This window comes from Heptranchias perlo, chromosome 5 (assembly GCF_035084215.1).
Source record: "Heptranchias perlo isolate sHepPer1 chromosome 5, sHepPer1.hap1, whole genome shotgun sequence".
NCBI lineage: Eukaryota > Metazoa > Chordata > Chondrichthyes > Hexanchiformes > Hexanchidae > Heptranchias > Heptranchias perlo.
This window is the reverse complement of record NC_090329.1, coordinates 37,286,017-37,862,732: the sequence shown is the minus strand read 5'-3', so window position 1 is coordinate 37,862,732 and position 576,716 is coordinate 37,286,017. Positions and strand designations below refer to the sequence as shown.

At 44.7% G+C, this 576,716-nt stretch overlaps 2 protein-coding genes and 1 long non-coding RNA gene across 6 annotated transcripts in view; 2 read left to right on the top strand and 1 right to left on the bottom strand.

Annotated features, from left to right (window-relative positions):
• Positions 1–253,588: 253,588 nt before the first annotated feature.
• On the top strand, positions 253,589–257,448 carry LOC137321356 (uncharacterized). Its single transcript, XR_010962788.1, has 3 exons — positions 253,589–253,805; positions 254,947–255,061; positions 257,285–257,448. It is a non-coding gene; the product is annotated as an uncharacterized lncRNA (long non-coding RNA).
• Positions 257,449–552,430: 294,982 nt separating this feature from the next.
• On the top strand, positions 552,431–554,357 carry id2a (inhibitor of DNA binding 2a). The gene is made up of 3 exons (XM_067984240.1): positions 552,431–552,945; positions 553,148–553,211; positions 553,797–554,357. Exons 1-2 carry the CDS (start codon positions 552,589–552,591, stop codon positions 553,202–553,204), a joined length of 414 nt encoding a protein of 137 aa, XP_067840341.1. The 5' UTR covers positions 552,431–552,588; the 3' UTR covers positions 553,205–553,211; positions 553,797–554,357.
• Positions 554,358–574,118: 19,761 nt separating this feature from the next.
• The window catches only part of kidins220b (kinase D-interacting substrate 220b), a 210,661-nt gene continuing 208,063 nt past the window's right edge, over positions 574,119–576,716 (bottom strand). For all 4 annotated transcript variants that reach the window (XM_067984236.1, XM_067984238.1, XM_067984239.1 and 1 more), the window contains one exon: positions 574,119–576,180. In XM_067984236.1, the coding sequence (XP_067840337.1) occupies positions 574,798–576,180 (1,383 nt within the window). In that variant the 3' untranslated portion in view covers positions 574,119–574,797. The remainder of the gene's footprint in view (positions 576,181–576,716) is intronic.

The following is a 576,716-nucleotide window of genomic DNA, read 5'->3' as shown; positions in this document are numbered from 1 at the left end:
TCTAGGTAGCTGTGCCAGGGTCAACAGATATGGCTGGTTGCATACGGATGGCAGCCTATCTCGGGTGAAAATGGACATCTCATCACATGACAACAAGATAATTACAGATGAGAAAGGCCATCCGGAGATATCTGAACAATCCCCATAGTAGTATCCAATTATTTCTTAAATGAATTTGGCTTTCACTGCTTTATTTGAAAGTTTATTCCACAATTATACCACTCTTCATGCGAAGAAGAATTTCCTGATATCAGTCCGAAAATTCCCTTTTACCAGTTTGAACGTGCCCCCTAGTTCGACTTCTGCAGCTTAATTTAAAGTGATATTCTGAGTTAATTGTTTCCATACCCTTAATAATCTCACATACCTTTACAAAATCATTTCTCAGAGACCTCCTTTCCAGGATGAAAAGCTCAAATTTCTCCAGTATTGCCTCACCAGCCTCGTGGCTCGTCTCTTCATTTCCTCCAGTGCTTGAATACCCCTCTTTTTATCTTAGCAACCAGAATTACACACAGCAGCCAATGTGCAGTCTAACCAAAGCACATTACCTCCTCTGATTCATATTCGACTGTTTAGCCTATGTAGTTTAACATCACATTAGCTATTGCTGCTTACTGCTCTTCATTGGTTGGACATGTTTAGTGTTTAATCTACTAAGACTCATGTCCTTTGCAGCTTTATCCTTGGCTATTTCAACACCATTCATGAAGTGCACATTTTACTGTTTTTCCCTCCTCTGTATAGTACTTTACACTTTTCTGCATTAAATTTCATCTGCTCTTGTTCTCCCCATTTACATAATTTGTCCAACTCATTCTGTAACGTCTGAGCTGCCTCTTCTGAGTTTCTGTAACTCTTTTTGAACATGGATTGCACATTGATCCTCCTCAGATCCTCCCCCAAAACAAGCAGAAAGAGAAGAATATCCAGAAGAATGGTCATCTTCTAAATTTTCCTTGCTCTGACTAACATTGCAATTTCCAAAAGAGCCAGAATTGGAAAATGCAGGAAGAAAAATGCAAAAACTAAGGCAAGAACACAGGCACCAAATGTATGCAAAAAAAAAATGCAGAGACACTAATATTAAAAGAACAAATGCAAGAATCCAAACTACAGCCACAAATATTGGCAGAGACCTTTTTAAGAGCGCAAGTTCTGAAAGCACAGAACGTGTCTTCTCTACATCATCAATTTGAAATGGGTACAGTAAGCAGACAGTGCGTTCCTGGCGAGAAATGGAGTATTTACATCACTGAAATAAATTAAAATAATTTATAGGGCCTTAGTGAGGCTATCACACATTTCATACGAGATCATATACGCTGGCCCAGTCAGCCACCGTTTTCCATCCAGTGTCCACTTGCTGACAAAAAATCAGTACAGGGTTTAAATTTTCCATGGTGCCTGAGGTTGCCTCAGAATTCCTCTGACATATCATGGATTTTGTCCAACCTTTTTTAATCTCCTGGAGGAAAGTTCTGTAAAATTGCTCCCTCGATATCCCTCTCCCCATAGATCATGAAGCTAAATTCCAAAAATCTATCTAACCTTACCAGCTGCTTCCCGCATACAAGCTTCATTATATATGTAACTTATTGATGCCAACCTTCAGAGTTTTATGTGGACAGTCGGTTTTTGGGTGACCCAGTGTAAAACTCCAAAATGCTGAAAAATACACCAAATATTGAAAATCAAAATTTTCTTCAGGGAGAGCACAGGGCTGCCATGTGAAAATAAGTCTTATGTTTCATTACATAGAATTTATAGCACAGAAACAGACCTTTCAGCCCAACTGCTGTATACCAGCGTTTATGATCCACACAAGCTCCCTCCCACCCCTCTTCATGTACCTCCCATCAGGCATTCAGGTATTTGTTTTTTTACCCCCTCCAATATAAACAAAGGAATGTTGAGTTTTTTTACATTTACTCAAAAAAGACCTGAATTATCAAATTTTACGGGGCTGTGTAAGCTTTTTTGAAGCTGTTGGCCAGTTTTTGCAGGTTTTTTTTTTAGGTTGGCATGTATATGAAGGACAGCTGCTCAGTAGAAATTATCTGGTTGGGAAATAGTGGGCAGAAGAAACCAGGTGAGAAACAGGTCTGAGGCCCACTCATTCAATCTCTTGACCCCATTTGCTTATGCTACCAATGAGGACTGTTGGAAAACCTACCCTTATAAAATATTCATATCAAATGTTTGGTAGCCAAATCAATGGTGCAGCAGCTAACAAAATAATACTCAGGACACAAGTCAAAACCATTTGAACATAATTGGAAAATGTATGTAACTGTCCAAATTATACTGGCTCTTGTTTGGGACTAGTTGTTGAAATATGTTCGCCAAGCATTAGAAACTTCCACTATTTTAAAGTAACAATTAAGGGAAAGTTTTTTGATATTTAGAATCAAATGTGGTTTAACCAAAGCCCTGGACTTGATTGTTCCAGCATTCACAGGCAGCTCGTCAGACGGGGAGGCGGGAACTCCAACGGTTCTGTTGCAACGCTGAGCTGGAAATTTTATCCTGGGGTGGGGAGGCTGGTTAGGCTGCTCAACATCCGGCACCAGTGGGCAGAATGTGCCCGGTGCCACTCCGCTCATTGGTACCTAAACATTGCGTCGCGGTCCAATGTGCATCACAAGACCCCGATTAACATATTTTAATAAAGTCCCCGCCGAAAACAGGTGGGCGCCTGGGCCGCCCATGCAGAGGACCCCAGGAAAATGGTGATGGGCCGCCCATGCAGAGGACCCCAGGAAAATGGTGATGGGCCGTCCATGCAGAGGACCCCAGGAAAATGGTGATGGGCCGCCCATGCAGAGGACCCCAGGAAAATGGTGATGGGCCGCCCATGCAGAGGACTCCAGGAAAATGGTGATGGGCCGCCCATGCAGAGGACCCCAGGAAAATGGTGATGGGCGGCAATGGGGCAGTTAATACAGCAACACAACGTTCGGGCTGCAACCTCCCACTTTCCCGCCCAGTAGAGCGACTTAAGTTTGGCCCCATTATGTGATATGTACTTTGCCAGAAGGCTAACACAGGACCAAATCAAAATTTAAAATGTACATTTGTATAATTTATTCAAACGTTCAAAGTAAGCACTCGCTACATTTCTGATAAACACAAATCAAAGAAATGAGTGTCATTTCCAGTTGTTGTTAATTAATACAATCCACATATTCATATTTATGTAAAGGTGCTGTAACGGTGTATGACATTGCAAATAATAATTGTTACCTTCTCCGCCAATACAAGTAATCCTACAAAAGAATTCAGTTTTTGTTTACACAGCTACACACATCCAATGTAAGAAGCAAAAACACCACCTTTTCCAGGTACTGCAGATGGCATCATGCCATAATCCCTGATTCAAAGCAGCTCCAAATAGGATGAGCTGGACCTCAGTTAAGTGTTGGGAGGTGGAGAGGATGCTGACACTGCTGCTGATAACGATGATGACAGGAGGGCAATTCTTTCAATTCCGATTTAGCATATTTAGATACGTCAACTACAAAACAATCTTCTGTGTGAGCAAGAGCTGTCTGGAATTCACCCAATAGATCCAGGAGAAAAAGAAGGCCTGGAAACAGTAGATCTGAAGTTTCTGTAATCCTACTATTGCTACTGTCAATTGTAATTTGGAAAAGATCATACACACAACAGTAATAATACTCTGGCCATGACTTGATAGGCAGGCATGAATCTGTTGAGCAACAGGGAAGATGGGGCTCTCGTAGGTTTGGTTGAACTGCTGTATGATATTTGATCCACCTTGTTGTCATTAGTGGGAATTTTAAACTCCCAGGTGGGAATGGGGCGGGCGCGCAGTTAAAAAGGCTTGGGGTACTTTCCTCCCTGTCCTTGCTCGATTCCTGGTTGCCGCTATTTTAACCATGTACCCTTTTAGGCAGCTGAAGTGCCCACCAGAAATAGGAGGGCGCATGGTGAATACGTGAAAATCGGGTTGCTATGATGACGTTAAGCCCCGCTGGCATTTTAATGGTCTACCCAATGATGCCCTTCTCAGTAAAACCTGGTGGTAAAGATCAAGAAGCCCTCCAAGGTAAGTCAAAAACTTTCCTTAGAGGGTCTAGGAGGAGCAGAGCTGCTCCTCTGGGCCCCACAAGTAAAGTCTAGGCCTCTGCTCCTGTTGGTGCCGTCAGGCAATCTCCGGGTCCTGCGATTTTGATCTGCCTGAGGTCGGCCAGCTGCCTCTTTTCACCCATTCTGGGCAGCCAGCTGGCCAGTGGGGAGTAAATGATGCCTGGCTGTTAAAATGGGCCGAGACCTCTCACAGGAGGACTCCCGGCAGGAAGGCTGTTGGCTCCTCAAGACTTGCCCACCAAGGAATTAAGATCCATCCTATTGTGTCTGTCACGTCTCTCCAGATATGGTTCCAGAAACCCCTGGATCTGCTTTTCCCCCCCACTTCTCAAATAAGAAGTCTCCACAAATGCCTGAGTCAGATCCCATTTCAAACAGAAATGATGGACTTCCAACAACGCCTTCAGAGCAAAGGAAACGTGTTAAACATTCAGAAGACTCGGCCATTAAAAAATGGCAACCTCTCTTTATGATAAATCAAGGAAACAATGGCCACGATATTTACCTGGAGGTGGGGAGGGAGCGAGGAGTGGGGGTGGGGGAGGTTGTAGCGGCCGGGATAGCTGGAAATGCGAGGATTGCTAAGGTCCTGCCATGCAAGATCATGGGAGGGGTTGAAGAGATCGCGGGTCGGGGGGGAGATCACGGGGTGGGTTTGATGAGATTATGTGGTTGGTGGGGGGGTTGAAGAGATCGCGGGTCGCGGGGGAGATCACGGGGAGGGTTTGATGAGATTATGTGGTTGGTGGGGGGGGTTGAAGAGATCGCGGGTCGCGGGGGAGATCACGGGGAGGGTTTGCTGAGATTATGTGGTGGGGGGGGAGGTTGCGGTGGGGGGGGTGTTGAAGAGATCGTGGGTCGGGGGGGGCTTCGGATCGTGGGGAAGGAGGCCGATCGCTGCAGGTTTGCTTGGGGGAGTCAGGGAAAGCACTCCTGCTCCTCCTGGCCCACAAGCAGTGCTGGAAAAGCACTTACTTGCTGGAACCGGCAGCTCCTGCCTCCCTTCAGCTGCTGGGTTACCCAAGCCCTGGGAAACCCGGCCCGCAGCAGTTAAATGTAAAAGTCTGTTAAAATTTGAGGCACGCAGCCTCATTAACATATTTAAACAAGTGACCTGCCTCTCGAGCAGGTCGGTCGCCCCCGCCACTGACCTGCCCATTATGGGGAGGGGGGGTTAAAATTCCCCCCAATTTGTATTTTTTAATCTTTTTTAAAAAGTTTAAAAATTGGAAATGCTTTTGTCATGTGGTTTCAATAGAGTTTTAGCCAAATACATTTTAATATAATTCAAGAATAAAATAACATGAATATGCACCTCAAACATATTCAGGATAATGTTTCATTGTCCTGGCCTCCTTCTTTCTTCCACTGGATCTCATCAAAGAGATGTAACTCTGCCGTTTTTCTCGTACTTCAATGTTCTATTCGATCTGTCTATATTTCTCACACTTTTAAAGTCTGCTTTCAACAGTTTTATTAACACGTACAGTAAAACCTTTAAAGTTGGAGAGGAAAACAGCACAAGATAGGAAAGGTGTCTCCTTCTTTGATTTGCTTTCCATCTTTGTCTGATTAAGCCTCTAAAGCAACTAGGGAGTTTTTTCTACATTAAAGGCGCAATATCAATGCGAGTTTTGTTGTTGTATCAATGCAAGCTTTGTTGTTGTAAAACGTGTCAAAGGCGAACATTTCACCTTAGTGCTGAGTCTTAATTATGGGTGTCAGCCTTGGCTTAGTGGTAACGCTCTCGTCTGTGAGTCAGAAGTTTGTGGGACGAAGCCCCACTCCAGAGACTTGAGCACAAAATCCAGTGCAGTACTGAGGGAGTGCTGCACTGTCAGAGGTGCCGTCTTTCGGATGAGACGTTAAACGTCTGCTCCCTCAGGTGGATGTAAAAGATCCCATTTCAAAGAAGAGCAGGAGAGATCTCCTCAGGGTCCTGGCCAATACTTATCCCTCAACCAACACCTAAAAACAGATTATCTGGTCATTATCACTTTGCTATTTGTGGGATCTTGCTGTGCGCAAATTAGCTGTCGCGTTTCCTACACTACAACACTGACTATACGTCAAAAAGTACCAGATTGGCTGTAAAGCACTTTGGGACGTCCTGAGGTTGTGAAAGGCGCTATACAATTGCAAGTTCTTTCTTTAGTTCTTTTTTCTTTTACTGGTGAGGAAGACGGATTCTTCACTGACGTTCCCTGGCTGCAACGTGTTTCAACGATGGTGTCACACTTGAATGTGTCCATTTTCTCGGTGATGATGTCACGATACAATGGGGGTAATTCTCGTCTTCATCAATTAGATGGTAAGTCAGCAGAGCGGATCACCCACCCTTTACAGAAACTGGCCCAGTTTTCATCTCCGTTGATTTCAAGCGGTTTCTATAACAGACAGCCAATCTGCCATACCAATTTATCGCCAAAGCATTGACGACTAAAATTATTCACAATGTCGCTATTCAGTGCACATGTGCAGGTCAAAATGTCGTGGTCAGCCTGCGATTGCACGCACTGTGGGCCTCATAGTCCAGCCAGTTTACAGGGAGGCTGGATCCACATTACACAATCAAATGCAGAAGAGGGACTCTGTTAGCTCGCTCTCCCGAGATCCAGGCTGCACTGGAAAAGGGCCTGGTTCATTTGGATCTGAAGCCCGTATTTCTTTGATTAATTGAAATGATTGTATTTCCTTGTATGTCATAAATGAATGTATTACTAGCCAAAGTAGAAATGTGAATGTAGGCAATATGAATGCTTATGAAAGCAACCGTTAAAGCTGAAGGCCTTGAAATTATAAGATGCACCATGATTACCAAAGGTATTAAATTCCTTAGTCCATTATTTTAATTTTTTTTTTAAATTGGTTAATGCCTCTCGTAAAATAGCACACCAAATAATTTAATACAAATGTGTTAAGCATTCCTGTGCTAGTCTTCACACAGCATAATTTGAAGGCTTTAATTTTTTTTAATTTCCTTAGGGTGCAGCTCCAGTATTAGTTCCTCTAAATCCAGACCCTTCCGTCATTGTAAGTTGAACTGATGCTCTTTACTTCATTAGCCCCACCATCCCTTGTACCAGAGAGGGTCCTTTCAGTTTTGTCAGCGTTTCTTCGGCTCTTCTGGCACGTGAAAACCGATTCTGGCAGACACTGTCTGCCTTTTGACTGTTGCATTGGTATGATTTTCTGCAATTGGCTTGTAAGTCTGGCTCTTATTTCTGGAACCTGGGCCATGTTTTCTCGTCCTAAAATTCTTTTCCTCGTCTTTCAATAAAGATGCCCATTGCTGTATCTGAGAAACACTGTGCCCTTTTTCTTTCCTTTACTCTGTACACATTGCTTCCTTTGCAGGGACATTGTTGCGTTCAGTTTGAATACTTGAATTTATATCTGCAACGTGACTATATTATTTAGTATAATGTGCATTCTCGATCATAACAAAATGCTGCTTTTGACCCATGGCCGTAGTCCAGCACAGTCAGTCAGCTCTGCAGTAGATTTAGCACTGACGCCACACCACAATAAAATTGGGCCCTATTTCTGTAAGAGAAAGAGTGCTTGTTTCATTTGAGAACTATTCTGCAACAATCGGGAAGCAGCAGGAGTCTGCCGCTTGTGATGCGATACCTCAATGCAGTGAGCACAAACCACTTTAAAAAGCCAGAAGGGAAGTGACAGGAAATGTAACATTAAATTTGTCCTGCTAAAATAAATTGAACTGGCGCCTTTTAATATATGACTCTAAATAAAATAAACTATATAAGTATCCAGCTTCGGTGCAACAAGAGTCTTTGTGGCAAACTAATAAGTAACAAGAAACCATCTGAAGCTGTAAGTGGGATGTAAAGAGTGTCATAGTCAGCCGCCATTTTCCTTTAATAAGAAATGCCTGGATTACATGGAATTTCTAAACCTTAATCATAATTTTGTCATTCAGTAGGACCCACTACTATCTGCAAATCATTGCGCCATGTTAAACACACAACTTTAGGTGTTTCCCACATCACATGATGTTTTAATTAATCTGTTTTTTAAATATCAAATCTTAATTAAATACAAAGAATAATGTCGATAACAATTCTGCATGGGTGTAATCTTTGGTGATTTAATAGCATTAAGTAACATGTGTTTCTGCAGTGCACTTAGAATCTGAAACACTCCAACTGTATGAGTTTACTTTTATGTCCTCTTTGTCCAGCTTCTCTCAGCCCCTGTTGCCAGTCCTTAACAGATGGCACAAAGCAGCAATCCCCTTGGTGTCCCACCAAAAAGAAAGGGATCTGAGGGCCTGAGTGTGTTTGACAGTTGAAACAGATGATGCAGTACACCACCTATGTAAACAGAAATAGTGCTGGGACTGATATAGCACAGAGATATGACCCTGACCATAGAGCCAGTCAGTCTAGACTCCAGATGTGATCATAATGTTACCAGGACATTTCAAATCCAACTGGTAAATATTTCTAACAGACGACAGTGGTTTGGTCAGAAAAAGTGAGACAGAAGACAAAGGGAATGTTATAAACACATTGCAAAGCATTATGAGCAGCTTTCCAAAAATACGCTGCTTCTACAGTGATGAAAATAGCCGATTTGTTTCAAAAAAACATCTAGAGTCCTAACTGCTGTTGAGTTGGAAAACATCCACAGCAAACCCTAGCCACTTTGGGGCACACCAATAAATTACTTTTTTTTAATAGAAACCAACTGTACAATTAGTAAATTAAATTTGTTTCAGTCATATAATTACTTGAGTGCCTTTTTGAGGGGAAAGTCAATCCACTTGAGTTTTTACAAAAGCTGCATTAGAAAACCCGATAGACAACCCAGAAATACGTATGGAACCATTTATGGTAGGAAAATGTGAAGTACTTCAGCTAACCCTTTTACGGCTGAATTGCTGTGGCACTTTGCAGAATGCAAACCTGGTTTTAATGAAACTGGATAGGACGCACTGCTGCAATGTCTCTGCTTTTCTCTCTGTCTCTCACTCTCTTACTGCATCATTGCAAGAATGGTTTTTAGAGGCACACAGCCATAGGCAGCCCCCTCAAACTTTTGGAGAGGATCCAAAATCCCTAAAAAATTAAGACAAAAATGAAAATCCATGCAGCATAACTGCAAAATTGAACATAAAGACATTATTGGCGATTCCAAGCTTCTGAATTTCATGGGTGAGGAATGATTTCTACTGAACAATGAGCATCAAATTCATCTAATTGTCCAGAAATATAAAGAGAGGCTCCACATCAGCTTCCTTGTAATGGAAGGCCTAATAATCCTAACACTGATCCTGGGCATTATGTCTGTGATTGAGAGAGAAAGCAATCATAAGTATCTCTTACATGGATGTAACCATGGTTAGGGATAAGGCACAGACACCGCAAGAGCTAAGGGAAGATCTAGAGATGGAGAATAAAGTAAAACTCCTTGGGGAGGAGTAAAGTTCAGCTTACTCAGGAAAAAAAACAAGATTGCATTTAGGGACTAGGAATCAGATTGATTTGGATGAATACCATCCACACTTAATTTTTAAAAAATTAATTGGTGAGAAAAGTGCAGTTTGAGCATCTAGAGATTTCAATGCCAGACCTTTGCTGTATAGATCCATTAAAACCAGCCTTTTGCAAACAAAATGGATGACATGGATAAATAATCCTGCAAGATCAGGACAAATGCATCCTCAAACAGATACTCTTTTCTGTTGTGGGTGAATGCCAAATTTCTGTCATGACCTTGACTGAAGGCCATTCCCCTGACCCAGATGAGTTTTTCCTTCAGAATTTAGTCCCATTTCCAGCATACAGTTTGGGCCTGGGTCACTCTGGCCAGTGGCCCTCAATGCAATAGCAGGCCCTGATGAGTAAATTCTAGCACACTAATGGTTAATTAAAGGCCTTGCATTTATATTGTGCCTTTCATGACCCAAGGTTGTTCCAAAGCATTTTACAGCCAATGTGGTACTTTTTAAATGTTGTAACGTAGGAAACGCAGCAGCCAATTTGTACACAGCAAGGTCCCACAAACAGCAATGAGATAATGACCAGATAATCCATTCTTTTAGTGATGTTGGTTGAGGGATAAGTATTGGCCAGGACACCAGAGAGAACTCCCCTGTTCTTCTTTGAAATAGTATCATGAGACCTTTTATGTTTACCCGAGAGAGCGGACAGGGCCTTGGTTTAACATCTCATCTGAGAGAAGCCACCTCTGCCGGTGCAGTGCTCCCCTGATACTACATTGGAAATTCAGCCTAGATGTCATGCTCAAGTCTCTGGTATAGGACTTCAACCCACAAACTTCTGACTCACAGATGAGAGCGTTACCACTAAGCCAAGGCTGACACCCATAATTAAGACTCAGCATTAATGTGAAATGCTCGCCTTTGACACTTTTTACAACAACAAAACTTGCATTGATATAGCGCCTTTAATGTAGAAAAAACTCCCTAGTTGCTTTAGAGGCTTAATCAGACAAAAATGGAAAGCTAACTAAAGAAGGGTTGGCCAAAAGCTTGGTCAATGAGGGTTTTAAGAAGGGTCTTAAAGGTGGAGAGGGAGCTGGAGAGGCAGATGGGTTTAGGGATGGAATTTTAAAGTGTGGAGACTGGACTGCTAATAGTGCAGCCACCAATGGTGCGGTAAGGGAGGGGGTTGGACAAGAGGCCAGAGTCGGAGGAATGGAGAGCTCTGGGGGGAGTTGAGAGCTGGAGGAGATGATAGGGAGGGTTGAGGCCATGAAGGGATTTAAACATGAAGATAAGAATTTTAAATTGGAGGTGTTGGGGGACCAGGAGCCATTTAGGTCAGCAATGATAGGTATGGTGTGGGATAGGATATGGAAAGCAGAGCTTTAAATGAGCTGAAGTTTACAGAGCGTGGAGTATGGAAGGCAGGCTAGGATAGCATTGGTACTGTTGAGCCTGGAGATGAAAAAGACATGGATGAGGGTTTCAGCAACAGAGTGGCTGAGGCGGGGTGAAGGTGGATATTGTTATGGAGGTGGAAGTAGGTCGTCTTTGTGATGGAGAGGAAATGGGGTCAGAAGCTCAGCTTGGGGTCAAACAGGACACCAAGGTTGAGAACAGTCTGGTTCAGCCTGAGTCAATGGCTGGGCATTGGTGACAAGGGTACAGAGGTTGTGATGGGGGCCGAAGACAATGGTTTCAGTCTTCCTGACGTTTTACTGGAGGAAATTGCAGCTCATCCAGGACTGGATGTTGGATAATTTGACAATTTGAATCCGACAGGCTGGCCTGATTGACAGGCTGGCCTCAGTGAGACGGGAGCAGGGCAAGGAAGAGGACGTGAAAAGGTAAGTCTTCAGGTAAGTCTTAGATTGTAAGGATTGGGGGGGGGCATGGGTGGGCACAGGGGGCATGGGAGTCAGTCACGGTGGGGGGGGGGGGGGTTCAGTCATCAGAGGTCAGTCACCGGGGGAGTCAGTCATGTGAGGGGGTGGGGGGAGATCGGGGGCCATGGGAGGGCAATCGGGTATCAGTCACCGGGGGAGGGGTGTCGGGATCGGGGGTCATCGCAAAGGCCTGCGATCGTTGGGGGGGGTCCATGATTATTGGGGATGGTTCCACGTTTGTTGGGGGCGGTCCACGTTCATTGGTGGGGTCAGCGATCGTTGGGGGGGGTCACTATCGTTGGGGGGGGGGGGGGTCGCTGCAGGTAGGCTTGTTGGGCCTGGGGGAAGCACTCCTGCTCCTCCAGGCTCACAAGCTGTGCCAGAAAGGCATTTAACTGCAGTTTCAGACCTTCTCACCTTCTCTCACGTGGCGTGAAGGAGAAGGCCCGGGAATCCCAGCCCCCAGGGGTTGCAATCACAAAACCTGAAAAAATGGAGGCCTGCAGCTTCCTTGAAAGGTTTTAATGACCAAACTGCCTCCTGGGAGTGGGTTGGTTGCCCACCTCGTAACATGCCCCAGTGAAAACTGGAAGTTGGCGGTTTTGGGTTTTGGGGCGGGTCTGAAATTGTTGCAATTTTCAATGCCTCTTTCCCCCCCCCACCCCCATTTTTCATAGTTAAAATCCCGTCCCATGTGTTCAGATGTCGCCGAGAGACAGCATGTAAATGAGGAAGAGGAGGGAGGCCAAGGATAGATCCTTGGGGGACTCCAAAGGCAATGGCGTGGGGAAAAGAAGAGAAGCCATTGTTGGAGATGCTCTGGCTATGACTGAATAGGTAAGAGTGTGGAACCAAGTGACTGCAGTCCCACTGAGCTGGGCAACGGAGAATAGGAATTTTTATATTGAATGTACTTGACCCTACAATAAAATTCCACCCCCTACAGAGAATCATATCTCAAAGAATGTACTTTTGCTACAGTTGCTAGGGTATTACTCCATTCATTTTAAAATAGAATTTATGGACCATCAGAATTCTTAAAGGGGCCTTATGCACGTATTCCCAAAGCTACAATGCAGGCTTAATTTTTCCATGCTTTGTTTATACATCCTAGATAAGAAATTCTTTGTGAATACAAAATAAGCAATAGTATTTTTTATTATTTCCTGTTACGAATTCTCACAATAAGCCTCTATATGACAACCAAAGTAAATGTTCTTACTTTAAAATAATATACGTTGGACTTTCTAAATTATTATTTATTATTTGAATGACAGATTTTATTTAAAGTATTCCTACTGGAGGCATTTGGCAAGACTGCAGTCTGGCATTAAATATTGACACTGTAAAATGTGTGTGTTATTGTCTCAAGTTTCAACTTGGTTTGATGGTTTTAACAATCTGAATCTGCACTCAATTACACTAAAACTAAGAACCTCTGCCATTTTGAAATATTTTATATAAATCTTACAGCCCAAAGGCTATGTGAAGATGTAGCAACAGACAGCAACTGTAGAGGCCCTCGGCAAGCAGTCCAAATCTTAAATATCACCTATTCCGAGGGAATTCACCGTCATTATTTTATTTAGAACCCAGAAAAGCAATTGTTTGTTGGAGTGAGAAACAATAGTTAGTGGCAGGCTGATACTCTTTTTTTGTGACTTCTTTTGGATTTACAGTGTGATGGGCAGGAGCAAGTGGGTCTGTCTGTAGGGCCCATCAGTTGGTGTAAAGATGTGGGTGGGAAGGTGGGGAGCGCTTGTCACAGAGCCCTAAGTGTTTGGATATGGCCTGCGAGCATGTGGAGGAATCAGCGTGAAGCAACACACCTGGAGGAAAAGACAGCTAATCCAACCACAGTTCCATAAGACTGGCTCCATAAAGTCTAGCCAACATCTGGAATGGATATCAGGAGACACTGAGCAGCCCCGACTGGCGCACTATCCTACCTTTGTACTTTCGTTTAAAATGTAAAAGCAAACAGACATCAAGGATATATTTATGTTCAACCGTCTTTGAGTAGCATTTCTACCTCGATCGGCTACACTTGAAAAGTTTCATGTTTTTCACAGATCGTCACTGATAACAAAATGCAATTCTGTAATCGTCACATTGGCCGCTTTTGTCGTCTGTAAATTATCATCATTTTATGTGGATTTTTAAACAAAAAAATTAAAATGACGATGAATACCAAGACAGTTAGCAGAGCATTAAGGTTCATTTTTCTTTTGTAGGTATTAATTGAATGTCAGCCAGCTCCACAGTGCTCTGCTGATCCCCCTTTACAGCAGCTTTAACCCTTTCTCCAGCACATCCTTTAAATGCATTTTCGATTCTGACCCTATAAGGCAACAAAAAGCAACTTGGCTCCATTCAAGCTGATATTTTCAATTTTATTCAGGCAGACAGCTTTATTTTTATTAGGAGTTGTGAAAGTGTCATTTTGAAGAAAACCTTTTTTTTTTGGTTTGGTATTCTATGCGCATCTAGATATTAATCAATGATGATATTTTTAGTGGAACAAAATATATTGCTTCCAGATTTCCCTGCTATCAGAGCCGTACATGTATAATATATTGGGTAGCAGTTGGCTTGATGTGACTTTCCAGGCAATAGCATGATCGAGGGATTCCGATAATGTCATGAACTGCGAGAGTGATGCTTGATCCATTGACAAAGTCACTGGAGCCCCAAGATCATGTTGCAAGCTTGATTTTATTGATCAAAGTCAGCTGTTACAGATTCCCTGCTCCCCATTCAGTTGGCAAGTGCAATGGCCAGTGTGCTACTGAGCCCCATAGACCAGGATGTTCCCAGCTTCAATCCCTAGTCTATGCAGAATAAGCTGGTTTTAGCCAGGAGTCAGTAATGATGCTACAATTCACCTCAGCACTCCTGGGCTAGGTGAATAGGAAAGATCAGCCAGGGTTTGGAGCATTTTTGATCACTATCCAGTGACATCTGCTGAAGACCATGCCATGTATGTATATATGTATGGACATTGGGTAAGGACAGGATCAAATGCAGTTGTGGTGCTTCCACAGTCAAATAGTCTTCCAACAGTGATGCTCTAGGTTATAACAAACTAATCCCAGTAAAGAGCGTACGGTGTATGAATGACCAGGAAATTGCAAGTGCTGTGAATTGGGCACAGTGACTTACACAAGACTCCACGCCAGAAAATTCATCCTAATACCTTTAGGAGAGAAGGGGGTAAAAAAATTATGATGTTGTGTATCTAACAAGCTCTGTATGTGAAAACTGAAATTGGTCATCTGTTGACTTCCCCAGGGTTCACCACATAGCATGACAGGAATGGCAATAGGGCAGATTTTGGTAAGCCTGCTATTGCATAACGGGAAAAGACTGATTTTCTTCTTCCCTCTGATGTACTGCAAAAGCAAATTATGGGTTCAGATTTCCCACTGAATTTGTGGTTCGATAAATAGTGTACGCATGCAGGAAAGATAGAAAAACAGCTTTTCACCCTTGCACTATTTTCACCCCCTGAAGAGAAGAGCTGAGAAATGAGCCTATGGACTGGAATAAAGGGTAGCAGGCCGAGTCCAACTGGGTTCAAATCTAGAGCCTGCTTTAAACAACTCTTTATTTGTGACACAATCCGACAAGTGAGCACAGATAGGAACCATTAATAACAGGTATTTTCTATGTACATATGCCATTTACTTTCCTTAAAACATTTCTTTTGGAAAGGTGGTGGAGGGGAATATTTAAAAATTGTTTGAAAAGAATATTGCTTGCGTGGTTTGAATGCAATGTGGTTGATTCTTAACTGCCCTCTGAAATGGCCCAGGAAGCCACTCAGTTGCACAATCCAGCTAAACAAGTCATAAGAATAAAACCGGACGGGCCACATGGCATCGGACCACTAGGCAACGGACACGACAAAGGCAAAGGCAAACCAAGCCCAGTCGACCCTGCAAAGTCCTCCTCATTAACATCTGGGGACTGGTGCCAAAATTGAGAGAGCTGTCCCACAGACTAGTCAAGCAACAGCCTGACATAGCCATACTGACAGAATCATACCTTTCAGCCAAAGTCCAAAAGTCTTCCATTACCATCCCTGGTTATGTCCTGTCCCACCGGCAGGACAGACTGACCAGAGGTGGCGGTACAGTGATATACAGTCAGGAGGGAGTGGCCCTGGGAGTCCTCAACATTGACTCTGGACCCCATGAAATCTCATGTCATCAGGTCAAACATGGACAAGGAAACCTCCTGCTGATTACCACCTACCGTCTTCCCTCAGCTGATGAATCAGTCCTCCTCCATGTTGAGCACCACTTGGAGGAAGCACTGAGGGTAGCAAGGGAACAGAATGTACTCTGGGTGGGGGACGTCAATGTCCATCACCCAGAGTGGCTCGGTAGCACCACTACTGACTGAGCTGGCCGAGTCCTGAAGGACATAGCTGCCAGACTGGGCCTGTGGCAGGTGGTGAGAGAACCAAAACAAGGGAAAAACCTTCTTGACCTTGTCCTCACCAATCTACCTGTCGCAGATGCATCTGTCCATGACAGTATTGGTAGGAGTGACCACCGCACAGTCCTTGTGGAGATAAAGTCCCTTTTTCACACTGAGGACACCGTCCAACGTGTTGTGTGGCACTACCACCCCGTGCTGAATGGGATAGATTCAGAACAGATCTCGCAGCTCAAAACTGGGCCTCTATGAGGCGCTGTGGGCCATCAGCAGCAGCAGATTTGTATTCCAGCACAATCTGTAACCTCATGGCCCGGCATATTCCTCACTCTACCATTACCAACAAGCCAGGGGATCAACCCTGGTTCAATGAGGAGTGTAGAAGAGCATGCCAGGAGCAGCACCAGGCGTACCGAAAAATGAGGTGCCAACCTGGTGAAGCTACAACTCAGGACTACATGCATGCTAAACAGCGGAAGCAACATGCTATAGACAGAGCTAAGCGATTCCACAATCAACGGATCAGATCAAAGCTCTGCAGTCCTGCCACATCCAGTCATGAATGGTGGTGGACAATTAAACAACTAAAAGGAGGAGGAGGCTCCGTGAACATCCCCATTCTCAATGATGGCGGAGTCCAGCACGTGAGTATAAAAGACAAGGCTAAAGCGTTTGCAAATATCTTCAGCCAGAAGTGCCGAGTGGATGATCCATCTCGACCTCCTCCCGATATCCCCACCATCACAGAAGCCATCTTCAGCCAATTCGATTCACTCCACGTGATATCAAGAAACAGCTGAGTGCACTGGATTCAGCAAAGGCTATGGGCCCCGACAACACCCTGACTATAGTGCTGAAGACATGTGCTCCAGAACTAGCTGCGCCTCTAGCCAAGCTGTTCCAGTACAGCTACAACACTGGCATCTACCCAACAATGTGGAAAATTGCCCAGGTATGTCCTGTCCACAAAAAGCAGGACAAATCCAACCCGGCCAATTACCGCCCCAGTCTACTCTCAATCATCAGCAAAGTGATGGAAGGTGTCATCGACAGTGCTATCAAGCGACACTTACTCACCAACAACCTGCTCACTGATGCTCAGTTTGGGTTCTACCAGGACCACTCAGCTCTGGACCTCATTACAGCCTTGGTCCAAACATGGACAAAAGAGCTGAATTCCAAAGGTGAGGTGAGAGTGACTATCTGTGACATCAAGGCAGCATTTGACCGAGTGTGGCACCAAGGAGCCCTCGTAAAATTGAAGTCAATGTGAATCAGGGGGAAAAGTGTCCAGTGGCTGGAGTCATACCTAGTGCAAAGGAAGATGGTAGTGTTTGTTGGAGGCCAATCATCTCAGCCCCAGGACATTGCTGCATGAGTTCCTCAGGGCAGTGTCCTGGGCCCAACCATCTTCAACTCCTTCATCAATGACCTTCCCTCCATCATAAGGTCAAAGTGGGGATGTTCACTGAAGATTGCACATTGTTCAGTTCCATTTGCAAACCCTCAGATAATGAAGCAGTCCATGCCCGCATGCAGCAAGACCTGGACAACATCCAGGTTTGGGCTGAAAAGTGGCAAATAACATTCACCCTAGCCAAGTGCCAGGCAATGACCATCTCCAACAAGAGAGAGTCTGACCACCTCCCCTTGACATTCAACGGCATTACCATCACCAAATCCCCCACCATCAACATCCAGGGGGTCACCATTGACCAGAAACTAAACTGGATCAGCCACATAAATACTGTGGCTACAAGAGCAGTTCAGGGGCTGGGTATTCTGTGGTGAGTGACTCACCTCCTGACTCCCCAAAGCCTTTCCACCATCTACAAGGCACAAGTCAGGAGTGTGATGGAACACTTTCCACTAGCCTGGATGAGTGCAGCTCCAACAACACTCAAGAAGCTCGACACTATCCAGGACAAAGCAGGCCGCTTGATTGGCACCCCACTCACCACCTTAAACATTGACTCCCTCCACCACCAGTGTGTACCATCTACAAGATGAGCTGCAGCAACTCGCCAAGGCTTCTTCAACAGCACCTCCCAAATCCGCAAACTCCACCACCTAGAAGGCCAAGGGCAGCAGGCGTATGGGAATAACATCACCTGCACGTTCCCCTCCAAGTCAAACACCATCCCGACTTGGAAATATATCGCCGTTCCTTCATTGTCGCTGGGTCAAAATCCTAGAACTCCCTACCTAACAGCACTGTGGGAGAACCGTCACCACACGGACTGCAGCGGTTCAAGAAGGAGGCTCACCTTCTCAAGGGCAATTAGGGATGGGCAATAAATGCTGGCCTTGCCAGCAACACCCCCATCCCATGAATGAATGAATAAAAAAAGTAGACAGAAGAAATGGACACAAATGTTTATTGGGAGGTGCATTCATGTGAGCATCTCATACAGAGGGTATAAATTGGTCATCGCTAAAATCAAATTCCTATATGCATTCTGCATATGCTGTACATGGCAGAGAAGTCCCAGGTTTGTACCTGTGTGCTATTGTCCATAACTTAGTGCACTAATTTGCACTCTTGTACCGTACAAAGGCAGAACTAAGTTCTATATGCCATGCATATAAGCCTGGAATACCTGCTGTGCAATATTATTGTACAAACCCTCACCGCTATTTATTAATGGTTCCATCATGCGGACGCTTTAACTGCTGTTAACAGAAGCGATAACCTAATTATTTTAAAATGGCAGACAGAGGAAATTGATTTAAGCGTGCCCAGGACTCATATGATAATGTTGCACCATGTCATTTCCAGGCTATGATTTTTGTGAGCTTCTTATTATTATGTGTTTATAAGTGCCTACATTTGTGTGTTAAATGTTGGGCAATTACACGCAAATATACATCTGGGAGGCTTCTGCGTGTCTGCAGTATGTCTGGAAATACATATAGAGTGTAATGTGATGACATCTCTCTAAACATGTCAGGACCATTTTCCTTATACTGGACATACAAATATGATCCAATTGTACATTTATAGTCAGCCTGTACAGTGCTCCAGACAAATTACTGCAGGAAAACAGGCCTGTCAGAGAAGAGCCTTCCAAGGCAGTAGAAAGGAATGTTAAAGGAGGTGATAAGTGTCTTTCAGATTATCCAGATGACAATGTGTAAAAAGAACTGCTTCCTTTAGGCCTGCTCAAGGACAAACACCAACCTTGTACCTCTGTCCAATGCTGCAATAATTCCATGTGTCTCACATTGGAAACAATTTTCTTTAGTTCCAAAAGGCCTTGGTGAGTTTTCTACGTTACTGCTGAAATTCTTTGTTTCCATTCTTGCCTTTTTGCTTAGTAGCGATCAAGATATTTCTTGTTACATCAAAGATTTGTTGTTACAAATGTCCCAATATAACCAATGCCACTAATACATCAGGAAATGAAGTTACAAGCTGCATTGATTTTTGTGAAAACTGTGGAAATCAGCAGGTGGATTTTCCCAGTATCAAAATATCCTTTTCTACGTGGCTAACATTGATAAAAATGCTATTTACAGGCAGTGAGCTTCAAAATCATTCCCAATCAGTGCAGCATTTCCGGTTAATTTGCAAAATCCCAGATTTTGACCAGTTTGATCACCTGAGATACAGCATAGCCTGTCCCTAATAAGCATGGCAGCAGCGGATGAGGTTCCTCTGGGTGAGCGGACCACCATTTACTCCTTCCTTTCAAAGGTTTCCCCACTGTCATCATGGAGTGCTTGGTGAGTCTCTATCATCTGCCGCTGGGATAACAATAATAAGAGTACTTTATAATTTATTTTAAGAATGATAAGATTGACATGCCAGCGGTGTAGTTGGGAATCAGGTCTGATCCATGGCAGTCAACTGTGCATTGATTTGCTCTTATAGTGCAGTTGGAGGAGGTAACACTGTGAGCTTAATGTAGCCCCATTTATTCTGGTAACAGAGCTAATCCCAAGGAGCCTAGTATGCACCTTTTTCTCTGGTAACATGGGAGAGGTGGCAATCCACAGTAATCTAGTGCATACCTGTTAATTAAAGAAAGCTCTTGCATTCATATAGTGCCTTTCACAACCTTAGAACATCTCAAAGCGTTTTACAGCCAATCAAGTACTTTTGAAGTGTAGTCATTAGTGTGATGTAGGAAATGCGGCAGCCAATTTGCGCACAGCAAAGTCCCACAAACAGCAATGTGATAATGACCAGATAATCTGTTTTTGTGAGTTTGGTTGAGGGATAAATGTTGGCCAGGACACCAGGGAGAACTCCCCTGCTCTTCTTCAAAATAGTGTCATGGGATCTTTTACATTCACCTGAGAGGGCAGATGGGACCTCGGTTTAACGTTTCATCTGAAAGATGGCACCTCCGACATAACAGCACTTTTATTGCATTTATTTATGTATTTATTTTCTCTGGTGATGTTGTTGTTGTGAGGGGGAGGGGCATGACACCTATATTGGAAAGACAATGATCTCCTTTCCCTGTCAGATTTGGTAGCTTGGTGGATCGGGAGGAGTGCAATCCCTGGCAGTGTCGAGGTGCGATTGTTTTGACTAGTAGTAACAGTGGGGAAATACATTTGTGTTGCCCACTGGTCTGGGGTGACCTGCATACTGGCTGTTTTGATCTGGAATGAAACTTCACATTTACCTTTATACATTGGCCAATTACTGGTGCTCTGACAAAGCAGAATTTCATGTCAAATCCCACACACAAATCAAAGCCTCATTCCTAAAACTATGGTAATGAATATTTCACAGAATGTATTTGAAAGGCGCGATTCCTACAGTGAGGGTTCGTTGACTGTTGTCTTGCAGCCATTTTGTTTGAGGCAGCTGTTTGAGGCATTTTAAATATGATTGCAGTCCATTTTCTGCCTTGCATAACAATTAAAAGAAAAAGATTCATCCCAAATGATAGAACATGAATGAAGCAAAGTTAATTGATCTGTATCAATAATCATAGTAATTTAAGTTTTTACACAGAGCAGAGGTGACTTACTACTTGAAATAGGGAATGGCTGTTTTCTGTTTAATGTTATTTCGCATGATGGTGGTCATCTTAAGCTTGTGCAATCACTCAAGGGAGGAAACAAAACTGACCTTCAATAAGAAGGTTGAGTCTGAGTTTTTTTATTATATTATTTTTTGGCTGGATTGAGAAGAATGCTGCGAAAATGTGGAAAAGTGGAATCCATACAAAACCACATCTACTGTGTTGTTAAGCAGCCCTCCTTATAACTAGGTTTATTTAATCCTAGCTGAAGGAGCTCAGTCAAGGATTCTAGTGGATCTCAAACCTTAATAAGATGAATCTCTGATCAATGAAAGGACCTTGGACCTTCATCCAACAATTTGGCCAGGATTTTCTCCACTGTCCCACAAATCGGGTGGGATAGCATTAGGAACATCGATGAAAATCGGACAGCACTATTCCCTGGGATAGTGGTGGAGAAGCCCCAAACTGCAAGAATGGAGGCTGAGGGTCCTTGTAGTGGGTTCCTCTCCCTCCAGTGCGGCCTCAGATACCTACCTTTGTATGGCTCGGTCTCAGCCAAGGCTGCCTACTTCTCAGGGATGCCATGGCCCCTTCAAGAGCTCTCTTGCCTCTTTGGGTACCACTGCAGCACCACCCCGACTTTCCTGGGGACCATTGGTGAGCTCCCGTTTGCTGGCGGGAGTCTGACCAGGAGTCCGCCATGAATACCTAATGACCTGCAACCCAGGAAATTGGGCCTGATCATGATAGGGTTGGGGCAGAAAAAGAAAAATCCAGTGCTCAAGGTTTTTTAATGAGGAGATTAATTTTTTTGTAATTATCAATAAAGTTCCATTTTTAACTTGTAATTTACTTAGGGAAAATCTTTATTTGGAATAACTAAACTTTAAACAGCTAGTTTACAGTGAAGACCTACCAGCAGAATATAAGGACATGACAATAAGCAGATTCTGTACTGTGGCTCCTGTCCAGTTTTCAATGTAGGAATATCATCTGTGGAATGTAAGAGGTTGGGTGAATGCTGTTAAATTGATATTTTATTCAATTACCCTCTAGGTCAGAGAGGAATTTCACAGTTTTACCTTCTTCAAACCTTTACTTTCTTCAAGCTTCCCTCAGGATATTAACCACTGGAGCGCTACTAATGAGATAACTTGTTTTGGCAGCATTCGCCTGCCTGTGTTTCTGATGAATTTTCTCATTGGGACAATTCAAATTTCCAAATGTCATCTCAATTTCAGCATAGTAACTTGAGTGACCAGGTCAAACTACATTGTTCAGTCTCTGGACTAGTCTAAAGGACAGCTTTTACAGCCATTTCTATCTAATCAGAGATTGATTAAAATAATACTTACATTTGTATAGCATGTCATCATGTCAAAATAAGCTACCAGATTTCACTAATTTTGACATGCATTGACTGTTGTAATGTAGGCAAATATGGCAGCCATTTTGACATAGCAGCAGCCCACAAACAGCAATGAGATCAATGAAGAGTTTGTGGCCTAGAAATTGAAATGATGCATCCAAAATGGCGGGCTGTGCACACGCATTGTGCGCTGGAAGTGCCATATTGGTTTAGGCATCAAAAGAGGTGTCCATGGTCCGCATCTGAGGTATACAAATAGGGGGCCTAATGGCTGCTTGATGGCCTCTTTACCAAATTGGTTTGCCCTTAACGCAGCCGATGCCGGCACTGATTACATTCGATAAAACATGGTCTACATGTGGCTTAATCAGCAGTCCTTAAAGGGACTGCTAGAGGCGGCCACCAAAAAGGTAAGTTTGTAAAATATACTTACCTGAGGATGGAGCTGGGAAGTGCAGGAGTGTTCCTCCTGGCTCAACTGCAGCTCCGATGACCGCTTGGCCCCCTCCCAATCACCCTCTTCTCTCTCCCGATCGCTGCCCACGTCCCTCTCCCTGCCGCATCCCCTCTTCCAGTCGCACAACCCCTCTCCCAATTACATCCCCCCTCTCCCAGTCCAGATTACAAGGGGATGCTATTGTACAAGTAGATATAGGGCAGTGTGAGTACATTCCCGTAAAAGTAAGACATTCAATCCATTTAAGGGAGCAACTGATGCCACTGAACCCTGAGAAGGTATCTTTGGCAGATCCAAATCTGTAACAATGATACAGTGATGTCCTCCAAAGTCATAGTGAAGTATTAATGTGCCTAAAATGATGTAAAAGCTGATGATCATACATTACTTAAGATATTGGCTTCACAGCAGAAACTATCAAACAGATCGTTAATCTTAGATTAAAGCCCCTAGGGTCATATTAATATTTCTGAAATTAGCTCCACTCTTAATGTTTGGATGTTACAACAATTACTGAAGAAAACCCAGCATTGTACATTTTGGGTACTTGCAAATGAAAATGACAAATATAAACTTTGAGACTAATTTATAACTATTTTGCTATAACTTTGATCTTAAGGATTGTGCTGCTATCTAAACACAATGTGCAAGTCAGCCATTAGTCAGATTTTTACACTATTGGTTCAGCTAGCAGTTGGCAATTTTCTATTCTGCTTTCAAAGTATAATTTAATAACAATAAATCAAATAATCAACTAATCCATTTGAGAGTTGTCTTTAATTATAGATGAAGTATGCCAGACGTTACTCCTTTTTTGAGAAACTTTACTGTATGTCTGAAATTGTTTCCATTTCTCAGCAGTAATCTCACTACAAGTACAGGAGTACTTAGAACTCAACATAATTAGTGAAGTTTTGTAAAGTTCCAAATACGAAATTATTCCATACCGTCTCCTGACACGGTTACATCATTCTCCAAGCACTTGGTGCATGGAAATATGTACAATGTCTCCTATCTGTTCATTGTTATATGTTGTAACTAAGAAAAGACACCAGAATGGGATAAGTTTACAGGATCAACATCTTACATTCATCTTTCAGATGAGGTCAGATGAAGGAAACTAAGGCCCAGTTCATCTGTTGAGATAGATGTGAAAGATCCCATGACACTACTCAAAGACCAAGATATTTAGGCGAAAAGATTTATTTTCAGTAGGATAACATATTTACACAGCGTCTTTCATGTCCTCATGACATCCTAAAATGCTTTGCAGCAAATGAATTACCTTTGAGGTGTGGTCACTGTTACTGTGTAGGCGATTGCCTCAGCCAAGTTACGCACAGCAAGGTCCCACGAACAGCAATGAGATGAATGACCAGTTAATCTGTTTTTCAGGGTATTGGTTGAGGGATAAATGTTGGCCAGAAACAGCAAGATACTATGAACATACAAAATTGATGGGCAGGAAAAGTCCAGATGGTCCATCGACCCTGCCCCACACCATGATGGCACCAGCCCATCGTGGCTAAACACTTCTTCCCACCCCCAACCTCCTACCCTCACAACCACCCCCACAGCCACGTAATCTCCTGGGAGAGGCAAAAAACAAAAAGAACCCAAGGTTGATAAGGAAAAAGATTCTCTGTAAAATTCCTCTCCAACCTCCTCAGGCAATCGAAACCGGTTTAGGAGATCACATGGACCAAGTGTTATCTATAAAGACACTTACCTTCTATATGATGCGATCTCTGCCACAGTCAGGAACCAGTCCAGCTCCCTCTTGAAGGCCTGCAGAGAGTCAGCACCCACCTCACCAGCCAGCAATTCTCTGGGGAAAGAAGAACCACGTAACCTCCAGCCTAGCCCTACTCTTCCATAGTTTAAACCCGTGTCCTCTGGTCCTCCCCAATCTGTTAAAATATAATAATCTATCAATCGGGACGCTTTCCAGCCCTTTAATTATTTTATATTTCACTAACAGGTCACCTCTAAGTCTATGCTACTCTAAAGTAAATAGACCAAGGTCCTTGAGCCTATCCATTATGATACCAGTACTGTCATGCTTAACAAAGATGGGATTAGTCCTCAGCTGATCAAAATATCGTCTTTAAAATATATTCCTTACTCAATTCAATAATCTGCAAGTCATTTGGATGAAACAATCTTTGGAAAATTTCCGATGCGATGTCATACATGAGCAATGCAATTCTCATGTCAACCTCACAGAATTCAATTTCACAAGCAAACTGAACTAAAACTGAACAGCTGGAACAGTGTTTTTGTGTCAAAAGAAGTCTTTCTTGTCACATTGAGACATTAACTATCTTCTTCCCAAGGCTATCTCTTGATGGGTCAGCCATCAACGATAATTAATTTTTCTCTTTCCCAGTCTGCGAACTTGCATACATCAACATTTCAAAGAGAGACTACCCAGCCACCAAGCAATCTTTGACCTAATTAGTTTCTGACACAGGCATTGGCACCTACAAAGTAGCTAGCTAACTCTCATTAACAATGTGGATGGACCTTGTCAGTTATATGTACTGGATTCCCCCTGTCACAGAGACAAAGGATTCCTTTAAAGATGCTGCTAAATGAAACCAATCTTTAAATCACATTTACTCTCTATCTAAAGATATATTAAAAAATAAGTCCAGAAATCTCCCAAATCGTTACAGCATGTATACCGCGAAAAGATGATGAATGCACATTAGTAATTCTGTTACATAAAGCAAAAGCACTTCATAATGTTTTGTGCTCTACTAATGTAGATGATAAATATTAAATAAAATTGCATTAACAATATTTTCCAGTTATTTGCAGTATTTGTCATGTTATTGATGAATCATGCCTAGTGAGGAGCCCATCATTTTAGTGTTGTGACTATTAGGTTGGCCACAGATCCAATTAAAAATCAGTTTAGGTCCACAAAATTCTGTTGCATAAATCATCATTCTTGTTTTTTGTTTGTTGATCATTTTTACGCAATGTATAACCCTGCAGGCTAGAAATGACACATTAAGTCAAGAATAAATATAACTGTACTACATGAGAAAACATTTTAATTTACAATAATTTTTTATCTTTGACTCTCCATTTAAAACTGAATTACTCCACAGTTTGTATATTTTATTTCATTGCAATAATAAGTTTCCAGACCTCATGAGAAAAATAATGCCCTGTCAGTCCTAGTGTCAGTGTACTCACATAGTGAGAGTGTCAGAGTGTTGGCTTGGGAGTCTGAGTGGTGCAGTGAGCGGCACAATTTCCAGCTTAGGCGAACGGGAAGAACATCTCTCTTTGTGAGCTGTGAAGAGTGCTATGTGAACCTGGTCAGCACCAATCCACAGTACAAAACTGCAAATGAATTGCTGACATCTGAGCTCCCGTGGAGAGTTGGTGTGGGATTGGAAAGGGCTGATGTTCCTGTGGCTACCTGCTCCTGGGCGCTGGTTAGGAGGAGCGCACCCAAAGTGTGCTCTACCTTACCATAACCCTGGCCATATTCGCTCACTCAGATCATTAACCCGGGCCTAGTGCACTCCAGATTCAGGCCTGCCCCTTGGCAAGTTCTCACACCTGAAGAAGGTGCTGCTGCGGGCCTGAGCTTTCCAGCTGCTGTCCAAAAGCAGCAGTCAGAAGGTTTCCAGCACCAATCCCTGGCCTGATGTCCCTGAAATAAAAAGCAATTTACTCTTTGGATCCTGTTGTTCCTACTGCCTGTCCCGCTCTGCTCCTCCAATCAGCTGGCTTAGGGCCATTTCTCCTCAGCGCCCATCAAAATGGGCACACCACCCGTGATCCAGTAGGAAGGTAAAATGGGAAGCCCACAAATGCCCCTACCCACCTCATTAACATGGCAGTGCTCCATCTGGGTGGAGCTTATAGCCTTGTCCTCGAGGCAAGCCCTGGAAATCCCAGGGGCAACACAAAGGGCGGTGGAGACATGACTCATTGGTCTCCCCATCCGCCCACCCCCACCTCCTTTGTTCTGGAAATTGAGTGTTCCCCGGATGCAATTGAGGGGAAAATCGGCCTTGAAATGTCACACTTATGCAGTAAGAAGTTCTGCTTTGAAGTTGAAAGTTAAGGCACATTGTTGGAGTAGAGTAAAGGGAACAATTCTGCACCTCATCTGCATTATACATGACCAGAGAGTGTCAGAAATTGGCATTGGGTGTCAGAACTATTCCATCTAGAAGAGGACAAAAAAAACCTCAGCCTAGAAATTTCTGTTAGAGTTATCAGCAGACAAAGGCTTAATGCATTTGCAGGGCATTAATTTGTCTGCTACTTTAGCAGAGGTGTTAGACCATTTAAAATAAGCAGGTTTATACGGGCATTAGAAATGCAGCTAGAGGAATGTCATATGAATGTATTTAAGTGCTCATCCACTAATAGCACCAGCTATCATCAGTTCTTTTAAAAATGACTAAAAACTCCTGAAAAGCAAGGTGAGGGAAGACCTTGATGACAAACAGTAAAACAAATGCAAGATAAATAGACACAGATATATACCAGAGCCGACTTATTACTGAGGCAAACACGGCCACTCTGCCCACGGAAACTATGGCTATCCACAGCTGTTAGTGTTTTGTTATTATACTGAAACTTGATTTGCATACCTCAGCAACAAGCTTTGTCAGTATTTTATCTTTATCACGCACATGTAATAAGTAGGGCTGCCAACTTTTACGAAGTCCAAACCCAAAGCGATAAGGGAAGGCATAGGGGTGGAATCACAGCTTGAGTTCTGATGTGTTCTTTGCTATCATGAAAATTCATATTTGTACATCAGTCTGTACATCAGAAGACACAGAAGTAAGTGCAAAAACCAACTGTTTAGTGCAGTCCCAAACTTGGACTTAGTGCAAGAATGAGGACATAGTTGGGATCTCAGACAACTGCAAATTCTGGTACAATTGATCATTAAGTTTTTCCAAAAAATTCAGATTCAATAAATTAGTATGCACATCCCCTGTCTGTTTATGATACTAAATGTAGCAGTAGTCAGTAAGATGCAGTGCACTCCTTTCTACCAGTTAATGTTTGCTTACCCATTGGATGCAACTTTGGCTTTGGCCGTAGGATCTCCTGCTGTCTCTCATGCTTGAAATCACTTGACTTTTAGCCAAACCATGTGATCAGTGGGGCCACACCAAAAAAATGGCAGTGCCAGAACAAAGCCTCATGACTTGCTAAGTGCAAACATGAAAGAAACAAAAAAAAGCCTCAAAATAGAGCTACAAATCTTACCATTGGGCTCTTTGAGTCCAATTCCTTAAACAGCATAGTGTCTAGTAGCCCTGAATGCCCATTTCATATGGGTGTGTAGAAGACTGAGCGCAATCCAATCATAAATGCCAAGAAATTGCATGGAATTAAATTATGTAATTGTGGTCTAATTTTAATATAATAACTATCAAACTGGAGGCTTCTTCTGGTGATAAATATAAAATTGATGAAGAAATTGGATGGGCTCTAAAAGGGCAGAAATCCAGTGTAACAGATCTTTTTTCTGATCGGTTCAGTCTACTTAGGCCTGTTTGTTTGTAAGGAGTCGGTAACAGAGAGAGAACGTCCAGTGACCAGATAAAAACTAGGATTGTGGTGGTGCCCCAGCCAGCTCTTGGGAAGATTGAGAGATGAGGTGAGCAGACCTTGTCTGTCCATCATTGGGAACCCGTGCTTTATGTCTTATGTTGTGCCTCTGAAACAAGAACAAGAACAAATAAATCAGTAAGTATAAGAGGGAAATACATCAGACAGATTGCACTATTTTAAACTCAAAATATCTGTATTTTTCAGGGAGATGCATAATCTGTTCACCCTGGCCACTCCTTCAGTGCCTGACTACTATTCAATGTGATCTCCTTATTGGCCCTGGGTTATTTTCTGTTTTTTTTTCCTCTCCCAGGAGATGGCATGGCTGCCGGGGGAGGGGGGGGGGGTGTTGTGTGTGTGTGTGTGTGTGTGTGTGTGTGTGTGTCTGGGGGGGGGGGGGAAGAGGACGTTTCTAGTCATTATGCTCCAGCCATCATGAGTGGAGCAAGCTGATGGACCAGCTGGCCTTTTCCTGCCTGTCATTTTTATATGTTGGTATGTTGACTACCAAAATCCACATGGCTAGGAGCCCACAAAGCAGCTCTTGAGGGGGCCCTTGAGTTCTCTTGAGCCAGCCCTGGCCATTCTTACGATAAACCAGACCAATCTGAGTGACCGGCACTGGGTGAAGTATAGAATTTTAAAACTGCCTGTTGACTGTTTTGTTTTTACATCACTTATCAGATATGTAGAGACTCGAGATCCCGATGACTGCTTTATGACGAGGTTATGTTATACCATGTTCCTACCCAGCATACATTAAGATCTTATTACATAATCTCTGATGCATACGAAATACATTGTGAAACTGTCTGCTCCAGTTAGCGTATCTGTACCAACAATGTCCTTGGCCAGGAAAACAAAAACATCTGCTTCCTCGATCTGGTAACACCAGTTGTTAAAGGTCACTCTTTCACACAAATGTATTGCTGAACCTCGGTACTAAAGGGCTGACTTCCCAACCAGAGGCTCCCAGCAAGGTGCCCTGCTCCACAGGGAAACCGCAGGCCCGCAGTCCCAGGAGCTTTTCATTCTTTAACTTAAATGGACAGGATCATCAGAGGCTGCTGACCTGTAATTTCTCGACCAGTGCTCCGAGAGTACTGCTCGTCGCTTGGAGCACCCGATAGGGGAAATGGCCTTAACTATCTGTTTAAAGGACCCAGTATTTAAACACAAATATCAGCAACATTTTTGAATGTGAAATCACTGCTCAGTCTGCCTGAGATCACACTGTTGTTCTGTGGCTAATTTTTTTCTTGCAGATACATGTATGACGCCCTCTATCATATGTAAATAGAACCTCTTTAGGTGTGTACTAAAGATCTTGTTTTAACTCGTAGCAGAAAGAAAACTCTGCACACAATTTATAGTGCTCGAAACAAATTTCCTATCACTTTTTTGCAACACAAGCGTTTACCTGCTTTCCCTCCCCCCCTCTCACCTTTCCCTGAGGCCTTGGAGCTTAGTTGCTAAATGAAGAGATTTTAAGTTTTATAGTCTGGCTGCTTCTGGATGGAATGGCTCACTATGAGAAAAATTAATTAAAAAAATTACAAGTTTGATTGCATGTATATGGCTTCGTCTACACACAAGAAAATGATGCTCGTTGGCTGTCTAAACAGTTCCTAGTTTGTCAGCATGTTTGCAAAATATTCATAATGGGAGTTATATTTGATAACCCCCAAAAACGGGTGCTGGGATCGCGGTGTGCGATTAACCCGTGCACATAAAATTCGTGCTGCCTGCTGATTTAAATGATTGCTGCGTGCAGCCAGCGCTACCTGCGTGTTCATTGCTTGCACACATCAGCAGGGGTCCCGATGTGGTGTATATGAGTAAAAACTATGGTGCAATTCAAAATAACACCAACTAGTCAATCAATATATTGACTTGTCCCATCAGTTGCTGAGCACTGCATTTCACAATGAATGATGGATGTGCAGTGCGAATCAAGAGATATGTCCATGTCTCCACTTAATGCATGAACATACCGCTGAAATACACAATGAAAACAATTCTTAAAATCAAATCTGCCAACTTGCGTTTTATTTACAATTGGGGAAAGAGGAAATAGGCTGTGTCCCAAGATCTTTCTGAAAATATCACTCCAAAAATGCATGGAATATACAAAGCTAGTGGTACTTAAAGGCAGCCTGCACCTCCGAAAGGGGAGATGCACTGTGGCTGATAGAATTGATGTCAGGAAGTGGATTGCTTTGGAAGCCATTTTGTGAAGATGTCTCAAATTGCAAGACAGCATGCACCAAGAGTCTCTGATAATGCAAGAGGTGGAGAGAAGGAGGGACATCCTGCATCTGCAGGGTAGCAGGAGGCTCACCAGACACATGCTCAGGAGGCAGTGGGAGGATGTAGTGGCGGAAGTCAATGCCAGGAGCATAGCGCCAAGAACATGGATGCAGTGCAGGAAGAAGTTCAATGATTTGTCACGAGTGGTCAAGGTGAGTGAGGTCAACTGTCAAGTGGCATTTTCTACCAATTGCACCATTAGCCTTGTCCAGTGCTCCACACACTAAACCCCCCGTCACCCACCCACCAACAAACTCTTTCAATCAGTATGCAACACTTCCAATCAGATGCTTCATCTCACCCTCACACATCACCACAGTTGCAAGCCGCACACCCACAACTCACAGGTCTCATACACACACTGGCAGCTATTCAACCATGACAACCACATCAGCCAAACATCTTGCAGGACACTCACCGACACACTTCCCTCTTTCTTGCAGGAGAAGGTGGCTCATAACAGGAGGCAGCAAGTGGCAGTGGCTCCATGGCACATGAACCTGCTGTCCTCTCTCAGGATGACAGCATTCCTGCTCCCACCCCTGCCATTCCGCCAGTGCCCTTGCTATTGCCTGTCAGCTAGCTACTCCCTGTGGAGTATTGAAACCTTATTCAAGTATAGGAAACCTCCAAAAACACATACAAATGCACCAGCAGCCAGAAGCAATAATCCAGCAACTAACCTGCAACTCCTGCATGATCCCTTTAAATAGTGCTGGTGGGGGGTCCTTCATGCCGTTTAAGTTCTGTTCAGCTGTTCGAGGTTAAGACAGTGCGTTGGCTGGAGCATGGAGTTCCAAAATATCAGCAGTACCTTTAGATCAGCGTTGCACCCTGATTTACATCATAATTTCCCTACTCTACATGATGCCGGCGTTCATTAGGTGTGCATGTGCAAACCCCTTTATCAAGATGGCGTCCTGCGCACTTCAAGTCAGAGGTGTCCTTGGATGCCATTTTCGGGGCCGAGGTGTCTGAGTAACGCCTAATTTCTCCTCCTATATATTTCAGAGCGTGGTTTTAACTCTAATTTCAATGATCAAAATGATTTGGTTCTTGATGTTTCAAACTGGTTTTAGAAAGCCAAACCAATTGCTAAAACTTATCAGATGGACATTCATCCTCAGGTATTGTACACTGTTCCTTCATCTATCAAAATATTGATAATGTCGGTGAAAGAAATAACTCTGTTTAAAAATCCTGCAACAGGGGATGGATAGCTTGGTAATACATTAGTGCACTTTATCACTCCAAAATATACTTCACAGAAGAGAATTATCAATTGAGCTCAAATAATATTGATGTCCATTAGATGTTATTTCAGATTTATCAATAATATTCACACAGCACTGTCTTACATCTGTGTATCCCTCTATCAAGTATTGTAATGAATTTTGAAACATTAGTGTATAATCATTCTGGGACTTGGCATGAACAATTTGAAAACACTCTGATACACTTTTCTGGATCCCACCAACATATCAGTACAGACTTCAACTGAAGGTTGATTGTGTTTACATAAAATTGATGTCTGTTGAAGGTGGTATTATTTTAAATATATGTTGATAAATTATGAGAACTAGTGATTTGTTTTACCCTCAAAGTATTTGTCATCTTTATGCCATTGCCATGGGTTTACAGATAATCTAGAAGTCTGATAACAAATATTAATAAAACAATAACATATCTAAACAAAAAGGAGAAGTCTTGAAATACTGGATTTTCACAATCATCATCATCTAGCAATGTTGCATAAATAGCCTATATGTCACAACACAAGCCATGCTTCCTGTGTTCAGCTAGAAAATTCATGATCAATTGGCTAATATTTTAATTTTGTTTTTAAAAAATCTTTTATTTTTAAAGTTATAATTTGTTTTAGGAGTATATTATAATGAACACTCCTAAAATAAAATGTATTTAAAAATTACAATTGTAGGGTCATGTATTTTAAGCGGTTGCCACACACGTTGTATACTTGACTGTTTCCCAAAATCTTTGAAGCAATGCACATTTGTTGTAACACAAAGCAATCTAACAAACCAGACTGTAGTGGCTGGAATAATTGAAATGTTCCAGACCAGCTGAAAGTCTGCCAATGTTGACCCTCCGGACCGTATTCTTGCCTGCTGTTGTGTCAATCTGATGATGTTTGGACATTGCCTATAGGTCCACACTGGTTGGTTCACTGTGGGAAAGCTAAAAGCACATAAAAGATCCTTCAGCAACCTAATCAAGGTCATAAACTCTGCACATTTCACGAATGCCCTTATAAGCATCCCAACCGTTTGCATATTGCTCAGTGTCTCAGATCTGATTCAGGGGAAGTGGGTGACTGGGAAACAGCAACATCTTCTGCCAGTCAAACAATAATTCCATTTGGTCCATCTTAGTTCGTTCTCTCCATAAGATCCTAAGGACCCATCATTGTGGTTTCCAATTATTTCTGAAATGATTCCAGGGTTTTCACCTGTACTACTCCCTCTGAAAGTCAACTCCATGTACTGGCCACCCCTTGTGTGAAGAAGAACTTCGATCATTAATTTTCCTTTTACAAAATTGAGCCTGTATTTCCTTGTCCGACTCTTGAAATTTAACTTAATTTTCTCAGTTTACATTTTCCATGCTGTTCACTGTTTTACTTACCTTGATCAGATCACCTATCAGATGCCTCCTTTTAAAATGCCTCCGTCTCCCCCTCCCCCTTCCACCCACTGTTTGCTACCCCTGCTGTAAGGGACAGGATTGAAGAAATTCCTGGTAACAGTGTTATTTTCTTGTATTAAAAGGTGAAGTACTTTGAACGTAAAGTATCCTTCTGATTTGACACAGTCCTTTAAAGTACATTTACTCTTTGTTTTTATCCTTTTGTTTCTGCTTCCAGTGTCTCCATCTGAAGTCAACGGCTCAGGATATGTCACTGGCTGATAACCAAGGCAAAGGTCTATCTCCATATCAAGTGACAATCTGGACACCGAACCCTCAGAGGTGCGAATACGTTGAAGGTTGGCATTAGGTAGCTCTGTTAGTCTTAGCACTGTCATTTAAGACTAAAATATGCCTGCTAAAACACGCCCATTTTGTGCACCATACGATCTTTTGGCTTGATTGACCTCCAGAAGGGCACTCTCACAGAATGTTGTGGAGATGCCGGTGATGGACTGGGGTGTACAAATGGTCACCTGACGAAGGAGAAAGCCTCCGAAAGCTTGTGATTTTCAAATAAAACTGTTGGACTATAACCTGGTGTTGTAAGATTCCTTACATTTTCACAGAATGTTGGAAGAGCTTCATTAAAAAGTCAGATTCATTGCAAGTATCCAGATAATGTGTGACAGATAGCTGCTGAAATTCATGCGGTGCTCTTGACTTGTCCTTTTAAAATGGGTATTGAAAGGTAATATTTGCAAAGCCTCATTTCACCAGCAGGGCCTCCCACTTATCATGGCGAGCATGCCTCGCAAAAGTTACCCTCAAAAGCCAGCAAGGTCCTTGCCTGTCAATAAAGGACCTCTTAAAATCTTCACTGCTTATTTAATAACAGGTTATGGGGATTACAACAGTGACTGCAATTCAAAAGTACTTCATTGGCTGTAAAGCGCTTTGGGACTTCCTGAGGTCGTGAAAGGTGCTATATAAAAAGCCAGTCTTTCTTTTTGTTTTCAGTGCTCCCCCTCACAGGATTTCAGGGGAGAGGACAAAAAATGAACCAACAGGGGATGCCACGAATCTTATTTAGGACTAGAGGTAGCCATTATGTCATCACATGTTTGTGCCAACACACAGCGATCTGGCAATGGTGAAGAAAAACTGTCCCGCAGGTTCAGGTTCAGCAGGGAGGCAGTGACCGAGCTGTACCATCTGCTGCAAGGACATCTGCAAATAACTTCCACTGTAAAGAAAAGTGGAGGGTAGATGTATCCTTAACTGTTTGTAGCAATCAAGGTTACCTTTGCACCCCACTTTTATGCCTCTGACTCGTCTCTGGCTACCACAGAGGACATCTGGGCTACCAGCCAATTTGCTGTTCAAAGACTTTCCAAACAACTGATTGATATGTCTCCATTCCTACTGAATACCAACGGCAGCATGACAAGGCTGTTCAATTTGCCCCACTGAAAGTTATCCCAAAGTATAACAATCACTAATAGCATCCATGTAGACATCTGGGCTCCTAGGCACAGTGCGATGACCTACACAAAACAGAACGGTGTTCTATTCCATCAACGTGCAGTTGGCCAGTGATCATTAACATCATATAGGTCAATGCCCATTACCCAGGTATCAGTCACAATGGTTTCATTTCAAGACAATCATCTGTGACAGACTGTTTGAAGGCATTGGTATACTGTAAGGATGTCTCCTTGGAGACCAAAGCTAAGTTCTTCAGCTATGGCTAATGACAGCCTTGCAGCAGCCACAGACAAAAGTGGAGCACAGATACAATCCTAACTCTAACGCAACTACCGGAATGATTATTAAGCATACCAATAGTATTTTGAAATAGTGCTTCAGTTGCTTCGACAGATCAGGGGGTGCTTGACGGTAAAGCCCGCCTCCCCCATGGTCCACAAGATCACTACCATGCTGCAAAACTTTGCAACATAAAGAGGTCCATCCACGGAGAAGGAGTAGGTCACATTCACCCAGTCAGCTATCTGCTGCCAAGTGTTTTGGACCAGTCTTTTCTGGGGAGGGAGTCTTTCAATGCTGAATCATGCAGCCCTCCTTTGTTTCACTTCCTCCAGCATCACTTAAAGAGTAGCATCCATGAATATGGGTATATGGTGTTCACAGAAATAGTGCAACTTCAATGTCCTTTCCTTGCTTGTCGTGCAAAAAGATGCAGCACTTTAAATGGCTGCAGCAGTGCTTTGAAATTCCCGTCAGATATGCAAGTGCTCCCTCTGGCAGCCCAATATGCAGACAGGAGATTGCTCAGTTGGTAAACGCCACAATTTCAGGCAAGAACGGCCACGTGAGAAAAGTTGGCAGGATCTGCCACAATGCACCATTCATGTCTGAATTGCCCAACTGACAGGAATTTCTAGGCGTTGATATTTTCAGCAGTAAAATTCTAGATCGTTTTAAGATGCAGTGGAGCATTCTGACTATCTGTGCTGTTGTAGTTTAGTCAGATTAATCCACAACACACAAACCCTTTGACTCAAAGTTAGTTCATTCATCCCTGTTCATCCCTATTCTTGACAGTTGCTGCCATTAACAACTATAGACTTGTTTCAGCTTAAGAAAACCTACGTGGCTTTAGCCCTGAGATTTGTTTTGCTACCTTCATCTGATGCAGACTATGTGCCAAAAACTGTATTTAAGCTGCCTTACTTATACTTGCCAGGGTAATTGTTATTTCCATAAAGGGAGAAAGGTCTCCTTAGATTAAATGCTGCCAAAAATGTTATAGTTATTTTAACACCAAAAAAGGTTTTACTGGGTGGGAGACAGCTTGGGCCCAGGTCCTTTTGAAATACTTCAAGCTCTGTTGTTTGTAAGAATACAGCTCTAGTCCGTAGTCCACTGCCAGCCCTGTCTCTGGTTATTTTAATTTATATATAGAACTACTTGCTGAGTCTATTTGTTCTCCTATACAAAGATCAACAGGAAAACAGCTTACCACTGCCCCAAATATTTCACAACATGATCGTGAATGTCAAAACTGCTAGAGAAATAATTCAACAGTAACGGAATAGAGAAATATGACAATAAGAAATATTAATCCCATTAATTCCATTTCACAAGAATTGAACAGAGGCAAATACTGCTGTAGGAATGGTTCCCACTCCTGATTGCTACCCAGTGATTCCTACTGGGAAATGCACATTAAATCTTTTGCCAACATTAACATTGCCAGGCTCACACATGAAGAATGGTTATTTGAGCAAAGGTGCCAGAGGGCTGCCTGTAGCACTCTGTCCCAGCAACAAATCAACATCTTCACCAGAAGAGGGGACAACATTAAATAAAAAACAATACAGGGCTGAACTTTAAGCCTTAGCGGGAGTGTGAAACGGGCGGTTTTTCCCACCCGATTTTCCTTACCATGACTTCAATGGAAAGGAAAATTGAGTGGGCTGTATAACAGGCGGGCGATCCACTCCCGCCCATTACACGCCCCCCAACTGAAAGTTCCACCCACGACTGATATTAGTGGTTGCCATGAGTATGGTAGTTAGAATGAATGCACTAAAATAAAACTAGGAGCTAGAAGATAAATGATTCACTTGTCTGTGGTTGTTACTAAAAGTTGCCTCGCCAGTTCTGTAAACCTCGACACCTCAAATGCAATGGTTCAGAGCAGAGCTCAAGTTTGATGAAATGGAGTCAGCTCAGGCTAAACACCCCTCAAATCTGATGCAGTTACAGTCAGGCCAACTTTAATCTATATATCACAGTGGCAGTCATTTAGTCTTGTTTTAGTGGATAATTTTTGCTAACAATGCAAATACCTATGAAATAATTAACAATCATTTTACGCTGACCTTAATCAATAACCCTGCAATGCAAAATTGAGTACATTTAATGCCAGATATATTGGGGCAGAAATTACTCACCTGAGAACGGCGTTCCTCAATGACGACCTCTGTCTCCTGCCAGCGAATCGATGGAGCAAGTTCACTCATTTGCACATGTGCACTAAAACTCCTATTTGTTCGCCAGTGAATTGACAGCTGTGAATTAAAGGGGAATCGCACACCATCATCATTGAAATCACAGAAAAATCATAAACTTGCCCATCTGCCCAGCTGGAACGTAACTACTTACGCCACCAAAAGGTACGCTGAGCCTGAGTAAAAATTAACTTAAAAACATTAAAGTAACCGAGCACATCTTATGCATGTGGAATTGATGGCAGTTACTAAAAATAAATAAATATACTTTTTATTTCCAAAGACCATTTAATTGCCTGACATATGTGAATGATGGAACCTGAGTTTGCGGGAAATAGTCAGGCTGGTGGCAGCATGTGGCCGCCATCTTCGCTACCCTGCTGGCGAAACTCCCCCTACAGTATAACAGGAATGACTTAACCAGCAGGAGGACAGAACTGCAAATGTGTGGAGCTGCTTTTGAAGTATTATCAATGAGTTGCTATTGTTGATGCAGTGAACTATGTTTATTAATTTGCTGCTTCTATACATATTATATTTTTCCGTCTTTCCTTAAAATATTGGTCCCGATTTTAACTCCCCCCCACCTGGCAGAAATCGGGCAGGGGTCATTTAAAATGACGGCAGTCACTTATCCCCTCTGATCCCGCTGCTTCCCACCATGTCCCAATGTTAACCTGCTCTTTTGAGCAGGCGATTGGGACACCCGCAGGAAGGAAACGGGGTCCTTCTTTAAATACAGCGATCAGTTCCCGATGATGTAATCGGAATTGAGTGCTGTACGGGCCCATTGTTTTCTACCATGGTTTTTTTTTCCCTTGGTGACTGTATCATCGAATCAGAGAATGATACAGAACAGAAGGAGGCCATTCGGCCCACCGTGTCTGTGTCAACTCTTTGCAAGAGATATCCAAATAGTCCCACTCCCCTTCTCTTTCCCCAAAGCCCCGCAAATGTCTCCCCTTCAAGTATTTATCCAATTCCCTTTTGAAAGTTACTATTGAATCTGCTTCCACCACCCTTTCAGGCAGTGCATTCCAGATCACAACAACTCGCTGCGTAAAACATTTTTTCCCCTCATGTCACCTTTGGTTCTTTTGTCAAATACCTTAAATCTGTATCCTCTGGTTAAAGACCCTCCTGCCACTGGAAACAGTTTCTCCTTATTTACTCTATCAAAACCCTTCATGATTTTGAACACCTCTATCAAACCTCCCCTTAACCTTCTCTGCTCTAAGGAGAACAGCCCCAGCTTCTCCAGTCTCTCCACATCCCTGACAGTACAAGAAGCAAGTCCTCTTAACATTATTCTGGTGATTCGTCTAGATGCTACCTATGTGGCAGGAGTACTTGACGTGGCTGGCTGTTGTCAGATCTCAGGATTGAAAGGGCCTTCACTTCACAACAGTTGAGTCTTGAGATGGACCTGCTGCAAGCTGTGCCACCTGCATGCTTTCTGGCAATTTTGCAGGCATCGAAGGAGTTGGTGAGAGGTTCCGGATATGTCAAAATTCTGAGATACAGCTCCATCATCCGTACCGATTCCAGGAATGCTCCTACTGCTGGCCTATGCCTCACCATGGCCACTGACAGCAGTCCTATTGCCACTAATGAGGTCAGTGATTTCTTGTCACATGGTTCACAGCCAATCCACAAGCCTGTGGAAGTTATATACATAAAGAGGATAATTAAAGAAAGGGCCTATTAGAGACCAAAAAGGTAACCTATGTGTGGAGCAGAAGATGTGGGTATGCTTTTTAATGAATACTTTTCTCCTGTCTTCACAACACCAGGGGACGATGCAGAGATTGTAGTAAAGGAGGAGGAGTGTGAAATATTGGATGGGATAAACTTAGTGAGAGAGGAAGTAATAAGGAGATTAACACCTTTGAAAGTAGATCAATCGCCAGGGCCAGATGAAATGTATCCCAGGCTGTTAAGAGAAACAAGGGAGGAAATAGCGGAGGCTCTGACCATCATTTTCCAATCCTCCCTGGCTACAGGCATGGTGCCAGTGGATTGGAGGACTGTTAACGTTATACTGTTGTTTAGAAAGGGAAAAAAAGATAGACCGAGTAATTATAGGCCAGTCAGTTCAATCTCGGTGGTGGGCAAATTATTGAAATCGATTCTGAGGGACAGCATAAATTGTCATTTAGAAAGGCACAGATTAATCAAGGACAGTCAGCATGGATTTGTTAAGGGAAGATCATGTCTGACAAACTTGATTGAATTTTTTGAGCAGGTAACAAGGAGGGTCAATGAGGGTAACACATTTGATGTAGTGTACATGGATTTTAGCAAGGCTTTTGACAAGGTCCCACATGGCAGACTGGTCAAAAAAGTAAAAGCTCATGGGATCCATGGGAAAGTGGCAAGTTGGATCCAAAATTGGCTCAGTGGCAGGGAGCAAAGGGTAATGGTTGACAGGTGTTTTTGCGACTGGAAGGCTGTTTCCAGTGAGGTCCCGCAAGGCTCAGTACTAGGTCCTTTGCTTTTTGTGGTATATATTAATGATTTGGACTTGAATGTGGGGGGCTTGATCAAAAAGTTTGCAGATGATACAAAAATTGGACGTGTGGAGGAGGAAAGCTACAGACTGCAGGAAGATATCAATGGACTGGTCAGGTGGGCAGAAAAATGGCAAATGGAATTCAATTCAGAGAAGCGTGAGGTAATGCATTTGGGGAGGACAAACAAGGCAAGGGAATACACAATAAATGGGAGGATACTGAGAGGTGTAGAGGAACAAAGGGACTTTGGAGTGCATCCCTGAAGGTAGCAGGACAGGTAGATAAGGAGGTTAAAAAGGCATACAGGATACTTTCCTTTATTAGCTGAGGCATAGAATATACGATCAGGGAGGTTATGCTAGAACTGTATAAAACGTTGGTTAGGCCACAGCTTGAGTACTGCGTACAGTTCTGGTCACCACATTACAGGAAAGATGTGACCGCACTAGAGAGTACAGAGGAGATTTACGAGGATGTTGCCAGGGCTGGAGAATTTTAGCTATGATGAAAGATTGGCTAAGCTGGGGTTGCTTTCTTTGGAACAAAGGAGGCTAAGGGGAGATTTAATTGAGGTATATAAAATTATGACTAGACTAGATAAAGTGGATAGGGAGGACCTATTTCCCTTAGCAGAGGGGTCAGTGACCAGGGGGCATAGATTTAAAGTAATTGGTAAAAGGATTAGACGTGAACTGAGGAGAAATATTTTCATCCAGAGGGTGGTGGGGGTCTGGAACTCACTGCCTGAAAGGGTGGTAAAGGCAGAAACCCTCAACTCATTTAAAAAGTACTTGGATGAGCACTTGAATTGCCGTAATCTACAGGGCTATGGACCAAGTGCTAGAAGGTGGGATTAAGCTGGATAGCTCTTTTTCGGCCGGCACGGAGACGATGAGCCGAGTGGCCTCCTTCTGTGCCATAACTTTCTACGATTCTATGATTCTAAGTTTGAAGAGAAAGCCCATTTCATTCTGGCACCCGAACTCTCTATGGCAGCAGCCTGAACCTCTGTGGAAGAGGCCCAACTACAATTAAGACATCTCGTATGAGGGGCAAATGTTCTTGGAGTTGTCACATACTCCATGGTGGGCTACAGTATTGCAAAGCCATCCAACATGGTCCTGCACATTTGGGTCGTGGATTTCTGCACTCTGGCCATCATCTACAGCACACTGTTTGACACAAGCTCCCAAAGCCTGCATCAAGGCTTGATGCTCAGAAAGCATCGTTCTTTTAAAAGCAGGAACAGTGAGATCCAGATCTCCTGACTCATTAGCTGAACTGGATAGTAGGTTCCTCCACCTCTAGTGCCACCACCTGCTCACTCACATGATGTGTGTCTCATCCAGTGCACTCTCCTCTAGCTCAGTCTCTAAATCCCCTGGGTGGTGCCTCTCAGCTGGTACATAAGAGATAAAGTGAGGGATAAAATGAGTGATGGCACTTGGTGGGAAGTACTGGCAGGCGCCTGGCTCTTCTTTCCGAACAACGACAACTTTCATTTATATAGCGCCTTTAACATAGCAAAACGTCCCAAGGCACTTCACAGAAGCATCATCAAACAAAATTTGATACCAAGCCACGTAAGGAGATATTAGGTTAGATGAGCAAAAGCTTGGTCAAAGAGGTAAAAACATAAGAACAAAAGAAATAGAAGCAGGAGTAGGCCATACTGCCCCTTGAGCCTGCTCTGTCATTCAATAAGATCATGGCTGATCTTCGACCTCAACTCCACATTCCTGCTTGATCCCCATAGCCCTTGATTCCCTTAGAGTCTAAAAATCTATTAATCTCAGCCTTGAATATACTCAATGACGGAGCATCCACAACCCTCTGGGGTAGAGAATTCCAAAGATTCACAACCCTCTGAGTGAAGAAATTTCTCCTGACCTCAGTCCTAAATGACCGACCCCTTAACCTGAGACTATGCCCCCTAGTTCTAGACTCTCCAGCCAGAGCAAACAACCTCTCAGCATCTACACTGACAAGCCTTCTCAGAATCCTATATGTTTCAATGAGATCACCTCTCATTCTTCTGAACTCCAGAGAGTAGAGGCCCATTCTATTCAATCTCTCCTCATAGGACAACCCTCTCATCCCAGGTATCAATTTAATGAACCTTAAGTATATCCTTCCTTAGATAAGGAGACCAAAACTATACGCAGTACTCCAGGTAAGGTCTCAACGAAGCCCTACACAATTGCAGCAAGACTTCCTTACTCTTGTACTCCAACTCCCTTGCAATAAAGGCCAATATACCATTTGCCTTCCTTATTGCTTGCTGTACCTGCATGTTAACTTTATGTGTTTCATGTACAAGGACCCCCAAATCCCTTTAAACACAGTATTTAATAGTTTCTCACCATTTAAAAAATATTCTGTTTTTCTATTCTTCCTACTAAAGTGAATAACCTCACATTTCCCCACATTATACTCCATCTGCCACCTTCTTGCCCACTCACTTAACCTGTCTATATCCCTTTGCAGACTCTTTGCATCCTCCTCACAGCATAGTTTCCCGCTTAGCTTTGTATCATCAGCAAACTTGGATACATTACATTCGGTTCCTTCATCTAAGTCATTAATATAGATTGTAAATTGCTGAGGCCCAGTACTGATCCTTGTAGCACCCCACTAGTAACAGCCAGCCAACTTGAAAATGACCTGTTTATTCCTACTCTCTGTCTTCTGTCCGTTAACCAATCCTCAATCCATGCTAATATATTACCCCCAACCCCATGAGCCCATATCTTGTGTAACAACCTTTCGTCTGGCATCTTATCAAATGCTTTTCGAAAATCCAAATATGCTACATCCAGTGGTTCCCCTTTATCTACCCTGCTAGTTACATCCTCAAAAAACTCTAATAGATTTGTCAAACATGATTTCCCTTTCATAAAACCATGCTGACTCTGCCTAATCATATTATGATTTTCTAAGTGCCCTGTTCCCATGTCCTTAATAATTGATTCCCGCATCTTCCTGATGACTGATGTCAGGCTAACTGGCCTATAGTTCCCTGTTTTCTCTCTCCCTCTTTCTTGAATAGTGGTGTTACATTTGCTACCTTCCAGTCCACTGGGACCATTCTAGAATCTAGGGAATTTTGGAAGATCACAACCGATTCATCCACTATCTCTGCAGCTACCTCTTTTAGAACCATAGGATGTAGGCCATCAGGTCCAGGGGATTTGTTGGCTTTTAGTCCCATTAATTTCTCCAGTAGTTTTTCTTTATTAATATTAATTACTTTAAGTTCCTCACTCTTATTAGACCCTTGGTTCCCCACTATTTCTGTTTTTTTTGTGTCTTCTACTGTGAAGACAGATACAAAATATGTGTTTAACGTCTCTGCCATTTCCTTATTCCCCATTATAATTTCTCCTATCTCAGCCTCTAAGGGGCCCATGTTTACTTTCACTAATCTCCTCCTTTTTACATACTTGTAGATGCTCTTATGATCTGTTTTTGTATTTCTTGCTAGTTTACTCTCATATTCTATTTTCTCCCTCTATATCAATCTTTTGGTCATCCTTTGCTGGTTTCTAAAACTCTCCCAATCCTCAGGCTTACTACTCTTCTTGGCAACATTATAAGCCTTTTCTTTTAATCTAATACTATCCTTAACTTCTTTAGGTAGCCACGGATGGATCACTTTTCCCGTGGAGTTTTTATTTCTGTATGGAATGTATATTCGTTGAGAATTATGAAATATTTCTTTAAATGTTCTCCATTGCTTATCTACCATCATATCTTTTTATCTGATTTCCCAATCTGCCTTAGCCAACTTGCCCCTCATACCTATGTATTTGGCTTTGTTTAAGTTTAAGACTCTAGTTTCAGACTTAAGTTACTTTCAAACTCAATATGAATTTCTATCATATTATGATCACTCTTCCCCAGAGGATCCTTTACTATGAGATTACTAATTAACCCTGTCGCCTTACACAAGACAAGATCTAAAATAACCTGTCCCCTGGTTGGTTCCACGATGTATTGTTCTAGGAAACTGTCTTGAATACATTCAATGAACTCGTCTTCCAAGCTACTTTTGCCAATTTGATTTGCCCAGTCTATATGTAGATTAAAGTCCCCCACGATTATTGCATTACCTTTGTTACAAACTTCTCTTATTTCTTGATTAATACTCTGTCCAACGGTGTAACTACTGTCAGGGGGCCTAGAAACTACTCCCACCAGTCTTTTCAGCCCCATATTATTTCTTATCTCCACCCATACTGATTTTACTTCCTGATCTTCCGAGCCAAGATCATTTCTCACTACTGTTTTTATGTCATCCTTTATTATGAGGGCTACACCCCCTTCTTTTCCATTTTGTCTATCTTTTCGAAAAGTCAAGTATCCTGGAATATTTAGTTTACAAACTTGGTCACCTTGCAACCAGTCTCAGTAATGGCTACTAGATCAAACCCATTTATCTCTATTTGTGCTATTACTAGGTAGGTGTAAGGAACGTCTTAAAGGAGAGAAAGGTGGAGAGGCAGAAAGGTTTAGGGAGGGAATTCCAGAGCTTAGGGCTTGGTCAGCTGAAGGAACGGCTGCCAATGGTGGAGCAATGAAAATCAGGGACGCAGAAGAGGCAAGAATTGGAGGAGCGCAAAGATTTCGGAGGGTTGTAGGGCTGGAGGAGGTTGCAAAGATACAAGAGCAACTAGGAAAGAGGAAGATAAGTTGCAACAGTGTCCTGATGAGTAGACTTTACATTTAACTTAGAGTAGAAGTAATATGTTATAGAAATCATGATATGTTTGCTGACAGTAAATGAGAGGTATAGTACTTAAGAAGGAACACAAGCAGAAGTACCAGTTCCTTTAAGCTGCTGCCAGACTTTAAATCCTGTAGCTGCATGTGATTTCACATCACCCCTAATGGCTGAGTTCCCAATCAGAGGCACTTCTGATGCCTGGAGCTCACCCATGATATTATGATGAGGTTGATCCTGTAAATTACTGTGGAATCAGTGGTAAGTTTGTCAAGCAGACAAGTGCATTACACCCTGTCCTATTTCCAGTCAGGCATCTGCCCCATTGTAAAATCTAGGCTATTGATTTTGATTGGTTTATAACAAATAGAATATTGTTACTCAAATAAAAGGATAAATTGCTGAAGATACACAACAGGGCAATCAACGTCTGAAAGAAGGTGTAACCTTTCATCATAACACTTGAAGGGTTACCCTGCTCTCCTTTCTCAGACAATGATCAATTTGCTGTGTATTTCTGCTGTGATTTCGAATTTACAGCTTTCAGTTTTCTTTTTAGCATTAGTATACTACTGGTTTACTTGCCTCGTGAAAAAGAGCTTAAAATTCATTCTCAGGAGCTCCAGGAATGAATCATGGTCTTTCTCACAAGTGAATTATAGGTCCTTAATAATGGTGAAATTAATCCAATGACACACAGCAGTATGAAAATTCCTTGTTCCCTTATCCCTCAAGCAAGCAAAATATCACGTACTAACTTTCACCGCCACTGCTGTAATTGATTATTTATTAAATATTCAAGTGCATTTTGACGTCTGCGCTTAATCCATTGGGTGATTTGTATTCAGTGATTTTTCTTTTTCCAGCTTCAGGAATGATTACATTACTGACAGTGAAGAACTTTCGCTGTGACATAGCCATTAATGTTTTTCTCTAATTAGAGGAAACAGTCATTCCATTACGCACCATCTCACTGGATTGAAAAAAAAAGCCATTAATTCTCCCCCAAAGCACCTCTGGTTATCGATCTGAATGCTGAGTGATGCAAATGCGCACTACAAATGAGGGTAGTCAGAAAGGAAAGATCCCACTGGGGGAATCAATACATAGCAAAGGGTAATGGGACTTGTGTTCAGACGGCTGAATACTAGCACCTGCCTGAAGCACTCAGAACCAGTCACTGGCTGGCTACATTCATTAAAAAATACACCAAATGTACATTGACTGGAGTCAGCACTGAAACGCACATTGATAGCCGTTATCTTTTCCAGGTGCTCAAAATGCATCTTTCTATCCCTTTTCACCCACTCTCTCCTTTCTTCACTCCCTCCTTCAGCAGAGACGGTGCTGAAAGGGCAGCAGACATCGACGTTTGCATTTTATAAAATCAACGGTAACGTTACAATGTCGTTATTGGATGTCACAGGTCATTTGAGGTGCATTTGAATCCAAACTGATCTCCGGGCCAAGTTCACGTCCTTCCAAAGTAAGTCAAGTTGCCAGATTTTGCCCCTGTCTGGGTTAATTCTTTAGATTCAATGCTCATTCCTTACTACCTATTGTGATTTCAGTATTTCTATCAAAGAATTATGGATGTCTGCAGTATATGCGCTCTGCCAAGAGATAAAAAAAAGATATCAAGGGTCATATGTTATAATGAAAGATGCACATAAAAATGTTAGTAATTATATTTTAATTCTGCAAATGGCTTCAAGGCTTTACCAAAAGTGATGTAAATGATCACAGTGTATATCGGTGGCAATGGTACCGACAGAAAATGAACTAACAAGCAGTATAATAATGTTCTCCATTTTTGAACCAATGAAAATGAATAACCCATCACAAAATGATGCTCCATTGGGTTAAAGCAGCTTAACGTTGTTAATATTATAAACTGAAGTATTTTATAGTCTCTGACATTTATATTTATTTCATGCAAGTGGACATATTTCACACAAACCTTGTATCAAGATATTTCTTTCAATCAACCTATAGAACACTTTAACAACTGAACTTATCTGTCAAGATTGCAGTTTGTCTAGAGGCATTTCCTAGAGAATGGTCAAATTTCTTTAGATTGCCTATGGATTTTTTAGGGAGTTACATTCGACAGTATCTATGCTGGAAGAGAGCTATTAAATGCAGGGGGAATGGAAACACAGCCGATCTTTTACATATCAAAACTGAGAAAAACATCATTCAGATTCTGCTCAGATTCAATTTCTACAAGTGGGAGACATACCCAACAAGTTTTCACATCTTTATGCCGCTGCCTATTTAATTGTTCATTCGGTGTTTCCTGGGGAGACGATGTTTGTGTCCCTAATGCCCAATTTGCGCTTAGAAAATGGGCGATAGCGAGACCACAAGGGAAGCACCAACTTACTGAAGGGGTTGCACCCAAGCCAAATTTTCGGGCAGATCTCGATCCAGACAGCCAGAGCACCAGCCGAAAATAGGCGGCCGCCTCATTAATAAATGCAAATCAGGATCAAATGAAGTAGTTATGACTCCGACATAATTTTCATCTCTGCCCACCTGACTACTGCAACTTCCTGCTCCCGCCCACAAACCATGGGCTGTACATGTTGGAAGGCGGCCATTTGCAGTGATATTTAAAGGGATTCTCAGCTGCTCTCAGATAACGCTGTGGAAGGTTTTGGGAGACATTTTACTTGTTTTAGATAGAATGATTTCAAAGTGCTTGTAGTTGCTGCTGGACCTTCTGAATTCTTAAGATGCTTCTGGAAATGTACTTATTTCTTTATGGGGATCATTCTCAGAATCTCACTCTGGCAAGAGGAGCAGCAGCAGGAGGAAGGAGCACACAGAGCTGCAGCTAGAGGGAGGCGAGCTGGCAGGATTCCTTACCCTCACAATATAGACCCAGGACAACATACCCACTGTTCCCCAAGGAGCCGTGCATAAGAAGTCTTCGCTTCTCTGGGAAGTCTGTGAGGAGTTGTGTTACCTGCTTCAACAAGACCTGCAACTAACTGCCACAGCTAGCACAGCTTTGCCTGTTGCTATCAAGGTCACTGCAGCCCTGAACCTTTTTGCCTTGAGCTCCTTCCAGGCTGTCACAGGGAATATCAGCAACATCAGTCAATCTGCAATCCATGCTTGCATTAAGAAGGAGATTGATGCCTTTTTTGCTGCACTATCATCACTTTCTCCAACGACATCCAAAAGCATCAGGTTAGGGCTCTGGGGTTTGCACAGATTGCAGGATTCCCCCAAGTCCAGGGCGTCATCAACTGCACCCATGTCATCCTACGGACCTCACCACCACCTTCATTAATAACAAGTGCTTCCACTCCATTAATGTGCAATTGTGTGATGACCACCAGTTCATCATGTCGGTCTACGCCCACTTTCCTGGCAGCTGCCATGACACATTATATTGCGACAATCCTCCATCATGGAAATACCTCATTCCCCCCCACCCCCAACCACCTCCTCCCCCGAAAAAAATCACAGATTTTCAGGCCCATGCTCTCCATCAGTCTCACTGAAAGCTGACAACACTGATCTCACGGCGAACAGATATCAATTACTGCTGTGGGTCAAATTTGTAACTGTCATAGTGTGATTTAAGTAAATTAGTTGCTATGTTACTGCCTCTTTAGAATACAGAAATTAGAACAAAAGAAAGATTACCAGCCTTTGTCCTTGTGATTGTGATGTGGAAAATTGTTGATAGAAATTTCCATTTTTAAGTTTTCATTTTCATTGTACAGCTCTTAATGATTTTACATAGCCCTCATTTTGTCGCAAAAGCACTCCCGATAAAACCTTATAACAATAGAATATGCAGGTGCATAATCTCTAACAATAGAGTAGCTGGTCAAGTATAAACTATTCACCATATAAACTTTGCATTTGATAGTGTTGGGGCGTTCAAAAGCAGGCATCTGGTAACCGAACCAATTATTTAAAACATTTACAAAGGTACAACTTCAGTCAAATTAATTCAAGGAATATTAACTGTTCAAATTAGCCTCTGTGAACTACAAAGAACAGGTGTGTACATGAGATGGACTGTCCCTATTGTTTTGCAACAAGCCCTTTACATTTCCTCACTGCAGCACATGTCCATTAAATGTAATTTCATAGGATCATCAGAGCTTGTAAGGGCAGATCAAACAGGCCCTAAAATCCCAGCTGTGCAGACCCAATTCAACCAAAGTACAAACTGCATCCTTGCCTGCTAATTTATTCCGTTTGCAAGATGCAGACATCATGCTTTCTCTATCCTTTGCTGTGCTTTTTTTCTATCTTTATTGTGGTATAGAATTTATTAAAATATGGCAGTAAATAATGCCTGATTATATTAATAATTCATGTTATATTTCAATAGAGTTTGAAATCTAAGTATTTTTTCCACATAAAATTAACAGCTGTGACAACATTTAATAATGGGCAATATACAAATTTATAATGATAGTGTAGCCCCAATTTTAACCCCCCCTTCCCCGCCGCCCGCCCCTGACCAGAACGCAGTGTGCAGGGGTTTAATATTGCAACTCTGACCTAAGCATCCGATCCACGCTGAGCACGCTCCCCCACAGAGTTTGAGGTCTTCACCTCAGGCAGACGAGACCCTCGTCCCAGGCAGGTGAGGCCTTCACCCCAGGCTGATGAGGCTCTCACACCAGGCAGACGAGACCCTCACCCCAGGCAGACGAGACCCTCACAGCAGGCAGACGAGACCCTTGCACCAGGCAGACGAGGTCTTCACCCTAGGCTGACGAGGCTCTCACATCAGGCAGATGAGACCCTCACCCCAGGCAGACGAGGCCTTCACCCCAGGCTGACGAGACCCTCACACCAGGCAGACGAAATCCTCACCCCAGGCAGATGAGACCCTCACCCCAGGCAGATGAGACCCTCACAGCAGGCAGACGAGACCCTTGCACCAGGCAGACGAGGCCCTCGCTTGCTAGCCCATGCCCAATTAATTCAATCATGTTACAGGACAGACTTGTGCACAATGCCCACGAGAGGTGTGGCACCAGAGCAGGCATCCCCAACAATAAGGAGCTCATGTCGTGCAGCTGATGGGGAAACACTCTGCTGTTGCTGTGGGTGCTGGCAAGGTCAGGATTATAGTGCCATCACTAGGGATAGTGACTGAACACCTACACAGTTGCAATGGCATCGTAGTGGCACACCACACAGCGACAAGTTTCCATGTGGTTCACTGTCTCGTTAGTCCCAATGGGGATAATATTTATCCATTCTTAGCTTGTACCCTCCTTTCCTGCAGATCCACCGCAGCAATAGGCGACATAAGATGAGGAAAAGGGCAAGATGGTGAAGATGATGAGGAGGAGAGACAGAACTTCTTCCTTGTGGACTTGAGGATGACAAAGGTGAAGAAGTGGATAATGAAAATGGAGAGGAAATCAAAGTGAAGCTCTCCCGTAAGACCCTGGACCAAGATCCTGCCATGTGTTCCTCTGCCACAACAACCTCAATCTCACCCCCTGTATCACTTGCTTTTTCACTCCCATGCATCAGCTCAAATACTTTCACCCGGGGGCAATTCAGGTGATATACAGAGGATGAGAAAGTCGGAGGAGCAAGGAGTGGGTGAGGATGTTTAACCTTTGGAGGGGAGGCTGAGGAGAAAGTTGCTTATGGCTTCACGGTCATGGGATCCAGATCTGATGCACACTCACCTGAAAAGTAGGATATTCGAAAACATCACCCCTACCAGCAGGTTCTGAGGTCAGTCTCCAAGGATGTGTGGAAACTGACAGCTGTGGCTCTGGAGTCTACAGCCCTCATTTGTGGCAACATCAGGGTAACTTTATCTTCATTGCACACATCAATGGCGCACATGGCAGCTTCACTGGAATCTTCAGCAGACCCCCACCCCCCAGCTAAGAAGCAGCCACGAACCAGTCGGTATCTCCACGGAAACACAGATTGTAACCCTGGTGGCAGTAGGGGAGAGATTAGGCAGCATCCGGAGGAGAAGTTTCCAGACCCTGAAGGCCAGGATGCAGACTGCTTTCTCTCAGGGCTTTCAGGTGCCATTGAATGTGCACTTATGTTGTGCTTTATTAATAATAGAGATTACAATCATACAAAAAAGTGTGCATTCATTTCATGCTGACTTACTCAATCACATGATAATTGTTGGCATGGTCATGTAAAGGCAAAGAGGTCATGTTCTAGAATGGATGCTGGATTGGAGGATTGGTCCTTTATTTAAAGCAAGGGTGACAAAGGTAGACTATATCAATCAGAAGACTTCAGTGATCAGTTGTGATCTGATGCCCCCTGCAGCTGGTCACTGAGGAGTCCTCTGAGTGATGGTCATCACGATGCTCCCCTCCATGTACTTCTGCCTCCAAAGCTGCTAGAGCCATCTCCCCAGGAACATCCAAGTCCAGGCCTTTTTTTGTATGTTGAAACTGTACACTCCGGTCGGGTCCTGATGACGCAAGACAACCAATTTCACGCGGTCCTCTTGCTCGTCAGTTTCGACATGGCGGTTCATGGTTGCCGTTGGGTTTGCGCCCCAAGTCGGGCACGAACCAATTTCTAGGCCACTATTTTTGGAGCATTAATTGAGCCAGTTGTGAGGACCAAATGCAGTAGGAAATTAATCTCAGTCCACACACTTGAATAAATTATATAAATTAAGAGATCACTGAACGACAAAAAATATCTTTAACAAACTGTCCCCCTCCCCCACATGAGTGATATAAATAGGACTTTATACTGAGACATCTTTCTAGTATTATTGTTAATGAGCATGCGGTGATGCAAAATTTGCAAGCCATGCACAAAGTATGTTGTAGCAGGTAATTGGGGTTTTAATGACTATTCTGTTAAGCAAGCAGTCGTAAACAATCCATATTACAGTACAGTGAGTGTGCTAGGCGTGACTGCACTATAATTGTCATTAAAGTATAAGCAAGAATATAAAATATAACACAAAACTTAATCCAATTTATCTATTCTGTACTTAACAGATACCCCCATGTTCTATGAATAAATGTTTTCACTTTTTTGAGTTTGTTTTGGGCTGTTTACTAAGAACATACTCAGCTCTCTGTAGATTTTACACCTTCATTGAGCCAAACACTGCAGATGAGCAGAATCCTGATAGATAGGTGAACGGTTATCATCACTTCATTCAATGCATGTTTCACTTTACCTTTGTGGTCCCCATCTGCCGAGGTCCATAAAAAGCAGCTCTCACCATTAAACAGTTGTATAACACACATTGGCCTGTTACATTATCCTTATATAAAACAGAACAGTTCTTTAAAAAAAATAATTCTACTTCCATGCATTTTAAGATCACAAAACATTAACAACAGAGTTAAATAAGCCGTCAGACATTGGCTGCAACCTTCGTCTGTTGTTTTAAAAAAGTGAATATTCACGTAATGCAAGTTCCAACATCAGAAAATTCTTTATGCAGACCTACCATATATATTTCCATACTGAAATCATCAGGAGTCTTGACTGATGACTGAGCAAATGCTTGTTGAAAAGATGTTTATGATTATTAGCTGCTGTGTGCCATATGAAACAATGCTGTTGGATTTTGGTGGTTTGTATGATGCAAGTGATGTAATCGCATGAAACCTTTTGACATAAATGACATTTTGTACTTGTGTAGGATTTTTTTTAAACTGGAAACAGATGCTGCAAAATTAAGCTTTTAGTTGACTACATATGTAACTGATTTTTTAAAAAGGCAAAATGCAGCCATCCCTTTGTTTGCTTGTATAGGTTAGATGTTAAAATTTGTAGGAATCCATCATACACTCTCCTCTGCTCATGTCATGTAGTCCTATGTATTGCTGTGAACTTATTCAAAACAGATTAAAACCATATTGGCGAAATGCACTGCCATGACAGTGGAGAGGGGAAGTCAATAAAAACACCTACTGCTTGAGTTATTTCAGGAAATGATATTATAGAGACTGGGTGGCTTTAGAGTTCTCATTGGAGCACTGTCCTTTCACCTCTGAAACCCAAGTTCAAATCCAGCCGAAACATTTGGAATTAAGAGTGCCCATTTCTAAAGAGCCAAGTTGTATGAGTCTCAATACAGTGCCCAGAAGGCATGGCTTCATGAAGGGGAAGTCATGTCTGACAAATTTGCTTGAGTTCTTCGAGGATATAACGTATAGGGTGGATAAAGGGGAACCAGTGGACGTAGTGTATTTAGACTTCCAGAAGGCATTCGACAAGGTGCCACATAAAAGATTATTACTTAAGATAAAAAATCACGGGATTGGGGGTAATATTCTGGCATGGGTGGAGGATTGGTTATCAAACAGGAAGCAGAGAGTTGGGATAAATGGTTCATTTTCGGACTGGCAACCAGTAACCAGTGGTGTTCCACAGGGGTCGGTGCTGGGTCCCCAACTCTTTACAATCTATATTAACGATTTGGAGGAGGGGACCGAGTGCAACATATCAAAATTTGCAGATGATACAAAGATGGGAGGGAAAGTAGAGAGTGAGGAGGACATAAAAAACCTGCAAGGGGATATAGACAGGCTGGGTGAGTGGGCGGAGATTTGGCAGATGCAATATAATATTGGAAAATGTGAGGTTATGCACTTTGGCAGGAAAAATCAGAGAGCAAGTTATTTTCTTAATGGCGAGAGACTGGAAAGTACTGCAGTACAAAGGGATCTGGGGGTCCTAGTGCAAGAAAATCAAAAAGTTGGTATGCAGGTGCAGCAGGTGATCAAGAAAGCCAACGGAATGTTGGCTTTTATTGCTCGGGGGGATAGAATATAAAAACAAGGAGGTATTGCTGCAGTTATATAAGGTATTGGTGAGACCGCACCTGGAATACTGCATACAGTTTTGGTCTCCATACTTAAGAAAAGACATACTTGCTCTCGAGGCAGTACAAAGAAGGTTCACTCGGTTAATCCCGGGGATGAGGGGGCGGACATATGAGGAGAGGTTGAGTAGATTGGGACTCTACTCATTGGAGTTCAGAAGAATGAGAGGCGATCTTATTGAAACATATAAGATTGTGAAGGGTCTTGATCGGGTGGATGCAGTAAGGATGTTCCCAAAGATGGGTGAAACTAGAACTAGGGGGCATAATCTTAGAATAAGGGGCTGCTCTTTCAAAACTGAGATGAGGAGAAACTTCTTCACTCAGAGGGTGGTAGGTCTGTGGAATATGCTGCCCCAGGAAGCTGTGGAAGCTACATCATTAGATAAATTTAAAACAGAAATAGACAGTTTCCTAGAAGTAAAGGGAATTAGGGGTTATGGGGAGTGGGCAGGAAATTGGACATGAAGCTGAGTTCGGATCGGTCAATGCCCTGTGGGTGGCGGAGAGGGCCCAGGGGCTATGTGGCCGGGTCCTGCTCCGACTTCTTGTGTTCTTTAGATTTGTGGTTGGGATCAGATCAGCCATGATCTTATTGAATGGCGGAGCAGGCTCGAGGGGCCGATTGGCCTACTCCTGCTCCAATTTCTTATGTTCTTATGTTCTTATGTTCTTCAAAATGGGCACTAACTGGAACTGATTATCCACCATTGCCACAGAGGCTGAGAGGACACAGAAATAAAAATATCACATTGGATCAGGAGTGTTCTCAGTGTAGAAGGGATTCTTGTAGCATCTGCTCTGTGCCATACCAGACTTGGAAGTCTCCAATGTTGCCGGATGCAAAATGATAAAATTCACAATTTCCCAGTATTTTGCCAAATCTGCCCTTAAACAGCAATAAAACTGTGAATTGATTTGAGAAGTCAAAGTATTTTCAAACAACATATATATTATATATGGCCCCCAATCTCCATGCCATTGTTAGCAAACTTTCGTTGTAGAATCAGGGCGTTACCTTTTTATTTGGCCAGCAAGATGGAGCTAAAGCCGTTTCCCTTGGTTTTATCAACCCAAAATCGATCCCTCTGAATTCCATTGTGCTGATAGGGCCTTCTCACAATCCTGGTTTTACACTTATATTGCACTGGGCATAAGTCAGAATGAGAGAAACAGATAATGGCCCCACTCGGATTGGTCTGAATAGCAGCCTGGGAGCGCTAAAATGAGGCACATGCCTCTACAATTGTGATTATCAAGAGGACCATCAGCGTCATGAAGGGATGCATTTGCTACCTTGACAGGTTTCGAGGGACTCTGCAGTATGCTCCGGCTCGTGTGTCATGTACATTTGTGGCCTGCTGTGATCTGCACAGTTTCACCATACAAAAAGGCCTGGACTTGGATATTCTTGGGGAGATGGCCCTAGCAGCTTTGGAGACAGAAGTACATGGATGACCATAACTCAGAAGACTCCTCGATGACTGCTGCAAGGGGCATCAGAGCACAACTGATCACTGACATATTTGCTTCTGTTCTGTTTAACACGCTCCTTACTCACCAATACCTTAACTCCTTCTCCCCCACCTTCACATAAAGGACTAATCTTTCAATCTAGAACCCATCTTATAAAATGGCAACGCATCAGACCTCTTTGCCCCTACAAGACCATGCTGACAAGAATCATCTGCTTAAATGAATCTGCATTAAGTATGTGCACCCTTTCCTGTATGACTCGAACCTCCATGAGTAACAGAGTATGACATAAATGCACTGTTGTATTTTTATACAAGAAAGCCCATAGGGAACACAAACCAACCTATTCCTTTCTAACACTGTGCTACCCCTGGGTGGCTAACTGTGCCTTTCACTTTTTCTAGTGGTTCTCCTACATGCAACTTGAGGGCCAGTATCACAAGAGTTAGTTGGCTGCTCCTTTTCTACAAAACGGTCATGGCATTGAGATGGCCCTTTTCTCACGGCAGTTTGCTCCTGGCAGGGAACACCTCCGGAGCTAGTGCCTGGGAAGCCTGCTGTCGCCACCTCCTAAATAAGCATTGCTGTGTGTATCCTATCCCACACTAAGTCCCATTCACATATCGCCCCTGTACTTGCTGACCAACATTGGCTCCTTCTTTGGCTTAGAGTTCAACTTTCCTTACACCTCTGGGAAGTACCTTGGGATTTTTTTTTCTATGGTAAAGGTGTTATACAAATGTAAGTTGTTGTTGTGCTAAGTCTGCCAGGGCCTGCAAGTATGTGGTGCCCTCTGATCTCTTTGTTCTACCTTTTTTCTTTTTGGACCACTTAAAGCAGGAAATGCTGTAACTGGGATGCATTCTAACCAACCAATCCCCAACAGTAAGGTAACAGTGACTTACCAAAGGGTACCGCACGTGATGTAGCTTTCAGTTGGATGGAGAGGTGCACCCTTTGGTGGTACGAACACTGATACTGCAGGAGGCACTTTACAGATCCCATCTCCCTTATTCTGCATGAATTCTTCGAAAGATTTTCCGTGCAGTTAGTTTCTCTGGGATATTGGTAACAATGATTCAGCTGCTTCTCTCATTACATAACCATTTCTCAGTCATCTGATCCAGAAAACAAAGGAAAAATACATTGAACATTGGCTGAAAATGTAATATGAGCACTAGAAAATACCTGAATTTTTTTTTTAAAATTCGTAAGTGCAAACATTACCTGAAAAACAGAAATCATTATATCAAACTACAAACCATTACTGAAAAGTATATTTTTTAAAAAGACTATAAGTCTTTCTGTCCCTTTAAACTAAGACTTTAAGCAGCTTCCCTTTAACGCTTGACTATAATAGGCAGAAGTATTGCTGAGCAGGATGTCCGCCCAAACATCAGAAAGTGAAATGGGCCTGCTAAATGCTTTCCACAGAATGCTGCATACGTTCTTAACAAGGCACCCACTCAAAAGAAGCAAGAGTCGAGTGATTGTTATAACATACACCCCCTCCCCCCAATGGAAAGATACAAGGGTGCATTTTTAGTGGGCAGGACTGCTAGATGCACAATTTCCTGGTCCCCACTCACCTGAATCCCTCTAGCTGCAGCATTACCACCTGTCGGAAATTTCACCCTCGCACGTCAATAGAAGTGGAACATTAAATCAGACATCTCAGCCACAGCCATGACGTACAGAATTGAACAGTAGACAGTCCCAGTGGTCTTGCTGCAAGATTCAATTATAAAATCAGATGGAGGGATCATCAGTACAGTGAGTTAGAGATTACTGGCTTTTCCGGTAGTTTCCTGGAGCATAATCCTTTCAAAGGAATCATGAAATTAATTCACAAAGAAATGCTATTTGTGCATGAACAAAGGCTAGGGACTCCATAGGTACTTCCTTAAAACATGATTGAGCCTTGTGGGTTAGTATTTTGGAACGTGCGATCAAGTGGGCTGAAAAGACTTTTTTCATCCAAACTTGACTTGAGAGTTCCATACCAATGGATGGGAGGAAGGGCTGGGTGCTGTTACCTGGAAATGAAAGGACTTGCATGAAGAAATTGCTCTGTGTAGTAGCTCCAAACATTGCCCTGTCCACATTCTGATCCAGACCTCATTCAAGTGAGAATCACAGTGAAGCCCTGCCAGCCCAGGTGTTGATGACTAATGTCTGGCTTCACCAATAGTGACACCATTTCATGGTGTTACATCAATTATCCAATTAGCACCCGTCACCTTCCTGTCCTGCCGAGCTTGGGAGCCAGGCAGTGGTGCATGTGTATTTACTGAGTGATGAGTGTCAGGTGCCTTTGCAGAGTGCAGACTGCTTGAATAGAACAGCAGCTTTGCTGATCTTCAAGTGAAACAGGGCTGAGCAGACTGAGCATACAAAACATCAACTATCTCCTACGTTTTTCTCTGATGGCTATTTTAAGCTTTTGTTTTATTTTAATTTTTTTAACTCTAGATTTTTTGGGGGGTGTTCAGCACCTCAAACCACTCCCGTAGGTGACCCTTTTCTCCCTATGTCACAGAGAGTGCCCAGATATCGAGCAGATATCGAACAATTAACAATTGAGTGATAACAATTCTATAAATATAAATTTTATAGTAGTTATTAGACTGTTCCAGTAAATAGAAAATAACAAATAGGCATCAGTGCTGGGCTAAACTTTGTATTACTTGGCAATTCTTTTCCTTTTTCTCTTTTTTTAATGGAAGCCATCAGGACTTGTTATCACTCTTTAAAGTCATCAGATAGACTAAGAAAAAGCAGCCAAGATCTAAGATTTCTGTTACTGTTCAATTCAAAACAAACTGACAATCAAACACATATTTGAACAAACCCAGTAAAATGTTTGTATTTGAATTGAATGGCTTGATTCCATCCTTTGGACCCCTGTCTGAGACACAGCCATGGATTTTAGGCTGCCAACATACTAGATATTGGCCTGAGACTTGAATCACACTGTCGACTGCACCTTGCTCTGAGCTCAGTGACAAAGGAGCATATGTGTAGAGTCTGGCTTCCCAGGTATCTAATTTTCACTGTTAGGAGAGAATAGTTCAAAATTAAGTTTATAAAGTATCCAGATGGTCCAATGGACTGCCCAGGCACTTTTAAAATGTGGTTTCCTGGCTGGCGTTATATTACACCCAGTGTGAAGCCTGAAGTGGCATGAGAATACCTATGAGAGGTGGTGCCCCACTTCTCAATGTGCTCAGGAGTCAGATTTACCACCTGACTCCCAAGTTATACTACTAATTTCACATTGATATGCATTAGATGCCACGTTGCATTCATGCAAAAGTGGTAGCATGAGAGTAGGGTAACATAAGAATTGTAGAGATGGGAAGCCTAGCTTGCAGGCTGCAGAAAGATCAGTACCTCTGCTCCCATGGGGTTGACAATTGTTGTGTACATGATGAATGGAGACAGCAGCACTGACCTTCTTCAGTGTAATGTACCAAATTAGATTGGTCTGGTCAAGCTAGTACAGGTTAATTAACAAGTTCAAAGTCCAACCCTGCAAAGTCAATTATACAGTAAGTAACTACCATTATTATCATTTTCTTCAAACTGCAAACCATGCAATATTTCTAGTCTCCTGCTCACAAAGCTTACTGTAAAAATCATAAAAATTAGACTGATAAAATCCTAATCTGCTATATAAACCATGTAGATGAATCCTGTTTCTCTCAATATACTTTTCATACTCTTGAAAATTATGGAAAATGAATGACCTCCCAGTGGCTGCAGAAGTGGCATTACTTTGCTTCTTGACACCGATCTACATCACCGCCCTCCATCTCTGGGGAGCTGCACTGAATCAAGTCCCATCCAGTGATGGGTGATATAAAGATAGTCTCTATGATAAGGTTAACAGGTGAAATGATTTCTGGCAGTCGGTCTGCTTTCCAGTTGACCCTGTCCTCAGCACATGACAACCCGATTTAGCAACCTCTTGTCAGACTCATGCTGAAAGTATCTAGCAGAATAAAAAGGGTATTCTTCCAACATAGGAGTTGAAGATATATTTTGGGGATGTGTTAAACAGTATCATTGCTATGCCCTAAGTAATACATACTAATACTATCTTCAGCAACAGAGTGAGAAAGAAAATGGAGTTCAGAAATATTTTGAACCTCATCATCTCAGCAGTAACAGACAAATAAAAGAAAATAAATATCAGTACTTTATTGCCTGTGTACACCACAAGTGCTCTTAATTGTACATGCAAATGTGTTTATAGAATTATACACCACAGGCCATTTGGTCCATCGTGCCTGTGCTGGCTCTTTGAAAGGGCTATCCAATTAGTCCCACTCCCCTGCTCTTTCCCCATATCCCTGTAATTTTTTCGTTTTCAAGTATATATCGAATTCCCTTTAGAAAGTTACTGTTGAATGTGCTTCCTCCACCCTTTCAGGCAGTGCATTTCAGATCTTGATATGAGCTTCTGAAGGTAAACTGAAAAGTACTAGGGAAACTAAAAGCTTGACATGGCAGTCAAGGTCTAAAGGGTAAAGGTCCTTTTTAGAAGCGTAATTGCTAAAAGTTGTATTTGAAAGTAATTAATTTTAAAAGCATTTTATCTTCCTAGCAGGGATCAGAGCCAGGGAAATTTTTATTAATATACAAATGAGTAAAATGGGCCTATATTCTCTGGAGTTTAGAAGAATGAGAGGTGATCTCATTGAAACGCATTAAATTCCTAGAGGGTTTGACAGGTTAGATGCTGAGAGGCTGTTTCCCCTGTCTGGAGAGTCTAGAACTAGGGGTCATAGTCTCAAGATAAGAGGTTGGCCATTTAGGACTGAGATGAGGAAAAATTTCTTCACGCAGAAGGTTGTGAATCTTTGGAATTCTCTACCCCAGAGGGCTGTGGATGCTCAGGCGTTGAGTGTATTCAAGATTGAGATCGATAGATTTTTGGACACTAAGGGATTCAAGGGATATGGGGATAGGGCAGGAAAGTGGAGTTGAGGTCAAAGATCAGCCATGATCTTAGTGAATGGCGGAGTAGGCTCGAGAGGCCATATGGCCTACTCGTGTTCCTATTTCTTATGTTCTTTTGTTCTTAAATAGTGTGGACCTCTGCACTCAGGAACCAAGTGCATAGCTCAAATCCCAACTGCATAAAAATACAAGATGCTTAGTTCCCAATGTGAATCCCCACTCCAGGAAAAAAAAACACCTTTAAATATATACCATTTGAAATTCAATTTTTAATGGGTAAGATTCTTTAATTAGGATACTTATAACGAAAATTGTGGTTTTACAAGTTATGACTACGAGCACTTTTCCTGTTTAATACTATACAAATATCCATGTATCAATGTTTTCATTTTGTATTTTATTCCACGCAAGGCACAAAACACACACACACACACACACACACAATTTCAATTTCCGGAGAGATGTATAACGGGCGGCTAAATCGATATCACCCATTTTACATTATCACCCAAAATTGAAATTGTCATTGTCCTTTTCTCTAAACTTCAGTTTATGCTTAGACTTCTCCTGTCATTTGGACATCTTTCTGGTAACAAAATGCCAATGTAAGAGAATCCTAAGGACCAACCAGACAAAATAAGAGTACAATAGGACCCTATCCAGGGAGCTTCATAAAGTGGCAGGAACATCCCACAAACAGTAATGCCTAAGGCATTCCAGTTGGGCCAAAGAGAAAGTCATACAGATCATAGGTTAGAGACATCTTTGACCACATCAAACACCAGACAATACAGAGGCACATGACTTGAGACTCAAACATATCTGGAAACTTGGCGTATTAAAGCAACAGCTTTCAGATTATAATCGTGAAACTGAGCCTAATAGGAAAACTGCCTAAAGATGTTCTTGAACAATGTATTAGTGGAATACATTCCCAGTTGAGACAATATCAATGACCTTCCCTCCATCATAAGGTCAGAAATGGGGATGTTCGCTGATGATTGCACAGTGTTCAGTTCCATTCGCAACCCCTCAGATAATGAAGCAGTCTGTGCCTGCATGCAGCAAGACCTGGACAACATCCAGGCTTGAGCTGATAAGTGACAAGTAACATTCGCGCCAGACAAGTGCCAGGCAATGACCATCTCCAAGAAGAGAGAATCTAACCACTTCCCCTTGACATTCAACGGCATTACCATCGCCGAATCCCCCACCATCAACATCCTGGGGGTCACCATTGACCAGAAACTTAACTGGACCAGCCATATAAATACTGTGGCTACAAGAGCAGGTCAGAGGCTGGGTATTCTGCAGCGAGTGACTCACCTCCTGACTCCCCATAGCCTTTCCACCATCTACAAGGCACAAGTCAGGAGTGTGATGAAATACTCTCCACTTGCCTGGATGAATGCAGCTCCAACAACACTCAAGAAGCTCAACACCATCCAGGACAAAGCAGCCCACTTGATTCTCACCCCATCCACCACCCTAAACATTCACTCCCTTCACCACCGGCACACTGTGGCTACAGTGTGTACCATCCACAGGATGCACTGCAGCAACTCGTCAAGGCTTCTTCGACAGCACCTCCCAAACCCACGACCTCTACCACCTAGAAGGACAAGAGCAGCAGGCACATGGGAACAACACCACCTGTATATTCCCCTCCAAGTCACACACCATCCCGACTTGGAAATATATTGCCGTTCCTTCATCGTCGCTGGGTCAAAATCCTGGAACTCCCTTCCTTACAGCACTGAGGGAGAACCTTTACTGCATGGACTGCAGCGGTTCAAGAAGGCGGCTCACCGCCACCTTCTCAAGGGCAAATAGGGATGGGCAATAAATGCTGGCCTTGCCAGCGATGCCCACATCCCATGAATGAATAAAAAAAATAGTCTACCTGAATCACTAGCAATAAGTAAGAGAGCTTCTCTGAGACTTCAACCATCCTAATGGAATTTTGAAAACAACCCTGAGGGCGAAGGCAGCAATAATTAAATGTGACGGCACCAATGTATTCTAGGGATGTCAAAAACTGGTATTCCCACAGAAATACCAAACATAAGAGCTGAAGCACAGAGAATTTGGTTTTCTTATAGTGATCGTAAATCAGGGAATCAAATTATGTTCAAAAAGGACAAATAAATTCCATTGCATTTTAAATTGTTTTAAGGTAAAGAACAGTGAAAGCAGGTATACTCTAAATGGTTAGGCCACAGTTAAAGTATTAGGTACAGCTTTTGGTACCCCACTATGGAAAGCAGATTAAAGATATGAAAAAGGTCCAGTAAATAATGCACTTGAATGATACCAGAAATAAGGCTATAGGAGGACGAATTTTGGGGAAAACAGGAAGGCAGTAAATTCAGAGGAGAGAGGCCAAGAGCAGATGAGATGGAAATTGAAATCACTGAGGATGGTGAGTTGCTCAGTGCAGATTCTAAGGAAGGAAAGGTGGGAGGATATCTTTGGGAGAAATGTAAGGTGGGGCTAGGGTGTGAGGAGTAGGAGGAGAGACTAAAGTGTGATTTGGTGATAAGGGCCACACTAAGGTCTTAGATGGCAAGGGCCTTGTTCTCAAGTGAAAGGACATTCTGGAGGGAAATGCAGAGGGGGTGGTGATTATTATCCACTGGCAGAATCCAACGGGACAGTGGTGGGTGGCATGGATTGGACAGGAAGGAGATTTGGAAGGTTAGTCCCCATCGAGTGCATTGGGTGGGAAGCTTATGAGATAGGAAGATGGGCCAGTTGGGTTTTCTGCCCAAAAGGAGGCAGCGACATTTGTCTCGATGGGTCCATTGGAGAATGTCAAGAGAATTGTAGAGGGTAGCTGTGGGCTTATTCTAGAGGAATTGAAGCCTGGGACAGTGAGAGCAGGAAGGCCGAGGGGTGGTGATGGGTAGGAATTGGAGGGTGAGGGGAAGGGGGGAAGTATCCGAGAGGGGAGAAATGAAAGGTGGTGTGACTAAGTAATATGAGAGAAAGGTCCAAGAGGGGCCAAAAGAGGAAAAAAAGGGAATAGAAGTAATTGGCTCAGGTCTGGACTAGCAACCAAAATGTACAAGTAAGTAGATACAGGGGAGTTTGATGCTACTCGCCTGCTCCCCATGGCCGTTGACTCACTCGTCCTTCAAAACTCCTCCATCATGCTTAGCTGGACTGGGTTGGATCGGCTCGTCAAGTACCTACTGCTGCTCTAAATCCTCTGTGCTCCTCACAGCACGGCATGACAGAGATGAGGAGAGACATTTTCTGATTGTAAACAGAGGACAGGGAGGGGATGATGTGAAAGAGTCCAAGGTTAAAATCTGAGGTGTGTGATGGGATGGAGACAATGTGGAGTCAGCTTGTAACATTCATGAGCCAATTTTGAGGTTGGGAATTAGTTTTGGAGAAGGAGTGGATCTAGGAACTGATCAAGATGCAAAATATCGGTGGGCGCATTGCTGGAGGTTGTCCAGTGGAATCAGAAGGCCGAGAAGGAGCAGAGAGTCGACCGTGAGCCAGCAGAAGTCATTACTGGGGTCCAAGAGAGTTGCATAGTGGCCATAGATGTCAGCAGTGTGCCCCAGCAGATCCTGTATAACAACAGAGGAGCAGGAGGAGTGAAACCCTAGGACAAAGAACAGTGAAGTCCAGGGAGCCAGGAGAAGGTAAAAGGTAAATCCAGGAGAGGGTGAAAGGTAAATCCAGGAGAGGGTGAAAGGTAAATCCAGGAGAGGGTGAAAGGTAAATCCAGGAGAGGGTGAATATATTTAAGAAGGACTGAATATGTTTTAAAAGGAGATAGATAGATTTCTTTTCACAGAAGGCATCAAGGGTTATGGGGAGAGAGCGGGAATATGGTATTGAGAAAGAGGATCAACCATGATCATATTGAATGGCAGAGCAGGTTCGAAGGGCTGAATGGCCTACTCCGGCTTCTATTTTCTGTTTCTATGTTTCTATGAAAGGTAAATCCAGGAGAGGGTGAAAGGTAAATCCAGGAGAGGGTGAAAGGTAAATCCAGGAGAGGGTAAAAGGTAAATCCAGGAGAGGGTAAAAGGTAAATCCAGGAGAAGGTGAAAGGTAAATCCAGGAGAAGGTGAAAGGTAAATCCATGGGAGTGCAGAAGAGGGATAGCTTTTGGGAGGTGATGAGCACACAAGATTAGGTGCTTGAGGAGCCAATCCAACCCAGTCCAGCTAAGCATGATGGAGGAGTTTTGAAGGAGCAGCGGAGTCGGCGGCCATGGGGAGCAAGCGAATAGCAGCAAAGCAGAGATCATTCAGCGGCACTGGAGCAGAGTCCAGAGCAGGATGGGAACCAGCAGGGACAGATCAGAACAAAGTCATCGTAGAATGAAAAGTGCCAGCGGAGGAGCAGAACGCTGAGACGGTAGAAGCAGGCCACATACTAGAAAAGGAGCAATCCAGCAGAGAATGCAGCCTCAGTAGAAAGCACCGGTGAAGGTGGGGGTCATGGTAAAGCCCACGTGACAGTGAAGAAGTGGGAATTTTCCCCAGGAGAAAGCAGATTTCTGTCCAGGACCCACACAGCAGTACAGTAAAGCTGAGAAGCCAGCAGTGCACTGAAGCATAGTCCTGAAGCTCAGCAGATAACAAGAGCAGGTGAGAGGGGGGATAAAAAAACAAAGGGGGAAGTCAGGAGCAATTTTTCACACAGGGGATTATGAGAACATGGACCACAAGTGGCTGTTAAGGCAGAGACTATTACATAATTTAAAAGGGAATTAGATAAGGAAGAATATAAAAGGATAAGGGGAAAAGGACAGGGAAACAGAATTGGAGTAGATAGTTCTAGCTGAAGAGCTAGCACTCACTCAGGTGTGACAGGCCAAATGGCCTCCTCTGTGCTGTAATTTCTATGATTTACACCCACATAAACACAACCTAGTCAAGCAAGTTAAGTTCCTTCAATAACCTTTTGAGACAGCTTCCACCCTAAGGAGATGTAAAACTTCTTAAACATTGTTTTCCCCAAAAGCAGTCATAATAAACTCAAGTCTCGGTGTAAATATGCTTAACAGCATTCACTGCTACAAAACTAGTTACTGAGTCAATATTACACATTCTCCATCTAGTACAATGAAATCTGTATTTAAAACTAAATCTGCAGAACAAGTGACAGTTACTATATTAACATACTCTTCATAATGTACCAATTACTATTGTATTATACAAAAAGATTACAGCTGGAATGAAACCAGGAATACAAGGGCCACATTGTTTCACAGAATTTAACAACAGTGCTCAACGCATCGTTTAGAAATTGCTTAATCCCCTGGAAATCCCTGGCGCACATTTCAAGCATCAATCTTCACTTGTTACTCTTGTATGTATCTTAATTCTCAAACACTAAATACTGAGAACTTCAATCTCAATAGTTAGTGTTGTACTGTGTAATCGCAGTTGTGCCCGTGCTGCAGTTTTATATAGAACTAGCATTCTGCATCTCCTGTATTTGTTTGCATCTGTATTTTTTAAGTGAGTGAGTTGAACAGAGTTTATGTACTTTATTGGGTCAAGATACTTGCACTGTGGTTCTTTAGGGGGCCGATTAGGGGGCCCATCTTGTTTGTGCTATATTTGAAAAGTGGCCCATACATGTTCATGGTGCATCTTTGAATATTCCAGCAATTTAACGTAATCTCAGTAATTACATTGTGAAAGATCAATCCTTACAGATATGTTATATCATTTGACTTAATATCTGCCGTCTAATTTTTGTGGAGCATTAGCATCTTTTGTGGACGTTTAGGAAGGGAGAGTTTCCTGCTAAACATGCTTCACTTACAAATTTTATTCGTCCTCAGCTTGCTGTGAAGATTACAAGGGATCCCCACAGCTTGTACGGTTCTCACTTTTAACAGCAAGAAATGCAGGGATACGGAGTCAGTACATCAAAGAGAAAAGACCATAACCCCTTTTGGGATTAAGGAGACGGAGAAGGATTTAGAAACTTGTGCTTTGTGCTTCTTCACCTGGTGCTGGCACTGTCACACCAACCTTACCAGAGTAAAGTGCTTCCCCAGCAGTTCCAAGGCATGCCCAAGGTAGTGAGCTTCTTAATGTCAGCAATGCACCCTCCAATCCCATGCATCTCATGAACATTGTGCACAAGTTTCTCCTGAAACAAGATGGAGTGAATTAAGTGAAGGATAGTAATTGGCGGCTTTCTCCACGGTGGCATTGGGCAGCTGATGTAAGAGATCTGGTAATCTGGTATTTTCGCATTGTTGAAGTGGAGGAAGGAGTTTTCAGGTTCTGCGTGCAATTAAGTGCTGTCATGGGAGATGGGTTGCCCTACTGTAGAATCCTGAGTTGGTGCCCCTCCTTAACCAGAGTGCAGTGTGAGCTCTTAATTTTAGAGGGTGAAGAATGTGCTGTATGCTGGTGCCCAAGGCAGAATAAGGAGATTGTATGTTACCTTGCCTGCCCTAGTTAGGTGATTGAACTTCTGGTGGCACTGGTCTGAGTTCTGGCACTGGAAGAGTTGGCACTACCTCCCTCTGCATGGCACAGGAAACATTTTTTTTTGGTCATTTCCTTTCATGGAGACCCGGAATTCTCATTCTCATGGCTCAGTCTCCTCGAGGAGGATTTGTAGATCGCTCTCACTGAAATTGTGAACTCTTGTTGAGGCAAACAGCATTGATGCCTTTAAGGGGAAGCTAGATAAGTACATGAGAGAGAAAAGAATAGAAGGAAATGCAAGTAGGATTAGGTGAAGTAGGGTGGGAGGAGGCTCATGTAGACCATAAACACCAGCGCAGACCAGTTGAGCCGAATGGCCTGTTTCTATGCTGTAAATTCTATGTAATTCTGTTGCACTGTCCCTTCTTCAGCTGTCTGTGCCAGATCCTCCAGTGGAAGACATTCCCGAATAGTGGGACAAAATTACACGTGTGCCATCTATTACAGCTACCTGATAGTGTACCGCTGATCCAAACACTCACCTGCTTACCTGCTGCTCCCCCATCCTGCCACTGTAATCCTCAGCCAGACTTGACTTTTTAAAGGTCGCACTTTAATTTCCAGGCACCCCTAGCACATTACTTCCATTTTACATGGGATTTGCACAAGAGTTCCTCCAATGGATATGTAAGTGAACTGACTGCAAGAAATATGATCTCTAGACCATATCATAATTACGTATCCCATCCCGCAAAGCTTCAAACACTTGGCTAAAAAGCGAAGTGCAAGACACATTGAAGGCCAATTGTCAGAAACAGATAACAAAATGTCCCAAGGCATAATCAAAGACACAAGACCTGGGCACAGACTAATCCTGTTATGTTAATTGCAGGAGCTTTGTTCAGTTAATTATACAGAGTCGTACAACACCAGGTTATAGTCCAACAGCTTTATTTGAAATCACAAGCTTTCGGAGCTTTGCTCCTTCATCAGGCTCCTTCGTCACTCGCCTGACGAAGGAGCAAAGCTCCGAAAGCTTGTGATTTCAAATAAAGCTGTTGGACTATAACCTGGTGTTGTACGACTCCGTACATTTGTCCACCCCAGTCCATCACCGGCATCTCCACGTTCAGTTAATTAGGTAACCTTCGTGATTGGCACTTACAGAATGAGACATCTGAAATGTCTGCATCCGAACAATCAAAATACACAGAAAAATAAGGGCATGTCCCTACCCCATAACAGATAGAATGGACAACAGTTAACACCATAGAATGGATAAAGATGTCTGGAACAATGAGCACGCGGTGGGGAGCTGTCTGGGACAAATGACATCATGGGACTAATATTGCTAAGCTACCAGAAGCAAATATGCTTCAGAAAGATATATAAACTAGAACACTGTCCCACTAAAGTTAGAAGCAACTCCTGGGGCACCGGAGGCTCACACACCCTACGATACCAGGCCTGATCAGCTTGAAACTTCCAAGGGACAGGTTGTTCCATCCTTGTTTATTTGATAAAAACTGTATTTAGAATATTGTTGTATAAATACTTATTGTTCGGTAAAACTGCATTAGAACATTATTCTTGTGTCTATAATGAAGCTTGCATGTTCGGTCACACTCGGGCCCGAATTATTGTGGAAGTTATTATTAAGAAGGATTAACAACCCTTGGTAGCATTAATAATAGCATATTTCCAACTCACAAAATTCTGGTGCATTCAGCTCTGCAGAGCATCTGTGGGTGGAACTCTAGATTCATTAGTGCAAATCTGGTGCAACTCGCCACATGAAATTTTGAAGCCATTGATTTTTAATATGTTCATCTCAGAGAGTCACAGACTCTTGTGTCAAATGTAGAATAGTGTACCACTCTTACACAGCACTGGGTGCCGGTTCATGTACTTGGATCACACATCACAGGAAGGCTTTGCAAAGGGGTACGGTAGTGTGGTGGTTATGATACTGGACTAATAATCCAGAGAACATAAGTTCATATCCCACTCATGGCAGTTTGAGAATTTGAATTCAGTTTTAAAAAAGCTGGTATCAGTAAAAGTAAGGCTGCCAGATTGTTGTAAAGACTGGTTGACTAATGTCCTTTAGGGAAGGAAATCTGCCGTCCTTACCAGGCCTGACAACATGGTTTACTCTTACCGCCCTCTGAAGTGGCCTGGCAAGTCACTCAGTTGTATCAAACCTCAGGGCAACTAGGGGTGGGCAATAAATGTCGGCCTTGCCCACATCCCGAGAATGAATTAAAGAAAAGCAACCTGACAGGCAAACATGCATGGTGATAAACAGTCCCCTTTCAAATTGCCCTCAGTGTTTTCACAGGTCAGCAAGCTGTACTGCCTCTGGAGAATGGGGTAAATCCATTGGTAAAGCCATCATTTTCTACCACCTGCAATCTCACATAAAAAAAATCCCCTAAAATGACCATTACAATTCAAAAATTCCAGACAAAAGTTTCAAACCTCTAGTTTAAGTGGCTGTAGATTCTGTCTTAAAGAAATGGTCTTTAAAACAGCACAACTTTAAGATATGGCACAACTAACGGGAGGAGGCGGCTCCGTGAATATCCCCATCCTCAATGATGGCAGAGCTCAGCATGTGAGTGCAAAAGACAAGGCTGAAGCGTTTACAATCATCTTCAGCCAGAAGTGCCGAGTGGATGATCTATCTCAGCCTCCTCCCGAGATCCCCACCATCACAGAAGCCAGTCTTCAGCCAATTCGATTCCCTCCACATGATATCAAGAAACGGCTGAGTGCACTGGATACAGCAAAGGCTATGGGCCCCACAACATTCCGGCTATAGTGCTGAAGACGTGTGTTCCAGAACTAGCTGCACCTCTAGCAAAGCTGTTGCAGTACAGCTACAACACTGGCATCTACCCAACAAAGTGGAAAATTGCCCAGGTATGCTCTCTCCACAAAAAGCAGGACAAATCCAATCCGGTCAATTACCGGCCCATCAGTTTACTCTCAATCATCAGCAAAGTGATGGAAGGTGACATCGACAGTGCTATCAAGCAGCACTTACTCACCTTAAACCTGCTTACCGATGCTCAGTTTGGGTTCTGCCAGGACCACTCGGCAACAGATCTCATTACAGCCTTGGTTCAAACATGGACAAAAGAGCTCAATTCCAGAGGTGAGGTGAGAGTGACTGCCCTTGAAATCAAGGCAGCATTTGACCGAGTGTGGCATCGAGAAGTCCTAGTAAAATTGAGGTCAATGGGAATCAAGGGGAAAACTCTCCAGTGGCTGGAGTCATAGTTAGCACAAAGGAAGATGGTAGTGGTTGTTGGAGGCCAATCATCTCAGCCCCCGGACATCGGGGCAGGAATTCCTCAGGGCAGTGTCCTAGGCCCAACCATCTTCAGCTGCTTCATCAATGACCTTCCCTCCATCATAAGGTCAGAAATAGGGATGTTCGCTGATGATTGCACAGTGTTCAGTTCCATTCGCAACCCCTCAGATAATGAAGCAGTCCGTGCCCGCATGCAGCAAGACCTGGACAACATCCAGGCTTGGGATGATAAGTGGCAAATAATATTCACGCCAGACAAGTGCCAGGTAATGACCATCTTCTACAAGATAGAGTCTGACCACCTCCCCTTGACATTCAACGGCATTACCGTGGCTGAATTCCCCCACCATCAACATCCTGGGGGTCACCATTGACCAGAAACTTAACTGGACCAGCCACATAAATACTGTGGCTAAAAGAGCAGGTCAGAGGCTGGGTATTCTACGGCGAGTGGCTGCAGTGTGTACCATCTACAGGATCCACTGCAGCAACTCGCCAAGGCTTCTTCAACAGCACCTTTCAAATCCGTGACCTCTACCACCTAGAAGGACAAGGGCAGCAGGCTCATGGGAACAACATCACCTGCACATTCCCCTCCAAGTCACACACCATCCCGACTTGGAAATATATCGCCGTTCCTTCATCGTCGCTGGGTCAAAATCCTGGAACTCCCTTCCTAACAGCACTGCGGGAGAACCTTCACCACACGGACTGCAGCGGCTCACCACCACCTTCTCAAGGGCAATTAGGGATGGGCAATAAATGCTGGCCCTGCCAGCGATGCCCACATCCCATGAACGAATAAAAAAAATGCTATAAACACGAAAATCCACAATATCCCTATAAATCACAGATGATAAGAACATAAGAACATAAGAAATAGGCGCAAGGTTAGGCCATATGGCCCCTCGAGCCTGCTCCACCATTTAATAAGATCATGATTGATCTTCGACCTCAATTCCACTTTCCCTCCCGATCCCCATATCCCTTGATTCCCCTAGAGTCCAAAAATCTATCTATCTCAGCCTTGAATATATTCAAGGACTCAGCATCCACAGGCCTCTGAGGTAGAGAGTTCCAAAGATTCACAACCCTCTGCATGAAGAAATTCCTCCTCATCTCAGTTTTGAATGGCTGACCCCTTATCTTGTGACTGTGCCCCTTGGTTGCAGACTCTCCAGCCAGGGGAATCAATCTCTCAGCATCTACCCTGTCAAGCCCCCTCATAATTTCATGTGTTTCAATGAGATCACCTCTCATTCTTCTAACTCCAGAGAGTATAGGCCCTTTCTACTCAACCTCTCTTCATAGGATAATACCTCACATCCCAGGAATTAATCTAGTGAACCTTCATTGCACTGCTTCCAAGATAAGTATATCCTTCCTTAGATAAGGAGACCAAAACTGTATGCAGTACTCCAGGTGAGGTCTCACTAAACTCTGTACAACTGTAGTAAGACTTCCTTACTCTTGTACTCCAACCCCTTTGCAATAAAGGCCAACATGCCATTTGCTTTCCTAATTGCCTGCTGTACCTGCACACTAACTTTTTGTGTATCTTGTACGAGGACACTCAAGTCTCTGGACACCAACATTTAATAGTTTCTCACCATATTAAAAATATTCTGTTTGTCTATTCTTCCTACCAAAGTGAATAACCTCACATTTCCCCACATTATACTCCATCTGCCACCTTCTTGCCCACTCACTTAATCTGTCTACATCCCTTTGCAGACTCTTTGTGTCCTCCTCACAGCTTGCTTTACCACCTAGCTTTGTATCATCAGCAAACTTGGACACATTACACTCGGTCCCTTCATCTAAGTCATTAATAAAGATTGTAAACAGCTGAGGCCCAAGCACTGATCCTTGCGGTGTTCCACTAGTTACAGCCTGCCAACCTGAGAATGAACAATTTATCCCTATTCTCTGATGTCGAAGCATTGTCAGAATGACACTATTTTATGTGTGCTATTTGGTCAATATATTGCATATTGTGTCCTGTTTGCCATATATCTTCTGTATCTTACTGGGATATGCTGCCTATCAGTAGTAATCTTTTAAATTTTGAAGACTATAGGGGCAATTTTAATCCTGCTGACCTTGCAGAAACTGGGAGAGGGGGCAGTTAAAAATGCCCAGGGGACTTAGGTACCGACTCCCTGCAGTCTTGGATTTTAACCTGCCAGAAACCTTCTTTAAATATGCAGATTGGGCTGAGCGGGAAAGCTGCTGTGGTTTTCTCGCCAGGTCAATCTAATGGGAAAAGGAACCAGGGCCAAAGATTGCCCAAAGATGGTGAGTCTCAAATTTTGTTTGATGATTGCTCCAGTGTAACGCCTCGGGACATTTTACTACATTAAAGGCACATTAAATGTATAAATGCAAGTTGTTGGTGTCTCGCTAACTTTTTTTTAACATTTCTTATGGGGCCAGGAGTGCTCCTGCAGGACCCAAGAGGACAGTTTAGGCATCAGCTGACCCCCCGCCTCCCAACTGGTCCAAGAAGTCCTCTTGATACACCCCCGCCCCCGTGACTAACCCGAGTGCCGGAGACCACTCCTTCAGTCCCTGATGGTAGCCTCCTGCCACCCAACATTGCACTCCTGCCTGCCGGTCGGGAAACTGAATTTGGGCATGAAGATGGAGCCCGGGAGTTAAGATCGCCTTGACCTCACGCTGCCAAGGTCAGGATGGTTGGCCGCTTGTCTCGACCCTCACCCACCTCGACCCTCACTTGTAAACGCATCTGATCTCAAGCTTCCTTTTGAAGTCATCAGTGACATCAGTGGTAACACATGTTCTCGATACCTAAATAGGAACATGTGGAGCAGTTTCCCATCAGAACAGCCAACAGCTTGGGTTGTCTACCCTCTCCCTGTAACTCGATGCATTTGCCTCAGCCTCCTCAATGTCCCACATGCTGGCTTTGTCTTTCACCCGAGTTAAAAGCAACGATTATAATTGAGCTCGAGAAGAAATCCATGCTATTTTCAATTACTTTACCATAGTTTTAAAATCAACACTGATCTAGAATTAAAGAACGGTCACAGCTCAGAAGGAGGCCATTCGGCCCATCGAGCCCATGCCGAGATAAAATACTATTTTGAAAAACTTTTGATCTAATCGTGAATATGTTTTTCCATTGGTATGCAAAAGGTTCTAATGTGGTGACATTTTTTTCAAATACTTAACAATATTTCAAATATTCAAATATATTTTACATTTCAAAGAAGCAATATATTTATAATACGACTGCTCAGAGACGACTGAGATTGTATTCAGACTCCTGTTGTCTATTGCTGCTCACTGCGCATTGGTGAATTACATTACTGGCCCAACACTTTCACAGGGTTAACTTCCTCTGTGCGTTAGTGCTAGTGCACTGGTTAATTATGCATTATGATGCTTTCATTCGAAGTGTTAGTGTTGATAGACTGAGTGCTAACTTCTGCCATACTCGTAAAATTGCTCCTGGGAGTAAACAAGTACGTGTCAATGTGCTGACCCCACATTAAGGATGTTTTTGCTCATTAAAGGCTTGTTAAGAAGCAATGGAAGAGTTTCTGCCTGTAATCCTCAGGCTTGACTTTTAATGGAAAATCACTGTGGACACCTGTTCACAGCAGTGGAAGGAGCAGGTAGGTGCATAAACTGGCCTGGAGAAGACAAAGCCAGCATGTGGGACAGTGAGGAGGCTGAGGCAAATGCATAGAGTGACAGGGAGAGGGTAGACAGTCCCAGGCCGTTGGCTGTTCTGATGGGAAACTGCGCCACATGTTCCTATTTAGGTACCTAGGACATGTGTTACCACTGATGTCACTGATGACTTCAAAATGCTTGAGATCAGATGTGTTTACAAGTTGTGACGTTTGAGAAGGACTTCTTCTGAAGTTAGCAGGATGCTTTTCTACTGTTACTGTCAGTTCAGGGATATTTGAATGTCCTGTCACTTTTTCACAACTTACAGCACAGCATAGTAACAAACTTATAAATATCCTGAATATCTACCTACGCTTTTAAGACATTACCAAAATGGCCAGCACTACTGGAAATAAAAGCAGAAAAAGCTAGAAACATACAGTAGGTCCATCAGCGTTTGTAAAGAGAAAAGAGAGCTTCTTATTTTGGCTAGAAACTTTAGGCTAAAAGTTGCAGTAATGGGGTGAAGGGAGGAGCTATGACACAATCCCAACAGGGGACATGCAATTTGGGGTGGAAGTCAGATCCACCAGGTTTCTGTCCCTCACATCCTCTCTTCTAAATTGCACTCCAGGAGGGCATTTGCTTCTTAGGCTGGTCTACAGTATATCAAGGGACAACTTTTGGGGTGTACCTGGGGGCATTCCAGGAATTCTTCTCAGTTCACCGCAGATAAGCCCAGTAGGACTTACGCCTGCTGAAAGCACAGGGACGGATTGCCTTCTAAGAGGCAGCCAAAAGATCTGGCATGAAGATTTTTTTTAAATGTTCTCCTCTCCTCTTCAGCCCCTCAGGCCTCCGGCGCCCTCTTTCAGAGTTGCTGGCTGCTGCTCCACCTTCTCAGTGGAGTGGGCGCTTCTGCTATGCCACTGCAGGCACAGGTGCCCACCCCAAGTATTGTAATGACCCTGTCCTCGGGACTTGAGGTGGGACCATAGGCATAGCACAACAGTGAGCAGAAATTTCTGCCTGTGATGGCTTTGGCCCCCTCAAAAGGATCTGCAGAATTTCCCACCTTTTGTCAGAATCAATGAAGGTCTCTACCTACAGTAACCCGCCTTGCAGTTTTTTTCCTTTGAAATGCTTCATTGCATTTCCTACGTATAATCATGTAAGATTTTTTTCACTCCTAGCACATACCTGACGCTGAGGGTCCTTATATGATTTCATTGCTTACAGTTTTGATTTAAAAATTACCTGCTCAATAAGTTGGTGCATATGTAGCTTTTAGCTGGTGATAAGCCATATAAAGAGCAAGAAGCACTCCTAAAGTTAATGATTTTAATGCAAGTGTTACAAATTCAGGCCTGCTGTAGCTACCTTCTCGGATGCAGTGGATTCAGTTGCTCTCGTAAATGGTCGGAGTGTCTTTTGTGGAACTCACACTGCCTTATGTCTGCTTGTAGAATAGCATGACCCGAGGATGTAACAATAGTACCCCCTTGTGATCTGAACCAAATATTATTTTATACGAGTTCATCTTCAATCTTTCTGAAGGCAGGCCAAGCAAAATATGGTGAGATGAGACCAGATACAACTTGCTCAGCCACTTTATTTCACAGTAAGATGAACATACAATACAGCTGTTATGAATGGACTCACATGGATTCAATCCATATAGCTGATTTCTGTATAACTATACAAAATAAAGCACACTGTATCACATCAGTGGGTCATCTTACTTGACCTAAACAAGATGGCTTCTAACTTCTTTTCAGCATTTATAATCTCTTTGCCCAGTTTTTTCTTTAATAAATCTCACTGCCCTTGCAGTCTTCCTGTCTCAAAAAATACCCTCTTTCTCTTTTTATTTCCCATCTGTTCACAGACAGACAGGGATCACAGGACTTCCCAACACAAAGGGTTTATAAGGTGTTTTTATGTGAATACACTTTTCTTAAAAAAAACTTAACATTAAAAGTGGCTCTTTTTACCAAATTCTTTCCTTAGAAAATGGTCAAAAAATTATTGAAACATGACAACAGTCTTCTATTTTATATGAATAAAAAACACACTGGTTGCCATTACAGACACAAATGCAGGGTGTTGTGGGTACATAGGTTTCCCATATATTTATCTGAACTAATCAGAAGAAAAAAAGACTTGCATGTATATAGTGCCTCATCATGTCAATCAGAAACATCCCAAGGCACTTCACATACAATAAATTACTTCTAAAGTGCATTCACTGTTTTGATGTAGGCAAATGTAACCATTTTTCACAGGATCCCACAAACAGCAATGAGATGAATGACCAGTCTTTGCTGATGTTGATTTAGGGAGGAATATGGGGCAGGTTGCTATTCAAGAAAGGAGGGAGGGAGAAAACAGGGAACTATAGGCCAGTTAGCCTGACATCGGTTGTCGGGAAAATGCTGGAATCCATTATTAAGGAAGTGGTAACAGAGCACTTAGAAAATAATAATATGATTAGGCAGAGTCAGCATGGTTTTATGAAAAGGAAATCTTTTTGACAAATCTATTAGAGTTTTTTGAGGATGTAACTAGCAGGGGAGATAAAGGGGAACCAGTGGATGTAGTATATTTGGATTTTCAAAAGGCATGCGATAAGGTGCCACATAAAAGGTTGTTACACAAGGGGTTGGGGGTAATATATTAGCATGGATAGAGGATTGGTTAACGGATGGAAACCAGAGAGTAGGGATAAACGGGTCATTCTCAGGTTGGCAGGCTGTAACTAGCGGTGTGCCTCAAGGTTCAGTGCTTGGGCCTCAGCTATTTCCAATCTACATTAATGACTTAGATGAAGGGACCAAGTGCACTGTATCCAAGTTTGCTGATGATACAAAGCTAGTGGGAAAGTAAGCTGTGAGGAGGACACAAAGGGCATGATTTTCACCCCAAAGAACAGGTGGGTTGGGGGCGGGAGCAGTACAAATGTTAAAAGTTTGGAGCGGGAGCGAGTCCAGGCTCTAATGTGCGGAAAAACGAGTTTCACCCAGACGCAACTCAGTTCACACATTTTGAAACCCGTAAGTCCTATCGGCAATTAAAACCGGCAGGATGTCATTTAATGGGGCAATTAACAATGTTGATTTACTTAAATCAATTAAATTTGTGGGGATTGAGGCAGAGAATCGATTTTAACGCTGCCTGAACGTGTTTCCCGTGGCCTCTGAAACACACCATGGAGACGGAGGTGAGTGGCAGCCAGTAGACATTTAAACTAGTGATTGGGGATTAAAGGTGAGTTTTTGCAGCAGGGCAAGCAGTTCACTCAAACAAACCTTTGGCTGGGAGTTTAGTGATTAGACTCAGATTCGTTTGTTTACACTCAAAATTCTTCTGTTCAGACATATTAACCTGCATTTTGGACCCCCTCAAACAGACACCATCAGGATGGCGGGGGGGGGGGGCGCAATGTACGTATCCAGCACTACATCTGAGGAGGGGGCACATCACCATCCGCTCCAGGAACGACGGGAAGTTCTGGGAGCAAGACAGAGGTGCACCACAGGGACCTGCAGAAGAGCAGACAGGGGAACAATGGAGGGGCTGACGCGCAGGGGGCACTACCCTCGTGAGAGGGTCTACAGGCAGAGGCTGAGCTTCTAAGGAGCAGTGCCTATGAAGGCTCAGATTGAGTGGCCAAATGGTTGCAGACATCTGCAGGCTCCCTCATGCAGAGATGCTCCCGACTGGGCCTGGTGGCCATGTATTGCCCGTCGCAGTTAAAGTCACCACTGCCCTCAACTTCTTCACCTCCAGATCCTTTCAGGGCGTCACCGGTGACAGCACCAGGATCTTTCAGTCATTTGCCCATAAGTGTATATGACAGGACACAGTTGGCTTGTTTGCCAGGGTATCCCACTACGTTAACTTCCCCATCAACGACATCAGCCAGACTGAGAGGGCAGTGTGTTTCCACTCTCTGGCTGGCTTCCCACAGGTACAGGGAGCAATTGATTGCACACACGTAGCAATCCGAGCACCTTCACATGAGCCAGGAATGTTCATCAACAGAAAAGGATTTCACTCCATCAATGTGCAGCTGGTTTATGACCATCGGAAGAGGTTTCTGCAGGTGTGCGCCAAATTCTCGGGCAGCTGCCATCATTCCTTCATTCTGTGCGAATCCAACATCCCGGCCCTCTTCCATGCACATGACACACTTAAGGGATGGTTGCTTGGAGACAAGGGATTCCTCCAGCAGACATGACTCATGACACCTGTGAGGAACCCCACCAGCGAGGCACAGAAGCGGTACAACGACAGTCTCATCACCACCAGGTCTGTCATAGAGCAAGCCATAGGAATGCTGAGGATATGCTTCAAGTGCCTGGATCGATTTGGGGGAGCCCTTCAATACTCGCCGGCAAGGGTGTGTAGAATAATAGAATACAGAGAGGGTTACTGGTGGATGAGGTCCCATGAGCTCCAGAAGCACCTGCCATCAACATTGAAGAACATGAAGAGAATGAGGAGGAGGAGGATGATGGGTGAACCATCGGCAGAGCAGTGTCTCACCTGGCTTCTCGTCATGCCAGGGAGTCATTCATATCTGATAGATTCTCATAGGGAGATCTGCAAAGTGACTACAGCCAAGTACTCAGACCATAGAATCATAGAATCATAGAAATTTACAGTGCAGAAGGAGGCCATTTGGCCAATTTTGTCTATGCCGGCTGAAAAAGAGCTATCCAACCTAATTCCACTTTCCAGGTCTTGGTCCATAGCCTTGGCACTTCAAGTGCATATCCAAGTACTTTTTAAACACGATGAGGGTTTCTGCCTCTACCACCCTTATAAACAGTGAGTTCCAGACCCCCACCACCCTGTGGGTGAAAAAAATTCTCCTCAGCTCCCATAAAATCCTTCTACCAATTACTTTAAATCTATGCCCCCTGGTTATTGACCTCTCTGCTAAAGGAAATAGGTCCTTCCTATCCACTCTATCTAGGCCCCTCATAATTTTATATACCTCGATTAAATCTCCCCTCAGCCTCCTCTGTTCCAAAGAAAACAACCCCAGCCTATCCGATCTTTCCTCCTTGCTAAAATTCTCCAGCCCTGGCAACATCCTCTTAGATCTCCTCTGCACCCTTTCTAGTGCAATCACATCCTTCCTGGAGTGTGGTGACCAGAACTGTATGCTGTACTCAAGCTGTGGCCTAACTAGTGTTTTATACAGTTCCAGCATAACCTCCCTGCTCTTATATTCTATGCCTCAGCTAATAAAGTATCCCGTATGCCTTCTTAAACACCTTTTCTATCTGACCTGCTACCTTCAGGGATCTGTGGACATGCACTCCTAGATGTTCCTCTACACTTCTCAGTATACTACCATTTATTGTGTATTCTCTTGCCTTGTTTGCCCTCCCCAAATGCATTACCTCACACTTTTCCAGATTGAATTCCATTTGCCACTTTGCTGCCCACCTGACCAGTCCATTGATATCTTCCTGCTGTCTACAGCTTTCTTCCTCACTATCAACCACATTGCCAATTTTTGTATCATCTGCAAACTTCTTAAACATGCCCCCTACATTTAAGACTAAATCATTGATATATATAACAAAAAGCAAGGGACCTAGTACTGAGCCTGCGGAACCCCACTGGAAATAGCCTTTCAGTCGCAAAAACACCCATTAACCTTTGCTTCCTGCCAGTAAGCCAATTCTGGATCCAATTTGCCACTTTCCCTTGGATCCCATGGGCTTTTACCTTTCTGACCAGTCTGCCATGTGAGACCTTGTCAAAAGCCTTGTAGACTACATCAAACGCACTATGTTCATCGACCCTCCTTGTTACCTCCTCAAAAAATTAAATCAAGTTAGTCAGACATGACATTTCCTTAACAAATCCATGCTGACTATTCTTGATTAATCCGTGCCTTTCTAAATGACGATTAATACAACCCCTCAGAATTTTTTCCAAAAATCTGCCCACTACCAAGGTTAGGCAGACTGGCCTGTAATTACTCAATCTATCTCTTTCTCCCTTTTTAAACAATGGTACAACATTAGCAGCTGTAAGGACCACCACAGCTACAACCACCCCCCACCCCAAGGTTGCACAAAACAGTAATACAATGACATTTACACCCATTGCAAATGCACCCAATGGGTGGCACCAAGTCTCACTGTTCATGAGTAACCACATGTAAGAGCGCTTTCACAAAAGGGACTCAAGAATGGGCAAGACATGGCAGTGGTGGTGAGAAACATAACATTTAATGTGAACTTAACATAAACCAAATATAAATGATAAACATGACAGTCTGTGCATACCCTTGGTGTTTACAAAACCTTAGACTTCCTCTTCCTACCGCTTCTACATGGTGCATCCCCTGTTGCTGCAGCAGAGGTTGTGGCAGGTTGCTCAGGTTCATGCCTGGTCTGCTTAGATGCTTTCGGCCTATGACCTCTGGGTTTTGGAGCCAGTGAGGACCCCATCAAAGACTGCTCCACCTGCACCTGTGCAGGGGCAGACTCGGTCATTTGGAGAGGAGGCAGCGTTGCAGGTACTGGTTGAGGAGGGGGGGGGGTCACTGGGAGAGACATGGGAGCTCTTTGAGTGGCATCCCCACTTCCATGCCCCCTTTCACCATCATCCTTCTCCAGGACCAGGGCCACATAACTCCTACCACACTGCTGGACAACAGTTTGGAGGACATGTGTGATGCCTTGTAAGGCCAGTGCTAGTGTATCAGTCTGCCTGTCTAAGGCAGCAGAATGTAGTTTGCCCTGAGTCCGCACGGCTATTGCCAGGGCCTGAATGGACTCATTTGTGAGCCGTGCTTGAAGCTCAATGGAGGCTGCCATTCTCTCCAGCGCAGACATTCCCACACTTACCTGCGCCAACAATCCACTAGCGATCAAATTGGACACCTCCATCCTCCCCGCTATTGTGGAGAGCATGCATGGCACATTTTCCAAACCCTCGCAAAGAAGCTCCTGCACCTTTATCATTCTCCTTCTCCTTCTCAAGGATGGCCCCTGGTGTTCAGCACCTGTGCCCAGCTGAACAGAGCTTGGAGAGGAGTGCGCCCACTGACGCGGTCTCTCCACCACTGCCCCTGTCACCAGTGTCTGCTCATGCTCACTTGTGTGAGTTGATTCAACAGGTGACAACCCAACTACCTCTCTAATAGGACCCACTAAGGTGTGAGTACCTGTGCTGGTGCATGGCTCACTAAGATGTGACGGTGCTCCCTCAGTGGCGGGAAGCTCCTCTGAGGAATCGCCCTTGACCATGTCTTCAGTCCATGACGCCCCTAGAAGAGTAAAGCAATATTAATAATCACCGCAGAAGTAATGTTGCGATGAGCATCTTGAGGTGCGCAACTTGTCAATCATTGATAACATCAATCCATGTTGTGTGTGAGGGATGTTAAAGTTCAGTCACCAGACATTTGCAGGGCGCCAGTCTCGGCATCTCCAACAGCCAGGCACTCCACCGTACGACTTATCTCCAAGGCCTCCTCCTTGGCCTCTGTGAGGGCCATGATTTCAGGAGGCACCCCTCCAGTTCTCGCCCTCTCCCTTGCATTTTGCACTCTCTTCTCCTACAAGGGGAGAAGGTACAGAAGTGTGAGTGATTGAGAGTGATATGGTCACCCGATGGGATGTATTGCTTTGGGTCAGGATGACAACGAAGCAGATGCATCAGAGGGTGACGATCAGACAGATTGATCACATTGGATCAGGATTGGGGTGAGTGGGAGAGGTGGGTGCACAAATCGGGGGGTGAAGAAGTGCACAGAAAGTGAGGGTAACTTGACACTGAGCCTTAAGTGGGTGTGAGGAGTGATGTGATGGAGTAGGCTTCGCAGGGCAGTTTGAGGGGGAGTAATGTTCATCACAGAATGCAGGTCACTCAGTAACTGTACTCACTTTTCCTGACCTGATTAGGTCATTAAATCTCGTTCTGCATTGCAGCCACTACCGGGACAATGTGCTCCTGCTGCTGACCTGGTCTGCCACCTCCAGCCACGCCTTCTTTGTGACAGAACCAGGTATCTTACTCCTGTCTGGTGGATGAAGCACCTCCCTCCTGCTTCTTACTGCGTCCAGCAATGTCTCCAGGGTGGCGTCGGAGAACCTAGCTGCTTCCTTGGCTCTGGGACGTTGCATGGTCATTGTAGCCTCCTTTCTCCTTCAGAATGCATTGTTGGAGTGGCCCTTTAAATAGTGGGGTTTAAACGCGTCATGCAGGTGCGCTGTCCGCCCGCTGCTCAGTTTGAGGAAGTTAAACCCGGAAATTGAGTTAAGTGGCTTCAATTGAGTCGCGATCGCACGGGAAACCGCACAATTTTATTCTATGGGTTTCCCACCTGATTATTGTCCCTCCCCCTCCCCCTGCCTGTTGAGATCCTGTCTCCTAGTTAAAACTTAGGCCAAAAAGTCTGCAAAGGGATATAGACAGGTTAAGTGAATGGGCAGGAAGGTGGCAGATGGAGTATAATGTGGGGAAATGTGAAGTTATTCACTTTGGTAGGAAGAATAGAAAAACAGAATATTTCCGAAATGATGAGAAAACATTAAATGTTAGTATTCAAAGGGATTTGGGTGTCCTCGTTCACGAAACACAGAAAGTTAACATGCTGGTACAGCAAGCAATTTGGAAGGCAAATGGCACGTTGACCTTTATTGCAAGGGGGTTGGAGTATGAGTAAAGAAGTCTTGTTACAATTGTATAGGCCCTTAGTGATATCATAACTGTGTACAGTTTGGTCTCCTTATCTAAGGAAGGATATATTTGCTTTAGAGGTGGTGCATCAAAGGTTCGCTAGATTGATTCGTGGGGTGAGTGGGTAGTCCTATGAGGAGAGAGTGAGTAGAATGGGCCTTTACTCTCTGGAGTTGACAAATGAGAAGTGATCTCATTGAAACATGTAAGATTCTGAGAAGGCTTGAGAGAGTAGATGCTGAGAGATTGTTTCCCCTGGCTGGAGAGTCCAGAACCAGGGGTCATAGTCTCAGGAAAAGGGGTCGGCCATTTAGGACTGAGATGAGGAGGAATTTCTTCACACAGAGGGTTGTGAATCTTTGGAATTCTCTACCCCAGAAGGCTGTGGATGCTCAGTCGATTAGTATATTCAAGGCTGAGATCAATAGATTTTTGGACACTAAGGGAATGGATATGGGGATCGGGCGGGAAGGTGGAGTTGAGGTCGAAGATCAGCCATGATCTCATATTTTTTTATTCATTCATGGGATGTGGGCGTCGCTGGCGAGGCCAGCATTTATTGCCCATCCCTAAATGCACTTGAGAAGGTGGTGGTGAGCCGCCTTCTTGAACTGCTGCAGTCCGTGTGGTGAAGATTCTCCCACAGTGCTGTTAGGTAGGGAGTTCCAGGATTTTGACCCAGCGACGATGAAGGAACAGCGATATATTTCCAAGTCAGGATGGTGTGTGACTTGGAGGGGAACGTGCAGGTGGTGTTATACCCATGTGCGTGCTGCCCTTGTCCTTCTAAGTGGCAGAGGTCGTGGGTTTGGGAGGTGCTGTCGAAGAAGCCTTGGCGAGTTGCTGCAGTGCATCCTGTGGATGGTACACACTGCAGCCACTGTGCGCTGGTGGTGGAGGAAGTGAATGTTTAGGGTGGTGGATGGGGTACCAATTAAGCGGGCTGCTTTGTCCTGGATGGTGTCGAGCTTCTTGAGTGTTGTTGGAGCTGCACTCATCCAGGCAAGTGGAGAGTATTCCATCACACTCCTGAATTGTGCCTTGTTGAGGTGGAAAGGCTTTACGGAGTCAGGAGGTGGGTCACTTGCCACAGAATACCCAGCCTCTGATCTGCTCTTGTAGCCACAGTATTTAAGTGGCTGGTCCAGTTAAGTTTCTGGTCAATGGTGACCCCCGGGATGTTGATGGTGGGAGATTCGGCGATGGTAATGCTGTTGAATGTCAAGGGGAGGTGGTTAGACTCTCTCTTGTTGGAGATGGTCTTTGCCTGGCACTTGTCTGGCACGAATGTTACTTGCCACTTATCAACCCAAGCCTGGATGTTGTCCAGGTCTTGCTGCATGTGGGCACGGACTGCTTCATTATCTGAGGGGTTGCGAATGGAACTGAACACAGTGCATCCATCAGCATACATCCCCATTTCTGACCTTATGATGGAGGGAAGGTCATTGATGAAGCAGCTGAAGATGGTTGGGCCTAGGACACTGCCCTGAAGAACTCCTGCAGCAATGTTCTGGGGCTGAGATGATTGGCCTCCAACAACCACTACCATCTTCCTTTGTGCTAGATATGACTTCAGGCACTGGAGAGTTTTTCCCCTGATTCCCATTGACTTCAATTCAATTCTATTGAATGGCGGAGCAGGCACGAGGGCCGTATGGTCTATTCCTGCTCCTATTTCTTATGTTCTTATGAAAGAACCCTCTGCTTTTCAAAATAGTGCCATGGGATCCACATGCACCTGAACAAAATCTCAGTTTAACATCTCTTCCAAAGGGTAGTTCCTGTGACAGTGCAGCACTCCCCCAGTGGAGTATCAGCCTAGATTATATGATCAAATCCTGGATTGAGGCATAAATGTACAACCCTCTAACTCAGAAAGAAGAGGGTTTCCAAATACACTGAGCTGACACTCACACTAAAGCATTAAAGGAATGCTCACTACACAGGTGAATTAGCCAGCTTTTGCAGCTTGAGCTCATTAAGTGCATGGTTAGCAGTTTAATAAGTGGCTCAGTGGCATTACTGCAGATGTGTTCTGACTGACTTCTCAGTTGTGTGTAAGTTGTAACCCATCCAGCCTTGCAAAAAGTGCACAAGTAAAGTTGTGCAGACCTACTAGTATGTTAAAATTAAGGGAGTGAAAGTCAACTCTCATTTAACGTGCTCTCATTGTGCTAACAAAATAAACACCCTCACTGTGGTTTTCCTCTTTGAAGAAAATGGTAGGAGATTTGCATCAGGTGCACATCATTACAAACAGTTCATCAAATGGCAGCAATGGTTTTCCTATTTCACAGCTGAGTTCAAATCCAGTAACAAGCACTGGGAGTTCAAACCCTGAACTACAATCACAGTAAATAACTCTGCACTGGTTACACCTGAACATTCTCTGCGTAAATCACTAAAATGCAAATTTGCAGCTGTATTCTACATGGAGCCGGAGAGAGAGGCAGGATTTGGAAGTCATTTACTAGATTATTGATGACCTAGTTGTTCAGAAAACTGCATTCAGGGTGTTTACTGTTCATCTTAAACAACTCTATTGTAGTGTTTTATTTTCAGTTATGTGCAAAAACACAGAGAACAACAGATGTCTGTGATTGTATTAAATGGCTGCAATACCCTCGAGGAGTTTAGGTAACTATATAAATGGTAATGCAAAGCTTGTGCAGTTTACACAGTTATCTTAACACTTAGATTGTGCTACAGCCTATAAAACACTGGCAGTTGAATATATATATATATATACTTATTAAAAAACAATTAATTTCTGAGTTTTCATTTTTCTAATTTGGTACTTGAGTTCTTGTCTTCTGTCACCAACACCACTTTTTTATATTATTGATAGCCACTAGAATTACCACTAACTTCATATGCAGTGACACAAGAGGAGCTTTGTGTTACACGATTATGGGTAAAGATTGCTTTGGTGGAATTAATGGGACAGAAAAGGAATATGGCGGGACTTACACCCAGATATTATGGCACATCTATTTCTTCATGAACTTCCTCTGGAACTCGACCCTGCCTCCTCACCTACACTGGTGTGTGGCAAGCAAGGAAGGGTGGCCAGATGCAGTCCCAGAGGGATGGGATATTAAGCACTGGCTTCGCCGTCCAATTTTGCCCTGTTTCCCCATTTCAGATGGAAGAGCAGAGGAAAGCCCAGCCTCAGAAATCCAAAATAACTTGCAAGGTCTGGCTAGAAGCATGGAGGAATTCACAAGCTGAAATGTGGCAACTCCAGGGCCACCTGCAATGGAGCCCCTGGTAGCAGACATTCTAGGGCCAGATAGAATGTATGAATGCCCGGACTGCCTTGAGCTCCAATCTACACTGAGCTATCATGTCCAGCTTCAACAAGCTGGAGAATTGCGTTGAGAGAACTTTAAGGCAGGATTTCACTGGCCTCAGTGCTGCCCATGCTCAGATAATACCCAGTAGCTGAATGGCTGGAGTAGCATGGCGATGAAGCTATCTGTGAAGGTGGTGCCACATTTGTACCATCCATTCCCCCTGCCCCACTAACGGCAGTAGATATGTCACAAAGCAGGCAAGACCAGCAAGCTACTTCAGTCATGGGTGTGGCGTTGACAATTACGGAACCATCAGATAACGAGAAGGTGCAGGGCCACTTCAAACCCAAACTGCTCCCACTGAAACCCTACAGCCCACTAGCGCACTTGCTCCTTCCACTGGGGAATCACAGAAGTGTCAGGTTAGGAGGTAGAAGTCGCACACTATACATCAGCACAAAAGGCAAGTACCATGGAAAAAGACACTAAAATCACTGTTGTCATGATGTAAAATAGGTGAATAAAATGGTTGCACTGTATTTGAACTTTGTGCAGAATTTTTTCAGATGGTACAGAATAAGGTAGCAGCTCAGCAAAGATTGGTCATTGATGGGAGTTGAAGTGATAGCCAGAAAAGTGTGATGGAAGGTGCTTGGCACCACGTGATAGAGTGCATATAGATAGGAAGCTTTGATGAAAGGTATTTTGGGCACTTAGCTAAATGTGCTTTGCTCTGGTCTTGATTGTCAACTGTCCGATTATCCCTCTACATTGGCAATGTTGATCTTGGGAATCCTAGTGAATCCTAGTTGTACTGCAAGGCGTCCCGGCCTATTGAGGCTGCTATCTGAAATGCTGCTTCACAATCCTAATTCAATGTGTTATGATGATTGTGATAGTTCATAGGCCTCATTGTAACTGTACTCAGCTTGTGTTTATGTCTGGTGCAACACCTGAAGAGGTCTGTCGAAGTTCTGACGAAAGGTCATCGACCTGAAACGTTAACTCTGTTTCTTTCTCCATAGATGCTGCCTGACTTGCTGAGTATTTCCAGCATTTTCTGTTTTTATTACCTGAAGAGGGAAGCCTTGGTCTCCAAGGGGCCATCCTGCATTTGCTTTGCACTGATATATGCCTTACAATGAAAGAATCATGACTGTTGCCTGGGAAACAAGCATTGACCTGCATGATCAGATATCACTCACCAGCTACACTTGAATTGTGTGGAAACTCCTTTTGGTTTATGTCGGCAAAGGAATGGCGTCAAGGGGCACAGATTCCACATGAGCACCTTCAATAACCCTCTGCACTTTGGGTAATCCAGCAATGTGATGAAATTGGGCAGCCCAGTCCTGCTGATGTCCCTGTCCAGTGAGGAAAATAAATCAGCAAGGCCCAGCTGTACAATGCATCAGTGACCTGTAAGACACATCTGTGTGCTACGAATTGGCTTATGTTTCAAATGTTCTCCGTGGTGCTCAGGAAGGAACCAGAAGCATAAAAGTTCAGCATAGTGGTGCTAATAGCAGTGCCAACCCTGTGCTCAATGTCTGCACTTCTATTTGCAACATCTGGTGCAGCTCTGTAAATGGATGAACTGGAACTTGTGAAGCCAATTCTCCGCTGATGTTTGCAAGTAGCTGTACCTAAGCATGTCGAGCCATGTGTGCTGGTGGGTGTGGCCAGTGCAACTCTGGCTCAGTCTGATCTCCCTGGCAACCCTTCTGTGGCCTTCTTCATCCTCTTCTATAAAATCTATTACGAGTCTAATCTCTGCAACTTTCATGGATCAGAGCCAACCAGCTTTAAGGAATGCCTTGCATACAGGCCAGAATCTTGTTTCAATGGGCGTGCTGTCCGCACAGCTGGTGCGCATTGTAAGCATTGGCAATTAGCATATTGGCCAAATCGGCTCTCATTTGCATAGCGTTCAAAGGTGTAACGAGGCTGACTCTGAGAGCCATTTTAAGTGTAGATCCAGCAACTTCATTTATGCCCCTAACTCCAGATTCCACTCACCCACATCACATTAATGGACATGTTTCTGTCAGCCAGAAATCTGCCTCTTTATGAGTGGACTATTTTCTTTATTCATAAACATGCAAGTGAAAGGGATTTTTATTAGAAAATGAAGGAAGTGATTTCCCTCGTGGCACATTGTTTTATTGAGTTGGAGAAACCTGTACGTATTAAAATGTAATTGGGAGTTATTCACAAGTAATCACACTGCTATCAATGGAGTTATAGTGTGACAGTATGAAAATAGAAACATTACCAAATAAAATAGAATCTGCTGATAGTCTTCGCCCCTTGTAGTGATAAGCAGGTATACGGCTCCAATCTTGATTGCCAAAAGCAACTTGAGCCTTACGTATAGGTTTTCCTCCAGTTGAACCAATCAGTACCGGTTGGTCGTTCTGGGCCTCTGCAATGATCTGCGCCACAGCTCATTGCTGCCTGGCCCTTTAAACAGCTGATTACTCAGCTGCTTTCCCTCTCATCTCATCTAGTCAAATTCATCTAGCCCCAAAACCAGCATATCGGCCCGATATTAACGCAAGGAAGGGTTCCAAGCCTGGGGTGGGGTGGAATTGCGTGCGTGGAACTGGGAGGAAAATTTAGCGGGTTAGAATGTCCGATTTTAACATGGCTGCCTAATTAAATTTTTCCTTCTGGGTTTCGTGTCTCCAAGCTGCGACAGCGGGCATGATGCGCACTCACATGATGTGATTTCAAATCAACTATTTAAAGGGCCAATGCAAAAATGGAATTTGGAGGAGTTAGGAGGTTTTGGAAGGAGACGGTGAGAATTAATGAACGTGGATTCAGGACGAGCAAGGACAACACCCAGATTTAATGATGCTTCCCTTCACTTGCTGCCTGGTGCATTAGAAGCAGGAGGGAGATAATTTTCCCCAGCAATGGGAGGAAGAAACCTGCTGCTCGCGCCAAGAAGGTGAGGTTGGAGGTGGCTGAGGAGGTGAGAAGCAGGAGTGTGGTGGCCCGGTCTTGGCTGCAGTGCAGAAAGCATTTTAATGACCCAACCAGGTCAGGAAAAATGAGTACAGTTGCTGATTCACCCACATCCTGAGATGTACAACGCCCCCACTCTCACTCTGTGTTGCTCCTCACACCCACTTAAGTTTCAACAACACCCATCCTTCACTTTCTATGCACTTCCTCACCTCCCCATGTATCCATCCACCGCTGCCACTCACCCCAATCCTTATGCAGTGTGATGCATCTGTCTGATAGTCACCCTCACCGAACGCACTGCATCCATTGGGTGAATATGTGACCTTCAGTCGCTCACAGGTCCGTTCTTTCGCCCCTTGTAGGAGAAGCGAGCGCAAAATGCAAGGGAGACGGAGAGGACTGGACGTGGCCTGTCACAAATTGTGCAGCTCACAGATGTAGAGGAGGACACCATGGAGATAAGTGGCACATCTGCGTCCCTGTCAATCGGAGATGGAGAGAATGGGAACTCACAGATGCCTGGTGACAGAATTAAAAATATCTCTGACACACATGCTGACTTTATTTCATCAATGACTGAACTATAAGGAGCCTGAGTGTGGTGATTGTCGAGATTGTTATTTTGCCAGGACTAATTCATTTCCGTTTCCTTTATCTTGCAGGGCTTTCGCGCTCAGAGCAACAGTCTGTGGACATGCCTGATGACGATTCTTCAGAGGACCTCTTTCCTTCTGAGGGTGCACCGTCACAGGATTTACAGCCATGCACCTGCACAAATAATGGCACTTCGGTGGATCCTGTTAGACAGTTCGTTGGGTTTTCACCTGGTGATTCACAATTCACAAGTGAGCACGAGCAGACATGTTGGCATGGACAGTTGTGAAGAGTCCGCGTCAGGGGGCGTGCTCCTTTCCAAGCTCTGCTCAGCTGGATACAGATGCTAAACCCCAGGGGCCATCATTGAGTAGGAGAATGATAGAGGTACACCAGCAACTTTACAAGGTACTGGCAGATGTGCCATGCACACTGTCACGATAGCATAGAGGATGGAGGAGTCTAAGTGATTGGTGTCGCAGGTAATTGCGAGAATGTCTACCATGAACACGCCTGTGCAGGAGATGTCTGCCACCTTGAACAGGATGACAGATACCTTATCTGTGGCCATACAAGGTGTCACTGATCTGCACCCAGCTGCTCCCAGATTGGTAGGAGTAATGTGGCACTGACCCAGGAGAGAGATGATGGCAAAAGGGGACATGGAGTGGAGTGGGAACTCCACTCAAAGCGCTCCCACGTCTCACCTGTTGTCTCCTCCCCCACCTCCCTCAGCCAGTAACTGACATACTGTCTCCTCTACTGGTGGCCGAGTCTGCCCCTGCACAGGTGGAGCAGTCTTTGCCAGGGTCCTCAGGGACTCCAAAAACCCAGAGGTCATAGGACACAAGCATCTTAGCAGTCAGGGTAGGGATCTAAGCAGCCTGCCTCTACCTCTGCAGAAGCCACAGGAGATGTACCACATTAGAAGCAGCAGGAATTATAAGAGAAAGCAATTGCAATTCACCAAGGGTATGCACGTGGGTGTTTGACAAAATGTTATGTTGTTAAGTTTCCTTTTTTATTATGGCATGTAAAATTTAATGATTTGCACCATTTCCCCGTCGTGCCCATTACTGCATCCCGAGTGCCAACCCGTCCTTTCATTTGCTTCATGATGAATGTCAATACATGATGGGACTCATTGGGGGATGTGCAATGGTTATATGTTTGGTTGAAGGACTCTTTTGTGCAAAGGGTGGGGGTGTGGTGGTGGTGGAAGGAGGTGGGAGGATTTCATTTTTTATTTTTTCCAGTGTCTGTCACTAGCTGAACCTTTGAGCTATTAGGGCATCCTGGGCAGCAATGTATGCGGCTGGTCTGGCAATGGTTGCCCCACCTCCATATTGCTCATCGTCCTCCTCCTCCTCCTTTTCTTCAATGTTCTCGTCATCAGAAGATGATTGACGAGCACCTTGGTCGTCCTCCACATCTAATTCTCTCTGCTGTGCAACGTTGTGCAGCTCTCAGTACACCACTATGGTTCTGGGCACCTCATTGGCGAGTACTGAAGAGTGCCTCCAGACCTATCTAAGCACCTGAAGCGCATCTTCATCATCTCGATGGCTTGCTCGATGACACACCTGGTGATCGTGTAGCTCTGGTTGTAGCACTCTTGCGCCTGATTGGTGTCATGAGCCAAGTTTGAAGGGGGTATCCCTTGTCTCCTACGAGCCAGCCCTTAAGTCTGTCTCCTGGTAAGAAGAGGCTTGGAATGTTGGACTGCCACAGTATAAAAGCGGCATGACCGCTCCCAGGGAATCTGGCACAGACCTGCATGAACCTCTTGTGTTTGATTTAAAACTCCTGGTTCACGCGGTAGTCCTCGGATTACCATGTGTGTGCAATCGATGGCACCCTGCACTTGTGGGAAGCCAGCCAGAGACGCGAATCTGACTGCCCGCTCATTCAGCCTATTGTCGACGTGGGGGAAGTTCACATAGGTGGACGCACTGGCAATCAACCCATCTGTTACCTGCCTTATACATTTATGTATAGCTGACTGAGAGACCCTCGAGATGTCCCTGGTAGCACACTGGAAGGAGCCAGAGGCAAAGAAATTGAGGGCAGTAGTGACTTTCACAGTGACGATCAATGCATGGCCAGCAGGTCCAACAGAGAGCAGCTCTTCTTGAAGGAGGCTGCAGATGTCTGCGACCACCGGTCGGGTCAATCTGAGCCTGCGTAGGCACTGCTCCTCAGATAGGTCAAGGAAGCTGAGTGAGCTTCTGTCTGTAGACTGTCTCACTGCGACATCGGCCCCTCTGTTACTCTCCTCGCTGCTGTTCTACACTTTGTTCTCCAGTTCTGTGTTGTGCACCTCTTTCTTTTGCACCTGCAGATCCCATCACAGCACGATGTCGCTGCCGAGGATGATGATTGTCTTCCTTGTCCGATGTCCTATCGAAAACGTCCAATGACGTCCCCCATCCTAATGTTGTCCATTTGAAAGCCTCCAAACTTCTGGAACACATCCATGGTCACAAGATCTCTCTGCAAAACATTTGCCAGAGGGAACTGAAAAAGCAGCTGTAAGCACTGAGCCTTTATTCATGTCGGGCAATCAGAACTTTAAACACCCCCATGGAGTGCCACTCAATCTCGCCTCTGTTTCACTAGAAAATTTCCTGAGCCCCGGAAACCCGCGTTGGTGACATTAAATTCAAATCCCTGTTGAAATCTCTTCAAATGCGCCTCAATAGCATTTTTTTTTATTCGTTCATTGGATGTGGGCGTCGCTGGCGAGGCCGGCATTTATTGCTCATCCCTAATTGCCCTTGAGAAGGTGGTGGTGAGCCGCCTTCTTGAAAGGCTGCAGTCTGTGTGGTGAAGGTTCTCCCACAGTGCTGTTAGGAAGGGAGTTCCAGGATTTTGACCCAGCGACGATGAAGGAACGGCGATATATTTCCAAATCAGGATGGGGTGTGATTTGGAGGGGAACGTGCAGGTGGTGTTGTTCCCAAGTGTCTGCTGCTCTTGTCCTTCTAGGTGGTAGAGGTTGCGGGTTTGGGAGGTGCTGTCGAAGAAGCCTTGGCGAGTTGCTGCAGTGCATCCTGTGGATGGTACACACTGCAGCCACAGTGTGCTGGTGGTGAAGGGAGTGGATGTTTAAGATGGTGGATGGGGTGCCAATCAAGTGGGCTGCTTTGTCCTGGATGGCGTTGAACTTCTTGAGTGTTGTTGGAGCTGCACTCATCCAGGCAAGTGGAGAGTATTCCATCACACTCCTGACTTGTGCCTTGTAGATGGTGGAAAGGCTTTGGGAAGCCAGGAGGTGAGTCACTCGACGCAGAATACCCAGCCTCTGACCTGCTCTTGTAGCCACAGTATTTATATGGCTGGTCCAGTTCAGTTTCTGGTCAATGGTGACCCCCAGGATGTTGATGGTGGGGGATTCGGCGATAGTAATGCTCTCTCTTGTTGGAGATGGTCATTGCCTGGCACTTGTCTGGCACGAATGTTACTTGCCACTTATCAGCCCAAGCCTGGATGTTGTCCAAGTCTTACTGCATGTGGGCACAGACTGCTTCATTATTTGAGGGGTTGCGAATGGAACTGAACACTGTGCAATCATCAGCAAACGTCCCCATTTCTGACTTTATGATGGAGGGAAGGTCATTGATGAAGCAGCTGAAGATGGTTGGGCCTAGGACACTGCCCTGAGGAACTCCTGCAGCAATGTCCTAGAGATGAGATGATTGGCCTCCAACAACCACTACCATCTTCCTTTGTGCTAGGTATGACTCCAGCCACTGGAGAGTTTTCCCCCTGATTCCCATTGACTTCAATTTTACTATGGTTCCTTGGTGCCACACTCGGTCAAATGCTGCCTTGATGTCAAGGGCAGGCACTCTCACCTCACCTCTGGAATTCAGCTCTTTTGTCCATGTTTGGACCAAGGCTGTAATGAGGTCTGGAGCTGAGTGGTCCTAGCACAACCCAAACTGAGCATCGGTGAGCAGATAATTGACCTGCCTGTGATAATGATCCACTCGCTTTGGACGAGCAGGCTACTCGCACGCAACCAAATGTGCCTCCTTTAAAAATGGAGGTGGGCGTGTTGGAGGTGGGTTGGCGTTGGGTTTGAGAATTTTACAATTTTAACCTTCCCATCCACCCCCAACCCACCAATCCTTGAAGGTTAAAACTCCCCCTCATTAAGAGCAATGCAGCTCCGTACTTTCCAGCAATTTAAACACCAGCATCGCATTCTGCTCAGAGCATTACTCTGGGATTAAATGAGTGGTACTAAATGGGAGGAAAAGGAAAACAATTGATTAATCTGCTCTTTAAAGTGCCCAGCACCACTGAACGATGTAATAAACATGGAAATCAGCTTTAAGAATCAGCTGGTTATAATGATCATTTGAACTATAGGCCAAATTGATCATAGGAACATAGGAACAGGATGAGGCCATTTTGCCCCTCGAGCCTGTTCCACCATTCAATGAGATCATGGCTGATCTGTGACCCAACTCCAAATTAATGCCTTAGTCCCATATCCCTTAACACCTTTGGTTAACAAAAATCTATCAATCTCAGATTTAAAATTAATAATTGAGCTTGCATCAACTGCCATTTATGGAAGAGAGTTCCAAACCTCTACCACCCTTTGTGTGTAGAAGTGTTTCCTAACTTCACTCCTGAAAGTTCTGGCTCTAATTTTTAGGCTTTGTCCCCTAGTTCTAGACTTCACAACCAGCGGAAATAATGAAATAGTTTCTCTCTATCTCCACAATCAGTTCCCCTTAGTATCTTGAAAACTTTGATCAAATCACCTCTTAATCTTCAAAATTCCAGGGAATACAGCCCTAATTTGTGTAATCTCTCCTCGTAATTTAACCCTTGGAGTCTAGGTATCATTCTAGTAAATCTACACTGCATTCCCTCCGAGGCCAATATATCCTTCCTAAGGTGTGGTACCCAGAACTGAACACAATATTCCAGGTGTGGTCTAACCAGGGATTTGTATAGTTGTAGCATAACTTCTATCCCCTTGTATTCTAGTCCTCTAGATATAAAGGCCAGCATTCCATTAGCCTTTTTGATTATTTTCTGTAGCTGTCCATGACATTTTAATGATCTATGTACATGGATCCCTAAGTCTCTTTGGACCTCCACTGTTTCAAGCTTTTCAACATTTAGAAAGTACTCTGATCTATCCTTTTTAGATCACTGTATTCTACTGTGTTGATAATTACTAAGCTATTACTTTATGATTGCATTGTTACTGATGGAACTGAAGTAAAGCATTACTATATTTTATCAATATTCACATACTTGTGTGTTGACACTGTGCAGTACTATCAGTAGCTAACCACAAGAGCCCAGCTGCACAAGTTTCTGGAATTGCTACTGTATATATAGGTCGTTGCAGACGTGCCAGGAACAGAACGACTGTCTGATTTCTTAGAAAAACTAAAATAATGTACAAGGCTAATATCTTATTCTAGTTCAGTAATAAACTACGTGCAGTGGTATGACTTTCAGATGAGATTCCACACTCAACAAGTTCCAAATTTCAACTAGAACTCCAAGGATTAGATAAGGATGAAAATGTTGACTTATGTTACTTAAACACACCTTTACCAAATGGTTGCCGTGTTATTGGAGGGACTGGGAATAAGGCTCTTTGCCCTCACAGTCAGACATGGCTGGCTGTTTGGCTTAATATGAGAAGGAAAATATGCAGCAAGTAGGAATAGTCTGTCTATCTACCCATAGAATTCGTTCGACCCACCATTGGCAGCCATGTCTTCAGCTGTCTAGGCCCTAAGCTCTGGAATTCCCTCCCTAACCCTCTCTGCCTCTCTACCTCTCTCTTCTCCTTTAAGATGCTCCTTTAAACCTATCTCTTTGGCCAAGCTTTTATTCACCTGTCCTAATGTTTTCTTCTTTGGCTCATTGTCAATTTTTGACTGATTTAGGCTCCTATGAAGCGCATTGGGATGTTTTACTACGTTAAAGGTGCTACATCAATGCAAGCTTTTGTTGTTGCTGTTATTGCATATATCAGCGTAATGCTTACCGCCTGAAACTTATTCCTTCTACACTTTTTCCTTCACCAATTTCTGCCATGCTATTTCTATCACGCCTGTTCATAATATTTTACTGTCATACTTAAGCTTGCTGTTTATTGTCTTATCTTTGGCACTTAACTTTCGCCATTTTTCTTGCGTGATTTATTCCACCTGTGGCTGACGATTTGTCCCTTTGAATCTCAGGCCTCTCACCTGACACGATCTGCTGATGCCTCTCCCCACTACCCAGCTGGTCTCTTGCCACATCCTGTCCAATAAGTTAATTAAAACACTCCCTGAGAATCAACATTCCCCACACCTGCTGAGTCCCTCAACCTTTCTGCCACCATGGTCCCAGCCATCCCTGGGTCCCTATCCCCTTCGGGCAATTCCCCCATATTGCCATCGCCAAATTCCCACCTAATTTCTCATGTTGCCAATTGTCAATGTTCTTCCAATCTTCCAAGGCCCAAAGTCACTTCCCTGCTGAGTTGCTAGCCATCTACTATATACAGTCAACAAAAACATGAAAGGCTGAATGAGCAATTTCAAGTAATTTAAGCAGCTTTTGGGCTGATGGTCAGGAGCTCAGGAGAGGGGCCACTTCTCAGTGTTTGAGCTGGTCAGTGTTGCAGGGGATAGGAACTTGACAGAGGGGGAATAGTTGTTTTGGAAACACAGCGATTGGGGTAGGCAACGCTAAAGAGACTAGGGGGAGGTTGAATCACATTTTCCTGTGCCCCCCCCCGCCCCCCCCCCCCCCCCCGCTTCCCCTCAGTGCTCTCACAGCCTGGCTCCCTCTCTTTATACTCCCAGAACATGCCCCCTCCCCAAAAGCTGCCAGTTCATTTCCTAAGCCCAATCCTCTGGGATCTGTCTCCCCAGTCCTTCTGGACCTGGGACACCCTTCCTACCAATGTCAGGACACCACTCATACTGCTCCAACATCCCAGGATCTCCCTTCCAGCACTCCTATATTCCAGGATCCCCCCCTGAACATTCTTATGTCAGAAATGCTCCTCCCCAAATACAGATAACTCCCCCATTCCCTAATTCTGGCCACCCTGAGACATTCCCCCTCTTCCATGCTTCCAAACCTCAGGACCTTTCTTCCCAGTATTACCACATGCCAGAGCTCTCTCTTATTTCTTTCACATCCCTGGGCACTCTCCATTGGTTACACACTTTGGCAACAACCCCCATCAAACTAAACCCACCCAAATCTCAAGAAACACCACTAGGATTTCCACCACATAATGCTGCTCCCCATTTCTGCCACATTGCAGTAACTCTAGTTCTGTCACATCCTAGGACCTCCATATTCAAACACCACAACCCTCCTGTGGTCCTAAACGCCATAAAGCTCCAGTCTTAGTGCCCTCAACACAGTGCTTTGAAGCTGAAGCACTCCATCCCTATTCTACCAAGCTCAAGACCACCCCAGTGCTCAGGGCACACCCACTCCAGTGTTGCTGCAGGCCTGGTACTTATTTATAATCTGGTACAAATTTCCTACACCATCCTGTTTATCCCTGGCTTTCAAAAGGCAAAATATAAAATTTAGTACATAACTAAACCAACATATAATAATAATGAAGGTCACTCGTTTACATTTTTCAAGGATAAATGGACAAAATCACAGAATTTGATTCTCAAAACACCAATAAAAATCTCAATCATTTAGTAAAAACACAATTTGACTTCTTTAATCACAGCAAATCAGTGGCCGTCATAATGCATTATACATTACATGGCGAAACATTCTTATCATAAAATCTTAGAATCTTACAGCACAGAAGGAGACTATTTGGCCCATCGTGTCTGTGTCAGCTCTTTGAAAGAGCTATCCAATTAGTCCCACTCTCTTGCTTTTACCCCATAGCCCTGTAAATTTTCCTTTTCAAGTATTTATCCAATTCCCTTTGAAAAATTACTATTGAAAAAAGTGTATCCTCTGAATAATAATGAACAACATCACAGAAGATCTGCTAATATATATAAAATTGATGTGTAAGTATCCTTTTGGCCATTATAGTCCAGATATCACACATAAAACAATCTTTGAAAACAAATGAAAGAAAGATAATCATTTAATGCTGGGTGCCTCTGACCTAGAGCCTAAATTTGGACAAGCATTTTCCAATCTCTACAGTTCCCTGACCAAACAACAATTAAATGCTGATTGACTTGAAACTGTGTTTACTTAACAACTGGAAATTATGGCCATAAAAAGGATATAGCTTCACCTTAGCAGTAAAATAATGCATCCTGCATCCATGGTATAACATTCCTGGACTTATAAACAGCATATCACTGAAATTACCATCAGCAATGTCATGAGAGCTCTGCTTTAATATAAATGTTATTCTGTCAATACTGCATAATGCAATAAAAACGGCTTTCTGCTTGAGCCCCACACTCAGAAGCCATTTTGTAGCAATAAGAAAGGGCACATCAGTCACATTCAATCTGGGAGAATGGTGCAAGTTCAAGTCAGATGCAAACCCAAAAAAAGGAAGTGCAGATAAGACACACAAAAAACAGGTCTTATCTGTGCAAGTCTTTCCACTAATACTGACATTTTATTTTTAAAAAGAGGAAAGTATTTTTTTCTGAATTTCATAAAAGAACTCCAATCCCTATTGAGACACAAGTTTAGAAACACATATATAGTTTCTATTTTAAAAAAAGCAGAACATTCTGTGTGTTCAAGGCTGAAAAGTGACAAGGCTGAAGGAAGTGCCACTTTGTAACTTGGGCACTCCCTGCAACTATTTCTCCTATAAATACATACCAGAATATCCATCAAAGTGCACATGAATTGCAAACTGAGTTCATGTCGTTGTCATTTGGATTTGTAACTATACTGCCCACAAGGAGAAAAAAGTCCTTTTCTGATCATCGGTTAAAGTTATTTTTAATTTCAATTTAGCACAAGTGTCGGGAAACAGCAACCAGGACCCCCTAATATTTACATGTAAAGAGATTTTTTTATGCCATGTTTTGGGGGTGGGGTCATCATATTAAAACATCTCAGTTTATATAACCAGAAGACGGTGCAAAGACCAGTTAATAAAAAGAAATTAAGACAAGTATGGAAAAAATACACAGAAAATACTAGAAACACTCAGCAGGCCAGGCAGCATCTCTGGAGGGAGAAACAGGGTTAACGTTTCAGGTCGATGACCTTTCATCAGAACTGGAAGATGTTGGAGATGAACAGCTTTGAAGCAAATACAAAGTCATAGAAAAGGTGGGGGGGGAGGGGCAACTTGCAGCAGTAACAATCAGGACTCTTTTGTTTTAAAGAGACCATACGTAAGGGGCCGAAGCCTACAGTGAGGGTACCACCTAGGAAGGCAAGATAAATCCAGCAGTAGCGGTTAGTTGCCACCAAGCTTTGAGTTATAAAAGCCCATCGGGAAAACCAAGGAGATGCTTCGAATAAAATTTTCTTGGTGGAGTGTGTTTGGTGCATCTAGTAATTGACTGTATCTGAGAGCATCCCACTGAAGTGATAGTATCCCTTTAATAATGCTCTTTTATGGATATGAACTGTAATAATTGCAACAATTATACATTCCTTCCTGGCGCAAAAACAGAAAAGGAAATACGGCCCAACCATGGCTAACAAAAGAAATTAAGGATAGTTTTAGATCCAAAGAGGAGTCATATAAAGTTGCCAGAAAAAGTAGCAAGCCTGAGGATTGGGAGCAATTTAGAATTCAGCAAAAAAGGACCAAGAAATTGATTAAGAGGGGAAAAATAGAGTATAAGAGTAAACTTGCAAGGAACATAAAAGTGGACTGTAAAAGCTTCTACAAGTATGTAAAAAGAAAAAGATTAGTGAAGACAAATGTAGGTCCCTTACAGTTAGAAACGTGAGAATTTATAATGAGGAACAGGGAAATGGCAGAGCAATTAAACAAATACTTTGGTTCTGTCTTCACGGAAGAGGACACAAATAACTTCCCAGAAATACTAGGGAACCAAGGGACGAGTGAGAAGGAGGAATTAAAGGAAATTAGTATTGGTAAAAAAATAGTGCTGGAGAAATTAATGGGACTGAAAGCCAATAAATCCCCAGGGCCTGATAATCTGCATCCCAGAGCATTAAAAGAGGTAGCTATGGAAATAATGGGTACAAATTCTATAGATTATGGAACAGTTCCTGCAGATTGGAGGGTGGCAAATGTAACCCCACTATTTAAAAAAGGAGGGAAAGACAAATCAGGAAACTGCAGACCGGTTAGCCTAACATCAGTAGAAGGGAAAATGCTAGAGTCTATTATAAAGGATGTGATAACAGGACACTTAGAAAAAATCAACGGAATTAGACAAAGTCAACATGGATTTATGAAAGAGAAATCACGTTTGACAAACCTACTGGAGTTTTTTGAGGATGTAACTGGTAGAATAGATAAGGGAGAACCAGTGGATGTGGTTTATTTGGATTTTCAGAAGGCCATTGATAAAATCCCACATAAGAGATTAGTGTGCAAAATTAAAGCACATGGGATTGGGGGGAATATACTGGCATGGATTGAAAATTGGTTAACAGACAGGAAACAGAGAGTAGGAATAAATGGGTCTTTTTCGGGGTGGCAGGCAGTGACTAGTGGGGTACCGCAGGGATCAGTGCTTGGGCCCCAGCTATTCACAATATATATCAATGATTTGGATGAGGGAACCAAATGTAATATTTCCAAGTTTGCTGACAACACAAAACTGGGTGTGATCATGAGTTGTGAGGAGGATGCAAAGAGGCTTCAAGGCGATTGAGACAAGTTGAGTGAGTGGGCAAATACATGGCAGATGCAGTATAATGTGGATAAATGTGAAGTTATCCACTTCGGAAGGAAAAACAGAAAGGCAGAGTATTATTTAAATGATGATAGATTGGGAAATGTTGTTGCATAAAGGGACCTGGATGTCCTTGTACACCAGTCACTGAAAGCAAACATGCAGGTGCAGCAAGCAGTTAGGAAGGCAAATGGTATGTTGGCCTTCATTGCAAGAGGATTTGAGTACAGGAGCAAGGATGTCTTACTGCAGTTACACAGGGTCTTGGTGAGACCACACCTGGAGTATTGTGTGCAGTTTTGGTCTCTTTACCAGAGAAAGGATATACTTGCCATCGAGGGAGCACAGCAAAGGTTCACCAGACTGATTCCTGGGATGGCAGGACTGTCATATGAGGAGAGATTGGGTCAACTTGGCCTGTATTCACTTGAGTTTAGAAGAACGAGAGGGGATCTTATTGAAACATATAAAATTCTGACAGGGCTAGACAGACTGGATGCAGGAAGGATGTTTCCCCTGGCTGGGGGGGTCCAGAACAAGGGGTCACAGTCTCAGGATATGGGATAGGACATTTAGGACTGAGATGAGGAGAAATTTCTTCACTCAGAGGGTGGTGAACCTGTGGAATTCTCTACCACAGAAGGCTGTGGAGGCCAAGTCACTGAATATATTTAAGAAGGAGCGAGATAGATTTCTAGACACAAAAGGCATCAAGGGGTATGGGGAGAGAGCGGGAATATGGTATTGAGATAGAGGATCAGCCATGATCATATTGAATGGCAGTACAGGCTTGAAGGGCCGAATGGCCTACTCCTGCTCCTATTTTCTATGTTTCTATGTGAAGTGTTGTCACAGTGAGCTGCTATGGATATTGTGGACTGCTTATTTCAAAATAGAGTTTTCAGTTTAGGTCAATCAAAAAAGAAATAGCCTGTAAAATCTAAGTAATAGGAATTAAGGCCAACTTTTATATTTAGATAGCAGTCCTTTTATACTTGAAATGAAGCAAATGTGTTTTTTTATATATAGCTGTCATTAATACGCTGAGATCTCCTGGAAGTAACGTCTGTTGTTTACATGCCTATATCAGATACTGTTATGGTAATGGCTGATGATGAACAATCTGGATCCTCTGTAGATTGTTTTCCACACAGCTCCATACAAATGTTCTGCCAGAACAAGACAGTGTTCAGGATTCAAGAGTTTTTTGTCATAGCGCTCCGTTAGTTTAATAGACTGTTACAGTGTTAATCGTCAAACACAGAACCATTTTCTGTATGCAGTGATATGAATTGGCACTAACAGGATGTGCCCTGTATAATGTCACTATTAATACAACAAGCTGATAGTACCATGAAAGCTATTCTACAAAAGCAATTACCTCCAATGAAGATGAACAAAATTAGTTTTATCCAAATTTGTATTTCCTAATAGTGTAATCAGTTCTATTAGATTGGCATAGTTTCAAGAATTACTTATCACAGTACCTGTCCTGTATTTACTTCCAAAGGGCAGAGGTGATCTCAAAAGCTTGAACTTGTCCTAACGGGGTAAATTCTGTCAGGTTTCAGTATCTTAGAAATCACAGAGATGCTAACTGTTCTACTGGAGCTACTGGAACAGATATTGTGCAATGTATTTCACGTAATTCTGGCAGAATTCCACTGGGGGGAGAAAATGGGGCTGCATGCTTTCCACTCCTTTATGAATAGGGCTGGGAAAATTCCTCGGAGCTGCTCCCACTCCACTTCCAGGGAAGTAATATGGCGGAGCAGGAGCAACTTTGAGGAATTTCTCAGCCCTAGACAATAAATTCCAATCGGGTGGGATTTTGCTTCTTCTGCCTGCCCTCCCCCCTCCCCCCCCCTTATTTTCCGACAGCAGTTTGGCTCCCCCTCTCGGGTTGGCAGGGCACCATTCCAAGATTTCGCTGACTCTGTGGGTCAGGCGTCCCTGTCGTTCCATTATAGGTGCAGGTGCCCATGGCTATTATTTAAATAAGCCCATCCCCGGGATTTGGGATGGGGTCATGGCAAGTTCAAAGCTGCTGGTAAAATTGTTACACTGTCCACTCTAATCCCATTTCCCTGCCCTTACCTCCTTTCCTTTTATATTGTTCCTTTTCAAATACTTAACCAATTTCCTTTTGAAATGATGTTATATCGTCTCTGCCTCAATAGCTACTCGTGCTAAAGCATTCCATGTGCTAATAACACTCTGATGAAAAGATTCCTCCCAACTTCCCCTTTCATTCTTTTAAGTTTGATTCTGAATTTAAACTCTCTTGTTACTGATTTGCCAGTGGAAACAGTCTTTCACTGTTTACCCTCTCAAAACCTTTCAGAATTTTGAAACTCTTATTAGGTTCTTCCTTTAACTTCCCCAATTTTTTGAGCCTTTCATCACAACTGTAGCCTCTCATTCCTGGTATCATTCTAGTGAATCTTCACTGTGCCCCTTCCAAAGATCTAAATATCTTCCTGTAATGTGGTGCCCAGCACAGCATGCAATACTCCAACTGTAACTAAAAATTCAACATCATTTCCTTCTTTTTATATTCAATTAACTCCAAATTCTATTTGCCTTTTAATGATCTATTCTACCTATATTTCTACCTTTAAGAGATTTACAGGGTGAATTTCCACAGGAGCTTGACCCACTTCTCCATTGTAACTTCAGCGGAAGAGCTATGGGAACCCCGGAAGAATGGCATTTCCACCAAAGCCACAGCGGATGAGAGAGTTTAAACGCTATGGAAATTCACCTCTTTCCTATTTGAGATCTATTTCCTTTTAGTGTTTCCCCCAAACTTGTAGCTCATAAGAACTGCATCTGCTACCGATCTGCCCATTCTGCTAACCTTTCTAAGCCCTGGTGCATTTTTCCTCACAGTTTACCATGCCCTCTAATTTGGTCTCATCAGCAAACTTCAATATCATTCCAAATTCATTTATGTAAATGGCTAAACAAAAGAGGTCCCAGCCAACAAGCCGAGGGTATATCACTATCCACATCCTGCCAATCCAAAAAAAATCCATTCACCCTTATCTCTCTATCTATCCGGCTACATCCCCTTTACTATCATGTACGTTAATTTTCATGTGATACCGAGGGAGACCTGCATTGTTGGACATGAACTCTTTCATATAAGACATTAAACCAATGACTTGCCTGCCTGTTCCAGTGGGTGTAAAAGATCCCATGACATTTTTTAAGGAAGAGCAAAGGGTTTTTCCAGTGTCCTGGTCAACATTTTTCTTTCAATCAACTCCACCAAAAGCAGATTAACTGGTCATTCATCTAATTTGCTGTTTGTGGGACTTTGATACATGCAAATTGGATACTGTGATTACTTGCATAACAACAGGAGCTGCACTTCAAAAGCAATTCTGTGGTTGTGGATTGTTTTGGGATGCCCTGAGAAGAACACAAGATGCATTCCCTTTATTTATACTGGATCCAGCAGTAGACTAAATACAGGGGAGTTACAGGAACCCCAATTCTTTGGATATTGGATCCTGAAGTTTGATTTTGGACTTTCCTTTATTTTTCAGTTCTTTTTTCTTCTGCCTCCCCCCGCCACCATTAGGTCAGTGGTGATGCACACTGTACCCAAACCAAGTAGTTGGAAAAAGCAGAAACCTCCAATAAAAATGACATGCCTAGAGGAAATGCCACTCTCGGTTTAAGTAATCCCAACAGGTAACTTGCTTCTGGACCTGTGCGAATGTGCAACTGGTAAGCAAATGCAGAAAGAAGCCACAAGTTTACTCAGCCTCTAGCCCTCTCTGCTTTCATGTGGGAAACTCTTTTGCCAACAACCCAGTTGAGATTAGAAAGTTCTGTGGCAAATCACATGAGAAAAATCTGATCCTGCCATAATTTCACACAGCAAGGTCCAGTTTTTTTAACAGCACAATTGGTTTTAATAGGCCGTGTCGAGGATTGCTAGTCACAGACACTTACCACTGCACTGAAAAAGGTTGACAATTGTAAACAATTTTACAACACCAAGTTATAGTCCAACAATTTTATTTGAAATTCACAAGCTTTCGGAGGTTTCGAAAGCTTGTGAATTTCAAATAAAATTGTTGGACTATAACTTGGTGTTGTAAAATTGTTTACAATTGTCAACCCCAGTCCATCACCGGCATCTCCACACCCTGAAAAAGGTTGTTATTGATGTAACAAACTGATGCAAAAAATTGCCAATATCTTTCATTGCATGTAACTATTACGAACATATGAACAATCACAGACAAGAAAAGACCCCCAGGTCCATCCAGCCTGCCCCACACAATTGTGGTACCTTGTGTATCACATTATATACACCCCCCCACCCCACCCAAAACCATGTGATCTCCTGGGAGAGGTGACAAACCAGATAAAACCCCAGGTCGATTTGGGTGAAAAGATCTGAGAAATTCCTCTCCAACACCCCCCCGCCCCCCCCCCCCCCCCAAGGCGATCAAAACTAGTCCAGGAGATCACACTGGCCCTGATAATTCTATGCAGTACCTACCTTTTGTGAGAGGTGATCTCCACCCCAGCCAGAAACAAGTCCAGCTCTCACTTGAAGGAATTCAGTGAATCAGTGTCCACTGCACGAGCCGGCAGCCTGCTCCAGAGGTCCACTATTCTCTGGGAAAAGAACCACCTCATAACATCTAACCTCGATCTGGCCTTATACAACTTAAAATTGTGACCCCTGGTCCTCCCTAACATATTTAATTTGAACAAACTGTCAACTTGAACACAATCTATTCCCTTCATCATCTTATAAACCTTGATCAGGTCACCCCTAAGTCTATGATTTTCTAAAGTGGAGTCCCAGCTTTTTTAGCCTATGTTGATAACTAATTATCTTGATAACTAATTTGTAAATAGTTGCTCTGGGATCAATACTGATGGTAAATGCAAACAATGTAGATGTCGGCACTGAGTTCAATGCTGGCAAATGCAGACTTATAAAGAGCTGCACTAAGATCAGTACTGGCAGCAATTCTAGCATTGTAAATACTGACGCAGTAAATACTGCCAACTAGACTCACAGAACTGAACTTGTTCTCACTGGAGAAAAGAGGGGTGAGAGGGAACACGACTCCAGTCTTAAAAATGCTGAGAGGCACAGACAATGTGGATGGAAGCAAATTATTTAATTTGGATTGCAATCTTATAACTAGAATGTACAAGTGCAAAATCAACAAGCCTCAAGATGTCTTTCCTGGCTTCAGTTGTTCTTGGCTTAATTCTCCTGTTGTGTTGCTATGCTTTCTCTTCTTACTAGGTCATTTAGGTGATTTGGGTGGTGTCATCTTGGCTCTGTTGGTAGCACTCTTGACTGAGTCAGAATGTAGTGAGTTTAAGCCTCAACCCAGGACTTGAACACATAATCTAGACTGACAATTCAGTTCAGTCCTGAGGGAATGCTGCATTGTCGGAACTTTCGTCTTTTGGATGAGATGTTAAATCAAAGCTCCGTTTGCCTGCTCAGGTGGTCATAAAAGAACCTATGGCACGATTTGAAGAACAGCAGGGAGTTCTCCCAGTGTCCTCTTCAACATTCCTCCCTCAATCAACACCTCAAAAAGGATTGATTGGACATTCATCTCAGTTGCTATTTGTGGGATCTTGCTGTGAGTAAATTAGCTTCCTCGTTTGCCTGCATAAAAGAAAAAAAGAATTTGCATTTATATAGCACCTTTCACAACTGCAGGACGTCCCAAAGCACTTTACAGCCTTTACTGCTGTAATGTAAGAAACATGGCAGCCCATTTGCGCACAGCAAGATCCCACAAACAGCAATGACATAAATGACCATAGGAGCATAACGACAGTTTCTACACTTCAAAAGTAATTCTTTGGATGTGAAGCACTTTAAGAAATCCGGATGATAAGGCACTATATCAAATCAAGTCAGCCCACCCTCGTTCCCATCTCAGTTGTGTTCCTGAAGTGGCATTGTTTCCGGAGTGCACTGCAGTACTCCAAAGCATGCACGGCCATGCAGCATCATGCTTTACCATCACATCCTCCTTGCTTTCTACCCATTGCCATTGCACTCCAAATCACACTCCAAAGGAGTATTTCTTCACTGAATGCAGGCCATCATGGTTAGCCCATGTTGAGCCTCCTGTACCCAATCCTGCTTAGTCAACTGGCTGCAGCATGCATGAGTTTTCCTTCTCCAGAGCATTTCATAGTGCCAGGGAACCCAATCTTCAATTACTGTAGGTCATGAGTTCAGGATTTGAGCATATATCTAGGCTTGAAGCTCCACAGCAATATTGTCAGTGATTCCATTCTTCAGATGGGATATTAAACTGAAGCCTTGTCTGCCTCTTCCTGTGGTTTAGGTGGATGTTAAAGATGACATGGTACTATTTTAAGGGAGAACAGAGAGTTCTGGTGTCCAATCCAACATTCCTGTCTCAACCACCACCATCAAAAAATGGTTACTCATTTCTATTTGTAGGATATTACACAAAGTCGCTGTCATCTTTGGCTTCATAACAACAATCAATGCTTTCAAGGCAATTAATTGTGTGAAGCACTTTGAGACATTTATGAGGAATGTGATAAGGCACTATGTAAATGCAAATATGAAAGGGAAACCGTATGGATGATATTCCGAGGCCAGCGCACACAATCTCGATGAAATATTAAAATATTTAAATTAGGGAGCCTTTCCATAATTCAGCACTCCAAGTGCTAAGCAGCCATTTGGAGTGGGTTGTTCAGGGAAGTCACTAGGGGGAAAGAAAAAGTTTGGATCCAGGGTGACCCTCTCCTTTATATAGGGGCACCCTTACTTTGCTTGCACTTTTGTCTGGCCTCCACCAGCCTATTCTCAACGTGGGCTTTGAGTCTCACCAGTTTAAAAAAGAAACTGGCCCTCCATGGACAGCAGCCACTGGTTACTGGATCTGATATTTCAGCCTTTGATCCCTGGTGCATCATGCACTGTGGGCTGGGAGTGACACTAAAATATTTAAATGAGTTGACCTTACATTATGGACCTTTTAGCATGATGATTCCTCACCCTCGTGGGAGAATCTAGAACCTTCAATCAGATTTGGCACTCGTTTCTCTGCGTAAACTTTATGTTTAACTACATATTTGCTCTGCATTTATGCTAGTGCATGATTCCCCCTCATGTATCAGTATACTTCTGTACCTCAACCATTTCATTGCATTGACTTTCCACAGCAGCACGACAATTAGCATTTGTTTGGTGTGGCATAAAATTGTCAATCCATATGACACATAATTGGCAGACGTGAACTGGGCCAGCTCACTCCCCTCCCCAACAATTGTCTTAACTGTTGGTATAAACTACCTGCATTTACCACCATGTTTAATCTATGACAGAAAATACGATTCTGTGTAAACTGGACATCAATTTGCTGCATGGCAGTAAGTCGGTGGAATAAGTACCCATAAAGAAAAAAACACCCCTTTACATTTTTGCCTTTAACCTTGGAAATGAGAAGATGGTAACAGCAGGTAGACTTCATAATGACACTTTTTCTCAATTAAATACAGAGATAACTTAGGGTCTGATTCTTTGTCCATGCACTGGTTTTCTTGAATGTAAAATGTGATTTATCTGAAATGTGAAGCTTTTTTGAATGAATATTATTTGATTACAATCCAGAATATTGAATTAATCATGTGCAGACCTGAACAAAGCCTGGTCAATCATACCATTCCTCAAAATAATAAATACCGACAACAAAATATACTCATGTGATGGGGAAGGGTTATTGACTCGGGTCTGGATTTTTAATTTTAATAGATTGAAAATAATGGGGAGCAGACTCACAATTTCCCATCTAGAGCGCTCAGCTGATGAGGCTCCATGTCAGAAAATCAGCCCCCGCAGTATTGAATCACAGCTAACCCAGAGTGAAAAGTTTTTGGAGGGAGGACTAAACAGCTTAGCCATTGCTTAAAGGAGAAACTGCCTGAAAGAGATGATAACTACTTGCTGACTGATATCTCTGAGAAATTCGGTGTCAGCCTTGTCTCAGTGGTAGTTACTCTCGTCTACTGAGTCAGAGGGTGGAGGGTTCAAGTCCCACTCGAGAGACTTGAGCACAAAATCTAGGATGACACTCCAGTGCAGTGCTGAGGGAGTGCTGCACTGTCGAAGGTGTCGTCTTTTGGACTTGATGCTCAACTGAGGCCCCATCTGCCCTCTCAGGCAAACATAAAAGATCCCATTAGCACTATTTTGAAGAAGAGCAGGGGAGTTCTCCCTGGTGTCCTGGCCAATATTTATCCTTCAACCAACATCACTAAAACAGATTACTCCGTCACTATCACATTGCTGTTTGTGGGACCTTGCTGTGCACAAATTGGCTGCCATGTTTCCCTACATTACATCATTGACTACCCTCCAAACATACTTCATTGGCTGTAAAGCGCTTTGGGACATCCTGAGGTCGTGAAAGACGCTGTACAAATGCAAGTCTTTCTTTAACCCTTGTTATAATATCTGCTTCATATTTTAAAATTAATGTCCTTACGGTCCTGATGGACAGATGCTGTAATCCATAGTCCAATTTAACATCATCCCAAAAATAGTTAGGGAGAAACCTGAACACACCCACCCAATTATTACCCTCCTTCTCCAAAGCCAGCAGTGCAGCAAAACATCCCAGCTCTCCAGCATATAACACCATCAGGTATAAGCAACAAAAACCACATCAACAAAATATACAACTCTGTACACCAGTACTAAATTTTAAATTGAAGAAAAACCTGCTGGTCAGATAGATTGCAGATTGCACCCCCAAATAAAACCTCCTTGTGCTGTTGCTGTTCTCATACACAACAGATTTTTAATGGCTTCCAAAAGTATTAAATTACATAGAATTTACAGCACAGAAATAGGCCATTTGGCCCAACTGGTCTATGCCAGTATTTATGCTCCACAGGAACCTCCTCCCACCCTACTTCATCTAACCCTGTCAGCATACCCTTCTATTCCTTTCTCCCTCGTGTACTTATCTAGCTTCTCCTTGAATTCTGAATTGTTTGAAATTAATAATTTAATAAATCCAGACATAAAAAATTAATAATGTAACATTCGACACAAACTTCAACTAAACTATTTCGGAAAGTCGTTACTCTGAGCGTTTAGTGAGCAATCTTTCAAACAAATGCATCCGCTCTTTTTAAGAAATGTTACCATAGAGGAATTTACACTGAAATGTCTACATGTGTTTTCCGCAGACTACTGTCCTTCTAACCACAATAACAAGCTGGACTAGTGCCAGCCTATCAAAAGCAAAATACTGCGGATGCTGGAAATCTGAAATAAAAACAGAAAATGCTGGAAAACATTCAGCAGTTCTGGCAGCATCTGTGGAGAGAGAAACAGAGTAAATGTTCCGGGTCGATTGCCTTTTGTCAGAACTGGAAGAAGTAAAGATTTACCAGTTTTTAAGCAAGTACAGAGCCAGGGAAAGGGGGAGAGGAGGGGAGGGGAGGAAAGAACTAAAGAGAAGGTCTGTGATACAGTGGAGGGCAGGAGTGATTAAATGACAAAAGGGATGATGGTGCAAGGCAAGGAGGGTGGTAATGGGACTAGGAAAGAAACAAAAGATGGGTCTAGAGGAGCTGTAAATGTCAGCAGCAGAACCACTATCAGCACCTGCTGTCCGAAAAAATGGGAGCAGTGGTTATGGTCTGAAGTTATTGAAATCATTATTGAGTCCAGAAGGTTGTGAAGTGCCTAATCGAAAGATGAGGTGCTGTTCCTCGAGCTTCCGTTCAGCTTCATTGGAACAGTGTAAGAGGCCGAGGACAGAGAGGTCAGAGTGGGAGTGGGACGGAGAATTAAAATGGCAAGCGACCGGCAGATCAGGGTCACTCTTGGGGACTGGGTGGAAGTGTTCAGCAAAGCAATCACCCAATCTGCGTTTGGTCTCCCCAATGTAGAGGAGAGCGCATCATTAGCAATGTGTATACTAAATTGAAAGAAGTACAAGTAAACTGCTGTTTCACCTGGAAGGAGTGTTTGGGGCCCTGGACGGTGGGAAGGGAGGAGGTGTTGCATCTCCTGCGCTCACACGGGAAGGTGTTGTGAGGAGGAGAGCGGGTGTTGGGGGTGATGGAAGAGTGGATCAGGGTGTCACGGAAGGAGCGGTTCCTTCGGAATGCTGGGGGGGGGGGGGGCGGGGAGGATGTGTTTGGTGGAGGCATTGCAATGGAGGTGGCGGAAATGGCAGAGGATGATCCATTGAATGAGGCAGGTGGAGTGGAAGGGGAGGAGAAGGAGGATCCTATTATGGTGCTGGGAGGGCAGGGAAGGGGTCAGAGCAGAAGTGTGGGTAATAGGACAGACACGGTCGAGGGCCTGTCAACTATAGTGGAGGGGAATCTTTGGTTGAAGAAAAAGGAAGACATATTGGAAGCACTAGTGTAGTAGGTGGCATCGTCGGAACAGATGTGACGGAGACAGAGAAACTGGGAGAATGGAATAGAGTCCTTACAGGAAGCAGGGTGGGAGGAAATGTAATCAAGGTAGCAGTGGGAGCTGATGGGCTTATTGTGGATATTGGTTGACAGCCCATCCCCAGAAATCAAGATAAGGAAGTCGAGGAAGAGAAGGGAAGAGTCGGAGATGGACCACGTGAAGGCGAGGGAAGGGTGGAAATTGGAAGCAAAGTTGCTAAAAAAATTTCCAGTTCGGGGCGAGAGCAGGAAGCGGCATCGATACAGTCATCAATGTACTGGAAAAAGAGGTGAGGGAGGGGACCTGAGTAGGACTGGAACAAAGAATATTCCATGTATCCCAAGAAAAGACAGGCATAGCTAGGAGCCATACGAGTTCCCATAGCGACACATTTTATTTGGAGGAATTGAGGAAGTGAGTGGAGTCAAAGGAGAAGTTATTCAATATAAGAACAAGTTCAGCCAGGCGGAGGAGGGTGGTGGTGGATGGGGACTGGTTGGGCCTCCGTTCAAGGAAGAAGCGGAGGGCCCGCAGGCCATCCTGGCGGGGATGGAGGTGTAGAGGGACTGGACGTCCACGGTGAAAGGGAGACGGTTAGGGCCGGGGAACTGGAAACTGTTAAAGTGACAAAGGGCGTCGGAAGAGTCACGGATGTAGGTCGGAAGAGACTGGACAAGGGGAGAAAAAAATAGAGTCAAGTTAGGAAGAAATAAGTTCCATGGGGCAAGAACAGGCTGAAACGATGAGTCTACCGGGGCAGTCCGTGTAGGTTGTGGATCTTGGAAAGGAGGTAGAAGCAGGCTGTGTGTGGTTGGGGGACTATGAGTTGGAGGCCTTGGGGGGAAGATCTCCAGAGGAGACGAGGTCAGTGATGGTCTGGGAAATGATGGCTTGATGTTTGGCTGTCACTATCTTTTTTTTGTTGAGATACTGATATTGTTGTTCCTCTTCGGGCAGAGTTTCGGCAGGGCATTACACTCAACTGCCTTTCCATGTCAGCACAGGCCCGACCCATTTTTTCAGTAAATTGGCTTTAGAAAGTTTAAAGTTTTGAAAATGAAATTCAATTGCTTAGTGTAACATCTGCCCCATATGTCCTTATTGAACACATTGGCCTAGAAATTGCATCGTGCAGTGCCCGTTACAGACACCTGAGGCCTCAAAACGGCGGGCAGGAAGAGCGCACACTTCTGGCCAGAAATGCACTGTCCGCCATATTGGGTAAGCACAAACAAGAGGCGTCCTTCACCCACAACTTCAATGGAAATAAAAATCGGGAGAGATGTATAACAGGCTGCTAATTCATTATCACCCGTTTTACACTATCACACAAAGTCAAAATTACTCACCCCATTTTTCTTTTGAAGATCCATCAATTGGATGTGTGCACACTACCAAGGAGGCAGCTTATCAATTCCTAGGTCAGTAACAATTATCACACTTTTGTACCACCCTTCTCACTTTTTACATAGAAAATGCACAACCTACTCTGTCGTAGACTCTGGCCCACCTATCAAAGTTCGGCACAAATGCTCCCCGACACCCAAAGGCAATCAACTGGAAACACCAGAATTCCAACATCTCCACTATTAACTGTTGGCTGACTGCCCACCACGCCTGCCTCATTGCTCTGGTATGTCATGTACACAACTGAAACTCCGACAAACATCAAAAAATACTCTGAAATTCCCCGAGAGTGAAATAGGCCATTCAACAGAAAAGAAAATCAGGCGCAATGTAAAACGGGCTTTTCCAATTCGCACTGAGCCCATTTCACACTAATGACAAAGGCCAATTTCACCTCCACCATGTTTTTACAAAGTGATATCAATCAGTGATCCCTTCTTCAAAACACACCTGTAAACTGTTAATGAAAAGTCCACAAAGCAGCCTATCTTACTGGGGCGGGGAAACTAAAAGTACTGAATAGCGCTTTGAGCAATATTGAAATATGCTCTTACTACACATTGGCCACCCCCCTTTCTGCTCAGCTACTTCTTAAAGGGAAAGAAGCCTCCACTCACTGGGCTGTGATTTCCAGAAATTCATCCAAACATTTAAAAAAGACCCATCACAAGTGCAGTTTATAATCCTATTGGGACGTTTTTCTCCCAACAGGTTTCACGAGTCCTGTTTTTTTTAGCAAAAGTCACACGGTGAATATTAATTCCCATGAACATCACGTGGTGATGTTGAGAACACCACAGGAGGGCGACATGTAGGGGACCAGATGTGGAAGAATAAGAATCGATTTTCCAGAAATGTAGAGGTTAGACTGGCATTACGAAAGTCAGGCCAATCTGACTTGCTGTCAATTGAATAAAAGGAGATTGCCTATATATAAAAAGGAAACACTTAGAATAATATTTCAGACACTCCACAAATTTCTTTTGGAAAATAACAACGGTTGGGAAAGTTGATACAAGGCTCGATTCCAATTTATTTGATAGGTCACGATACCCCATGTGTTCTGTGAACACTGCCCCACATGCTCTGTCCACAGACTTTTAGGGGACAATTTTAACCTGACTCACCCTTTGGAAAACTGACGGGCTTGGGTGCCCCGGATGATTTTATTCCCCATTGAAGTCAGTGGAGAGTAATAGGGGGGATGGGGAGGGGGGAGGGGGTGTAAATAAGAACATAAGAACATAAGAAATAGGAGCAGGAGTAGGCCAATCGGCCCCTCGAGCCTGCTCCGCCATTCAATAAGATCATGGCTGATCTGATCCTAACCTCAAATCTAAATTCATGTCCAATTTCCTGCCCGTTCCCCGTAACCCCTAATTCCCTTTACTTCAAGGAAACTATCGATTTCTGTTTTAAATTTATTTAATGATCCACGCGATCCCGATGGTTGTCCGGCAAGTTGGGTTAAAATTGCCCCCTTGGTTTGCAAAATAAATAGATAACCTGGCAACAATATAATCGCCACAAAAACCTGTGTGCTAGTGAGAGCTTCTGTGACCTGGTCTGGATGGGGAAAGTAGGTTTTATTTTCCAAAACAGTATTGCTTATTGCTGTGCCTGGTTCTGAGGTCTCTGACTACATTTTCTGACCTGCCCATTTCTGAAATCCCTACCACTGGGATTCATGTTATAATATAACTGTTACACTCACTTTGGAAAGAGGTCTATCTGGTCCATTGTCTTGTGCCAGATAACTGGCCCAAAACAGGATAAGACAAAATGAAACAGTAACTTTACTGATAAAATGATTGGATTATATTTATCAATCTTTGTTTTTGAAAGAGATAATTCATAAAAACATTAAACTTTACAACAGAAAAGAAGGCTATTAAGCCGATAACAACTGTGCTGCCTCTCTGAAAGAGATATCTACTTAGTCTCATTCCTCTGCCTTTTCCCGAGGCCCCGTAAAAACAAATTTCAAATATTTATCTGCTTCCCTTTTGGATGATGTTATGGATTCTGCTTCGACTACTGTTTCTGGTATGGCATTCCACACCCTAACATCCCTCTGCACAAAAGAAAGTCTCCTACCTTGTCCCTTTGTTCTTTTGGTGATGATCTTAAATTTATGCCCTTTAAATGCCGAATTGCAAACATTTGGGGCTTGATTTTCCCGGGAAATTGCGGGTGTGCTGGGGGCGGGGGGGCTCCGAAAATTGGGGAAATCTTGTTCGGGTTCCAACCTGCCGGCTTCCGAGATCCCCATGGTTGCTCCTGTGTGCGCGCGGGCATCCCGAATCTGGAAGTCCCGCCAGCAATTAAAGCCGGCAGGATGATAGTTAAAGAACCAAATGTACCTCATTGAGGTACTTAAGGCACTGTACTTGTGACATATTAGGTAGTTGGAATGATTTTTAACTTACTTGGGCAGCTTTCCCACAGCTTCTGATTCACGCCTGGTGAAACCCGGCATGAAGGGCCGGATCAGGCAAAAAGAAACAAAATAAATTAAATAAAAAACCATTGCACGATGTTAAAACACAAAATCAACCTACCTTTCCATCCTGCTCCAATGTCCGATGTCTCCCTCTCTGATTTCCCCCTCTTAACCCCCCCGATATCGCACCGATCTCCCCTTCTTCAACCGTTAATGCCGCGCCGATCTTCCCTTCTTCACCCCCCGATCTCCCCTTCTTCACCCTCCCGATGTCCCCCCGATCTCCCCTTCTTCACCCCCCCGATGCCCCCCCGATCTCCCCTTCTTCAGCCCCCGATCTCCCCTTCTTCACCCCCCCGATGCCCCCCCGATCTCCCCTTCTTCAGCCCCCGATCTCCCCTTCTTCACCCCCCCGATGCCTCCCGATCTCCCCTTCTTCACCCCCCGATCTCCCCTTCTTCACCCCCCCCGATGTCCCCCCGATCTCCCCTTCTTCACCCCCCCGATGCCCCCCCCGATCTCCCCTTCTTCAGCCCCCAATCTCCCCTTCTTCACCCCCCCGATGCCCCCCCGATCGCCCCTTCTTCAGCCCCCGATCTCCCCTTCTTCACCCCCCCGATGCCTCCCGATCTCCACTTCTTCAGCCCCCGATCTCCCCTTCTTCATCACCCCGATATCCCCCCGATCTCCCCTTCTTCATCCCCTCTCCCCCGACCTTCCCCTCTACCCCCAATCTTCCCCTCCCCCCTGATCTTCCCCCTCTCCCCTCCCAGTCTTCCCCCTCCCCCCGATCTTCCCCTCTCCTCTCCCGATCTTCCCCTCTTCCCTGATCTTCCCCTCCCCCCATCTCCCCCCCCCCCCCTGATCTTCCATTCTCCCACCCGATCTTCCTCCGCCCCCCCACCCGATCTTCCATTCGAGCACCGGATGACGTCTGGCTCTCTCTCTTTCTCCCCCCCACCACCTCGCATTGCAGCTCCTGACGGCAGCCAATCTGTCAATCAGGCTGGCTGCCGGGTGCGAAACCCGGAGAGCCGTTAATCACCATCAAATACGATGCAATCGTGCCAGAAACGGTAAGTTTTGTTTATTCGGGTTTGCCATGTGCACCTTCACCGTCCCCCCACTGCCAACCCGCCACCATTTCAAAATTGAGCCCTTGGTAATGGTTTTTCCCAAATTACTTTATCAAAACCTCTCATAATTTTGAACACCGCTATTAGTCCTCCTCTTAACCTTTTTTGTTCTGATGAAGAATCCCAATTTCTCGTCTCTCTACATAACAAAAGCCTCTCATCCCTATTATCATCTTAGTATATCTCTTCTGACCCTCTTCTGGGCCTTACTATCATTCTTAAAATAAGGTACCCAAAACTGGACATGATCGTCACAGTAATGTGACGATCCCTCACCCTAAGGAAAGAGTAACATCACCTGACACACGAGCTAAATGCCTCAATATGAACACCACCACTCACACTTACACCCACATCTACACCAAACTACACCCAGGAGAGAAATCAAAGCGTAACAAACCCTATCCAAAAACATATCAGCTCTCAGTGACAGGGATGCCTCCCATAAACTTGGATGGCAGGGCATCCATCAAGCCAGATACCTACACGTGCATTGTACACTTCCCACATTGTATACATGCATGTCACATCCCTCTCTGTGTATACTATCTTTGCATATCAAGAACCCATAATTGTACCTATGTATCATTCCTGAATACTTTCTTTCTATGTAAATTTTGTACTCATCAAGGTGAGGGCCAATGCTGCCACTGGACATCAACAGCACAAGTAGCTGAAGTTCAGGATGCCAGGTTTTCCTGTTCTGAGCCATTAATATGGCCTGGGGGTACCCTCAGTGCAGGTCTGCCTCATGGCAGGACCTGGCACTGGCAAAGGGGAGAAGAAGCTCTGGCACAGCGGTAGGCCTCCGAAGCCCGTAGCTGTGTTCTAGGTCACTGGCTTAGGGACCTTCTGGCTGCTTTGGAAAGCAGCAGCTGGAATGCTGAAGGCCTAAGATTGTCCTGTGCGGGGGGGGGGGGGGGGGGGGGAGGGGCAGGGGTGCAAATACATTTTGAAACTCTTGCCTGCAGTTATCTTCAGGCTGCCCCCCGCCCCAAGCCACTACTGGCCTTTTGGTCTGTGGGGATCCTAGCACTAGCCCCAATGCCTCATTTCTGTGTGCCTCATATGTTTTTAGTTTTATTTTGAATGTAAGTTCCCATCCTTTGAGGACACACATCCTTTTTTACCTCTGGTTTTCTCCCTCGATGGTTCCCCAAAGTACTACATCACTTAAAAAGATTATCTGGTCACTCTCACATTACTGTTTGTGGGACCTTGCTGTGCCCAAATTGGCTGCCGTGTTTCCTACATCACAACGATGACTACACTTCAAAGGGACGTCTTTGGCTGTAAAGTGCTTTGTTTCCTGAGGTCGTGAAAGGCGCTCTATAGATGCAAGTCTTTCTTTCTTTCTACAAATCTTTTCATTCCAGGATGGCTCCGAGGCCACTGTCAATGCTATTCTTGCCCAGTTGTAACTGGGTACATAACAGCAGCTCAGAAGAATGTCTTCACCTACTTTTTCATCCCCCTTCAGCCAACTTATCTCCACAGCTGAGACTGGAGTGGATTTGTACCCCACCAATCTGTAGTGCTGTGTGTTGGAGCTCCAACAAATGATGAAGCCTCGCCATCGATGTGTGGTTCATGGGGGGTAATTTTAATCCCAAAGAACAGACGGGGTGTGGGCGGGTGGGCAGTAAAAATAGTTGATTTTTGGAGCGGGACCGCATCCTTGCTCCAACGCGCCCACTTCCAGGTTTCACCCAGGTGCGTTTGGATGCGCGCATGCAGCAGAAACCCAGAAATCCCGACCCCACTTAAAGCCGGTGGACCGGTAGTTAAAAGGGCAATTTAGGTACTTTAAACACTCAAGACACTCAAAAAACAAATTTAACCTTACCTGAAGGCGTCTCCCATCGCTTCTGATTCTCGTCAGGTGAAAGCAGGCGAGAAGGGCTGGATCCATGAGGTGAGTGCCTTTATAGCACTGCTTGTGGGCCAGGAGAAGAAGGAATGCTTCATCCAAGGCCAATAACCTCACCAGGAGCGATCAGCCGACCTCCCTACCCCGATGTCTGACCCCCTTACCCCGATGTCGAAACCCCCCCATGGCCGAGACCCCTTCATACCTCCGACTCTTCCTGACATCCGATCTTCAGTCGACCTCCTCCAATCTTCAGTCAACCTCCTCCGATCTTCAGTCGACCTCCTCCAATCTTCAGTCAACGTCCTCCAATCTTCTGTCGATCTCCTCTGATCTTCTGTCGACATCCTCTGATCTTCAGTCGACCTCCTCCGATCTTCAGTCGACCTCCTCCGATCTTCAGTCGACCTCCTCCGATCTTCAGTCGACCTCCTCCGATCTTCAGTCGACCTCCTCCGATCTTCTGTCGATCTCCTCCGATCTTCAGTCGACCTCCTCCGATCTTCTGTCGACCTCCTCCGATCTTCAGTCGACCTCCTCCGATCTTCAGTCGACCTCCTCCGATCTTCAGTCGACCTCCTCCGATCTTCAGTCGACCTCCTCCGATCTTCTGTCGATGTCCTCCGATCTTCTGGCGATGTCCTCCGATCTTCAGTCAACCTTCTCCAATCTTCTGGTGACATCCTCTGATCTTCTGTCAACATCCTCTGATCTTCTGGCGATGTCCTCCGATCTTCTGTCGATGTCCTCCGATCTTCAGTCAACCTTCTCCAACCTTCTGGTGACATCCTCTGATCTTCTGTCGACGTCCTCCGATCTTCAGTCAACCTTCTCCAATCTTCTGGTGACATCCTCCGATCTTCTGGCGATGTCCTCCGATCTTCTGTTGACGTCCTCCGATCTTCTGGCGATCCTATCACTTCTCGGCCTGTGATGTCCTCCACGGTCTGTCCCTCCCTCCCCCCCCCGCCCCCCCCCCACAATCAGGCTGGCTGCCAGGCGCAAAACCTGGAAGTAAAATTTATTGTTTTCATTAAGGTCGCGATCGCAAATTGCGACCCGCCAACTTTACTTCAGGGTTTCGCATTCGATTATCGTCCCCTCAGCTCCCTTCCCAACTCCATGTAAAAATCATGCCCCATATATCAGTTGAATTATGAATGCCATTTTAAACAAAAACAAATCATATGAACTTTGGCAGTGTTCAATGTGAATCTCCAAGGAAGCCAGTGTTGACTAATTCCGATAACCAGACGCTCTTTGTAGGAGCAGATTATTCAAGATAAAACAGTAACTGACATTAGATAATAAAGAGATGTTATGTACGGGGGTGCGTTTCAAGCCAATCTGTAACCCTTAGCAACAATCCTGCTGTATACTAAATATTTGTAAGCAAAACACAGGTGCCCAAGTATAATAGGAGCTATTTAGGTTTTTGCCTCAATCCATTGCATGGATTTACTGAAGAACAGCTGACTACATAAATGTCACAGATGCAGAGAGTTGGCGGAGTGAGGTGTCCAGTAGAATGTAAACACAATCAGATGGTTTTCCCCTTTTACACATGCTGCTGGCATTTCAGACTGAACTCTCTGTGTACTTCCTCTGTGTGTTTGTCGCAGCGAGTGAGGTGTCAAGAGAGGGAACAAGCTCATTTGTGCAACTGTGGAGGGTCTTTTATTCCCAATGCTCAGAAGCTGGAAGTGAAAGCGTCGGCTTTAAAAAGGGACCATTGTGCTGTCTCAACAGCGACAGCTCTCAGCGTAATGTGGCCACAAAGACAGAGAAGTGGGAGCAGTAAATATTTAACAGCAACAGACTTTTTTTTCTTCTTTTATTCTGCATTGTGTCCGGTAAATTCACTGGCAAACTGTATAAAACGTCCATCGTTTTATCGCAGAGGGAGCGTGAGAAGGGGCTGATTATATCAATGATTTAATTAGCAACAGCGACAAGTTGAGATTGTGGAATAGAAATCCAGACGGTCCTTCTTGGCAGCAGGGATGGTTTCTGACAGAAACACGTTCCAAAAGTTGATGAAATGTCCCAGAAACAAATCTCGTACTTTTCGAAATTTACCTTAGTCCAAACCGGTCTTAAAGTGAAATCGGTTTTAAAAGTGCTTGTATTTGTATAGCACAGACTGCATTTTTACAAATGACTTTGACCTCTGTTCTACACTGCTCGCTCTGGTTTCTGTGATTGGCAGGTGATGGCAAGCCAGAGCAAAGGTCAGCAGCATCTCAATTTAAACACACGACTTAGGATATTGATCCCAGCTATCAAAAACAACCCAAAAATGACAGGAGAAAGATCTGGAGCGGGTTTCAAGCTGAATGTTTGGTGTTTGCCATCGACCCTCAGATAAATGCACACCGAATCCTAGTAGAATTCCAATGTACTTAACCACTTCCTGTCAGCCTCAGACTGCATAAAATTCCTGAGCACAGCAAACTATTTTAAAGGAGCAGTGTCTCCATTTTTTTTTATTCGTTCATGGGATGTGGGCGTCGTTGACAAGGCCAGCATTTATTGCCCATCCCTAATTGCCCTTGAGAAGGTGGTGGTGAGCCGCCTTCTTGAACCGCTGCAGTCCGTGTGGTGCAGTCTCACAATGCTGTTAGGTAGGGAGTTCCAGGATTTTGACCCAGCGACGATGAAGGAATGGCGATATATTTCCAAGTCAGGATGGTGTGTGACTTGAAGGGGAACGTGCAGGTGGTGTTGTTCCCATGTGCCTGCTGCCCTTGTCCTTCTAGGTGGTAGAGGTCGCGGGTTTGGGAGGTGCTGCCGAGGAAGTCTTGGCGAGTTGCTGCAGTGCATTCTGTGGATGGTACACACTGCAGCCACTGTGCGCCGGTGGTGGAGGGAATGAATGTTTAGGGTGGTGGATGGGAGCCAATCAAGAGGGCTGCTTTGTCCTGGATGGTGTTGAGCTTCTTGAGTGTTGTTGGAGCTGCACTCATCCAGGCAAGGGGAGAGTATTCCATCACATTCCTGACTTGTGCCTTGTAGATGGAAAGGCTTTGGGGAGTCAGGAGGTGAGTCACTCACCGCAGAATACCCAGCCTCTGACCTGCTCTTGTAGTCACAGTATTTATGTGGCTGGTCCAGTTAAGTTTTTAGTCAATGGTGACCCCCAAGATGTTGATGGTGGGGGACTCGGCGATGGTAATGCTGTTGAATGTCAAGGGGAGGTGGTTAGATTCTCTCTTGTTGGAGATGGTCATTGCCTGGCACTTGTTTGGCGTGAATGTCACTTGCCACTTACCAGCCCAAGCCTGGATGTTGTCCAGGTCTTGCTGCATGCGGGCTCAGACTGCTTCATTATCTGAGGGGTTGTGAATGGAACTGAACACTGTGCAATCCTCAGCAAACGTCCCCATTTCTGTCATTATGATGGAGGGAAGGTCATTGATGAAGCAGCTGAAGATGGCTGGGCCTAGGACACTGCCCTGAGGATCTCCTGCAGCAATGTCCTGGGGCTGAGATGATTGGCCTCCAACAACCACTACCATCTTCCTTTGTGCAAGGTATGACTCCAGCCACTGGAGAGTTTTCCTACTGATTCCCATTGACTTCAATTTTACTATGGCTCCTTGGTGCCACACTCAGTCAAATGCCTTGATGATAAGGGCAGTCACTCTCACCTCACCTCTGGAATTCAGTTCTTTTGTCCATCCTTCGACCAAGGCTGTAATGAGGTCTGGAGCCGAATGGTCCTGGCAGAACCCAAACTGAGCATCGGTGAGCAGGTTATTGGTGAGTAAGTGCTGCTTGATAGCACTTTCGACGACACCTTCCATCACTATGCTGATGATTGAGAGTAGACTGATGGGACGGTAATTTGCCGGATTAGATTTGTCCTGCTTTTTGTGGACAGGACATACCTGGGCCATATTCCACATTGTCGGGTAGATGCCAATGTTGTAGCTGTACTGGAACAGCTTGGCTAGAGGCACGGCTAGTTCTGGAGCACAAGTCTTCAGTACTACAGTCGGGATGTTGTCAGGGCCCGTAGCCTTTGTATCCAGTGCACTCAGCCGTTTCTTGATATCACGTGGAGTGAATTGAATTTGCTGTAGACTGGCTTCTGTGATGGTGGGGATATCGGGAGGAGGCCGAGATGTATCATCTACTTGGCACTTCTGGCTGAAAATGTTTGCAAACGCCATTTGGAAAGCCTTTCTTCATTTGTATTACAAACACTCAATACTAGGGTATAAATCATGTAAAAAATGCATCATCGCATAGTGGTGACGCAGTGTCATAAGTGACAAAAAACAACCACCTGGTTTTCCTGACACTTCTCCCTGCCTGACCAAAGAAAAGATTTACTCAGCACATCAAAACATTTTCGTGAAGGCACTACCCATTTCAAGCCAAAATCCTGAGCAAAGCATAAAATGCTGTATAATTATCTGGACTTGAATACTCAGCAGCACTAAATCTCATCAATTCATTGTCAAATGCACTTAGAGACAGCGGGGCATTTTGGAAATCTAATGATTTAAGTGTAAAATATCCATTCTTCTGAAGTGTTCTCTGGGTTGAATTGCAGGCTGAAGGTCAGAGATTTACAAACGAGCTATTTTTATCCGTAGTTTATAGAACTCCAGATCTAATCATAACACTTTGTGGCAAACTCTATATATATGCTTATCAGGATTCAGTTGTGACACACCTGAATGACAGAGTGTAAAAGCAGCTGTAGCCAAACCTCATGCAGCTGGGTTCTACTTTTCCACTGCTGCGGTTTTCTCTGATAGTTCTGGTACAATAATTTTCAAAAGCGACTTGTTCTTAAATGAAGTAACCTGTATAAAATCAGTATAAATAGATTTCAATCACATAAAACAATTCAAAAGTGTTAATTTTAAAGTTTTGGACTGGGAAAAATTGAGAAACATTGCTCCTTTATTGCTTGCATTTTCCCCTTCTATTCTTTTACTCCTTATTAAAAAGTACTCTTGAGGAGTGCTATATAAATGCAAGTTATTGATGTATTTGCTCTGAAGTTGATACTATTCGCAGCACTTTGCAGTTTTAAATAGTTACATCGCGGTAGTTGTTTTTACTGCATATAGAATCATAGAATCATAGAAGTTTACAACCTGGAAACAGGCCCTTCGGCCCAACATGTCCATGTCGCCCAGTTTATACCACTAAGCTAGTCCCAATTGCCTGCACTTGGCCCATATCCCTCTATACCCATCTTACCCATGTAACTGTCCAAATGCTTTTTAAAAGACAAAATTGTACCCGCCTCTACTACTGCCTCTGGCAGCTCGTTCCAGACAATGTTTTGAAATTATATCCTTCCAATTATATATTTAGAAATTCTAGAAGGACCAGTTACAGTGCAACATATTTCAGTGTAAGAGTGAGTTACAAAAATATGTATATTCATTGGAATCAGGCCCATTTAGATATTTCCACATTCACCCCACTCCGATCTATCTGAAGTCAAACAATGCACGTGGCCAGTTTTAGGATCTGCATAAGAAAGGATTTATCAGCAAGTAGCAAAGTATTCCAACAGCCTAAGATCGAAGTACATCACTGAAATGCACAATAAAACAAGAAACATACATGAGTACAAGTAGTGAAATCCACAACAACAACAACTTGCATTTATATAGCGCCTTTAACGTAGTAAAACATCCCAAGTTGCTTCACAGGAGCGTTATCAAACAAGATTTGACACCGAGCCACATAAGGAAATATTAAGACAGGTGACCAAAACCTTGGTCAAAGGGGTAGGTTTTAAGGAGTGTCTTAAAGGAGGAGAGAGAGGTGGAAAGGCAGAGATGTTTAGGGTGAGAATTCCAGAGCTTAGGGCCTCGGCAGCTGAAAGCACGGCCGCCAATGGTGGAGTGAAGAAAATCGAGGATGCGCAAGAGGTCAGAATTGGAGGAGTGCAAAGGTCTCAAAGGGTTGTAGAGCTGGCAGAGGTTACAGAGATAGAGGTCTAAATTTTAACCAGGAGGCGGGATCTCACCAGGGGGGTTTAATAGTTGGTTAGGAAACCCGGAAAAAAAATTGTGCGGTTTCCCGTGCGATCGCGACTCAATTGAAGCCACTTAACTCAACTTCCGGGTTTACCTTCCTCAAGCTGAGCAGCGGTGGACTGCGCACCCGCATGACACGTTTAAACCCCACTATTTAAAGGGCCACTCCAACAATGCATTCTGAAGGAGAAAAGAGGCTACAATGACCATGCAATGTTCCAGAGCCAAGGCAGCACCTAGGTTCTCCGACGCCGTCCCGGAAACATTGCTGGGCGCAGTGAGAAGCAAGAGGGAGGTGCTTTATCCACAAGACAGGAGTAAGAAACCTGGCTCTGTCACAAAGAAGACGGGGCTGGAGGTGGCAGACCCAGTCAGCAACAGGAGCACGGTGGCTGCAATGCAAAAAGAGATTTAATGACCTAACCAGGTCAGGAAAAGTGAGTACAGTTACTGATTGACCTGCATTCTGTGATGAACATTACCCCCCCTCTCACTGCCCTGCAAAGTCAATACCATCACATCACTCCTCACACCTCTAAGGCTCAGTGTCAAGTCACCTTCACTTTCTGTGCACTTCTTCACCCCCCAATTTGTGCACCCACCTCTCCCACTCATCCCAATCCTGATCCAATTCACCCTCACTCACTCACATGTCTGTACTTTCTCCCCTTGTAGGAGAAGAGAGTGCAAAATGCAAGGGAGAGGGCGAGAACTGGAGGGATGCCTCCACAAATCATGGCCCTCACAGAGGCCGAGGAGGAGGCCTTGGAGATAAGTCATACGGTGGAGTGCCTGGCTGTTGGAGATGTCGAGACTGGAGCCCTGCAAACGTCTGGTGACAGAACTTTAACATCCCTCACACACAATGTGGATTGATGTTATCAATGATTGATCTGTTGCATACCTCAGGATGCTAATCACAACATTACTTCTGTGATGATTATTAATATTGCTGTATGTTCTCTTCCAGGGGCATCACGGACTGAAGAAGTGGTCGAGGACGAATCCTCAGAGAAGCTTCCCGCCACTGAGGGAGCACCGTCACATCTTAGTGAGCCATGCACCAGCGCAGGTACTCACACCTTAGTGGGTCCTATTAGGGAGGTAGTTGAGTTGTCACCTGGTGAACCAACACACACACGTGAGCACAAGCAGACACTGGTGGCAGGGGCGGTGTTGGAGAGTCCGCATCGGTGGGCACACTCCTCTCCCAGCTCTGCTCAGCTGGACGCAGATGCTGAACACCAGGGGCCATCCTTGAAAAGGAGAATGATAAAGGTAGAGATGCACCTTTGCGAGGGTGTGGAAAACGTGCCATGCACACTTACCACAATAGCTGAGAAGATGGAGGTGTCCAACCTCCATCGCTAGTGGATTGGTGACGCAGGTAAGTGTGGCAATGTCTGCGATGGAGAGAATGGCAACCTCCATTGAGCCTGCCTAAGACAGGCAGACAGATACACTAGCACTGGCCTTACAAGGCATCACACATGTCCTCCAAACTGTTGTCTAGCAGAGTGGTAAGAGTGATGTGGCCCTGGCCCAGGAGATGGATGATGGTGAAAGGGGACATGGAAGTGGGGACGCTACTCAAATCGCTTACACGTCTCAGCCAGTGCCCCTGCCTTTGGAGGGGCCCTCATGGCTTCCAAAGCCCAGAGGTGATAGGCCAAAAGCATCTAAAGCAGTCAGGGCATGAATCTGAGCAACTTGCCATCACCTCTGCTGCAGCCACAGGGGATGCACCACATAGAAGCGGTAGGAAGAGGAAGTCTAAGGATTTGTGATCACAAAGGGTACGCACAAGGCCGTCTGACAGACTGTCATGTTTTTCATTTATATTTGGTTTATGTTAATTTCACATTAAATGTAATAATTCTCACTACCACTGCCACGTCTTGTCCATTCTTGAGTCCCTTTTGTGAAAGCTCCCTTACATGTGGTTACTCATGAATGGCGAGACTTGATGCCACCCATTGGGCTTGCAATGGGTCTATGTTTTTTTTATTCGTTCATGTGATGTGTGCATCGCTGGCAAGGCCAGCATTTATTGCCCATCCTTAATTGCCCTTGAGAAGGTGGTGGTGAGCCGCCTTCTTGAACCGCTGCAGTTCGTGTGGTGAAGGTTCTCCCACAGTGCTGTTAGGTAGGGAGTTCCAGGATTTTGACCCAGTGACGATGAAGGAACGGTTATATATTTCCAAGTCGAGATGGTGTGTGACTTGGAGGGGAATGTGCAGGTGGTGTTGATCCAAAGTGCCTGCTGTCCTTGTCCTTCTAGGTGCTAGGGGTCGCGGGTTTGGGAGATGCTGTCAAAGAAGCCTTGGCGAGTTGCTGCAGTGCATCCTGTACACAATGCAACCACAGTGCGCCGGTGGTAAAGGAAGTGAATGTTTAGGGTGGTGAATGGTGTACCATTCAAGCGGGCTGCTTTGTCCTGGATGGTGTTGAGCTTCTTCAGTGTTGTTGGAGCTGCACTCATCCAGGCAAATGGAGAGTATTCCATCACACTCCTGACTTGTGCCTTGCGGATGATGGAACAGCTTTGGCGAGTCAGGAAGTGAATCACTCGTCACAGAATACCCAGCCTCTGACCTGCTCTTGTAGCCACAGTATTTATGTGGCTGGTCCAGTTAAGTTTCTGGTCAATGGTGACCCCCAGGATGTTGATGGTGGGGGATTCAGCGGAGGTAATGCCGTTGAATGTCAAGGGGAGGTGGTTAGATTCTCTCTTGTTGGAGATGGTCATTGCCGGCCACTTGTCTGGCACAAATGTTACTTGCCACTTATCAGCCCAAGCCTGGATGTTGTCCAGATCTTGCTGCATGCGGGCTCGGACTGCTTCATTATCTGAGGGGTTGCGAATGGAACTGAACACTGTGCAATCATCAGCAAACATCCCCATTTCTGACCTTATGATGGAGGGAAGGTCATTGATGAAGCAGCTGAAGATGGTTGGGCCTAGGACACTGCCCTGAGGAACTCCTGCAGCAATGTCCTGGGGCTGAGATGATTGGCCTCCAACAACCACTACCATCGTCCTTTGTGCTCGGTATGACTCCAGCCACTGGAGAGTTTTCCCCCTGATTCCCATTGATTTCAATTTTACTATGGCTCCTTTGTCCCACACTCGGTCAAATGCAGCCTTCATGTCAAGGGCAGTCACTCTCACCTCACCTCTGGAATTCAGCACTTTTGTCCATGTTTGGACCAAGGCTGTAATGAGGAAGCTCATGTGTCGCTGTATGACTGTTTTGTGCAACCTGGGAGGGGGTGGGGGTTGTGATTGTGGTTGCCATTTCAGATGGTCTGAGTACTTGGCTGTAGTCACTTTGCAGATCTCCCTATAAGAATCTATCAAATATGAGTGACTCCCTGGCATGACGAGCAGCCAGGTGGGACGCTGCTCTGCCGTGATTCGCCCATCATCGTCGTCCTCCTCATCCTCATCCTCCTCGTCTTTTACTTCAATGTTGATGGCAGGGGCTCATGGGACCTCACCCACCGGAAACCCTTTCTGTTGAGTGCTGCTGTGCAGGATGCAACACACAAGTATTATTCTGCACACCCTCGCCGGTGAGTACTGAAGGGCTCCCCCAGATCAATCCAGGCACCGGAAGCGCATCCTCAGCATTCCTGTGGCTTGCTCTATGACAGACCTGGTGGTGCTGTGACTGTCGTTGTACCGCTGCTGTGCCTCGCTGGTGGGATTCCTCACCGGTGTCATGAGCCACATCGGCAGGGGGAATCCCTCGTCTCCAAGGTGCCATCCGTTAAGTCTGTCTTGTGCATGGAACAGGGCCAGGATTTTAGATTCGCACAGAATGAAGGAATGATGGCAGCTGCCCGGGAATTTGGCGCACACCTGCAGAAACCTCTTCTGATGGTCATAAACCAGCTGTGCATTGATGGAGTGAAATCCTTTTCTGTTGCTGATCAGTCCTGACTCGTGTGGAGGTGCTCAGATTGCTACGTGTGTACAATCAATTGCTCCCTGTACCTGTGGGAAGCCAGCCAGAGAGTGGAAACACACTGCCCTCTCAATCTGGCTGATGTCATCGATGGGGAAGTTGACGTAGTCGGATGCCCTGGCAAACAAGCCAACTGTGACCTGTCGTATACACTTATGGGCAAACGACTGAGAGATCTTGGTGATGTCACCGGTGGTGCCCTGGAAGGATCTGGAGGCGAAGAAATTGAGGACAGTTGCAATTTTAACTGCGACGGGCAATGCATGGCCACCGGGCTCCGCCGGGAGCAGCTCTGCATGAGGGAGCCTGCAGATGTCTGTGACCACCTGGCCACTCAATCTGAGCCTTCATGGGCACTGCTCCTCAGAGAGGTCCAGGAAGCTCAGCCTCTGCCTGTAGACCCTCTCACGAGGGTAGTGCCTCCTGCGATGTCGGCCCCTCCGTTGTTCCTCTTTTTGCTCTTCTGCTGATCCTTCCGACGTGCACATCTTGTGGAGCTGCAACTCCCAGAACTGCACGCCGTGCCTGGCACGGATGGTGATGTGCCCCCTCCTCAGATGTAGTGCTGAATACATCCATTGTGCCCACCCCCATCCTGATGGTGTCAGTTGAGAGGGTCCAAAGTACAGGCAAATATGTCTGAGCGGAAGAATTCTGAGTGTAAACAAACAAATCTGAGTCTAAACACTAAGAACTCCCAGCCAAAGGTTTGAGAGAACTGCTTGCCCTGCTGCAAAAATTCACCTTTAATCCCTATTTATCAATCACTGGTTCAAATGTCCAAATGGCTGCCGGCTGCAACTCACCTCCGTTTCTATGGCGTGTTTCGGGCCATAAACAGGCACCGAAGTGTCTAATATGGCATGTGCACTCAGTCATTGCCGCATGCCAAATTGGTTAGGGCGTTCTGCAGTCGTCTAGGGCGAGTGGCTGAAACTAGCATTCCGCCCATTTCCTATGCTAATTCAGACCATAATGCCCATTTCAGGCCCCTTCCCCATATTCGATTGCAACTGACTACAGTGTATGCCATGTGTGCTGCAGTCAGTTTTCACGGACCTAAAGCAGCAGGAATGATGCTTTAGGCTCCACATTGAAACTATGGGCAACTGCCACCACCGCCCTCCCAATTTCCACTTCCCACCTCCCCTCCTGGACTCACTGTGGGCCCCTGCCAGATCCCCAAAGGCTGTCTTTTGTCCTTTTCTGAATATTACTTCTTGGGACACGACAGGAGCCCCCAATATGCCGGTCACGTCCTGAAAATGCAAGAGGGCCAATTTCACGTGGCCCACTTGTTCATCAGTTTCGGGCACGAACCAATTTCTGCCCCAATGATTCCCAAATTTGGAAATTAATGGATACTCATAAAGTTACTGAATAAGCACCAGAATGACCGGAACTAGCCTTTCCCTGGATAATTTCACCACATGAACCCTGTTTCCCACTTAAACCTGAACAACAAACAGGAAAACAACATTCTGACAAGGAACTTATAAGAGATGTATAGACGGTAACTAAACCAAGGTGTGAATTTTAAAAAAAAATGTTAATTCTTGGAGAATAGATAAATGACGAGTTCTACTATACTATTAAAGTAACAGACATGCCTTTCTCGCCTGCATCCTCAAAAACCTCATTTCATGCGATTGGATTTCAATGACAGATAAAGGTCCTCAGACTGGAATTGGAACTTTGTTTCTTGTACTGGATCCACACCAGGTTGGGACTTGGAGCAATATCAACTTCAGTTCCCTGCCACCACCCCATACCCCCTTCTGAAATTCAGACCAGACTGAGACTCAGTTCCTCATCCCCTCTACCTATAACCTGAGATTGGAATTTGGACCCATGTCCATCTCGCACCATTCGCGCTTGGAAATTCAGATCCCCCTGAGACTCAGCGTCATGTACAGCCCACCTCTTTAAATTCATACCTGATTGCAGCTCAAACCTTCATCCGTTCCTTTTGTCTTTCAAGCCTCAAGCTGAAATTGGACTTAAATTCTCTCGGTGTGCATGATGAGAAACAATCAAATTAATAATGAACATAAAACAGCGATAACATTGGAAAACCATTACCAAATGTAGTGAAGATCAAACAGGACTTCCTCAAGGGAATGAAATGAAATCAGATTCTGGGGACACTTGTACTCTATTTTGCATCACTATTTTGCTGAGACTTTGCTTGTTTTGGTTATTTACCAACATGCTCCTCCGATGTAAAGGAAAAATAATTCTAGAACAATCCATTTTGGTAAATACTGTGTGACAAAGGGGCAGCTGTGCAGATCAGATTTTTAAATGTGCAAATCATTGTACATTTATGAACATAAAAAAATAACTACTGCAAACATTTGGACAGATGTCAAAACAAATAAACCTCTGTTAAGTATATACTAGAATGCTTCATGAGTGGAAGCTTCAGAGGAGAATCAAAGGGAAACTGTGGAAGTGATTAGGAAAGTACATAACAGTACAAGGAATGTGATGCCAAGAGGGAATTAAGCCACACAAATGTTGCTGGATAAGTGAGCGATGAGGTTTTGTTTTAATCAGGAAATCATAGATATTTGTTGCGGTTATGAAAAAAAAAATCACATCTTAAAATGTACAAACACAGTAGCAAACTCAATAAGGAAATACAAACTAGCCTGACTTTGGTTGATTCAAATTTACACGACGTGATAATTAATTTACTACAGTTTAGACAGTCCTGATTTACATGTGCCCGCCTCCTTTAAAAAAATGTCACAATGTGTGTGCAGAGGGGTGTTTTGCCACTTTGTGTTTCTTGGCACATGCTCAACATTATTTAGTTTGTTTTAATAAAGCATTGCACTCAAGCAGATATATTGAGCTGAGCAGGGAGGGTGTGACTCCTCCCAAGGGATGGGTTCAATTTATTTTTTTTAACTGATTTAAGTAGCTTTCTTTGTGTTTCCATCCATTTATGTGGTGACTTAGTGGTGGGGAAGCATTAGTTTTTCTTTTGTGGGCTAGTAGTCCATGATGGCCAAGTGCAAGATGTGTGCTCGACTCACTGGCATTCTAATGGCAACACTTTAATCTCAATGGGGCAAGATTTTCATTACGCATTTTCTATAGCGAAATCATAAATCCATTCTTTATAAATGTGTTTTATGATTTTTCCACACATAGTGCATGGACTCCTTAACTGTCGATCTGCAGTGTAATCTGATGTTCTGACTCTCGAGCAGTAATGTACAGCTGACTTCCTGCCATCTACCAGTATTGTGCAGCTGACAATAGTGTATGTCCGACTCCCAGCAATCAACATCAAAGCAGGTCGAGTGCTCTCATGATCTAATTGCAACCTGGGGCTGACCCAGTGTTGGTATTTGTCCAAAACCCTAATGATGTAATGACCAAAATGGGGCCAAAAACCGGCAGCCCTTCTGACACCCCCCCCCTATCGCCAGGCAGCAGAAGGGCCACAAATTATACCAAGACCCAGATAAGCCAAGTCGCCAAATGGTGGAAGTGGAGACTCTCCTTATACACCCACCGCCCCCACCCCACCCCACCGCCTCCCCAAGGGCTAAGGCCATGATCCAGATCTGTACCTCCAAAGTGGGAGCATAATGGTTACCTTACTAGACTAGTAATCCAAAGGTCTGGACTAATAATCCGGATTCATCAGTTCAAATCCTGCCATGGCAGCTGGAGAATTTAAATTCCATTAATTAAATAAAATCTGTAATAAAAAAAACTAGCATCAGTAATGGTGGCCACAAAACTACCGGATTGTCGTAAAAACTCATTTGGTTCACGAATGCCCTTAAGGGAAGGAAACCTGCCCACCTTACCCGGTCTGGCCTATATGTGACTCCAGACCCACAGCAATGTGGTTGATTCTTAATCGCCCTCTGAAATGGCCTAGCAAGCCATTCAGTTGTACAGTCTCGCTACAGAAAGTCACAATAAGAATAAAAGCAGATGGACCACCCGGCATCGGACCACTAGGTACTGGACACGACAAAGGCAAACCAAGCCCAGTCGACCCTGCAACGTCCTCCTCACTAACATCTGGGGACTTGTGCCAAAATTGGGAGAGCTGTCCCACAGACTAGTCAAGCAACAGCCTGACATAGCCATACTCACAGAATCATATCTTTCAGCCAACGTCTCAGATTCTTCCAACATCATCCTTCAGTATGTCCTGTCCCACCGGCAGGACAGACCCACCAGAGGTGGCGGTACAGTGATATACAGTCAGGAGGGAGTGGCCCTGGGATTCCTCAACATTGACTCCGGATCTCATGGCATCAGGTCAAACATGGGCAAGGAAACCTCCTGCTGATTACCACCTACTGCCTTCCCTCAGCTGATGAATCAGTCCTCCTCCATGTTGAGCACCACTTGGATGAAGCACTGAGGGTAACAAGGGCACAGAATATACTCTGGGTGGGGGACTTCAATGTCCATCACCAAGAGTGGCTTGGTAGCACCACTACTGACCCAGCTGGCCGAGTCCTGAAGGACATAGCTGCCAGACTGGGCCTGCGGCACGTGGTGAGCGAACCAAGAAGAGGGAAAAACCTATTCGACCTCGTCCTCACCAATCCACCTGTTGCAGATGCATCTGCCCATGACAGTATTGGTAGGAGTGACCACTGCACAGTCCTTGTGGAGACGAAGTCCCATTTTCACACTGAGGACACTATCCAATGTGTTGTGTGGCACTACCACCATGCTAAATGGGATAGATTTTGAATCTATCCCAAACAGATCTAGCTGCTCAAAATTGGGCATCCATGAGGCACTGTGGGCCATCAGCAGCAGCAGAATTGTATTCCAGCACAATCTGTAACCTCATGGCCCGGCATATTCCTCACTCTACCATTACCAACAAGCCAGGGGATCAACACTGGTTCAATGAGGAGTGTAGAAGAGCATGCCAGGAGCAGCACAAGGCATACCTAAAAATGAGGTGCCAACCTGGTGAAGCTACAACACAGGACTACATGCATGCTAAACAGCAGAAGCAACATGCTATAGACAGAGCTAAATGATTCCACAACCAACGGATCAGATCAAAGCTCTGCAGTCCTGCCACATCCAGTCGTGAATGATGTTGGACAATTAAACAACTAATGGAAGGAGGAGGCTCCGTGAACAGAACAATTGAATGGCAATTCTTCGTGAATGGCAGAACAATTAAACACATACTTTGCTTCTGTCTTCACAAAGGAGGACACAAATAACCTCCCAGAAATGTTAGGGAACCAAGGGTCGAGTGAGAGGGAGGAACTGAAGGAAACCAGTATTAGTAAAAGAATAGAGCTAGGGAAATTAATGGGGCTAAAGGTTGACAAATCCCCAGGGCCTGATAATCTACATCCCAGAGTACTAAAGGAAGTGGCCCTGGAAATAGTGGATGCATTGGTGATCATCTTCCAAAATTCTATAGACTCTGGAACAGTTCCCACAGATTGGAGGGTGGCAAATGTAATCCCACTATTTAAAAAAGGAGGAAGAGAAAAAACAGGGAATTACAGACCATTTAGCCTACCATCAGTAGTGGGGAAAATGCTAGAGTCTATTATAAAAGATGTGATAACAGAACACTTGGAAGGCATTAATGGGATCGGACAAAGTCAGCATGGGTTTATGAAAGGGAAATTATGCTTCACAAATCTACTGGAGTGTTTTGAGGATGTAACTAATAGAATAGATAGGGGAGAACCAGTGGATGTGGTGTATTTGGATTTTCAGAAGACTTTTGATAAGGTCCCACACAAGAGATTAGTGTGCAAAATTAAAGCACATGGGATTGGGGAGAATATACTAGCATGGATTGAGAATTGGTTGACAGACAGGCAACAGAGAGTAGGAATAAACGGGTCTTTTTCCGGGTGGCAGGCAGTGACTAGTGGGGTACCGCAGGGATCAGTGCTTGGGCCCCAGCTATTCACAATATATATCAATGATTTGGATGAGGGAACTGAATGTAACATTTCCAAGTTTGCAGATGACACAAAGCTGGGGTGGAATGTGAGCTGTGAGGAGGATGCAAAGAGGCTCCAATGTGATTTAGACAAGTTGGGTGAGTGGGCAAGAACATGGCAGATGCAGTATAATGTGGATAAATTTGAGGTTATCCACTTTGGTTGTAAAAACAGAAAGGCAGATTATTATCTGAATGGTGATAGATTGGGAAAAGGGGAGGTGCAACGAGACCTGGGTGTCCTTGTACACCAGTCGCTGAAAGCAAGGATTCAGGTGCAGCAAGCAGTTAGGAAGGCGAATGGTATGTTGGCCTTCATTGCAAGAGGATTTGAGTACAGGAGCAGGGATGTCTTACTGCAGTTATACAGGGCCTTGGTGAGACCACACCTGGAGTACTGTGTGCAGTTTTGGTCTCCTTATCTGAGGAAGGATGTCCTTGCCATGGAGGGAGTGCAACCAAGGTTTACCAGACTGATTCCTGGGATGGCAGGACTGTCGTATGAGGAGAGATTGGGTCGACTAGGCCTGTATTCACTAGAGTTTAGAAGAATGAGCGGTGATCTCATCGTAACATATAAAATTCTAACAGGACTAGACAGACGAGATGCAGGGAGGATGTTCCCAATGGATGGGGAATCCATAGCCTGGGGTCACAGTCTCAGGATACGGGGTATGCCATTTAGAACTGAGATGAGGAGAAATTTCTTCACTCAGAGGGTGATGAACCTGTGGAATTCTCTACCACAGAAGGCAGTGGAGGCCAAGTCATTAGATGTATTCAAGAAGGAGATAGATAGATTTTTTAATGCAAAAGGGATCAAGGGATATGGGGAAAAAGCGGGACAGGGTACTGAGTCAGACGATCAGCCATGATCATTTTGAATGGCAGAGCAGGCCCGAAGTGCCGAATGGCCGACTCTTGCTCCTATTTTCTATGTTTCTATCCCCATCCTCAATGATGGCGGTGTCCAGCACGGGAAGGCAAAAGACAATGCTGAAGCGTTTGCAACTATCTTCAGCAAGAAGTGCTGACAGGATGATCCATCTCGGCCGCCTCCCAATATCCCCACCATCACAGAATCCACTCTTCAGCCAATTTGATTCACTCCATGTGATATCAAGAAATGGCTGAGTGCACTGGATACAACAAAGGCTATGGGCCCTGCCAACATCTTGGCTGTAGTGCTGAAGACTTGTGCTTCAGAACTAGCCACACCTCGAGCTAAACTGTTCCAGTACAGCTACAACACTGGCATCTACCCGACAATGTGGAAAATTGTCATGTATGTCCTGTCCACAAAAAGCAGGACAAATCCAATCCAACCAATTACCGCCCCATCAGTCTACTCTCAATCATCAGCAAAGTGACGGAAGGTGTTGTCGACAGTGCTATCAAGCGGCACTTACTCACCAATAACCTGCTCACCGATGCTCAGTTTGGGTTCCGCCAGGACCACTCGGCTCCAGACCTCATTACAGCCTTGGTCCAAACATGGACAAAAGAGCTGAATTCCAGAAGTGAGGTGAGTGTGACTGCCCTTGAGATCAAGACAGCATTTGAGCGGGTGTGGGACCAAGGAGCCCTAGTAAAATTGAAGTCAATTGGAATCAGGGGGAAAACTCTCCAGTGGCTGGAGTCATACCCAGCACAAAGGAAGATGGTAGTGGTTGGTGGAGCCCCAGGACTTTGGTGCAGGAGTTCCTTAGGGCAGTGTCCTAGGCCCAACCATCTTCAGCTGCTTCATCAATGACCTTCCCTCCATCATAAGGTCAGAAATGGGGATGTTCGCTGATGATTGCACAGTGTTCAGTTTTATTCGCAACCCCTCAGATATTGAAGCAGTCCTTGCCCACCTGCAGCAAGACCTGGACAACATCCAGGCTTGGGTTGATAAGTGGCAAGTAACATTCACGCCAGACAAGTGCCAGGCAATGACCTTCTCCAACAAACGAGAATCTAACCACCTCCCCTTGACATTCAATGGCATTACCATTTCCGAATCCCTCACCATCAACATCCTGGGGGTCACCATTGACCAGAAACTTAACTGGACCAGCCATATAAATACTGTGGCTACAAGAGCAGGTCAGAGGCTGGGTATTCTGCAGCAAGTGACTCACCTCCTGACTCCCCAAAGCCTTTCCACCATCTACAAGGCATAAGTCAGGAGTGTGATGGAATACTTTCCACTTGCCTGGATGAGTGCAGCTCCAACAACACTCAAGAAGCTCGACACCATCCAGGACAAAGCAGCCCGCTTGATTGGCACCCCATCCACCACCCTAAACATTCACTCCCTTCACCACCAGTGCACCGTGGCTGCAGTGTGTACCATCCACAGGATGAACTGCAGCAAATCGCCAAGACTTCTTCGACAGCACCTCCCAAACCCACGACCTCTACCACCTAGAAGGACAAGAGCAGCAGGCACATGGGAACATCACCATCTGCACGTTCCCCTCCAAGTCGCATACCATCCCGACTTGGAAATATATCGCCGTTCCTTCATCGTCGCTGGGTCAAAATCCTGGAACTCCCTACCTAACAGCACTGTGGGAGAACCTTCACCACACGGACTGCAGCGGTTCAAGAAGGCGGCTCACCACCACCTTCTCAAGGGTGGTTAAGGATGGGCAATAAATACTGTCCTTGCCAGCGACGCCCACATCCCATGAACGAATAAAAAAAAATTCGTATAGCTTTATCGGCCCTTATATAAAAAAGGCAACTGGAGCAGGTCAGTACTTTATCTGCACTTGGCAGCATCATCAGATTTCTCGGCAGCTTGCATCTGTATAGTGTCTTTAATGTAGTAAAATGTTCCAAGGCGCTTCAAAGGAGCGTAATCAGACAAAAAAACTGACAACGAGCCACAATAGAGACATTAGGATAGGTGACCAAAAGCTTGGTCAAAGAGGTAGCTTTTCAGGATCGTCTTAAAGGAGGAGAGATGGAGAGGCGGAATGGTTTAGGGAGGGAATTCTCGAGCTTAGGGTCCAAATGGCTGAATCACAGCCACCAGTTGGGGGCAGAGTGTAGTTTGGGATGTGCAAGAGGCCAGAATTGGAGGAGCGCAGCAGGTAGCAATGTCATTTTTCTGCCCAACCCCTGACAATCTGGTGACAATATACACCTGACTCTCCATTAGACCAGCAACAACAGTCTCCACCTCATACGAATGTCTTAAATGCAGATTTCAGGTTTGAATTAAAAGAACCTGAATTTGGTATCTTTGAACTGATCTAAGTTTGCTTCCCTATTGGTTTTCAAAGCAAGTAAACAGAAAACTTGCCAATAAAAGGAGATCACTGGCATAAACTACAGTTTACCACCTTCAGTCATAATCACTGTCAGAGCACAAGAAGAAACAGTGGCGTAAGTCAGAAACTGCATTTAAACTCACGTTGTGATTGACCTTGATCTCTCCCCGCTTACTGCTTCTACCTCCCAAGCTTTCTTCTGCCTTTGTGAACTCATTCCCTGCCTTCACTCTCTGATATTTTGTCTTTTAATTCCTCCTCTCTACTCTACAACCATGTTAGGACTTTCCATTTCTTTGTTTTCAACTATACAAATGATTAAAGTTGGGAATTTAGCTGGAGCTCAAAATGTTCCCGGTTTTAATTATTTTTCTTCTGAAAATTCCCAACTTATCTTTTCTTCAGTGAATAATAAGTAGCTGCAAAATCCAAAATGGCTGCCTTGAGTGCTTTCGTGGGGACCTGGTTCACCACTGTATTAGAATATTACAATATTACAGACACAAAAACTTTAATAATCAAAACATTTTGTGGGGATGCAAATGCTTTTATTTCCCAGTTACTTTCAATCCTTTGTGTTCTTGGGATGCTTACCAACTGTGTTAGAAAGAACTGTTAGGCAAACTACCCTGACTCACCTGTCATTGCCTCTCTTAACTAACTACTTGGAAGTGTGTGAGAGCAGCCCAGGGATGATTATCCTCCATTTTCTCCTTTGAAGAAGTGCATTGCTGCTGCTCAGCACCTAGGTCTGGGGATTCGATAGCTTGTGGTATTGGATAAGCCCACATCTCCACCATCTCCTCACCACACACACACACACACACACACACACTGAGGCCCAATCAGCCAGTGCCCCAACATCATCACACCCCTTTTGAAATATAATTTGCAGAAGTGTACAATGTGCTGATATACTATAAAATAAATAAAAAATTAGCCGGCATAATCTCAGCCCAGCAGGGACCAAGACTGAACTTGCACAAATAAGTATCAAATCAGGTGACAAGCCTTAAAGTAGTTCTCATGATTTAGCAGAAAATGTCCAACAAGACCCCGTGCATTGCTGGAACAAAACAAAATGGCTATGTGGTGGTCTTTCCACTTGCTATTGCTGTTTACTGTTATAAATATACTGTCAACATAGAGGAAAGGCTCAGAATGCTATCTATGATCGAAAGAGTGAGGCAGGTTACAACCCCATTTAAAATGGAGATGCGTTTATTCGTTTAAGACTGACATCCATCTTAATAGGTTCCATTTTTAAACCAAAATGCCCGAATGTCACTCCTAATGAGGAGTGAGACTTAACCATTTTAATTGGCTTCTCTTCTGCATCCTCTCAGCCAACAGAGGGCCTCTGTGACTTTTATTCATTGTTATATTTTAAGAAAAATCATTTGTGGCAAATGTTGCTATCATAAGTAATTTATGTTCCGCTTGATCCCATAGAAACAGGCAAACAGATGGTAGCCCAACACATCGCTTTACTTTTGAGAGTCTTCATGGCCTATCTGTTCAGATGCTTTCTTCACAGTCCAATAGTTCTGATCTTTAGTTCCCACAAGCGGAGGTTTCTTTGTGCCATCAGACACTTTGCATTCAGTTTCAACACTTATTGGTCAAAGAGGTCGATGGGTTTTTCTACCTCAGGTTGCAGAAGAGTGGGATAGTTTGAACATGAAAACTGTAAGGACAAGAATAGACAACAGGCAAAAAGAACTAAATCAACAAAACATATGTTTGCAATGATTTCAAAGGAACTGAATACTGTTTAGTTTGGTCAAGCTGTTATTATGGGGAGTATTTGATTTCCCCTTCTTTTTCTCTTTTTTTCGGGGAACATGCCACATACCCCATTCCCCATCCAAGAGGACAGACATGGATCTTGCTCCTAGAAACAATGAACAAAAGACAACAAGGAACCACAAAAGGCCACTTGCCCCATCCAACCCATTCCTTTCAAAAACCATGTGCTCCACCCCATCCATTTAATCATCAAAGAGAAAACTCTATCTAAAGAATCTCTGTTCCCCCAAAGACAATCAAGCAAAACTCCAGAATATTCATCCACCCCTACATCTCCATTGCTCAACCCGAGCCGGCTAATCTCCATAGAAAATGTTCCCTTCCTTCCAGTCACACCAGCACAGAAACCATCACGTCCAATGGACTATTCGATTATCACACTTGAGACCTTTGCCTATAGCCTGCAGTCTTGCTCCCAAGCAAATATTTATCCAACTCCTTTCTGAAAGAGTAAATGAACACAGAAAGAACTGTGAATCTATTCTATATATTCATTACTTTAGCAGGTTAGGGAAGTTTCCTCTAACCCTGAGTCTCATTTGAGACTAATGAACTTTAACCTCATGTTGTACAGTTTTATATTCATATTCTAACTCAAATAACCTGCTTACATCTGCACCATGTATAATTCTCAACTGCATTATGTCCCCCTGCATTTCTGCAATAAAACAAGTTCAGCTCCATGAGTCTGTCCTCACAAACTAAAGCCCTAAGTCTTGCCCAGTGTTGTCTGAAACAATACAGACCAGAAAGGTCCTAATTGGAATTCCTAGTCCATGTTGAGTTAGCTGATCTCAGCCTGGTTAATGATAGGAAAGCTACAATTGGCATCGGTATCCCCGGGCAAAGAGGAAAAAAAGATTTTTGGTCCCATTTGCTATCTAGTGACCCCTGTTGGAAAATGCACATGTGTGAATATCAGATGAGAATAGGATCAGGCTCACTGTGATGCCCTCCAAAGTTGAATAGCCTATTGATACTCGCTGCCTGGGTTTGCACATGAAAAATGTACAGTTAGCTGAGTAACCAGAAGGCTACCAGTGCCCATGGTACCATACACAAGCAGGAGTCTCCACATTCAGCAGAGGAGAGAAAATGTGGAGGAAAATGGACCTTCTCTTTTTTTTCTCTTATTTTTACAAACATCTTTGAAGTTCTACAATAGCTTAAAGGGGCGCTGTCTTTATGAAAAATTGTTTCACGGACATTTTTTCATTCAGTGAAGAAGAAAATACAATGAAAGCCACGTATTAGTTTGTTACACAACGATGATACATTTTGATATGACTAACATTGCCCCACTGTGAATTTACAAAGAAACAAAAAAGGCTTGTCAAATACTTTTCTTTAAATCGGTGCTCCTTTAAAAACCTTTTTAACATCAAGGCAAACTATACAGAAGTCACTTGAAGTTTTGTATTTAAATAGGAAGCAAGCTTACGTAGAACTAAAAAGGAATTGTACAGCTATAATTTGTTAAAAAAAAGTTTTAAAAAAACCTTTGTATGGTCCAAATACATAAATGTGCAGAAGCTTATTTTCAATTTTTCCTTAAATGACTGCAGATTATTTTCTTCTCGTATCTGAACAAACAGACTCCTGGCAGAATCAGCCTTTAAATTGAGGTTGTCGTGGAGTCTCTCACAGCCCCAATCATTGTGGCCATTCACATCACTGGTGAAAAATTAGTTTGGTATCAGGCTCTTCCCAGGTGGCTGCAGGGTCCGACTGCATGAAATGTGATCGGTTTAATCCCATTTACACTAATTGCAGCTGGGGAGAATGAGGCCCAAGTTTCATCAGAAGCTTTACAAACATGAAATTGGGAGAATATTGCCTGGCTGCTGTCTTTGATCAGTGACAATTACAACAGTATAATTTAACCAGGCGACCTAGCTCTGAGTCTACAAGGTATGAAGCAAATTACCATTTCCTGTCAGAAATCTCAAACAAGGAATTTATGTATTTTTATGTGTAAAAAATCAAAGTAGCTGGAAGCAGAATTTCAGTATTATAATATCTTGCCATAATAATCCATAACGCAATATTGTAATTGATACGTGTAGTCACTTTTTGACCGAGTATATCCTAAATTTTAAGCCCCGTTCACACCAGGTTGCTCTTAAAGTAATGGTACACTTTAACTGATGTTGTTAGTAATAATGGGCCCGATTTTAACGGTGGGGTAGGGTGGGCAGGTACGGCGCATGTGAACTCCAAAGTGGGCAGTGAACCCAGGGCGTCCAGGGACATGGAGACCCAGCCGATCTTAACGGCTAGACCTCAGTAACATATCTCTCCTCCAGCTTTCACCCAAACCAGGCCAGTTCCTCTACCTGGCTGGCGGGCATCAATGGAGAACTCGGGTGGCAGGAGGCCACAGCTATGGGATCCGTGGGATCGGCCCCTGGCAACCAAATAAGTGGTGGTGAGGTGGGGGGGGGGGGGGGGGGGGGGGGGGCGGTTATGAACATGATCGGGGGGAAGTGGGGAGGGTGCCCGGGGCAAGGGAGGCCCAAGGCTTCCTTGTTAGGCTCGAAGGAGCACTCCTGGCCCATAAGGAAACCTAAAATTAAATTATAATATTTACCTGCCTGGGTCTCTTCTGGCTCATCATCCACTATTCCCCCGCTCAGGCCTCCGACCAATATTGCAGTCGGGTTGCAATGACATAATTGGACCTGATCGCCTTATTTAAGGAGGAGCTCACTTCCTTCCTACGTGTGTCCCGCTGGCCTGCTCTAAAGAGCAGGTTAAGATCAGGACACAGTGGGAAGGCAGCGGGATCAGAGGGGGAAGTGGCTGCCCTCATTTTAATTGCCACCAACCCCCCCCACCGCCATCCCCGCCGCCTGGTTTCGGAGCCAGTGTTACTAATGATGCAGTTCAACCAACTATACATATAAACAAATGAAGTAGCACATCTTCTACCTGGCAAGTCAGCCATTTTGAATGTAGAAAGGTGGAGCAGACTTTAGCATTCCCACTCTCCTGTAAAGACCATGTTTCCCAGATAGTTGAGAGTTTGCTATCACATCTGGCACTCTGACTGGTCATGAGGGAAATAGGAACAGCTTGGGTTAGGTGTCCAGCCAGATCAACCGTCTAAAAAAAAGCAAAAGATTTTTTAATAGTTTTTAATATAGTTTCCTCTGCAGGCATCAGTATACATTACTCTTGTTTAAAATAACAAATTATGGCATTTCATGTTAATCCATTGTAGTTGCCCTAATGTAATGCGATGTAATTGCTAAAATCACTCTTATGCATATAAAAATGTAACTTTTTTTAATTTCAAAATATACTTTATTTCATAAAATTTAAGGATACAACAGTTCAAAGTAAATACGCAATTACAATTCAAAGCAATTGTACACACTCCGATCCTGTCATTACAATTCAAAACACAGTACATATCTTCCAATACATGGTGAACGATACAAAGTAGGATGGCCTTGCATGGTGGCCTTTCCCCATACAGCCTTTGCGTAGGTCGCACCTCACTTCAGTGCGTCTCACAGCATGTACTCATGGACCTTGGAGTGTGCCAGTCAGCAGTACTTGGTCGTGGACAGCTCCTTCAACTGGAAGACCAGCAGGGTTCAGGCAGTTCAAAGGGCCTCCTTCACTGAGTTGATGGTCTTCCAGCAGCAGTCGAAATCTGTCTCAGTGTGCATCCCGGGGAACAACCCATGGAGCACAGCATCCTGTCTTTACCGAGCTGTTGGGGATGAACAGGAACAGATACCAACGTAACTCTCTCCATACCTTCTGCGCGAAGGGGCAGTCCAACAGGAGGTGGTCAACGGACTTGTCCCCACTGCAGCCTCGAGGGCAGCTCATGGTGGCGCTGAGATGCCTTGTGTGCAGGAAAGACCGCATAAGGAGGGCCCTTCTTACCACCATCCAAACTACATCCTGGTGCCCATTGGTCAGTTCCGGCGATGAGACGTTCTGCCAAATGGTATCGACCGTCTGGTCAGGGAACTGCCCAAACAAATCCACCCTCTCCTTTCCCCGCAGGACGCCCAGAACGTTTCGTGTCGACCACTGCCTTGTGGTCGAAGGGGTTGCTCCTCAGGAACTTCTCCGAAGCAGTCCGTGGCCGCATGCAGCAAGATCTGGACAACATCGAGGCTTGGGCCGATAAGTGACAAGTAACATTCACTCCAGACAAGTGCCAGGCAATGACCATCTCCTATAAGAGAGAGTTTAACTACCTCCTCTTGACATTCAACGGCATTACCATTGTCGAATCCCCCACCATCAACATCCTGGGGTTCACCATTGACCAGAAACTTAGCTGGACCAGCCACATAAATACTGTGGCTACAAGAGCAGGTCAGAGGCTGGGTATTCTATGGCAAGTGACTCACCTCCTGATTCCCCAAAGCCTTTCCACCATCTAGAAGGCACAAGTCAGGAGTGTGATGGAATACTCTCCAATTGCCTGGATGAGTGCAGCTCCAACAACACTCAAGAAGCTCGACACCATCCAGGACCAAGCAGCCACTTGATTGGCACCCCATCCACCAACCCAAACATTCACTCCCTTCACCACCGGCGCACTGTGTCTGCAGTGTGCACCATCCACAGGATGCACTGCAGCAACTCGCCAAGGCTTCTTCGACAGCACCTCCCAAACCCGTGACCTCTACCACCTAGAAGGACAAGAGCAGCAGGCACATGGGAACAACACCACCTGCACGTTCCCCTCCAAGTCACACACCATCCCGACTCGAAAATATATCGCCGTTCCTTCATCGTCGCTGGGTCAAAATCCTGGAACTCCCTTCCTAACAGCACTGTGGGAGAACCTTCACCACACGGACTGCAGGGGTCCAAGAAGGCGGCTCACCACCACCTTCTCAAGGGCAATTAGGGATGGGCAATAAATGCCGGCCTTGCCAACGACGCCCACAACCCCATGAACAAATTTTTAAAAACTTGGGACAGGTGGCGGGGTACAATCCGGCTGGACAGGACGTCCTACGTCTGCTCGGCCAGTGTGGCCAGACCCAGTCTTCTCAGTGTGGTGGACAAGTAGAAACTCAGTACGTATGACACTTGGTGTTTGCGTATTGGGTCTCTACACACATCCTGAGGCAGCCACCACAAAGGTGGCCGTCAGGATCAGGGCGGCATTGGGGATGCCCTTACCCCCTTTGTCTGGAGGCTTGTACGTGGTGTCCCTGCAGATGTGCTCTACCTTGGACCTCTGGACAAAGTGGAAGAAAGCTCGAGTGACTGTGACGGCAGAGCAGCGGGGAATGGGCCAGACCCTGGTCACATAGAGCAACATTACGAGTACCTCACACCATATCACCAGGTTCCTGCCGGCCATGGAGAGGGAGCGCGCGCCCCCCCTCCCCCCCACAACATACCAAAGTTCTGTTTGGCCTCGGCAACCCACTCCTCCCAATTCTTGGTGCACGTCTGGGCCACCCCAAACCAGATCTCCAGCACCTTCAGGTAGTCGGACCTAACGGTGAAGGAGTCAAAGGATCAGGTCTCCCACCTGCCAAAGAACATGGCCTTGCTCTCGGTACGGTTCACTTTGACCCCCGGGCCAGCTTGAACTGGCCACAGACGCCCATTGGTCTGTGGACTGACTGCTGGTCGGAGCAGAAGACGGTGACATCGTTCATCTACAGGGAGGCATTAACCTGACAGCCTCCGCTGCCTGGGATCGTCACCCCCCTGATACCTGCATCTTTCAAGATGGACACGGCAAATGGTTCAATACAACACACGAACAAGTCCGCAGAGAGAGGACAGCCCTGTCTGACTCCAGATCTGCTCGGAAAGGTCTCCGACTCCCACCCGTTAATTAGGACTGCGCTATAGATGTCCGCGTAAAGCAGTTGGATCCAATCGCAGATTCCCTCCCCAAACCTCATTTTGGAGAACAAGTCCATCATGTACGTGTGGGACATTCTGTTGAAGGCCTTCTCCTGGTCCAAGCTGTTGAAGCAGGTGTTCACCCCCCTGTCCTGCACGTAGGTGATCATGCCCCTGAGTAGCACAATGCTATCAGAGATCTTCCTGCCGGATACAGTACGGGTCTGATCCGGGTGGATCAGTAGCTCCAGAGCAGACTTGAGCATGTTGGCAATGACCTTAGACAGAATTTTGTGGTCGACATTTAACAAGGAAATGGGTCGCCAATTTCTGATTTCTTCCCTCTCCCCCTTCTGCTTGTAGATGATGCCTTTCCCCATGGACTCTGACATGCTGCCTGCCAGAAGCATACCCCCGTACGGGCCTATCCAGTCCCACAGAGCCGAGTACAACTCAACCAGTAAGCCATCGCTTCCGGGAGTTCTGCTCTTTTCGAAGGACCGGATGGCTTTTGTCAGCTCGTCCAAAGTCAGCGGCCAATCCATGCTCTCCCGATCGCTGTGCTCTAAGATGTCCCTGATACAGGACAGGATGGACTAGGAGGCCATGCTGTCTGTGGGCTTCGCATCATACAGCCCGGCATAAAAGGACTTGCTGACCCTCAGTATGTCGGCCTGTGAAGACATCATCGAGCTGTTTTCTTCCTTCAGGCTGCTGATCACAGAGTTCTCTCTGTGCAGCTTCTGGAAGATGAAGCACGAGTACTTCTCGCCCTGCTCCCCGGAGCGGACTCTGGACTGGAAGATGATCATTGAGGCCTTGGAGGCGAAGAGTGACGCTTGCTAGCCTTTCACCTCTCTGAGTTCCTCCCCGACATCGACTGCAGCTCGAGCAGATTCTGCATGCTTTTCTGGAGGTGGGACAATTCCCTCTCTCTCTCTCTCTCTCGCCTTCCGAACACCTTTGAGGATGATCTTCTGTTCCACTAGACTCTGCTTCTGCCAGAGCTTCCTCTCCCATTTCTATCATTTGGAGTGCAGTCCCATCACCAAGCATATCTTTCCCCTCCTTTCCTCTCTCTGTTTTCAAGCAGTGCTGTTCTCTCCGAAACTCTTCAATAATCCCCACTTCCAGTTTCCTTTCCCCTGGGACTTTCCGATGCAACTGTAGTCGATGCAATACCTATTCATGCACCCCTTTCCATACCAATATCCATTGCCCCAAAAACACCTCAGACAGTTATTTACTTGTTATGCCTCTAGACTAGTACACAGTATTTGCTGCTCATTAGTGAAGTGGTCTCCTTTATGCCCAAACCAAGTGCAGAATTGGTGACCAGACTATCAAACGTCCCTGTCCTTTTTGCAAACATTACCCATTAAAATTCTACGGGCGCTAAATTGGGCCGTGTAGCGCCCATTCTTTCGGCGCTACACGGCCTCTTCAACATCCAAGATGGCGTCTTGGATGCGCATGCACGTTTCCAGCGTGACGTGCGCCAGACACCATCTTGGTATAGGAGTTAGCGCAGGCACGGATAACGAACACTGGAATCATGTAAAGTAAGGAGAAAACGGCTTCAATCAGTGTGCAACGCTGATTTAAAATGATAGATGCCATTTTGGGACTTAACACTCAACTCAACGCACAGTCTTAACCGTGACCACCTGAAAGTGTCTTAGCGTGCCTGGAGGACCCCCCACCAGCGCTATTTAAAGGGACCAGGCAGGATTTACAGGTTAGTGGCTGGATTATTGCTTCCGGCTGCCGAGACATTTGTACCTGTTTTTGGAGGTCTCCGAGACTTCAATACTAGAACACGGAGATTTAGAGCCAGGATGTGTAGGAGTGAAGTTGGGAAATGCTTCCACACGCAAAGGATGGGAGAAGTTTGGAACGCTCTTCTGCAGACGGCAGCTGATGCTAGCTCACTTGTGAAAGTTAAATCTGAGACTGATAGATTTCTGTCAACCAAGGGTCTTAAGGGATATGGGGCTAAGACGGGTATATGGAGTTAGGTCACAGGTCCGCCATAATCTCATTGAATGGTGAACAGGCTTGAGGGGCTAAATGCCACTGCCACTTGCTGCCTCTTGACATGCACCACCTTCTCCTGCAAAAAAGTGGGACGTGTGCCTGTCATGGTTGAATAGCTGCCAGTGAGTTTGGCCTGTGAGTTGTGGGAGGGCGGCTTGAAACAGTGGTAATGTGTAATGGTGAGAGGAAGCATCTGATGGGAAGAGTTGAGTACTGATGGAAAGAGTTTGTTGGTATGTGGGGGATGGGGGTGTAGTGCATGGTGCAGTTGGTAGGAGATGCCACTTGACAGTTGACCTCACTCACCTTGACCACTCATGTCAAAGCATTGAACTTCTTCCTGCACTGCATCCATGTTCATAAGGCTGTGCGCCCGGCATTGACTTTGTCCCCCGCTGCCTCCCACTACCTTTTGGATATATGTCTGGAGGGCCTCTTCCCCCACCCCACCACCCCCCCCCCACCAACCTGCAGATATAGGATGTCCCTCTTTCTCTCCACCTCTTGCACCAAGGTCTCTAATGCATCAGCAGAGAACCTTGGTGCACGCACTCTCGCAGGCCTGGTACCTACTCAGATCGGCAGATTGGTGAGGCCTGGCGTGCAGATTTGAGGATGTGGGATTTAGTAGTGTGCAACCTTTATTCAATGTTTTAACATAACTCATCAGTGTGTAAACATAGGGATGGGACCTGCATCTGTGTTTTACGTGTGCAATGTCTGATCTCTGTTCAGACTCTGTGCAGACAGTAGACTGTTATTTTCAGCAAATAACAGGTATCAGCTACCTTTAAGAGCTCTCTAAGAAACATCCTCCCTTTAAATGATTGAGCTCCCCCTGGTGGTGGAAAGTGTGAATTGCATTGATTCCACGTACAAGGCCTGGAATGGAACACTGATTGCAGATGAGTTCTCGGGTAGGCAGAAACTTGCGTCCAGCCTGCGCAGGGGTCACTGGGCGCGGGGTAATAGCGCATCACGCTACCTACGCCCAAAAGCGGCCCCGATCCAATTTTTCCCCCATGACCCAATAATTCAACTGTCCCAGATTGACATTACTGTGGCAATGTCATCAAACAAACACTCAATGCACTTGTACCAAATTCCTCTGTCTGCTATTGTAACAAAAGTGTTAACCTATTTATATATTTAGGCTGTATGTTTTTGCACGGAACTCTGTAATGTCAAAGGCACCTGATGCATTTCATAAAAGTGTTATGAATGATTTTGATAAAAATAGAATGTGCTCCACTCCCCTCATTCAACATTGTGAATGTTCAGGGGCTCAGCGAAGAAATTTCGGTCTGTGCGAAACGTACACTCCTACTTACCTCCTTAAAGTTAGAGAGCAGTCATGAACTGCATGCGAGCCAGAAACTCAAACATGACACCATGAGAGCCCTCGGACTTCTATGAGACTCAATGAGGAAACATGCGGCTTAACAGGCTTGAAAATAGTGCCATTTTCTTGTCTCATCCAAAGGACAGCACTTCTAACAATGCAGCACTCCCTTACTACTGCACTGGAGTGGCACGCTAGGTTATGTGCTTGAATGCACAACCTTCTAACTCAGAGGTAAGAGTGTCTTTATGTAAATTATTTGTACAAAAAAGTCTTTGTATGCAGTGCACACTTCCTGTAAGTGTCACACTTACTTCCTGTCACACTTTGTTGATAACATTCCTAACGTTATAAAACAGCCCATCCTCAACTCACTATGAGCAATGCTGCAGAGGCGTGATAATCACCTGAATCCAGGAATACAGATAGGTTCAGGGCACTTTTGGTACGCTTTGCCTTATAAACGCCGGGTGGACAAGAGACAGGAAAATCGGCTCTTGCATCCTCTAGAAATGTCAAAATTGCTACTTCGTAACTAGCCTAATAGAGCAGATGAAAAATGCATAACATTGTTGAAAATAATGAAATAAAATTCAGGTTCAAGTTGAGGACCATTACATTGCCCAGTGATATTAATGGTGTTCTCTTTAAACACTGTCTGAAAAATCCAGCCATCTGCTTCAAAGGATGTTGTGTTGCAATTCCTCTGGGCTCTGATCCTCCAGTGGACTCCTCTGGAGCATATCAGTGAATTTCCACCATTTATCAAGGGCACACTCTCAAAAGGAGTCTCTATAAAGTATCCTCTAGTACAAAAATGTAGCTGTTCTGCAAAACGCTGCTTTCGAATTGTTTTCAATATTGGGGCAGTTAAAAGCAGCTTAATGAGTTTAACGTTGGCTATGTAGACTGGCTAGACTCTATTAGTTAGTGAATAATGGGGTATTAAACTGACTCATTTAGATAAACAATTAGAAGATTAGCATTTGCAAAGGTGAGAATGGGAATTATTAATCTCCCACTGAAGTGTACGTTGTGTGTACAGACTGTAAAACTAGACAGTTCTTAGTGAAAAGAATTGTCTCATGCAGGCTTTTATACTAATGAATGGAAGGGAGAGGGGGACTAGACTTAGTAAATGGGGCATTTACTTCAGTTGACATTAGGAAAGTAAGCAGAACCTTATGTAAAAACCATTGCCCATGTTATTCTGTTATTAGTTTTTGGTCTAATAGGCCTTTAGTGAAATAAATGTATGCAGAAGGCTGTTCCAAATAGAACTGAAATCTCCGTTTAGAATAAATGGTTTCTCAGGTTTGCTAATGTCTCAGGTCTTGAAAAATATACTGCGGTGATGTAGGCCAGATGTGTTCTTTGACTGTACCACAAATCAAACTGATTTTCTTTGACTACTTTGAGATGCTGCAAATTCCCTTTCATTGCGCTGCTGTTGCAATATGAGATGTGTCAAAAATCCGCTGGTGAGTCAGAGGTAATGACTGCTGAGCAAGGGAGAGGGAGAAGTACACATTAAAAAAAAATCTTAAAATGTGAAATGAAAGGGTTACAGTCATTGTTGATGGCCTCGTGGGGAGGTTAACTAGTGCTGTGGGGGGGGGGGGGGTTAATCTAATTTGGCAGTGGGATGGGCACTGGGATGAACCACTAGAGAGGAGAAACAAGGTGCACAGAGGACTGGGAGGGACAAATAGCACTAGAGTAAAGAAAAGTTCAGAAATAGGAGGGATCAGACGGGGAAAATGCGAGGCAGACTAAGATGAGTTTGGAGTGCATGTGTGTAAATGCATGTAGTGTGGTAAATAAGGTTGGTGAGCTGCTAGCTCAAGTCGTCAAATGGGACTATGATACGGTGGCAATAACAGAGACCTGGCTCAAAGAAGGGGAGGATTGGGTACTTAATATTCCTGGTTACATGGTATTCAGGAAAGATAGGGAAGGAAAGGCAGTATTGATCAAAGAAACTATTATAGGACTGGAAAGGGATGATGTTGTTGAGGGGTCAAAGATTGAATCTATTTAGTTAGAATTAAGGAACAATAGAGGAGCGATTACACTACTGGGTGTATACTACAGGCCACCAAATAGTGGGAAGGAAATTGAGGAGCAAATTTGCAGGCAAATTACAGAAAGATGCAAGAACTATAGAGTAGTGATAATGGGGGACTTCAATTATCCCAATATAGACTGGGACAGTAACAATGCAAAGGGCAAAGAGGGCGAGGAATTCCTGAAATGTATACAAGAGAACTTTCTGGAACAGTGCGCTTCCAGCCCAACGAGGAAGGAAACAGTGCTGGATCTAGTTCTAGGGAATGAAGTGGGGCAGGCGGAGCATGTTTCAGTGGGGGAGCATTTGGGGAACAGTGATCATAATATCATTAGGTTTAGAGTAGTTATGGAACAATCAAATGTGAAAATATTCAACTGGAGGAGGGCTAATTTCAGTGAGTTAAAATGGGATCTTACCCAGGTGGATTGGAATCAAAAATTGGTAGGCAAAACAGTAATTGAACAACGGAAGGAGTTGGTTCCTGTACAGAGTAGACACATTCCTATGAGGGGAAATGAAGGGCATCCAAAACGAGAGCTCCCTGGATGGTGAAAGATATAGGGCTCGATTTTGGCGTCGGGTTTCCGGCGGGTTTCCAGCGGGGTGGCCCGGAAAATCCCGATATCCGGTCATGTGACCGGATCGCGACGAAATCCCGGCCACTTCCGGGTACCGCGCTGACGTGCGGGGCTGCGCGCGCAAGCCCCGCTGGTGGGAATCCCGCAGGCAATTAAAGCCAGCGGGGTTCCACTTGAGAGTACTTACCTTGCTTGTTGAAGTCAGTTAATGAGCTGAATCAGCTGTCAAAAGAGGAAGTGTGGGATTTAAGGTTCAAGGCAGTGAGCTTCACACACTGGGGGAAACAGTCTCTCTCCAACCAGGCGTGTTGCAGCCAGCAGCCTGTGGCAGGTGCCAAGGTGCACTCCACGGGGGAGAGCCCTCACCCACGCAGGAGGCCAACGCGTCACATAGGGCAACCCCTGCCCCCCACCACCCCCCGCCAAGCCAGAGGACAGACCGACACGAAACCGCAGCCCCAGTCCGAGGAACCACCCACCTACCCTGCACAACCCCTCAGACCAACACCTGCCAGATGGGTGGTGTGTGGACACCCTCGGAGGACGAAGAGCATGACCAGCCCCAGCAGCCTCGCAGTCCACGCCGTCCGCCGCAGAGACGTGGATCCCCCCAACACGGTGTTGTTGCACGCCCACCTGCACAGCAGGAGGGAGGGCTACCGCAGAGAGAGACGCATCGCAGAGGGCACTACCCTCGCCACAGGGTCCACAGACCGAGGCGCAGCTCCCCGGACCTCTCCGAGCAGCAGTGCACACGGAGGCGCAGATTCGCACGACATGTAGTCGTGGAGATCTGCAGCCTCCTTCATGCCGAGCTGCTCCTGGCTGGCCCCAGCACCAACTGCTTACCTGTCGCTGTCAAAGTCACCACTGACCTCCACACCTTCTCCTCCGCATCCTTCCAGGGTGCAGCCGGCTACACCGCCGATGTCTCTCAGTCGTCTGCGCGGACGAGCCCTGCAAATACACCTGCACCTACTCTGCAGTAACACGATGGGTGGCATCAGTGGTGGGTCCTCATAGTGATACCCAGGAGCGGGCATTATTGGACACAACGGACAGGATTCGCGGAGACATGGCAGTGGTGGTGTCAATATAATGTGTGCTGTTTGTTGCTCTGAAATTCAATATAGGTAACACCCAGGACAAACCCTCAGACACCCTTGTGCACCCCCTTCATGCTCACGACACGTTTGCCTTACGCTGCCTACTGCACATATGTGATGCATGCCCTGTGGCTGCAGCACAGGTGGTGGCAGGTTGAGTGAGGCTGGCCGTGAGGGAGATGCACGAGAGGGTGAGTATGGGATGGAGCAATGAGATTGTATGAGGATTGGGTTGCGTGTTAGTGGCAGGATGAGTACTGGTAAGGTGAGTAGGTGGAGGTAAGATGAGGATGGGGTTTGAGTGGGTATGAAGGGTGATGTGACAGAATAGTGTTGACGGTGCCAAAGGAGATGTGGGGTGGGGGCAGTGTTGTGGCAGACGGAGTGTAGGGGAAAGACTTCGTGTTCTCACTGCGGCTGACCTACTGCGGTCATTGCAGCGCCTCCTGCACTGTAAGCAGGTGGGCCATATGTTGGTGGCGCAGGTGACCCCCTCTGCCACCTCGAGCCAGGCCTTCTTGGTGGCAGAGGCAGGCTGCTTCCTCCCGCCCGCCGGGTGGAAGATCTGTGTCCTCCCCCTCCTCCTCACCCCATCTGATGATACCTGGGGTGAGGCATCATTAAACTGGGAGCAGCCTTCCCCCTGGGCTGCTCCATGCTGCAATTTGTTCCATTGGTTGCAGCATCTGTCAGTGGAGGACTGCCCCTTTAACTAGAGAGCCTCCAGCTGACAGATCGTACTGCGCATGCGCAGCCCGACCGACGCGCAGGCCAGCGCCGTGGACCCCGGAGGAGCAGGTAATTGATTCCTATTAGTGGGTTGCCTGCTACGATCGCGTGGGCAACCCACTAATTTCGCCGAGCGTGTTGACCACGCTCCCGGAGGACCACCCGCTGGGAACCCGCAGGCCTGCTAAATTCGAGCCCATAGAGATTAAAATGAAACAGAAAAAGGAGGCTTATGACGAATGTAAGGTCCATAATATAGTCGAGAACCAGGCTGAATACAGAAAGTACAGAGAAGATCTAAAGAAGGGAATAAGAGGGGCAAAGAGAGAGCATGAGAATAGATTAGCGGGTAACATAAAAGGGAACCCAAAAGTCTTTTATAAACATATAAATAGTAAAAGGGCAGTCAAAGGAAGGGTGAGACCAATTAGGGACAAAAAAGATTGTCTTGTAGAGGCAAAAGACATGGCTGAGGCACTGAAGGGATTCGCAAAATTTCACATGTTCCCCCCACCCCGAAGATTTATTGGAGTTATTAAAGAAACCCTGGTGTGACTGTTTTAAAAAATCCAAGGTCTCTCAAAATGGCTGCAGTCAGACACATGGCCGAGGACCGGCAGATTTGAAATTGCATTCTCAACAACTTGGCAGGCTTCGTGTCTCAGACAGGTTTCTTTAAACAATGCAGCTGCATTCTAGCCCTGAGGCAAGCTATCAACATGGCCGGCCAACACATCAAAATTCGAGCAGGAAGTGATCGCAGGACAAAAGGTGAACCATCAAGGTACATTCGGAACAATGGTAAAGCAGTTAGCAAACAGATCGATACAGGAAATGGCCATTAATGTAAATGGGCCAGAGATGGGGGTCCTTTGTCTTACGTTTCGTGCTTAAATCAAACAATGAAGCAAGCTGATAAGGTATGAAAAAAACCTGTTACCAAGAGGGTATAACTGGGGCTGCCCAGTATATCTCTCTCTTGAGCTGTTCTCTTCGCCTCTTGGCCCTGTCCTGTCTGTCTGCTAGCAACTAAGAAGGAAGCCATTCAGTAAACCTCGCAACCACATGTCGACGGCAACAGCAGGAACAGGGGCCAGGCCTTTTCATCTGTTTTCACCGGTGAGCATTAATTTTCTGGCCGCCACAAGACAACCTAGCATAAGTGTAAGGTTGGGGGTTAAGGGATATTGCTAAACTTGTGATTTTAGAATTTTCCCTCGATGTGTCCGTTTCTTTCAACCCGATAAGTGTAAGACTGTATTACATCCATAGCGATTTCTTTATCTTCTGTATTATACTGTTTACCTTGTAGTTTTAGTTTTCTTATTAATAAACATTGGTTTTCCTTGTACCAATCCACTGGTCTGTTTGTCTGTCTTTGTTACCACTCGATAAGTCCTCAGCTCAGAATCAGGAAGGGGTAAGCGATTCGCAACCGCACTGCGGGCAGGGCAGCTCAGGAAAACATAACTGGCTGACCTATTATAAGCCCGAGAAACAGTAAAAAAAAGAAACCCCTTACAGGCACTAAATGAATACTTTGCATCCGTCTTCACTAGAGAAGAGGATGCTGCCATTGTAGCAGTAAAGGAGGAGGTAGTTGCGATATTGGATAGGATAAAAATAGATAATGAGGAGGTACTTAAAAGATTGGCAGTACTCATAGTAGAAAAGTCACCTGGTCCAGATGGGATGCATCATAGGTTTCTAAGGGAAGTAAGGGTGGAAATTGCTGAGGCTCTGGCCACAATCTTCCAATCCTCCTTAGATATGGGGACAGTGCTGGAGGACTAGAGGATTGCAAATGTCGTACCCCTATTCAAAAAAGGGGAGAGGGATAAACACTGCAATTAGCCTAGTCAGCCTAATGTCGGGGAAAGTTTTAGAGACAATAATCCAAGACAAAATCAATTAGCACTTGGAAAAGTATGAGCTAAAAAATGAAAGTCAGCACAGATTTGTTAAAGGAAAATCGTGTTTGACTAACTTGATTGAGTTCTTTGATGAATTAATGGAGAGGGTTGATGAGGGTATTGTGGTTGATGTTGTGTATATAGACTTTCAAAAGGCATTTGATAAAGTACCACATAATAGACTTGTTAGCAAAATTAAAGGATTAAAGGGGCAGTGGCAGCGTGGATATAAAATTGACTAGGGGACAGAAAGCAGAGAGTAGAGGTGAACGGGTGTTTTTCAGACTGAAGTGAAGTAGACAGTAGTGATCCCCAGGGGTCAATATTAGGACCACTGCTCTTTTTGATACATATCAATGACCTGGACTTGGGTATAGAGGGTATAATTTCAAACTTTTCAGATGACACGAAACTCCGAAATGTAGTAAACAATGTGAAGGATAGTAACAGACTTCAGGAGGACATAGACAGACTGGTGAAATGGGCAGACACATGGCAGATGAAATGTAACACAGAGAAGTGTGAAGTGATGCATTTTGGTAGGAAGAATGAGGAGAGGCAATATAAATTAAATGGTACAATTATAAAGGGAGTACAGGAACAGAGGGACCTGGGGATGCACATACAAAAATCTTTGAAGGTGGCAGGACAAGTTGAGAAGGCTGTTTTAAAAGTATATGGGATCCTGGGTTTTATTAATGGAGGTATGAAGTACAAATGCAAGGAAGTTATGTTAAACCTTTATAAAACACTGGTTAGGCCTCAGCTGGAGTATTGTGTTCAATTCTGGGCACCACACTTTAGGAAGGATATCAAGGCCTTAGAGAGGGTGCAGAAGAGATTTACTAGAATGGTGCCAGGGATGAGGGACTTCAGATATGTGGAGAGACTGGAGAAGCTGAGGTGGTTCTCCTTAGAACAAAGAAGGTTAAGGGGAGATTTGATAGAGGTGTTCAAAATCATGAAGGGTTTTTATAGAGTAAATAAGGAAAAACTGTTTCCAGTGGCAGCAGGGTCGGTTACCAGAGGACACAGATTTAAGTTGATCAGCAAAAGAGCCAGAGGCGACATGAGGCAACATTTTTTTCCACAGTGAGTTGTAACAATCTGGAATGCACTGCCTGAAAGGGTGGTGGAAGCAGATTCAATAGTAACTTTCAAAAAGGAATTGAATAAATACTTGAAGGGAAAAAAATTACAGGGCTATGGGGAAAGAGCAGGGGAGTGGGACTAATTGGATAGCTCTTTCAAAGAGCCAGCTCAGGCATGATGGGTCGTATGGCCTCCTCCTGTGCTGTACCTGCTATCATACTATGATGAATCATCACAAGGTTCACAAAGCATTGGAATCAGTCAGGTATGTTCTTCAACTGATAATCCATAAGGACAGGATGGCAAATTCTGATGCATCCAATTGTGTTTCATTAAGCACAAATTAGCAGTGGTTTACATCCAATGGGCCACTAGATACAATTTCAGGCTCCAATCTACACTTAATTTTATTTTTTATTTATGGAAATTCAACTAAACTGAACTGGACAAGATGGGGGTCAACATGGTTTAGTTCTTCAACTTGATGCCTTATGTGTCCCTCTGGGAATGGGAAATAAATGAGTCCATTGCTGCTGACATTTGCTTTTGTCACATGAATTACAATTTGTAAAACATTGCTAGTGCACAGGAACTCATTCTAAATGATCGGTTTTGGGAACAGCATTTGTGATTTTGACTTGGAGCGTGCCTTTTTTGTAGCAGCCATATTATGTACCAAGATTAAAATTGCCCTTTTAAAAAGCACACTTATCCCCAGATCATTATATCAGGCAATAATTTTCTAAATATGACCAAGCAATGCAAATATTGTAATTCTATTTTTAGGGCCACAACAATTTCGGACTCTGGAATTTTCAGCATTAAATTATTTAGGGTGCAATATATTAATATTCTAAATGAGCTGAATGGCCTCCCGGAACCGGGAATTTAGTCAATTAATAAAATAAATGTAATTCATATTTTACCTTTGATCTCTTCTGTGAACTTTTGTTATAGCTTTCTACAAGTTATGAACCGACTAATGTTTATTATCTGCTTTATGTACTGGAACACTTTCCAAGGTCATTTGACAATACAGCTAAGCTTATATAGACCATAGTGAAGCTTTATGTTAAATATTGTGATTCTAACTTCAAAAGGACAGTGATACATTGGGAAGAGCTTGGAATGACCAGGATGATCTGAAGAGTTGGGAATATAAGCTATGAGCAGAGTCCCAGTTAAATTTCCTTCATTAAAGGAAGACTGACAGGTCAGGTCTCCATTTTTAAAATGCTAAAATGGTTAATGTAAATACAAGAAAATTATTTAACTTCAATATTGAGAACAGAACTAAAGAACGGGTATCAAATTAGTAAGGCTCTACCGAGATTTGAGATTAGAAAGTTTTTTTGTTAATATAGGGAATAAGTTCCAGATAAATAGTTGATACTTGGTTCAGTTGGGCCTTTTAAACAATTAGTAGAATGGATACCTGGTTAGGAATGGGGTTGAGGGGTTATAAGAATAAGTAATGTTACGAAATGTATGTGCACAATTTTTTCTGAATTCAAAAAATAAGATAATCAAATCATGTGTGGAACATGATAGTTCCTGAGCTGCAGGGACCATGGAGATGTCATCTAACATAATGCAATTGGTCTATGTGTATAACATAGGATGCATGATTAAATAAGTACTTTGGAATTTTGCTCAACAGACTTTAGGAAACAAGGAGAAATTTTACAGTACCTCCCTCAGGACATTAAACGAGTTGGGTGAAATCCATGATAGACCAGATTGTATGTCATCTATGGATGGGAGGAATTGATGGGCTGAATAGCCTTTTTTTATTTCTACATTTACACGCTAACATGCTTACATGTTACCACTAGCAATTGGTACTATGCTATGTTTTTTTAAACTATCAAAGCCTCTATTAAAATCTAACTGTTACAAGATGCCATTGAACTGATCACTTGTTATACTGAGTCTTTCAATTTGCACAATACTCCCATAGGTAAGGTCTTGAGGTTCAGTGCACACATCTCATGATTTAGCAGTTATCACTTGTAAGAAAACTATTGCTGATGCCAAAATCTGTTGGAAAATGTTGCTCATAGCAGTGCAAAAATAATAAAACAGGGCTTGCTGAATTCTGAAAAGTATACCAAATGGTATTACTAAATGGACCTTTGCCGTTATCTGGAATATACGCTGACGATGGTGACTTATTAACTACTAGCTATTAAAGGGACACTACACAGAAACATAGAAAATAGGTGCAAGAGTAGGCCATTCGGGCCTGCTCCACCATTCAAAATGATCTTGGCTGATTGTCTAACTCAGTACCCTGTTCCCGCTTTTTCCCCATATCCCTTGATCCCTTTAGCATTAAGAAATATATCTATCTCCTTCTTGAATATATTTAATGACTTGGCCTCCAATGCCATCTGTGGTAGAGAATTCGACAGGTTCACCACCCTCTGAGTGAAGAAATTTCTCCTCATCTCAGTTCTAAATGGCATACCCCGTATCCTGAGACTGTGACCCCAGGCTATGGATTCCCCATCCATTGGGAACATCCTCCCTGCATCTCGTCTGTCTAGTCCTGTTAGAATTTTATATGTTTCGATGAGATCACCTCTCATTCTTCTAAACTCTAGTGAATATAGGCCTAGTCGACCCAATCTCTCCTCATACGTCAGTCCTGCCATCCCAGGAATCAGTCTGGTAAACCTTTGTTGCACTCCCTCCATGGCAAGGACATCCTTCCTCGGATAAGGAGACCAAAACTGCACACAATACTCCAGATGTGGTCTCACCAAGGCCTTGTATAACTGCAGTAAGACATCCCTGCTCCTGTACTCAAATCTTCTTGCAATGAAGGCCAACATACCATTCGCCTTCCTAACTGCTTGCTGCACCTGAATGCTCACTTTCAGCAACTGGTGTACAAGGACACCCAGGTCTCGTTGCTCCTCCCCTTTTCCCAATCTATCACCATTCAGATAATAATCTGCCTTTCTGTTTTTACAACCAAAGTGGATAACCTCACATTTATCCACGTTATACTGCATCTGCCATGTTCTTGCCCACTCACCCAACTTGTCTGAATCACATTGGAGCCTCTTTGCATCCTCCTCACAGCTCACATTCCACCCCAGCTTTGTGTCGTCTGCAAACTTGGAAATGTTACATTCCGTTCCCTCATCCAAATCATTGATATATATTGTGAATAGCTGGGGCCCAAGCACTGATCCCTGCGGTACCCCACTAGTCCCTGTCTGCCACCCGGAAAAAGACCTGTTTATTCCTACTCTCTGTTTCCTGTCTCTCGACCAATTCTCAATCCATGCCAGTATATTCCCCCCAATCCCATGTGCTTTAATTTTGCACACTAACCTCTTGTATGGGACCTTATCAAAAGCCTTCTGAAAATCCAAATACACCACACCCACTGGTTCTCCCCTATCTATTCTACTAGTTACATCCTCAAAAAACTCCAGTAGATTTGTTAAGCATGATTTCCCTTTCATAAATCCATGCTGACTTTGTCCAATCCGGTAAAGCCTTCCAAGTGTTCTGTTATCACATCCTTTATAATAGACTCTAGCATTTTCCCTACTACTGCTGTTAGGCTAACTGGTCTGTAATTCCCTGTTTTTTCTCTCCCTCCTTTTTTAAACAGTGGGGTTACATTTGCCACCTTCCAGTCTGTAGGAACTGTTCCAGAGTCTATAGAATTTTGGAAGATGATCACCAATGCATCCATTATTTCCAGGGCCACTTCCTTTAGTAATTCTCTTGTCTTCTTGTCTTTGACCAGCAGAACTTGCCCAAATGTGCCAGTCCCCATGGTAGCGACAGTGTCTAGGTCCTCCATCTGATAATCCCGGGCTTCGTGCAGAGCTGCTGATGGAGGTGGCGGTAACTCTCCGTGCTCTCCTTCCTCTATGACTCTCGCCCCCGTTGCTGCTGCCGCCACCACCACCGGCAATCGGGGCTCACCTGACCCACAACTCGGTACTTTGACTTTCAATGCTGCCATTTTCCCTCTCTCTCTACATAAAGATATATTGTTTTTGTTTACATATAAATATCCGATGACATTTGTTATTCGCAAAAATAAAAACTTTTCAAAACATGTAGAAGTTGTCGAGTATTTATTTACTCCTCTCTCTCTTTCTTGCCATTAACTGCCCGCCGTAGCCGGTCGGGGGGGTTGGGTTTCACATGGTTATGACATTTACATGAAAGTCCTCCAGGAAGATGCCCACTGAGATTGTTAGTGGACATTATTTGGACAAATCGGCATCACTCTCATTAGGGTGAGCCAAGTCCAATTTTTGCATTTAATGGCTAAATTGTTAACAGTCTGCTGTTCCCTATGGGAAATCATAATGATATAGGAAGGCATTAAAAATAAGACATTTGAACATGTATGACCTGGTTAGTCATGTGCTTGATGGGTGAAGAGAATATTATTTGCCTACAGCTTTTAAGACAAACTGTTGCAGCTTCCAGTTCTAGCAGCAGATGTACATTCTCCCACTTCACCAGCAGAGACATGCGTACCATTCAGGCGCAATATGCTCTGAGTAGCATGAAGTCATGTATAGGTTTGAATGATACCCATATGACATAGAAATACAAAAGACTGTCCGTAAAAATGGCATAACTTCATTAGACTATTGAAAAGGGTAAAAAAAAACACTACGGGAACATTTTGCAAACAACAATTACTAAACCCCAAGCTCAGTGTTTTAATGGTTGCTCTCAGATTAATGTCTGTTCCTACCATGACAAGGGTTTATATTTATGCCATTTTAGGAGTTGCATATTACATATTTTAGTCCATTTTAATTGCAAGCTGTTGGTTTTCATCCTGAGATGAAGGTACAGCCACGATAACAATTTTAACAATAAAAGACAGTCTCTAACAGTGCAAATGCTGCTTGCTCCTGGGAATTGGATGGCTGCTTGTTATTAATGTGTCCTCTGCTCACCTGCTGCATCCAAATCAAAACACTTGGAGCTGAGTTTACACTCAAAGTAGCGCTGTGTTTGCATTAGGCAGCCGAATTCCTTGGAGAGCTCCCTTACTCGTCAAAAGTGAATCAATCATCCACAAGGATGTCAGCATCTGCCTGAGCAATTTTATTTGGAAGAAAGGGCAGATGGTGGTGTTTTTCTGTTTAATCAGTTCCACCAAATGTGGACGAAGCACTCACAAAAAACCCAATGATCTGAAATATGCCCATTGTTCCAGAGTGGCAAGAGACCCATAGGATCATTGGGGAAGCATAAGATAGACGAAATAAAAATAAAACCCGTGAATGCTCGAATCTGAAATAAAACAGAGCAGACCAGGAATTCACAGCAGGTTCGTCAGCACCTCAAAGAGAAAAATAGGTTGATGTTTTGGGAGAAAGCTTAGACCTGAATCTTCCTATTTCAGTGCTGACTGACCTGCTATACATTTCATGCATTTTCTGCTTTTAATTGCTGCTTCAAAATGGGTGCTTAATATAAATTCTTCCAAAGAAAATGATGGTTCCTAAAATCCATTGCAAAGGTGTTTTTCTCTGCTGGCCACCCAGTAATATTTCACCAAAAAAACTTTCAAATACCTCGGGGGTAGATTTTCAATTTACCACCGAGCATAAAACTGGCATTCCAGATTGGGCACCCATTATAGAAACCAACAAGTTGAAAATCCACCCATCTGTGTCTGCAGAACGTAAAGGTAGGAATCCTTCTGGTCACTTTGTGCAGGGGTAGATTTTTTCACTTCAGTGTTTCTAGCAAGATTGTAAACTTTTTTTTGACAATGTGGCTTAGAAATTGGACCTTGCGATCGCTGTCCTTTGAGCAAAACACGGAGGCTGAAGGGTCCAATTTGGTATGTTGGCACCGGGAGAACAAATGAAGACCCTAAAGCCCCATGCAGGCCCCTTTGAGAAATCGGATCGTGACTGACAACAGCACGTGCCATGCATGCTGCAGTCAGTTTTCTCAGGCTTAAAGCAGCCCTTAAAGGAGCGCTCTTCTTGGCTCTACATTGAAACTGCGGGCCACTGCCGGCCATTGCTCACCCCCTCTTCCGATTTCCTTCCCCGCCTCCTGGACTTACCATAGGCCCTGTGCCATCTTTCCTCCTCTTCGCGACTGGCACACTGTCTTTTGGGACTGGCACCCCCAACATGCTGGTCGTATCTTGATGATGCAAGAATCAATTTGCCGTGGTCCTCTTGTGGTTTCAGCCACTGCTGAGTTCACACCAGAATTTCTCAGCCTAAGTTACTGATTTCTTTAGAAATAGCAACCAGGAGAATTCTAACTTTGATAAGCGATTTCTAACAACATTTTGTTTGCTTGCTACATTTGGAGAAAGAGTGAGGAACAGCAGGAAGGGTATTTTTATGAGAAATGGAACTCTTGGTTTTAATGCGCCAAAAGTGAAATCAATCTGTTCTTAGATGGGATTTGAATCCGTGTGAAAGCACGTCATTCTGGCATAGACAGTGCTCATACTCTCGAACAAATAGAGTAGTAATGCTGTATTTGTCACTCTATTAAATATTGACTGTGTGCGAGAAGCAATCAATCAGACAGTTGCTTAGGTTACCGTGTGTTAAATTGAAATTTCTTTCAGCTGAAGGATGCTTGTAACTTATTGTAATAATACTTGGGTCTGAAGATCGGGCCCCATTTTCCCATTTGATTACTTTAACATAATTACTTTAACATTAATCTGATATTACTGTGCATTGGATGGAGGAGGTCAGGAGGACAGTAACAGTGCAGTTTCTGTGATTTAATGTTTTCAATGTGCTTTTGAACTGCAATATACAGATCTCTCTCTCTCTCTCTCTCGCCCCCCTTGCAAATGGTTCAGTAGGTAAATGCATTATGTCACTGAGCAGGAAGTTCTCAGATTCAATCAAGGATTTCACTCCTCATGTCTCAGTGGTGGGGTGGATGCCATGACATTTGATATTAGTGTCCCTTAACCAGGGAAGCAAAACATTTGGCCAGTATTTCTGCTCCTGATCGTTGTTCAGTGACTCCTGATGGAAGCGAGGTGTGCATATGTGGATGCTGGGTAAGGAAGGGGTCAGGCTGGGCTGTGATGCACCCTTTTGTTGAATAGCCTGACAACAATCTTGCCTGCATTTAACTGAGGGAGGGAGTGTGATCCTCACCCAAAGTATGGTGGGTGGGCCGCCGCAGAGGTGTGTCACACCCCCATCGTTTTTTGGTGTCAGCAGTGTCATCCGCACAATTTAGGTGTTGGAAACAGTTCTCATTGGGAGCTCATCAATTTGGCAGTGGGAAATAGTGTGCCCCCAGCAGATCTTAATGGGGCCACAGCATAGAACTTCATTTTGGAGCCAGGACAGAAATGTCTTAATCTGAAAATGCCGGAGAGATCTGCTGCAGGGCACAGAGCCCCCAGGTTTGCGGGTTGTGATCTGGAAGTGCTCCTGCAGAGGTTAGAGACATGAGAGAGGCACTGTTTGGGATGGACAAACAGAGGGCCCCAAGCAGCTCAGAGCCTGTGAGGGAGGTGGTCGGCATTGTCAGTGGCAGCTCAATGACCCCGCATGCTGTCACTCAACATAGGATAAAGTTTAATATCCTTACCAAGTCAGGCAAGGGAACAGAAGTCAGTCACAGCCTCCAACAATGCATCGTATTAATTATTTTTGCCTCTCCCAATGACCTCCTCCTCATACTGTGCTGAATTGCTTCAATGGCTTATCATCAATGCCCAGGAGGTAGTGCCGTGCCCTTTACACTCCCAGCCATCACCTGGAAGTCATCCTTCACTCACATCCTTACATGCATTCATGTAAATAAAAACCTCACCTGGAGTGTAATTGCTTGTTGCAATCACCTGTCAGCACACCCATTATGGATTGCACGCTGACAACTGCGTTTTGCAGCATCTCATGACTGCTGAAGCTAATCTGGCTCTTCTGCCTCTTTTCTTTCCAAGACAACTAACCTATAACCACAGGCAGCAGGCCCCTGAATTTGAGATGTTTCACCAACCCCCCCCCACCACCCACCCACCCCACTATAAGGAGGAAGCCATGGGGAGGGAGCGCCTTTGTAAATGACGCCTATGTTGATGATAAAATGGTTAGTGCCATTTGGCCGATATAGGCGGCTGTCCAGGATAAGCGAGGATGCTGTAAGTGATAGGGACTGTATATCACTGCATGATTACTGCCTCAACTGAAAGTGCCCACCCATGGGTGGGGACTTGGGCTGCCCACCGAAAAGGACAGTGGAAAACTGGGTAAGTGCTAAAGTGGGCAAGAATTAAGTGTAAAGGACTCTGCCCCATTTCCTGTCCTCCATCTGCCCAAATACTGCCACAAAAAAGGTAGTAAACAGAGGCAAATCCAGGCTTCACCATCTCACCTCACTGATAAAGAATGTCTATTTGCCAAGGCATACGGGAGCTGCAAATGCCGGTGAAAGTATACCCCAGACCAGTCTGAGGTCAGGAGAGTAGGAGAGAAAATCTTAGGGACGGGGAGAACTGCAATATACAAAAGAAAATTTACATCCAAGTGGTTTCGCCAATGATATCCAGCTTGTATTGTGACATTCCTTTTTCATTTGTAGGTTTTCGAGGAGTGATGTGAATCGCATCCTTTTGTTAATCAACATTTTTCTTTTCCAACAGAAAATTTGTTCCGTAGCATCTGCAGGACTGTGGCTTGCCTTGCCGATAAGATTATGTTGAATTTCGCACAATGAAGTCAATTAATTTCACGTTGAAACCCGACTATCACAGACTTACACTCAATCTTGAGTAAGACTGAATTAAATCCATGGCATTAGTGAATGTGCTGCTTGCTTCAGGCTATTTGCACTGGAGCCAACATTTCTTTACGTGGAGATAAATATATATATTTTTTGAAATTAATTTGCAGTTTTACTTGGCATTAAGATTTGATGTACCTAAATTAAATGTACAGGGAAGGTTGTTAATCAGCTAAATCTTAGGTCTTCAGAAACTACTGATTCCTGATTGAGTTAGTCATGAGTCACAAATAATTTCTGTGTCAACTGCACAAACAAGCAAAGCAAAAAAGGCACAATCAGATCAGCTACAGCACATGCGACAGGAATTATGCTGGATGATTTTTTTTTTGTTTTTGTTTTCTGATTGTTGCTTTTGTTTGCCCTCGGTGCTGTGATGCACAGAAATGGGTGATGTATAGCAAGGTTACCGCAGGGAAACAAAATGAAAGCTGAATTTGTTGAAGAAATCCAATGATGCTATAAAAGCCGGCATAAGACCATTAACAATCATAAGTTCATATTGCAGTCAACATTTCATTTTAATAGTAGTATTTGTAAGAAAAAAGTTTCCATTAAAAATGTTATTTTATTTTCTTTGTCATTTTCCCTTTTTCTTTTCATTGGGCCAGATTTTGCTGTAGCAGGGCACTCTGCACCTGCCGTTAGTTACATTTGCCCCTGCACCCTCCAGCTCGAAATTATTTTGCCCACTAAGTTGCTGAAAGTGCAAGCTGATAACCGGGCAACAAACCACCTAGAAGGACAAGAGCAGCAGGCACATGGGAACAACACCACCTGCACGTTCCCCTCCAAGTCACACACGATCCCGACTTGGAAATATATCGCCGTTCCTTCATCGTCGCTGGGTCAAAATCCTGGAACTCCCTTCCGAACAGCACTGTGGGAGAACCGTCACCACACGGACTGCAGCGGTTCAAGAAGGCGGCTCACCACCACCTTCTCAAGGGCAATTAGGGATGGGCAATAAATGCTGGCCTCGCCAGCCACGCCCACATCCCATGAACGAATAAAAAAAAAAAGTTCATACTTACCACGCAAATACAACTTCACGCCGTTCAATGCATATTAATGGTGAGGCAGGCAGCGAAATGCCTTTTTCGCGAAGCTAATGGCAGAGCAGTGCAACTTGGACAACAACTTTTGGATACTGGCACATAACCACACATCTGCTCCTCACCTGAAGTTGCTGTATCATTTACACATAAATAACGGCAAGTGCCATTAGCCTCACCATTATTTTGACAGCAAAATCTGGCTCATTAAGTACTCACTTCCACGTTGTCTTTGTCCTGCCAGCAGCATGATACAATACCACTATTAAACAGGTTTCCATGGGAGAAGGCAGATTTTCTATTTAATGGTTCCTTTCAAACCTACCTCCCCAATCTAGCAAATCAACTGAGAACGAGTCACATACATGATTCTAAAGCTGAGAACAGGTAGGTTCAGAAAGTATGAAAGGAAACATTACTGAGAGGGTATTTGGCTTCTCAAACAACTTACCATTTGAGGTCATAGGGCTAAGTAGTCTAGATGGCCCAGAAAATCCATGGGGGTGGGCGCATTTCAGCATCTCGAGTCAAGGGGAGGTCTCTTCATTACCACGCCAATGGCGGGAGCTCGCAATCATATGGGCATATCTGACATGTCCACCATGGTGGGGAGGCTGGAAAGACGGGCTCCAGCCCAACAAGTCATCTGGAAAATTGCAGTGCAGGCCGGCACACCGTATATCTGGGTCCTGGTCTAGTTTGTGGAGCTTCTGGCATATTCACGCTGAAATTACAGGGGGAGCATGCCAGAAGATCACACAATTTTGGGACCAATATCATAGAGGTAAAATTGGAAAAGTACCTTGAAGAGAAACATTATCAGGTAAAATTGCTAGGACAGGATGAAGATGGGCTAGATGAACATATGGGGAGTCGATTTTCATGGGTGGTGGGGCTTATTCGATCACTTGGGTGTAGCACATAGAGGAAAATTGGTGGAGAGGATCCCACGTTGTCCACTAGTTTAAATGAATTCTGTGAGTGGTGTGTGATTCCCCCATCCCGACTCCTCAATTTTCCTCGATACATTGCATCCAGGCGATCCAATAAAGCCAAGCGCAGCAACCGGAAAATCTGTCACATGGTCTTTTGCAGCTTTGAGATTTCAATGTTTCTATGTCAATTATGGGAGATAAAAAAATGATCATTGTGACATGTAATGAAAACCATCATTGTTACAAATCTATAAATATGTTGTATGAGCTTAGAACAGCAACTTGCATTTCAGCAGTGTTCCTCACCTGCAGGATGATAGCTCAAAGTCCCATACATTGGGGAAGAAACACTTGCCTCAGTCTCTGCAACAAGCAGCACCTCACGCTCGGTGGTTTCAATCTACTTCTCAGCTCCCCTTGTCCTCTCTTCCCTGATTTCACTGGCCTCCTGTTCTTTCTAAACCTTTCCCTTCATATAAACTACCCATACTCATGGGCACCTCTCTATAGTGCTACCTCTCGCGACCTCTTCACTCCCGTGGTTTCAATCACCGATAAAGCCAGCTCCAACTACTTCCTTGTGAATACCATGTGACAGCCCCAACATCAGGTGGATCAGGAACGGCAATGGGACAGTAAGCATTGTGGAAGTACTTTCACAAGGACTACAGTGGATCAAGAAGAAGTTCCACCACTACTTTCTCAAGGGCAACTGGGAAGGGGCAATAAAGGCTGGCTTTGCCAGCTAGGACCATATCCTGAGAATGCATTTTTAAAAATTTAGCAAGAAATTGAGTTCTACAAGTCTGACGGTGCAGCTGCTTACCGCAAATGTTATAGATGCCACAATGCATTGTTAATGTTATTGAGTCAGTCCAATGATCATTTTCTTCTTTACCATGGATCACGGGGAGAGATTTCATCAATGCTGCTGGAGCAGATGTTGCTCTTCTGAATCAGGCAGACACCCAGATTACCGGGAATTACAGAGTGCATAAAACAGGCAACTTAGCAATGAGATAAAGGAGATAATAGTCAACATCCAGCAGTGACTAAATTCCTTCTCTCGATGTACACATACGTGTACATTGTAAAAGGTCACAGCATCATTGGATCTTATTGGCTCCGACACAATGACTGTAGTAAGATACTTGGAAGCCTATGTTGCACTGTATGATTCAAGTGATAGTCAATGTTACTAGATAAATGCCAGGCCACACACAAGGTCAACAAAAAAAACAGCTGTGATCCAGTTAATTATACACAATGATTTTCAGAAAATGGTGTAAGCCCACGAATATACACATGATCTGCTCTTTGGTGCCAAGAGTAAAGTCATTCCAAAATCATTGCTCACCTCAGACCACAATACCTCTTACACCAAGAGTACGAGACCTCTTAAAACACCAACTTCTGGACTGTATCATCAATGAATGCAACACCATTTCCTTCATTTGCCACCTTGATCATCCCTGCTAAGTACAACTTATGACTTTTTCATCAATTTCTCATCAATCTCTCAGAACAATCTGAGGTGGGGACACCCAAAGAAGGGGTGCTGGTGGTCGATCACCTTAGAAACCTAGCTTCTTATTCAAAGACTTTTTTTATATTCGTTCATGGGATGTGGGTGTTGCTGGCGAGGCCAGCATTTATTGCCCATCCCTAATTGCCCTTGAGAAGGTGGTAGTGAGCCGCCTTCTTGAACCGCTGCAGTCTGTGTGGTAAAGGTTCTCCAACAGTGCTGCTAGGAAGGGAGTTCCAGGATTTTGACCCAGCGACGATGAAGGAACGGCGATATATTTCCAAGTCAGGATGGTGTGTGACTTGGAGGGGAACGTGCAGGTGGTGTTGTTCCCATGTACCTGCTGCTCTTGTTCTTTTAGGTGGTAGAGGTCGCAGGTTTGGGAGGTGCTGTCGAAGAAGCCTTGGCGAGTTGCTGCAGTACATCCTGTAGATGGTACACACTGCAGCCACAGTGCGCCAGTGGTGAAGGGAGTGAATGTTTAGGGTAGAGGATGAGGTGCCAATCAAGTGGGCTGCTTTGTCCTGGATGGCGTCAAGCTTCTTGAGTGTTGTTGGAGCTGCACTCATCCAGGCACATGGAGAGTATTCCATCACACTCCTGACTTGTGCCTTGTAGATGGTGGAAAAGCTTTGGGGAGTCAGGAGATGAGTCACTCACCGCAGAATACCCAGCCTCTGACCTGCTCTTGTAGCCACAGTATTTATATGGCTGGTCCAGTCCTTGTGTATGACAAAAATGGTAGGAATTAAGTAGCTTTCACCAAAGCAAAACTTTAAATACCTTTTGCATATGTTTTTTTCACATATTGTTTTCATACTAATTAATATTCCTTCTTCATCACTTGAGGATCCACAACAACATCTGGAAAATCCCCGTGATTAGTGATGTTATGGAATTTTCATTCTGCGATTTTTTTCCTCAACGGAAATTATATTTTGCTGGTAATCACGACACTACTCGAACACCAAAACAAGAGAGAAGAAAGAAAGACAACTTCTCTTCCAATAAAACCAATGTCAACATGAGATTCTCTCTTTATTAACTTATAAAACAAATGTACATAAGTTTGTAATCAAGTGAGCGTTGCACATATAAAAGAAAAGGCAATTTCCTCTCTCTTTCTGCCTCCTCAGTTCAAAGGATCGCTGATGGATAGATGGTCTATACAGGGTTAATATTAGTTAAGCAACATCCGACTATCGTAACAGATTTAGAGAGAGTTCGCAACACATCTATCTGGGAATATCCAAGTAGAACTGCCTTTGCAGGCTCCAGTTCACAAGGGAGGCAGCAACCAGTGTAGTGCCATCTGCTGAATCCGACCTTGACCACAGGGACGGCACTGCCACAGCAGTGAAAGTGACTGCCTCTTGTCCTTCTGCAATGCAGAGATTGCATCAAGTATGTTACTTTGTTCAGCAGGGCAAAAACCTTTATCAGTGAGCAGCAACGGAACAAGAGGGCGTTGCAATTCTTCTGTCTTGCAAGATGCCCCAAAACCCAGGGGCTAATTGATGGTGCCCAAACAGCCAACTGGCCCCTACATAGAATAGTGTGGTGTCCATGAACCATAAGCAGTTTCGCTCTATCAATGTCCGGGTGGTCAGTGACCAACAGCATAGGACCATGCAGGTTCATGCCATCCTCTGTGCCTGCTTTATTTGAAAGAGAAGGATGGCTTCTAGAACACCAAAGGTCTAGTTCCCCAATTAGGTGAAAAATAGGCAACGTTCTCTGTGCTGCTGTGCATACCCATGCGGTTAGCTCGGCCTCCCGTCCCAGCAGATTCATTGGAATCAGGTAATTTAAATATTCTCCCTTCACAGGGAGCACAAACTCACCTGAGAAGAGAGGGAACCCAAAGTGCAGCAGTTCTTAAAGGACTGCGGCATTTAAAGTGAAGCAGAACCATTTTTTTTGTGGCAGGCTGACTGCTGCTCAGAACTGCCCCCTTCACCGAAGAAGGTGCCCACTGAAGTAGGTGGCTCTGAAGAAAGTAGTCATTTCTGAGTATGAGGAGAAGAAATAACAGAAAAAAGATGGTACTATCTCTCTGCTTGGGGCTGACCTCTAGATCTTCCCTATGCTCTCTATTCATGGCTAACTCCACAAAGACACTCAAAGACTTAAAATGACTGTTCTTCCTTTTCCTGGTCCCTCCTGTTATGTACCACCTGATCTCCAAGCAGCATATTGAACATTTCAAGACAGTATACAGTGACACCCAAATACCATTCCTGCATCCTAGCATGTGTGAGCAAATGAAGACACAGCAAGCAGCTGGTTAGAAGATTTTCTCTGGAAAGCATTTTTTTTCAGGATAGCAATGTGCTAAGAGTTTTTTAAAAATTCGTTCATGGGACATGGGCGTCGCTGGCGAGGCCGGCATTTATTGCCCATCCCTAATTGCCCTTGAGAAGGTGGTGGTGAGCCGCCTTCTTGAACCACTGCAATCCGTGTGGTGCAGGGTCTCCCACAGTGCTGTTAGGAAGGGAGTCCCAGAATTTTGACCCAGCGACGATGAGGAACGGCGATATAGTTCCAAGTCGGGATGGTGTGTGACTTGGAGGTGAATGTGCAGGTGGTGTTGTTCCCATGTACCTGCTGCTCTTGTCCTTCTAGGTGGTAGAGGTCGCGGGTTTGGGAGGTGCTGTCGAAGAAGCCTTGGCGAGTTGCTGCAGTGCATCCTGTGGATGGTACACACTGCAGCCACAGTGCGCTGGTGGTGAAGGGAGTGAATGTTTAGGGTGGTGGATGAGGTGCCAATCAAGCGGGCTGCTTTGTCCTGGATGGTGTCGAGCTTCTTGAGTGTTGTTGGAGCTGCACTCATCCAGGCAAGTGGAGAGTATTCCATCACACTCCTGACTTGTGCCTTGTAGATGGTGGAAAGGCTTTGGGGAGTCAGGAGGTGAGTCACTCGCCGCAGAATACCCAGCCTCTGACCTGCTCTTGTAGCCACAGTATTTATTTGGCTGGTCCAGTTAAGTTTCTGGTCAATGGTGATCCCCAGGATGTTGATGGTGGAGGATTCGGCGATGGTAATGCCGTTGAATGTCAAGGGGAGGTGGTTAGACTCTCTCTTGTTGGAGATGGTCAATGCCTGGCACTTGTCTGGTGCGAATGTTACTTGCCACTTATCAGCCCAAGCCTGGATGTTGTCCAGGTCTTGCTGCATGCGGGCGCGGACTGCTTCATTATTTGAGGGATTGCGAATGGAACTGAACACTGTGCAATCATCAGTGAACATCCCCATTTCTGACCTTATGACGGAGGGAAGGTCATTGATGAAGCAGCTGAAGATGGTTGGGCCTAGGACACTGCCCTGAGGAACTCCTGCAACAATGCCCTGGGGCTGAGATGATTGGTCTCCTACAACCACTACCATCTTCCTTTGTGCTAGTTACGACTCTCGCCACTGGACACTTTTCCCCCTGATTCCCATTGACTTCAATTTTACTGGGGGTCCTTGGTGCCACACTCGGTCAAATGCTGCCTTGATGTCAAGGGCAGTCACTCTCAAATAAATTTAAAACAGAAATAGACAGTTTCCTAGAAGTAAAGGGAATTAGGTGTTACGGGGAGTGGGCAGGAAATTGGACATGAATTTAGATTTGAGGTTAGGATCAGATCAGCCATGATCTTATTGAATGGCGGAGCAGGCTCGAGGGGCCGATTGGCCTACTCCTGCTCCTATTTCTTATGTTCTTATGTTCTTATCTCACCTCTGGAATTCAGCTCTTTTGTCCATGTTTGGACCAAGGCTGTAATGAGGTCTGGAGCCGAGTGGTCCTGGTGCTAAGAGTACTTGTTGTAATTTGTAACTGAAAGTATGATCGGCTGTAATATGGGTATGTATGTCAAGTAATCAAAGAGCTGTAAGTCTGTGTGAGTGCTCTGCATGCAGCCACAGGCAATGTGGAACATGTTGAAAGGAAACATTTTGTGAAATGCAAAAGGGAAATGATGTAAAGCCTCACTGTGCCAGGTTTTATGATGGCTGAAAACCTGTTGCTCTTGTTGCTCTTCTATCTCCATGTTGTCTGGGGTGATGATGTTGGCATTCACTGTGATTACAACCTCTTCCAGGCACTTTGCACTCCTCTCCGAGAGGGGTGGTGCCCTGGAGTGCCAAACAGAGCAATCCTCCTTTCACCCGTCTTATGCTGCATTAGCTGATCAGCACAGTCCACAAAGTGTGGTGTTTTTTGCCACTATTGCTGTTAAAAAAAATGTCCAGGCTGTGCAAACTTTAAATTTGGTAAAAGTGCACTTACCTTTAAAATGGCTCTTGTAACCTTTTAAGTAACAGTGGTAAGTGCAAGGAATCTCCTCCCCCCCCACTGTGCAAGCTCACTGCAGTAGGCTGATTTCACACTGGAAGCTTGCTGTGCATAGAAATGAGGCCCACCTTAATGCTACTATGAATACAGCTGTGCACAACGTAAGTGGACACCATTCCGAACTCCACAACCATTCCTGACCCCGCCTGCTCAAAATAGAAAATTTACCCTTTCATACCTATTTCACATGACAGGATTCCTCTTCAATGTTTTTTGTCAATCTAGAAACATAGGCATGAAAATCCATGGCCCTTCTGGCATATGCCCACCGTAACTTCGGCAGGGGTGTACCAGAAGGACCAGATACCAGGTCAGGACCCAGGTATGCCACGTTCTGGACTAGCATTGAAGTTTACACAATTGTCTATTGAATGGGGGTGCAGGCAGGTAGCAAGGACTCCCTATGTCAGGAGTTCCCACACCCATGGCCCACAAAGGGACTTGAAATAAGGTCAGTGCAGGTACACCTAAGTCTTAATTTCAACACAAAGGGCATGCATGCAGGGAGGAGGTGTACTTGGAGTTTAAGAGGGGCCAAGGAGGTCAATGGAAAGGAAAATCCAGTGGGGCGTATAACAGGCGGCCGATCCGCTACTGCTTGTTTTGCGCCACCACCAAAGTTGAATTTCACCCCCAGTCAGGTCAAAAATGTCGATAAAAGAAGGACAAAGGGTGAAGTGTTCAAAGAGCAGCAGCTGTTAGTTGGACTTGCAACAGCCATGAAGAAAATGTCTTTGAAGAAGTGAAAAACATTTTCATTGCCCCATCAATTCTAGACTGCAATTATGCTTTATAGCAATGCAAAAGTGATGGTATGACTCAGATGCTGAGCTGCCAGTAGAGGAGAGAAGTGCGTCCCTCGAGAAGGTGGTCTAACTGCAGTGATTAGAACTCTAGTGCGGAGTCAAACCTAGTTTAAAAAGTGTCCTACGGGTCCATTATGCAGAGTTATTTCAAATGTATTGAGAACACGGCATTCCCTCCCACCCACACTCTCAATACATTTAAAATTAAAAGTTGGGACTGGGGCTGTGTGTGTGTCTGTAAGCCAACATGCACAGAGCTCTCTCCGAGACTGGAGAGTCAGATTCACAGGCAGTCAGTGTAAACAAGGTGCTGTCAACTGCAACCTGATACTGCAGTTATTGATCTGAGACTGATAGCTACAGTCGAAGTGCAGCCTAAATAATTCAATCTGTCTATAAAAGTCTCCACTGCATCTTAAATTTGAGGCTCAAATATCTGTATAGGCAGCAGAATTCTGCGAAAGTACAGACAAAATCAAGTAAGAATTCTCTTCTTTAAAGAATAACTGAAAGAACGTTTCCTATTATTCATCAGAATTCTATAAGCCAGCCATTTTCCAGTAAAACGCAATGCCCAGGCTGTTTTATCTGCTAAATTCTTTTTACTTCTATTTGACTTTATTATTTAGTTTGGAGTTGAGACAGTGCAGTAAACAACGCACATTAATATTCTACAACACAGGATCTTGATATCCACATACAGTTAGCAATGTACAAAGATATTTAGTAACAAGGAATCTATACTGAAGGTGACCCTGTGACTCGTATGATGCTACATCTAATGGGGCATCTAGAATGTTAGTAATGAGTGCATTGGATTGCTGGACTGTGTCAGGTCTCACCCTTCCTCCAATAAAGCAAGCAAAATTTGCTTGATATGGATCATTTTGCAGCCATTTTACTTGTGTGCTTGTGTGTATACCGACACACACACAAAATAAATCGGCTGACATAAGTAATATATTTATTGTGCAATCATATCTGTTTGACATCTAAATACTACACCTCACTGCAGAAGGAAAAGATCCATTATATCCAGATTTATCAGAATGTAGGTTTGCATGAAAACATGATGATATGAAATCAAAATACAGAGCTACATAAAACATATCAGATTGCAAATTATATTGGTTAATACAAATCCATCACAATAGCGCAAGCAATTTACTGTTCTAATTACTCAGTCCATGATATAGGAATATATAACACTCGAAACCAAGGTTTTCATACAAAACGAATCTTAGTAACAAAACCCAAAGCAATATACAACACGCAGAGACACTAGGTCATATGCAAACTACTAAGCCTTGTTCAAATCCAATAAACTGTATTTGAACTAGATTGCGGAATTTACCATTCTTCATGTTACTATATTCACGTAAGCTGATATATCATGTTTAAACAATACTGTTTGGAACACACGGCTTGATTTATGACCAGTTTAGCGTCTCATAAATCACACCTGCAGCCTAGTGCACTGAACCCCATTTTATGACAGGATTTACCATTTATAAATGATTTTGCTTTACCTCCCATTGTGATTCTGCTCCATGCAATCATTTCTTTTTCTCTCCCAGTGTTCGTAAGGGAGTCTTAGTAACTCCACATGGAATTTCAATACCAGTTTTTTTCTAGGTTTTACAAGAATTTTGTATTTACATGCTTGCAATTTCTGGTTTTATTTTAGATCAACATTTTCAGGATTTATGTGCGAATTTTTATTTTTCATTTGTTCATTTTAAATTCAGCTAAGAATTAGGTTTTTCCACCGATAATGTCTAAACCGCGATAATATAAAGCCTACTTATCTCTTCTTCCCTCTGTCTAAGTATATCGAATTTTATCTCTCTGTTTCACAAAGATTATATTCCTGTAAATATTACAATGTCTACAGTGTTTTCCTGTTATTTTGTACTTCAGATGTCGGATGTTCATTGTGCCGTTGCTCGAGTGAAGTCACACACCTATTGTTCTTTATTATAAAGAATCAACATCATCCATTACACCGTGAGTTAGGGGGTGCTGGAGGGATGAAAGGCAGGTGTGTACAGGGATTCTTGTTAGTTTGTGGCTTCTCTGCGCATCCACAACTCACAGACATACCTGTCCGAAATCAGTTTTGGGGCCGCATGCACAACCTTAACTCATCCTGAAACGTCCAGCAATTAATGATGAGTGCACTTCACACTTGATTGTACGATGGATCCCCAAGCAGTATATGCACAGTTTAAGAAAATTAAATGCAGAGGCAGGCAAACATTACTATGTATGTTATCACCCCTTCCCTGTATTTTCATTGGCAATTAAAAAGGCAGCTCTTTTCACAAAACAATGCTTGACAAGTCACTTTTAAAAATTTGGTTGCAAACAAATGTGGGAATGAGGTAAATCACGTCCAAATTCATATTGCATTATCATGCCAAAATGATGGAGTTCTCCAGGCTTTTGTGAAGTTAATGCCCCTTTAAAGAGGAACAAGGGTAGGCCATTCAGCCTCTCGAGCCTCTTCCACCATTCAATTAGATTAAGGATGATCTGTACCTCAAGCCAATTTACCCGCCTTTGTTCCATACCCCATGATACCCTTACCTAATAAAAATCTGTCAATCTCAGTCCTGAAAATTTCAATCCACAGCAAATTCCAGATCTCTACTACCCTGATAGGGTTAGAGGAAGTAGGGAGAGACTAGGCTTGTGTGGAGCATCAACACCAGCATGGACCTGTTGGGCCGAATAGCCTGTTTCTGTGCTGTACATTCTATGTAATTCTATGTAATTTGTGTGAAAAAGTGCTTCCTGACTTCATTCCTAAGTGGCTTAGCTTTAAATTTAAGATTGTGCCTCCTTATTCTAGATTCCCCATCAGAGGAAATAGTTTCTCTGTATCATTTTAAATAACTCAATTGCCTTCTAAACTCAAGGGAATAGAAGAGAAGTTTTGCAAACTGTTCATTTAATTTGCAAACTGTTAATTTAACTTTTAAGCTCGAGTATCATTCTGGTGAATCTGTAATAAACCCCCTCCAAGGCCAATATATCCTTTCTGAGGTTCGGTGTCCAAAACTGAATACTCCAGATGGGGTCTGACCAAGGCTCAGTACAACTGAAGCATAACCTTGTCCCCTTTGTATTCCTGCCCCTTGGAGATAAAGGCCAACATTCCACTAGCCTTTTTGATTGCTTTTTGTACCTGCCAAATAGCTTTTAGTAATTTCTGTACATATTCACCCAAATCCCTTTGCTCCTCCACAGTCTCTCGCCATTAAGAAAATATTCCGATTTGTCTTTCTTGGATCCAGAGTTGATGACCTCATACTTCTCCACATTGAACTTCAACTGCCACTGTTTTGCCCACTCACTTAGTCTGTCTATGCCCCTTTGTAACTTCCTGCTCCCATCTATACAACTTACTGTGCCTCCTAACTTTGTGTCATCTGTAAAATGGACATACAACTCTCCATTCCTTCATCCAAGTCATTGATATATATGGTGAAAAGCTTAGGCCCCAGTACAGATCCCTGAGGAACACCACTTGTCACATCCCGCCATTCAGAGAACGTTCCCTTTATCCTTACTCTCTGTCTCCTACCTCCCAATCAATTACCAATTTTAATTAAATGCCATGCTTTCCCATGGGATTATATAAAATTAGTTCATGAAATATGCATTTGCTTGGATGTTATGGTATTTGCTTTCTCTGAAAAATTAATGTACATTAAAAAATATGATAAATAAGGATGTTGCCCCACCACAAGAAATAAATATCACCTGTGAATAGTCATGCCCGTTGGAAGTGTTTAGACTGTTCTATGTGCATAGATAGCCTCTGAAAGGAAGAACTGCATGATAGGAATTGTTCGTGATGATCACCTCATCTGTCAGGGCACAGGATAGAAAAGTATCAGTAGAGTCTTGTTTGTTTGAGCATGTAACAGGTGAGGTAAGACCAGGGCTGCTCCTGGCCAATTACCAATGTTTACCATATATTTGTCGCTAAGCAGAGATGTTGGAATGTAAATACATATATAGTAATAGGTACTATATAATCAGTACATGTATAAGTATGTTCAAAAATATCCAGGTCTACTGAATGGGTTATTTTCAAGAATGCTAACATATTATTAAAAGTTTATAGCTTAAAGATTGAGGGATAATTAATTATTTACCAGAGAATCTGGTTTAAAGGGCAACACTGCTGTGGGAGGAGTACATTCAATTTCACATGCTTTTCCCTTTCAGGTTATTGTACCAAATTTAATTAAAAACACTCTGGGCTGGTAGGAGAATCTGATTTTTAATTGCCTTGCTACAGGTTCAAGGAGACTAGACATACCATGTGAGAGCTATTTAACCATGTGCCTCAATATTTAGTAGGTATTACATCGAATTTACAGCACAGAAACATGTCATTTGGCCCAACTGGTCTGTGCCAGTGTTTATGCTCCACACAAGCCTCCTCCCTCCCTACTTCATATCACCCTATCAGCATAGCCTTCCATTCCTTTCTCCCTCATGATCTTATCTAGCTTCCTCTTAAATGCATCTAAAGGCTGTATCATGAGGAATGGTGCAGTAAAATGCAGAAACCCTTTTGACAGCTTGCTGTTGTGCACACTATGCTTGATAAACACGTACACAAATTGGGAAATTCTCATCAAACTGTTTGAAGCCGAAATTGAGAGCGGCAATGGGAGAGTGTCGTGCATATGTCAACATGCCTAGTTGGACAAATGTTGTAGCCTTTGCTCCAGGTGATAAGGTCAAGTGGGGGAAGTCAGGAATCCTCAGGGAATTTCAATGAAGGTGCATTCCTGTGCAGTCCTTAGGATTATCCATTCAGCGTTTAGCTGTAAGATTGAATTTTTGGCTGTAAATGTTCTTTTAAAAAAACTGTTCCTCCTATTTAATCAAACTGAACCAGTTGGTTTAAGTTTCCATTACCTCTGTGGAAGAATATTAGTTAATAAAAATAACTAATGCAGCTTAAATTATTTAGATTCAATGCTTCCCATACCTTTCTCTAGAAAATGTCAATGTGTTTTCAGAACATGCCTGAAGTCCTGAAAAAAATTAGAATTAGTTTGCTAAAACTGCACAGACTGGATTGAGAAACACATGCGACTTGTAACCTTTAAGATATGCTGTTTTTCATTTTAAGCACAACAGTTGCTACACTGGATTCGTCCACCAGTGGGGCTTCAACCCAACTGGCTGCACACTGAGCAGAAGATGGCCTAACTCTCGGTGTTGATCCCTCAATTCGTAAATTGTTGTTAGGGGAAGAGAGGAAGCATTTAAGTTGCTGATGTTTGACGGCTCCTATTAGATTCTTAAGAAGGCAAAAGAAAATCTTAGACATCGTTGCCTCTTTTCCGACATAATTTAAAATGAGGCAATGGACTAGCTGAAACTGCAGAAGTGCATTTAAATTGCCCACAATGTAAAATCGGCAGGCCATCGGTTTTATATCAATACTGAAAATATATACTGAGGAGGGAAATTAGGCGACTTCAGTACTTCAAATAAAGTTTTTACATAGAATCGTTACAGCCAGAAGGAGGCCATTCGGCCCAATGCTGGCTCTTTGTAAGAGCAATCCAGTTAATCTCATTCCCCCGCTCTTTCCCTGTAGCCCTGCAATTTTTTTCCCTTCAAATATTTATCCAATTCCTTTTTGAAAGCCACGATTGAATCTGCTTCCACCACCCTTTCAGGCAGTGCATTCCAGATCAAAACTACTCACTGCATAAAAAAGCTTTTCCTCTTTGGTTCTTTTGCCAATCACCTTAAATCTTTGTCCCCTGGTTCTTGACCCTTCTTCCAATGGGAACAGTTTCTATTTATTTACTTTGTCTAACCAGTAATGATTTTGAACACTTCTATCAAATCTCCTCTCAAGCTTCTCTGCTCTAAGGAGAACAACCTCAGCTTCTCCAGTCTATCCACGTAATTGGAGTCCTCATCCCCGGAACCATTCTAGTAAATCTTTTCTGCACCCTCTCTAAGGCCTTCACATCCTTCCTAAAGTGCGGTGCCCAGAACTGGACACAATACTCCAGTTGTGGCCGAACCACTGTTTTATAAAGGTTCAACATAACTTCCTTGCTTTTGTGCTCTATATCTCTATTTATAAAGCCCAGGACCCCATATGCTTTTTTAACCACTTCCTCAACCAGTCCTGCCACCTTCAAAGATTTGTGCACATAAACCCTCAGGTTTCTCTATTCCTGTACCCCCTTTAGAATTGTACCATTTAGTTTATATTGCCTCTCCTCGTTCTTCCTGCTAAAATGTATCACTTCGCACTTCTCTACATTAAATTTCATCTGTCACTTGTTCACCAGCCTATGTCCTCCTGAAGTCTATTACTACAAATTTTGAAATTGTGCCCTAAACACCAAGTCCAAGTCATTAATATATGTCAAAAAAAGCAGTGGTCCTAGTACTGACCCCTGGGTAACACCACTGTATACATTCCTCCAGTCCAAAAAACAACCAATCACCACTACCCTCTATTTCCTGTCACTTAGCCAATTTCGTATCCATGCTGCCACTGCCCTTTTTATTCCATGGGGTTTAATTTTGCTGACAAGCCTATTATGTGGGACTTTTATCAAAGGCCTTTTGAAAGTCCATATACACAACATCAACTGCAATGCCCTCATCAACCCTCTCTATTACCTCATCAAAAAACTTAATCAAGTTAGTTAAACATGATTTGCCTTTAACAAATCCGTGCTGGCTTTCCTTTATTAATTCACACTTGTCCAAGTGACTATTAATTTTGTCCCGGATTATTTTTTTTAAAAGCTTCCCCACTATCAAGGTTAAGCTGACTGGCCTATAGTTGCCGGGTTTATCCTTACACCTTTTTTGAACAAGGGTGTAACATTTGCAATTCTCCAGTCCTCTGGCACCATCCCCGTATCTAAGGAGGATTGGAAGATTATGGCCAGTACCTCCATAATTTCCACCCTTACTTCCCTCAGCAACCAAGGAGGCATGCCATCTAGACCGGGTGACTTGTCTACTTTAAGCATAGCCAGCCTTTCTAGTACCTCCTCTTTATCCAGTTTCACTCCATCCAGTATCTCAATTACTTCCCCTTATACTGTGACTTTGGCAGCCTCTTCTTCCTTGGTAAAGACAGATGCAAAGTACCAATTTAGTATCTCGGCTATGCCCTCTGCCTCCATGAGTAGATCTCCTTTTGGTCCCTAATCGGCTCGACCCCTCCTCTTACTACCCGTTTACTATTTATATGCCTACAGAAGACTTTTGGATTCCCTTTTATGTTTGCTGCCAATCTATTCTCATACTCTCTCTTTGCCCCTCTTATTTCCTTTTTCACTTCTCCTCTGTACTTTCTATATTCAGCCTGGTTCTCACTTGTATTATCAACCTGACATCTGTCATAGGCCCCTTTTTTCTGCTTCATCCTACTCTCTCTTTCAACATCCAGGGAGCTCTGGCTTTGGTTGCCCTTACTTTCCCTCTAATGGGAATGTGCCTAGACTACCCGAACCATCTCCTCTTTAAAGGCCGCCCATTGTTCGATTACAGTTTTGCCTGCCAATCTTTGATTCCAATTTACCCGGGCCAAATCCGTTCTCAACCCACTGAAATTGGCCAATTAAGTATTTTGATTCTAGATTGCTCCTTGTCCTTTTCCATAACTAATCTAAACCTGATGATACCCCACTGACACTTTCTCCACTTGACCCACTTCATTCCCCAGAACTAGATCCAGCAATGCCTCCTTCCTCATTGGGCAAAAAACATACTGATCAAGAAAGTTCTCCTGAACACACTTCAGAAATTCCTCCCCCTCTTTGCTCTTTACACTATTACTATCCCAGTCTATATTAGGATAGCTGAAGTCCCCCATTGTTACTACTCTTATGGTACTTGCACCTCTCTGTAATTTCCCTGCAAATTTGCTCCTCTATATCCTTCCCATTAGTTGGTGGCCTATAGACTACTCCCAGTAGTGTAATGGCACCTCTATAGTTTCTTAACTTTAACCAAATAGATTCTGTCCTTGACCCCTCCAGGACATCCTTTCTCTCCAGTACTGTAATGTTCTCCTTAATCGATACTGCCAACCCCCTCTTTTTTTTCCTTCCCGATCTTTCCTGAATACCTTATAATACCCAATCCTGCTCTTTTTTGAGCCAGGTCTCCGTTATTGCCACTACATCATATTCCCATGTGACTATTTGCACTACTGCAGCTCACCAACCTTATTTACCATACTTTGCGCGTTTACACACATGCACTCTAAACCTATCTTCGATCTTCTCGTATTCTCTCTTAGTCTGATCCCATCTAATACTATTTCTTACTCTAATGCTATCTGTCTCTCCCAATCCTTTGTGCACCTTGCTTCTCCTTTTTAATTCTACATCCTGGTGCCCGTCCTCCTACCAAATTAGTTTAAACCACCCCCCCCCCGCCATAGCACTAGTGAACCTCTCTGCGAGGGTATTGGTCCCAGCTCCGCTGAGGTGCAACCCGTCTGTCTTGAACAGGTCCCTCCTGCCCCAGAACTGGTCCCAATGCCCCAAGAAGCCCCCCTCCTGCACCATGTCTCTAGCCATACATTAACCTGCCTTATCTTTCTATTTGTGTACTCACTAGTGCGTGGCACGGGGAGTAATCCAGAGATTACTACTTTAGAGGTCCTGCTTTTTAACTTCTTCCCTAGCTCCGGAAACTCTAGCCACAGGAACTCATCCCTTTTCTTTCCTATGACTTTGGTACCCACATGGACCACGACATCTGGCTGTTCCCCTTCCCCCCGCAGAATGTTCTGCACCCTCTCCATGATGTCCTTTACCCTGACACCAGGGAGGCGACATACCATGGGGGACTTACGTCAACGGTCATAGAAACGCCCGTCTGTCCCCCTGACTATTGAATCCCCTATGACTATTGCGGTCCTACACTTCATAATACTCAATTTGTTGGATGAAAGTGAATAATTTCTTTTATGAATAGTGAGGGATGTCAGTGCTTGAAAATTGAGCAATTTTTTACTTTTGCGTCCACTGCCTGTATCAAGTACTGCCAGGTTAATATTAACCCAAGCTAGATGCAGTGCATGCCTCTCTCTTCATTTCACGGACAATGGGGTAAATTTTCGTCTTCACCATCTGGCCAGTAACCTGACAGAATGCATTGCCCACCTGTTACAGAATCTGCCCAATTCTCATTCCATTGATTTCAGTACAATTAAAATTGTGTGGTTTCTATGATGGTGGGCGATCGACTCCTCCAGATTCAACATTGCATTGTGGGTATTTTTATGCTGTCAATTCAGAACCTGTAGGTTGAGACTCTTCAAACATATTTCGGCTGAATTGATACCGAGGTTCCAGAGATGAAAGGACAGTCTTCTCACCCATTTGAAGCATCCGTAATCACATCTTTTCTATATTGTTGCCACAATGTGACCTTTATGATGAGGTTTTGTGAGCGTCAATGGTGAATTTGTAATATCAGATCATTTGTTATAATGTATTAAGTATGTGGTAAACTACATGTGTGAACTTTTCAGAAATGGCAATTTTTTATTAACTTAATGCTTAATTGATATACAGTCAAAATACTTCAATACAGGTATGTCCTGGGATAATTGGCCTAGTATGTGTGTCAGGATGCTTGAACTGTAATAGTCAATCCTCAGTAATGGCTGCTCAAGATTAAACTTTATAAACATGGTTTACATAACACAATATAAACTATTCAGAATCACTACTCACTCCTGTTAGAAGAGTGGAAATAAAAGTGGCACCCTTATATAACTGAAGTGGAATTGCCCCTTCATAACTGTGATATGATTTAGTTTATATAATATCTTGCAATCTACATTGAGAATGTATTTCCCATTGTCTTTTACTGGTGACATATTATGTGGAGACCTGTGTTTGCTAATGGTTTGTGATTGATTCTGAGTGTCTCTGTTTGATTCCCTGTTAGACTTGGATTGGTCTGCATCCTATTTCTTTGTGGTTTAGTGGTGCGCTTTATATCCTTCCTGGTGGTCTGAGCTTGATTCCTCATAAAACTATAGATGGGTCTATGCCCTCGTTACCTAGCAATGTTGCACTATACTACATGATACTAAAGGGGCATGGCTTCACAAAAGAGCATACACATTTGACACAATAGCATAAATCATCGACACAATTCATTGTCTCGCTTGTATATAACATTGCGATGAAACTTCTTCCTGAAGATAATGCTGCTTTGACAATTGCAAGTTGTTTTTTTCCCTTTAATTTGACTTTATTTTATATCTGTATACCCCTCTGATTTTTTAAGATATATATATATCCTTTTTCTTTCAAATATATATAACAAAAATTCCTAATATACATTGAAAAAAACATAGATCCCACATGATTTTGCTGTGCCTTACAGGATGCAGTAATATCATTTAACGCTGTATCATATTGCTATCCGATTTTTAGTAAGGGTGCAAAAAATTCAATATCTAACAGAAACGGGTTGCACTCCTTTTGTTTATTCTTGGTGGGGGGGGGCGCGGGTGTTTGAAAGCAACGTACTCTGTTTTGGTATCTGTCACTTTATGACCTATTAATATTCTATAGCATATAAAGAAAGAAAGACTTGCATTTATATAGTGCCTTTCACCACCCCAGGACATCCCAAAGTGCTTTACGGCCAATGAAGTACTTTTGAAGTGCAGTCACTGTTGTAATGTAGGAAATGCAGCAGTCAATTTGCACAGAGCAAGGTCTGTGATAATGTGATAATGACCAGTTAATCTGTTTTATTGATGTTGGTTGAGGGATAAATATTGGCCAGGACACCAGAAAGAACTTCCTTTCTCTTCTACGCAATAGTGCCGTCGGATCCTTTACATCCACCTGAGAGGACGTGAACGACGGGACCTCGGTTTAACATCTCATCTGAAAGATGGCACCTCCAACAGTGCAGCACTCCCTCAGTACTGCACTGGAGGGTCACCCTAGTTTTTGTGCTTAAGTCTCTGAAGTGGAACTTGAACGCACAACCTTCTAACTCAGAGGCAAGAGTGCTACCCACTGAGCTACAGCTGACATAGTGATGTAGTGGTCTGTAATAGTATATTAATCTACAAATCAATTGGAATGAACTCCAGGTTCATTAACGCGCCATTCAGAACAACTTTAAAGTGCCGAACAATGAGAATTGGCTGCATGTATGGTAAGATAAATCCAGCATCGTTCGCTCACTCCGAAATCTCACTTCAGAATCTTCAAGGACCTTTATGAAGTCACATACTTGACAGCCAGAAGTTTATTGCTGATCTTTGACTTGAAAAAGTTAACGTGCGGTGACATCGACAAAGCTATGGCCTTACTATTCAATCTAAAGCCATTCCGCCAATGGTTACAAAAAAGAATAGGTGCCACCTTGCTTCTCATAGAATTACAGAATCATGCAGCACAGAAGGAGGCCATTTGGCCCATCATGCCTGTGCAGGTTCTTTGAAAAGCTATCCAATTAGTCCCGCTGCCCTGCTCTTTTCCCATAGCCCTGCAAATTTTCCTTTTCAGGTATATATCCAATTCCCTTTCAAAAGTTATTATTGAATCTGCTTCCACCACCCTTTCAAGCAGTGCATTCCAGATCATAACAACTCGCTGTGTAAAAAAAAAATTCTCCTAATCTCCCCTCTGGTCCTTATGCTAATTACCATAAATCTGTGACCTCTGATTACCGACTCGCCTGTCACTGGAAACAGTTTCTCCTTATATACGCTATCAAAGCCCTTCATGATTCTGAACACCTCTATCAAATCTCCCCTTCACCTTCTCCACTCCAAGGAGAACAATCCCAGCTTCTCTCGTCTCCCCACATAACTGAAGCCCCTCATCCCTGGTACCATTCTAGTAAATCCCTAAGCACCTTCTCCAAAGCCCTCTCCAAGTCATGCGACAGCTGACTTCACTGCCAGGTCCTCTCTGTGCAGCAACTTTATAGAATATGTACAGAAATGTTCTTCTCACATATGAGGAGGTATTTTCCAGGTGCAGGTGGAATTTAGAGACTTCTGGTAGAAGAAACATCCACACAGTTTTCCGTCGTAGTTTCGGATATAACCACAATGAAGGTCATACCAGTGAGAAGTGAGGACACCCACCTACCAGTCAGTTATATTTACGCAAATTTACCACCTTATCTAATGGAAATAAGCCTGGGCATTTGCAAATGCAAATAATATTTCTTCCACTATACACCAAAACATAGCAACCAAGACACATTTATAATTAAAATGGTCATGTGTTGTATTTATGCAGACACCATCTTCATGAGAAGTATTTGGAATACTTTTTGTGTGTTTACAAACACACAACAGAATAATATGAATCAAGTTTGAAACATTTCACTTCATTACATACGGCATCTTAGTGACCAGAATAATGCACCAATCTTCTTGCATTTCTCCCTCCCCAAACAAACAAAAAACTTTTCGAAAGCATGAACTTTTTTTTCATGCAGACAGTGGTGCTTTAACGTTCTTGGGTAATGAGCTAGTAAGTTACAACATGCTTTTCTGGGTGTAAAAACACAAACACCTCCAACACAGGGCTGTCACATGGGATGGCAAGTAATTGCAAAAAAATGAAAGAAGTGTCTTAAGTCACAATCCACTGCTGAAGACTGTTGGAAGCATATTATTAATCTTTAAAGTGCTGCAAGGCATAAAAACATTGCATACAACAACAAAAAATAGTCACAGCACCAGAGAATATTGATTTGTTGAGGGGAAAAGCTTAACATTGGTTGAAAAACAACCCAACTGTTCCACCTCTGCAACAGGGACCTGATACACAAGGATCAGTGGAGTCAGAAGAAGTATTACTTTATGAACTCATGTTCTATTCCTTCAGTCTGGTTATTAACATTACATACTTGTGATATGCACTGCAGTAATACACAGGCAGCTCCTTTAAAATATTCATTGGTAAATATTCTTGGTTCGTGATCATTTGCTTTTTCATAAGTTTGACAGACATAATTGATGTTCAAAATTTTTTGCGAAGACAAGGCACAGAAAAAATGTTCTGCCCAAATAAACACAAGGTGCAAAATTTAGGCGAGTCGGAAAACCGCTATAATGCAATTTTCTGCCCAGCAGAAATCGAACAAAGTGTTTTCTGAAACCTGAAAGCGCAAGCAGTGTATCGATTGGAGAGCCTCTACTTAGGGACATAGGAACAGGAGTAAGCCATTTAGCTCCTTGAGCCTGTTCCACCATTCAGTGAGATCCATATACCAGCCTCAGCCCCATATCCCTTAATACCTTTGGTTCATAAAAATCTATCAATCTTAGATTTAAAATTAATAACTGAGCTGGCATCAACTGCCATTTGCGGAAGAGAGTTCCAAATTTCTACCACCCTTTGTGTGTAGAAGTGTTTCCTAACTTCACTCCTGAAAGTCCTGGCTATAATTTTTAGACGATGTCCCCTAGTCCTGGACTCCACAACCAGCGGAAATAGTTTCTCTCTATTTACCCTCTCAGTTCCCTTTAATATCTTGAAAACTTTGATCAAATCACTCCTTAATCTTATTTTAACCCTCGGAGTCCAGGTATCATTCTAGTAAATCTACACTGCACTCCCTCCAAGGCCAATATATCCTTCCTAAGGTGCGGTGCTCAGAACAGAACACAGTCCTTCAGTTGTGGTATAACCAGGGCTTTGTACAGTAGTAGCATAACTTCTACCCCTTTGTATTCTAATCCTCGAGATATAAAGGCCAGCATTCCATTAGCCTTTTTGATTATTTTCTGTACCTGTCCATGACATTTTAACGATCTATGTACAAGGACCCCCAAGGCTCTTTGAACCTCCACTGTTTCAGCTTTTCACCATTTAGAAAGTACTCTATCCTTTTTAGGTCAATGACCTCACACTTGCCTACATTGAAATCCATTTGTCACAGTTTTGTCCATTCACTTAATCTATTAATATCTCCCTGTAATTTTATGCTTCCATCTACACTGCTTACAATGCTACCTATCTTTGTGTCATCGGCAAACTTGGATATGTGGCTCTCTGTCCCATCATCTAAGTCGTTAATAAATATAGTGAATAGTTGAGGCCCCAACACAGATCCTTATGGGACATCACTAGTCACATCCTGCCAATTTGAGTACCATTATCCCTACCATCGGTCTCCTGCCGCTCAGCCAATTTCCTAATCAGGTCAATAATTTGCCATCAATTCCATGAGCTTCAGCTTTAGCTAACAGTCTCTTATGAGGGACTTTAACGAACGGCTTCTGGAATTCATATAAACAACATCCATGGACATTCCCCTGTCCACTACTTTAGCCACCTCTTCAAAAAACTCAATCAGGTTTGTCAGGCATGAACTACCCTTTACAAATCCATGCTGGCTCTCTCTGATCAGCTGAACATTTTCAAGGTGTTCAGTCACTCTATCCTTAATCATTGACTCTAGTAATTTCCCGACAACAAGTGTTAGGCTAATTAGTCTATAATTCTCTGGTTCCCCTCTCTCACCTTTCATAAATAGCAGAGTTGCATGTGCAATTTTCCAATCTAAAGGAACAGTTCATGAATCGAGAGAACTTTGGAAGGTCATAGTTAGGGCTTCGGCAATGTTCTCACCTACTTCCTTTAAAACCCTGGGATGGAAACTATCTGGTCCTGGGGATTTGTCACTCTTTAGTGCCATTATTTTCTTCATTACTGTTAATTTGCTTACGTTAGTTATGGTGAGTCCCCGTCCCTGTATTTTAGAATTTTGTAGATCACAAACATAACAGCTTCCCTTTCTTCAACACCCATCTCACCGAGACTGTTTTGCAAAAATTGGACCGATTTAACATTATGGCCCTGATTTTAATCTCCGTACCCATCGAGACTGGAGCATGCAGGGGGTTAAAATTGCGTCAGCGTGATACCGCATTTAAGCTGACTTTGTGCCACTCACCGTTTTAACTGGCATGTTTCTGAAGTCTGGGTCTAATATTGTCATTCAGACACCGATGCCATTTTAACAGGTTTCTTTCGAGGTTGGAGCCTGATGCTGGCCTCGTCAGCAAGTAAGGGTATCAAGACAGAGAAGGCCCGGAAGAGGCCAGGAGTAGAGCACTTGGGGCTGTCTTCAGCTGCAGTCAAAGACACCCTGCTCATTTAAGCCACCAGTCTCGCCTTCCCCAATGATTTTAGCTCCCAAGCAATTGATCTTCAGCGCTTCCTGCTCCTCTTGGCTTTAGGGCAATGACGTTGAGTGTTCATCCCTCGGTCTTGTTCCTCTCCTTTGTGTTGTGTGCTTTCTTGTCCTGCAGGAGAGGGTGAGAGTTAGTGAGTATCTGTTGAGAAGGTCAGTGGAAATGTGTGGGGCTTATGCATATAGCAGATGTGTTGAGAGGTAAGATTTATAAAAGAACTTTCGAGCCATTTAGTGACTCCATTAACATTCTGGCAATAAAACGTCTAATGTAGGATTTTAAATCTATAAAGAATTAAAAGAGATTGTGGAATTTTTCTGTTAATATTAATTAAGATTTTTAAATTATATAGCATCACTAAATTTACACCTGACATTAAATTTAGAACCTTGCCGGGAAGGTCAGCGAACTTGCTGCATACAAGACATCTGAATGTTGGGGCCTCCCTCAATTAGTTAGACCTGGTTCTTTTAGACTAACCAGCTCTTCAACTACACTCCACAATGTATCTATCAATTTGCCATAATCCTCTATTCCATTGCAAGAGAAGATACTTTCCTTTGTACTTTGCTAATTGTTTTAACATGAAACTTAGAGGATAGGACCTCATGTTAATATCCTGTATTATCAATAGATGATTCTGTTACTTGAGTTGAAATTGGAACCCTTTCCCCTGTGCTGTGACTTTCATAAAGTGATGCTTAAGGTCCAGGATACTGATTCTCCACAGTATTATACACAAGATTTAGTCTGTAAGAGTCGTCCTGACTGTTTGTTCAATAGGATAGATCCATTTATCCATCAAGGGCTGTAAAAAATGACAGTTGTTCAGAGCTGCGTTCTGAACCAATAACAGGGTTACCTTCAATACTGTGGAGCCATGATATTCATCACCAGAGTGCCCAGTGGACTGTGGCTGGAAGGTGACTCTAGACGCACACTTGGTCCAAATATGTTATAAAGTTCATAAATTCCCTTCCACTACTTTTATCAGTGAAAGCTATTTATTTTTTACAATGGAATCAGTAATTAAAATAATTGGAAGTGAACAATTGTAAATTTAATTCCCATCACAAGAATTGCCATCCACTCATTTCTCACCCCATAGTGCCTTTCTTTAAGGAAGATTTCCTAACTCTAACACTCGTACAAGGAGCACCCCTAGTGGACTGAGCAAAGCTGGTGGAGGACTGCTGTTGCGCATGTCGGGACCCTTCAGATGCTCGTGGCTGGCGAGTTCTGGGCGCTCGAGCCGGTGAAGGTCTGGCTGGAGACTGCTGCACCAAGGCTGCTGCCAGTGCATTCGAGCTCAGCTGACTTGCTGGCACCGAGGCGGGCATCGGTCGAGGGGGTGCGAAATGCTTTAAGATGTTTCTGAGACATGTGATAAGATACATAAAGTCTTTTGCTCTTTCTCATTGAAGTCATTAGCAACCTAAAACATATTCCACACAAACAAGCACAAATCACGCCACACGTTGAGAAATCTGTGTTTTTTCAAAGTCAAAGAAAGGAAAGCTCTGTACCAGTGCAGATTGCAGATGTGATAGAGAACCAGCCAAATACAAATTGACTTTGATTCCTGGCCTGGAAAGAAGCTCCTCCCTAACACTGTATTTGGCTGCATGGCCCAGTTGACAAATATAGTAAATAGACCAGATTCAGTCTGGATCCTGTAAGTTTATACCAGTGAAAATTGCCCTGCAAACCACTGAATAACAGTCATTGAATATAATGGCACTTGAGGCCTAAAAACACACAGTAGCAATACTATGTGTGATATGACCTGTTTGTGAGTTTAAAGAAGTGAGCCATGGTAACATTGTTTGGTACTGTCAAGTGTCACTGTACCTCTGAGGAAAGGAGTACCTGCCAGCAAAATTAGTGCAAGCATTAAAATATTTTAAAAGTATTTTAGTTTCACAACACTTTCATAAAATAAACAGAATACACGATGGACAATTGTTTACTACTACTGAGCACACAGACAATATTTTATGATGACTTGCATACATAACCCATCAACAGCAAAGCTGTAAGTGGATATTTCAAGGTTGAAAGATGAGAGTATTACTCACACAAAGTCACAAGATAGATAGAGATGAGAGGGGCAGTTTAGGCCATTTTAGATCATTTGTCCAGAGTTTAAAGAAAAACATACATTCCTCTCTTCCCCACAATTAAGTCATCCAATCATATCTTGAATGAATTTAGGTTTTTGCGTCCACTAGCCTTCCGAGAAGACCATTCCAAATGTTGATCACTCTTTGCATGGAAGTGTTCTTCCTGATCTATGCCTTAACGTCCTTTCACCTGTTTCATCTATGCTATCTTGTTCTAATGTATTATAAAGAAAGACTTGCATTTATATAGCGCCTTTCACAACCTCAGGACATCCCAAAGCACTTTACAGCCGATAGCCTTGGCTTACCTTGAAGTAGTGCTGTAGATTTATCCTATCTATGCCCTTTGAAATCTTTTATAGTTCTATAAAGTTCCCTCTCAGTCATCTCCTTTCAAGACTAAAGAGCCCCAGTCTTTTCTCATAATAAACTTTCAGGTCAGCCTCCTGGTCTATCTTCTCTGCACCACTTCAATGGCTGCTTCCTTCAAATCAACTGTATCCCCTAGTTTAGAAGGTGATCCAAAAAGATAGCCTGAAGTAAAACATCTTTCTAGTTGTCATCTATTCCAAATGAGTTTCGTTGAATAAGCAGTTCTCAGTAGTTCCCCTCGTTTAATATCATCCCACAGTTGTCTGCCACTCGGTATAATTCACAGATCACACATCTGTTCAGAATGCTCCAGTATTTTAGTGTGTGCAGAAGTTTTATTTTATTTTTACATACATTTTATTTTTTCCTTTTTACCTCTTTGGTCTCCAAATTTCACAACTAATCCCCAGCTTTGGGGACAAGCCAGAGACCTTCTGGTAGGGCTCTGCCAATGCTGCTCTATTATTAACTATTAAGAGGTATACAACAGTGGTCTGAAGTGGTTTTACCTCCAGTTTTCCTGAGCGAGGTATAGAGAAGCACATGGTCTTTACTTGATGCCTCCCCACAATGACATGGCTCAGATTGGGATTTCACTGTGTGGTGAATTTTGCCACTCTATGGGACCGCACTAATGTATATCTGGCTCTGCACAGTATGAGCTAGTAATTATTGCTAGAGTTCTACTAAATAGCCGTATTTTATGATATCATTGCTGTATGGGGAGAAAATAAACCTCATTATATAGCCGGCCCAATCCATCCCTTCACCAATAGCATAATGTAAAGTAAATGCATAATGAATATTTTTTCGTATCTGCACGTAGTACCAAGGGTTGGTACTAGGATCAGGGGTTGGTATTAGGACCACTGCTTTTCTTGATATATAATAATGACTTGGACTTGGGTGTACAGGGCACCATTTCCAAATTTGCAGGAGATACAAAACTTGGAAGTGCAGTGAGGAGGATAATGATAGACTTCAAGAGGATATAGTCAGGCTGGTGGAATGGGCGGACACATGGGCAGATGAAATTTAAACGCAGAAAAATGTGAAGTGATGCATTTCGGCAGGAAGAATGTGGAGAGGCAATGTAAACTAGAGGGCACAACTCTAAAAGGGGTACAGGAACAGAGAGATCTGGGGATATATGTGCAGAAATCGTTGAAAGTGGCTGGGCAAGTTGAGAAAGTGGTTAAAAAAGCATACGGGATCCTGGGCTTTATAAATAGAGGCATAGAGTACAAAAGTAAGGAAGTCATGATGAACCTTTATAAAACAGTGGTTCGACCACAACTGGAGTATTGTGTCCAGTTCTGGGCACCGCACTTTAGGAAAGATGTAAAGGCCTTGAAGAGGGTGCAGAAAAGATTTACTAGAATAATTCCAGGGATGAGGGACTTTAGTTACGGAATAGACTGGAGAAGCTGGGGTCGTTCTCCTTGGAATAGAGATGGTTGAGAGGAGATGTGATAGAGGTATTTAAAATCATGAAGGGTCCAGACAGAGTAGATAGAGAGAAACTGTTCCCATTGACGGAAGGGTCAAGAACCAGAGGACATAGATTTAAGGTGATTGGCAAAAGAACCAAAGGTGACGAGGAAAAACTTTTTTACACAGCGAGTGGTTAGGATCTGGAATGCACTGCCCGAGGGGGTGGTGGAGTCAGATTCAATCATGGCCTTCAAAAGGAAACTGGATATGTACTTGAAAGGAAAAAATTTGCAGGGCTACGGGGAAAGGGCGGGGGAGTGGGACTAGCTGGATTGCTCTTGCATAGAGCCAGCACGGACTCAATGGGCTGAATGGCCTCCTGCTGTGCTGTAACCTTTCTATGAATCTATATTTTTTTCAATCAGTACATCCAATTTATAACTTGTTGGGGCAAAGAAAGTAACTGAGCATTAATAAAATTTTAGCGGATTGTTTTATTATTCAGTTTTATTAAAACACTCTTCCCTGATACCAGAACTGAGAGGATATTCTTATCAGGAAAGGCTGAACAGGCTGGGGCTCTTTTCTCTAGAAAAGAGAAGGCTGAAGGGTGACTTGATAGAGGTCTTTAAGATCATGATAGAGTTTGTTAGGGTAGATGTAGAGAAAATGTTTCCACTTGTGGGGGAGTCCAGAACTAGAGTTCATAAATATAAAATAGTCACTGATAAATCCAATCGGGAATTCAGGAGAAACTACTTTACCCAAAGAGTGGTAAGAATGTGGAACGTTACCACAAGGAGTAGTTGAGGCAAATAGCATTGTTGAATTTAAGGGGAAGCTGGATAAGCACATGAGGGAGAAAGGAATAGAAGGGTATCCCGATAGGGTTAGATGCAATAGCGAGGGAGGAAGGAGCATAAACACTGGCATAGATCAGTTCAGTCGAATGACCTGTTTCTGTGCTGTAGTTTCGATGTAACTGTCATTAAGCCAATGCATAATCTCCCAGTATAAAAAGAAGTTGAACCACTTCTGAATATCTAGTGCTACCCTTGGATCAGGCTCTTTGAAATGACCGCCTTCCCTAAGCAGGGCTGATTGATATAAGAGACATTAAATGATCTAAAATGGTAGCCTGTGGTAAAACATCTTTCTACTTATCACCTATTCCAAATGAGTTTCCTTGAAGAAGCAGTTTTCAGTAGCACTATGCAATCCACCAAGTGCTATCAACAGCAGCACCTGTTCATCATTTGTACTCTTAGCCCCTGTTCAACTGCACAGTGTAATCAGTTGAATCACTTGGCTGATCAGATTCGACTGCCTATATTTTGGCTTTAAGCTACTTAGAATAATAGCTAAATCCCATCACTTCATTTTACAATGTGAAAAAAGTGAAACTCAGTTCTTTGCATCAGCAATAAATTGCCTATTGGAAGGCTGTAATTAAGTCATAACCTGAAGTAATGGTGTAACATCAATCTTCCAATATAGTGCTTTGCACGGTAGCAGTTATAATTCTAAGATTAAACTAGGTCATTAAGGTGACAAATGATAACCCGGATCTCACTGAAAATAAGCACAGGTCTCATGTGACTGGGTGAAAGAACTCCATTCGTATGGCTCCGTTGTAGTTGCTCAATACTTGGTGAACTGTTTTACAGCAGTCAGTATGTTCGTCCTACATCTACACATTTGACATATGCTGCGCCATTACAACGGCATCTAGAAATTGCTCCAGTGGAACCCCTTAGCTCAGTGTCAATCATTTCACATTTCTACTTGTAAGGGCTTTGCCAGAGCACCAAGGAACTGATCAAATCCCAGCGCTGGCCTTGTGATGCTGGTTATTGGCGATTCCCAATAATGAGTATTGTGGAATATTGCCACTAAATTCACAAAGGTGAAGGAGACTGAAGTCTCATGGTAGTCTATCTTCACCACAAAACCATTTCAGAAAATAAAAGCAAAATACTGGGGATGCTGGAAATCTGAAATAAAAACAGAAAATGCTGGAAATATTCAACAAGTCAGGCAGCATGTGCGGAGAGAGAAACAGAGTTAATGTTTCAGTTCAATGGCTGTAAAGTGCCTAATCGAAAGATCAGAAAGTAGCAGGGCATATTGTAGAACTGTCAATAACTAACAAAGGAAAGAAATGCCATCGATATTTATTGCTGATGCTTAGTTTACTCATATCTGGCATTGAATTTCCACAGGGTTCTCCCCAACTCCTGCCATAACCTTGGTGGGACCACAGGAGACAAGCTGTAAACAGATGTTTATGCTGTTCCTCCAGAGTTTCTACTGACCTTTCACCATATAAAACGGAGGAACAGCATAAACTGAGCATTGGCAATGGTGTGTGGGAGGGCGTTAAAATTTGAAAAATATAGCTCTCGGCTCTAACCCGCCGCATTCCTGGCTGCTGTAATTTTTATGATGGTGAATCTACTCTGAATCATCAGCAAAGTGATGGAAGGTGTCGTCGACAGTGCTATCAAGCAGCACTTACTCACCAATAACCTGCTCACCGATGCTCAGTTTGGGTTCCGCCAGGATCACTCTGCTCCAGACCTCATTACAGCCTTAGTCCAAACATGGACAAAAGAGCTGAATTCCAGAGGTGAGGTGAGACATCAAGGCAGCATTTGACCGAGTGTGGCACCAAGGAGCCCTAGTAAAATTGAAGTCAATGGGAATCAGGGGGAAAACTCTCCAGTGGCTGGAGTCATACCTAGCACAAAGGAAGATGGTAGTGGTTGTTGGAGGCCAATCATCTCAGCTCCAGGACATTGCTGCAGGAGTTCCTCAGGGCAGTGTCCTTGGCCCAACCATCTTCAGCTGCTTTATCAATGACCTTCCCTCCATCATAATGGGGATGTTCGCTGATGATTGCACAGTGTTCAGTTCTATTCGCAACCCCTCAGATAATGAAGCAGTCCATGCCCGCATGCAGCATGACCTGGACAACATCCAGGCTTGGGCTGATATGTGGCAAATAACATTCGCACCAGACAAGTGCCAGGCAATGACCATCTCCAACAAGAGAGAGTCTAACCACCTCCCCTTGACATTCAATGGCATTACCATCGCCGAATCCCCCACCATCAACATCCTGGGGGCCACCATTGACCAGAAACTTAACTGGACCAGCCATATAAATACTGTGGCTACAAGCGCAGGTCAGAGGCTGGGTATTCTGCGGCAAGTAACTCACCTCCGACTCCCCAAAGCCTTTCCACCATCTACGAGGCACAATTCAGGAGTGTGATGGAATACTCTCCACTTGCCTGGATGAGTGCAGCTCCAACAACACTCAAGAAGCTCGACATCATTCAGGACAAAGCAGCCCGCTTGATTGGTACCCATTCCACCACCTTAAACATTCACTCCCTTCACCACCGGCACACCGTGGCGGCAGTGTGTACCATCCACAGGATGCACTGCAGCAACTCGCCAAGGCTTCTTCGACAGCATCTCCCAAAAACGCGACCTCTAACACCTAGGAGGACAAGGGCAGCAGGCACATGGGAACGACACCACCTGCACATTCCCCTCCAAGTCACACACCATCCCGACTTGGAAATATATTGCCGTTCCTTCATTGTTGCTGGATCAAAATCTTGGCACTCCCTATCAGACACCACTGTGGGAGAACCTTCACCACATGGACTGCAGCAGTTCAAGAAGGCAGCTCACCATCACCTTCTCAAGGGCAATTAGGGATGGGCAATAAATGCTGGCCTTGCCAGTGACGCCAACATCCCATGAACGAATAAAAAAAATGTCAGGCTATTTAGTAAACTTAACTCTATGTAAGTGAAATGCTTGTGTTTTAATATGTTTGGTTTACAGTCCTGTGAATTGAGTTGAGATTATGGCCAAGATTTTAAGAGGGTGGGATCGGTACGCGAGGCCGGTACCAGGCAGCGCACCCATAGAGTCTGGGGACATAGAGGCCCAGCCGATCTTAACGGCCGAGACTCATTTAAATAAAACTTCCTGGAGTCCCGCCTGACTCCTGGCCAGAGTCACGACCTGGTCGAGGGGTGGGAGTGGGAATTTGGCAGCAGGAGGCTGTAGCCTGGGACCCGTAGGAGCCGTCCTCTTCAGTCAGTGGGAGGAGGGGTTCCATGGCGACCCGAGGGTGGGGGGGGGGGGGGGGGGGCGGTGGTGGGGGGAGGTGTTGGGGGCAGGCCAGGGCTGGGGAGGCCCAAGGACTACTGCTGCTCCTCCTGGCCCACGGGTAGTTCTACAAGAAGCTAATTTCTAAAATGTACCTGGGCCACTTCTGGCCAGCCGGTTCCTCCTGCCCTGGTTCTGCTGCCAGGCTGCAGACAGTGCGGGACGCCCCTGACATGAAGTAAATATCACGTCGCGACGCCGATGGCATCATTTGAATGTTAGGTAGGCCACTGCCTGCCTTTAGCGGGAGAATCAGCAATGATTCCTTTTTTTATTCGTTCGTGGGATGTGGGCGTCGCTGGCAATGCCAACATTAATTGCCCTCAAGAAGGTGGTGGTGAGCCGCCTTCTTGAACCGCTGCGGTCTGTGTGGTGACGGTTCTCCCACAGTGCTGTTAGGTAGGGAGTTCCAGGATTTTGACCCAGCGACGATGAAGGAACGGCGATATATTTCCAAGTCGGGATGGTGTGTGATTTGGAGGGGAACGTGCAGGTGGTGTTGTTCCCATGTACCTGCTGCCCTTGTCCTTCGAGGTGGTAAAGGTCGCGGGTTTGGGAGGTGCTGTCGAAGAAGCCTTGGTGAGTTGCTGCAGTGCATCCTGTGGATGGTGCACACTGCAGCCACAGTGCACCGGTGGTGAAGGGAGTGAATGTTTAGGGTGGTGGATGGGGTGCCAATCAGTGCGTTGCTTTGTCCTGGATGGTGTCGAGCTTCTTGAGTGTTGTTGGAGCTGCACTCATCCAGGCAAGTTGAGAGTATTCCATCACACACCTGACTTGTGTTTTGGAGATGGTGGAAAGGCTTTCAACGAGGCTCCGGGCCTCCATTTTAACAGGTTTTTTGCTTTTGACTCCTGGGGGCCGGAATTCCCGTGCCTTCTACTTCACGCCACGAGAGGAGGCAAGAAGGCCCGAAACTGGAGGTAAGTGCCTTTATAGCATAACATGTGGGCCCGGAGGAGCAGGAGTCCTTCCCCCAGGCCCAACAAGCCTACCTGCAGCGACCCTACAAATGCAATCAACTCCCTCCACCACGATCTCCGACCCCCCATGATCTCCGACCCCCACAATGACCCCTGACCCCATGATCTCTGAAACCAGCGATGACACCCAACTCCGACTCCAGTTGACTGATCTCCCTCCGATGACCCCTGGTGACTGACCCCCCCCCCCGATGACTAACCCCACCTGATGACTGACCCCCCCCCCCCCGATGACCCCGCAATGCCTGACCTCCCTGATGACTGACCGCCCCCTCCGATGACTGACCCTCGACACCCCACGATGACCCCCGATGACCTACCCCCTCTCCGATTCCCCCCCCCCACCCCCCACATCCAACAATTATCTGTTCACATCCTCTTCCTTCTTCTTCTCCCGTCCGACTGCGACCAGCCTGTCAATCAGGCCGACCTGTCAGACGGGTAACCGTCAAAATAAAAATAAAAGACGTCCTTACGTCAAAATCGTAAGGACGTCCAGGAAACCCGTTCTTCCAGGTTCCTGACAGGAATTTTCCCTCCCCGCCGCACCCCCGATAAAATCATGCCCAATGTCCTCGTTCTTGCAGAAATACAATGGTGGTTGTTGCTCATCATAAACCACATCTGAGATAATCCACATACATTCTATTAATATAAAAATGAACACGCAGAGGTTTACTGAAACATAACCAGCGAGTGACATCGGACCATGTAACCCATCAGGTTGAAGGATCAATGGGTTACCAGTGGGTAAAGTAACATATTTTTCATGCCTTGGCACTATGGAAAATGATGTAGATTGTGCTAGCACGGTGAGATTTACAGTTTCATCAATGCCACCGTGACAAGGAAAATCAAACGGTAAATTTTATGAATTCACCCTCCTGATGTGGAGCTTCACCCACTGGGAGCACACATCAGGAATTGGATGTGGAACTCATTGGGCTCTGTGGGATTTTACTATCCATTTGGTTAGGACGCATTGCAACTCATGAGCCTGTGGGGTAGGCTGGCCTCCCCTGCCAGAATTCCCAAAATACACTGCCAGTGGGCAAAGCTCTTTTCCAGCAGCACAGATCTGTAGAAGTTCATTTCTAAGATTTAGACACCTCCTAGCAGCCACTTACTTACAGAGTGATTTTGACAGAGGGTTTGGAGAAGCTGAGCTGGGGAGATTGTACAGCACAGGCAGAGTAGAGGAGAGAGAGAAAATAACACCCAAAAAAAGAAATTTATTTTTCAATAAAATACCGTTCCCCATTGTGTGTTTTATTTGTGCCAAGAGTTATTGAGATATATGTTGTATTGGAGGAAGACATTTTAAAAGAAAATGTGTGTACAAAACGGAAAGAAGTATTTAAATTTCAGAGGAATGAAATTGCTATCTAATTGGAGAATATTCTCACTCTGCCACTCACAATAAACAAAACACTTAAGTAACAAAGGTGGTGTAACCACGAAAGAGCAATGAAAATAGTTAATTAATAAAGATGTTTTAATTCCAATATAATTGAACTGTAAGTGATCTTATTGTGTGTAATGCATGTCCCCTTGTTCCACACACATTCAAAATGGTTATGAAAATATTTCCATGAGCCATAACCTTCAGTCAGATTATTGCACATCACTGCAAAGACCCATTGGCAGGGTCGCCAAGTCGTTCCATCATCTGGTGTGAACAATTTCTAGTGCCAGCATTTTGACTGCCATTTTAATAGCCAATGAAATGTGTAAGAAAGTTCAAGGATATAATGGGATACTAGTCCATGGGCTCGAATTTAGCAGGCCTGCGGGTTCCCAGCGGGTGGTCCTCCGGGAGCGTGGTCAACACGCTCGGCGAAATTAGTGGGTTGCCCACGCGATCGTAGCAGGCAACCCACTAATAGGAATCAATTACCTGCTCTTCCGGGGTCCACGGCGCTGGCCTGCGCGTCGGCCGGGCTGCGCATGCGCAGTACGATCTGTCAGCTGGAGGCTCTCTAGTTAAAGGGGCAGTCCTCCACTGACAGATGCTGCAACCAATGGGACAAATTGCAGCATGGAGCAGCCCAGGGGGAAGGCTGCTCCCAATTTAATGATGCCTCACCCCAGGTATCATCAGATGGGGTGAGGAGGAGGGGGAGGACACAGATCTTCCCCCCGGCGGGCGGGAGGAAGCGGCCTGCCTCTGCCACCAAGAAGGCCTGGCTCGAGGTGGCAGAGGGGGTCACCTGCGCCACCAACATATCGCCCACCTGCATACAGTGCAGGAGGCGCTGCAATGACCGCAGTAGGTCAGCCGCAGTGAGAAGACGAAGTCTTTCCCCTACACTCCGTCTGCCACAACACTGCCCCCACCCCACATCTCCTTCGGCACCGCCAACACTATTCTGTCACATCACCCTTCATACCCACTCACACCCCATCCTCATCTTACCTCCACCTACTCACCTCGCCAGTACTCACCCTGCCACTAACACGCAACCCACTCCTCATACAATCTCATTGCTCCATCCCATACTCACCCTCTCGTGCATCTCCCTCACGGCCAGCCTCACTCAACCTGCCACCACCTGTGCTGCAGCCACAGGGCATGTATCACATATGTGCAGTCGGCAGCGTAAGGCAAACGTCTCGTCAGCATGAAGGGGGTGCACAAGGGTGTCTGAGGGTTTGTCATGGGTGTTACCCATATTGAATTTCAGAGCAACAAACAGCACACATTATATTGACGCCACCACTGCCATGTCTCCGCGAATCCTGTCCGTTGTGTCCAATAATGCCCGCTCCTGGGTATCACTATGAGGACCCACCACTGATGCCACCCATCGTGTTACTGCAGAGTAGGTGCAGGTGTATTTGCAGGGCTCGTCCGCGCAGACGACTGAGAGACATCGGCGGTGTAGCCGGCTGCACCCTGGAAGAATGCGGAGGAGAAGGTGTGGAGGGCAGTGGTGACTTTGCCAGCGACAGGTAAGCAGTTGGTGCTGGGGCCAGCCAGGAGCAGCTCGGCATGAAAGAGGCTGCATATCTCCACGACTACATGTCGAGCGAATCTGCGCCTCCCTGTGCACTGCTGCTCGGAGAGGTCCGGGGAGCTGCGCCTCGGTCTGTGGACCCTGTGGCGAGGGTAGTGCCCTCTGCGACGCGTCTCTCTCTGCGGTAGCCCTCCATCCTGCTGTGCAGGTGGGCGTGCAACAACACCGTGTTGGGGGGATCCACGTCCCTGCGGCGGACGGCGTGGACTGTGAGGCTGCTGGTGCTGGTCATGCTCTTCGTCCTCCGAGTGTCTCCACACACCACCCAACTGGCAGGTGTTGGTCTGAGGGGTTGTGCAGGGTAGGTGTGTGGTTCCTCGGACTGGGGCTGCGGTTTCGTGTCGGTCTGTCCTCTGGCTTGGCGGGGGGTGGTGGAGGGCAGGGGTTGCCCTATGTGACGCGGTGGCCTCCTGCGTGGGTGAGGGCTCTCCCCCGTGGAGCGCACCTTGGCACCTGCCACAGGCTGCTGGCTGCAACACGCCTGGTTGGAGGGAGACTGTTTCCCCCAGTGTGGGAAACTCACTGCCTTGAACCTAAAATCCCACACTTCCTCTTTTGACAGCTGCTTCAGCTCATTAACTGACCACAACGAGCAAGGTAAGTACTCTCAAGTGGAACCCCGCTGGCTTTAATTGCCTGCGGGATTCCCACCAGCGGGGCTTGCGCGCGCAGCCCCGCACGTCAGCGCGGTACCCGGAAGTGGCCGGGATTTCGTCGCGATCCGGTCACGTGACCAGAGATCGGGATTTTCGGGGCCACCCCGCTGGGAACCCGCCGGAAACACGCTCCTAAAATCGAGCCCCATGTGTCTGTGGCTAACTGTCCAGTAGTATGGGCTCCTGAGCGGAAATATAAAAGAAAAAATAAGTGAGGGTTTACAAATCACTAGAAACACACTTATGATACAGCACTGAGAGGCACTGCTGAGAACAATTAAAATAGTTCATCCATGAATTCATTGAAAATTACTATACCATTGCTCAGACCAAAAGATGTGATATAACTAACAACATTCAAAGCTTACCAAGTTACATGACTGAAATTCAAAAGACATGGAGGGACTACAGATCATGTAATCTCTTCTCCAGTGATTACCAGAACTACCAGCATTCACCTATGCAGCATTAAAGAAAAGTTTTGTTTTCCAGGAGACAAATTATATTCATTGATTTTCGAAGAGACATCACCCCAACTACTGCAATTGGTTCCATTGGGCAGGTTGTCCAAAGCTTGTCTATCAATGGAAATGTGCCACATCAAAGTTCACATACAACACTTTATATGCTGGTAGAACATTCCTGTGTGGATTAATATTATTTTGCAGATGGTGACCAACTTATTTGAAATAAATAAATGGCTGTTTAAAAATATTATTGTAAACAATTTTACAACACCAAGTTATAGTCCAGCAATTTTATTTTAAATTCACAAGCTTTCGGAGGCTTCCTCCTTCGTCAGGTGAACATTGTTCACCTGACGAAGGAGGAAGCCTCCGAAAGCTTGTGAATTTAAAATAAAATTGCTGGACTATAACTTGGTGTTGTAAAATTGTTTACAATTGTCAACCCCAGTCCATCACCGGCATCTCCACATCATAAAAATATTATATAAGCGTCCGCATGTGATCTTCACTGATCTGGAATTATACCTAAGATTTGGTCAAAATTAAACTTCCTCGGTACAATTTCAATTTTTATACATAAGAAACTAGTCCACAACTGGGTTCTAAGACAAGTTAAAAACAAACTGAGCTAAATATACAAGATTGACGGTTGTAGCTCATTGTGATTGATTTACCTGCAAAGCAGTAATCAAAATATCATAGGAGGAGCTGACTATCATCATGTTAAAAAAATAAATTGAATAAATTATTGTGGGTGATCTTCTCCTTGTCCCTTGTTATACAGACACTCAGAATAGTTTTATAAACTTAGCCTTACAGTCAGATGGTTTTATGAAGGGGAAATCATGGCTGACAAATTTATTAGAGTTCTTTGAGGAAGTAATGGGCAGGGTGGATAAAGGGGAACCAATGGATGCAGTATATTTGGATTTCCAAAAGGCGTTCGATTAGGTGCCACATAAAAGATTACCGCACAAGATAAGAGCTCATGGTGTTGGGGGTAATATACTGGCATTGATAGAGGATTGGCTAACTGACAGAAAGCAAAGAGTCGGGATAAAAGGGTCATTTTCAAAATTGCAATCTGTAACTAGTGGGGTGCTGCAGGGCTCAGTGCTGGGGCCTCAACTATTTACAATAAATATCAATGGCTTGGATGAAGGAACAGAGTGTCTTGTGGCCAAACTTGCTGATGTTACAAAGATTGGTGGAAAAGCAAGTTGTGATGAGGACACAAAGTGTCTGCAAAGGGATATTGACAAGTTAAGCGAATGGGCAAAAATTTGGCAGATGGAATATAATGTGGGAAAATGTGAAGTCATCCACTTTGGGAGGAAAAATAAAAAAGCAAAATATTATTTGAATGGAGAAATACTACAAAATGCTGCGGTACAGAGGGATCTGGTGTCCTAGTACATGAAACACAAAAAGTCAACATACAGGTGCAGCAGGTAATCCGGAAGGCAAACGGAATATTGGCCTTTATTTCTAGGCGAATGGAATATAAAAGCAGGGAAGTCATGCTACAACTGTACAAGGTGCTTGTGAGACCACACCTGGAGAACTGCATACAGTTCTGGTGCCCTTATTTAAGGAAGGACATACTTGCATAGGAGGCAGTTCAGAGAAGGTTCACTAGGTTGATTCCAGGTATGGAAGGGTTGTCTTATGAGGAAAGATTGAACAGGTTGGGTCTATACTCATTGGAGTTTAAAAGAATGAGAGGAGATCTTATTGAAACATACAAGATTCTGAGGGGACTCGATAGGGTAGACACTGAGAGGATATTACCCCTCATGGGGGAATCTAAAACGAGGGGGCATATTCGCAGAATAAGGGGTCGCCCGTTTAAGAGGGAAATGAGGAGGAATTTCTTCTCCCAGAGGGTCGTGAATCTTTGGAATTCTTTACCCCAAAAGCTGTGGAGGCTGAGTCATTGATTTCATTCAAGGCTGAGTTAGACAATTTTTTGATCAGCAAGGGAGTCAAAGGATATGGGGAAAAGGGGGGAAAGTGGAGTTGAGGTAAAAATCAGATCAGCCATGATCTCATTAAATGGCGGAGCAGGCTCGAGGGGCCCAATGGCCTATTCCTGCTCCTATCTCTTCTGGTCTCTTATGGTCTAAAAGACTGATTTACAGTGTCTCTAAATCCTTTGACCTTATGTATGGACAGCAATTAGAAGGTCGATCTCCCGTGACATTGGTCACAGAGTTATATGGATTAGGATCTTACCTCTCCCCATTCAGCACTTCGTGATTGGATGATTGATTTAAGGGACAGTGGGGGTGAAATTGAACTCGGGAGTAGCGCAAAACAGGCACTAGTGAACCAGCCGCCAGTTTTACACCTGGAAAGAAAATCAGGCGGGGTGTAAAAGGTGTGGCCGATTCACTATCGCCCATATTGTACTACTGCCCAAGGTCAATATCATCCCCAATTTTCTCTGTTTCTGTGATCTGATGGGTCGAAGAGACTCTACACTATCATCAAAATTTTAGTCATTTAGATAGATGGTTGTAATCTTGTTACTATTCCATGTCAAGAGACACTGATCCTGGGAGAATGGAAATAAACTGGCAGACTTGCTTAAGTATATTTATATTATGTTATACTATAACGTTGTCAATATGATCTGGGAATAAATATAAATTGATGAAGTTCCGTTCTTCAGTTATGCTTCCAACAACCTCGGAATACACTGAAAACAGGGTGGAATTAATTTTATCCCACTGAAATAATTTGGTGGAAAGTTCTAATTGAAAATAGCACTTGGAATGGAGATGACAAAAAATACTTAAGGGTTAGCTGAGTGAGACTGCCCTCTCCTACTTCCATTCCTATCTATCTAGTCGTAGCCTGAGAATCACCTGCAAAGGCTTCTCTCCCCACTCCCACAACATTATCTCTGGAATCCCCCAAGGATCTATCCTTGGTCCCATCCCTGATTTTCATTGCTCCACCATTGGCGGCTGTGCCATCAGCTGCCTAGGCCCTAAGCTCTGGAATTCCCTCCCTAAACCTTGCTGCCCCTCGATCTCTCTCTCCTCCTTTAAGCCACTCCTTAAAACCTACCTCTTTGACCAAGCTTTTGGTCTCCTGTCCTAATATCTCTGTAAGTGGCTTGATGTCAAATTTTGTTTCATAACGCTCCTGTGAAGCTCCTTGGGACGTTTTACTATGTTAAAGCATGATATAAATGCAAGTAGTTGTTGTTATTGTTTGAAAATAGCTTTTGAAGGGACAACCTTGTAGAACGTTCTGGTGTGCTAAGGGATTGTGGTGTGGAGTGGTTTGTGTCCTGAAGTAGTGGACCTTGGGTTTCTGCCCATAACACTCCACACAGAGTATTTGCATTCTTGCCTTGTCTTCCCTGTTCTGCTTAAAGTTAGCCCTTGATGGCCAAAGTAAAGAAAAATCCTAAAGCTCGAGGCTTCCATATTAATCAAGTTTCAAAAGAAATTAAAAACCAAGATGTACTTTACACTAAAATGGACATTTTCTTCTAGAAGTCTTTGAGAACTTTTTTTATTTGTGGGAGAAGGTGTGCCATTTGCATCACAGTGACATTGGGCAAGTTGATGTTATTGTCATGTGCCTGCAAAAAATAGAAAAGAAGATTTGCCAAACCCTTTTACATGTAAAAGCTGGCCCTTTAATGAAACATTCAGTGATTTGGAGTAGAATGGGTTAAGCGATCAAGCAGCATGGTTGTGGATGAATGGTTGGGACACATGTTGAACTGGTTTTGGCGCTAAGGTTAAAAGGTTTTACGTCGAAATAGGTTTCCGTGAAGTCAATTTACAGTGTCATAAAACACGAGGGGTATTTACAAATAGCTTAACCCATTCAATTGCAGATTGTTGACTGAATTTTAACTGGGTTTGGAAATGGAATTTTATTTTATGAGGTTTTACATACAGATCTGGTTTTCCGTTAAAACCAGAAATTAATGTTTAAACAATGGCTTTTAACCATTTGACATTCATATAGACTCATACATTACTATACATATATAGGCGAAAAGCTGATACAAATTACTCAACAGAGAAGTGTCCTACTAACGACCTAACAATCATATTGAGGAAAGACACCTGAAGGGCAACAACAGATTCATGGGGGATAGGGGAGCAGAGGGCCTGCTTAGTAAATGTTTCAAGCCAAAAAAAAACAGGTAACCACCAGTCAGCTGAATAAGATGATTTCTGGTTTTGACAATAAAACATGATTATTCATTCTATTTGTTGTTAACAAAGTAACAGATTGCTTAAATGTTTTGCTCTTCTCCGCGCTGTACCACCAATTGAAAATTGCTGCACCATCTAGTCTGGCACAGGAAGATAAACTTCAGCAGATGTTTGAGTTACACAACATGCAATGAACTCTGCATTTCATCACTTACCAAAATACTGTATTACTTGTTTACAAGCATTTGGTTTATTTTGCATTAACAGCACATTTGAATGTTATTTAACTGTCTGAAGTAAATGAGACTTTGTAACCATTCATGCTTAGCAATCAGCTCTAGTTTCTAAAGCCTATACAGAAGTAACTGAATGGGTGGATAACATAGAAATCAACCTTTGGATTGGTGTAAAAGTTATTTTGGTCATTATTGTGCGCTAACCCTACACAGTTGCCGCTGGATTGTAAGAATACTATTTTTGTACATGGCAACTTATCACCCAATGGAAAGTTTGACAAATTAACATGATTTGAATAGTCTAATAATTTTTAAAAAGAACCTACTTTACCTTTGGTAACAAGTGTGGCTTAGTTTCGGTCAGTAGTCAAGATCACAAGAGGACTTGTAAAATCAATCTAATACATAAGCCACATCCCAGGGAGCAAAAGGATCATATCTTAGTTAAATATTTTTTTTAAAAAGGCATCATGAACCTTTAAAACAGGTTGTTTCTAATTGAGGTGTTTAAGATGAATAAAGGATTTGATAGGGTAGATAGAGAGAAACTATTTCCTCAGGTGGGGAATCCAGAACAAGGGGGCAGAACCTTAAAATTAGAACTAGGCTGTTGAGGGGTGATGTTAGGAAGCATTTCTTCACACAAAGTGTAGTGGAAATCTGGAATTCTCTCCCCCAAAAAGCTGTTGAAACTAGGTCAATTGAAAATTTCAAAACTGAGATTGATAGATTTTTGTTAGGCAAGGGCATTAAGGGATATGGAACCAAGGCAGGTAGATGGAGTTTAGATACAAATCAGCCATGATCTAATTGAATGACAAAACAGGCTCGAGGGGCTAAATGGCTTACTCCTGTTCCTATATTCCTATGTCTACAACGACTGGATACTGAGGTGTCTGGGATAAAATTGCTGCCAAAAAGTTAACAAGCCTTTCAAAAATAAAAGGGATGCTGAGGAATGCAGGAAGTGCCTTAGCAATCTTAAAAGTATGGAACATTTGAAGCTGGACTAGAACAAAAGTCCAAACCGAATAGACAGAGCTGAAGATGTGCAACCAAAAAAAAATAAAAGGAATAAAACATACTAATGTATTGTTTTTTTTGGCGACACTTTTGTGCCCAATGGTGAGTAATGTTTGTGGTTGGAATTGAACATTTTTGGTACCATTGGATTCTAGGCATGCCAACATCAAGTGTCACGTGACCAGCTTCTGGATTCTATTATGTCCCAATAATATGTTTTGCCTCCACCTTCAGCAGGGCACTAGTTTGAATGTCTTTTCTTGACACTAACCATCCTGAGCAATATTGCCAATTTATACAAAACTGTGGTCCCGCTTCATGCTATGGGCCTACACCACATGCAGTGGGTTCAGATGGTTCCAAATCATTCCACGTAAGGGTATGTACTTTTTAACAGCAGACAAATGGTAATACTTATTTTGCCAATGATCTTGGTAAAATAAAAATAGCTTTCTATTTGGTATTGAAATCTACAAATGAATAACTTGTGAATTGCAAAATCATCAGCAAATTATGTAAAACTTTTTCATGAGTCTTCATTTTTTTAATAATACGCTAATAATGATTGGCTGCTGCAGTCACAGGGTAACTTCTGCTGCTTTAGGCATTGTTTCATGTTTTGAATATATGGCAGGAATGCATGTAGTTTACTGTTTTATGTAAGGAATCTTACAACATCAGGTTATAGTCCAACTGTTTTATTTGACAATCACAAGCTTTCAGAGGCTTTCTCCTTCGTCAGGGGATCCCACACTCCCCTGACAAAGGAGAAAGCCTCCGAAAGCTTGTGATTTTCAAATAAAACAGTTGGACTATAACCTGGTGTTGTAAGATTCCTTACATTTGTCAACCCCAGTCCATCACTGGCATCTCCACATCATACTGTTTTATGGTAAGAGCATTTGCTCCCATTTTGTCTTATTTTAATTTTTGTTGAAAATCTTCCAGTCATTGTGGACGGTAGCCTATTGGTGGGATCATGGCATAATTGTCGGTTGGACGGAGCTTACATTGGGTTAAATTACTTCTCATCTCTGCAGTAGTTGTTTGGATTTGTCAGAAGGGAAAATTGTGGAGCTGGGTGCTCTTAACAGTGACTGATCGGAAAAAAGTGATCTCCTTCCCCTGTGTGCAGCCACACTATATTTTCATTTACACCAGCACAGGCATTAAGAGAAATATTACAAGACCATTCTTGTTGATGTAAATCTTCCATTTTACACATCCATCACTAGGGGAATTCCGTTGCATTGACGGAACTACTATTGGCACAGTTTCCTCAAGTGGCCCAATACTCTGTCAGCTCATCTGAGTCACTTCAGCCCCCGCACTGGGATTTACAGATGTTGGCTAGTAACCTAAGTGCCATAATACTAAAGAAATTGCAAGATATTCTATTAGTCCTTGCAAGATTTAAAACCCCAACTTTAGCCTAACCCGCCCGGTGAAAACAGAGCGGGTTTGGGTCCGATGCCCGATTTACACCCCACCAGCTTTTACGCTCCATTGACTTCAATGGCGGGGTGTAAATCGGGCGTCCAAAACAAACCCAGCCTCGTTCTCACCGGGCAGGTTAGGTTAAAGTCAGGGTTTAGGTTTGAAGAATACTGATGGAATTTGCTAATTTCACCGTTTTTTTCCTAGTAAAATCACCTGATTGAGGAGATACGACTTTAGCTCAGTTAATTTAGAAACTACAATCAACTAATTTTATCACTACCATTAAGAGATGCTAATGGTGCATTAACTGTTGGCCCCGAGCTTATAACTGCAGATTTTGTGACATTTGTGAAGAGTTAGATCAATCGAGGAGTATTTATAATAAGGCAGATTTAGCGAATTATTTTAGCAGACTAAACTTTCTGAAGCGATCCTTAGAATGGATATTGTTGTTGGGGAACTGGAAAGGGCCATTAACAACATTCCTCAGGCGATACCTCCAAATCAGATGACTTTTATAAAAGACACTTACACTGTCTCTGACACCACTATTATTGAGGGTTGAATTTTTAATCATGTTTTATTTCATTTTATAAATTATTTACATGCATAGCTCACAAAGGGCCATATGTGTGGTTCAATATAATTGGCGCATCCATCTTAGAGTACAGGTGTACCAGCGATTCTGTAGACACAATTGTTAGCGCTGCTGAATAGAGATCTTTGGGGAAATTTTCTGGTCAAGGGATCCAAGCAGGTTGAGCCTAAGAAATGTGGGAATTATGATCCCATGTGGTCTCCACAGGAAATTATCCACATGAATTTAACACACATGTACATTGCTTTCCCACTTTTTGTGCAAGAACTTCATTTTAATATATAAATAAGACCTTAGTGTTTGGAAATTTGAAGCACACACATTTCCCGTCATTTATGACAGAATTGTACTGGAGGGGCCATGTGGAAAGGGGCAGAAGCTTTTTAAGTTGCTTCCCCTATTTTTTTCATTTTTAGTGGTATTTTCCAATTTTAATGTTCCTTTTTATTGTTGTGGTGGTGCTTTTTTTTGGCACCATAATGTGTTTGGAATGTATGGCTCTGATATTTATGGGGAGGTGGGGAGGAAGCGGGGGGGCGGGGGGTGGGAATTGTAGCGGTCGGGAATCCAGGAAATGCGGGGATCGCAGAGGTCCTTGGAAACCCGGCCCACAGCCATTAAACCTAAATGGCTGCTAAAACCTGAGGCATGCAACCTCATTAACATATTTAAATTACTGACCCGCTTCTCGAGAGCACGTTACTCACCTGACACCCAACCCGCTATGGTTAAACCGGATTTAGGCACGTTCGCAATGGGTTTGAGTTAGGTTTCAGGTCGTTAAGAATTCAACCGCCACTTCCCCCGCCCCTCCTGGGGGACTAAAATTCCCCGTATATGTGGGTAAAAAAATGAATATTGCCAAAATATTGTCGGTAAGATCTTAGAAAAGCTCACTGTAGTTGAAGCATTTAGAAGAGTTCAGCAGAGTAGAAAAACGGTAAGAGAATCGAAAGGAGCTCTTACAAATCAAACCACCTCACGGAGCAACAAATTACATTCTACAAAGTCTTATGTCGACTGTCTAGACAACTCAACATTAATTATTAGGGATGCTTTTAAAAATGACACAATGGCAATATTTGAGAGCTAAAGTGGTACAAGATGGAAGGCGGCTTGTCCAGGAAGTTAGCAGGCACCAGAGCTGGACACCCTGCACTTGCTGTTCAAAGCCTATAATTCAATGTTGGGTATCAGTAGAGGATAAATTTGTCTCGGGTGGTAACAGAAAATGAGTGATAGCGAATCAGCAGCCCATTTTACACTCCTCCTGACTTTCTTTGCCCTGAAATAGAAAAATCAGGCAGAGTGTCCAACAGATTGCCGGTTCGCTATCGTCTGTTTTGCGCTACCGACCAAGATGGATTTCGCCACCAGTATCCATCAACTCTGGCACATCTATCTGGCCACGGCAGAGGACAGTTGTTTTCCAGGCTCCCAGTCCTCAGCATGAAGCCAAATCACACAGCTAAGCCACTTGCTGCGAGGACACCTGTAACCAACCTTCACCATCGAGACAGCAGTCAACAACTGAGCATCCACAGCCCTCTGGGGTAGAGAATTCCAAAGATTCACAACCCTCTGAGTGAAAATATTTTTCCTAATTTCAGTCCTAAATGGCCAACCCCTTATCTTGAGACCATGTACCCTAGTTCTAGACTCTCCAGCCAGGGGAAACAGCCTCTGAGCATCTACCCCGTCTAACCCTCTAAGAATTTTATTTGTTTCAATGAGATCACTTCTCATTCTTTTAAACTCCAGAGAATATAGGCCCATTCTACTCAATCTTTCCTCATAGGACAATCCTCTCATCCCAGGAATCAATCTAGTGAACCTTTGTTGCACCCGCTAAGGCAAGTATATCCTTCTTTAGGTAATTGTAAACAATTTTACAACACCAAGTTATAGTCCAACAAATTTATTTTAAATTCCACAAGCTTTCGGAGGTTTCCTCCTTCCTCAGGTGAACGGTGTGGGAATGACATTTTCGAATCCTTCGCATTTGAAAATCACAGAACAATGCCTGGTGATTACTGCCCATTGCCAAGGCAATCACAGTGAGCAGACAGAAAAGTGTCACCTAAAAGGCCACCGAATATACAAACCCCCCAAAAAAAAGAGAGAGAGAGAGAAGGAAGACAGTCAATGACCCGTTATATTAAAAACAGATAACATTTGTTCGCTGGTGGGGTTACGTGTAGTGTGACATGAACCCAAGATCCCGGTTGAGGCCGTCCTCATGGGTGCGGAACTTGGCTATCAATTTCTGCTCGACGATTTTGCGTTGTCATGTGTCTCGAAGGCCGCCTTGGAGTATGCTTACCCGAAGGTCGGTGGCTGAATGTCCATGACTGCTGAAGTGTTCCCCGACAGGTAAGGAGACCAAAACTGTACACAGTACTCCAGATGTGATCTCACCAGAGCCCTATATAATTGCAGCAAGACCCCCTTACTCTTATACTCCAACCCCCTTGCAATAAAGGCTAACATACCATTTGCCTCCCCAATTGCTTGCTGTACCTGCATGTTAACTTTCTGTGATTCGCAGGACGCTGTAAGATGCCGTCTCATTCTGGGCCGCTAGCGGTGCCGCTATGCTACAATTCCAGGCCTACTGTGACGGAAAAGAGGAAAAAAGTTAGAACGTTGGCTCCAAGACATACATTCCTTGTCTTATAAGTTACCATCTGAGCCTGATGTTTTTTTGTGGGAGTAATTGAGAAGGGGATTGAGATATAAAAGCAGGATGGTACTAGCCTGGAACTTTACTGCCCAACAACTAGTCGTATAGAATTGTAGAATCATAGAATGGTTACAGCACAGTCGGAGGCCATTCAACCCGTCCAGCCTGTGCCAGCTCTTTGTAAGAGCAATCCACTTGGTCCCATTCCCCCTGTTCTTTCCCCATAGCCCTGCATGATTCAGGGGATTTTAACATTGTGGAGGTCCTTTGTTATGACACAGGGTATGGCAAACTCACACACGCTACCACGCGCCTGTCTCCTATCTTCTAATCTAATTAACACGCGAGTGAGACTAGGTCAATTATAAAACAACCAGATTTATTGTTTCAGATAATTTGAATGAACAGGATAATGCTTACAGATAATTTCAACTTATTTCCTAATGTAACAAAGTATGCCACACTGTCCCTGTTAGTGTGTTAAATCCAATTTCTCTCACTAAACTGAAAGTTTTCTCTTTCTAGGTCTGATCTCCTTGCCAATTTTCACTGCCCCAGACTGAATGGGCATGATTTTAAATGGGTAAAACAGGTGAGTTGGGAGCCAGGACAGGGGGTGGTGGGCAGTAAAAATTTTAAAATCTAAAACCTGCCCCCAACCCGCCCACTTCCGGTTTTCATGGAGGTGGGACACCAACCTGCTCGTAGGAGGAGAGGGTCAGTCATTAAAAGCTTTTAAGAAGGCTGCCGCCTCTGTTTTGACAGATTTTTTGTTTTTAACCCCTGGGGGCCGGGATTCCCGGGCCTTCTACTTCATACCACATGAGGAGGCGAGAAGGCCTGAAACTGCAGGTAAGTGCCTTTATAGCACTGTTTATGTGAGGAACGGGAGTGCTTCCCCCAGGCCCAACAAGCTTATCTGAAGCAACCCTACAAATGTGATCGACCCCACAATCTCCGACCCCGAACCCTGATGACTGACCCCACCCACCAATGACTCCCGATGACAGAAACCCCCCCCCCGGTGACCCACAATGACTGAACACCCCCTCCACCTCCATCTAACACTTACCTGTTCACATCCTCTTCTTCTTCTTCTCTCATCCGACTGAGACCAGCCTGTCAATCAGGCTGAACTGTCAGAGAAAAAGAAAAGACGTCCTTACATCAAAATTGTATGAACATCTGGGAACCCATTCTTCCAGGTTTCCTGACAGGAAATCCCCCCCCCCAATAAAATCATGCCCAATGTTTCTTTGTTTCTTAGCTGGACAGGAAGGCAAAGATTTGGCCGCACGGATGTCCTCGTGGCGTGCCGGGGACGCGGCCATCGCCATCCGGGCGTTGAAATCGGCGCTCGGCCCTGACTCCACTCGGGATGTGGAGGCGGCTCAGGCGTGCGGAGCCATCCCGTCCGACCTGACCCCCGTTCGGACGGAGTTCCTCCTCGGCGCCAAACCCCGGAACCTCCCTCGGGGGGCCGCGCCTCACAACTTGAGCCGTCTCTCGGAAATTCCCTCCGTGCCGTTTCACACCGCGCGGAGGGATTTCCTGTACGGGCTGCTCCTGCACACCATCCACTTCCTCGCCCTCGTCTCTCGGCCGGACACGCCCTGGCGTACCATCCTGCCGTCCGGCGGAGACGGGGGTCCCCATTGGGAGGCTCTCTATACAGGGGTCCTCCCGTGTTACTTTGGGGATCTGGGGTGGAGGGTGGCGCACGGAGCAGTCGCGTGCAACCGGCGGTTACGCCATTTCACGGACACCCAGGCCGCTTGTGATTTCTGCGGCCTGGAGGAGTCCGTGTTCCATCTGTACACTGGGTGTGCGAGACTGCAGCCCCTGTTCCATTATTTGAAGGGGCTGCTCCTCAAGTTCTGGCTGCACTTCAGTCCCACGCTCCTGATCTTTGGCCGCCCTGTGAGGAGGGGGGCGGGCAGGTCGGTGGACGTTCTCGTGGGCCTGCTCCTGGGCCTGTCCAAGGTGGCCATCCACAGGTCTAGGATGATCGTGGTCCGTGGGGGCGGTCGCTCGGCCTGTCTGCCTCTCTTCCGCGGAATGCTCCGCGCCCGGGTGGCCCTGGAGATGGAGCACGCGGTGTCTGCCGGTACGCTCGAGGCTTTCCGCGGCCGGTGGGCACCGCAGGGGCTGGAGTGCATCCTGGACGAGGAAAATAAAATTTTAATTTGAACACTTGGTTTTGGTTTATTTGGTTTTTAGTATTTAAGCACACCCCACACCCCCCCTTCTTATAAAAGGGGGGGCCTATTAACAAAAAAAAAAAAAAAAAAAAGGAGCATCATTGGCTGACAATTCAATAAAATAAAAGAAAAAAGAAACAAAAGAAAAAAAAAAAAAAAAAGGCAAAGATTTGACCTCTGACCGGCCCCCAGCCCCCAGCCCCCTGTGTCTGGGGATTGGTCAGTTGAGCTGCTAATCAAACTGGCCACCACCCTCCCAGGGGTGAGTTCCAACCAAACAATTACTTGCTGAGCCCACATAAATGTAACCCCTTCCAACATACCAGGTGCAAAATATCTACTTGAAGACCATTCACCTGTTGACCCAAACTGAGGAGGATAACAGTTTTGATGGTTGACTCATCACTTTTCAGGAGAGCTCATTGAGAAGCCTATACACCCTATTGTCTCAGAGGCTCCAGCCTTTTTCTTTAGCTTAAATAAAAGGTTCTATTTATTTGTGAATTAAACCTTACAATCCTGAATCTGACTTCATATCAAAACCATATTTTAGCTTAAGCCAAAAATCTTTTTTAGGCCAAATAGTCAAAAATCCCAAAATGTGACATAAGGGTTGGAATTTCTAAGCCCTCCTCCAGTTTAGCACTATTCCCTCTGCCTTCTTGTGCAAGCATAGGAGTGCAATTTCCTGCCCTCTTCCTCTGTGGTGAGCTCCCAGAGCTAGGCCTAATATGAGACGATTCAGCTGGTGGGGAGTGGGGAGTTGGCAAGAATTAATCAAGTTACGCTTTGATCCCACTGGCCTAGAAATATTACTTTTATATAAATCAAATGGTAGTAGTGGTAGCACAGTTATGATAGGGTCACCAGCTGGAAATATAAGTCTCAAATGTCATTCATTGGGAGTATACTGGAGATATTCATCCTTTTAGGGAGCAGGGCCTGCTATTAGTGGATCTTTTCCTACAGACAGTAATTTCAGGTCACTTGCTAACACTGAACTTGGATATTAATACCTAGACCATTTTATTTTAATATCTCGGAAGTATAGGCCGTTTCTCCCTCTTGCCTGACAGTCTACAAATGGCTCTGTGGTTTCTCTCGTCTGGTTCTCCTTAATAGTGTGGCAGCTTAACAAATTGTCTTTTCTTTTCTTTAGACATTGTGTTCATTTGATATCCTGCTGCTACATGTTCTAGAACTGTTTATTATGGCTAACAATATGCCAAACTGAACTGGTATTGGTGTCATAATTATGGGGGAAAATAAGAAAAAAAAATCCCGAATCGAGAATAAGCATGATAAAATTTCAGTGGCATCGACTGATATAGAAATGTCAAAGGCTCTACTATATCACCTGTCATTTCAATTATGACAATTGTTATTTTGGCTTCACCCAACATTGGGGTTTAACTCTAGATAAATATCAAAGAGTTAATAGAAACTAACCATTCACGTTATTTATGATCTAAAACTTCCTCTTGAGGACGCCAGAATTTGATTTTTGAAATGGCTTGCCTGGAATTTCAGACGGCCAATGTTATTTTCAGTGTCTATGTTCGTGTTCTCGGCATTTTGGTACAATGGAGCCATTAGTCAAGAGTGCAAATATGGAGTGATTATGGGCATTGGAGATTTTTATCTCCGAAAAAAACTAGGCATCTCCGAGTTAAGTACTTTATAATCAATCTAATTATAAATTGTTCACATTTCCTCAGCTTAATATAATTCACAGCTTGTACTCTGTAAACTTTTTAAAAGAAAATGTTAAGCACACACATCACATTTTATTCACACTGATATGAGACTAGCTCAGTGTTGAATTGGTCTTTGGGCAACAGATTTTAAGGTGTGTCTCTGAGATAGACAGGCAGCCTCAAATCTGTAAATGCTCTAGACCAATATCATGTAAGGCTGAGCTGGGTGAAGTCTCTTAACTGCATAATTAACCACAGGATAGCTCTGGGCCTAAGTTTTCATGTTGGAGTTGGTAATTACATTGTTATAGGGTAAATTTTCCATTTCAGCACTCTAGGCACGCGTTGGGAGTTCTTATTGTAAGATTACAGGCCCCCAATCTGTGAATTTCCATGTATGAATGAAAATTCACAGGATGGGGATCTTTAATTTCACAATTTGCACTCCTGGCATGCGTCCAGAGTGCAGAAGCAGCAAAATTCACCCTTATATCCCATGAAAAGTGAGCTATGTTCTAGTTTGTACAGTGCATTACAAGGGTACTCTTCATCGTCCAGTACTTCCCCGGAGCGGAGAAACTACTCCATGTTCTCCGCAGCCTTCAACATGTCATCGATGATGACGAACACCTCACTAAGGCCATCCCCACGCCTCCACTACTCGCCTTCAAACAGCCACCCAACCTCAAACAGACTATCGTTCGCAGCAAATTACCCAGCTCTCAGGAAAACAGCGTCCACGACACCACACAACCCTGCCACGGCAACCTCTGCAAGACATGCCAGATCATCGACACAGATACCACCATCACACGAGAGGTCACCACCCACCAGGTACATGGTTCATACTCCTGTGACTCGGCCAACGTTGTCTACCTCATACGTTGCAGGAAAGGATGCCCCGGAGCATGGTACATTGGTGAGACCATGCAGACACTGCGACAACGGATGAACGGACACCACACAACAATCGCCAGACAGGAGGGTTCCCTCCCAGTCGGGGAACACTTCAGCAGTCATGGACATTCATCCACCGACCTTCGGGTAAGCGTACTCCAAGGCGGCCTTCGAGACACACGACAACGCAAAATCGTCGAGCAGAAATTGATAGCCAAGTTCCGCACCCATGAGGACGGCCTCAACCGGGATCTTGGGTTCATGTCACGCTACACGTAACCCCACCAGCGAAGAAAAAAGTTATCTGTTTTTAATACAACTGGTCATTCTCTCTCTTTCTCTTCCTTTCGGATGTTTCTCTCTCTCTCTCTCTCTCTGTCTTTGGGTTCTGACCGTTTGTATATTCAGTAGTCTTGTATGTGATGTCTCTCTGTCTGAACACTATTCAACTACTTTGATTGCCTTGACAACGGGCAGTTGGAAAGATTATCTGTAATCACCAGGCATTGTTCTCTGACTATATATGCGGTACCTTTCATGGAATCCCACACTCACCTGACGAAGGAGGAAGCCTCCGAAAGCTTGTGATTTTCAAATAAAACTGTTGGACTATAACCTGGTGTTGTAAGATTCCTTACATTTGTCCACCCCAGTCCATCACCGGCATCTCCACATCAAAGATATACATTGTTCAGTCTCTCTAGCATGACTTCTATTGGGGTGAACTAATGTCTTAGCTAAGTCTGATTATAAGATGCGTTCTATACTTGTCCGTTAGCTGCTTCAAATACTAACCTTGGTTATTGGAAAGAACACAATGGGGTAAATTTTCATCTTCACCGCCTGGGCGCTAATCTGGTGGAGAAATTCGTCACCAACTGTAGAACCCACCCGATGTTCATCCTATTGATTTTGATAATTAGGCGGCTTCTGCACCGGGCAGATGATCAGCTCCACAAGGCAGTGAGCACAAAAAATTACCCCAATGCCTACATACTAATGCCACAATAAAGGTTCCAACACCAGAATGCCAGAAGTGGAGTTTAAAGCCACCAGTGGAATCTTGCATCATTTGGCTTTGCATTCATGGCAGAATAAATTTCAGCCTTGAATTCACTATTTAAACTGACACTGAGACAGCCTCTTTCACCTCCATTTTAATTTCATCAATGAAAAGAGTTGGCTGCTTCATCAGCTGTCTTCAATCAGTAAAAATGTCACCAGTCACCCATGACTGTACGGAGCTCTCAGCCACCACCCAAACAATGCCATAGCAATGTAAACATAGCTGCTCCCTTGCATTGCATAACTGGGCAAAAGAACAGATATGCTGTTGTGTTAACTCAAGGTTGTTTTTATTCTAACTGTGGTACACTCTTTCAATACTCCTTGGAGGTGGCTCTTACATACATTGATTCAATTGCAATTGAATTAACTACTCATCGCAGATGCGCAGGCTACTCACTGCCATATAAACCGATCCTTAATCACATTTTAAAAAAACAAACAAGTTGAAATTGGAAAGTTCTGATTACCACCCTAATTTTGTGCTCCTGAAACCCAGATAAAGGCAAGTGTTTGGAATTCCTCCTCAGCTGATTAAAGTAGTGGAAGGTAGACCCCACCTCCAACACCCCCTCCTCCCCCTCCCCCCCCTTCCACCCATGGGTCAAGGCACTATGGGACATAAACAGTCAGAAAGAAATTACGGACTCACAACAACAATTGTACAGACTCACTTAGACTGATTTAAGTGAGATTTTCTGAAATCTAATCCCTGATCCTGGCCTATCACCAGTGGCTGGGTAACACATCAGAAAATTTCCCCACTTTACATTTACCACCACAGAGGAAGGACATGTTTGATCCCATCTCATTTATAAATATATAACAGCATAACAAAAAGTCACCAAATATTAAGTTAGCAAGCAAGCACAACAGTACACCCAAAGCACTGCAACTACACCCCAGGTTTAGTCTCAGGGCCATCAACAACTTTATAAGAGTCATTTGCCATTCTGCTGTACTTTGCCTACTGTATATTATTAATATAATTTATGACAGTGCACTTGTAATCGAAGAACAATTGGAATAAAAATGTTGAACAAAAAAGTAAACTCAGGGATGTTATCCAATGTGTGGCTGAGTCATTTGGACCAGCAAGGTCCAAGGTTCGATCTATGGTCTAAACTGAGTTAGTTTTTCTCAGTCAGAGCAGCAGTATGAATATTACTATTGGCCTGAGCTTGGGAGAGAAGAAAAAAAGGCCAGTCTTCCTGCTCCAGATTGCTGTCCACTGACCCTCACTGGAAGTAGGTGTGTGCAAACAACAGATGAGTGAACAAGATCGGCCTCAGCTACAATGCTCTCCTGCCTTCGAATAGCCTGTCGACATTCATTACCAAGGCTCATACATTAATTAGGGCACTTGTACAAGATACCAGAGGACAACTGGCATCCATGTAACCGTATCCCAGCTAGGATTCGATATTTTAGGAGAAGAAGGGAGGAAATGGCTGAGAGAATAAAAAATTATTTAAAAAAGAAACCTTAAAAAGGGGAAAATAAATAAATTGATATGATATGGCCTGTAATTTAATGGAAAATCAGACTTGGGGATAGACAATATTAAATGGCAGGTGCGTGAGCAGCACCAGTGGTATTGTGTCAAACTGGCTATTTACAGTTAGAACCCTTCAAAAACCACATACTGCTATTTCCTTGATATCCTGTTATGTTCCATAAATGTCATTCATGTCTGTGGTTTTAGCTGTGGTAACAGTGCATAGCAAAGAATAAAAGTTTTGTTTTTTACTGTCTTTAATGTGCCTTCCAGCAGAATTGAAAAAAAAATTAAACCTGCATTGAGAAAACTCCCATGCAGCTGTAAATTAGTGTATCAACCTAACTAACTTACTAAAAACCTGTTTGGGTGTGGTATTAATTAAAAATATTTTAAATTCCCCCCCCCCCGCCCCTTCCTCTGAACCAGCACTTACACTGCAGGATTTGCAAACAGAATCACATAGGATTAATACCAATCTCACAGGGAAAAATTGAACTACATGTAAATACAAATGCAGTAAAATTGGAATTTTGGCGCAGGTGCTGCTTCAGTAAAGTGATTGACAATTGCATATGGTTATTATGAGGCTTTAGGGCAGCTTTGAGATAGTCACAATTCATAATGATTATTGCTTATGTTTTATGTTATTTCTGTATCATTAAATTTAAATAAACAAACTCTGGTATTTTTCTTCAGTTGTAATTTTACTCCATCATTAATAAAGAAATAAACAAGTCATGTAAACCCAGTGTGTATAAATATCCCATGCCATGGGCTCAGGGTCAATTCCTAACATGGCCAGTTCAAGAACTCAATTAGGTTCACCAAGGGCATGTACTGAATGGGCTTTTTCCCCCAATATTCTTCACTCTTGTTTATCACAACAATTCAGCTTCAGTAGGTAAGTCTACAACTTGAACCACAACATGATCTTATGCTTGACGTACAGAAGATAACACGACACTAGGCAAGCGATGAATGCTCCTGCCTGTGAGGTATGCACTGGAAAGTCTACCCACTTTGTCCTCCAGATCATTCTGAACGAACATAAAGCACCATGCTGACAGACCATAAAGCTCAGGCTAAAGGCTTCTAATCAAGTTTATCCTAAAGAGTCAAAATTGTGCAGAAGCAAGAATGAATCAGCAAATAAACACAGTACTTAACATGGTCTGTTCCAAAACAAAAGTTCCAAATTCTTAGCCGTTCTTCTCAGTAACTTCTGAACATGGATCTATGATGAAAAACTTTACATGAGAAATACAGATCTCCTATAAGCCCCCAAGTTGTCCAGCAGCACAGCAAAATAGGAAATTGAAGAACATGCGGCAACAGCCTGGTTATATATCACACTTTAGCTAACAAAGATTTAAAAAGCTATCCTTCCCAATTAGTCAAAACTGGCCTATTTTGAATTACTCTCTGCAGTGGCAGACCAGAGACAAAAAGTGTAAACAACTTCAACCAGCACAGAACCTCATCAAACAAGATTTGAGTTAATTAGATACAGGTCCTACACAGTCTGTTGGTGCACTTGCCTCTTAAGATTCAAATCAATCACTTCTTTTTAACATTGCAGTTAACAGGGCCAATTTAAATGTGTCATTAATATTCAGTGCTCTCAGACAGAGGTGTATATTGTGTTATGCCATCTAGGCTGGCACTTCTGTATAGTGCTGAGGGAGTGCTGCACTGTTGGAGGTGCTGTCTTTCGGATGAGACATTAAGCCGAGACTCCTTCTGCCCTCTCAGGTGTACGTAAAAGATCCCACAGCACTATTCAAAGAAGAGCAGGGGAGTTCTCCTGGTTTCCTAGCCACATTTATCCCTCAACCAACATTTAAAAAACAGATGAACTGATCATTTATATCACTGCTGTTTGTGGGAGCTAGCTGTGTGCAAATTGGCTGCTGTGTTTCCTATATTACAACTGTGACTACACTTCTAAAGTAATTCATTGGCTGCAAAGTGCTTTGGGGCATCCTGAGGTCGTGAAAGGCTCTATATAAATGCAAGTCTTTCTTTTAATGCCTCCCAAGCTGGACAAAGGAGCTCTTAACAATCACAGCAGCCATGGCATCCACCTTGCACATTCCAGTGCGCAGACCAAGCTACAAAATCATATAAAAAGATGCAATGTAGAACTTCTTATGAATTGAAACTGGACAGGTCTTAGGATCCAATATGACACTTGACCTTGCTTTCTCTGAGAACAGGACTAAGTCACCCCAAGCCTTTTACCAGCACCTCTTAGCTGCTGGTTATGGAAAAAGCACAGGCCAAGGCCTGGGAAGAGGTTACCTGCGTGCCCTCTCACCTAGTGAATTATGTGAGAAATAACAGAAACATTTAAAGGGGAATCATCACACTTGTTTAGTTGTTGGGAAAGCTTTTTCCCTTTCCTATAGATCAACCTACAGTCTGATTCCGCATCACAATGTCGCAAACCCATCACTGGGTCCTTTGCACACTGTGTCATCATTTCAAAAATAATGCTGAGCACTTCTAGAATCTCATTCTCGAATTTTCTTCCCTCCCCTCTCTTGAAGCTGACAACTGATGCTGGTATACAGTTCGACAGGCAGGGGCAGCCTTGTCCAAACGAACATTTTCATCTGTGAGTAGAGACAGTATTTGATTCAGGGACCAAGGTAGCCAAGTCTGATCCTCACACACGGGGTAATTTTGACTTTGTGCAATAGTGTAAAACGGGTGATAATGAAGAGGCAGCTATCATCCGAACTCAATGGAAATAAAAATTGGGAGAGATGTAAAGCGGGCTGCCATTTCATTATCGCCCATTTTACACCATCGCACAAAGTCAAAATTATTCCCTGGAGTCACTTCTAGCTGGAACCAAAATAACAACTAGGAGTTAGGACCTCTGGACAGTTTTTTCTTTCTTCCCTCCATAGCCCAACAATGTAGTTGTAGCAACTCTCACCTACCACCTGAGATCAGTTAACATTCCTGATTTTTACGGCTCAGTATTACACCATGAGCTAAACTTAGCCACTCAGCCAATAGGGTCCCCATAGTAACAACGCAGGGGCATTGATAGGAATTGCACAGGGCCACGAGCCAGTCATGGGCCCCCAAGCGGATCCAGGGATAAGTATTTAGTGTCATTGTCTAGTAAAGTGCCCCAAATTGAACTTTTGCACAGAGCATTTACAAGACAAACACCATCCCTGTAACAACGGCATTTTAAGAATAAAGGGGACATTTAAAAGGAATGTTAAAACATCATAAATACACTGTAGCAGTGTACACAGTGTTACGGAAACTGACTGTGTATAATGGGAGCTGGAGCTTTCTAGTAGATCATTAATGATCCCATTGGTTTGCAAGTGACCACTGATCCTCAGCAGGGTACAGCTCTTAAATAATGGCTAAAATGTGAGGTAATGCCTCTGGCTTTAAGCAGCTCACTCTCCACTTAACAGTAAAGAACTAATCGCACACTACAGCCACAGCGAAAATGCAGATGGTACAGAATGGGGTGTGAATACGTATTTCCTTAGTAGCATTGTACAGGAAATTTCTGACAACATGAATCTCTAAATTTGCTGTGAGAAATGCTTTTGCAGTTTCCGTTTCTAAAACCGCCCAACAAAAGTACAGTATTCACTTACCAATCACTACATCACATTGAAGGACATTTGGAGAAGCACTTTATCATCCTATTTTTTATTAGGATGCTTTTCTCTCTGTTTGTTCAAGTAGCTTGGTTACCTTGAAAGGGATTTGCAATAGCACTGCTATTACAGCCACAGATTGATGTACGCATTCGCAAATGAATTTCCTCAGGTTTAAAGTGTGGATTATTCTATATTTAAAATCTTCCTGAGTCATTTTTTTGACACAATCCATGTCCTCTTACCTTGTAAGCAAGTCTCAGAAATAAAAATCTGATGTCTATCCTGGTGCTATCACAATAAAGCAGTTTAATACAAAATGACAAGCCATTGCATTAATTTTTTCAAGATATACAATTCATTGGGAGTCATTGGATCTTCCTGGTGGTAGGGTAAAGGATATTATGGAACGGGTGCAGGACATTACGCAGGGGGAAGAGGAACAGTCAGAAGTCGTGGTCCATGTTGGAACCAACAACATTGGAAGGAAAAGGGTTGGGGGTCTTACAGTCAGAGTTTCAGGACCTAGGGAGGAAGTTGAAGAGCAGGACTTCAAAGATGGTGATCTCTGGATTAATTCCAGTGCCACGCGCTGGTGAGTATAGAAATAGTAGGATAAGACAGGTTAATGCATACCTGGAGAAATGGTGCAGGAGGGAGGGCTTCAAATTCCTGGGACATTGGGACCAGTTCTGGGGCAGGAGGGACCTGTACAAGATGGTCAGGTTGCACCTCAACAGGGCTGGGACCAATGTCCTTGTGGGGAGGTTAACTAGTGCTGTGGGGGAGGGCTTCAACTCATTTGGCTGGGGGAGGGTCACCAGGATGAAGCATTAGAGAGGAGAAACAAGCTACACAGAGGACTGGGAGAGTGAAGGAAAAAAAGGAGGAGGGGTGGCAGTATTGATCAAAGATACTGTTACAGCACTAGAAAGGGATGATGTACTTGAGGGTTCAAAGACAGAATCTATTTGGTTAGAATTAAGGAACAATAGAGGATTATTACGCTGTTGGGTGTATACTACAAGCTATCAAATAGTGGGAAGGAAATAGAGGAGTAAATTTCAGAAAGGTGCAAGAACTATAGAGCAGCTATAATGGGGGACTTCAATTATCCTAACATAGGCTGGGAAAATAACAGTGTAAAGTGCAAAGATGGGGAGGAATTCCTGAAATGTGCACAAGAGAACTTTCTTGATCAGTACATTTCCAGCCCAACGAGGAAGGAAGCAGTGCTGGATTTGGTTTTGGGGAATGAAGTTGGCATGTTTCAGTCAGGGAACATTTGGGAAACAGTGACCACAATATCATTAGGTTTAGAGTAGTTACAGAAGAGAACATGGAACAATGAAACTTGAAAATACTCAACAGGAGGAGGGCTAATTTCAATGAGTTGAAAGGGGATCTGGCCCAGGTGGATTGAAATCAAAGATTGGCAGGTAAAACAGTAAATGAGCAATGGGAGGCCTTCAAAGAGGAGACACGTTCCCAGGAAGGGGAATGGAAGGGAATCTAAAGCTAGAGTTCTCTGGATGACTAAAGATATAGAGATTAAAATAAAACAGAAAAAAGGAGGTGTTTGATTAATGTAAGGCTTATAATAGTGTAGAGAACCAAGCTCAATACCGAAAGCACAGAGAATTGACAAAGGAAGTAAGAGGGGCAAAGAGAGTTTATGAGAATAGATTAGCGGGTAACATAAAAGGGAACCCAAAAGTCTTTTATAAACATATAAATAGTAAAAAAGTAGTCAAAGGAAGTGTGCAGCCAATTATGGACCAAAAAGGCGATCTTTTTGTGGAGGCAGAGAGTATGGCTGAGATACGAAATGAATGCTATGGATTTTTTTTTATTCGTTCATGGGATGTGGGCATCGCTGGCAAGGCCAGCATTTATTGCCCATCCCTAATTGCCCTTGAGAAGGTGGTGGTGAGCCACCTTCTTGAACCGCTGCAGTCCATGTGGTGAAGGTTCTCCCACAGTGCTGTTAGGAAGGGAGTTCCAGGATTTTGAACCAGCGACGATGAAGGAACGCCGAAATATTTCCAAGTCGGGATGGTGTGTGACTTGGAAGGGAACGTGCAGGTGGTGTTGTTCCGATGTGCCTGCTGCTCTTGTCCTTCTAGGTGGTAGAGGTCGCGGGTTTGGGAGGTGCTGTCGAAGAAGCCTTGGTGAGTTGCTGCAGTGCATCCTGTGGATGCTACACACTGCAGCCACAGTGCGCTAGTGGTGAAGGGAGTGAATGTTTAGGGTGGTGGATGGGGTGCCAATCAAGTGGGCTGCTTTGTCCTGGATGGTGTTGAGCTTCTTGAGTGTTGTTGGAGCTGCACTCATCCAGGCAAGTGGAGAGTATTCCATCACACTCCTACCTTGTGCCTTGTAGATAGTGGAAAGGCTTTTGGGAGTCAGGAGGTGAGTCACTCGCCACAGAATACCCAGCCTCTGACCTGCTCTTGTAGCCACAGTATTTATGTGGCTGGTCCAGTTAAGTTTCTGGTCAATGGTGACCCCCAGGATGTTGATTGTGGGGGATTCAGCGATGGTAATGCCGTTGAATGTCAAGGGGAGGTGATTAGACGCTCTCTTGTTGGAGATGGTCATTGCCTGGCACTTATCTGGCACGAATGTTACTTGCCACTTATGAGCCCAAGCCTGGATGTTGTCCAGGTCTTGCTGCATGCAGGCATGGACTGCTTCATTATCTGAGGGGTTGCAAATACAACTGAACACTGCAATCATCAGCGAACATCCCCATTTCTGACCTTATGATGGAGGGAAGATCATTGATGAAGCAGCTGAAGATAGTTGGGCCTAGGACATTGCCCTGAGGAACTCCTGCAGTAATGTCCTGGGGCTGAGATGATTGGCCTCCAACAACCACTACCATCTTCCTTTGTGCTAGGTATGACTCCAGCCATACTGTCTTCACTAAAGAAGAGGATGCTGCCAATGTCACAGTAAAGGAGGAGGTAGTAGAGAAATTGGATAGGATGAAAATAGATAAAGAGGAGGTACTTAAAAGGTTGGCAGCATTCAAAGTAGAAAAGTCACCCCGTCCGGATGGGATGCATCCTAGGTTACTGAGGGAAGTAAGGGTGAAGATAGCAGAGCCTCTGGCCACAATCTTCCAATCCTCCTTAGATATGGGAGTGGTGCCAGTGGTCTGGAGGATTGCAAATGTTACAGCCCTGTTCAAAAAGGGGAGAGGGATAAACCTGGCAGCTACAGGCCAGTCAGCCTAACGTCAGTGGTGGGGGAACTTTTAGAGACAATAATCCGAGACAAAATTATTAATTGTCACTTGGAAAAATATGGGTTAATAAATGACAGCCAGCATGGATTTGTTGAAGACAAATCGTGTTTGACTAACTTGATTGAGTTCTATGATGAACTAACGGAGATGGTTGATGAAGTTGGTGCGATTGGTGTTGCCTATATGGACTTTCACAAGGCATTTAATGAAGTATCACAAAATAGACTTGTTAGCAAAATTGAAGCCCATGGGATTAAAGGGGCAGTGGCATCTTGGATATGAAATTGGCTAAGGGACAGAAAGCAGAGAGTAGTGGTGAACAGTTATTTTTCAGACTGGAGGGAAGTATATAGTGATGTCCCCCAGGGGTCGGCATTAGGACCACTGCTCTTTTTGATATATATTAATGACCTGGACTTGGGCATACAATGCATATTTTCAAAGTTTGCAGATGATATAAAACTCGGAAATGTAGTAAGCAATGAGGCGGATCGTAACAGACTTCAGGAGGATATAGACAGACTGGTGAAATAGGAAGACACAGGCCAATGCAATTTAACGCAGAGAAGTGTGAAATGATTAATTTTGGTAGGAAGAATGAGGAGAGGTAATATAAACTAAATGGTATAATTTTAAAGGGGGTGCAGAAGCAGGCAGAACTGGGGGTGTATGTATACAAATCTTTGAAGGTGGCAGGACATGTTGAGAAGGCTGTTAAAAAAGCATATGGGATCCTTGGCTTTATAAACAGAGGCATAGAGTACAAAAGCAAGGATGTTATGCCTAACCATTAAAAATCACTGGTTAGGTCCCAGCTGGAGTATTGTGTCCAATTCCTTAGAGAGGGTGCAGAGGAGATTTACTAGAATGATACCAGGGATGCGGAACTTCAGTTACGTGGAGTGACTATATAGGCTGGGGTTGCTCTCCTTAGAGCAGGGAAGGTTAAGAGGAGATTTAATAGAGGTGTTCAAAATCATGAAGGGTTGTGATAGAGTAAATAAGGAGGAACTGTTTCCAGTGGCCGATAGGTTGGTAACCAAAGGACACTGATTTAAGGTAATTGGTAAAAGAACCAGCGGCGAGATGAGGTGACATTTTTTTCCACAACAACTTGTTATGATCTGGAATGCGCTGCCTGAAAGGGCAGTGGAAGTAGATTCAATAATAATTTTCAAAAGGGAATTTGATCAATCCTTGCAGGGGAACAATTTGGAGGACTACACGGAAAGGGCAGGGGAGTGGGACTAATTGGATAGCTCTTTCGAAGTGCTGGCACAGGCACGATGGGCCGAATGGCCTCCTTCTGAGCTGTATCAACAACAACAAATTTCATTTATATACCACCTTTAACATAGTAAAACATCCCACGGTGCTTCACAGCAGCATTATCAGACACAATTTGACACCGAGCCACATAAGGACAGGTGACCAAATGTTTGGTTAAAGAGATAGGTTTTAAGGAGCATCTTAAAGGATGAGAGAAGGGTGGAGGAGGACAGGTTTAGAGAAGAAATTCCAGAGCTTGGGGCCTAGAAAGCTGAAGGCACAGTCGCCAATGGTGAGGCAATGGAAATCGGGGATGCACAAGAGGCCAGCACTAACCCATTTATTTTAAATTGGTCAACTCCTCTTAAATTAGCAAAGGAATGTCATACACTTGTTTGGTTGCTAACAGTGTTGTCCAGTAGAAATCGCTGACTAGCCATAGATGTGGCCATGGTGCATTCTACGATTCTCTGTAAATGTTATTTTGATTTCCATTCCTTAAGTTGATCCGAATTCACTGACAATTTCATCACTTAGTCGTAACATAATGGTGAAAATCAAAACCATATTTTAACTTTTTGTTACTGAAATCTAAAACAATCTGCAGTAAAATTATATAATGACCTGGTATTGATGATAGTGCCCCCATTATTGTATACACTATGGCACAAAAGTGGCATTTCTGTCGGTGGTGCACACTGCTCATAAGTGCTAGCACCTACACATACCCCATTTATATGCCAACATTCCACTCCAGTGTCAGAAAGGAGTTGCCGGACACAAGCACTGGCAAGTTTTGGCCCAAATATCACAGTTGAAGCACTTACAAGCCTTAAAAAGGAGACGGATAATAGGAGGCCAAGCTATATTTGTTCATTCTTTTGTACAGGGCTATATACAAGGTAACGTTGGTAGAAGCCTGGGCATAAGTTGTCTACATGTCCAATGTTGGCCATGTTACAGTAAGATCTAAAGACTGGGGCAAGAAATGAACATCAAACGGGAGAAGAGAATAATTTTCAGAAATGATCATGGCAGTTGATGTATTAAATATCTCTTTAAAAAGGTATGGCCTTTTATATTGTACTATGAAAGTGGCTATGGGAAATAAGAACTAAATCAGGACTGTGTTTATGATTCCGCCTTGCTTCCACAACAATCAGCGTTGTATGCTACCATTTTCCTTGATAGAATGGTTTATATATTGTTCTTTTACCTCTGGTACTTAAGTTCAAATCCAACCCAGACTAACGAAATAAGACAGAGAAAAAAAATATTTTCCCCATTTGATCTCAGGACCCGGGCATTGTTGGCAGGGCCACATTTATTGCCCATCCTCGTTGCCTTGAGGAGGTCATGGTGGGTCTTCTTCTTGAACTGTTTTAGTCCTTGTAGTGATTGCACTGCCACAATGGTGTTAGATAGGGAACTCCAAGATTTTGACCCCGCATGAACATGGATATATGTCCATCAGAATGGTGTTCCCATTAGATTGCTGCTCTTGGTCTTCATAGCGGTAGAGTTTCAGGGCTGGGAGGTGTCCTCATCACATCTCTCAAACATTGCAAAGTGTTTCACATACAATGAATTGCTCATCAAGTATGGTAATTATCACATAAGCAGATACAGCACCAATTTTCCACACCACAAGATCGCACAAACAGCAATAACATGAATGATCTTTTAATCTGTTTTTTGATCAAGGGAAACACAGAACAATCTGCTCTTCTTCGAGTTGTGCTATGTGATTTTTAACATCTCCCTGCTTCAACAGAACAGGCAGACAGGGCCTCAGTTTAGTCCCATCAAGAGCAGGGCATCTCCAACAATGCAGCACTCTGTTAGTGCTATACTGAAATATCAGCCTCAATAATGTGCTCAAGTTCAAAATTTCCTCCATCTCTGCTGACTACAAGGGCCTTTTACAAAATGAGTTTGGCCAGATCCTAATAGATTTGAGTTCACAGCACAAACTACTCCTAAATTTGCACTAAATTTGATTGCTTGGGGTAAATTTTAACCTAGAAGAACAGGTGGGTTGGGGGCGAGGGGGCAGTAAAAATTTTAAAAATTTGGAGCAGGATCGAATCCTGGCTCCAACCCACCGAATTCCACATTTCATCCAGACGCATTCTGGCTTCAGGAACTCGGAACTCCAAGTGCCGGTGGGATGACATTTAAAGGGACAATTAAGATAGTTGAAGTAGTTTAAATAAATTAAATTTTTGTGTATTGAGGCAGACAAACGATTTTAACTCTACCTGAATGTGTCTCCCATGACCGCTGAAAGACGCCATGGAAACGGAGGTGCGTTGCAGCTGGCAGCCATTTGGACCTTTAAATCAGTGATTGAGGTGAGTTTTTGCAACAGGGCAATCAGTTCTCTCAGACAAACCTTGGGCTGGGAGTTCTTTGTGTTGAGTCTGAGATTTCATTGTTCACACTCAGAATTGTTGTGTTCACACATATTCACCTGCAGTTTGGACCCCCTCAAACTGACACCATCAGGATGGGGGGTACAATGGATGTATTCAACAGTACATATGAAGAGGAGGCATGGTGTGCAGTTCTGGGAGTTGCAGCTCCACAAGTCAGAGGTGCACCAGAAAGACCTGCAGGGGAGCAGAGAGGGGACCAATTGAGGGGGCAACGTTGCAGGAGGCACTACCCTCATGAGAGGATCTACAAGCAGACGCTGAGCTTCCTGGACCTCTCTGAGGAGCAGTGCCTACGAAGGATCAGATTGAGTCGCAAGGTAGTCGCAGACATCTGCAGGCTCCTTCATGCAGAGCTGCTCCCGCGGGGATGGGCCTGGTGGGCATACACTGCCCGTCACAGTTAAAGTCACCACTGCCCTCAACTTCTTCGCCTCTGGATCCTTCCAGGGCGCCACCGGTGACGTCAACAGGATCTCTCAGTCATCTGCCCATAAGTGTATGCAACAGGTCACAGATGGCTTATTTGCCAAGGTACCTGACTAGGTCAACTTTCGCTGTGACAACATCAGCCAGACTGAGAGGGCAGTGGGTTTCCACTCTCTGGCTGGCTTCCCACGGGTATAGGGAGCAATTGATTGCACAAACATAGCAATCCGAAGACCTGCACATGAGCCATGGCTGTTCATCAACAGAAAAGGATATCACTCTATCAATGCGCAGCTTGTGACCACCGGAGGAGGTTTCTGCGGGTGTGCGCCAAATTCCTGGCTGCTGCCATGATTCGTTCATTCTGTGCGAATCCAACGATCCCAGCTCTCTTCCACGCACAAGACAGACTTAAGGGCTGGCTCCTTGGAGACAAGTGATACCCCCTGCAGACATGGTTCACGACACCTGGAGAAACCCCACCTGCGAGACACAGCAGTGGTACAACGAGAGTCACATCACCACCAGGTCTATCATTGAACAAGCCATAAGAATGAAGATGCACTTCAGGTGCCTGGATCGATCTGGGGGAACTCGCAGTACTCGCTGGCAAGGGTGTGTAGAATAATAGTCGTGAGTTGCATCCTGCACAACATCACTCAGCAGAGAGGGTTACCGGTGGATGAAGTCCCATGTGCTCATGAAGCATCTGCATCTGCCATCAGCACTGAAGAAAACAAGGAGGAGGAGGAGGAAGAGGGATATGATGGACGAACCATCAGCACTGCGGCCTCTCACCTGGCTGCTCGTGATGCCAGGGAGTCACTCATATTTGATAGATTCTCATAAGGAGGAGATCTGCAAAGTGACTATAGTCAAGTACTCAGACCACCACAACCACCAACACCATCACCTCCTTCCTCCCCCCCACCCCAGGTTGCACAAAACAGTCCTAGAACTACACATACACCCATTGTACACGCACCCAATGGATGGCATCAAGTCTCATGATGAAGCACATGTAAGGGCGCTTTCACAAAAGGGACATAAGAATGGGCAAGACGTGGCAGTGGTGGTGAGAAACATAACATTTAATGTGCATTCAACAAAAACCAAATATAAACGAAAAACATGACATTCTGTCGGACACCCTTGTGAATAGCCTTGGTGATTACAAAACCTTAGACTGCCTCTTCCTGCAGCTTCTACATGGTGCATCCCCTGTTGCTTCAGCAGAGGGAGTGGCAGGTTGCTCAGATTCATGCCTGGTCTGCTTAGATGCTTTCGGCCTACGACCTCTGGGTTTTGGAGACCGTGAGGGCCCCATCAAGGACTGCTCCACCTGCACCTGTGCAGAGGCAGACTCGGCCATCTGGACAGGAGGCAGCATTGGAGGTACTGGTTGAGGTGGGGGGGGGGACAACGGGTGAGACATGGGAGCGCTTTGAGTGACGTCCCCACTTCCATGTCCCCTTTCGCCATCATTCCTCTGCTGGGCCAGGACCACATCACTCCTACCACTCTGCTGGACAACAGCTTGGAGGACATGTGTGATGCCTTGTAAGGCCAGTGCTAATGTATCTGTCAGCCTGTTTAAGGCGGCAGAATGTTGTTCACCCTGGGTCCACACGGCCATTGCCAGGGCCTGAATGGGCTCATTTGTGAGCCTTGCTTGAATCTCAATGGAGGCTACCATGCGTTCCGTCACAGACGTTCCTGCACTTAATTGTGCCACCAGTCCACTAATGCTGGAAGTGGACTCCTCCATCCTCTCCGCTATTGTGGAGAGTGAGCGTGGCACGTCTTCCAGTACGACGCAAAGGTGAGTCTGTACCTTTATCATTCTCTTTTACAGGGATGTATCCTGGGGTTCAGCATTTGTGCCAAGCTGAACAGAGCTTGGAGAGGTGTACGCCCAACAACGCGGACTCTCCACCGCTGCCCCTGCCACCAGCGTCTGCTCATGCTCACTTGTGTGTAGTGATTCACCTGGTGACAACCCAACTACCTCTCTAATGGGACCCACTGAGGTGTGAGTATCTGCGCTGGTGGATGGCTCACTAAGATGTAACAGTGCGCCCTCAGAGTTCAGGAGCTCCTCTGAAGAATCGCCCTCGCCAACGTCTTCCGTCCTTGATGGCCCTGAAAGAGAACATACCGCAATATTAATAATCATCGCAGAAGTAATGTTGCAATGAGCGTACTGAAGTGTGCAACAGATCAATCACTGATAACATCAATTCATGTTGTGTGTGAGGGATGTTAAAGTTCTGTCACCAGACGTTTACGGGGAGCCAGGTGCTCCACCATTCAGCTTATTTCCAAGGTCTCCTCCTCCACCTCTGTAAGGGCCATGATTTGTGGAGGCCCCTCTCCAGTCCAACTCCTCTCTCTTGCATTTTGTGCTTTCTTCTCCTACAAGGGGAGAAAGTACAGACGTGTGAGTGAGTGAGGGTGACGGGGTCACCCAATGGATGTATTGCTCTGGGTCAGGCTGACAATGAATGAGACAGGCTGACAATGAATGAGACAGTGGGTGATTATCGGACAGATTGATCACATTGCATCAGGATTGGGGTGAGTGGGAGAGATGGGTGCACAAATTGGGGGGTGGGGGTGAAGAAGTGCACAGAAAGTGAAGACAACTTGACACTGAGCCTTAAGTGGGTGTGAGGAATGATGTGATGGAGTAGACTTGGCAGGGCTGTGTGAGGCAGGGTAATGTTCACCACAGAATGCAGGTGAATCAGTAAATGTACTCACTTTTCCTGTCCTCATTAGGTCATTAAATCGCTTCTTGCATTGCAGCCACGACCAGGGCACCCTGCTCCTGCTGCTAACCTGTTCTGCCACCACCAGCCTCGCCTTCTTGATGGGAGAAACAGGTTTCTTCCTCCTGTCAGGTGGGTAGAGCACCTCCCTCCTGTTTCTGACAGCAGCCAGTAATGTCTCCAGGGCGGTGTCTGAGAATCTGGGTGCAGGCTTTGCTCTAGGACATTCCATTGTGATTTTTCCTCCTTTCTCCTTCAAAATGCATTGTTACATTGGCCCTTTAAATAATGGGCTTTAAATCGCATCATGTGGGTGCGCGGTCCGCCCGCTGTGCAGCTTGAGGACGCGAAACCCTGAAGTTCAGTTAAGTGGCTTCAATTGAGTCGCGATCGCTCGGGATCACGCACAAAAATTTTTTCCAGGTTTTCTACCTGATTATTGACTCCCCCGCTGAGGTCTCGCCTCATTGTTAAAATTTAAGCTCTAGTGTGGGATGTGGAAAATATCACACCAGTGCGGGTCAGGATGCTCGACTGAGGCCCAGACATCTTTCATTTTGTTGAACACAAAAAAAAATCTACCGTTTGCTTGGGTACAAGTTAAATTCCCTCAATTTTTAAAAAGACATAACAATCACACTATTCTTGAAATCCTTCATTAGTAGAATGAAGTATTCAACTTGTAGCCATTATGCACAAGGTATACACAGCTCACGACCCCATCTCAATGATCCATTCACAGGCCATGAGGTCGTCAAACGTTTTTAGGATTCAACAGCGGTCAGCTGAATATTCTTGTCCGTGGCCCCAAAGGGCTGTTACTACCGGTGGAGTGAATCTCCTTTAGGATGCGCTCCTTCATTCTCCATTAAAAACATCAACACCAAATTAGCATATTACTCTGCAGGCCTGTGCTTTTTTAGCTGTGGAACTTACAACCGTACTTATGCAAACCCATTTGTAATTCTGCAACTTATTGAATATCTCATGTGAGACATTCCTTATTCCTCTTTTGTTTACTGTTCACACCAGTATTATCAGGCCTACCTGTGATCCGAACCAGCTGCAGGTACTAATTGCCCATAATAGTTTTAAAGTGTTATGAAGTCACATGCCAGAACTGTGTTTTAACAGAGAACTCCAGCAGCTTTCCCTGAATGGGCTGTTAATCTTTGTTGCTGATTTATCAGGTCTTAGAGTCACCTGTTTGCCATCATATTCGTGAGTTGATAACAGGTTTATTAGTGCTATAATGTGCAGGTGGAAGTATAAAGGTCTCGTTTGTGGGAACATAAATTCGTCATTATGCTTTTTTTGTGGGAAAGTAAGGCTTGGTTTGGTTTTTACAACAAGGGCGAGGCCCAGTAAGGAAAACCCTTTCTCTATTAAAAAGAGTGACCTGTATTTATTTCTCATGATTTACCGAGATTGGATTTGCATTTTAAAGCTCGGAACAGTTGCCGATAGAGGTGACTAGCTGGGACATTCCTAATACCAAACCTACGTTCAAAGGCATTTAACATTGCCTTATACTAAATTTCAGTATATTGAATACCCTTTTCTGATTGTCTCTTATGTGCTGCTTCTCCCTTCTTTCCCCACCCTGATCTTTGGGGATGTTCTAATGATTGTTTAACATTTTCAGTAAGACCCTTTTCTTCAAAAGATCACCATTCCTTATGTAAAATCACATTAATCTTTAGGGATACAGAGATGCAGGCTGGGTGCAGAATGGTAGGTAAATAGCAACTGTCCATACTGATTTTGAATGAGGACCTTTGTGACAGGGTAAGATAGATGTAAGATAAATAGGAGCATTTTCTATATATAAAAAAAATAAACTCTCAACATGTCAAATATTCTAAACTGTTAATATTTGAGTTGTGTGGTAAAGCATTTTCTTAGCAGTTAGTTGAAGTCACATGAAAAAACATCAGTCAAATTATTTCTTGGGCCAGATACCACTTGCATTCAGCATTACACAGAATCCTTAGCAAGCTGGTCGATCAGAAAGCTGTCTGGTGCCATTTGGCTGTCTGACTATCAACCTTGACCATGAATAGGGTCGACTGCACACTGCATATATTTCTTTTCTTTTCATGTTTTCAGCACATCTTGAAGTCTTGCACTCATTCAACATGTGAGCAGTTTTTGCCTTCAGCAGCGCTATTTGATATATTAACTGCTTCAGGTCCTTGGACACTGAAGTTGCCCATGTCTAAGGTAGAATTTCAGTACTGGAGTGCTCTCTAATGGCCCTTCCTTCTCTGAAATATTTGTGTGACATCTTCTCATATAATGTCCCAACTGAGCTGCACATTTGGTGTTAGTACAGCTTGATCTTTTGCACTGTATTTATAACATTGAAATTAACAGTTCAATGTCACCACCTGAAGAAGGTGATCTCACTCCGCCAGGACTGTGTTCCTGTTGCGTAGCCAACTTTTTAAAGTTAAAAGGAACTCGAGCAGCCCGCCGCACTGCCTTCGCACTACCAATGAGAGAAAAGAGCTGGCTATCCTTTCAGCTCTTCTCTAACTTCAGAAAGGTCACTAGTAGTTCAGAGACCAGTGAGCAGAGCTCCACACATGAACACGTGCAAGGCTCTATCTCCCCCCTCCACCACCACCACCCCCCCCCCATTCAAGAGCTGTGCCAGAAGGCAGAATCAAGGTTACTACACCTGCATCATTCTCAAAATGTGCCCAACACTGTGTTGTTTGATGCAATATAATCAAGGCAAAAGTGATGAGCATTTAAACAGATATGTACTTTGAATTTGGCATTTACCAGAATTTGGATTTTCTGACTCTAGTTCCAAAGGCCAAACATAAAACCAATTGGTATGCATTTTTTCACCAATTCCCTCCCCAGTGAACCTAGTGATAAGCCTGTCTAGTAATTGACATGTACAGGCATATTGGCCCATACATTTATTTTGTACTGTACATCTGTAATACAAACAACTGATTAGTACATAGACATTGTACAAATATTGGCATGTACATACAGATAGTAGTAGCTCTGACCTGTAAATGTATACCAAGCTGGTATAGATTTTGAAATAAATTCAAATACTTCAGCTGTAATGTATACTGTAGTGATATTGGACTGTTTTATATAAACAGCTTTCTCTCAATAAAACACTATTCTTGGGAGCCAAGGGAAAATGATGGCCTGTTGAGAGGGAAGCCACCAAGCTCCACTGGCTTCCCTGTGTCACAAGTCATTTTCAAGACCCTTTTCTTCAAATCCCTCCACAGCCTTGTTGCACTCTATCTGGGAAATATTCTCCAAGTATATGTCCCAGTGTGCATCCTCTGCTCATCCGATTGATCACTGCCTGTTCTCTGCTCCTGCTGCTCCACCGTGAGAGGCTGACCTTTCAGCCATTATATCACATTCTTTGGAATTATCTTCCAAAATCACTGTGCTCACCTATCTCTCTCTGTGCCTTCAATAAACTCCTAAAAACCTATCTATTAGACAATTCCTTTGGCCAATACCCTGAAAGCCTTCATTTCCTGCTTTGTAAAACACTGTGGCATTAATTTATGTGAAAAGTGCTATATAAATGTACGTTCTTATTGAAGTGTTGTGTGTGAAGCTCATTTAAAAACCAGTACAAGTGATCCAATCCCCACAGTTAGAGTATCGTGCCCAGTTTTGGGCACCCCACTTTAAGAAGGATGTCAAGGCCATTGGAGAGGGTGCAGGAGCGATTCGCTAAGATTATATTAAGGATGAAAGGCTTTAGTTATGTGGAGAGACTAGAGAAACTGGGACTCTTTTCATTAGAATTGAAAAGGGTAGGAGACCTGAGAGAGGTGTTCAAAATTATGAGGGCTTTTGATAAAGTGAATTGGGAAAAACTATTTTCACTGGCCAGCGAGTCAGTAACTAGAGGACATTCATTTAAAACCTCCACCAAAAGAACAAAGCGAGAGGTTGGGAGTAATTTTTTAGTGTAATTTTCTGGGATGCCTTACCAGAAACAGGTGGCAATATAGGTGTAAGTAGCACCTAGAAATAGCCCTGAAAAATATTTGAAATTGAAAAGGATATGGAGAAAGGGAAGAGGAATGGGAGGAAGTAGCAGCTCTTTCAGAGAGCTGGCACAGGCATGATGGGCTGAATGGCCTCTTTCTGTGCTGTAAAATTCCACGGATCTGCTACTCGGCATCAGGATCAGCTGGAATCTAATACTGCTGATCAATAGCAGACTTTCCACAGACTAATAGACTTCACAGGATGCAGCATACTCAAGTTTATCTAATGTAGCTAATTTGTGATCAATTGTAGTGCTTGTTCATTCATTGAAATTGATTAAAATTAATGATTAGCAATCTGAACAGCAAATTCTTTCACGGAAAAGCAGACTTAATGAGGGATGAAATGCTTCATTTAATCCATTTACCTGCTCAGCTGCAAAAAAGAATCGGTGATCATTTTAAAGCTGAAAAACTTGCGAAAATACACTGTACTTTCAGTGTGCAATAAAAAGTGTTGCAACTGAAACATCACTGTGAAAGAGTGCATTATATGAAGGGAGGCCATGATGTGGAGATGCCGGTGATGGACTGGGGTGGACAAATGTAAGGAATCTTACAACACCAGGTTATAGTCCAACAATTTTATTTTAAAATCACAAGCTTTCGGAGATTATCTCCTTCGTCAGGTGAGTGACTCGTCACTCACTCGCCTGACGAAGGAAATAATCTCCGAAAGCTTGTGATTTTAAAATAAAATTGTTGGACTATAACCTGGTGTTGTAAGATTCCTTACATTTATATGAAGGGAGAACTGCAGTATTAACATTACAATGCACATATAGAAAGGCTGATTTCACAAACGTGCACTACTGGCGGGAATCTCACCCGCCAGCCACATATATTAGAAAATAAAATCATGGGTATACGGGCTATGATCTTCCATCCAATAATTTTATTGCATTGCACTATATCACCCAGGGTGTTCAGTCCGTTCGCTTTACTGGCCCTATGGAGCAGTGCTTTCCATCTGTACACAGATTTTATACTGGTCCGTAATGAGAGACAGAGAGCTATTAGAACAGAGAACACGATGGGAAAATCTTGTGGTTTCCAATCTCCTTATGATGTCTGACTGTTGCGTAATATTGATTTATGCGCGTGTATTGTAGCAGTGCTACCATGAGCTTATATCACAACACAATGGAATCTGTTAAATACTTGGTAAATCAGCACTACACGCTCATCTTAAGACGTCAGACATTCCTTTAATAGCGCTTGCATGGCTTCCCAAAACCTCAGCAAGTTTCTCTGGTGAGTAGCTGAGGCCCACCACCCATGAAGATCTCAGATTCAAGGCTTGCTCTAAGAGGAGTTGGCTGATCTCAGCCAGTATAGCAGTTGGAGTCCTGTAATTAGCCTCACTGTTGCTAGATTAGGAAGGGAAAATCAGACAAGGTCCCTGTTTTTGATCGTTATCCAGAGAAACTGTGCGTGTGTGTGGATATCAGGTGAGGACAGTGTCAACCTCCTCTCTTCATTTGCCTTCAAAGGCCTCAGAAAATATTTAAATGCGGGGGGGGGCGGGGAGGCTCCCTAATGATGTGACTGGAGGGCCTGAGCAATGCTCCAGTCACTCAGGGCCCTGTAAACAACAGGTGCTGAAGGGGATGCCTATGTAATATATTAAAAAACTTATGTCTCCACACATTTCTTGTCCACGAACCTTGGGGGCGATTTTCAACTGAGGGCCATCCGTTTCTCGCCTGAAAAACTGGCAACCGGCAGAGGAAAATTGGACGGGCACCTCGGACACCCCTTTGACACTCAAGGCCCACCTGATTCAATTTTCAGGCAGATCTTTAAGAGGGCGCTCAGCACTCCCACCCAAAAACAGGCTGCTTAACAGGGGTCCTACAATGGTTGTGGGACCCCAACTGCAATTTTCAAGTAGAAATGGGTGGAGTGTGCGCTGTGCGCTCCAGGCTCAGTTGTAGTCGGCATTAATTGGCCTAACCTAACTGTCACTAGAGGCACCGGCCTACCTTTTTGGACAACAATGGGCCTGCACAGATCGGTTGTTCCATTGCACAGTGCTTCTTCACCCACCCCCCTTTCCATTGGATGTTTCCTGAGCCTAGAGGGACCACTGCAGGCCACTCAGGAAAAGGTACATTTTTGGTTTTTTTTTTGCTGAACCAATCTCACGCCTGCCCCCCCAGGATCGGTTCCCCCACGTCCCCAAAAAGTTCAACCTGCTGGCCTGCTCTGCGTAGAAGCTGGCTGATTTTGTGCCTTCCAAAACCGATGAGTTGCACAGGAGCGCCCGGCTGAATTCGAATGAACCTGAAAATGGTTCGGGCCTGCTGACCATGTTTTGGCCATGTGCCGCGGATGCTCCACCCGCTTCGCGCCCATTTTGGACACGGCTTGAATATCTTACTCCTTATTTCTTGTCATCATGTTTTTGTCACACTTTTGTGTCAAATTTTTCTTCCCATAATAAATTCCTATGTCCATATTTATAATGGGATCTGTCTATGTAAACTTGTCACCCTGCTATGAGGGGTGAGGCTGTGCACCTCAGCTTTGCATCACCCTGATGCTCAATCTGTACTCCAACCAATTCTACATCGCTTCCCAAGTTGCCATCAGTTTTGCTATTTAACTCTAACTATCAATATAAAATCAAAATCTCATAAAAATCAGGACAGAATATATGAGTTTAAAATGTGGACTGAGATTACATCAACATGCCCGGTCCAATTACCCCCACCATCTAACTCTACTTTACTTGGTCTTGACTCCCCATCTGCAATTCCATGAAAATCAACCAGTATATGAGAAAATAATTCCTTGGTACCGCTGAACTGTCACTAGAGGCACCGGCCTACCTTTTTGGACAACAATGGGCCTGCACAGATCGGTTGTTCCATTGCACAGTGCTTCTTCACCCACCCCCCTTCCATTGGATGTTTCCTGTTTAGGCACCGGCCACTGTTTGCGTGCTGTCAGTACCCAAAATCATGGATATGCACTCCCAGTGCGTCATGTGCTATGTGCCGAGAATGCCTACAAAATATTTAAATGAGCAGTCCTCCCAAAGCCAACTCCTTTAATTATAGTTGCGTTCAGCTCCAGAGACTTGAGCACATAATCTAGGCTGACACTTCAGTGCAGTGCTGAGGCAGTGCTACACTGTCGGAGGTGCTGTCTTTCGGATGAGACATTAAACCAAGGCTCATCTTCTCTGTCAGGTGAAAGTAAAAGATCGCAGGGCACTAGTCAAAGAAAAGCAGGGGAGTTCTCCCCGGTGTCCTGGCCAATATTTATCCCTCAACCATCACCACTAAAACGGATGATCTGTTCATTATCGCATTGCTGTTTGTGGGACCTTGCTGTGTGCAAATTGGCTGCTGCGTTTCCTACATTACAACAATGATTACATTTCAAAAAGTACTTCACTGGCTGTAAAGCACTTTGGGACATCCTGAGATTGTGAAAGACGCTACATAATTGCAAGTTCTTTCTTTCTCTCTCGTGCTATCAACAACTCAGTATGGAGGGTGACCGGTATTTCTGCTGTCAGTTGTTACTCGTTCAATATTACACAACCAGAAGGCACTATTTATTTCTATAAATCATCATATAAAGAGTGAATAACGTACAAAGATTGTGAATAACGATCACTTGAACAAGGTTTCAAAGCCCATTTGGCAGTCATGAAACTGCACCTCAGCAAGGAGTTAATGTATTTAGAAGGGGGAAGGAGAGAAAGAAAAAACTATCTTTACATGTCACTCACTCATTACATGCAATAGATAAAGTTTTAAATAAATAAGTGGTGTTTTATGGTTGCTTAATATTGCATGAGTAATGACTGACAGCAGAAGTACTGGGCTTGACTAATCAATAGTTCAAGTATTCTGGTACTGCTAAAATTGAGGCCATGTATACACACAGCGCAAGGAACCTGAGAAGGGTGGAACTGATTTAGTTTGCTCTCTCTAGTATCATGAAAACATTTGATAAACTACACCTTTTGAAGTATAGTAGGGCCTCTCCAATAAGGCACCAATTGTAGTGTCATTGTGTACTCACACGTGTTTTAATTTTCTAACTATGTCTTCATCAATGGAGTTTATCCCCATTTCTTTATCTAACGTACACTTACAAAATGGCACTAAAATGAAGAGGAGAATTAAACTATCAGATTGTTTGGGACATGTGGCAGGCACTAAAAAAATTACAGTTATACAAGAAATTTATCTTGATTTTGTCTGGATGTGCACCACATGGATACAAGCAAAATATCAAAAAGAAGGAAACTGCAAATGCCTGAAATATAAAATGGAAACAGAAAATGCTGGAAAGCACAGCAGCCCAATCAGAATTTGTGACGAGAAGAGACAGGTTAACAGTTCAGGTATGGTTCATCGCAACTGAAAACTGAAAGATAAGAAATTCCTTAAATAGCATTGAACATAAAAGGAGAAAAACAATAGGCCTTGGAATCACAAAGAGGACATCACTGAGTTGAATGGCATGTGAACTGCTTATTAGAAAAGCAGGAAACTGTTCAGCGATATAAAAGACAATCTCAATGAGGCAACAAAACGCAGTGTATCCCTGGAGTGCGATCATGCTGTGCCCACCAGTTCGCTTCAAGCGTCTCGCGACCGGTGGGCACCGCTGGACATATGGTTGCATAATATTGCATGAGTATTGACTGACAGCAGAAGTACTGGGCTTGAATAATCAATAGTTTAAATATTCTGGTACTGTTAAAATTGAGGCCATGTTCACTGATTGTCAAAACAGAATATTTTAAACTCGCGCCCACTTCTAGTTTGTCGTGAGCCAACTGTTTTAGTGATGCCCTCCTTGTAAAAAGGGGGCGCTTGTCTAGAAATTGACGGTTATTTCATGACAAATGCCACGTATTGGTTCGAACAAAAGAATGTGAAAATAACTATGGCAGTTAAAAAGACATGGGAGAGGCCTATAAAAGGGTAAAAAAGGCCAAAAATTAAACCCTACAAATGCAGGAGGTCTGAAATTAAAACAGTAAGAGTTGGAAACACACAGTGGACCCATCTATACTCAAAGAGAAAACACAGGCCAACACTCAAAGCACAAACTATTCCTCACCTTCACCAGAACTGTGATCTGAAGGAGGTTCTGCATCCAAAAATCATGTGGAGCCTCTGACCTCCATGCCTATGTTCCTGGCATGAATTGGCATCACACAAAACTCTGCCCTGGGAGTGCTGATTTGTAACATCTACCCCAGCAGCTCTTCAGTGCTCACCCAAATGGAATCAAAACAGTGAGAGTCGGCAGGTTCAACATCAAATCCAAAGTTGCTTCTGTCCTCAGCCAATGTCCACACATGTGGGCTTTCCATTAGGGGGAGGTCAATGGATAGTTATGAGGAGTGGAATCCCTGGCTGATTTTACCTTCCGTCGCCGCGCTGACAACAGCGAATGGCACAGAGCAGCGGTCAAACTAGGGACGTTCATGGACTGTACCTCACCAACACCCCATGAAGTGCAATAATCCACTGAGCCACCAGGCGGGCTTCCGCTTTTGTTTCGCCTATGCTGAAAACAATTCTGATTTGAAAATGTAGACTTATGTTCCACAGTCAACCCTTTATCTGGATAACTTTTAAGAACTATTACTCAAGCACATTAATGCCAACAATATTGTACTAAGATTGGTCAAATGTAGATTCCACTTTTTACAACATTTTAAATTCAGGCAAAGTAACCAAGATCCAGCAATATATGTGTCTCACACAAACACATAAAATGAGGGAAAGACACTGCAGAACCTTCAGCATCTGAACAAAGGTGGGACCCTTAATCAGTACATCAATAAATAGCTTGTATTTGTTTCCGTCAAACATAGTTTGCCTTCACAGGTCTTTGAGGCCGATTCTGGTCTTGTGACTTTAGTGTAATTTGTGTACACTGTGGAAAATAAAAAGGCAACTTCCTACCAACACCTGCAGAAAATCCATTACATTTTTCTCTTCAGTAGCACCGTAGATTCTAGCACCGTGATGCAGTAGCCAGCCTGAACAAGAGCTGGGAACTTGTATCAATTTTACATTTATCAATTTAGTGCAATCAGTGCAAATAGAAAATGTTCAGATGTGGTTTTAAACTTCTATCCTATCAGGATTTCTACCGCGGCTGCTTTTCTTTTCAATGCTGCACAATTTATGCAGTACTTGCCCTTCATCACTATTTACATATTTCTTATCATTAATGTCAGGCCAAAAAATCTATTACAGTGAAGAAAATATAGAATCCCATTACTTTCAAGCCAAATGCCTGATATCAGCATCCTTTGTATTGGTAACCCACTTAGTTCCATTCTTTGTATATGGTTAAACTATACCAAATGTTATCTAACTACAGACTGGATCTTCACTGGTGGTCAGTGCCTTGCATTTAGTAGGGTCGCCTCATGATCCACTATGTGAGCGTACCCACGCATTCCAGGAATGCACGTCTTTAAATTGAGTGAGCAGGACAGAGCACCCGATTCATGAGGGGCTGAATTCAGCTCGGCAAAAATTTCCATTGTTCTTGGGAGCAAGTGTCAGACAGCCTGATTACGGGTCCTAATTTGAGGCAATCTCATGCAAATTGATCCAAAGCTGGAGATGACTCCATTAGTGCTGCTCATCCATATAAAGTAGGTGCTGATGGATACTGTTGCTCAGGCATTTGAGAGTTTGCTTCTTATACTTGTGTTTAACTGTTTAATGTTGGTTTGAAAGATTTTTTTTGCCTTTTTCTACATCTCCTTGTATTACTTCCGGCCGCGATTTAATGCTTTTTTTTGTATTGCAAAACGTGTCTTTCCCCAATCCTCTTCCCACAAGAGTCTTGCTGACAGCTCTTTAGAAGGCATTTGAATTTAGTACCTGGTACACCTGTCTTCCTTGCTGAATTGCTTGTACTATTGTGAATTTTTCATTGGCATTTTCACCCTTTACTCAACTGTGGTTTTGCCACCCTGCTCATCAACCTTCATGCTAAGTTCTCTTTTCAGGGCAAAGTTCTGGAGACAACAATTATTCTGGAAACCCTTGAGAATGTTGCCAATCTATCCAGACATCTGAAATGCTGCTTCAAGATGCAATACTATGTTTGAACATTCTGGTTGTACCATGAGCTTTGTTGCACTTGTTGTTGCTTCTGTCTGTGGTTGGCACATGGCAGTCATCTGCTGCCATGGTTGAAGAGGGTACCCTGTTCTGCCAGGTTCCATTCTCTACTCTTCATTACTATTAAAATTAAGGCATCGTGAGAGTATCTAGGGAAGCAGGCATTGACCTGCATGATTCTGTGCTGGTGGCATGGAAGCAGCAGACCAGAGTGCTGCGGGCTGTCCACTCACATGTAGTGGGAAGGTTCGTCCACCTGTATTTGGAAGGTTTATTCACCTGTATTTGGAAGGTTTATTCACCTATATTGGGAAGGTTCACTCACCTGTATTGGGGAGATTCACTCAACTGTATTGGGAAGGTTTACTCACCTGTACTGGGAAGGTTCATTCACCTGTATTGAGAAGGTTCACTCACTTGTTTTGGGAAGGTTTACTCACCTTTATTGGGAAGATTTATTCACCTGCATTGGGAAGTTTTTTCATCTGTATTGAGAAGGTTCACTCGCCTGTATGGGGAAGGTTCACTCACCTGTATTGGGAAGGTTCACCCACCTTTGGGAAGGTTTACTCACCTGTATTGGGAAGGTTCACTGACCTGTATTGGGAAGGTCTACTCACCTGTATTGGGAAGGTTCACCCACCTTCTTTGGGAAGGTTTACTCACCTGTAGTGGGAAGGTTTACTCATCTGTATTGAGAAGGTTCACTACCTGTCTGGGAAAGGTTCACTCACCCGTATTGGGAAGGATCACTCACCTTCTTTGGGAAGGTTCACTCACCAGTGTTGGGGAGGTTTACTCACCGAAACTGGGAAAGTTCACTCACCTGTATTAGGATAGTTCACTCACCAGTTTTGGGAAGGTTTACTCGCCTGTATGGGGAAGGTTCATTCACCTGTATTGAGAAGGTTCACGCACGTGTCTGGGGAAGGTTCACTCGCGTGTATGGAGAAGGTTCACTTACCTATATTGGGAAGGTTCACTTACCTGTATTGGGAAGGTTCACTTACCTATATTGGGAAGGTTCACTTACCTATATTGGGAAGGTTCACTTACCTGTATTGGGAAGGTTCACTTACCTATATTGGGAAGGTTCACTTACCTGTATTGGGGAGGTTCACTTACCTGTATTGGGGAGGTTCACTTACCTGTATTGGGTAGATTCTTTCACCTGTATTGGGAAGGTTTACTCACCTGAATTGGGAAGGTTCACTGACCTGTATTGGGTAGATTCTTTCACCTGTATTGGGAAGGTTTACTCACCTGTATTAGGAAGGTACACTCACTTGTTTTGGGAAGGTTCACTCACCTGTATTGGGAATAACCCTGTAAATTGGGCCTGGAGCACACGAAATAAAAAAGAGAGGCAGGAAATAGTTCACCTCATCAGTCCTTAAAGGGCTGCATAGCAGAATTAAATGGATGGAGCTACTCAAAGATAACTCTCTGCACGTGTGGACAAAATTATTTTTCAGCCTTTCCAAAGGTTATATAGAGCAAATGCTGGCAAAAACCAATGGATACAAAAACAAATTTGAAGGTAGGAAGAGGATTCTGTGGGCAAGAGATTGAGCAGCGCAGCACCCGAACTACACTTGATGGCTGGTGAAGTGGAGATACTGCTACATGAGATGGGTTCAAGAGGGATTGCTTAATCTGGCACCACAGGGTATCTTGCCCAGAGGACAGCAATGCAGTATGCACCACAGGAGGTGGCAGCCAGGATCAACACAATGTAAATTACCTACAGCAGCTGGGAACAAATATGGAAGAAGATGATACACCTTAAGGATGGCTGCCAATTATGACACCATTACCAAATAGATGGACACGCATTAATGCCATATTTTGTTACTTGTCAACCTGTTCCATATTTACTGATGGCCCGTGTGAAGCCCTCACAGAGTCCCACAGATTTTTCATTTCTTACAATGCATCCCCATATTCCAATAGAGCACACATTGAAGCTCCATGAGGTTCCCACTGCCACCTCATTGCTCCCATGACTGGGCAAGCATCTAAAAGGAGCAATGGGTTAGGCTCTACAACACTCGTTCCATACCTAGGGAAAGCACTGGGTGATATACACTCATCACTTTTACAGTATTAAAATTGGTTGCACTTTATTTCAACTTTGTCGAAGAGTTTTTTTAACGATGCAAATGAGTCCTTACCAGAACAAAGGATGAGCATTCATCATAGCTAAATTCATGCAGGTGGTTTGGATTACAACATTGTGCACATGTGATTGTAAAAGTAATTGATAGAAGGATTAGAGGGGAGCTGAGGAGAAATGTTTTTCACCCCGAGGGTGGTGGGGGTCTGGAACTCACTGCCTGAAAGGGTGGTAGAGGCAGAAACTCTCAACTCATTTAAAAAGTACTTGGATATGCTTTTGAAGTGCCGTAACCTACAGGGCAACGGACCAAGTGCTGGAAAGTGGGATTAAGCTGGATGGCTCATTTTCAGCCGGCAAGGACACAATGGTGCGAATGACCTCCTTCTGTGCTGTAATTTTCTGTGATTCTATGTGGACAAGACTATTAGCATATTGGGCATTGCAGGCACTTAGGTGAAGGTCTCATTAGGACTCGCCAGTGACGCCCACATCCCGTGAACGAATAAAAAAAAACTCATCCTGGCCATGAAGGTCTTTCAGCAGTAATGTATATTGGGTCGTTGTCAGCTCACCCCTTGGCTGTGAATAAGCCTCCTGCTCCATATTTAGGCCTCTCTGGATGTCAAAGCTGTGTAGCATGCATCAGACTACAATAATCTCAGAAACTCTGGTGGGACTAAACTGTAATATGCCCCCCTGATCTGTCTAAGCATCAGGGGGCTTCAAGATGTCAATAAGATGCTCAATAATGATCTTGATGTGGTTGTAGAGCTGGTTTGTGCATGACACAGAGTGCCATGATTCAGGGCAAAGAAGGCTGGCTTTTACACCTAGGAAATATCTCTCCAGTTTGCCTTCTCCTTCAAATAGCCAAGGCACATAGGATTGTCTTAAAATGAAGGATTCATTACTTCTGCTTAGGAAGTAGACATTGACCTGCATGATCCAGTGTGACTGGTCCCTGACTACCTGCACATTGATGGGGTGGAAACCCTTGACAGTCTATGGGATTGAGTGTAGGGGGATCTGATGGCCATCAATAACATCCTGGACTTTCGGGAATCATTCGGTGTACAAAAATTATATTCCCTTTCATTCTGCTGTCCATTTTCTGTGGGTAAAGTGAAGGAGATGTTTGGACCTGGAATCAATGATATGGTTGATGCATCTTTTCACTGCAGATTTACTGATATCGCTGATTTCTTTTGTGATAGCTTGAAATGAGCCGAAGGCATAAAAGTTATGGGCCGTCAAGACCTTGAGTGCCGCTAGCAGTGCCATCAGTGGTGGTGTCTGCCTGCTGGTCAGATTCCTGCAGACAGCACAACTCTGTCACTGTCTCCCTGGTAAAGCAAAGTCTGTGAGGACAGCTTTCCCCGGATATTCCCAGGTAACAGTGTCAGCCATGGCTCAGTAGAAGCAATCTTGCCTCTGAATCAGAAAGTTGTGGGTTCGAGTCCCACTCCAGAGACTTGAGCACAAAATCTAGGCTGACACTCCAATGCAGTACTCAGGGAGTGCTGCACTGTTGGATGGTGCCATCATCTGCCCTCTCAAGTGTACGTAAAAGATCCCAAGGCACTATTTCAAAGAAGAGCAGTGGAGTTCTCCCCGGTGTCCTGGTCAATATTTATCCCTCAAACAACACATATAAGAAGATTATCCAGTCATTATCACATTACTGTTTGTGGGAGCTTGCTGTGTGCAAATTGGCTGCTGAATTTCCTACATTACAATAGTGACTACACTTCAAAAAAGTATTTTATTGGCTGTAAAATGCTTTGGATGTCCTGAGGTCATGAAAGGCGCTATATAAATGCAAGTCTTTCTGTCGTTTTTCTTTTCTGTAGACATTGCTACATGGGTAAGGGTAGTGTACGTTTGGTGCAAGAGAACTTACCTCACGTCCTCTGTCCAAAAACACACAAAAAAAGAGGAATATCCAAAGGAACCTCCATATCTGGAATTTACTTGCAGGTCATCCTTAAAGAACTCACATGCTGAAAGCTCACATTGTCCACTTTATTTCGATAGGCTGAGTACACGGAGCATTCCTTTGGAGAAAACTGGGAATCATACTCATGCTCATTAGCATTATATTAACATCCACTATAAAGTTTAAATTAAGCTCCGCACTTAAAAGATTGTGCTTTGTGTCAGGTGGTGATCCAGTGAAAGTGGATCTCCTGCCTGATTGTACGTTCCGTGCCAGCCGGGCCAATCTGGAAAATACACCCTAGTTTCTCCATATTGAATTTTTTTTTTTAAATCCCTATTGGATAATAAAAGACATCAGCCCTGAATTTCCACTTTGGACGCAATCAGCAATTGGGCACAAATTGCGCCCAAAAATTGCGCTGACTGGGTTTTATTGCGAGTTTCCGCTAAATTGAATTACTATAATCACAAACGTAAAATCTTCCATGATTCAGCGCAATCTGGCAGCTTAACAGATCGTAATCATTTATTCCTTTTTTTGCAATAAAAAATATTCATCGATGTGTTTAAGATGTATTTATGAGTGGTAACCTGGTGCAGTTTTATTAATACAGCTGAAGATGAGTTTATCGCAATCAACAAGCATTTTAATAAGGGTGTCCAGTCCTCCACCTGATTTCAAATCACTGAAAATGACTTAAAAAAACTACTGAAACATTTACTACTTTCACTGGTGTACACTAGTCAGTTTATTAGTAAATTAAATATTTTTTAATTGTTTAAAATATGTCTACTAGTGCCTGTGCGCCTAAGAAAGCTAGCTTAATTTCAAGATGCTCCTTGAACGGCCGCAGGCGGGCGCAATCAGCAGAAACTCACCATCCTCGTTGTTTCGATTGCGGGGGGCATGGCCAGTTTTGTGGGCGAGGCCGGCTTAAGCGCGATTTTTTTGAGCCAGTGCAAAATATCGTGGAAGCTCGAATTACGCTGGGCCTAAGTCAAAATTCCGCGATGTTTTGTGCTGATTCGGTCGGATTGCGCTGAAAAAGCCAGCGCAATCTAGCAGAAACTCAGGGCCGGAGTGTTGTGTACAGGAACCCAAATGGCAACATGGGTGCAGTTCAGGGCTCTGGGAAAGCCAGCAATTCTGTGGAATTGTGTTGCCCTCTCATGTGCTGCTGACAAAAGGGATGAAGTCATTGGTCCTGCTGAATAATGCATCAGTGACCTGCTTGATATATCAATGGGCACCAAATTGACTGACACTGCATATAACCCCAGTGTTAGCTTGGAAAGTGCTGAACGCATAAAAATTGAGGACCATTCTGACAACTGCCAGCCACTGTGTCTTCCTATAGCACATGCCACAGCAATGTCAATGCCCCCTACTAAACCTTAGCCTCCTTAGGCATGTTTCTACTGTCTTTAACAAGCGGTTGTGCCTGGTACAAAATCCCTGCTGTGCCTTTCATGCTTTCTGACGTCATGAGCAGCACTTTCCTGCTCTTGCAGATCTTCCTCTGTTAAGTTCAGTGCTAGTGGAGCACTGAATGCAGTCTCCACACTGTGTAAAAACTTAGAATGTGGAAATGAAATGTGCAGCAGCTCACTTTTAAATGAAGATACCAGCCCTCCCACTGCAGCCTCTCCAACAACGCATGTTCCATCTGAGAGAAAGTAATGCATTGAACCACAGCCACTGCTGCAATACGGAGAATTTCACTCTTTAGTGCCAAATTATAATTGATTATTGGAGCATCAATGTGCCATGCTTCCATGCAATACTTCATTGGAGTAACAATGAATTGAAATGCAATGCCATAATTCATAGAGCACCAATCTACAGCTCTGTCTTAACTTGCCTCATTCAGGCACCACTGTACTGTGCCATCTCGCCACATGTTCTGTCATTTACTGTGCTACCTCCAAAATGGCCATTCTTATTAATGCTTGTGCTCAAAGCTGGCAGCTTCCTAGAGGGGTAGCGGCTCAGGTAAAGATCTTACAAGTCACTCAGTTGGATTCGAGTTCAATGGTCTGCATAAAAACACCATCATCAACATCACTGTTGGTCATGACATTTTTTTTAACTTTATTGTAAACTCATTGTAAAACTTTGCAGTGCAGCATCTGGAAGAAGCAAGGATATACTCCAATGGTCAATGGCAGAATTTCAACTATACTTTCAAAGCAGGTTATTTTTGGCTGTTCCAAGAACTTAGTCTGGGCCGAATCCCAATATGGTAACACTGGGATATAGAGGCTCTGGATTGCCTAGGGATTCTGGCTTGCAATGCAAAATAATATGTATTCAAAAGAGTCTGGCAACGATAACATTATTGTTAAATGTTATCATTGCTTTGTCTTGCACATATCTAAAGGCTGAATATCGCAGAAGGGAAGGTGAGCAGAGAGGAAAGATACTTAAATGCAAGTTCTTTCCTTTCTTGATCATTGGCTGTTCTGGGGCTTGCTAGCAAACTCCTCAACAGAATAGCACTGGTAATTGGACTGTTGCCCTGCTGCATAAACAGGAATTCAATATCGTCAATACCTGCCAACCCATGAAACCAGCCAGAGCTGACTCAAAGCTTCAAAAAAAGCTGACATGGCCCCCCAAAAACTAACAGACCACAAAAACACTCTAAGGATAGGCCTTTTGACACAGGAAGATGAGTTAGACTGAAGTGTCAAATTTTGTCTGATAACGCTCCTGTGAAGCACCTTGGGATGTTTTACTACGTTAAAGGCGCTATATAAATGCAACTTGTTGTTGTTGTTGAAAGTGCATTGGAACATTGGCTTGCCATAACATAAGCTATTATTAAGTATACCTAATATTAGTATACCTAATATTCCATCACTGATACTGCATGTGAAAAGGTCTAAAACTTATTGGAAGGAGATGTCATTGCAGATGACATGATATTTATTTGGCCGAGGCTCCTAATGACATCCCCAGAAATTTTAGATTTTTTTTGTTGCATTTTATGACATTTTGGAGCCTACTGTAATTCTGACCGTCAAGAGAAAAGTAATGTTTCCCAGAACCGTAACACAAATTTTAAATAAGACAATGAAAATAAAAGTATTTGTACAGAATTCAATACAACTTTGCAGGGTCCATTAAATTTGATCCCAGATCATGTTCGTTTGAGAACTGAAGTCTTTTACAACACACCCCTGCAGAGATCCCACGCAGCCGTGCATTCTGCATACGCAAAACAAAATTCACCCACTCTTACATCGGTCCCTGTCCCTAACCCCATGGCAGGCTTGAAGCAGGCATGACATTACACGGATAGAGGATATGCTGATTTACCTAGTTCACAAAAACAACTTTTCATTTTAAGTACTTTCGGTAAGGATAAAGGGTGAGTCAATATCATTGAAATAAACCCATAGAACCGGGTTCTGATGAAAAGTCACATCCAAACATTAACCTGTTTTTTGTTCCTCTTTTAGATGCTGATCAGCCTACTCTGCATTTCAAACATTGTCCTACACACGAGGCTAGAAATTACAAGTTGGTGATAATAGCAGACAAATGCTGAACAGAATGGCTGGCCTAATTATAATAAATGGGTTAATGCCCCCCATTAAAATAACAGACAGGGGGAAAGTCATTCAGACATGTTAAGCATTCGTCTGCATCATCACCAGCAGTAATTTCTAACCTATATTGCTCTTTATCGTCTCTGTCAAAAGGCTTATTTTCGGGCACAGGATGTACAAAAAGATAGTTTTCAGGAACGTGGAACTGAATGTTGCACTTTCAGGAACTGCCTCCAGATCTGGGGTTTGTAATCTTGTATACTTTTACTGATTATTAATTTCACTCCCGACACTTCCCGGTGGACAGTGACCTCTCTATTAAACATGGTGCGGTCTCTCTGCCTGGTTACGTCATAGTAAAGAAAGGGACTTCCATCACAAGTGTGCAAGCAAACTGAAAACTACTTTCAAAGTTAAAGGGGTAGATTTTGGTCAGGGCCCGATTACTGCACGCCCGAAGCGAGAGGCCCAAGGAGCGATGGAAATTGATCCTCAATCTTCATCAGCTTACTCCGTGTGAGCTGTCAGTATTGGTCGCACCTTCACAGATAGCTCGCCCGAGCGAAGACATCAATGGCAGGCTGCTTGTCTCACCAGCAGCGGCCCTCAGGTAAGTCCCGGGTGGGGGATTGGAGCAGGCTAAGCAAGGCAGAGGAAGGAATGGAGCATGTAGTAACAATCTCATCTCGTCTCTGACATCTTCATATCGCTGCTTTTCTCCCTTTTTATCTCTTCTGTTTTTCTCTGCCTCATCTTCTGGTTCTCACTCGGTCTTCCTTTTCTGTTCCGCTTTCTTCTCTGAGGCCTTGTGCTTCTGCTACTCTCCCTTTCTCATCCCTTCTGTTCTTACGTTTCTCTGTCTCTCTTCCTCTCTCTGTGCTCTTCTACTTGTGTCTTTTTCTTTTTTCACTTGGGCTAGGTCATCACATCCGCAGGGATTTGGACCATGCCAGCAGGACATGGCCGAGGTTGGGTCATAGGTTGGGTTAGGGATCCAGCTGGAACCCCAGGCAGGAGGTGGAGGCTTACCAGTGGGGGAAGGTTCCAGCGTAGGGCTGCGGGATAACAGAGTGTGGTAGGTGCTGGGTCAACCTTGAGGGGGTGGGAATATGGCCAAGGTCACAGGCTGGTTTTTGGGTAACAGATGCAGAGAAATGCCAGGCCAAGATCACAGGCCAGGATCGCAGAGGCAGAATAACAAAACAGTAAACAGGTAGCACTGAGGAGCACAAGCTCACAGTGCCACCTAGCATCAGGAGGTCTAAAAGCCAAATATAATGGTAAATTGGTTTTTACAGCCTAAAAGTAACACCCAGACATGAAAGAAATAGTGTGACTGTATGACAACCAAATCGAGCCACAGAAAATAAGTGCGACAGACAAAAAGGTCTCAAAACGTCTAATATGTTCCACAGATAAATATATCAGCATATCCTGGCCAAACAGGTGAGGCAATTACACCCTTTTCACCTGCCAGTATTCAAAGTGACTCTTACTTTGCCATGAAAATGAGTTCTCTTCACTTCTCATTTGGGAGAACAGTGAGATGTTGATGTGCTGTGTCCTGAATTCATGGTTTTACATCTATAAATGAAGCTGTGGCTCATGCTTGACTCATTAAAGGTTCTGTTAAATATTTATTTGTAGGTCAACAATAGGAAACGGAAGCAATTTGACACAAGGGTCAGAAGAAGTAAGCTTTCTATTTTAATTAAAAATCCACCCCCCCCCCAGCATTGTTCCCATTTGTTGTAAACCTATTCATCAGCCTTTTCAGCAAAAAGGATGTACACTTGAACTAAACTCTCATTTTTAGATCTGAAACCTCAAGTTCAGCGTGATCTGTAAAGACCTAGAAAAGTAACTGCACTGGTGGTTCCAACCACAACCAAGCAGTGAGGTCACTGGAATTTTTTTTTTGATTCATTCGCCACACAAATACTTGCAGAGAAATTACCACCTGTTTCTTTGTAAAGTGCTGCCCACGCTCAATGACAGCTGGGCTTGGTGATCTGACAAAGCACAACATGTTCAGGCAAGCATGTATCTATCAATACCTGAGTCCAGGCCAAGGAGGAAGTAGAACAGAAAGCCAATTACTGAAGAGTTGCTAAACAGACACCTGCACAAGTGACTCATCAGTTTGGGAACATTTAAGTAACTTGACTCTCTTTACGGAGAGCAATTAGTTTCTGTGGGGCGGGAAGGTTTGTTTCTGTTAAACAAATATTTTGTTGATGTATTGTAACTATCAAGCCTTATCGTTGTCAGTTTTTTTTTTAAAAAAAAGCTTACTTAAACAGTGCTGCTGACACGTATCTTTTCCTTTTCAGAAGCTCCCGTCAGCGTGGTTTATTCTCCGACAATGCCTGGGTTCTAAGGGTCATTTTATGAGGTCACTCAGCTGACGGAGAGGCTCGGCCACTGGCAGCGCACGATGGAATTTCAGGGCATGTTGCCCATGAATTTCTGACCATTTAATTGGTTGGAAAACTGCGGGCAATGGACACCCTAATTTCTGCTTCAAGCCGATGGCTGGCCCCCGCCCTCCCCAGCAATAGCACCGACTCCTAAAATTATCCCTAATGTCTCAGCAGGCCAGTCAACTCTTGGGTGTATTAATTTTTCTATTCATTTACAGGGAGATTCCTTCATCAATGGATACTTGGCAGGAAAGATTTCCTCGCACGCTGTAGGGCTGATTCAGTGATGGTGATCTCCGCGAGCACACCAAATGTATTGTGGGGGCAATTGATACCCTCACTGAGTGTCCGATTTGTGAAGCAGAAAATTCAGTGAAAGAAAATTTTTTCAAACTTTTTCAAGGCCTTGAAATGTGCATGCAAGAGGCTCACTACAGTTCCTAGGCTGGAAGTTTCCTCGGAATGGTTTCCGCTTCACCAGCGTAAATTCACCGGAAGTGTATCGGAAATCCCGTTTCTGCATGCAAACTGGATTTCCGCCGCATTTCCAGCAAAGTTATGGCAGTGGAGTGGGAGCATCACCAAGGCGATTCTGTCCCTCATATCAGTAAACCCGTGCAAATCGGACCCACATCAACGTCCCCAATTTCTTTCACCTCATTCCACCAGTGCTGCTCACTTACATAAAATGGACGTTGCTGGGATTTACTGCTCTGGTCTTGGGGAGTGGGGAGAAATTACCTTCTTAAAGGTACATTTGACTATTCACTATTTTATCTGAAGGTCTTGCTTTGCTTTTTGAATATCTGTATCTGCATTGTCTTTCTTGCATTACTTCCTGCTGGTGTCGCCAGACTGTTTTTTTCCCACAATCCTTTTCCCACAACGCTTTTGCTGATAGCTGTTATTTCACTTGCAGCAAGAAAATTGCTTAGCCTGGTAGTTTTTTTTGCACATTCCTAGGTTTTGTTTGGAGGAAAGAATGACAGTTGCAATTCCAGTTGAGGCATTTGGTTCCCAGTCACCCTCTTCCCAGCAGCTACCTAATTAGGCCTAGTCACACCTACCTGGACATGTCTGAAGAGACTTGCCTTCATCATCTCTGCTTCATGAGAGAAGTTGATGTTCCAGACAACTTCCACCACAGGAGCAGATCTGCTTTCAGCTGTGAAAGAAACCACACCATCTATGCTACTGGATCCTTCCAAGCTACCACTAGATCAGCCAGTCTCCCTTGCACCAATGCATCAAACAAGAGACTAAAGTCCTGTTTGCCAGGGAAAAACCAAAGGTATGCTGCAGCTTTGAGTACTGATGCCCCTTAAGGAGCTCATGATCAAATGCAGAACACAGATACAATCATGCCCATACTTCCACCCGGATAGTGATGGAACATACCATTAGCATGTTCAAGCAGAGATTCAATTCTTTGGACAGATCAAGAGGGTCTTGTTCAATAGTCCTGAGAAGGTCTGCAACATCATCTGCTTCTGCTGCATATTGCACACTTTTTTCATCTAGAGAGGAGTAAACATGAAGGCAGACAAGGAAGAGGAGGAACAAGAAATAACTGAAGGCCGTTTGCTGCAAGAAAAGACTGATGCAATCAATCATTAATTGACAGCACTTTCCCCTAAAATCTGTAATTCAGCCCCTGCATGAACAGTCCTATCTATTAAGTACAATACAGTGACCCTATGAACAGCATATCCACTATTACAATCAACTGTAACTTAATTGCCATACGTACCCATCACTTGCTACCTTAATATGCATCTTATTTTCCCCAATTTTCCCATGGTAGGGATTGTAATTAGTGTTCACTCACTTTGAGATACACAAACGGTGTATGTAGTTTCATTAGAAACAATAGTTTTCTTTTCTTTTCCCAGAGAGTAGTGAGCCTCTGGAATATGTTGCCGACTGGTGTGGTGTGTGCTGACTCTCTGCCTTCAAGAGGGAGATGGACCTGTTCTTGACTGGGGCAGAGATTGCATCATATAGAAGGTAAGTGGTTTTACAGATAACACATGGCCAATGTGATCTCCTGGACAGGTTTTGATCGTCTGTTGATGGCCTACATCCTAGGGTTCAAAAAGAAGTGGCTGCAGAGATAGTGGATGTATTGGTTGTGATCTTCCAAAATTCCCTAGATTCTAGAACGGTCCCAGCAGATCGGTAGGTAGCAAATGTAATCCCGCTATTCAAGAAAGGAGGGAGAGAGAAAACAGGGAACTACAGGCCAGTTAGCTTGATATCAGTCGTCGGGAAAATGCTGGAATCCATTATTAAGGAAGTGGTAACAGGGCACTTAGAAAATCATAATTTGATTAGGCAGAGCCAACATGGTTTTATGAAAGGGAAATCATGTTTGACAAATTTATTAGAGTTTTTTGAGGATGTAACTTGCAGGGTAGATAAAGAGGAACCAGTGAATGTAGTATATTTGGATTTTCAAAAGGCATTCAATAAAGTGCCACACAAAAGGTTACTACACAAGATAGGGCTCATGGCGTTGGGGGTAATATATTAGCATGGAAAGAGGAATAGTTAACGGACAGAAAAGAGAGTAGGGTTAAACGGGTCATTCTCAGGTGGCAGGCTGTAACTAGTGGGGTGCTGCGAGGATCAGTGCTGGGGCCTCAGCTACTTACAAACTATATTAATGACTTGGATGAAGGGACCGAGTACAATGTATCCAAGTTTGCTGACAATGCAAAGCTAGGTAGGAAAGTAAGCTGTGAAGAGGACACAAAGAGTCTGCAAAGAAATATAGACAGGTTAAGTGAGTGGGCACGAAGATGGCAGATGGAATAAATTGTGGGAAAATGTGAGGTTATTCACTTTGGTAGGAAGAATATAAAAACAGAATACTTTGATCTGGAATGCACTGCCCAAGGGGGTGGTGGAGGCAGATTCAATCATGGCTTTCAAAAGGGAACTGGATAAATAGTTCAGAGGAAAAAATTTGCAGGGCTACAGGGAAAGGGCGGGGGAGTGGGACTAGTTGGATTGCTCTTGCATAGAATCGGCATGGACTCAATGGGCCCAATGGCCTCCTTCCGTGCTGTAACCTTTCTATGATTCTATGATTCTCTTTTTTAAAGGGTGAGAAACTATTAAATATTAGTGTTCAGAAAGATTTGGGTGTCCTCATACAAGAAACATAAAATGTTAGCATGCAGGTACAACAAGTAATTAGGAAGGCAAATGGCATGTTGGCCTTTATTGCAAGGGGGTTGGAGTACAAGAATAGGGAAGTCTTACTACAATTGTACAGGGCTTTAGTGAGACCTCACCTGAAATACTGTGTACAGTTTTGGTATCCTTATCTAAGAAAGGATATACTTTCCTTGGAGGCGGTGGAACGAAGGTTCACTAGATTGATTCCTGGGATGAGAGGGTTGTCCTATGAAGAGAGGTTGAGTAAAATGGGCCTATACTCCCTGGAGTTTAGAAGAATGAGAAGTGATTACATTGAAACATATAAGATTCTGAAGGGGCTTGACAGGGTAGATGCTGAGAGGCTGTTTCCCTTGGCTGGAGAGTCTAGAACTAGGGGACATAGTCGCAGGATAAAGGGTCGGTCATTTAGGACTGAGATAAGGAGGCATTTCTTCACTCAGAGGGTTGTGAATCTTTGGAATTCTCTACCCCAGAGGGCTGTGGATGCTGAGTCGTTGAGTATATTCAAGACTGAGATAAATAGATTTTTGGACTCTAGGAGAATCAAAGGATATGGGGATTGGACAGGAAAGTGGAGTTGAGGTCGAAGATCAGCCATGATCTTTTTTAATGGCGGAGCAGGCTCGAGGGGCTGTATGGCCTACTCCTGCTTCTATTTCTTATGTCTTGATGCCTGAGGGGGTTGGAGAGGAATTTTCCAGAATATTTTTTCCCTTATTTCTCTGCTTTTATTTCTCTCCCAGATTACATGGTTGTGGGGGGAGGAACATTCTAGTCATAATGCTCCAGCCATCATGAGAGTGGGGCTGGCTTGATGGATCAAGTCTTTTCCTGCTATCATTTTTGTATCTTCGTAATTTCGTAATATAATAGAAACATATTCGGGTGAAAAAGCTTTATTGAAAAAGATGATAAACAACTTGGAATAAATGGAAAGAAGCAATAGGTGAAAATTGGAGGAGAAAAATAAATATTAATACATTCCCTTTATTAATACATTAAAATGAATGTTATATTTGATCTTTGAATTGTTTTTTGTCCCAGATATTTTTCCTTCAAAGGTGAACGAACCATTTATCCAGTTATAATGATCAAAGCAGGGTTTGAAGACTCCACACAAACAAAAGAAGCAATCAGACGCTTCTATAAATAAACCAAACAACATAAGTAACACTAGAATGATCAATCAAGATATACTGTGCAAAGTGTGCCCTAATGTAATGTTTCCTGGTAAACAAGGCTTATTTGCTAATGTAAAAAAATGCTTTTTTCTGTGCAAAGGCTGGATTGTGTATAATCACCATAAAGATTTAAAAAATTACAAATGCAGCATGTCTTTTTGATTCTTGTTTTACGATAAGTTGTTACAAATAAAACTCCCTTCTCACTCATGAAAACTTACCAAAAGTATTTCTCTGTTCTGGTATTAAGAATGGACTGACATTATATATAAAAAAACTTATAAGTAAATTTGGTCTTCCTAATTATAGTTACATCGATGTGTTATTTGCATTTATCTTGGCGTGTTATGTATGTGCCTATTTTAATAACTATATTATGTTTGAAGGGCACTTGCACTCCACTGGGCTGAAGTTCCAGCAGCTCAGGTGTAGAGGGGGCAGGAAACAGGGGTAGAGGCGTTTCGCCTGGTTTGCGCTGGTTTGCACTAGGCCTGGGTTTTCTAACCGGTGTGCACCAAGGACACCGGTGTTGATTAGAGCATTCATTTGAGGACGTGTTGAGGTTGTGTCCTTGCTGACCTGGGAATTCTGATGAATTGCAGCCTTGGAGCGAGGCCAGCACTGTGTGCCTTCAAAGGTTCGAGTAAAGCACCCTCCTGCAGCCACTTTAGGTAGTTTTAAAGCCGTATAACTAAACCATTTTGCAGTTCATTGGCAGAGTGTTTTTTGGAGCAATTTTCCTTTCTTATTATCTCACTTTCCTTAGCTCTTTAGGATATTTTTCCCCCCAATTGGGTCTTTAAATAGTCGTCTTTCTTTTTCCATTTCAATCTGAGGCCAGGAAATTCCTCGGACCTGCTCCCGCTCCGCCAGCGTTACTTCGCTGGAAGTGCAGCAGAAATCCCCTTTGTGCGAGGTAACACTGGCGGAGCGAGGCCAGCTCCGAAGCATTTCCCGGCCTAAGTTTCGTTCTCCTACCACTGAAAATAGTTCGCTTGAAATCAGCAACAGCATTCTGCAGATAGCTCAGGCATTACTTCGGTAATTCACCTTGCCCAAGGGGAATTGAAGGAGGAAGAGGAGTCTTATAACCTGGAGCAGAGGCAGGTGTATCACCTGCGTGCTTTTCTCCAATGGGGTCCATGAGTGGAGTCCACCATGTCTAGGGTAGGATCTTCCAGGCATGTCAAGGGCTTGAGATCCGTTGTGCCCCTCCAGTTAACAAATGTTCCCCTCTATTGTGGGCTTCCTTTGTCTATGATCAGAAAGTGATTGATGAAATGCTGTCTGTTTCCTAGGCCTGCAATCGGCCACCGTGCTGCCTAAAACAAGAGTGGAAGAACATGCGTGTTGATATTGGGGGAGTCGCCATGGGTGAAAGATTTCCTGAGATGTTGAACGGTGCATCACCCATGAACACGTGTTGCTTTGCACCAGTGTTAAAGAGAGCACTGGGGTGTGGTGGGGGGGATAAAGGTAAGAAAGTATGCAATTGCTTGAGGGGATTGTCTTTGGGACCAATTTTTCGATTCCCACCCTCCCCCTTGCACTTGGTCCCAGGCATGTGGAGAGCACCCGAATCACCCAGTGGCAGGGCTTTGTGGCTAGAAATGGTGGTAGAAATACAGCCACTGCATGCTGGCCCGACAGCCCTAGAGAAGGCTGTTATCTTCAAGGCCTTCTGATTGCTATTCAAAAACAGCAGCCAGAAGGCCTCCAGGCCCAAAGATCCACTGGGACACTGTAAAAAAAACTCTTGCTTCCCCTTTTAGGCCGCCCTTGCCTTGCAACCTGCCCTCCCCCTTAGAAACTCTGATCTGAGGGGAGCCAGGCACAACGCCAGCCATTAACTTCTTTTGATGCCCTTCAAAATGGGTACCCTTTTGGCAAACCTGGAAAAAAATGACACCAAAGAGCCAAGAGAGCCCCTTCCTGCCTCATTGTCACTGCTGTTCTTTGTCTACTCCTATTGTCACTGCAAGCATTCCACTCAGGGAAAGCCCTGGAAATCCCAGGGCAACATAAAAGAGATGGTGTCATCGGTCTCATGCCAACTTTTCCTCTTTGTCCCTGGGAACACGAGTGTTCCCCAGGTGCAGGGGAAAGGAAAATTAGCCCCTTTGTCTGTTTGTGTGTTTCGGTGTTTGTGTGTGAGTCGCAGGCTGAAATTGCAGAACTCTGCTTGGAGTTAAGTGCAGAACTCACTTATCTTGGCAAACTTCAACAGGGTGTTGAATTTCTTCCTCATCCTGACCACTTTATTACAGACACTGCATTGACTTGCACAGGCACCTCTTCCCTGGCTGTCCCAACTGCTGCTTGCTAAAAGCGAGGCCCTCCCACCCAAAATGGTACGCCTTCATGTCATTACCTCGCTCAGCATGACCTGCAGGGCTCTCTCAGCAAAGGCAGCTGTCCTCTCCCCACCACCCCCCACCACTCCCGTGCCCTCCCCCACCCCCCCCCCCCACCCCCTTCCACTAATTTGGCAGACTACTGGCTCCTCTCAACACAATACAGACAAGAAAAAAAGCAGAATTCAACAATTTGCAGCCAAGCGGAAGTGCAGGTGGCACTTTAAGGAACTGCACCTGTACATTTATAGACTCCCTGGCCTCTGCACTCCCAGCTCTTGATGCAAATAGAAGTGTAGGGCCATATGTATGTAAATGAGGGAACAGCAGAAAACCTGAGGTCCGGTCTGTGTGTCGGCAATGTAAAATGCGGAAGGCAAAACAATAATTGTACCACCAATGCGCCCATATTACTGCATCATATAGAAGGTCTGTAGATTGACAGATAGCACATGGTCCATGTGATCTCCTGGATTGGTTTCAATCGCCTGAGGGGGTCAGGGAGGAATTTTTCAGAGTATCTTTTCCCTTATTGGCCCTAGGTTTTTCTATTTTTTTGTCTTTCCCAGGAGATTATATTGCTTTGGTGGGCATGGAGGGTGGAGCTGGGAAGTGTTTAGCCATGATGCCCCAGCCATCATGAATGTGGGGCAGGCTTGATGGACCAGCTGGTCTTTTCCTGCCCGTCAATTTAATATTTTTGTATGTTCGTATCATCGAGTACAGTACATGTACAGACTTGCGTATTACCTTCTAATGTTTGGTGCAAAGATAATATAGTTATCTATATTTATATAATTAACCTATGCGTAGGGCCACTTGTGAGTTGGTGGCTTTTTCAGGGTTGTGTGAGTTATTTTTTGAAGTTGTTCAGCTTTTGCTAGTACCTTAAGTTGCAATGTATAAGTAAGCAGTTCACCAGGTGTCGCCCTCTTGATCACAGTGGCATATAGGTACAGAACAGGGAGAACAATCTCTCTTAATTATAAAGGAAGGCATATTTGCAGTTGTGTACTTCAACTCTGGAGAATCTCTGCTCTACATCCTAACCTTTGAGACATTAGTCCACATTCTTCCTCCCCATATTGTTTACATGTTTATCTCCATTTTAACTCCACCTAATTGACTTTTTTCTACTTTCATTATACATTCTCAATTCACCAATTATTTTAGACAAAACCTTTCTCTCCAGTTTCAATTTACATCTTCACTCACATTCTACTCCAAAAAATCTACCTAATCACGATGCAGCAATGATTTCTCTGAGAATCAGTTGGCAATGATTTTTCCCTTCCCAATTCACCATATAATCCCTAAGAATAAAGTTTGTAACATAATAAATACATTAAAAAGTTCGGGAAAAAAATCACAAACTTGCCCATCCTATTTTCCAATCACGTCAACTCCCCAGCAGTTCACTATCCAATAACCCTGGTCGGCTTCATGAACATCCCTGACCTCACATACAATCCCCCACATTAAATCATGGCCTGGAATTCTCAACCAACCAGTAGCACCATTTACCTTGCAGCCCGTCACAAATTCAGGTGTAAAGAATGCAATTATACCGTGCGGCTGGTTCAACAAGCACTTCAAATAGAACTCCCAGAAACAAACCCCACCATCGGCCTTCCCCCACCCGTTTACTCCCTCCCCCCACCCTTCAGCAGCTCCAATCGCGGACTCTGCCAATCTCTGCTGGCCTAAGCGCCAACCTGTCTGCCTCCCACCCCCAATTTACAGGCCATGCTCTGGTCCCCATATAAGCCGCAAATTTCCTTGAGTATAGAAGATTAAAGATTGATGTAATTGACGTGTTTAAGATGATTAAAGGAGTTGACAGGGTAGATAGAGAGAAACTATTTACTCTGGTGGGGGAGTCCAGAACAAGGGGGTATAACCTTAAAATTAGAACTAGGCCATTCAGGGGTTTTGTTAGGAAGCAATTCTTCACACAAAGAGTAGTGGAAATCTGGAACTCTCCCCCACAAAAAGCTGCTGACACTAGATCAATTGAAAATTTCAAAACTGTGATTTTTGTTAGGCAAGGGTATTAATGGTTACGGAACCAAGGCGGGTAGATGGAGTTAAGATTCACATCAGCCATGATCTAATTGAATGGCGGACCAGGCTCGAGGGGCTGAATGGACTATTCCTGTTCCTATGTTCCTATCCTGCTGCTGTCTTTCCAGGTGCTCTCTCAACTTTAACTCCAGGCCTGCCACTATTTCTGCCTCATCATCTTTCCACTGCTCCAGCTCTAGACTTCATCATTCACTTTGCTTCATCCTTTCTTTTAAAAAATTACAGTGGACATATTAATTTTTTTAATTTTTTAAAACTCAGCTTTAATCACAATTTGTGCTGTGATAAGGTAAGTACGTAATTCAAAATATATACACCAATTGTTAAGTACAAAGATAAAAGTAATTCTGTACAACAGCATATTTCAAAACAAGAAGGAATACTGACAGAAGGATAATTAAATTGAGTAAAAAAGTAAACTGAAAATTACATGTCAAATATTAGAGAAATTTGAAAAATAAATTGGCATGGATAACACATAAAATGCAAATAATTAGGGGATAATATAGTGCTTTATTTTAAATATGCCATTTAATATTTTAGAATTAAGATGCTGAAGTTACATTATGGGCTACTTATGCTTAACACATCTGTCTGAAATCCCTCTTTCTGCTATTTTGGTAGCAGCGTTAGCTTTTTGTGTTAAGTGGGTTACCACCTCTACTAGTATAACAGAAAGAGGAATTTGAGATGACTACTTTAAACGTTTTTACCTATTATCCCACTGCATAATTTCAAGGAAATTGTTTTTGACACATGCAAGTTCAGTTAACATTTTCTACACTTTCTGCATCCAGTGCCTTTTCTTGTTCAAAACATGAAACCATTTTATTTTTTCTAAAAAATCAAAAGAAAAGATCACTTTGCCCAGTACTCAGAACCCAATCTCTGGAGCATTTTGGCACATCTGTTGCTGTTTTATCATCTGGTTTCCTTAAGATTTAAATCGCAAGGCAGCTTACCTGATCCTTGATTTCCTTAAAATTTAATTTGTTAAACAACTTACCTGGTCCTTGCTTTCCTTAAAATTTAAATCATAAGGCAGCTTACCTGGTACCATTCAATTTCTTTTAAAAATGTTGCCTGGTGTGAAATATTGAAATATGTTAAAATTGCAATTGCCCCTTTAAATGAAAAGCACTATACAATTAAATGCAACCTGTAATTTCTTTTTAAAAATCAACCATTAATTAAAGTAACTATAATGCATCAGGTATTCCATCATAGTGCGGATAATAGCGCTCTATAGCTGAATGTATCAGCAGGTTATTAATTCGGCATAAAAGTACTATGATATCCATGAACACGTATCAGTGCACAATAATGAACCCTATTTCTGTCTGGACCTAGTAGATTCACAATACCACCCAAATATCAGACATAATTCAATATTGTCATTATTACCGTGACAACTACTATAACAAGGTTCTGGTGCTCTTTACCTTGCATCATAAGCTTTTCATTTTCATGTATAAAAGTATGGTGTCAGTGGCAGTTTACAAGATGTCATCACACCCAACGTGAGGATGACACAGTACTCACATGTATCAGCTACTTTGCCAATTCCAGTTTGCACAGGAAGTGGGAAACTCCACAAAATGGCAGCTTCAGGAGTTAGGGTTACACTAGGGTAAAATTCAACTTTGGAAGGGATGCAAAACGGCCGGTAACAGATTTACCTCCCATTATACAACCCGCCCAATTTTACTTTCATGGGAAGGAAAAGTAGGCAAGGTGTATAACAGGCGGCCGAACTCCTACCACCCGTTTTGCACCCATACCACCCACCCCCATTTTATTCTTACTTTTATCTAAGCACAGATCTTAATTCTTGTTCTTCACAGACTTGTGTGAGTGGGGAATACTGTGCAGCGTTAATTAAAGGAGACAAAATGCTCTGCTGAAAATTATGGACTCATTTCCCTCTTTATAGGCAGAAAAGAGTTTCCATTAACAGTCAATATTCCTCCATTTGTTTTCAGAACTTCTTATTCATTTCATATTTAAGTCACATCTTAACTTGGTAATGGCAAGTTGCCTGGATAGCATACTGGGAACAGAAATAGTGGCATTCTTGGCTCACAGAAACCATACAAACTTGACATGATCTGGGATGAACCAATATCACAAGCCAATACCCAGATAAACTATTTTAAAAAGGGCCAACTTCAAAGAAATGATGGAACAGCTTAAACAATTCAACTAGGGGATAGTACTCAAGATAGCCTAAGTTGAAAACAAATGGAATATTTTCAAAAACATACCACTGAGCATGCAGGATAAGACTAGTAAGCACAGACTAAACAATTGTGACCTTATGTGTATTATCAAGACAATATGAAGTGAAATACGTAAGGAAAACAAACTCCACGAAAGCTGTTGGGTCAAAGATGAGGGAAACCATTGAGAAGAATACAGGAGCTTCAAAAAAAGTTTGAGAGGGTTAAAGAGGGAGCTAGAAATGAGCATAGCTGTGGAAGCCAAACACAACAGAAAGATATTCATCCAATATTATAATGAGGACTATTAAAGAAGAATGGAGATCGCCTAAGGAAGCAAAGATATTTGAAACAAAGGATAAACTAAAAATAATGAACATACTATTAATATAATGATTATTTTAGATCTTGTATTATGTAATGAGATAGGGTTAATTAGTAATCACGCAGTAAAAGGACATCTCAGGCAGATTGGGAAATTAAATTAAAGGGTTTGACAGTTGAAAAGCAATGGCAAACATTTAAAGAAATATTTAAAGAAATATTTTAGAAATATTCCAACAAATATACATTCCGTTGAGAAATAAAACTCCATGGGAAAAGAGATCCACCCTTGGCTAACGAAAGAAGTTAAGGAGAGAATTAGATTGAAAGAAGGGGCCAATAATGTTGCCAAGAAGAGTAATAAGCCTGGGGATTGGGAGAGTTTTAGAAACCAACAAAGGACGACCAAAAAATTGATAAAAAGGGAGAAAATAGAATATGAAAGTAAACTAGCAAGAAATATAAAAACGGATTGTAAGAGCTTCTACAAGTATGTAAAAAGGAAGAGAGTAGCAAAAGTAAATGTTGGTCCCCTAAAGGCTAAGAGAGGAGAAATTATAATGGGGAATCAGGAAATGGCAGATGTGTTAAACAAATAGTTTGCATCTGTCTTCACAGTAGAAGACACAAAAAGCATACCAAAAATATGGGAAACCAAAGGGTAAATGAGAGTGAGGAAGTTAAAACAATAAATATCACTACAGAAAAAATACTGGACAAATTAATGGGACTAAAAGCCGACAAATCCCCTGGACCTGATGGCCTACATCCTAGGGTTCTAAAAGAGGTGGCTGCAGAGATAGTGGATGCATTGGTTGTCATCTTCCAAAATTCTCTAGATGCTGGAATGGTCCCAGTGGACTGGAAGGTAGCAAATGTTACCCCACTATTCAAGAAGGGAGGGAGAGAGAAAACAGGGAACTACAGGCCAGTTAGCCCGACATTGGTCATCAGGAAAATGCTGGAATCCATTATTAAGGAAGTGGTAACAGGGCACTTAGAAAATCATAATATGATAGGTAGAGTCAACATGGTTTTGTGAGGTGCTGGAACAGATGCCACGCGCACTCTCCACAATCGCACAGAGGATGGAGGAGTCCAACTCCTGCATGAGTGAAATGGCAGCACAGGTACGCGAGGGAACCTCTGAGATACTGTCACAGGGATGTGAGCAACTGTCTGAGATAGTGTCGCAGGTAAGTGCGGGAATGTCTGCGACGGAGGGAAGGCTAGACTCCATGAAGCTTCAAGCACGGCTCACAAATGAGTCCATCCAAGCCTTGAGAACGGCCCTTCGAACTCAGGGTGAACAACATTCTGCCACCTTAAACCGGCAGGCAGATACTCTAGCAATGGCCTTACAAAGCTTCACACATGTTCTCCAAACTGTCGTCCAGCAGAGTGGTAGGAATGATGTGGGCCTGGCCCAGGGGAGGGATGATGGTGAAAGGGGACATGGAAGTGGGGACGCCACTCAAAGCACTCCCACGTCTCGTTGCCCCCCTCTCAACCAGTAGCTGCAATGCTGCCTCCTCTCTAGGTGGTTGAGTCTGCCCCTGCACAGGTGCAGGTGGAGCAGTCTTTGTAGGGGCCCTCACGGGCGCCGAAACACAGAGGGCATAGGCCCAAAGCATCTAAGCAGTCAGGGCATGAACAAGAACAACCTGCCACATCTCTGCTGCAGCCACAGGGGATGCACCACGTAAAAGTAGTAGGAAGAGAAAGGCGAGGGTTCTGTAAGCTCGAAGGGGATGCACAGGGGTGTTTGACGGTCATGTTTTTTATTTATATTTGCTTTTTGTTAAACTAACATTAAATATTATTGTCACCACTACAGCCACGTCTTGGCCATTCTTGACTGGCTTCTGTAATAGGACCCTTTCATGAGGTTCACCATGAACGCCGACACTTGATGCCACCCATTGGGTCACTCTACAGTGGGTGTATGTGTAGTTGCAGGGCTGTTTTGTTCCGAGCGGGGGATGGGGGGGCGCTGGTGTGGGCGCTGCTTTATCCAGGTGATGTGAGGACTGGACTCTTCACATTGTCTGATATTAGGAGAACTGTTCACATATCAGTGACTCCCTGGCCTCACGAGCAGCCAGGTGAGTCGCTGTTCTGCCCATGGGTTGCTCCGGCTCCTCTGCCTCCTCCGCCTCTGGCTCCTCTGCCTCCTCAATGTGGGTGGCAGATGTGGATGGGGCCCCCTCAAGTGGCACACCTCTCTGTTGTGTCATGTTGTGCAGGGCACAACACATGACTATAATACGTCCCACTCTGTCTGGTGCGTATTGAAGAGCTCCCCCAGAACGATCAAGGCACCTGAAGCACATCTTGAGCAGCCCTATATCATGCTCAATTGTAGACCTGGTAGCGATGTGGCTGTTGTTATATCAACACTGTTGCTCGATGGTGGGGTTCCTCAGAGGTGTCATGAGCCATGTGTGCAGGGGGTATCCCTTGTCCCCGAGGAGCCAGCCCTAATGGGTGTTCGGTGCGTGGAAGAGGGGCGGGATGTTGGATTCCCGGAGGATGTAGGAATCGTGGCAGCTGCCAGGATCTGGCGCACACGTGAAGGAATCTCTTGCGGTGGTCACAAACGAGCTGAGTGTTGATGGAGCGATAGCCCTTCCTGTTGATGAACAGTCCTGGCTCGTGTGGAGCTGCTCCTATTGATATATGGGTGCAATCGATTACACCCTGCACCCATGGGAAGCCAGCCACAGAGTGGAATCCCACTGCCCTCTCCGTCTGGCTGAGGTCGTCCATGGGGAAGTTCATGTGGTGCAAGGCCCTGCGAAACAAGCCATCGGTGACCTACATTATGCACTTGTGAGCAGACAACTGAGAGATCCCGGCGATGTCCCTGGGGGCACCCTGGAATGATCCGGAGGCAAAGAAGTTGAGGGCAGTGGTGACTTTGACAGTGACAGGTAAGAAGATGCTGCTCGGGCCAGCCGGGTGCAGCTCGGCATGAAGGAGGCTGCAGTTGTCCACGACTACATGGCGACTGACTCTGAGCCTCCGTATGCACTGCTCCTCAGAGAGGTCCAGGAAAATAAGCTTTGGTCTGTAGACCCTATTGCGAGGGTCGAGCCTCCTGCAACATCGCTCTCTCTGTTGTTGCCCTCTGTGCTTTTGTGCAGGTGCCTGTGGTGCAGCACTGTGTTGTGGAGCTCCACGTGGCGGAGGTGGACGCCGTGCTTGGTGAGGCTGGTGATATTGCTCGTCCTCGGATGTAGTGATGAATGCAGCCATGGCGCCCCCCCATCCTGGCGGTGTGAGTTTGAGGGGGTCCGCAAAGTAGTTAAATATGTTTGCACAGCAGAGTTTTGGGTGGAAAGTAAGAATTTTGAGTGAAAACACAAAGGTCTTGCAGCCAAAACTTTGTCTGAAGTGACAGAGTGCCCTGCTGCAATAAATGACGTTTTCTCCCCATTTGTCAAACAAGCATTTGCATCTCCCACTGGCTGCTGGCTGAAACACGTCTGTTGTGACAGGGAGTGTTTCCCACAGCACGGGAAACATGCTGAGGATCCTTCAAAATTGCACCCCTGCCAAAATTTTGAGTCAATCAAGTAGATCAAGTATCTCAACTATTGGACAAACTATGCAAATTATCATCCCGCCGGCTTTAATTGCCGGTGGGAATTCCGCTTTTGGGAGGCGCGAACGCACCCAGATGCATCACTGGTGAATCCGGAAGTCAGTGGGTTGGAGCCGGGCTCCGAACCCGCTCGGTAGTTCAGCGATTTTCGGAGCCCCCGCCGCCCCCCCCACCCCCCCCACCGCCCCAACGCACTCGCTCCTTCACCCGAAAATCGGCCCCAAAGAGTCTGCAGAGGGATATAGGCAGATTAATGAAAGGGCAAGGAGATGGCAGATGGAGTATAATGTGGGGAAATGTGAGGTTATTCACTTTGGTAGGAAGAATAGAAAAACAGAATATTTTTTAAATGGTGAGAAACTATTAAATGTTGGTGTTCAGAGAGACTTGGGTGTCCTTGTGCAAGAAACACAAAAAGTTAGTATGCAGGTACGGCAGGCAATTAGGAAAGCAAATGGCATGTTGGCCTTTATTGCAAGGGGGTTGGAGTACAAGAGTAAGGAAGTCTTAATACATTGTACAGGGCTTTAGTGAGACCTCACCTGGAGCACTGAGTTTTGATCTCCTTATCTAAGGAAGGATATACTTGCCTTGGAGGCAGTGCAACGAAGGTTCACTAGATTAATTCCTGGGATGAGAGGGTTGTCCTATGAGGAGAGATTATGTAGAATGGGCCTATTCTCTCTGGAGTTTAGAAGAATGAGAGGTGATCTCATTGAAACATATAAGATTTTGAGGGGGCTTGACTGGGTAGATGCTGAGAGGTTGTTTCCCCTGGCTAGAGAGTCTAGAACTAGGGGGCATAGTCGCAGGATAAGGGGTCGGCCATTCAAGACTGAGATGAGGAGGAATTTCTTCACGTAGAGGGTTGTGAATCTTTGGAATTCTCTACCCCAGAGGGCTGTGGATGTTGAGTCAGAGAATATATTCAAGGCTGAGATAGATAGATTTTTGGACTCTAGGAGAATCAAGGGATATGGGGATCGGGCGGGAAAGTGGAGTTGAGGTTGAAGTTCAGCCATGATCTGATTGAATGGCGGAGCAGGATCGAGGGGCTGTATGGCCTATACTCCTGCTCCTATTTCTTATGTTGTTATGTTCTTCTTATTTCCTGAAAGTGTTCACAGAGGAAGCACTGTTAGCATGGAGCTTCTAAAACTCGTAACTGATACCACTTACAATGAAAGTCATATCCAGCCTCTAAGAACTCAAAGCCATTAAGTCGCAGTGATCAATGAAGAGTATATACCCACCCGAGGGTGTTAAGTGAGATTTGGGGTGATTCCAATTACCCTGCGCTTTCAATGGAGCACAACACTCAAAAGGAGCACAAATTAGAGAACCTGACCCGCATTCCCAGTTAGTATGACTCCCCATTTGAAGCATATGATCATGGAATTACTCCTAAAATCTACAAAGTGTTAAGGGTTGGGCCTCTTCCAACTTTCTATTCCTGCTGACAGTTTCCATAAGCAGACTCACATCTCCTATGATCTGAAACTTGCAACCTTACACGTGATGTGAAGAGAATTGTGAACCACAGGAATAACAATGAACCTTTTATTGCAATCTTTTGCACCAGACCTAATGTGTACTGCCCACCATAATCTCCTGTCCACTCTAAAAGGTGGCAATCATCATACTATCAATTCATATTATTCAGGCTAAAATTGGGAGGCAAATTTACTTCTAAGAAATACAGTTACACAGAAGCAAATTAATTTAGGAAATAATCAGCAATACAATATTTGATTTAAACCATTCAGGGGAATAATAAAAGGTCCAAAATCTTACTTTCCCTTTGAGAATCTTTTAATTGATTTTTTGATGAATGTAACATCAGTGTTTCAGCTCCATGAAGTTCCTCCTACATGGAAACTGGCAGACAAGTAAGGAACTAAAAACATAAGATTTCGGACTTTCAAAAGACATTTGATAAAGTACCACATACTAGACTTGTTAGCAAAATTGAAACCCACGGGATTAAAGGGGCAGTGGCTGCGTGGATAAGAATTTGGCTAAGAGACAGAAAGCAGAGAATAGAGGTGAACAGTTATTTTTCAGACTGAAGGGAAGTATACAGTGGTGTTCCCCAGGGGTCAGTATTAGGACAATTGCTCTTTATGATATATATTAATGATCTGGACTTGGATATACAGGGCATTATTTCAAAGTTTGCAGATGACACGAAACTCGGAAATGTAGTAAACAATGAAGAGGATAGTAACAAACTTCAGGAGGACAGAGACAGATTGGTGAAATGGGCACACACATGGCAGATGCAATTTAACACAGAGAAGTGTGAAGTGATATATTTTGTTAGGAAGAATGAGGAAAGGCAATATAAACTAAATGGTACAAATTTAAAGGGGGAACAGAAAGACCTGAGGGTATATGTGTACAAATCTTTGAAGTTGGCAGGACTGAGAGGACTGTTAAAAAAGCATATGGGATCCTTGGCTTTATAAACAGAGACATAGGGCTCAATTTTAGGCGGCAATTGCAGGTGCATTGGAGCTCCGAAAATCATGGAAATCCCGTTCGGGTTTGGAAGCCGGCTCCAACCCGCCAACTTCCGAGTTTTCCAGGGATCCACCTGTGTGCGCGTGGGTGACCCTAAAACTGAAGTCCCGCCGGCAATTAAAGCAGGCGGGAAAACAGTTAAAGAGCCAAATGTACCTCATTGAGGTACTTAGGGCACTTTACCTGTGATAGAGTAAGTGATTAGAACAATTTTTAACATATCTAGGCAGCTTGCCCACCGTTTCTGATTCACGACTGGTGAAACCAGGTATGAAGAGCCGGATCAGGGAAAAAGAAACAAAATAAATTAAATAAAAAACCATAGACGGAAGTGAAAACATAAAATGAACCTACCTTTGCACCCTGCTCTGATGTCCGATGTCTCCCTCTCCAATGTCCCACTCTTCACACCCCCAATATCCTCCCAATGTCCCATTCTTCACTCCCTTGATGTCCTCCCGATGTCCCATTGTTCACCCCCCTGATGTCCTCCCGATCTTCCTCTGATCTTCCCCTCTCACCCCCCGATCTTCCCCTCTCACCCCTCCCCAATCTTCCCCTCTCCCCCCTGCCGATCTTCCATTCTCCCCCCCCCCCCCGTCCCGATCATCCATTCTCCCCCCCCCCTCACCCAAGTCTTCCAGTCCAGCGCTGGATGACATCTTGCTCTTTCTCTTTCTGTCAATCAGGCTGGCTGCCAGGCACGAAACCCGGAGAGGACGTTAATCATCAGCAATCACCATGCGATCGCGTCGGAAACGGTAAGTGTTGTTCATGCGGGTTTGCCACGCACACCTTCACCCCCCGCTGCCAACTCACCACCATTGTAAAATCGACCCCATAGAGTACAAAAGTGAGGAAAATATGCTAATCGCTGGTTAGGCCCCAGCTGGAGTATTGTGAATTCTGGGCACCACACTTTAGGAAGGATGTCAAGGCCTTGGAGAGGGCACAGAGGAGATTTACTAGAATGGTACCAGGGATGCAGAACTTCAGTTATGTGGAGAGACTAGAGAAAAGGGGATTGTTCTCCTTAGAGCAGAGAAGATTAAGGGAAATTTAATAGAGATGTTCAAAGTCTTGAAGGGTTTTGATAGAGTAAATAAACTGTTTCCTGTAGCAGAAGGGTCAGTAACCAGAGGACCCAGATTTAAGGTAATTGGCAAAAGAACCAGAGACAAGATGGGGGACATTTTTATAACACAGCGAGTTGTTATGATCTGGAATGCACATCCTGAAAGGGTGGTGAAAGTAGAATTAATAATAACTTTCAAAAGGGAATTGGATAAATGCTTCAAGGGGAAAAATTTGCAGGGCTATGAGGAAAAGGCAGGGGAATGGGACCAATTGGATAGCTCTTTCAAAGAGCTGGCACAAGCACGATGGGCTGAATGGCCTCCTTCTGTGCTGTATCATTCTATGATTGCTGTCCAGATACACATGTGGCTTCTTTGAAGAACATCGTGGATCGAACCACTATTTTCCCACCAGGTATGCAGATCTGTTGTTTATCAATTATACTATCCAGGTGAATAGAGTGTGAAAAGAAGTCCCTTGTCTGTCGTTTTTTTGAGGGTGGGGATTATCAACTGACTTGCATATCAAATAACTCTTTTCTGTATGACAGGTGTAGATGTTGAATATTTCAGGTGCCCCAGTTGAATAGTCCTGGCCATCCGCCCAGAATATGTAAATGCCCCCGAAACTGAGACGGGGGTCAGGATGTATCCATGGGATGGCCCAGATCCATCCCAAAAGCCCGCCAATAGATTTTCTGGCCCATTTACTCAGTGAATGTCTTTGAACTAGCTGGGGCAAGGGCTGAAAGGTATCTGGGAGCAACAGCAGATTCAACACTTACTGGCTCCAATATTCCTCTTCCCTCCACCTGAGCACTCATCAGGAGGAGTGCATCTGAAGTGTACTCCATCCGGGTTCAGATCACTTCAATCAGTCTGACATAATCCAGGCACAGGCCCACCTCTTGGCAAGACCTTGCACCCGTGGACAAGGATGGAAATCTAACAGCTGTCTTCGAGGTCTTCTGAATGCTGTTCAGAAACAGCTACCTAAAGGCCATCAGCCCTGATCATTACCCTGCTGGCCCTGTGGAAGGAAGAGACTTACCTTCTGGCCAGTCTCCGGTGGCACCCAGGCCCCTGATCGGAGTGAGGCTGAGTGCAAGGCCAATGGCTTGCTTCTTCTGGGTGCTCATCTAAATGAATGCCTTCGCCACATTCAGACAGGAAAATGAGGTGGGAGGCACCATTAGGTCCCTCCGGCCTTGTTAAAATGTGATTTGCATCCAGGTGCAAGCCCTCCATCCCCAGGAAAACCCTGCAAATCCCTTGGCAGTGGAAAAGGAGTGGAGACTGGCATTACAAGTCTCCGCCCCTTTTTCTCTGCTTTGCACCCGGAAACTGAGCAGTCGGAGACACAAAGCAGAGAAGAAGCTGTCCCACCATGAACGGTCAATGCAGAGCAGCAATCAACAACGCAAACACAACGCTGAGCATTAGTGTCAAATAGTGGAGTATGAACTGTCATACTGATGCACTACTGTGCTATGGTCTGTTCAGAACTTGACTGCTGCATTCAGCTGTAGTCAGTGAGACACAAGGGAAGTATGCAAGCCCTTGGAAGCAGTGCAGAGAAGGGCCAAGGGACTGAGCCGTATGAGAGAGGACCTTATAAAGGTATATATCTCCTATTTATATAACGCATTACCGTGTCTCTCAGAAATACCTTTTGAGACATTTCTGAGAGGTGTGTTCAGGACTGGTGTAAAAATAAGTCTCACTTTCTTCTTTCTCTTATGTGAAAGGATTAATATTTTGTAAGTTTTTTTGGTCATGCACAATTTTTCTCACATTTGCTTGTCCACTGTTGATTTTGCACCTTATAAATGCATTCATGAGGTTCATAAACAGCCAACTTACCATCTGGTGCTAGATTCCTCTCCAATTTCATCAATTCCAATTTGAAGTGTGTGCTGGTAAACCTGTTTGAACCATGTATTAGGTGCGTGCAAGGTACAAAATGCTGTTGGCAGGCAGGCCTACAGAGGAAGTGTAGCGGTTTTATTTCTTCAATGACATGCTGAGGCAGGATGGTGAAAGGCTGCTGACAAAGGAATAACTTCCTGGAGGATGTATAGTCTCCACTGATGGCCTGTCAAAACTATTGATGCAAACAGTAACATTATATATTGCTCTTACCTTCTCTACTTCTAGCAAATTTCAAACACCTATAGGTGATATAATACACCACAGCCAATTCACATTTTTAAAAATTTGTTCTTGGGAAGTCGGTAACACTGGCAAGGCAGTATTTACTGCCCACGCCTAGTTGGACTTGTGGGCATTAAGAGTCAACCACGTAGTGGGACTGGAATCGCGTGTAGACCAGATCAGGTAATGGTGGCAGGTTCCTTTCCCTGGCATTAGTGAACCAGTTGGGTTCCTACAACAATCCAGCCACAACCCCCCACCCGAAGTACATATATGGATGACAGGCGAGGACAAGATTGGGCTCAGTCATGATGCTGCCACAGATAAATGGCCTGCTGGTGCTCATGCATGAAGAATGGCCACTCCAGCAAGGTAACAGAAGGTGACCAGTGCATGTGGAACCTTACTCCAGGAAGGAGTTAATGCCTTCAGAAGAGGAGGAGGGGAGGGGAAAAGTTAGCAGAAAAAGAAAGGGAAGAAAAAGTATGGTGACAGCTGCTTTGCTTTTGGTGGCAGACCCCGATATATCTTCTCTCAAAACAGGGGTGAAGCAACAGAAAACTTGGTTTGATTTTCATGCCACCATCTGTTTACCCAAGATTCCTGAGTAACATATTATAATCAATTTGAAATACATAAATTACCAACAATGCAACCCTGTGTACCAATTAGATAGACTTTGATGCTGACATCATCATCCACATGTTTACTAATTTCCCAGGATTCTGTGTTGATACATCAGTTCTGTCCTATTGTCAATTCCCACATTCTTGGAAGACAGACAGCAATTTGAATGGCTGAATGTTAGGTGAGTATGTCTGACAAGATGCAAATCCATCTTTAGGTCAGGGCTATCCTTCTGGATCAGTGGGCCAGGTCCGTGTGATGCAACCAGTGAAGGTCCACTTACACTATAATGTTAGTGTGGGTGTGAAGTGGGAAGTGCTTTGCCCCAGTGCAAAAGTAATACTGTGAATGCACCCTGTCTCTCTCTCCTCCATCACTTGTTTCTCTCTTTTTCCTTCACTTCTGTCTTATACCCTCTCTGCTCTTTTCGTTTTTCTCTTTGCCTTTCTTATGTTTCTATTGTGACCCCTCTCTGTAATTGTGGGTGGTAAGAAATATTCAGCATCAGGACTTAGATGAGTGAGAGGGTAACCGCTACATCTGGAGCACGATAGGAAGAGATGCCAGCTATATCCTGGGGGTGGGGTTCGAGAGTCTCTTGGCTGCTGGATACCTGCAAAGGGGCAGATGTGCTGCATCCTCAGAGTTAACTTTTATAAACCTGGGTTAGTCAGTTGCTCCACGATGGCCAACCCTTTTTCCTACTCCTAAACCCAGTACAGAACTGACGCACGGTTCCTGCTCCCAGCAGCGCTGTTCCCCATCAGTTGGGACTTGCTGATTCCTGAAGCGGGAGAGCAGCACTGCTGGGATGGGAAGCTCAATGTCAGTCCAAGTCAGCAGTACTGCCTGTGGTTCTTTTCTTAAATCCTGACAAACTTAGGAACATGAGTAGGCCATTCAGCCACTCGAAACTGTTCCGCCATTCAATTAGATCATGTCTGATTTTCAAAAGATCAGCTGTTTCTGGTGGTGGGAGGATCAACAAGCTCCTACATGAAGTAGATCATGAAGCAGGCCGGAACCTTTGGCGAAGACCCAATCCACAGCAACTAGGTCCATTGACCCAAATACGGGCAGGTGTCTCACAATTTGGCAGGAATGCCAGATTGATGCCAAATGTCACATTTTCTGTAATGTAGTGACGCTGGGCGCTAGTAACACCAGCATGTTATTTGCATCGAGCACTGCTAAGGCTGGCAGAAAGGGTTATAAAGTTTAAATCCCCCAGTGAGTGCAATCAATCAAAGCACTTTCAAAACTCTGAATTCAGAAAAGGCCGCCACTGTTATTTTCAAAAGGGAGCAGGTAGGTGCTTGGTGGGTTGGGAACCTGAGCAGGGAGAGAGAGGAAAGCGTAACAGGAAGGGACAGAAGGTATGGAGTAATAGGTAAAGTGTTAAAAAAGGAAAAAGCAGGAACTAAGCGTCACAAAACAGATTTGAAAGTTCTTTATCTGAATGCACGTAGCATTCGTAATAAAATGGACGAGTTAACGGCACAAATAACTACGTATGGGTATGATCTTGTGGCCATTACAGAAACATGGCTGCAGGGTGACAACGACTGGGAATTAAATATGCCAGGGTATTTAACAATCAGGAAGGACAGGCAGGAAGGAAGGGGAGGTGGGGTGGCTATGTTAATAAAGGAAGGAATCACTGTAATACAGAGAAATGATATTGGGACAAAGCATCAAGATAATGAAACAGTTTGGGTGGAGATAAGGAATAATAAGGGAAAAAAAACATTAGTGGGCGTAGTATATAGGCCTCCTAATAGTTGCAACTCTGCTGGAAGAAGTATTAATCAGGAGATAGTCGGGGCATGTAATAAGGGAACAGCCATAATTATGGGGGATTTTAATTATCATATTAACTGGACAAATCAAATTGGGCAGAGCAGCCTTGAGGACGAGTTCATTGAGTGCATCAGGGATGGATTTCTTGAGCAGTATGTAACTGATCCTACAAGGGGGCAGGCAACCTTGGACCTGGTCCTGTGTAATGAGTCAGGATTAATTAATAATGTCCTAGTTAAGGATCCCCTTGGAACGAGCGACCACAACATGGTTGAATTCCATATCCAATTAGAGGGTGAGAAGGTTGATTCTCAAACAAGCGTACTGAGCTTGAATAAAGGAGACTATGATGGTATGAGAGCGGAATTGATTAAAGTGGACTGGGAAAATAGATTAAAGGGTAAGACGGTACATGAGCAGTGGTGTTCATTTAGGGAGTTATTTTACAACTTTCAAAATAAATATATTCCACTGAGGAAAAAAGGGTGTAAAAGAAATGACAGCCACCCGTGGCTAAGTAAAGAAATCAAGGATAGTATCCGACTAAAAACAAGGACATATAAGGTAGCCAAACTTAGTGGGAAGATAGAAGATTGGGAATTCTTCAAAAGACAGCAAAAAGTAACTAAAGGATTGATTAAGAAAGGGAAGTTAGATTATGAAAAGAAATTAGCAAAAAATATAAAAACAGATAGCAAGAGTTTCTATAGTTATATAAAAAGAAAAAGGGTGGCTAAGGCAAACATAGGTCCCTTAGAGGATGAGACCGGGAAATTAATGGTGGGAAACATGGAGATGGCAAAAATGCTGAACAAATATTTTGTTTCAGTCTTTACAGTAGAGGACACTAAGAATATCCCAACACTGGACAAACAGGGGACTCTCGGGGGGGAGGAGCTAAATACGATTAAAATCACTCAAGAGATGGTACTCAGTAAAATAATGGGACTCAAGGCGGATAAATCCCCTGGACCTGATGGCTTCCATCCTAGGGTCTTGAGGGAAGTGGCAGTAGGGATTGTGGATGCTTTGGTGATAGTTTTCCAAAATTCCCTGGACTCAGGAGAGGTCCCGGCAGATTGGAAAACTGCTAATGTAACACCGTTATTTAAAAAGGGTAGTAGGCAGAAGGCTGGAAATTATAGGCCAGTTAGCTTAACATCTGTGGTGGGTAAAATTTTGGAGTCTATTATTAAGGAGACAGTAACGGAACATTTAGATAAGCATAATTTAATAGGACAAAGTCAGCATGGCTTTATGAAGGGGAAGTCATGTCTGACAAATTTGCTTGAGTTCTTCGAGGATATAACGTATAGGGTGGATAAAGGGGAACCAGTGGACGTAGTGTATTTAGACTTCCAGAAGGCATTCGACAAGGTGCCACATAAAAGATTATTACTTAAGATAAAAAATCACGGGATTGGGGGTAATATTCTGGCATGGGTGGAGGATTGGTTATCAAACAGGAAGCAGAGAGTTGGGATAAATGGTTCATTTTCGGACTGGCAACCAGTAACCAGTGGTGTTCCACAGGGGTCGGTGCTGGGTCCCCAACTCTTTACAATCTATATTAACGATTTGGAGGAGGGGACCGAGTGCAACATATCAAAATTTGCAGATGATACAAAGATGGGAGGGAAAGTAGAGAGTGAGGAGGACATAAAAAACCTGCAAGGGGATATAGACAGGCTGGGTGAGTGGGCGGAGATTTGGCAGATGCAATATAATATTGGAAAATGTGAGGTTATGCACTTTGGCAGGAAAAATCAGAGAGCAAGTTATTTTCTTAATGGCGAGAGACTGGAAAGTACTGCAGTACAAAGGGATCTGGGGGTCCTAGTGCAAGAAAATCAAAAAGTTGGTATGCAGGTGCAGCAGGTGATCAAGAAAGCCAACGGAATGTTGGCTTTTATTGCTAGGGGGATAGAATATAAAAACAAGGAGGTATTGCTGCAGTTATATAAGGTATTGGTGAGACCGCACCTGGAATACTGCATACAGTTTTGGTCTCCATACTTAAGAAAAGACATACTTGCTCTCGAGGCAGTACAAAGAAGGTTCACTCGGTTAATCCCGGGGATGAGGGGGGCGGACATATGAGGAGAGGTTGAGTAGATTGGGACTCTACTCATTGGAGTTCAGAAGAATGAGAGGCGATCTTATTGAAACATATAAGATTGTGAAGGGTCTTGATCGGGTGGATGCAGTAAGGATGTTCCCAAAGATGGGTGAAACTAGAACTAGGGGGCATAATCTTAGAATAAGGGGCTGCTCTTTCAAAACTGAGATGAGGAGAAACTTCTTCACTCAGAGGGTGGTAGGTCTGTGGAATTTGCTGCCCCAGGAAGCTGTGGAAGCTACATCATTAGATAAATTTAAAACAGAAATAGACAGTTTCCTAGAAGTAAAGGGAATTAGGGGTTATGGGGAGCGGGCAGGAAATTGGACATGAAGCTGAGTTCGGATCGGTCAATGCCCTGTGGGTGGCGGAGAGGGCCCAGGGGCTATGTGGCCGGGTCCTGCTCCGACTTCTTGTGTTCTTTAGATTTGTGGTTGGGATCAGATCAGCCATGATCTTATTGAATGGCGGAGCAGGCTCGAGGGGCCGATTGGCCTACTCCTGCTCCAATTTCTTATGTTCTTATGTTCTTTCATCTGCTGCAGGCAGCTGCCAAATTTTGCCCCTCCCCCCCAGCAGCTGTCTCCCTGGAACGAGCAGGATCACCACTAGGAGCCCAGCAAGAATATTCTACTTAAACTGACCCCAGGTCAGCGCCAAGTTCATTGGGTGGTGGGTGGAAGTCCCGCCCAATCACAATTCTGGCTCTGATTCTGCCAGAAAGGATAAAATGTTATATTTTTTCTCAGCATTTGTATAATTAGTTAAATTATATATTTTGTTTTCTGTAACTTTACAACAATCAGTTAATTTAATACTTGTGAACATGCATCTAGTGATATATAATGTCAGTCTCTCAATATTTGAAACTGCAAATTTTGCAGCTTTTTCCTGGACAACCTTACATTTAGAAGTATTGTTTCTGTGGCAACATACACAAGCGAGTGAACCTCTACCAGTGCTCGTGTCTCTTTCTCCACTTCCTCCCCTGCACTTTTATCTTATTCTGCTTTAGTGAGTACTTCTAGAAAACGTTGATTTTGTATTTCAATGGCTAGCTTACTTCACTGACACTTTTACCTTTTAGAGTTCTAACTTCCTCTTTAACTGTTCTTTCACTGTTCTGATACTGAAAGAACTTTCAGTATCATGCTTAACATCTTTAGCGATACGAATCTCCAGGGTCCTCTTTAAGCTTCAAAATATCCCTTTTAAACGATTCTAGCACCTTCCAGAAGTCTCACCCTCCTTTGACCATCAGGCTTTATGTGGTTTGATTTTCTTTTTTTTAAAATTCCCATTTTGATGGACTTATTCATCCATTTTGGAGATTTATTTCTAACTTACATCAATGACTTGGATACTGAAACTAATGTTAGGTAAGTTTGTCAAAGTTGCTGACAGCACTAAAATAGAGAAGAGTAGAGACAGAGGATGCAGCTGAAACGTTGCAAATGGATTTCGGTCAATTTTGCAGCTGAATAGACAAATGACAGATATGTGCTTAAATTATTGAAAAGTCTTATATGTATCACTTGCTGTAACTGAAAATTGTTGCACTTGCTTGAACTGGTGTTAGAATTCCTCTTTTATGCAGCAGTTATTCCTTTTCCTAGATTTTCTATGTTTGTTTGAATTTTGCTTGATGGCCATATCAGTGGACACCAGCATGACATGGCCACAGGCTACAGCCTGATCAATATTGATGCAGTCATTGAATAGGGAGAGCACATATTGAGACGATGCTGTTGTATCCTGGGGGTAATAGTGTAAAACACGTGATATCGGCTCGGCCACTCATTAAACACCTCCCCTGATTGACTTCACTGGCTGTTTTACACTGTCAATCAAAGTCAAAATTAAAACCCCCTGCTTTTAACAGGAATATTAGATCCTTGATAGTGGCAAGAAAATAATGAGGCTGGAAACAACAACTTACATGGCTCCTTTGACATAATAAAATGCTCTGAAATGCTTCACGTAGGAGAAGGCAGACAGTGGGTAGCAGTAGAAGGATGGTCTTAAGGAGGGGAAAGAAGTAACAGGGTATAGAAGTTAAAAGGCTCTGACATTGAAAGAGGACTGGTAGGCGTAGATAGAGATGCATAGGAGACCAAGGTCCGAGGGCTATAGGACACTGGGTGGGATCTAGGGCTGGAGTAGATGGTGGACGTAGAAGTGGTGAGGCTATAGAGGGATTGTAAACAAGAACAAGGATTTTGAAATCAAGATGTTGCGGGGTAGGGAGCCATTGGAAGTCTGCGAGAACAATTGGTGTTGGATAATCAGAGCTTAGTGAGCGACAGAATGTAAACAGCGGAGTTTAGGATGAGTTAGTGCTTGTGTAGGATAAAGCTAGAGAGGCTGGGGAGGGGGGGGTGGAAAAGTAGTGTCTTGTGGCAATGAAGCATCTATAAGGGTTTCAGTGGCGGTGCGAGTGAGGTAAAGGCAGAGGCAGAAAATGCTGCTGAGGTAGAAGTGAATGGGCTTAGTGAACATGGATAGCATATGAGGCTTAAAGCTCAGCTCACAGTTGATTGGAACACCCTCTGATTCTGTCTGAGCAAACAGCTATTGAGGGGGATCGAGTCATTGGCAAAGGCAAAGGCGGGGTGGGGGTGGGGGTGGTCCCATAGTGCTGCAAGATTTAAATAACGAAGATGAATTCAAGAGGCGACACCAAATGTAGGTGTACTGACAATGGAGGCGTTATTTCCTCACTTGTTAATAACCCAGGATTGGCATTTATAGAGCCTTCCACTACTAACCGGGCCTGTCAGAGAAGATCTGTCTTCACCATCTCGATTTTATGCAAGCATACATTGGGCTGGGGCCAATGAGTCGGAGTTGGCGGGAATTTGGATAGATGATATCACTCGCCTCTTTTAGTGACATCTGCATGGTAAGGGGCGGGTGCAAGATGTGCCACTCCCGACAGAAATATCCCGGGTCAGTAAAAGGGGCAGACTACCTGGCGTAACCATGTCCTGCCCCATAATCTGCCCCCACACACCTGCCCGTCCAGATAATGGCACCAATGCATCCCCAAGGGCTCAGAAATGTCAGCCCTCACATGTTTTTAAGCTCATGAGTCTTTTCTAGTTTTGTACCGATTGATCTTATTAATAAACACTGCAGGCAAGACAGTAATGAGGGAACACAAATTTAAGATAACCACAAAAAGAATTAAAGGAGAAGTTAGTAAAAACTGGTCTTTATACAGAGACTGGTTAGAATGCAGAACTCTGCCACAACCCATTGTAGCAGCAGAGTCCATGGGGTAAATTTTAACCCCACGATCGGGTGGGTTGGGGGCAGGTGGGGAGGTAAAAATTGTAAAATAAAGTAAAACCCGACCCCAACCCGTCTCCAACTCACCCACTTCCGGTTTTAATGGAGGCGGGTCGGGAGGCCGGCGACCAATCCACTCTCAAGAGGTAGATCGGTCAGTGAAATCTTTTAAGGAGGTTGCGGACCTCCATTTTAATAGGTTTTTTATTTTTAACTCTTGGGGGCCGGGATTCCCAGGCCTTCTGCTTCACGAGGAGGCGTGAAGGGTCAGATCAACAGGTAAGTGACTTTATTGCACTGCTTGTGGGCCAGAGGGAGCAGGAGTGTTTCCTCTAGGCCCAACAAACTTACCTGCCTCGATCGGACACACACAATCGACCAACTCCCCCCAACAATGACCGACCTTCCCCCCCATGACTGTCGACCCCGATGACTTCCCCAGATAACCGACCCCCCACGATGATGCCACCCCCACCGATGATGACCCACCCCCCCACCGATGACTGTCACAAACCCCCCCCCCCATCTGAATCTAAGACTTACTTGCTGGCATCCAGTCCCTGGCTGCTCTCCAGTCCGACTAACAGCCAGCCTATCAATCTGGCTGGCTATCGGGTGGGAAACACACAGAAAAAAATTGAAAGACTTCCTTACATCAAAATCATAAAGACGTCCAGGAAACCCATACTTCCAGGTTTCCCGTCAAGAATTCCCCACCCCGCCCTCTTCCCGGCGTCCTGTTAAAATTTATCCCCATAAGTCCTTTTAAAGGGGAATTAGATAGTTGCATAAAAGAGAATATTAAAGAGTATGGAAAACGAGCATGAGATTGGAATTAGAATAGGCAGCTTAAGTGGTGAAAAACACCATCACACACTTGAAGGGCTGAATGGCCTGTTTCTGTGCTGTAACATTCAAAGCTGACGAAAAGGCCAAACTTATCAAAATATCGTCAAATAATTTCAATAGCACACATACTTTGTTCCAGAGGCATTGCTCATATATGCTTGCCTTGAGTATTATCACCTCACCTGTTATCAAGATCAATTAACACTAAGTACCTAATTAAGGTGCAGTGGGAACATTTTCAACTATTCGTGTGATGATAGCTTATAATAAATGGCCATGTGTTAACATGGCAATCGAGCTAAAGGATAGATCTGTTTACTCTGAACTGCTTTGATTTTAAAAGGTTTTACCATAAGATTTTTGTATTAGTCTTTGAAGCTAACATGCCATTTTTATTGGCATAGTGTTAGGAACATAGGAACAGGAGTAGGCCATTCAGCCCCTCGAGCCTGTTCTACCATTCACTGAGATCATGGCTGATCTGTATCCTAATTCCATGTACCCGCCTTGGCTCCATATCCCTTAACACTCTTGGCTAGCAAAAAACTATCAATCTCAGATTGAAAATTATTAATTGAGCTAGCATCTACTTCTTTTTGTGGGAGAGAGTTCCACATTTCTGCCACCCTTTGCGTGAAGAAGTGTTTCCTAACTTCACTCCTGAATGGCCTGGCTCTGATTTTAAGGTTCTGTCCCCTTGTCCTAGACTCCCCCACCAGCGGAATAAGTTTCTCTCTATCGACCCTATCAATTTCTTTCAAAATCCTATATACCTCAATCAAATCACCCCTTAGCCTTCTATATTCCAGGGAATACAAGCCGGGTTTATGTAATCTCTCCTCATAATTTAACCCTTGGAGCCCTGGTAACACTCTGGTGAACCTACGCTGCACTCCTTCCATGGCCAATATATCCTTTCTAAGGTGTGGTGCCCAGATCTGTACACTGTACTCCAGATGTGGTCTAACCAGGGCTTTGTATAGATGTAGCAATACTTCCTCCCCTTTATACTCTAGCCCTCTAGTTATAAAGGCTAACATTCCATTAGTCTTTTTGATTACTTTTTGTACCTGACCACTACATTTTAGTGATCTATGTACATGGACCTCTATGTACATGGACCTCTGTTTGGACCTCCACTGTTCCTAGCTTCTCACCATTTAAAAAAATCTCTGATCTATCCTTTCTTGGTCCAAAATGGATGACTTCACACTTACCTGTGTTGACATTAATTTGCCACAGTTTTGCCCACTCACTTAATCTATCAATGTCTCTATGTAATTTTATGCTGCCGTCTACACTAATTACTATGCCACCAATCTTTGTGTCATTGGCAAACTTGGATATATGGCTCTCTATTGTCTTATCTAAGCCATTAATAAATGTAGTGAATAGTTGAGGCCCCAGCACAGATCCTTGTGGGACACCACTAGTCACTTCTTTCCAATTCAAGTACATACCCATTATCCCTACTCTCTGTCTTCTACTGCCTGAACAATCTCCGAACCTGGTTAATAATTTGCCCTCAATTCCATAAGCTTTAATTTTAGCTAACAGTCTCCTATGTGGAACCTTATCAAATGCCTTCTGGAAGTCCATGTAAACTACATCTCTGTCTACTACTTCAGTTACTTCCTCAAAAAATGTAATTAGGTTCGTTAGACATGACCAACCGTTACAAATCCATGTTGGCTCTTTCTAATCAACTCAAATTTCTCCAAGTGCTCAGTCACACTGACCTTAATTATAGATTCCAATACCTATCCCACAACAGATGTTAGACTAACAGGTCTATAATTTTCTGGTGTCTCTCTCTCTTAAATAATAGTTACATTTGGAAATTTCCAATCTAAAGGGACAATTCCTGAATCGAGAGACCTTTGGAAGATTATGGCTAAGGCATGTGCAATTTCCTTACCTACTTCCTTTAAAACCCTGACGTGGAAACCATCAGGCCTTGGAGATTTGTCAGTCTTTAGTGCCATTATTTATTGTAATACTGTTTCCTCGCTTTTCTTAACTTAGTCATTGATCCATTATTAGTTTCCCTGGAATATCCGATGTATTATCCTCTTCCTCTACTGTGAAGACTGACACAAAGACCAGGATCTTGACTTGGAGCCGGGAAGGGGGCAGGGGGGGTCGAATCATGGAACAGAAACCCAGAAGTACAGATTTCGGACATCCTTACGATTTTGACGTAAAGACGTCTTTTATTTTTTTTGTTGGTTTGCTGTCTGACAGGCCGACCTGATTGACAGGCTGGTCTCAGTCAGATGGGAGCAGAGCAAGGAAGAGGACGTGAAAAAGTAATTGTTCAGGAAAGTCTTAGATTGTATATATGGGGGAGGGGGGAATGGGTGGGCATGGGGGCATCGATGGGCATGGGGGTCATCGATGGGCATGGGGGTCATGGGGTGGGGAAGAGTCAATCATTGGGGTGGGGGGGGAGGTCAGTCATCAGAGATCAGTCACCGGGGGAGTCAGTCATTGTGGAGGGGGATCGGGGGTCAGTCACCGGGGGTCAGTCACTAGGGGGGGTCGGGATCGGGGGTCATTGCAGGGGTCCGCGAACATTGGGAGGGTCCGTGATCATGGGGTGGGTCCGTGATCATTGTGAGCGGGGTCCATGATCTTTGGGGGCGAGGCCGCAATCGATGAGGGGGGATTGGAGATCGGGGGAGGGGTCACGATCGTTGGGGGGGTCGCTGCAGGCTTGTTGGGCCTGGGGGAAGCACTCCTGCTCCTCTGGGCCCACTAGTTGTGCCAGAAAGGCATATAACTGCAGAATTGGGCCTTCTCGCCTCCTCTCATGTGGCGTGAGGGAGAAGGCCCTGGAATCCCGGCCCCCAGGGGTTGCAATTGCAAAACCTGAAAAAATGGAGGCCCGCAGCCTCCTTGAAAGGTTTTAGTGACCAACTCACCATCTGGGAGTGGGTTAGTCGCCCGCCCCTCATCCCATCCTGGTGAAAACCGGAAATGGGCGGATTGGAGGTGGGTTGGGGGGGTGGATCTGAAATTGTTGCAATTTTCAGTGCCCCCCCACCCCCAACCCACCTGTTTTTCACAGTTAAAATCCTGCCCAAAGTAATTATTCAATAAGTGTGCCATTTCCTTATTTTTATTTGCAATATTACCCACGTCTATTTTCAAGGGCCCACATTACTCTTGACTGCATTTTTTCTTCTAATATAATTGTAAAAAATGTTTGTGTTAATCTTGATATCCCTCCAAAGTTTCTTTTTGTTTTCCCTTGTTATAGCTCTTACTATCTTTTTTGTCTTCCTTTGCTGTTCTTTATATCTCTCCCAGTCCCCTGGATCTACACTGTTGTTTGCACTTTTGCATGCTCTTTCCTTTAGTTTTATGTTATTTTTCACCTCATTTGTTGACCACGGCTGTTTTATTTGGTAAGTAGTGCTCTTGCCCCTTAGGGGTATATACTGGTCCTGTATTGAGCTAAATTCTTTTTTGAACACCTCCCACTGTTCATCTGTAGTTTTACCCGATAACAGTTTTGACCAGTTTGCTGTCGTCATTCTCTGACTAATCCCGTTAAGTTAGCCGTACCAAAATCTAAAATCTTAGGAACTGTGTTAAGTTTCTCTTTTTCAAACCTAACATTAAATTCGATCACATTGTGATCACTGTTTGATAAATGTTTCCTTACTGTTAGACTATTAACTAAGTCTGGCTCATTACTTATTACTAAATCTAGTATGGCCTGCCCTCTTGTTGATTCTAGAACACATTGCTCCAGAAAACTATCTTGAATGCACTCGAGAAATTCACTACCTTTCTCGCTTGAGCTGCTCTGCTCTTCCCAATCTATGTGTTGCCTGCTGCAGGTGATCACCCTTGGGCCTATTGTTCATTCCTTGCTGAACAATCTCTCACTGCTGGAATGAAGTGCAGGCCTGCCTTCAGGGGAACCTGTCAAGAGTCCAATGAGAAAACGTTTCATTTCTCTGCCACCAGGAGCAGGAAACTGAGCTGCAACTAAACTAGTCAAAGGTGAAGCTAAACCAAAATTCAATCTAATTTATTACCAGATCAAATTTAAAGTGGGTCAATAGGTTAAAAAAAAGGCACTGAACCTAAGGTGCTTGCTTTACAACTGCAAGTCTAAAAGCAATTTGACATCATGTGAGGGAAAAGTAAAGGGGCAGCACAATTCTGGTGGAAGCTTTAACATGGCCTAACGGTTACCATGGCGATGATGGTTGCTTGCGATGACAGTGGAATTTGAATCTAACATGGTCATTTTAATACCATTTGAGGAGGGGGTTACTATTTGTTCTCTGTTATGGCGACAACATATTTGGCAGTTGTATTGCATCCTGGTTTGTGATGTGGCACCAAGGAAGGGGTGAGGGCAGTATTGATGTGGCACCAGAGCTACTGCCGCTGATATTTCCTTTAGTGTTTGTTGGTGCATCACTATGACCACAATGGTGCAAAATACTCCACAAAGAAGCAGAGCACGTGTGACAGATAGCCAAAGCAATCATTTAAAAAAGAGCAGGAGAATACACTGGCCTGGAAATTCAATGGCACCGCACCCATTTTCCAGAAGCAAACTGAGCACTTAAGCATCCAATATGTCTTGCTAAGTGCCAGACGGGCGCTGCCCACCATATTGGTACAGGCAGAAAAAGAGACATCCAGGGCCCGGGCCTGAAACAGGTGTTAGGCCCTTTGCATATGCAAATAGGGGGGGACCTACCGCTTGTTTGTGGCCCCCTTTGTAAAATCGGACTGCCCTGATAGCAATCAGTGCTGGCTTGGCTGCATTCAGAAAAATGTGGTCTACATGCAGCCTAACCAGCTGTCCTTAAAGGGACCGCAGCAGCCCACCACCAAAAAGGTCTGTTTTTTAAAAATATTTTCCTGAATGTGGAGCCAGGAGGGGTAGGAGTGCTCCCCACAACTCCACTGCAGTGCCCAAACCATTGCCGGCCATTGATTAGCCTCCTCCCAATTGCTGCCTTCCCTCGCCCGATTGCTGCCCCTCCTTCTTCCAATTGCTGCACCCCTCCCTCTCCCGATTGTTGCCCTACTCCTTCTACAAATCACTTCCCCCTCCCTCTCCTGATCGCTGCCCCACCCCCTCTACAAATCAATGCCCCCCTTCCTCTCCCTATTGTTGCCCCACTCGCTCTACAAATCGCTGCCCCACTCGCTCTACAAATCGCTGCCCCACTCCATCTCCTGATTGCTGCCCCACTCGCTCTACAAATCGCTGCCCCCCTCCCTCTCCCACTTGTTTCTCCGCTCCCTCTATAAATCACTGTCCCCCTCCCTCTCACAATCGCTGCCCCACTCCCTCTACAAATACCTGCCCCCTCCCTCTCCCACTTGCTACCCTCTCCCTCTCCCAATCGCTGCCCCTAAATCTCTCCCGATCAATGCCCCATCGCTCTCCCGATCACTGCCCCCATCCCTCTCCCAATCGCTGCCCCTAAATCTCTCCCAATCAATGCCCAATCCCTCTCCCGATCACTGCCACCATCCCTCTCCCAATCGCTGACCCCTCCGTCTCCCAATCGTTGCCCCCAAATCTCTCCCGATCACTGCCCCATCCCTCTCCCGATCACTGCCCCATCCCTCTCCCAATCGTTGCCCCCATCCCTCTCCCAATCTCTGCCCCCAAATCTCTCCGGATCACTGCCCTCATCCCTCTCCCGATCACTGTCCCATCCCTCTCCCAATCGCTGCCCCCTCCCTCTCTCAATCGTTGCCCCCATCCCTCTCCTGATCAATACCCCATCACTCTCCCAATCACTGCCCCCATCCCTCTCCCGATCGCTGCACCTTCCCTCTACAAATCACTGCCTCATCCCTCTCCCAATCACTGCCCCTCTGTCTCCCGATCGCTGCTCCCACCCTCTCCCAATCGCTGCCCCAATCCCTCTCCCGATCACTGTCCCCATCCCTCTCCCAATCACAGCCCCCATCCCTCTCCCGATCACAGCCCCATCCCTCTCCCAATCACTGCCCCCATCCCTCTCCCAACCACTGCCCCCATCCATCACCAGATCACCGCGCTCCTTCCTCTCCCGATCACTGCCCCCATCCCTCTTCCGATCATTGTCCTCACCTCCTCCCGATCGCTGCCCCCATCCCTCTCTCCATTGTTGCCCTATCCCTCTCCCGATAGCTGCTCCCATCCCTCTCCTGATCGCTGCCCCCTCTGTCTCCCGATCGCTGCCCCCACCCTCTCCCAATCGCTGCCCCATCCCTCTCCCGACCATTGCCCCTATCCCTCTCCCGATTGCTGCCCCCAAATCTCTCCCGATCGCTGCCCCCATCCCTCTCCCAATCACTGCCCCCATCCCTCTCCCAATCACTGACCCCATCCCTCTACCAATCACTGCCCCCATCCCTCTCCCAATCACTGACCCCATCCCTCTCCCAATCACTGCCCCCATCCCTCTCCCAATCACTGCCCCCATCCCTCTACCAATCACTGCCCCCATCCCTCTCCCAATCACTGCCCACATCCCTCTCCCAATCACTGCCCCCATCCCTCTCCCAATCACTGCCCCCATCCCTCTCCCAATCACTGCCCCCATCCCTCTCCCAATCACTGCCCCCATCCCTCTCCCAATCACTGACCCCATCCCTCTCCCAATCACTGCCCCCATCCCTCTCCCAATCACTGCACCCATCCCTCTCCCAATCACTGCCCCCATCCCTCTCCCAATCACTGCCCCCATCCCTCTCCCAATCACTGCCCCCATCCCTCTCCCAATCACTGCCCCCATCCCTCTCCCAATCACTGACCCCATCCCTCTCCCAATCACTGCCCACATCCCTGTCCCAATCACTGACCCCATCCCTCTCCCAATCACTGCCCACATCCCTGTCCCAATCACTGCCCCCATCCCTCTCCCAATCACTGCCCCCATCCCTCTCCCAATCACTGCCCCCATCCCTCTCCCAATCACTGACCCCATCCCTCTCCCAATCACTGCCCCCATCCCTCTCCCAATCACTGCACCCATCCCTCTCCCAATCACTGCCCCCATCCCTCTCCCAATCACTGCCCCCATCCCTCTCCCAATCACTGACCCCATCCCTCTCCCAATCACTGCCCACATCCCTGTCCCAATCACTGACCCCATCCCTCTCCCAATCACTGCCCACATCCCTGTCCCAATCACTGACCCCATCCCTCTCCCAATCACTGCCCACATCCCTGTCCCAATCACTGACCCCATCCCTCTCCCAATCACTGCCCCCATCCCTCTCCCAATCACTGCCCACATCCCTGTCCCAATCACTGCCCCCATCCCTCTCCCAATCACTGCCCCCATCCCTCTCCCGACCACTGCCGCCATCCCTCTCCCGATCACTGCCCCCATCCCTCTCCCGATCACTGCCCCCACCCCTCTCCCAACCACTGCCCCAATCCCTCTCCCGATCACTGCCCCCACCCCTCTCCCAACCACTGCCCCATCCCTCTCCAGATCACTGCCCCCATCCCTCTCCCAATCACTGCCCCCACCCCTCTCCCAACCACTGCCCCCACCCCTCTCCCGATCACTGCCCCCATCCCTCTCCCGATCACTGTCCCATCCCTCTCCTGATCACTGCCCCATCCCTCTCCCGACCACTGCCGCCATCCCTCTCCCGATCACTGCCCCCATCCCTCTCCCGATCACTGCCCCCACCACCTCTCCCAACCACTGCCCCAATCCCTCTCCCGATCACTGCCCCCACCCCTCTCCCAACCACTGCCCCATCCCTCTCCAGATCACTGCCCCCATCCCTCTCCCGATCACTGCCCCATCCCTCTCCCGATCACTGCCCCCACCCCTCTCCCGATCACTGCCCCCATCCCTCTCCCGATCACTGTCCCATCCCTCTCCCGATCACTGCCCCCATCCCTCTCCCGATCACTGCCCCCACCCCTCTCCCGATCACTGCCCCCATCCCTCTCCCGATCACTGTCCCATCCCTCTCCTGATCACTGCCCCATCCCTCTCCCGACCACTGCCGCCATCCCTCTCCCGATCACTGCCCCCATCCCTCTCCCGATCACTGCCCCCACCCCTCTCCCAACCACTGCCCCATCCCTCTCCAGATCACTGCCCCCATCCCTCTCCCGATCACTGCCCCCATCCCTCTCCCGATCGCTGCTCCCACCCTCTCCCGATCGCTGTCCCATCCCTCTCCAGATCACTGCCCCCATCCCTCTCCCGATCACTGCCCCCATCCCTCTCCCGATCGCTGCTCCCACCCTCTCCCGATCGCTGTCCCATCCCTCTCCTGATCACTGCCCCATCCCTCTCCCGATCACTGCCCCATCCCTCTCCTGATCACTGCCCCATCCCTCTCCCGATCACTGCCCCATCCCTCTCCTGATCACTGCCCCATCCCTCTCCCGATCGCTGCTCCCACCCTCTCCCGATCGCTGTCCCATCCCTCTCCTGATCACTGCCCCATCCCTCTCCCGATCACTGCCCCATCCCTCTCCCGATCACTGCCCCCATCCCTCTCCCGATCACTGCCCCATCCCTCTCCCGATCACTGCCCCATCCCTCTCCTGATCACTGCCCTCATCCCTCTCCCGATCACTGCCCCATCCCTCTCCCGATCACTGCCCCATCCCTCGCCCGATCACTGCCCCATCCCTCTCCCGATCACTGCCCCATCCCTCTCCCGATCACTGCCCCATCCCTCTCCCGATCGCTGCTCCCACCCTCTCCCAATCGCTGCCCCAATCCCTCTCCCGATCACTGCCCCCATCCCTCTCCCAACCACTGCCCCCATCCCTGTCCCGATCACTGTCCCATCCCTCTCCCGATCACTGCCCCATCCCTCTCCCGATCGCTGTCCCATCCCTCTCCCGATCGCTGCCCCATCCCTGTCCCGATCACTGCCCCATCCCTCTCCTGATCACTGTCCCATCCCTCTCCCGATCACTGCCCCATCCCTCTCCCGATCGCTGTCCCATCCCTCTCCCGATCGCTGCCCCATCCCTCTCCTGATCACTGCCCCCATCCCTCTCCCGATCACTGCCCCCATCCCTCTCCCGATCACTGCCCCATCCCTCTCCCAATCACTGCCCCCATCCCTCTCCCAACCACTGCCCCCAAATTTCTCCTGATCAATGCCCCATCCCTCTCCCGATCAATGCCCCATCCCTCTCCCGATCAATGCCCCATCCCTCTCCCGATCAATGCCCCATCCCTCTACCAATCACTGCCCCCATCCCTCTCCCGTTCACTGACCCCATCCCTCTCCCGATCACTGCCCCCATCCCTCTCCCAATCACTGCCCCCATCCCTCTCCCGATCACTGCCCCCATCCCTCTCCCGATCACTGCCCCCATCCCTCTCCCAATCACTGCCCCCATCCCTCTCCCAATCACTGCCCCCATCCCTCTCCCAACCACTGCCCCCAAATTTCTCCTGATCAATGCCCCATCCATCTCCTGATCGCTGCCCCCAAATCTCTCCCAATCGCTGCCCCCTCCCTCTACCGATTGCTGCCCCCATCCCTCTCCCAATCACTGCGCTTCTCCCTCTCCCAATCACTACCCCCATCCCTCTCCCAATCACTACCCCCATCCCTCTCCCAATCACTACCCCCATCCCTCTCCCGATCACAGCCCCATCCCTCTCCCGATCACAGCCCCATCCCTCTCCCGATCTCTGCACCCTTCCTCTGCAAATCGCTGCCCCCATCCATCTCCAGATCACCGCGCTCCTCCCTCTCCCGATCACTGCCCCCATCCCTCTTCCGATCATTGTCCTCACCTCCTCCCGATCGCTGCCCCCATCCCTCTCTCCATTGTTGCCCTATCCCTCTCCCGATAGCTGCTCCCATCCCTCTCCTGATCGCTGCCCCCTCTGTCTCCCGATCGCTGCCCCCACCCTCTCCCAATCGCTGCCCCATCCCTCTCCCGACCATTGCCCCTATCCCTCTCCCGATTGCTGCCCCCAAATCTCTCCCGATCGCTGCCCCCATCCCTCTCCCAATCACTGCCCCCATCCCTCTCCCAATCACTGACCCCATCCCTCTCCCAATCACTGACCCCATCCCTCTCCCAATCACTGCCCCCATCCCTCTCCCAATCACTGCCCCCATCCCTCTCCCAATCACTGACCCCATCCCTCTCCCAATCACTGACCCCATCCCTCTACCAATCACTGCCCCCATCCCTGTCCCAATCACTGCCCCCATCCCTCTCCCAATCACTGACCCCATCCCTCTCCCAATCACTGACCCCATCCCTCTCCCAATCACTGACCCCATCCCTCTCCCGATCACTGCCTCCATCCCTCTCCCAATCACTGCCCCCATCCCTCTCCCGATCACTGCCCCCATCCCTCTCCCAATCACTGCCCACATCCCTGTCCCAATCACTGCCCCCATCCCTCTCCCAATCACTGACCCCATCCCTCTCCCAATCACTGACCCCATCCCTCTCCCAATCACTGCCCACATCCCTGTCCCAATCACTGCCCCCATCCCTCTCCCAATCACTGCCCCCATCCCTCTCCCGACCACTGCCGCCATCCCTCTCCCGATCACTGCCCCCATCCCTCTCCCGATCACTGCCCCCACCCCTCTCCCAACCACTGCCCCATCCCTCTCCAGATCACTGCCCCCATCCCTCTCCCGATCACTGCCCCATCCCTCTCCTGATCACTGCCCCCACCCCTCTCCCAACCACTGCCCCATCCCTCTCCCGATCACTGCCCCATCCCTCTCCCGATCACTGCCCCATCCCTCTCCAGATCACTGCCCCCATCCCTCTCCCGATCGCTGCTCCCACCCTCTCCCGATCGCTGTCCCATCCCTCTCCAGATCACTGCCCCCATCCCTCTCCCGATCACTGTCCCATCCCTCTCCTGATCACTGCCCCATCCCTCTCCCGATCACTGCCCCATCCCTCTCCTGATCACTGCCCCATCCCTCTCCTGATCACTGCCCCATCCCTCTCCCAATCACTGCCCCATCCCTCTCCCGATCACTGCCCCATCCCTCTCCCGATCACTGCCCCATCCCTCTCCCGATCGCTGCTCCCACCCTCTCCCGATCGCTGTCCCATCCCTCTCCTGATCACTGCCCCATCCCTCTCCCGATCACTGCCCCCATCCCTCTCCCGATCACTGCCCCATCCCTCTCCCGATCACTGCCCCCATCCCTCTCCCGATCACTGCCCCATCCCTCTCCCGATCACTGCCCCATCCCTCTCCCGATCACTGCCCCCATCCCTCTCCCGATCACTGCCCCATCCCTCTCCCGATCACTGCCCCATCCCTCTCCTGATCACTGCCCCATCCCTCTCCCGATCGCTGCTCCCACCCTCTCCCGATCGCTGTCCCATCCCTCTCCTGATCACTGCCCCATCCCTCTCCCGATCACTGCCCCCATCCCTCTCCCGATCACTGCCCCATCCCTCTCCCGATCACTGCCCCCATCCCTCTCCCGATCACTGCCCCATCCCTCTCCCGATCACTGCCCCATCCCTCTCCCGATCACTGCCCCCATCCCTCTCCCGATCACTGCCCCATCCCTCTCCCGATCACTGCCCCATCCCTCTCCTGATCACTGCCCCCATCCCTCTCCCGATCACTGCCCCATCCCTCTCCCGATCGCTGCTCCCACCCTCTCCCGATCGCTGTCCCATCCCTCTCCTGATCACTGCCCCATCCCTCTCCCGATCACTGCCCCCATCCCTCTCCCGATCACTGCCCCATCCCTCTCCCGATCACTGCCCCATCCCTCTCCCGATCACTGCCCCATCCCTCTCCCGATCACTGCCCTCATCCCTCTCCCGATCACTGCCCCATCCCTCTCCCGATCACTGCCCCATCCCTCTCCCGATCACTGCCCCATCCCTCTCCTGATCACTGCTCCCACCCCCTCCCAATCGCTGCCCCCATCCCTCTCTCAATCACTGCCCCCATCCCTCTCTCAATCACTGCCCCATCCCTCTCCCGATCACTGCCCCATCCCTCTCCCGATCACTGCCCCTTCCCTCTCCCGATCACTGCCCCCATCCCTCTCCCGATCACTGCCCCCATCCCTCTCCTGATCACTGCCCCATCCCTCTCCCGATCACTGCCCCATCCCTCTCCCGATCACTGCCCCCATCCCTCTCCCGATCACTGTCCCATCCCTCTCCCGATCACTGCCCCATCCCTCTCCCAACCACTGCCTCATCCCTCTCCTGATCACTGCCCCATCCCTCTCACGATCACTGCCCCATCCCTCTCCCGATCACTGCCCCCATCCCTCTCCCGATCACTGCCCCATCCCTCTCCCGATCACTGCCCCATCCCTCTCCTGATCACTGCCCTCATCCCTCTCCCGATCACTGCCCCATCCCTCTCCCGATCACTGCCCCATCCCTCTCCTGATCACTGCCCCATCCCTCTCCCGATCACTGCCCCATCCCTCTCCCGATCACTGCCCCATCCCTCTCCCGATCACTGCCCCATCCCTCTCCCAATCACTGCCCCCATCCCTCTCCCAACCACTGCCCCCAAATTTCTCCTGATCAATGCCCCATCCCTCTCCCGATCAATGCCCCATCCCTCTCCCGATCAATGCCCCATCCCTCTCCCGATCAATGCCCCATCCCTCTCCCGATCAATGCCCCCATCCCTCTCCCGATCACTGCCCCCATCCCTCTCTCAATCACTGCCCCCATCCCTCTCTCAATCACTGCCCCATCCCTCTCCCGATCACTGCCCCATCCCTCTCCCGATCACTGCCCCATCCCTCTCCCGATCACTGCCTCATCCCTCTCCTGATCACTGCCCCATCCCTCTCCCGATCACTGCCCCATCCCTCTCCCGATCAATGCCCCATCCCTCTCCCGATCAATGCCCCATCCCTCTCCCGATCACTGCCTCATCCCTCTCCTGATCACTGCCCCATCCCTCTCCCGATCACTGCCCCATCCCTCTCCCGATCACTGCCCCCATCCCTCTCCCGATCACTGCCCCCATCCCTCTCCCAATCACTGCCGCCATCCCTCTCCCAATTACTGCCCCCATCCCTCTCCCGATCACTGCCCCCATCCCTCTCCCAATCACTGCCCCCATCCCTCTCCCAACCACTGCCCCCAAATTTCTCCTGATCAATGCCCCATCCCTCTCCCGATCACTGCCCCCATCCCTCTCCCAATCACTGCCCCCATCCCTCTCCCAATCACTGCCGCCATCCCTCTCCCAATCACTGCCCCCATCCCTCTCCCGATCACTGCCCCATCCCTCTCCCGATCACTGCCTCATCCCTCTCCTGATCACTGCCCCATCCCTCTCCCGATCACTGCCCCCATCCCTCTCCCAATCACTGCCCCCATCCCTCTCCCAATCACTGCCCCCAAATTTCTCCTGATCAATGCCCCATCCATCTCCTGATCGCTGCCCCCAAATCTCTCCCAATCGCTGCCCCCTCCCTCGACCGATTGCTGCCCCCATCCCTCTCCCAATCACTGCGCTTCTCCCTCTCCCAATCACTACCCCCATCCCTCTCCCAATCACTACCCCCATCCCTCTCCCAATCACTGTCCCCATCCCTCTCCCGATCACAGCCCCATCCCTCTCCCGATCACAGCCCCATCCCTCTCCCGATCTCTGCACCCTCCCTCTGCAAATCGCTGCCCCCATCCATCTCCAGATCACCGCGCTCCTCCCTCTCCCGATCACTGCCCCCATCCCTCTTCCGATCATTGCCCCATCCCTCTCCCGATCACTGCCCCTTCCCTCTCCTGATCACTGCCCCATCCCTCTCCCGATCACTGCCCCATCCCTCTCCCGATCACTGCCCCCATCCCTCTCCCGATCACTGTCCCATCCCTCTCCCGATCACTGCCCCATCCCTCTCCCAACCACTGCCTCATCCCTCTCCTGATCACTGCCCCATCCCTCTCACGATCACTGCCCCATCCCTCTCCCGATCACTGCCCCCATCCCTCTCCCGATCACTGCCCCATCCCTCTCCCGATCACTGCCCCATCCCTCTCCTGATCACTGCCCCATCCCTCTCCCGATCACTGCCCCATCCCTCTCCCGATCACTGCCCCATCCCTCTCCCGATCACTGCCCCATCCCTCTCCCAATCACTGCCCCCATCCCTCTCCCAACCACTGCCCCCAAATTTCTCCTGATCAATGCCCCATCCCTCTCCCGATCAATGCCCCATCCCTCTCCCGATCAATGCCCCATCCCTCTCCCGATCAATGCCCCATCCCTCTCCCGATCAATGCCCCCATCCCTCTCCCGATCACTGCCCCCATCCCTCTCTCAATCACTGCCCCCATCCCTCTCTCAATCACTGCCCCATCCCTCTCCCGATCACTGCCCCATCCCTCTCCCGATCACTGCCCCATCCCTCTCCCGATCACTGCCTCATCCCTCTCCTGATCACTGCCCCATGCCTCTCCCGATCACTGCCCCATCCCTCTCCCGATCAATGCCCCATCCCTCTCCCGATCAATGCCCCATCCCTCTCCCGATCACTGCCTCATCCCTCTCCTGATCACTGCCCCATCCCTCTCCCGATCACTGCCCCATCCCTCTCCCGATCACTGCCCCCATCCCTCTCCCGATCACTGCCCCCATCCCTCTCCCAATCACTGCCGCCATCCCTCTCCCAATTACTGCCCCCATCCCTCTCCCGATCACTGCCCCCATCCCTCTCCCAATCACTGCCCCCATCCCTCTCCCAACCACTGCCCCCAAATTTCTCCTGATCAATGCCCCATCCCTCTCCCGATCACTGCCCCCATCCCTCTCCCAATCACTGCCCCCATCCCTCTCCCAATCACTGCCGCCATCCCTCTCCCAATCACTGCCCCCATCCCTCTCCCGATCACTGCCCCATCCCTCTCCCGATCACTGCCTCATCCCTCTCCTGATCACTGCCCCATCCCTCTCCCGATCACTGCCCCCATCCCTCTCCCAATCACTGCCCCCATCCCTCTCCCAATCACTGCCCCCAAATTTCTCCTGATCAATGCCCCATCCATCTCCTGATCGCTGCCCCCAAATCTCTCCCAATCGCTGCCCCCTCCCTCGACCGATTGCTGCCCCCATCCCTCTCCCAATCACTGCGCTTCTCCCTCTCCCAATCACTACCCCCATCCCTCTCCCAATCACTACCCCCATCCCTCTCCCAATCACTGTCCCCATCCCTCTCCCGATCACAGCCCCATCCCTCTCCCGATCACAGCCCCATCCCTCTCCCGATCTCTGCACCCTCCCTCTGCAAATCGCTGCCCCCATCCATCTCCAGATCACCGCGCTCCTCCCTCTCCCGATCACTGCCCCCATCCCTCTTCCGATCATTGTCCTCACCTCCTCCCGATCGCTGCCCCCATCCCTCTCTCCATTGTTGCCCTATCCCTCTCCCGATAGCTGCTCCCATCCCTCTCCTGATCGCTGCCCCCTCTGTCTCCCGATCACTGCCCCCACCCCTCTCCCAACCACTGCCCCATCCCTCTCCAGATCACTGCCCCCATCCCTCTCCCAATCACTGCCCCCATCCCTCTCCCAATCACTGCCCCCATCCCTCTCCCGACCACTGCCCCCATCCCTCTCCCAATCACTGCCCCCACCCCTCTCCCAACCACTGCCCCATCCCTCTCCCGATCACTGCCCCATCCCTCTCCAGATCACTGCCCCCATCCCTCTCCCGATCACTGCCCCATCCCTCTCCAGATCACTGCCCCCATCCCTCTCCCGATCGCTGCTCCCACCCTCTCCCGATCGCTGTCCCATCCCTCTCCAGATCACTGCCCCCATCCCTCTCCCGATCACTGTCCCATCCCTCTCCTGATCACTGCCCCATCCCTCTCCCGATCACTGCCCCATCCCTCTCCCGATCACTGCCCCATCCCTCTCCTGATCACTGCCCCATCCCTCTCCCGATCACTGCCCCCATCCCTCTCCCGATCACTGCCCCATCCCTCTCCCGATCACTGCCCCCATCCCTCTCCCGATCACTGCCCCATCCCTCTCCCGATCACTGCCCCATCCCTCTCCTGATCACTGCCCCATCCCTCTCCCAATCACTGCCCCATCCCTCTCCCGATCACTGCCCCATCCCTCTCCCGATCACTGCCCCATCCCTCTCCCGATCACTGCCCTCATCCCTCTCCCGATCACTGCCCCATCCCTCTCCCGATCACTGCCCCATCCCTCTCCTGATCACTGCCCCATCCCTCTCCCGATCACTGCCCCATCCCTCTCCTGATCACTGCCCTCATCCCTCTCCCGATCACTGCCCCATCCCTCTCCCGATCACTGCCCCATCCCTCTCCTGATCACTGCCCCATCCCTCTCCCGATCACTGCCCCATCCCTCTCCTGATCACTGCCCCCATCCCTCTCCCGATCACTGCCCCATCCCTCTCCCGATCGCTGTCCCATCCCTCTCTCAATCACTGCCCCATCCCTCTCCTGATCACTGCCCCCATCCCTCTCTCAATCACTGCCCCATCCCTCTCCCGATCACTGCCCCATCCCTCTCCCGATCACTGCCCCATCCCTCTCCCGATCACTGCCCCCATCCCTCTCTCAATCACTGCCCCATCCCTCTCCCGATCACTGCCCCATCCCTCTCCCGATCACTGCCCCATCCCTCTCCTGATCACTGCCCTCATCCCTCTCCCGATCACTGCCCCATCCCTCTCCCGATCACTGCCCCATCCCTCTCCTGATCACTGCCCCATCCCTCTCCCGATCACTGCCCCATCCCTCTCCCGATCACTGCCCCATCCCTCTCCCGATCACTGCCCCATCCCTCTCCCAATCACTGCCCCATCCCTCTCCCAATCACTGCCCCCATCCCTCTCCCAACCACTGCCCCCAAATTTCTCCTGATCAATGCCCCATCCCTCTCCCGATCAATGCCCCATCCCTCTCCCGATCAATGCCCCATCCCTCTCCCGATCAATGCCCCATCCCTCTCCCGATCAATGCCCCATCCCTCTCCCGATCAATGCCCCCATCCCTCTCCCGATCACTGCCCCCATCCCTCTCTCAATCACTGTCCCCATCCCTCTCTCAATCACTGCCCCCATCCCTCTCTCAATCACTGCCCCATCCCTCTCCCGATCACTGCCCCATCCCTCTCCCGATCACTGCCCCATCCCTCTCCCGATCAATGCCCCCATCCCTCTCCCAACCACTGCCCCCAAATTTCTCCTGATCACTGCCCCATCCCTCTCCCGATCACTGCCCCATCCCTCTCCCGATCACTGCCTCATCCCTCTCCTGATCACTGCCCCATCCCTCTCCCGATCACTGCCTCATCCCTCTCCTGATCACTGCCCCATCCCTCTCCCGATCACTGCCCCATCCCTCTCCCGATCACTGCCCTCATCCCTCTCCCGATCACTGCCCCCATCCCTCTCCCAATCACTGCCGCCATCCCTCTCCCGATCACTGCCCCCATCCCTCTCCCAATCACTGCCCCCATCCCTCTCCCAATCACTGCCGCCATCCCTCTCCCAATCACTGCCCCCATCCCTCTCCCGATCACTGCCCCATCCCTCTCCCGATCACTGCCTCATCCCTCTCCTGATCACTGCCCCATCCCTCTCCCGATCACTGCCCCCATCCCTCTCCCAATCACTGCCCCCATCCCTCTCCCAATCACTGCCCCCATCCCTCTCCCAATCACTGCCCCCATCCCTCTCCCGATCACTGCCCCCATCCCTCTCCCAACCACTGCCCCCAAATTTCTCCTGATCAATGCCCCATCCATCTCCTGATCGCTGCCCCCAAATCTCTCCCAATCGCTGCCCCCTCCCTCGACCGATTGCTGCCCCCATCCCTCTCCCAATCACTGCGCTTCTCCCTCTCCCAATCACTACCCCCATCCCTCTCCCAATCACTACCCCCATCCCTCTCCCAATCACTACCCCCATCCCTCTCCCGATCACAGCCCCATCCCTCTCCCGATCACAGCCCCATCCCTCTCCCGATCTCTGCACCCTCCCTCTGCAAATCGCTGCCCCCATCCATCTCCAGATCACCGCGCTCCTCCCTCTCCCGATCACTGCCCCCATCCCTCTTCCGATCATTGTCCTCACCTCCTCCCGATCGCTGCCCCCATCCCTCTCTCCATTGTTGCCCTATCCCTCTCCCGATAGCTGCTCCCATCCCTCTCCTGATCGCTGCCCCCTCTGTCTCCCGATCGCTGCCCCCACCCCTCTCCCAATCGCTGCCCCATCCCTCTCCCGACCATTGCCCCTATCCCTCTCCCGATTGCTGCCCCCAAATCTCTCCCGATCGCTGCCCCCATCCCTCTCCCAATCACTGCCCCCATCCCTCTCCCAATCACTGCCCCCATCCCTCTCCCGATTGCTGCCACCTCCCTCTCCCAATCGTTGCCCCCTCCCTCTCCCAATCGTTGCCCCCTCCCTCTCCCGATCGCTGCCCCCTTCCTCACCCAATCACTGCCCCCTCCCTCTCCCGATCGCTGCCCCCATCCCTCTCCCGATCGCTGCCCCCATCCCTCTCCCGATTGCTGCCACCTCCCTCTCCCAATCGTTGCCCCCTCCCTCTCCCGATCATTGCCCCCTCCCTCTCCCAATCATTGCCCCCTCCCTCTCCCAATCACTGCCCCACTCATCTACCGATCGCTGCCCCCTCCCTCACCCAATCACTGCCCCCTCCCTCTCCCAATCATTGCCCCCTCCCTCTCCCAATCACTGCCCCACTCATCTACCGATCGCTGCCCCCTTCCTCTCCCAATCGCTGCCCCCATCCCTCTCCCGATCGCCGCCCCCCCTCCCTCCTGATTGCTTCCCTCTCCTCCCCCCATCATTCTGATTGGATTTGAGCCACAGGTGAACACATACTCTGGCACACCACTGCCCCACCCTGGATTCCAATTGCACACTGCTCACATCTGTCTCCAATTGTTCAGACGTCTAAAGGGTCTCCAAGCCTCCTGTTTGTGAAATTAGTTTTAAAGTTGTTCCTCCATAAAAATAGAGATGGTTTCCAAGTTCTTTAAGAAAAGTATTGGACTTTTTCCACAATAACACCCACTTATGTACTGGAAATATTAAAATTGCCTCATAAATATTCAGCACCACAAAATGATGTTTCACTGTGCCAAATCAAATGAGTAAATTATTAATATACAGCAGAACAATTCAGACTGTTTTCTGATTCACTGAGGAAAAAGTCAGTTCATTTCGTTTTATTTGAGCAATCTCAAAATAGAAATACCTCTATGAAGATTCTAAATTTGAAACTATTGATGAATATTATTGCAGGGATTATGGCAATTGAGTGTTTTTGTTGCAATGTTGGATACTAAACATTGAGTGGTTTCTTTACAAAATAGGAGACTCTGACTTGCAAGCTAAGAATTTTTGGCAACTCTGCTGCTTTTAAGTTTCAAATTCTGCTCGCTGTATGTAGGCTGGATTTTCGGTTCTTAACCAAACTATCAAGTGCGTCACGTTGAGGGGAAAAATAGGATGATCTATCTACCCATTTCTGATTCTTTGCTGGGCTGTGTATCTGTGCTCGGCCAGGTTAAACCTTACTGCCCTACAGTGGTGACACATGGATTCATGTTTCTGGCGCTTGGTGCTCTCTTCGTCTTTTTATGCCAATAAAGAAAAATCCTTCGAGTCAGCTATAGACTTTTATTCTCTTCCTCGTCCCCATCCCCCCCACATCCCGCTATCCCCATCCCCAATCTGGAAAAAAGAAATAAACCATTGTCCAAAGCTAATTAAAGAGCATTACCTCAATGCAGGTTATCCTAGAAACCCCATTGGCCACTGATTCATCATCACACAAAAGACCATAAAGCTTTTATCAGTCTTTTTAAGAGTAGTTAAAAAAGAAGTAAGAAATAGAATATTTTCATCACACACCACTTCCAGTGCTCCTAGTTTTAGCATGAATAGATCAGAAACATGCAGAATTACCCTTATATTATCTGACAGTGGAGGAGGTTTTCCTAACACATATCACCAGTGCAATTTGCATCTGGCATCATTTTTTTCACAAATAGTGCAATTTTTATGTTACCAGTGTTGCACTGGCCCCAAAATGAATATTAAAAATATACATCTACATGCAGCAGGATTTGCTAATTTAAGTTTGTTTATTATATATTCATGGCATAACAAGAAGCCAAATGCAGAGACAGCGGTGACAAGGACAGACTGCTGACAAACTTGATCTGGTTCACAATAGGATGCTTGCTCCAGAACACTAGTTCAATAATTAATAGTTAATTCTACGTTGAAACTATTACGTGAAATGGTCAAAGGTTCAGGGGACAACATTATCCAGGAGGGAACTCCACGCAGAAGGCGTGTGACGCTTTTGCTGCTGATTTTACATTCAGACCTTTTTTTGGACAAATGCAGAATGTTGAAGTGAAGTTACAGCAGCTCTTGTGCTCCTGATATAAACACGCCTCAATCAATAACAACTTGTACGATACGGCTCTTGTCATAACCTTGCAGAGGTCGGACGGCCCAGTTTTTTCTGGTGTTACAGAGGATGGGATATGACATTGGCTACTTGGATCACTGCTGCTGCTGTCAGAATGGGTGAAGAGAGGAATTTAACAAAAGAACTTTCTTTGGTTTGCTACAGAGTGCAGATAATGTCTGGGGAAGAAAATGTCATTATTCTTCAATAAAATTGATGAATAGGATCAGCATGACTCTTCTCTACAGGTCTCAACCTCGACAAGTTCATTGTGTAAAGCAGTATGTAATACGTAACTAATATGTCCCTACATTTATTGTAGTTAATCAATTTTTACCATAGCTCATCACCAAGTGATTGAAACAATAAAAGCAGTGGGTATATGCCTTTTTATAAAGTTTATAATTAAACTAATAAGGACTTAGCTTTCAGCCATCATCAAAAAAAAACTTTTTTAGACAAAAATCAATGATTGAGGCAATGTAGAACATTCAGTGACATATGTAACAGGGACAAAGGGAAATTTCCACTTGGAATGTGAAGGGAACACGCAACCCTCAAGATATAACCCCCCCCCCCACCATAAGCTTAATTTTATAGTCTCTTTAAGCAAAGTTATTCAATTAGTGCCAACCAGACTGAATATAAGAAAGCTTCTGGTGTACACTCCTGTAGATTTGAACCTTCCAAATTCTGCTCTGTTTAGATCAGTAACAGTTAATGGAAAAAAGGCACTTTTATTCTTTCTGTGTGGACTGTATTCAAGCTCTGTTCCCTGAGGCAAGAGGATTGTACACTGACTGTGTACTTCCCGACATGTGCCATTAGTTAGTTGAGCCACAGAGCTATTGAAATTGCCATTAGATGTGCCTAAGGGTGTGCAGCTAGTTTACCTATCGTTCCCTTCAGCTGGTGCAGTTAAGAGTGTGCATGACTTGGCTTGATGGCCCTTGTTGTGCTGAATAGGGCCCAAAAAGAACAACAATAATAAGGTTTATTTAAAGTTTCGAACCTCTCCAAATAACTACATTCACCACATCTGCTGATTGATTGGATTTTATCATATTTCTAAATCATGATGAGGATTTGCACAGTAAAGAAACATCAGGGAGCACAGTTTATGTAGGTGCTTAATCGGTATAAACCCAGTTAACCAGCCTGAAGTTAAACTTCAATAACCTGATCTACAGTAAGATACCTCTCTCTATCATACTCCTATCATCTAACACCAAGTAACAGTGAGCTGTTACTTAACAAAATACACATTATACATTCCCATTTTTTATATACATAGCAGATTGCAGATCTGTACAAATAGAAACAGATTCCCATTACATTCATAGATCCTTTTTTATAAAAAATGATTTCCCTGATGGTTTTTATTTGTAGTAATTATCCATGGGTACAAGAGTAGAAGGACAGGGCCTTCTGTAAATGGCCAAGTCTTGCTAACCATCATTTTGTTATAGGCAAAGTGCACTGCAAGCTGTCGTGTGCCATTTCTTTGAGTCTGTTCATGTGACAGTGAAAAATCAGGGAGGCTGGATGAACTCGAGGCTCAGGCTTCCTACATCGGCATAGGCCTCCAACAGAAAACATTGTTAAAACAAAATACTATTGTAGAGGTAAGTTTAATAACTTTGTGTGACTTTGATAACATTTTATGTCTTTGTTATATTACAAAAAATAAATGCCACAACTACAGGGAAAAAAATCAGTTTACAGGAATTTTCAAGTTCTCAGCATAAACCAGCTAGGAATGCTGTGGTGGGGAGAGGGAGTGGAGACAGAAAGATTTAGAAAGGGGGAAAAGAAGAGTCTGGTTCATGGTAGTCTTGTAAAAAACATGGGACTGGATTTCCCAATTGATGGTGGGTAATGTTTTGTTTGCTAGCCCCCCTTATTCCTGCACGTTTACAAATGTTTCTTCTCCTGCTCTTAACTGTCACATTTAGGATATGTGAGTGTATGGGCAGCCTATTTTGTCCTGTAGTGCCCATTTATTCTGGGTGCCAAATCAGTAGCTCTGCAAATCTGCCCTCCTCCTGACAACTGGCAGTACCTTTCCACCACTGATGCTACAGGAACTAAGGATTCAAAAGTCTAGTACCGACTACATTTGTACCATTTCTGACAAGTGACCTTGGCTAGTGTTAAAATCCAGTCATGGCACTGTAACCATAAATAAATGTATAATGAGGTGTGTTGCCCTTGTAGCATGAGATTCCTATAGTCAAATCAAACTCCTGCATTAGCAGCAGGGAGATCTAGCATGAGAAAATCTGGGATTCAGTGTTTCTCTTCTCTTCCACCTCCATTTGTGGGATGTGGGAAATACATAAATATCTTTGGAAAAATAACCTTTAATCTACCTTCTCACTTGCTGTTATGCTTAGCCAATGTGCAATTGTTAGTTAAGCAGTAGGAAGTTGAGCAACATTTAGAGTTACAATGGAAGTTACAGTGTAATGCCAGTTTGTCAGTGCTTGCCTCACACCTCTGTTTGCTGTATTCATATAAAAGGCAGTATGATTCTGGAAGCCAAAGGTAAAGGTGTGGCCAAAGAAGTGGGCTTCTTAACTCTACCATGCCCGCTTTAACCTCTGACTTAATTATAACCGATGGTTAGAATATAGTCAGAGTTGTTTTCCAGCAGCAGCCTGTGCTCCAATCTGCTGACCAGCACATGTGACGAGCTTCATGAGTTCTTAAATGGTCAGTGAATTGTAAGTGCTTCCTGCTAGTGAATACACTGTCCATTTCAGTAGGGTATTGTTTTGTCTCCTGGCTTGTCCACAAAGCCCTGAAGAAATCCTGAATCCAGTCAGCCGCTTGCTTGAATCTTAACTGATTAAGAAGCCGATATTTAGAAGGAAAAGATTTAAAACAATGGGCTCAATTTTCGGGTGAAGGAGAGGGTGCTTTGGAGGAGGGGGGCCTTCGAAAATCGCTGAAATCCCGAGCGGGTTCGGAGCCCGGCTCCAACCCACTGACACGTCCGGGTGCGCGCATGCCTCCCGAATGCAGAAGTCCCACCGGTAATTAAAGCAGGCGGGATGATGCTTTGCAAAGTTTGTCAGCTAGTTGCAGTACTTGATCTACTTGATTGACTCAACATTTTGGCAGGGGTATGATTTTGAAGGATCCTCAGCATGTTTCCCGTGCTGTGGGAAACACTCTCTGTTACAACAGACGTGTTTCAGCCAGCAGCCAGTGGGAGATGCAAATGCTTATTTGACAAGTGGGGAGAAACCGTCATTTATTGCAGCAGGGCACTCTGTCACTTCAGACAAAGTTTTGGCTGCAACACCTTTGTGTTTTCACTCAAAATTCTTCCTTTCCACCCAAAACTCCGCTGTGCAAACATATTTAACTACTTTGCGGACCCCCTCAAACTCACACCGTCAGGATGGGGGGCGCCATGGCTGCATTCACCACTTCATCCGAGGACGAGCAACATTACCAGCCTCGCCAGGCACGGCGTCCACCTCCACCACGTGGAGCTGCACAACACAATACTGCGCCACAGGCACCTGCACAAGAGCACAGAGGGCAACAACAGAGAGAGCGACGTCGCAGGAGGCAATACCCTCGCCACAGGGTCTACAGACCGAGGCTCAGCTTCCTGGGCCTCTCTGAGGAGCAGTGCGTACGGAGGCTCAAAGTCAGTCGCCGGGTAGTCACGGACACCTGCAGCCTCCTTCATGCCGAGCTGCACCCGGCTGAGCCGAGCAGCATCTCCTTACCTGTCGCTGACAAAGTCATCACTGCCCTCAACTTCTTTGCCTCTGGGACATCGCCGGGGTCTCTCAGTCGTCTGCACACCAGTGCATAAGGTAGGTTACCAATGGCTTGTTTCGCAGGGCCTCGCAGTACGTCAACTTCCCCGTGGACGACCTCAGCCAGACGGAGAGGGCAGTGAGATTCCACTCTGTGACTGGCTTCCCACAGGTGCAGGGTGTGATCAATTGCACCCATATAGCAATACGAGCATCTCCACACGAGCCAGGACTGTTCATCAACAGAAAGGGCTATCACTCCATCAACACTCAGCTCGTTCGTGACCACCACAAGAGATTCCTTCACGTGTGCGCCAGATACCCTGGCAGCTGCCACGATTCCTTCATCCTCCGGGAATCCAACATCCCGCCCCTCTTCCACGCACCGAACACCCGTAAGGACTGGCTCCTCGGGAACAAGGGATATCCCCTGCACACATGGCTCATGACACCTCTGAGGAAACCCATCACCGAGCAACATCGTCGAAATAACGACAGCCACATCGCTACCAGGTCTACAATTGAGCATGCTATAGGGCTGCTCAAGATGTGCTTCAGGTGCCTTGATCGTTCTGGGGGAGCGCTTCAATACGCACCAGACAGGGTGGGACCATTATAGTTGTCTGCTGTGCCCTGCACAACATGGCACAACAGAGGTGTGCCACTTGAGGAGGCCCCATCCACATCTGCCACCCACATAGAGGAGGAGGAGGAGGAGGAGGAGGAGGCGAAGAAGGAGGAGCCGGAGCAACCCACGGGCAGAACAGCGGCTCACCTGGCTGCTCGTGAGGCCAGGGAGTCACTGATGTGTGAATGGTTCTCCTGAATCAGACAGTGTGAAGAGTCCAGTTCTCACACCACCTGGACAGAGCAGCGGCCCACCAGCCCCTCCCCCCCCACCCTCCCTGCATAAAACAGTCCTGCAACTACACATAAACCCACTGTAGAGTGACCCAATGGGTGGCATCAAGTGTCGGCATTCATGGTGCACCTCATGAAAGGGCCCTATTACAGAAGCCAGTGAAGAATGGTCAAGACGTGGCAGTAGTGGTGACAATAATAATATTTAATATGAGTTTAACAAAAAGCAAATATAAATAAAAAAACATGACCAATCGTCAAACACCCTTGTTCATTCCCTTTGTGCTTACAAAACCTTCACCTTTCGCTTCCAACTACTTCTACGTGGTGCATCCCCCGTGGCTACAGCAGAGGTAGTGACAGGTTGCTCTTGTTCACGCTCTGACTGATTAGATGCTTTGGGCCGATACCATCTGGGTTTCGGTGCCCGTGAGGGCCCCTCCAAAGACTGCTCCACCCGCACCTGTGCAGGGGCAGACTAGGCCTTCTGGAGGCAGCATTGCGGGTACTGGTTGAGAGGGGGGCAACGGGTGAGACGTGGGAGCAATTTGAGTGACGTCCCCACTTCCATGTCCCCTTTTGCCATCATCCCTCCCCTGGGTCAGGCCCACACCACTCCTACCACTCTGCTGAACGACAGTTTGGAGAACATGTGTGAAGCCTTGTAAGGCCAGTGCTAGTGTATCTGCCTGCCTGTTTAAGGTGGCAGAATGTTGCTCACCCTAAGTCCGAAGGGCTGTTGTCAGGGCTTCAGTGGACTCATTGGTGAGCCGTGCTTGAAGCTCAATGGAGGATAGCCTTCCCTCCATCGCAGACATTCCCGCACTTACCCGCTACATTACCTCAGAGATGCCCTCATGTCCCTGTGACAGTATCTCAGCGATTCCCTCCCGTCCTGTGCCACCATTCCACTCATGCAGGAGTTGGACTCCTCCATCCTCTGCGATTGTAGAGAGTGCACGTGGCACTTGTTCCAGCACCTCGCAAATGTGCTGCTGCCCCTCGATCGTTCTCCTTTTAAAGGATGGCCCCCAGGGTTCAGCATCTGTGTCCAGCTGAGCAGAGCCTGGAGAGGAGTGCTCCCACCAATGCGGGCTCTCCACAGTTGCCTCTGCCACCAGTGACTGCTCGTGCTCACATGTGTGTGGTAACTCACCGTGTGCAAACCCAACTAACTGCAGACTAGAACCCACCGAGTGTGTGTATCTGCGCTGGTGAATGGTTCGCTCAGATGTGACGATGCACCCTCAGAGGCCAGCAGGTCCTCTGAGGAATTGCTCTCTGCCGTCACAGCGGTCGCTGAAGGCCCTGAAAGAGAACAGGAGGCAATATTAAGCATGATCATAGATGTGTCATGTTGCGATGAGCATACTGAGGTGCTGAAGATGGCGGGGCATGTTAACATCAATTAAACATCTAATATTGTAATTTTAACTTAGGGCTTCAGAAATAAAATATTGTTAATTGTAATTGACATTTAGCTTCAGAAGTGTTTCTGTAAATTTGATATAATTTTTGAAGTTAAAATACTTATTTAAATCATGACAAGGATTCATATCAAGTGTGCTGAATGTTAAAGTTCTGTCACCAGATGTTTATCGGGTGCTAGTCTTGGCATCCCCGACAGACAGGCACTCGAGGGTGCGGCTCAGCTCCAGCGCCTCCTGCTCTGCGTCTGTGAGGATGACGATCTGTTGCAGACCCCCTCCGGTCCTCGCCCTCTCCCGTGCATTCTGGGCTCTCTTCTCCTATAAGGGGAGAAAGTACAGATGCGTCAATGAGTGATGGTGACGTGGCCAACCGCTGAATGCATTGGTTTGGGTGAGGCTGACCGTGAAAGAGTTGTGTCAGAGGGTGAGTATGAGACAGAGCCATGACATTGTATGAGGATTGGGGTTGAGTGGTAGCGGTGGGGTGACTCATGGGGAGGTGAGGAAGTGCTGAGGAAGTGCAGGTAAGTTGAGGATGAGCCTTAAGTGGGTGTGAGGTGTGATGTGATAGAGTAGTGTTGGCAGTGCAGAATGAGTTGAGGGGTGGTGCGGTGATGTGGAAGACGGAGTGTAGGAGAATCAGTAAGTGTACTCACTTTTGCTGACCTGGTTAAGTCATTGAAGCACTTCCTGCACTGGACCCAGGTGCGGGAGATGTGGCTGCTGCTGGTGACCTCCTCTGCCACCTCGAGCCAGGCCTTCTTGGTGGCAGAGGGAGGCCACGTCCTCCCATCCACCGGGTAGAAGACATCCCTCCTCCTCCTCACCCCATCCAGTAGCACCTGGAGTGAGGCATTGCTAAATCTAGGAGCAGCCTTTCCCCTCTGCTGTTCCATTGTGCTGTAAGGGTGTTTGCTCCAGGAGCAGCCATTGGAGGACTACCCTTTTAAATAGAGCTCCTCCAGCTGACAGCCTGTGATGTGATTTGAATTAGTTTGCCTTTCACTATCAGCTCACTGTATCAGAAGCTAGGAACAAAATTAAAAAGCAGGACCGCACGGGTGGTAATCTCGGGGTTACAACCTGAGCTACGTGCTAATTGGCATAGGGATAGGCAAATCAGAAAGGAGGCTGAAAGAGTGGTGTGGGAGGCAGGGGTTCCATTTCATGGTCACTGGCACCAGTACTGGGACAGGAAGGAGCTGCACCGCTGGGACGGGCTCCACCTGAACCGGAATGGGACCAGTGTCCTAGCGGAAAGGATAAATAGGGCTGTGGATAAGACTTTAAACTAGAAAGACAGGAGAGGGATCTGCTGGAAGTAACGTAAACCTGAAGGTAAAAGAAAAAGGTCAGACCAAGGTAAGGAATAAGGGTAACATGAACAGTCAGGGAACAGATACAGTTATAGAATATAATTATAAAATGACTGATAGAAATAAAGTGAGAGGAACAAATAATAAAAATGAATTAAATTGCCTGTACAGCAATGTGCACCAGATCCGCAACAAAACGGGGGAACTGGAGGCAATAATTCATGGCGAGGAACCAGATGTAGTAGGGATAACTGAAACATGTCTACATAAAGAACAGGACTGGCAGTTAAATATTTTAGGTTCTAAGACATTTAGAAAGGATAGCAAAGTACGAAAGGTGGGTGGGGTAGCTGTACTAATTAGAGATAACATAATGGCGGTAGAAAAAAGGGGCATAACTAACATTAAGATAGAAACAGAATCCATATAGATTGAGGTAAAGGATAAGAAGGGATCAATCCTGCTGGTAGGGATACCCTACGGACCACCTAATAGTGGAAGTGAAGTGGAGAAAGAAATATGTAAGCAAATTTATGAAATGAGTAAGACAGAATGATAATCATGGGTGATTTCAACTACTCCCAAATAAGCCGGCAAGAAGAGGTAGAGAAAGGGAAAAGGGAATGGAGTTTTTACAGTGTGTACAGGAATCCTTTCTTACCCAGCACATAATAAGCCCAACAAGAGGGGAATCACTACTGGATCTAATAATGGGAAATGAACCAGAGCAGGTAAGAGAGGTAAGTGTAGGGGAACATCTAGGCAATAGCGATCACAGTCTCACAAAGTTTAAGATAATTGAAAAAGGTATAAGTAAGACAAAGACAAAAGTAATAGATTGGACCAAAGCTAATTTTGAGGGGATGAGAATGGAAATAGGGAAGATAAATTGGAAAAAACTATTGACAAAGACATGGAACAGCAGTGGGAAATATTTAAAAAGGTGATCAATAGAGTTCAGGGGAAATTTATTCCGCTAAAAGACAAAAATAAACTAACCAATAATGAAACATGATGGATGAGTAAAGAGATAAGGGCAAAATTGAACCTAAAGAAAAAGGCACACATTAAGTACATAGACGGTAAAGGAGAGGATGATAAAAGGGAATACAAAAAGGTTAGTCAAAAAAACAATTAGGAAAGCGAAGAGGAACTACGAAATTAAATTTTCAAGGGATATAAAAGAAAAAGGTGCACAAGATAAACTCACAGGTAATGACAATGAAGTGGCAGAAATATTGAATAATTACTTTGCCTCCGTATTTACCAGGGAGACTAACAAGGTGGACATGACATTAGAAGAAGAGATCAAAAAAGATATAAAGACATTTAAGATAGAAAGAGGGGAGATAATTGATAAACTAGTCAAACTTAGAAAGGCTAAAACCCCTGGTCTGGATGGATTGCATCCACATATACTAAAAGAAGCAAGGGAAGAGATAGCAGAGGCACTGTTATATATTTATTAAAAAATCATTAGAAAAGGGAATTGTGTCAGAGGACTGGTGGACAGCTAATGTTATTCCTATATTTAAAAAGGGAGATAGAACAAGTCCAGGAACTATAGACCAGTTCGGTGGTGGGAAACCAATGTCGGTGGTAGGAAAGATATAATGGAATCTTTACTCAAAGATGTAATCGAGAAACATCTAGAGATTGAAAGTATAATAAAGAATTGTCAGCACGGATTTCAAAAGGGAAGGTCATGCTTGACCAAACTTATTGAATTCTTTGAAGAAGTAACAGAAAGAGTAGATAAGTGTAATGTAGTAGATGTAATATATTTTGGATTTGATAAGGCACTGCATTGTAGACTTATGACTAAGGTCAGAGCATGTGGAGTCAGGGGACAGGTAGCAGAATGGATAATAAGCTGCCTACGAAACAGAAAACAGAGAGGATGGGTTAAAGATAGTTACTCAGACTGGTGGAAGGTGGGAAGTGGTGTTCCACAAGGATTGGTGCTGGGACCACTGTTGTTCATCATTTACATAAATGATTTGGACTCGGGAATCAGAAGTACAATTTCAAAATTTGCGCATGACACCAAATTGGGGTGTATAATTAATACTGATGATGACTGCGTCATAACACAAAAAGACATTAATGAACTTGCAGAATGGGCATGTAATTGGCAAATGAATTGCAATATGCATAAGTGTGAGGTGGTGCATTTTGGTAGGAGAAATGAGGAGGCCACATACTGCTTGGAAAATAAGAGTCTAAATGTGGTAGAGCAAAGAGATCTAGGGGTACAGATACACAAATCACTAAATGTAGCTCCGCAGGTGAATAAGGCCATAAAAAATGCAAACAAAGCACTGTGGTTCATTTCTAAAGGAATAGAATTGAAAAGCAGAGAAGTTATGCTAAACTTATATAGAACTTTGGTTAGACCACGCTTGGAGTACTGTGCACAGTTCTGGTCTCCGTATTACAAAAAGGATATAGAGGCACTGAAGAAGGTACAAAAAAGATTTACTAGGATGATGCCAGAACGAAGAGGGCACAACGATCAAGAAAGGCTGAACAGACTGGGGCTCTTTTCTCCAGAAAGGAGAAGGCTGAGGGGTGACCTAAAAAAGGTCTTTAAAATTATGACGGGGTTTGATAGGATAGATGTAGAGAAGATGTTTCCACTTGTGGAGTAGTCCAAAACTAGGATCATAGATAGAAAATAAGATAGTCACTAATAAATCCAACAAGGAGTTCAGGAGAAACTTCTTTACCCAGGGAGTGCTTAGAATGTGGAACTCGCTACCACAAGGAGTAGTTGACGCGATTAGCGTAGATGCATTTAAGGGGAAGCTAGATAAGTATATGAGGGAGAAGGAATAGAAAATTCTGTTGACATGGTTAGGTGAAGTAGGGTGGGGGGAGGCTTGCAGCACAGACCAGTCAGGCGGAATGGCCTGGTTCAGTGATGTAAATTCTATGTAATTCTAAGTCATCACTCCTTTTCAGTTTGAGGTCAGTAACTCTTTTCTGTGGATAAATAAGAGACTTCTTTATTTACATTGGAGGGGGTTGAAAATCCCATGAGGAGGTAGTTTGAAACCTCGGAAAGGTAAACAGTCAGTATCGGTTAATTTAAAATTCCTTAATGAAAAGAAAAACACTAGAGTAGATTTTTGTTTTCCCCGCCTGGATGGTAATTTGTTGGTGCGAATCGCACGACGTTTGTAGAACATTGCAATCAATGAAATGACATTCAGGCAGGTTCTATAAAGGGCAGGTGATCTACTCTGCTTAATTACCGCAAAGGCAAAAATCGACCCCACCATGTGCATTTGAAACGTTATCTACAAAGAATTAGCTTAGTTCTTAGCGTCGCAATTTTTTAATTATTTTGTCAAACTTGAGGGGCTAGGTGGCGTGTTGTTGACTGTAAGTATGTATCCAGATTATATGACGCTAGAGAGTACATAAGTAACTTGTTCATTTTTTGTAAAATAAATTCACTTGATATTCTAAATTTAAAATGAGATCTGATGTGATGCTCGACTGCTTTCAAAAAGTGATGTAAGATCTATGGGAGGCAGAAGTCCAGACAATAAAACCAGTCACCAGAAAGGGCTTGCTGTTCGTTTTCCTGGGCATGTTACCAAAATGAATTCCACCGCCCCGCTCTCTCCCCATAGCGCCCTATATTTTCCTCTGCTTAAAATATTTATCCAATTTTTCCTTAAAAGGTGCAGTGGTCTCGACCTCAGCCAGTCCCTGTGACAGAGCATTCCATGCTCCAACAACCTGCTGTGTATAGAAATGTCTCCTGACTTTTCTCTTCACTCTCTTAGTGATACTTTTAAATGTATGACCCCTTTCAGTGACTTCCAACCAGAAGAAATAGGATTTCCCTATTCACTGTATCAAAACTCTTCATAACTTTATAATACCTCAATTAAATCTCCTCTTAGCTTTCTCTGCTCCAGTGAAAATAGTCCCTTTATCTCAAGTCTCTCCTCCTAACTAGAATTTCCCCATCTCTGACATCATCCTGGTGAATTTAAAATACATGAGCCAAAATAATCTAGAGTATAAAGGTTAGAAAAGACCCAAAATGTCATACAAACCAAGAAAAAATAATGATTTTAAAAGGTAATATCAATGACATAAAATGGATTCATGTGTTCTGGGTATATGAAAATTCCACAAACGTAGAACTAATCTGAGCCAACAATTTTGCTTTAATGATTGTGATAGACTGAGAAATCCGGCCAAAGCTTATAACTCTAGGACTCAAGATAATGGGGGAAAAAGGAGAAAGAGGGTATCAGGAAAAGACAAAGGCATAAGAGAAAGGGAAGAGCGAACAGTTTGGTGATATCACAGAGTTGCATGAAATAAGAAGGAGAAAGAGTAAACATACACCTTGAAGAGCTGAAGATTGAGTGAAAAGCAGAGGGAATAAAAAGGGGACATTGAGGTTTTTTTTTCCAAAAAATATACTTTATTCATAAAATTTGTAACAATACAGTTGTCATATCAGATTTCAAACGTACACAATACAGATTATATAATTTGCAAGATACATAAAGTACAGTTCAAATATGATTCCAACAATACAGTTACACATCGTACATAATTACAGTTCATAACACTCTAGGGTACCTCATTGCATTACACTCAATACAGGTTCACCAGCTAGATGAGAAATTAGAAAAAGGAAAAGAAAAGGTCACAGACTCCAGCTCAGGAAAGGGAAGATAAACAGATTAGTTTGAATTTAGACTGATAGTGGTGATTATATTGAACAGCCAGTGGAGGTAGATAGTGTCAGCAAATTCACAAAGGAACTGGACAGATGTTTGGCAGAGAAAACTATTCGAAACTGGGGTGAAGTAGTGCATGATATTTTTTGAACTTTGGGGATGAGATTTACCACAGTCGTCTCCTCCAGTCCTGTGACTATAGAAGCAGAATGGTGTCGGATATTTTCTGGAATTTCGGACCAGTCTGATGAATCATCATGTTTTTTCCCCTACGTGTTTCTATGCAATTGAGTACAAGTCCTATCTTATAACTTCAGAAGGACAAAGTAAGAGGGAGAGTTTAAGAAACAAGTAACAGATGGAAATAAAAGAGAAATACAGGAGAAAGAAACAGGATCGAAGATTAAAATGCATGGTCAGCCGCCCATTCCGGTGCAGAAGAGGCCCCCAAGATTTTGAGGCCCCGGCCTTGTTTAAATCTGGCAGGCGAGCTGAGGGCTGCCAAACAGGCGTCCCGGGGGAGCTCACTAGATTGAGGCCTCAAAATCAGGCCAGTGCAGCCGCCAGCAAGGTAAGATGCAGGGGTGGTGGGGGAGGGGGGGCACTCGCGGAGTGTAGGGGTCCAGGAGTGGCAGCGGCCCAGATTATTTTTGTCGGGCCCACAGTAGCACTCCCTTACAGTGCAACCCAACTGGCCAGAAATGAATGAAAACACTAGCTTCCAGTAATATCTGCAAGAATTGCTGCAAAAATAATTTTTCCTGTCGGCCCTTTTAATGAGCTGAAGCACAGCCTAGCAACTACTAATGCCAGGTTTCTAATGACCAGCGTTCATGGAAGAAAATGACACAGACAGCGTTCTGACCCAATTTAAATCTCTGCCCCATTTTCAGGTGGCTTCTTCCCACGTGCCCCACCCCGAAATGCACATCATACGCAAACACGGTGGTTACCTGGCTTAACAGGTCTCAGACACAGGGATAATACAGGAAACAGGCGCTAACGGGGAATTCCAATGAGGAAAATCGGTCGCCATTTCTCACTTGCCGTGAGCAATGATATGGGAGATCAATCAATATACACAGCCAGCTGTGATTATTAGGCCTGTGTTATGGCTCACCTCAGCATCGGATGGTGCTGAGATGGAGCACATAGCTGGATTTTATTCTTCCAACTAAAAGTGGCTCATGGGAAAAGTAGTCCCAATTGAGCTGTTATCCCACACGAAAGGGATAAATTCTGTATTAACTATAGTGGAGATAAACACCACCTGTCATGTGTAATTGGGAAACTACAAGGCCTGACATTGCTCTGCTAGTGTAGAATGGGAGAATGTTTTTTTCTGTAATTAATAACCTGCTAACAAAGTATTTGGAAGACACTGTTTGGAAACTTGTGATTTCTGAGAACGCCGTTTCATCAGAGGGTTGTCAATTATGGGAGAAACACAGGCATTCTCCCATTTTTTTGTCATTGCAATGATATTCATCCCAACAACATTTGAATGTGAAATGTTCACTCTGCCTGCATGCACTGATGTGGAGATGCCGGTGATGGACTGGGGTTGACAATTGTAAACAATTTTACAACACCAAGTTATAGTCCAGCAATTTTATTTTAAATTCACAAGCTTTCGGAGACTTCCTCCTTCCTCAGGTAAATGTACCTGAGGAAGGAGGAAGTCTCCGAAAGCTTGTGAATTTAAAATAAAATTGCTGGACTATAACTTGGTGTTGTAAAATTGTTTACAATTGCATGCACTGAGGAAGAGGTGACATCATTCCAAAGCTATTTTGAATTCCCTCATGAAACGTCTGTAATGAAACCTCATACCCTTGGTGTCTGGGTTCTGACTCCAGGATTTTAACTTGAAGCCGGGAACTCAGCGGATGGGTGGATTTGTACGTGAGGAACCACGTCAAGTGTGTGCACTTAAATCTGCAATCGTAACTCGATTGCAGGTAATTATTTTTGCTTCCGGGTTTCGCGTTCCCAAGCTGCGCAGCGGGCCTACTGCGCACCCAAATGATTCGATTTAAAGTCCGCTGTATAAAGTCCGCAGTCCAAGAATGGATTTTGAAGGAGACAGGAGAAATGGAGTCCAGGAAAGTAAAGGCTGACCCCTAGATTTAATGATGCCTCCCTGGATGTACTGCTGGCTGCAGTGAGAGCCAGGAGGGAGGTAATGTTTCCAATGGATGGCAAGAAGAAATCTGGCTTTGTAACCAAAAATGCTTGGCTGGAGGTGGCAGAAGAGGTGAGCAGCAGGAGCACGATGCCCAGTTCTGTTCAGCGCAGGAAGCGTTTTAATTCACCTAACCAGGTCAGGAAAAGTGAGTACATTTGCTGATTCACCCACATCCTGTGTTGTTCAACACCACCCCCACCCCCCATCCCCGTCCATCACTCTGTGTCGGCATGCCTACTCCATCACATAACTCCTCACATCCTCTTAAGCATCAGCAGCAACAACCATCCTTCACTTTCTATGCACTTCCTCAACTGCCCATTTATGCACCCACCACTGCCACTCACCCCAATCCTGATGCAATAAGATGCATTTGTCTGATATTCACCCTCTGATGCATCTGTTTCATTGTCAGCCTCACCCAAAGCAATGCATTCATAGGGTGAATATGTCACCTTCAGTCACTCACAGGTCTGTTCTTTCTCCCCTTGTAGGAGAAAAGCGAAACACAAGGGAGAGGAGCAGAACTAGAGATGGCCCACTACATAATGGAGGTGACAGATGTGGAGGAGTCCATGGAAATAAGTTGGACCATCGTACGCCTATCCGTCGGAGATGGAGAGACTGGCAACCTGCAGATGGCCGGTGACAGAACTTTAACATCTTTCACACACATGACAAATTGATTTTATCAATGATTGAACTGTGCCAGACCTCAGTATGGTCATTGGAAAGATTATCACTTTTGCGATCAATCATTAATATCGCTTTCTGTTGTCTTTCAGGGCCTTCACGAGGAATCAGCAGAAATGGAAGAAAGTGATTCCTCAGAGGAGCTCATTCCTCCTGAGGGTGCACCATCACATGACATACAGCCATGCACCAGTGCTGATACTCACACTTCAATGGGTCCTGTTAGACAGTTAGTTGAGTTGTCACCTGGTGATTCACCACTCACAAGTGAGCACGAGCAGACACTGGTGGCAGGAGCAGCTGTGGAGAGTTTGCTTCGGGGACGCATTCATCTTCAAGCTTTGTGCAGCTGGACACAGATGCTGAACCCTGGGGGCCATGTTGAGAATGAGAATGACAGAGGTGCAGTTGCAACTTTTGCGAGGTAATGGAAAGAGTGTTTTTTTTTATTCATTCATGGGATGTGGGTGTCGCTGGTAAGGCCAGCATTTATTGCCCATCCCTAATTGCCCTTGAGAAGGTGGTGGTGAGCCGCCTTCTTGAACCGTTGCAGGCCGTGTGGTGAAGGTTCTCCCACAGTGCTGTTAGGAAGGGAGTTCTCGGATTTTGACCCAGCGACGATGAAGGAACGGCGATATATTTCCAAGTCGGGATGATGTGTGACTTGGAGGGGAACGTGCAGGTGGTGTTGTTCCCATGTGCCTGCTGCCCTAGGTGGTAGAGGTCACGGGTTTGGGAGGTGCTATCGAAGAAGTCTTGGTGAGTTGCTGCAGTGCATCCTGTGGATGGTACACAATGCAGCCACAGTGAAGGTGGTGAAGGGAGTGAATGTTTAGGGTGATAGATAGGGTGCCAATCAAGCGGGCTGCTTTGTCCTGAATGGTGTCGAGCTTCTTGAGTGTTGTTGGAGCTGCACTCATCCAGGCAAGTGGAGAGTATTCCATCACACTCCTGACTTGTGCCTTGTAGATGGTGGAAAGGCTTTGGGGAGTCAGGAGGTGAGTCACTCGCCGCAGAATACCCAGCCTCTGACCTGCTCTTGTAGCCACAGTATTTATGTGGCTGGTCCAGTTAAGTTTCTGGTCAATGGTGACCCCCAGGATGTTGATGGTGGGGGATTCGGCGATGGTAATGCCGTTGAATGCCAAGGGGAGGTGGTTAAACTCTCTCTTGTTGGAGATGGTCATTGCCTGGCATTTGTCAGGCACGAATGTTACTTGCCACTCATCAGCCCAAGCCTGGGTGTTATCCAGGTCTTGCTGCATGCGGGCATGGACTGCTTCATTAGCTGAGGGGTTGCGAATGGAACTGAACTCTATGCAATCATCAGCGAACATCCCCATTTCTGACCTTATGATGGAGGGAAGGTCATTGATGAAGCAGCTGAAGATGATTGGGCCTAGGACACTGCCCTGAGGAACTCCTGCAGCAATGAACTGGGCCGAGATGATTGGCCTCCAACAACCACTACCATCTTCCTTTGTGCTAGGTATGACTCCAGCCACTGGAGAGTTTTCCCCCTGATTCCCATTGACTTCAATTTTACTAGGGCTCCTTGGTGCCACACTCGGTCAAATGCTGCCTTGATGTCAAGGGCAGTCACTCTCACCTCACCTCTGGAATTCAGCTCTTTTGTCCATGTTTGGACCAAGGCTGTAATGAGGTCTGGAGCCGAGTGGTCCTGGCGGAACCCAAATTGAGCATCGGTGAGCAGGTTATTGGTGAGTAAGTGCCGCTTGATAGCACTGTCGACGACACCTTCCATCACTTTACTAATGATTGAGAGTAGGCTGATGGGGCAGTAATTGGTTGGATTGGATTTGTCCTGCATTTTGTGGACATGACGTACCTGGGCAATTTTCCACATTGATGCCAGTGTTGTAGCTGTACTGGAACATTTTGGCTAGAGGCGCAGCTAGTTCTGGAGGACATGTCTTCAGCACTACAGCCTGGATGTTTTCGGGGCCCATAGCCTTTGGTGTATCCAGTGCACTCAGCCATTTCTTGATATCATGTAGAGTGAATCGAATCGGCTGAAGTCTGGCTTCTGTGATGGTGGGGATATCGGGAGGAGGCTGAGATGGATCATCCACTTGGCACTTCTGGCTGAAGATGGTTGCAAATGCTTCAGCCTTGTCTTTTGCGCTCACGTGCTGGACTCCGACATCATTGAGGATGGGGATGTTTACAGAGCCTCCTCCTCCCGTTAGTTGTTTAATTGTCCACCACCATTCACGACTGGATGTGGCAGGACTGCAGAGCTTTGATCTGATCCGTTGGTTGTGGAATCGCTTAGCTCTGTCTATAGCATGTTGCTTCCGCTGTTTATGATGGAAAAAGTGTCAGGTACACTCTCCATTATAGTAGATAGGATGGAGGAGTCCAATTCCATTGCTCGTGGATTGGTGGTGCAGGTAAGTGCAAAAATATCTGCGATGGAGAGAACAATAGCCTCCATTGAGCTTCAGGCACGGCTCTCAAATGAGTCCATGCAAGCCATGACAATGGCCGTGCGGACTCTGGATGCCAACATGTCTGCCGTCTTCAACAGACAGTTAGATACTTTAGCTGTGGCCTTACAACGCGGCACATATGTTCACCAACCTCCTGTCCAGCAGAGAGGTGGGAGAGATGTTGCGCTGGCCCGGGAGAAGATTGATGGCGAAAGGGGACATGGAAATGGGGACTCCACTCAAAGCGTTCCCACGTCTCACCCATTGCACTTTCCTTAACCAGTACTCAACATGCTGCCTCCTCTCCCAATGCCTGAGTCTGCCCCTGCAAAGGTGCAGGTGGAGCGTCTTTGGCGGGGCCCTCATGGGCTCCAAAACCCAGAGGTCGGCAGGCAAGAGTGATCAACAGCCAGGGCATGAATCTGAGCAGCCTGTCACTGCCTTTGTTGAAGCCACAGAGGATGCACCACATAGAAGTGGTAGGAAGAGAAAGGCTATGCAATTATAATACACCAAGGGTATGCACAAGTATGTCTGCTGTCATGTTGTTAATTTATATACTTTTTTGTTATGGCACATTAAATTTATGGCACATTAAATTTATGGCACATTATCATCACCACTGCCACGTCTTGGTCATTATTGAGTCCCTTTTGTGAATTCTCCCTTTCATGTGCTTTATCATGAACACCAAGATATGATGCCACCCACTGAGCGTGTGTACAATGGGTGTACATGTGGTTGAAGGACTGTTTTGTGAAAAGGGAGTGGGTGATGGTGGTGGTTGTTCCAGGCGGCCTGTGTATTTCAAAGTCTTCAATTTGCACATCTCATTATGAGAACCTGTTAGAGATGAGGAAATCCCTGGCATCACGGGCAGCAATGTGCACCACTGCTCTGGCGATGGATTTCCCATCTTCATTTTCCTCCTCCTCAGATGTACTGTGGAATAGATCCATTGTGCCCCCATCCTGATCTTGTCAGCTTGCAGGGCTGCAAAATGTAGGTAAATTTGTCTGAACACAAGAATTCTCAGTGTCAACAAAGAAATTTCAGCCTAAACACAAAGAACTCCCAGCCAAATATTTGTCTGAGAGAACTGAGTGTCCAGCTTTTATTGAGATGTGTCAATCACTGGTTTTAAAGGCCAAATCAGTTTCGGGTGCAACTCGTCTCCGTTTCAACGGCGTGTTCCAGAAGCCATGGGAGACGTGTTCAGGAGTAGCTAAATCCATTTCTGTTGCAGAACCTATAAAAAATTAAGTACCTAAAGTGTTTCAACTACCTGAATTGGCCCTTTAAATATTGGCCCGCTGGCTTTAAGTGGGGACGGGACCTCCGAGTTTCTATTGTGTGTGTGCATCCTAACGTTAAACCCGGAAGTGGGTGTGTTGGAGCCGGGATGCGGTCCCGCTCCAAAAAGCTGCTACTTTAACCTCCCATCCACCCCCAACCCACCCATTCTTGGGGGTTAAAATTACCCCCTCCAGGAGTTAGCTGCTGTTTTATTTTCCCAAAGAAATGGTGTCATCCCCTTACCATAGTTAACTTGATGATTTCGCCATCAGCAGGAAATCACAGGCGACGGCTGTAGCTGTGTCCAGGTTCAGCGGCAGTTAAGTCGGAAGCCAAGTTGGGCAATTGGTATCGCAGCTGTTCTCCTCAACCCATACATTAACGTTCAGTGAACTCTACTCCTTGATAAGGATCATAGCTCCCCGCATTTATCAGTGCCACAACAGACTTCTATAGCTTTCACTGTAATTTAAAAATTGATTTTTTTTTTGGAGAAAATCTATTTTTAATAAGAAAAAGTAACGAGAATTCATTCCTTCCGTTAGGTCCAATTCTTTTCCCTCCCACCCCAGTGTCACAATTAATTCCATCACTAGAGGGTGTAGCAGGTGGCTTACTCCCAGTTCTGTCAAGGCCATTCTGCAATTAGCCACAGTGGTCCAGGCTGACTCATTCTTGTTTTCTTTTAATTCTCACAGCCGCTCCTCGATACCACCTCACAACAACCGCCTTGTTTGAGATCAGGATCCCTCCATGTGGAGGAGCAATGGAAACAATGGCCTATCGTACTCCAGCCTATGGTTCAGCAAAGTGACATTCCAATGCACAGGGCTAACCTTGAAACCCTGACCTTTATGCCATAGTTTTTAAATGAATTATTCAATTCATTCACTTCCACCCCTGCCAAGCTGGTATAAATATTTATTCTCCTATACCCAGTGCTTGCTGGGATTTTATGCAGCTGTTTTTGTGGTCACCTCCATATGTAGCATTGTAGTCACTCACTCAAAGTCCATCGACGTTCTCACAAAGCATTGACCGCTTTCCTCTGTTTTTCTAACAAGGAATCCAAGTTCAGGGTTCCCCTTGGGGAGGTGCATGCCCATGAATTGTGCACCCTTTCCATATATTCAGTTCTGAAGAGTGTGAGTCAGCTCTTCAGCTCCCTCCTTAGCAGTAACAAGCTGGGAATTGTAGTTGGGGGCTGTCAGTACCGTGTAATTGATTTGTTTTCAAGCTGGTCCAATGCCTCTGTTAAAGTGAGACCTGAAGATGTGCACAAATTTATGGAATTGTGATTTGTGGAGCTGGCACAGATTTATTGAAGCCTTGTTTCTTTTTCTTTGTTTACATGAATATGCCTCAGCACATCGGCCCACAATGAACAAAAGTAATATTTTGTTTACAGTGCAACACAAACAAATCAGGTGGCTGGAACATCGTAACTGCAATACATGGTACAGAGTGGGGATGTGACAATAGGTACAGGGGAATCCACTGCTATGTTATTACACAGCTATCCCGAATCAGTAACCATGTGCGACCCTCTTTGAAATGGACTTGGTTATACTACAACCAGTAACAGCTGTGATTTACAGACATTGTACTCCAGATTTGAAGGTCCAACTGAGGCCACTATTAGAATGGATCGAACCTCTGGCAGTTTAACCAAGGCATTAGACTTTTTCTCTTTTGATGTGAACCAGATCAACCTACATGGTTTCCTATAGTCACCATGGCCCCAAATGTCCTTGAGACATGGGGTGCACATCTGATGTAAAACGGCTGGGGAGAACAATGGACGAGGCACAGAAAATTTAGTAGGACCTGGAAATGCAAGATTTTGGTCAAGAAGAGTAGCCGTGGGGTAGTCTCGCTGGGGCCTGGGGTTGGGTGGAATTTCTGTCTGTCCCCCATAGAAGGCCTGTGACATCAAAAGGAGGTGAGGGTAACCTCTCCCACCAGAATTCTCACAGCTATCATCTCCTGAGCAGTGAGCAATCTGGATTCAGGAAATAACTGGAATCCAGGTCCATGGAGGGACATACGTAGGGCCTACCAGGAAGTCTAGGCCTGGGTTGTGGTCTAAACACTCTCCCGGAAGAAGACTACTAGCAGCATCGGGCAAATTGACCCCCTTTAAAAAGGGGTTGATTGCCAACTTAGTGTATTTTACAAATTATTAACATTCAAAGCAATTCCAATACAATCTGTTAGCCACCATTAATGGGTTCTTTTCAGAGCTTTACCAGAACCAGGTTTCAAAATCACCCACCACATAGCAGAATTCTTGTCTCTTAGTCCCTTTTATATTCCCTTAATTCTTTTTGTCTTTTCTGCGGGGGGAGGTCATAATAAATTCATTGCCCAAAATAATCTAATCTTGCAAAAATTTCCTAAAATCCCAATTAATTTTGTGTTGCAATACGTTCACTGTCAACACATTTATTGACTAGTTTTGGTGTCTTAAAGGGGAAATTACTCTGGGGAGTACCACTAAAAAAGAAACTCCTACCTAATAGGAAATATCTATTTTCGACCTGCTTCTTCATCCTTCTCCTCCCTCCGCAAGAATATAACTTGCTGAAATCAGCGGCGTGGAAAATCAGCGAGCAGCTGTTGTATTCTGCCAGCTTAGGTCCTAATAGCATCCAGGAGCAGTCCAGATACCACTCTGCAGGATTTACAGGGGAGACAATCACTTAATGATTATCATTGCTGTTCTTGGTGGGGTTCTTCCCGCAAAGAGGGGAAAGCAGAAATGATAGTCTCCATAGGGGGGATGTGAACAAATTATACAAGCAAGTATCTCCTACCGCATAGGCCATTTATAGCCACTTTTGTACTGGCACTTGTGTAGATCAGATTTCAACATTTACCCTATTAAATGTGTCTTTTTTATTCCAGTGGCAGAATTGTGGACCCATGAAAAACTTGGTCTACAATACTGCTGTCAGGGTCAATGAGCCAGATTTAGTTGAGTAACTAATGGGAGCTGGCTTACAGATGTCTGTTTCCCAGAGTCTGAACTAAAGAAGCACCAGCATAAAAATAACTTGGTATGTTTTTCCTTTCCGAAGGCATAACTAGAAATACTATTTAATATTCCCTTGCAGTAATACACCCCTATAATGATTTGTTTACTGGATTACTCAACATAGTGACATGGGTTGGGGGGGGGTGGGGAGGGGAGATGTTGCTACTGTTTGTCAACAAGATCAGGAGATTTTCTTGAAAGATTACAGGATCAAAAAAGTCCATCATAGTCCATCTGGTCTGATGCAAATTTCAAAAGATGCTATGTACTGCTGTATCTCTGATACCCCTCTGTATAAATCTAAATCTCAGTTGTTGGTTCACCACTCTCTTCCAAGCTTGAGTCCATGCCTCTTGCTATAGTCTCTAGTATGGAATGGGGAGGAGGAACCACAGTGATTGGCTGTAAGGTGGTACTCCAACACAATCTGCTGTTCAACTCTGACCCTCACACTAATGCTGTTGGATCATTCTTCAACCAATGCATCAGCAGGAGTGGGTGGTGGATGGAAGCATCAATGAGAATCCTCATTTAATTCCTCCAAATCCATAAGGTCTGGAGCGAGTATTTTAACCTCTACCAAATTGTTAGAAAATTTCTGTTCAGTTAAAGTTAGAATTTAATTTTAAGAAAATTTTTAACACCAAAATATAATTAAAGTTGTTAGGGCGCTAGATTGGGCCGTGTAGCGCCCGTTGTCTCAGTGCTACACGGCCTCTCTGACATCGAAGATGGCGTCTTGGATGCGCACACACGTTTCGAGTGTGATGTGCGCCGGGATGCCATCTTGGTATAGGAGTTAGCGCAGGCACAGATAACGAACGCTAGAATCATGTAAAGTAGGGAGAAAATGGCTTTAATCAGTGTGCAATGCTGATTTAAAGTGATAGACACCGTTTTCGGACTTAATGCTCAACTCAACGCACAGTCTTAACCCCGACCATCTGAACGTGTCTCAGAGTGCCTGGAGGACCCCCCCCACCAGCGCTATTTAAAGGGACCGTGCAGGATTTACAGGTTAGTGGCTGCATTATTGCTTCTGGCTGCCGAGACATTTGTAAATGTTTTTGGAGATCTCCTAGACTTGAATACTTGGACGCAGAGACATAGCCTAACATTTAAAGCCAGGACGTGCAGGAGTGAAGTTAGGAAATGCTTCTACACGCAAAGGGTGGGAGAAGTTTGGAACGCTCTTCTGCAGAAGGCAATTGACGCTAGCTCACTTGTGAATGTTAAATCTGAGATTGATAGATTTCTGTGAACCAAGGGTATTAAGGGAATGGGGCTAAGGCGGGTATATGGAGTTAGGTCACAGGTCCACCATGATCTCACTGAATGGTGGAACAGGCTCGAGGTGCTAAATGCCACTGCCACTTCCTGTCTCCTGATATGCGCCACCTTCTCCTACAAGAAAGCGGGATGTATGTCTGGGTGATATGCTTGTCATGGTTGAATAGCTGCAAGTATGTGTGGCCTGTAACTTGTGGATGGGTGGCTTGAAACATGGTAATGTGTAAAGGTGAGAGGAAGCATCTGGTTGGAAGAGTTTAGTACTGTGGAAAGAGTGAGTTTGTTGGTATGTGGGGGATGGGGGTGTAGTGCGTGGTGCAGTTGGTAGGAGATGCCACTTGACAGTTGACCTTACTCACCTTGACCACTCATATCAAAGCATTGAACTTCTTCCTGCACTGCATCCATGTTCATGATGCTGTGCGCCTGGCATTGACTTCATCCCCCGCTGCCTCCCACTGCCTTTTGGTTTATGTCTGGAAGGCCTCTTGTTGCCCCCCTCCACCCCATGGACATAGGACATCCCTCTTTCTGTCCACCTCTTGCACCAAAGTCTCTAGTGCATCAGCAGAGAACCTTGGTGCATGCACTCTCGCAGGCCTAGCACCAACTCAGATCGGCAGATTGGCGAGGTCTGGCACACAGATTTGAGGATGTGGGATTTAGTAGTGTGCAACCTTTATTCAATGTTTTAACATAACTCATCAGTGTGTAAACATAGGGATGGGACCTGCATCTGTGTTTTACATGTGTGATGTCTAATCTCCATTCAGACTCCGTGCAGGCAGTAGGCTGTTATTTTCAGCAAATAACAGGTACCAGCAACCTTTAAGGGATTTCTAAGAAACATCCTCCCTTTAAGAGAATGGGGTCCCCCTGGTGGTGGAAAGTGCAAATTGCATTGATTCCACGTGCAAGGCCCGGAATCAAACGCTGATTGCAGGTGAGTCCTCCGGCCGGCCGAAATTTGTGTCCTGCCTGCACAGAGGTCATTGGGCGCGGGGTAATAGCATCACGCTACCTACGCCCAAAAACGGCCCTTATCCAATTTTTTTTTTCCCCCCTTACTGTTCTATATGTGAGCTTTTTTGGAAATTGTAATAATAGGATTAAATGATTGTTGCTTCGATCAATCTTTAGGGTTAAAAAGCAGAATATTGCGGATGCTGGAGATCTGAAATAAAAACAGAACATGCTGGAGAAGATCAGCAAGTCAGGCAGCATCTGTGGAGAAAGAAACAGATTTAACAGAGATCTTATAGAAACATATAAGGTTCTGAGGGGGCTTGACAGGGTAAATGTTGAGAGGTTGTTTCCCCTGGCTGGAAAGTCTAGAACTAGAGGGTATAGTCGCAGTATAAGGGGTCAGCCATTTAAGACTGAGATGAGGAGGAATTTCTTCACTCAGAGGGTTGTGAATCTTTGGAATTCTCTACCCCAGAGGGGAGTGGATGCTGAGTCGTTGAGTATATTCAAGGCTGAGATGGATCGATTTTTGGACTCTAGGGGAATCAAGGGATATGGGGATCGAGCAGGAAAGTGGAGTTGAAATTGAAGATCAGCCATGATCTTATCGAATGGCGGAGCAGACTCGAGGGGCCGTATGGCCTACACCTGCTCCAATTTCTGATGTCCTTATGCTCTTACAATGTTTCAGGTTGAAGACCTATCATCAGAACGTTCCAGTTCTGACGAAAGATCTTCGACCTGAAACGTTAAATCTGTTTCTTTCTCCACAGATGCTGCCTGACTTGCTGAGCTTCTCCAGCAATTTCTGTTTTTATTTTAGGGTTAAAGACATTTGTTGAATGAGTTATTGAAATCTGAGGCTGCAGCAGGATCCTTGTTTACTGACGCTATACCTCTTAAACATGACTGAATTAGAAGGGCTAGAAGTTTCATATTGGTTCTGGATTTGTTTTCCATAATAAAAATGATTTTGGATTGTAGAATCTGAAAGCAAGTTGTATTCATAAAATGCAAACCCGGAAAGGGGAAGGAGAAGAACACACACTTATATTATAATGGAGCCCAGTATTCTATTCACTTTCTGGGTTTGATTTTGGAAATTTGGACAAATTATCTTATTAACATTAAAAAATTTCAGGATCACCTTGGAATCAGGCTGACTAGCACTCCCATGTTTGGCAGGAATCTCATACATGAGATCATGGCCTCAAACGTGTCTGGACTGCTGAAGAATCCTGTTTGTTTTTGTATAAACCCTCTAGTTTTATTAGTGAATCATCCTTGAATGCTGAGATAACCCCATCTCTATAGTCTTCTGTTGTTTTCTGTCATTCTTCACCAAGAGAAAAAACTTTTAAGTGGCATAGCCAGGCAGAAAGCATTAGAGAGAAGCAGAAAAGAAGCCCAAATGATTGCCGCTGGACTATTCCCTGCCATCCATATGATGGACTCTGTGACACTTTTAACCACGTTTCTGTTTCAGGTGCGAGTCGATGCCTGAGGTACACAGCTCACAACTGAAAATCTCATACCTCAAATTTGTCCAATGTTGGCAGCTCTGCCTACAATATATTACAATATTATTTAACTGCAGAATGTATTCTGTGGCACACAATCCAGAATCAAATCCAGCTCTACTTTACAGCAGTATTGCAGCAAATATTGCTCAAATCAGGCAGAAACGAGTGCTCTTTCCCAGTTGAATTAATAGTGTTCATACTTCAAGTGCTGGATTTCAACCAGTTTTGAAACCGTTATATTTCTTACAGAATAGCATAACCAGAATATGCAAGACAGCCTGTCTAATTTGAACCATTATTCACATTAAAATAATACTATGGCACCAACTGATTTTTTTCCCTTTATCTGTTCATGAATTCCTTAAATATAATATGCTGTTCTGTCTCGTAATGAAAATGTTTTAAGGAGCAACTCTTGACGTTTCCTGGTGTTTGACGCTTTGTAAAGTAAAACAATTGTGTAAGTAAATGCAAAGTGTGCCATTAAATCTGTCGAAGACATTATTTAAACCTTTAGAAAAGCATAGAATGATAGAGCACAGAAGGAGGCCATTCGGCCCATCGTACCAGTGCCGGCTCTTGGAAAGAACTATCCAATTAGTCCCATTCTCCTGCCCTTTCCCCCATAACCCTGCAAATTTTTCCTTTTGACCTTGAGGTCGAAGATGAAATAATGAGGTCAACATGTTGACCTGGGTCCACCATTTGTAGCTCTCAAAGGTTAAATATAGCAAGTGGCCATTTGGAGATCGTACAAGAATACATTCAGCTTTGCTTTTCCTTGCAGGTAAAATAGTCTGCATCTTTCAAGCTGCTTCGAATGACCCAAACCATCCAATGCATCTGTAGCCTGCAGCCAGAGTTCACAGAGGACAGCAAAAAAAAAATGAGAACTGCTGCTGTTACTCTTCACCACATAACCCACCACTCAGAAGCTGGACAGACTGCAACAGGTTAAAAAAAAAGACTGGTCAGCGGCTTGTCTGGGCTGACTACAGTGCCTGTGGCAGCTGTCAGGAAATAAATAGAAGAAACAGCCGCAGATAATGTGTTGGATGTTTAAAAAGTAGCAGAAGATAGACTCTGTGACAGGAAGTTGAGGTGTCAGGCCACTGAGCGATATGCTGCTTGCACACACATTGTCATTAAAGAATGGAACCACCAGATAATGAGCAAGAGGACACAGCTGTCACTGGGATGATGAAGTAACTCCAAGGAAGTCAAACTTTGTCTGTGGTAAGTTACCCCACACTTAGTTTTCTTTGTATTATGTTTTTCTTTCCCTCTTCAGTTTTTAGTTGGAGTTTATCTATTCTGTTGATTTCACAATTTAGAGCATTTTATCCTTATACATACTTCATATTGTCCTCACTTTTTTTTCTCTTTTGGAACAGTTACACAATCGATGAATTAAAGTAACAGAAAACCCGTACCAATAGCAGATATAAAATCACAAAGGCAGATATAGGAACAGGCATAGCCCATTCAGCCCTTCGAGCCTGTTCCATCATCCAATTAGATCATTGTAAACAATTTTACAACACCAAGTTATAGTCCAGCAATTTTATTTTAAATTCACAAGCTTTCGGAGATTTTCTCCTTCCTCAGGTAAATGTTTCAAGATCTCCTTGAAGCCTACGCATTTATACATATTGAATAATACATGGTGTTTACAGACTGCCCCTGCAACTGCCCGTTGCCAAGGCAATCACCGTGTTCAGACAGAGAGGTGTCATCTGCAGAACCCCCGAATACCCCCGAATACACTAAGTGTGGGGTAACTTACCACAGACAAAGTGGTAAGTTACCCCACACAACTCCATTTACCCGTGCCTGTTCCATATCCCTTGATACTTCTACCGAACGAAAATCTATCGATTTCAGTCTTGAAAATTTCAATTAACCCCAGCATCCACAGCCTTTTGGGAGAGCTAGTTCCAGATTTTCACTACCCTTTGTGTGAAGAAGTACTTCCTGATTTCATGCCTAAATGACCTAGCTCTAATTTTAAGATTATGTCCTTTAGTTCTGGATTCCCCAAACCAGAGGAAATAGTTTCTCTGTATCCACCCTATCAAATCGCTTAGTCATTTTAAATACCTTGACTAGATCATCCTTCAACCTTCTAAACTTAAGGGAATACAAACCAAGTTTATGCAACCTGGCCTCATAAATTAACCCTTTAAGCCCTGGTATCAATCTGGTGAATCTGCATTGTACCCGCTCCGAGGCCAGTGTATCTTTCCTGAGGCTCGGTGCCCAAATCTGAATGCAGTACTCCGGATGGGGTCTGACTAAGGCTCTGTACAGCTGAAACTGGCGCCAGCTGATTCAAGGCAAACCAATTTTGCAGAGGGGACCTCAAACAGGCATTAGGCCCTATTTATATGCAAATAAGCAGCCTAACGCCTGTTTCAGGTGTGGGCACTGGACGACGATTTTTTGCCCTTTCCCAATATGGTGGGTGGCGTACTTCTGGCTGGAAATGTGTACACGTTTTCTACCCGCCATTTTGGAGGCTTAGTAGACCGGTTAGTGCCCAAAAGACGGGCGCTACACGGCCAAATTTATAGGCCAAAATCTCCCATTATAACCACTTTGTTTTTGCTACATGCTTCCCTGATCGCGATATTTATACATCCCCCACCATATCACTACTATCAGGAAGTCTGTAGACAACTCCTGCTAGTGTTTTGCATCCTTTGCTGTTCCTTAACTCTACCCATACTGTTTCCACTGACCGATCACCCTTACTGAAATCCTTTCTTTCTAGAGCAGTAGTTGTGTCTTTTATCAATCTTGCTACTCCTCCTTTCCCAATTTCCCTGTCCTTCCTAAAGATTGTACAGCCTGGAATACTTAGCTCCAAATCATGCTCACATTGTAGACAGATCTCTGTAATGGCTACTACACATACCATTTAAGCTGAATCTGTACTTTTAACTCACTTGTTTTATTTCTTATACAATGTACCTTTGTGTACAGAACTCTTACCTGGGTAACTGTCCCCACACTGCCCATATGTCCTGCTGGTCTATTCCCACTTTTTGACATGGTGTTAATTTTCCCCTCCCACCCCCTGTAACAAGTTGAAATCTTCCCCTGCTATATAAAGGTGCAGATTCCACATATAAAACTTCTATCATTTATGACCTCAGGAAAATGTCACTTCTACAAGAAACATGACAGAAGGGTAGTCCGTCAATAACTCTTACACTAACTTAACCACAATACGGTAAAAGTAAGGCTACATGTTAAGGCCAATATGGGTGGTATTAATGTCAGTTCGCAAATTCCAATATATCTTTAACATAGTAACAAAATCTTTTCCACCAGTGGATTAAAAGTATCAAATTACCCATATACATGGGGCGAATCTAATTAACTTAATTTACACTATAAATTCTGAATACTTATATGGTGTGTTGTACAGGAGTTCAAAATCACACTCAACATAGAACTTAACCTGTGCCTGACTAAATAACAGAGCAAATGCGGCCATGACAAATGTGCCAACTGTCGCAGTCATCATCCTCGTCATGTTTGTCTTTAAAACACTGATTATTTATCTTCAGGAAAAGCCCTTGGTTGTTGAAAGTGAAATAGTTATCGCAAGATCTTTGTTCCAGAAGAAAGCTCCAAGGTCATTGCCCCTAGCCCCTAGCCATGTCTGGATGAATAGGTTACGCTCCTTTTAAGGGAGGAAGTGGATAGAAAGGTCGTGCAGGAGGACAAATATAAGAGTTTCAGGCAGGAGGCCATTGCAATATGCAAATCAGGGTCCAATGATAAAAATAGAACGGCGATTACCGTTTTGAGGTGGGACATGCCCATCTCTGCCCATTTGTAGTGGTGTTGAGCAGCTTAACCTGCAGCCCTTAAAGAGACTGCTGTAGACCACTCACAAAGTGGGGATTTTTAAAAATATTTATTTTTGTGGGGTCGGGAGGAGCAGGAGTGCCCACAAAATACTTCCAGTCCATTGTCGGCACAACCCTTGGAATCTGGCTGGCCAGCTGCCTCGGAGAGCAGTTTGGCACTCGGAGCTCACCGGCTATGTGTAAATGAGGCCCAGGCCTCAAGATGGCTCAGGCCTCACATCAGTAACAACAGGCAGGTGGGCAGGTGTGTTCTGCCCGCCAACCACCCATTGTGCACATCAAATTAAAATCGGCCCTTACATCTGCGATAGGCGTCCAAGAGAAGGGCCAATTCAAATGCAAGCATCTTGTGGGTTCTGTTTAAATATGAGTTCCATTTGCCTTTAAGAGGCACATCTTTGTCTGAGAGAAATTTTGAAAGTCTACAAAGTATATTTCAGCCTGACTTGATCCAGCTGAGTAGTTTATCTCAATGAGTGGCGAATGTGATAGATGGACCAGAGAGACTCCGTGGAAGGTCAGGAGTGAACCGTCGTGTAAGGTCAATATTCAGAGCCCTGTGTCAGGTGCAGTTCACGTTGAAGTTTAGCACAGCGGCACAACTTTTTGTTATTTTCTATCTTTCTAGAAGGGATAGTTAAGTGAGCAGTAGTATTGTTACACTGTAAATCTACAGTACGTTGTTGCAACTGTTCCCTTATCCATTTTCTGTTTAAAAATCTGTTTAGTGCTTCATGACCTAACCACAGCCTTGTGGAGTGTTAATTCTCCCGCCTTCCAAAGTCAAGGAAGATTGTATGAGGGCATGCAACATAGCCAGTAAGCCAAAATAAAGTAATGTGGGATTTCTGTTCAGCCTCTGAGCTTCTAAAAATCCCAACAGATATTGGGCAAGTAAAGCTATGCTCTGGTTTGTACGGATTGGGGACTTCCTATGAGGACCCAAGAAAAATATCTGGAGTGAAAGCCGAAGAATGTAATAGGCACTTCTGACACTGCAGCATTCCTCAGTACTGCACTGGAGCGTCAGCCTAGATTATGTGCTCAAGTCTCTGAAGTGGAGCTAGAACCCACAATCTTCTCCCTGAGATAGGAGTCCTACTAGCTGAATGTGGCTGGCACATTCGAAAAGGAAGTGGATGGAGGAGGCTGCTGTACTCCACCCCCTTTCAGTCAGCCTGGAGTTCAATGACTGCTCTGCGAGTACTGATTTTTTTATATACAAAATTTTGCTTTGGAGTAGGATGAATTTATTGCAGAACAAGTCAATGTATTCATAAAATTATGTCAGCGACGTTCAGTAACTTGAGTCCCACAATATTGATGTTGTGTTGCCTGGTATCAGGTGAGATGTGACTTTAAGCCTCTTCGGTAAGACCTTCAACTTTTGTTTGTTTATGCCGACAAATAAATCTGGTAAAGGTGCAGCTGAGAACCAGGAATAGGGAAGAACTTGATTTACAATCTATATTAATGACTTAGATGAAGGGACCGAGTGTAATGTATCCAAGTTTGTTGACGATACAAAGCTAGTTGGGAAAGTAAGCTGTGAGGAGAACACAAAGAGACTGCAAAGGGATATAAACAGGTTGAGTGAGTGGACAAGAAGGTGGCAGATGGAGTATAATGTGGGGAAATGTGAGGTTATTCACTTTGGTAGGAAGAATAGAAAAACAGAATATTTTTTAAATGGTGAGAATCTATTAAATGTTGGTGTTCAGAGAGACTTGGGTGTCCTGGTACAAGAAACACAAAAAGTTAGCATGCAGGTACAGCAGGCACTTAGGAAAGCAAATGGCATGTTGGCCTTTATTGCAAGGGGGTTGGAGTACAAGAGTAAGGAAGTCTTACTACAATTGTACAGGGCTTTGTTGAGACCTCACCTGGAGTACTGTGTACAATTTTGGTCTCCTTATCTAAGGAAGGATATACTTGCCTTAGATGCGGTGCAACGGAGGTTCACGAGATTAACTCCTGGGATGAGAGGGTTGTCCTATGAGGAGAGGTTGAGTAGAATGGGTCTATACTTCCTGGAGTTTAGAAGAATAAGAGGTGATCTCATTGAAACACATAAGATTCTGAGGGAGCTTGACAGAGTAGATGCTGAGAGGTTGTTTCCCCTGGCTGGAGAGTCTAGAACTAGGGGGCATAGTCTCAGGATTAGGGGTCAGCCATTTAAGACTGAGATGAGGAGGAATTTCTTCACGGAGAGGGTTGTGAAATTTTGGAATTCTCTACCCCAGGGGGATATGGATGCTGGGTCGTTGAATATATTCAAGGTTGAGGTAGTTAGATTTTTGGACTCTAGGGGAATCAAGGGACATGGGGATCGGGCAGAAAAGTGGAGTTGAAGTTGAAGGTCAGCCATGTTCTGATTGAATGGTGGAGCAGGCTCGGGGGCCGTATGGCCTACACCTGCTTCTGTTTCTTATGTTCTTACGTTCTTATGTTGATCACATTGCATTCTATGATGAACCAACTTTTATTGCAAACCAAGCCATCTCAGCTCCTCTTCCAGCTGTCACTGTTTTTAGCATGACAAAATGGAAATAATTACCTTGAAACTGAATGCACCAACAACCAAAACTATTTTCAAAGTTGTAATTCAAATGATCACAACGTTTTGCAGATTTGATGCAACTGAGCAAGGTTTCCTGTGGAACATTGCACAGGAGCAATCTCCTGAAGTCAGGTCCACAGCAACAAAGAAGTTATTGCCCATAAGCAGAGAAAATGATAAGAAACCAGGCCTGATATTCCACTAGGGCAACAGGTTCCAGGTTTATGTACGGACAAGAACGCATGCTACAGCTGGCAGAAGAACGGCATCACTGCATTGTCAATCAAGTCGTGCACAAAATTGGATCTAGTTTTGTGTTTCCTCCCCTCCCCCCATGGTCTTCCTTTCCTGTCTATGTAAATAGAGCAATCTGCCCTGTTCATTCTTACCTTTGCTACTGGTACAGCCAGGTACTGTCAATTTGTGGCCTTATTGACAGAATTGACCCTGTGATATGCAAGCCTAGGTGTAAGCTTTTTTTTGGCAATCAATCATAACCTATTCCACATTGTGGAAATCCCCCCCTCTCCCCCCACCGCCCAGTATCTGATTAATAAGGAAACTACTTTGTGGTTGAGAGCTCTTCACGGTAGTATTGAATTTTAATTTATTTTTACAAAAAAATGTATTAATTCTAATAGATTGAGTTGACATCTCGGTGCTTAAACACAAGGTATGTGCACATCCTGCTGGCACACAGGATGTGGGCATCAATTCAGCATGATTTCAGCTGTTTGGCTAAGCTTGTTGCACCTTCCTGGAACTGTGTCCACACGAGGAGAAGGCTGTGGGGGTGTGCCATCCTGTCTGGATTATGTGGGATGACGTCAGCAGCAGATGGTACTGCACATGTAATTCAAAATAGGGCAGCGCTCGGTGTCAGCTGAATGCAGATTGTAGATGTGAACCCGTTCCTGAAACATACCATTCAAGCCTCCATTTCTAGGGCAGTACTACCTTTTGTGTATGTTTAAATAGGCCGTGTTTAAAATGGGAACAGAAAATCCAAGCAGTACAATTTGCTCTCTGACATAAACTCAATCTTTGGAAATATAGAAGGAACCAGATTTTTTTTTAAATTGTGTTACAGCTTTAGAAGAAGCAGCTGCACTTTCTTTTTCAGAAGTGCATTTTAGAATTTAAAAAAACTTTGTTGCTTTTCCATTGATGGTTTTTACTTTTAAAAATCTTTGTAACTCTGTATGAATATTTAGAGTTTAGACTTGTCCACAAATAGTTTTTTTCAGCCGCTGAACCTACTGTTCGCATGGGTGCATGGAACGTGTGCTTTCTGTAACCAAGGGGTTGCAAGAGATGTGGGCATTTTGTAAGACATTACTTCTCTAACTTGCACTGTCCTCTTAATTCCCTTGTTTCTGCTTTGAAACATTATTTGCCCTTTTGCCCCTTGGTAGTTCAGTCATCTTTTTAATAAGCTTTGAGCCTAACAAGATAACTTTCGCCACATTCTGACCTATTCTGCCTTCCGTGGTATCTGGGGTTGACATGAACAGCCCACACCTGCACCATTTGCATCACTATGCTGTGATTCATGTTGAATAATTTTGCAAACATCCTGAAGCGCTTTGAAAATGATGAATTTGTGTCTTTATGTCACCATCTGCAGCACATGTGCGAATGGCAAACACAGTCAAGTCCTTGTTGGATGAAAGTTATCAACAGTTAAAAAAAAGTGCTTTTGTCAGGAACTAACATTGCACTGACTAAATATGGTATGTAGCGAGGATATCACGTGAACCAATAAAGAGATTCAGATGATATCACAAGCAGCAAGAGAAGAGTTTGAATGGTTTCCACTTACCATTTGAATCTTGAGATTGAATTATAGAAATAAAAGGAGTGGTATTCCTTAATTTGTTGTGTTAACTAATATTATAATATGGACACCTCTGTTAAAGCAATATTATAATTAATATCTGCTTTAACATCTCAAAAATTATTTTCAGCACTAACTATTTAGATTGGGTTACAGGTGCTCCAGACCCAGTCTAACAACAGCAACTTGCATTTATATAGCGCCTTTAACCACAACAACTACAACAACTACTTGCATTTATATAGCGTCTTTAATGTAGTGAAACATCCTAAGGTGTTCCACAGGAGCGTAATTAGACAAAATTTGACACCAAGCCACCTAAAGAGATATTAGGACAGGTGACCAAAAGCTTGGTCAAAGAGGTAAGTATTAAGGAACATCTTAAAGGCGGAGAGAGAGAGGTAGAGAGGTTTAGGGAGGGAATTCCAGAGAGCTTAGGGCCTAGGCAGCTGAAGGCACAGCCACCAATGATGTGGCAATGGAAATCAGGGATGGACAAGAGGCCAGAATTGGAGAAACGCAGAGATCTCAGAGGGTTGTAGGATGGTGGAGGTTACAGAGATAGGGAGGGGCGAAGCCATGGAGGGTTTTGAAGACTAGGAAAAGAATTTTAAATTTGAGGCAAATACACTTAAAATAATGAGGCCTAGCTCCTACTGAGCAGGTACAAGACTTTGTCTTCAGGATTTCTGTACAGCATAAGTCCTGCTTGGCAGTGGAAGCTAATCATTTAAATTAACTAACAGCAGGTATCAGTCATTTTAAACCTGTGCTAGCAGTAAAGATAAGTAATCACATCCAACCTAAAATTACTCAAATTGGGCTGGATAGTACTTACATTAAAAAAATTAAATGACTAAGGTCTCCAACTCCAGTCAAGTCACAGAGCTGGAGTCCTGCCCAGTAAGCACAAGCCTCCAGGAACTTTCATAAGGATCTTTGTTTACATTTACAGTTCAGAGAATTAGTAAGGGTTGCTTCTTATGGCAGGAGATTGGGAGTGGTGGCGATTGCTCCCAATCTACATGAAATACCCACAGGAGAATTGGGCCTTTTTGGGTGCACAGCAGATATGGAGTGGCTTTTTACAGTTTAGTGTTAATAGAGCTAAGCCCACCAGGCACATGAAGGCGTGTTCTACCCTTTGGAGCAATAAGAGTACAATATAGCCTGATTTAAAACCTAAAATAAAATTAAAGCAGATTAGTAATTTTAAATTCAGTAGTATCTATGCTACGATATGACAGTTATCAGATAATATGTTCCAACATTTGCAGTGCATGTATTTCCATTACTGTTGTAGTGTTTCATTGATCATGCAGTCAGTGGGTTGTGTGGCGTATTCACTAACATTGTGTGTATATTACATTAAACTAAATTTCTCTGAAACATAAGTTTAACTTCTAAAACACTGTATTGATGTTAAAACTAAAAGACTGGTGGGGTGATATTGCCTGAAAGCTCCACCTCTTTCAGCCCCAGTGGAAAGTATGCCTGTATGAAGCATGCTAGGACAACCTCCTGGCGGAAGTGGGACCCACAATGACTGTATCATTATGGCAGTGGTGATCGGGGATGATGTGGATGGGGACATGGCTCTTTGAACTGGGTGAATTGGAAGGGATATGAACTGGGAGTGAGGTGGAGGGGGAGAGTGTATCCTGGTACATGAGCTATACGGAAAGATGACAGAAGCTGATATTTTTCTGCTAGAGAACATAAGAAATAGGAGCAGGAGTAGGCCAATCGGCCCCTCGAGCCTGCTCCGCTGATCTTATGAGATGGTTGGAGGGGAAGAGAGTGGCTCTGATAACATGGGGCTGTTGGAGGGGGAGAGTGTATCTCAATAGGGAGGTTGGAGGGAGGAGTATTTCTATGCACTGGGGGAATAGAGGGGAAAAGAGGCCCTTGTGAACTCTGAAGTTAAAGGGAAAGAGAATACCTCTAGGAACTCAGAGGGGCGTTGGAGGGAAAGAATGTCTCTGTAAACTGGGGGAGAGCTGGAGGGCAAGAGTGTATCTGAATCGGGGAGTTGAAGAATATATTGTATCTGTGAACTGGGTGATTGGAAGGGGATAGTACCTCTGTGAACTAAAAGTGAGGCAGAGGGGGGAAGTACATCTATGAACCTGAGAGGAGTTGGAAGGGGAGAAAGCATGTGAACTGGGGGGTGGGGATGGAGGGGACGACTCTCTATCACTCTGTAAATTGGGCCATTGGAGGGAAACAGTGCCTCTAGGAAATGGGAGGAAGTTGGAGGGGCAGAGTGTACCTCTATGAACTGAGAGTGCAGTGTAGGGGGAGAGTGTATCTGAACTGGGTGAATTGGAGGGGAATATGAACTTGGAGTGTTGAAGGGGGAGAGTATATCCTGGTATGTGAGCTACATGGAAAGGTGACAGAAGCTGATTCTTTTTCTGCTAGAGAACACTCAGGGGATCTTATGAGATATTCAGTATCCTTAAGGCAATCGACAAGTTGAACCCTGAGAAACCGTTTACCATGGCCTCAAGAATGATAACAAGAGAAGGTGAACAGATCAAATATAACTATTTCACACACAAGCTGGTGAATGTTTGGAATGGACTGACGAGGGAGGAAGTCGAGGTTGCTAAGAACAGTAATGTTAAGAAGAAGCATTTAGCCAGGACTATAGGGATATAGGTAGTGAACTTCGCACTCTGTTTCTTGAACTCTGGAGCCAGTCAGATAGACCAAGATGGTCCTTTCCAGTCCTTTTCATGTCTGTATACCTATGTCTCTATGAACCGGGGATTTGGAGGAGGAGAATGTCTGTGGCATTTGTGGGGTCGGGGGGGGGGGGGGGGGGGGCGGTGCAAGTTAGAAGAGAACAGTGCCTCTCTGAATTGGGGAGAGTTGGAGGGGGAGAGAGTGGGGTAGATCTTTACTTTGTGTAATGCAGTAAAATGGATGATAGCGAGTCGGCAGCCCGTTTTACATCTCTCCTGATTTTTATTTCCATTAGCTTCAATGTTGAACTTGGAGGAGAACAGTGTCTCTGTGGAGGAAGTTCACTGCAGCCCAAGCTCCGGGATCAGAATATGTACCCTCAGGTCTTTATGTCCTCCAAGCTCTTCTGTGAGACAATGAAACTCAATTCCAATTCTTCAAAGACACAATAGCCTGAATTTTAAATTCATGTACAATCCTGACCAGAAGCAGCATGATTTGTACTCACCCAACTGTCAGGAAAGATAAATCAGGCTGGAGCTCTTTGCTCTCGAAAAGAGAAGACTGAGAGGTGACCTAATAGAGGTATTAATAATTATGAAGGGATTTGATAGGGTAGAGGTAGAGAAGATGTTTCCACTTGTGGGAGAGACCAAAACTAGGGGCTATTCACTAAGATATTCACTAATAAATCCAATAGGGAATTCAGGAGAAACTTCTTTACTCAGAGAGTTGTGAGAATTTGAAACTTGCTACCACAAGGAGTAGTTGAGGCAACAAGCATAGATGCATTTAAGAGGAAGCTAGATAAGCACATGAGGGAGAAAGGAATAGAAGGATGTGCTGATAGAGTGAGATGAGGTAAGGTGGGAGGAGGCTCAAGTGGAGCATAAACACCGGTACAGACTGTTGGGCCAAATGGCCTGTTTCTGTGCCGTAAAATTCTATGTAATTCTATGTAATGTGCTGAACCCATTCTAATTTGCAGCACTCAGAGAACGTCCCATCGCACACTCTACACCTCCCAAGCTCAGACATCACTCCAAAAGAAATTATTTATTTGACCTCTGGGTCTCTTGGTTCATCCCTACCCTTCAGTGTCCTTCCATAAAGGAGGAAGAGGTCGCTGACCAAATCAATGATGTCACTCGGCTCCCTCGTACCTGGCTGCAAAAAAGGAAGAAATTTGCTGGTATCAGGAACAAACTGAAGGTAAATGTGCTCCACATTTCTCGTGGGGCCATCAACCATAGAGCAAACTTAAAGTAGTTATTGTAACTTTTACGAAGGAAGGAAATGCTTGAGTCCTTTAAGAAATAAAATGGCAAATTTGTACATTTTGCATCTGTCCAGCTTATCCAGAGTTGACGGTTGTTTTAATATAAAGAGCCGTGGACAATCAGCAGCAATTATCAGCAAGTTATCTCGCTGAGGAGTTAATCTTTATAACCATTATCTGATCTCCAAGTTCTTTTTTTAATTATTGATAAACCAAGGGGCTAATAGTGTTGGCCACATCCAAGACAGAAAAGAAAATGTGAGTCAGGAAATTTCAGAGGACCACTGCCCGTGGTAGAATCAATATAATGAAGAAAGATAAGGAAGGTTGTAATGGAGTCAGAGAAGTTGTAGGCTAGGGTAGAAGAGGTATCTCCTAGCAGGCTACAGGTGAGGTGTTACAAGAGTTACCCCAGGTTTAGAATCTACAGCAAAGAAGGAGGCCATTCAGCCTATTGTGTCTGTGCCAGCTCTTTGTTTCAGCAATTTGAAACTAATTCCACTGACTCGCTCTGTCCCCATAGCTTTCAATTTTCCCTTAAAAGATGTAAGGGTCTCTGCCTCAGCCATTTCATCTGGTAAAGCATTCCATGCTCTAACAATCCTCTATGTAAAGACATTTCTCCTAACCTCTTTCCTCACCTCTCCCCAACTCCCCAACCAGTGAAATATCCTTTCCCTATTCACTCAATTACAACCCTTCATAATTTTAAACACTTCTATTAAACCTCCTCTTGGCTTTCTTTCACTGTTCCAGTAGACAGTCTTTCTTCATATCTATAATTTCCTACCTGTCATCATCTTGGTGAATCTACACTGAATGCTCTTTATGGCTTTACTGTCCTTTCTATAATGGGACAACCAAAACTGCACACAGTACTCTAACTGTGGCATAATCAACGTTTTACATAAATTCATAATTACTCCTTTACTCTTAACTTTATGCTCCTATTTATAATACCCAAAATTCTGTTGGTCTTTTTACGGCTTTATCTACCTACACACACACTTTTAGGGAATTTATGTATTTGAACCCCTAGGCCTCTCGATTCATCCACACACTTCAATGTCTTTCCTTCAAGTGGATACTCTCAATTCTTGTTTTTTCTCCCCAAATGTATTACCTCACACTTATCTGCATTAAATTGCACCTTCCACTTGTCTGCCCAATCTGCTAACCTGTCTGAAGTCTTTTACAATCCTCCTCACTATTTACATAAGAGACTGTTAACAAAAATAAGAGCACATGGAATTGGAGACAACCTATTGACACGGGTAGGGAATTGGTTAGGAGGTAGGAGACAGTGAGTAGGGATATTGTGTATGTATTCATATTGGCAGGATGTAGCTAGTGGTGTCCCCCAGGGAACTGGACTGGGCCCTCAGTTTTTCACTATATTTATAAATGACTTAGATGAAGGAATAGATAGCCAAATATCAAAGTTTGTTGACTACACCAAGTTAGGTAGCACAGTAAATAGTGTAGACAGGAGCAGAAAGTTCCAAAGGGACATTGATAGATTAAATGAGTGGGCAAAACTGTGGCAGATGGAGTTCAATGTGAGGAAGTGTGAGATCATCCAATTTGGACCTAAGAAAGATAGATCAGAGTATTTTCTAAATGGCGAGAAGCTAGGAATTGTGGAGGAGCAGAGAGATTTAGGGGTCCAAGTACAAAAATCACTAAAAGCTAGTGGACAGGTACAAAAAATAATTTAAAAGGCCAATGGAATGTTAGCCTTCCATTACCATGAGGCACCACACCTTAGAAGGATATACTGGCCTTGGAAGGGGTGCAGTACAGATTCACCAGAATGATACTGGGGCTAAAAGGGTTAAATTATGAGTCCAGGTTACATAGACTAGGCTTGTATTCCCTTGAGTATAGAAGATTAAGGGGTGATCTAATTGACGTGTTTAAGATGATTAAAGGAGTTAATAGGGTAGGGAGAGAGAAACTATTTACTCTGGTGGGGGAGTCCAGAACAAGGAGGCATAACCATAAAATTAGAGCTAGGCCGTTCAGGAGTGCTGTCAGAAAGCACTTCTTGACACAAAGGGTTGTGGAAATCTGGAATTCTCACCCCAAAAAAGCTGTTGAGGCTGGGTCAATTGAAAATTTCAGATCTAAGATTGATAGATTTGTGTTAGGCAAGGGTATTAATGGTTACGGAACCAAGGCGGGTAGATGGAGTTAAGATTCAGATCAGCCATGATCTAATTGAATGGTGGAACAGGCTCAAGGGGCTGAATGGCCTACTCCTGTTCCTATGTTGCTATTATTAAACCTCTTTCTTTTGTGATATCAGCAAATTTTGAAATTCTGTTCCCCAAAATCAAGTCCACATCATCTATATAAATACAGAGAACAAAAGGTGACCCAGCACTGGCCACTGGGGTATACCACTTCCAACCATTCTCTAATCTAAGCAACACCCATTTGCCCTATTTTTTTCCCTCTATGTCAACCAACTTTCTATCCGCACTGTTACATTTAACCTTGTACCTTATGCCTGAATTTTTTCAAATATGCCTCTTGTGGAAGCAGTATTCACGTCTGGAACAGATGTGGACTTTATGAGTGCAAAGTTCCTCTGTATGCTATGTGTAATTAAATTGTAAACCCGTTCTTTATAAATGAATTTATGTTTTTGTTACACCTAAGCCCTGATGTTGTTTGGCTGTGCCAGGAAACCGTGGCAGTTTGTGCAGACATTCCATAAGTATCCAATCCCCTTTCCAAATCCAACAATTTTTTTTGCCAGTCAGTATCCTATTAGTATTCCTCTGTGGCTTAGAAATCTCACATTTGCTGCATAATACCTCACCAGGAGTAAATGAGCTGATGAAACCAAGTCATGGATGGTTTATTCCCAGTCAGTTGATAAAATGCAGAGCTAAATATCCCTAAGGGCACAAGCAGCAACACATGTGGGACCAGAAATCTATGTTCATTTTTTGTACTTTTTTCCCCCAAAACCATCAATACTAAACGGAAGCTATGTTGAAACGGGTAGCCTATTCTACTAGTTGAGCTCAATCTCTCTGTCTCCTGTAATTGTCTGTGTCTTTGTACCAATGCTGCTGTTTTTACATTTAGTCAGTCTGTTATATTTAGTGCCTTGGTAAAAATGTGTTGGCTCTGAATTTCATTGTATAAATGGTGAACTTTGTTTGCTAAAAGGTGTCAAGCTTGGCTCAGTGGTAGCACTCTCACCTCTGAGTCAGAAGGTTATGGGTTCAAGTCCCACTCCAGAGACTTGAGCACATAATCTAGGCTGACACTCCAATGCATGGAGTGCTGCACTGTTGGAGGTGCTGCCTTTCAGATGTGACATTAAACCGAGGCCCCCTCTGCCCTCTCAGGTTGGCATAAAAGATTCTATGGCACTATTTGAAGAAGAGCAGGGGAGCTCACTGTAATGTCCTAGCTAATATTTATCCCTTAACCAACATCATGAGAACAGAATATCTGGTCATTATCTCATTGCTGTTTGTGGGACCTTGCTGTGCACATGTTTCCTACATTACAACAGTGATTACACTTCAAAAAGTACAGCTGAGAGGAGCCGAGCGGAGCTGCGACCGAGTTCGAAGTGACGTCAGGAATCAGATCGGGACGCGACACAGGGGAGGCACCTGATTGGTGAGTAGGTTCAGGTGAGTATTTCTCCTTATCTACAGTAACTGAAGTAAAAGGAAAGGGAAGGTCTGCAGGTCTTATAGGAAGTAGCGTTTATTTTTTAGTGAATCAAGGTCCCTAGTGTAGTTAACATTCTCTAAATTGAGAACAATTTAAAGGAGTAAACTCCTTAAAGGGAGTGGTAAGTAGTTTTTCTTTCCTTTTTTTTTCTCTTGACATTGTAGTTGTTCTTAAGCTAATTTAAGGGTTAAGTCATGGCAGGAGATCCCAGCGCCGTGTCATGTTCCTCTTGTGGGATGTGGGAATTCAGGGCTCCTTCCTGTATCCCTGATTCCTTCACCTGCGGGAAGTGTGTCCAGCTGCAGCTATTGTTTGACCGCTTGACGGCTCTGGAGCTGCGGATGGACTCACTTTGGAGCATCCGCGATGCTGAGAAAGTCGTGGATAGCACGTTCAGTGAGTTGGTCACACCGCAGATAAAAATTACTGAGGGAGATAGTGAATGGGTGACCAACAGACAGAGGAAGAGTAGGAAGGCAGTGCAGGGGTCCCCTGCGGTCATCTCCCTCCAAAACAGGTATACCGTTTTGGATACTGTTGGCGGAGATGGCTCACCAGGGGAAGGTGGCAGTGGCCAGGTTCATGGCACCGTGGCTGGCTCTGCTGCACAGGAGGGCAGGAAAAAGAGTGGCAGAGCTATAGTGATAGGGGACTCGATTGTAAGGGGAATAGACAGGCGTTTCTGCGGACGCAACCGAGACTCCAGGATGGTATGTTGCCTCCCTGGTGCAAGGGTCAAGGATGTCTCGGAGCGGCTGCAGGACATTCTGGAGGGGGAGGGTGAACAGCCAGTTGTCGTGGTGCATATAGGCACCAACGATATAGGTAAAAAACAGGATGAGGTCCTACAAGCTGAATTTAGGGAGTTAGGAGTTAAACTAAAGAGTAGGACCTCAAAGGTAGTAATCTCAGGATTGCTACCAGTGCCACGGGCTAGTCAGAGTAGGAATGACAGGATAGCTAAGATGAATACGTGGCTTGAGAGATGGTGCAAGAGGGAGGGATTCAAATTCCTGGGCCATTGGAACCGGTTCTGGGGGAGGTGGGACCAGTACAAATTGGACGGTCTGCATCTGGGCAGGACTGGAACCAATGTCCTAGGGGGAGTGTTTGCTAGTGCTGTTGGGGAGGGTTTAAACTAATGTGGCAGGGGGATGGGAACCGATGCAGGAAGTCAGTGGGAAATAAAGTGGTGACAGAAACAAAAGGCAGTAAGGGAGAGTGTACAGAACATGACCAGACAGATGGTCTGAGAAAGCAGGGCAAAGACCAAGGGAAGACTAGATTAAACTGCATTTATTTCAATGCAAGAAGTCTGATGGGCAAGGCAGATGAACTCAGGGCATGGATGGGTACATGGGACTGGGATGTTATAGCTATTACTGAAACATGGCTAAGGGAGGGGCAGGACTGGCAGCTCAATGTTCCAGGGTACAGATGCTATAGGAAAGATAGAGCAGGAGGTAAGAGAGGAGGAGGAGTTGCGTTCTTGATTAGGGAGAACATCACGGCAGTAGTGAGAGGGGATATATCCGAGGGTTCGCCCACTGAGTCCATATGGGTAGAACTGAAAAATAAGAAGGGAGAGATCACTTTGATAGGATTGTACTACAGACCCCCAAATAGTCAACGGGAAATTGAGGAGCAAATATGTAAGGAGATTACAGACAGCTGCAAGAAAAATAGGGTGGTAATAGTAGGGGACTTTAACTTTCCCAACATTGACTGGGACAGCCATAGCATTAGGGGCTTGGATGGAGAGAAATTTGTTGAGTGTATTCAGGAGGAATTTCTCATTCAGTATGTGGATGGCCCGACTAGAGAGGGGGCAAAACTTGACCTCATCTTGGGAAATAAGGAAGGGCAGGTGACAGAAGTGTTAGTGAGGGATCACTTTGGGACCAGTGATCATAATTCCATTAGTTTTAAGATAGCTATGGAGAAGGATAGGTCTGGCCCAAAAGTTAAAATTCTAAATTGGGGAAAGGCCAATTTTGATGGTATTAGACAGGAACTTTCAGAAGTTGATTGGGAGAGTCTGTTGGCAGGCAAAGGGACGTCTGGTAAGTGGGAGGCTTTCAAAAGTGTGTTAACCAGGGTTCAGGGTAAGCACATTCCTTATAAAGTGAAGGGCAAGGCTGGTAGAAGTAGGGAACCTTGGATGACTCGGGAGATTGAGGCACTAGTCAAAAAGAAGAAGGAGGCATATGACATGCATAGGCAGCTGGGATCAAGTGGATCCCTTGAAGAGTATAGAGATTGCCGGAGTAGAGTTAAGAGAGAAATCAGGAGGGCAAAAAGGGGATATGAGATTGCTTTGGCAGATCAGGCAAAGGTGAATCCAAAGAGCTTCTACAAATACATAAAGGGCAAAAGGGTAACTAGGGAGAGAGTAGGGCCTCTTAAGGATCAACAAGGTCATCTATGTGCGGAACCACAAGAGATGGGTGAGATCCTGAATGAATATTTCACATCGGTATTTACGGTTGAGAAAGGCATGGATGTTAGGGAACTTGGGGAAATAAATAGTGATGTCTTGAGGAGTGTACATATTACAGAGAGGGAGGTGCTGGAAGTCTTAACGCGCATCAAGGTAGATAAATCTCCGGGACCTGATGAAATGTATCCCAGGACGTTATGGGAGGTTAGGGAGGAAATTGCGGGTCCCCTAGCAGAGATATTTGAATCATCCACCGCTACAGGTGAGGTGCCTGAAGATTGGAGGGTAGCAAATGTTGTGCCTTTGTTTAAGAAGGGCGGCAGGGAAAAGCCTGGGAACTACAGACCAGTGAGCCTGACATCTGTAGTGGGTAAGTTGTTAGAGGGTATTCTGAGGGACAGAATCTACAGGCATTTGGAGAGGCAGGGACTAATTAGGAACAGTCAGCATGGTTTTGTGAGAGGAAAATCATGTCTCACGAATTTGATTGAGTTTTTTGAAGGGGTAACCAAGAAGATAGATGAGGGCTGTGCAGTAGACGTGGTCTACATGGACTTCAGCAAAGCATTTGACAAGGTACCGCATGGTAGGTTGTTACATAAGGTTAAATCTCATGGGATCCAAGGTGAGGTAGCCAATTGGATACAAAATTGGCTTGACGACAGAAGACAGAGGGTGGTTGTCGAGGGTTGTTTTTCAAACTGGATGCCTGTGTCCAGCGGTGTGCCTCAGGGATCGGTGCTGGGTCCGCTGTTATTTGTTATTTATATTAATGATTTGGATGAGAATTTAGGAGGCATGGTTAGTAAGTTTGCAGATGACACCAAGATTGGTGGCATTGTGGACAGTGAAGAAGGTTATCTAGGATTGCAACGGGATCTTGATAAATTGGGCCAGTGGGCCGATGAATGGCAGATGGAGTTTAATTTAGATAAATGTGAGGTGATGCATTTTGGTAGATCGAATCGGGCCAGGACCTACTCCGTTAATGGTAGGGCGTTGGGGAGAGTTATAGAACAAAGAGATCTAGGAGTACAGATTCATAGCTCCTTGAAAGTGGAGTCACAGGTGGATAGGGTGGTGAAGAAGGCATTCAGCATGCTTGGTTTCATTGGTCAGAACATTGAATGCAGGAGTTGGGATGTCTTGTTGAAGTTGTACAGGGCATTGGTGAGGCCACACTTGGAGTACTGTGTACAGTTCTGGTCACCCTATTATAGAAAGGATATTATTAAACTAGAAAGAGTGCAGAAAAGATTTACTAGGATGCTACCGGGACTTGATGGTTTGACTTACAGGGAGAGGTTAGACAGACTGGGACTTTATTCCCTGGAGAGTAGGAGGTTAAGGGGTGATCTTATAGAAGTCTATAAAATAATGAGGGGCATAGATAAGGTCGATAGTCAAAATCTTTTCCCAAAGGTAGGGGAGTCTATAACGAGGGGGCACAGATTTAAGGTGAGAGGGGAGAGATACAAAAGGATCCAGAGGGGCAATTTTTTCACTCAAAGGGTGGTGAGTGTCTGGAACGAGCTGCCAGAGGCAGTAGTAGAGGCGGGTACAATTTTGTCTTTTAAAAAGCATTTGGACAGTTACATGGGGAAGATGGGTATCGAGGGATATGGGCCAAGTGCAGGCAATTGGGACTAGCTTAGTGGTATAAACTGGGCGACATGGACATGTTGGGCCGAAGGGCCTGTTTCCATGTTGTAACTTCTATGATTCTATGATTCTATAAAGCAATTTAGAACATGAAAGGCGCTATATAAATGCATGTTTTTCTAATAATCTTACCCCTTCTCCAACTTGCTTTGACACATTTAGCTTGCAGTACCTTGAGGTGAGGCGCAGGAACTGTTAATCAGGCTGAATTGCATTCAGTTTTCGGTGGCACGCCTGGAGTGACCAATAGGGCATGAAATATTGTACAGAGGAATGAAGTGCATGTGGTGCACAACTGTTTACCCCTTACCTCCAATTTTTAAAAAAATAATTTCATTATCCAGTTAATCTCCAGTAGCATTGCTTACGGACAAAAATAAAAATAGCGCTTGCATCTCTTTTACTCCTGTAACTGACTCCCTGCTTATCTCTTACGGTCTAATTCTTTCTGTCCCCCTTGCTTTGTTATTCATTTTGTCTTCTACTCTGTTTGTCTGTCTGTTCCTCTATCCATCTCATTTTCACACATGCCAACCTAGAAAACTACGACAGCTAGCCAACCGCTTCAATAAAGCTGACTGCTCACAAAGACAGCTCTGAATATAGACCTATGACACATGAAGCCAAGGAGTTAGACTGAGTGTAGTGAGATGTGGCCTTATTAGAATCGACACTGCAGGTACACTCAATATTTCTTTATTTTTATTGCAGTACACAGTTAGCAACAGTGATCATTCAGAAATTACTAAAGGGGGATAGCAATGCCAAAGGAAGCAATATTATTGTCTGAGCTCATGCCCCTAGAACATTTTGATTGTTGACACCTGGTTTGGTGCTTTTTTTTTGTCGTATTGGAGTTGTCTGTAATTCTGAATGTGAATCTCAGTATATTTTTTTAATTAAGTAAAATGCAACATCACTCCAAACCCATTCCCTGTTTTATTTCCAAACCTTGGCACAATGATAGAAATTGCCAAATAAAGCCAGTTCGTGCCTTCAGACCAGGGAACATCCACCTTATATCAAAGAAACAGCTACAAAAGGTATTGAAGAAAATAATTTCACATAAGACAACAGCTAGACATATAAAGAACTTAAAAAGTTTTTAGAAGCTGCATTTCAACAGTTTATTTATAATTTATAACTTATTTGGGGACAAACATGAATTAAACAAACCTGCAACTGTAACAGAAATCAACAGCTCATCTTATTATTTTTTTGTCCTCAAGTTTGTACATAACAAACAATGGGAGAAAATAACATCTGACTAGTTCCAGTCACATTCTCTAACCTAACTAGTTCGAACAGAGTCTTGTCCTTGAAAGATCTGATTGGTTGATACCAACTACCTCCAATGCCACTGAATAAGGCTGATTTTTTTTCTTGTAAAACACTGACAAGGTGACACATGGGTTGACTGTCAGCTTAAAAAGGTAATGATTGGTGTGTATGCCTTTCCCCTCAGCTGGAGGAACAGTGAGGCTCCAACCCTCCAATAGGCATAGAAGCTATTTTGTTTCTCCCTGGATCCAAAACCACAGCTCTCCGCTAGACCATCAGTTAATCCTAAATTCCCTTGGTAAGGAGTCTGACCATCACAGAACCACTCAAATGCTCCGACGAAGCCAAACAGTTTAAAAGCAGGCAGCATATCTCACCAACATGCTGCACCACACATGGATGAGAGAGGAACTGGGAGCCTTGTAGCTGGGCAGAAGCAAAGTGCGTTTGACCTGGTTCTGGGAGGGATTGATAGAGGAGACAGGATAATGGGGCCTGGAAGAAAGCAGGTCACCTGTTCTGGGGCTTGGCTGAGCCAGGCTGGGCCCTTGGAGCAGAGCGGGCAGGCCTGGAGCTCATGAGGCAGATCTTGAGCCTTGTGAGCATGTGGGACTGTAACTGTATATTTTAAAAAAATAAATACTGGAGCAAGGCTGCAGCTCAGGGGCTCTCCCAGATTAGTTGAGTTTTTCTAAACCTTGATTGATGTACTCGTCTACTCACTGCATCTTCCCAAGCTAAGACTCTGCTACAGTCAGGTGGGTGGAGCCCAGAGCACTTTGTCTTTGGTGGGTGGAAAGCAGAGATTGCAACAAGGTGAAGGTAAGCCTTGTCTCAAGCAAACAAAGAACAGAGCACTTTGTGAAAGAAGTTACGTGTCATCAACATTCACATGTCTTTGGCCTGCTGCACAAGTACGTACATTTTTAACTCAGGCCTCAGAAAATGGGGCCTGAGCTGGGCTGGGCCATAGAGTACAGAAATTTGGGCAAAGAAGACACTTGCTGTTTGTGGGGGAGTGAATATGCAAGGTCAAGACTGTTGAGGATGTTCAGTAGTTTCAGTGCATCATATGTGTAGAAGAAGGGGAGTTGCCAGAGTAAGTACAAGATGGGATAGGTAAGTTTAGGGGCAAATTTTATTGTTGTGAGTTGAATTTTTATGTGCTAATGTGATAAATGTTATTTTAAGCTATAATGGGAACTGTCTTAACAACTATATGCGAGGGAAATTTTTTTCGTGGAAGATGACTAGGAGAGAAAAAATGGACAGGAGAGAAGAAACATTTTATTTAATATAAATGATGAGATGACAAAAGTCCAAAATAATGAACTGAAAAGCAGAAAAACCACAGAGACTACACAGAGGTGACTGACGAGCAAGCAGAAACTTGACACTACAGTGTAGAGCTTCCAATTGGCAAAGTTCACATACAAACACTTAACACTCTCGTACTACATTCCTGCATGCACTGTTTTTATACAGGCGTTAACCCGTTTAAAGTAAAATGCCCGGGTAAAAATGGAGCACACGCAAATGCTGTATGTGTGTTTTAAATATTCTGGCTTGAACCTCGCTAATTGGGAGTTCTACGCTGACATCTTGACACTATCAGGTAGATTTTACAAATTTGAGCACCTGACACGGAGTGCTTTGTGCTGGGACTGCAAATTGGGAATTGAAGAAAAGAAAGAACTTGCATTTATATAGCACCTTTCATAACCTCAAGACATCCCAGAGTACTGTATAGCCAATGAAGTAGATTTGAAATGTAGTCACTGTTGTAATGTAGGAAACGTGGCAACCAGTTTGCGCACAGCAAGTTCCCACAAATAGTGCCGTGGGATCTTTTACATTCACCTGGGAGGACAGACAGGACCTCGGTTTAACATCTCATCCAAAGAACAGCACCTCCCACAGTACAGTGCTCCCTAAGTCTACAATGAAGCATCAGCCTAAATCATGTGCTCAAGTCTCTAGAGTGGGACTTGAACACATAACCTGCTGACTTAAGAGGCGAGAGTGCTACCACTTTGCTAAGGCTGAATTCAAGTGCCGCGTCTACAGGCCCTGCTGGATTGTCCATCTGTTAAAATGAATGGATGGAATATCCAGCGGGGCCTGCGGAATTTCAAACCCGAATTGTGAATATCCATTTCCATTGTGCAAAGCCCTGGTAGGAGTAGGAATTCATAACACCTTCCCTTATGATTTAACGTCACAGGCAGACAGAAATGATTGTTACCTAAACAAAAGCTTTCAGTAGACAGATGTATCCCAGTATTTTTTCTTTCCTTTAAGAACCTCAGGATGTCCCAAATCTCTTTACAACCATTGAAGTACTTTTGAAGCATAATCACTGTTGTAATGTAGGAAACACAGCAGCCAATTTGCACACAGCAAGCTCCCACAAACAGCAATGTGATAATGACTGGATAATCTGTTTTAGCAATGTTGATTGAGGGATAAATATTGGCCAGGACACCAAGGATAGCTCCCCTGTTCTTCTTCGGAATAGTGCCACGGGATCTTTTGCATCCACCTGAGAGGGCAGAAGGGCCTCAGTTTAATATCTCATCTAAAAGACAGCACCTCAGAAGGTGCAGCATTCCCTTAGTACTGCACAGGAGTCTCAGCCTAGACTTTTGTGCTCAAGTCTTTGGAGTGGGATTATGAACCCACAACCTTCTGACAGTGAGATAAGTGATCTACCCACTGAGCCACTGCTGACACTCAAAAGTGCTGCTTCATTCAGGAGTAGAATTGAATACTTTGATTTTGTTTCGGCCCCTGGTCCTGTTCATCAAATGCACGAGAGTCCCACCCCCATGGCAGTATGGTCGACTCACCAGCACCACACCTAATTGCTGTCCAGCGGGCCCTGCTGCAACTATGCACTTGAGAATGTGAAGAGAAAGGGTGGGACTCAGCTGCAGCCATTGCATAGACCGCCAGCATTTGCTGCCTAGGGTCCCACTACCTCACCAGTGGGTGAGGTGCCCAAAGGCTGCCGGTGCCCGTGTGGAATCGGCACCCCGGCCATGAGTCACTGCTTTCAGGGTGGCAGCAATAAGGAGAGATTAAACAGATTAAATAACATTCTTTAAACCCCCTTCAGATGCAATATTGGATGTTTGATTACTATCAGGAAGTAAGAAGTGGTACCATGCCCCACCCAATCAAATAGATGAATCAGGGCTTTGAGTTTAAGTGCAGATTATTAGCATGGGACTCAACACACTAAAAGTAAATAATATTTAGCCTGTAATTTTTTTTTGCAGAAAGTGGAAAATCTGCAAAATATTTATTGTTGTTACCAATCAACAACCTGATATAGCCATACTCACAGAATCATACCTTTCAGCCAATGTCCCAGACTTTTCCATCACCATCCCTGAGTATGTCCTGTCCCACCGGCAGGACAGACCCACCAGAGGTGGCGGTACAGTGATATACAGCCAGGAGGGAGTGGCCCTGGGAGTCCTCAACATTGACTCTGGACCCTATGAAATCTCATGGCATCAGGTCAAACATGGGCAAGGAAACCTCCTGCTGATTACCACCTACCGTCCTCCCTCAGCTGATGAATCAGTCCTCCTCCATGTTAAGCACCACTTGGAGGAAGCACTGAGGGTAGCAAGGGCACAGAATGTACTCTGGGTGGGGGACTTCAATGTCCATCACCAAGAGTGGCTCGGTAACACCACTACTGACAGAGCTGGCCGAATCCTGAAGGACATAGCTGCCAGACTGGGCCTGCGACAGGTGGTGAGCGAACCAACACGAGGGAAAAAAATACTTGACCTTGTCCTCACCAATCTACCTGTCGCAAATGCATCTGTCCATTGCAGTATTGGTAGGAGTGACCACCGCACAGTCCTTGTGGAGACAAAGTCCCATCTTCGCACTGAGGACACCATCCAACGTGTTGTGTGGCACTACCACCGTGCTAAATGCGATAGATTCAGAACAGATCCAGCAGCTCAAAACTGGGCATCCATGAGGCGCTGTGGGCCATCAGCAGCAGCAGAATTGTATTCCAGCACAATCTGTAACCTCATGGCCCGGCATATTCCTCACTCTACCATTAACAACAAGCCAGGGGATCAACCCTGGTTCAATGAGGAGTGTAGAAGAGCATGCCAGGAGCAGCACCAGGCGTACCTAAAAATGAGGTGCCAACCTGGTGAAGCTACAACTCAGGACTACATGCATGCTAAACAGCGGAAGCAACATGCTATACACAGGGCTAAGCAATTCCACAACCAACGGATCAGATCAAAGCTCTGCAGTCCTGCCACATCCAGTCGTGAATGGTGGTGGACAATTAAACAACTAATGGGAGGAGGAGGCTCTGCAAACATCCCCATCCTCAATGATGGCGGAGTCCAGCACGTGAGTGCAAAAGACAAGGCTAAAACGTTTGCAACCATCTTCAGCCAGAAGTGCCGAGTGGATGATCCATCTCGGCCTCCTCCCAATATCCCCACCATCACAGAAGCCAGTCTTCAGCCAATTCGATTCACTCCACGTGATATCAAGAAACGGCTGAGTGCATTGGATACAGCAAAGGCTAGGGGCCCTGACAACATCCCGGCTGTAGTGCTCAAGACTTGTGCTCCAGAACTAGCTGCGCATCTAGCCAAGCTGTTCCAGTACAGCTACAAAACTGGCATCTACCCGACAATGTGGAAAATTGCCCAGGTATGTCCTGTCCACAAAAAGCAGGACAAATCCAATCCGGCCAATTACCGCCCCATCAGTCTACTCTCAATCATCAGTAAAATGATGGTAGGTGTCGTCAACAGTGCTATCAAACGGCACTTACTCACCAATAACCTGCTCACCGATGCTCAGTTTGGGTTCCGCCAGGACCACTCGGCTCCAGACCTCATTCCAGCCTCGGTCCAAACATGGACAAAAGAGCTGAATTCCAGAGGTGAGGTGAGAGTGACTGCCCTTGACATCAAGGCAGCATTTGACCGAGTGTGGCACCAAGGAGCCCTCGTAAAATTGGCGTCAATGGGAATCAGGGGGAAAACTCTCCAGTGGTTGGAGTCATACCTAGCGCAAAGGAAGATGGTAGTGGTTGTTGGAGGCCAATCATCTCAGTCCCAGGACATTGCTGCAGGAGTTCCTCAGGGCAGTGTCCTAGGCCCAACCATCTTCAGTTGCTTCATCAATGACCTTCCCTCCATCATAAGGTCAGAAATGGGGATGTTCGCAGATGATTGCACAGTGTTCAGTTCCATTCGCAACCCCTCAGATAATGAAGCAGTCTGTGCCCACATGCAGCAAGACCTGGACAACATCCAGGCTTGGGCTGATAAGTGGCAAGTAACATTCGCGCCAGACAAGTCCCAGGCAATGACCATCTCCAACAAGAGAGAGTCTAACCACCTCGCCTTGACATTCAACGGCATTACCATCGCTGAATCCCCCACCATCAACATCCTGGGGGTCACCATTGACCAGAAACTTAACTGGACTAGCCATATAAATACTGTGACTACAAAAGCATGTCAGAGGCTGGTTATTCTGCAGCGAGTGACTCACCTCCTGACTCCCCAAAGCCTTTCCACCATCTCCAAGGCACAAGTCAGGAGTGTGATAGAATACTCTCCACTTGCCTGGATGAGTGCAGCTCCAACAACACTCAAGAAGTGGATGGGGTGCCAATCAAGCCAGGACAAAGCAGCCCGCTTGATTGGCACCCCATCCACCACCCTAAACATTCACTCCCTTCACCACCGGCGCACAGTGGCTGCAGTGTGTACCATCCACAGGATGCACTGCAGCAACTCGCCAAGGCTTCTTCGACAGCACCTTCCAAACCCGCGACCTCTACCACCTAGAAGGACAAGGGCAGCAGGTACATGGGAACAACACCACCTGCACGTTCCCCTCCAAGTCACACACCATCCCGACTTGGAAATATATCACCGTTCCTTCATCGCCGCTGGGTCAAAATCCTGGAACTCCCTTCCTAACAGCACTGTGGGAGAACCTTCACCACGCGGACTGCAGCGGTTCAAGGAGGCGGCTCACCACCACCTTTTCAAGGCAATTAGGGATGGGCAATAAATGCTGGCCTCGCCCGCGACGTCCACATCCCATGAACGAATAAAAAAAAAATCAGATATGTTCCTTTGACGGCTTTTAGTTTTAGATCTCTTAGCTGGAAGTCCATTTCATTCTCCTTTTTTAATATAATTTCCTGGCCCACTTGACTGACGCTGCTGAGAGCTGATTTTCATTGCACCTGGGAACCTCTCAGTTCCTAGGCACAGCAAAGAGGAAATGGGGGCAGAGACCCATTGTGTTCACCACCATTGTATTCTAACGTGATCTAATTTAGCCGTCCACAGCAGTTAGTCCCTGTAATACTAGTGTGTCTCAATCTTCCTTTGCTCCTGTGTCTGATGCTTTAAAACTACTGGTCAGGCAGCTTACATTTTGTGTAGGATCTCTTTTTCAGGGCAATGATGAATTCTGCTCCAAAGATTTTAATTGTGATGTGCCAGCATCACCTAGAACCCCCTAGTTATGATGCCACTATGTGAGACCATGGTGCCGTGAGTCAGATGGTTCATTAGTTTGTACAGATAATGTTTTCCTGTGGATGGTACACACTGCAGCCACGGTGCGCCGGTGGTGAAGGGAGTGAATGTTTAGGGTGGTGGATGGGGTGCCAATCAAGCGGGCTGCTTTGTCCTGGCTTGATTGGCACCCCATCCACTTCTTGAGTGTTGTTGGAGCTGCACTCATTTTGACCGCCTATTCCATGTGAGGCAATGAAGAAAGGCTCCATTGGGGTTACCGTTCACATAGGGGGACAAATTGAACATTGTCTTTTTTGGGTGAAAATTCAATGTCGGGGGGGACGATTTTAGGAGCCCCATCTCCCATGCCCGACCTCCCTCGGAAGTGCACCGGCTGCCAAATTGGAATCCGGTGACTGCTAGATATGCAGAGCGCCCACCTATAATGGGCATCAGAAGCCCTGCATATGCAAATCAGGATTTTAATGCCGGTTGTAAGACCCCAATGCAAAGTTGGTCATCAAGTGGCTGGATTTTGCGCCACTCATGCTCTGTCCAGTTGTACTAGATCCTCAGCGGCCTAACCAGGGGTCCTTAAAGGAACTGCAGGAGGCCACCCAAAAAAGGTGAGAAAACTTTTTTATAGTTTCATTTCTGTCGAACCAGGAGAAGCAGGAGTGCTCCTCTTGGCTCCACAAAAATGCTGCGTAGCCTCTGCTTACCTGAGCTCCCCTCTCTCCGCTTTCACCTTTCCCCCCACCCCGCCCACCCCTGAGGACTTACCTGTGGGCCGGCTTATCATCGCAGCCGGCCGAATTTCCTAAGGCCTCGACTGGCGAGCTGCATTGGGATGTCTGATTGGCGTCTGTAGCTCACCCAGTTTAATCCAAGTGAGGCCCAATGCCAAATTTGGCTCGGGCTTTTCAGTGATGTCTGTGGGCGCACCTCCTGTTTCACGCTGAAAACTGGAGGAAGTTGAATTTCTCCCCCAGGATTTCATTTGAGACTTGGTTAAAAGATTCTGGGAAGAAGGACAAAGACTTTCATGCTTGGTGTTTTTGGAACCGTTAAGTATTGTGTACGTCAGGTATATACCACAAGTTGCTGTGATTTTTCTGCTTCAGTATAATGAACCATTAGCTTCAACCCAAATGATAAGATCTAACGCTGCGATATTTACTGCCATTCGGTAGACAGGACATCACAGTGGGCCGATGTAACTTCTGATATGAAATATCATGCTAAATGGGTGATTGTTAATCCTGTGGCACAATATCCTGTTCATGTCACGTATAAAAGTTTCAGATCATAAGAAGATGCAGGTCTGCTAATGGAAACTGCCTTCTTGGTGTGGACATGAGGTTAAAGTGTTGCGAGAAAGCCTGAATTGTAACAGTTCCACCTGGCTGAGACTGTGCACCTCATTAACCACAAGTGCCATTTCCTCAGAGAGCCCCATGCATTGAAAATTGCTAGTTTGGAAACACTCGATTACATTCCCAGAGCACTCTGCCTGTCTGATTCACATATCCTGTAATGTCAAGTTTTTAAATCACTTTAACGTGTTAATGGGCTATTAATGGACAGCGGAACACACACACGCACACTCATTCTGTCCCTCTCATATGCTTTCCATTGCCCTGTATCTGTGTCAAGATAAACTCCCTTGTAAATGCAATGTAAATATGCAAGCACTGGAGTGAAACACAACATTGTGCAGAAATATATCACTTTCATAACATTTGGAATTATTTGTCATTTCAGATAAGTATACTTCATGTTTAATGTAAGTGGTGATATTGCCCTGTTGACTTATTCTGGTGGTCCTTGACCCAGTTGTTACCTCAGCTTGTTTCTAAGCTGCAAAATCGCAGGAGCGCACTGTTTGTGAAAATTGCAATTTGCAAGAATGCAAGTTCATTAGTGGTAATGATCGATAGCAATCATGACACACTTGTATTGTCCTTTGTATTTCTCAAGCCACTTAACCAGTACAAGTGATAAAAAGTTCATAATCCAACTGCAGAGTACACAATATTAAAAGAAAAATGGCTCAACACAATTTGAGAAAGCCTGTTTTACCTACTAGGCCTGGGACCTCCTATTAAGCGCTGTTATGGAGAAACATGATAGCATTTTATGCAGGGGAAAACCAGCCCTCAAATATGCCAAGGGAGCAACATGTCATAGTTTCTCACTGAAAACGTGAATACAAAGTCAACAGCGTGGGTTTTCCAATCAGCATTATTTCATGGGTTGCCACTGGCATTAAAATAACACCGAATGGAAAATGAACTGATTAAGAGGACCTGGTAGGAAGTTGGAAGAAACTACACAACTTAATGGAGGGCACAGAAGTATGGCATGAATAGTACTGTAAAGTTGCAACACAGGAGACAATACATGGATATGAAGGAAAGTAATGGTTATATATGAAGAAAATTGTACTGATGCATAGAAATGTTAGCAAGGATGTTGCATGTAAAGTATTGGAGTGAAGATAGCAGGGTTATGCAAATTATATTATACATCAGGAAGAAACTTCCATAGGCCAAATCACCATGTCTCACTCTCCAAGACTCTTCTGTTTCAGGATTAAACTTATATATAATGAGAGATATCAGCTTGGATCAGTTGATGGACCCCCCGACATGAAACAGATAATGTAAATCTGTTCAGGAAGGAGAGCTTGGGGGTCTGCTGAGATTGGAAGAAAATGCAGGATTACTGTTATGTATCATATCATTCAGATATTAAATGATTTGCTCTATATGTTACATCAATGTGTCCATACAGAGATTGTGCTCAAGCACATAATAGTACATGAGGTATCCAAATATGTGAATGTATTTATTTGGTCATAATGTACCATCTCCTATCTTCAGAAAGAAAGGAGAACCCATTTACCCTTCAGCCAAACCAGAAGAGTACCAGGCTTCTCCACTCCACGTGAAGCAAGAACCAGCACAAATATACACACTGGAGGAGAAGGAGACAGTGATGTTGAGGAAAAAGTTCAGAAAGTGTCACCAAGAACTGGTGAGGAAGGAATAGCAGTGGTGGTGGTTGCAGAGGGGCCAGCTGGTAGATGGTGAAAACTTAGCCCTCAAAGCATCTCTCCTGAGTGTTATTAGGATACAGAGCTCACTGGAACTGCTGGAGATTGATACAGCACATGTCTCCTTCCACACTTCATTGAAAGGTGACCTCAATAGTGTAAAGATTCCAACCCCCAGGTATGAGCTACCATCTCTCACAGATGTGATGTCATGGAGCAATGGTTATTTGCACTGCAGTCTGCCAGTGAGTACATGACATCTGCTTTGGAGACTTCAAATATGCAGATCGTAAGCAAAGCAGCAACATTTCTCATGAATGCTCCCACTGATGCTTTAGAAGCTTTATGATCCAAGCCCCAAGATCAGTCATGACTGCCTTCAACTTGCTGAGAGAATGACTACAGCCAACAAAGAGGGAGGAATCCTGAGCCCTTAGAGAGGCATAGGGGGTCATTTTAAACCCCCCAGGAGAGGTAGGACATTGGCAGGGAAACCTGACCCCAACCTCCGCGAACGCGCCTACTTCTGGTTTAACTGAGCGGGTTGGGGTCAGCTGAATAACCTGCTCTCGAGAGGGGGGTCGGTAATTATAATTTTTAAATGAAGCTCCGTGCATCAGATTTTGTAAGATGTTTGGATTTAACACTTCCAGCATGGGTTTCTTAGGGCTCAGGAAACCCGGCAGCTAATGGGAGGCAAGAACTGTTGAATCCAGCAGGTAAGTGCTTTTCAAGTACTACTTGTGGGCCGGGAGGAGCAGGAGTGCTTCCCCCTGGCCCACCAAGCAAACCTGTCGTGATTGGCTGGACCCCCCTCCTGCAATCCGATCTCTCCCCTCCCGCAATCCGATCCCTCCCCCCTGCAATCTGATCCTCCCCCCCACCGTGATCCGAACTCCTCCCGGGATCTCTCCCTCCCTCCCTCCTCTCGGGTCCTTGGCTGCTGCCTTCTACAGCAGGCTTTCTCGCCCAGCAGCGGCCGGCCTCTCAATCTGGCCAACTGCCAGGCAGGAAACAGAGTAAATAAATTCTAATGAGCTCCTGCCGTTAAATTCGGCTGGACCTCCGTCTTCCCAGAATTTCCGGGTTTTCCAGCCACTGATATGCACCCCCGCTCCCTCCCCGCCTCCCCATAAATATTGGGGCCTTACTGTTCTGTGCTCAGACAGATCGGTGGGCCTTGAGGGGACATTCTCTCCAGCAATGGCATTCCTGCCTAACCATCGGAGCAGGCAGCAGCCACTCAGCAGCCATACTATTCAAAGCATTACATTGTGAGGCGACCCTTCTCCAGGACTCCTAATAATTTCTTCATACATGTACTTCTTTTAGTAAAACAATCTGACAGTTGATCACTTGAATCCACCCATTTAATTTTGGAGATTTCCTTTCTCTCCATCATTTGTTTCAAGCCAGCAAGGTCAATCCGTAATCTTTTCTCACTCACATTTTTCATAGAGTGTATATTATCTCACAATAAATGATCATCTACATAACATTCAATGGGTATACTATCTTCAGTACTCCCATTGTACAGGATGTCACTCAAAATATTTGCCAAATAGAATCCCATATCCACTGCGTCGACAAAAGCCAGTGTTTTAGCAGCCAGAGTACTTTAACATCCCTTTTTTATTTTCTTAGCTTCCCAAGCTAAAGGACAACATTTCCCATTCTCACCCATAAGAAACACTATGAAGCCAGCTGCACTAGAATACCCATCAGGAAGATTAGCATGTGCAGCATCGCTAAAGATAACTAGCTTCATTTTCTTTGGGTCACCTAAGGATGGGAACTTAAGTACGCATTTTTCTGTATTTCATTTTCGTAATGTTTTATTTGCCCTTAAAACATTCTCTACTATGGGGTGTTTCATTGAAGTACTTAACTCCAACACATCAAAACTAGCATCTGGTCTAGTCTGAGTGCACAACCAGTTCAACTGACCAATCAAGCTTCATAATCGCTCTGTCTCTTCTTTAATTATAACATCTCCTTTCTGTGTTGACCTAGTATGATTTAAAGTAACACTCTCTAAATAGGACTGTTGATTTAAAGTTAAAGACCCACTCTGCTTAATATCTAAACCAATATATTTAAAAGCCCCACAGGCCTGATTCCCAAATTTAAATTCTACTCTAATCTTATTAATGACGAATTTCTCAAATTCCGCTGTATCACGCCATAAGAAATTATCAACATGAATCATGAACATGCCTGAAAGTTTTCCGTTATGGTACCAATAAAACATTGCGGGATCTGATTTTAGTTGAACACAACCTACTTTCAGTAAAACAGGTCTCACTGAAAAATACCATACCCTGGAAGCATCATTCAGGCCACAGAGGCATTTGTTTACTTTCCATAGTTTTCCTTCTGCATCTGCCGCCTCTTTGGGCCATTTCAGAAACACTTCTCTCTGAAAAGTATCGAAACGCAGCTTTTATGTCAACTGGTCTACACTCTCACGAAAATGTTGCCAAAAGAGCCAAAAAGATTAAAAAGATTACCTTTCCAGCAGTGGGAGAATCCACTCAAACATCTGTATCACCCAGTTTCTCTTCAAAACCCCTAGCCACCAACCTTGCTTTAGCCTTATAAGTCCTATCTACAAGGACTTTTTCAGTACAAACCTATCTAAGCAACAACCCTTATCTTTCCAACTAACTAACTCCCTTTGTTTTTCCTCTCTTACTTGTTTACCTCAAGTTTACTGGCAGCCACCAAAACTTCACGATCATGAGGACTTCTGCTTCTAGTTTTGTCATGTGACTGTTCTGTGGCCTTTGTTTCATTGTTTGAGCTAGTCAAACTACATCTTCTACTCCCACTTCTATGTCTGTAGAGACTACTACTGAGAGATCTCCCTCTTTCATCTCTAGTTCCCGATCGTTTTCTGAAGTGAGATTCACTTCCGGACTACTTGTACTCTGCTTTCGTATTCTCCACTCATTTACCCATTCTGCCAGTCCATTGGCCTCGATTCATGGCCATCATCCTGAACATTCAACCAAAATTTAAACCTACCAGTAACTTTGCCTGCATGTCCCAAAATTGTTGCATCCTTCCATTCATTAGTCCCTTCTGGAACATATGTCACCCGTGTACCCACTTTGGATAATTGTTCTGTGGATGTAATAGCTCTGTCATGTGTTTCTTGATCAATGACATTACCTCTGTCCAGCCTTTGATCTACCTTAGTCTGTACCTCAGGAACCTCATCAAAAAAATCATGAACATCTGAGGCACAAGGTGCCTCGTTTAATTCTATCAGCTGCTCAGAGTCTGAGATTTTATAATTAATTCCAATTAATCATGAAGAATGAATCTTAAAAGTTTGATTGCCATGTTGGACAAATACTGTCTTACTATCACGATCTATTACCTTACCGTGGCCTTTCCATTTCCTATGACCCTCTCGTTTATAGTATACCAAATCTCCTGAATTGAACTCTGTCTCAGATGGTCCAATACGATGCCTCAGTGCTCTACGAATTTTCTCTGATACCTCAGCCTTGATAAAAGCCTGACTCCCTGCATGCATAGCATTTAAATGCTCAGAAAAAATGGCACTAATTGTAGTACCTTCTAGAGCTTGAGGATTATCGCAAAGATCAGAAGGTAATTTGGGATTGCGCCCATAGACTAGTTGGTAAGGACTATATCCTCCAACCATCTGAAGAGAATTCTTTGCATGAACTGCCTATGCTAGGGCAGTTGACAATTTACACTCTGTTCGATCAGCCAAAATTTTATGCACCTTGCTATCAATCACAGCATGATTCCTTTCACAAAGACTATTGCTAAAAAGGGCTCTCAGCTGCTGTATTCATGACAATTATAGTCATATTCTCACACATATATCTGAACTCTGCGTTAGCGAATTCACCTCCATTATCGATCAAAAACTTTGCTGGTGTCCCAAGTCCAGTCCCTATCCATTTTTCCATAATTTTATCTAGAATAACCTTCTTCTCCTTACTATATATTAGTGTAGAAATACTAAATCTCGTAGCCAGGTCATAAAATGTAAGATGAAAACATTTCTTTCTTCGTCCCGTACCTTTAGATCGATGGCAACTACCTCGTTAAAGTCACGTGCTAATGGAACACTTACAATAGGACGTGGGGGCGTCCGTCTATACTTCTCACAGATTTCACAGTTCTCACTAATCTCTTCTATTAGCCTCGTATACTTCTCATCAACTACACCTGCATCTTTTAGCAGGATTTTTAAACATTGACAAGTAGGGTGGGCAAATTGTCTATGCAACTTTAAGACAATTTTTTTTTCTCTCATCCTTATCGCCTGATGCCATTAATACTTACCTAACAAGCTGATGAGAAACATTAGGTTTTATTAAGGGGATACAATAATGCCCTGACTGGGTAAACTGTAGATCAACCGATTTCCCAAAAATGATTGCCTCATCGTGCTCCATATCAAGTTTCATTTTTGCCTTTTTCGTGGCAGGTTTACCCAAAAGCATAGATATCTCACTAGAGACTACATCCGTACTTATAAAATGGCTTACTGCAGCTATCTAACATAGAATTACCACTCTCTTGAGAGAACTCAATCTCATCTCCAAACCTAAAATTATATTCCTCAAATTTGCGTCGACCCTCATTACTTAATGAATCAAGATAACATTTTAACCAATCTACCCCGCATACAGTTAAAGTACATGCACCATCTAACACCGCACAATTAAAGGAATCCACAACTAATACATTCATCACAGGATTAAAACTCCTTGTTCATATTCATCATTATCTTCATCCTCTTTCTCAGAACTACTTTCTTCATGCATCATTTCAAAGACCCTGCATCTTCGCACTGGGCAATTCACCTCATAATGATACTTAGTGTCACATCTAAAGCATCTCCTGATTTTTTCTTGGGCATTCCTGGAATTCATTTGCCCGTTATTACTATCCCAATTGTTTTTTCTGTTGATATAACTGGATTTGCTATACCTGCTTTCATCACCAGTCTGGCTGTCTTTAATCCTTCCAAAATATTGACGCCTGTGTCCAGTCTCTTGAAAATTTTGAAACCTGGTCTGGTGCCTGCATGTAGTATCTGGAACATTTCAAAACCTGGTAACCATTGAATCTTCTATTCTTTGTGTCACAGTAGAAGACCCCATTTGTTCCATGAAGGCTGAAAGGAATGACTGTTTCCCCAGGAATTTTTTTTAAGGCAGCAGACATTTGATCCCACAGAGTCTCCTTTTCTGAGAACTAGACGCCAGTTAGGACCAGTTGCCAGTCCATATGAGACACCTCAGCACAATCTAGTAATTTAAATGCTAGTACCAATCCAGGAATTCCCAATTTGAACTTTGTCAATCTTTTGTACAATTTGTTAAAGTCCATGATATACTCTTCCATTGAATGACCGTCCGTTTTCCGAAATCTATCAAATGCTGACCAGGTCTCATAGGCACGTAACAGGTCATCTTTCTTGTAGATGTGATCCAGAAATTCTAATAGAAAGGTAAAACCTTCATCATTATCCAGAAGACCTGCATCCATCTTAGAAAATACCTTACTTCTGATTTTACTTCGTTCAGGAAGCGACAACGTCAAGGCCATGCCTTGTTGTCTCTTTGGCAGAGTAGTAACCCATGTCCACATATCAACCTCATTCTTCCACTAGTCATACGGTTCAAATTCTGAGAACATTGGAGGGAAATCATAACTTGACGATTTAAACTTGCTTTCTGTCATTTTCCACAATAGCCACTAGGCTTTCAAGTCTTTTTTATATGTCCAAAAAAAATCATAGTTTTCAACCTCCACCTTTACGCAACCATCCTCTGCTACCATGTGATAAACTGGATAGCCAGGTGATGAAGGATAGAACACTAGAGCCTGGTCTTCAGTTGCTTCCAAGTCTTTATTCACAGAGATCCACATTACCCCCTGTGCACCCCCTAGATAAGCTCTCATATAAATGGATACGAGAATCCCCAATTGATACGCACCACCTGAATACAATCAACACTAATTGGTATAAATCATATGGATTCAATTAACAGTGAAAATACTATGGGTAGAGTTAAGGAATAGCAAGGGATGCAAGACTCTGGTCGGAGTTGTCTACAGACCTCCTCATAATAGTGATGTAGTGGGGGGATGTATAAATACACCGATCATGAAGCACGTAGCAAAAACAATGTGGCTATAGTGGGAGATTTTAATTTTCACATAGACTTGAAAAAGCAGAACAGCTCAAGTAATAAAAGCAATGAACTGCTAGAATGTATTCTGGACAGTTCTCGAGCAATGTTTTAGAACCGACAAACCAACAAGCCATTCTAGATTTAGCGATGAGTAACAAACCACAATTAGTTAACAGTCTGACAGTAAGGGAGCTAATAGTGACCATTATACGATTGAATTTGATATTAGGTTTGAGAGGGCGAAGGAAGAGTCACAAAACAAGTTTTACATTTAAGTAGGACGAACTTCAAAGGGATGAGAAATAAATTGACCACGGCAAACCGGGCTGAACTGTTAATGGGTAAACCTGCAATTATTGGGAAATGTTCAAAGGAGTATTTGGTACAATACTAAACCAGTACATACCCCTAAAAGGTAATGGCTTCACTTGTGTAGTTAAGCAACCATGCTCAACAAATGAGGTAAGGGACAGTATCAAGCTAAAAGAAAAGCCTTACACAAATGCAAGGAAAAGCAGAAATCCAACAAACTGGGAGAGCTATAAAAAGCAAATGATATCAAAGCTAACAGCAAAAGTTTTTATAAATAAATTAAGAAAAAAAGAATGGTAAAGGGGAGTATGGACCCATTAAAGGCGGATGCAGGCAAGACAATAATGGATGATAAGGAAATGGCAGACTTGTTAAATGAGTACCTTTTATCTAATTTTCACAGTGGAGGAAAAGGACAAAATGAAGAAAATAATGGGACTTAAGATAGACAAATCTCCTGGAGCTGATGGTTTCCACCCCAGGCACTAAAAGAAATAGGTGAGGAAATTGCAGATGCATTTGTCATTATCTTTCAAAACTCTCTGGATTCAAGAATTGTGCCTTTCGATTGGAAAATTGCAAATGTCTCTCCATTATTTAAGAAGGAAAGGACAGAAAACCAGGTAACTACAGACTTGTAAGTTTAACATCATTTGTGGGAAGTTACTGGAATCTATCATCAGAGACAAAGGCCCCGATATTAACGGGGAAGTGGAGAGGGTGCTGGGGAGCGAGCTAACGTGAGGAAAACCCAGCAAGGCCGGGGACGTAGAGGCCCTGCCATCTTAATGGTAGGGCCTCATTTAAATAACCTGCTGCAGTCTCCTGCCAAACAGTTGGCCCGATTGACAGCCTGGCTGGTGGATGGGAGTGCAAGCAAGTGGCAGGAGATCACGGGATCGGACCCCGGCAGTTAGTGGGGGGTCTGGCCATGATCGGAGGTGTCTCGCCACGAATTGGGGCAGGCGGTGGTTTGGCCATGATCGAGGGGAGGGGCTGGTTTGGCCACGAACGGGGGGAGGAAGTGGTTTGGCTACGAAAGGGGGGATGAGGGATTTGGCCATGATCGGGTGGAGGAGGTGGTTTGGTCATGATCGAGAGGAAGAGGGGTTTGGCAACGATCGGGGGTAGAAGGGTTTGGCCATGATTGGGGGGAGGAGGTGGTTTGGCCACGAACGGGGGGAGGAGGGGTTTGGTCACGATCGGGGGGAGGAGGTGGTTTGGCCACGATCGGGGGGAGGAGGTGGTTTGGCCATGATCGGGGGGTGGAGGGGTTTGGTCACGATTGAGGGGATGAGGGGGTTTGGCCACGATCGGGGGGAGGAGGGGTTTGGTCATGATCGGGGGGAGGAGGTGGTTTGGCCACAATTGGGGGGAGGAGGTGGTTTGGCCATGATTGGGGGGAGAAGGTGGTTTGGTCATGATCGGGGTGGGGAGGGGTTTGGCCATGATCGGGGGGGAGGAGGGGTCCTCCTGGTGGACTGCCCCTTCGCGCAGAAGCTGTGGAGAGTGGTGTGTTGGTATGGTGTGTTGGTATCTGTCCCGATTCATCCCCAACAGCTCGGTAACACAGGACGCTGTGCTCTACGGGCTGTTCCCTGGGGTGCACACCGAGATAGATATCAGCTGCTGCTGGAAGACCATCAACTCAAAGAAGGAGGCTCTTTAGTCTACCTTAAACCTGCTGGTCTTCCAGCTGAAGGAGCTGTCCACGACCGAGTGCTGCTGACTGGCACACTCCAAGATCCAGGAGTACGTGCTGTGAGACGCACTGAAGCGAGGTGTGGCCTACGCAAAGGCTCTAAGGGGAAAGGCCACCATGTTAGGCCATCCTACTTTGTATTGTTCACCACGTATTAGAAGATATGTACTGTGATTTGAATTGTAATGATGGGATCAGAGTTTATACGATCTGTTTTGTATTCTTTTGAATTGTATTTGTGATATTTAATTGAACTCTGTGCATCCTTAAATTTTATGAAATAAGGTATATTTTGAAATTTAAAAAAATCAACAGGTGAAGGATCTTCCTGCTGCTCAGCAGTGCAGTGTGATATTTGATCCCTGATGGTTGTGATTGTTGCCCTTCACTTGAAGTTTTAGTGTTTTCATAAGCCTCCTCGCTGTCTTCCATCAAGATGGTTATTACTTTGGGTTGTGTTTGAATAACTTTGACTAAAATTTAATTGAGCAAGTGAAGATTACAGACTACCCCACCCCCACTGCCCCCACGCTCACACACAGGGATGGAAAGGAAATGTACAGGCAAACCTACCCCACATTCAGGCCATTTTAACTCATCTCCCAGCCTCCACTCCACAACATTCCTGACAGCAGTTCACAGGCCGGTCCTCTCATCTAAGGAACAATGTGTGGAACAAGAAGGCTTAAAGTAGGTGATCAGTTTATCCCACATGAAGAAGATTCTCCTGTGTAGTTACCCAATCACCTACAACATTCATACCTTTTTACATCATTCAACAAATTATCCAATAAATCTTAAACAATGCTCTATCTCCTCCAGGACACATGCAAACATGTCCCAGGTTAATCTCTATAGGAGCACGATCTTTAATGCTTCTGGTCCAGGCAGCAGTTTTCCATGACTTGTGTAAGTGTCATTTGGGAGATCAAAAGCAACTCCTGTTGGAAAATGACGAGTGCTCTTTCATTTCAAAGAGTTCTCAGCTCACTGTACTTTAATGCTGTTTGCTTCAGATTGGTTGGGTATGATTTGGAATTAAAAAATGTGACGTAAAGATTGCAATGACACAGTGGATTAGTAATCCGGCCTGTTGTGTGGTACAGGGAAAGGACCTGTACCTGCCCACACAGGCATGGTGTGGCAAAATCGTAACCCCATTTGTACAGAACAATTTTGCTACACCGATCACATGGAGAAACTTCCCCATGGTATGCTGTCATGGACAAGAGCAGAACCTAAGCATATCTTAGAAGAAGAGAAGGAAAATCAGAAAGTCATGCTGCCTCCTCTTTCTCTCAGTCTCTCTATATTTATTTCTGTAAAGCTATATTTCAGTACTAGTGTCAAGTTAAGCTTAGGTGGGAGTACTCCTCCTATAATGTGGACACTCCAGTGTAATATTGAAGGAGTGCTGCATTATCCAAGATGCCATCTTTCAGATGGGACATTAAACCAGGACCATCTGCCTGTTTTGATGCTTCAGGTGAAGGTTAAGAACCCATAGTGCTATTCAAAGAAGAGCAGAGAGTTTTCCCAATATCCTTGCCAACATTTCGCCTTCAAACATCACTAATAACAGGCTAACAAGGCATTTGGCGCATTGTTGTAATGGGATCTTGCTGTAAGCAAAATAACTGGCGTTTGATTACATAACAAGTAAATCAACAATATATGAAACACTTTGCAATGTTTCGGATAAGATACTATACGTATGCAAGTCTTTCTTTTTATTTCTGTATCTATGTAAACATATATATTGCAGCATGGGTGCACTGTCTTTTACTGCGTAATGTCAAGAACGGATTGCAAAAATGGCTGAAAATCTAATGAAATTAACGGTCTAAAGCAGTCCGCTAAAGGCCTCCTTTTGTTCTAATAACACAATTAACATTTCTAGTGCATGAGAACAGATGGCAATATCCCAAGTTGTAATTGGTCAGATATGCCTTTGTGAACATATTTGACTCTAATGGTGTCCCACTATACCAAGAAGGACAAAAATACGTCAAGAAAACAATACATCGGTGACATTACATTTCACAAAAGAGATACAAGCTCCTAACTTGGTGGACAGCGTTTCACTCTGATAGATTTACAGTAGCACTGCAAGGGCAATTGGCCTTGGTGTATGAGCTGAAATGTACTTATGCTGCTGGTAATGGGATGGCTCTTGGCAGGAGTACAAAGAAAGCACTCAAGACAAGCCTGCTATTTTCCCACTTTCCTGCATCAGCAAGAGGAAGCTACTGGCAGCATTCGGGGTCAGGGATGTGCCAATCTTCACGAAGGCAGGTCAATGACCTGTCAAACCATTTGCCTTTTGCACCAACACAACCAACTCAGTGGAGGAAAGATGATTAGAAGTTGGAGTTTTATTCTGAAAGAAGAAAACAGAAACACAGCCAGCATTCAGATTCCAGTCCATAGGCGGAATATGGTGGCATTTACACCACTTTGCATGGGTACTGAAACAGAACAAAGACGCATATATTCAGTATAAAAAGTAACTGCAAAACTAGTGTTTGCATTTCAACCAAGTTTCCACCATAAAAAGGGAAAATTCTGCACTATATTTTAACTGTTTATTAATTCTGAGCCCTAAAAAATAACAGTTGCTCACTTTAAAGCATTGAGAAATGTAATCCATTTTCCTCAGCAAACCACTGGAAAGTCTTTATCTGTGGCCTGGCACTGCCTCTTTTAGGTTGCATTTTTTCCAAAACAATTTAACGTCATAGATTTGTTTGTGTGACTCCTTCTAGAACTAATCATGGTATATTGGGCTAGATTTTGATCTGGGACCTGTGCACACTCGATCTAACAGGCCCAAGGTTTGATGGAAATCGGCCTTTGGGACTCATCAGTATACTCGGTGTGAGCTGCTGGCGGTGGCCGGGCCTCCATTGGCAGCTCGCCCAAGCGAAGACATCAATGGTGGGCTACCTGCCTCGCCAGCAGCGGCCCTCAGGTAGGTCCTGGGAGGGGGGATTGGAGCAAGCTACGGGGTGAGCAATCACAATTCCTGTGGAGTTGGAGGATCACTGCTGCTCCTCTTGGTTCCATAGTAACGTTTTTTTAAAGAAGAAAACATTTTTTTACTTATCTTTCGTTGGCGTCATGGGGCCGCTGAAGAATTTTGAGCGAGGCTGGCCCAATGCCTGCCCTGCTTATCACTGACTAATTTCTGGATGGGGGTCCTTCAACAGGGTGTTGGGCCCCTTATTTACATGTGCAAGGGGCCCAATGCCTGCTTTAGGCGCCAGCCTGGTATGCCTAAAAATGGCCCCACGAACTTAGCAGTGGGACCAATGCCTGTGCAGATTGGGTGCAGGCTGTCCCACTGCTAAATTGGTATGCTTTGCACCTGTTTTACGCCCGATAAACATGCGTAATGCATACCAATTTCTACCCCATTATCTATTTTTCAGCAAAGCTTATACTGGTCCAAAGTATTTCATATAACCTGCTCTCAGCACTGCACTCTATCATTGAAAATATATGATGTGGAGATGCCGGTGATGGACTGGGGTTGACAATTGTAAACAATTTTACAACACCAAGTTATAGTCCAGCAATTTTATTTTAAATTCACAAGCTTTCGGAGACTTCCTCCTTCCTCAGGTAAATGTAAACATTTACCTGAGGAAGGAGGAAGTCTCCGAAAGCTTGTGAATTTAAAATAAAATTGCTGGACTATAACTTGGTGTTGTAAAATTGTTTACAATTGAAAATATATGGATAAATATTGCTCTTCTCTGAAGAGCTCAATAGTTAATCCTTCCTGTTCTGTTCTTGACTCAGCATAGTATTTTAATACGGAGTTAGGTTTATAAAGTAACCTATTTTCAAGCGCCCCAGTGGCTCAGTGAGTAAATACATTATGTGGTGTGGCTGTGAACCATACAGACCAGAAAAATCCCAAGTTCTATCCCTAGTCTGTAACAAGTAAATTGATCTGAGCAGTGAATACATAAGCACCACAACTGGTCTCAACACCCCTGGGTTATAGAAAGGCAAAATCAGCTCGAGTTCCAGCTCCTGATTGCTGTCCAATGGCCCATAATGGAAAGTGTGGACATCATGGGAGGACAGTACTGTTAATTGTATCCATGTGATTTATATCAATTAGTGTTAATTGTATTCAGGTAGTGTGTATCAATTGAGGACTCTGTTGTATTCATATATAAGAGAGCTTATCTAGGATGTGTAGTGTGGGGCTCTGTGAATAAAGGCTTGGAAGCAACTGAAGACCAGGCTCTAGTATTCTATCCTTCACCACCTGGCTATCCAGCTTGGAACAAGGACTAGGCTTGGTGCTGATATTTCCCACTGCTGAATAGTCCACCAACACTCACTGCCTAGACTCGTGCATGAAGAATGGCCACTGGGTCAGGATACCAGAGGGCAGCCAGCAACAATAGAACCATACCCCAACAAAGGAGTCAACACCTTCAAAAAAAGGAGAGGAGAAAACTGAGAGAATAGGGCTTATGAAAAAAGCCCGGATGTACATCATATGGTGCACCAGTCAGAGTCCAATATATTGGAACCCCAAATTCTAATCTGCTCATGAATGGGTCTGGCCTTTTTCACATCTCCTCTTACAGTGTAACAGAACAAGCATTTTTTTGACAACCCTATTGATTTCGGTGGACTTGTGACACCATTAGAGCAGCCACAGCTCTGTGACTGATTAATACTCAGACTGGGGGTTAATTTTACGAGTCTGTGCTGCTAACAGGGAGCCTCAACCATCGTTAGCACAAATCAGAAATTTAGGCGTACACTGTCCATGATTTTCCACACATTCATTTTGCCAACTTGTAAAACGACCCCAAAGTGTTGATTTAGACACCCTTTGCCTGGCGTTAATGGGGCGGTAGCCTTTCTGCCCCTTTTTCAGCGGCGATGCAGCCACATCCATTTTGAAAGGGGCCTACCGCCAAGTGTCCAGAGTGCCCGTCTGTTTCAGTTGATAGGCCTCTTTTAATATGGAAATCAAGGTCCTATGACATAAATATTATGCTGATTGCCACTTAAGGTCAGAACTGGTCAGTGACTCCACAGTGTACAGAAGACGGAACCAAAGCGACCCGCTCAAGGTTAATGTTGAATTACTTTTGTGGGCCCTGGAGGTGCAGGAGTGCTTCTTTGAGGCTCAGAAAAATAATCTGGGACACTGCCGCCCCTGGACTCCCTCCATAACTTACTTTTCTGGCGGCCGCCCAACGCGCTCCACCTGTCGGCCACCCAAAAGTCAAACTAGATCCCCATGTGTGTAAATATCATGACAGTGTGGCTTCTGACACAATAAATTGGCGGAATCTACAACACAATAATTGCAATGTATCAAAATAGTAAAACTTGCCAGTGACTTGAAAAAGTAATTAGACTAACAGAACAGCCGTTTGAAAATCAAGCAAGCTGCTTCTATAATGGTTATCTCTGTTATGGTGCCCTTCAAGGTACCAAGGACACAATTTCCGTGATGTTGTCTTTCTAAGCATCAGGCACAGATCCTCCAGATGACTGATCCTGCAGGATGATGGCCAGTTACCACTGACAATCTTCTCTGATAGGCCCGAACTATCATAAGGGATTGAACAGAAAATTGGTTGTATCGCAGATAAAGGACGTTCAAAAATGGGGCATGGAGGCTGCTCACATCTTCACTTCCAAACTCTGAATTGTTGCATATTGGTTTCAGTCTGATATTCTGGATGTGGTCAAGGCATGTTGCATGGATGATTTGCAGCTTATTTGCAAGTTGTATATGGTTGTGTTGTTAACAAATCTTTGAAAATGAGTCCACCTAGTATGAAGTTATCACTGAATTTGCTTTTGTTTGTTTAACTACTTGGAATTATTTGAGGTTTCCTAAAATTCTCATTGGATTGCAACCATAGTGTTCACAAAATGCATGCATGTTTCTGAAATGTTATTGCTTAAATAGAAAATGGAGACTTTGGGCTCAATATTAGCAGGGCGGCGGGTTCTCAGCAGGGGGTCGACTGGGCGCGTGGGTAACGGGCCCGGTGAAATCAGTGTGCTCCGCACGCAATTACAGGCTAATTGGAGCCACTTGCCTTTGCTTCCGTGTTTCCAGCTGGTAAGCTGCGCAGCGAGCGGACTGCGCATGCGCAGTAAGGTCTGTCAGCTGGAGGAGCTCTATTTAAAGGGGCAGTCCACCAATGCTCCTCCTGCAGCAAACAACCAATGCTACACCATGGAGCACGCCAGAGGGAAGGCTGCCCCAAGATTTTCAGACTCCTCACTCCAGCTGCTGCTGGATGGGGTGAGGAGGAGGAGGGAAATATTTTTCCCAAGTGATGGGAGGAAGTGCCCTCCCTCCACCATGAAGAAGGCTGGAGGTGGCCGAGGAGGTCAGCAGCAGCGGCAATGTGGCATGAACCTGGGTCCAGTGCCGGAAGAGATTTAATGATCTAACCAGGTTAGGCAAAGTGAGTACACTTACGCATTCTCCCACATTTCGTCTTCACATCACCTCCACCACCACACAACACTCTCGCATCACTCCTCACATCCATTCAACTATTATCCTCACCTTGCCTGCAAGTACTCACCGCCCTGTCCCCATTCGAACACTACCACGCAACCCAATCCTCATACAATATCATGGCTATGTTGCACACGCACCCTCCCATGCATCCTCCTTACGCTCAACCCCACCCACACCAATGCATGCAGTGGCTCACCATGCAACCGTCACTCAATCACGCCTCTGTGTTTTGCCTTGATAGAAGAGATGTCAGAACGCCCAGGAGAGGGCATGGACCGGAGGGGCCTGCCACACCAGGTGGCACCAACAGACGCAGAGCAGCAGGCACGGGACATCAGCCGCACGCTGGAGTGCCTGTCCGTGGCGAATGACGAGGCTGGGATTGCACAAACGGCCGGTGACAGAAAGCTAACACTCAGCACTCATGATAGCGAATGATCTTAGCATCCCTTGGCATCTGCAGCACCTCAATATCTGTCCATATGCCTAATATTGCTTTCTGTTCTCTTGCAGGCCCATCTGCGAGCGCCGTGACCGTGGAGGGTGATTCCTCAGAGGACCTGCCGGTCTCTGAGGGTCCATCGTCACATCTGAGCCGTGCATCCACCACGCAGATACACACACCTCGGTGGGTCCCCATCCTCATTTAGTTGGGCTTGAACATGGTGAGTCACCACGCACATGAGCACAAGCAGACCCTGGTGGCAGGGGCAGCCGTGGAGAGTCTGCATCGGTGGGAGCACTCTTCTCCAGGCTCTGCTCAGCTGGACCCAGATGCTGAACCCTGGGGGTCAGCCATGAAAAGGAGAGTCATCGAGGGGCAGCAGCACATTGCCGAGGTGCTGGAACAGGTGCCACGCGCACTCTCCACAATCGCGTAGATGATGGAGGAGTCCAACTCCTACATGAGGGGAATGGTGGCACAGGTACAAGAGGGTATCTCTGAGATAGTGTCGCAGGGACGTGAAGGCATCTCTGAGATAGTGTCGCGGGTAGGTGCGGGAATGTCTGCGGTGAAGGAAAGACTAACCTCCCTCGAGCGTCAAGCACGGCTCAACAATGAGTCCATTCAGGCCCTGACAACGACCGTTCAAATTCAGGGTGAGCAATATTCTGCTGCCTTGAACAGGCTGACAGATACTTTACAAGTGGCCTTCCAAGGCCTCACACAAGCCCTCCAAACTGCCGTCCAGCAGGGTGGAAGGAGTGATGTGGGCCTGGGCCACGAGAGGGATGATGGTGAAAGGGGACACGGAAGTGGGGACGCCACTCAAAGTGCTCCCATGTCTCACCCGTTGCCCCCCTCTCTACCAGTACCCACAATGCTACCCCCTCTCCAGGTGGCCGAGTCTGCCCCTCCACAGGTGCGGATGGAACAGTCTTTGGAGGGGCCCTCACGTACACCGAAACCCAGAGGGCATCCGCGCAAAGCATCTCATCGGTCAGGGCATGGACAAGAGCAACCTGCCACTACCTCTGCTGAAGCCACAGGGGTAGCACCACGTAGGGGTTCCCGGAAACGCACGGCGAAAGTTTTGTGAGCACAAAGGGAATGCACAAGGATGTATGATAATTTGTCATGTTTTTCATTTGTTTTGTTTCACATGCACAATAAATATGATTATTATCACCACCAGTGCCATGTCTTGCCCATTCTTGACTGGCTTGTGGAATAGGTCCCTTTCATGGGGTTCACCATGAACACACACACTTGATGCCACCCATTGTGTCACTGCAGAGTGGGTGTAGGTGTATTTGCAGGGCTCTTTTGTGCAGATGACTGAGAGATGCCAGCGATGTCCCCGGTGGCACCCTGGAAGGATGCGGAGGAGAAATTGTTGAGGGCAGTGGTGACTTTGACAGCAACAGGTAAGAAGATGGTGCTCGGGCCAGCCGGGAGCAGATCGGCATGAAGGAGGCTGCAGATGTCCACGACTACATGTCGAGTGACTCTGAGCCTCCATGTGCACTGCTGCTCAGAGAGGTCCAGGAAGCTGAGCCTTGGTCTGTGGATCCTGTGGCGAGGGTAGTGCCCTCTGCGACGCATCTCTCTGCGGTTGCCCTCCCTCATGCCATGCAGGTGGATGTGTCACAGCACTGTGTTGTGGAGTTCCACGTGTCAGAGGTGGGCGGCGTGGACAGCGAGGCTGGTGATGCTGTTCGCTCTCCGAGGAGGTCATGACTGCAGCTACGGCGGCCCCCATCCGGAAGTTTGAGGGGGTCCTCAAGGTAGGTAAATGTGTCTGGACACCGGGGTAAGCGTGCAAGTTTATGCATTTGATTGTTAGGAGGAGGGTGGTGGAGACCAAACTTTGTCCAAAGTGACAGAGTGGGCTCCTGCAATGAGTGAGGGTCTCCCCCCTCCCCACACATGTGTGGCTGCAACTGGTGGCTGCAACACGTCCATTTGAACTGGGAGTGTTTCCCCCAGTACGGGAAACAGTCTCAGTTAATTGCAAATTCCGATCCCTCCTAAAATATCAGGTCAATCAGGTCTCTAAACAACCTGAAGTACCTGTTCAAGTACTTTAAGTGGCACCCCGCCAGCTTTAATTGCCGGCAGGAGTCCCACATGCGGGGGCTGCGCGCGCATGTGAGCGCGTCAGTGGGAAACCCGGAAATGGGGCGGATTGGAGCCGAGCTCCGGACCCACCCCGGGAATCCCAGATTTTTGCAGCCCTCCCGCCACCAACGCCCCCGATCGCGGATGCGAAAATAGAGCCCTTTAAATCCAAAAGGGCTGACGTTTATAGTTAAAACTTACCACACATTTGTTTGATAAATTAAAGTACCGGTGCATGCTGGGGTTCAAATCCCCCAACAAAGAATGAGGTGAGGCATCCCAATGGACACTGTGTGAGGACATGATTGGGCGTGGAAGTCTCCCAGAGTCGGATAGCACACAATGTCAAGACTCACACCTGTCACTTGGCCAAGTATCGGATTCATGGAACTGTACCCCAGTGATTGAGTTAATGTGTTCTGGAAAGAAGAGGATGAGAAAACATTGGGAAGATAAAAGAATGAGGTCATTGTCAAGCACAAGGCCATTGCATTACTGCAAAAAAGACATCTACTTGAAGGGAATAGGTGTATTTTTGGAGTAAGTCATTGTTCGGATGGCCTCTCATTTTTAGTTCATGTATCTGATGGCATTTGAACTTCTGAACTAAATTCCTCAATGGCTTAGTACATAAATGCACCACCCAGTGTGGTACTGAGCCATATAGGCCAGGAAGTCCGAAGTTTGAAAGCAGTCTGCACTGAGTTAGCTGATGTCAATGGCCATGGGCCTCTGCTCCCATCCGCTGGGTGGGGAAATTGGCATTATTTTTCCAGTCCCTGATCATGCTCCTGTGACCCCTGTTAGAAAGTGCGTACATGGGGACAATAGCGAAGAAAATAATTCAGGTAAGCTGTGATACCCCCCTCCTGCAACTGCCGACATTCACGGTGTAGGTTCACGCGGGTAGAGACACACTTGTGAGGCAGAAAATCTATAGAACTGGTAAATTTGTACACGCTTTTACTATCTTCCCCCCAAAAAAATTCTCGTCACACCAGCAACTGTCAAACAGTACCCCAATATGAGTCAGCACTTTTAAAACAGAAGAGGTGAAAATACAAGAAACTTGGGGGGAAAAAATCATAGATTTTACAGCACAGAAACAGGCCATTTGGACCAACAGGTCTATGCTGGTGTTTATACTCCATACGAGCCTCCTCCCACTCTATTTACTTCATCTCACACTACCAACATATCCTTCTATTCCCCTCTCCCCCATGTACTTATCTAGCTTCCCCTTAAATGCATCTATACTATTCGCCTCAACCACTCCATGTGATAGCGAGTTCCACATTATCACCACTCTCTGAGTAAAGAAGTTTCTCCTGAATTCTCTGTTGGATTAACCAGTGACTATCTTGTATTTATGGCCATCTACTTTTGGACTCCCCCATAAGTGGAAACATCTTCTCTACGCCTACTCTATCGGACCCCTTCATAGTTTTGAAGACCTCTATCAGGTCACCTCTCAATTTTCTCTTTTCTAGAGAAAAGAGCCCCAGCGTGTTCAGTCTTTCCTGATAGTTGTATCCTCTCAGTTCTGGTATCAGCCTTGTAAATACTTTGTGCACCTTCTCCAGTGCTTCTATATCCTTTTTGTAATGTAGAGACCAGAACTGTGCACAGTACTCTAAGTGTGGTCTAACTAAAGTTCTACATTTAAAAGTGGCAAAAATCGAAAAGAAACAATTTACTGCTGCCAGTTTTGTCAGTCTTCAAATCCAATAACGTTTCGTACTTTATAACCCCTTCAGCCTCATCCTAGAGGAGACCTATGACAGCAGTGATATTGAAATCGACAGAGATACCTGTAGCTGAGGGAGGGTCAATTACATTTTGAAGGGCGGCAAATCCTGCAGGGCCCACTGATCTCCCTGCTTGAATTCCCAATATGCATTCCTGACACATGAAGTCCCACTCTGGGAGCACAAGTTCATGAAATCTACCTGAATGTGCAATGGCACACTATAATGTTACTTTGCAGTAAAAGCATAAACCTCTTTGTGTCATTTTTAAATGTACTAACAGAGGCCAATGTCATTCCCCATTCCCTTTCTGCACCACTGTAGTACACAGTCCATGTGTCAGATTGTAATCTGATATGATCTGCTGTGTTACTTTAGCAAGGAAATGTCACATAAACGGTAGAGGGAATGAACTGAATTTAGATCAAACTAATTTCAATTTCCTGTTAAAGTTGGGTGAAAGAGTTTAGCATCTGTGCTAAAAACTATCAGTAAACCTAAGTACTCTCACCGTCACCAGCTCGGTTAGAAATTAGCCAAAATGGTTACGTTCAACTTTAATGTCTCTTGACTCTTTAACGATTTTGTTTTCGACAGTAAGTGCTGATAACATCGTTAGGGGAGCTGGTTTGGAAGAATTACTTTGTCTGAAAGAGGAAGAGAGCTGACTTAACACACACTGTTGAAATGACAAGCTCACTGAAGCACCCTGGGGTTAATGACTGTATCTCTACTGATGTTAATTCAGCTTCCTCACACTGTTAGCAGAGTTGGAGCCAATAACGCAGGGGTGCTTCAGCTTTAACTGTGTATTTTCATTCATCCTTGTCACCCTGTCTGTCTCAGTAACTCCCTCCGTCAGTTCCCCTGGTGATGTCATTAGTACATACTGGTTAATGACAATATTCAAAAGAAATTACAGATATAAGCAGAAGAAAGCATAAAGGACGTCAAAGTTAATCCTAATTCTTTGTAACTGGTTGATTTTTCAATGGGCTCCTGTTGTCAAGACTTTTTTAAGGATTTGTTATGAGCATGACATGGGGGGGGTCAGTTGTTTGGTACAAGATATTAGAAAACATTTTCTGCTAGGCATTCACATTTTGTACAAGCAGAGTGCCATTCTCATTCCACCTGATCGTTTACCCATTTTCAGTTTCCTATGTATATTGCAATACACAAGGCAGTTCATTACAGTCAAAAATATGGAGATGACCCATGACATCTGTGCATAGGGTTTGTCCACGGTGGACAGGCAAAAGCTGAATGTGACTTTGTTTGGTCACATTCATCTTCTGCTTGTCCACTGAGAGCAAACTCTATGCACAGATGCCATTGGGTCCCCACCCCCCCCACCATGTTCTTCACAGTCTTATCATAAGAAAACATGATGTGGAGATGCCGGTGATGGACTGGGGTGGACAAATGTAAGGAGTCTTACAACACCAGGTTATAGTCCAACAGCTTTATTTGAAATCATAAGCTTTCGGAGCTTTCCTCCTTCGTCAGGTGAGTGCAGGTTTCCATAAAGGCACAGCATATATAGTCAGAGAACAATGCCTGGTGTTTGTTCTCTGTTGCTCTCTGACTATATATGCTGTGTCTTTATGGAACCCTGCACTCACCTGACGAAGGAGGAAAGCTCCGAAAGCTTGTGATTTCAAATAAAGCTGTTGGACTACAACCTGGTGTTGTAAGACTCCTTACATAAGAAAACATGGAATAAGAAGAGGTCACTCAAAGCCATTCCTTCCATAGCCAATCTGCTCTATTGTGTACTGTATCCAACCAATTCAATCTCTTGAAGAAAGATTCTATAAAGATTCACTCTACCACACCGCAGAGGTAAATCAAACATATATATTTAGCTCTACATCTGCCCCACATTATTCATCCTTGGCCGCTTGTCTCCCTTGCCGTGACACATTTCCATGGTATCAGCAGCTCAGGAACCATTGAATATCACACAGCTTTCAATCATCTCTTTCTGAATTTACCCTCATCCTGCTCCTTAAACAAATATGCACACAGCTCTTTCCAAAGATTTTAAAGTTGGCACAACATTAGTTGTTTTTGCTGGGTATCTGTTCTCCACAAACACTGCTCAGTAGGGAAAATCTTTCTAATCTCAGCCTTGATTGAGGTTTGTTAATTTTATGCAAATGCCCTCTAGTGCTCTCTTCACCCTTCAAATCGACCTGCTTGCATTTGCATTTTCCTTTCCTCTCAGCATTTCAAAAACCTGGATCATGTCTCCTCTCAATCTTTTGTCCAGTGAAAACAAGTTCAGTTCTATGAGTCTCTCCTCATAACTCACATCCCAGAATCACCTATATGGCTCTTCCCCAAACAATCTCCACGCTGTTGAAGACAAGCTGCCCCAAAACTGGAAACAGCATTCTAAATATAGCCTTGCCAACGAGGTCACAATAACTTATGTCAATTTATGATCGAGTGCACTTGAGATGAATCCCAGAACTTTATTAACCTTGTTGATAACAGCTTCACATTGTGTGGTTTCTTTCAGTGAGTGACTAATAATCACACCCAAATTCTATGGGCATCATTGGGTGAAATGACACAAACACAAAATAAAACAGAACTGTTAGACTGAGGTCCTGCCAAGCTAGTTTTTTTTTAAAAAGGAATATTAAAAACAAAAATCTTTACTTGCTTCAAGGCACATTCGGTGACAGATAACTTTCTCTTCCTTACCTTCACAAGGATATAGTTCAGAGCTGATATTTACTGTGTACATCTCTTTGCATGCAAATCAAAACATCATTATGTACATATGGGTACACAGTAGGTAGGACACACCCCAAAGCTTGAACTTGCCTGCCTGTACCTGTAATGACAAACAAATGTGCTCAATTTACACATGGGCCATGCAAATGTGTTCAATTATTAGTGCATTTCTAATTCTGTCCCATCACGTTGATAAAGATACATTATTACAACCTATGGGCATTTTAAAAGAGCTCAGGGGTAATTTTGACTTTTGGTGACAGTGTAAAACGGGCGATATCGATTCAGCTGTCGTTATACATCTCTCCCGATTTTCATTTCCATTGACTACACTGGGTTGTTGACTAAAAGTGACCAAAGCCAGTTAGCCTGAAATGACAAATTAAACTTTAGCAGAAATTAATTGCGTAACATAGAAGAGCTGCAGCATTTCACTTTGTACTGATGTACTGAAACTCTTACTGAAATGTGACATCAAAATTTCTGCACTGTACAGCAGGGGGTAAAGGTGGTAAGAATAATTTACTTTGGCAGTTGCGCTACAAAATTACACAGAGCTATTGGCAGGTTAAGCTTTCAGTTAACTTCAATACAATGTGAAATAATTGGCAGGAATTCAATGTTCTGCATTCTGTTAAATCGCCATAAGTATCGTATTTAATTTCCTAACAAAATACCAAGTATTGATAGGAATTTTAATAAAGTTACGTATTAAATATATATCATGTACCAGATACAATACAATGATAAAACCATATATTCTACCCCATTTTAGATTCTCTCTGCTGGAATCACAAAGTTGGATAAGTAGCCCCTAAAGTCTGAATGTAGTTTCAAATGATGCAGTTCTGCAATTCACCCAGATCTGATTTAGAAGTGACGTAATTTGCTTCACTTTACAATCAAGTTCAAAGATGAATATACTGACCCGTGGCTTTGCACCTGGTGTTTTGGCATTTCCCGATTGCAGTTGCAGTGGAATCATGTGCTTGTTTGTTTGATTAAAGCCTGCAGCAACAGTTCGTTGAAACCCTAACCACAGTAAGCGCCTAAACAGTCGTTTTTTGACTTTGTGCTTCTCTTCATCCACCAAGATCGCACATCAGAGATTCCAGCGTGCGCTGTGCGCAATTCTCTGACCACAATTGGTCAGAAAATCATCCTCAGCGCAGCCCAGAATTCCTTGGCCAATGAGTCTCTTCGCCCCGAGTGTAAAGGAAATAATCTCTCAAGAACTAAATAGCCATGTCATTTTCATCACGAGGCTGTAACAGCCAGTATAACAAGAATAAAGTGTTCAAATCTGAAAGGATTGTGGCAATTTAGTGATTAGTCAAAAAAAATGTAAGAATTTCTCAATGAGAAGCGAAGACAATGTAACCTAGTAATTGAAATAGATTGCTACACCAGTCCTGAAGTTTGAGAACAGCTCAGAGGCAGAAGTGCAATAAAAAGAAAGAAATTGCATTTATATAGCACCTTTCACAACCACAGGACATCGCAAAATGATTTACAGCCAATACAGTACTTTTGAAGTATTGACACTATTATAATGTAGACATCACACGCCATGTCTATATGTGTAGATGTTACTACAGCTGGAATCAATATAACCCTGGGAGTACTACGATGGATCATTAATATATCTAGACTATCAGAAATTAAAGCCCGGAATTTCCTTGTAATTTTAGGCATAGCAATGGTGTAAGAGCGGTGTAGTGCTGATTTTTAGTGAGGAAATTCGCACATAATTGATTTCATCCCGGTTTTACGTTGAGGTATCCCTACACGTGCTTTTCCTCGATCATTTGTGCCACTCCTGCAATACATCTGCCGAAACCCTCTGCTGCTCATTAACATAGCTCCGGCCAATGCAAAAGAGCAGCTCATACGAGTTTCCTGCATTTATGCCAGTAATGTGCTGACGTAGATTTACGCCCATATATTTAAGCCCAAAGTCACCTGATATCGAGGCAACTGAGGAGTTTCAGCCTTGAAAGAGTCTTCAAACTTATTGGCTTTATTTCTGGAGTTTGATAGTGATTTTCCTTGTGAGTTTTTATAAATTTTTCTTACTGAGACCTACACTATAATTAACCAAAGTGCTGTCAGTCACCCGAAATATTCCAGCCCCTCAACTGTCCCCCACACCTATTCAGAAGAACAGCTGGAATGGCATTGCCAATGGAAAATGGGAACGCTATTAAGACACTGGAAACACACTGAATAAGGAAATTTAGAAACAAATTAAAGAGAAAAGCAGTCTGCCACTTATCATGAACTCACAAGTCTCACTCTGATGAATGGCTACACTTTTATAGTGCTCTGCCCAAGTTTCCTTGGACCGCTATTGATGACGTTCCATTTGCGCTTGTTTTACTCCAGTTTTTACGTTCCAATGAAGGTAAATGAGCACCGCAGGAATTTAGGTGTAAGTTCCCATTGGCAAGATCGGAGTGGAAACCAGAATAAATTTTGGCATAAGTGGGATTGAGGAAATTCCGGGCCGAAAACTCAGGCTACACAATTAACAGTCAAAAGTTAAGGACTGACTATAAACACAAACAGTTCACCACTGGGGCCTGTAATCTAGAGATTAGAATATTTTAGTAAGAGAAAAAATTCGCCTTACTAAAATTTTAGAAGGGAAAAAATTTGCCTGGCTACGGAGAAAGAACAGGGGAATGGGACTAACTGGATTGCTCTTACAAAGAGCCAGCACGGGTTTGATGGGCCGAATGGCCTCCTTCTGGACTGTAACCATTCTATGAATCTATGATTCTATAAAGTACAAGTGGAGCCAGTTTACTTATTCATCCGAACAACACCCAGCTCTACCTCTGCACCAACACCCTCGTTTCCACAACTACCTCTGTGTTGTCAGTCTGCCTGACATCAGGTTGCAGATGAGCCAGAACTTCCTCGAGTTGAATACTGGGGGAAAATGCCATTGTATTCATCTCCTGCCAAAACGTTCATACCCTTGATCCTAACTTTAACCTGCACCATGGCTGCTCGCTTAGGTTGAATCAGATGGTGTACAACCTTAGTGTCCTGAGCTGAGATTCAAGTTCCATATCCTATCCATCATCAAAACAGCATGCTTTCACCTCTTCAAAATTGTCCGCTTCCCCTATCGCACCCTCTCCACTGCTGAAGTTCTTATCCATCCCTTTGTTACTTCAAGACTCAACTTCCTGAACACCTTCCTCACCAGCCTGCCAAACAGCTCCCTATGCAAACTCCAAACATTGTCCAATACTCCACCCCTGTATCTTACCCCATATTGGGTCTCATTCACTTATCACCACTGCCCTCGTTGACATCCACTCCTTTCCAGTTACCCAACGTGCCAAATTCAAAAACCTTGGCTTTGTTTACAAATCCTTCCAAGGCCTCACCATACCCTCCCTATATTTGCAACTTCCTCCAGCTCTACATTGCATCCTGCATCCTACGGTCCTCCAACTCTTGTCTCCCCGCATCCCCCCCCACCCCCAGCACTCCCCACCCCCCCCCCACCGCCCGCACCCCCCACTTCACCGTAGCAGAGCTTTCAGTCATCTTGACTCCACTCTCTAGAACTCCCTCCCTAAACCTCCTTGCCTTGTTACCCCCCAACCTTTAACAACCATTTTCAATCATATGTGTTTTTGCTAGTTTTCCACCCACAGGCTCCACCCCACTTCTGCTTTTCCTCCCTTTTTCTGCCCTTCTCTCTTGCAGATTATCGCTGTGGTAATAGTGTTACAAGAACCAACAACCCTCCAGTAACTTACCCGGGGAACCATCCGACACTTATGAGCCCAGAGACTGAGTGCAGCCACCACAGCCAAGCCTGATCCTGTTAAGAAGCCACATTGGTTTTGGGGCCCTGAGTGTTTTCGAAGGATTCTTTAGGTTAATTACACTTTCAAGCAGGAGGGAAAGAGAACTTATTCATTTGAAACTGAAAGAAAAGATTGGAAAAAACAGAAAAAAAACGATTGAAATCAATTTTAAAAGGAGTTTTAAAAATTACTGTGAGCAGAGAATCATTGAATCACAGAATGTTACAGCACAAAAACATCAGGCCATTCACCCCATCGAGTCTGCCAGGTGTTTTTCTTCACACTTCACCTTGTTCAGAACAGTAGATTCAAAGGACACGGCCTGTGCTTGAAGGGGTCTAAATTCAAAACTAATCTGCGGAAACCATATTTCAGTGAGCACTCGCGTGTTCGCTTTCCATATCCTTTAATATTCTCCTTTTTCATACTAATTCTCTTTTGAAGGTATGTATGGACTCTGCTTCAACAATGGTTTGTGGTAGAGAACAAGGTCGTTGAATGAGAAAAAATTTAACTTCCTGTGAGTGAATAGGCTATTTACATGGCCCCCTTCTTATTGCTTCAAGGAGAAGTGGTTCTTAATTTGCTGAGACTCTCATTACTGTGGAATACACTACATTTACATGGGGGCACTATCATCGACGGAGGACAGAAAGCTAAATATACAGAAATGATGTCTGGTATGGATGAATATTCTGGAACTTTGCTTGATCATCTTTGGGGATCAGGGATTGCTTATGCCAAAAACTCCATCAAGAGATCAAATAGGTAAGATAGTCTGCACATGGTACACGAAATGATTAGGCCTGAATCATGCTGTTCTACTCAACCATCGCCACCAAAAATAGATTAACTTATCATTCATCCCATTGCTGTTAGTGGGATCTTGCTATGTGCAAAATGGCTGCCATATTTGCCTACATAACTATAGTCCCTGCACTTCAAAATAGTTCACCATACGTGAAGTGCTTTGAGATATTTCTGAGACACATGATGAAATTCTTTTTGCAGGTTTGTCTGTCTATTTGTAATTTGCTCTCATGATTTAGCAATTGTCATGCCAGCTAGCAGGCATAAGGTGAATCAATGTGGGGTGGAAATACTTATGTTATATTGGGACTAACATGAGATCAAATACATATATTCAAGCTTGGTCAACCAACGAGAGATCATGAGGGATCAATTAACAAATCAACTGTTCTATATTATGTGTTACTTGTACACCCTGGCTGTGACAGGTTGTGCCTTTTACGTCCATTTCTTCTCCACCAGATATTGGACATTGTACAAGTGGTGTTTTCTGGTGTATGCACACATATCTGTATACTCTGTGCCTATTAGGATGTGAAGCTGGATCCTGAATTTAGAGCTTGCTGTGCTTATTGTGAAGGTAAATTTCAATAACATATTATGCAATGACACACCCATTCTAAGTTTTTTTTACTTGTTCATGGGATGTGGGCGTCGCTGGCAAGGCCAGCATTTATTGCCCATCCCTAATTACCCTTGAGAAAGTGGTGGTGAGCCACTTTCTTGAACCACTGCAGTCCGTGTGGTGAAGGTTCTCCCACAGTGCTGTTAGGAAGGGAGTTCCAGGATTTTGACCCAGCGACAATGAAGGAACGGCGATATATTTCCAAGTCGGGATGGTGTGTGACTTGGAGGGGAACATGCAGGCGGTGTTGTTCCCATGTGCCTGCTGCCCTTGTCCTTCTAAGTGGTAGAGGTCGCGGGATTGGGAGGTGCTGTTGAAGAAGCTTTGGCGAGTTGCTGCAGTGCATCCTGTGGATGGTACACACTGCAGCCATGGTGCGCCGGTGGTGAAGGCAGTGAATGTTTAGGGTGGTGGATGGGGTGCTAATCAAGTGTGCTGCTCTGTCCTGGATGGTGTTGAGCTTCTTGAGTGTTGTTGGAGCTGCACTCATCCAGGCAAGTGGAGAGTATTCCATCACACTCCTGACTTGTGCCTTGTAGATGGTGGAAAGGCTTTGGGGAGTCAGGAGGTGAGTCACTGGCCACAGAATATCCAGCCTCTGACCTGCTCTTGTAGCCACAGTAATTATATGGCTGGTCCAGTTAAGTTCCTGGTCAATGGTGACCCCCAGGATGTTGATGGTGGGGGATTCGGTAATGGTAATGCTGTTGAATATCAAGGGGAGGTGGTTAGACTTTCTTTTGTTGGAGTTGGTCATTGCCTGACACTTGTCTGGTGTGAATGTTACTTGCCACTTATCAGCCCAAGTCTGGATGTTGTCCAGGTCTTGCTGCATGCGGGCTCGGACTGCTTCATTATTTGAGAGGTTGCGAATGGAACTGAAAGCTGTGCAATCATCAACGAACATCCTCATTTCTGACCTTATGATGGACGGAAGGTCATTGATCAAGCAGCTGAAGATGGTTGGGCCTAGGACACTGCCCTGAGGAACTCCTGCAGCAATGTCCTGGGGCTGAGATGATTGGCCTCCAACAACCACTACCATCTTCCTTTGTGCCAGGTATGACTCCAGCCAGTGGAGAGTTTTCCTCCTGATTCCCACTGGCTTCAATTTTACTAGGGCTCCTTGGTACCACACTTGGTCAAATGCTGCCTTGATGTCAAGGGCAGTGACTCTCACCTCATCTCTGGAAGTCAGCTCTTTTGTCCATGTTTGGACTAAGGCTGTAATGAGGTCTGGAGCCGAATGGTCCTGGCGGAAACCAAACTGAGCATCGGTCAGCAGGTTATTGGTGAGTAAGTGCCGCTTGATAGCACTGTCGACGACACCTTCCATCACTTTGCTGATGATTGAGAGTAGGCTGATGGGGCAGTAATTGGACAGATTGGATTTGTCCTGCTTTTTGTGGAGAGGACATACCTGTGCAATTTTCCACATTGTCGGGTAGATGCCAGTGTTGTAGCTGTACTGGAACAGCTTGGCTAGAGGCGCGGCTAGTTCTGGAGCACAAGCCTTCAGTACTACAGCCGGGATGTTGTCGGGGCCCAGAGCCTTTGTTGTATCCAGTGCACTCAGCCGTTTCTTGATATCACATGGATTGAATCAAATTGGCTGAAGACTGGTTCTGTGATGGTGGGGATATCGGGAGGAGGCCGAGATGGATCATTCACTCGGCACTTCTGGCTGAAGATGGTTGCAAACGCTTCAGCCTTGTCTTTTGCACTCACGTGCTGGACTCCGCCGTCATTGAGGATGGGGATATTCATGGAGCCTCCTCCTTGCTGCCATCACCAAGGGTACAGCAAGTGATGTCAGCAACATCTGCTGTTATTTTACTGCAACAATTGTGTCAATAAAACTGTGCATATAATTTGAGTTTATGGAGCTAGGAGATGCAATTTTATAAACAGCAAAAGAAAGGTAAAAAAGTTGAATTCATTAATTGCCCATAATGTTTTAGTTGAACATTTAATTGTAGCCTCCGTAATATAAACAACTCAAGTGAAAATAGAATTGTGTTTTAATCACTAAAATTCCCACAATGATTAATCCTGAGTGATGCTGACCCACTCTGTCTTTAGTGTAGAGTAGGTTACAACAGAAATATTGTTCTTATTCTGCATTATTGTGTCGACATATGTAAAGTGCCATCTATTGTTCAATCCAAACATTACCCAGTATTAGTTGCCCCATGAAGAATCACACATATTTTTCACTAGTACCTCAAAACTACTAAATATGTTTCCTTAGTCTTGTATGCCATTTAAACTGGCATTATTCAAAGGATGTTTTGGTTTTATTAACAATTATTAAATACAACAGGTTTTTTTGAAAAATAATCAGCATCAGAATAAAAAAAGGAAAGTCAAAAAAGAAAGGCAAATATTAAAGAAAATTGAAAGGGGAACAGATTTGAATTGTTACAGATTCCTTTAAAAATGGCCTTTGGGTTGATTCGTCTACTTTTATTGTTCTCACAGTCACCAGAAGGGTCCCTACTCGCTGACAGCTGTCAAGGGCTCTAAGCAGAATGAGTTCTAATGTAGCCCTAACTCAGCACATAAAATGGCAATTAATAAATTATTATTAATTAGCACTACATTGGCAAATATTTAGAAAGGCACATAATAGGTCCTTGCAATGAACAAGGTCTTGAAGCTCAGGGTTTCACAGGACCACACTACATACTGTATCAGAATCAAAGGAGGAAAGTATGAATCACTGGGCTCGTACCTTATTGACATTTAGGTCATCAAAAATTGGTAAAAGCATTTGTTGAGCCTTCCACTGATGGTTGGAAATCTACTGAAATTGTCATAAGAGATGAAATTTTACCAAAAGAGCCAGTAAGAATACAAAAAGGGATTCTTTACTGGCATTTTAAACCAGTACTATGAACAGTAAGCAATATTACCAGTAAATATTATAAATGTTAGTTATTGTGACTGGAAAGTACAGGGAACGAATACTAAGTGGTATGGATAGTAACTATAATAATGAATGATAAACTCAAGGGGGTGGATTTTGAATTTGGGTGATAGTGTAAAAGGGTGATAGCGAATCGCCAGCCTGTTTTACATCTCCCAATTTTTATTTCCACAATAAAAATCGGTAGTGATGTAAAATGGGTCGCCAATTCGCTGTCACCCATTTTATACTGTCGTACAAGTCAAAATTAGCCCCAAGGAGTGATAAGTACTGGACAAGGCGAGTGATTTCCTCCTGAATTTCTACAGACCCACGTGTAGTGTGGTTTACTGCTTTAAGTCCCATAATTATGCATAAAAAGTCCCATTTGTGGTGAAAATGTTCTTTCTGAGTAGGTCTGAGTTGCCCTAACTATATACAGTAAATACCTTGAAAATTAAGCACTATAGAGGTGATAAGTACTTTGAGCAACAAACGTTTCCAGGTAGTTCTTAATTTCTTTTAGCAATTTGTTTTGCAAGCAGGACTGTTCTGTGCAGCCCTGTAAATCATCCATTTCCTCAGCCAAACAATGGAGCAGAATCTCTCCCCTGGCATCTGTGGAGGGAATCCCTCACAGGATGTCCATTTCCGATCATTGCTTTAAGTCTGAATGAACTGCTTGTCAGCCATGGGACGGTACTTATCGATCATAAAACTGACTGCTAGACCTACTATTTTAGTTTTTTCACCATGCAACTGGATGGAAAATTCAATGCCTAGAAAGCTGATAAAAGTTTATTCCAAGCTCCCCTTTATAAAGAGCTTGCTCTTGATTTTGCTACAGATAGTGCAGAAAGGAAATCTTCCACTTGACCATTAGCCTCAGTACCTCTGGGCTGGGGACGGGAAAGAAATCAGCCAGGGTTCTCACACATGATCACTATCCAATGACTCCTGCTTGAAAGTTTTGTGTGAACAGGAGGGGCACAATTGTGGTGGCCCCTGGAATAAGATAGCCTGCCCACTGTCTTCATTGTCAATGCTACGACATGAATAATGGCCATTTGGGTGAGGCACATAAACAACAACAACTTGCATTTATATAGTGCTTTTAACGTAGTAAAACGTCCCAAGGCGCTTCAGAGGAGCGTTATCAGACAAAATTTGACATTGAGCCACATAAGGAGATATTAGGACAGGTGACCAAAAGCTTGGTCGAAGAGGTAGGTTTTAAGAATCTTCTAAAAGGAGGAGAGAGAGGTCGCAAGGCGGAGAGGTTCAGGGAGGGAATTTCAGAGCTTAGGGCCTAGGCTGCTGAAGGCACAGCCACCAATGGTGACTAGTGTTCATGGAAACTCGTGCAATAAACTTAAAAAGGAGGGAACTGGAGAAAATTGCCACTAATACACTAATAATATTGGGGGAGTATTCTCTGGGTGGTGGAGGCAGATTCAATCATGGCCTTCAATAGGGAACTGGATGAGTGCGTGATAGGAAAAACTTGCAGGGCTACGGGGAAAGGGTGGGAGAGTGGGACGAGCTGAATTGCTCTTGCATAGAGCCAGCACGGACTCAATGGGCCGAATGGCCTCCTTGGGTGTTGTAACCTTTCTATGATTTCTATGCTAATCATGAGGAAACCTGGAACAAAATATGCGATTCAACCTATCAAGCCCATTCTCTCCACAAATTATATGCAATTTATCCTATCACAGACTCTAAACAATTCAATCCCCTACGGGACATGACAAACCGTAGCTGTAACCTCCAAGAAAATAGATCTCTCTGACTCTTAAAGGTAATCAAGCAAATCCAACTTTAACCCCACAGTTGCACTCCACAGATGATTCATGAGATGCTTGCATTTATATGGCGCCTTAAGACATCGAAATGTTTTAAAGTGCTTTACATAATTAATTACTTTTTGAAGTGAAGTAACTGTTCTTGTGTAAGCGTGATCATCCAAAATCCTGCAGAACAGAAAATCGTCTTGATTTGTGAAGTATTTCATTATTATGTCTGTCCTTATTCTTACAACTTCAATCTCCTTCTTAACTCCTCCTAAGTATTTACTCCATTCCTTTTTTAAATGGAGTCACACCCACTGAATGCACTCTTAACTGTAATTACTGATATATTTTTTAAAACGATTCATACTGCACTATATATCAGTGATTTCATGAACATACATGCACAGAGAGCATTCCTGAGAGTTACACTTTAAGGCAGACTATCATGATGCACAGAGAGCTGTCCTCTAGCTATTCCTGTTGCATGCACGTTGCTGTTGGTTTTGTATGTATTTTAGTTTTCATTCAAAAAACATTGAAATTTCTGGAGAGCAATAACATGTCTCCGAAAGACCCCCCAGTGGGTCAGTGGGTAGGTGAAATGAGTTACAGAAACTAGAAGAATGCTTGCTTCAATCTCTTCTCTTTGTACTTACCTGATTTCAACTGGGACAGTGGAGAGAGTATTACAAATGACTTCAGCACCTCTGGAATATCACCCATGGTTCCTATTGCCAAACATTGCAGTGTTACCCCTGCCCAGGAGTTGGAGGATGGCAGGATCGAGCTCGGCTGTGATGCCCTTCCTCTCCACAGTTAAACAGACTGCTACCACTCGCTGTCTTGGCTCAAATTTGAAGAATGGCTAGATCAAAAGATGCAAATATTGGGAGAGTATTCTGTTCCAATCATAAGAAGATATGGAACAAGAAACGCGATACAACCCATCGAGTCCATTCTCTCCATCGGCTGCCTGTGGAAATATGGCCCAGCATGAGTCAGGGGGGAAATTGGCTAGCAAACAATACTTGTGGATAGGCTTTCCAGCAAGCTGGTGAGAGAGGGCATGAGACACTAGTTAGAGGCATATCAGATGCTGGGTATTTTCAGTGAGATGGTGGGAGCCCATACACACTAATCACACACCATGACACACTAACATTCCATCAAATATTCCTACTGTCAAATGCTTTAATGAACATAATGAAAATCAGAAAAATCAAGAACAAAGTGGGCAAAAGGGCAGTGTGTTCCCACACTATAGATTTAAAAATCAGAACTTAATTCTCAACAATTTGTTTCTAAATAATGCTAATTAAATGATTTTTTGTATCTCATTCTTTTCGAAGTTATTTCTGTTCTGTTGCGTTTAATTACATTTTAGTGATGTTGCTGCTTCTACTTCTGTCCAAGTACAAAGAGAAAGAGAGGCAGAGAGAGAGATTACCAGCTGTTTGATTCTGAATTTCGAAAGGTGACAGGTAGTTCATTGTAAAATGCGCACGGCAGCTTTAATGGCTGCACTAGTGTGGACATTTGCAAATTCAACAGACACGGCAATCAGTCACACCTTTATGCGCTGAATGTCCTTTGCACCTTTCGAGGCATATTGTCTGTCATATGCCATCTGCATACAGATAGCACTAACTGTGCTCACTGACAAGCCAAGTCCAATGCGGCTGTGCTCAACTGGTCCCGAACATGGAGCTGAAACATATGCGCGTCATGAGACACTTAGTGCTTTCATAGAAATGGCTGTGCGCGTCTTGTCACACTTAGCTCACTTGCAAGCAACACATATTGGTTTTGTAAACATTCGGACTTGCTGAGTATTAATATCATCTGGCATGCCTGTCGAGCTGCCCTGATTGGGCCGCCAGCTGTGTGCTTGTCTTAGTGCAGCAGGAAATTCATAATAAATAGGCTGCTCCGTACATTGTGCAAAACTCCCAAATGCCTGGGGCGGGGAGGGAGCAACAAATGTTTGGCCTTTAAATATCCTTACTACTGTCTTTTTTTTCTTCAGTCGGAGGACAAGACAGGTCACAGGTCGCAGATTTCCTCGTGTCCACTGTCAGTGTTATTTGTGGTTCTGCATGATGGGACTGCCAACTGCAATACTTTTCCAGCACTTTTTTTTTATTATTCGTTCATGGGATGTGGGCGTCACTGGCAAGGCCAGCATTTATTGCCCATCCCTAATTGCCCTTGAGAAGGTGGTGGTGAGCCGCTGCAGTCCGTGCGGTGAAGGTTCTCCCACAGTGCTGTTAGGTAGGGAGTTCCAGAATTTTGACCCAGCGATGATGAAGGAACGGCGATATATTTCCAAGTCGGGATGGTGTGTGACTTGGAGGGGAACGTGCAGGTGGTGTTGTTCCCATGTGCCTGCTGCCCCTTTCCTTCTAGATAGTAGAGGTTGCAGGTTTTGGAGGTGCTGTCGAAGAAGCCTTGGCGAGTTGCTGCAGTGAATCCTGTGGATGGTACACACTGCAGCCACGGTGCGCCGGTGGTGAAGGGAGTGAATGTTTAGGATCGTGGATGGGGTGCCAATCAAGCGGGCTGCTTTGTCCTGGATGGTGTCGAGCTTCTTGAGTGTTGTTGGAGCTGCACTCATCCAGGCAAGTGGAGAGTGTTCCATCACACTCCTGACTTGTGCCTTGTAGATGGTGGAAAGGCTTTGGGGAGTCAGGAGGTGAGTCACTCGCCACAGAATACCCAGCCTCTGACCTGCTCTTGTCGCCACAGTATTTATATGGCTGGTCCAGTTTAGTTTCTGGTCAATGGTGACCCCCTGGATGTTGATGGTGGGGGATTCGGCGATGGTAATGCCGTTGAATGTCAAGGGGAGGTGGTTAGACTCTCTCTTGTTGGAGATGGTCATTGTCTGGCACTTGTCTGATGCAAATGTTACTTGCCACTTATAAGTCCAAGCCTGGATGTTGTCCAGGTCTTGCTGCATGCGGGCACGGACTGCTTCATTATCTGAGGGGGTATAAAATGTCCTCTAGTGATCGGGATAAAATGTTCAAAATATTTCCCCTGATGATTCAGTGGATGAACGCAGCAACTGGCGTGGTACCGATCCATACCCAACAACAAGGACTCGGGGTCAGTGTCTCACCCACGCTGAATTAGCTGATCTTGTCTATATTGGCTAGAGGATGCTGCGATTGATCCCCAGGGTTGGGAAAGGGGAAAGTAAGCTGGAGTTGTTGTTCCTGAATTCAAGGCAGATTGCCAGCATCTGGAAACTGTGATTGCACGCGAAGCGGATGCAGTCCAGTACTGCTGTGTTCAACTGGTACTGAACGTGGAATGTGACCATAACTTAACACACCTATTGCTTTTGTGGAAAAGAAAGTGCATATATGCGGAGAGACTACAGAAGCTAGGGTTGTTCTCCTCAGAGAGTTAAGGGGAGATTTAATAGAGGTGTTCAAAATTACGAAGGATTTTGATGGAGTAAATAAGGAGAAACTGTTTACAGTGGCAGAAGGGTAACCAGAGGACTCAGATTTAAGGTAATTGGCAAAAGAACCACTTAAATCCTGGAAGCCAATTGTTATTTCTCCCACTGCCTCCTCTAAGTAGGATGTTTAAAGAGACAAGCACCAACTTCAATAGAAAATGAGGAATCGATTTTTGGCCATTGAGATGAGAAAACCTTTACAGTTTGCTCTTGCGGTCGGACTGCGCTGTGGACAAAAGCTGCCATAAAGGACTGGGACGTTCTATGCTCGCACTATCCCTCATAGTGCAATGGGTGTTCTATTTGGAATCCCTTTGGACATTTACTTCTTGGAGGAAGGGGACGCGGAAGAAAGAGCACGTTCAGATACCAGGGAACTGAGGTATCATCATTAAAGGAGGACACCTCCCTGTCGTGATACTGCCACTCAAATATATACGTTGCAAAGCAATTATCTGGACCGCTCAGAGGAGCAGTGTCTTCGGAGGATTTGATTCACCAGGGAGGCAGTGGCAGAGCTGTGCGTCATACTGTAGGCCTACCTGCAGCCCAACGCCATGAAAGGCATGGTGCTGCCAGTGGTAGCCAAAGTCACAACTAACTTGAATTCTCTTGCCGCTGGCTTTTTCCAGGGTGCCAGTGGGGACGTCAGCATCAGTCAGTCGGCGGTACGTTTCTCCATAAAACTGGTGTTTGCTGCCTTGTTTGCCAGAGCAAATAACTACATCATTTTCCCCATGGACACCAGACAACAGGAGGCCAGATTTCTAGATCACTATTGAATGGCAGGATTCCCAAAAGTCCAGGGATCATTGATGACCAATTAGCCCTTTGTGCTTCTGTGAACATGAATGTCCCAGACATGAACTGCAAGGCTTTTTACTCAATCAGTACTCAGCTTGTGTGTAACCATCAACATCAGATATTGTAGGTTAATTGTAGATTCATTCATTTTACATCAGTCCACCTTGCCACCTTTAGTTGCTGATACCCAGCAAGTTAAGAGTTGGCCCCTGGATGACCAAAGTTATTTACTGCTGCCTTAGCTTATGGCTTCTCTTATGGCATTCGCGTGCACCAGTCAAGCACAGATACAATGAGGCACCTGCCTCTACCAGATGCATTATTGAGCATACAATAGGATTGCTGAAGCAGCACTTCCAGTGTCTTGACAAGTCAGGGAGTATCATACAACAAACTTACATGCTACAGGTCAGAGACACTGTATAACTCGAGTAATGCACAGGCTCTTCTCACGATTGATACAAATCAGCAAATAGCTTCTTGTCTTACAATCTGTTTACTTCGGATCTTGAAGAGATTTGTGGCCTGCTGTTTATCTGAGGCAAGAGAGTTTACAATGATGGCCTCCCAAATGTGACACCATCAGGGCTTTACTTTAATGGAAAGGAAAACTGGGCGTGGTGTATAATGGGTGGCCAATCTGCAACCGCTCATTTTCCGCCCCCGCTGAGAGTTAAAATCACCCCCCCACCACCACTTAAGTATTTGAAATGCAGCATTACTAAGCAGAATCCCCTGTTGATCTGCCTTAGCACATGACCTGTGACCAGCAGAGATGGTCGCAATTGACATAAAGTCCTGATGTTGTCACTTTTGTGAGATTTAAACTGAATTTTATTGAAACCTTTTTGCTCAGGCACAATGACTCAGCCCCCATCAGACCCATGATCGGCAATGTGTAATAAGTTCAAACAGGGCAGAGACTTGGCACAGGGCCCCTACTCCTTTTTCCCCTAACCCTAACCCTAATTCATTACAACTCAGAAATAGGTGCACATGGGGCATATTGCAGAAGAAAATCAGCCCCATTATCTCTTGAAGCAATGCCACTCCCCATATTGTAAACAATTTTACAACACCAAGTTATAGTCCAACAATTTTTATTTGAAATCTACAAGCTTTCGGAGGCTTCCTCCTTCCTCATTTACCTGAGGAAGGAGGAAGCCTCCGAAAGCTTGTAGATTTCAAATAAAAATTGTTGGACTATAACTTGATGTTGTAAAATTGTTTACAATTGTCAACCCCAGTCCATCACCGGCATCTCCACATCATGACTCCCCATATTAGCAGAGAAAGAGAAAGTGAAAGAGGCCTAATCGTGTGGTGTACAAGCAGAGGACAGAGGGACTAGGTTGCAGTGTGCGTTCAAATGATGTATTTTCATCCCTGAGACCTGGGTTTGAATCCAACCCAGGCAGATGGAATAAAATTCTTCTCTGCCTGCTGACTGAAGGGTCCCTGAATACAGTGAGCTCGGGCAGTCTCACTTCAGCACTGGTTGAACGTGGCAGAAAATGATCCACAATTTGGTACTAAATTGGTAATAATCTCACTCAGAGATGCCACTTACTGGCATGGGAAATGAAAATGTTATGCTGCTGTAGTCGGACTGATGTCCTGGGAGTAGTGTTAAGGCACTTTGTTTTGGGCAGAGTAGGTGGACCTTTACTCCACACTTGGCTGTGCACTACCTGGACTGGGAAGTGTTTGATGCTAATACCCGGATCTCTGAAATGGGACGATGTTTCATTCCCAGCGCCAATATCCCTCAGTAGAATGTGCTCTTCTGAGGCCTGTTGTTGTTTCATTTCCCACCATTATCACCACAATGAGCAGTAAAAAAAGAAACACAGTTAAGCAAAATACAACCAGGAGCCAACCATCCATCATTTTCTGCCATGCCAACCTCTTTGGTAAAAAAAAATGAAACCAGAAAACAGTAAACTGAACATGGAAAAAGGTCTGTTTCTCTGTACTATGGAGAATAACTCACAGTCTAGATTGTGTCCCAAGAAAGTAATACATCTTGGGATCCAGATGACAATGATAAATCACCAACTCAAGCTTCACTCTCACTGCTTAAGAGGCTCTCCCAACCCTTTCATGTACTTCAGCCTGTAACACACTCCACACTGTGTGTTTCCCAATAAATAAAAAGACCCAAGGGAATCAGCACTGCAACATTACATCCTGCGCAACTAAAAGTGTGACTAATGTCTTGTGATGAGCCACATACATGTCATTTAAAGGGACGTACCCTCTCAGTCATACATCATCTCTACAAAAAAATCCCAGCAGTGCCAGCAGTTTATGGTGATCTGTTTCAATACTCTGTTTACTAAGGGGATTTCTAACACCTGTACAAATATACAGTAATTCAGAAAGATTTACAATTACAACAGATTATTTTTCATAATTACCATGAAACGGGGAAGTGTTTTTTAGACTTGAAAAGGATCAAATTACCTCAGAATCTGCTAAGTGGATGGTACATTCCCACTGATTGTGCAACCAATTTATTAGGAACAAAATTGGAGTGAGTTCCACCCAGTATTATCACATTGGCAGTTTGCTCCTGTGGTTTTGAAGGTTGAAAAAAGTGTTGTATTGTGGTTAAAGACTGTCTTTTGTGCATTAACCGATATGTGTATTCATAAGAAAAGAATGACATTGTACATGCTGGAGGCTCTTTGTGAGACCACAAGCACTTGTGCAGCTTCTCATTGTATGAATTTTCCCTCAGATGTTTTGTGGTATACACTAGAATATTTGATCAGGTTTAGCAATTGGTACCTGAACATGTAGTTGCACTTCTGTTTAGCAACATTACTAAGAGAATTGTTAACAAGCCTTATTCACAAGACATTCAAGTAGATATTGATACTGTTTTAATTTGCTGAAATAAATACTCTGCTGTGCAATTCAATAATTTCTTCATAAGCATAGCGATTAAGGAAGAATAAATAAAATGATTAAGGAATAAAATCCTTAATGCATTTCCAGTAAAACCCCAAACTCTCTCGGCTAGTAAGAAATCTATAAGCTTAATGTATACCTTAGAACACCTACATTACTCACCCTCCTTTTCATTTAATTGTTTTTTGCTCCATTATTGAGGATAATTTGGGTTCCAATGACATTATCTTTCTTGCTAAGAATGATGAGTATATGATATCGTAGAGGACACAATTGGTGATTTGCTTTTTCCCAAAGTAGGTGGTTATGATTTTCCTTGAATGGAACCGACATAACATTCTCTGACATATAATCTATTTTCCTCTTGTAGCTGTGGCTTTTATTTCCATATACAATTATTTACACGTTTGCATATAGCACACACTTGCATATTACATATGTCCATTCTTGTGGTATTTGCTGCATTGGAGTGTCAGAGAACAAGCAGCAACTCTAAGGTTCTGGTTGATAAGATTGACATCTTCTGATTTCTGTTCCTGTGCCAAACAGGCCTTTACATGGCAGGGTTGCTAGGCCTGCGCACAGACCATCCTCTTTTATCTGGGCTTGGGACCCGCAGCGTGGGCTGCAGTTAGCATCACGCAGGCGGAGTTATTTATCCTGTAGCTGGTTCTAAATTAGCCACTTTAGCATTGAGCATGCACCAAACTTGGAGCCTTCTTGGTCCATATGACTCAGCTACTCAAATGAACCCATTCAGCCATTGCTCATCAAATGCTTTTTGAAAGTAAAGATATATCACACCACCTAACCTTTATACAGCAAATTAGAATGTTATTAGGTTAAGGTCTCCTTACTAACAGGTTTCAGAATTGGTTGGGTTTATCACTCTGCATATGCTGGGTGCTCACAAAAAGGGGATGCAGCGCAGATTCACCAGAATGATACCAGGGCTAAAAAGGTTAAATTATGACAACAGGATGCATAGTCTAGACTTGTATTCCCTTGAATATAGAAGATTAAGGGGTGATCTAATTGAGGTGTTTAAGATGATTAAAGAATTTGATAGGATAGATAGAGAGAAACTATTTCCTCTGGTGGGGGAGTCCAGAACAAGGGGGCATAACCTTAAAATTAGAGCTAGGCTGTTCAGGGATGATGTCAAAGAAGCACTTCTTCACACAAAGGGCAGTGGAAATCTGGAACTCTCTCCCCCAAAAAGCTACTGAGGCTAGGTCAATTGAAAATTTCAAAACTGAGATTGATAGATTTTTGGTAGGCAAAGGCATTAAGGGTTATGGAACCAAGGCGAGTAGATGGAGTTAAGATACAGATCAGCCATGATCTAATTGAACAGCAGAACAGGCTCGATGGTCTGAATGGCCTGCTCCTGTCCTTATGTTCCTATGACTCTATTGTGAATCCCAGTGGTAAGACTCCCATGAACTTAATGTCTGTCTGTGCATGTTTTCCAAAGTACAGGATGGCTCAGCAAGATTTTGCAGCGAGGAGCTGAACCATACTGACCAGAAAGATCTGAGTCTGTGTCCAGTCTGTGTGGAGTTAGGGATCTCATCCAGGGCAGTGGTAAAGGTGCTACAATTGGCCTCCACATTCCTGAACTTGGGAGGGGAATATTGGCCAGTGTTGGTATTCAGCAACCCCCACTGAGAGAACGTGTTCGTGGATGTTGGGTGATGACGGGATCGAACTCAGCTACGATGCACCACTTTGGTCAAATAGCCTGTCATTACTTGCTGTCAAAGCTCCCAGGTGAATGATGGTTACTTGGGCGAGATAGCAGAAAGAAAGAAAGAAAAAGCCACAGGTTTTCGTCCCTCATCCATTTCACATCTTCCGGCAGCTGCTCGAGAGTTTGTTTTTCTTCTTCTTTCACTTTCTTTTCTTGCTCTGCCACTTCGGTACTCTCCCGTTGAGTTGGATAAAAAAGAAAAGAAAGAGTTGCGCCTTTTACAACCTTGGGACCCACCAAAGCACTTTACAGGCAACAAAGTACTTTTTGCAGTGAAGTCACTGTTGTAATGTAGGAACAACTCCTGGCCGCTCAACTGTAACCTAACAAGAAGTCAGCGTCTTCAAGAGAGGAGTGGAGAGGAGAAGTTGACAGAGAAAATTGGCAGGAGGAAACTTTTTTTTAAATTAAATAAAGTAACAGTGGGAGAAGGAGAAGAAAAAATACTGATGTTGAATGTTTCGCACACAGCTGGGAGGGGAGAGAAGTGAAACAGTAAATATTAGAATCATTTGCTTGGCTGGTTTGCCTAACATCTGGGGGAGGGAGGGGACAAAAGTAACTTTATGAATGAAAGTATATTTAAAAGTTAGGAGGAAGTGAAACTGCTTTCATGAAAATTGAGTTAATGATCAACTCAAAAAGCTGGAAGGGGAGAAAAACTGATTTTATAGAAACCGATTTAATAATCAAGAGTTGGGAGGGGTTGAAATAAAACAACATTTGTCAAAATTGTATTGTGTTCATTATTAATTCTCAAAACATGCTTGTTTTAAATCTCCTGCAAGCGATCTTCCATAGTTGCTGTAGCAAATTGATGAAATACAATGTCTTTATCAGTATCAGTACATTAGGGACTTTTATATTTTTGTTCAGATGTTTGGAATTGCAGTGGGAGAAGCCAGTTCCTCCCTTTTGTCCCCTGGCTTTCTTTCTAATTAAGCACCCATTTGAAAGTAATAGCATTGTAAAGAGTGCATTTATAAATAAAAGTCAAGGTTAGATGGATGACTAACACCACCCACCCCGCATAATCAGGCAAATAGATTGGCTAATGGGTGCTAAATTGGACAGATTCGCTGTGTCTGAACAAATGTAACCTCTAAAAATACCTGTACAATCTATACCATATTGACAGAGATTTATTACACACATTTGAGATTAAGCTACTTGCTGTAAGTTAAGACAAGTCTGCTTTAATTATCCTCATTAATAAAGGAAGTGCATGTTTGCACCACATCTTTTTTGCACCACATTTTGGGGCTATTCATGTGTGGCGACTACTCAAAAGTTAGGGTTTCATATTGGCTGCTATGCTTTTGCTGCAAAACTCAACCAAATAAAGTATTTGGGTAGATAGAGAGCTAAACATTGATAGGAACTTGCAACAGAAACCCATACTTCAGAGTACCTGTGGATATGGTAAGCAACCTGGCCATTTATTTATTTGACACCCTGAGGTAAATTTTCATCTTTACCACCTGTCTGGTAATCAATGGACTGGAAACTGGGCAGGTACTGAAAAGCACAGGTGATCCGCTCTGTCTGATTACTGGCAGGTGGTGAAGACAAAAAATTATCCCCTTAAGCATAGAGGATCATACTGGATCCTGTAGATGTCGAACTCCACCTCAATGTGGCAGGGTTAGCACCAGTAATTCAGTACATTGAATTCTTTAGTCTTAAGACAGGGTGCACATGTCTGGTTCTGACCTGAGGCTTAGTTCAGTGGGTTTGGCCCAATTCCAAGTTGGCAACTACACAAAAATATTTGATTACATCTACAAATAAGTTGTTTGTTACAGAACAATTCAAACTGACTGTACACAGAGACTAATGTGATCTTCAAATAAGAAACTGCACTTCTTAAAGGGTCCAGGAAGGTGTTTACTGGAGGTATCACACTAGCATAATCTCCTCAGGAAAAGCAAGTACAGTCCACACCGCTTACACCATCCATGCTTATCATGGGCTGCCGCCTATATCAGGTAAATAGTGCTAATCATTTGTCATTTCCATAGGAACCAATTACAAAGGCGCCGCTTATAATGTACAAAGTGCGCTGACAATTTTGTCATGTAATCCTTCTTTTAACAGATTTTCTTGCTTCAAAACCGCAAGTTTTTGTCCCTTACCCATTTCTCATCTTCCGGCAGCTGCTCGAGGGTTTGTTTTTCTTCTTCTTTCACTTTCCTTTCTTGCTCTGCCACTTCAGTACTCTCCCGTTCAGTTGGATAAAAGGCCAGTGCTACAGTCCCACAAAGTCGCACAGTATCCTCCTGCCTTCCCGCCACTCGTCTTACCTCCCACCACCTATAGCGGGCAAATCTCATTAACACCCACACACCCATTATAAGTGGTGGGACTGTATTGAGAGCTGATGAAAACAGGGTTTTGGCAAAACTCTGGAATCATTTAAGGAATAATTGAATGCTACAATAAGGGGCGTTAGGATCTTCCTGGAAAAATGAATTAAGATGGGCCAAATGGCTGTCCTTGTCCCTAATTATCTTGCGATCTTGTGGCTTTGCATTCTCTCTTCAGAACAGTCACATTGCACCATGATTTGTTCTGCTCTGAAGATGGTATGTTCATTAGATACTGAAAATTTGATAGAGCATAGAGGAAAATTGGACAGGGAGGAGTGCACGCCTGTAAGGGAGCCCTTCCTATTCTCTGAAGCAATGGTGAAGCAATAGATGAAGCTTTCAGCAGTGGTAGGAATAAAGACAGCAATATTACAGAGGTGGAAATGAGCAGCCCTGGTAATGGCTTGGATGTAAGGTTTGAAGCTGAGCTAAGGGTCACACAGGACACCAAGATTACCCACCATCTGGTTCAGCCGGAGTGAGCAGCTGGAAAGGGGAATGGAATGAGAGACTAAGGTGCAAAGTTTCCAGTGATGACTGAAAAGGATTGCTTCTGCCTGGGCAACGCTGAGTTGGAGAAGGTTCTGCTGATATTGTAATGCGTGTTCTGAAAGAGGAAGTGTCTTCATGAACATAGTTTTGGCAAACCTTAGAATGGGAGAAGTCAGAAGAGCCACTCCTGGGCCACTTTTGACACAATTAGGTCATGTGGAAATGAAACAATGGTTATACATTTCAACACATTTTAGACAAATAAAAATGTTCTGCTAAATATGTTTTCACAATGATAGTGCCCCTTTATCATATGTATCCTAATATCTCACTTTCCAGCACAATTATTGACCTTAAACAAAATATAAGTGGAATGGAACCAAACAAAAATCCCCCTCAAAGGGTCGATCTTGACTTTTTGTGATAGTGTAAAATGGATGATAGCGAGTCAGCAGCCCGTTTTACATCTCTCTCGATTTTTATTTCCGTTAACTTCAATTGATGTAAAACATGCTGCCGACTCGCTGTCACCCGTTCTACACGATCGCACAAAGTCAAGATCTACCCCAATATCTTTTTCAAATTTGTTAATGGGTTGACATCATTCATTTATTCATTAATAAATAGATTGTATCCTTTGTGTTTCAGCAATCAATATTCATGGTGCAACAGAACACTGACTGTCAGAGCCCCCAGTCTTCTTAGCAGAACCAGGTGACTGAACCAAACTAGTTATTGCCTAAAGGTGGTATCACGTTGATGGTGTATTCCTGTCATCGATAGCACTCTGTTGTAAAGAGGACTGGTCTCCTGAGACCTGAAGGTATTGGAGACCTTGTGAGCTGTGGTTAATTGTCCACTTTAATCTAAAAGCACACAGCCAGATTCCTTCCCTTTTAGCTAGGGTAATTGTGAATTCAAGCCTCCTGATTAGAAGTAGCAGCAGGAGAAAAAGTAAATAGTGGAGAGCAGTGCACAGAGGTCATGGGACTCTATTTGAGTGCCATTTCCCCAAGAGCCCTTGACAATGTAAAGGCGTTTTTAGATTCAATTAGTTCAGCCAATGAAGGAATATCTGGTCTCTCACCTTCAGCTGCACTCCATAGTGCAAACAAGCCCAGCTCCTTATCTCAATGGGATAATGCCAGTCTTCAATTCTGCCCTCTGCTTAAGGAAGGCAGTTTTAGCAAGGCAGACACAGAGTGCAGGTCATGTGTGTTTGCTGTCTTGTGGAACTTTGTGGAAAAGCAAAGCTTTCTTAGCAAGCCTGTGGAGATCAGATCCCCAGTAAAAACATAAAACTGGATCCAGTTCGAGCATGAAGACAAAACTCCCTTAAAAATGATTCAGACATTGTTATTCATGCATAATTCCTGGGTTTTAGAACTTAGTGAATTTGATGTTTTGGAAAGTGGAATTTTCTTAGCACAAGTGAGTGATTCTGAACTAATGAGAACCTCATTTGTAACTTATTTTGAGCATGTGTTCTGAAGGTTGATAGTCACTTCATAAAGTTCCTCAGGAACTAAGTGTATGGGCCCAAGTTAAAAATACATATTGGGCCAGAAATTACTCACCTGAGGACGCCGCTCCATAATGGCGTCCTCTCCAACCGCCAGCAAATCGACTGTGCAAGTTCACGAATGTGCACGTGTAGTAAAACCCCGAAATCGCAAACTTGCTCCCATTGGTTCACCGGCGGTTTGACAGGTACGAATTAAAGGCCCATCTATGCTACAATCAATAAACATAGAAACATAGAAAATAGGAGCAGGAGTAGGCCATTCGGCCCTTCGAGCCTGCTCCGCCATTCAATATGATCATGGCTGATCCTCCATCTCAATACCATATTCCCATTCTCTCCTAATACCCCTTGATGCCTTTTGTGTCTAGAAATCTATCTAGCTCCTTCTTAAATATATTCAGTGACTTGGCCTCCACAGCCTTCTGTGGTAGACAATTCCACTGGTTCACCGCCCTCTGAGTGAAGAAACTTCTCCTCATCTCAGTCCGAAATGTCCTACCCCGTATCCTGAGACAGTGACCCCACGTTCTGGACCCCCCAGCCAGGGGAAACATCCTCCCTGCATCCAGTCTGTCCAGCGCTGTCAGAATTTTGTATGTTTCAATGAAATCCCCTCTCATTCTTCTAAACTCTAGTGAATACAGGCTGAATCGACCCAATCTCTCCTCATACGACAGTCCTGCCATCCCAGGAATCAGTCTGGTGAACCTTCACTGCCCTCCCTCTATGGCAAGTATATCCTTTCTTAGGTAAGGAGACCAAAACTGCACACAATACGTGGTCTCACCAAGGCCCTGTATAACTGCAGTTGTAGTTATTTGCTCCTGTAGTCACATCCTCTTGCAATGAAGGCCAACATACCATTTGCCTTCCGAACTGTTTGCTGCACCTGCATGTTTGCTTTCAGTGACTGGTGTACAAGGACACCCAGGTTCCTTTGTACATCAACATTCCCCAATCTATCACCATTTAAATAATACTCTGCCTTTCTGTTTTTCCTTCTGAAGTGGATAATTTCACATTTATCCACATTATATTGCATCTGCCATGTATTTGCCCACTCACTCAACTTGTCTAAATCGCCTTGAAGCCTCTTTGCATCCTCCTCACAACTCACGATCTCACCTAGTTTTGTGTCGTCAGCAAACTTGGAACTATAACATTTGGTTCCCTCATCCAAATCATTGATATATATTGTGAATAGCTGGGGCCCAAGCACTGATCCCTGCGGTACCCCATCAGTCACTGCCTGCCACCCCGAAAAAGACCCATTTATTCCTACTCTCTGTTTCCTGTCTGTTAACCAATTTTCAATCCATGCCAGTATATTACCCCCAATCCCATGTGCTTTAATTTTGCACACTAACCTCTTATGTGGGATTTTATCAAAGGCCTTCTGAAAATCCAAATAGCCATATCCACTGGTTCTCCCTTATCTATTCTACCGGTTACATCCTCAAAAAACTCCAGTAGGTTTGTCAAACATGATTTCACTTTCATAAATCCATGTTGACTTTGTCTAATCCCATTGATATTTTCTAAGTGTCCTGTTATCACATCCTTTATAATAGACTCTAGCATTTTCCCTACTACTGATGTTAGGCTAATGGGTCTGTAGTTCCCAGTTTTCTCTCTCCCTCCTTTTTTAAATAGTGGGGTTACATTTGCCACCCTCCAACCTGCAGGAACTGTTCCATAATCGATAGAATTTTGGAAGATGACAACTAATGCATCCATTATTTCCATAGCTACCTCTTTTAGTACTCTGGGATGCAGATTATCAGGCCTTGGGGATTTATTGGCTTTCAGTCCCATTAATTTCTCCAGCACTATTTTTTTACTAATACTAATTTCCTTTAATTCCTCCTTCTCACTAGTCCCTTGGTTCCCTAGCATTTCTGGGAAGTTATTGTGTCCTCTTCCGTGAAAACAGAACCAAAATATTTGTTTAATTGCTCTGCCATTTCCTTGTTCCCTATTATAAATTCTCCCATTTCTGACTGTAAGGGACCTACATTTGTCTTCACTAATCTTTTTCTTTTTGTAGAAGCTTTTACAGTCCACTTTTATGTTCCCTGCAAGTTTACTCTCGTACTCTATTTTTCCCCTCTTAATCAATCTCTTGGTCCTTTTTTGCTGAATTCTAAACTGCTCTCAATCCTCAGGCTTGCTACTTTTTCTGGCAACTTTATATAACTCCTCTTTGGATCGACTGCTATCCTTAATTTCTTTTGTTAGCTATGATTGGGCCGTTTTTCCTTTCGTGTTTTTACGCCAGAAAGGAATGTATAATTGTTGCAATTCATGCATTCATTCCTTAAATGTTAGCCATTGCCTATCCACTGTCATGCCTTTTAATGAAGCTTCCCAATCTACCATAGCCAACTCACTCCTCATACCTTCGTAGTTTCCTTTGTTTAGATTTATGACCCTAGTTTTGGATTGGACTACTTCACTTTCCATCTTAGTGAAGAATTCTATCATGTTATGGTCTTGGAAACATTCTTAAACTTATCCATCTGCCCAGCTGGAACGAAGATACTTACGCCACCAAAAGGTATGCTGGAAAATGCCAGCCTTACACTAATTTTTAAAAGCGCGGTGATTGTTAATGACTGCGAAACAACAAAAACTTAAATTTTAAAAATGTGGAATGTCAAATTAGTCTTATTTTAATATTTTTTGATCACTAAAAAAAATTTTAAAATTAAAAGTTTTAAAATTTTTTTAACTTTCAACTTCTTTAAGTTTCATTAAATTAAATCATTTGCTTGGCTTTTTATAATAAAGTATGTTAAATTTTTATTTACACTAACATAGACAAGTTCATTTTAAAGGAATGAGTTTTACTTGCCTGCTTGATCAGCCATGATCTGATTGAATGGCGGAGTGGGCTCAAGGGGCCGTATGGCCTACTCCTGCTCCTATTTCTTATTTTCTTATGCTTATGGGCGTGACTTCTTTTCTTGACAGATTCTGTGGGCATGGCTTCCATTCCACAGAGTCTATCGATACGAAGAAAGGTGCGTTGATATCACAGCGCTGAGCTGAGAAAAAATTTAAAATGGAGCAAGTGGAGGTCGGAGACCACGAGGAAAGTATTCTCGTGGTCTTTGTCCGCAGGATGTGCGGACAGGCTTGCCACGCCGGTTGGAGCACCTTCCGGCGTATTAAATATTGTGAAGTTAGTTTTAGTACAATGGGGAAATATTGATTTAAAAATGTGCCCTTTCTTAATTTGTGATAATAACCAAAATGATTTTAAGAGAGCCACATTATAAGGATGGGATTGTTGCAAAGAAATTGTCTACAATAATTGATAATTATATTTAAAGTTAAAGGTTCCATTTTGTCAGTAGTTTCAATTTTGAGAAAGTGAAATTTAATTTTACAAACAAATTAGCGAACTGGGATTATTAAAGACTAAGAGCAAGTCCATATCAAAATATAAACTATTTTATACAACTCACACTTTTACAACAGTCCAAAAACTGTTTATTCCAAAGATTATGGATGAACTAGCATTACTATTTTTGAGTCTATAACCCATTGCTACGGTAACAGTTTAGGCTGTTCTAAGATGTCATCATAATTGTGCCACCTCCCCTTTAAAAATGATGCATGACCTTTGACCTATCCTTGGACAGACATATACACGCCTTCCACCCACTACTGATTCTCTAATGTACCCACATTCAAAACAATTTTGGCATTGATGTGAAAAAAATAGTAATAAAATTAAGAAAGGTCAACCCTCCCCATGTTGCCAGTTGTGTTTTACAGATTGCAGTGTGGCATTATTGCTCAACATTCAAAATAACTAGCAATTATGTATAAACCCTGTTCAGTAAGACAAGTATCCCTATTGTCTGCCTGTATAGGCTGTATTTACAATCTCAGTGAGCCTGCACTACATCCTTTGTTACTTATCTTAGCCTTTGCATGACGTTCAAGGTAGTTTGCTTCCATTTCAAAGTACAAACTTGGAAAAGGGCCTTAAAAAGTTATGTTGTAGCGTAAATTTCATTAAACTTTACACTCTCTTTCATTTTTAAAATTGTCTTCCGTTTTTTTCCTTCAGAGTATCTCCCCACAGCTTCTCCAGCAGAAAAGATAGTATAAACATTGATTCCTAGGCTTCTGTCAATGCCAGAGGTAGGCCATTTAGAAGCAAAATCAGGAAGCACTTTTTCACGCAAAGGGTAGTTGAAACCTGGAACTTGCTCCCCCAAAAGGCTATGGGTGCTGGTCAATTGAAATTTTCAAGACTGAGATCAATAGATTTTTATTAGGTAAGGCCATCAAGGGATATGGAGCAAAGGAGGTAAATGGAGTCAAGGTACAGATCAGCCATGATCAAACTGAATAGCGGAATAGCTTGAGGGGCTGAATGGCCGGCTCCTGTTCCTACATTCCTACTGCTGGACATGGTAAGTACATGGATATTGGGTAAGGACAGGTTTGGGTTCATTGTCCTGTTACAAGTTTAGGTTTTTACTGAACCATTTCTACCTCAACAGTTTCACAGCAGTTCCTGTAAGCAGATTTTAAACTTGTTCGGAAAGATAAATTTGGCTATTTACAGTGGAGCACCCATTTGCAGTTTATATCAACACCCTAATCTTAACATGGTAATCAAGTACACCTGGTTCGAAACCATTGAACAGCCACATGCCAAATGACCTTTCGTTTTAAAAGGACACAAACAAAATGACAAATATGCAATATGCCCCAGTGGTCAAAGAGCCCACTAACACTAATTGTCTTTGTTCACAGATGAATAGCTATCTTGGTGAGATACCAGGTGGCTGAGAGCGCTCATGAAACCGTCCCATCGTGACTCACTGCCTTCAGAAAAGCAGGAGTAGAGGGAGAATAATCAGAGGAAATAAATAATAAATGAAAAGAAAACATTATGATTTGCAAGCACATCACGGGTAAACTTTACAAAACTCTGCTCCAAGTGTGGATTCTCATTTGATGGGGGCCTGGGTCAAAGAATCTGGCATGGAGGTCAGCGCACCTGATTCACGGCATTCCCAATTTACTGCTGATTAATTTCAAGGATCAGAAAATTAGAAGCACTGTGAATCAGACACACTGACCTCTGTGCTTAATTCTCCAATCCGTGTGCCTGTCAAGTGAGGCTCCACACTGAAAGTGGAGCCTTGCAAAATTCACCCTTAACGTGCATTAGACATCTTCGTGGAATAAGTAACAGGACATGATATGAAGGTATCAGAAGCAGGGAATTCAGTTGACTGGGTCTGCTCCTCCTTCCAAGTGTGGAAAATGAGTTCCTTCTTCCATTCTGCTGTTGTCAGGGCCTTTCTTTTAGGACATAGAATTTCACCTTTACAATATTTACCGCCAGCGGAAACTAAGCCAGACTCATTAGCGAAGGTTAAGTGGTTCATTTCTTGTTGTTAAAGGAGAAGGAAAGCCTAGGGGAGTACTCTCAGTACAAATCACTCACATTGTGTACACTGTTTATTCAAAGGAGAATTTTGTTGTATTTTTCCAGTTACAAACTGGAATACACCACCCTTGATATATGACAATATAGATTGAAAATGAATGGGTTCATCATGGCAACAGAACCATAACTTTGGTGCAGACAATTTGCGTACTTTTTTTTTCAGTTAGTGGGAAAAAAAATTAGGGAAAATAAGTCGACTCATAACTCCCACTAAATCAATGGCTGCCTATTTAAACCTAAGATCTCTGTGCTGACCTAAATGAACAGGCATCCAATATTAGTCCCTCTGCTTCCTGTCACCAGCAGAAAGTCACCAGAAGCACCTTCATCAATGGTTCTTAGGATAGAGGTCATTTAAACATCTCTTTTGGGAAATAAGCCATTTATCATCATCATTTTATTGCACATCAACTTTTTTGTAACAGCACAAAATTGTACAGGTCATACTTATTAGTGATTCAAAGCAGGTATCAATTCAAATGAGAAAATATGTAATCATCCAGTGCTTTGTTCACCCAAAGACCTTGATAATGAGACACAATTTATCACAAAGTTCTCTTTGTAAATGTGACCATTTTATCCAGTAATTTTAATCCACTTGAAATTAGCTGTGGCAAATCTGGATTATCAAATTCCAACTGTAACTAACTTTATTTCTAACAGTTGACCATTTCTGTTTGTTTCTGTTGCCTTTATATTGTTCACGCAACAGAAGATTCAAGGGGTAAGTAACTAGCTACAAAATTGGTCCCGTAAATGAGGGGAAAGAAACTGAATCACTCGCAAGTGTTGCAGATGAGAGTGAGTCATATAGGCTATTTTTGTGTGAGGAATAAATTCCATAGGAAACAACTTACCATTATATATTCTATTTATACTACAAGTATGGTTATACATATGACATTAATGTCATTCTGATTTGAATTTGATTTTGTGCCCAGCCCTTGTATGCATTGAATGCACCTCATGACATAATGGATAGCACTATCCATGTCAAGGGAAATCAACATTTTTTTACAATTATATTAGAAAAAAGAGGGTGGTCTAGAGCAACGTGGACCCCTTAAAAACTGATAATAATGATATTGTAAATGAAAATAAGGAAATGGCGGACATGTTAACTAATTAATTTGCATCAGTATTTACAGTAGCGGGAAGGGACAGCATGATGGACACCCCAATGTAACTAATTTTGAATCAGGGACGGGGACTCACCATAATTAACGTAAGCAAATTAACAGTAATGAAGAAAATAATGGCACTAAAGAGTGACAAATCCCCAGGACCAGATGGTTTCCATCCCAGGGTTTTAAAGGAGGTTGGTAAGAACATTACAGACTATAATCTTCAAAAGTTCTCTCAACTCAGGAACTGTTCCTTTAGATTGGAAAATTGCACCTGTCACTTGGTTATTTAAGAAATGTGAGCGAGGGAAACCAGGGAATTATAGACCAGTTCGCCTAACATTGGTTGTTGGGAAATTACCAGAATCTGTAATTAAGGATAAAGTGACTGAACACCTTGAAAATTTTCAGTTAATCAAAGCGAGCCAGCATGGATTTATAAAGGGTAGGTCATGCCTGACAAACCTGATTGAATTTTTTGAAGAGGTGACTAAAGTAGTGGACAGGGGAATGTCCATGGATGTTGTTTATATGGACTTCCAGAAGGCATTCGATAAAGTCCCTCATAAGAGATTGTTAGCTAAAGTTGAAGCTCATGGAATTGAGGGCAAATTATTGACCTGATTAGGAAATTGGCTGAGTGGCAGGAGACAGAGAGTAGGGATAATGGGCAGGTACTCAAATTAGCAGGATGTGACTAGTGGTGTCCCACGAGGATCTATGTTGGGGCCTCAACTATTCACTGTATTTATTAACAACTTAGATGACAGGATAGAGAGCTACATAATCCAAATGTGACACAAAGATAGGCAGCGTTGTAAGCAGTGTAGATGGCAGCATAAAATTACAGAGAGATATTAATAGATTAAGTGAATGGGAAAAACTGTGGCAAATGGATTTCAATGTAGGCAAGTGTGAGGTTATCCACTTTGAACCTAAAAAGGATAGATCTGAGTACTTTCTAAATGATGAAAAGCTTGAAACAGTGGAGGTCCAAAGAGACTTAGGGGTCTATGTACATAGATCATTAAAATGTCATGGACAGGTACAGAAAATAGTAAAAAGGCTAATGGAATGAAGGCCTTTATATCTAGAGGACGAGAATACAAGGGGGTAGAAGTTACGCTCTAGCTATACAAAGCCCTGATTAGACCACCCTGGACTACTGTGTTCAGTTCTGGGCACCGCACCTTAGGAAGGATATATTGGCCTTAGAGGGAATGCAGCATTGATTGACTAGAATAATACCTGGACTCCAAAGGTTAAATTACGAGGAGAGATTACACAAATTAGGGTTGTATACCCTGGACCTCATGAAAACTCATGGCATCAGGTCAAACATGGGCAAGGAAACCTCCTGCTGATTACCACCTACCGTCCTTCCTCAGCTGATGAATCAGTCCTCCTCCATGTTGAACACCACTTGGAGGAAGCACTGAGGGTAGCAAGGGCACAGAATGTACTCTGGGTGGGGGACTTCAATGTCCATCACCAAGAGTGGCTTGGTAGCACCACTACTGACAGAGCTGGCCGAGTCCTGAAGGACATAGCTGCCAGACTGGGCCTGCGGCAGGTGGTGAGCGAACCAACATGAGGGAAAAGCTTACTTGACCTCGTCCTCACTAACCTACCTGTCGCAAATGCATCTGTCCATGACAGTATTGATAGGAGTGACCACCGCACAGTCCTCGTGGAGACGAAGTCCCGTCTTCGCACTGAGGACACTATCCAACGTGTTGTGTAGCACAACCACCGTGCTAAATGGGATAGATTCAGAACAGATCTAGCAGCTCAAAACTGGGCATCCACGAGGCGCTGTGGGCCATCAGCAGCAGCAGAATTATATTCCAGCACAATCTGTAACCTCATGGCCCAGCATATTCCTCACTCTACCATTACCAACAAGCCAGGGGATCAACCCTGATTCAATGAGGAGTGTAGAAGAGCATGCCAGGAGCAGCACCAGGCGTACCTAAAAATGAGGTGCCAAACTGGTGAAGCTACAACCCAGGACTACATGCATGCTAAACTGTGGAAGCAACATGCTATAGACAGAGCTAAGCGATTCCACAACCAACAGATCAGATCAAAGCTCTGCAGTCCTGCCACATCCAGTCGTGAATGGTGGTGGACAATTAAACAACTAACAGGAGGAGGAGGCTCTGCAAACATTCCCATCCTCAATGATGGCGGAGTCCAGATCGTGAGTGCAAAAGACAAGGCTGAAGCGTTTGCAACCATCTTCAGCCAGAAGTGCCGAGTGGATGATCCATCTCGGTCTCCACCCGATATCCCCAGCATTACAGAAGCCAGTCTTCAGCCAATTCGATTCACTCCACATGATATCAAGAAACGGCTGCGTGCACTGGATACAGCAAAGGCTATGGGCCCCAACAACATCCCAGCTGTAGTGCTGAAGACTTGTGCTCCAGAACTAGCTGCACCTCTAGCCAAACTGTTCCAGTACAGCGACAATACTGGCATCTACCCGACAATGTGGAAAATTGCACAGGTATGTCCTGTCCACAAAAAGCAGGACAAATCCAGTCCGGCCAATTACTGCCACATCAGTCTACTCTCAATCATCAGCAAAGTGATGGAAGGTGTCATCGACAGTGCTATCAAGCGGCACTTACTCACCAATAACCTGCTCACCGATGCTCAGTTTGGGTTCCGCCAGGACCACTCGGCTCCAGACCTCATTACAGCCTTGGTCCAAACATGGACAAAAGAGCTGAATTCCAGAGGTGAGGTGAGAGTGACCGCCCTTGACATCAAGGCAGCATTTGACCGAGTGTGGCACCAAGGAGCCCTAGTAAAATTGAAGTCAATGGGAATCAGGGGGAAAACTCCAGTGGCTGGAGTCATACCTAGCACAAAAGACGATGGTAGTGGTTGTTGGAGGCCAATCATCTCAGCCCCAGGGCATTGCTGCAGGAGCAGCAATTCCTCAGGGCAGTGTCCTAGGTCCAACCATCTTCAGCTGCTTCATCAATGACCTTCCCTCCATCATAAGGTCAGAAATGGGGATGTTCGCTCATAATTGCACAGTGTTCAGTTCCATTCGCAACCCCTCAGATAATGAAGCAGTCCAAGCCCGCATGCAGCAAGACCTGGACAACATCCAGGCTTGGGCTGATAAGTAGCAAGTAACATTCGCGCCAGACAAGTGCCAGGCAATGACCATCTCCAACAAGAGAGGGTCTAATCTCCTCCCCTTGACATTCAACGGCATTACCATCGCCGAATCCCCCACCATCAACATCCTGGGGGTCACCATTGACCAGAAACTTAACTGGACCAGCCACATAAATACTGTGGCTACGAGAGCAGGTCAGAGGCTGGGTATTCTGCGGTGAGTGACTCACCTCCTGACTCCCCAAAGCCTTTCCACCATCAACAAGGCACAAGTCAGGAGTGTGATGGAATACTATTCACTTGCCTGGATGAGTGCAGCTCCAACAACACTCAAGAAGCTCGACACCATCCAGGACAAAGCAGCCCACTTGATTGGCACCCCATCCACCACCCGAAACATTCACTCCCTTCACCACCAGCGCACAGTGGCTGCAGTGTGTACCATCCACAGGATGCACTGCAGCAACTCGCCAAGGCTTCTTCGACAGCACCTCCCAAACCCGCGACCTCTACCACCTAGAAGGACAAGAACAGAAAGAACATGGGAACAACACCACCTGCATATTCCCCTCCAAGTCACACACCATCCCGACTTGAAAATATATCGCCGTTCCTTCATCGTCGCTGGGTCAAAATCCTGGAACTCCCTACCGAACAGCACTGTGGGAGAATCTTCACCACACAGACTGCAGCGGTTCAAGAAGGCGGCTCACCACCACCTTCTCAAGGGCAATTAGGGATGGGCAATAAATGCTGGCCTTGCCAGCGACGCCCACATCCCATGAACGAATCTATAACAAAATTTAGAAGATTAAGGGATGATTTGATCGAAGTTTTCAAGGTATTAAAGGGAACTGATAGGGTCGATAGAGAGAAACTATTTCCACTCGTTGGGAAGTCTAGAACTAGGGGACATAGCCTAAAAATTAGAACTAGGACTTTCAGGAATGAAGTTAGGAAACACTTCTGCATGCAAAGGGTGGTAGAAGTTTGGAACTCTCTTCCGCAATGGAAGTTGATGCTAGCTCAATTGTTAATTTTAAATCTGAGATTGGTAGATTTTTGTTAACCAAAGGTATTAAGGGATATGGGGCTAAGGTTGGTATATGGAGATCGGATACAGATCAGCTATGATCTCATTTAAGGCGGAACAGGCTCGAGGGGCTAAATGGCCTACTCCTGTTCCTATGATCCTATGACTCTCCGAATGTGTTTGATTGTCATCTTGAAAATCCGTTGAGCAGCGATTGAAGTAAAACATTGGAAGCAAGTACGTACCACAAAAATGAGTTTTAAATAGATTTAAATCACTGATTTCTGTAACACAGAATATATTGCATATTTGAGTAATATTCAAGGTGTGACATTTTGCCTCAATGCCTGTAACAAGCACACAATCCCATTCAACAGGTCAAGAAAGTTCACCAAATGTGGAACTGAAGTGAGGAGCATATCTCTGTTATGAGTGCTTAGATTTAAAGCCAGATCTTAAAATCTAATGTTTACATTGAGTCACACAACTAAAAGTTCAAACAAATTGCATAGAATTACTTAAAATGTATAGCACATAAACAGGCCATTCGGCCCAACAGGTCCATGTCAGTGTTTATGCTTCACATGAGCCCCCTCCCACCTTTCTTCATCTAACCCCATCAACAATCCATCAATTCCTTTCTCCCTCAAGTGTTTATCTAGCTTCCTCTTAAATGTATCTATGCTATTCGCCTCAATCACTCCTTGTGATAGCGAGTTCCACATTCTAACCACTTTCTGGGTGAAGAAGTTTTTCCTGATTTCCCTATTGGATTTATTAGTGACTATCTTATACTTATGGCCCCTAGTTCTGGTCTCCCCCACAAGTGGAAACATCTTCTCTACATCTACCCTATCAAACCCTTTCTTAATCTTAAAGACCTCCATCAGATCACCCCTCAGTCTTCTCTTTTCTAGAGAAAAGAGCCCGAGCCTGTTCAATCTTTCCTGAGAGGTATAACCTCTCAGTTCTGGTATCATCCTGGCAAATCTGTTTTGCACCTTCTCCACTGCCTCTATTCCCCTTTTATAATGTGGAGACCAGAATTGTTCTCAGTACTCCAAGTGTGGTCTAACCACAGTTCTATACAAGTTTAACATAACGTTCCTGCTTTTCAATTCTATCCCTCTAGAAATGAACCCAGTGCATTGTTTGCTTTTTCTATGGCCTTATTAATCTGTGTCGCTACTTTTAGTGGTTTGTGTATCTGTACCCCCAGATCCCTCTGCTCCTCTACCCCATTTAGACTGTTAGGGCTCAATTTTGAAATGGTGGCGGGTTGGCAGCGGGGGGGTGAAGGTGCGCGTGGCAAACCCAAATAAAAAAATCTTACTGTTTCCGACACGATTGCAACGTAATTGATGGTGATTAAAGTTCTTTCCGGGTTTCGCACCTGGCAGCCAGCCTGATTGACAGACTGGCTGCCAACAGGAGCTGCAACACGAGGGGGGGGAGAGAAAGAGAGAGAGCGAGACATCATCCGGCAGAGGAATGGAAGATCGGTGGGGGGGGGGGGTGGGGTGGGGAGAGTGGAAGATCAGGGGAGAGAATGAGAGATCGGGGAGCAGAGTGGAAGATCGGGAGGAGGGGAAGATTGGGGGGGGAGAGGGGAAGATCGGGGGGGAAGAGGGGAAGATCGGGGGGGAGAGTGGAAGATTGGGGGGGAGAAGAGAAGATCGGGGGGAGAGTGGAAGATCGGGGGGGGGGAGAAGGGAAGATCGGGGGGAGAGGGAAAGATCGGGGGGAGAGAGTGGAAGATCGGGGCGGGAGAGTGGAAGATCGGGGGGAGAGAGTGGAAGATCAGGGGGAGAGGGGAAGATTGGGGGGGGGAAGAGGGGGAGATCGGAGAGGGAGACATCGGACATTGGATTAAGGTGGAAAGGTAGGTAGATTTTGTGTTTTAACTTTGTGCAATGGTTTGTCATTTAGTTTATTTTTGCCTGATCCGGCCCTTCATGCCGGGTTTCACCAGGCGTGAATCAGAAGCCGTGGGAAAGCCACCCGGGTAAATTAAAAATCGTTCTAACTAACTAATACGTCACAAGTAAAGTGCCTTAAGTACCTCAATGAGGTACATTTGGTTCTCGGGACGCCTACGCACACACAGGTATGTCTGTGGGGAACTCGTAAGTTGACGGGTTGGAGCCGGCTTCCGAACCCACTCTGCATTTGTGCAATTTTTGCAGCCCCCCCACCCCCAACGCACCCGCAATTTAAGTTTAAAATCGAGCCCTTATTCTCCTTACCAAAATGTACCACCTCACACTTACCGATATTGAAATTAATTTGCCAATTATACGCCCATTCTGGAAGTTTATTAATGTCTTCCTGTATTTTGTCGCAGTCTTTCTCAGTATTAACTATACCCCAAAATTGATGTCGTCCGCAAATTTTGAAATTGTACTTCTGATTCCCGAGTCCAAATCGTTTATGTAAATGGTGAACAACTGTGGTCCCAGCACCGATCCTTGTGGAGCGCCACTTCCCACCTTTTGCCAGTCTGTAACTAACTTAAACCGTACTCTCTGTTTTCTGATTTATAACCAACTCGCGATCTATTCTGCTGCTTATCCCCATACTCCATATGCTCTGACCTTAGTCATGAGTCTACTATGCGGTACCTTATCGAAGGCCTTTTGAAAATCCAAATATATTACATCTACTACATTACCCTTATCTACCCTTTCTGTTGCTTCTTCAAATAATTCAATAGGGTTGGTCAAGCATGACTTTCCCTTTTGAAATCGTTGCTGACTATTCTTTATTATATTTTCAGTTTCTAGATGTTTTTCTATTACATCTTTGAGTAAAGATTCCATTACCTTTCCTACCACTGACGTTAAGCTAACTGGTCTATAGTTCCCTGGACTTGTTCTAACTCCCTTTTTAAATATAGGATGAGAGGAAGGTAGGGAGAGATTGCGGGAGCAGGGGGGGAGGGTCGGGCGATCATGGGGAGAGAGGGATTGCTGGGAGGGAGAGATTGCGGGGGGGGAGGGGGCTGAGGATCGCAGAGGAGGTGTCTGAAGATTGCAGGGGGTCAGCCGATCACGGGTAGGGGGAGATTCAAATATTTTGTTTTCAGAACTATGTTGTGTAGTTGCAGGGCGAGAAACAGGGAAGAAGCTTTCGTTCCTTTGCCTGAATAAATTATGCAAATAAAACCCCACTAAATAACATAACTATGTACCATGGTGTCTGGTATCATACAACAGGGTAAGAAACCTACTGCACTACAAGCAATTAAATGTGGCTAAGTTGTTGGCCCTTATTTTCACTTATACACAAAGATATAATCCCGTTTTCACGCTGTTTGTTCCCATCAAGTGCACATGATTTCTATGCCCCAACAGTCCAAGACAGCTGATGGCACAACAAAGCCAGGGGCATAGCAACCATCACTGGGCTTGGAAGCCACATCACGGGGGGAGTTTTAACTCCCCACCCATGACGGGCTGGAGAGGGTCGGTGAGAGGGTTAAATCGGTAAAAATGTGGAACCCGACCCCAACCCGTTGCGAACATTCCTATTTCCAGTTTAGCCACGCTGGATTTGGGGGTGTCCAAGTAACCGTCTTCGTAGAGATGGGTCAGTGATTCTAATATTTAAATGAGGCTCCGTTCTTCAGATTTTGACAGCCATTTAAATTTAACGGTTGCAGGCCGGGTTTCCCAGGGCTCGGGAAAACCCGGCAGCTAAAGAGAGGCCAGAACTGCCAGATCCAGCAGGTAAGTGCGTTTCCAGCACTGCTTGTGGGCCAGGAGGAGCAGGAGTGCTCTCTCCCTCCCTGCGATCAGCCGACCCTCACCCCCCCGTGACCTTCACACCTCCTCCGCAATCTCTCCTCCTCCCCGGCAATCAGCCAAGCCAGCCCATTATCTTCAGACACTCCTCCGTGATCTTCAGACCCCCTCCCCGCCCCACCCCCCCTCCCGTGATCTCTCCCTCCCCGCTTCCCCATAAATATCGGGCCCACACGTCCCGGCGACTTTGTTTCTACAATTTGAAGTGCAATGCTTTTAAAAATATCAACGAGAGTGACCAACGTTGGGTCCTTGATAAACGCAAAGGGTTATTTGGTGGGAAAATGATGAAAGGGGGAAAGTGAAACCATTCACTTGCTCTCTGAGCTCCTGTGCCTGCAATTACAATGTAATCTGAATACTCTGATTAATTTCAATTCTTTTATCCATAATGCTTAGGAAAACATGGCTATTTTATTCAGATAGGAATCAGGCTTAGTTGTCACTGGCAGTGCTTCTTAATGCACATCCTGCCATCCAGATAAAGATCAGGGTCATGGTCACCGTCTCCCATGATTGCCTGGATATTTTTCTGAAACTGAGTGGAGAAGAGGTACACCAGAGGTAACAAATAATCCAGAAGGTTCTGTGAAGCAGGGGACAGAGAGATAATTAAAACACAAGGAGATTGCTGAGTACTTTAATTAGCTCAGTGTCCCCTATTCAAGCATAAAGATCTCTGGATGATTCACTACTGCCATTAATAGATGAGTCAGGATTTTTTTTAAAACTTTTTTTTGCCAACCCAGACCACTTTTTTTTCTCCTCCTGTCCTGAAGGCACTGCCTCCTACTGTGGTCCAGTTCCACAGACATCAGTACCTCACCTAAGTGACCATTCTTCATGTGTGAACCTGGACAGTGTTAGCAGGCTATGCAACCAAGAAGAAAATCAAAGTCAAGTCCGATCGCCTCTCCACCTCTCTCTCCTCCTTTAAGACTCTGCTAAAAACCTACCTCTTTGACCAAGATTTGGTTGCCTCTCCTAATGTCTTCTTCTTTGGCTCGGTGTTAATTTTTGTCTGATTATGCTCCTGTGAAGCACCTTGGGGTGATTTACTATGTTAAAGGTGCTATATGAATGCAAGTTCTTGTTGTTGTTGTCGATCCTGTTCATAGTTGCACACTTTTCAGGAGCGGAAACTTGATCCTCCCCCCAGTTCAGGGACACTGAGACCAATTATATCACCTTTGCTTCTGCATTAGCTGAGATCAGCTAACTCAGCACAGACAGGCAAAAGAACCCAGGACCTTCTGCTTTGTATGGTTTAGTACCAACCATGTGATGTATTCACCCATTAATCTGGATCAGCCATTTTTATCCTGAATTTAGATAAACGCTTCCACTATGATTTTTGAGTTTTTTTCACTTTTTTTTAGAATCCTATTTTCGAGAGGTAGTTTCTGCTTCGTTCTGCTGATGGTGAAGCATTTTGAATTGATCCTTAGACAGTAACTTTTCTGTTCCATTTAGTTATGCTGACTGTTTGAGAATTTTGAAATCTGTTCATAAATCCAAATATATTAACAACCAACTAGACAGCCAATTCCAACCTTGGACTTTATGCAAGCATTGAGTGATGTGATGATAATGACTAATGTAAGGAATCTTACAACACCAGGTTATAGTCCAACTGTTTTATTTAAAAATCACAAGCTTTCGGAGGCTTTCTCCTTCGTCAGACTCGCTCACCTGACGAAGGAGAAAGCCTCCGAAAGCTTGTGATTTTTAAATAAAACAGTTGGACTATAACCTGGTGTTGTAAGATTCCTTACATTTGTCAACCCCAGTCCATCACCGGCATCTCCACATCATGGTAATGACTGTTTAGTGTGTGCTGTGGAGTACAGAACAATAAGCTGCTTATAACATGAGGTGCCGTTTCATTCCCAGAATGCAGGATTTTACTGCACAATAGTGCCTGCTCAGCCAAACAGATTAGCTAAATTCAACAATCTGCCTGCTAATATGGTAATAAAGAACATTCAGGCATGTTTTATACTAAAATCGGGGAAGGGGAACTGACCTGTTTAAAGCATGAGCCATTCCATTGTGCTTTAAGTGGCTCGAGCCTTGTCGCAGCGTAAAAAAACACTGGAATGCTCATTACTACCATTAGTAAATAACATTCATTCTATAAATGGAGCTTTTTAACCATACAGTAATGGGAAGCATTAGTATGTCTTAAGCCACCAACGATAAAACTTCGCTAGGATAGGTTAAAAAATTAAATAATTCCCATTCAGTGTAAAGGGGGTTGTGGACTCTAACAGGCTCAACACTGGCTAGCAGATACAAACCCTAACAGACATGAACCCTATCATAGATTGGATCTCAGACATGCTCGACAGAATGTCCTGCCTAGAGTTACTGGAGCATGTATTAAAATCAGAGTTTCTCCAGTGAAGAGCTGAGCCATGCAGACCAAGAAAGAACCTTGGACTTCGTTAAGTTAACTGAACTCATCCAGAGCTGTGGCTTTGGAGCCCTGGGTTAGTGAGCGGAAAATCAGCCCAAGTTCCCACTCTTGATCACTATCTAGAAATGCAAGTATGCAGGCGTCGAGGGAGAACAGGATCGAACTATGTGCAATCAAGTGGCTGACAACACCACTGTTCAGGCTCACACATAAATAATGGCCAATTGGCAACCAGTACCAAAGGAGCTGTACCTTAGTAAGTCTTCAAGAGGTGAGACAGAATTGATGAAGAAAAAAAATCAGACACTGAAGATCACTAGGGATAACTTTCTAACAGTAGATCTTGTTTAAAAATGTACCTTCTGTGATAGAATTAGGGTAACTACATCTATGTACATCTCCCTGACTAATGTTCCACTTTAATTACTAGTTTCTTGGCCAATCAGATCGTGCCTTTCCTTTAGCCTATGTATTAATATCTTGTGTGTCATGCCTTCTCTGGTAAAAAAAACACATGATGATCTATTATCTTCTAATGTCATTCATTCCATTAGTAAAGTGCTTTGCTAATTGTTTCTTGCTCTGCTGAAGTAGATTATAAATTACTGCTGTTAAGATGATTTCTCCCAACCTTATATTCAGAAAGACAACAGTTGCTTTATTCAATAGACTGCATTTCACTGCTTGTTAATATTCTTGAGGTGGCTCCAAATGGCACAACACGTTAGGTCTGGCTGAAGAAAGCTGCTCCACTTCAACCAGCACATCAGCTCTTTTTGACAAGACCTCAGGCTGACTGTGCCAGGGTGGCTGTCAACACCAGGCAAGAATCTAGCTAGCTAGCAGCTAACCTTTAATACTGAGAAACGTAAAACAAGGTATGCCAGATTTTTTATTTAATTCATTCTTAGGATGTGGACGTCGCTGGCTCGGCTGGCATTTATTGCCCATCCATAGTTGCACTTGAGAAAGTAGTGGTGGGCCTTCTTCTTGAACCGCTGTTAGCAGTTCGATACAAATGAATGGCTTACTAGGCCACTTCACAGGGCAGTTAATAGTCAACCACGTTAGTGTAGGACTGGAGTTACATATAGACCAGTCTGGATGAGGATGGCAGGTTTTCTTCACTGAAGGACATTCATGAACCAGTTGGGTTTTTACGATAATCCGACAGCTTCATGCTCGCTTTTGCTGATACCAGCTTTTTATTTCCAGATTTTTAAAAACTGAATTCAAATTCTCAAACTGCCATGGTGGGATTTGAGCTCACGTTCTATGGATTATTAGTGCAGGCCTCTTGGTCACTGGTCCAGATATTTGTAGAAATGCTAAAACTGCATGTACATAATATAATTCATATACGTAGGGCAAAAGGCACGTCTAAATTTAAACTTCTCAGGACTGAATTATCTTTACATTGGCATGTTCTCTTTCTCCTTTCCAGTTTTCCCTCCTCCTCTCCTGAAGGTGCGCACTGGTGCACAGGTTAGCAACACAGCAAAAAGAACCACCTCCTGACACTTAACCTAATTCTATGCTTACATAACTTACATTCATTTCCCCTAGTCCTGCCGAACCTATCTAAATCAAATAGCCATTCCACATGGACCGAATCCAATCCTTCCATTATTTTAAAGACCTCAATCAAATCCCCTCGTAGTCTATGCTTTTCCAGAGCAAAAAGCCCCAGCTCTCTAGGCCTAAAGTTACCAGCTCTCATGGTAACTAAAGGCCTTTAAAGTAGGTATCAATCTTGCACTTCTCTGAATCGTTTCCAAGGCCTTTATATCAAGTGAGCAGACCAAAGCTGGAAACAGTATTCTAAATGAGGCTTGTCTAAGGTCTTGTACAAGGACGGTATAATATTTTTTGTTTTGTATTTAATCATCCTGGCAATACATCCTAGCACTCAATTTACTTCTGCAATATCTCTGCAACACTGGATGTGAACTTTTAGGGATTCGATATGTACTCCCATTGCATGAATCTCTGAGCTGGAAGTATTAATTAATGTAAATCTACCCTCAGGTATTGAACCTGGGACCTTCCTTTTCTTTGTGGCTCAGTACCATGCGGTATTTTGACCAAATGAGCTTTTGGAGAAGTCCTAACTGAACTTGCTGAATGCAGGTTATGCATTTTATTGTAATTTTAACTCTGAAAATAATGTACTTTTTAGCTCCAGGTGTGATTTGTAGGATGGTGAAGTTATTGCAATGACATCCATGTATTCTTTTTCTGAGTATAAATATTGCTGAATTATCTGCCTTGCTGAGCCTCCTGATGGCTCAGCAAGTTTGTCCAATGAGTAGCCGAGCCGACACACCAGAAAGATCCCAGGATTTGATCCCTGGGCGGCACTGAGTTTGCTGATCTCAGGCAAAGGCAATTATTGGGGTGCCACAATTGTCCCTCAGTAAGGGAGAGGAAAGTTCGCTAACTCTTGACTGCTGTCCACGTACCCTTGCTAGAAGTGTATGTGTGTGGCATTCGGGTGAAGACAGAATCAGGCTTGCCTGTGATACCCTGTTGTGTAAACTAACTTTCCCACTCTAACCGTAAGGCTTATGCATAAATGTGTAGTGATGAAAGAATGCCTCTTTTCACCGGTCTAATACTGTATTTTAATGAAGGTCATTTCTCCCTCCTTCTCGAGAGAGGATAGCAGAAAATAAAGACAAATAGAAATAAAAGAGACAAACTGGAATCAGGTGTTTCTTAATAATCCCAATTCACATTCATAATTAACCTCGCTACTAAACATTTAACTTCAAAAGACAATTAAACACAAACACTGACAATTCTTCTGAGAAGCATTTGAAAGTGATCTCACAAATCTCTACTCTTGCTGATGACGGTGTCTTAAATTGCATCCTCAGTTACCAACCCCTCACTTTTATTCACATAATAACAATAACTGTACATTGTTATTTTGTTCTATGTAAAGCACTATGAGATATTTCTGAGACATGTGATAAGGTACTATATGAGTGCCATTTCCGTCTTATTTGTGCATGGTATTTAGTCAAGTTATAATTTGATATTCGAAGGGAAAAATAACCAAATCAATCTTAACTTTTTAAAATCCTAACTTATAAATCACAATCACTAGTTCTACCTTTTGGATGAGATGTTAAACCAAGGCCCTGTCTGCCCTCTGAGGTCCCCTGGCACTATTTCGAAGAAGAGTTGGGGAGTTCTCCCTGGTGTCCTGACCAATATTTATCCCTCAACCAACACCACTAAAACAGATCATCTGGTCATTATCACATTGTTGTCCATGGGACTTTGCTGTGCCCATATTTGTCTGCCGTGCTTCCTACATTACAACAGTGACTACACTTCAAAAGTACTTCACTGGCTGTAAAGCACTTTGGGACATCCTGAGGTCATGAAAGGAATTATATAAATGCAAGTTCTTTCTTTCTTTCTTTCTATTCTTCATACAATATGCAACTTACAGACTTATTGAGCAAATCTTTCAACCCTTTAACTATGCATACTACTGATATCAGCCATCTGTCTTTCCAGTTCTTTCAAACCAGACATATTGGGGTCAATTTTAGGATGGCCGAGTGGGTGCGTTCGTGGCGGGGGGTTCCTAAAATTGGGGAATCCCGGAGTGGGTCTGGAGCCCGGCTCTAACCCGCCCACTTCCGGGTTCCCCAATGACGCGAATCGGTGCGCGCGCAGCCCCCGCATGCGGGACTCCCACCGGCAATTAAAGCCGGCGGGATGACAGTTTAGATAGTTAGGGGGGTACTTGAGGTCGTTGACAGACCTCATTGGGAAGAGATTTTAGCAGGGATGTGATTTTGGACTCTCCTCAGCATGTTTCCCATGCTGTGGGAAACACTCCCTGTTGTTGCAGACGTGTTACAGTCAGCAGCCACTGGGAGATGCAGAGGATTCCTTGACAGTTGGGGGGAATACCTCATTCATTGCAGCAGGTCACTCTGTCACCTCAGACAAAGTCTTGCCTGACACACCGTTGTCTCCACACTCAAAATTATTACATCATACCCTAAACTCTGCTGTCCAAACTTTGTGGACCCCCTCACACTCACACCGTCAGGATTGGTGGGGGGGGGGGGTTCCATAGCTGCATTCATCACTCCATTGGAGGACGAGCAACATCACCAGCCTCGCCAGGCACGCCGTCCACCTCCGCCACGTGGAGCTACACAACACAGTGCTGCGCAACAGGCACCTGCACAAAGTAGTCGTGCAACTACACATACACCCACTGTAGGTTCTCCATGAACACCCTTAATGCCACCCAATGGGTGGCATCAAGGGTGTTCATGGAGAACCTCATGAAAGGGCCTTATTGCACAAGCCAGTCAAGAATGGCCAAGACGTGGCAGTAGTGGTGAAAATATATGTAATGTGAGTTGATCAGAAATCAAATATAAGGAAAAACCATGACAAACCCTCAAACACCCTTGTGCATCCCCTTCATGCTCACGACACTTTTGCCTTACGCTTCATACTACACATACGTGATGCATGCCCTGTGGCTGCAACACAGGTAGTGGCAGGTGGGGTGAAGCTGACCGTGAAAGAGATGCATGAGAGGGTGAGTATGAGACAGAGCCATGAGATTGTATGAGGATTGAGTTGAGTGGTAGTGGCGGGATGAGTACTGGGGAGGTGAGTAAGTGCAGGTAAGATGAGGATGAGGATTCAATGGGTGTGAGGAGTGATGTGATAGAATAGTGTTGGCAGTGCAGAAGGAGATGTGGGGTGGGGGCGGTGATGTGGCAGACGGAATGTAGGGGAATGAGTAAGAGTACTCACTTCGGCTGACCTGGTTAGGTCATTGGAGCGCCTCCTGCACTGTATGCAGGTGCATGATATGTTGGTGGTGCTGGTGACCTCTTCTGCCACCTCGAGCCAGGCCTTCGTGGTGGCAGAGGCAGGCCGCTTCCTCCCGTCCGTCGGGTGGAAGATCGCCCACCTCCTCCTCCTCACCCCATCCAGTAAGACCTGGAGTGAGGCATCATTAAACCTGGGAGCAGCCTTCCCCCTGGACTGCTCCATGCTGTAATTTTGCCTAGCTTCTGCAGCATCAGTCAGTGGGGGACTGCCCCTTTAAATAGGGCTCCTCCAGCTGACAGCCTATAATGCGGGTGCGCAGTCCGCCCGCTGCGCAGCTTTCCAGCGCGAAACCCGGAAGCCAAGGTAAGTGGCTTCAATTTACTTACGACCGCGTGCCAAACCCACCAATTTCATGGGCGCGTTACCCATGCGCCCAGTCGACCCCCCGCTGCCAACCTGCCTCCCTCCTAATATCGGGCCCATTGGTTCTGAAAATCTGTGGGGGTACCGGTAGAAGCCCACCATAACTCCAGCGGGAGACTGGTGGGACCCACCCGAAAATGACAGGGAGCTCTCCACTATTTCCGGGATTTTCCGGCATGCCTTGTAAGGGGTGCAACCTCCACTTGCCCGGAGCAGGGATTCTTTATGCCGGGAGTTCCCACTTTGCTGGCTCATTCAATACTTGGCCTAGTACTTGAGGCTGCAGGTACTTCAAGTGAGATGAGGCATACCCACCTCCACATGGACAGAATTGGGTCATGCTAGTCAGGGGAAAGGGTATCCAGGCAAGGCAATTGGCCTGGATCCCCAAGGAATGGTGCAATTTGAAAAAAATAATCATGATTGGCCCCTTACACGGGGGGGCTGAAGGAGCACAGCTGGGGGTACCCCTGGGCAATCTCCCTCCTCCCCCACCACAGGCAGGCACTGGTATTCCTAGCCACATGGAGCAGGCAGGCAGCAGAGACACGCCCACAGAGACGGGCCCGCCTGCCCCGTGCAAATTATGTGCCTTCCCATTGACCCCACAAACTGCAGCAGATTCAGAGCTGGAGGATACCAGTGGGCACGGTCTTACTGTAACCACCAGGATAGCTTCCTGAGAATTTTCTGGGGCATTATTTAATATTTATTTGAACCATCTATACTTGTCAACATTATCCACTTGGCTACCTCCAGTATTTTCAGTGACATTTTTTGATGCATCAACCCCATTGAAATGACTTTCTTATTACATCCTCTTACCATCTCACACTTACTACTGTGAATGTGGCTAAAGGCTCGACTGGTGTGGAGTAAGTGTTACGATGCGATGGTGATTACCTTCAAATTGCTCGCTATTCTTTCCCATTTTCCATCACACTGGAGTTTTCATATTTGTGTAATGCAAAAGTCCGCAGGCTGGAAGCCAGCATTCACTGCCTGCATCCTTTGTTACTAAATCATTGGAAAAAGTGACTTTATACTCTTGCATCTGTCTTCCTGTGAAGCAGCAGCAGAAATGGTCATCAACACAGATGATATGCAAACTATACTAGAATATGGAAGGCATCCTCAGGACACTGGTAAGCATAACTTAACTATTCAAATTTTCAGGATCATTTTCCACATTAAAAGTAGGAAGTTTAATCGCCTGTGGTGTGCAGATGTCGTTGTACTCATAGGTGAAATCAAGAGGGAACTGCAGGAGCTGGTCATGGTTAGCAACTGTCATAGGCCCAAAGTGAACTCCAGAAAACAAAGGCAATGGTAAGTAAGCAAGGGATCTACAGGAGCATGGCATACAAATAAACAGGCAGACAACTGAACAAATCAGTAGCTGTTACAATTTGGGATCCTGGGTCACAAAGCACAAGTGTTCGAAAGAGATAAGAAACAAATTCGACCTTAGCAAGAAAGGCAGCTGAAAGATTGATTGAGGTGTTGAAAGAGAGAGGCATGTCTTGTGGAATGAAGAAGAGAATGATAGAAGCTATCACACAGCCGGTAGTTCTCTGCAGATGTGAAATATAGCACTGAAAAGGAGGGACACAGAAATGTTGCGAGCCTTTGAAATGTGCAATACAGAAAGATCCCCAGAGTATCATGAATGACAAAGAGAAGTAATAAATGGGTGCTTGAATGGCTAAATACATGAGATAAAGAAATGACACGCGATGAAGAAAACAAAACTCTAATACTTTAGCTATTATATAGTTGGAAGGGAAGATCACCTAGGCAAGACAACCATGTTGGGAAAGATAATAAGCCATATAAGGAACTGCACACAAATGTCAATCAGACTGGCAGTTTCAATAGCACATGACAAGCAACATTAGTGCAAGGCCATGTATGTAGATTTCTAACCTCAGATACAAGGTTGACACTTAATAGGATGAAGGTGTTTCAGTAGGAACTGATCCCGTGGAGAGTTTAGGATTTCACTCAGGAGAATGTTAATAGATTTGAGCACTTGTCACATCATGAATGTCATCACTGTCTACTCATCAGCTCATGTGATAATACAACTACAATAAAGTATAGGCTACCTACACATCCCAATCCACAGTGCATTGGTGTAACATTATGTGTTTTAATTACCAATGGATATGTGGAATAGATTCCCAGAAAAGCAGTGGTGACATGTCCATTGATTAAATCAATTAACTTGTTTTTAAAAAAAGAGCTAGATAAACATCTGTCTAAGAACAAGGTTAGTGGTTATAAGGATAAGAATGAATGCAGGTGATAAATGTAAGGAATGCAAATAACTCATGCCTGACTGCGGAGAAATTTCAAAGAGTTTTATCTTCTGGAAAATTTACCTGTGGTAAGTTGCCTCTTCCAGAAGATTGAATAGTTGCAATAGAGTCCATGATAAAATAGATCATGTGGAGGAAATTAGCTTGATTGACTGAAAGACCAGCTTGCTAATGACACTCTGTAATAAACCACTATGGAGCGTTGAAGAGTGACTCAACCTCTGATTTCCACTTTAACTCAACCTCTCATTTCCACTTTACCTTCCTCTGGGGAAGTGTCTGGGGTTTACCACCAATCTCACTTTGAGCAGGGCAGTCCCCAGTTCATTAAATGAGTCCTGTGTGTCTCAGCCCATGTGATCTTTGTATTCAGCAGAGCAAAAGAAATTCAGTTGAAGAGTTTACACAGGATGTACGACGCCTTTATAACACTGCACCAGATGAACTGAGGTCAGCTGCCTGTTGCGAAGATGGACAAGCATATAGCTTGTATCAGTCCTCATATAGGGACATAAGAAATCATGGGATATGAAAATGTCACTTCGCCTGTAAGCTTTTCCTTTTCACAGACAATGCACAATTAAAATTGTTCATACATACTGCTGATAGCTACAGTGGACTCAGGGAGTTCTCTAGCTCTCAAACCTGCTGTAGTTAAGGTTTATATCCAGGTAAGCTATGTATAAGGCCATAAAACTATACTTCTTCCTTAAATACTAAATATTTACAGGGTGCTGACTCCGCAAGCCAAACCTCTCATCCCCTTCAAAGACACTAGCATGGAGGTCATCAGCTGGGAAGCTGCACTGGGCATGGGTGACTAGTAAACTGGAGGAAAATATGCTGCAGCTTTGTGTAATTATAATCATTATTATCTGCGCAAATCTGTTTCAGCAGGTGTAAAGCAGCGACTGTGGTGTGCCACGAAAAGTGCCACATGCTATCTGCACGACATGCCTAACTATGTGCATTGACCTATCACATGCTCTTTTCTTCTTGTTATAGAAATATCAGTGCTCCAGGAACAGTAAAGTCAGACCATCTCAACCATGAGTCTCACCAGACAGTAGTGTCCTCACTGGCTCACAGACACATACCCTGGAGGATTTTATTGATTGAGAAGAGGAAGCACAGGGTGAGTCACTTCTCATGGGTGTGGAAAGGGTAACGGTGGAGGCTGCAGTAGGGCTGTTTGCGGCTGAGTTGAGATATAGCATTGTAACACACCCTGCTGAGTCAGTTCATGATTCTGATCTCATGGGGCTAGCTGTGAAACGAAGAACACAAATGGATGTACAAGTCACTTGCATGGTGAAAACAGTTGGTGCACAGTTGAGTGAAGCTGTGCAGCAAGGAGCAACATGCAGAATGACAGGAGACAAGAGGCATTCAGGCAGTGAGCACAGTTGCAGCATTTCTCACACTTGGCTCCACTGATGTTGTTGAGATGTTGACACTCCTTGGCGTGATAATGGACAGCTTCAGTGCACTTGGAGACAAAGGAAGTCATTTTGACTTTGTGCGATAGTGTGAAATGGATGATAGCAAATCGGCAGCTTGTTTTACATCTTTCCCAATTTATTGGCTTCAATGGAAATAAAAATCAGGAGAGATGTAAAACGGGCTGCCGATTCGCTGGTGCCCGTTTGACACTCGCACAAAGTCAAAATTACCCCCAAACTCTATAGAGAAATATGAGCCAGAGATTCAGGGGATGATTGTCCTCTGCTTTGCACCCGGGGAACACTCAGTTGCCAGGCACAAAGCAGAAGAAAAATCGGCAAAGACCCTTGTTGCTGGATCTCCAGCCCCTTTGAATGGCCCTGGAATTTTTGTAGGTTCCTCCTAAGGGAGGGGTGGAGTGCTTGCACCTGGAGCAAGTGCAAGCATTCAAATTGGATTTAAACGAGGTAGGAGTGGTGTCATGGCATCTCCCACCTTATTTTCCTTTCCACAACTCAGGGTAGACGCCAATTAGGAAGGAAGTCTAGAAGAAGCAGGCCTTAGGTCTTGCTAAGAGATTGGAAGAGCTGAGAGGGGCAAGGCAACAAGGCAGCAAAGGACCTGAAAAGCTAAGTGCCCTTTATTTCTGGTTCCAATTTGATCTTCAGGACTGGAGGCATTCTGGCTGATGTTTTTGAATCTGGTGGCCAGTTTCACTGCTGCAAGTCCCTCTGGCCTACAGCAGCAGTTGGATTTCTGCCCCTATTTCCAGGCGCAAGGCCATCCGTCAGTGGGCGAGCCAGCATCTGTGGTGAGTTTGGGCCTAGGAAAAGGAACTGAACCCGCAAATAGGGGTCAGATCAGTTGGGGCACACTTTGGGTGTACTCCGTCTGAATTGCACCCAGTTGGAAGGGGGGAGGGAAGCTGACCTCTCGGAGTCTTTGTGGCAGTGCAATGTTCCCTGTTTGAAGAAAGAAATGGTGGAAATGAAGACGCAGTATCTTGCTGGAACATGAAGCTAGAAACATAGACGTTTGAAATAAAGAATATCCAATGAAACTTGAAGACTCAAGGAAAGAACTGCTGAGAGATTAGCATGAATTGTGATGCTTCAAGCATTGACTGCTGAGCTTCTGCCAACTTCCCATGATCATCTTTCTCTTTTTCCATCTCCTAAGGTGCCATGGATTGTTGTTGTTTCATCATCCCTTTTGACGACCAGGTTATGCGACATGCAGGGCATGAGTACCATTCCACCAAGTCTCTCCAGAACATAATGTATCGATCCCGGATTTAAAAGGTTAATGGCTCCCGTAGGAGCTGAAGATTTTTTTTGTCGTCTTGTGTCTGCGGCCCGAGGAGGGCGCGGGGTCCCCATATCAGGGAAGCTGGGTCCCTCTCCGACATTCGCCTGCAGTTCGGAGGCGGACACCTTCAAAGTGTCCTTCCAGGTGTGGGCTGGCTCCCCCGGTCATGTAAATCGCCCCACCATGTACACCAGGCACCCTCTGCACAATGCAAACATCACAACCATTCTTTGAGCAAGACAAATGATTGCTCACTGAGGTTTTTGGCTTCTCAAATGGCATCATTCTGTTTGCTGGGGGGTAGATAAGAGTGAACCATCCAATGTGTCTTTACCCAGGGATAAATGGGGAAGCCATGATTCTCTTAATATGTGAGCATCTTGAGTTCTCCCTAGAAGCATGCAGTCACATGCATAGTTCTTTGGCAATGGTCATAGACCATTTGAATGTTCATCAACTGGTATCCTTTTCTACTGATGAATGCCATGGGATGTTGCACAGACAGATGTGTGCAGCCATTGATACCCTGTCACTCTCTCCTGCTGCTAATGCCGGTGCTGATTTTAATGGCCCTCAAATTCCATCAGGATTCTCCCGGTGTCCCACTAGAGTTATCCCAGGACACTGGTGGAACCCCCAAAGAAATGGCATAAACAGCCAGGTGCTCCAATAGAATCCTGATGCCTTTCCCGAACACAGAAGACAGCAAAAGAAACTTCAGCCCCTGGGCAGCATTAATCTTTTAGAGCTTTGCAGAGCTTCTGAAGCCTTTCCAAGATCCTCAATGAAACTTATGCCACCTCTCTGCTGGTAAGACTTCTGTTGAGCCTTATAATGGGTGGAACACATGGTGGTTGGACAAGACTCCCTCCCCCCCAACAGAATTGAAGGTGGTACTTTGGACAATGCAGAATCCCAGAAGCAAAGATATATTTATATAGCACCTTTCACCACCACAGGATATCCCAAAGTGCTTCACAACCAATTAAGTACTTCTGAAGTGTAGTCACTGTTGAGTGTAGAAAATGTGACAGCCAATTTGCGCACTGCAATGTCCCACAAACAGCAACAAGCTAAATGACCAGATAATCTGCTCTTGGTGGTGTTATTTGAGGTATAAATGTTGGGCAGGACACCAGGAGAATGCCCCTGCTCTTCTTCAAATAGTGCCATGGGATCTTTTACAAAGAAAAACGTTAAACAAAATGGAAAATGTATAGCAGAGACAAAAGATAAGGGAAGGACAAACTTACAAAAAGTGGGAGCTAAAATGACTGAAAAAGACTCAGAGATAAACAGATGCTGAGACGACAAGAAAAGAAAAAGTGTCTCAGAGCCACAGAAAGAGAAAGAGGGGACAGAAAGAGTGGAGGAGAAACAGAAAGGCAGAAAGAAGGTGCAAAGAAATAGAGAGTGCAAAACAACTAGAGAGGCAGTTAACTGAGTAGAGAGATGCAGAAATTTTATATTTTTGTCTGTGAGTAACATTCAGATCAGCTAATACTTATGGGGTAATTTTTGCCAAACAAAAATGCAGATTGGTTTTAGAGCTATAACACTATAGAGCCAATTCTGTGTCCTGTGCTCCCATCTGGCAAAGCTCCATACCAGGAGCATCACCTCGCAAAACTACACCTTTAATCTTTCTCTATATCTACTCTGAATGTGAGGATGTGAACAAGAAATTATTCACTGCAAGCCTGCTGCATTATGTAAATTTGGCAATCAAAATATAAATTTATAAGTTAGGAAAAAATAAAAATCTGTCATTCCTGGTCAATTCAAAGCAGTTAAAGCACACCCGAAGCACACCCCAAGACTGCTGTTCTAAAATGAATTCATGATGTACAAGTTAGCACATGAATACAACTTGGCAGCAAACTGACTATTTGCATAACAGGAACTAAATATATTAAATCCATTATTAAATACACTGCCATTACAGTTTACAACTCCCCGCAATTTAGCACTAATTGACATCAATTGGTAGGCTGACTCAGAAGGTTGGCTGATGTGGATAATGGAAAACATTCGCACTGGTACAGCAGGTGGTGTTCTTCCGAGGTTACAGTGGAGGCACATTGTTGAGGCAGAGTCGAGCTGAGAGTAGTTGATACCGACACTGCGTCGCAAAATGTGATGAGTCCCATTCCCCAGTGCTAATCATCTCTACTGCTAGATCAAATATGATGAATCAAGACCATTTTAACGTGCCTAAACCCTAACCTCTACTGCAGCGACGTGACTTTTTCCATTACCCAAACTGCCTTTTCCCTGTGACCTGGCTGAGCGCAGTTGATGAACTAGTGCCTGTTGTAGCAGATATGAGAGTGTTTCTGTGGTGTGGACTCATGTCCTCTGGGAATTAAGTTGAAGCTGTCAATATTCATTACACTTAAGGCCCTTAACATGCATCACAGAGGGGAGACTTTCATCCCATCTGTCACGGCTGGATTCAAACCCAGGTGCTCAGGGTGAAAGGACAGCTTTCTAGCTGCACCACCCAATCCCCTGGTTTATTGAATTGCTTTGTAACACTGCTGACATTAAGCATCTCTTCCTATTCTATATACAATGCTGATCGTCCGGATTTACAAAACAATGTGTATCGTAGCCTCACTGCTGTATCAGTGATGGTTCTATTTTTCTTATTCACAAGGCAGTGATTGAAGTGAAATTCATGAGAGTTCTTAACCTCATGGACTGTGCTGTGCTGAAGCCAAGGAGTGACTTGGAATTTCTAGAATAAAGCTAATAGGGAATTTAGTAGTCGGCACTCGTTCAAAACACAAATAACTCTTTTATAGTCTGAAAATTCTTGTCCAAATAGCACAAAGTCCAGGACGGTACACCTATGTAACAATTCAAACAATGGTCTCACCAACCTGGCTGTGTGGGCCTTAATTATGAGAGAAACTTCTAAAGACAAGAGATGGTTTAAAATACATTTTTTTTTAAGTTTACTTTTTAAAATCCAAACTATGAGAATCTGGAAGAATTTGTACTGTCACTAGAAAAAGGTAAAGCCTATTTTATGTGCATTTTGAAATTCAGAGAGGAATGCACTATATTTTGAATCAGTAATGTAGCAGTAAAGGCAGATTTAGCAAACCACTGAATCCTCTTATGAGAACAATAACATTTCTCACATTTGGCGATGGCTTGAGAAGCCAGGGTCCAGATTCACGTGTAACACAATGTCAGCCCTGCTTTACTGAACGATAAGCTAAGAAATCCTGTGTCACATGCTGGCGTTGTGCGAGTTGGCGCGCCAGGATGTATAGTCATGCAGATGTTACCCAAATACTTCCATTAACTTAATCTTCTCTCCAACGCTGCCAGAACCTTATGCTCTTTTGCCTAGATTTAGTTGCCCATTTTATTTACCATAAAATCATATATGTAGGAATCTGCGGCACTCCTCATAGGCTTTAGGTGACCCCCCATGGGGACAGATTAATAGAAAGTATTTTGGAAAGGAAGAAAAAGGGTAACTGTTATAATATACTGTACACTTGCAGAATGCACAAGGTAAAAGAAAAATCAACCATCTTTCTGTCACTGGATTGATCAGCACAGGAAGTGCATTTCAATTTACTCTGACTTAACTGTGAAATTCACGTGGTCACTAAAGGCTATATAGGGCACAATGTGCCGCATTAATGTTCTCAGCCTGCTGTCTCCAAGGGTGGGGGAGGGCTCTTTGTGAGCCAATCTTCCAGCAAAGCATGTGATACAGCTAATCTGTCTTCTCATGGACGACGCTGGAAATATATGCAAATCCAAGTGGCACTAATGGGTTTTACGTAATAACTTTAGAATTAGATACAGTTGTTCCAGTGTGAGAATTTCCCACAATCTTTTTTTTTCTCTCTCTTTCCTCTGAAAGTTAGTCATAGCACAGAAGTCACCGTGTTATTGTTATCATGTGTGTTTTAACCTTTAGAGATATGCCTGTGGTTTGGTGAAAACTTCTGAAGATAGTTTTTGGCACCAGTATCTTGAGTACAGTATTTGAATGTCATTTGCTGTGTGAAATTTGATAGTGCTCTATCAACTAATTAAATTCTGATCATGTATTAACATTGATCTCCAGATTATACTTACTGTAATTTTTCATCAACTAAAAATGTACTAACTACAAACATTCAAACACTATCAAAAATATTAGTCACTGATTATTTTTTCAGTTCGGCTGTGTTTTTCTTTCTTCTGTCTGTTATAGTTGCTGATACTATCTTGCACTGGGTGTGCTACTGAGCAGTTTATTACGGACTCTGCAGAAAAGCTAGCCTAGGCAAACTCATAGGAACATAGGAACAGGAGTAGGCCATTCAGCACCTCAAGCCTAATCCGCCATTCAATTAAGCTGATCTGTACCAGAGGCGACATGAGGAAAGTTTTTTTTTAAACTCAGCGAGTTGTTATGATCTGGAATGCACTGCCTAAAAGGATGGTGGAAGCAGATTCAATAATAACTTTCAAAAGGGAATAAATACATGAAGGGGAAAAATTTGCAGAGCTATGGGGAAAGAGCAGGTGAGTGGGACTAATTGGATAGCTCTATCAAAGAGCTGGCACAGGCAAGATGGGCCAAATGGCCTCCTTCTGTGCTCTATCATTCAATGATTCCATGAACTCTGTTTACCCGCCTTAGCCCCATGTCCGCTGATACCCTTACCTAACAAAAATCTATCGATCTCAGTCTTGAAAGCTCCAATTGTCACAGCATCCACAGCCTTTTGGGGGACAGAATTCCAGATTTCCACTACCCTTTGTGTGAAAAATTATTTCTTGTTTTCCCTCCTAAATGGCCTGGCTCTAATTTTAAGATTAAGTCCCCTGGTTCTTGATTCCCCATCAGAGGAAATAGTTTCTCTGTATCTACCCTATTGAATCCTTGTAACGTTTTAAACACCTCGATCAGATCACCCCTCAATCATCTATACTCAAGGGAATACAAGCCAAGTTTATGCAAACTGTCCTCATAATTTAACCCTCTAAGCCTTGGTATCATTCTGCTGAACTATCAAATACTGAGTTAAATTATCATTCTGCTTCCTCTGCTCCATAACCCCTTTTATTTCAAAAGCCATTTCACTCCCTCCATCACCCATGTTTCGTGAGTAGAATGGGCAGGAGCCTGCCAGACTTTTCTGTGACGTCCATCATCAACGCCGCACCAGTGATGAGTAGTTTAGCAGATATGTTTGCGTGCGGTGAGACACACCAGCTGTCTGTTGATATCGTGTTGGAAGGACCCATCCAGCGGTCCAGCTGTAAAATCAAGAAACTCATCACACATATGGTTGGCAGGTTGGAGAGAAAAGCAGCCAGAACTCGAATTCACAACTGCAAGCAACGTGGGAAGAAGCACCTTAGCTACCAAGCAACTGGGTCACTTGAGCACAAGCATTTCTAATAACACGAATATGCTTTCATCATAGGAACGTGGGCAGAAAAAGAGAACATTGAGCCAGAGAAGTTATTAAAGACAGAAAAGATCCAACTTGGAGAGGAATTGGCAAGGCCTCAAACTGGTGTTGATGATTCAAAGAGAGTCTCCCTGGATTCACTTTGAAAGGAATGAGGCTCTCAGCAGCTGCACAGCTGATATGCGGAGCAGGCCCTGAAACTCGAGATTGCTGCTGCAACGACAGGTGAATTCCGTTCCCTATCCCAATATTCCTCTGTTAGTAAGTATAATTAGGTCAAGGGTCATTTGCATTCCTCTCTTGTTAGACCGCACTTTGAAACTTTAAAACTCAAGAATTATTTTTTAAAATATTAGTTTTCAGGAGTCTGCCATTTGGTAATTACAACAGAATGCATTTCGTTGCACATTGCTTAGTGACATTTAAATAAAATGTTTCGAGGAGGACTGGGTGCCAGTGGGTTAGAACACTGCTTTATCATTCTGGAATTTGGATTTGAATCCAAACTAGACTGAAGGGGTTAAAGTTTCCTTTTATCTGATTGTTGTGTAGATCCTACATTAAATAAATTCAGCAACTTTCAATCCAGTTCTCAATAGGTGCAATACCACAGCATAAAACTGCCAATAATGTAACACTGAAAATTAACCATTACAAGTGTGGAGTCTCATTCTTCAGGAATTAACTGTTGTTGGAGATTTTAATAATGTCAATTTTTTAAAAATGTTTTACTTTTCTTTTCTGTCTCTTTTTCTCTCTCTCTTTATCCAATCTTTCTTTCCCTCTCTTTATTTCTCTTTCTGTACCTGATTTGACATTGAATTCACCCATTCTAATTTACACTTCTTTCTCAGTCCTTCCGCTGTTTATTTCTCAGTCCTTCAATCTGATTGATTAGAGAGATACCCTGTTGATTGCCCTGTTCATTCAGTAGCCAGATGCCCTGTTTCATTTGTTGCCCCATTATCAGCTTGCACTTTCAGCAACTTAGTGCACAAAAATGTTTTGAGCTGAAGGGGTGTAGCGGCAGGTCTAACATGGTTAAATGCCCTGCTACAGTAAAATCTGTCCCAATAATATTTTCTCATGTTTCCTATGTTCATTGTTGTTTTAAAGGCATCTCACATTTGAATACCTCATATGCTTATTGTCAAATCTCACTTACATAAGATGCTGGCACATTCTGTGACATGGAATGATAAGATGCAGGATCCTTCCCTGAACAAAAATTTCCAAATTGTAAGTGATAGGGCTATAGTACAAAATGGTGATAGGACTATGGTACAAATTGGTGATAGCGCTATAGTACAAAATGATGATCGGACTATAGTACAAATTGGTGATAGAGCTATAGTACAAATTGGTGATAGGGCTATAGTACAAAATGGTGATAGGACTATAGTACAAAATGGTGATAGGGCTATAGTACAAATTGGTGATAGGGCTATAGTACAAAATGATGATCGGACTATAGTACAAAATGGTGATAGGACTATAGTACAAATTGGTGATAGGACTATAGTACAAATTGGTGATAGAGCTATAGTACAAATTGGTGATAGGGCTATAGTACAAAATGGTGATAGGACTATAGTACAAAATGGTGATAGGGCTATAGTACAAATTGGTGATAGGGCTATAGTACAAAATGATGATCGGACTATAGTACAAAATGGTGATAGGACTATAGTACAAATTGGTGATAGGACTATAGTACAAATTAGTGATAGGACTATAGTACAAAATGATGATCGGACTATAGTACAAATTGGTGATAGGACTATAGTACAAATTGGTGATAGGACTATAGTACAAATTGGTGATAGGGCTATAGTACAAAATGATGATCGGACTATAGTACAAAATGGTGATAGGACTATAGTACAAAATGGTGATAGGGCTATAGTACAAATTGGTGATAGGACTATAGTACAAATTGGTGATAGGACTATAGTACAAATTGGTGATAGGGCTATAGTACAAATTGGTGATAGGACTATAGTACAAATTGGTGATAGGGCTATAGTACAAAATGATGATCGGACTATAGTACAAAATGGTGATAGGACTATAGTACAAAATGGTGATAGGACTATAGTACAAATTGGTGATAGGGCTATAGTACAAAATGATGATCGGACTATAGTACAAATTGGTGATAGGACTATAGTACAAATTGGTGATAGAGCTATAGTACAAATTGGTGATAGGGCTATAGTACAAAATGGTGATAGGACTATAGTACAAAATGGTGATAGGGCTATAGTACAAATTGGTGATAGGGCTATAGTACAAAATGATGATCGGACTATAGTACAAAATGGTGATAGGACTATAGTACAAATTGGTGATAGGACTATAGTACAAATTGGTGATAGGACTATAGTACAAATTGGTGATAGGGCTATAGTACAAAATGATGATCGGACTATAGTACAAATTGGTGATAGGACTATAGTACAAATTGGTGATAGGACTATAGTACAAATTGGTGATAGGGCTATAGTACAAAATGATGATCGGACTATAGTACAAAATGGTGATAGGACTATAGTACAAAATGGTGATAGGGCTATAGTACAAATTGGTGATAGGACTATAGTACAAATTGGTGATAGGACTATAGTACAAATTGGTGATAGGGCTATAGTACAAATTGGTGATAGGACTATAGTACAAATTGGTGATAGGGCTATAGTACAAAATGATGATCGGACTATAGTACAAAATGGTGATAGGACTATAGTACAAAATGGTGATAGGACTATAGTACAAATTGGTGATAGGGCTATAGTACAAAATGATGATCGGACTATAGTTCAAAATGGTGATAGGACTATAGTACAAATTGGTGATAGGGCTATAGTACAAATTGGTGATAGGGCTATAGTACAAAATGGTGATAGGACTAGAGTACAAATTGGTGATAGAGCTATAGTACAAATTGGTGATAGGGCTATAGTACAAATTGGTGATTGGGCTATTGTACAAGTTTGTAATAGAGCTATAGTACAAATTGGTGATAGAGCTATAGTACAAATTGGTGATAGGGCTATAGTACAAATTGGTGATAGGGCGATAGTACAAGTTGGTGATTGGGCTATATTAATTGGTGATAGGACAATAGTACAAGTTGGTGCTAGGGCTATAGTACAAGTTGGTGATTGGGCTATAGTACAAATTGGTGATAGGGCTATAGTACAAGTTGGTGATTGGGCTATATTAATTGGTGATAGGACTATAGTACAAGTTGGTGAAAGGCTATAGTACAAGTTGGTGATAGGGCTATAACATTAGCCTCTATTCTCGATTTTGGAATGAACCAAGTTTACCAAAGATTTTTGAAAAACACTAACGGGGAAGATTTTCTCTGTGCACCATGTATGGCTAAGTCATAAATGGGTTTACAAAGCACGACACATAGTGCACAGAGAAACTGTTCCCTCTTTTATTTTGTTGTAGAATAAAACCATGATGAACCCTGGTTAAGAAATGTTATGGGGATTTTTATGAGGAGGCATGTGAATATTAGCAATCAAAAGCTGCAGGCATGCATTGTTTCATATATACAGCTGAGAAATTTATGAGCATATCAAATTTCACTGTAAAGGAAACAGTACCTATTATTGATCAATGTTGCACCTGGAAAATTAAAAGTTATGACAATTTTATCCCCTCTTCACCTTGAAGGTGCCGACACACTGCAGTGTAGTTCCCTGGGCACAAGTAGCTTTCCAGTCCCCCGCTCAGTTTGCCATTCTTCATGTATGAGCCAACCGAGTAAGAATCTGCAGGCTGTTCTACCATAGGGTGCATCCCAACTGAGTCTAATTCTATCCTCCCCCAACGTTTGCAAACACTTTCCAGCAGATGTAATTAGATAGCAACTGGGAGTGGGAATCCCAATAGATTTCTTTTGTCCTGTACTAGGGATGCTGAGGCTATCTCTAGCACCTCCACCACTGCTCTGTTGAGATCTGATATCACAGCAGCAAGCAGAGTTCAATTCAGAATGTCCAGGTCACACCCTGAGCCAGCAGGGAAGTTGTCTGTTTTATTTTCTAACTCATTTTTATCTTTTTCCTATACGAGGAAAAGGAGAAGACCACAGGATGGCAGTCCACAGTCAATCATAACATGTATACGTTATATGTAACACAACTGTCTTTGTGCACCATAGACTTTAGGAAACATTAAGGTTACGACCATGGCATCAGCTGTGGCTAAGTGGTAACACTCTCATCTCGGAGTCAGAAGGTCGTGGTTTTAAGTCCCACTCCAGAGACTTCAGTGCCATACCCGAGGGAGTGCTGCACTGCCGTCTTTCAAAAGAGACATCAAACCAAGGTCCATGCCTGCCCTCTCAGATGGATGTAAAAGATCCCAAGGCACTATTTCGAAGAGCCGGGGAGTTCTCCCCGGTGTCGTGGCCAATATTTAATCCCTCAACCAACATCACTTAAAAGAAAGATAATTTCTGGGGGATCTGCCAGTTTCCCACACAACTCTGGTGGGAGACTGGCAGAAAATCCGGAGAAACAGCTCAAACAACCATTTTCAGCCGTTGATATCATTTCTTTGAGGGATTCTGCCAATTTCATGCCAAAGTTACGGTGGGAAATTTGGGAAACACCTTGTGGAATTTCAGGGCCAGTACATCTACCCTTCTCTGGCCTCTCCCACACCTATGCACAATCTGCTGCTGCAACCCTCATCCATGCCTTTGTTACCTCTAGACTTGATTATTCCAATGCTCTCCTGGCCGGCCTGCCATCTTCCACCCTCCGTAAACTTGAGCTCCTCCAAAACTCTGCTGCCCGTATCCTAGTTCATACCAAGTCCCGTTCACCCATTACCCCTGTGCTCAATGACCTATGTTGGCTTCTGGTCCGGAAGCGCCTCGATTTTAAAATTCTCATCCTTGCTTTCAAATCCCTCCATGGCCTCGCCTCTCCCTATCTCTGTCACCTCCTCCAGCCCTACATCCCTCCGAGATCTCTGCGCCCCTCCAATTCTGACCTCTTTCTTGCAGGAGAAGGTGACGCACAACACTAGGCAGCAGGAAAGACGCGGGGGAGGTCAGGTGCGCCTACACGTCCTCATACCCATGGTGGAGAGAGTGCAGACTCACCATCACTCGATCTTACACTCGCAGCCACTAGCTCAGATACTGACACTACGCATACTTTAGAGGCTAGGATAGAGGAGGGATCTGCACGTAGTGAGACACCGGGCACAAGTACAGAGGAGCCGGGGCGGGGGGGATGGATACCACAGGTGCCAGCTCGCTGGAGAGCGAGGTCGCACAATGGTTCTGCTGCCGAGGAGTCAGGTGATGACTTCAATGGGCCAGGCTACAAAAGAAGGCTGATGGGTGTACACAACCAAATGCTTGGTGCACAGGAAAGCCTGCGCACAATGTCAAGGGGCATGGAGGAGTCCAGCTCCAACTTCTCACTGCTGCTTTGGAAGCTCAGACTGCTGCTATCGTGGCTCTAGCAATCTGTTCTCCAGCAGATCACCAGGATTGCTGAGGCGCCGCCCCGGGAGAGTGGCAGCGGCGCCATGGAAGACGAACCTGCTGTTCATTTTCAGACTGACAGCATTCCTGCTCCCACCCCTGCCACTCCGCCAATGCCCGTACCATTGCCTATCAGCCAGCCAGGCCAGACTGCTGCAGCCCAGGCTGAGATGGTGCAGTCTGAAGTTGGGCCCTCTCGGCCCAGAGCTGCTCGAGGTCGTCCTCCAAGGCCATCTGCACACTCCTCAATTGAAAGTCAGCGGCCTCCCACCAACCATGCTCCAGCCACTGGGGATGCACCTCGTAGGAGCACTAGGAAAGGTAAAGGCACACGAACGACAGGCACTGGGGGAATGCACAAGGGTGAATATTATCAGTTTGTTTGAATCATTTGATGTGTAAATCTATAAATGTGGTTATGAATTTCTATTTGGTGTTGGTTTTCATTTCTGCGATGAGCTGAGGGTGGAAGCAATGTGTAATCATAAGGAGGATGATTTGATGGTCATGTGGGAGAGGAAAGGTAAGGAGTGTGGGATTGTTGGTGAATGCGGAGGGGTCATTGAGGTTACTGGTATCAGTCATTAATAATTTGATCACACAGAGGCCTGGCAGACAGGGCCTGTCTACCTTGTTGCCTCCCTGCCTCTTCCTTCATTTCCTCCTTCTCCTCCTCCTTCTCCTCCTCCCTCTTCTGGCAGCTTGTCCTGCTCTGCGAGGCTTCTCTGCGTGCTCCCAGTCATGTTCAATTCCCAGAGGAAGCCGCAGCAGGCCACCCATGTCTGGAAGTAATTTTGTTCGGCACACTATTTTAAATGCCACGAACAGCACTGCACGAACACCCAGATCACTCTCTATAGAATATTGCAACTTTCTTCAAGTATAGGAAACTTCCATAAATACCCACAATTGTACCAGCAGCCAGAATAACTAAACCAACAACTAACCTGTAACTCCTGCATGCTCCCTTTAAATAGCGCTGGTGGGGCGTCCTTTATGCCCTTTAACTCCTGTTCAGCTGTGCAAGGTTAAGATAATGCATTGGCTGGAGTGAGGAGGTCCAAAATGCTGCCGACTGCTTCAAATCAGCGTTGCGCATTGACTTATGTCATAATCTCCCGACTCTACATAATGCCAGCGCTCGTTAGGTGCACGTGCGCAGACACCTTTACCAAGATGGTGTCCTGGGCACTTCATGCTGGAAGTGCATCTCGGACGCTATTTTCGGGGCTTAGGAGTCTGTGTAGCACCTATAAAACGGGCGCTACATGGCCCAACTTTGCCCCCTTGGCGTTTTTGAAATGCAGACTTTATTCTTCGACTGATTAAATATTAAACAAAACCGAAATTCCCACAACCATATTTCAAATGTTATAACTATTCTGAACCTTGAAGGAAAATTACATGTCACTGCAATCCAAAAGTCATTGGGCCCGATTTTAGCACCGGGTTTCGGGTGCGTTCTCCGCGGGGGGGCCTCGAAAATCCCGATATCCAGGTGCGTGACCGGATCGCACCTCGATCCCGCCCACTTCCGGGTTCCGCGCTGACGTGCGGGGGTGCGTGCGCAGCCCCCGCTGGTGGGAATCCCGCAGGCAATTAAAGCCAGCGGGATGCCACTTGAGTGTATTTACCTTGCTTGTTCAGGTCATTAAATGACCTGATTCAGCTGTCTTATTAGGAAGTGTGGGATTTTACCTTCAACTCAGACTGTTTCACATACTGGGGGAAACAGTCTCACTCCAAACGGACGTGTTGCAGCCAGCAGCCTGTGGCAGCTGCCAAGGTGCACTCCACAGTGGGGGGGAGACCCTTCATCGACGCAGGAGGCCACTCCGTCACATAGGGCAACGCCTGCCCTCCACCACCCCCCTCCAAGCCAGAAGATACACCGACGTGGAACCGCAGCCCCAGTGTGAGGATACACCTACCGACCGTGCACAACCCCTCAGACCTACACCTGCCAGATGGGGGCCGCTTCGACATCCTTGGAGGACGAACAGCGTCACCAGCCTCAGCAGCCTCGCAGTCCACGCCGTCCGCCTCAGCAACGTGCAGCCCCCCAACACGGTGCTGTGGCACATCCACCTGCACAGCAGGAGGGAGGGCAACCGCGAGAGAGAGATGCGTCGCAGGAGGCACTACCCTCCGCACAGGGTCTACAGACCGAGGCTCAGCTTCATGGACCTCTCCGAGGAGCAGTGCATACGGAGGCTCAGAGTCACTCGCCAGGTAGTCGCCGACATCTGCAGCCTCCTTAACGACGAGCTGCTCCCTGATGGACCAAGCAGCATCTTCCTACCCGTCGCCGTCAAAGTCACCACTGCCCTCAACTTCTTCGCCTCTGGATCCTTCCAGGGTGCCACGGGGGACATCACCGGGGTCTGTCAGTCCCCCGCACACAAGTGCATAAGGCAGGTCACCAATAGGTTGTTCCACAGGGCCTCGCACTACATCAACTTCGCCATGGACGAGCGCAGCCAGATGGAGAGGGCGGTTGGATTCCATGCTATGGCTGGCTTCCCACGGGTGCAGGGTGTAATCGACTGCACCCACATCGCCATACGGGCACCTCCGCATGAGCCAGGGCTGTTCATCAACAGGAAGGGGTATCACTCCATGATCGCCCAGCTCATCGGTGACCACCGCCAGAGATTCCTACACATGTGCGCCAGATACCCCGGCAGCTGCCACGATGCCTTCGTCCTCAGGGAGTCCACCGTCCCGCCCCTCTTCCACGCACCCAACACCGGCAACGGCTGGCTCCTCGGCGACAAGGGGTATGCCCTGCACACATGGCTCATGACACCTCTGAGGAACCCCATCACCGAGCCGCAGCGTCGATACAATGACAGCCACATTGCTACCAGGTCTACAATCGAGCAGGCCATAGGGCTGCTCAAGATGCGCTTCAGGTGCCTTGATCGTTCTGGGGGCGCGCTCCAATACACACCATTCAGAGTGGGACGAATTATAGTTGTCTGCTGTGCCCTGCACAACATGGCCCAACAGAGAGGGGTGCCGCTGGAGGAGGCCCCATTCACACCTGTCACCCACATTGAGGACGACGATGATGAGGAGGAGGAGGTGGAGGAGGAGGAGGAGGAGGAGGAGGTGGAGGAGGAGGAGGACGCGCGAGATGATGATGAACGACCCATGGGCCGAACACCGGCTCACCGGGATGCTCGCCAGGCCAGGGAGGCACTCATATGTCAACGGTTCTCCTAGATTCAGACAGTCTGAGGCGTTCACATCTCATCACGTGCACATACGAGGGGCCATACCATCCCCCTCCGCAGAAGAGTGGTGCCAGACTCCTGCACCCACAGTAGTGTGCCCAATGGGCGGCAGCAGGTGTTCGTCGTCATGATGGACCTCACAGAACGGACCTATTGCACAAGCCGCAGAAGAATGGACGAGCGGTGGCAGGAGTGGTGACAACGATTGCATTTAATATGTACATAGTGAACGACTATAAACAAAAAGATAACAAATTAACAGACACCCTGGTGCATTCCCTTTGTGCTTATAACGCCCTTGGGTTACGTTTACGGGTACCCCTACGTGGTGCTACCCCTGTGGCTCCAGCAGAGGTAGTGGCAGGTTGCTCGTCTTGGTGCCCTGACCGGGTAGATGCTTTCGGCCGACGCCCCCTGGGTTTCGGTGCCCGTGAGGGCACCTCCTCAGACTGCTCCTCCTGCACCTGTGCAGGGGCAGACTCGGCCACCTGGAGAGGAGGCACCATTGCGGGTACTGGTTGAGAGGGGGGCAACGGGTGGGACGTGGGGGCACCTTGAGTAGCGTCCCCGCTTCCATGTCCCCGGTCACCATCATCCCTCTCATGACCTCGGCCCACATCACCCCTTCCACCCTGCTGGACGACAGTTTGGATTGCATGTGTGAGGCCTTGCAAGGCCACCCCTAGTGTGTCCGTCAGCCTGTTTATGGCGGCGGAATGTTGCTCACCCTGAATCCGTACAGCCGTTGTCAGGGCCTGCATGGACTCGATGTGGAGCTGTGCGTGACGCTCCACCGCAGACGCTCCCGCACCTACCCGCGACACTATGTTGCCGATACCCTCCTGTACCTGTGCCACCAATGCCCACATGCAGGAGTTGGACTCCTCCATCACCTGCGCGATCGTGGACAATGCGCGTGGCACCTCTCCCAGTACCTCGGCAATGTGCTGGTGCCCCTCGACGACACTCCTTTTGACTGGTGGCCCCCTGGGTTCAGCATCTGGGTCTGGCTGAGCAGAGCCTGGAGATGAGTGCTCCCACCGACGCGGACCCTCCGCGGCTGCCCCTGCCACCAGGGTCTGCTCATGCTCACACGTGCGCGGTGAATCACCATGTGCAACCCCAACTAGTTGGCGAGGGGGACCCACCGAGGTGAGTGTCTCTGCGCTGGTGGATGGTTGGCTCATATGTGACGATGCACCCTCAGAGACCGGCATGTCCTCTGAGGAATCGCCCTCATCAACCACAGCGCTCGCAGACGGCCCTGCAAGAGAACAGAGGGCACTATGAGGCATGTGCACAAACGTTGCGGTGCGCCTGATGGCAGGTGATGATACGGTCATTCGTGATCATGAGTGGTGAGTGTCAGCTTTCCCTTACCGGCCGTTTCTGCAGCGCCAGACTCACCATCCGCAACGGAGAGGCAATGTTGCGTTCCGCTGATGTCGAGCGCCTCCACCTCTGCATCGGTCAGATCGACCACGTGCGGCGGGCCCCCTCCGGTGCGGGCCCTTTCTCGCGCGTTCTTGCATCTCTTCTCCTGTCAAGGCAAAACACAGATGCGTGAGTGAGTGGGTATTGCATAGTGAGACGCATCAAGCATCAGTGTGGGTGGGTTGAGCGTGGGGCAGATGGATGGGAGGATGCGTGTGCCACATGCCCATCCCATTGCATGGGGATTGGGGCGTGTGGTAGTGTTCGAGTGGGGACAGGGACGGTGGGTACTTGCGGGCATGGCGAGGATGGTGAGTGAGTGGCTGTGAGGATTGCTGCGGGAGCGCTGTGGTGGCTCTGCAGGAGGGGTTGTGATGTGTTTGGCGTGATGGTGGGGACGGGTTGTGGGAGGGTGCGTTAGTGTACTCACTTTGCCAGACCTAGTGAGGTCATTGAACCACTTGCAGCACTGCTCCCATGTCCTGGGGGTGTTGGCCCTGCTGCTGACCTCCGCCGCCACCTCTGCCCATGCCTTCCTGGTGACGGAGCCAGGGCACTTGCATCCGTCCATCGGGAACAGCGTGTCCCTCCTCCTCCTCACACCCTCCAGAAGCAGCTGGAGCGCGAAGTCGGAGAACCGTGGCGCAGCCTTGCCCCTGGGGTGCGCCATGCTGTGATGCCTCTTGCTTGCAGCAGGAGGGGCTTTGCGGGACTGCCCCTTTAAATAGAGCTCCACCATCGCGATAACGTTAATGCGCATCCGCAGCCCGCCGGCGCGCAGCTGGGGAGCGGAGAACCCGTAACCACGGCTTAATGGGATCAATTATCCCGCGATCGCGCGGGGGGCGCACTCAATTAGCCGTCCGCGTTTTCCACGCTCCCGGAGGACCACCCGCTGGGAACCCGCAGACCTGCTAAAATCGGGCCCATTGATTATGTGAAACGTTTTGAGTTATTTCAACCTGATAAGGTGTTACATAAATGCACATATTATTATTAAGCTCCATGCTGCACACTTCAGAATGTCTGGCACAAAACTATCACCTGACTATAAACAGGCCACTGAGTTTCAGTGACCGAAGGAGTCAAATTCTGTTTTTATGATGTGGGGTCCTGGGATTTTCCAGGTATTTTGGGGATCACATTATTTGAAAACTGAAAAGCGGTGACTTTGATTATAGGCAGTCTGATGTGTTGTGCGACAGGATTGGCGGACGGCTCTGACAGTCCGACCCTTACTTTCACGAAAATTAATCCGTTTGGAACAAAAGATCCGAGATTGACCAGGGGATTTTTAAAACCGATCCGAGATTGAGCAGGAGTTTATAAAACCGATCCGAGATTGGCCAGGGTGTTTATAAAACCGATCCGAGATTGACCAGGGAGTTTATAAAACCGATCCGAGATTGAGCAGGGAGTTTATAAAACAGATCCGAGATTGACCAGGGAGTTTATAAAACCGATCCGAGATTGACCAGGGGTGTTTATAAAACCGATCCGAGATTGACCAGGGGTTTATAAAACAGATCCGAGATTGGCCAGGGAGTTTATAAAACCGATCCGAGATTGAGCAGGGGATTTGGAAAACAGATCCGAGATTGGCCAGGAGGATTTTAAAACCGATCCGAGATTGACCAGGGGGTTTATAAAACCGATCCGAGATTGAGCAGGGGATTTGTAAAACAGATCCGAGATTGGCCAGGGGGTTTTTAAAACCGATCCGAGATTGACCAGGGGGTTTTTAAAACCGATCCGAGATTGACCAGGGGGTTAATAAAATCGATCCGAGATTGACCAGGGGGTTAATAAAACCGATCCAAGATTGAAGAGGGATTTTATAAAACAGATCCAAGATTGACCAGGGGGTTTATAAAACAAATCGGAGATTGGCCAGGGTTTTTTTAAAACCGATCCGAGATTGACCAGGGGATAATAAAACCGATCCGAGATTGGCCTGGGGGATTTATACAAAAAGGTCCGAGATTGACCAGGGGGTTAATAAAACAAATCGGAGATTGACCGGGGGTTTATAAAACTGATCCGAGATTGACCAGGGGGTTTATAAAACAAATCGGAGATTGACCGGGGGTTTATAAAACTGATCCGAGATTGACCAGGGGGTTTATAAAACAAATCGGAGATTGACCGGGGGTTTATAAAACTGATCCGAGACAGAGCAGGGCGTTTATAAAACAGATCCGAGATTGACCTGGGTGTTTATAAAACCGATCCAAGATTGACCGGGGGGTTTATAAAACCGATCCAAGATTGACCAGGGGGCTTATAAAACAGATCCGAGATTGACCAGGGGGTTTATAAAACAAATCGGAGATTTACCAGGGGGTTTATAAAACCGATCTGAGATTGACCAGGGGGTTCATAAAACAAATCGGAGATTTACCAGGGGGTTTATAAAACCGATCCGAGATTGACCAGCGGATTTATAAAACAAATCGGAGATTTACCAGGGGGTTTATAAAACCGATCCGAGATTGACCAGGGGATTTATAAAACAGATCCGAGATTGACCAGGGGGTTTATAAAACAGATCCGAGATTGACCAGGGGGTTTATAAAACAGATCCGAGATTGACCAGGACATTTATAAATCCGATCCGAGATTGACCAGGGGGTTTATAAAACATATCGGAGATTGACCAGGGGGTTTATAAAACAGATCCGAGATTGACCAGGGGGTTTATAAAACAGATCCGAGATGATTGGCCAGGGGGTTTATAAAACCGATAAGAGATTAACCAGGGTGTTTATAAGACAGAACCGAGATTGACCAGGGGGTTGATAAAAGTGATCCGCAATTGGCCAGGGTTTTTTTAAAACCGATCCGAGATTGACCAGGGGATTTATAAAACCGATCCGAGCTTGACCAGGGGGTTTATAAAACAGATCCGAGATTGACCACGAGTTTATAAAACCGATCCGAGCTTGACCAGGGGGTTTATAAAACTGATCCGAGATTGACGAGGGGGTTTATAAAACAGATCCCAGATTGACCAGGGTGTTTATAAAACCGATCAGAGATTAACCAGGGGGTTTATAAAACAGAACAGAGATTAACCAGGGGGTTTATAAAACAGAACAGAGATTAACCAGGGGGGGTTATAAAACAGAACAGAGATTGACCAGGGGGTTTATAAAACCGATCAGAGATTAACCAAGGTGTTTATAAAATAGAACCGAGATTGACCAGGGGGCTTATAAAACAGATCCGAGATTGGCCAGTGGGTTTATAAAAGTGATCCGAGATTGGCTAGGGGTTTTTTAAAATCGATCCGAGATTGACCAGGAGTTTCAAAGCAGATCCAAGATTGACCAGGGAGATAATTAAACTGATCCGAGATTGGCCTGGGGGATTTATGCAAAAAGGTCCGAGACTGACCGGGGGTTAATAAAACAGATCCGAGATTGACCGGGGGGTTTATAAAACAGATCCGAGATTGACCAGGGGGTTTATAGAACAGATCCGAGATTGACCAGGGGATTTATATAACAGATCAGAGATTGACCGGGGGTTTATAGAACAGATCTGAGATTGACCGAGAGTTTATAGAACAGATCTGAGATTGACCGAGAGTTTATAGAACAGATCTGAGATTGACCAGGGGGTTTATAGAACAGATCTGAGATTGACCAGGGGGTTTATAAAACATATCGGAGATTGACCAGGGGGTTTATAAAACAGATCCGAGATTGACCAGGGGGTTTATAAAACAGATCCGAGATGATTGGCCAGGGGGTTTATAAAACCGATAAGAGATTAACCAGGGTGTTTATAAGACAGAACCGAGATTGACCAGGGGGTTGATAAAAGTGATCCGCAATTGGCCAGGGTTTTTTTAAAACCGATCCGAGATTGACCAGGGGATTTATAAAACCGATCCGAGCTTGACCAGGGGGTTTATAAAACAGATCCGAGATTGACCACGAGTTTATAAAACCGATCCGAGCTTGACCAGGGGGTTTATAAAACTGATCCGAGATTGACGAGGGGGTTTATAAAACAGATCCCAGATTGACCAGGGTGTTTATAAAACCGATCAGAGATTAACCAGGGGGTTTATAAAACAGAACAGAGATTAACCAGGGGGTTTATAAAACAGAACAGAGATTAACCAGGGGGGGTTATAAAACAGAACAGAGATTGACCAGGGGGTTTATAAAACCGATCAGAGATTAACCAAGGTGTTTATAAAATAGAACCGAGATTGACCAGGGGGCTTATAAAACAGATCCGAGATTGGCCAGTGGGTTTATAAAAGTGATCCGAGATTGGCTAGGGGGTTTTTAAAATCGATCCGAGATTGACCAGGAGTTTCAAAGCAGATTCAAGATTGACCAGGGAGATAATTAAACTGATCCGAGATTGGCCTGGGGGATTTATGCAAAAAGGTCCGAGACTGACCGGGGGTTAATAAAACAGATCCGAGATTGACCGGGGGGTTTATAAAACAGATCCGAGATTGACCAGGGGGTTTATAGAACAGATCCGAGATTGACCAGGGGATTTATATAACAGATCAGAGATTGACCGGGGGTTTATAGAACAGATCTGAGATTGACCGAGAGTTTATAGAACAGATCTGAGATTGACCGAGAGTTTATAGAACAGATCTGAGATTGACCAGGGGGTTTATAGAACAGATCTGAGATTGACCAGGGGATAATAAAACCGATTCGAGATTGACCAGGGGGTTTATAAAACAGATCAGAGATTGACCAGGGGCTTTGTAAAACAGATCAGAGATTGACCAGGGGGTTTTGAAACCGATCTGAGATTGACCAGGGGGTTTATAAAACCGATCTGAGATTGACCAGGGGGTTTATAAAACAGATCCGAGATTGACCAGGGGGTTTATAAAACATATCGGAGATTTACCAGGGGGTTTATAAAACCGATCCGAGATTGACCAGGGGGTTTATAAAACATATCGGAGATTTACCAGGGGGTTTATAAAACCGATCTGAGATTGACCAGGGGGTTTATAAAACAAATCGGAGATTGACGAGGGGGTTTATAAAACAGATCCGAGATTGACCAGGGGGTTTGTAAAACCGATCCGAGATTGACCAGGGTGTTTATAAAACAGATCCGAGATTGACCAGGGGGTTTATAAAACAAATCGGAGATTTACCAGGGGGTTTATAAAACCGATCCGAGATTGACCAGGGGGTTTATAAAACAAGTCGGAGATTTACCAGGAGGTTTATAAAACCGATCCGAGATTAACCAGAGGGTTTATAAAACAGATCCGAGATTGACCAGGGTTTTATAAAACAGATCCGAGATTGACCAGGGCGTTTATAAATCCGATCCGAGATTGACCAGGGGATTTATAAAACAGATCTGAGATTGACCAGGGCGTTTATAAATCCGATCCGAGATTGACCAGGGGATTTATAAAACAGATCCGAGATTGACCAGGGGGTTTATAAATCCGATCCGAGATTGACCAGGGGATTTATAAAACAGATCCGAGATTGACCAGGGCGTTTATAAATCCGATCCGAGATTGACCAGGGGATTTATAAAACAGATCCGAGATTGACCAGGGCGTTTATAAATCCGATCCGAGATTGACCAGGGGATTTATAAAACAGATCCGAGATTGACCATGGGGTTTATAAATCCGATCCGAGATTGACCAGGGGATTTATAAAACAGATCCGAGATTGACCAGGGCGTTTATAAATCCGATCCGAGATTGACCAGGGGATTTATAAAACAGATCCGAGATTGACCAGGGGGTTTATAAATCCGATCCGAGATTGACCAGGGGGTTTATAAAACAGATCCGAGATGATTGGCCAGGGGGTTTATAAAACCGATCTGAGATTGACCAGGGGGTTTTGAAACCGATCTGAGATTGACCAGGGGGTTTATAAAACAGATCGGAGATTGACCAGGGGGTTTTTAAAACCGATCCGTGATTGGCTATTGCCATCATGTGACTCAACTAGGTATTTCTCCGGAGATTCAGGACTACGATATTCCCCACTTCCCTGTGGGAGCGCGGGATTGCTGAATTTACCCAATAATCTCAATTTTCTTTTGACTGGTGTGGAAAATCTTAATTTTCTAAAGATCTTAACAGTATAAACATTGAATTACATTGTAAATAAAGTGGTTCAGGGTTGGGTTTCAAAGCTCAGCTCTTTCTGAAGGAACAGGGAAGTCAGAGTGGGGCTCACCGATTGGGAAGTCAGGGGTCCGCAGGCCCTGGTTTTCCATCCATTGATTTGAAGGCATTGAAAATCAGGGGCTGTGAACCTGTGGTTTTCTCAACCCGTGTTCCCTGTAAACACTGCTTCTCTCCGGAGAATCAAACCCGTATTCTTGCTTGTATTCCCTTGAGTATACTCCCTTAAGGTGTAATCTAATTCAAGTGTTTTAGGTGATTAAAGAATTTGATAGGATAGATAGAGATAAACTATTTCCTCTGGTGGGGGAGTCCAGAACAAGGCCATTCAGATATGTCCAGAAGCATTTGTTCACACAAAGGGTAGTGGAAATCTGGAACTCTCCCCCCAAAAAAGTTGCTGAGGCTAGGTCAATTGAAAAATTCAAAACTGAGATTGATAATTTTTTGTTCGGTAAGGGTGTTAAGGGTTACGGAACCAAGGTGGGTAGATGGAGTTAAGATACCGATCAGCTATAATCTAACTGAATGGCAGAACAGACTCAAGGGGCTGAATGGTCTACTCCTGTTCCTATGGTCCTATGTTCCTGTGTAATTCATTAACTTTTATTTCTAAACAGAGCTTCGTACATAATACTGTTAAGGATAAACTGCCACCACTAAAATGTTATTGATGTAGCTTTCCAGCTGTGATTTACAACACGCAGTGTGATGGCACTTGAGACCCGCAAACATTGTCACTTGCATGAGACACCAGGATGAATTTTCAGGTCCCAGTGCTGAAGTGGGACGGGCTGGAGGTTGGGCACACCTGTCAACATATATGTGTTCCTTCAATTGGCAGCATATCAACACTACTTCTCCACCTGCACGACAGGATGGCAATTAATATAAAGTAACAGGCCCGAATTGAAGGAGGTCTCAGAAATTACACACCCTAAATTCCATTTCAGGAGGCAATTGGCACGTTTCAAGTGTGAGATATGTTAAAAATGCTACTGTTGGACTATACTTAGGTCTCAATTATTTAAATTCACAGGACAGCAGGGCTTTCACGTATGGATTAGTTTTCAAACGGGGCATCTGAACCAGCATGCTGGAGACATTGAAAGATAGTTTGACATTGTAGCATTTGTTCACACACATTGCTGCTGTGACAACTCTATTCATTTCAACTCAGCAGCAGTCATTTCCAATTCGACTGGTGGATTCCACTGGGTGGAAGGGTAGTCGGTTTGACGAAAATTGAAAACTGGATTCAGGCTTTTTAAAATCAGGGAGGGCTATAGCTGGAGGCAGTCAGGCAGGGAAGGGCTGCAAGGAGGATGGAACACAGGAGAGATGAATTAGAAAAATAGCTTTAAGTCAAGCAAGACAACCCACTTCAGCATATCATTTTTGTTGTTTTTGTACTACTACTTAAAGACAAGTTGTATTGATGGAAATAAGAGATTTCAATCATAATTGTTATTCTATATGTTCACCTGGTGGAAAATGAAGCAGCATAATTGTTCATATCAAGTCTCATCTCATCAAATGTTCACTCAGTCTGCCTTCGGAAAGATTGAAGAAATACACATGCCAAAGGCACAAGTATCTGGTGAAAATCACAAAGGGATGCTATTGTTACATCCCTGATATCATACAAGCATATATAAGGCAGTGTGAGTCGACTCCCTTAAGATCAAGATTCTCAAGCCACTTAAAGAACTATCTATACCACTAAATCAACGAAGATATCTACGACAATCTGAAATTCTAACAGCCACTTTAGACATTCTTGTATATAAAAGCATGGATGGAGCAGGGCAGGTGAAGCCACAGACTTTTCCCAAGCTCAGAATGAATACCATCCAGTCTTTACATCTGATTCCTCTTCTTGCTCACCACACAGGCATACACATAAACATCACATTCAGTTAGCACCTTGTAATACAAACTCCATTTTATGGGCATGGCTTCAAGCCAGCATTCTATTACTTGTCCCTTTTCTGTCATTGTAGGCCTGGAAGAGCAGTGTACCAGCGCTGGCAGTGCCCGGAACAACACAGCGCTTCACAGCACCCTGCGTCCCTTTCATCAAGGTTTGCAAGCATTAGCCAGCTCCACACATCCTGGAGGATGCGCTAAAGGAGGACGCATCTGGGTAAGTCACAGGGCTCAAGTGAGAAAGACCAAGTGGTGGTATTAAAGGAGAAGCAGGAACCTGCTGCTCTGATGGCCACAAAGCTGCCATCAATGACCCCTCTACTTTGGGAAATGCAGTGACATTAGTTAGCCATGGCATCCTGCTGCTGCTATTCACTGGGAAAGGAGATAAAAGTGCTGGCCAGGTGACCAAAGCATCAGTCACGTGTTTGATACATGGGTGGGTAGCACATTGACTGATACTGTAGCTGATCCCTATGCTAGCATGGAAGGAATCAGAGGCAGAAATGCTGAGGTAAGAGCTGACCTTGACTGCCATTGATAGTGTAATCTTAGATGGCACAGTGTGGTTATTTTAAGTTCCACATTCTGTAATGACAAAATAAAAAATTTAAAACAAAAGCGGGCTGGTTGGCAGAGGAGTGGAGGACATAGACGTGTTCCCTTTGTTCTGGACTTTCTGGTTTTCTTTTAATAAAAGACAGATAAAAAAGAAAAAACTACAAATGCTAGGAAATCTGAAATAAATCAGAAAATACTGGCAATACACAACAGGTCTTGCAGTATCTAAAAAGTAAAAAGTTAGGTAAGATTTTGGATAGATGTGCCTTATCAGAACTCATGAAAGAGAACAAAAGGCCAATGGCTGAGAACTGATATTAGTGTATCAAATGGGCGCAAAAACGTTATTCCACCAAAAAAAATGCTGATTCCTGTTTCTGCTATGCTTGGGTACAGGTTAGGTTACTGGGCTAGTAATCTCCAGGGGCCTGAACTAACAACCTAGAGAATGTGAGTTCAAATCCCACCATGGTAGTTTGAGAATTTGAATTCAGTTTTAAAAAAATAAAAATCTGGAAATTTAAAAAAATGCTGGTATCAGTAAAAAGTGACCATAAAACTGTTGGACTGTCGTAAAATCACAACTGGTTCACTGATGTCCTTTAGGGAAGAAAACCTGCCATCCTTACCCAGTCTAGCCGAAATGTGACTCCAACATAGTTGACTTTTAACTGCCTTCCGAAGTGGCCCAGCAAACCACTCAGTTGCATCAAACTTTCTCAGAGCAACTAGGGATGGGCAATAAATGCCAGCCTTGCCAGCGACGCCCACATCCCAAGAACAAATTTTAAAAAAGAGGAATTGCAGCAGCTCAAGATAACGGGCTGGATTTTGCCGTTCGTTTGACTTGCATTTGCCCATTGGGTTTTTGCACAGGATGTTGTTGTCAGCGGGACAGCCAAAGTGCACGGCGCCCTCTACAGGGCATCTGGGACCTGTGTGAACAGGGCAAGCAACTGAGTATCTCTTTAACTAATCAGATTGAAGAATCGTTAATGAGCAGCTCAGAGACTGAACCAGGAAGAGTAAGTTAGAATAGTGAATTCAGTGTCAAATCAGGTACAGAAAGCAAAATAAAGGGAAAGAAAGATTGGATTAAGAGAGAGACAGAAAAAAGAGACAGAAAGAGAAAGTAAAAAACAATGTTATTTAAATCTTTTTTTTAATCTCTAAAAATAATTACAAGCTGAAGGAATGAGACTCCTCACTTGTAAAAGTTAATTTTCAGTGCCAGGGAGGTTTTTTGGTACTAATTAAGACTTACCACGCCGTTAAAAGTGTGCCTAGACTGGAATGGACAAGCCCTATCTTTTTGTGGTGAGTTTAGTCCACTTCTACGACATCAGTACAGGAACTTCACGGCGTTCAATACATTTGAATGGAGAGCCAGACGGCGAGATGCTGTTTTTGCGCAGCTTACAGAGGGGCAGCGCATCGCAACAGCAACTTACGGATTTCTGTGATTAACTGCTCATGTGCGCTCGCCAGATGTTGCTGTCCGATTTGAATGTAAATAACAGTGAGTGCTGTTCGTGTTACCGTTATTTTCACAGCAAAATCTGGCCCAACATTTGACTTCAATTTTTTTTTTAAGTTTTAGGTATTTGCCTTTTTCGTTATCAATGTCATACCAGTAATGATTCAAAGACACATGCAAATCAGCGCAATGGTTGTTACCAGCATTTGCAGTGCAACCTACTGGTGTGACCTGTGGTGCATCCATTACCACAGGTCACACCGAATCTTACTGCTGAGACACATGAGCCCCTTCCATTATCCACCTAACTACCAAAAACATTGCACATAGAGAAGCGTGCCAACTTAACAAGATGCCTCACCTGTGCTGTGGTCTGCTGTGCTGTGCTATCAAAATGACTCCACAGCAGTTGCTCCCATTGAATGATGCTCAGTAGCTCAATTGTCAGTGAACATTATCACATGTCTGGCATTATGTGCCAGCAGCAGTTGTAACCCTATAATAGAAGTATTTTTTCATATTTATTAACAATTATTTAGAAATAATCATCCTGCATTTACCTTAGTACACGGTTATTGATAGCTCAGCAATCACATTTCTTCCTGTCCTAGTGTTGAACCTGTGGGATCACCTGAGTACCCAGTAGAAAGAGCTGTTCAGATAAATCGCTCAGGGTCTGTGCTACCCCGATGCCTTGGTTGGTAAAGATCCCGCCCAGTGTGGGTCTGAGCTACGCAGGCCAGGAAAGTCCCAGTTTTGATCCCCAGGTTGTGCTGTATTAACCGGTCTCAGTTGAGCAGTGGTTGGGTTTCTAAAATTGACCGTAGTAATCCTGGGCAAAGGAGGGGAAAATCAGCCAGGCTTCCCATTCCTGATCACCATCCAGTGGTCCTACTGCATAGTGCATGTGTGGATGTCAGATGAGGACACGATTGGGCTTGGCCATGACACCTCCCATGGTCAAATAGTATGCCAACACTCACTGACTAGGCTCACAGGTGAAGAATGCTCAATGTATCAAAGAGCAACTGGAAACCCTGGAAATATAAGCAGCACCTTCTGGAGAGCAGGTGGAAAAGAAGGACATCCAAAGCTAGAGCTCCCTGGATAACTAAAAATGTAGAGGTTCAAATGAAATGCTGGTGGAGGCAGAGCGCATGGCTGAGGCACTAAATGAATACTTCGCATCGGTCTTCACTAGAGAAGAGGATGCTGCCAATGCAGGTAAAGGAGGAGGTAGTAGTGAAATTGGATAGGATAAAAATAGATATAGAGGAGGTACTTAAAAGGTTGGCAGCACTCATAGTAGAAAAGCCACCTGGTCCAGATGGGATGCATCCTAGGTTACTGAGGGAAGTAAGGGTAGAAATTGCAGAGGTACTGGCCACAATCTTCCAATCCTCCTTAGATATGGAAGTGGTGCCAGAGGACTAGAGGATTGTAAATGTTGCACCCCTGTTCAAAAAAGGGGAGAGGGATAAACCCAACAATTACAAGCCAGTCAGCTTAGCATCTGTGGTAGAGAAACTTTTAGAGGCAATAATCCTGGACAAAATTAATTGGCGCTTGGAAAAGTATGGGCTAATAAATGAAAGTCAGCACGGATTTGTTAAGGGAAAATCGTGTTTGACTAACTTGATTGAGTTCTTTTTTGAACACAATTTTGAAAATCGCGGATGATACAAACCTTGGCAACATAGTAAATAGTGAGGAGGATAGTAGCAGACTTCAGGAGGACATAGACAGATTGGTAAAATGGGCAGACACATGGCAGATGAAATTTAACGCAGAGAAGTGTGAAGTGATACAATTTGGTAGGAAGAACGAGGAGAGGCAATATTAAATAAATGGTACAATTTTAAAGGGGTACAGGAGCAGAGAGACCTGGGGGTATATGTACACAAATCTTTGAAGATGGCAGGATAAGTCGAGAAGGCTGTTAAAAAAGTGTATGGGATCCTGGGCTTTGTTAATAGAGGCAGAGTACAAAATCAAGGAAGTTATGCTAAACCTTTATAAAACACTGGTGAGGCCTAAGTTGGAGTATTGATTTCAATTCTGGACACCACACTTTAGGAAGGATGTCAATGCCTTAGAGAGGGTGCAGAAGAGATTTACTAGAATGGTACCAGGGGTAAGGACTTCAGCTATGTGGAGAGACTGGAGAAGCTGGGGTTGTTCTCCTTAGAGCAGAGAAGGTTAAGATTTGATAGAGGTGTTCAAAATCATGAGCGGTTTTGATAGAGTAAATAAGGAGAAATTGGTTCCAATGGCAGAAGGGTCAGTAACCAGAAGACACAGATTTAAGGTAATTGGCAAAAGAATCAGAGGCGACATGAGGAAACATTTTATTACGCAGTGAGTTGTTATGATCTGAAATGCACTGCCTGAAAGGGTGGTGGAAGCAAATTCAGTAATAACTTTCAAAAGGTAATTGGATAAATACTTGAAAGGAAAAAAATGTGCATGCCTTTGGGGAAAGAGCAGGGGAGTGGGACTAATTGGATAGCTCTTTCAAAGAGACAGCACAGGCACAATGGGCAGAATGGCCTCTTTCTGTGCTGTAACATACTGTGATACTACGACACAAAATTCGGACTGGAAAATAAGTTTTAAAAATCACTCGAGGCCTTTTTAATTCCATAATCCCAGTGTATTGATCAGGTACAGTACATGAATATCACCAAGACAACCAATGAGACTGAGTGAGGGTGCAAGATGTAAAATCCTACTTCTGACACCAGTCAATGCTGCAGTACTGAAGCTATGGAGAGTGACCTTGTTAAATCCAGCCCCATTTACAATGAATATTCGCTTTGAGAGAAGGTAACAGCAACCACGGCTCACAACGGTAGGCTTACATGTAGCTGCTGACACTCTGTAACAAGCAGGGACCTATGTATTCTGATAAAAGAGAAGAGATTTTGTATTCGGACCCTATTAGATGGGCTTGCCACCGCACTATTTATAATGTGACCATTGGAGTGATACATAAAATCGATTTTCTCTGTTCAAGTTCCTTTGGAAGGTCCAGAAATGCTACTATTGAGTGCAGGCTGCTTTTAAGAATGCTCAATAAGCCCAAGGTTACTGAGAGTCTGTGAACCCACATCAGGTGGCAGGAGCTTGTTGGATGGCACCAAACTGGTGGGTTACACTTAGCAGACAGCAAAGGGGACAGATAACATGCAGCAGAAGCCAAAGGCTCCCACGCTGCAGGAAGTCACGGAAAAATATCTCCAATGCTATCACCTTAAATCAATTAGTTACACCTGATATAGCACTAAGAGAATCAACATCTGTCTGTCCCACTGAAATAAGTAGGAAAACTAAACTGCTTTCGAATTGAATACCAATTCTATTTTGTAATTGTGGAAGTATACTCAAAGCCAAGTATTTCCAAACAGATATAAGTAAAAGCTATTTATATACAAGTTTGTTTTCCACCTGTTTCCATTGCATTCTGATTCATTTTGTTAGTCTTTAAATGTAAACTATATGTAAGAGGAAAAGTAAGATTCAAATTGAATCTTTGAGTAATATCTGTTTATATTCAAGTTGAATAGTCCAAACAAATTCTAAGTCAGGTCAAAACTCCAACACTAATTATAGCAGCAAATCATTGTACTGTACTCCTAACCTGGCTTTCAATGGTGCATAATTAAGAATAAAACTACAAGCTCCCCTATCACATGGGTATTGTGGTACTGAGCCATATCAAAGGCTCATCGCCATTATACACTTAGTTAGCTGATATCAGCTGAAACAGTGATGGGGGACTACAATTGACTCCAGAGTCCCTGGACTGGGGAGAGGAAAAAGTCAGCTAAGGTTCCTCGACCTGATTGCTAGTCAATGACCACCTGAGAAGTAGACATGTGTGGACATCAGATGAGGACAAGATCTGGCTCAGGTGTAACATCTCCCACAATGGACTCATCTACCAACATGTATTGGCTCGACTCTCACCATGGCATGTGGTATAATGCCACAGAAAGTAACTCTCTAATTCTAACCTTCTCCATCTCTGACATGCCACCCACACTGACATCAACCCCTCAGTCAATCTCCTCTACAACTGTCTTGTCTCTATCATTAATGCTGTCATTCCTCCCAGATTCCCGACGGTTCCCCACCCCCGCCATCGCCATCGCAGAGTACAACTAGCACTTCTGCAATCTCAAATCTCAAGGCAGTCAGCTCAAACACATTTAGTAATCAATCGGCCCGGCTGTCTATCGCCAGACAGACAAGTGCAGTTCATTAGTTGTGGTTCAGTGGACCACTGCAAGCTGTACCATTATTCTCTCTCCTTACCTAAAACTGTTTGTTACTCCAAGATCATCCTGGAGAGCAGAAACAACTCCAAACTCATCTTCTGTACCACAAGCCATTTCCTTAGACCTCCATCCCACACATTCTCAATCTTCACCTTCGACTCAAAACCACCTTCTCAAGGGCAATTAGGGATGGGCAATAAATGCTGGCCTCACCAGCGACGCCCACATCCCATGAACGAATAAAAAAGAGGGAAAGAAACTAATGCACCTTTTCAGGTCCAAAATCAAGGCCATATGGAAACCTGCTGCTGCCTCCTCTGACTGCTCCTCAGCTCCTCTCCCTCACTACTCTTAGCCCCTGCACTAACCAATCCCATTCTCTGCAATTACTCCCTGACCTCCCCTTCACCCTTCAGCATACTCAGCTTTCCACAAAACCTATCACCAAGCTCCCTCAAACCCTTCCCGTCCCAGCTTCTGATCACTCAACCCCACCTCCTCAGCCGCATGCTTACCAACATCATCAACCTGTGTCTGTCCTCCGGCAGTGTCCTCCTTCAAGACAGCAATTATCACCCCCGCTCCCTCCAAGAAACCAACGCTCAACTTGTCCATTCTCTCTAACTACTGCCCATTTCTAACTAATCCTTTCTTTTAAAGTCCTGCTATGCGTCAGTGTCTCACAACTTCAATCCCACCTTTACCACGACTCTTGTTAAAAACTATCCAATCTGCCCTCTGCCCTGTCCACAGCAGTGAGACCACATTGGTCAAAATCGCAAACAACATCCTGTGTGACTGCAACCGTGGCTTTCTGAATCTCTATATTGTTCTTGACCTCTCCATCACCTTTGCAGCATTGACCACTCCATCCTCTTCTAAGGTCTCCCTCTGCAATCCGCTTTAATGGCACTGCTCTCTCCCAGTTGCACTCACACCTACCACAATGTAGACATTATGGAGTACAAATTCCACTTCTCCACTGCTGGCACATGCCAGGAATGCATACAGCAAAAGCGCGCACTCCCATCCATTAATGAACTGTTTCCAGCCACACGTGATCAGATCAGGATTCATATATAAAATGATTTATTCAACAGTTCAAGTATATCCGAATGCAAATCTTAGAAAGTTTCTCACCCTCAAAACAACAGGGACAGATTTGTTTCTGCAACAGGCAAATCATCTCTACATTAGGTACATTCCCACGAGGGGAAAAGATAGGGCAACCAAAGCCAGAGCTCCCTGGATGACGAAAGAGATAGAGACTGAGATGAAGCAGAAAAGGGGGGCGTATGACAGATGTCAGGTTGATAATACAAGTGAGAAGCAGGCAGAATATAGAAAGTACAGAGGAGAAGTGAAAAAGGAAATAAGAGGGGCAAAGAGAGAGTATGAGAATAGACTGGAGGCTAACATAAAAGGGAATCCAAAAGTCATCTATAGGCATATAAATAGTAAATAGGCAGTAAGAGGAGGGGTGGGGCCGATTAGGGATCAAAAAGGAGATCTATGCATGGAGGCAGAGGGCATGGCTGAGGTATTAAATGAGTACTTTGCATCTGTATTTCCCAAGGAAAAAGATGCTGCTAAAGCCACAGTAAAAGAGGAGGTGATTCAGATACTGGATGGGCCAAAAATTGTTAAACAGGAGGTACCAGAAAGGCTTGCTGTACTTAAATAAGATAAATCACCTGGTCCAGATGGGATGGATCCTAGGTTGCTGAGGGAAGTAAGGGTGAAAATTGCAGAGGTACTGACCATAATCTTCCAATCCTCCTTAGATATGGGAGTGGGGCCAGAGCACTAGAGAATTGTAAATTTTTTTTTATTCGTTCATGGGATGTGGGCGTCGCTGTGGACAAAGCCAGCATTTATTGCCCATCCCTAATTGCCCTTGAGAAGGTGGTGGTGAGCCACCTTCTTGAACCACTGCAGTCTGTGTGGTGAAGATTCTCCCACAGTGCTGTTAGGAAGGGAGTTCCAGGATTTTGACCCAGCGGCTATGAAGGAACGGCGATATATTTCCAAGTCGGGATGGTGTGTGACTTGGAGGGGAACGTGCAGGTGGTGTTGTTCCCATGTGCCTGCTGCCCTTGTCCTTCTAGGTGGTAAAGGTCGTGGGTTTGGGAGGTGCTGTCGAAGAAGCTTTGGCGAGTTGCTGCAGTGCATCCTGTGGATGGTACACACTGCAGCCTAGGTCCGCCGGTGGTGAAGGGCGTGAATGTTTAGGGTGGTGAATGGGGTGCCAATCAAGCGGGCTGCTTTGTCCTGGATGGTGTCGAACTTCTTGAGTGTTGTTGGAGCTGCACTCATCCAGGCAAGTGGAGAGTATTCCATCACACTCCTGACTTGTGCCTTGAGGAGTCAGGAGGTGAGTGACTCGCCACAAAATACCCAGCCTCTGACCTGCTCTTGTAGCCACAGTATTTATGTGCCTGGTCCAGTTGAGTTTCTGGTCAATGGTGACCCCCAGGATGTTGATGGCAGGGGATTCAGCGATGGTAATGCCGTTGAAAGTCAAGGGGAGGTGATTGGACTCTCTCTTGTTGGAGACGGTCATTGCCTGGCACTTGTCTGGCACGAATGTTACTTGCCACTTATCAGCCCAAGCCTGGATGTTGTCCAGGTCTTGCTGCATGCGGGCACGGATTGCTTCATTATCTGAGGAGTTGCGAATGGAACTGAACATTGTGCAATCATCAGCGAACATTCCCATTTCTGACCTTATGATGGAGGGAAGGTCATTGATGAAGCAGCTGAAGATGGTTGGACCTAGGACACTGCCCTGAGGAACTCCTGCAGCAATGTACTGGGGCTGACATGATTGGCCTCCAACAACCACTACCATCTTCCTTAGTGCTAAGGTATGACTCCAGCTACTGGAGAGTTTGCCCCGATTCCCATTGACTTCAATTTTACTAGGGCTCCTTGGTGCCACACTCGGTCAAATGCTGCCTTGATGTCAAGGGCAGTCACTCTCACCTCACCTCTGTTGTCCATGTTTGGACCAAGGCTGTAATGAGATCTGGAGCCAAGTGGTCCTGGCGGAAACCAAACTGAGCATCAGTGAGCAAGTTATTGGTGAGTACGTGCTGCTTGATAGCACTGTCGACGACACCTTCCATCACTTTACTGATGATTGAGAGTAGGCTGATGGGGCGATAATTGGCCAGATTGGATTTGTCCTGCTTTTTGTGGACAGGACATACCTGGGCAATTTTCCACATTGTCGGGTAGATGCCAGTGTTGTAGCTGTACTGGAACAGTTTGGCTAGAGGTGCGGCTAGTTCTGGAGCAAAAGTCTTCAGCACTACAGCCGGGATGTTGTCGGGGCCCATAGCCTTTGTTGTATTCAGTGTACTCAGCCGTATCTTGATATCACGTGGAGTGAATCGAATTGGCTGAAGACTGGCTTCTGTGATGGTGGGGATATCGGGAGGAGGCCGAGATGGATCATCCACTCGACACTTCTGGCTGAAGATGGTTGCAAACGCTTCAGCCTTGTCTTTTGCACTCATGTGCTGGACTCTGTTATCATTGAGGATGGGGATGTTCACAGACCCTCCTCCTCCCGTTAGTTGTTTAATTCTCCATCACCATTCTCGGCTGGATGTGTCAGGACTGCAGAGCTTTGATCCGATCCGTTGGTTGTGGAATCGCTTAGCTCTGTCTATAGCATGTTCCTTCTGCTGTTTAGCATGCATGTAGTCCTATGTTGTAGCTTCACCAGGTTGGCATCTCATTTTTTGGTACGCCTGATGCTGCTCCTGGCATGCTCTTCTACACTCCTCATTGAACCAGGGTTGATCCCCTGGCTGTATTGGTAATGGTAGAGTGAGGAATATGCCGGGCCATGAGGTTACAGATTGTGCTGGAATACAATTCTGCTGCTGATGGCCCACAGCGCCTGATGGATGTCCAGTTTTGAACTGCTTGATCTGTTCTGAATCTATCCCATTTAGCACGGTGGTAGTGCCACACAACACGTTGGATTGTGTCCTCAGTGCGAGGACGGGACTTTGTCTCTCCTAGGACTGTGCGGTGGTCACTCCTATCAATACTGTCATGGACAGATGCATGTACGACAGGTAAGGACATGGTCAAGTAGGTTTTTCCCTCATGTTGGTTCACTCACCACCTGCCGCAGGCCGAGTCTAGCAGCTATGTCCTTCAGGATTCAGCCAGCAGTGGTGCTACCGAGCCACTCTTGGCGATGGATATTGAAGTCCCCCACCCAGAGTACATTCTGTGCCCTTGCTACCCTCAGTGCTTCTCAACATGGAGGAGGACTGATTCATCAGCTGAGGGAGTGCGGTAGGTGGTAATCAGTAGGAGGTTTCCTTGCCCATGTTTGACCTGATGCCATGAGATTTCATGAGTCAATGTTACGGACTCTCAGGGCCACTCCCTCCTGACTGTGTACCACTGTACCGCCACCTCTGGTGGGTCTGTCCTGCCAGTGGGACATGACATACCCAGGGATGGTGATGGAAGAGTCTGGGATGTTGGCTGAAAGGTATGATTCTGTCAGTATTGCTATGTCAGGCTGTTGCTTGATTAGTCTGTGGGACAGCTCTCCCACTTTTGGTCTTTGTCGTGTCCGGTGCCTCGTGGTCTGTCCAGTTTTATTCTTATTGTGATTTTCTGTGCAACTGAGTGGCTTTTCAGAGGGCGATTAAGAATCAACCACTTTGCTGTGGGTCTGGAGTCACATCTAGGCCAGACCAGGTCAGGACAGCAGGTTTCCTTCCCTCAAGGACATTAGTGAACCAGATGGGTTTTTACGACAATCCAGTAGTTTCATACCCACCGGTTTTTTACATTCCAGATTTTTATTTAATTAATTGAATTTGAATTCCCCAGCTGCCGTGGCGGGATTTGAACTCATGACTCCGGATTATTAGTCCAGGCCTACTAGGACTAGTAATCCAGGCCTCTGGGTTACTTGTCCAGTAACATAACCACTATGCTACCGTACCCACATGTTACATCCTTGTTCAAAGAAGGGTGTAAAGCTAAACCTGGCAACGACAGGCCAGTCAGTTTAACCTCAGTGGTGGGGAAGCTTTTAGAAACGATAATCCGGGACAAAATTAATGGTCACTTGGACAAGTGTAGATTAATAAAGGAACGTCAGCACATAATTATTAAAGGGCAAATCGTGTTTAACTAAGTTTATTGAGTTTATTGATAAGGTAACAGATAGGGTTGACGAGGGCAATGCAGTTGATGTTGTATATATGGACTTTCAAAGGCGTTTGATAAAATGCCACATAATAGGCTTGTCAACAAAATTTAACCCCATGGAATAAAAGGGCAGTGGCAGCATGGATACGAAATTGGCTAAATGACAGGAAACAGAGTACTGGTGAATGGTTGTTTCTCGGACTGGAGGGAGGTATACAGTGGTGTTCCCCAGGGATCGGTACTAGGAAATTGTTTTTTTTGATATATATTAATGACTTGGGTGTACAGGGCACAATTTCAAAATTTACAGATGACACAAAATTTGGAAGTGTAGTAAACAGTGAGGAGGACAGTAATAGACTTCAAGAGGACATAGACAGGGCTGCTGAAATGGGTGGACACATGGCAGATGAAATTTAACGCAGAGAAGTGCGAAGTGATACATTTTGGCAGGAAGAACGAAGAGAGGCAATATAAACTAAATGGTATAATTCTAAAGTGGGTGCAGGAACAGAGAAATCTGGGATATATGTGCACAACTCTTTGAAGGTGGCAGGACAAGTTGAGAAAGCGGTTAAAAAAAGCATACGGGATCTTGGTCTTTATAAATAGAGGCATAGAGTACAAAAGCAAGGCAGTTATGTTGAACCTTTATAAAACACTGGTTTGGCCACAACTGGAGTATTGTGTCCAGTTCTGAGCACTGCACTTTAGGAAGGATGGGAAAGCCTTCGAGAGGGTGCAGAAAAGATTTACTAGAATGATTCTAAAGATGAGGGATTTCAGTTACATGGATAGACTGGAGAAGCTGGGGTTGTTCTCCTTAGAGCAGAGAAGGTTGAGAGGAGATTTGATAGAAGTGTTCAAAATCATGACGGATTTAGATAAAGTAAATAAAGAGAAACTGATCCCATTGACGGAAGGGCCAAGAACCAGAGGACACAGATATAAGGTGAATGGCAAAAGAACCAAAGGAAAAACTTTTTTACGCAGCGAGTAGTTATAATCTGGAATGCACTGCCTGAAAGGCTGGTGGAAGCAAATTCAATCATGACTTTCAAAAAGGAATTTTATAAATGTTTGAAGGGAAAAGATTTGCAGAGCTACGGGGGAAGAGCAGGGGAATGGGACTAACTGGATTGCTCTTACAAAGAGCCGGCATGAGCTCGATGGGCCAAATGGACTCTTTCTGTACTGTAACCATTCTATGATTCTATAAGAACATTAATTCCTGTCGATAGATCTTGGTTTAATATACAAATGTCCAGAGATAACTCGCACCAAGTCCCGTTCACCCATTACCCCTGTGCTCAATGACCTACGTTGGCTTCTGGTCCGGAAGCGCCTCGATTTTAAAATTCTCATCCTTGTTTTCAAATCCCTCCATGGCCTCGCCCCTCCCTATCTCTGTAACCTCCTCCAACCCTACAACCCTCCAAGATCTCTGCGCTCCTCCAATTCTTGCCTCTTGCGCATCCCCGATTTTAATTACTCCACCATTGGCGGCCGTGCTTTCAGCTGCCTAGACCTTAAACCTCTCCACCTCTATACCTCTCCCTCTCTTCCTTTAAGATGCTCCTTAAAACCTACCTCTTTCACCTGTCCTAATGTCTACTTATGTGGCTCGGTGTCAGTTTTGTTTGATAAATGCCTTGGGACGTTTTACTACGTTAAAGGCGCAATATGAATGCAAGTTGTCGTTGTTGAGATACACAATGAATAATTTGTTCAGTTCACAGGAAAATAGGCTGCTGCTGCTTACACCAATATCAGTCATTTACCAATTTAATGTAACAAACTCACTTCATCATGGGATCAAAGGATACCTGAGTTGTGCACAGCTGTTCCCAAACTAATTTCCTGTTTACTACTTCATATGTCATTCAGGTAAACTCCCAACAGGGAATCAACTGACTATTCAGAGCTCAGAGGTTCAGGGGGTAAGATATCCAGTGCTGCTGCAGTTATTTAAAGGGCTGCAGCAGTCCTTTAAAGGGAAGGGTGTTTGTGTGAGGAAAAAATTTTTGTTACTTTCAAAAATATAAATGCTTGTTAGAATGGAGCAGTGTCAAAACAGAATAGCCAGGGTCATAGTGTGAAGCTGCTGCTGCACGAAGTGGGCCAAAAGGTGGGTTGTTTTGTTCAGTACTCCAGGGTACGCTCCCAATAAGTCAGGAGGTAGGACAATGGTTAAGTGCTGTGTCGTCACTCCAGAGGAACTGACAGCAAGTGAGAAAAAAGTCATGCTGACCGGAAGAAACTATCCAAGGTAAGGTTAGTCACCAGAACCTTATACCAAGTGAATGGGCAAAGTATGCATGTCACAATGTGTTTCCCCACATACAGTTACATATTGGCTTCTGCCAAATGCCAAGCACTCAGACTACTTTGCAGGCTTTTGCCTACTAGCTGCAAGCACAAATCACAGCTGCTCTCGACACACACTCTCTTTCCAATGGCATCATACAAAAATTATTTAGCTATATAGCTTACTGAAACTTTGCTATATGCTGCATGTTCATGTATTCATACTCACAATGGGCTACAAGATAGGCACTTGGATATCACTTCATGTGTACGTGACAAAGCCATGCCCTACAAGACCTTAAGTCCTTTTCTTGGAAATCATTAGACCTGACAGCAGAGAGGGAGTGGGAGACGTGAAAGAGCTCTCCTCGAAACTCCAGCCGGAACCCATCCTTCTGATGTTCTTTCTTCTCCCACTGCTCACTCATTCACCCACGGTCACTCACGGTCATTCATGCACTCATTCACTCACTTATTCACCGTCACTCACTCATATACTCAAGCCCAACACCATGGCATGTGGCATACTGCCACGTAAATAACATTTGAAGTAGAATCATCAGCCAGGGCTGCAGAAGACCGCCTTGATCTCTTAGGAGCCGTCCTCCATTGCTACCTTCTCCTTGAATTATCCAGGTACAGAGGATTTCTCTAAAAGAAAATAATTGTGACTACTGCCTGGGAAGTGAATATTTACCTGCATGACCTGTACTGATGGTCACTCACCATTTGGACATTGATACAGTTGAGGATCCTTGAGGTGTCTAGGGGCCTATATGGTCTCATATTCCATTCTGTATTTTAGGGAATCTGTGAACCAGAAGAATTACAGTGCCTTATCATTTTGAGATTGGTTTTCCATGGGGAAACTGATGAAGATGTTTACTTTGCTGAATAAGACATCAACGACCTGTTTGATGCATCAGTGCACTGTTGATTGATTGATGTTACACATGTCCTCTGTAAGATGCAGGAAGCAGCCAATGTGTGGAAGTTGAGAATGGGCACTAGCAGTGCAATGCCTGTGGCAGAGGTTGTCTGCAAGTCAGCTTGCAGCAGGTGGCACAACTCCATGACTGCCTCCTTGATCGAATCTTAGCCTGAACAGACAGTTCTCTCCAATCGGTCACAGATAAATACACCTGGGCCTACAAACACAGGTCAAAGAATAAGGGCAGGTGTGGGCAGACCGCTTTTGGTGTATACAACATTCCTTTGTGTATCTTTTTTGTGTGCCTCTAAGAAACTTAACAATAGAGGAGTACTGAAAGATACCTCCATGGTCACAATTTTATATGTAGCAATCAAAATTGGACTTTTAGGACAATGCCAGAATGTGCCTGGGCTTTAACAACCATTGTTACATGGGCAGGATAACAGCATCATGTGAATCAAGTCTTAACATCATAATATTCTGCAGGAGTTCATTAGCATCATATTGATTATGGAAATGAAGGTCTTATTTGCACGAGAGTACTCTCTATCCATCTAAAAGACCACTCTGTAAATTGCAAGATGCACGAGTAGAGTGAGGAGCCAGCAAAATGTGTCACTATGACATTTCCTGACCCCAAATGCCCGAATTCCACTGGCAAGAACTATCCCACCAGTAAGAAAATCTACCACACGATTTTAAACAGCAGCTCTTAATCAGCAGACTGGCTTCTGTCCTTTATTTTACACTATATGAGCCAAGCTACACATTTACATCACTCTCATAAAAAATGGCCATTTAGATGAGGTAGCAGAGAGCAGTAAAGAAAGAAAGAACCTGCATTTATATAGCACCTTTCACATCCTCAGGACGTGCCAAAGTGCTTTACAGACAATGAAGTACTTTTGAAGTGTAGTCACTGTTGTAATGTAGGGAAGCCCATAGAATCATAGGGTAAATTTCGCATGATGAGGCTCCCACCAACAAGCCTCACTCGACAGGAGTGTGGATTAGAGAATCAAATGCAGCACAAATCAGATGTGCTGACTTCTGCACCCGGGCTCGTCAAATGATGCTCCGCAGTGGGAGCAGAGCTTTGCAAAATTTACCCTCCTTTGCCAATGTGAGTCATTGTAAACAATTTTACAACACCAAGTTATAGTCCAACGATTTTATTTTTAATCCCACAAGCTTTCGGGGGCTTTCCCCTTCCTCAGGCAGTTTCCACACTGCCTGAGGAAGGGGAAAGCCCCCGAAAGCTTGTGGGATTAAAAATAAAATCGTTGGACTATAACTTGGTGTTGTAAAATTGTTTACAATTGTTAACCCCAGTCCATCACCGGCATCTCCACACAATGTGAGTCATGTCTGAGAAAGGAGATATTGATGGAAAATCAGTAAGAATTCAGCCAACTTATGACAAATCTATTATTTTTAAAAGATTATTATCTGACATGATAATTCAGGAACGTTCTACTGAAAACTCACAAATTATAATAAGATAGAAAGTTAAAGAAAAATTTAACTGCAAAAAATAATTTCATCTTTTCTTAGAACAGCAGCCATTTTCCTTTGCCCTCAGTCTTTGTGCTCATGAGGTGAAAAGTCTGAGAAAGAAAGGCTTGGATTTATATACTGCCTTTCACAGCCTTAGGAAGTCCAAAACACTTTACAGTCATTGAAGTACTTTTGAAGTCACTGTTGTAATGTATGAAAGGTGGCAGCCAATTTGCGCACAGCAAGGTCCCACAAACAGCAATGTGATAATGACCAAATAATCTGTTTTAGTGATGTTGGTTGAGGGATAAATATTGTCCAGGACACCAGGGAGAACTCCCCTGCTCTTTTTCAAAATAGAGCCATGGGATCGTTTACGTCCATCAGTGAGCGTAGATAGGGCTTCGGTTTAACTCGCTAGAAGGGCAGTTTCCCATTGCAGTGGCATTTTACAGCAAAATTAGCCCTTGGCTCAATGTCATTGCATATCCCCTTGAAATGCTATACCACTCTGAAAATGAGCATTCTGAAACACAGTACAGCCAATGCCATTTTTGAAAATGAAATAATTTATTGAAATTAAGTTTAAATTACTTTTTAATATTATTCTAGCAGTTTATAAGTGATGCACATAAATCTGATTTTTGTGAACTTTCCCTGTGTATTTCTTTAACAATCACAGGCTTCTTAAACCATGGTTTCATTTTTGATATGTCCAGTTTTCACGTTGGCCTCATCTGTTTATTTGCACACAAACATACAAAAATATTGGACAGGAAAAGGCCAACAGTTGTGAATGCCTTATACATCACAATACAGATACTCCCTACCCAGCCGCAGCCATGTCATCACAGGCTTGATATAGGAGAGAGAGGAAGGAGGGGAGGGGTTAAAGTACAAACCCCACCACTTACACCACCACCCCCTTATCCCGGACAGCTGCCTATATCGGGCAAATGCCCCCAAAAATTTGCCATTACCGTAGGCGTCAATTTCAAAGGCGCCTCTTAAACCATTATAAGCATGCCGTTTATGTCGGGCAGTTCAAGCAGTGTTTGCACCTCGTTAAAGTACGATTTCCTGTCATTAAGTCCCTTTGGGAAGCCCCGCCGCCTTCAGGTGAAACTGGCCAGACCACTGCCTGCTTCAGCCCCGTTCGGCTCTCCAACAGTACAGGTGAAACTGACCAGACCGCCATCTCTCCCATTTGAATCATTACTGGGGCATTTCGACAGAGCGGGAAGTGAAGAGATAGAGGATGAAGATTTCCCTCCGTCTTTTTGTAAAATTTCTTAAGTTACACCGGCCACCATGTATAGCGGGCAAATCGCACTGACTCCAACGCTCCCACTATGAGCGGTGGGGACTGCACCAGGCACCTGCATATAAGGCCACTCCCTGTCGTTATTTATAGCTCGATTCACAAAGCTGACTTTGGGTTATTCACACTGTGTAATATGTTACATTTTTCTCATAAATCTTAGGACAATTGAGTAAACAGTACACTATAATTTCAGAGGAGGAAAAAAAATGGGACAAGTCCAGAGGTAGCTAAGAACGTAACGAAAATATCGAGCAATAGAGTTTTTGAGGCCTACCAGATGAAGCATCGTCTCTGCAGGTTAAAGGTTTTAAAAAATAAATACATGCAACTTTTCTCCCATGAACTAATGAATTTCTCAAAGTATAATTTCACTTGAGGCAGAACTCTGAAGGGGGGCTTATAACCCCCCCCCCCACCCCCAACTGGTCGAAACCGAGCGGGGACAGTTAAAATGAAATGGGGAACTAATTGACTTCCCACCCCGATCTGGTTGACTGCAATTTTAAATTGCAGGCAGCAAGGAAGCCCACGGCCCTTCTTTAAATATGCAGATGACACATTAGCCTAACACCCGAGTGGGGGAGCATTGGTGGCTTCCCTGTCAGGCCAAAGCTGTTGGGAAGTGGATCTATGGCCAGAAGAGGCCAAAACGGCAAGTTTAGAAAATAATTGTTTCCTTGTGGGCCAGGGGGAGCAGGAGTGCACCTCCGAGCCCCACAAAGAAACCCTGGGCCTCCCCTGACCCGGGCTTCCCTCCCCCTTCCCCGACCGTGATCACTGTCAGACACACACCTCCTGACGACTTACCTCAGTGCTGGGGACCATTGCCTCTGGTCCCCGGCGATGGCCTCCTCCTGCCCAATTTTGATGGCCAGGCAGCTGCTTCCCGTCGACTTCCAGGCCAGCTGCATGCAAACAAACCGCAGCCTTCCTGCTGCCATTCCCAGAAGGGTCGGGCCACTCACCCGGCTGCGACCCCGTCCAGGATTTAAAATCCAACCCCCCCAAGAGTGCATTTATACTGCAAGTTTAGCATCAGTGCGCTGCAGTTTTACCAACGCTAAACTGGGAATGGAAATCTGGCGCCAAGCCCTATCTGACTCCAGAGAGAAGGAGCTCGAGACTTCCTGGTGGGAGGAACCTCACTCTGCTTCAATTTCTTTCCCCTCCTCCCTCAAGCTTGAAAATTGGCAAAGCTTCAGCGTTGGCTCTTTAAATGGGCTGGAAGACTGGTGCAAAGGAGGTGATTCCCTGAATAGCGAAGGCAGCCGCTTCTAATCCTGCAGACCCAGGAAGTTTACATGGCTGAAGCTTGAGCTATAGTTGAAATCGACTTTGTTGGTTTAAGTTGAGAAGAAGTGGCATGGGATATACAGGCCAATGAAAGGAACCCGCAAGTCAGATTTGGTCTCTGGGCTGTCCATTGGACACTCACAATGTAGGATACAGAATTGTGCACGGGGGCCCAAACAGCAGCATAAGTATGGACAATGACCCTCTGCAGAATTGTGTGGCCCCCCTCACAGTACTGCTTTTAGTTAGTGGTGAAGTGTTTGAAGTCTTTGGCACTGTTGAATAGAATCATAGAATTTTACAGCACCGAGGGAAGCCATTTGACCCATGACCTCTCCGCTGGGTCTCTGAAAGAGCTCTCCATTCAGTCCCATTCCTCTGCCTTTTCCTCCCGTACCTTATTACATTTTTCTTTTTCAAATTTTTATCAACTTCTCTTTTAAAAATTGTTCTGCTTCTGCCGCTATTCTGTCCTCTTGAAGCAGATGGAACAGCGATGTAACTGCTAAACCTGAGCCTCTGGGGGCAGCACTCCTCAGTCATTGCCAGGCAGCTGTTCCTGGGCCGATAGATGTGATGGGTGACACAGCGGCAGGTGTGGACATTACACATCTGGTGCCATCTGCTATCTCTGGCAGCCCATCTCTGCTCCAGCTTGTCCTCATCCCAATAATTGCTATCGTCGCAATGTTGTACACCAACAGCAATCTCTAAGATATGATAACAAAGAAACATAATTGGCTACCAATGATTTTAAAGAAATATTCCCCCCGACTCATCTAGGATTCATAATAAACACATGGGCCCTGAAATTCAATGGTTTGGGGAGGGGGCAGGATTGATGATTTAGAGAGAATCCACCAGTTTTATGCTCTACTTAAGTCCTACCTTAAATTCTGCCAGAAGTAAAGAAAGATGTATGATATGCCGATCGTAGCCAACATACAACCATGTAAATGATTGGTGTTTTGTGAATTATTTTTCCAGAGGCATCTGGCTTTATTTGGAAAATTTAATATGAGGCTACCATATGGATTTCCCAATGGGGATTCCCCTCTTTGTGATATATATGTTGAGAAAGAGGAGGAGGAACCGCAGAGAACCCAAGAGCCCAAGTTTATAAGGCAGCACCGCAGAGGATTCAGATCCTTCTCCAGATACCAAACCACCAGGGTGAATGGACCAAGAAGATATTATTTACACATCGCCCTGGAGTTATGTGCAAAGACACTGTGGTTCAACCCAGAACTCCTGAAGAGCTTTACTCTGGAGATCTGCAATCTTTTCTCAAGAAACCGGAGAGCGCTTACTGTGGCTCAGAGCGTCACAACTGCATTTAATTTCTTGGTCGCTGGCTCATTCCAAGGGACAACAGATGACCTCTGCCAGTTTACTGTCCATTCTTGCATTAGTGCCCTGTTTGCCCAGTTAATTTCATTTGGCATAGGAACAAGACAATTGAGAGAGTGGGCCATTAACTTTCATCACATTGCAGGGTTTCCATGAAATCTTGAAGCTATAGCTCTGGCTAGGGTACAGTAGCATAGTGGTTATGTTACTGGACTAATAATCCAGAGTCATCAGTTCAAATCCCACGACGGCAACTGGGGAATTTAAATTCAATGAAATAAAATCCTGAATAAAAGAAAACTAGTATCAGTAATGGTGGCCATGAAACTACTGGATTGTCATAAAAACCCATCTGGTTCATTAATGTCCTTTAGGGAAGGAAACCTGCCGTCCTGACCCGATCTGGGCTACATGTGACTCCAGGCCCTTTGAAATGGCCCAGCAAGCCACTCAGTTGTATAATCTGGCTACAAAAAGTTATAAGAAGAATAAAACCGGACGGACCACCCAGCATCGGACCACTAGGCACCGGACACGACAAAGGCAAACCAAGCCCAGTTGATCCTGCAAAGTCTTCCTCACTAACATCTGGGGACTTGTGCCAAAAGTGGGAGAGCTGTCCCACAGACTAGTCAAGCAACAGCCTGACATAGCCATACTCACAGAATCATACCTTTCAGCCAACGTCCCAGACACTTCCATTACCATCCCTGGGTATGTCCTGTCCCACCGGCAGGTTAGACCGACCAGAGGAGGCGGTACAGTGATATTCAGTCAGGAGGGAGTGGCCCTGGGAGTCCTCAACATTCACTCTGGACCCCATGAAATCTCATGGCATCAGGTCAAACATGGGCAAGGAAACCTCCTGCTGATTACCACCTACCGCCCTCCCTCAGCTGATGAATCAGTCCTCCTCCATGTTGAACACCACTTGGAGGAAGCACTGAAGGTGGCAAGGGCACAGAATATACTCTGGGTGGGGACTTCACTGACCGAGCTGGCCGACTCCTGAAGGACATAGCTGCCAGACTGGGCCTGCGGCATGTTGGTGAATGAACCAACTCGAGGGAAAAACCTACATGACCTCATCCTCACCAATCTACCTGTTGTAGATGCATCTGTCTATGACAGTATTCGTAGGAGTGACCACCCCACAGTCCTTGCAGAGACCGCATTCACACTCAGGACACCATCCAACGTGTTGTGTGGCACTACCACTGTGCTAAATGGGATAGATTCAGAACAGATCTAGCAGCTCAAAACTGGACATCCATGAGGCGCTGTGGGCCATCAGCAGCAGCAGAATTGTGTTCCAGCACAATCTGTAACCTCATGGCCCGGCATATTCTTTGCTCTACCATTACCAACACAGCCAGGGGATCAACCCTGGTTCAATGAGGAATGTAGAAGAGCATGCCAGGAGCAGCATCAGACGTACCTAAAAATGAGGTGCCAACCTGGTGAAGCTACAACACAGGATTACATGCATGCTAAACAGCAGAAGCAACATGCTATAGACAGAGCTAAGCGATTCCACAACCAACGGATCAGATCAAAGCTCTGCAGTCCTGCCACGTCCATTCGTGAATGGTGGTGGACAATTAAACAACTAACGGGAGGAGGAGGCTCTGTAAACATCCCCATCCTCAATGATAACAGAGTCCAGCACATGAGTGCAAAAGACAAGGCTGAAGCATTTGCAACCATCTTCAGCCAGAAGTGCCAAGTGGATGATCCATCTCGGCCTCCTCCCGATATCCCAACCATCACAGAAGCCAGTCTTCAGCCAATTCGATTCACTCCACGTGATATCAAGATACGGCTGAGTGCACTGAATACAACAAAGGCTATGGGCCCTGACAACATCCCGGCTGTAGTGCTGAAGACTTTTGCTCCAGAACTAGCCGCACCTCTAGCCAAGCTGTTCCAGTACAGCTACAACACTGGCATCTACCCGACAATGTGGAAAATTGCTCAGGTATATCCTCTCCACAAAAAGCAGGACAAATCCAACCCGGCCAATTACTGCCCCATCAGTCTACTCTCAATCATCAGCATCGTGATGGGAGATGTCGTCGACAGTGCCATCAAGCGGAACTTACTCACCAATAACCTGCTCACCGATGCTCAGTTTGGGTTCCGCCAGGACTACTCGGCTCCAGAGTCATTACAGCCTTAGTCCAATCATGGACAAAAGAGCTGAATTCCAGAGGTGAGGTGAGAGTGACTGCTCTTGACATCAAGGCAGCATTTGACCGAGTGTGGCACCAAGGAGCCCTAGTAAAATTGAAGTCAATGGGAATCAAGGGGCAAACTCTCCAGTAGCTGGAGTCATACCTAGCACAAAGAAAGATGGTAGTGGTTGTTGGATGCCAATCATCTCAGCCCTAGGACATTGCTGCAGGTGTTCCTCAGGGCAGTGTCCTTGGCCCAACCATCTTCAGCTGCTTCATCAATGACCTTCCCGCCATTATACGGCCAGAAATGGGGATGTTTGCTGATGATTGCACAGTGTTCAGTTCCATTCGCAACCACTCAGATAATGAAGCAGTCCGTGCCCGCATGCAGCAAGATCTGGACCACATCCAGGCTTGGGCTGATATGTGACAAGTAAAATTTGCACCAGACAAGTGCCAGACAACGACCATCTCCAACAAGAGAGAGTCTAACCACCTCCCCTTGACATTCAATGGCATTACCATCGCCAAATCCCCCACCATCAACATCTTGGGGGTCACCATTGACAATAAACTTAAGTGGACCAGCCACATAAGTACGGTGGCTACAAGAGCAGGTCAGAGGCTGGGTATTCTGCGGCGAGTGACTCACTTCCTGACTCCCCAAAGCTTTTCCACCATCTACAAGGCACAAGTCAGGAGTGTGATGGAATACTTTCCATTGCCTGGATGAGTGCACCTCCAACAACACTCAAGAAGCTCGACACCATCTAGGACAAAGCAGCCCACTTGATTGACACCCCATCCACTACCCTAAACATTCAAACCCATCACCATCAGCGCACCGCGTGTACCATCTACAGGATGCACTGCAGCAACACATCAAGGCTTCTTCAACAGCATCTCCCAAACCCACAACCTCTACTACCTAGAAGGACAAGGGCAGCAGGCACATGAGAACAATACCACCTGCACGTTCCCCTCCAAGTCACACACCATCCCGACTTGGAAATATATCGCCGTTCCTTCATCATTGCTGGATCAAAATCCTGGAACTCCCTACCTAACAGCACTGTGGGAGAACCGTCACCACATGGACTGCAGCGGTTCAAGAAGGCGGCTCACCACCACCTTCTCAAGGGCAATTAAGGATGGGCAATAAATGCTGGACTTGCCAGCGATGCCCACACCCCATGAATGAATAAAAAAGAACTCATGTATCCATACAAGCCCTTACTGCCAACCAACAGGGATGTCACTTCCTTAATGTCCAATTAGTATGCGACTACAGGCACAGGTTTCTCCACTTCGAAGTCCAGTATGCAGGGAGCTGCCCGGATTCGTTCCTCCTCAAACAGTCTAGTTGTCCCTACACTCTTTCAGAATGGAGGACAGTGTGGGCTGGATTCTTGGAGACAAGGGATATCCAATACTCAGTACCGTGGCTGTTAACACCATTGTAAAGGACCAATAGTGAAGAGAAGCAAAACTACAATGAGGTTCACATCTGAATCTCGAATTAAAGGTGAACTGGCCATCGTCACGCTGAAGGGATGATTAAGGAGTCTTGATATGTCCGGGAGCTCTCTTCAGTACGCTCCCAATGTTGTTTCATGAATTGTGGTTTTCTGCTGTGTCCTCCACAATTTTGCTCTTCAGAAAGTCCTGGAAATTGAGACTCCTCAGAGGAAACGGAATCAAAAGCTAAATTCCCACCCCCCCCCAAGACAGAAAAAGTCGGACATGAGGAAGACACAACGGGGTCACAGCCATTGGAACAGAGCTGTGAGACAAACTCATCAGAGAGACTTTCAGTACCATCTGATCACATTATAATTATATAACATCTGTAATAAGCAGGATGCTCCACATAATTTAAATGTGCATCCTTTCAGAATAGTCCATTCATCATTAAAAGCTAAAGTCCCATGAGGGTCCCAAGGCCAAAAATATCTTCTTCAGTTCCAGTGCAACATCATGCTTTGAGCAGAAAAATCATGAACACTATTTCTGACAACAAAATTCACGTGAGGCTTCTGGAACTTCATAATGTGGACGTTATTTAGAGTCACCATTCCCCTTATGATTTTTGCTTTTTTCTCATTTCAAGTCTAACACTTCTAAGTGCACCCTGAAGGCCTAGGTTCTGAGATATGGATGGCTTCTCTATTTGACTATGAGTCTTTTAGGACAGGTCTAATGAGTCCTGCAATGGAGCTGCCATAGACTGCTGACTTTCGTCCACCTGCACAGACATCCGAGGGGACCGGGCAGAAACTTTCCTAGTCCTGCTGTCCAGAGGAACGGCAGAGGCCTTGGAGCTATCTACCGCTCTCCCACTAGGCATGGGATTAGGATATTGGTTGTCACTTCGCTGCAGGAAAATGGACCTTATGGAATTATTAATATCCCTTACTCCCTGGGAGAGAGTACATTAAATTACCTGTAAACCCTCCAAAATGGTGCCCTCGGGATCTGGATATCCGGTATATTTGCTTTCTCCATTCCATCATCCAAGGCCTGAATGCCACCAGTCAAAGCTTGCACATTGGACGTGATGACTTGCCTCCAGGCCCCTGTGCTACGTCCTGCAGCAGCCATTCATTCCAGGCTGCTCTGCAATGTTGAGAAGCGCTCTCTGGTATTGCCGCAAATGGAAGGAATTGGACTCCACCGCCAGCCCTGCCATCTGCTGTATATTTTCAGAGAGGCTTTGCAGTTCATTCATGAGGTTGATGCTCTGCTAGCATCTTTCTTTTATATGACAGGACCCTGACGCCATCGGCCGTTTGCAGTCCAGCCAAGGGCCGACATTTCTTTAGCTTCTGTTCAAGAACATCCTTCTCCTCTTCTAGTACCTCTTCCTCTGGTTTCCTTGTATGTTGTGCAGCACCCAGTTGCCACTCCTCATCTGAACTATCTATACCCCCCAATCCCCCTGAATGACCCTATCTGGCTAGTCTGTGGGGTTGAAAGAGTGAACGATGGTGTGGACGATTTTCTGCTGGCTGTTGAGGGTCCTGCCAATATGACACTTTCTCTCTCTGCTTATTCTTCCCTGCTTCTATTTCCTTACTGTTCCACTCATGTAAAGTTCTCCTCAAACTATAGATGTTAGAAAACAACTGTGGGTACAGACCGCCAATATCTCCTTCCCTCATTGCCTCAACCGAACGAAGTCCCACTACCTCAATGGCCTTCTCCTCCTGAATGAATGAATGAATGTCTGCTATTTCTTCGCCTGTCGTTCATCATGCCCATGGATTATGTGCAATCTTCTCAGATAAAAACAGAATGGTTGTCACTTTCAGTCACAGACTGGTTTATTTGACAGTTATTGGAGAATTCGTATGACATAAGAACATACGAAATTGATGGGCAGGAAAAGACCAGCTGGTCCATCAAGCCTGCCCCACACTATGATGGCCAGACCATCGTGACCAAACACTTCTTCCCTCCCCCAACCTCCCACCAACCCTCGCAGCTATGTGATCTCCTGGGAGAGGCAAAAAAACTTGTCTTATGGAGCTCTCACAGAGAAAATGATTTCAGGATTCTTCAATGTAATTGTTCCATGTGAAGGAATCTGTACAGTTCATTAATACCCTTAAGTTTGTTACTGCGAAAGAAAGAACTTGGATTTGTATAGTGCCTTTCACGGCCTCAGGATGTCCCAAAGTGCTTTACAGCCAATGAAGTACTTTTGAAGTGTAGTCACTGTTGTAATGTAGGAAAAGTGGCAGCCAAATTTGCTCACAGCAAGGTCCAACAGATAGCAATATGATAATGAGCAGATAATCTGTTTTAGTGATGTTGGTTGAGGGATAAATATTAGCCAGGTCACCGGGGAGAACTCCCCTGCTCTTCTTCGAAATAGTATCATGGAATCTTTTACATCACCTGAGTGGGCAGACATCTGTTTAACATCTCATCCAAAAGACAGCACCTCTGACACTTTTAGGATTAATATTGGTCTGTAAGGTTTAAAATATAGATGACTGCCAACTTGCTGTCATCATCCTTCCTTTTGCTAACCATGTGAGGTCATTATACCTCTTTCTGCACTGCTGGGGGAGTCCAGGAGATTGGACTCTGCCACTCATTGTCCATGCCACCTTCTCCCACCTGGTCCTGGCTGCTGTATTGGCAGGTCTCTTGCCATCTTCACCCACTATTCAATCCTTCCTGATAGAAGAATATATACAAATACATATTTATATGAGACTCTTACTGACTTGCGTTGGAATCATGTCTTCATTTTCTGCTTGATGGTTTTACTTTGAGAGCAGCTTTAAATGCAGCAGCAGTGCCCTTACAAATGCTTCCTCACAACACCCACACCACCACCGCCCCCCCCACCATATATTTTCATAAATGATCAATTGTTGGCAGGACATTGTCTTTGTCCTGCCTGGCAATATTCTAATTTGCTGACCCTAGGATTTGTGATGGGGCCATTGGTAGGTGGAGGTCCTGCCTATGCAGTTATTGCGGTGGATCGTAGAATATTATCAATATTGTTGATAGCAGGGTGCAAAGATTATTTTAAAAACTTTAATTCAAAAAAGTCCTTTTTGGATAAATGGACTGTATGTGGCTATAACCACTGTGATGTGATTTTCAGTGGTTTAGTGCACAAATTACATTGGAGGCAGCAATGTCATCAGCAAAGGTCTCTCAGTTGTCCTTTCACAATCAATAACAGCTCTCCTTGTCCGAACCAAGAACCCAGTACCTGAGCCATGAATCGCCAACAGTTCAAAATGCAGCAGTTGCCTTGATTCCCGACATGCAAGAATTTGGCTGACCTCCAACACCAATTTCATGCAGGCAACGTTAGCGCATCACGAGAATGCTACTTTAGCAGCAACACCTTGCATTAATATTGTGCCTTTAACATGGAAAAATGCCTCAAGGTGCTTTAAGACGGCAATTTAATGTGCTCCCCCTTAACAACCAGATTTGTATTGCAAATAAACCTTACTCCACAGTCTGTGTGCAGCATCCACGGTAAAGCCCTGCAGACATTTTATCACTGGCGCTCAGTGGGCTAGAAAGAACTTGCATCTATTTAGCACTTTTCACATCCTCAGGACATCCTAAAGCTTTTCACAGCCAATGAGGTACTTTTGAAGTCTAGTCACTGTTGTAATGTAGGCAAACGAGGCAGCCAATTTGTGCACAGCCAGGTTCCACAAACAGCAGTGAAAAAAAATTACCAGATAATCTGTTTTTTGATGGTGTTGGTTCAAAGATAAATATTTACCAGGGCACTGGAAGAACTCCTCTGCTCTTCTTAGAAATAGTGCCATGGGGTCTTTTATGTTTAGCTCAGAGAATGAATGGGGCCTCAGTTTAATGGCATTTCTACCAGTGCAGCACTTCCTCAGTACTCAGGTTAGATTATGTGCTCAAGTTTCTGGAGGGGGGCTTGAATCCATGACCTGACTCAGAGTCAGGAATGCTACCATTGAGCCAAGGCTGATCTTAAAGTGTTCAAAGCTCAGAACTCCAAAAATGTTTGTCTCCTACTTCTCAGTTGCAGCTGGTCTCATACTTCATGCCAATATCAATTTCCAGGCTATTGGTACAATAAATGTTAGTTATCAACTTATTAAAATAACCCACTTCTTTACTTAATGCCAGACTGAATACCTTAGAGGATTAGGGACTACTACCATGACTGTTTAGATGGAAGGAGAAACACATTCTCAGCACCAACCAATTTTTCAGCAGCATTACAAGGTTTAACACTGCCATGGATATATATTAATCAGGGCATATGTTAATCAGAATACATATTAATCAGGAGATATATTAATTAGAATATATATTAATCAGGCTATATATTAACTGGGACACATAGTAATAAGGACATACCTTAATCAGGGCATAAGTTAATCAGAATATATATTAATCAGGAAATATGTTAGTCAGGACATATGTTAATCAGGATACAACTCAATCAGGACAAATTTTAATCAGGACACATGTTAACCAGGGTATATGTTGGTTCAGATATATGTTATTCAGGGCATATGTTAGTCCAGATATATGTTAGTCAGGGCACATTTTAATTAGGACATACATTAATCAGAACAAATACTAATTAGGACATATATTCATCAGGATATATATTAGTTGGATCGGCAGTAATTGCTGTCCATTATTCTAGTTTAAAAACTCTGTGAGTTCCCCCAGTGGCATAGTGAGTACAGACATCTGGTCATGGTGCAGTCCTGTGCCATATGGATAAGAAGATCTCTGGTTTGATCTCTAGTGAATGCTGAATTAGCTGATCACAACAGGGCAACAGATGGTTATTACAGTTGGCATCAGCCACCACCCCCCCCCCCCCACCAAGCTAGGAAAGGAAAAAGAACAGTTAGGGTTCCTGCTCCCTATCCAGTGACTCCTACCAGAAGGTGTGCATGCTGGGTAGGGATGGGATCGTGCTCAGTAGAGATACTTTCCTTAAACAAATAGCTTATCAAAACTCGTGGTCTAGGCTCATACGTGTACCTCATTTACCAGAGGGCTACTTCTACACATGGCAAAGTAACCCATCATCAGTCAGTACCTTCTGGAAAGGATGGGGGAAAATTGAAGAAACAAAAGCAAAGCAAAATCTTAGAGCCTGTGACCTTCTGAACAAATTTGGAGAGGCCAAGCACATCTTTAAAAGGAAGCAGGCTCGGCCTTATTTCATACTGAACTTTTCAGTTAAAACAAGGAGAGTGTTTACCATAAAACTTACATCACTTTCCTCATGCTTAGACCACATTCGTAATTAATAATAAAAGCTCTTGCTTAATAGAATTTTTTGGTGTGTGTTTTGCCCCCTGCTTTCTTGGAAATTGCATTCTCTCTTTTTAAAAAAAAGTAGAACAGACTTCTTCTTTTAATTTGTGAGAACAGATGTTCTAACATTACTTGAAGGAAGTGAGGAGATATGGACGGTGGGACAAGGTTAGTCGCTGCGTTTGCTTTGTTTGTACGCCTCTCGTCCCACTCAACCTGACTAGTAAAATCCAATTTATTAGACCAATTATAGTCACTTTTAGCAAATAACAAGAATTGTAGCTAACACCTGCTAAATCACTGTTTTTTTTATGTGTTATGTTGCTACAGTGCTTTCTGCTTTTGATTATTTTTATATGCATTTAATTATAATCACAGTAGAAAAAAATGTATGAGGCCACAGCAATTAAACAGATATGTTTTGCTGGATGAATGCACTTTATAATGCAGAGAGTTGAAATCAAATTTCTCTTCAAATTCCAGTTACAGCTCTCTGAATAATTTACATGAACACTCTATTACATTCTCTGATGGTTGCTTTTGTCAAATCTACTAAAAAAAATCTAATGATCTCTGCAAGATTTTCTCCTAGATTAAACGTGGGCTTTTCACTGAGAAGTCGTGACTAGCGAAGCTTTTTCACTCACAAAAAAGCCTCAGCACTCATGAGTCTTTTGGGGAAAGGGGAGTAAGTCGTGAAGGGCCATCATAATTAGTGAATCTCAGCTATCATTGATCGTGAATGGGTTATTCTCTTTATTAAATATACTTCCCCCCTTCCCCCACCATCACATTATTTTAATCCCATTTTTAATGATTGTTTTGTACTCAAACAATTATTATAGGGCAAATTTCACAAACGTGCTCTCAACACAAAGCTTTACACACCAGGTGCGCACGTTGGGAATTCATGTGCAGAGGTCAGCATGCTCCATAAGACTTTTCAAGCACAAATTCATCAAACCCATTCTGTTCAGTTCGAGACGTTATCCCTATTATTTAATCTCCCAAGGGAAATTTCTGTTAAATTTCTTCCTGATCTCCATTATTTTTAGCAAACTTTTAATAATTGATTTGCAGTCAAATAACTATCATATGGTTCATACCAAACATAAAAAGCATAGACCCCAGCCCATCCAGCTTACTTTCACAAACCACGCACAATCCGCTCTATCATACCCGCTACTCCAATTATTTAATTCCCCCAAGGGAAAGTTCTAAAAAGCTTCTCCCTGAACTCTAAACATTGTCAAGTAAGATTCTATGATATCTATCTTCACTTAAACCTCCATTTTTAATCACATTACACAGACTTTGGTTGTTATGTGGCAAGTAACATTCGTGCAACACCAGTGACAGGCAATGATCATTTCCAAGAAGAGACAGCCTAACCACCTCCCCTTGACAATGAATGACATTACCATCAACATCCTGGGGGGTCACCGTTTTTTTTATTTGTTCATGGGATGTGGGTGTCGCTGGCGAGGCCAGCATTTATTGCCCATCCCTAATTGCCCTTGACAAGGTGGTGGTGAGCTGCCTTCTTGAACCGCTGCAGTCCGTGTGGTGAAGGTTCTCCCACAGTGCTGTTGGAAAGGGAGTTCCAGGATTTTGACCCAGCGACGATGAAGGAACAGCGATATATTTCCAAGTCGGGATGGTGTGTGACTTGAAGGGGAACGTGCAGGTGTTGTTGTTCCCATGTGCCTGCTGCTCTTGTCCTTCTAGGTGGTAGAGGTCGCATTTACCAGAAACTCAACTGGACCAGCCACATAAATGCCGTGTCTATTAGACCAAGCCAGAAGCTGGGTATTCTGCAGCGAGTGGCTCACCTCCTAACTCCCCAAAGCCTCTCCACCAGCTACAAGGCACAAGTCAGGAGTGTGATGGAATACTCTCCACTTGCCTGAATGGGTGCAGCCGCAGCAACATTCAGGAAGCTTGACACCATTCAAGAGGCCCAAAACCATCTAGGACCAGCCTATCCATCTACCCCCCTCACCACCGACGTACCATGGCTGCAGTGCGTGTGCTATCTACAGGATACACTGCAGCAAGTTGCCAAGGCTTCTTGGTGGTGGAGGTCATGGGTTTGGGAAGCAGCTCTTCCCAAATCTATGACCTCCGCCACCTAGAAGGACAAGGGCAGCAGATGCATGTGAATACTATCACCTCCAAGTACTCATCCACGTCACACACCATCCTGACTTAGAATCATAAAAAATTATGATTCTAAGTCAGAATGGTGTGTGACGTGGAAGAGTACTTGGACGTATAATGCAGTTCATTCACTGTCACTGGGTCAAACTCCTGGAACTCCCTACCTAACAGCATTGTGAGAGTACCTTCACCGCACGGCCTGCAGTGGTTCAAAAAGGGCTCACCACCACCATCTCAGGGCAAACGGGGATGGGCAATAAATGCTGGCCTTGCCAGCGACACCCACATCCCGAAAATGAATAAAAAAGACGCCATTTCCTTGGTCCCAACAGTGTAGGATTCATTGCTTCAATTTCATAGTTAATTTCCTCATCTCAATCTTTATTTTTCCCTATTAACTAGCCGCATTCCTAACCAGATATTTATCCGCCTGTTTTTAGGAGTTAATCCACATGACATTAAGTCTTTTGCTGGGAGTCTATCTCACAATCCACTGCTCTGTAGGGGAAAAAATGTTCTAATGTCTTGTCTCTCACTGTTCAAGTTAAATAGGCTGCTTGCAACTACTTTATCAATGCCTCTGGACATTTTAAAGACCCAGGGGAAAGAATCCTTTGGCTTGATATGTTTCACGACATCATGAGCATGTCTTTTTTGAATGCATTTATGATGTTATTACATATAGTGACCAGAGCAATGCTTCCCCTGGGCTTTGTCCCTTCTCAGCCATATAGCTGATACAATGGATCTTTGTGGAATAAGAGAGTGTTTTGTTGAGCACTTGTACATCAGAAACACATTGAGCCACCGAGCCAAAATAATCTTCTCATGCAACACTGTATGATTGATTATTCATTCCACTGGAAACATATTTTCATACCTTTACCCATCTTACACAGAATAATGGACAGCACTAGAGTCAGCCGCCTTGTTTTGATCTTTGACAGCTATTGCTTTCTTTTTTGCATGGAACAAGATACAGTAAAATGAAATAATGTTATTATGCTTTTCAGTGGTTGTGGTGTACCGCCGCATCTATTTTCAGGCCTCCCCCCTTGTGTCTGGCAGAGGGAAGAAAAGAACACCTAAGGAAGCTGGGCGTTGGAGGGTGCTGGCTAGCCCCTTCAGAGTGGAAGAGCTATAAAGGGGCTGCCAGCAACTTCCTAGCACCTCAGGTAAGTTTTAATCTTTCTTAGCAGGGTGCAGCAGGGCTCCATGGCAGGACTGGAGGCCAATCTCGCTGCTGTTTCTGACAACAGCCAGAAGGCCCAACACCCGCCAGAAATTTTCACTGGTTCAGAACCCTTAGGCCCAGGAGCAGCTCTCAACTTCCCTCCCCCCAATCTGGAGCAAGCACCCGTTCCACAGGCAGAATTCCCACCTAGCCCAGGCCCAACCTATGCAAACAAGCCGATCCTGAAAATACACTGGAGTTTAAGCTACGTTCAAGTTGGCCAGCTTTCAAATGTGCATCTCCCAATTTATGCTGGGGCAAGGGGGTGGGGTGGCGGAGATGGAGAAAAATCAGTCTCATAAGTCTTGCTTTAGAATACTCAGAAATTAGATTGCCGAACTGACTCAGAGTTATACTGTCACTTTCACATCCATGCAAATCCAAAATCAAAATTGGTAGTATACTGGCAACTTAATATAGCACAATTAAAAGTAGAACGATTCAAAGTAGAAGTAATTACTGTACTATTTTACCACCAGTATTAACACACGCCAGTCAGCTGTAAACGTGTGGTAATACTGCAGCATACAGCAATACAGCAGTATATTTATACTAAAGTACATGACAAGGTGCACGCAATTCCAGTGGTCTGTACAACGTCTCCATTCAAGTTGTATGGAAAATTTGGTTGGCTGTTCTGCAAGGCAGAAGGAATCGCATAATTTCTTGCGGTTTAGGGTTTTTTTTCCAGGCATAGTGTTTTTGCTCAATAACAAAAGAATTGCTGGGATCACAGCCGCTTCCCACCATTGCTATGCAAACTGAGCAGTAAAATAGTGTTGATTAGCATTTCAAGGAGCAGCACATTAGTTCTGGCAAGAAAAGCTCCTCTCGGTGGGTAAGATCTGTTTTGTCCTCCCTCCTGACATCTGTTGTAACTTTTCCAGCCCGAGGGGGGGATAATGTGGAAGAGGCTTGCAGGAGAATTTTGGTACTTGTATAAATGCATCAGACTACAAGAATGCAAATATACAAAATATTCATCAATATAACTTGTTTAAACACTTTGAGAGCAATGTATTGCAAAATAAATTAAAATATAAAGAAATAATTTATGGCAGAACATACTAGTGGAAGCCAATTAATATATAATTATATATACTATTATATTCTGAAAATATATACATCTCAACAATGGCCTTCTACCAATCATTTGAACAGCACCGCAGATTTTCTCATGTAACAAAGGCCATGGCCAGTAGTCAGGCAACCCAAGCAGCTGCGTCGGGGACTCTTTTTCTATCCTGATTTGTAAATGTAACACTATTCAGGCAGAACTCTGCAAAGAAAGTAATAATTTTGTGTACTGTAGAGAAAATGGCCCATCTCCCAAATGTGCTGTTCTGTGTTTACTTAGGGAATGAATGGATTTGGCAGTGCACTAAATGAAAGGCAAAGAAAATACATTATTTAAAAGTGCCAGGTTGACAAAGTGTTAATAATAATGATGTCCCTAACAGAGTCTTGGAGAATGTGTTGTTAAGTGTAAACAACAAGTGTGTCTGATGCAATTGAAGATTGAAGCGGTATTTACTGGCTTCTAGTTATTGTGGCACTGCTTCAGAGAGCTGCCCCAACTGTGTTCATCTTTCCCTTCCCTTCACTCCATCTGTGTGCAGAGCCCCTAAAACTGTCACACAGTGAGTGTGACAGTCACACATTGCCATTGTGGATAACTAAGTTACACACTGAAAATATCACACAAGCACTGCCTCAGGCAGCAGTCAGGTGTTGACCTGATTGAAAGAAGGCAGCTGAGACTCCAGCCCAAGCCAGGTGAGAGAGCATTCACTGAGGATAAGTAAACACCAGGTGGGTAGAAAAGGAGACACTGTCTATATTTGACTGATACTGTGCTTAGTGCTGCAAAATAACTAGTATATAGCATTGAAATAGCTGAAGTTAACGTGGAAAGAGACCTAGGAGTGTCAGTAGATTCTACGTTAAACATGTCTAACCAATGTAGAGCAGCAATCAACAAAGCAAATAGAATGTTGAACTACATAGCCAAAACAGTAGAATACAAGGTCAGAGGAAGTCATGATCAAACTCTACAGTCCTCTGATCAGACATGAGAGATATTCAAATGTTGGAGACAGTTCAGAGAAGAGCCATGAGGATGATCCCTGGTATCTGGGGTGTAAGATATGAGGAAAGACTGGAGAGACACGGGCTTTTCAGCCTGGAATGGAAGCCTCTGAGAGGTGATCATATAGAGGTATACAAGATAGTAAATGGCATGAAAAAAATAAAGCCGCAGTATTACTTTAAATTAAATTGTGCAAGTCGGACAACTGGACATAGGTTCAAACTAATGAAAGGTAACTTTAAGACTGATATCAGAAAGTTCTTCTTCATGCAAAGAATGATCAACACTTGGAATAGACTTCGGGGCAGAGTGGTGGAAGTGGACTCCCTGGATACTTTTAAGAAACAATTAGATGCTGCAATGGAGGGGACCGTAAGTTGCTTCTGGATGGATGAACTAATATGGGCCGATGGTCTTCCTCATTCGTAATTATCTTGTGTGACTAGGTTTCTATATATCCGCTGTAAACGGGCAGTTTTGAATGGTGATGGGGCAGCAGATTACACAATAAATCTAGCATTTAAAAATGTCTGGTGGACACCCATTCCATTTGCAGAGCAGAAGAAGTGTTTGCACCAGACAGGGGTTGAAAACTTGCTGTGGCACCTGACCACAATGTAAGTGGGCCGCACAAGTACCTGAAGATCTTCAAGAATGTTTAAGAGTGCTCCCATTTTTTGGCACCAGCGTTTTAAATTATAAATCTCCCCCTTAGCAAAACTGAATGCCAAGGAAGTACAAATGTCCAGCTCGGGCACACATGGAGGATGAAAAGTCATATGACATATATCTCTCATATCCATGGCATCATAATATGTCTACCCTGTAAATTTACAGGAATTTTTGATGGGCAGAAAAAGGCACGAGGACTCAGTGTAACTGGATCCCGTGCCAATTCCACCCTCGCCCTCCCGCCCAGATTAAAGTGTCGAGAGGAAGCACTTTTTTTCTTTTCTGCTGGACTGTTCCACATGGAAATTTGTTCTTAATGTCCGCTTACTGTTCCAAAGGGAGTGGCAGACAGGGAGCCCAGGAATGAAATACACGGAGCCCGAAAGCTTAGAACTGCAGACCAGAAGCCTGAGAGAGGCAAGCTTGATGCCAGCACTTGGGGAGACGGTTACAGTAGCAGCCGAGAGTGTTAAGCCATAAAATATCAGAACATAATACTGTTTGAATTAAGAAATGGTAATTTAGCCCATCAAGAGGGCATTTTTTTGTGTGGCTCCTCAGTGTCTCATTGTAAAGTTGGTCAACTATTAGAAGCTCCGTCATCTGCTGCTGTGACAGTGAAGATAAGTCTCCAAGAAGTAGTCCCAATGATACTGTTGCAATGTTGACGTTTGTCTCATACATTGGACATAGATTGTTCGGGGAGTTTTGGTTGGAAAGTAGGGCGTATACACTATTATTAAAACAAAGTTAAGTGAAAACATGTTACAGACAGAAACACAACCCCATGATTCAGATAGCCTTTGTAAACAATTCTGAGTTCACTCTTATGACTTGTGGCATCATTGGAATCTTTTCTGTATACAAGCAGACCTCCTGTGACATTTCTCAGAGTGAGTCGGAAGATATGCTGCTTTATAACACGAGCGGGTGTTTATTCCATGTAGAAGGTACTTACTTACAGTGACTGAATAAATCAAAATCCATTTTTACCAAATGATATTCTGCGATTTTTACCATTGCTTTGGGGATCAAATTCCACAACTCTGGCCATCATTCTATGAAAACCATAAATCAGTGGGTTTTATTTCCTATATATTCCTTTACCAAGGTGTTTAATTTTTATCCCTCATCATTTTTAAAGTTGAGAATGGATGGCAAAATAAATGGTGAGATGCTCCCGCCAAAGTTCATGAGATCAGAGGGAACTTATATCCTACTTGAAACATTTTCCCTGCCAAAGAGGTTGGAAAGTCCACCAAAGAGTCCTGGACCAGGAGGGTGTCATGTTATTCACTGCCACCGCACCCTCCAAAGAATGATGTAGGTGCCCCCATAAAAGGGAACCAATTTAAAAATTACAAAAAATAAATTAAGTGCCATATCTTCAGAGGTCCAGGTTTCGATCCCAGCTTTAATGAGGCTCCCACTTATTTCAGACAGGTGCCTGCAGAATACAGTACTGTGATTTTTGAAATCCTACTACCCCGTTCCTTTCTGGCGGAGGCAGTTGAAATCGGCCCCATTCAATCTGTCTGTCTTTCCCTCAGCTTAATACTTTTTCTGATTATAGGGTATTTGTAATTCAAAACCAACAAAAACGTGCAACATATATAATCAATACAACACACATACGCACAGCCTCAGTATAAACTTTATCTGAATAAAGATTTTGAAATATATCCTCTAGCTCTCTTCCAATAACTTTGTATAAAAAAGTTGATTTTCTTAGACACCAAGAGAGAAGTATTGTATAATTGTGTACAGGTACGGTGGTGTAACAGTTATGGTACTGGACTGGTAATCTGGAGGTCAAGGGCTCAAATCCCATCGCAAGTTGTGAAATTAAGTTCAATAAATCTGGTCATTTGTGAGCTATCACCGCAAAAGGTTACCATAATAGGTATCATATTGTTGTAAAAATCCAATTGGTTCACTACTACCCTTCAGGGAAGGAAAGTTGCCACTCCCACATGGTCTGACCTGCACAGACCTCCAGTCTACTCTACGTGGTTACTTGTAATGCACTTGGGCAATAAATGTAGACACGCCAGCATTGTGCACATCCGGAGAACAACTGAAAATAAGTTGGCTAGCTAAATGCTACAGATGTATCTTGGGAAACTGTACAGTGCACATGCTCAGATTGTACGATCTGCCTTCAGCTGACCGTCACTGCTGTAGGCAAAAATATCAAATCTAAGCCCAGATTTTTTGGGCGAGACCCAGCCCTTCAAGTTCATCAACAAATTGTCCATGTGATATTGATACAGTTTTTTTTTGTCGTGACATGTGGACATGGGGGGGGGGGGCGGGGTGATTTTAACCCTCAAGGTGGGTTGGGTGCGGGTGCGATTTGAAAATAGTTGTTTCTTGGGTTGCGACCGCAACCTGGCTTCAATTCCGGGTTTAATGTGGGCATGTAAAAGTACAGGCTTCCCACTGGGAATGCAAAGTCCAAAAATTTTGTGGTTGTGACCCAAAAAAACAACTATTTCCAACTCCCACCCGCCACCAACCCACCCGTTCTTGGGGGTTAAAATTACCCCCAGGGGCTTTCCATTGTAAAAGCGTGACACGGAGATAAGGTTAATGTATGTACAGGAAGTGCAGGTCATACACAAGATTTTTGATGATATATAGATAGATATTATAGGTTCATAATCTCAGCCTGTATCTAGATAACTGTAACAAGGATAAGTGTCTTTTTTCTTGACAATTGTTTCTCTGCCAATTTTCTCCTTTCCCTCCCCTCCTCTTAAGATGTTGAGGCTTTGTTGGGTACAGTTACACTGTCACTGGCCGCTCTCCAGTACCTTGCCCAAGTGATCAATATTCACGTGCGAGCCTTCACAACAGTATCAGCAAACTATTTAACCTTGTGAAGCTTTACAGTCAAGCCTGATCCCTTCTCATGTGACATTCCGACTTGGGAGTTGTTGGATAGTAATCAAAAACTCTGGCCAACTTTGATATATACTTGAAAAGGAAAATTTTGCAGGGCTATGGGGAAAGAGCAGGATAATGGGACTAATTCGATAGCTCTTTCAAAGAGCCAGCACAGGCACAATGGGCTGAAAGGCCTCCTTCTGTGCTGCAAGATTCTATGATTCTATGAACTTTCCTCTTCGTGACCCAGAAGCAATGAGGCCAACTTTAACACCTCTAAAGTTGCCCTGGCTTGAGATCAACTAACTCAATACAGACCAGGGATAAAACTTGGGCCTTCCAATTCTGCATGGATTAGCTGTTTACTTGATAAATTGGCTGAGCCAAAATAGAAGCAGACAGACAAAAATCTAAAGAAATTGGTTCCATTGGTTGCTGAGTGGTCAGAAAACATACGACTCACACAGAGAAAGTAATGAATTTCCAGATACCAAGTCGGCTTATTTTAATATGATGAAGGACAAATATGAATAGATATGGGGTTAAGTTTGAGTTGCTTTAGATATAAATTTAAAAACACTGCACTCACAGCCAAAAAAATTAATGATTTTCCAGGCAACAAGATAGCCTGTCTTAATCCATAGTGCTGCTATTTTGTGAGCTAATTTGGCATATAATACGAGAACAAGAAGTGCAACACGTGGTGGCCCTTCCAGAAGAAACCGTTGACCCAGAATTTTCTGTCAAAATAACTGTGAGGCTAATGACGCTCGCTATTATTTATACGCAAATCGCACAGCAACTTCAGGCGAGGGGCAGCTTCGCAGTTAAACGCAAAAATCTGAAAGTTGCTGACGGAGATGCACCGCTCCACCGTTAGCATCACGAAAACGGGATCTCGCTGTCTGACTCACCATTGAAATGCACTGAATGGCGTGAAGATGTAGAATCGCAGAATCATAGAAAGGTTACAGCACAGAAGGAGGCCATTTGGCCCATTGAGTCCGCACCAGCTCTATGCAAGAGCAATCCAGCTAGTCCTACTCCCCCGCCCTTTCCCCGTAGCCCTGCAATTTTTTTCCTTTCAAGTACTTATCCAGTTCCCTTTTGAAGGCCATGATTGAATCTGCCTCCACCACCCCCTCGGGCAGTGCATTCCAGATACTAACCACCCGCTGTGTGAAAAAGTTTATCCTCATGTCACTTTTGGCTCTTTTGCCAATCACCTTAAATCTATGTCCTCTGGTTCTTGACCCTTCCACCAATGGGAACAGTTTCTCTCTATCTACTCTGTCTAGACCCTTCAAGATTAATACCTCCATCAAATCTCCTCGCAACCGTCTCTGTTCTAAGGAGAACAACCCCAGCTTCTCCAGTCTATCCACATAACAAAAGTCCCTCATCCCTGGAATCATTCTAGTAAATCTCTTCTGCACCCTCTCCAAGACAGTCACATCTTTCCTAAAGTACGGTGCCCAGAACTGGACACAATACTCCACTTGTGGCCGAACCAGTGTTTTATAAAGGTTAATCATGACTTCCTTGCTTTTGTTCTCTATGGCTCTATTTATAAAGCCCAGGGTCCCACATGCTTTTTTAACCGCTTTCTCAACCTGCCCTACCACCTTCAACAATATGTGTACATGTACCCCCAGATCTCTCTGTTCCTGTACCCCTTTTAGAATTGTGCCCTTTAGTTTATTTTGCCTCTCCTCATTTTTCCTACCGAAATGTATCACTTAGCATTTTTCTGCGTTAAATTTCCTGCATTCCTGCATTTGCATGGTAGATGTGAACTAAAGTCACCACAGAAAGTTAAGTCTTGTCCATTTCAGTCTAAGTACCCTTTAAACAATGTGATAAATGTTAATTACTGCCAATCAACCTCTCTGGCATTGAAAATTAACTGTTACATTAACTATTAAATTAACTATTAACATGTTGTGTGGCACTATCACTGTGCTAAATGGGATAGATTCAGAACAGATCGAGCAGCTCAAAACTGGGCAACCATGAGGTGCTGTGGGCCATCAGCTGCAGCAGAATTGTATTCCAGCAGAATCTGTAACCTCATGGCCTGGCATATTCCTCACTCTACCATTACCAACAAGCCAGGGGATCAACCCTGGTTCAATGAGGAGTGTAGAAGAGCATGCCAGGAGCAGCATCAGACGTACCTAAAAATGAGGTGCCAACCTGGTGAAGCTGCAACTCAGGACTACATGCATGCTAAACAGCGGAAGCAACATGCTATGGACAGAGCTAAGCGATTCCACAACCAACAGATCAGATCAAAGCTCTGCAGTCCTGCCACATCCAGTCGTGAATGGTGGTGGACAATTAAACAACTAACGGGAGGAGGAGGCTCTATAAACATCCCCATCCTCAATGATGGCGGTGTCCAGCACGTGAGTGCAAAAGGCAGAAGCGTTTGCAACCATCTTCAGCCAGAAGTGCCGAGTGGACGATCCATTTTGGCCTCCCGATATCCCCACCATCACAGAAGCCAGTCTTCAGCCAATTTGATTCACTCCACGTGATATCAAGAAACAGCTGAGTGCACTGGATACAGCAAAGGCTATGGGCCCCCGACAACATCCCGGCTGAAGTGTTGAAGGCTTGTGCTCCAGAACTAGCCGCGCCTCTAGCCAAGCTGTTCCAGTACAGCTACAACACTGGCATCTACCCAACAATGTGGAAAATTGCCCAGGTTTGTCCTGTCCACAAAAAGCAGGACAAATCCAATCCGGCCAATTACTGTCCCATCAGTCTACTCTCAATCATCAGCAAAATGATGGAAGGTGTCATCGACAGTGCTATCAAGCGGCACTTACTCACCAATAACTTGCTCACCGATGCTCAGTTTGGGTCCGGCTCCAGATCTCATTACAGCCTTGGTCCAAACATGGACAAAAGAGCTGAATTCCAGAGGTGAGGTGAGAGTGACTGCCCTTGACATCAAGGTAGCATTTGACCGAGTGTGGCACCAAGGAGCCCGAGTAAAACTGAAGTCAATGGGAATCAGGGGGAAATCTCTCCAGTGGCTGGAGTCATACCTAGCACAAAGGAAGACGGTAGTGGTTGTTGGAGGCCAATCATCTCAGCCCCAGGACATTGCTGCAGGAGTTCCTCAGGGCAGTGTCCTAGGTCCAACCATCTTCAGCTGCTTCATCAATGACCTTCCCTCCATCATAAGGTCAGAAATGGGGATGTTCGCTGATGATTGCACAGTGTTCAGTTCCATTCGCAACCCCTCAGATAATGAAGCAGTCTGTGCCCACATGCAGCAAGACCTGGACAACATCCAGGCTTGGGCTGATAAGTAGCAAGTAACATTCGCGCCAGACAAGTGCCAGGCAATGACCATCTCCAACAAGAGAGCATCTAACCACCACCCCTTGACATCACTGAATCCCCTACCATCAACATCCTGGGGGTCACCATTGACCAGAAACTTAACTGGACCAGCCACATAAATACTGTGGCTACAAGAGCAGGTCAGAGGCTGAGTATTCTGCGGCGAGTGACTCACCTCCTGACTCCCCAAAGCCTTTCCACCATCTACAAGGCACAAGTCAGGAGTGTGATGGAATGCTCTCCTCTTGCCTGGATGAGTGCAGCTCCACAACACTCAAGAAGCTCAACACCATCCAGGACAAAGCAGCCCGCTTGATTGGCACCCCATCCACCATCCTAAACATTGACTCCCTTCACCACCAGCGCACAGTGGCTGCAGTGTGTACCATCCACAGGATGCACAACACCTCCCAATCCCGCGACCTCTACCACCATGAAGGACAAGAGCAGCAGGTACATGGGAACAACACCACCTGCACGTTCCACCCCAAGTCACACACCATCCCGACTTGGAAATATATCGCCGTTCCTTCATCATCGCTGGGTCAAAATCCTGGAACTCCCTACCTAATAGCACGTGGGAGAACCTTCACCACACGGACTGCAGCAGTTCAAGAAGGCGGCTCACCACCATTTTCTCAAGGGCAATTAGGGATGGGCAATAAATGCTGGCCTTGCCAGTGACGCCTACATCTCATGAACGAATAAAAAAAAATTTACAAGTGTGCAGTCTTATTCCTTCAGGTTTTAATTGTTGTTGGAGATTTTTTTAAAATTTAAAATTTTCTTTGACATGTTTCGGACCCTGTTTGCCATCTTAGGATAGAACTGGTCAGATTGTGCGCTGTACTGGTGGTACAGCCAAACAGGCCCGTAAAAGGCAAGTTTGAATTTATTTTTGTGGGGCCAGGTGGAGCAGGTGTACTCCTCTGGGCCCCACTTAAATAATCTGAGCCGCTGCCACCCCGGGCTCCGCCCCCTCTGCAATCGCAAACCCCTCCCAAGGACTTACCTTGCTGCCTCTGGGCCACCCACGAGTGCCCCAGCCCAACTTTGGCAAGCTGCATCGGGACACCTGTTTGGCTCGTTGGTTCTGTTTAAATTAGTCCCAGGCCCTAAAATGGCTGCCGCCTCTTTGCTGCTGGAATGGGTGCCCGGACGGCCAGCCCACTCTGTTGGTTGGCTGCCCAAAAGTTAAAATCTAGCCCGAACAGTACAAGAGTAACAGGTTATGAGAACACTCTTTGAGACTGGCAAACTTGGAACAGATACATGCTACAGGAATCTGCATTACCTAGGCACCTTTATGTCATCATTTTTCCCAATTTGTAGCCAGGTCCTCTGGGTCAATCACCATGTCAGATATCTCCAGCAGGGATTTTGGACAGCTTTCTATGGGTAGGCTGTTATTGGGTCCCAGCGAGGGCAGCCCTCCTTTGCATCACTGGAATACATCAGCGTCTCAAGGACACCGTCGCAAATATGCGCTTTTAAGAACTTTTCACTGGTGAGAAATAATGTGAATCTTTAAACGCCTTTCCTTCACTTCAGTTTGGGAGTTTAATTCAGAGGATTCATTAATTTGAATTTCAAATTTATCTTTCATTTCTGTAATCAATGCATTTTATTTGTAGGTCATGTGGCAACATTATACAGAGTTTTGCAGTGACTTGATTGCCATTGTCTTTATAGCCTGCTGAGGTTACTTTTTAAGGAAATCTCACCATCTTAAAAATTGACTTCAATGGAAAAGAAAATCAGGGGCAGTGTAAAATGGGCTGCCGATTTGCTAAGAGCCCATTTCGCTCTGCTGGCAAAGACCAATTTCATCCCAATTATTTTTTCATCATGTTGAAATTGGGAGTGAATTTCACCTATTTGGTTCACAAAATACCACTTGACGGTAAGAGTTCTCCTGGTGGTTTCATGTAGTGATGTTGTAAATACATTGGCCAAGATTTCCTTAGTTCACTCTTTCTAACAAACTATAAATATTTTTTTGATAATGTGTTTATAGTGCGGCTAGAAGCAGTGACCAGAAGGATTCTTACACCGTGATTGTAAAATATATGTTATTCGTAGTAAAAAAAATATTTTAAACACTGAAAAGAATTGACAGAAAATAAGTAGTTAATCAAAAGATACAAAAGAAAGAAGAGACTAAAGAGGGTGACAAAATGCAAAAAAAAGGCAGAGAGATGGAGAGCAAAAAGAAGAAAGAAAAAGAGATAAGAGGCAGAAGGATGGAGTAAGTATGGTTTTGACAGATTTCATCCTATTGTCACCATCTGTACAACACTGCTCCGTGGTCTCTTTCATGGGAACAAAGCTGTGAGCAGATTCCAGCAGTTACTTCATTCACCATTCATTCACAGGCTCATCAGCTCCATATGGATGCAAACAACTGCTGAGCTGAATCAGGATTTCTTTCCCAGAATTGACATGGTAATGAAGTCATAGGCTTGTTCTCCGAAAGGACCTCCATGGATACTCCCCCTCGGTAACAAATCCAACCTTTTCACCCCATTCACTTCCCAAAATTATCTCATAACTCTGCAACATCTGTGAGTGGCTAATTCGTCTTTGAGTGCCTGGTAATGGTTTATTAGCTTTCCATGCACTACATGCTAGTTAACACTGGGCGACAAGAACCACTACAGGACCCATGTGGACACATGGAAATTGCAAGTCCACCATACAAAATATATGGCTTTACACCACACCTGCAGCCAAAACAAGTGCTATAATGGCGTTGTAGCAGCAGCGACAGCAGCAGGGATTTACCACCTAACCAGGCCCAGTCAGAGAAAGATAAACAATGAACTCCACCACTCCCCTCTTCCCTCAGGCTACACCACAATACCTCGCATAATATCAGGCACTAGATTTAGTTATTCGTTCTAAAGCTTAAAAGAAAAGCCATCTATAGCTGCTTTTATATTGCACCACGGCCAGTGCTAGTGGCACCAGCTCCTGACAAGTGGGCCTCGCACAGCTGGTTGCAACCTGAAAGTTAGCTTGCCAGGATTCACTAAGCCGGGAGCTGGGAAGACCCAGTAAAAGATTCATTTTCCCGGCTGCCGGCCCAAGTCAATCGTGGCGAGTTTACTTTTGGGTTGCAGCCGGTTGTGCAACTGCTACAGGCCTTCTAAAAGCACCTTCGTGCCGAGCCACGTTGTTACTCCGCATTCATTGCAAGTGCAAACAACATGAATAAAGTAATGGGCTAGATCTTGTTGTAGCAGGACATGTAACGGAGTCTGCCGTTAGTTAAATTTGCCCCTGCACCCTTCAGCTCAAAATATTTTTTGCCCACAAAGTTGCTGAAAGTGCGAGCTGATAATGGCCCAGCGAGGGCAACAAGGCATGTGGAACCTGAGTGAACAGGGCAACCAACAATCTGGTTGTTTATCTCCTTAAACAACCAGATTGAAGGATTGGGAAATAAACAGTGCAAGGACTGAGAAGGAGGGTGAATTAAATCTCAAATCAGGTACAGAAAGAGAAATAAAGAGAGGGAAAGAAAGACTGGATTAAGAGAAAGAAAAAAGAGACAGAAAGGAAAAGTAAGAAAAAAAAATTAAAATTTGACATTTTTAAAATATCCCAAAACAATTCACAACTGAAGGAATGAGATTCCATACTTGTAATAGTTAATTTTCAGTTCCTGAGAGGTTGACTGGCAGTAATTAGCACTTATCACATCGTTAAAAGGGTACTTACACTTCCTATTACTAGCCCTAGATATCTGCAGCGAGTTTAGTTCATAACTACTGTACAAATACAGCAACTTCACAACATTCAATGCATGTCAATGGTGAAGCAGACAGCAAAATGCTGTTTTCGCAAAGCTAATGGCGGAATGGTGAAACTCAGACAGCAACTTTTGGATATTTGCATTTAACCACACATCTGCAGTGGCTGTACCATTTACGCACAAATATCGGAGGGCGCTATTAGTCTCACCGTTATTTTGACAGCAAAATCCAGCCCATTCTAAAGTTCAGGCTAGCAATTCCTATTGGTGATAATAGCGGACAACACTTAACACATTCCTATGGCATTCCTCCGCTATTTTAATGGAGGCATTCGCCCATTCAATTTATAACTGGTAAAATAGTGGTCAGAGTAATATCACAAAAAGCATTCAGCCCCCATTATCACCAACAGTAATTTCTGCCCTTTAGCTTTAGGACCACTGCAAGGAATTCTATTTGAGGATTTGTAAGCAGCAAAACGATTTACATTTGTGACCAACTGGCCCAAGATAGCCACTTCAAACCTTTCTTTCCTAAAACAAGTCTTAGAGGTTTCCGATTGGCCCTGTGAAAAAAATCTGTTTAACCAGTGGTTTTCAAAACTGGATTCCATGAATCCTGGGAATTCACAAAGGGCTTCCAAGAGTCCACATGCTCATAATGTAAAATTTGGATTTCTGTCAGTACATTTGGGGAATTCTGGCAGATCAGCATTCCAAGCATGTTTCTAGTTAACAAGTGCTTACTGCACTGATAGCACGGTCTACTTTTGGATTGCTGGTAGAGTCTTTTCAGAAGTTCTCGGACTGGAGATTTGCGGGAGGATGTGAAAGTGTACATAAATCCCCCATACAGGAGTGTTTAAAAACCACTGTGTTAAGTCATAGAGATCAGAGAGGCCCCAGGTTACCCGATCATTGCTGAGTTAGCTTCTCTCAGCCAGGGAACAAGTGCGGGGGGAGGGGGGGAGGGTACAACAATTGGCCCCTATGTCCCTAGGTTAGGGAGGGTAGAAAAAAAATCAGTCAAAGATTGCCGTTTCTAATCATTACCAAAAATGTCTATATGTGGGTACCAGCTAAAAATAGAATCAGACGTGGTCATGATGCCCTCTGTGGTTGAATAGCCAGCAGTGCTCATTTTCTAGGCTCAAGCATGAAGAATGGCCACTTTGGTGTAGAACTATACCCCAGCATGATTCACCAATTTAAGACAAGGAGGGGAAAATTGGGCGGAAATGATCATATGGAAGCCAACTAGGGAATGTATCTCACTTTTTAAGTTTCTATTCGGTTGTAGGAAAAAGTCTTCAATTTAGAAAATGATAAGAGTTCGGCTCAGGTTAAGCAGACAAAGCAGCAGCTTATTTGCATTAGAAAGTCAAAGAGTCATTCGGGGGTGACAATTTCCATTTGGACTAATTTTATACAACAAAAACAACTTGCATTTATATAGTGTCTTTAATGTAGTACAATGTCCCAAGGTGCTTTACAGAAGCATAATCAGACAAAAATTGTCACAGAGCCAAAGAAGAAATTAGGATCCTGGGACTGGTAGCCAAAAGCTTGGTCAAAGAGGTAGGTTTTAAAGGAGGAGGGAGAGGCGAAAAGGTCTACGGAGGGAATTCTAGAGCTTAGGGACTTGACAGCTGCAGACATGGCTGTCAATTGTAGAGCGAAGGAAGTGAGGGAGGCACAAGAGGCAAGAATTGGATGAATGCAGAGTTCTCGGAGGGTTGTAGGGCTACTGGACCCATACCTAATTTATTTCCTTCTCCTTAGCCCTGAAAGATTGGGGCCAATTTGAACGCCCATACCACTACCACTATCTCAGCACGCACCAGAGATGAAACCTGGGACCTTCCTGATCTGTATCACTTAGTCCCACACCATATGGGACATTTAACTACTGACACAATAGTAACAATAAATAAAACATAATAATTGGATAAGAGTTTGTCAGGTCGAACTAAATTGTTTCAAGAGGTCTATTTTTCAAATAGGAATTTCACAATAAGGTTCAAAGAAAAACAAGATTACTTCCATTAGTCTAACAATTCAAATAATGCAAATGAAAAGCAAAACAGTCTTGTCAGACAGAAACTCTAAAGCACGAGGTCCAAGCACGAGTCTATCAATAACTCCACTGCTATTCACTGCAATATCCTGCCCAGTGAACATTTAGAAACACAAATCCAACTAATTGGTTTTCACTGGTCGAATTGCAGAACTGACTAGTTCTGGAAGAACCTCTGCTATTTCTGTGTTCTATCAAGTGATCGAAGGCATGTTCTTTTGAAAGAAGGAGTGTTAATTGTGTATTATGTAAATATCATTTATTTGCATTTATGATATTATTTGGTTAGTAATTTTCAGCTGGTAAAACAATATAGAAAGTTTTTACAAAATTGGTTATTTGATTAACAATAGTTATATGACATAGCCAATCAGAACTCTTAAAATTATCAGCTGACAGACTCACATTTTTACTAACATGTACCATGCCGTACAACTGACCAATCAAAACTCAAAGACCTCATGACCTGATTCCTGCTAAGAAATCAGACAAAGAAATGTGTTTCATCTGTCAGAGTCCCTTTGAAGTCATTACAAAGCATCACCTGATGTGGTCATATCATCATTGTGACAGCAGGTTTATACAACCATCCTGTGGAGACAAAAATAAAACTGTTCCTTTCAAACAAATGTAGCTGTCTTGATTACCAAGAGAGCTCAAGTATGATTATTTATTCTTTCCATCTATCACTTCAAATTACAAACTGTTGTGCTGGGCACACAACTCCTGACTAAAAAAATACAACCAGTAAAGCAAAACTTGGCTCTATTATCATTACAGGCATACTGGAAATCACACGGTTATGTAGAATGATGCTTTATGTACATCAGAGCTACAAAATTCTACGTGGCAAAATTGGCTCAGTTGGTATTACTCTTGTCTCTGGAGCAGACATTTGTGGATTCAAGCCCCACTATGGATTTGAGTTTACAATCGAGACTGACACTTCAAAGCAATACTGAGGGAGTGCTATCCTTTGACTGTGATTTTAATCTGAGGCTCCATCCAGCTATTCGGGTATATGCATACAATCCCCTGGCACTATTTGAGGAAGAGCAGAGAGTTCTCCTGGTGTCCTGGACAATATTCTGTCCTCCACCAAAAACAAATTAACTGGTCATTCATATGCTCTTTGTAAGATTTTGCGATGTGTAAATTTGCTGCTACATTTGTCTAAATAACAATGTTGACTGCACTTCAAAAGTAACCCACTAGTTGTAAAGTACTTTGCCAAGTCCTGAAGATGTGATAAGGAGACATATAAATGCAAGTTCTTTCTTTGAACAGATCTTCTTACAGCTTACGACTCTTCCATCTTTTGGTCTCCCCCCCACCCCAAACCCTCTCGCTTTGTCCAGAATTGTGAGATTCACTCGTCTTCCAGTTTCCAATTCAGATGGAGTGTCTAAACCTTTAACCGGTCTTTTCTCTTTACAGGGGACATTTCCAGCATCTTCTGTTATTATTTCAGATTTCCAGCATGCGCAGAATTGTTTCTTTTTATTTCTACAATTTATTTAATCTCCTGATGGAAAGTTCTCCAATGTTTTTCATTACTGTCCTCCCCCCCATCCCCCCCTCCAGATAATAATCGAGAAAAATAATGCTTATTTTACTTTATGACCTACTTTCTTTTTCTCAGTTGCTTTCCGTGGGATGACACTTCCATGGTCCCAGTAGCTCAGAACTCATTGGGCTCGATTTTGGCGTCGGGTTTCCGGCGGGTTTCCAGCGGGGGGGCCCGGAAAATCCCGATATCCGGTCACGTGACCGGATCGCGACGAAATCCCGGCCACTTCCGGGTACCCGCTGGTGGGAATCCCGCAGGCAATTAAAGCCAGCGGGGATCCACTTGAGTGTACTTACCTTGCTTGTTGAGGTCAGTTAATGAGCTGAATCAGCTGTCAAAAGAGGAAGTGTGGGATTTTAGGTTCAAGGCAGTGAGCTTCACACACTGGGGGAAACAGTCTCTCTCCAACCAGGCGTGTTGCAGCCAGCAACCTGTGGCAGGTGCCAAGGTGCACTCCACGGGGGACAGCCCTCACCCACGCAGGAGGCCACCGCGTCACATAGGGCAACCCCTGCCCCCCACCACCTCCCGCCAAGCCAGAGGACAGACCGACACGAAACCGCAGCCCCAGTCCGAGGAACCACCCACCTACCCTGCACAACCCCTCAGACTAACACCTGCCAGATGGGTGGTGTGTGGACACCCTCGGAGGACGAAGAGCATGACCAGCCCCAGCAGCCTCACAGTCCACGCCGTCCGCCGCAGAGACGTGGATCCCCCCAACACGGTGTTGTTGCACGCCCACCTGCACAGCAGGAGGGAGGGCTACCGCAGAGAGAGACGCATCGCAGAGGGCACTACCCTCGCCACAGGGTCCACAGACCGAGGCGCAGCTCCCCGGACCTCTCCGAGCAGCAGTGCACAGGGAGGCGCAGATTCGCTCGACATGTAGTCGTGGAGATCTGCAGCCTCTTTCATGCTGAGCTGCTCCTGGCTGGCCCCAGCACCAACTGCTTACCTGTCGCTGTCAAAGTCACTACTGCCCTCCACACCTTCTCCTCCGCATCCTTCCAGGGTGCAGCCGGCTACACCGCCGATGTCTCTCAGTCGTCTGCGCGGACGAGCCCTGCAAATACACCTGCACCTACTCTGCAGTAACACGATGGGTGGCATCAGTGGTGGGTCCTCATAGTGATACCCAGGAGCGGGCATTATTGGACACAACGGACAGGATTCGCGGAGACATGGCAGTGGTGGTGTCAATATAATGTGTGCTGTTTGTTGCTCTGAAATTCAATATAGGTAACACCCATGACAAACCCTCAGACACCCTTGTGCACCCCCTTCATGCTCACGACACGTTTGCCTTACGCTGCCTACCGCACATATGTGATGCATGCCCTGTGGCTGCAGCACAGGTGGTGGCAGGTTGAGTGAGGCTGGCCGTGAGGGAGATGCATGAGAGGGTGAGTATGGGATGGAGCAATGAGATTGTATGAGGATTGGGTTGCGTGTTAGTGGCAGGATGAGTACTGGCGAGGTGAGTAGGTGGAGGTAAGATGAAGATGGGGTTTGAGTGGGTATGAAGGGTGATGTGACAGAGTAGTGTTGGCGGTGCCGAAGGAGATGTGGGGTGGGGGCAGTGTTGTGGCAGACGGAGTGTAGGGGAAAGACTTCGTGTTCTCACTGCGGCTGACCTACTGCGGTCATTGCAGCGCCTCCTGCACTGTATGCAGGTGGGCGATATGTTGGTGGCGCAGGTGACCCCCTCTGCGACCTCGAGCCAGGCCTTCTTGGTGGCAGAGGCAGGCCGCTTCCTCCCGCCCGCCGGGGGGAAGATCTGTGTCCTCCCCCTCCTCCTCACCCCATCTGATGATACCTGGGGTGAGGCATCATTAAACTGGGAGCAGCCTTCCCCCTTGGCTGCTCCATGCTGCAATTTGTTCCATTGGTTGCAGCATCTGTCAGTGGAGGACTGCCCCTTTAACTAGAGAGCCTCCAGCTGACAGATCGTACTGCGCATGCGCAGCCCGACCGACGCGCAGGCCAGCGCCGTGGACCCCGGAGGAGCAGGTAATTGATTCCTATTAGTGGGTTGCCTGCTACGATCGCGCGGGCAACCCACTAATTTTGCCGAGCGTGTTGACCACGCTCCCGGAGGACCACCCGCTGGGAACCCGCAGGCCTGCTAAATTCGAGCCCATTGTGTTTCATAGAATATTTGATCACCTCCTGTATACTTACCCTTATAACCTTCAATCTCATTTCTTACAAACATTACTCTGCTTCATAGGCTGAAAATAATAATCTTTACATACACAATGGCCAGGCATCATTGATAATTCACTGTAAACAAATGCAATGATTTCAAAACATAATGGGCTGTTGCCTTACTCCAGGAGCCATCATTCATTCAATTTAAAATATTTATTGTCTTTCAGACAAAAAGCAATTCCTTTATCTGGTACAATATTCATACCTTGCATCAAGTTGTCATTGCCGGGAACTGGACAATACAATCTAACTGTATTTCACTGGGAGAAGCTCTCCCCCTCCATTATGAAGGTTATTTAAAAATACATGAGTCGCATTATGCTGTGTAGCACCTTTTATAAAGCAGGGCCTTTCAATCTTCCATCATAAATTAGATCAATAAAACACTACGATATGTTGAAAATTGAAGAGACTCCAACCATATTTGTTTCTTGCAAGTGAAATGGAATGGAAAACTGTTTTATGAAACATGCTTTCTGACCTCTATAAATGAAAAATGGCTATGCTTTTGCTGCGCATAAGCTGAGAACTCCAAATAATAAATAAAACATTTTTTTTTTAAACGGTCTAACCATTAACAAGTCTTTCTCTGCAGAACAAATGCATTCATTGCAGATCCATCACAAAGCAACTGACCTGAAGCTAAGTCAACTCAAATGTGGTTGCTTAAGAGGACTTGGGATCTTTATATTAATGTAATTCCTAAAGGATGTGCAATAATTGGGAAAGGGAACACAAGAGATAATGGGTTCAAGGACAGAGAGGCCATGAATGAGTCACTCCAGTATAATGATGATAACCATGAGGATGATTTAACTGATTATCAATTTACAGACAGGAGACTATATAGGCTGTGCTAATGATGGATCACAGAATGCTACAGTTATAACCCGACTCAACACTTTTTGCTGTACCGCAGTTAAATAATCCCTTTATCTTTACTGCATCTATTTTTCCTTCCTTTCAAAAATGATTAACACAGAACGATGAAAGATTTCAGATGGTGTTCTGATGGTAATATGTGAATTACATTGTAAAAGAACAGCAATAACAACAACAATTGAACAATTGGTGAGAATAATACAGACCTGGTCAATGGACCCAGAATATATTCATTCTCGATGTTACTGGTCCAGTTCTCATCAAAATGTATTTGTGAGACAAAAGCCAGAAGAGTTATTGGCTATAATAAGTCAAATTCTGATTTTATTACATGGATTGCCAGGAATTTTACTGATGTTTAGGGAGTACATTCTAAGATGCTGTCTGTCCATGAAATCAGAAAACCAGTTGCTAGTCACATTGTCATCACAGTGATGATGTGATATCTTTCCATTTGTGCACCAATGGACTTCTTCAAACCCAGGCTGAGAATATTAAAGATCTCAAATTAGGCTTCTCTGAAGTTGAGTATCTGTGATTATAGCAGCTCTCTATGATAGAGCCATTACATTATATTAGGTTCCTTAATGATCATTCTACATTTCATAACATGAGACATGCTGTGTTCAGCATGTCTGGGTTACTCAAGGCTTTAGGTAAAACTGACTGGATACTCACGTGCACATATTCACATTCATCCATGTACATGTACATTTACATGCACACACGTACTTGTGTTTCCCCGTTTGACAAATATACATTAACAGAGCATAAGGACATAAGAAATAGATGCAGGAGTAGGCCATATGGTCCCTCAAGCGTGCTCCGCCATTCAATAAGATCTTGGCTGGTCTTCTACCTCTACTCCACTTTCCCACCCTATCCCCATATCCCTTGATTCCCTTAGAGTCCAAAAATCTATTGATCTCAGTCTTGAATATACTCAACGACTCAGCATCCACAGCCCTCTGGGGTAGAGAATTCCAAAGATTCACAACCCTCTGAGTGAAGAAGTTTTTCCTCATCTCAGTCCTAAATGGCCGACCCCTTATCTTGAGACTATGACCCCTAGTTCTAGACTTTCCAGCCTCTCAGCATCTACCCTGTCAAGCCCTCTAAGAATGTTATACATTTCAATGAGATCACCTCTCATTCTTCTAAACTCCAGAGAATATAGGCCCATTCTACTCAATCCCTCCTAATAGGACAACCCTCTCATCCCAGGAATCAATCTAGTGAACCTTCGCTGCACCCCCTCTAAGGCAAGTACATCCTTCCCTCGGTAAGGTGATCAAAACTGTACACAGTACTCCAAGTGTGATCTCACCATAGCCCTATGTAATTGCAGCAAGACCTCCTTACTCTTATATTCCATCCCCCTTGCAATAAAGGCTAACATACCATTTACCTTCCCAATTGCTTGCTGGACCTGCATGTTAACTTTCTGTGATTCGTGTACAAGAACACCCAAATCCCTCTGACTACCAACATTTCTTAGTCTCTCACCTTTTAAAAAATATTCTGCTTTTCTATTCTTCCTACCAAAGTGGATAATTTCACATTTCCCCACATTATACTCCATCTGTCAACTTCTCACCCATTCACTTAACCTGTTTGTATCCCTTTGCAGCCTCTTTGCATCTTCCTCACAGCTGACTTTCCCACCTATCTTTGTATCATCAGCAAACTTGGATACATTACACTCAGTCCTCTCATCTAAGTCATTGATATAGATTGTAAAGAGCTGAGGCCCAAGCACTGATCCTTGCTGAACCCCATTAGTTACAACCTGCCAACCTGAAAATGACCTGTTTATCCCTACTCTCTGTTTTCTGTCCATGCTAACATATTACCCCCAATCCCATGAGCCCTAATCTTGTGTAACAACCTTTTGTGTGGCACCTTATCGAATGCCTTTTGAAAATCGAAACATATTACATCCACTGGTTCCCCTTTATCTACCCTGCTAGTTACACCCTCAAAAAACTCTAAAAGATTTGTCAAACACGATTTCCCTTTCATAAAACCATGATGACTCTGCCTAATCATATTATGATTTTTTAAGTGCCCTGTTGCTACATCCTTAATAATAGATTGTAGTATTTTCCCTACTAATGATGTCAGGCTAACTGGCCTATAGTTCCCTGTTTTCTCTCTCCCTCCTTTATTGAATAGTGGGGTTACATTTGCTACCTTCCAATCCACAGGGCCTGTTCTAGAATTTTGGAAGATCAAAACCAATGCATCCACTATCTCTGCAGCCACCTCTTTTAAAACCCTAGGATGTAGGCCATCAGGTCCAGGGGGCTTGTCACGTTTAGTCCCATTAATTTCTCCAGTACTTTTTCTTTACTAATCTTAATTATTTTAAGTTCCTCACTCTCAGAAAAAAATAATTTTACTCAATGATACATAAAAGGTTTGAGAAACAAATGGACACTCCTTCAGTGTGGTGGCTTGCTGTATCCAGCAACATTATGATTTTCATTTTTGGACCATAACTGTGCTTTAAAAGATACAAAGGAAGCAGTGATCTGAGAAAATGGAGCAATGCTTGGAAACCGAGGACATGCTCTAAACAGATACATGTTGACTCAGTTTCATAACCAAAATACAAAGGCACTACTATACTGCATTTTTGCGATTAACCCGTGCCCGATTGTTTAGATGCAGACAGCAAATAACATTCGTGCTGCCTGCTAATCTACATTATTGCTGCATGCAGCCAGCGCAACCTGCGCTGTGAGTGGCTGCACGCACCAGCAGGGAGCCCTGACATCGGGAGTGGCTAGCACGACTTAAAGGCAGCCTGTAGCTCTTAAAGGGGAGGTGCTCTGTGGCTGCAGGAAGTGGTGCGAAGTGATTCTTGGGCTGCAAGATATTGCGGAATGGCTGCGCCTGCGAGAGAGCGTGCACCAAGGTTCTCAGACGGTGCACTGGAGGCCTTTGTGGAAGAGGTGGACAGATGGAGGGCCATCCTATATCTGCAGGAGGGCAAGAGGCCCTCCAGACACATCCTCAAGAGGCAGTGGGAAGCTATGACGGACAAGGTCAATGCCAGGAGCATCACATGGATGCAGTGCAGGAAGAAGTTCAATGATTTGACACAAGTAGTCAAGGTGAGTACGTTCAACTGTCACGTGGCATCTCCTAGCAACTGCACCACTAGCCTTATCCACTGCTCCACATACTACACCCCCCATCACCCACCTACCAACAAACTCTTTCAATCAGTACGCAACCCCGCAAATCAGATGCTGCATCTCACCCTCACACATTACCACTCTTGCAAGCCGAACACCCACATCTCACAGGTCACACACACTGGCAGCTATTCAACCATGACAGCCACATCACCCAAACATCTTGCAGGACATTCACTGACACACTTCCCTCTTTCTTGCAGGAGAAGGTGAGGACAGGCAGCAGGAAAGACCTGGGGGAGGACAGGCACACCTACACGTCCTCACCGCAACAGTGGAGACAGTGCTGTCTATCATTGGGCGGTCTGTCACTGCGGCCGTGGCCACTGGCGTGTTGGAGGTATCGATGATGAGGGTCTCTGCATACCTAATCCTCCTTCGTGCTTCCCACTTCTCCCTCAGCCCACAATCTTTTATGACTCACGTGCTGCGGACGTTGTCAGCACACACCTCTTACTTTCTCCTCTCCCCTCTCCACAACTCAATGCGTGTCCCTTTGTCATTTCAGATACCCAAGAAATGGAACCGGCATCATCAGAGGGGGCAAAGGAAGATGACAGTGATGATGCAGACACACCGTCACTCGATCTTACACTCGCAGCCACCAGCTCAGATACTGACACAACGCATACTTTAGAGGCTAGGATAGAGGAGGGATCTGCACATGGTGAGACACCGGGCACAAGTGCACAGGAGCCGGGGCGGGGGGAATGGATACCGCAGGTGCCAGCTCGCCAGAGGAAAAAAGAAAAGAAAGACCTGCATTTATATAGCGCCTTTCACAACCTCAGGATGTCCCAAAGCGCTTTACAGCCAATGAAGTACTTTTTTAGTGTTGTAATGTAAGAAACATGGCAGCCAATTTGCACACAGCAAGCTCCCACAAACAGCAATGTGGTAGTGACCAGATAATCTTGGTTGGTTGAGGAATCAACGTTGGCCAGGACACCAGGGCGAACTCCCCTGCTCTTCTTCAAAATAGTGCCATGGGATCTTTTACATCAACCTGAGAGGGCAGACGGGGCCTCGGTTTTAATGTTTCAACCGAAAGACGGCACCTCTGACAGTGCAGCACTCCCTCAGTACTGCACTGGAGTATCAGCCCGGATTTTGTGCTGATGGTCGTACACAACTAAATGCTTGGTGCACTGGAAAGCCTGCCAGAAAGCCTGTGCACAATGTCAAGGGGCATGGAGGAGTTCAGCTCCAACTTGGCACAGGGCTTTGCGCAGAGCTTGGAGCCCATCCTTTCCCACATGGAACAGGTGGTCACCTCCATCAGCACACCTGTGGAACCCATCATGATGCAGCATCTGATGACCGATGTCTCAGCCTCCATAGTTACACAAACATCTGCCATCCAAGATCTGCATGCTTCATCTGGAGCTCAGACTGCTGCTTTGGAAGCTCAAACTGCTGCATTACAAAGGCTCAGATTGCTGCTATCATGGCTCTGGGCACCACTGTGGAACGGGGCTTCCAGGCATCACAGCACTCCAGCAATCTGTTCTCCAGCATATCACTAGGAGTGCTGAGGCACCGCCCCGGGAGAGTGGCAGTGACGTCATGGCAGACGGACCTGCTGTCATCTCTCAGAATGACAAAATTCCTGCTCCCACCCCTGTCACTCCGCCAGTGCCCTTACAGTTGCCTTTCAGCCAGCCAGGCCAGATTGCTGCAGCCCAGGCTGAGATGGTGCAGTCTGAAGTCGGGTCCTCCCAGCCCAGAGCTGCTTGAGGTCATCCTCCAAGGTCATCTGCACGCTCCTTAATTGAAGGCCAGCAGCCTTCCACCCCACCATGCTCAGTCACTGGGGATGCACCTCGTAGGAGTACTAGGATAGGTAAAGGCACACGAACGACAGGCACTAAGGGAATGCACAAGGGTGAATAGTCTCATTTTGTTTGCTTTATTGCATGTGTTAATTAATAAATTTGGATTTGTATTTGTATTTGGTGTTGGCTTTCATTTCTGCGATGAGCTGAGGGTGGAAGCAATGTGTAATCATAAGGAGGATGATTTGATGGTCATGTGCATAAGACAACACGAGCATAAGACAACATAAGAACATAAGAGATAGGAGCAGGAGTAGGCCATTTGGCCCTTCGAGCCTGCTCCACCATTCAATGAGATCATGGCTGATTTGATTCTGGCCTCAACTCCACTTTCCCACCTGTTCCCCATGGCACCCTCTCCCACGGGGAAGCCTGCAATGCGAGCAAACCCTCGTGCTCGCTCCTGCTGCTTGTCTCTGTCAAGAGGGAACGTGATGAATCTGTTTCGGAGTGTGTACAGAGCCTCAGTGACCTCCCTTATACAGCAGTGCACTGCAAAGTGCGAGATGTTGCTTATATTGCCAGCAGCAGCCTGAAGGGAGCGACAGCCATAAAAATTAAGTGCCACGGTTAGCTTGACAGCGACAGGCAATGCTGTCCTTGCCTTGGTCTGAGGTTGTAATTGTGGCTGCAGCCACAAATCTTTTGTGAACCGCAGCCATCGGATGCACTGGTCGTCGCTGAAGTTGAGGTAAGAGAACTCATCCCTGAAGGCCCTCGTTGGATACGGCCTCCTGCTGAGTGCCCTGAGCCTCCTCCTCCTTCTTCTCACAGCTTGTCCTGCTCTGCGAGGCCTCTCTGCGTGCTCCCAGTCATGTTCAATGCCCAGAGGAAGCCCCAGCAGGCCACCCACATCTGGCAGCAACCTTGTTCAGCACACTATTTTAAATGCCACTAACAGCACTGCACGATCAGCCAGACCACTCTCTATATAATATTGCAACTTTCTCCAAGTACAGGAAACTTCCACAAACACGCACAATTGTACCAGCAGCCAGAGTAACTAATTCAGCAACTAACCTGTAACTCCTGCATGATCCCTTTAAATAGCGCTGGTGAGGGGGGTCCTTCGTGCCCGTTAACTCCTGTTCAGTTGTGGGAGGTTAGGACAGTCCGTTGGCTGGAGTGAGGAGTTCGAAAATGGCGCCGACTGCTTCAAATAAGTGCTGCACACTGATTAACGTCATAATCTCCCTACTTTACATGCTGCTGGCGTTCATTAGGTGAGCGTGCGCAGTCACCTTTACCAAGATGGCATCCTGCGCACATCACACCAGAAGTGTGCGCGGGCATCTCGGACGCCATTTGTGGGGCTCAGGAGTCTGCGTGGCTGCTACACAACGGGCGCTACACGGCCCAATTTAGCCCCCGTAGTGTTTTACACAACATTGTCTTGACTGCAAGTGTGCTTCTCCTAGCAAATGACCTTTTGCCCACTGAACCTGAGCAGTACTTAATCATATATGTGCCATGCAACTCCAGATTAATCAGATTCAGACTGAAGTGAACATTAAATGTGGTTAAAACAAGACAGTAGTGCGGTGGGCAAGAATACTGAGTATAAAACAACTGCAAGGACCAAGTGTCCATCAGACAGGTTTCCACCCATTATCAATTCAGAACCTCAGACAGTCCATCTAGAGGAAGCATCAAATGCGATTTTAACCTAACCCGCCCAGTGGGACAGGGCCAGTTTGGGTCAGAAGCCTGTTTTACACCCAACCCGATTTCACCCTCCATTGACTTCAGTGGAGAGTAAAATCGGACGAGAGGTAAAATGGACATCCGACCCGAACCCGTCCTGTTCTTGCCGGGCGGATTAGATTAAAATTGGGGCTTACAGTGAGTCACATCATGGCATTGGTTAGCTCAACTAGGAAATGGGCTGGTAACTAGTTACCTGCCTGACCTCCACATTTAGGCGAAAGAATAACATGAGGGAATGGATTTATTTTGAGGAAAAAAATTAACTTAAAAATTAGGGATGGAAAGAAGTATAAGTGTCAAGGCCACACGTTAGTTTGTTTCTTGATATTTAACTAAAAAGTATCCATTTGCAAAAGATATCCTTTTCTTCGTTCCCATTGTTCCAAGAAGGCTGACTACCACCTTGCTGTGTTCCATTCCCTCACCATTGATTCCATCCCCCTCCCAGGCCACTGTTTCAGGCTGAAGCAGTCAGTTCGCATCCTTGCTGTACTATTGACCCCAAGTTGAGTTTCCGACCCCATATCCTTGTTAAGGGAAGGTCGTGTCTGACTAACTTGATTGAATTTTTCAAGGCAGTAACGAGAAGGATCGATGAGGGTAGCACAATTGATATAGTGTACATGGATTTTAGCAAGGTCCCACATGGCAGATTGGTCAAAAAAGTAAAGGCCCATGGGATCCAAGGGAATGTGGCAAATTGGATCCAAAATTGGCTCAGTGGCAGGAAGCACAGGGTAATGGTCAATGGGTGTTTTTGGAAGGCTGTTTCCAGTGGGGTGCCGCAGGTCCTTTGCTTTTTATGGTATACATTAACGATTTGGACTTAAATGTAGGGGGCATGATTAAGAAATTTGCGAATGACACAAAGATAGGCCATGTGGTTGATCGTGAGGAGGAAAGCTGTAGACTGCAGGAAGGTATCAATGGACTGGTCAGATGGGCAGAAAAGTGGCAAATGGAGTTCAATCAGGATAAGTGTGAGGTGATGCATTTGGGGAGAGCAAACAAGGCAAGGGAATACACAATAATTGGGAGGATATTGAGAGGTGTAGAGGAAGTGAGGGACCTTGGAGTGCATGTCCACAGATCCCTGAAGGTAGCAGGACAGGTAGATAAGGTGGTTAAGAAGGCATATGGAATGCTTTCCTTTATTAGCTGAGGCATAGAATATAAAAGCAGGGATGTTATGCTTCAACTGTATTAAACACTAGTTAGGCCACAGCTTGAGTACTGCATACAGTTCTGGTCACCACATTACAGGAAGGATGTAATTGCACTAGAGAGGTTGCAGAGGAGATTTACGAGGATGTTGCCAGGATTGGAGAATTTTAGCTATGATGACAGATTGGATAGGCTGGGGTTGTTTTCCTTAGAACAGAGAAGGCTGAGGGGTGATTTGATTGAGGTGTACAAAATTATGAAAGGCCTAGATAGAATGGATAGGAAGGACCTATTTCCCTTAGCAGAGGTCAATAACCAGGGGGCATAGATTTAAAGTGATTGGTAGAAGGATTAGAGCAGAAATGAGGAAACATTTTTTCACCCAGAGGGTGGTGGGGGTCTGGAACTCACTGCCTGAGAGGGTGGTAGAGGCAGAAACTCTCAACTCATTTAAAAAATACCTGGATGTGCATCTGAAGAGCCGTGGCCTGCAGGGCTATGGACCAAATGCGGGAAAGTGGGATTAGGCTGGGTGGCTCGTTTCTCAGCCGGCACAGACATGATGGGCCGAATGGCCTCCTTCTGTGCCGTAAATTTTATATGAATCTATGATTCTATCTTCTCCATCACCAAGACTGCCTACTTCCACCTCAGTAATATCGCCCATCTCCGTCCCTGCCTCAGCCTATCAGACTCAGCAGCCTTAATATTATTCACACCATCACCACCCCCAACCCCACACCACCCCACGACAATTGGGAGAGGGTCCGAGGGGGCTAAAGAGCTAAATACGGGGAACACATTCCCAACCCACCACGCACGCCAACTTTTTTTATGGCGACCTCCCCCCAGCCATCCCGATCGCGGGCTCTCTCTCCCCCCCATCCCGATCGCTGGCTCTCTCTCCCCCCCATCCCGATCGCGGCCTCTCGCCCCCCCTCCCGATCGCGGGCTCTCTCTCCCCCCTTCCCGATCGTGGGCTCTCTCTCGCCCCCCCCGATCGTGGGCTCTCGCCCCCCCCTCCCGATCGCGGGCTCTCTCTCCCCCCCTCCCGATCGGAGGCTCTCTCTCCCCCCCTCCCGATCGCGGGCTCTCTCTCCCCCCCATCCCGATCGCTGGCTCTCTCTCCCCCCCATCCCGATCGCTGGCTCTCTCTCCCCCCCATCCCGATCGCGGCCTCTCGCCCCCCCTCCCGATCGCGGGCTCTCTCTCCCCACTTCCCAATCGCGGGCTCTCTCTCCCCCCCTCCCGATCGTGGGCTCTCTCTCCCCCCTCCCGATCGCGGGCTCTCTCTCCCCCCCACCCGATCGCGGGCTCTCTCTCCCCCCTCCCGATCGCGGGCTCTCTCTCCCCCCCACCCGATCGCGGGCTCTCTCTCCCCCCCCTCCCGATCGCGGGCTCTCTCTCCTCCCCTCCCGATCGTGGGCTCTCTCTCCCCCCCTCCCGATCGCGGGCTCTCTCTCCTCCCCTCCCGATCGTGGGCTCTCTCTCCCCACTTCCCGATCGCGGGCTCTCTCTCCCCCCCTCCCGATCGCGGGCTCTCTCTCCCCCCCTCCCGATCGCGGGCTCTCTCCCCACTTCCCGATCGCGGGCTCTCTCTCCCCCCCTCCCGATCGCGGGCTCTCTCCCCCCCACCCGATCGCGGGCTCTCTCTCCCCCCCTCCCGATCGCGGGCTCTCTCTCCTCCCCTCCCGATCGTGGGCTCTCTCTCCTCCCCTCCCGATCGCGGGCTCTCTCTCCCCCCCTCCCGATCGCGGGCTCTCTCTCCTCCCCTCCCGATCGTGGGCTCTCTCTCCCCACTTCCCGATCGCGGGCTCTCTCTCCTCCCCTCCCGATCGTGGGCTCTCTCTCCCCACTTCCCGATCGCGGGCTCTCTCTCCCCCCCTCCCGATCGCGGGCTCTCTCTCCTCCCCTCCCGATCGTGGGCTCTCTCTCCCCACTTCCCGATCGCGGGCTCTCTCTCCCCCCCTCCCGATCGCGGGCTCTCTCTCCCCCCCTCCCGATCGCGGGCTCTCTCTCCCCCCCTCCCGATCGCGGGCTCTCTCTCCTCCCCTCCCGATCGCGGGCTCTCTCTCCCCACTTCCCGATCGCGGGCTCTCTCTCCCCACTTCCCGATCGCGGGCTCTCTCTCCCCCCCTCCCGATCGCGGGCTCTCTCTCCCCCCCTCCCGATCGCGGGCTCTCTCTCCTCCCCTCCCGATCGCGGGCTCTCTCTCCCTCCCACCCGATCGCGGGCTCTCTCTCCCCCCCTCCCGATCGCGGGCTCTCTCTCCCCCCCACCCGATCGCGGGCTCTCTCTCCCCCCCACCCGATCGCGGGCTCTCTCTCCCCCCCACCCGATCGCGGGCTCTCTCTCCCCCCCACCCGATCGCGGGCTCTCTCTCCCCCCCACCCGATCGCGGGCTCTCTCTCCCCCCCACCCGATCGCGGGCTCTCTCTCCCCCCGCTCCCGATCGCGGGCTCTCTCTACCCCCTCCCGATCGCGGGCTCTCTCTCCCCCCCTCCCGATCGCGGGCTCTCTCTCCTCCCCTCCCGATCGCGGGCTCTCTCTCCCCCCCACCCGATCGCGGGCTCTCTCTCCTCCCCTCCCGATCGCGGGCTCTCTCTCCCCCCCACCCGATCGCGGGCTCTCTCTCCCCCCTCCCGATCGCGGGCTCTCTCTCCCCCCCACCCGATCGCGGGCTCTCTCTCCCCCCCTCCCGATCGCGGGCTCTCTCTCCTCCCCTCCCGATCGCGGGCTCTCTCTCCCCACTTCCCGATCGCGGGCTCTCTCTCCCCCCCTCCCGATCGCGGGCTCTCTCTCCTCCCCTCCCGATCGCGGGCGCTCTCTCCCCTCCTCCCGATTGCGGGCTCTCTCTCCTCCCCTCCCGATCGCGGGCTCTCTCTCCCCCCCTCCCGATCGCGGGCTCTCTCTCCCCCCCACCCGATCGCGGGCTCTCTCTCCCCCCCTCCCGATCGCGGGCTCTCTCTCCCCCCTCCCGATCGCGGGCTCTCTCTCCTCCCCTCCCGACCGCGGGCTCTCTCTCCTCCCCTCCCGATCGCGGGCTCTCTCTCCCCTCCTCCCGATCGCGGGCTCTCTCCCCCCCCCCCGATCGCTCTCTCTCTCTCCCCTCCTCCCGATCGCGGGCTCTCTCTCCTCCCCTCCCGATCGCGGGCTCTCTCTCCCCCCCGCTCCCGATCGCGGGCTCTCTCTCCCCCCCACCCGATCGCGGGCTCTCTCTCCCCCCCTCCCGATCGCGGGCTCTCTCTCCCCCCCACCCGATCGCGGGCTCTCTCTCCCCCCCACCCGATCGCGGGCTCTCTCTCCCCCCCTCCCGATCGCGGGCTCTCTCTCCTCCCCTCCCGATCACGGGTTCTCTCTCCTCCCCTCCCGATCGCGGGCTCTCTCTCCTCCCCTCCCGATCACGGGCTCTCTCTCCTCCCCTCCCGATCGCAGGCGCTCTCTCCCCTCCTCCCGATTGCGGGCTCTCTCTCCCCCCCTCCCGATCCACGGGCTCTCTCTCCCCCCTCCCGATCACGGGCCTCTCCCCCCTCCTGATTACCAGCAACCGTCCCCAAGGGTCCCCGGGCTGTCCCATCGTGGAGAGGTGGGACATTTAATCAACATATTTTAATCAGGCTCCTACGGTGCAATTGGGAGCTTGATTTAAAATTTACTGTTGCTGCACAGGTTTCCCAGGAGTCAGGAAACTCGGCAGTGAAAGGGGAGGTGGAGCTGTTGTTCCACAAGGTGAGTGCCTTTTCCAGTACTCCTTGTGGACCATGAGGAGCAGGCCTCCCCCAACCCTGATTGCCAGCCTCTCCCCTCAGATCTCCCAATTGCTGAACACCCCACAGTCCTCCCAATCGCGGGCCCTCTCTCTCCCTCCTCCCGATCGCGGGCCCCTCTCTCCCCTCCTCCCGATCACGGGACCCTCTCTCCCCTCCTCCCGATCACGGGCCCTCTCTCCCCTCCTCCCGATCGCGGGCCCTCTCTCCCCTCCTCCCGATCGCGGGCCCCTCTCTCTCCCTCCTCCCGATCGCGGGCCCCTCTCTCTCCCTCCTCCCGATCGCGGGACCCTCTCTCCCCTCCTCCCGATCGCGGGCCCTCTCTCCCCTCCTCCCGATCGCGGGCCCTCTCTCCCCTCCTCCCGATCGCGGGCCCTCTCTCCCCTCCTCCCGATCGCGGGCCCTCTCTCCCCTCCTCCCGATCGCGGGCCCTCTCTCCCCTCCTCCCGATCGCGGGCGCTCTCTCCCCTCCTCCCGATCGCGGGCCCTCTCTCCCCTCCTCCCGATCGCGGGCCCCTCTCTCCCCTCCTCCAGATCGCGGACCCTCTCTCCTCCTCCTCCCGATCGCGGGCTCTCTCCCTCCTCCCAATCGCGGGCTCTCTCCTTCCTCCCGATCGCGGGCTCTCTCCTTCCTCCCGATCGCGGGCTCTCTCCCTCCTCCCAATAGCGGGCCTCTCCGACCTCCGATTACCAGCGACCGTCCCCAAGGGCCCCCGGCAATGGCCTCTTGCCGCAGGTGCTCCCTCCTGCCCGCTGGCCAGGCTGCCAATTTGGCCAAATAATGTTAATGAGGTCCTGCCATTAAGTTCGGCAGGAACTCCGTGTCCCCAGCCTTGCCGGGTTCTTCGCCCATTTTCAGCCTCATCTACACCCTCCCCACCTCCCCAAAAATATTATGGCCAACTATTCTAATGCTCTCCTGGCCGACCTCCCGATCTTCCATCCTCCATAAATTTGAGCTCATCCAAAGCTCTGCTGCCCGTAACCTGACTCGCACCAAGTCCTGCACACCCATCATCCCTTTGCGCGCTGACATACATTGGCTCCCGATCCACCAATGCCTCAATTAAAAATTCTCATCATCTTGTTCAAATCCCTCCATGGCCTCGCCCCTCCCCATCTCTGCAACCTCCACCAGCCCTACAATCCTCCAAGAGCTCTGCATTCCACTGACTCTGGCCTTTTATGCATCTCCCAATCCCTTCACCCCACCATTGGCGGCCGTGCCTTCTACCATCTGGGCCCTAAATCTGGAATTCCCTCTCTAAATCTCTCCGTCTTGCCACCTCTCTCTCCTCCTTTAAGACCCTCTTTAAAACCTATCTCTTTGACCAAGCTTTTAGTCTCCCCTCCTAATATCTCCTTCTTTGGCTCTGTATCAATTTTTGTCTATGCCCCTGTGAAGCGCCTTGGGGTGTTTTCCTACGTTAACAGTGCTGTATAAATGTTATTTGTTGTTTCTGGCTAATGGATAGTTAATGATGGGACACATGCCAAGATTGTTAGGATGAAAGGTTGGATCATCTCAAGAGGTTTCAAGCGCCAGGGTAAGAACAAAGAGAGTCTTCAACTGAGAGTATTTAACAATAGGAATACTTGCCAGTGAAGCAATACTCGGGAAAAAATCTGAAATAAAGACAAGTCCGATAAGAACGCAGAGGTGGGATCTAAGCCGGCGGGGGTTGGGGGGGAGCGGCAATAACGTGCGCAAAACACGGAAGAGGGTGGGATGCCTGGGAATGTCTGATTTCAACATGGGTACCTCATTATCATTTTATTTCCAGGTTTCACATCTCCAATGCGCGTGAGCAATAATGATGCACACCCACATGGGTGCACATCTCAACTTGACTCGACTATTCAAAGGGCCAATGCAAAGGTGGAATTTGGAGGAGTTGGGAGCATTTGAACAGAGAAGGAAAATTAAAACTGGACTCAGGGTGGTCAAAGGCTTCAGTGATGCATCACTTGATGTCCTGCTGGATGCAGTAAGGAGTAGGAAGGAGGTCATTTTCCCCAACAATGGCAAGAAGAAATCTGCTGCTATCACCAAGAAGGCGTGGTTAGAGGTGGCTGAGGAGGTGAGCAGCAGGAGTATTGTGCCCCTTACCTGGGTCCAATGCAGGAAGCGCTTTAATGACCTAACCAGGTCTGGAAAGGTGAGCGCAGTTATAGATTCATCTACATCCTGTAGTGCACCCCCCACCGCCTCTCATTCCGTCTTGTCAAGTGTACTCCATCACATCACTCCTCACAGCCACCTAAGTTTCAAGATCACCCATCATTCACTTTCTATGCACTTCCTCACGTCCCCATTTATCCATCCATCACCCCAATCCTTATGTAACGTGATGCCACCTCAGTCAGCTCACCCAATTCTAAACACACTTCCTCAAATGCACGCCAGTGACAATCAAAGTGTTTCTGCCTGATAGTCACCCTCACCAAATGCACTGCATCCATCAGGTGAAGACATACTTTACAGACACTCATAGGTCCGTTATTCCCCCTTGCAAGAGAAGAGAGTACAAAATACAAGGGACAGGCCTAGAAGTGGCCTGCCACAGATTGTGCAGCTGACACCTGCAGAGGAGGAGGCCATGGAGATCAGTGGCATATCAGCGTCCCTGACCATCCGAGATGGAGAGAGTGGGACTTCACAGCTGCCTGGTGACAGCATTCAATATCTCCCTCCCACATCTCATACAAGACTAGTCATGATGACTTGATTTCAGCACCGAGTGAAATATGATCATCTTAATTATGTTAAGTAGCAACATTTGTACATTCCCATGACTAAATCATATCCTTCTCTTCTCTCCTCCAGGGCCATCACGTGAAGAACAGCAGCCCACGGCCCTTCTGCAATGACGTTTCCTCAGAGGAGCTGACTCCTTCTGAGGGTGCACCGTCGCAGGACACATGCTTACCAGGCACCAGCGCAGATACGAGCACTTCTGTGGGCCCTGTTAAACAGTTAGGTGGGTTCTCACCTGGTGAGTCACAATTCACAAGTGAGCACAAGCAGAGAGTGGTGGTAGGGACAGCTGTGGAGAGTCCGCACCGGAGGGTGCACTCCTCTCCAAGCTCTGCTCAGCTGGAAATAGATGCAGAACCCTGGGGGCCATCAATGAAAAGGATAATAATAAAGGGCTAGCAGAAAATTTGCGAGGTACTGGCAGACGTGCCACACACACTGTCCACAATAGCAGAGAGGGTGGAAGAGTCCAGCTTGAACATTTGTGTGTTGATGTCGCAGGCCATTGCAAGGATGTCTTCCATGGAGAGAGTGGCCATCTCCATGGAACTTGAATTGCAGCAATCAAACCAGTCCATGCAAGCTATGACCACGACCATGTAAACTATGGAGGCCAACATATCTGCCGCCTTAAACAGGATGACAGATCCCTTAGCCATGGCCTTACAAGGCATCACTGATCTGCACCAAGCTGCTCCCCCACTGAGAGGTAGGAGTGATATGCCGCTGGCCCAGGAGCGGGATGTTGGTGAAAGGGGACATGGAAGCTCTCTCACATCTCATCCATTGCCCATCCCTCAACCAGTACCCGACATGCTGCCTCCTCTCCCGCTGGCCAAGTCTGCCCCTACACAGGTGCAGGTGGAGCAGTCATTGGCGGGGCCCTCATGGGCTCTAACACACAGAGGCCGTCGACCACGAGCACCTCAAAAGTCAGATTAGAGATCAGAGGTTAGAGCGGCCTGCCTCTACCTCTGCTGAAGCCACAGGGGTTACATCACAGAGGAGTAGTAGGCAAAGGAAAAGAAAAAAGAAAAGCTTTGTAGTTCACCAAGAGTATGCACATGGATGTTTGTCAAAATGTTGTGTTAATAAGTTTCATTTACTTATTTATTCACATAAAAAGTATTAATTTGCACCACTTCCCTGTGTTCACTATTCTTGCCTGCCGAGTGATAACTTGCCTTTTCAGTTGCTTTGGCGGGGATGGGGGGGGCAGTGGGAGGGGCCTGGGGATGTGATAGTTACTTTGGTCCAGTGTGAGTGACTAACTTAACCTTCGAGCTATTAGGGCATCCCTGGCACCCCGAGCAGCAATGTGGATGGCTGGTCTGGGGTTGGGGACCCCATCTTCCTCCTCGTCATAGGAATCCTCGAGATGAGGAGTGCTGAGCGGCTTGTCAGCTTGTTCCTCCTCCACCTCTAATCCTCTCTGCTGTGCAATGTTGTGCAGAACGCAGCACACCACGATCATTCTAGAGACACTCGCTGGCGAGCACTGAAGGGTGCCACCTAGACTTATCCAGGCACCTGAAGCACATCTTAAGCATGCCGATGGCTTGATGACACATCTGGTTGTCATATGGCTGGCGTTGTAGCGCTCCTGGGGTTCATTGGTGGGGCTCCTCAGAGGTGTCATCAGCCAGGTTTGAAGCGGGTATTCTTTATCGCCTAGCAACCACCCCTTAAGGCTGGTTCCAGGTAGGAACAGGTTGGGAATGTTGGACTGCGACAGTCCAAGCATCGTGGCAGCTCCCAGGGAATCTGGTGCAGACCTGAATGAACATCTTCTTGTGGTTGCACACCAGCTGAACATTGATGGAATGAAATCCCTTGTGGTTGACGAATGCTCCCGGTTGATCTGGTGGTCTACGGATTACCATGTGTGCAATCGATGTTTGCCCTGTACCTGCGGGAAGCTAGCCAGAGACGCAATCCCAGTGCCCACTCATTCTGGCTATTGTCATCACAGGGGAAATTTACATAACTCTCAGCCCTGGCAAACAATCCATCCGTCACCAACCATATGCATTTATGTGCCGCCGACTGGGAGACCCTCGATATGTCTCCAGCAGCACCCTGGCAGGAACCAGAGACAAAAAAATGGAGGGCGGTGGTGACTTTCACAGCCACTGGTAATGCGTGGCCACCAGGTCCAGCAGGGAGCAGCTCATCTTCTAGGAGGCTGCAGATGTCTGCGACCTTCTGACGTGACAATCTGAGCCTCCGGAAATATTGCTCTTCCGAGAGATCAAGGAAGCTGAGCTTCTGTTTATACACCCTGTTAGGTGGGCAGTACCTCCTGTGATCTCAGCCCCTCTCTGTTGGTCCCCCTGCACCTCCCACCACAGCTGCTGCTGCTCCTGATGCTGATTGGACCTCAGACGAGGAAGACAATCTAAAGTAGCCATGGTGCCACCCATCCTGACGTTCTCTATGTGACCACTTCCAAACTGTACAAATAATGTCTGTCACAAAAGTACTCTCACCAAACCGTTTCCCAGAGGGAACTGAGAAAGCAGCTGTGAGCACTGAGCCTTTATTCATATCGGGACTCCTGACCTTAACCATCCCAATGAGGTGCCGCTCAATCTCGCCTCCGTTTTACTGCTGAGTTTCCCGACTCTCGGAAAGCCTGTGCAGAAGGCATTAATTTCAAATCGCTGCCAAAATCTCATGAAAGAAGCCTCATTAGCATATTATAATCACTGACCCGCCTCGCCAGAGCAGGTTACTCGGCCGCACTCAAACCGGCCTCGGTTAAACCAAAATTCGGCACGTTTGTGGCGGGTTGGGGTCGGGTTTCCGATTCTTGAAATTTTACCCCCCTGCCATCAACCCGCCCATCCTGGGGGGTTAAAATTCCTCCCAAAATGGCAAGAGACCACATCACAGATTCTGTAGAAGTTGTGGAAGTTGTGGGAGTAAACTCCTCGGGTGAAGGAGAAAAAAAAATCATAGCAAGTAAATCTTTGCTGAATTTTCAGTACCTTATTGAAATACCATGCCCAGGCCTGTTAGAGCTTATACCAGGCTTCGAAAAATGTATGCCTTGCCCATTGGTACCTTTGTACCATTCAATTTAGGTTTTCAGTGCTCCTACCAAATACCAGCCCTTAACCCCTCTCCCAAACAACTATACTTTCTTCCAGAACAGAAAAGATTTTGAAGGCTTGCTGCCATTTGGCTGTTGTGAAAGTTTTTCAGAGCAGTAGCTTTCACAACCCATATGCAATTATACTAAACCATTACTTTGGCTGGATCCAGATATGAATCAGTAGGCTGAATGGACATTCATACTCGAGCTTCCCCAGGGTCCCTGTCTGTTTCTCACATTCTGATATGTCAGGGGGAATTTGGGAAAACTAGTTCAGGAAAGGATCCTTTCCCACATTGGTCAAATGACCTTCTGGCAAGTTAACCAAGGACAACCTCAGAGATATTCACAGGTTGATCCACTCCTCCAACTTAACTGATATGGTTAAGGAAAGCTAAAGATGGTGGGGGGGGGGCCCGTGAGGAGAGATTTATACGGATCAAAATTACAAGATTTTTTGCTTATTCATATGCTCAGCTTTGTGACAGGCTGTAAGGTTTAAATCTAGCTGTCTTTATTATGCATGAGTTCATTTGGTCAGTCAGCTTTTTTTCTGTGTTTTACATTTGGAAACATATGTAACTCATTTCTAAAACCATTTTTAAAACTCTTTTTTTTCCACTGCAGCCTCTTCCATTTCATTCTTCTGGTATTTAAATAGTCCCCTTATCTCTACATTTGCAGAATCCCATCTCTAGCTTGCAGAGAGGTCTATTTAAATAACAACCATAAATAAGCCAAAAGAGAAATATAATTAGCACAAATATATCATCTGACTGGCTAGCTCAAGCATGCCTCAAGCTTAATATCAATAAGGTTGAGGATCAAAATATTGTTTTAGATCATCATCGAGCATTGGGAAAATTTCAGCCAGAAAACAATTGGCCAAAATGATCAATTACATTTTTTTTAAAGATTATATTTAGAACAAATTTGTAAACTCTAACCCAAGTGATAGCTGACACTTCCATCTAATTGCAAATAGATGTTAATTAAAATGTTACTTATTAATTCAAATAAACTGCTGGTTCTGTTACAGGTAGGATATTTTATGAAGGATAATTTTATTATAACTTAAAATGATGATGGGGAAACACTTCAGATGGAACATTGAAATGTTCATTAAACTACTCACGGTACAGCATTTAGAAACAATTCATGTTCGCTTTAGGGAGTTGCAGCTTCAAATATTCTCCAGCTCTGAGCTAATGACAAGGAGCTGGCACCATCACCATTTAAGCTGTCGGGTTTTGACCATTTCCAGTCATCTGATTGGGTTTAGTTTTCTCCCTGATTTTCAAATTGCTTCAGAGTTCATCTGAAATCACACTGATTAGCTCCAGCTACGTGAGTTGCACAAGGAAATGCAGAAAATATACACAAACCCCTGCCTATTTGCATGAAAAGTTTGGTACAGATTTCAATCTTAAAATATTCAATATAAGCCCTTTGGACTATGCACTTTGAAGCTACACTAGCACAAACTCTCCTTCTCGATCTCCGTGTTTGCCAACCTGCAAAAGTTGGTTAACAGCTTCAAGAAAAGGTTTCCATGTCCAAACAACCCTCAATTATAGGCCTGTGTTATTTAGTTAAACTTACTCCTGTCTCTTAAGCATACCTCCCCCTTTTGCTCCCCCCGTTGGTTACCATGCCTTCAGCTGCCGAGGTCCCACCCTCTGGAATTCCATCCTTAAACCCCCACCACCTCTCCATCTACATCTCCTTCTTTAAAAATCTCCTTAAAACCCACCTCTTTCACCAATCTTCTGGTTATCCATATGAATCTCTCCTTCTTTGACTCAGCATCTGTTTGTCCTCACATCTCTGGGACCTTTTTCTATGTTAAAGGTGTAAATGCAAGTTGTTGTTGAAAGTACAATGGGTCACAGCTTTGTCAAATCATAAGTTGGTGGCACACCCATCACTTGTACAGTAGAAAATCATGGCAAACATTGTACGGATTTTCCCTCCTTTACCGTGGAGAAATGATGGGCTATTGTGGGTATGTATTAGTATTCTGTTATTAAATCTGATTGCCACGGTGACATGGAGGCACTGTTTCCCCACCCCCCTCACAGTTCACAAAGGCATCTCTCCCTCCCACCCAGTTCACACTGGCACTCTTCTCACCCCATGCTGGCACTCTCATTCCTTCCCCCATTGATAGTGGCAATCTCCTCGACTCCCCCCTTAATTCAAGCTAGCACTCTTCTCTCGCCCCTCCCAATTTCATAATGCCACTCTTCTTTCCTCCCTTCCCACACAGTTCATTCTGGAACTTTCCTCTCTTCCCCCACCCTCCCCCCCCCCCCCCACTCCTTCAATTCAGACTGGCTCTCTTCTTCCACCCTCCCCCTCAGTTCCCTCTATCACTTCTGCCCCCCTCCCTCAGTGCTACTCTCAACTCCTAGCTGCTGCAGCTGCTCCAGGTAAACACTGCTGCATCCTATAGGCAGGAATTCCTGATCTTGTAAAACTACTGGGAGAATTCCCACCCACAGCATGCAGAGGCATTCAGTCCCCTGGAGATCCAGCCAGGGCTGGTGTTAAAGGCAAGAGTTAGGGGCATCGCTGAGGAACAAAGCTGGAGCAGTGCTGAGCAAGGAGCTGGAGGTGGTGCTGAAGAAGGAGGTGAGAGCAACGCTGAGTTTTTTTGCTCATGAATAAGTGGATATTGGCTGGAAAACAGTATCTCTACGTGTGAAACACTGATGGTTGGCCTGTATTTCAGGCCCCATTACAGTGCGATACCTGAAGCAGCTGCAGTATCATTTTATCCCAGGAACTACTCTGACATGAATCAGAGCTTCTCATTAGCACTGAGGGAGGAGTCCAAGTAACAAAGAGAAGCCTGTTTGGTCTGCACAAAATTACAGTAAAATATATGAAACTATTTGCATGCTATATGAACATAACATAAAACAAACAGTATGGTTCCAAGTAACACTGATGCTGAGGAGATATCTGGCATAGAACCAGGACTGAACATGCAGCTGCTGGGGTTTGTGTTTTTTAAAACCAGTTTAACAGCAGAATGAAATGTTTCTTTGGCACAATTTATACCGTGGAGTTTAAGCAGAAATACATTCAATGCAAAATACACCTCCCTTTTGTGTATCTGTTAAAATTGCCAGTGCTGGCAATCTGGCAAAGAATCCCTCCCCAAAACATTAACCTATCTTTTTTCATTTCAGATGCTGACAGGTCACCTGTGTATTTGCAGCATCTTCTGTTCCCCTTCTTGTATCTCCCAACTAAAATTAAAAAAACCTTCCAGCTGCAAGGAAAGATGATGATTCTATACCATTCTCCCACAAGGATGCGTACTCAGCTAGTACTTGTTAGGGAATGATTGTCAGCTCCTGATCAATATCTAGGAGTGAAAGGACACTGATCCCAATGAGCAGGAGTCAGATGAGCTTGGATCAGGATTGTTCTATGATCTGCCGAATTGGATCTTCTTAGGTTGCTGTGCACTGATGTACTCTTATCCCAGTTATATATTTTTTACTAAATTCTCTGAGATGAGGCACATCAGTTATGTGAAGAGACTGGAGAAGCTGGGATTGTTCTCCTTACAGCAGAGAAGGGAATTAATAGAGGTGCTCAAAATTATGGAGGGTTTTCATAAGAGTAAATAAGGTGAAACAGTTTCCACTGGCAGAAGGGTCAGTAACCAGATTTAAGATAATTGGCAAAAGAACCTGAAAAGGAGGTGAGGAGAATTTTTTTTTTACGCAGCAAGTTATAATGATCTGGAATGCACTGCCTGAAAGGGTGGTGGAAGCAGATTCAATAGTAAAAGGGAATTGAATATATACTTGAAAAGAAAAAATTTGCAGAACTATGAGACAAGAGCAGGGGAGTGGGACTAATTGGATAGTTCTTTCAAAGAGCCGGCATAGACACAATGGGCTGAACTATATGATTCTATGAATGTACAATCGCATATGTATTTTAAAAGACGATTGTACATATAGGTGCACATTCACACATATTCTGAAAATATACATTTATAGGTATATACAATTTACAAAGCCATTGTACATTTTAACTATACATTGCTTGCGAGAGAAGTGCATCCAAGCTTCTTGGCATGACTGAGACCAATATGCACTGGGATCAATGTGCACTGGGATCAATGTGCATTGGGATCAATGTGCATCAAGCAGTCGAGGCAGCTTGTTTCATGAGGAGTGAACCTCAATTAACGTGTCCCTGACAGACCGGTATTATTCAAGTTCCAGTTAATATTGTTCCAGTTCTAGGCGGTTTCATTCCAGTTCCGGGTGGTATTATTCCAGTTCCGGGTGGTATTATTCCAGTTCCGGGTGGTATTATTCCAGGTCCAGGTGAAGGCCAAACATCACTTGTCCTGATTGCAAAATGTTCCACATGTGCTTCAGCTATGTATGTTATGAGTGGGGTTTTCAGCTAGTAACGAGAGTCATGCTAGCCTGTTTGTTGTAGGGGGCCCTCGAGCTGTGCTGGGTCCTCTGTAATTGAAAGACCAGTTCCTTGTAGTCTCTTGGATTCCTATCCAAAATGGCTGAATTTAGGAGCATGACCAGGATAGGTAGAGGAGGGTGTCCTTCTGGATACAATTCCTCCATTAGTTGTCGGTTATTGTGGAGCTCATTTATTCAATGTTCTGCTCAGACTCAGCTCTTCAATGCTCTCCTGGTCGGCCTCCCACCCTCCATGCCCCATAAACTTCAACTCATTCAAAACTTGTATCTTAAGCTGCACTTATCTTAACCCGCACCAAATACCGCTCACCCATCACTCCTGTGCTCATTGACCTACATTGGCTTCCAGTCCCCCAGCACCTCAAGTTTAAAATATCATCCTTGTGTTCAAATCTCTTCATGGCCTCGCCCCTCCCTATCTCTGTAAACTCCCCCAGCTCTATAATATTCCGAGAACTCTGCGTTTCTCTAACTCTGGCCTCAGGTATGTTCCAAAATTCCTTCATTCCACCATTGGTGGCTGTGCCATCATTCATCTGGGGCCTAAGCTCTGAAATTCTCTCCCTCATCTTCTCCGCCTCTTTCCTCCTTTAAGACCCTACTTAAAACCCACCTCTTTGACCAAGCTCTTTGTCACCCCTCCTAATAGCTCCTTCTTCAGCTTGATGTTGATTTTTGTCTGATTAAGCTTCTGTGAAGCACCTTTGGGGTATTTTTCTAAGTGCAATATACAAATGCAGGTTGTTACTGTTATTGTACCTGATTCTTGTTTGTTTATCCTTCTCGTAGCAACCGTGCTGCTTCGTGGAGAAAGGGTGTGGACAGGAATCGTGTCAACGCTGCAAGAGGGAGAGCACAAGCAGTAAGGTCCAGACTCCAAATAGAGCAGCCTGTTTATAACAGCATTATTGATTCAGCAGAGCAGTCTGTAAACACAGTTGTGATCTGGTAAGCTGATCTATGGATTTTATGATTTTCCAAAGTATTGTTTTATAGAAGACACTTGAGGATTGAGAGGGTCAGACCCACACGCCGTCAGGCTGAAGCTAAAAATAACAAGCTATCAAGAACCTTCTTAAAACCCACCTCTTTGACCAAGCTTTTAGTCAACTCAAGATCAAGAACTCTGTTTTGTGTTTTTTTTACATTTCCTATACCAATTTTCTCCCCGGTTTCCCCTCCTCCTTTCCCAAGGTATTGATTCTGGCCTGAACGTGATTCAAAGAACATTGGCAACCAACCCGTGCTGTGTTAAATGGTCATTCTCGATAACGAGGGTGAGCCAGAGGGGAGTGGACTGGAGAATACACACAGCATGAGTGAGCAGCTCCATGTGATAATGAGGAATTTCACATCGTTCACCTGAGGAAGGAGGTAGCCTCCGAAAGCTTGTGAATTTAAAATAAAATTGCTGGACTATAACTTGGTGTTGTAAAATTGTTTACAATTGTCAACCCCAGTCCATCACCGGCATCTCCACATCATGATAATGAGGAGGCGGGCGTTGCTGGCTGGGGGGTTAGGTTGCCTAGGCCTCAGCTGAAGAGCCTGGGGGTCTGGATTTGACAGGTCCTGCTTTTAAAGGAATGACAGCATGCAGAGCATCAACCGTTGGTGCTGGCATTGAGGGCCGTACCAAACAGTGTACTGCAGGCTAACAGCATGTGCAGAACATTGGAGGAAGGATTCACAACTCAGCAGCCACCATGAAGCATGTGATACATCTCCAGGTACATCTGCATTTGTGACTCCATGTCACAAGCAACAACAACAACTTGCATTTATATAGCGCCTTTAAAGTAGTAAAATGTCCCAAGGCATTTCACAGAAGCATTATCAAACAAAATATGACACCCTATAGACAATCAGTGTTTCTTCCATGGATGCCTAGACTGCTACCATAGAGACCTGAGGTCTGCTTTCCCGCAGCTCACTAGCCATGCTAAGCCAGTGGCATGGCAAGAATGGGCACAGATGATAGTGCTGTCTCTCAGGATGCCAGCACAAGTGAACCCTCCCACCAGGCCCCTCCAATGCCTACAAATGTGGCAGAAAGGACTTGAGGCCAGGCTGCCCACGCAGCACTACAAGAGGTGAAGCCTACATCAGGTCTATCTCAGGATTTAGCTGACATGAGTTGAGGGGCACCTCAGTTCCAAGAAGCTTGTGTTGAAACACAGCAGGCTGCCATTCCATGCACTCCTGTCACTGAGGTAGCACCAAGGAGAATTACAAGGGTAAGTTTAAGAGCGCACACTTCATACCCTGGCATCAATGGTAAGAACCACTAGGCTCACACACAATTTGGTTTCTCACACACAATTATGGTTGCACAAACGTTGCAGTGCTTGCAGACATTGTCCTTGGAAAGGTCTGGACGTTGATCTTATCAAGTGGCACGAATGGGAAGTTTGGGAGTTGTTGCACGCAGAGAAAGATCTATAGATAATGGCATATTATTGGTGGGAAGGGGAAAGCTGAGATAGGAGTATCAATGGCCCATAAATTGCTCCAAGCAGCGAACCAGCAGCGAGTTCAAATAACATCAGCGTTCTTTCCCGGGCTGTGTGAGTGGTGAAAGGATAAGGCCCCTCAGTCAATCAGCTTGAACAAGCCACGCTGTGAGAACCAGGAAGTGCAGTTCACAGACAAACAGCACAGACTAAAAACCCGGATGTGCCCGATAAGGTATTATAAAATGACACAGAGAAAGCAAAATAAAGAGAGGATGAGATTAAAAGACTGAGATAAAAGAGACAGAAGGAAAAAGTAAAAAAAAATAATTTTTTACATTTAAATTTTTTTTTAAATCTCCAAAAACTATTAAAATCAGGAGTAATGAGACTCCACATTTTTTAAAAGTTAATTTTTAGTGCCAGAGAGGTTGTTTGGCAGTCATTAAGACATTGTTAAAACTTATTTTAGACTTTAAAAAATGAGCATACCTGTTTTGTGACAATATTAGTTAATTTCCAGCTAAGCAGGACAGCAAGTTGGCGCTGGTTCATTGACTCCATTGCTTGCAGCCATGAGGTCCCTTCAAGTGAAGCTGTCACATCGCCAATGAACCAGGCAGATCAAGTTCCAGATTTTTGTGTTTGACTGCACGTGTGCGGTCGCCAGAACTTGTTCTTCAATATAGGCTCACAGTTATTTTAAAAGCAATTTCTGGGCCATTGTGTTCACCAGATCTCAAAATTAAGAGATCTCCTGTAAGGGAGTGGCATGAACGTCTCTTGCAGCAAGCAACTGGTTTCCCTCCCCGTACCCTTCAGACTGCTGCTACTCCCCCTCCTCCAAAGCCTCCATGATGAAGCCTGTTTGCAAGTCAAAGTTCTACAACACACTACTATGATTGTTTAGTCCCTTCCTGTACTACATCGCAGGACGCCACCGGGTCATTTCAGGCACCTGGAGCACTGCTTCACTATGCCAATGTGCGCTCGGTGATTACTCTGGTGGATGATCACAGCCCATTATGCTGTGTTCAGCTTGTATCCTGAGATACCGCACATGTGTCATGAGCCGTGGCTGCAGAAGGTAACCTTGATCTCCCAGAAGCCACACCAGGACTACACCTTCTGGGTCAGAGTGCTGGCATAGGTGGCTATAAAATTAAGGTAGGGAAGCGAGCGTTGACTTGCATAATACAGTGCTCCTAGTTGCAAATGAGTTGCTCATTAAAAGAGTGAAATTCTTTTCTGTTCAAGTAGTTGGTAGCATTGACGTAGGACCATGCGGGTGCAATCTATCATTCCCTGGACCTTTGGGAATTCTGCCACTCTGTTAAATTGCAGTAACCTCTCATGCTGCTGGCAGTTGTCCATGAGAAAAAAAATTAAATGCTTACTCCAGCAAAGAATGCAGCTGTGATTTGCTTAATGCATCTGTGCACAACTGATTGGTTAATGTTAGTGATGCCTCCAGTGGCGTTCCATTGCACAAAAACTAAGGACAATTGTGACTTTGACAGCCACCAACAGTGCAATGCCTATGGTGGAGTTGAGCTGCTAATAAGGTTACAGCATGTTGCATAATGGCTTTCTTTGTGAAACAAAACATCCAAAGGCACTGTTCCTCAGTCAAATGCTGGTACATGCCCCTCTGCCCCATATTCTGATATGGGGATACCAGTGATGGGTGACATGCACCTCCAGTGCAACTTGAACAGCCTGGTATTCCTCTGTTGCTCTTCTTCTTCTTCCAAAAAGTAAAAGATAGAAGGGATTTCCCAATAGGAAAACCATTTTGCTCTGGGTGAACTAGTGGGGGGGGGATGGCAAATGGCCCAAAACCAAATGATAAAGTACTTGGCGACAGGGGGATAAAATGTCAGTAAATTACCCATAAACTGCTGCTATGAATGTTCCTATTGAGATCTATAAATGCCTTTCTGCCTTCTCCAAATAACCTAGCAACCCTGGATGCCAGTTTAATTTGGGCGAGAAGAGGAAACAGTGCAAATGAGATAGAAATGACAAAAAATGGTGCACATGATGTCATGTTCACTCCATTTGCATGGAACCAGCCAAAAATGAGCAGGCGCTTCCTACACCTGCCAAAGATAACATTGCAAAGCGGTCCTGTAGATTAGATCTTATTTCCCCCACCTCCTCCATTTCTCAATTCGAGTAGTCCAATTTACACTCATAAATTAAGCAACCTTGATCAGTATTAATAAGCTCCAGTGACAGTAGGATATTCAACCATAGGGAACATGGGCCTAGAAATTCGATCACAGGTATGTAAAACAGGTATCTAAGGGTCCAATATGGCAGGCAGTGTGCGCATGTTCATTCTGCGCCGGATGTGCGCCACATGCGTATTGGTTAGGGTACCCTGTAGTCGTCAGGTGTTAGGCCCATTGCATATGCAAATCGGGAGCCTAGTGACTGTTTCAGGCTCCTTTGTGAAATTTGTCTGCGACTGGCCGTGCATACTGCGGTCAGTTTTCTTGCTGTGGTCCTGCCTCCGGCCTCATTATGTGCCTGCAGTGTATGCAGCACCAGGATCGGATACAATTTCTAGGCCATTTTGTCTCTCACCCTTTCTTGCCTCCCTTTCTCAGCCCTTTCTCTCTCTATTCAGCTAACTACAATTTCTGAAGTTTATAGAACATAAAGCAAATGCTACAACAGGTGTGAAATTTCTGCACGGTATTTTTTTTAATTCACTGAGGTACACATTAATTCATCCTCTTTAAAACAGCACACTTAAAATAAATTTTGCCCCAATTAAACTTATGCAATTTGTCCTCTTGATTTTCAGAATTATTTAAAGAAAAGTTACTGGGCAGAAAGTGAAAGTGAAGAAAACAATTGACTAAACAACTGACTAAACAGTATTGATTCATCCTGGAAAATTACTGTACATATGTGAGACTACACAATCCAAATTCAGCCCAGAGTCACAGGTCAGGCACGAATCAGCTAAGTCAGCACAGACTGAGAAGCTGGACTTGGGACCTTCTGGTCTACATTTACTAAGTGAACCATCAGAGGAGCTTAGAGTTCTGTTTTATACCAAAACTGAAAACTGCTGTGAATCTGCAGTGGAGACATTCAGGGAAATCAGTGTGAATGATGTGGGGACTTTGACTTTAATCACATAAACTCCCATCTGGTGACCTTGGTGCCGATTCCAACTCTGAAGTTAAGAGATTCACATCAGTTTGTTGGATTTCTAGGGTTGCCATCCATCTGGTTTTGAGTGGACTGTCTGGGAATTTCTAAAATGTAAACCACCACAAAAATCTGTTTTTAAAAACAGAATTCCATTTTTTCCACTTCATTCTGTATCTTTTGATGCAGAGACTTTAGTTATTAAGGTTTTCAATGAACTTTCATTACCATCAAAGCAACTCAGATCTCAAGCCAGGATCACCCCTCCTCCCCCAATCCTCCTGCCTCACCTGTAATCTACCCCTTGTCCAGTTTTGCTCTTGGTAAAGGTAGCAGCCTTAATAACTGTTGGAGCACATGCCAAGCAGGACATTTATTACCTCTCAGTTCTAGAACATACTCGGGACCACTACATAGTATAACCCCCGATAGATTTAACCCTGACACAGTGCCATCCATTTTACAGTAGCAAACAGAGCCAAATTGGACACTTGCTCTTCTCAGTCCCCTAAATTCTGAGTTTTAAGACCTATCATTCTCACCCAATACAGATGCATACAGACACATAACAGTACAAACTGGGAACAGCACCCAGCACTTTCCTCCTACCCACCTACACTGCATCTCTCACAACCTAGCACTTGCCCCACCCTATATGCCACAATTCCCCCTCCCCCCGGTACCACTGTTTCCCTGACTTGTATTGCTGTGTAACAAAAATGTTTTGTTTCCTTAGTGTAGCTGTTACTTTAAAACTCAGTCATTTTGCAAAGAGTATTCAGCAGCCAGCTAAAGCCCGTTACATAGAATTTACCGCACAGAAACAGGACATTTGGTCTAACTGGTCCATGTCGGCGTGCATGCTCCACACGAGCCTCCTGCCACCCCTCTTCATCTCACTCTATCAACATAACCTTCTATTCCTTTCTCCCTCACGTGTTTATCCAACTTTCCCTTAAATGCATCTATGCTTTTCGCCTCAACTACTCCATGTGGTAGCGAGTTCCATATTCTAACCAGTCTCTGGGTAAAGAAATTCCTCCTGAATTCCCTATTGGATTTATTGGTCACTATCTTATATTCATGACTCCTAGTTTTGGATTCTGCCACAAGTGGAAACATTTTCTCTACATCTACCCTATCAAACCTTTTCATAATCTTAAAGACCCCTATCAAGTCACCCCTCAGCCTTCTCTTCTCTAGAGAAAAGAGCCCATATTGATACATTGTTGTCTGATTTGTTATTGTGGTCTCCCCAGTAACAGGCTCGAGAGGAAATTTAACACCGTTTTCAACTATACACAGATTTTCCCGCTGGATGTCAACCCAGAAATCAAAGCTGGAGGTGCACTCTCCACTCGCCGTGACTGTAGCGGGGTTTGAACCCTGCACCTTCTGCCTCAAGAGGTGGGAATGGTGCCACCAAGTCAAAGGCTCGTTCCCAATTTCAGAGCGAGGTATTCAAAATCCAGGCTGTCCCAGTAACCTTTCTCCTGGATACAAAAGAGGTAATTTTGTTTGAATCTGGGCAGCGAGCAGTTGGAGAATCACTTGAGCTATTGAGAATCTCCTAAGAAATGACAGCTTGAAAATCTCAGAAGGAAACCGTTTGAAGAGAACAGACACGGATAATATTCCTGAAAGATAGAAAAATGGAGAAATTATGTGTATTTAAAAGTCAGCTATACACAACGTCATTAAGAGAAGCTTCATCTCAACTGCTTATTTTTTTTTACTCCAGGGAGCAGATTATGGGTGAGGCAGGCAGATCGAGGGAGAAGGGATCTGAGTTGCTTTGATGACGATGGAAAGTTCATTGAAAACCAAGGAGACAGACAAAGAGGATGACTAAAGTAACTCGGTTTCATTTTGTTCATGCTAAAAATTCAAAGCAAAAGATTGCTCGCAGTGAGCAAAATCTACTAATCAAAAAGTAAAAACTGAACCAATTAAATCCCTCAAAATATTCCTAAAAGAACAACAAATCAGAACGCTGTAACTATGGGTAGCAAGGGAAATCTGCCAAAAAATAGAGTGAATCAATCTGAATATTTTTTCAAACTTTTTTTGGCTGCCATTTTTTTCTTCAGTCAACCAACTGCACACTGGTACAAATATTGAAAATAGGGTTTGTGACATAATAAAAGCATAAAAATATACATTTCACAATAGCACAATTAAACTTAACTATAAAATTGTCCTGTGCCTTTGAGTACCTTCATTAACATTTCAGCCTCTTTCAAGAGATAATTTTAGTTGATATTCTTCTCAGGGCTATCATTCTGTCAGCTGAAGGGAGTTACTAACTACAACCCCCACAGCAGATGCTTTAAGAGCAGTGCTTGCTTACTGCAGGAATGCTCGGACTGAGGATATAGAGGCCTCCGATGCCAAGTTGGAGAGGCTTAGCGAGCCAGTTGCAGACAACCATCACACAGGGCTTCACTGATCACACTAGGTCTGCTCTCTTGCAGTTCAGTGACCATGCAGAGCCAATGCCCAGTATTAGGGGCATGGCTAGAAGGCGCTCATATGATGGTGCAATATCTCAGAGTTGCAGCACGTGGAAGTCCTCGCATCAGTCGTCTCCTATGGATCCACGTAGCAGGATGGAGGCAGGGCTACGTTGCCCATGCAGCAGCACAAGGGATGCAAGGAGCAGTAGGTTCATCCCAGGACTGTGGTGAGATGAGGACCAGCTCAATCCCAAGAGGCGCCTGACATACAAAAGGCAGGTACCTCAAACAACCCAACCGCTCAGGTAGCATCAAGGAAATGCTCTAGGTTTTAAGAATTCAAGTCTCACACACTGCCACCAAGGGGAATCATAGTGTGGGTCGGGAATAAAATTATGGTACTGCTAAAGTTGTTGTACATTGTCTTTAGCAAGGTTGGGATATGGCTTTGATGAGGTAGCACGATTGGAAACTTTGTGATTTGATATAAATTGAGAAAAGTCTGTAACTGTAAGCATGTCTGTGGAGGAAAGTGGAAGATGTAGACTGGGCTTTCCATGCAGTTGCCAGACATGGTAGTCAGGAGAAGGTCTCCCCATGTCAGATTGGCATGAATATCTCTTGCAACTGGCAACAACTGGTTGTCCTCCGCTTCTTCCTCAGGCTGCTGCTGCTCCTCTTGCTGATGCCCTTATTCTTGATTGGAACCTTTACCCACCAGGGCCTCCATGAGGAAGCCTCTTTCTAAGGCAAAGTTATGCAGCATTCAGTACGTCACCACGATTCTCAAGGCCCTTGCCAGACTCTACAGCAGGAGACATACAGATCAATCCCTCATCCACACAACACTATCAAGCAGATGGAAACCAGGTCAAATTGGTTCTTAGGCATGTTGGCCACTGAACCCAATCAGATTGAGAGATGAAAGCCTCAGGCTCAAAGGTGAAAAGTCTCAGTGAAGCGGGATTTCTACATGCCCCACTTGCACATAAGTGGGAATTGCAATAAAACAACTTTTCACAATTGGAAGCACAAGTGAAAAAAAGGGTTTTTAGAAATGGTTGCGTTAAAGTGGAAATTGCAATTAAACCAGTTGTAAATAAAGTGGTACAACTGTAAAATATTACAGCAGACATCCTTCCATGTAATTCCTTGAAAAGATTGCTAACCCTTTGCAAAAATCCAGGAAATCGCAGTAACACTTTTCCGTTAAATTCTTATTACTTTGAAAGCCTTTAATCTAAACGATAGCTTTGAAATTCAAACTAATTTTTCTCTCTTTCAAGGGTTTTGAATTCACCAGCTGGTTCTCTGAGATTTTTAAGTTGACCTCCCTCCTCTGATTCAGGCAGAAGCAGTCTTTTATTTCCCAGAAAAAAAGTGATTGGGACTTCCTCGATTTACATTGCATCAAAATAAACTTGGTACAGGGATCTGAACTGCAGTGGATTTTTTTTTAAATGCTTATGTACTGTGACTGGATTTTAAGGAGGAATGGGTATGCTATTTTTAAATTCTGCTGAACCCCAGAAGATCACAGAGCATGCTATTCTCCAAAAGAAACCATCACAAGCAACAGGATGTTTGGATTGAGTTGCTGTCAAAACCAATCAAGACCAGCAAAGAGCAAAAGTTCCAGGGCATAACTTTCAAGAGGAATATGGTTTGGACACGGACCTCAACAATATCGCTGTCAGGACATCAGCCAGGCTGGGCCAATTGTACGTCCTCTATGGAAAGAAGCATGAAGTCAGCCCCAGGACTTTCCCAAGAACGCACAAAGCTTATATCCAACCAATCCTTTCAAAGAGCGGCATAGGTACGATGGGCCAAATGGCCTCCTTCTGTGCTGCATGATTCTAGGGCCATGCAGCCTAGTGTACTGAAAGTTAGCCACAGATTAAGAGACTACAAAGAATCCAGAACTGAGCAATAACAGCAGTGTATATTGCCCTTCCATGCTTTATCTGCTCAATCTGTTTGTACTACACCTGTGCACTCCAAATAACAGAAGACATCTGAGACTCCAACAGGGTGCCTGCACAAGGCAAGGACTAATCCTTCAACATCAATGCTGATAGAGGACTTAAAAAGGAAATTAGGAAAGCAAAGAGAGGGCATGAAAAAATATTGGCAAGTAAAATCAAGGAAAACCCAAAGATGTTTTATAAATACATTAAGAGCAAGAGGATAACTAAGGAAATAGTGGGACCTATTAGAGACCAAAAAGGTAACCTATGTGTGGAGGCGGAAGACGTGGGTATGGTTCTTAATGAATACTTTGCGTCTGTCTTCACAAGAGAGAGGGACAATGCAGACATTTTAGTTAAGGAGGAGGTGTGTGATATTGGATGTGATAAACTTAGTGAGAGAGGAATTATTAAGGGGATTAGCATCTTTGAAAGTAGATAATTCACCAGGGCCGAATGAAATGTATCCCAGGCTGTTAAAAGAAGCAAGGGAGGAAATAACGGAGGCTCTAACCATCATTTTCCAATCCTCACTGGATACAGGTATGGTGCCGGAGGATTGGAGGTCTGCTAAAGTTGTACCGTTGTTTAAAAAGGAAGCGAGGAATAGACCGAGTAATTATAGGCTAGTCAGTCTAACCTCGGTGGTGGGCAAATTATTGGAATCAATTCTGAGGGACAGGATAAACTGTCACTTAGAAAGGCACAGAGTAATCAAGGACAGTCAGCATGGATTTGTTAAGGGAAGGTCGTGACTGACTAATTCGACTGAATTTTTTGAGGAGGTAATAAGGAGGGTTGATGAGGGTAGTGCATTTGATGTAGTCTACTTGGATTTTAGCAAGGCTTTTGACAAGGTCCCACATGGCAGACTGGTCAAAAAGGTACAAGCCCATGGGATCCAAGGGAGAGTGGCAAGTTAGATCCAAAATTGGCTCAGTGGCAGGAAACAAAGGGTAATGGTTGACGGGTGTTTTTGTGACTGGAAGGCTGTTTCCAGTGGGGTTCAACAGGGCTCAGTATTAGGTCCCATGTTTTTTGTGATATATATTAATGATTTGGACTTAAATGTAGGGGGCATGATTAAGAAGTTTACAGGTGATACAAAAATTGGCCGTATGGTTGATAGTGAGGAGGAAAGCTGTAGACAGCAGGAAGATATCAATGGACTGGTCAGGTGGGCAGAAAAGTGGCAAATGGAATTCAATCCAGAGAAGTGTGACGTAATGCATTTGGGGAGGGCAAACAAGGCAAGGGAATACACAATAAATGGGAGGATACTGCAAGGTGTAGAGGACGTGAGGGAGCTTGAAGTGCATGTCCTCGGATCTCTGAAGGTAGCAGGACAGGTAGATAAGGTGATTAAGAAGGCATGTGGAATACTTTCCTTTATTAGTCGAGCCATAGAATATAAGAGCAGGGTGGTTATGCTGGAACTGTATAAAACATTGGTCAGGCCACCGCTTGAGTACTGCGTACAGTTCTGGTCACCACATTACAGGAAAGATGTGATTGCACTAGAGAGGGCGTAGAGGAGATTTACGAGGATTTTGCCAGGACTGGAGAATTTTAGCTATGAGGAAAGATTGGATAGGTTGGAATTGTTCTCTTTGGAACAGGGGAGGCTGAGGGGTGACTTAATTAAGGAGTACAAAATTATGAGGGGCCTAGATAGAGTGGATAGGAAGGACCTATTTCCCTTAGCAGAGAGGTCAATAACCAGGGGGCATAGATTTAAAGTGATTGGTAGAGGGATTGGAGGGGAGCCGAGGAAAAATTTTTTCACCCAGAGGGTGGTGGGGTTCTGGAACTCACTGCCTGAAAGGGTGGTAGAGGCAGAAACCCTCAACTCATTTAAAAAGTACCTGGATGTGCACCTGAGATGTTGTGACCTACAAGGCTATGGACCAAGAGCTGGAAAGTGGGATTAGGCTGGGTGGCTCATTTTCGGCCGGCATGGACACAATGGGCCAAATGGCCTCCTTCTGTGCCGTAAATTTTCTATGATTCTAAATTTTCTATGCACACAATCCACCCTAGCTACATTTGGAACAATGAACGGTCTGTGGTCATGCAATAGGCAATAGACCTTGATGACATTCAATCACAGAGAAGATTCTGTCACAGAGTTAGTTGAGCCACATGGCACTGAGGTTCACACACTCGTCAGTATAGAGTGTTACAAGTTCCAGGTTATAACCAATATAAAAAGGATGTGAAAAGCTTAATGAATCCTGAGCATTAACAAGCCCTCAATTTAATAACTCAGTATCTATGAGGGGGAAATGGAATGTGACATCACCATCATTACCGCCTCATTTTCTGTTGACATCGACATAAACCCATATGATTTTCAGATTTAAAATTTCAAAAATATTTTGTAGATGAATGACAAGGTAGTTTCATAATAAACATCAGAATTAAAGGGGGGCAATTTTAACTTCTCTTGCCCAGTGGAAACCGGGTGGGGAGGCAGTTCATACGAACACACGAACAATGATGGACAGGAAAAAACCCTCTGGTCCATCCAGCCTGACCCATACAATCATGATACCTTGTGTATCAAAATATATACACTCTCCACCCCACCCAAAACCATGTGATCTCCTGGGAGAGGAAACAAACCAGATAAAAACCCAGGCTGATTTCGGAGGAAACAATCTGGGAAATTCCCCCCCCCCCTCCCCCACCAAGGCGATCGAAACTAGTCCAGGAGATCACTCTGGCCCTGATAATTCTATGCAGTACCTACCTTTTGTAAGAGGTGATCTCCACCCCAGCCAAAAACAAGTCCAGCTCTCACTTGAAGGAATTCAGTGAATCGGCGACCACCGCACGAGCAGGCAGCCTTCACTATTCCCTGGGAAAACTATTCTCTGGGAAAAAAAACCAGCTCCTGACATATAATCTAGATCTAGCCTTATACAACTTGAAATTGTGACCCCTGGTCCTCACTAACATATTTAATTGAAACAAACTGTCAACTTGAACACAATCTATTCCTTTCATTACCTTATAAACCTCAATCAGATCACCCCTAAGTCTACGCTTCTCTAAAGTATATAGTCCCTGCTCTTTTAGCCTATCTTGATAACGAAGATGCTTTAAGCTGGGAATTTGTTTATTGCCCCTCCTCTATGCCCTTTCCAAAACCTCAATATCACCCTCCATGTGAGGAGACCAAAACTGGACACAGCATTCCAACTGAGGCCTGACCAAGGCCTTGTACAAGGACAAAATAGTATGCTTTGTCTTATAATCAATGGTCCTATAAATGTACCCCAACACCTTATTTGCTCTGCTTCACGGCATTGTTCATGAACCTTTAGAGATCTATGCACTAGAATGCCCGGATTGCTTTCTTTCTTTCTCCACCTGCTTTAATACTTTGCCCTGAAGGGTGTATGTATGTTGAGCATTTGTCTTGCCCACATGCACAACACTGCACTTCTCCAAATTAAACATCATTTGTCAGTCACAAGCCCAGCCCCCCAACATATCAAGATCCGCCTGAAGTAGTCGAGCATCGTCCACAGTCCTGACACTCGCACAGATATTGGTGTCATCAGAAAATTTGCAGATCATATCCCTAACACCTACATCTAGATCATTAATAAAAATAGTAAAGAGCAACATTCCCAAAACTGATCCCTGGGGGACACCACTGGTTACTGGTCACTAAACAGATCCAAATCCGTTTATAACTACTTTCTGCCTACATCCTTCCAGCCAGTTCTCAATCCAGCTCAATATATTACCACTAACACCAGAAGCTTCTATCTTGTAGAGAAGCCTCTTGTGCAATGCCTTGTCGAAAGCTTTCTGGAAGTCTAAGTAGACAATGTCTACTGGGCTTCCCTCATCCACCAATTTGGTGACTTCCTCAAAAATATCAAATTTGTAAATCATGACCTTTTTTTGAAGCCATGTCCCTCTCTATCCAAGTAATCATATATTACATCCCTCATGATTCCCTCATGCATCTTTCCTATTACTGATGTCAAACTAATGGGCCTATAGTTACCCGGGTCCATCTTGGCTCCTTTTTTAAAGATGGGGACTACATTAGTCTCCATCCAGTCTACAGGAATTGTCCCAGAGTCCAGTGAACTATTAAAAATACAGGCACATGTCCCATCTCCCTGAGGACCCTCGGGTGAATATCATCCAACCCGGCTTCTCCATCTATTTTCAGGTTCTTAATTCTATCTAAAATAATATGTTCACCTTTGTTAATATTACTACTTTTATTATTAACACCATCATTAAATTCTAACAGTCGAGCATCGTCTTCAGGAGTGAAGACTGATGCAAAGTACTCATTTAATATTTCCACCATATCCAGTGAGTCCTTCATAACCTGTCCTTAAGCACCCTTCAATGGTCCAATACAGTCTTTGACAGTTCTCTGACTCTTCACAAACTGAAAAAGCTTTTTTCATTGCCTCCACAATTGTCTCTTTTCCATTGTCCAATGGAGTGGGGACCTACCCATTCCTTTCTTACCCCGATCTGGCTGACTGCAATATAAATTGCAGGCGGAGAGGACACCCACCTCAAGCCCATGGGGTCCTCTTTAAATATGCAGATCTGGCTCCAATTACATCATCGGGTCCCCCATCTGCTATTTTAACCTGAGGCCTGAGCGGGGTAGCAGTGATGGTTTCCCCGCCAGGGCACACCTGCCAAGAACAGGAGCTAGGGCCAGAAGAGGTCCAGCAAGGTAAGTTTTTTTCTTTTCTTTTAGTTTCCTGTGGACTAGGAGGGGAAGTGCTCCTCTGGGCCCCACAAGGAAACCTTGGACCTCTCCTACTCCAGGCTTCTACCTCTGCCCCGACCAGGATTTCCCTCGAAGCCACTGAACTTGTGCCAGGGACTGATTCCGTGGGTCCACAGCAGCAACCTCCAAATCGCACAATTTTAACAACCAGGCATCCACTTCCCATTGACTTCCTGGCCCTTTTGGTCGAGAAGCTGTACGGTAACGAGGTCCGATCATTAGAATCGACTGACCCGCTCCACTGCCGCTCCTGGACGGGCCAGCCACTCACTTGGCCGCGTTCCCACCCGGGAGATAGAATCAACCCCAAAGTTTTAGAAACAGAGACCCCGATATTTACGAGGAAGCGGGGAGAGAGCAGGGGCGCGTGTCTGCGGCCGGAACACCCAGAAATACCGGGAAGGCGGAGGTCCTACCGAATTTAACAGCAGGACCTTATTAGAATTTTTTTACTCCGTTTCCCACCCAGTAGTCGGCCAGATTGAAGGCTGGCCGGCTGCCGGGCGGGAATGCCTGCGGTAGAAGGCCGCAGCCAGGGACTGCTGAGGTTGGTCCCCGGAAATCAGAAAAGGTTGGGGGTTGGTTGTGGGGGGCCTTGGAGTGCAGCAGCAAGGAGGGAGGGAGGGAGAGTTCGCGGGGGGAGAGATCGGGGGGAAGAGATCGAGGGGGAGAGATCGCGGGGGGGAAAGATCGCGGGAGGGTCAGCCGATCGCGGGGGGTCAGCAGATCATGACAGAAGACTTGCTTGAGGGGCCAGGAGAAAGCACTCCTGCTCCTCCTGGCCACAAGCAGCGCTGGAAAAGCACTTACCTGCTGGAGCCGGCAGTTCCCACCTCCCTTCAGCTGCCGGGTTTCCCGAGCCCTGGGAAACCCGCCTCACAGCCATTAAATTCAAATGACTGACAAAATCTGAGGAACGGAGCCTCATTTAAATATTATAATCACTGACCCGCCTCTCCAGAGCGGGTTACTCGGACGCCTCCCAACCCGCCATGGTTGAATCGGAAGTAGGCGCATTCGCAGTGGGTTGGGGTCAGGTTTCACATTTGTACAAATTTAACCCACCCATCAATCCTCTCCCATCTATCGCGGGGGAGTTAAAATTTTCCCCAGAGTCTCCCCAAGTACTCATGCTTTGGTGGGGGGGTCATATAATAGCTTTATAGGCCACTTAAACTGCTATTCAATATTGTGTGAGTATTGCTCCCGATCCATCACATTTACTCCACTGCTCCGTCATAGAAAATGTATTTTTTCTTTGAGAGCAAAATTCAGTCCATTTAATAAAGCTATTTTGTCCTTCCCCTTTCTATGGTCTTGTACCATCACTCTAGCTAAGAGGGAGGATGGATAACGCATTCTGCAGCTAAACACTAGATGTCTCTTCCAATGATTTTCCCTCCCTTCCTGCACCAAAGCATACAGTCTTCCTTCATTTGTTGTCTCCCCGCAACAGCACAGATGAGTTTGAAACTCAGCACGTGGAGTACTACAGACACGGAGCCAGATCTGCATATTTAAAGAGGACCCTGTCGGCTTGAGGTGGGTCTTCTCACCGCCTGCAATTTATATTGCAGTCAGCCAGATCAGGTAGAGAAAATCCCCCACTCCATTGGATAATGGAAAAGAGGATTGTAGACAATTGTGGAAGTAATGGGAAAAGCTTTTCCAGTTTTGTGAAGAGTCAGAGAACTGTCAAAGACTGTATTGGGCCATTGACGGGTGCTCAACGACAGGTTACGAAGGACTCACTGGGTACGGTGAAAATATTAAATGAGTACTTTGCGTGTGTCTTCACTCCTGAAGGTGATGCTCGACTGTGTACTACTAGGCTGTGGTGAGGTGAGCTGATGCTCTGTAGAAAAGACATTCCCCAGAACACAGCCCCCCTACCATTGGATCTTCAATGAGTATTTCAAACCAAATGTCCTGAATGTCACACACAATGTCTAGCCAGGATTTTTGGATTTCAGACTGCATTTATACGGTCACTTTTGTATTGATGCAAGACGGTTTTGGGTGGCATCAATGCAAAAGTGGCAGGAGATTAAAGTCTACAGAAGACCCCTCCAGAAAGCCAAGACATAGTTGCTTGAATTAACCATAAGAGATAGGAGCAGGAGTAGGCCATTCAGCCCCTCGAGCCTGCTCCGCCATTTAGTGAGATCATGGCTGATCTGATTTTTACCTCAACTCCACTTTCCTGCCCTTTCCCCATATCCTTTGATTCCCTTGCTGATCAAAAATTTGTCTAACTCAGCCTTGAATGCATTCAATGACTTTTTGGGGTAAAGAATTCCAAAGATTCATGACCCTCTGGGAGAAGAAATTCCTCCTCATTTCCATCTTAAACGGGCGACTCCTTATTCTGCGATTATGTCCCCCATGAGGGGTAACATCCTCTCAGCATCTACCCTATTGAGTCCCCTCAGAATATCTTGTATGTTTCAATAAGATCTCCTCTCATTCTTCTAAACTCCAATGGGTATAGACCCAACCTGTTTAATCGTTCCTCATAAGACAACCCTTCCATACCAGGAATCAACCTAGTGAACCTTCTCTGAACTGCCTCCAATGCAAGTATGTCCTTCCTTAAATAAGGGCACCAGATCTGTACGCAGTACTCCAGGTGTGGTCTCACAAGCACCCTGTACAGTTGTAGCATGACTTCCCTGCTTTTATACTGCATCCCCCTAGAAATAAAGGCCAATATTCCGTTTGCCTTCCAGGTTACCTGCTGCACCTGTATGTTGACTTTTTGTGTTTCATGTAGGAGGACACCCAGATCCCTCTATACCACAGCATTTTGTAGTATTTCTCCATTCAAATATTTTGCTTTTTTATTTCCAAAGATGCCCGTTACTTAAATACAATAGATTATAAAAATGTACAAAACCGTAAAAGGCCATCATATCAATGATCACACCCGACGTGAGTCACGGAAATGATAGGCATCCCCACCCCCCCAACCGAACTACATACTTGCTTGGCACGTCACATTAGTTCTTTTACCTGAGCTGTGCAATTTTGCAAATAATTGATATCTCTTGAACCCAATACAGTAAAAGTATACAGATTTTTGCATAACATGAGCATCGAACGAACAATGGTAAAAACAGCAATGGCAAGAATAGTGAAAGTCCTGCGATCCAACTTGGAAACATAATCGAACTTCAAATCCGCGTAAAACACTAACTCCGGACATGATTAGGAGTATCGAGTCAAAGCGGCGTCGACGAGCACAAAAAGCAATGAGTGTAACTGAAAGGAGCGCATTGAGGATTTGGCTCAGAGACCAAATAACTCATTGAATTGAAGCCATCGACCCCAGTTTGTGGAATTGAAGATTCTGTGCATTTTATCTGTAACTATTTTCCAACATTGTAAAGTTTACATTGTGGGGGTGAACAAGGTTGGTGATAAACTCCCTAGTGCCGAATAAACATCTATTTCGGTACATATTGTCGTACTGACCCGAGGCGGGGGGAGAAGCAGTCTGGGTTTGCGCTGTGAAGTTACTAGCATTCTCCCACCCCCCCCACACACCAATGCAACAACCGAAATAACAGGCTGACCGTGGTGCAGACCGACCCTGGACTGACTTCCACATTGCCCTGTCCCGAAGCCCCGCCCCCGGGGCCGATACTGCTACAAGAGTCGCGCGACAGTGCTCGATCCGGGCAGAAGGGCACGCGACAGGCGCGTGGCGGCGGCGGCGCTCGGCTCCTAATAACCCACCGCGATGCAAAGCACTTCCAAACAGGCAACCTGCTGCAGCCGCTCCCTGGGCAATCGGGACAAAATCGCCCCACTGTGACTTAAAAAGAGCAGCGGGAGGACCAGCTTTATAGTGATGGGTAATGTGTACAGGAACAGGACTGTTGCTAGTGATAATGTTTTGTTTTTTTTTATTTTGGAAGTTCATCTTGCAAATCATATTCCATCTGTTTCAAAAAATGGAAAGCAGTGAATGAACACAGCCGGTTCTGGATAGGATCAACCAGTGAAGAATTACTTTTTCTTTTCTCTCCCCCCCCCCCCCCACCTTTCCTCCCCAGAATTGTTGAGTCATCTATCTGAGTAACAATTTGAAACTGTTGCTCCAGCTGCCTTTAGTCACACTGGAAATGATTTTCTCGCAGATGGTCGACATATAGTGGGGAGCTTGTGATGCGATTTTAGGTCTCTCACATAGGGCGCTTTATGTGAGAAACTGTGTAAAAAGCACTTTTGAGGAGGTTGCCTGCAGCATTCTTCACGGCTCTTTCTGATGCCTGATTGTCTGTGCAGCTGGACAAAGCCAGGACAACAGTAAAAGAAAGGCGGGCCAGACTTCCTGACGCCAGCCCAGAGAGCTCCCACCAACTCTGTGGCCGGCCAAGATTGTTTTCAGAACCTTATCTCGCCAACTAATTTTCTTTTTTTCTTCTTCATGTGACCGGAATAAAGTACAGGAAAATCTTTTGTGGAAATAAAGGTCGTTACAGATCGGTGCACTTTAGAGAGTTTGGCAGTTATTTGCTGATGGGTTTGATCTGTGAGGTTTAGAAAAAATATGATCACAACTTTTTACGTGGTGAGGAAATATGAAATGTTTCACTTAAATTTTGAAGTGTATAACCGATTGAGATTTTCTTCTAAATTATTTGAGTATTGTTTCCATCTTAAATTTTTGAAACCAAATTCTGTTTGAATGCTTATACTTAAATCATAGCAAAAGCATTTTTTTTTTAAAAAAGTTTGGTTGGACTGATCATTATGGTGGCTTTTGTTGCCTTCTAGCCCTGCAGCTGAAATCCATATGCATCGAAAACTGCCGAGATGACCTGCCCCTAAACGTAACTTTAGAAATGCAAATAGTGCAGGTGTGCGGACCCTAAAGGCCCGTCCGGGCCGAGGTGGCGAATTCAATGACAATTTCTCAGCTCGTAATGGGGCGGTGAGTAATAGCTTAGCAGCCGCTGCCCTTGTGCAGCGCGGTGATTGACAGCGCCCGTTGCCATGGCAGCCGCCTGAGCGGCGCCGCGCTGACTGGCTCGAGGGCCGCTGTGAATGGGTGACGTCATCGAGCTGGCGCCAGCGAGTCGGCGCGGGTTGGAGGGAGCTGCTCGCAGCCGCTTGTTCTTGCCAATTAATCAGCTGTCAGCGATCAGTCAGGGAGGCAGTGGCAGGGCCAATGGACACAGCTGGGACAAGAACACAAAAGGACACAATGCAAGAAAGCCTCCTGCACCAGATGTGGACAAGACCTTGAGAATATGGAAGGCTTAGCTTTTTTTTTTACATTTGCATCGCATTATTGCAAAAAAAAACTCAACAGTAATGCAGATTATAGAAACACAAAGAAAAAAAAACCTGCAGCGCTGCCTGTTAAATTAAAAAATGAAATCGATCTGACCGCTCTGATATTTTATTTGCCCCCTCGGGATCTGGGAACTGTCGCTTTTTTTGTGCATACTGTCACATTAAAAAAAATAGCATCGTTGCAGATAAAAGGTAACTTGGTCTAGCGTGTTTATTTTTAAATGGTCATTCTCCAGAATCACGACAGCGTTTTATTCTATACCCCTTACGCCAATACCACACCATGCAGAGGGATAAAAATCAAATTCCGTCACTTGCAAAGAAAAAAAAAATCACAAATGCAAAAAAATCTTACCTCTACGAACAAAGGTGGATTATTTTAGTATAATAAAAGGGGCGATATGTGCCAGTTGCAAGGAGAAAACATCGTTTTATATTAAACCATCAAATACTGGCATTATGCATCACATTTTGACAGGGCCATGATAATTTCAGACCGATTGCTTTATTATGTTGCATCACAAATTTAAAAAAATGTACGGCAAATGATACAAGTGATGAAGCTGCATCACTTATCGTATCAACATACAATGCACCAGACGTGTTGAGACCGTAAAACACGCAGCGATTGGTAGATTGCAGTGTTCTATATTACTACAGCACCAAACCATTGCAATGAATGGAGACAATGAACCTACCATGCTTTACATTAACAACTAAAGCAAATCCATTTCATCAGTTGCATATGTGATAAAATAAAGCGTATCAGGGGTGGGGGAATTGCTTTAGATTAAAACAGATAATTTCAAACATCAAATGCAGACAGGACTAAAAAAAAATCACGGGCAGTGTTTACTGCATTTTAAAATTTATTCTAAAGCAATTCCCGTAATATTTTACCAAAAACGGTATACCGTATCACGTTTTTCAAAAACCGAATCCCTGGAATTTATATGCTTACAAAGATTAACTTCAATAAAGATCATAACAAGACACATCCAAAAAATAAGCATGTCATACAGATAAGTTTTACCCTAACAGCAATTACTGATCACTGCATCGCTTTACATGAAAAGCTAATTCCAGACAGCAGATGTGGAAAGCCCTTGATAATTCTGGAGCGGTTAGTAAAATTACTTAACATCAATAAAACAGTATCGGATTCATTTGGTTAATGGTATGATCACTGTGAAGCAATTTAAAGTTCAAATTATAGTGTCCAAAACCTCTTAATTTATTGTTAGGCCTGGACAATGTAAAGTAGATAGGTAACATTATTTAGAATGTATAAAGCCTTGCAATATTGGCACGTCTTTAGAGAGTCAGCTAACAGCCTCTCATTTTAATTGTCTACCTTTTTGATCAATAAACTGCTTCATAAAGTCGACTCAATACGTAGGCAGCGTTTTCAATATCAACGTTGCAATTTTAAAGAAAACTGAAGAATGTTTTTGAAATGCAGTGCTCGGCATGAACCATGTACTGTCTACAACCATATGCTGCTGATTGGAACTGAGAAACCATTCCATTTAACAAGGAGACACCAACTATTGTACCTGGGGCAAAGCGACTCACATGAATGCTTCCTGTTAATTATCTGAATGTTTATATAAAAAAAAATTCTTTCTTGTTACATTTGATACTATTTCCGGAGCGAGGGCCACAAACTTTTTCGCTGCATGTAAACGGTGTGCTGGTGACACCATCTCCTGGGAAAGTACAAATAACAATCACTCAAATAAAACAAAAAAACAATCCCCCAAATCATTTTATATATGTACTATATATGTGTGTGTGTTTGCATACCTAGCTGAAAGTTTTCTGTATATTGCTTAAAGCACTCCCTCCAATAATAACTCTAAAACATTCAATGTTGCCACCAAGAACATCTGTTTGATGCTTGGATATTTTACTGACCTTTGAAAAAACATCTGAGAAACTGTACAATGACACCTAAAAAAGCTGAATATGTAAAACGCGCTGAATTGAATACATGCCTTCCAGATCTTAATGGTTCGTGTACGACACGCAGAATTTTCAGAGGAAAATAAAATATACCCACCGCTATTCGTTGCCCTTAACCTGATGCTGTGAGCATATATATTTATAGACACAAACAGAAAATACTGAATGCAAAAACAGCACTCCAGTTTTGTAAAATAACACTTTGTACATACACTTTTTTTTAAAAAGAGAAACTTACATTAAGTAAATAATGCAGATTATTGAGCCCGATTTATATGAGCTATCATAAAATCTCTATCAAAATTTTAGGGCGGAGCCAAAAAAAGTAGTTTCTCCCCCCTGGTTTTATTGACATATACAATATATTGTAAGATTTCTTTCGTTGCTCAGGTAGGAGGTCGCGTATACATCAGGTCGCCTTCTCAAAATCCAGCAGTCGAAACACAGTAAATGTAGATCAATTCCTAAAATTGTTATTTTAAGATCTGGCTCTAAAATGTGATACTATTGTATTGTGGGTCGCACATCAGTCTCTTTAAATGTCGCCTGGTTCAGATTTTTTTTTAAAATATAGCTTCCAGGTTCCTTCCTTGTTGGCAGCGTTCAAACCCGCCTCTCGTGTAACACAATTGGTACAGGAGACCCGAATGGGGAGGAGCTGTTCAGGGAGATGGACCAGTGACATTGCGGATCGATGTAAATGACATTTCTCATACAGCCAATGAATTGTGGCAGAGGTGGGACTTATTAAAACCCGGAGTTCTGGTATAAATGAGCGAACTGGAAACGGACAGAGACACAGAAAACAACGGCTGGACACTAGTAGGTGGAAGCTGTAGTGGTAGAGTTCATCTCTTCCGTTCAATTTTATAAAAGCATCTTTTTTTTTTGAAAAAAAAAGTCTCTTAAAATCTTAACGATCCGAGATGAAAGCTGTCAGCCCGATCCGATCAGCCAGAAAACAAAGCAGCAGCGACGTGGTGCGGGGCCTGTCAGAGCAGAGCCTTGGCATTTCCAGAAGCAAAACGCCGGTGGAGGAGCCTCTCGGCCTCCTCTATAACATGAACGACTGTTACTCGAAATTGAAAGAGCTCGTCCCCAGTATCCCGCAAAACAAGAAAGTGAGCAAAATGGAAATCCTACAGCATGTCATCGATTACATTCTAGATCTGCAGATCGCCTTGGACACGCACCCTTCCATCGTTATGCATCAGGGCCAGAATTCTCCCTCCAGAACGCCTCTGTCAACACTCAACACAGACGTCGCGATTCTATCCTTACAGGTATTGTCTCCTATTCAGTCACGTACTTAACGCATGTTAATGTTAGATTAGTTGACATTCTTGTATCTTGCGGTCAAACTGCCTTTTTTTTGAAAAAATATCCTCCGTTGGTATTTTTCTGCGTGTTTAAATATACTTCTTGGCTCTACTTTTTTTTTTGTCTTTGTGATGGGAGATTACATTTTTTTCCTTTTCTTATCAGGCATCTGAATTCCCCAAACAATTGTTGACAGACGACAGTAAGGCATTTTGTCGTTGATCAACCGGTAAGTACAAACACCGATTTTTTTTTCTTGCATAATTTTTAGTCTTACACCGGCTCCAGCCTTGATTTAGGTAACCCCGATTATGGAGAAACTAACTTAATGTGTATTATTATGTATATCTTTTGGTAAGAGACACGTGAGACTAGTCTTCAGAAATCAAATTGGATGGTATGGCAAAGCTTAGATGTTTTACTGAAATTTCTACATATAAGGTATCTCTTACGAATTTTGCGATTCCATTCAGTAAACAAAAATCTTAAAACATCTTTTAAGACTTTTTTTTCAATTTTGTGGTATCCGAAGTGATAGTGAAACTTACCCAAAATGGAAGCTTGTAATAAGAGTATTTAATTTTTTAAAAAATCCAGTCAAACAAACAAATGTCTTGTGCGGGGTGAAATTGACTTGGATGCACGTGAGTGAGTTTTAGGAGGCGCTTTGTACAGTCACGGAGTGCGGGCTTGGGGACGGCTGGAGTCTTGCAAAATGCTGTTTGTGTGGCTTCCTCTGTGGCGCCAGTCTGTCCGAAGGCCCGAGCTGTGTGTTGTTACTAACACGCCCCTCTTTCTATTCAATGTTTTGCAGGTGTTCGTACATCACGAGGCCTGAGCTGATGCAGCCCCTGGAGCGATCCGCAGCCAAGTGACCCAACAACAATCATTGACTGACTGACTTTCTAAATGATCCTCCAGCTCCTTTTCACCCGGACTGATCGGTTATTTATAAACGGACTGAATGCCCTGTCTTCATTTGGAAGGCTTGCAGTTGTTGTCTTTCTAGTTTTATTATTAATATATCCCAGATGGGGGAAGCGCAAAAAAAAAACCTCACAAGAAAAAAAAATCACCGTTGGAGGAAGACTTTACCTTCTGAAGGTGGAGCGTGGCCGAAAAGAGAAATCTGGTTGTTGATTTTTTTTTAAAAAACATTTTGTCAGAAATTTTATTTTCTGGCAAACGCAGGACTGGCGCGGAGTTTGTGTGATAGGCAACCTTGTGAACTCTAATCAAGAGTATTGTGTATAGTAGCAGAGATGTACATTTCTGCAACGTTGTAATGCTGTACTTAATTATGCTGAAACTTTTTATAAAAGTTAATATTGTAAATCGTACTTTTTTTATACAAAATAAATCGTCGCTTACTGAATCCGGAGTGACTTCATTGCCCTTGGAAGTGGGTGAGAATGTTAACTGGTAAACACGCGTACATTACAAACTGTTTGAGAAAAACTGTCCTTTGATTATTTGTGTTACATATGTTGTATATAACTCGGCAGTGTGTGTGATCTGTTCATAGAAACAGGGGGACTAGGACTATCTAAGGTAGCTGTTTCTATACGGGTATCTCACCCAGAACATATTGCCAACCAGATCGATTGAGAAGGAAAAGCAGTGAATTTCAGCAAGAATTTTGTGTCTCGTTCCCTAGTGTGCTTACTTTTAACGTAGTGACAGATCAATGGACGCGCATCTCAGTAGCTTGCACAGAGTTTATAAGCCCCCGTTGTAATAAACATTAAGCAGGCCTCTGCTAAGACATAATGGAAATCTATTGGCTGCAGTTGCAAACTTATTTCTAAACTTTAAAATTGGTTTTTACTTTTCAACTTGTACCTGCATGATCCTGTACTGCAAACGAGCTGGTGAAGTTTTTCAACAGGAAGTTTGAAAACACACCAAGATTCCACATGCACCACACTCTCACGGTAAATGGGACTGATTTAAAGCAACGCGCACAGACTTGAATCTGATACTCGAAAGTGGCGTCAAGACTGCTTCAAAATAAAGGCATTTATTAACAATCCCAAAACCATCCCAGCTGGAGAAATGCGGTCCTACCAACAGGCAACGATTCAACTAGAGTCGTGTGATTTCCTTCGAAAGTATGTTTTAATTATGACAATCATAGTAATCACATTAATGGCGTAACGTTAGTGTTTCGCAACTTTCTGTATAATTAAATGAATGAATTAACACACCCATATAATTGTAGTTGTAAAGCTGGACCTTGTGTTGAACGAGCCTGTGCTAATCTTAACCAAATTTCTTTTGTGAGTACATACAAAAAAGAAATGTTATGCGTTGCGAAGTTCTCCAGTTACCTGGGTTAGCCAGTTGTCAGCTCTTATGCTGAAAGGAGGAATCTTCTTGCGAAATATCCACTCACCTGTGTGCAATGAGACATTAACCTGAGTTTAACAGGTGTTTGGAAGGCGCCAGCGAGTCTGGAGCTGTTGCCCTTCCCTGCCCTTGACATAGTGCCACACACACACAGCCCGGAGATTCTCAGATTCATTCCTTAGCATGATCTAGAGAAAGTCACACTATGTACATTACTACACCGGAAAAGAAATCAATTACTGATCTTAAAGAATAGAGACAGGAGGTGGTCTGATCCATCACAACCTATAATGTTATGGAGACGAGAGGAAGTCCGCAATTCTGTTCATCTTACACTGGTTCTGGAGCCGCTCTCTGTCATCCCCTAATACAGTATACCCAGTCTGCTGAACCTTTGCCGCGCTGTGTTCATGGTGCGCACTGACAGCTGCGAGCACTGTTCTTTTTCACTTTAATCCGATGCTGATCACACTGTACACACACCGTGAAGAGCTTTCACTTTAATACCATCCGTACATGTAAAACGCAGAGCGCCCAACGTGGGATCCGACTTAAACACGTTGGCCACGTTCACATAAACATTGGACAAGGGTTATGTTTAATATTACACAACACCACTCAACGGCATTCGTACGGTCCAAGTGCTTTAAATTCGATACCACCCATTTTACATATGCATTACTGTGTATCCCTGAAAAATCGGGGAGAGGGGGCTGAGGCGAGATTTAGTCAAACACCATCTATGATATATGTCTGTGATCACACTCAAAGACCCGTGAACAATGCCTGTGAAAATATATTTTCCCGTTTACCCATAAATAATCAGCTCCCTGTTTCGAGGCCTTCGAATTAACAAACCGGTAAAGCAGTACAGTACACCCTTAAGGCGCCCAGTAACTAACATGTGCAAGTGGATTCTGATAGTGCTGCTCTTATCGTTTACAACTCCACTGGAACCCCAGAGAAATCACTCTTAGGGGAAAGTTGAAGCCTAGGATCATTTCCTTATTCCAATAAGTCGTGCCCTTGCGTTTTACATTCTTTATGAGATTGATATTCCTGCAATAAAGTTTTTTCATGAAGAGTATGTTCTGATCTGGGAGGCAGCCCAGAAATTAATGTACTGCTTGTGTCTGTGACTGGTTTGTGGGAGCACCGCGCCATCTGCCGGCGACATACCGCAGGGCGCCTCCACATGAATCCATAGCAACAACAACTTTCATGACAAACCTTGAAAAACGTTCCAGGGCACTTCACAGAGGAGAAAAGCAACTGGAGGGTTAGGACAGATGACCAAAAGCTTGCTGGAAGAGATATGTCTTCAGAAGGCAGGTAGAAAAGTGGAGAGATTGAGGGAGGAGGTTCCAAAGAGTAGAGCCAAGGCCATGAAGGCACTGACACCAAAGGTGGGTGAGGTGAGGCTGGGGGAGTGGGACGGGGCGGGGGGGGGGGGGGGGATGTAGGGGAAGCCAGAGCTGGAGGACGTGGGAAGGGGCTGTAAGTTGCAGAAATAGGCTGGGGCAAGGCCACAGAGCGATTTGTAGATGAGGATGAGGATTTCAAATTTGATCCATTGAAGTATATGGAGCTGATGCAGCTCAGCGAGGATGTTGGTGATGGGCAAGTGGGACTTAGGGAGTGTGCAGCAGGGTTTTGGATGGTTTGAAGTTTGAAGAGATTGCAGGTCAGGAGACTGGTTTAGGTTGTGTACAGTCAGGGTCGACCTCAGTGAGCAGCCAGGGAGGTGTTGGGAGTTGGTGACAAGAGGGCAAAGTTTTTGGCAGGGGGCAGAAACAAAGGCATCGGTATCTGCAATTTCCAATTGTAGGAAATTGTGGACTTATCCCTGGCTTTGTCAGACAGCACAGAGATGGCCATGGGGTCAAGTGAAGTGGTGGAGAGCTGGGTGTTTTCAACACACATGTGGAAGCTGACCTGATGACTGAATTATGTCACCAAGGGGCTGCATTGTGCAGGAGGGAGCAAGGGAAATTAAGGTGGAGGTTGAGGTCACTAAGCATGAGTAGTTGGCTTGCTGCACAGGCAGCTAAAGGACTAGAAGGGAGGAGATCTTAGCAAGGAAGTTGCCATGGGATTCAGGAGGATGGTAGAGGACAAGGACTTTAAATGAAAGGTAGAAGAAGGTGAGATGTTTGAATGAGGAAAAGGTGTGCAAGGAGTTGGGGAAAGACTTAGCGATGAGAGCCATGCCACTGCTATTGCAGATTAGATGGGGCACGTGGTGAAACATGCAGCCTGTCAGGGAGGCTTCACTGAAGGGGAAGTAATCACAGGCCATAAGCCAGGTGCCCAGGATGTCAAATTGATCCATCCATGTGGTTCATGATCTTTTTTATTTGGAAATTCCACTAAAATCACCCTTGCAGTAAGTTCCATTTACTTGGATAGATTTTGAAATTTGGACTTTCACTACACAGATTTAATACATTTTATTTTTCTTCTGTATATCATATTCCATTTTCATGTGATTATCACATTTGAAATGTTAAACATAGTGATATGCTGGCCATATGCAGTTTTACTTGGGTGAATCTGTAGGGTAATGCTGCCCACTGCTGGTCAGACGTTGGATGCCAGGCACACCAGCTTGAAAGCAGTTTCATTCTAATAACAACAACTTGCATTTATATTGCGCCTTTAACGTATTAAAACATCCCAAGGCACTTCACAGGAGCGTTATCAACCAAAATTTCACACTGAGCCATTAGGAGGTATTAAGACAGATGACCAAAAGCTTTTTCAAAGAGGTAGGTTTTAAGGTGTGTCTTAAAGGAGGAGAGAGAGGTAGACAGGCGGAGAGGTTTAGGGAGGGAATTCCAGAGTAGGGCCTAAGCAGCTGAAGGCACGGCCACCAATGATGGAGCGATTAAAATCGGGAATGCGCAAGAGGCAACAATTGAAGGAGGGCAGAGATCTTTGAGATTGGAGGGCTGGAGGAGGTTACAGAGATAGGGAGGGGCAAGGCCATGGAGGGAATTGAAAACAAGGATAAGAATTTTAAAATCGAGGCATTCCCGGACCAGGAGCCAATGTAGGTCAGGGAGCACAGGGATGATGGGAGAACGGGACTTGGTGCGAGTTAGGAAACGGACAGCAGAGTTTTGGATGAGCTCAAGTTTATGGAGCATGAAAGATGGGAGGCCAGCCAGGAGACCATTGGAATAGTCCAATCTGGAGTTAACAAAGGCACGGATAAGGGTTTCAGCAGCAGATGAGCCGAGGCAGGGCGGAGACGTGCAATGTTACGGAGGTGGAAGTAGGTGGTCTTGGTGATGGAGCGGATATGGGGTCAGAAGCTCATCGGGGTCAAATAGGACAAGGTTGCGAATGGTCTGGTTCAGCCTCAGTCAGTGGCCGGGGGAGGGACGGAGTCAGTGACGAGGGAACGGAGTTTGCAGCTGGGACCAAAGACAATGGCTTCGGTCTTCCCAATATTTAATTGGAGGAAATTTTTGCTGTCGGACAAGCAAAATGACAAATGAGAGACAGTGGAGGGGTCGAGGAAGGTGGTTGTTGAGGTAGAGCTGGGTGTCGTCAGCATACATGTGGAACCTGATGGTGTGTTTTCGGATGATGTCGCCAAGAGGCGCCATGTTGATGAGAAATAGGAGGGATTGCAGGTGATTCTCCGACTACGACTGGATAGATAAGAATGGAACCAGGCGAGTGCAGTCCCACCCAGCTGGACGACGGATGAGAGGCGTTGGAGGAGGATGGTGTGGTCAACTGTCAAAGGCTGCAGACAGGTTGAGAAGGATGAGGAGGGATAGTTTACCACAGTCACAGTCACATAGGATGTCATTTGTGACTTTGATAAGGGCCGTTTCAGTACTTTGGCAGGGCAGAAACCTGATTGGGGGGATTCAAACATGGAGGAAAGATTTGGGAGGCAACAACATGTTCGAGGAATTGGAGAGGAAAGGGAGGTTGGAGATGGGGCGGTAGTTTGCAAGGTCAGAGGGGTCAAGAGTGGGTTTTTTGAGGAGGGGGTGATGATGGCAGATTTGAAGGGGAGGGGGACAGTACCTGAGGAGAGGGAACCGTTAACAATTTCAGCCAGGAAGGGAAGTTGGGTGGTCAGCAGTTTAGTAGGAATAGGGTTGAGGCAGCATGAGGTGTGTCTCTTGGTCAAGATGAGCTCGGAGAGGGAATGAGAGGAGATAGGAAAGAAACTAAAGAACGAAGTGAGTTCAGGGCTAGTGTGGGGGGAACCGTAGGGAAAGTTTGACTTGGTGGGCTAGGGGAAGGGAGGGAAGCGGCAGAGGCAGCTGAATGGATGGTCTCAATCTTAGTGACAATGAAGTTCATGAGCTCCTCGCACTTTTCATTGGAGGTGACGATGGAGGGGTTTATGAAGGTGGTTTGTAGTGAAGAGAAGCTGGAGGTTATCTTTGCATTCTAGGATGATCCTGGAATAGTGAGCAGTTTTGGTAGAGGAGAGTCGGACCCGATAGTGCTTTATGTGGTCCAGCTGGATCTGGCGATGAATGGCTAAACCAATTGTCCGCCATAAACTTTCAAGCCTGCGTCCCTTGGACTTAAGGGAGCGTAGATGAGGGCCATACCAGGGAGAACAACCAGTGTGAGAGAGCAATGGTTTTAATGGGGACAAGGTCATCAAGCGTGGAGGTGAGGGTGTGATTGAGCAGATTGGTAGCTGCAGAAATGTCATGGTGAAAGTGCCGTTGTAAGTGACTTGGGGGAGAGTTTTTTGCAGGGGCGGACACAGAAGGAAGTGGGGTTGGGAGGGGGAAGGGGGATGTGGGTGGTAAGGATACAAGGAAGTGATCAGAGATGGCCTTATCTGTGATTGACACGATGGGAGTAGAGAGGCCATGTGAGAAGGCAAGGTCGAGGGGGTGACCATGAATATAGGTAGGGGAGTTTATATGGAGGGAGAGATTAAGGGAGGATAGGAGGGCAGTGAACTCAGAGGAGAGAGAGCATGATGAGTTGAGATGGAGGTTCAAATCACCGAGGATGAGAAGATGCTCGCTGCAGAGGCTGAGGGAGGAAAGCAGTGAAGATGCTCGCTGTAGTGCTTGGGTGGGCGGTAGAGAATAAGGATTTTAAAGGAGAGGCGAGAGGGGTGGAACAAGGTGAGCTGCTCAAAGGAGGAGAAGGTGCCAGAGGAGTAGGGAAACAGACCCCAAGGTGTAATTTGGTGATAAGGGCCATACCGCCACCATGGCGGTGTGGGCGGGGCAAGTGGTTGAAGATATAGCCTGGCGGGGAGGCTTCATTAAGGGGATAGGAATCATCACCTGTCAGCCAGGTTTCCGTCAAGGCCATGATGCCAATGCAATCATCCACAATAAGCTCATGGATGGCAAGGGCCTTGTTCACAAGCGAATGGACATTCTGGAGGGTGATGCGGAGAGAGGCAGCGATAGCTCATCCGCTGGCAGAGTCCACAGGGTCAGCGTTGGGAGAAGTGAGTGGGATGGGAAGGAGATTGGCAAGATTAGCCCCCAGTGGGCGCGCTGGGCAGGAAGATCGGTGAGAGAGTAGGTTGGGGCAGTTGGGGTTGCGGCTCATAAGGAGGCAGGGACTGGCCCTTCGGAGAACATAAGAACATAAGAAATAGGAGCAGGAGTACGCAAGATGGCCCTCGAGCCTGCTCCGCCATTCAATGGCTGATCTTCGACCTCAACTCCACTTCCTCCCCGATCCCCATAGCCCTCGATTCCCCTAGAGTCCAAAAATCTATCGATCTCAGCCTTGAATATACTCAACGAGTGAGCTTCCACATCCCTCTGAGGTAGAGAATTCCAAAGATTCACCACCCTCTGAGTGAAGAAATTCCTCCTCATCTCAGTCCTAAATCGCCCACCCCTTATCCTGAGTCTATGCCCCCTAGTTCTAGACTCTCTAGCCAGGAGAAACAGCCTCTCCGCATCTATCCTGTCAAGCCCTCTAAGAGTTTTATACGTTTCAATGAGATCATTCTTCTAATCTCCAAAGAGTATAGGCCCATCCTACTCAATCTCTCCTCATCGGACAACCCTCTCATCCCAGGAATCAATCCAGTGAATCTTTGTCGCATGGCCTCTAAAGCAGTTCTATCCTTCCTTAGGTGAGGAGACCAAAACTGTACACAGTACTCCAGGTATGGTCTCACCAAAGCCCTGTACAATTGCAGCAAGACTTCCTTACTCTTGTACTCCAACCCCCTTGCAATAAAGGCCAACATACCATTTGCCTTCCTAATTGCTTGCTGTACCTGCATGTTGAATCTTCTGTGTTTCGTGTACAAGGACACCCAAATCTCTCTGAATATCAACATTTAATGGTTTCTCACCATTTAAGAAATATTCTGTTTTTCTATTCTTCCTACCAAAGTGAATAACCTCACACTTCCCCACATTATACTCCATCTGCCACCTTCTTGCCCACTCACTTAACTTGTCCATATCCCTTTGCAGACTCCTTGTGTCCTCCTCACAGCTTACTTTCCCACCTAGCTTTGTATCGTCAGCAAATTTGGATGCATTACACTCAGTCCCTTCATCCAAGTCATTAATATAGATTGTAAATAGCTCAGGCCCAAGCACTGATCCTTGCAGCACCCCACTAGTTACAGCCTGCCAACCTAAAAATGTCCCGTTTATTCCTACTCCGTTTTGTTTGTTAACCAATCCTCTATCCATGCTAATATATTACCCCCAATCCCATGAGCCCATATCTCGTGTAACCACCTTTTGTGTGGCACCTTATTGAATGCCTTTTGAAAATCCAAATATACTACATCCACTGTTTCCCCTTTATCTACCCTACTAGTTACTTCCCAAAAAACTCTAATAGATTTGTCAAACACGATTTACCTTTCATAAAACTATGTTGACTCTGCCTAATCATATTATGATTTTCTAAGTGCCCTGTTGCCACTTTCTTAACAATGGATTCTCTTCCATATTCAGATCATTCATTTAAAATTTAAATAGCTGAGACTTCTCAAAGGATAAGTGGTACATTGTGGTGCGCTGCTGAGCCATACAGAGTAGGAAGGTCCCAGGTTATGGGGAACTGGGTAGTCATAGTACAAGATGCTGAATTGGAGCCTCCCCTTAATCAGAGAGCATCGTGAAGGGTTCATTGTACCAGTGTTTCTTTAAGAAAGTGAAGAGTGTGCTTGAAGAAAAGGGAGATTGTCCAACACTGGCATCTACCCAACAATGTGGAAAATTGCCCAGGTATGTCCTGTCCACAAAAGCAGGACAAATCCAATCCGGCCAATTACCGCCCCATCAGTCCACTCTCAATCACCAGCAAAGTGATGGAAGGTGTCGTCGACAGTGCTATCAAGCGGCACTTACTCACCAATAACCTGCTCACCGATGCTCAGTTTGGGTTCCGCCAGGACCACTCGGCTCCAGACCTCATTACAGCCTTGGTCCAAACATGGACAAAAGAGCTGAATTCCAGAGGTGAGGTGAGAGTGACTGCCCTTGACATCAAGGCAGCATTTGACAGAGTGTGGCACCAAGGAGCCCTAGTAAAATTGAAGTCAATGGGAATCAGGGGGAAAACTCTCCAGTGGCTGGAGTCATACCGAGCACAAAGGAAGATGGTAGTGGTTGTTGGAGGCCAATCATCTCAGCCCCAGGACATTGCTGCAGGAGTTCCTCAGGGCAGTGTCCTAGGTCCAACCATCTTCAGCTGCTTCATCAATGACCTTCCCTCCATCATAAGGTCAGAAATGGGGATGTTCGCTGATGATTGCACAGTGTTCAGTTCCATTCGCAACCCCTCAAATAATGAAGCAGTCCGAGCCCGCATGCAGCAAGACCTGGACAACATCCAGGCTTGGGCTCATAAGTGGCAAGTAACATTTGCGCCAGATAAGTGTCAGGCAATGACCATCTCCAACAAGAGAGAGTCTAACCACCTCCCCTTGACATTCAACAGCATTACCATCGCTGAATCCCCCACCATCAACATCCTGGGGATGACCATTGACCAGAAACTTAACTGGACCAGCCATATAAATACTGTGGCTACGAGAGCAGGTCAGAGGCTGGGTATTCTGCGGCAAGTGACTCACCTCCCGACTCCCCAAAGCCTTTCCACTACAAGGCACAAGTCAGGAGTGTAATGGAATACTCTCCACTTGCTTGGATGAGTGCAGCTCCAACAACACTCAAGAAGCTCGACACCATCCAAGATAAAGCAGCCCGCTTGATTGGCACCCCATCCACCACCCTAAACATTCACTCCCTTCACCACCGGCGCACAGTGGCTGCAGTGTGTACCATCCACAGGATGCACTGCAGCAACTCGCCAAGGCTTCTTCGACAGCACCTCCCAAACTCGCGACCTCTACCACCTAGAAGGACAAGAGCAGCAGGCACATGGGAACACCACCACCTGCACGTTCCCCTCCAAGTCACACACCACCCCGACTTGGAAATATATCGCCGTTCCTTCATCGTCGCTGGGTCAAAATCCTGGAACTCCCTTTCTAACACCACTGTGGGAGAACAGTCACCACACGGACTGCAGTGGTTCAAGAAGGCGGCTCACCACCACCTTCTCAAGGGCAATTAGGGATGGGCAATAAATGCCGGCCTTGCCAGCGACGCCCACATCCCATGAACGAATAAAAAAAAAATGTGTTACCTTGCCTGTCCTGGTGAGGTCCTTGAACTTTTGTGGTACTGTCAATAGCCCTGTGGGTGAGAGAGTTGGCACTGAATGTCTGACTGGCTTACTGGCATGGACAATCAGGAGTCTGTGGGTGGACATTCCCAAAGAAATGGTGCACCAAACCCCATATCCTGTAATCAATCTCAACCGTTATGTAGGCCTATCCATTCATCTCCTGCTACAGAAATCTGCCACAGTACAAATGAGCTCTCCGTGTAAAGTGTAAATCATTTTTGACTCTAACAATGTTTGTTATATTGTAAATTATTATTCTTACCTCAGTGCTTCCACTTGTTTCTGTGTATAGTGAGTGCATTCTACTACCTACCCTAGTGTTCCTTCTAGGGGCTATTTTAGTGGGAGAAGGAAGTGAGGTGAATGGATGATGGACGTCCCTGCGGGTTTGTTGGGTCATAAGAAAGCCCTGTAACTGCTGGCACCTTGAATAGAGCGTCTGGTCAACATATATGTTGAGTTCCTCTGAGACACAGCATCCTCATTCATGCCTACTCTTTCTAGGCCTCAGTGTGTCCTGGGATCAGGGTGGGAGCACACCACAGGGCTGCAATGATGCTGTTGAAGCCCCTTGTCAGGATACTGTCCAAGAGATGCCCCAGCATGTGAATCCAGTCAGAACAGGCTCGCAGATTTTGGAGCCCAATATCTCTATAACATCAATTCGTACATTCCCACAAGAATCCATGGCTGGACCTCTGTTCATGGCGGCTTCAATGCAGACGGCCCTGAAGGTGTCATGGGGACTGCAGTTCTGTGAAGCATACAAACTCCACTGCACAGATATAGCTACTGCACTCCACATTAGCTGAAAGCTTTGTCGGGTGCTTCACACACTCAATTGACTCAGTGAATTGACAGTGCTTGCAAAGCAGCATTCTTTTGTACGCAGACCCTGGATGGCATCAATCCCAGAACTCAGCAATTAAGAGTGGCCTTGAGCCTTCCAGCCAGTTCCTTCCTGTTCTTCTGCTGCCACCTGCACTCGATCCTCCTCAATCCTGCATTCTGCTTCACCCAATGCTACCTATTCTAATTCTAAATTGGAATATCCGAAGGGAGTTTTCTTTGGTTAAAGAGGCAGTATGCCCTTCCTGCCTGGCATTACCCTCAGCCAATTCAGTGAATAGAATTCCTACAGCAAAATTACAATTGTCAAAATCTGAGACTGCCCTTTTAGGGCACAGCAGCAGCTCTTCGAACCTTCTGGCGCAGAAAATATCCCACCCTACATACTCACTTCTTAAAATTATGATCTATATGCAATGCTGGCTGGGTAGAATTTATTACCCATCCCCAATTGCCTTGAGAGGATTAAGAGTCAACTATGTAGTCTGGGACTGGTGTCATATGTAGGCCGGACCGGGTAGGGGTGGCAGATTCCCTTTCATGAAGGACATTAGTGAATCTGTTGTGTATTTACAATAAACCAGCAGCTTTCATTGTCATTTTTTATAATGCCAACCCACAAGTTGCCAGATTTATTAAATTCAATTTCACAAGTTGCCATGGTGGGATTTGAACTCTCAACCTCTGAGGATCCTAGTCCAGTACTATAACCATTACACGATTATGCCCCCTAATAAATATTTAAATAAGTGAATCTCACAAGGTCTGCACTACGTGCATCCTACATGAGATGCACTTCCACACTTACAATTGCAACGTCACTACGCCTGAACCAGAAAATCAATCCACAGTTTTTGCGGCCCTTCATTTTGAATTTTGAAGAAAGAAAACAGCTGCATTTTAACCTTAGCAATTTTCAAACAGACCAAATGAAATAAGGCAGGAATTTTCCTATTTGTCATGGGAGTCTGGGGGAAACTGTGCAAGGCCTTCCGTCAGGGGATGAAATAAATTGGTTAGAGTCCATCACGGGATAAACCGCACATGGTTTGTGGTAATAACTGGCTTGATGGGCCAATTAGTCTTTTCTTGTGCCTTTTTTTCACACTCTTTCTTGCTTTATTTGGCTCAACTCAATAGTATGGTCAAGTGTCTTTCAGTCAGCGACCTTGAGAATAACTGTAAAATATTTATGTTGGAGCCTGGGTGTTTCAATGGACTAGACACTGGTCTTTCTCATCTGGGCCCCTGGGCTTGAATCGAGCACAGACAGGTGGGATAGAGTTCTCCTCTGTCCTATATGAAATGAGTTTGAGCAATCTCAACACTGTTCCTAATGAGCCTGGTAACTGGTAATCTCCCTCCGAGTGGGCACAGGATCTCTGGTGTGGGAAATAGAAATGTCACACGGATGCAGTAGGCTGTTGTTTAATTTATTTCTAACTGTGCTGTACCTGAGCTGGGAATGCTTGATATGCACTGAATGCCCAAATTGGGAAAGTGCTCTATTTCCTAGTACTATCATTGTTGATGTTAATAAAAACTCACTCAAAAAAAGTTTCAGAAAAAAAAACTAGGTCAGGCTAAGGCTCTTCTTCTTATAGATTAATTACAAAACAGCTGCAACCCTGAACTGAGGAATTCAAAATGGGAAAGACTGTGTAATATTAATTGGCCATTAATTGCTATTTTGAATTGTGTACTATGATTTTTCAAAGATCAGGTTACCAAACTATTCTGGAATATAATCAGCTCAAAGTTCTTATTTAATGAAATGAATTAGATGCCTTACACAGAGCAGCAATTACAATGATGAAACCCTAACTTTATCTCACAATGTAATCAGGTGCTCTAAAAACCATAAACATTTCAAAACAAATCAAATATGATCATATTAAATTGCAATCCTTGAAGCATGAAAGAAAAATTACTTTCCTGAACTGTCGTGGCCTCCATTGCCCATTCGAGAGTACATGGATTTTTCCACTGTAATATGCAACGGATCCTCAAATCTAGCTCCTATCAATTATAAGAAATTTTATTCATTAAACCCAGTGAGCACTTGAGGTAATTTATATCTCCCCATTGTAAAAACAAACTTTTGACAGAGCAGCTTTCATGTATTCAGGCTCACAACTTATGTATTACAAAACTTTAGTAGCATTGAACTAAGGAATTCAAACTGTTAGACTGTACACTGTTAATCAACATTTCTCTCTTCTACTGTATATCTCTGTTGGATGACGTTTGACAAGAATGCATTCAGGTTTAACTGGAAATTCTGTGCAAATCCTATGTAAATAAAATTAATGTTAAAACTAATAGTTCCATATTGGCTCCGCAACTCTATTTCTCAACTAATTCCATCTCCCGAGCACAGCATCTTGTCTTGAAGTATTATTTAAAGGGAAAAAAAGTGTACATATAATTCTGAAATTTCTTGTGCTGTAGGGAAATTCTAAATTGTCTGCAGTATTAAACCTTCAGTAATGGTAAGGGTATTTCAAAGAGTGTTTTGTAGGTCACATATATGTTTTGTGCTGCTACAAGAGTACGACTGACCCACAACCTTAGTTATTGTAGGTTTCAGACAAATATGCTGAGATAGTTCAACACTCAAATAATCTTTCATAATTTCACAGAACAAAGAAAGATGAGTATTTATCTGTATAATTAAAAGTTTTATGTTTGGCATATGTTCGTAGGGTTTTGACATTTTTAAAATTTTGATTGCAAAGCATACTGGTTCTCTCAAATTTCCCATTCACTTAAAAACATTACCTCATCTGCTCTGATTTTTCTATTCAATAAAATGCAGAAAGCGAAGAGCCAGTAACAATCAAAATCTTTTGAGCAGCCATGTTGGTTTCCCACTCACCGCACCATGTACCACTAAGAATTAAATTTATAACATCATAAAAAAAAAGTAATTGTGAAAAAATTAATGAACATATCCATATACCTATTCATTATATGTTAGAGATACCTACAACAACTTTCCTCTGTATAGGCCTACCACTTTCTCTGGGGCCTGGAGCTTACGTTCAGTACTTTAGCAAGGGCTTGCATTCTTCACTGCAGATATTTTCCAGAGTCCCCTCATGTGCTAGGGGTGACTGGCCTTCAATATCTCTTTGGGGTCTCTGCACATGTATCAGTCATCAGTGCTCTTCAATGCCAATTTGAAAGTCCATGATTTTGGAGGACATTTTGAATTCAGCCTCTGGACTTTCCCTCTCCCTCCTGCTCCTAGATCCTACCTATTGCAACCCAGGACCAGGTCCATGCCCCCAACCTGCCCCTCCCCTTCTCAATTCTCCTAGGCCCAGTCTCTTTCCACTTCCACATCCCACCACCTGTTTTGGAATGTTGCCAGACCCCAGCCCGCACACACCCCTACACTGCAACGTCCCAGACCCCCATCCTTGAATGTTATCGAATCCCAGACCACCCACTTTGGACCTAAACCTTGACCCAAGTCACAGACCATACACTCTGTCACAGCCCCTGATGCTTCCATCACATCATCCCACATGCCAACCAGTCCAACCGCCAAGCTTTTCTCTCACCTATGAGTGTTGCAGCAACTCCTGTTCCCACATTATCTGGTACGCATCTCCAATCCAGTATATGTTGGATGTCATCATTGGTGTACCTAGGGCTTTAACAAAAGTAAGACATGGAAGTTCAGTATAGTGTGAGCACCATTCAGAGACATATAGAAGAGATAGGAGATTGAGGGAAGGGCAGGTTTATAGAAAAAGTGACAATGAGTAAGAAAAATAGCCCGCTATAAGAGAGACACAGACAGTGCAATGAGAAAACCTGAGAGGTATACAGGCAGAGGAAAACAAAGACTGACAGAGTGTACGAAAAGTACTTCAAATAAAGGTAAGTTGCAAGCATTTCACTGACTAAATATTGCATCTCGCTGCCTCAATTGGGTTTTAATTAGAAATTTCATTCTGGCAATACTTGAGAATGTCCACTGATTGATGTGCTGAATGCTGTGCTTTTGTGTGAGAAATTATGCAGAACCATTTCCCCAAAAAAAACAGAATTAGTGGTGGGACTCCTGCAATCCATTAGTTTGTTTGCAAAAGAAGTGGAATTATATTTGTATTGATTAATTAGAACTAAATTTGATCTTGGTCAGAATTGATATACCATCTGGTCTCAAGTAGTACATAAGAGTCAATGGCAACAAATTCAGACCTGACATAAGGCTTTTGTAATACAGTACAGCAGAAAATCAGTGAGGATTTAGATTATGTTGTTACATAAACCCTACTGAAATCAATGAAGTCATGTTATACTCTGTAATCTAGGTTCAAATTATGAATCCATGAGTATATTGTTGGCACATTGTATTGGAGGATTATATTTCAAGACATCATCATGGAGTAACAGGATATACATTTACCCTCATTACCCTACACAACCTGTTCTTTATTTCAGCTATACCATTTAGGAAGATATTAAATGGAGTCGAGGCAATTACCTATAAGTGAGGTAAGAAAATTTGAGATAGACTTAATCATCTCAGACTGCTCTTGGGAATCTCCTTGCAGCTTGCTAAAGATCATTATTTGGCAGTGCCCTATATGCAAGTTGCCTGACCAGCCTTTTGGCTGAGCTGGACTGCATAGCATAGATTGATTCACCACGATCTTATACATTTCCATAAGATCACCTCTTACATTCCTCATTTCAGGGCTGGAAAGCCCAAATCTTTCTAGTCTTTCCTCATAACTCAGACCTGAAACTGCAAATCTGCCCTGTGGCTCTTCTCTACATTACCTCCAGCACTTGAATGTGTCTCTTGTTTCTGAGTAACTAGAACTGGAAGTAGTATTCAAGATGCAGCCTGAACAGAGTACTATAAAGTTTGATCATTACCTCCTATGACTTATATTCTATGTTATGGTTAGATCGTTCAACACCTTATTGGCGTTGTTGATTGCTGCTCTGCGTTGGTTTGACATGTTGAAGTTATGCATAAATTCCTCTAATCTGTAGTTATACTATGGGTTTATTAGTCTTGTTTCAATATTAAAGAATTGGATTATACACCCCTTCAGTTCTCTTTGCACCAATGAATACAAGTTCAGTTCTACAAGTCTGTCCTTGAAATTTACAGCCGAGGAATCATCCTCAGACTTATTTTTTGTGCAGGAGAGGAAACCATCCTGGAGCATTAACCAACCACTACCTGTTACAACTGGTCTTGCGTTACTCACAGGTAAAGTAAAGTCTACTTTTGCTGATCACCAGTTGTAGTGATCCTGTGGATGTGCTACAAGAACAGCAACTTGCATTTATTTAGCGCCTTTGTTGTAGAAAAACACCCCAACGCGCTTCATAGGTGTAATTTAAAAAAAATAGATGCCTAGGCACAACTGCCAATGCTGGGGTGAAGGGAGGGGGTGGCACAAGAAGCTTAAGTCAGAGGAACAGAGAGTTGTAGGGCAAGAGAAGGTTGCAGAGGTAGGGAGGATTGGGGTCATGAATGCATTTAAACACGAGGATGGGAATTTTTGAACTTGAGGCGTTGGTGGACTGGGAGGAGTAGGTGATGGATGAGGGTTTCAGCAGTAGATGGGCTGAGGCAAGGGCAGACAAGGAACCCAGTTTTGTACTGTAGATTGGACAGAAAGTAGTCTTAGGAGCTGGCCACACCTAGAATAGATTTAAGATTTTACTAACACTTGTTCAAAATTTTCAGCATCTCCTGAGAACTGTCTGATAAGAACCTCAAGGATGTGTACTTTCTCATAAACCTTCAGCTCTCTCAGTAAAGCTGTTCCCAGAGAGATACTTCCTCTGTAAGGCAGTTCTAATTGCCTGGAAGCCTGCCAGATGACCTGAAAATTGCAGCCAGACACACCCTGGATCAGGATGTCCTGGCAGCAGACTATGGTTTCCACCAAGCATCAACAGTAGACTACTCGAGTAGCTGTCACTCACTGGAATAATACACTGCTTCTCCCAGAAACTTGAGCAGTATTAGCCACAGAATGGATCAGTACCACTTACTAGTGCATACTTAGGCCTGCTACACCGGGAATTTCCTCGGAGCTTCTCTTGCTCCACTGCTGCAACTTCATAGATGGCAGTGTCCAGCCAATTCATGTGACATTAAGAAATTACTAAGTGCATTGGACACAGCAAAAGCTATGGGCCCTGAAAGCCTTGCAGCTGTAGCAGTGCAGATCTATGCACCAGAGCTGGCTGCTCCCCTAGCCAAGCTGTTCCAGTACAACTATGACACTGGCATCTATCTGACAATGTGGAAAATTGCCCAGGTATGTTCTATACACAATTCAGGATAAATCTAACCCGGCCGATTACTGCCCAATCAGCCTCCTCCCAATCATCAGTAAAATGATAGGAGTCATCAACAGTGCCATCAAGTGTCACCTACTCACCAATAACCTGCTTGCTAACACTCAGCTCGCATCATGCCAGAACCACTTGGTTGCAGAACTCATTGCAGCCTTGACCCAGACACGGACACAAGAACGGCAAGTGTGAGGCTGGCAGGGGGAGGGTCAGGCTCGCCGCAATTAGCCAGTGTGAGGCCTATGCCATTTTAACTCCTGGCCTTATTTAAACAGACCACGCCCAACTCCGAGTAAATTTGCGGCTAAAGTGGGCTGTATGAATATATGCTGGTTGATTTTAATTGGCCGAAATCGGCGTGATCAGGGTGGTAATGGCCTCAAAGTGAAGTAGATAGGCTTGCCGCCCTGTTAACGCTGATGCCCCAGCCGCCATTTTGAAAGGGGCCTTCCCTTTGCCGGAGTGCCTGCCTGTTTCAGGCAGTAGACCTCTTGATTATGCAATCTTAATCTTAATACCTGGGCTGACCATCGCTGCACACACTCCACCCATGTATCCTAGCCTTGAGCAGCCTAAGCAGCAGTCCCTTGCTGCTCCAAAACAACCCTGAAACATTTTCAATGTTATAACAAGGTGCAGGAGGGCTCCTCCTAGGAGACGTAGCCTAAAAATTAGAGCCAGGGCTTTCAGGAGTGAAGTTAGGAAACACTTCTACACACAAAGGGTGGTAGAAGTTTGGAACTCTCTTCTGCAAATGACAGTTGATGCTAGCTCAATTGTTAATTTTAAATCTGAGATTGATAGATTAACCAAAGGTATTAAGGGATATGGGGTTAAAGTGGGTATATGGAGTTAGGTCACAGATCAACCATGATCTCATTGAATGGCGGAACAGCTCGAGGGGCTAAATGGCCTATTCCTGTTCCAATGTTCCTAGCTCCACAAAAATACCGGAGGTCACTGCCAGCCCAGGCTTGCCCCCCTCCTGGCCACCCCCCCGGCCCCACCCCCACTTCATCTCCTTACCCCCTAGGACCTACCTGTGAGCCAGCTCAGCGTTGAAGTCAGTCAAATTCCTCAGACCTGAAACTTGTGTGCTGTATTGGGACACTTTCTCAATGTTATATTTTTGTGGAGCAAGGTGCAGGAGGGCTCCTCCTCGGAGATGTAGCTTAAAAATTAGAGCCAGGACTTTCAGGAGTGATGTTAGGAAACACTTCTACACAAAGGGCAGTAGAAGTTTGGAACTCTCTTCCGCAAACGGCAGTTGATGCTAGCTCAATTGTTAATTTTAAATTTGAGATTGATAGATTTTTTATTAACTAAAGGTATTAAGGGATGTGGGGCTAAGGTTAAATGAGGCCTGAGCCTCAAAATGGCCCAGGGATAAATTTATTGGTGATCGTACCCAAATTTAGGTTTCTGAAGTATTTTATTTACAACATAGGCAGGTCCATAGGATGCATGCAAGGTACCAATGGTCCAATTATACCATGTCCACATACTAGAAATAGGGTCCCTGCTTAATGCTAAAATATCATACTCCATGGGTGAAACTTTCTACCAGCCGATCTGATACTGCCAATTTTGCACCCCCCACCAAAGTTGAAAGTTCCGCCCCATATATTTTTATTTAAGACAACAATGAAGCCAAAAATGCTGAGCTCTATTTTTTGGAGGAAATTGTTTACCAACCCAGCTAAACATTATTTTAAATATCAAAAAGCTATAATTCAGGAGATTATTTGGGCGACAAACCCCGTTCTCCCATTGACTACTCGAGTATCTATTGTTTTGGTGACCATGCTTGCTAATACAAGAGGGCTGATTAAGGGGTAGCTTTCCTATTTGATATCTCCAATAGGAAGGCCCTTTTCCAGGAGAGCATATTAGAAATTCAGACGTGCCTTGTGCACCATTTCCCAAAATTTAAATTAAATGGTTGGAAACTCATCACAGCACAGGCCTGAACTTCTGACATGCGTCTTGGCGAAGTCAGAAAATTGTTTTTTTGGAGTGGAGTGAATTTATGCCCTAAAAAGGGCAAAAATTGTCCGAAAAAGACAATTAGCCTTGAAGTTATAACAAATGGATTTGGTCCTTAAGTGGGAAATGTGATTAGAACAGATGAAATGAACTTGAAATCAGTAAAATGGCACTAAAACTGTACTTATACTTAAAGTTCCTGGAGCTACAGGGCCTGGCCCCAGAGTCAGAAAAAGTTACAATAGGTGCAGTGAATTTTTCAAAGCTAAGCAATCTTTCAAATTTGAGGAAAAGGGATTTAATTTCTAATGATGTAGGTTCTGGGGCTTGATACAAGTGGTCACATGCATCACCATCCAGCACGAATTCAGGATGCAAATTGTTACGGATACATTTAGCACATGACTTCCCCAAAACCATCCAGCATCTACCAAGTTCCTACAGTGTCCACCAGGATGAATGAACTTGCATTTACATAGCACCTTTCACGTCCTCAGGAAGCTCCACAGCACTTTACAACCAATGGCTTACAGGAAGGATGCAGAATGACAAAAAAAGGGAATGATTCACCAGTCAGGCAGTATCAAGCAGAAAAGTCTACTGAGACAGCCTCCCTTGTGAGGAAATTGTGCAGTTGTGGTGGATTATATAACTGTGAAACTTAATTACCGTTATTGTAATAGAACTATGTAGAAATATGCATTTCTGTCAGTTGATATTTTGCTACATTTGTCGCAAGTTGCTGCCACAAATATGAACAGTGGTCGATGGGTGATGACTGATTATATACAAATAAACTCTATGTAAAAGATTTTAGGTTTTATTTAAATTGGGGTGGATTCAGCATTAAGTGTTAATTATTGACAGGTACCAGGCTATACTGGCAAATATTTGCAGTTCACTTTTTGCAAGAATAACTGGACAATAGTTATTACCATAACTATTTATTTCAACAGATAGTTACACAAAAGACACCAGCTTGTTCAAAATCACTGATAACAAATCCAAATCAATATATTAAGATATTTTAACATTAAACAATGTGACATTAACAGCCCAATCTACTACTATCCTCGTAGAAAAAAGTCAGATACCAAAATTATTTATTTAACCACATTGATAATAGATTGACTATCAAAAGCACAAGTCACAGGTACTGCTAAACTGTGGCATACACGACTATAATAGGAGGATTCACATAAGCAACACTAACAACAAATTAATTCTTACAACAGTAAAGCTAATATTCAGTGCAACATATTTAACGATATTTGAACAAATACACTTAGTGCAATAAATACTGACCACATTTGCAGTTAGAACTTACATCATGACAAATACTATCAAAATTAGTCACAACATATCTTTAGCTCAGAATCACATTATATTAAACACAAACGTTAAACAGTACAGTCATATATTACTAACACATATACCTCCATGATAGAATTAACCTATTACTTGATTTAAAGTATGTGCTACAATGAAACAAACTGTTAAAGGTGTGCTATCAGAAAGATAGCCAAATGCAGAATTTATAAGAATGCGACAAATCTTTGTATCACCATTTATCAAACATAAATCTTCAACAGACGATTTACTTTCTTTTACAGGATGCTCTCCCGTTCTTCTCCATACGAATCGCTGGGACCAACTGCATGTAGCTCAGATGAGGTGCTACTCTTTGTGTGTTTGATAAAATTTGACGGAGCTTTAGATGTAAGGCTCCGTTTAATACCCAGGCCTCGTAGGTTGTCATTCTTGAATGAAGCTGCGTACGTATCATTCTGGACTGGTGTTTTGCCCAGAGCTGAGCTTGCTATAGGATGGATGACAACTCGAGGTGTATTCTTTCCTAAGTGCTCAGGGTCACCGGCTGTTTCTATGAATTCTTTCCTCTCATCTTCATCTGCATTCTGCAGCCTATTAGAAGCATTGCTGTTGTTATTCAGGGTCTCTGTGCTTGCTGTTCTGTTGATGTTGGATACGTTAAACATTTTGTGAGAGACGGGCCAATTTTCCTCAGGACTACTGGCCAACAGACTGCATTCAGAGGTTGAACCAGTAGGGCTCTTCTTATCTTCAGAGCAGATAGACATACGGGCAACACTTGGGTCTTGAAGGCCACTTAAACTGTTAGGTATACCTCGTTTTTCTCTGGATGGATCATCCTCCAACTCTATCAAATTGGTCTTCTCCAGCTGGCTGTCTTCTGTTTCATCACGGAGAGAGTGGTTTGGCGAACTCTCACTGGATCTGACTCCAGAGTCTGATGAATCCTTTTTATCAAGCATGGCATCAGAAAGATATTCCTTCGATTTTATCAGGGATCTGATAGCTTCATTTCCATGCTCAGTGGAATTGGTTTGTTTTTCGTTTTTCTCTTCTGTCTGCCCATATTTAAGAAGTGGGTTATTATAAGCTTCTTCTTGACCCGATTCATCTTCATCATTGGGTAGTTTCTGATAATGTAAGCCTTTCCGTGTTAAATCTGCTCCTTGGAAGATATTCACTCTGTCTGAAGATTTCTTCCTAGAGAGAAGCTTGGTTGTTGAAGGGTCTGGTTTTTCATCTTCTTCAGTGATGGGATCCAATAGGGATGCATCAGATGTAGAAACAGTGGATGATGTATAATCGCCAAGGTCACTCACAGAAGACTTGCCTCCACGTGGAACAGTCTCTCTTTTTCCTGAAAAGGATTTTTTATCATCATGTTGCTTCTGCTCAGCATCTTGCTCCAAAGTGGTTTGAAAGGGAGCCCCTGGTATGCTTTTTCCTCCAAAAAATTGACCAGGATTGTGGGGTGCGGACAGATTAGACTTTTCACTGCTGGCAGTTATGGAGATGGATGGACCATCTAACTGAGCCATTTGTGCAATATATTCTTTATAGGCATCTCTGTATTCAGCCTGCTGCTTGTCTGTGAGCCTGGAAAGGTCATTAGAAGATTCCAGAGAATTGATACTTGAAAGGCTTGGTGTTCTTTGAGGCTGTAGTTAAAAAAAATGTTTATCACACATCTTCATTAAATACACTAATTATCATGTCAAATAGAAATCAACCTAGATGCTTCCTCTTACATTTTATCCAGGTAAATGCCAAATGTTTACATGTGTAACTCTCAAAAACATGCAGCAGACATGTTTTTTGGATAGAACTGGTTCCACAATCATTGTTAAAAGATCTGCAACTGAATACCTCAATGATTCTGGGGATAAATGCACTACCTGGAAGAGTGCTGAGTTACAGAGACAGAGAGGCCCCTGGTTTAATCTCTGGTCTGTGTTGAAATAGCTTATCTCAGCCAAGGCAGTGGTGGGTCATCAAAATTGGACAATATCCTTCGGCTACGGGGTGCTGGGAGGGGTGGGGGAAATCAGTTATGGATCCCACTCCTGATCACTATCCAGCAGGTTTGTTGGAAAGTAAGCATGTGAGTGAAAAGAATAAGGTTTGGCTACAATGGCCCCATCCTGAATAACTTACCAACTGACTGGGCTCGTACATGAAAAATGGTCCTTGGGCA

What these genes read in the sequence shown, in the direction of transcription:
- id2a (XM_067984240.1), top strand. Translation starts at nt 552,589, where the DNA reads ATGAAAGCTGTCAGCCCGATCCGATCAGCCAGAAAACAAAGCAGCAGC. An exon ending in TCGCGATTCTATCCTTACAG is followed by an intron (nt 552,946 to 553,147) that starts GTATTGTCTCCT and finishes TTTTCTTATCAG; the next exon opens with GCATCTGAATTCCCCAAACA.